Source organism: Eschrichtius robustus, chromosome 6, assembly GCF_028021215.1.
Source record: "Eschrichtius robustus isolate mEscRob2 chromosome 6, mEscRob2.pri, whole genome shotgun sequence".
Lineage (NCBI taxonomy): Eukaryota > Metazoa > Chordata > Mammalia > Artiodactyla > Eschrichtiidae > Eschrichtius > Eschrichtius robustus.
Window position 1 is genome coordinate 131,483,500 of NC_090829.1, and position 576,716 is coordinate 132,060,215.

At 37.1% G+C, this 576,716-nt stretch overlaps 1 protein-coding gene across 9 annotated transcripts; it reads right to left on the reverse strand.

Moving 5' to 3' along the window:
* Nucleotides 1-35,166: 35,166 nt before the first annotated feature.
* GRIK1 (glutamate ionotropic receptor kainate type subunit 1) lies at nucleotides 35,167-459,624 on the reverse strand. Of its 9 annotated transcripts, XM_068545728.1 has the most exons (18): nucleotides 459,507-459,624; nucleotides 195,597-195,764; nucleotides 191,690-191,947; nucleotides 181,588-181,769; nucleotides 164,249-164,302; nucleotides 160,882-161,055; nucleotides 152,002-152,145; nucleotides 91,672-91,779; nucleotides 89,303-89,347; nucleotides 84,141-84,254; nucleotides 82,149-82,352; nucleotides 81,174-81,397; nucleotides 75,308-75,426; nucleotides 71,002-71,219; nucleotides 57,416-57,641; nucleotides 52,380-52,630; nucleotides 35,734-35,820; nucleotides 35,167-35,322 (listed from the first exon to the last, which is right to left on the reverse strand). In XM_068545728.1, exons 1-18 carry the CDS (start codon nucleotides 459,622-459,624, stop codon nucleotides 35,167-35,169), a joined length of 2,850 nt encoding a protein of 949 aa, XP_068401829.1. The 9 variants fall into 9 exon arrangements, with proteins under 9 accessions (XP_068401829.1, XP_068401830.1, XP_068401831.1 ...); XM_068545729.1 differs by lacking the exon at nucleotides 89,303-89,347; XM_068545730.1 differs by lacking the exon at nucleotides 35,734-35,820.
* Between the last annotated feature and the right edge of the window lie 117,092 nt (nucleotides 459,625-576,716).

The following is a 576,716-nucleotide window of genomic DNA, read 5'->3' on the forward strand; positions in this document are numbered from 1 at the left end:
GCTGTGCAAAAGTTTTTAAGTTTCATTAGGTCCCATTTGATTATTTTTGTTTTTATTTCCATTTCTCTAGGAGGTGGGTCAAAAAGGATCTTGCTGTGATTTATGTCACAGACCGTTCTGCCTATGTTTTCCTCTTAGAGTTTTCTAGTGTCTGGCTTTACATTTAGGTCTTTAATCCATTTTGAGTTTATTTTTGTGTATGGTGTTAGGGAGTGTTCTAATTTCATTCTTTTACATGTAGCTGTCCAGTTTTCCCAGCACCACTTATTGAAGAGGCTGTCTTTTCTCCATTGTATATTCTTGCCTCCTTCATCAAAGATAAGGTGACCAAATGAGCATGGGTTTATCTCTGGGCTTTCTATACTGTTCCATTGATCTGTATTTCTGTTTTTGTGCCAGTACCATACTGTCTTGATTACTGTAGCTTTGTAGTATAGTCTGAAGTCCAAGAGCATGATTCCTCCAGTTCTGTTTTCCTTTCTCAGGATTGCTTTGACAATTCGGGGTCTTTTGTGTTTCCATACAAATTGTTCTAGTTCTGTAAAAAATGCCATGGGTAGTTTGATAGGGATTGCATTGAAGCTGTAGTTTGCTTTGGGTAGTATAGTCATTTGCACAATGTTGATTCTTCCAATCCAAGAACATGGTATATCTCTCCATCTGTTTGTATCATCTTTAATTTCTTTCATCAGTGCCTCATAGTTTTCTGCATACAGGTCTTTTGTGTCCTTAGGTAGATTTATTGCTAGATATTTTATTCTTTTTGTTGCAGTGGTAAATGGGAGTGTTTACTTAATTTCTCTTTCAGATTTTTCATCATTAGTGTATAAGAATGCAAGAGATTTCTGTGCATTAATTTTGTATCCTGCTACTTTACCAAATTAATTGATTAACTCTAGTAGTTTTCTGGCAGCACTTTTAGGATTCTCTATGTATAATATCATGTCGTCTGCAAACAGTGACAGTTTTACTTCTTATTTTCCGACTTTGATTCCTTTCATTTCTTATTCTTCTCTGATTTCTGCGGCTAAAACTCCCAAAACTATGTTGAATAACAGTGGTGAGAGTGGGCAACCTTGTCTTGCTCCTGATCTTAGTGGAAATGGTTTCAGTTTTTCACCATTGAGAACAATGTTGGCTGTGGGTTTGGTTGGTCATCTATGGCCTTTATTAGGTTGAGGTAAGTTCCCTCTCTGCCTACTTCTGGAGGGTTTTTATCATAAATGGGTGTGGAATTTTGTCAAAAGATTTTTCTGCATCTATTGAGATGATCATATGGTTTTTCTCCTTCAATTTCTTAATATGGTTTATTACAGTCATTGATTTGCATATATTGAATAATCTTTGCATTCCTCAGATAAATCTCACTTGATCATAGTGTATGATCCTTTTAATGTGTTGTTGGATTCTGTTTGCTAGTATTTTGTTGAGGATTTTTGCATCTATGTTCGTCAGTGATATTGGCCAGTAGTTTTATTTTTTGTGTGACATCTTTGTCTGGTTTTGGTATCAGGGGGATGGTGGCCTTGTAAAATGAGTTTGGGAGTGTTCCTACCTCTACTATATTTTGGAAGAGTTTGAGAAAGACAGGTGTTAGCTTTCTCTAAATGTTTGACAGAATTCGCCTGTGAAGTCCTCTGGTCTTGTGCTTTTGTTTGTTGGAAGAAATTTTAATCACAATTTCAATTTCAGTGCTTGTGATTGGTCAGTTTATATTTTCTACTTCTTCCTGGTGCAGTCTTGGAAGTTTGAGCTTTTCTAAGAATTTTTCCAATTCTTCCAGGTTGTCCATTTTATTGGCATATAGTTGCTTGTAGTAATCTCTCATGATCCTTTGTATTTCTGCAGTGTCAATAGTTATTTCTCTTTTTTTATTTCTAATTCTATTGATTTGAGTCTTCTCCTTTTTATTTCTTGATGAGACTGGTTAATGGTTTATCAGTTTTGTTTATCTTCTCAAAGAACCAGCTTTTAGTTTTATTGATCTTTGGTGTCGTTTCCTTCATTTCTGTTTCATTTATTTCTGATCTGATCTTTATGATTTCTTTCCTTCTGCTAACTTTGGGTTTTTTTTGTTCTTCTTTCTCTAATTGCTTTAAGTGTAAGGTTAGGTTGTTTATCTGAGGTGTTTCTTGTTTCTTGAGGTAGGATTTTATTGCTATAAACTTCCCTCTTAGATCTGCTTTTGCTGCTTCCCATAGGTTTTGAGTCATCGTGTTTTCATTGTCATTTGTTTCTAGGTATATTTTCATTTCCTCTTTGATTTCTTCAGTGATCTCTTGGTTATTCAGTAGTGTATTGTTTAGCCTCCATGTGTTTGTATTTTTTACAGATTTCTTTTCCTGTAATTGATATCTAATCTCGTAGTGTTGTGGTTGGAAAAGATACTTGATATGATTTCAATTTTATTAAATTCACCAAGGCTTGATTTGTGACCCAAGATATGATCTATCCTGGTGAATGTTCTATGAGCATTTGAGAAGAAAGTGTCTTCTGTTGTTTCTGGATGGAATGTCCTACAAATATTAATTAAGTCCATCTTGTTTAATGTATCATTTAAAGCTTGTGTTTCCTTATTGATTTTCATTTTGGATGATCTGTCCATTGGTGAAAGTGGGGTATTAAAGTCCCCTACTATGATTGTGTTACTGTCGATTTCCCCTTTTATGGCTATTAGCATTTGCCTTATGTATTGAGGTGTTCTGATGTTTGGTGCGTAAATATTTACAATTGTTATATCTTCTTCTTAGATTGATACCTTGATCATTATGTAGTGTCCTTCTTTGTCTCTTGTAATAGTCTTCATTTTAAAGTCTATTTGGTCTGATATGAGCATTGCTACTCCAGCTTTCTTTTGATTTTCATTTACATGGAATATCTTTTTGTATCCCCTTACTTTCAGTCTGTATGTGTCCCTAGGTATGAACTGGGTCTCTTCTAGACAGCATATATACAGGTCTTATTTTTGTATCTATTCAGCCAGTCTATGTCTTTTGGTTGGAGCATTTAATCCATTTACATTTAAGGTAATTATAGGTATGTATGTTCCTATTACCATTTTCTTAACTGTTTTGAGTTTGTTATTATAGGTCTTTTCCTCCTCTTGTGTTTCCTGCCTAAAGAAGTTCCTTTAGCATTTGTTGTAAATCTGGTTTGGTGTGCTGAATTCTCTTAGATTTTGCTTGTTTGTAAAGGTATTAATTTTTCCATTGAATCTGAATGAGATCTTTCTGGGTAGAGTAATCTTGGTTTTGCATTTTCCCTTTCATCACTTTAAATATGTCCTACCACTCCCTTCTGACTTGCAGAGTTTCTGCTGAAACACCAGCTGTTAACGCTATGGGGATTCCCTTGTATGTTATTTGTTGCTTTTCCCTTGCTGCTTTTAATATTTTTTCTTTGTATTTAATTTTTGATAGTTTGATTAATATGTGTCTTGACGTTCTTCTCCTTGCATTTATCCTGTATGGGACTCCCTGTGCTTCCTAGACTTGATTGACTATTTCGTTTCCCATATTAGGGAAGTTTTCAACTATAATCTCTTTAAATATTTTCTCTGTCCTTTTTTTATTCTCTTCTTCTTCTGGGACTCCTATAATTCGAATGTTGGTGCGTTTAATGTTGTCCCAGATGTCTCTGAGACTGCCTTCAATTCTTTTCATTCTTTTTTCTTTATTCTGCCTTGTGGTAGTTATTTCCACTATTTTATCTTTCAGGTCACTTATCCGTTCTTCTGCTTCAGTTATTCTGCTATTGCCTCCTTCTAGAGAATTTTTAATTGCATTTATTGTGTTGTTCATCATTGTTTGTTTGCTTTTTAGTTCTTCTAGGTCCTGGTTAAATGTTTCATGTATTTTCTCCATTCTCTTTCCAAGATTTTGGATCATCTTCACTATCATTACTCTGAATTCTTTTTCAGGTAGACTGCCTATTTCCTCTTCATTTTTTTGGTCTAGTTGGTTTTTACATTCCTTCTTCATCTGCTGTGTATTTCTCTGTCTTCTCATTTTGCTTAACATACTGTGTTTGGGATCTGCTTTTCACAGGCTGCAGGTTCGTAGTTCCCATTTTTTTTTGTCTGACCCCAGTGGGTAAGGTTGGCTTAGTGGATTGTGTAGGCTTCCTGTTGGAAGGGAGTGGTGCCTGTGTTCTGGTGAATGTGGCTGTGTCTTGTCTTTCTGGTGGGTAGGACCACATCCGGTGGTGTGCTCTGGCATGTCTGTGAACTTATTATGATTTTAGGCAGCCTCTCTGCTAATGGGTGGGGTTTTATTCCTGTCTTGCTAGTTGTTTGGCATAGGGTGTCCAGCACTGTAGCTTGCTGGTCATTGGGTAGAGCTGGGTCTTAACATTGAGATGGAGATCTCTGGGAGAGCTTTTGCCATTTGATATTACATGGAGCCGGAAGTCTCTGGTGGACCAATGTCCTGAACCTGGCTCTCCCACTTCAGAGGCTCTGGCCTGGCACCTGGCCAGAGCAGCAAGACCCTGTCAGCCACATGGCTCAGAAGAAAAGGGAGAAAAAGAAAGAAAGAAGGAACAAAAAAATAAAATAAAATAAATTAATTTAAATAAAAAATATAAAATATATTATTAAAAATTTTTAAAAAAGCAATAAAAAAGAAAAGAAGAAAGAAGAGAGCAGCCAAACCAAAAAACAAATCCACCAATGATTACAAGCACTAAAAACTATACAAAAAACCCCCAAAAACCAAAAACAAAAAACGGACAAACAGAACCCTAGGGCAAATGGTAAAAGCAAAGCTATAGAGACAAAACCACAGAAAGAAGCACACACATACACAATCACAGAAAGAGAAAAAGGAAAAAAGTATATATATACATATATATATATATATATATGTATATATATATATATATATATATATGTATATATATATAGTTTTTTCCTTCATATGGTTTTTATTCATATGGTTTTTATTCATATGGTTTTCCTTCATATGGTTTTTCCTTCATATGGTTTTTATTCTTCAATTTGTTAATATGGTTTATCACGTTGATTGATTTGCATATATTGAAGAATCCTTGCATTCCTGGGATAAACCCCACTTGATCATGGTGTATGACCTTTTAATGTGTTGTTCATTTCTGTTTGCTCGTATTTTGTTGAGGATTTTTGCATCTATGTTCATCAGTGATATTGGCCTGTAGTTTTTTTTCTTTGTGACATCTTTTTCTGGTTTTTGTATCAGGAGGATGGTGGCCTTGTAGAATGAGTTTGGGAGTGTTCCTCTCTCTGCTATATTTTAGAAGAGTTTGAGAAGGATAGGTGTTAGCTCTTCTCTAAATGTTTGATAGAATTCGCCTATGAAGCTGTCTGGTTATGGGCTTTTGTTCGTTTGGAGGATTTTTAATCACAGTCTCAATTTCAGTGATTTTGATTGGTCTGTTTATATTTTGTATTTCTTCCTGGGTCTGTCTCAGAAGGTTGTGCTTTTCTAAGAATGTGTCCATTTCTTCCAGGTTGTCCATTTTATTGGCATATAGTTGCTTGTAGTCATCTCTCATGATCCTTTATATTTCTGCAGTGTTAGTTGTTACTTCTCCTTCTTCATTTCTAACTCTATTGATTTGAGTCTTCTCCCTTTTTTCTTGATGAGTCTGGCTAATGGTTTATCAATTTTGTGTGTCTTCTCAAAGAACCAGGTTTTAGTTTTATTGATCTTTGCTATCATTTCCTTCATTTCTTTTTCATTTATTTCTGATTTGATCACTATGATTTCTTTCCTTTTGCTAAATTTGGGTTTTTTTTGTTCTTCTTTCTCTAATTGCTTTAGGTGTAAGGTTAAGTTGTTTATTTGAGATGTTTCTTGTTTCTTGAAGTAGGATTGTATGGCTATAAACTTTCCTCTTAGAACTTCTTTTGATTCATCCCATAGGTTTTGGGTCATCGTATTTTCATTGTCATTTTTTCTAGGTATTTTTTTTTGATTTCTTCTTTGATTTCTTCAGTGATCTCTTGGTTATTAAGTAGTGTATTGTTTAACCTATGTGTCTTTATATTTTTTACAGATATTTTCCTGTCATTGTTATCTAGTCTCATAGCCTTGTTGTCAGAAAAGATACTCGATATGATTTCAATTTTCTTAGATTTATCAAGGCTTGATGTGTGACCCAAGATATGATCTATCCTGGAGAATGTTCCATGAGCACTTGAGAAGAATGTGTATTCTGTTGTTTTTGGATGGAATGTCCTATAATTATCAATTAAGTCAATGTTGTTTAATGTGTCATTTAAAGCTTGTGTTTCCTTATTTATTTTCATTTTGGATGATCTGTTCATTGGTGAAAGTGTGGTATTAAATTCCTCTACTATGATTTTGTTACTGACGATTTCCCCTTTTATGGCTGTTAGCATTTGCCTTATGCATTGAGATGCTCCTATGTTGCGTGAATAAATATTTACAATTGTTATATATTCTTCTTGGATCGATCCCTTTATCATTATGTAGTGTCCTTCTTTGTCCCTTGTAACAGTCTTTATTTTAAAGTCTATTTGGTCTGATATGAGCATTGCTACTCCAGGTTTCTTCTGATTTCCATTTATATGGAATATTTTTTCCCATCCCCTCACTTTCAGTCTGTATGTGTCCCTAGGTCTGAAGTGGATCTCTGGTAGACAGCCTATATAAGGGTCTCATTTTTGTATCCATTCAGCCAGTCTATGTCTTTTGGTTGGAGCATTAAACCATTTACATTTAAGGTAATTATTGCTATGTATGTTCCTATTACCGTTTTCTTAATTGATTTGTGTTTGTTATTGTAGGTCTTTTCCTTCTCTTGTGTTTCCTGCCTAGAGAAGTTCCTTTAGCATTTGTTGTAAAGTTGGTTTGGTGGTGATGAATTCTCTTAGCCTTTGCTTGTCTGCAAAGGTTTTAATTTCTCTGTCGAATCTGAATGAGATCCTTGCTGGTTAGAGTAATTTTAGTGGTAGGTTTTTCCCTTTCTGAACTTTAAATATGTCCTGCCACTCCTTTCTGGCTTGCCGAGTTTCTGCTGAAAGATCAGCTGTTAATCTTATGGAGATTCTCTTGTATATTATTTGTTGTTTTTCCCTTGCTGCTTTTTATTTTTTTTGTGTTTAATTTTTGATAATTTGATTAATATGTGTCTTGGTGTGTTTCTCCTTGGAATTATCCTGTATAGGACTCTCTGTGCTTCCTGGACTTGATTAACTATTTCCTTTCCCATATTAGGGAAGTTTTCAACTATAATCTCTTCAAATATTTTCTGAGTTCCTTTCTTTTTCTCCTCTTCTTCTGGAACCCCTATAATTCGAATCTTGGTGTGTTTAATGCTGTCCCAGAGGTCTCTGAGACGGTCTTCAATTCTTTTAATTCTTTTTTCTTTATTCTGCTCTGCAGTAGTTATCTCCACTGTTTTATCTTCCGGGTCACTTATCCTTTCTTCTGCCTCAGTTATTCTGTGATTGATTCCTTTTAGAGAATTTTAAATTTCATTTATTGTGGTTTTCATCATTGTTTGTTTGCACTTTAGTTCTTCTAGGTCCTTGTTCAAGGTTTCTTTTATTTTCTCCATTCTTTTTCCAATACTTTGGATCATTTTTACTATCATTACTCTGAATTCTTTTTCAGGTAGACTGCCTATTTCCTCTTCATTTGTTTGGTTTCGTGGGTTTTTACCTTCCTCCTTCATCTGCTGTGTGTTTCTCTGTCTTCTCATTTTGCTTACCTTACTGTGTTTGGGGTCTCCTTTTTGCAGCCTGCAGGTTCGTAGTTCCCTTTGTTTTTGTTGTCTGCCCCCAGAGGCTATGGTTGGTTCAGTGGGTTGTGGAGGCTTCCTGGTGGAGGGGACTGGTGCCTGTGTTCTGGAGGATGAGGCTGGATCTTGTCTTTCTTGTGGGCAGGACCATGTCCAGTGGTGTGTTTTGGGGTGTCTGTGACCTTATTATGATTTTAGGCAGCCTCTGCTGCCTAAAATCTCTGCTAATGGATGGGGTTGTGTTCCTGTCTTGCTAGTTGTTTGGCCTAGTATGTCCAGCACTGTAGCTTGCTGGTCGTTGAGTGGAGCTGGGTCTTTGCCTTGAGATCGAGATTTCTGTGAGAGCTTCCACCATTTAATATTACGTGGATCCGGGAGGTCTCTGGTGGACCAGTGTCGTGAACTCAGCTTTCCCACCTCAGATGCACAAGCCTGACACCCGGCCAGAGTGCCAAGACCCTGTCAGCCACATGACTCAGAAGAAAAGGGAGAAAAAAAGAAAGAAAGAAAGAATAAAATAAAATAAAATAATTAAAACAAAAAATAATTATTAAAAATTAAAAAATTAAAAAGTAATAAATAAAGAAATAAAAAAGAAAGAAAGAAGAGAGCAACCAAACCAAAAAACAAATCCACCAATGATAACAATCGCTAAAAACTATACTAAAAAACAGAAAACAAACGAAAAAATCGTACAGACAGAACCCTAGGATAAATGGTAAAAACAAAGTCATACAGACAAAATCACACAAAGAAGCATACACATACACACTGTCAAAAAGAGAAAAAGGAAATAAATATGTATATCGTTGCTCACCAAATCCACTGCCTGAATTTTGGCATGATGCATTGTCTATTCAGGTATTCCACAGATGAGGGTACATCAAGTTGATTGTAGAGATTTAATCCGTCGCTCCTGAGGCTGCTGGGAGAGATTCCCTTTCTCTTCTTTGTTCGCACAGTGTCTGGGGTTCAGCTTTAGATTTGGCCCCAACTCTGCATGTAGGTTGCCTGAGGGCGTCTGGTCTTTGCTCAGACCTGACCGTGTTAAAGGAGCAGCTGCTTCAGGGGATCTGGCTCACTCAGGCGGGGGGGGGGGGGGGGGGAGGGGGGCGGGGAGGAAGGGGTAAGGAATGCAGGGCGAGCTTGCGGCGGCAGAGGCCAGTGTGATGTTGCACCAGCCTGAGGCATACTGTGTGTTCTCCTGGGGAACTTGTCCCTGGATCACGGGCCCCTGGCTGTGGCGGGCTGCACAGGCTCCCGGGAGGGGCAGTGTGGATAATAGCCTGTGCTTGCTCACAGGCTTCTTGGTGGCTGCAGCAGCAACCTTAGCGTCTCATACTTGTCTCTGGTGTCCACACTGATAGCCGCGGCTCTTGCCCATCTCTGGAGCTCATTTAGGCAGTGCTCTGAATCCCCTCTCCTCGCGCACCCTGAAACAATGGTCTCTTGCCTCTTAGGCAGTTCCAGACTTTTTCCCAGACTCCCTCCCGGCCAGCTGTGGCGCACTAGCCCCCTTCAGGCTGTGTTCATGCAGCCAACCCCAGTCCCCTCCCTGGGATCCGACCAAAGCCTGAGCCTCAGCTCCCAGCCACACCCCCCCGCCCCGGCGGGTGAGCAGACAAGCCTCTCGAGTTGGTGAGTGCTGGTCGGCACCGATCCTCTTTGCGGGAATCTCTATGCTTTGCCCTCCACACCCCTGTTGCTGCGCTCTCCTCTGTGGCTCCGAAGCTTCCCCCCACCACCCCCTGTCTCCAGCAGTGAAGGGGCTTCCTAGTATGTGGAAACTTTTCCTCCTTCACAGTTCCCTCCCACTGGTGCAGGTCCTGTCCCTATTCTTTTGTCTTTGTTTTTTCTTTTTTCTTTTGCCCTACCAGTTACATGGGGCGTTTCTTGCCTTTTGGGAAGTCTGAGGTCTTCTGCCAGCGTTCAGTAGGTGTTCTGTAGGAGTTTTTCCACATGTAGATGTATTTCTGATATGTTTGTGGGGAGGAAGGCAATCTCCACTTCTCACTTCTCTGTCATCTTGAAGGTCTCCCTGTTGAGATTTTAAAACAGCCCTTCTTCCATTTAGTTTATTCTTCTGCCTCCATATCATTGTTCAACTCTGACATCCACCCTGCTCCCAGGCTTCTCCCATTTCTTCTCCTATATGTACCTATATTGTTTCCGTACATTTTTGTCTCTTCACTCTCTCCCACTCGAATGTAAGCTCCTTGAAAAGTGAGAGCAAGGAATCAGTAATCTTTGACTCTTGTGTGCCCTTATCACAGTGATAGTTGGAGATCCATGAATGTTACTTACATATAAATTCTCCTGCAAAATGGCATGTTGAAGTAGAGACCCAACAAAAGTAAATAGAGGTAGTATGCCCTCTGTTGTGTTTTCATATGTCACACACTTTTGACCCAATTAATAGTAAAAAGCAAGAATGGGTGTATCTGCACTTGAACATACTGCTTTTGGGAAACAAGACTTCGTTCTCTCAGCCTTGAATCATTCATCATACTGGCTCTACACTCTGCTAATCTGAAAATAAAACAAAACAAAACAGCTGGTCCTGAGACAAACCAGAGTATGAAAGAACACACAATCAGATGGTAAAGAAAAGGTGAAACACACTCAGGCTGATTCATACAGTGGTCAATTTATGGTGCCATTGCATTCTGATTACAAAGATCTACTTCCAGAGAAACTACTCTTGATGTTAAAAGATCTCCAGTCCACTGAAAAGAAAAATACTTCTCCAAATACTTAAAATGACTTCCTTGTTATTTGGAAAATATTTTTCTGCAATGGCTGAGTCCTAGCATCAGCAAAGAAAGAATTTATTCAGAAGTATAAAAGGATTTAGAATTTCTTCAGTTCTCCTTTCATTCTGTTTAAGATGTAGGTCATGTCTTTGAAGAATTGTTATCTATAGGTTGTCATGGGGTGGTTAACAGTATATAAGAGTAGTTGCTACCAAAATGAAGGACCCATATGTCATAAAAATTTGGTTTGGATGGATGTAGCAATAGCACATGTACACAAAATATTTTGTTCATGTTAAGCCAAAGATATCAATGAACAATTAAAAAATTCAGCTCCTGTGCAAAGGGCAGTCACCTTGCTCTGTGAGCAGTAGTGCATGAGGGCCAGGAAATTAAAAGGCTTAACCACACACCCAAAACTGTCCAAGCTACTTTATTGTTTAAGAAGTGAAATGAAATTCAAACACAAATAGCCAGAAGGGTAAAATTTAAATTAAGCCTCAAAATCATTTTGTGTTTTAACCATCTATGATGTTCTTAGCACTACAAATAAGTCTCCTTTCTTTGGAAGCCTAGAAAAATAACCCAATACAAAAAGCTCCCCTGACTTCATCTTCTTCCTTTACATGTTCTGCACATGTTCACTTTGAAATAAAAGTTTGACCAAGATCCAGAGGAACATGATGTAACTACCTAGGAAGAGTTTAGTTTCTAAGCCATGATGACCATTGCCAATGACGGCCTTCTCCAAAATGAGATCTTGTTTGCAGAAAGATTTCAAGCCAAGATTGCTGTGCTTTCACTTGTTAGGTGGCTGCATTGAGAACTGTCTTGCAAAACAGACATCTGCAAGGGAATCATTAGGATTCCTCTTCACTGCTTTCTGGCTTTACGTGTTCGATAAACATTTCTGTAGACTGTTTTTCCCTTGGCACAGTTGTGTAACTGATTTCCAGTCAGGGGATGGATGTGAATGGGCAGGATGTTTCTCTGAACAGTTGAGCTTTTATCCATTGTGTCAGAGACCACCTGTAAAAATTCTCCTCTATGGAGGGAGGTTGGGACTTACATTGGCGAGAGGCTCATTGGTCTGGAAATCCCATGTTTTCTCTCCGAGGCCAAGAATCCTTCTGTCTTCTGAAAGGTTTAGGGTCATTCCCCAAAGGAAAATTCAATTTCTGAAAGTTTGAAATTAAGGGAGCGAGCTAAATGTAAAACGCTGAATGGAATAAGTAAAAAGTCATGTTTTCATGGGGGATATAACTGGGTCATAAATATGACGGGCTGTGAAGTAAAGGTCTCAAGTCTCTCTTCCCCCATAATCCACACAAAAATAAATATTTTCTTGTATAAACCTCTATCATGTGTGTTATATAGATGTTGTTTCTTTAACAGGACTGATAGCATTTAAGAAAGATATTCATACAGAATTCTATACACAGAATTAGTAGGAGGAAAAAACAGGAAAAGGAGAAAAAAAGGAAGTCTAGTCGGCAAGTTTTATGAACAGATGCACTTCCTTCAGGCAAATCTGGTGAAAGGGACCACGGCTGCTTCAGGGCCACCTGGGGAGCACTGAGGTCTCTAGGAGGCCTTGCCCACATCAGGCAGCAGTGCTAAGTCACTCAGATAAATCGTCTCCTCAGGCCAACAGAATTTTCTGTGTTTGAGCCTAGACTTTGCATTTTTGCCTTGAAAGAATTCTCTGTGCTTATTTCTTTTGACTTGACAGTGCTTTCTCCTTAGGCTGAGGCAAAAAGAAAAAAATACTTCATAGTAGTCAGGAGAGACAGGAAGATGTTTCTCTGTGCCGTTGTGACTGAGTGGTTTTAAAAATCCACCTAGAATTGCTTTGATATTCTTCTTATCAGGAGGTGGAGTCTCTGTCTGAACCCTTGAACATCGACAGAGCTTCATGACTGACTTGGTGAATAGAACAGAGTTATGCTGTGTGAATTTCAAGCCTAGGATAGCACCATGTGGTTTCTGTGGTTTCTTTTGGGGACAGTTGCTCTGGGAGTCTTCAGCTATTTTGAGACAACGTGAAGAGACATTGCGTAGTAAAGGATTAACTCAGCAGGTCCAGTTTTCCAAACTCTGAACACTGGAAAGAAAAGTTGGCCTCTGCTTACCTTTTGGGAGGTAACCTCTAAGTCTTTGGGCTGTCCTGCCTATTAAGGGTATATTTGTTTACCTGGGCCTTGGGCTATGCCAGGTAGTTAATGCCAGTAATGTGATTTATGCTGGGGACCTTGGGCTGCAGTATCAGCTCTGGAGAGCAAAGGCCATCCATGCAGATGGTCACTCATGCTGACATGACTGATCCTTAATAAAAATACCAGACACCAAGGCTTAGGTGAGCTCCCCAGGTTGGCAATACTTCATGAGTATTGCCAAACATCATTGCTGGAATTAAGTGTTGTCCACATGACTCCACTGGGAGAAGACAACTGGAAGCTTGTCCCTAGCACCTTCTGGATTCTTTCCGGTACACCTTTTTCCATTGCTGATTTTAATCTGTATCCTTCTGCTGTAATATACCATAATTATGGGTATAACATTTCTGCTAAGTTCTGTGACTCCTTCTAGTAGATACTTGAATTTTACAGAATGTAAAGTTTGGCTATGACCCATGAAATTATTTGGTCCAAACATCTCCCAGGGAACAGCTTAAGCTCAATAATACATATGGTAGATGAGGAAACTGAAAGTTGAAGACATTAGGTGACAATTTCAAACTCATACCAGTCACTGTCTCCTCATAGGACTATATTTGAACCTCTCCAGAAAGTCCTGCATGACACTATTCCAACGGGGCATTCATGGGTTTGTCATTTCATTTGACACTGTGTTCACTGTGATTTGGCTAATAGTGAAGCCAAATATATTTTCAGATTTTCAGTGTAGTTTTGAGGCCAACATTTCCCCTTATTTTGTGGCTTGGGATGTCAGCAAGTACAACAGTGATATGCTTTAACTTTTCATCCTGCCCCCATGGTCAGGTGTGCCATTCACTTATTCATGCATTTATTAACTTGTGTTTGTGACAAAGAACACTGCAAAATATTTTTTTAAAAGTACAAAAGATTCTGTGTGTCCCATCCTGGACATTACGGTCACTCTTTTCCTCTATGTTTCTGTCGCTGCTGCTGACCCATCAAAGGGTCTGCCCCACAGGGGATGACTGTGATGTTTCTGACAGTTCTTGAAGAGCAGTTTTGACCCCATAAGGAACATTTCACATTTTATTTAAGAGGTTTAGAACTACTTTGGCTAGTAAGTGCCTCTGTTTGTCAGAGAAGGGGGATGGTTTGTTATTGGAAGAAAAAAGTCACAAGGAGAAACTTCAGAGGCTGACAACTTTCTTCAACTCCCTTTTCCCCTTTATATAAAGTATATAGCCTCCCATATAAATTAGGAATCTAATCAGAATGGTATGCTCCACTTAACTGGGACAGGTTTAATTGGGAAATCCGCTTAATCAGGACATCTCCCAGGGAACTGATTTAGACCCGGTGATACATAATGGCTATGATTGCAGCTTAAAGGAGGCAGTAATTCTCTTTAATTGAGACACTTTCAGGTAATTTAGTGCTGCTTGAGACTAGGTGTATGCGAGTGTATATGTGCTTATGGTTTCTCTGATTCAGTTTTTTTTTTTTTTTTTCTATAGTAAGGTGTGAAGGACTGACTCAGACAGCAGCATACATCAGTTCAGCACTGTCCCAGGTACTCATCCCTATTCAAAAAACAAAGGAGATTAGACTCTTTGCAAAGAACTGCCATGCTCCTTTCAACAATTAGAACTGGTATTTCGGCCCATTTCTGGGTGCTATTATGGACTAATTAGCATTTCCTTTGTAACTAGTTTCAGGGGGTTTTGCAGGCATCAGAAGAGATTTCATTTCCACTCTTTGAGTCTTGTTCCTCCTTTGCTTCTGAGTAGCCTTCCTGCTGTGACATTATACAAAATCTTGTAGGTTGATCTAACTTTTGTGGGGTTGAGCAGAATTTGAGAATAATTTTTACCAGATGCTATGGACTGAATTATGTCTCCCAAAATTCATATATTGAAGACTTAACCCTTAATGTGATAGTATTTGGAGATGGAGGCTTTAGGAAGTTATTAGGTTTAGATAAGGTCATGAGGGGTAGAGTCCTTATGATGGAAGTAGTGCCTTTATAAGGGACATCAGGAGTGACATCATCACTAGCCTTTGACGTCAAGAAGACATCACTCATTTTTGTCTTCCCCACAACAACAGTAATTTAGCATCTATCAATAGACAATAGTGCCTCTGTGGGAGCTGTGGGATCAGAACCATGTAGCAAGGGATCCAGGAGGAATCTCACCCACCTATGTAGCTAGTAATAGGCATACAGATCTTGATCCCTGTTGAGGATCCCTCATTGACCCTTGACCTGGCTCTAGTCCCTCTTGGCTGTGGTCCAGGAGACCCTGGAGAACACTCTTTTAGACAATCACACATGAATGAGAGAGACATTGTGGAAACCCAGGTTTCCAGAGAAGAAGTTTCAGCACACTGTTGGAGCAAAAAATTTACAAGTTTAGACACATTGGAGAGGACACTCGGTAAAGACTAGAAGAGGTAACTGCTATTTCAAATGTGAAGACAACAATTCAAAACTTCAAGGAACATGAAAAATCAAGGATACATGTTACCACCAAGTGATCACAGTAATCTTTCTGTAACTGATGAGAAAGGCATGGAGAGCTTTGATTTACCTGATAAAGAATTCAAAATAGCTGTTTTAAGGAAACTCAATGAGCTATAACACAGAAAGACAATTCAACAAAATCAGGAAAACAATATGGAAACAAAAAAGAAGTCATAAAAAAGAACCAAATGGAAATTCTGGAGCTGAAGAATACAATAAATGAAAAAAAAAAAAAAAAAGTAATGTAGAGCATCTACAGAAGAACGGATAAAGCAGATGAAAAAATTTGTGAATTAGAAGGTAAGACTTTTGAAATTATCCATTAAGAAGAGAATAAAGGAAAAAAGAATAAAAGAGTGAAGAAAAACTCCACCATCTATAGGACACCATAAAAGAACCAATTTGCAAGTTATTTGAGTTCCAGAAAGAGAAAAAAAGGGAGAAGTGTGCAGAAAGCTTATTTAAAGAAATAATGGCTGAGAAATTTCCAAATCTGGAGGGAAATTGGGATATCCAAGTTCATAAAGGTCACCAAACAAAATCAATTTAAAGAGATTCTCTCGACATTATAGTAAAACTGTCTAAAGTCAGAGACGATGAGAAAATCTTAAAAACAGCAAGAGAAAAGAAACTTGTAACTTACAAAGGAACCCCTCACAAGGCTATCAGTGGATTTCTCAGAAGAAAACTTACAGGTCAGGAAAGAATGAGATGATGTATTTCAAGAGCTGAAAGACAAAAGAAAGAACTGCCAACCAAGAACAATCTACTTGGTAAAATTATCCTTCAGAAATGAAGGCAAGATAAAGACTATACCAGAAAAACAAAAGCTGAGGGAATTCATCACCGCTAGACCAGCCTTATAAGAAATGCTAAGAGGAGTTCTTCAAGATGACATAAAAGGAAGGTAATTAGTAACATGAAAATATATAAAAATATACAACACCACTGTTAAAGGTAAGTACATAGATTCAGAATACTCTAATACTGCAATATAGTGGTGTGTTAACCACTTAACTCTAGTATAAAGGTTAAAGGACAAGAGCATTAAAAATAATTATAGCTACAAAAATGTGTTATTGAATACACAATATCAAAAGAGGTAAATTGTAACATCAAAAACCTAAAAGGGGGAGCAAAAGGATAGAATTTTTCATGTGATTGAAGTTAAGTTGTTGTCAGCATGAAATAGACTGTTATATCTATAAGATGTTTTATGTAAACTTCATAGTAACCACAAAGGAAAAACCTATAGTAGATCCACAAAAGATAAAGAGAAGGGAATCAAAGATACCACAAGGGAAAATCATCAGTTCATAAAGGAAGGCAATAAGAGAGAAAGAAAGGAAAAAAGGAACTGTGAAACAGCCAGAAAACAATAGATGGCATTATAAGTCCTTACCTATCAATAATTACTCTAAATTATAAATGGTAAGACCCAGCTACATTCTGTCTACAAGAGACTCACTTCAGCTTTAAAGACATACATAGGCCCAAAGTGATGGGATGAAAAAAGTTATTTCCTGCAAGTGGAAACCAAAAGAGAGCAAGAGTAACTATATTTATATCAAGCAAAATAGACTTTAAGCACAAAATGGTAACAGGAGACAAAGAATGTTGTTATTTAGTGATGAAGAAGATATAGCAATCATAAATACATATGTACCCAATTTTGGAGCACCTAAGTATCCCTGATGAATATGAATGTAAAAATTCTTGACAAAATACTAGCAAACCAAATTCAACAGCACATTAAAAAGATCATACACCATGATCAAGAGGAATATATCTTTGTGCTGCAAAGATGTTTCACCATATATCAATAAATGTGCTACACCACATTAATAGAATGAGAGATAAAATTATATTATTATCCTAATAGATGCAAAACAATCATTTGACAAAATATAACATCTTTTCATGATAAAAACTCAACAAATTGGCTATAGAAATAACATAACTCAACACAATATAGACCACATGTGACAAACCCACAGCCAACATCATACTCAAGGGTGAAAGGTTGAAAGCTTTTCCTCTAAGATCAGAAACACAACAAGGGTCCCACTTTCATGAGTCCTTTTCAACATAGCACTGGAAGTCCTAGCCAGAAAAATCAGGCAAGAAAAAGAAATAAAAGGCATCCAAGTCAGAAAGGAAGAAGTTAAATTGTCTTTGTTTGCAGATGATATAATTTTATATGTAGAAAATCGTAAAGACTCCCCCACCCAACACCTGTTAAAACTAATTAGCAAATTCAGTAAAGTTGCAGGATACAAAATCAATATAGAGAGAAAAATGTTTCATTTCTATACACTAACTATGAAGTATATGAAAAAGAGGTAAAGAAAATAATCCCATTCACAATAGCATCAAAAAACAATAAAATACTTAGGAATTAATTTAACCAAGGATGTGAAAGATCTGTACTCTGACAATTATAAGACTTCGATGAAAGAAATTGAAGAAAACACAAATAAATGAAAAGATGTCTCATGTTCATGGATCAGAAGAATTAATATTATTAAAGTGTCTATACTACCCAGAGCCATCTATAGACTAAATGCAATTCCTATCAAAATTCCAACGGCATTTTTCACGGAAATAGAAAAAATAATCCTGAAACTTGTATGGAACCATGAAAGAATCCAATAGCCAAAGCAACCCTGGGAAAAAAGAACAAAACTGGAGCATCACATTTCCTGATTTCAAGCAATACTATAAACCTATAGTAATCAAAATGGTATTGTACTTTCATAAAATAAGGCACATAGCCTAAAGGAACAGAATCTAGAGTCCAGAAATAAACCCTGAATATAGGACCAACTAATATTTGACAAAAGAACCAAGAATACTCAAGGGAAAAGGATAGTTGCTTCAGTAAATGGTAGTGGAAAAACTAAATAACCATAGGCGGAAGAATGAAATTGGTCCTCTATCTTATACTACTCACACAAATGAACTCAAAATGAATTAACTTAAATGTAAAGCCTGAAATCAATAAACTAGAAGAAAACAGGGGGAATACATCTTTATATTGGGCTTGGCAATGATTTTTTGGATATGACATGAAAAGCAAAAGAAAAAATCAACAAGTGGGACTACATCAAATTAAAAAACTTCTGCACAGCAAAAGAAACAATCAACAAAATGAAAAGGCAACCTATGGAATGGGAGAAATTGGGCTTAATATTAAAAATATATAAAGAACACATGCAACTCAATAGCCAAAAAACCAAATAATCTGATTTTAAAATGAGCAGAGGTACTGAATAGACGTTTTTTTCAGAGAAGGCATACAAATGGCCAACAAGCACACGAAAAGGTGCTCAGCACTACTAACCATCAGGGAAGTGCAAATCAAAACCACAATGTGATGCCATCTCATACCTTTTGGAATGGCTATTATCAACAAGACAAGTGATTAGTGTAGGTGAGAATGTGGAGAAAAGGGAACCTTAGGTACTTTTGTGGAAATGTAAATTGGTATAGCCACTGTGGAAAATGGTATGGAGTTTCCTCAAAAAATTAAAAATAGAACTATCATATGATAGCAATTCCACTTCTGGGTATTTTTCCAAAGGAAATGAAATCAGGATCTCAAAGAGATAGCTGCACTTCCATCTTCATTACAGCATTATTCTCAATAGCCAATATATGGAAAAAACCCGTGCCTGTATACAGATGAATAGATAAAGAAGATATGGTATATATACAATGGAATATCATTCAGTCATGAGAAAGAAGGAAATCCTGCCATTTGTAACAATGTGGATGTACCTTGAGAACACTATGCTAAGTGAACTAAGTCAGACAGAGAAAGATAAATACTGCATGGTATCACTTATATGTGGAATCTAAAAAGATCAAACTCATAGAAACAGAGAGTAGAATGGGGGTTCCTGGAGTCTGGGTGGAAGAAATGGGGAGACGTTTGTCAAAGGGTACAAATTTTCAGTTATAAGATGAATACGTTTTAAGAATCTAATGTACAGCAAGGTGATTATAGTTAACAATACAGTTTTATATATTTGAAAGTTGCTATGAGAGTAGATCTTAAATGTTCTCACCACAAAAAAGAAATGGAAATTATGTGATGTGATGGAGGTACTAGCTAATGCTACCACTAATCATTTCCCAATATTTAAGTGTATTAAACCCCAGGTTGTACACCTTAAACGTACACAATGCTATATGTCGATTATAGCTCAATAAAGGTGGGGTTAAAAAAAGAAACAGCAGAAAGCTTGCTCTCTCTCTATCTCTCTCTCTCCCTGCCTGACCATCTGAGGTCACAGTGAGAAAGTAGCCATCTACAAACCAGGAACAAAGCCCTCATTAGAACCCAGCAATGCTGGACCCTGATCTAGACTTCCAACCCCAAGAACTATAAGAAATAAATATCTGTTGGTACATGTTACATTTATCACTATTAGCCTATGCATGAAACTCTCTAAATTTATTAATTTACTTATTCAGTCACACATTTACCTATTTCCTTTTACCCCATACACAGTCTCATTCTGCTGCTCATTCTTCCTCTACAACCTCACGTTATAAAATGTTTAATGTTTAAGGCACCTGGTTCATAGACAGCCATCTTCTTGTGCCCTCATACAATGGAAGGGATGAGGAAGCTCACTGAGATCTCTTTTCCATGGTCACTAATCCCATTCAGGAGGGGTTTGCCCTCATGACCTAATTACCTCCCCAAAGCCCCTCCTTTAAATACTATCCCATTGGGGATTAGGTTTCACACATGAATTTTGGGGAGACACATGCATTTAGTCTATTGCATACTCAATGGTGTGCATCTATCACATTTTATCTATTATATTAGTTAAGGTAACACTACTCATGTAACCAGTAAACCCTTCGCATTTCAGGGGCTTAACAAAATATCAGATTAGTTAATGAAGTTGAAACTGAATTAATAGTCCAAAGTTGGTGCTCTTAGTCATGTGGTTTTTCTCCAAGGGGTGATCCAGGGACCTAGGCTCCTTCCATCTTGTAGCTCCACAATATTCAACACATGGATCCCATCCTGCTCTAGGGATTTTCTTCATTCAAGCCAGTTGGCCGGAGGAAGGAGCAGGAAGGGTTGCACTGAGGAGGTTTTTATGGCCGGGTCTGAAAGTGGTCTATTAAATTCTGGCCAAACATTCCTTTTTCTGGAATTCAGCCACGGGTTTACACCTAATCTCAAGGAGAGGCTAAGAAATGTGCTTCTTTTCTACTGGAAGACGAAGAAAAAGGCTTGGTGATAAGCCAACAGTTTCTTATACATGTATCTCCTTTCTAAAGGATTGACAGCCAATTGCCTCCAAAAATAATGCTGCAGTTAACATCCCCTTTCTTATACTCTGTGCGAAAATATTTTTAATTCATAAACCCAGGGATGGAATGGCTAGGTCATTGGACATGTCTATGCTCCTTTGGACCAAGAATTGTCATTTTGTACTCTGGACGATCAACACCAGTCTGCTCTCACCAGCAGTGAATAAGGATGACTCTATCCCCACATCTCCGTCAATATTTCTTGTTTCATATTTCCTTTTTGGTAGACTAATATGTATACAGAAATATATCATTGTAATTTTAATTTTAATTTTTCCAATGTCTAATGATTTTGGACATCTCTTCATATGCTTGTTAACCCTTGGGTTTCCACCTCTGTAAATTGCCTAGCTGTATTCTTTACTCATTTTTTTTTTTTTTTCCCCATTGTGGTTCTTGTCTCTTTTTTGGCTTGAAAAATATTTTTGATTTAAATTTGTTTATTTATTCTCTCTCTCTCTCTCTCTCTTTTTTTTTTTTTTTTTTTTTTTGGCCACACCGTATGGCATGCTGAATCTTAGTTCCCCAACCAGGGATTGAACCCGTGCCCCTGAAGTGGGAGCACAGAGTCTTAGCCACTGGACCACCAGGGAAGTTCCTATTCCTTTTTAAAAAACTGCTTATTAAGGAGTCTTTCTTCCCTTCAAGGTCACACTTTTCACATTTAGAGTCCACCCTTCAAGTGTTGGTGTGCAGAGATTCACTTTTATTTTCTCCACATCGTGAATAATTTTTGACTACATCATCTATGGAGCAATCTTTCCTTTATCCTTACCCATCAATTTATGGTTCCAGCCTTATCATATATTAACTTCTCATATAAGTGTGCATCTTTCTCTGAGTTATTCTGTTTTATTTGTTATTTTCCTGTTTTATTTTTGTTTTGTTTTGTTTTGTTTTGCCAATATCATCCCGATTTTTCTAACTGTGACTTTGGTACGTCAACATCAGGTACATTGAGTTTCTTCTTTCCTCTTCTTTTTAAAGGTTGACTTAGCTACATGTGGGCTTTTATTCTTCCACATAAATAGGCATATGTCTATTCAATTTTTCAAAGAAATCTAACTTTGGTTGGGATGCTATTATATTTGTAGATTAAATCGGAGACCATTAACAGCTTTATAATATTGTCTTCCTACTTAGGAGCCTGAACTCTCTCTCCACAGAACTCACCTTCTATGTCCTTTATTAGCATTTAAAAATTTTATCTATTTTCTTGTGAATTTTTGGTTAACTTAACTTCAAGATAGTTTATAATTTTATTGTTATTATGAATAAATCTTATCTGTATTACATGTTCTAAGTAATTATTGTTGGTGTAGAACAATACTACTGATTTTTGTAGTTTGACCACATATCTGGCAGTCATTATAAATTCACTCTAATTACTTTAATAGTTTGTCTGTTGAGATTGATGGTTTTCCTAGGTAGATGATTACAGTATTTACAAATAACATTTTATTTCTTTCCATAATACTTATAAGCTCTTTATCTCTCTCTCACTTTTTCTATATTTTCTGCTGTTTAATACTAGATTAAATAGTAATTCTATTAGTGAATAGCCCTGTTTGTTCTCATTCTTATAGGGAATACACATAAAGTTTCTCATTAAGCATAATGTTTGACGTCTTTAGTCTTGGCATTTAATCTTTATTAAACATAGAGTTTCTTCCTATTTTTCTCATATAAGAGGCTTTTAAAAATATACTAAAATAGAATCTTATTCATTGCTTTTATTTTGCATTACTTGGGTTGTTAATATATCTATTTTTTCACTAGTCTATTAATGTGGTAAGTTATATTGATTTATTTTATATTTGAAAACTCCTTGTATTCCTTAGATAAACCCAGCTTGTTCATGATATATTATGAACTTCAAAGATAAAACAAGTGGTATTGCTGCTGGATTCAGGACTACTGAAAATCAATCCTATAAAAAGAAGGCCTCAGTTTATTCCAATCTTTTGTTTTATCCTTCATCTTTCTCTGCATACAAAGTTATTTTTTTGCCATTAAGAAACTTTTTAAAACACTAGGGCTCAGTTAAAAAGATTACTTTTTTTAAAAAAATCTATTTTTTAAAACTTTTTATTTTATATTGGAGTATAGCTAATTAACAATGTTGTGATAGTTTCAGGTGTACAGCAAAGTGTTTCAGTTATACATATACATGTATCTATTCTTTTGCAAATTCTTTTCCAATGTAGGTTGTTACATAATATTGAACAGAGTTCCCTGTGCTATACAGTAAGTCCTTGTTGGTTATCCATTTTAAATATAGCAGTGTGTACATGTCAATCTTAAATCTCTAACTATCCCTTTCCCCCACCTTTCCCCCTGGTAACCATAAGTTCATTCACTAAGTCTATAAGTCTGTTTCTGTTTTGTAAATAAGTTCATTTGTATCATTTCTTTTTAGATTCCACATATAAGCGATATCATACGATATTTCTCTTTCTCTGTCTGACTTACTTCACTCAGTATGACAATCTCTAGGTCAATCCATGTTGCTGCAAATGGCATTATTTCATTCTTTTTAATGGCTGGGTAATATTCCACTGTATATAGGTACCACATCTTCTTTATCCATTCCTCTGTCGATGAACAGTTAGGTGGCTTCCATGTCTTGACTATATTAAACAGTGCTGCAATGAACATTGGGTGCATGTATCCTTTTGGACCATATTTTTCTCTGGATATGTGCCCAGCAGTGGGATTGCAGGATCATATGGTAGCTCTATTTTTAGTTTTTTAAGGAACATCCATACTGTTCCACATAGTGGCTGTAAAAAAATCTTAAAATTTGTATGGAGGCACAAAAGACCCTGAATAGCCAAAGCAATCTTGAGAAAGAAAAACAGAGCTGGAGGAATCAGGCTCCCTGACTTCAGACTATACTACAAAGCTATAGTCATCAAAACAGTATTGTACTGGCACAAAAATAGAAATATAGGTCAATGGAATAGGATAGAAAGCCCAGAAATAAACCCACACACCTATGGTCAATTAATCTTGACAAAGGAGCAAGACTATACGATGGGAGAAAGACAATCTCTTCAACAAATGATGCTGGGAAAACTGGACAGCTACACATAAAAATATGGAATTAGAACATTCTTTAACACCATACTTAAAAATAAGCTCAAAATGGATTAAAGACCTAAATCTGAGACTGGACCCTATAAAACTCTTAGAGGAAAACATAGGCAGAACACTTTCTGACATAAAAAAAAAAATTCTTGAATATCAGAGATTTTGGAAAATATAGAGAAGTAGGAAGAGAAACAATCACTTAAACCACTGTTATCCAGAGATAACCTCTCCTAATATTTGAGTTCAGGTTGCTACAGCATGAAATGCCTTTCCAGAAGAACTATATCCATACAGAAGGACGACTAAATAGGGAAAACCTGCCAGACTCCAATACTCACTGCATCGATGAGCACTTCAGGGAAGGGGCTGTTTGCTGAAATCCTGCAGAAGCTGTGGCTATTACCTTTGTGATGATACAAGCAGAGAACAATCCTTCTAGTTATGGTGCCAAGTAGCCAGAGAGGGTTTAGGCTCAACTTCAAGTCACATATCTCTCAAGTATTCTAGTAGGGAATAAAAGAGACATAGACCAGCTGGTGAGGCCTGGAGTGAGCTGGGGCTCTGGAATGGGCATTGAAGCTAGGCCCAGAATATTTTTAAATATCTGCTAAAAAGGCAGAATATTATGAAGTGTTTCTGTTGCTTGGCTGTGTGCTTCAACCAGCTCTGTTAAAACGTGTTGGGTAGCTTTCATTTCCTTGTGTTCTCTCAAGAACTGGCAATAATTCTCTGGTCTGAATATGGAATCCATCTTTTCTTAAGGATAATTTTACATCTGGTCTTAGTTTTAATTTGAATTCACAAAACTTGTGCTGGTTATTCTCTGTCATCCCTGCAAATCTATTCTGTACACTTCTCTGCCCTGCTCTGTGTACTGGAAGGAGGCTGACCTCTCAGAGTGTATCACTCACTCAGGTTCCCTGGCCATGTGGCTTCTAGTTGGGCTTGTCCAATGGGAGGTTATGTTGCACCATATCTCATAATACCCTCACTCCCCCACTCACAGTGGCTTATGGTGTCAACGGAGGCTGTGTTCTTTTACCTACAGCCACAGCTCCTATTAGGTGGTTCTTCTCCTATGGCTAAAGCAGGGTTCTAGTAACTTATTCATTCCCAATGCCCTTTCTGGCTTAAGGATGACAATGTCAGTCCTTATTGATGATGTCAGTCCTTATGTCAGTCCTTATTGTCAGTCCTAATTTCTCCTTCTTGCCCTCACCTCTATAAACAGTCCCTTCAATAACTCCTCTTTTATTAATTCCTTGAGTGTGCCATTTTTTTTAATATATGGACCCTGACTGAGACACTTGTAGAAAGGCCTAGCCATGTCTCACAGACTAGTATATCTTGGAGTTTGGGGGATGCTATAAGCTTAGGACAAAACCTTCCTGTCTTTTGGAGCCAGGTTACAGCCTGTTTGGCTTTGATGTGTCCCAGAAATGAATGTTGCAATTTAAAGATGACAATGTTAAATGTCCATCAATAGAGGAATGGATAAAGAAGATGTGGTACATATATACAATGGAATATTACTCAGCCATAAAAAGGAATGAAATTGGGTCATTTGTAGAGACATGGATGGACCTAGAGAGTGTCATACAGAGTGAAGTAAGTCATAAAGAGAAAAACAAATATTGTATATTAATGCATATATGTGGAATCTAGAAAAATGGTATAGATTTGCAAAGCAGAATTAGAGACACAGACATAGAGAACAAATGTATGATACAAAGCAGAAAAGGGGTGGGGTGGGAGGAATTGGGAGATTGGGATTGGCACACATACACTATTGATACTAAGTATAAAATAGACAACTGAGGAGAACATACTGTATAGCACAGGGAACTCTACTTAATGCCCTGTGGTGTCCTAAATGGGAAGGAAATACAAAAGGGAGGGGATACATGTATATGTATATGTATGGCTGATTCATTTTGCTGTGCAGTAGAAGCTAACACAACATTGTAAACCAGAAGCACCACTTTATGATTCTGGAGGTGTGCATGTCCTTTGGTCACTGAATACCACAATTTAACTTATAGCTGCACATGGAATTCATGGTTGCCCATGTGTTTCCCCATGATTTTGTTTTCAAACCACGTAATGACTTCCTAGTAGAGTTTCTATCTCTCAATCTTAACTTTATACTTTAATAATAATAATAACACCAATAATAACAATAATAATACTTTGGGTCAAGCACTATGTACATACTCTTAACAGTCACACTGTTGATATGAGGAAACTGAGGTCTAGGGAGAAGTGAAGTAATTTACTCAAGTTTACACATGTAGTAAGTGGCCCAGGAGAGACTCACCCCAGGTCAGTCTAACTCCAATTCTGCACCTTGAATATGGTTGCCTCCTTCGCCTTCTAGAATTCCCTATACTGAGCTTATTCCACTCTTTTTTTCTCTCCCAGAAGCAACTTATGATATCAGGTGTCTGCATGAGTTAAAGTGTATTTCAGGAGACCTTGGATTTCACTTTGAAATGCCTAATAATCCTCTAGCTTTGAAAGGTAATTATTACTTATTGATCCATATAAATCTTAATATAGAAGAAAAATATTGTGCTGGGAAGTCTCTCTTGGCACCTCCACGTCCATTTTTCAGCTTGCTCTCTAGTTTAGGAAGTGATATTTGGAGTCAGAATCACTGGATTCTCATGACTCATGGATCAAACATGGGTTCTGGCTGGATTGAGCCAATATAAGGCCATCAGAAAATCAGAATCTTGAAATAGTGTAATCGTGGTTCCACTGGCTCCACTCTTTCTGGACCTCAGGTTTACAATGAATGCATTTCTACCCTGAAGGCCACAGCTCCTGTTGGATGACCTTTTAAGGGAGTCTACAGATTCTGGGAACTGGTCCTTTAGACTTGGGGGTGGTAACAGCTCCCCATTGTTGCCACCTCTAGCTCTGCCCACTACTCAGGAAATAGGCCCTCATGAAACTGCCTTCATTGCCCCAATGGACAGTGCCAGGGTGTTCCTGATTTGACCCTTAGGTGAGAAAAGTTTATGATTTACCCAAAGGTAAACAATGAGTAAATGAAAGAATAAAACCAAGATTCAAGAATCATCTTGGGTCCTTGAAAGGAAACTGGAGGGATCTAGCCAAACTTAAAGTAAAAATTCTGTTGGGAGGAATAAAGGCAAAAATCCCACCTAAGGACCAACAGCCCTTCTGTGGTTCACCAACCAGGTTCTGAATCATCTCCTATCCAGTTCCTCTAAAGATGCTCAGAGAACCACCAATAAAAGCTGAACTGATGATCTTGGACCTCTTTTAGATAGCCACCCAGAAAACTGACACCAAATCTTATCTGTAGCAAAACAGAGTTTTAATATTCTGATCATAAATTGATTCCACCTTTCCCCCCTGTTATCACTAAAACTCTCTAATGTCCTAATTACACTGTCAGTAAAAAGAAATCCTTTTACTTCGACTTAACATCGCCATCTTTTCATGATTCATAGCTAAATAAATAATTTTAAACTACAAAAGCAATGTGATTTGGAATGAAAATTTTAGGACACAGCTCAAGAAAGCCCAACCCATTGTCTTAGGGCCATATTCTAGACCCTGGAACAAATGTGAGGTAGAAAATGCCACCGTGGATTCTATTGATGCTGTGATTAAAGGTAACAAAGTATCCTTTGAAAGATCTGAAGTGAAGAATAATGTTGTCTTAAAAATGATAGTTTGAGAGAAAATACTCATGATGAGGACCAGCTCTTTCTCTGATTCAGCTGTTCATTCTGTGTAAATCACAAAACTGCTCTGGTGTGTCCCCATACTAAAGAGTAGCAAGTTCAAAGGCCATCTCCTCTGTAATCTTCTACTTCATCTGTTCAGATGGGCATGGGGTCATCTGAGGAAGTCACCTGCAGAAGTATTTGGTGGGGGAGTGAAATGCCTGTCTTCATGCGATTGGTGATGGTGGTAGGGAGCACACCTCTCCCTCATAAGGAAAAAGTACCACTTTTCGAGGTGGATAATCTGAAAAGTATCTCACACTTTACCCTTTGTAGACCTCTGTTTTCATAGGTTGAAGAGTAGGAAAGGTCAGTGAGAGCACGATTGGAGTGATTGTTAATGAGACCTGAATGTGTACCTGGCTGCATGTTCTGTGGCATTGGTTAGAAGTTTTCAGCACCCATTGCTAATTCAGGGGTAAAAAGAACAATCACATTTAATAAAATTTAAATGGCTTTTAATGCCACATAGAGCAATAAAACTGGCTAGGTGTTTGGTCCATCTTATAGCCCATCTTTCTACTTTAAGTAAGCACAATATCAACTATCTCAGACAAATTAGAACCCCTGTAATCCTTTGATAATTGATGTTAGCATTTTACTATTACTGTCAGGAGTGTCCAACTCAGTTACAACCTACCTCTCTTAGGCTATAGCATAAGGCCCTCTTTCCTACTTCCTCTGTAGAGGAATAGAACCTCCCATCTCCACATCCCCAGTCTAGCATTCTTATAAATGTGAAGGTAGTTGCTGTTTAGCTGAACCCAGGAACCCTTCCTCCTCCTCTCCCTTCCTTCTTCCCTTCCTTCCTTTTAGTCTATTAGCCCTAAATTTTTGAATTAATACATTTTGTGGGTGTATAATCTCCTTTGCTAACATGTTATATTTTTTTAGTGTCTGGGTTACACTTGTGTCTTTTAAATTACAAATGACTTCTGAGATTGCCAAGGCAAATGCAAACATTTATATCCAGGAAGAATCTCTTCAATATGGACCCTTGTTTGAAAGATCTGATGTACTTTGTGAGTTTCTGGGAACTTGCAATATTTTGTTATATCTTTGGGGAGAAAAATAAGATCAGGAAAACATAAAGGGGTAGGTAAGGAAGGAAAATATGAATCCAAGTTCTTTCCAAGAAAGCTTAAGAATGGAGGAGATGAGTAAAGTTTTATATTTTGGGGGTAATTTCATGGCCTCGGTTGGATTCATTTACACATTTAATAGTGCTAACATCCTGCACTGTGTGAGCCAGTCCTTAGGAGCGGTGGTGGAGAGGCTGATAATAAGGGGAAAATAAAATGCTGCACAAGTTACCAACATGGATGAAATAATTTTAAGGTCAAAGTGATTGAGTGCAGATAAAGGTCACTGGAGAGAGACAGAAAGAAATTAGGGAAAGTTTCAAGTACAGAATTAGCCTGGCCCTCTGTATATGTGGGTTTTGCATCTGGAAATTTCACTGTGTGGTTGGTTGAATCTGCGGATGTGAAACCGACGGATATGGAGGGTCAACTGTGTTCATTGTACTTCGCCATTTTGCAAAAGGGACTTGAGCATCTGTGGATTTTGGTACCTGCTGCAGCTCCTGGAAACAATCTCCTGGCGATACCAAAGAACTGCTGTAATCAGTGGCATCTGACCTGAGTCTTTAAGTCAGGTTTGGGTTTGGAGAGACGGAAGTGGTGAGAGAGAAGAGGAAATAAAAAGTTTCCACATAAACAGGAAGACATGATCCACACGCAAGTTGTAGTTGTTGGCTGGTTCTGGGTCGATGAAATTAACCTGGTGTGCGTCTCCTAATAGCATTATTTTCCAGAGGAAGTCAGAGGGAAATCATCCCGGAAATCTATAATGAGATTATTTAACATTTCAGGGAAAGATACCCTTGCAATTTATTTCATTTGCAACCTGCATGCTTATGAATCACTCCATGTGTTGGAATGTTGTGAAAAGGTCAAAACTAATTATATATTTGTTATGATGAGCTTAAAATTCCAGCTGTCATTTGTTACCTTGTTTCCCTTGAGACAAGGTAGACTCAATTCCATCCCTACATTGGAGTTCAGAGTGTCATTTTTTAAAGCTTTAGTGAAAATGTTTCTTTCATCACTATAATTTGGCTTATTATGCTTAATGCCACTAAATTACTTTTAAATCTTGGCATGGCTTTATTAAAAATGGTCTCATTTAAATTTGCTGCTCTAGGTACAGAATTCATCATGAAGACAAGAAAAAGCAGCCTGCAACTTCAGAGACAGTCTGGAAGTAACTTAATGACAGATATAAAAGTACTGAAGACATTATCGACACATTTAAAATTCTCTCTTATGTTGGTTACTTGAAAATCTTTATCTTGTGTGTGTGTGTGTTTTCTGAGGTTGTTATATTTTTTGGTCTCTTACTGAAGAAGTTGCCAGCATGTATTCCTTGTGGGTAGATAGGAATGCAAATCCTAGAAAACTCAATGGCATTTGCAATTATAGTCTTTAAAAATCAAGTGTCCCAACAAAATTTCACCTTTGAAATTTGACCTACTCAATTCCAATATTCTCAAAGGCAAGGACTATATCTTCCTCAAAACTTGCTCCAAAGATTGTCATTCATTATTCAGGAAGACTTTGTTTATTACTTGCTATATGCAAGAGGCTAAAATACCTCTATAGAGTGATTGATATTTCAAAGAAATATTCTCATTCATTCTAGAAGTTTACAATCAGCTGGGAATTTACAATCTAATGGTGTCCTTTGAGATTACTGGAAACATGATGAGCCTTAATATACAGTAATTATCATATCATGCCATTCATATGTTTTTATTATGATTTGAATGACTTACCTTATGAATGAGAAGTGTTCAAAGAGTAGTTTCAAATCTGTAATGCAACTAATTCACAGATTTGGTGGAGAGTTCATTTTGTTATATATTAAGTGTTAGAATGCTTAAATATTGCTTCTAGGAAACAGCAATACCAAACATTGATAGGTAGAGGAAATTCTTTACCTGTTCTATTAAATGATGGTTCTTTAAAAATTGCCCCATGGATAGTTCTTTAAAAATTCAGTCAAGCTTTGCATTAAAACAAAAAGATAAGATTGTATAGTGCCATGGTTACGAGCCTCTGGACTCTGAGAGATTGAAGTTAGAATCTTAGTTCTTTAAACAACTGGCAGTCTGACTTTGGGGAGCTACTTAACCTTTTTTCTTACAGTTTCCTTTTTTTTGTGATGGGAGAGTATAACTTTGTAAGGCTGTTGAGAGGATGCTATGAGATCATGTACGCTTGGGACAAAGACTGAATTTGGTCAATAGTACTTAGCCTCCAAAAAGTTATGAAAGAACCACTGTGGTTGCGCTGATGGAGCAGAGTTATGCTGCACTGTTTGCCACTTCATTGTTAAGTGACTTTGGGCAAGATATTTAACTTCTCTGAATTTCTGTTTTTAACTCGGGAAAAGATATTTCCTTCAGGGTTACTGTGACTATTACATGAGCAAATGTTGTGAAGTACATACAATGTACCTGATTTAGCTCATCCTTGTTAAACGATAGCTGCTATTACAATCGTTAACGTCTGATGACATGACCTTGACATTTACTGAGAGCATAGCCTAGGTCAGACTAAAACAATGGGATCTATCTATCTATCTTTATCTATCTATCTATGTGTCTATCTATCATCTATCTATCATCTATCTATCTATCTATCTATCTATCTATCTATCTATCTACCTACCTATCTATCTATCTATCATCTATCATCTATGTATCTATCATCTATCATCATCTATCTATATCTATATTGCCATATATCTATATGTGTAAAATTTTTCTCATAATATCCAAATGAAATGTCAAAGTCAATCTGACTCCTTCCAGGTCATCCTGGATTACTTTGATGGAGGGTAGTTGTCCCTTGCCTTCTGTTGGCTCCTTTGGATGAGGCTCCTTTTTAACATCAGTAGAGGTTTCAGCTTTGTTAGTGAAACTGTGTGGCTGTCAAGAAGAGGAAGCTTGAGACCAATGAGCAAAATGTCCTAGGACTTATTGTCCAAATTAAGATACTCGTGTGAAGGGCAGGGGGAGCCTAAATTACAGGACTTCACAATTTCAGGCTTAATGCAGAACCGTTCAGGGCAAACTAGGATGTCTAGGCACTCTACTAATGAAGAAAAAGGGATAGGAAATGAGGGGTGGAAGGAAGGAAGAAGGATATGAATGTAAATAAACAAACAAACCAGACAATACATGTCCACGAATCCATTTTGGAGTCTCAGTTAACCTACTAGGCTGTGTAAAAATGGAGTAACTTCTTTAATTGGGTATCTTATGGACAAAGCTTAAAAGCAAGTCTCTCTGGTGAGCCTGTGACTTACTATGAGGACACTCACCTGCAAAGCCAGCCTGTTTCTGGATTTCTAAACATCAGCACGTCAAGATGGTCATTTCACTCCCAAGGCTTATGGGACTTTGAGTTACTACTTGTAAATGTAGTATATATGTCTCCACTCTGGAGGATTTACTGTTCCTATTTTGTCCTGCTTCTTTCTTCTACATGGTCATTATTTAAAAGAATATGACTGGAAAAAAGTTTCCCTCCATATACAGGACTAGACCTGAACAAACCTGAGAACTGAGCGTGCCTTTGAAGTCCCAGCCTCACCTTTTATCACCTCTTCCCCACCCCAATAGACACCTTCTCTAAGCACTCCATTACCTTAGGTGGAATGGCTTCCTCGCCCTAACCCTGTGCAATTCTGACAGTGAATGCCTGTCCTCTCCTTCATCAGTGAATGCCTGTCCTCTCATTGCTGTAAGCTGGAGGATCCAACTAATAAATGACTCAAGCAAGTAGACTGTAATTTGAGCCAGTTTGTTACCTGATGCATTGGATCCTCTGATGTTGGAGAGACTCTGGTGGGCTCTACATTTTGGAACTGATAGACTTTATGTTTCTTTAAAGATCACACTGCATATATAGCTCTTAGGGATACCTTTCTCAGAATAGGCACTCTTAATTGTATTCCTCCTTTAAAACAACAATCACAGGAGCTTCTTAATTAAGAACCTATTTAGTCCTTTTAGGTCAGGCAAAGAGTTGAACTAAAGCAGTAACTGCTGAGATAGAAAAAAGAATGCTGATCAAATATAGTTTATCTTCACCTAGTTTTCTTTAACCTACTTCTTTCTTATTTCTGTCTCTCTCCAGCAACTTCTAGACTAAGAATGGAAAACTCTGAGCCCCATATGTATCAGCAACCCCATGGGGTCAATGCAAGTAGTGAATAGTTTCTCTTCCATTTTCTCTACATTGAGGCAAGAAAGGCTCAGATTTGAAACTTGAAAGGAAAATAAATCTTAACTGTGAACATCGTATTTCAATCAACACTGACTTCCCTTTCTCTTCTTGAATATTTCACCTGAGCCATCTTTTCCTATTAACATCAAGAAATTGCTGAAGGAAGAAATGTTAGATCCAGTTTTTAATTAACTTTGCCATTGATTTCTACATAACTGTGTATAAGTCACTGTTCTTTAGAGGAAGGGATAAAAATCTCAAAGATTAATAGTTGATCTCAGGGATTTTTTCTGGACCAGGTTCCAGATATTCTGTAGTTTCTTCTTTTTCTCTCCTCTGAACTCATTAGCTTACTCTGTTCTTCACCCCACCACACACAGACACACACAGAAACATATGCCCATGTGTACACATCAAATGAGCTTTCAGAATAAAAATATTGGGGGGAAAGGAAGGTGATTATATATTACATTTAGTAGTTAATATAAAAAAGCCCTGTTCTGCAATTTTGCCTAGTTCAGTATATTATGCCTTGAATAAAAATTCAGCTATCGATAAGTGAAGAGGAACGTGGTTAATGGGCTTTAAAATACCTAGAAGCCAGATTGACACACACACTTTACATATTAGAAGTTGATATACTTTTTTTCCCACAAATTACTATAACTGCATGTGAAAGGATATAGCACTGTAATATTTCCTGAAATGAGAGAAAATATTGTACTGTTAAATTAGAAAATGTAAAGTAGAATTCCTTTGGTATAATTTTTAATGAACTGAATAAACAGCATATTTGCCCTGTCATATTTTCATATCATTCTAGTTCATTTTCAGCTAGTTGGATTCATCATATTTCTATTTGTAATTTTTAAATATAAGCATGTTAATGCAGTTTTATGAGCTACATTGTCTCCTATTTGTTGTTAATAAAACTCGAATTGATCCTAAATCTGAGTGTTGATTACAATCACTGAAAAATATCTGTCCAATATCTGTTACTGCTATTTTAAAGGCCATTTTTTTTTTTCCTTTTTATATCTGGAACTATTTTTGTACTTAAACTCTAGAGGGACTAGATTAAAAGTTTCTTTTAGTTGTAAAATAATCCTACAGAAACTAATGGGATTTAAATATATGAAATATTGATCCAATGCCTGCTCCTTTCCCATTGTTTTTTCCCAATACCTCAGCTCCCCAGCTAAGCATTCCTTCCTCCACACCCATTCCTCCACACCCAAATCCTGGTGTTTTCCTTGAACCCCCTCTTCTTTCCCTCATGACCACTTTCTGAATCTCTGGCTGTGTGACTTGTGCCTCTAAGTTACCTCTGTCATGTAGCGGTCTCTCTGGTACTCTGCTGGCCCAGGCTACAATATCCTTCCTCTGAGTTACTGAGCAAGGGAACCTCTCACTTCTCCTCCTCTCAGTCTTCTTTCTATCAATTCTTTATTCTCAGCCAGAGTGGTTGTTAACTGCTTAACCCCATTGTACCTCCATGCATTTTAGCTACCAAACTCCTTTTTTCTCTGTCATTCTAGCCCTATTTCTCTCTTATTGCAGTGCCTTAGAATACACTACTTCCCCAACTGGAATGCTTGCCTTCTCCATCTGATGTCTCTCTCTGCACTAGATTAACTCACCCTCCTTCAGATCTTAGCTGTACCTTCCTCCAGGAAGACTTCCTTGTCCCATCCCAGGTTCAATACTACTGCATGTTTCCGCAGCTTCTGACCTCCATTGAGGAAGTGCTTAATCCTGCTTTGGGTAATAGAATTTTTTTTTTTTCATTTTATTATAATATATGTGAGGGCAGGGACCACATCCCTCTTCCTTACCGTGGGATCCCGAGAACCTAGACTGGTGCCTCAAATGTGGTGGACACTTTTATTTTTTTGAATGAATTTTCCCTCTTTAGCATCCTTTTATATTCACAGATGTTCCAAGTACCAGTTAAACTATTTATAAAATTAGATTTTAAAACACAAAGATGAATGGTTTCATTTTACTATAATCACTAGGTATTTGGTATAAACTAAAAGAATTTTTTTAACTCAGTCAGAAATGGTTCTGTCAGGCTGAAAAAGTAAGAGGATTCATCAAAATAGCAAAGTAGACAGCTGATGACACTTGGAAACCAAACATTGTGAATAAGAGCAAGTAATGGGGAACAAACCAACACTCAAACTTATTCTGGAAAAAAAAAACCCTGTTGTTTTATTATTATTTAGAAAGAACACACAGCAATTTATTGGGATGAAAGAGAAAAGGTGAAATAAGTGAACATACAAATTCATTTCAAAAGAATCCGTGCTGCTTCCCAAGTAATCTCGGTCTATGTGAGCTTTTGAAACTTTTGTATTTCTTATATCTGTATGCATAATCCGAGTTATGTATATAGATATATGGAAACACATAGCACAGTTGTCAGAAATCTTTTCTCCAAAAACCTGTAGCAAGCATGTGTTTTTCTTCCTGAAAGCTTCCTACAGGTGTTTTCCTGGCTCACGCCACACTCTCTTTTCTCTGAGTTCGTCTTTGATGACAAGTAAGGATACTTGTGAAGGAAGATTTCCCCTTAGTTCTCGACTTTTTCTTTAACTTTTTCTGATTTTTGAGTGAGATTCCCAGTTCTTCCATGATGGCATTGAAAGAGAGACACTAGAGAACATGAAATAATAGAGCATCAGTTTAACCCACTATCTCCGTGGTTCGTTGATCTGTCTCTTGCCTAGGTTTTTATGATTATGAGATATTGGTCTAAGACAACTGTGCCACAGGTAAATCCCCAGCCGGTTCCCACACCTCCTCCTCCACCCACTGGCCCCCCCCCCCACCTTTTCTACTTGTGGAAACTGATTTGACAAGTCAGCTGGGCAAACTTTGGGGTTTTATTGATAAATGAAGTAGCATAAAACTACCCAGGTAGGCTCTCAAAATAGACAACTTACCTTTGCGGAGACACCAAAATAGAGTTAAATTAAGTCATTTCCCCCAGTGAGATGATCCAAACATTGATAGGATTATCAAGGCATACGGACACTTCAGTAATGCTATAGAAAATGAACAAACCTTCTCTACACCAAGGCTTTGTTTTTTTCTCCCATGAAACCTTACTTTGTTCCTAAAATAAAATCTAATTCTTGATGACTTTCCTTTCTGATAAAAAAAAAGAAAAAAAAAACAATTTTAAATTGTATATTTTCTCCAAAAAAACAGAGAGATCTGGCAGCAGTAATGATGCAGCTGTGGTTGGAATGAAAATAATATGGTACTGAACTGCACAGCAAAGACGATGGCATAATACAAAACAAAAATGGAATTATGATTATAAAATGTTATGCATATGCAGATGGCATATATATGCATATATATCTATTACAATTACACTATGTCTGCTCACATGCACAATATATAAATGGTGTAATAAGACATAATTTGCTGTCATTTCTTCCAGCCAAGATAAGATCTTTGAGTGACAAATTTCTGCTTGTATAGGGATTTCTACAAAGTAGTGTTGTTTTTGATGAGATTGCTCCTAAAACTTTCTCTAAAAACCCAAAGGTTTTGGTAAAGTTTATGGAAGTGCAAGCATTATTCCTTTACCATTAACTCACAAAATAGACATAGTTGAAACCCAAATGATAACATGTCACCAGATGATTTCTTTAGGATGTGAGTGCCTGATAGGAAGAAATTAGTGCTCCATGTGTGCAGAGTATGGAATGTCTTCTGTGGTCCTTGGGTATCAATGTGCAACATGCTTTTTTGAAAATTTACACTCCACTTTGTTCTATAAAAGAGCTGATGTATTTGATATAAGTAGTATTTTTAATTTATCTACTTGATTTGAAAACCAGACTTACAAATTTAGATTCTAGGTATAAATTATCTGCTTACCAGACATACACCTCTAAAAAAAGCCTAGCTGTTTGCATATGAGTTCTTGTCTCTTTTACATCTAAGTGTTTATAGGATTTGAATTTCATTTCCACTTTCCTATGGTATGAAAAAATGAAAATTCAGGTCACGCATGTTAATTTTCTTTCAAATGGTAAGTTGTGGTTTCAGTGAATTGAGAGGGTGTCAGGCCACACAAAGGAAAATTCAGAAATGTTTTCCATGAATTATACTTCAAAAAATGCTATGGCAATTATGTCACAAATGAAATATAATTTTTGTAACATTATGTGATGTGAAATTCGTGTTGCTGCTAAGATGGAATGGATATTTTATAGTGTCACTGTGGTAGACAGTGTTGTATTGGGGTTTTGCAAAATTTGTTCAGAAATTTATCTGAATGGAAGAAAGTTTTTTTGCACAGGACATTTCTGGTTTCAGAAAGTTCATTAAAGTGGAAGGAGGGGAGAGAAGGAAGGAAGGAGGGGAGAGACGGAAGGAAGGAGTGTCAAGGATTTTACATACGCTGTTACACATAAAACTCACAACAGCCTTATAAAGAAAGAGTTATTATGTCCATTATATAGATGGGGAAATTTACTATCAGAGATTTAGGTAAATTGCCCATGAAATATGGCTCATAAGATAAAGAGCTTGCATTTGAACTCAGCCTGTCTGACTCCCCAAACTTAATTGCTTTCACTTGAAATCTGCTACACCATCATTAATTCTTTTTATTAAATTATTATAAAGTGCTTTCTGTGGACTCTTTCCCCATAAAATATGTTAAGAAATTATAATCTTTTTGTTTTATTTGAACTCTCAAATGTTTGATTTTAGACTCTTCACTTTGTTTTGCACTGAAACGACAAAAATGGGTCTCTAGATGTGACTCATGTGGAAGACACAACCAGTTTCACAACACAACTTGAAATCCTTCCTTAACCTATTTTGGGTAAAGGGGCAGTCATAGATCTTATCTTGACCATATGTATCGGTTTTTTCTTTAAAAACAGAATCCTCCTCCAAATTTTTTATTGCCTTAAAATACAACAAACTTCTTCTTCTTCTTCTTCTTCTTTTTTTTTTCTTTGATTACCCCTGGATATTTATTTCTTGCTGCCTGTGTGAGAGTGAATATAAATATAGTTTTATCAGTGGTCTGGTTTCTCTGTCTTTGGTCACAAACTGTGATTTCTTTTTGATTCTTACTTTGTCTCCAACTGTCAAAAAGAAAATGGCAAGATATTGGGGCTGACCTTTCTGCTTCCAAGTTTTTGCTGTAGTCACAAAGAAAGATGACCTTTAAGGCCCCTACCAGCCATGAACTTGAGTAAGCCACACACTCTCATATCCACAGGAAATGAAACTGTGAAGGTCATCTTTCAGCACAGAGTGGCATGGGAGGGGCTCATATTCATTAATCAATTTGCCTATTGTAATCTAAGAACTAAAAATACATATAACATATAAAGATTGAGCTTCTGAACTAGGATCAAAATTATAGTTGCTTTCCACAACTTTCACTTCTGGACTTGGTTTTCATGAACCCCTTCATGTTCATACAGCCACAGAAAAATTATATTTAAAGCATGAAGGTTTAAATTTCTAAACTCCTTCATTAGAAAGTATCAAGCATAATGATGTCCACCTAGCTGCTTTGCTCGAGAGGCAGGGAAACTAGGGGTAGGATACTGCAGCAGTATCCTCCAGTGCTTTGCAGACTCTAAAATCCCCTGGTAGCTTGGATCCTAGATCCTCCCATTTTTCTCTGGTGGATGGAATTCATATTTTTAGTGGATCTATGTATATAACCATGAATTATAGTTATGAGTTGGCTCCTGGTGTCAAAATGCTGGAGTTGAAGTTTCAGCTATGCTGCTTAGTAGCAGTGTTACACTGAACAAGGTGTTTATTTTCTCTTTGACTCAAGTTTTCTTATCTGTAAAATGGAAACAGTAGTGGAGTCCTTTTCATAGAGCTATTATGAGAATCATTAAGTTGACATACATAAAACACTTAGCATAATACCTGGCACATAATAAGTACCTCTTTCTTTAAAATAAAATGTTACACATCACTAGAAATATTTTAAGTCTACAACACTAACTGATCTATCTATCTATCTATCATCTATCATCTATCTATCTATCTATCTATCTATCTATCTATCTATCTATCTATCTATCTATCATCTATCTATCTATCATCATCTATTTTTTTTAGTGAAGCAGAAAAACAGTGACAATTTGATGCTTCTTTAATTTTAACCTTTGCATGACCTTCTCTGCACCAATTCCTTTGAACTTTTTATACCAGTGTTTTAGTTCAAGTAGGTTCTATTCAAGTAGGTTTTATACCAGTGTTTTAGTTCAAGTAGGTTCTATACAGTGTTTAGTTCAAGTAGGTTCTCCCTCTATACATACAAGTAGGTTCTGTGTTTAGTTCAAGTAGGTTCTATACATTAAAGCATAGAATTTTCAGTGCCTATTATTATTTGTTTTACCCAGCCCATAACATGTTTTGGTGTTTATGTAATAATAGACTTTATGACAGCTTGTATCTTGCCCATGATAGGTGCTCATCTATAAGAAGGGAATGGAAACTAATTGCAGTTCCTTGCCATTTAAAAGTATTATCATCTTTGTACATATGGGCCCATTTACAATGAATCCCCATGATGATAAGTTTGATAGGAAAATTCACTTATAAATGAATTTACAGTAGTAAACAATGTGACTGCCAGTTTTGCTGTTCCTGGCACTATGCAAAGATAAAGTGAGGTGTGTGTGTGTGTGTGTGTGTGTGTGTGACTTCTCTCATAGAAGAAAGGAAACGGAGAAATAGAAGTTAGTCTATTAGAGACTGTGGCTGAAACTTCAACTAGCACTGTAACTCTCTTGCCTTTAAAATGAGAAGGACCTGCTTCTTTATTCTGCAGAATGTCATCCCTCTTCTCCACTTCTTCAGTGCCTGTGGTGTGTCCCTCACGAGCCTCCCTTTCTTTCCTTTCTCCTGCCTTGCTTTACATCCCTCTTTGGCTTGTTTCTCTTTATAATTGCTGACTGCATGACATCTCCTTTGGATTAACCCCAAATATTTGATTTCTTGGTACTAGAGTGAACCTGAACTTAAATTATTCTCCTCTCCTGGCACCTTTATCCTTTTATTGCAAATACTGCCCTGGAAGAGTTGGGAGGAGTTAATCAAGTTCTTCTTGTTTTGTACTTAAAATAAACTGCCTTAGGAAAAAAAAAAAAGTCTAGGGTAGAGAATGATTTTTTATGTTGTAGGAAAAGTTGTGTGCTAGAATTTGATTGTTGTTTACAATATTGAAAGAACCAAGGCTAAGCTTTCATATTGGTTGCAAACTTGGCATCAAGATGTGAGTATCAGATGGATTCTTGTTGTATATTTAACATTTATGCATTCAGTGCTTTCACTCATTGGTACATTTAGGAGAACTACTTTGAATATGTAATTTTAAGGGTTTTTCTGACAAATTATGTTTTAGAAGGTCTGGTCTAGCCAAGAATATAATACAGATTTTACATTTTTTTATAGTTTTCTCCCTTTAATTTATTAGGCTCCTTATTCAAAGACATTTGAAGTGATCTGTGACATTGTCTAGTAAATTTTCACCTTATGCTTAGAAGAAAAGAAGGATATAGATAACATTAATGTCATTTTATAGGTGTAAAAATCTTTCATTTTATGTATAGATCTGCTTTAACTTAAAGGCAGGCTGTGATTTGAAGTCTTTTGTAAATATAGAATATCAGTAAATATAGAGCGGATAGGTTGCTGAGAAATAATGTGGTTATTACTACTATTACTATTATTTCCTTGGTTTTGTCAAATTATTGCCGTAGCTGTGCCGAGACAATGTCTCAATGAATTTTTTTTTAACAAGAAGGACTAAGCATTCACATCCTTAATACTTTTAAACTCTGAGGTCTAATGTGGTGTAAACCTAGAATGTTCAACATGCTTTGGGCCTAGAGTCAGGAAGTTTTTTTAAGGAACACGACAGAAGAATCCTACTCGTATGTTTTCTTCTTGAAGGCTTTGGACAGTCTGGTCACCTATGTGCACAAGTGTTTTACTTCTTCACAGGATAATTGATAATCTAAGAACAGAGACCAGACTTTAATCATCCCACATGAATTACAGGAAGGAATAGGGAGGGGGAGTCTTGGAGTAATTATACAGGAACCATCTTTGTGTTCAGTTCTCGTGTTCCAGAACTCAGAATTTAGGTATCATTTACTCCGGTTTTACCAATTTTCTGGGTTTGTTTAGAATCCCTGGTCATCTTTCATGTAACCATCCTTAGGATTTTTAAAAAACGGATCTGTGAGGTTGAGAGTTAGTCACCATATTAGCTTTCAGAATAGTGGTTATGGTGAATTGTGCCCAGTAGCTAATGAGGAAGCTGATTCTCATCTCCTAAGTCTGTGCTAAAAATCTCAGGTGGAGGAAATTTCGACACTGAACAGAAATGTCAAAGTGTGCTTCCCGCCCTTATTCTCACCTGTGACCCAGCACCCATTCCTTTCACAAACCATTTCCCTGCTGATGCTTTAAACTGGCTCTTCATTGGTAACCACTCCCTACAGTCCTGTCTTCCCTTCCTTTGGCTATAGCGTGTAGACATCCCTAACTCACTTTTCCTAGCTCCTTTTAATGCCATGTTTTCACCGTCTTTATGTCCTTTCACCTCTTTTCTTCCCTATTTTATTTTTGTTCCCACACTTAAGGCTTGATGCTGACATTTTAGCTCTCTCAGATTCTAGATTTAAGCTTCTAATTCTTTGCATGAAGGCATGCCCTAGAAGTCTTTGTTTTCCTATCTGAGGTCTTTAAACCAAAAAATATATCTATGGGGGGCACAAGGTTACTTGATGGGGCCAGATACACAAGGATCATCTTTTTTGGGTTCATTTTTATTTAAAGATTTTATTTAGAAAACTTTTTCTTCCATTAAATTAAATGTAACCATAATGTTGAATGTTATTCCCTCTCTCTCTCTCTATATATATATACATGTATACACATTTTTAAAAGAATTCTTACATTTTTCACTTGGGGTGGTTGTCCGGCACTATACCCCCAAGCTTTTAGGGTATAGGAAAATTTATTCTCTGCTAACATTAGTGATAATTTCATAGAAAACTTTGAAATGTGAAGTTAACACTGAGGCAGAACATTTTGATATTGATCTATGTACTTTTTCCAATTCTTCTGAATCTCAACTCTTTTTTCGACTTTTACAGTTGCAACAAGAGCTTTAATATGCATTGCCCTCAGAGTAGGATGACATAGAAAAAAAAAAAAAGAGGTAAATTTGCAGCTTTGAGTTCTTAAATAAACTTGTATAGACCTATGGAAGCTATTGCCGCCTTTGAAGCAATTAATTACAACAGCCAGGTGTTTGAAAGAAGAAAAAAGATGGTGCTTTGAATTGTAAATTTGCCTTAGAGCCTTCAGGATCCAGCATATAGGACTGGGCATAGTGGTGAAGATAGGACTGTTCAGTGTCTGCTTTCAAGGAGAAACGTCCAACCACGTGATGACGCATTCTAGGTGCTGAGGAATACCTGAGAAGGGTCCCCTCACTTGCCACTTCTGAGGTTAAACTCCCAAGAGGTGGGACAAGGAAAATAGCCTGATAGGTGAGGGGACCTAAGAACACTGGGAAATTGTGCTCACTCTCTGTCCTAGACTCTCAGAAGAAGCAGTCACTTGAGTGGAGAACTGTCCTCTGTCTCCCATGGCCTCTGAATAGTCCCAAGAGCAGCTGCCCCAGAAAGGGCACAGAAGGGGTAGATGGGTATCCCATTCAAGCCTGATGACTGAAGAACAGACAGTTGTTTCTGCAGTGAGGATAAACTTCAGGTGGGCTCACATACCCAAGGGTAAGCAGCTCTCTTTGCCTAAAAGTGGCAGAAATGTTGGTCTGCATGCCAAACCAAAGTGCCCACAGTGTCTTCTCCTCTCTGGAGTCATTGCCAGAGGCCAATGTAACTTTCTTCTCCGGCCCTCTAGCTTTTCTTTGGCTTCCTTACATCTCCTAAGCCTGCATCAGCCCCTCTTGCAAGCTAGGAGCCTGCATGCTTCCTCTGGATTTGGTCTCATATGAACGTGACCAGGCTCTGTTCTCATAGCCTGAGTTAGTACCATGGGGACTGGCGTTCCCTCACTTCACAGAGACGAGGGTCTGGTCCTTCTGGCAACTCAGAGGCTGAGTTAGGGCCATAAAAATAAAATTCCAATAAATTCTTTGCATGCCTTGTTGTGCAGAGAATGGTCCTGCCTTTGAGGTAAATTGACTCTGATGTAGGTTTTCAGATCCCCATAGTACCCGTGGACATAGCACAGGGAGTCCTTGGGGTACCAGCTTATACCCACATATAATGGATACACTTTTTTCTCAAGTTACAAACCCTGGTATACAAAAAACGAAAAACAAAAACTACACGATGCCATTAAAAAAAATAACAGAATTCACCATAGCTTATCGGTCCCCATCTGCTAGTAGATCTTGTCAACTCAAGGTAACTCACTTTTGGTTTAAAACTAAGTTTTCATTTGGTTAATGGCACAGTTACTACAGGCCTCTTCCTATCTCCCTTCTCCTTTTTTCTTTTCCAGGGGTGTCTGGGCTTAGGAGAGATTGATAGAGAGTCTTGGCACTGGTGATAGTGGGAGCAGCTGGTCCATGATCACCTTCTATCCTTTTGATTCCCCCTGGGGTGTGACATCCTGCCAGGCCATGGATGCTGCTCTCTATCTCTGCTGCATCCTCTGAGATGCCTGTGGTCTCACCATGGTCTCCATGTCAGGTCTACACATTGAATCGTTTCCCTTCCAGCCTCAAGTCTTCCAATCCACTGGTTCTCTCAGCCCTTCCACAAAGCTCTTTGTTGGGAAAGGCCATGAATTTTTAGATGCTTTCCCTGGAATGCTCTGAGGTTAAGCAGGACTCTATGAAGCTGTTCAAAGGATCACTGCCTGGACATTGATATTCTACCATTTAGGAGACAGTTGGATGTATGATATCTCTACCAGTCTTGCCATCTATTGGGTTACAAACTGTGAACACAACAACGGCACTTTCTGTTCAGGATCTGCCCTGAAATTTTCTGAGGTTTCTATTTTCCTGTCCCTCGAAGTTAGGACTTGGCTCAGGGATGGTCATTAGGCCTTCTCAGGGATTCGGGTAGCATCTAAGCCTAATGATTTCCCTTTAATATTTTCTTTCTTTCCTAGTGGTCAAAAACGGGTCAGAGATTGGAAAAAGAGGTAGGAGAACATTATTATGTATATTTCCTCAACCTTGACCCTCTGGGCTTTAGCTTTTGCTAATTAGAGATAAACTTTTTGAATTAAAACAACTAACTTATTTAACAAAACACTTAGGTGTTGAGATTGAAAGCCATGGTTTTTAAGATTTTTGTCTGTGCTACAAGTTTGTAAAACCCACTTATAACTGAAAAGCTAGGAGTTTGAGTCATCTCTAGCTTGGAAGCAATGCATATAAAAACCTTGATGCTTGATGGTGGAGGAAGGTAGGGGTAAAATCAATGGAAAATAAAAGCACATCATCCTTTTCCTTTGTTTCCCTTTGTCTCTCTTTAGCAGAATTATTTAAGTCCCACTTACAGAATAGAGACTTTCCAGAGCACTCCAGCCCCATTGATCTCCCTCTTTGTGGAATTGTGATTGAGTAATTGGTTTCATAGCTTCGAATAGCTCCCTAAATTTATCCCCCCCCCCTTTTTTATACCTAGTCTATAGGCTCACCAAAGTCAAAAATTATTCTACTTCGGAAATCTTCCCTGTGTTTGTAATGATTTGCTTATGATTTATTGGATGGGAACCCTCTCAGTCTTTGATGCCACGATAGCTGTTTTTCTCTATATCCAGAGCCAGGCATTCTATCCTAAGTATTGTCAGGGCAAAGTAATTCTGTTTATTACCATAAGAATTTAATGTGTTCAACATAACCACACAATCGTAATAAATATATTTATATATATAATATATATATACAAATATGTTAATCTATATACATATATACTTATGTGTGTGTGTGTATATATATATATATATATATAAATACACATAAATTCTCCAAGTTTTTTTTTCACTGCTTCTACATTTTAATTTCTTCCCACTTTCTACTAGAATTAAAAAATACTGTGGTTGGAAGAGAATTTTAACTGCAACACCCTCTTTCCACAGATGACAGAACTGAGGATGAGGGAAGTACAACGACTTGCCTAAAGACACATAGCCATTCGACAGCAGTACAGAGACTTGGATTCTTGGCTTGTGATTCCCAAGTCACCTTTCCATTGGGCCACAAACATCTTTCAGAGTTTGGTTTACATGGTGGTGCCAACTTGTACATTTGAAAAGTTATTTCTAAACGGATGTTAATTGCTTTCTGGCCTCTCTGTTAATTAATGAATGTTTGGGTTTCCAGGCAAAGAAAAGCCTCTTTGCACAATTACAGAAATAACCTGATTAGAGACTTTTCCAAATCACTTGCTAAATAAGTTAATCAGACTACAGAAGAAATAAAGCCAAGGACACTTGGATATTTGATAATGTGCCAAGTGACCGTGAGGAAAGATAAATACCAAATGAGAGCAGGCTATCTATAGACAGTAGTTTTTTAGTTCTTATGGTTGGTAAAGACTAAGTGATCAGGAGAACATTCGTTTTTGAAGTTGGAAAATTGGAATATTTTAATATTTTAAGTCTGAACCCTCCAGTTGAAAAAAGACAAAAAATTCTGGCTAAGCTAAATTAAAAATTTTAATCACTAAGGAGAACTACAGTAACTTCTTTACATCACTCAGGTTTTACTCATTATTTTTGTGTGTATCTGGATGTATACATTGTAATGTGGAAAATCATTGCTGTGCAGTACGGCCAATTAGCCATGTTTGGGTTGACAACTACGAAGCTTAGATTCTGCAGGGTGCTGAAACCACATAACACATTTGTAATGTTGGTTTTCTATCACAAGAATGCCTTTCTCTTTGCAAATAGAATTTCTTTGAAAATTTAAAGGAGAATCCCATTTTCCATGATACCAGTCTCTGTGGAAAGGATTTTGAAAACAAAAATGATTTTAATATGCTTGTGCATCTGGACATAAAATTCCATAACTGTGAGAAGCATAATGAGATGGTTCCTAAAGGCAAGTTAAAACTGCAGCATGGAGCAGAATTTTTTCATTATCAATAAGAGTTAATTAATAATGCCACTTGGCACAGTGAGTTGAGCAGAAAATAGTATGGGAAGTAAGAATGCTTTGCTTTCCTTTTGCTTTTCAAGGCTGTTCAGGCTACTTTTAAATTGCTTACTAGGAAATAGACCTTAGAGTATAAGGGTCATGGGCTTTGAAACTAATTGGGATCCTTTATTTTTCTGCTATGCCACAGATGGCTCATATAGAACATAATATAGTGCTAGGCAAATGCAGTGAGGTATTTAGAAATAATTTTCCTTGGATAGGTTTATAATCATATAATCCTGTTGATTTTCCTAAGGGCACAATCTCTATCCAACATGTATTCCTTAGGTAGTTCTAATTTTGCTGGAAAAACTTTAAAATAATTCAATTTATAATTTTAGTGTAAAACAAAATAAGCTTTAGTTTTTCCCTTATTGCATTAGGTTATACAGCCTTGTTAAGAAACAAATTAGACAACATTACATGCTCCATAGTTGTTGATGTATTTTTCAATCTTTTCATACCTCTCTGCTCTCTTTCTAACTTGAAACAATATTTCTCAGAGTATAATCCACAGATAATCTGCCAGTGTTAATAAAAACTCACACTTACTGCCTTATTTGAAGTCACACTGCTGTATCCAAGTTAATTTTAATAAAAACTCATGCTTACCAACTACTTTTCAGTAAAACAATGGTATTTAGGGTTGTTGGGAGAAAACTCATGTAAGAAAAACTATTTTAAAAAACCCCCTGTATTGAAGATAATTTTAATGAAATTAAAATTTGACCTAATGACCTAATTTTAGAAAAAAAACTGCTATATTTAAGCTAATTTTTATGCAAACCAATGTGCATAACTAGTTTTAAGAATTCATTTTCAGGTTTAGTTAAAAATTCCAATTCCTGGACTACACTTACTGAGGAGGAACCTCTGGAATTACAGCCGAAAATCTGTAGCTTAAATTATTTCCCCAGGTAATTCAGATGTACACTGAAGTCCGAAAACCAGTGACATAAAAAATAAAGTTTGAAAAATTTTCTTTTATGTTCAAGACCCTTTTTTTTTCTAAATTCACTTAAAATGCAATGGCCCCTCTTGGGGTCACTGTGGTCTTAGTGGTCATTTACTTGATGGCAAGAATTGGTTGTCTGAGAGCATATATTATATAAAAGGAGAAAGAGGAAAGTATAAGAAACTCAGGGTCTGAAATGAATGGCGGATTTCTCAAGGGAGGAAGAAAGCACAGAGAGAGAGCAGAAAACTACCTACTTGAATATCTTGAGTAGGCCTACCACTTATAGCTAAACAGGAAGATTATCAATTGAATATAATGACATTTCTATCTCAAAGATGTTCACAGATTCTTCTTGAATTCTCCTTAGAGAGGGTTTATTAAATACTTAATGCTAAATATATGCTGTATATCTTGCTTGAAATTAATGATCCTGCCTCTAGAATCAATCAATAAATAGCAACAACTTATTGAGTGCCAATTATACACAGAAGAGTATGCTTTAGGTCATTACTACACACTAGAATCAACAAGGTACCTTAAAAACTGCTATTGTTCTGCCCCCACTCCAGACTAATGAAATTAAAATTTCTAGAGTTGAGGTTCATACCTTCCACTATGTCTTCATAGATTGCCATTTTGGGTCCTTCTCTTGGGCGCAATGAACTTGCTGTTGATTTTTGATGCTTGTGAGAGGAAAAATGCTCTTAGAGATAGTTTGAACCTCTAAATTGAAAAACCTGTTTTCCAAACCAACTCTGTTTTAAAATGTGTGATAAATTGTATTTATTGCTCATGTTACCAGAGAGCAATACTTAATTTCTCTATAAGGAACTAACATCTGTTAACCAATATTTATTAACAGCCCTCTTATAAATGATTTAATTTTCTATGTCATTATATTATTTTATTTAATTATCAAAGCAAATGTAAGTCAGTATATTACCTTCATTTTTCAAATGAGGAAATTGAGGTTCAGAGAAGTTTCAGAAAAAAACCATCCCCGATAATAAATGTTATTGTTTATTGAATGGCAGCTCTGTGCTAGGCATGGTATTAGGTGTTTTGTACATTATCACTGGATGAGATACACATTATCATACAAGTGTTCCCTGTAGAACATTGGTCTGTCAAGATGCTTTGGAGGAAAAAAGATTCTGTGATCTAACAGGTTTGGGAAGTACTGGATATTTTTCCTTCTTGTTGAAAATTCTCAATGTATTAACATATTAAACATACTGAAATGTCATGCAGTAAAGGGGCGTTTGTCCTGGTGCTCCATGGGTTACTCCACCATGAAAATCTTATTTGAGTAACACTTGCCAATGAAAACCAGTTTGAAAAATACTCCTTCAACACAATCTTATGACCTAGAAACTATATCCCCCTATTACATATTAAAAAACTAAGGCTCTGAGAAATTCAGTTATTTGTCTACAGACATTCAGCAAGTGACTCCACTAGAACTTGAACCTAAGTTTGGCTGATTTAGAAAATTCTCTTTTGATTCTAAGTGTAGGACTCTGGGTCACTGACTCTGATATCTATTTCAGAGTCAACTGTTAGTAAAGCTGAAATAAAATTGTGGAAAGGATTAAATGTAATACAGTAAGTCCCTTACATACAAAGGAGTTCCGTTCCGAGATCGTGTTCATAAGTCCAACAAAGTTAGCCTATGTATCCAATCGGCTATATAGTACTGTACTGTAATAGGTTTACTTTTCACACAAATAATACATAAAAAACAAACAAACACAGAAAATAAACGTTTTTAATCTTACAGTACAGTACCTTGAAAAGTACAGTAGTACCAACTACATCACTGCTGCTTTTATGCTTGCTTCCGGACATACTGGGCTTGAAATAAAGATACTATACTACTGTACTCTATACAGTACTGTACAGCAAAGTCCACAAAAGCACAACCACTTGTAGAGAATGTACGCATGTGACGATGTACACCGGATACGGGAGCTAACTTACATGATTGGACATGAGAACGCACGTTTGCATCTTTGAAAGTTCGCAACTTGAAGGTTCGTATGTAGGGGACTTACTGTACTGTATGTTAAAACACTTTGAAACCATAAAATAATATGTAACTATCAGAATTAGGTAGTATACAGTTTAAAGTAGTACATAAATATTAATTTTATCCAAACCTCTGAATGACACTTTTAAAGGATACTCTCTATAGAAAGACAAGTTTTGTTACCATTAACCCTGATCATCTATACCTCATCAATCACCATTGAACTTTTTGGGTAGCATTTTTGATTTATTAAAGAGTCCTTGGGAATATAAATTTATGTAATTTGTGGTTTCTATATATAGAATCAATGAATTATGAATTATGTAATATTTATTTCAACATCTGATGTTTTTGATTATGAGGATGTGAACTCTGATCTAGGGCAAACAGTATGTTGCTTTTACCCCAATAACAGCTAATAAATGTCAGTGTAATTTATAGATATTTCCTTAAAAGTATATTTATTTAAAGAAGAAACCAAGACTGAGAAACAATCAGGGCAAGAGTCAATTCTCCTGAACATGTTTTACTGGAGAAATCTAGAGTTGATTGAAGAGACTCGTGATTCAAAAACTGTAACCCATTTAAAGCTAAACAAAGAGAAGGCAAAATGCTACATGATTACACAGATGGCCTATCTCTACTTCTGAGAAATATGTTTTTGGGGAACACTTCACATGTCAAAAGGTAACCCCGTTAAGGAGAACAAAGACCAACTTATCCCATATTGAGGGAAGATGAAAGGCATCTTCAATTCCCCTATTCACTGTGAAGAGGGAAAGAGCTCAGAGGGACAGCAGACATCCTGTCACAACAAGTTAAGTGTGTAGTTGGCTTTCTATGTCACAAGCTCAGTTAGAGTGAAAATTATTTACAGCATTTTGAATGCAGGTGGGAAATAAATCTACAGAGATCCGTAACTAATGTGTATGGAAATTCTTTCCTCTATTTATTTTCTCCTCCTTGTCCTTCTCCCCAGTATACTTGGAATAAATTGAAAATGGCAAAGGATCCAGAGGAATGAGTGTGAAAGTGGCGAGGCTCAGAAAAGATTGCTACAAAAACAACCACTCTATTAGGACAGGAATGAAATTACATCTTGTGAAAAGATGTTCTTCAGTGCAAAGAATGAGGGCAAGTGAGTGGAAAATAGAAGAGGCTAGGCATTAATTTCTAGCTTAGGACTGTGCTTGGAGCTTGCAAAATATAATCTATAGCTTGAAAAAAAAATCACAGTTCCTTAAAGATTCTGAGCATACTACCTATCTTAACCTACAGAAGATTGTTAAGCTCTACAAGTAAATGTTACTTGAGAGCTTGATGGTAATGAATTTCTATGCAGGGATCATTTTTGACTATGTTGTGTCTTCCTGAGTGATGTTCACCTTAGCTAATGCTCTTCTTTCATGACACCAGAGGTTTCAAGTTTAGTTTTCATTTTCTGGGTCACTTTTTTGAATCTTTAAAATCTAAGACTTCTTGGAGTCTCTGTGTAAATAGTACATTTCAAATAGTAGACAATTTGAATTAAAAATTAACATTGTTAAGGAGTTATTATGAAAAGATGGGGCTTTGGGTACTTGGAAAGTGTGGATCTACAGAGTGTATGGTACAGGGAAAAGGAAAGAGGAGAAAAAAAGGTTCACAAAGATGAAAATAATTCCTCAAAATATCATTTTGTTTTCACGCTTTGCACTGTTGAAAGTCTGAATCTACTTTTGCATGAGGCAAGAGTTGCTTATTTTTAATACATGAAAATACAACTAAGATAACCATTCTCTTGATGGTATAGCCAATTCCTGTAAACACACATATCTTGGAGTCTGTATACCCCTAATATGCTGCTGTTTCAATATAAAATGCACATGTGTCTCCAGTGCATTGAATTCAATGTTCAGAGTACATGAGTTTTGCTATCTTAAAACAAGGATAGGGATTATGGCTATTTATGCTTAGTAGATACAGACATCATCAACACCACCAATTAGCAGAAGCAGTTTCTACTTGGCACAACTTTTTTTTTTTTTTTAATGATTACACAGTGTGAATTGAGGACTGTGTCCGAATCCCTCTCTCCTCTCGAATTAATTTGCCACATTCTAAATCCGTAGATAAAGTGGTTCCAGAAGTGGAGTTGGTTGGATGGGTTTGCTTACACTGCAGTCCATAAAAGAAACAAAAAGCCTTGCATGCAAAAGAAATGAGAAAAATATAGAAAAATGAATAAATCAGAAGCAAAAATGGGCGTTTAAATGAAAATTTAAATCAAATGAAGCTGACAATTATGAGAAGCACATTAAAGCATAACATATACAAGTTTTTGGTTTTCAAATTATTTGCATAAAACAAGACACCTCAAGAGCAAATCGAAAGTTAAAGCAGATCAGTCGATTCTCCCTTTTAATTAGACAGTTTTCTCTAACAAGGTCTCTGAAAATGGTGCTTCATGTTCTGACAATTGCCTTGTAATTTTGGGAAAATTTTCTGGATGAAAACAGGTTATAATCAATCATCCCCATCTCTGGGAACTTAAGGAGAGTTTCCACTTAAAGGAAGTGGGACTCGTATGAGATTATTAATCAAAACTGGCTACATTATTTGTGGGGTCCAGAACAAAATGGAAATGTAGAGCCCCTTGTTCTAAAATTATTAAGAATTTTAAGACATTGATAGCTGAGCATTAAACTAGGCCTGTTATTAATCGTTCGTAGTTTCAAAATTCTAACAATACTTTTAAATTGATTGGGTAACCAAATACTCTACAATGGGCATGAGCTTTGTGTTTTGTTTATTCTCATACGCTTATGAAGGAATTACCTTTAATAACCGTCATCTTATTCAGAATAGTGTAAGCTCTTGATGTGATTTTCATCAAAACTAAAAGTAACAGGCAAAAAATGGTTGACTGTTGAAATCAACCATAATCCTAAAATTTAGAAAAATAGATTCTTTAATATATTTTATCGTCATTCTGTACTGTTCATCATTTTTATGGCAAATTTTTTTTTTGTGAATTATTCTTTTACAAAACGTACTTTGACAGAGGTAAATGCTCAGTTTCAAAATATTACATTTATATCTTTATATAAATTGCTTTGCATTAGTACATGTGCTCAATACCTACACTTAGGAGATGTAACATTTCTCTCAAAGATCTTTTTATATATTTTCCAATTTTGGATTTACTTCTTCCTTGTTCTGTCTAGGGTTTCTATCTTAAGAGTAAATAACTGTTAAAGAAATTAACTGAGTTTGGAATTTTTGCACTGTCATTCCAAATAGTGATAATTGAATTTAGTGTATAAGGTACTTCCTTCTTCTCATTAATAAATGATGGGGCTACAGTGCCAGCAGCACCTGGCAGGGATTCAATAGCTCTTAGCTCTAACTCAAAAATGGCCCTTCTGGGCATCTAGTTCAATAGACTGTTACAAGCAAAGGGCAAGCATCCTTTAAACCCCCAAACTTAAGACAGATAACACAAACCAAAAACCACCCGGTCCTAGAAATAGATGACTCACCTGCTCAATAACGTTGTTTTTCCGTGATTTGTATATAAATTCTCCAATGGCTACAAATACAGAAAGGACCAGTCCAGCAGCCAGAACAATGAAGATACCCCCAATATTTTCTACTCCCAGAGCACTGGCCTCTTTGTTGTCTTCCTCGGGGCAGCCATTTCCCCGCCACCATTTCTCTTTCATCATATGCAGTTTCCCCTCTTCTTGTAATTGAAGAATAGCAATAGTAATTTTATCCCGGTAAGGAGAGCCTGTAAGCGAGGTCATTTGGATATTGGTCACCAAAAGGCTGAAGGTGTGAAGAAGGATTATTGTCTTAGAGGTAACTACATTATGGCTGTTGGAAAACCCCAACCCATAAGTTGACTAGCAAAGGGCAATCCTATATTTTGAAGGATCTAAATAATTGGACAGTAAAAAGCTGACATGTTGAGATTAACTCTTACCCAAACTGTCTAATATTGTGACAGCCTGGCTAAATGATCACCAGTACCATTTCCTCTTCTTCCTAAGGGAGTAGCTAGACATTTCCTAGTCTTCTTTACAATTCATTGTGGTGATTGACCGATTGCTAGCCATTGGGAGCTAAAGCAATGTATGACTATTTCCAGTCCTGTCTCATAAATCCTCCCAACATGATCCTCTACTCTTTCCCTCTCTTTCCTCAAATACTCAGCATGGAGGAAAGGATTTTAAGTCACTAGGGATAGTGGAACCACCAGTTAGAAAGGGATTGGGTCCCAGGATGACTGCATGAAGCAGAGTCTCTCTTTCAACCCACTGTTGGACCATGACAAGTTCAAGAAATAAATATGTATTGTGTTGGCCACTAAAAATTTGCAGATGTTGGTTATAGTAATTAGTCCATACTGACTAATACACCTATTAGGATACTCTTATGAGTAGGTTTTGAATAATTTAAACAACGTTCAGCTAGGTTTAGAAAATTTGCAAGCACTTTATTGACATTATTTATACTCTATTTTCTAGTAATGCCATTGAACTTTTAATTATGTTAGGGCTAGAGAGCATCAACATGGTCCTGCAGCCACAGCTTGTGCAACACTGGATTCCTATGTTAATTAAAGCAAAAGGAGAGATTAAAAAAAAAAAAAGATGGTAAAATTTCTTTACCTAATTTCTCCTTGGACGCTAAGGATTTTTGTAAGCGTTTCTTCTACTTAGTAGGAAAGTAGTACATTCTAGCTCTTTCTGTTTGTAAACTTTAACGTTCTTCTTGGTGGAAACAGAAAAATGCAAAAAAAGTAGCAAATAGAAAAATGTGGCATCTTAGAACCAGAAGAGATCTTAGGAACCATATAGTCCCAGTCTACTTATTTTTAGAATTGAAGAAATTGAGGATGTGAAGATATGGGTGAAAGTAATAGTTGCTGGTAGAGCCAAGAATTTAACTCAATTCTCCTAACTTCTCTCTTAGTGTTATTTTCATTAAAGTTTCTCCCTTCACCCCCATGTCATCTCCCCCCTCCCCCGTATACCTTATGTTCTAGGGCATGGTTAGAAAAGCAGAAGATTAATATTGTGACATTTGTCATTTTTCCCATTCCTCCCAAGACTTCCTAAAGTCATTGTCAGTCCCTCAAGATCAAGTGTAAAAGAAGAGCAAAATGTTTTGGAGTTAGATTGTGGCTTATCAATTAAAAGTATGGATTTTTGGTGAGAAAATGGCTCTTGAAAGCCAAATTAAAAGATATTGGCTGCTTGCTTAAACAACTCCAGAATAATGGTTAGTGTCAAAATTAGCACAATTCACAATAGTATGTGAACAATTAAGTGAATCAAGAGAGCTTTGCTTTAATGTACATGAAAGTGCTTTGAAGAGTGTGAGAATGATCCATAGGGTAACAATTGCAGCAGTAATCATAGCAGGTATACACTGCTATTTACTGAGTGGGTACTCAGTAAATGCTGACTGATGCTTTCCTTTTGCCTTCAGGCTGCACAATACCTAAAATATTTCAGGCAGATGGGGATTGGATCTCTGTTCAAGGTGGGTCTCTAAGGAAGGTAATTTCCAGCCTCCTGGTAACCTGTTTAAGCCTTAACTGCTCTCGTTCTCTTCAAGTTTTATTTTAAATCCCTCAGGAGGCACATTTCCAGAGCTTCTGTCCTGAGAGTCTCTAAGAAACAGTCTTCGATTTTGTGTTGTGACTGAGCAACTTTGCCAATCTTTGACTGTGAGAAGGAATTTTAAGCCTTAAGGGAGTCAGGGCAAGACCAGAAGTATGTGGAGAATTTTTTATATCTGTATATATTTTAGCTTCAATTTTTGTTGTTGTTGTTGCTTAAATGGACTGAATGACATTGGAAGTGATTTATTACAAGTCACTTGAAAAAAATACATATGTATACGCACGGATCTTCCTGAATAGCAGCTGATCTTTCTTAAAGAGTCAATGCATCATAGAAGAAACATCTCACAAATTTATCCAACAGCTGTATTCCCAATGGATGTATTCTCTCTGAGGTCTGCCATCTGTTCCAATTATTCCTTCATTGTTTTAGTTTTAAAAGGATGACAGGTTTATAACCACTATGAAAAATTCCTAGAGTGTATTTCTTTTCATCTAGGGAGGGGGAGAACTCTTCAACTTTGGAATTTTTATGTCAGAGAATGCATGAGGTTGGCAAAATGTAGACTGAACTGGAATATTCAAATCTCTTTATATCATATTATATAAAATATAGTGATACTCATCACAGGGTCAGCCTCATTCACATGGAGACAGAGTTATTTTTAAAGTGCTGCATTAATTTAGGAGTGTTTCAGAAAGGACCCCTTGCTGCTTCCCCATCCCTCACCAATATTCCAATATTTTAACTTGAGTTGTATTTCATTCAGTAGAAGAAATGCCTATTAAAAGTCTCATATTATAGTGTAAATATTCTCAGAAGAAGTGATACACATTGTTATTTTCTATCATTACTACCAGACTGGAAATTTGGTGGGCAAAGAGGGGAATTAAAAGGTGGTGGAGATGGAGCAGAGGATGGAATGGTAAAAGTGCAGTTTTCAACTTTATAATTTAATCTAAAGATGGTTCCGTTAAGAAACTGTAGTTGCTTTTCTAAGAAGACGCAGAATATATTACAATCAATCATAAGGTCTTGATTTTGAAAAGATTCAGGCAAAGGCACCCAATCCTGGTGTTCTTGTCTGACTCATGGTCCATTTAACTAAAATCAGCAGTGATGGGATATAAAAAATAACACGTCTAGCTTCTTTCTCCAGTCTTAAAAAAAAAAAAAAGGGTTGTTGCTTGTGAGTTATTGTGAAGTGATGGAAGGAGGGTTTTAAAAAAAAATAAAAAAATAAAATGAAATGATAAAGCCCGGTTAGGGAGATAAGACATTGTTTCTCAAATCAAAAAAAAAAAGCATAGTATCCTTTTAGTTAGTGTCTAACAATCCCACTGAGTCCTCTGCAGAGCACACCGACTTAGTTTTAGGAGAGCTTACCACTTGAGAAAAAAATGTACACTTCACTTGAAATACTGGCATTTTCATCAGGAAAAGTTATTGGAAATAAAGGGGCAAGAAGGTAGTTACAGTTTCCCTAGCCCAATCATTCTGAAGATTTATTTAGAGGACATACATAACAACTTATTTAGAGGAAAAGGAGATCTTACCCCATTGATGTAAGTTAATCTCCTTATAGCATATATTTCTAGCATCAGATAGATTGCATGGAGTCAAATTGGTCATGTATTCATGTTCAAAGGTGGAGAGAGTTGCCTTCTTTATCTGGTTAATCAAATTAGTATTGATCAAAAGTTGAATATGGGCTACATAATCTTTTTTAAAAAAATAAATTTATTGCCAAATTAAGCCATCAGGAATATTCACCTAAAATCTGATTTTTTTTCATGAAAAATAGAAGATCTGATAATGTTGGGCTCAAATTCCCACAGCTACTGACCTGAAAGGCAGCTGCCCTCTTTAGATGAATATGTTGTCTCTAATTCTCCATACTTGCTACCATTCCCTACTGCTTCTTCAAACCAACAAGCTTTATTCAATTATACCTGCTTGGCTTCTGTAAGCGTTTGAGTTTGCGATCCCTGTCTAGTGTTGAGGGAACTGGATAATCCCTTTCAACAGGTGAAAATAATAATATACCTTGGGTCCTTAATTATCTGATTTAACTGTAACTAGTATTTCTTATTGGACTGACCCAGTGGTCTAAGATGGCCTCCAATTCCTCCCCTTGGGAATGCTTATCAAAAAATTACTGATGACTCACTTGAGAAGAGCAGATTGCTACCATATCAGAACCTTATACAATACAGTTTCTGTAGTAAGGGAAATAGAGAGTTTTCTATAGGGAGGTCATTGTCGCTTGAATACAGAATATAGTTCTATATCCCAGACATGCAAGAAGACCTAGCTGTGTGGGTCTGTATGCCTACAAGGTAATAATATCCTTAGATTGAGCAGTGGTACAAAATCAAGGACTAGGAATATTTGGAGATTTTAGATATTTATTAATGATTGAATCTGACATGTTGCCTGAGCAAATTATAATCTAATCTTTATCCTTTTTCTTTTGACAGATATAGCTTTGCTTTTCTATCTATTTACATGGAACCCTAGCTCTTTAACTTTGTCATCTATATGTATAGTTAATTTTGTTGTATTCTAATATAATTTAAGATAGAAAAAACTATACAGGGATATATAGGAACTGAAGAAAATAATGAGAAGAGTGTTAATTAGGAAGATTTTCTTTTAACAATATTTGGGGTAAAATAATAAAATCTATGTACTCAAATGTATATACAATGGTAGAACTTGAAAGAAACAATGAGTTAAAAGTTTATTAGGTTAAATATCTTGGAATCTTCAATTCAGAGCATGCCTATGATCTGTGCCAGCATTTCCTTTATTTATTAGTCCACTGAAGGCATTGTAGACTTTCTCAGAATGTAGAGTAGATATCTCTGAGCCCGTTCCTTTCTATACTTTGTAACTGACATTGCCCATCTCAGTCTTTGCTACTGCCTTGCCTCTCTTACCTATAGGTGTTCCCACTCCATAACCTTTGGAGTCAATGAGGCCCCCGATCTGAGTGAGGTTGCAGTTTCTCTGCATCACATACTCAATGTTGGTGGACTCCATCAGCAAGGCATAGTCAGTGGTGAGAACTCGTTGGATGCCCTCATCACTGTTTTTGACCAGGGCAGTCTGCTGCCTGCTACTCATAAAAGCCCACATCTTCTCGTAGGTGGATATCTTCGATTTCTGCAGGGAAAGAAAGCACACCCACCAGCAGAGAGTGCTGAGAAAATATGTCCTAAAGCTATTCAAAATCCCTGGAGTTCAAATAGCATAGGGAGGATTCTTTCTCTTTAGATAGGAAACCGATATTGATGATCCTGGGACTTCAGTTTGGTAGTTGAAAGGAGCCCAATTCACTACAGGAAAACCTTTGGAGGCACTGAGGCAGCTATAGAGGAAAAAGAAATCCTACTCAACTGATGTAAGACATAGCCTCAAGATCCTTTGGCTGATTTCAATAGGGAAGAAAGAAGATTAGTATCAATGACAACATTTGCCTAATGAACTCTGGCCACTTAAGAACAAGTCCTCAAGGCCCACTAAGCCAAGGGGTGACTAGATCACCCCAGGACTCTACTCATTTATTCCATTGTCTTCAACGACTTAACTTCAGTAGGCATTGTTTTGCTTTTTTCTGCTATGTAAGTTTCAATACCTGATCCAACATTCGTTTGCAGGGGACAGCCTTGGGATAAATCACATACCTTCTCTGCTTTATTTATGAAAGAACTGCGAATTACTCTTATCTTTTCTAGAAAACTTAGAGTGCAAATGCTCTTTTCAGATTAAAATTCAGATCAGAAAACTCTTCCTACTGTATTTTTATAAGCCTTTTTATATATACATTCAATTTTAAATTTCAATTATATTTTAGATAATGAGGACTGAATTTTCATTTAAAAGTGTTCATGATTTTGTCTTTTCCTTTATTCTTCAGCTTTTGGATTCAGTAATAAGCCATATATATGGTATATATTACTTATTCATCTATACCTTCCACTATCTCATTATCTTACTTTCTTTGTTAAAATATACTGCCTAAGTTTTCATATTGCTTAGGTATAAATTTTCTATTCTTTTGAATAGTGATCTGTAAATAGTTTACATTTTATTCTGTAATTTCCATATTGTTACAATTTTTTTCTGTATTTGTCTTCATTTGCATCAACACTCCCCTCCATTTATTTGGAAGATGGAAGACATTATGAGAATTACTGATAATTCCAAGCTACTCCAGCTCTCACGTTGTATATGGTACACACGTACACACACACACACACACACACACGAGCTTCCTTGGCAGGCACAGAGCTTATCATCTCAGGAGTGCAAGGAAGTTTAAAACATGATTTGGGGACACAGCAATGAATGGAATACCTGTGGAATCAACTATAGTGTGGTTATTCATGTTCAAGTGTTCCTGAAGGCTCACTCAGTTCCTAACTCTATTTAAGACCTGGGTTAATGCTGTAGGCTTTATGAGTTAAGGGAGAACAGATAGCTTTATTTTGGATTGTTAGGTATTTGAAGAACCCCTTGAGAAAACTCTCGTGAGACAAATAGCAATCCAATATACAGTACCTAATAGATACTGGTATTTTATGGAAACAATTTTGTCATGATTAGGCCCCTGTGAATTACTCCTCACCCCCACAGATATCTGAAAGTTGAGGTTCATGTCTCCATGAAAAAGGTATGTTTTTGAGGTAGGGTTCAATGCCTCACTTGTTGGGTAATTTTAGCCTGGAAGAGTCTGTTAATGCTAAATTTATAATAAAGAACTACTTGTACAAATGCAGGGAGGTCAGTCTGTCTTTTGGCAGTAAACGCACTGCTGGGAAAATTATTCTTCTACCAGGAAACTACCTTAAGGGAAAATAATTTTCTTAGAATTATGAAATTTTACAGTTGACAGAAACTTTAGAAATTGGCTCATTCATGCTGTTTTCACGGAGGGGGAAATTTTGGTACAGAAGATTTGGAGACTTCATGAAAATCACAAAACTGGTTAGTATCAGAGCTAATACTGAACCTCCAGACCCCTGACATCTAATTCAATGCTCTTTCCACTGTACCATGCTGATTTTGGGTAGGTGGATGTCAATCTTGCCAAAATTCTTCTGAGAATGATCTTAGTCTTATTTGATCTACCTGTGACAATATAGCTTATATTCATGAACTCATATTATGCCCTGAGGTTGTTTGCTATTTGGTATCATGTTAATCCAACTAAGAGTTAGCTTCCATATAAAAAAATCCATGAAGCATCTATTTTTTCCCACTGTATTTAAATTTTATTAAAAATGAATGTTGTAAAGAGTTAGAAAACTGGATTTTTTGGTCTATGGGAGTTGAGGACAAAACAAAGTAAATGATCAGTTCATTTATGGGAAACAAAGTGGGAGGAGTCCTTTTAGGAATCCAGGGATTGTAGGACGTGGAAAAGGATGATAAGATTCAACTCAAAACCTTCACATCTGTTATTGAGCCTAATCAGGTGTGGTTCTCAAATTATCTGCAGTGAAGGACTGTCTATTTCTTCATTCCATGGCAGACCTATCTGTGGTCCTACCAAGTGGGATTAGTATGCACTCATACCAGATGTGGCTCACCATGTTGGCACTTGACAGCCCTCAAAGTGGTCTACATTCTTGGAACAGTATCCATTAATCATGTTCTTTTAAAAAAAAAATTTTTTTATTATTGTATTTTTGGCTGTGTTGGGTCTTCGTTGCTGCACATGGGCTTTCTCTAGTTGTGGTAAGCGGGGGCTACTCTTCATTGTAGTGTGCGGGCTTCTCATTGTGGTGGCTTCTCTTGTTGTGGAGCACAGGCTCTAGGCACGTAGGCTTCAGTAGTTGCAGTACTTGGGCTCTGTAGTTGTGGCATGTGGGCCCTAGCTCAGGAGGGCTTCAGTAGTTGTGGCTCACAGGCTCTAGAGCACAGGCTCAGTAGTTGTGGCACACGGGCTTAGTTGCTCTGCAGCATGTGGGATCTTCCCGGACAAGGGATCAAACCCATGTCCCCTGCATTGGCAGACAGATTCTTAACCACTGTGCCACCATGAAAGTCCCTCATTAATCATGTTCTTGGTGCCATCACAATATCCAAGAGCTACAGAACTTCTAAAGTCTTACTCTCAATTTCTTTTATCTCATCACAGCTTAGTAACACAATGTCCCCTGAGTCAACACGTTTGTCACACCACACTTTAACTAGCACTGCTCTGTGGAGCTGAAGGTCATGGATTTAATTCAACCACACTTACTTCTTCCTTTTTGGAGTAGAAGATTGTTCTTGGCTTGAACTCCCTGAGGTGCTGGAAGAGAAATCTAGCAGGCATGGAATTTGAATCATTGAACAGCAGAACTTTTTCTAAGAAAATGATCACTTGGGGGACTTGCTCAAGTTGAAGGCATAGGAAACATTCTAAATTTCTTTGACCCCCTCCTACTATTTTTGCTCCAGTCTAATAATGGTAAACATAATGGGACAGAGAATAGCACCCTTCTGCTTTCATTTAAAGTTCTCTTTCATCATTTAGAAAGTTTGCTGTTGTGGGGATCCTTGTATTCTACATTTGAAATTATAGACTGTTTGACAAGCTGGGAAGCTTAGATAAATAGGAAGACCTAGAATGTGGCTAAGGAATAACCTTTTTTTTTTTTTTTTTAATTTTAATTTATTTTATTTATGGCTGTGTTGGGTCTTCGTTTCTGTGCGAGGGCCTTCTCCAGTTGTGGCAAGCGGGGGCCACTCTTCATCGCGGTGCGCGGGCCTCTCGCTATCGTGGCCTCTCTTGCTGCGGAGCACAGGCTCCAGACGCGCAGGCTCAGCAATTGTGGCTCACGGGCCCAGCCGCTCCGCGGCATGTGGGATCTTCCCAGACCAGGGCTCGAACCCGTGTCCCCTGCATTGGGAGGCGGATTCTCAACCACTGCGCCACCAGGGAAGCCCAGGAATAACCTTTTTAACAGTTAAAAATATCTGTAGATGGCTCAAGCACCTTAGGATATAGTGAGTTTTCTACCACTGGAAACCTACAAAGAGAATTTCATGGATGGATGAGTTTCACTTAAGGATCTTTCAACCCCCAGGTTCTACTCTCTAGACCAAACTTTTCATATTACTTATGCAGGTCCTGACTTCAAAGACAGTTAAGTGCCACCCAGGGTTCATATTGGTTAGTGAAAGAACCAATACAGAGTCATGGCCTCTTTCCTCCTTATTCCTGAGTTCCATCCACTGTCAAACCATGTTCTGTAATGTTTATTTTTTGTTTGGTCAAAAAGTACTATTTTAAGAGGAGTTAAATTAGATTTATTTCTTTTTAATAGACTATTTTTAAGACACAGATTTTAATAATTCTTAAAAATAGAAGCATACTTCATGGGACATTATCATAAATATTAAAAGACTAAGCAAACCGTTTGAATGACAGTCTGGATGCTTCTGCACTTGTAAATCTTGTATGGTCTCAGCCTGCTAAATTGCTCTAAATGATATATGTTTAAAAAGAAGAAACAGTGATTGCAACTTATTTCGCTGAATATGCCAAAAGTTAATTAGAATATTTGTAAAGTACTCTGAGCTTCTTATCAAAAGTCACAAAAACTGAAAAGTCCTCATTTATTAAATCTGAAATCATCCAGGTTTTTTTTTTTTTTTAATCCTAGAGGGTAGTCAAGGTTAAATGCATTTACTTTGTCTGGTTGAACCTGATTATGTGGCTATTCTGATGCTGATGAAACGTTGTTGGCAAAGAAAAAGCATTCTTTTCATCTAAAATCTGTTATAAGGGAGTATTACTGTATCACCATCTGATGACTGTTGTTTATTTCTCTTTTTTCTCCCATAATGAATGCAAGTTAAACACTCAATGGGAAATAATTTACAATGGGTCTCTGTGCAGTTAAAAACAATTTATTGAAAATAGTAATAATAACCAGAATGTGCAGTGTTTACTGTGTGCCCAAAACTATTCTAAGCACTTTGCATGTGTTAATCTATTTAATCTTCACAGTGTTCATATGAGAAACATACCGTTATTATTTCTCCTTTACAGATGAAGAAACAGAATGCCACATAAAGAAATGATGAAGCCAGGATTTGATCCCAGCAATCGGGCTCCAGGGTTTGTGTTCTTAACTAATAGGGAATCAACTGTTTGTTTTAATACACAGAACATCAAACTTATGACTTGGTTAATGTTCTAACATCACTGACACATTTTCTAAAGAATAACTTCAGTAAATAGCTGTGGCATCTGTCTATTATAACTAGAGTGCTGAAAATCTTGTAGTCATCACACAATGCATGGAAACTATTTATATGAATTTAGACAGCTTATATTTGTTTAGACAAAAAATTAGACAGTGTTTTAGGAAGTGCAACAGTTGGAACCTGGTAGGAAATATAGATATTGTTTATATTATTCCTTATTTTGTATTTCATATAGTTCCATTGTTTTCAGTTTCAGGGTTTCTGCTATAACAGGAAAAATATGTATAAATTCTGGAGTGTAATACAATCTTAAGACTGATAGAAACCTGCATTTTATAGACATATCCCTCTAATATTTCATTTTTACTGAAATAAACATTATTTATCACATTATTTCTTCAACCAGGTTATAGGGCTTCTACAGTAAAGATGTATAACCCTATTATTCAGTAGAATGAACAACTGTGCAATTCTACTTCAGACCAACATGCTTAAAGATTTTATATATATACCTGTTTATATGTTTATTTTTACATATATCCATAACCCCACACATATACACTGAAGATAGATTATTGATATTTGATTTTTGTTATCTTGTCAAAAATGATCATATAAATATGGTAAATATATGCTTATTGAACAAATAAAACACCAAATATAATTATATTTTAAAATCTGATCTCCAATTTACTTTTACTTTACATAACTGTCGATTAAAAAAAAAAAAAACACCTTAAAAATCAGTCAAAGACATGGAAATCAGCCATGTAGAAATCCAAACTTATAAAGCAGATATATCAGAGGTGAATAGTTGCCTTAAAAGCAACCATTTCCTCTAACACAAGATTAGATCTATCATTTCATGAAATAATAAATTCTCATGGACATTTAGGTTGCTTCCATGTCCTGGCTATTGTAAATAGTGTCCATGAGAATTTATTATTTCATGAAATGATAGATCTAATCTTGTGTTAGAGGAAATGGTTGCTTTTAAGGCAACTATTCAACTCTGATATATCTGCTTTATAAATTTGGATTCCTACATGCCAGGACATGGAAGCAACCTAAGTGTCCATTGACAGATGAATGGATAAAGATGTGGCACATGTATACAATGGAATATTACTCAGCCATAAAAAGAAATGAAATTGAGTTATTTGTAGTGAGGTGGATGGACCTAGAATCTGTCATACAGAGTCAACTAAGTCAGAAAGAGAAAAACAAATACTGTATGCTAACACATATATATGGAACCTAAAAAAAAAAAAAAAGGTTCTGAAGAACCTAGGGGCAGGACAGGAACAAAGACACAGACATAGAGAATAGACTTGAGGACTTGGGGAGAGGGGAGGGTAAGCTGGGATGAAGTGAGAGAGTGGCATGGACATATATACACTATGAAATGTAAAATAGATAGCTAGTGGGAAGCAGCCGCATAGCACAGGGAGAGCAGCTCGGTGCTTTGTGACCACCTAGAGGGGTGGGATAGGGAGGGTGGGAAGGAGGGAGATGCCAGAGGGAGGGGATATGGGGATATATATATATGTATAGCTGATTTACTTTGTTATACAGCAGAAACTAACACAACATTGTAAAGCAATTATACTCCAATAAAGATGTTAAAAAAATCCTCATGGATTTAAAAAAATATGATTTAATTTACAAAAATCACTTTGAAGGAAGACTCTCAGATGAAAGCATTTATACTATAGTGAGTGACCTGTGTCTTTCAAATGTATATAATATGATCATTGCAGTTGATTTTGCTCTTATCTTGAATTGATAGAAAGTTATGACATTTGCAGAATTCCCTAGGCTATAAATTCATATGTGTCCTTTAAAAAAAAATCCTTCAGTGGGATTTAAACACCTTTGTTAAAACATTTTTCATGTTTTTCTCCTGTCTAAAGATTGGTCCATTACAGGCAATATAACAGGCTTTGAAAAAGGCTAACTTTAATTGACCTCATGGATTTCTCCCTAAACAAATACATTTTTAAACTATAGGGACTTAACATTTTGGACACTGCAGGTAAAATTAGCTAGATCTTTCAAACATCAGCTAACAGCTCTTATGTGAAGAGTGCCTTCCTATACAGAGAAGTTTGTGAAATATCTTTCATTTTGTGCTTCATTATATGACTATTTTTGTCTGGAACTTGTCTCCCCATAATGGCTCATTGCTTCACATCCACTGGTGCAGTAACTGGTGCTCAGTAACTTTCTTGAAATGTCTTCTGGGTTAAGGATAGCACCTAACCACTCTCTGGAAGGAGGTTATAAAGGTTAGAGAGTCCATTCCCACAGCTGGTCCAAAGTCCCCAGACCATGAAAGCCAGTAATGACAAGTCTGTTATGATTTTTTAAACCTATTTTATTCAAGTCATTTTAGACTGAATCATGATCTAATCTGTGTAATCCTCTGACTTGGGTCTGAGAGGATAGTGATTTTTTACAGGGCAAGCTTCTACTGAGAAGCATTTCTTACATGAGTATTTTCTACCATTCTGGCTCACAGGGACTTCTGATATTCACACCACTTCCTGTCTGCACAAGCCATGCTACTTAACCACGTGTTGCATTGTATTTAACAGGTCTGTGTGCATCTTGTCTCTTTATTGCTATTCAGGTCTTCAAGCCTTGAAAAATTTTATATCTTCCCTTTCCCATCTCTTACAGTGCCAACCTCAAAAACTGGTCAAATTGGAGATCCTGGAAAAAATATAAATTAAACTGAACTGAGTTGAACTGCCTTATTCTGTTTCTCAGCTGAATTCTGAGGGCAGCCTCACCGTCTGCTGCTTATCTACCATCTGGAAGTGGTTCTTCTGCAGATTCCTGTATGTGCTCAGCAAAGCTTCCAAGGACTGAGGTCTTTGTCTGACTTGGCCTCTGAAAATCTTTGAGATTTTGGGCACTGGCACTCTCTCTGGACTTTTCTGTCCAGTAGCAGAAGGTACACCTCCCGGGATCACTGACAGTAAGGAAGCTGAACAAAGACCAAACTAGAGTTTTTTTTGTTTTTGTTTTTTTTAATTCAGAAAGTTGAAAAAAGTAGGACTAATAGCTAAGAGTAAGGGTTGGATGTTAATGGTGATGATGTTTTTTGGTGAGAATTATAATAATATTTAACATTTTTCCCTTTTTTATTTAACATCTTTATTGTTCACAATTTGCCAAGTAGTATTATAAGCACACTACCTCTATTAAGTTATTTATTTCTTAAAATAATATTTTGAGCTAGATATTATCCTCAATTTATAGACAGGAGAATCGGGTACAAAGGGTTTAAATAACTTACCAAGGTCTACATAGCTAATAAGCAGTAATGTCAGAATTTGAACCCAGGTTCTAGAACTAAACTTTACTGTAAGTTTTAATTTATATCACAGCATTTTATTATAGTCATAACTCCTGAGAAGACTGGCTGGTATCCCTAATCTCTGAACAATGAACCAAAACCATTATTTTGCTTGGATGATGGTTTGCAAGAAACATTGAGAAATCTCTTTTTTCAGGCCTCAAATGGTTCTTAAGCTTTTACATGATAATCCTTTCTTCATCTGGGGGAAAAAAAAGAGTTGATAAACTATCACTGTGAGACCAAAGTTTGGGCTATTCCATTTATCCATAAGGGTAATTAATAGAATTACAAGGAGAAAAAACAATTTTTGCACATGTCCTACTTTTTATGAGATGTGGAGAAAATCAGTGCCTTAGTGCTCCATATTAAAAGCAAAAGTTGTAGTTGGATGCCATTGCTGTCAATGTCCTTGGGTATAAAAGAGGAAATGGCCTCAGGAAATCTGTCCCCAAGTTGTGTCCACAGAACTTGACTGTGAACTGACTACTCTTTGTATCTCTTAAGATGCTGAGGGTGGTCTCAGACAGTGGGGAGGGCAGGAAAAGCCTTTATCATTTAAGATTGAAACAATTGAAAGGACCAAGCAATTCAGCAGCAGAGAGATGAAAAACCAATATAATTAATATCAAATTATTAATTAGTATTATCCTGAGTAGAAAATCAAAGGGAGTTTGTTAAAAATTCTCTTAAATGAAGTCTCTTGAAGTTCTGAATTATTGGTATACTGATTTATGAAAAGATTCTATTTAAAAATTGTTAGCCAAGGACAAATAAATGGTCCCCTGATATTTGGAGGATCTCCTAAAATATCTTCGACAGTCCATGGACTGTTGATGAAACACTCTGCCTCTCTTTAACTTTGACCTGGTAATTGGTCTACTGGTGAATGACACCCTTTCACCAAATAGGCATTATATCATCCATAGTACTTAAGTCTTTAAGACTCAGGGTGCAGATGACCTTGAGGAAGTGTAATGTTTAATAAGCATCATTAACTAAGTGCCCTTGGCCACAAAACTTAAAATTGTTCTTTTCTTCATGGGCATCAGCCAGGATCTTGAGGTGTCCATCTGTAAAGCTTTGTGAATGTATGTGTAATTGAATTTACGATTTAATCCCAGTTCTTTGTGTAAATACAGTCCCTGGTGATCACTGTGGTTGTTCTACATACAAATGACTCAATGAAGGAAAACTGTTTCAGCTTCCCTTGTCTCAGACACGTAGTACCTTGACCCAGCAGTTGCTTAATAAATGTCAATTTATTCCCTCAGCCTTGCCTGAATTCAGATGATGGATAGTGAAACCTCACCTGAGCTATTTTAAAAAAAAACAACTTTTTTTTCATGTTGAAAATCAAATATCCAAATCTGAAATCTAAGGTCTTGTTCTCTGCAAGAATAACAAAGTCTAGAAAAAAAAAAGTCAATGGCTTTGGATGGAAATTTTAGTGAGCAACTTCTGGTCACACTTTTCAAGCAGAGCTTTCACTAAAAACATACCTCGATTGTGACCAAGAGACCACATATGAGGGGTTAGTGTATTTTGTTTGTTTATGGATTTTGGTAACTTCCATAGTCCTTTCCTCCCTGCGACTGCTTATTCTTCAGCTGTAAAACAACTTAGAATCATCTTGAAAACAAAGAGACAGGTTCACCATTTGGATGTGCCAAAGGGACATTTTTGGGGTACTGGGGGGACTAAAGCACTTTAGTTACACTGTGTGATGAAAAAATGCTTCTTATTAGAAGTTTCCTTGTGATTGAATGCAGATGGGACCCATGTGAGCAAGGCTTATGCCCCAATAGTAGATCAGAATGTGCTAGGTTAGACCAGGCAAAGGCAGCTTTCCTTATTGATTCAACAGCCTAAGAGAGGATACTGTCTTTGATTAAGAAAGAAAGGGAGGGAAGGAAGCCTCAATGGCAGTGATACATTAATGTAGAGCCAGGTCAAAACTGAGTCCTTGTGACCTTAACTGCTGTCACTCAGTGACAGGGTAGAACTACCCTGAGAGCTAAAAGGCTGGAACATTTCTTTCCCTTGCAGAATAATCCAGCTTAAAAATGCTGAGTGTGTATCCCTCTGAAGCTTTCTGACAGCTTGCCTCCCTCAAGGGGAAAACTAAATCGGATTTAGTCCTTGTTCTCTTTTTGCAAATAAATTCCTTCTTGTTGCTAGGCTACAAGATAACTTATAAATCAAGGAACATAGGACAGTGTCTCTTCCTCTGTGGATCTCTATGTATCCTTCCTGCTATGGTCTGAATGTGTCCCCCCAGATTCATATGTTGAAATCCTGATCCTCAAAAATGATGGTATGAAGAGGTGAGGCACTGGGGAGGTGTTTAAGTCATGAGAATGGAGCCCTTATGAATGGGACTAGTGCCCTTATAAAAGAGGGTCCTGAGAGACCCATGCCCCTTCCACCATGTGAGGACACAGCATAAAATCTGCAACCTAGAAGAGAGCCCTCATTCAACCACGATCTTGACTTCCAGCCTCCAGAACTGTGAGAAATAAATTTCTGTTATTTCTGTTATTTATAAAGTACCCAGTGGTGTTTCGTTATAGCAGCCTGAACAAAGATACCTCCTCACCTCCCTCCTTCCCTCCTTCTCTCTTTTCCTCCTCTGATAGAATCCATCTCTCTTAGATTTCAGTAGTGTATTTGTTCATTTATTAAAAACATATTTTCTGAGTGCCTACTATCCCTACTATGTACCTACTATGTGCCAGGTACTGTTTTAGGTTCTGAGGATATAATGACAAACAAAAGAGACCAATTGTCTACCCTCAAGGAGCTTACCTTCTAGAACTCCCTGAAGTTTGTCTGAACCCTAACTCTTCCTTCAGTAGCTTTATAAATTTGTGGCAAGTTATTTAACTGAGCTATACCTCATTTTCTTCATCATACAATGAAGATAATATTAGCTCTTATCTTAGTTGGCCTTTACAAGGATAAAATGAAATAATATATGTAAAGCATTTAGGAACAGAGTGTGCAGTTATGAGCTAGTACAGTTGCGAGATTAGCACAGAATTGTTGCAGGAAAATGCAATAACCAAGCACACCTTAATGTGGTCACTCTAGGGTCCTGCCAGGAAATGTGGGAACCAGCACCCTTTATATTCAAAGGTATGTGAACAGAGACAAATCAAAATGAGATTAAAGGATACTTTGTGAATACACTGATTGTTTGCACAGTGGCGAAGTCAGATCTATGGCTTTTTCAAAGGGTAGCCTCTCCCTCTTTTATATTTATAATGTGCATCTTAGTAGTAGTAGAATCTTCTCTGCCTCTACTCACCCATTTCCCAATACTTTAAAGCTTTTTGATACTGGTGAAAGAGGTAAATCATTTTAGATATTTTTTCAGACATACTCAGTTCTACTTTGGCAGTGTCTCTCTGTCCTATATGCCTTGCAGGTAATTTTCCTGGTTTCTGACAAGTGTTGTGATGAATTACTAGCTGGGGGTAACGTGTTTCTTTACAGTACTGATTTTAGGAAAATTCAAGCTTTCAGAAAGTTGGAAAGCCATACATTTAATGTCATTTGTCCCAAAAACAACACTTGTCCAAAGAAGAAACAATCACCACACTTTATACCTTCATTAAATCAATGTCATATTTCTTAAAATAAAAAAAAAGTTTAAAAATCATCTTTTTTTTAACATAGAGGAAAAGAAAAATCCTAACTTTTTACATTACTCTTTTTTATAAACCTCTGGGTATAGTTTACTCCTAAAACAAGTAAGTTTTTATTTGTTTATTTATTATTATTGTTAATGTTAAACCGCATTTACTGCATAAATAATACATATTTTGGTGAACTAATACTGTTATACAAAGAAGTTTTCCCTTTTTTTTACCCTTAGTTTTTTGCCTCTAAATTAATACTCTTCACAAGTCAAAGTAGTCCTCTCAAACCTTGGGTGACAACTTCATTTTCAGTAATCCGGATGTGAAACGTTGACAAAGGTGTTTTTAGAGTTTATTTTGGTTACAGTTGCTGTTTTCCTTTTTTTCACATGCACAAGTACCTCTTACAAGAAGGTTCTAGCCTGGCTGTGTCATAAACCAAGTGTGTGATTTTGAGCAAATAATTTAGCTTCTGAAGGTTTTGTTCTCTTCATGAGTAAGGGGAAGGGCTTAACTTCCTGATCTCTAAGGTATTTTGTCATCTCTAAAGGTCCCTGGATCTATTAAAATCAATTTTTCCCCCATGGGAGATATAGTATCTGAGATTTGATAATAAAAGTACTACAGCTTATTCCGTAAGCAAGGTGGAAATCAGTTTCATTACTCTGGGTAAGTAATTAAAAAGACTTGAACAACAAAATGCACTTGACACTAAAACCATATTGATTCTAACTTAACTCTCCTTTGGTGCCTCGGGAGACACCCCAGGCTATTGGAAGGCTTCAGGCTGCGCTGGGAGCACTGTCCCCATTGGTGCAAATGCAATATTAGACTGGAGTCCCCTGGGATATTTTTGGTTTTAATTTTCCAAATAAATGCCAGTATCAACACATTTACTTGTCATCTGCTCTTGTCTCATCCATTACAGAGCAGGAAGAACAAAACAAAGATATTCAAGCATTCTGATTGTCATAATTTCAGGTTAAGTAATCTTTACTTTTGTGGCTTCTATACACGAGTGATTAATTAATGGGTATAAAGACAAGAGAAGATATTGAAGATACCGACCTGTGGATCTGAGTGTACTCAATTGGGGATAGAGGGAATGATACCTAGATGGGCACTGAAGAAATTGTTTTATGTGACAGCTGAGGGTACCTAGGTCCCTTGTAATCAGATTTTGTCATTAGACATTTTATTTTATAAAAAAGTTGCCTAACATTTTTTTGTTTTTTTTTGGACAGACTCTTATTCCACAAACTCCTCCCCTCAGTATGAGATAACCGTTGAGAATATATTGTCAGTTCCTTACCTTGAAGAAGGTCATTGTTGATCCATCTCTGACTGCCCCATATTCTATCTTGGTTTGTTTTGCCAGGTCATCTGCTGAATCAATGGGGGATTCCATTCTCTCTACTGTCAAGAAGGCAGCCAGATTGGCAGTGTAGGATGAAATGATGATTAGCGTGAAAAACCACCATATCCCTCCAACTATTCTGGTTGATAGAGCTTTGGGCATCAACTCTGATCCTGTGATGGTATTGTCAGAGTAAGAGAGTTAAACAGTTAGGAGAAAAGGGAAGACCCATGATTTGACACTAGTCTAGAGAGATAATGCATTTTTGTGACACAAAACTATAAATCTATCAAGGTTTTACTCTCTTGTGTGTAGGTGAATAGATGCATTTTTTAAGAAAATGAAGCAAAATCCAAATGATCTTTTGTCATTTATCAATGCTGCTGTTTAAAATGTGATTTATTGACATTTGAAGGTATTAAATGGTTTTAACCCTAAGATATTCTATGTTTAAAATTTATAGATAGTTTAGTTGCTTAGATTTGAGTTTGTTTGCTTGTTTCTGCTGAAAAGTCAATCCCAGACTTCTGGCCTTTTCTTACTGTCTGATATGCATCTTATTGTGTGAAATAAAATGTTCTAGGTTGTATAACTGTGAAAGCTTTGAAATGCTAACTTATTCTTATTTAATCTTAAAGAATGGGAGAGACTTTCAAAAGATTAACATATCATGTCATTTATCACATGTACTTTAATAAAACACTGGAGTTTTACAAATCAGATGAAATTGGATGCAGCCATATTTGACAGTAGATGAATCATTTTTTATTGTTTTATGTTACTTTTGAAGTTAAATTTATTTTTTTAAAGTAGATTCTTATTTAACTGAAAATAATATATTCACTGAAAAGGCACAATTTTGTCCTCAAATAAAGTACTATTTTTAAATTATACTTCAAAGACTGGCTGTTTTGCAGGTGGAAAGGGGCCTTTTCTGGTAAGAACATACATTTTAGATGTTATCAGATAATTCCTGATTATTTGTAAAAAGGTAATATAGAGGCATTTAATGTATTTACCAAAAAAACCTTTCTCTCTTTAAGAAAGGGTACATGTGTGAAGTTTACCTACACAAAAGACAAACATCTGTGAAAACTCTCTAGCTCAAAACTTTTGATCAAACTTATGGAAGGCCATAAATCCAACAGTAGAATCAAAAGGGACAGAAGGGTATTTGCAGCACTTACCCCAATTTTATCAATTCATGGATGGATTTTTGGTTAATCTGCTTGCTTGAAATTCACCATTGGTTCTGTACTTAGCGTTTCCTCCGTGAAGTCAGAGGAATGATAGAGTTTATGGGACCAGTTAAAAAGTGAAAGGGAAAAACCCTAAGTTAAAAAATCCAAAGTATGAAGTTCAGCAGGTGAATTACCTGGCTTAAAGGAGTCTTTCACTATTCTGATTGGGTGTTTTGAAGTTTTGTAGTTAATGGCTTAAGATAGAAAGGGAAATTGGAGTTTATGAATCTACAAATACATGAGTTTATGCTCAAGTTTAATCTATAAACAGATACAAATATTGCTCATGAAATCAAATCCAGCTCATGGTAAGCAGATAAAGGTTGACAGAGTTTCTTGACTTTGAATTAGATGTATTCTTCTAAAGCTATTAGGTATCTTTGTGTTTATTTTCTTTTAATGAGGTTAAAAGATTCACTGTGGTTTTTATTTCCTTCTTTTGTTTGTTTGTTTGAATTTGGGTGTGTAATAATACTCATATTTATAACAGTTTTCATTAAATTGCCTCTAAGAATTTAGTAGAATAGTTTGTTGCTCTTGTTTTAATCTTTCAGTTTAATGGGATTTATATGCTTGTGGGTGTGTGTGTGTGTTTAATGCCCAAGTTTGTTTCATATCTTTGTACTTCATTGATCTAGCAGCCTTGTGGCAGTGTGATATTATTTTAGATTTTTCGTTGGCTATCATTAAAATACCATTTATTTCATAAAATAGCCGTGGGAAATAGGTAATATAGTTAGTAGATATATTTTCTTAGCTTATAGGTATAGATTTTCTGCTGTAAATTTATCCTTATTTTATTTGGTTGCATTTGTGAAAAGATCAGATTTTAATTTATTATTTGTATAATTATGTATTATATGGCAGTAAAACTGGACAGACGGATAAGCAACTGTTGACATGTAATGATAAATTCACATCTATCACACTTTAAACTAATACATATTTATACTTTTGGATGAAGTGGTCTTGGAAATTAAAAATAATTTGTAGAAACCTACTCAGGTTACATTTCAAACCCTTGGTAGATGGTGTGAATTATATTTCTCAACATTTCATCTTTTTAAAAAATTTCACACAATTTTGTGACTTTCATGACTCTCAACATTAATTTACATACTTAGAAATGACTTTGCTCAAGTAGAGATGATTTTTCTAAGTTCAGAACTCTAGAGTATGAAGTTATGAAAGTAATAAAAGTAGAATAAAACATCATTAGAAAATATTTGGGATGAGAGACAATACTTGCTGAAGTCTCTTTACTGCCTTTTATGGCAGACATGACAGCCAATCCTGATCCAGACTTTGCTCACGCTCTGTAGAAAAGAGAAAGCCTGATCATCACATTAAAAAAGAAATTAAACAAAATGATTTCCAATTGAGTACAGTGATAAGCTTCTGCTAACAAGAGCACAACAGTCAATACATAAGTTAGCTACCTGGTCCAATGCCACATGCTAAGGACAAATGCACTAACAGTCACCAGTACCGCACATTTTTACATTGCAATATTTGTTTCACCTGACAAATATTTTAAACTTCTTGAAAAACAAGCAGAGTCTGGTTGGGGTTGACTGTCACGTACCCAAGGTAGTGGTAACTGGCAGACACTGCATCCCACGGTTTGCTGTGGATGATGGGAAACTCCAAACAGGTAGAATATAAAAGAGAAATTTTAGGGGTGGGTACACTCATATGACAGAAGGCAGTCACGGTCATATGTACATGCACAGAATTGCTGTGTGCTCTATGAAACCCAAGTCTATATTTTTCTATTCTAATGGCACAGGAAGGCAAGCTATAGGGAAGGAGGGGAGTCTCTTTCACTCTTTGAAAGTAATTGTTCACAAGATAAATTCCTTAAAAACTAAATGCAGTGGTAAAGCAGTATATGTCATCTAATAAGTTTTCCTGCAGGATTTATAGTTCTGTGCTATGCTTTAAACTCATGCAAGTGATTTCTAATAAATCAGGTGCTGTGTCTACACCTATTTGGCAGTGCCTGAATAAACTACACTTAATCGCATGATGAGAGGTTTTACTCACTTTCCTCAATTATTTTGTATTTCCACACTAGAAACTCTTGCTCTCTCTCCCTGGAATTTTTAGAGACAGACTATATACATTTCGAGTAGATGATAACAACTCCCTCATGAAAAGCCTTAGGGTTCACACCTAAGTAACAAAAATCTTTAATATATATCCTAGCTGAAATTTCCTTTGCCAATTTATTTTGCAACTTGTTGTCAAATGAGCAGATATTCCAAACACAACAGCATCTGTGACTTATGATTTTCTTAAACTAATGCATTTATCTTGAGAAGGGTTTTCTAGACCATACGTCTGGAATCAAAGCTGAGGAAAATCCACAAAAGAGTTGGATTTCTTCCAAAGGTTAAAACAACTCACTCCTCCCTCCCCACCAAAATCAAAATCTTCCAAATCATAGAAAATGTATAAAATATATTACATTTCTATGGTTTGAATTTCATTTCCCCCAACTTCTCCAGTTTACTGTTGCTATGGTTACCAACTGACGGAGATCGTATAAAGTTACTGGTAAGCTAAGATGAATCCCAGTAGGGTCTGTCAGAGTGGTAATTAGGTGACAGTTTTAGGTACTGTGAGCTATTGGAAGAATGTAAGTCAACCTAATTTTCAAAGGATTCAAATTTTAATCCTTTTCAACCTCTAACTTGTGAAGTTAGGAAAAGACTGATATCTCCACCTATGCCAATTTGTAAACAGTTTCTAAGGTAATTTATCCCTTCCTTCTCTCTAGGAAAATTTGTGTTCATTGCTTGATAGTAAGTCTTATTTTAGATATATAGCAAAGGAGTTTCATTTCTGTCATATTTTTGTCTTTTTTATTTTTAGAACTGTCTAGGAAGTCGGGTTCTATCTTTTTGATTCCTGAGATAGTTTTTGGCCTACCCTCTATCTTCTTGGTGGAATTTACCAGCATGAAAGCCTGTCAGCAGACTGTGGGATGTGTGTGACAAAGATGTGCAACCTTGTACCTTGTTGCATGAGAGCTCCAACTCCAAACCAGAAACTATTTAGTAAAGTAAAATTGTTTTCCACCACGTCTGAGTCAGGATTGCATGGGTGAGGGTTATACCACTCGTAGGGTGTAAACCTGTGGTAGTTAACAGAAACAGTCTGTAAACATGAGATAAATATATGTGGCACCAGTGAAAACCCGCTGAACAATGCAGAACACCCAACAGCTAATGATGGACGCATCAAACCAAACAGTAGGCCATATTCATAAACTTACAGCTTTGGTGGGCAAAGTGCAAAGGAGACTTTAGGCATTATATTTACCAGACTTCTGAGTTCTAGGCAAAGCCCATTGGTTGTCTGGAACTGTACTCCTCAGATCTATGTCTACTAAACTGTTCTGAGTTTTCACTCATTTCCATTTTACTGAACAACTAGATGGACTGTTAAAGAGAGGGTCACTCATCCTGAGTATTTACCCTACAAAGTAGCAATGACAGTGACACACACACTGTTGCATACCAGCTACAGTATCAAGATTCTGTGTTGCTAGGTGCTGTGGAAGGCACAAAAAAGAGGGGTGACTGGACTTCAAGGGGTATCTATGGATAGAAGGTTAAAGGAGTCTATGTAGTCTAGTGATTTCATAACGCATCAAAGGAGCTGCAAGCTTGAAACAATTAATAAACAAAAAGAAGGTCTGGATTGGGATGTATTAATGTTTTTATGATTGTATATGGAGATAAAAATCACAATCCTTAAATGAAGTGATAAAGTTCAAACTTACAAGTATCCTGGCCCAGGCACAGGGGTTCATTAGTGTTAAGGACACAGCATGTCTCAATGGAGTATTTTAGGTTCAGACACTCCTTTAGATTCATTTTGAATTGTTTCTAGAACTATGAATTGTGGTCATCTGATCACCAACCCTCGTTAGTTAGGAAGTCAACCTTGAATAAGTAACTTAAGCTCACTGGCTTCAGTTTCCTTATTTTTAAAGAAGAGGGAATCCAGATATCTCTAGGGTGTGTTAAAATAAAAATTTGAGGAACTGAAGAGTTTTGGTTCTTCCTCTGTTTTCTAAACATCTGTCTGACCTCTACAGCCCAAGGAGCTCCCTGCTCTGTGGTTATTTTTTAGGACTATCTTTCCAAGGGGCACTTATTTTTCCAAAAAGACATTAGCAGGTGCTCTGCAAAGTGATCTGGAAATGATTAAATGCAGTAGTCCTTAGCACTGGAAGCTTTGCCATTTGCCATTGGGTCTTTTAATGCAAGCAGGAGTAATGGTAAAACACCATAAAGCCAATGAGAACATATGGAATGCTCTCCAGCCATAAGGTTTCAGCAGTAAACAATAGCAGGTTGCTGACACTTGGGGAGAGTTGGTATTAAAGTGAATACATTATCTAAAGTGAAAAGCAGGGCACACTGTGAATCATGCACAAGGAACTGGACAGACAGTTCCTCTTAATGAAAAACCATTCTCTAAACCCCCAGACACCTTCTGAAAAGTATACAGCATCTCCTCATCAAGTCTTAGGGAGACTGGGATAACAGCCTCATAGTTTATCCCCCAGTAATGGCATCTGAATCATTACTGCACCTTCTCCACAGCTGCAGGGCACACAGTGCAGGTTCCTGTGAAGCTTATGAATATAGCTTTAATTGACAATGTCATGCCAATACATTTTAATTACTGTTTCAACAATATAATTAAGTTTTGAATTTATACTCTCTTATAACCATAGTAGTTTGCTGAGCTGAAGAACTGAATACCAATATTAATGAACTTATTAATTGAAGCAGTACACAGAGTAAAGATGCCGTTACTTAAACAATATCATTGTCACTTGTACAATAATTTAAAAATATTAAGTGCAATAAATTAGGCAGATTATGCATTCAAAAGAAGGAGTTTTTCTAAACAGATCATAAAACCTGGCAACCACCAGCCCCCTGATATTCTGGCATTTCTCCCCTGTATATGCTCTGATGAATGAGATCACCACTTTTCTCTTTGGAATACCGCATCTAACTTGGTCTTTTTTCAGTATTTCATACTTTGCAGTTCTAAGTGAACAATTAATCTAATTTTCTATGGCAAAAAAGAAAACTGTCTAAACAGCAATGTGATTCTGCCTGCTCTGCAGAGATATTTTAGATTCTTTCTCTCTGGGATTCTGAGTGACTTGGGGAGTGCGTGGACTGAGGAATATTAAATAGTGATTTGATGCTGTGTTGTAAGACACTGACTTTTCATAATGCAATAGACCTACCTGTTGCCTACTGGATGGAGATATTTCAGCTTGAAATTCCTAACGCCTGCTTAAAGATAGCTAGTGTGACAGTAATGTCAGCACCAGGAAGCCTGGGAGAAAGATTAATACATGACCCACACCAATGATATTCTGAAGCTGCTATCTTCAACTGATACTGATTTTTAGTGAAATGACAGAGAAAGGGACAAATGTGCTTAGAATTTATGTTAAAATTTGCACAGAGAAGAGTAGCATTATATTGAAATACAGAGGTTCATTTTGGTTTTATGTTTATATATGCCAGGCTTTTACTTGAATGGAAGATATAAAATGCTGGTCATACTGAAGATTTCTAATTAAGAGATTCTTTTTATGGCTGAGAATAGATATTGGGCTGTATCAAGAAGAGGAAGATCTATTCATCTTTTAATGGAGGAAGCTCTATTCGATCTTGTAGCATAACTGTTGGGTTTGTATTATAACTGTAGAGTTACAGTCAAAGGTTTTCTTGATTTTTCTTTGCCAGGAGCCAACTTAAAAAATGTTCATTTTAAGAAGATGAGCATAAATTATAAGATGTAATCAGACATTATATCTGGATATTTGGTCTATCTAATTTGTGTGTTCATGATGGTTGTAATTCCTTGGGATTAAATACCTTATAAAAAGTAATTTAAAAAATGTCAACCACAAAACAAAAACACTGACATGCACATGCTTTCCTTAGTTTGTCTAACTTTATAAGTTCAATTCACTTCAGCAAATGGTTTGTAAATCTCTGTCTAGTGAGAGCATTAGCCTAAATGCAGTGATGGGCTTTATTTTTCCCCTTTAAAAAGACAAGAAAGGGTATATTTCAAAAAGCAAATTCAAAAGCCTCTCTAGAGCTAAAGATGATTAGGAGGTTAGCTGTTTTTCATTTCTATTTCACTAACTTCAAATGCAAACCACTAAGGTGGTAACAGAAAGTCATTTTACTTATTAGCTTATTGATGCAGAGTGACCAAGTTCAAGCTATGATGGTGGGAAGTAAAAGTGAATTGGCACATTTATTCGATCAGGATTTTGTCTTTGGGAATCACCTCCAAAATATATTTGGTGGCTTTATGACTTAGAGGCAGGAATGGATTCAAAGGTGTGGAGAAGCTGAATGTAGCTGAGAGTACAATCCCCATGATAGTGCACCTGTGCACTGCAGGGAGTTATTTTTTATATTTTTATATTTTCTCTGTTTTACCACCATGCTGTTTGCAAGTTTGCATTTGATGCATGACACCTCCACTTCCCCAAGACCCAGAGTGAGAGGAAAGACAGTGAGAAGGGAGTGACAAGGAGAATAAGCTAAATAAAGAAGAGTTGGTTTATAAAGGATACTTGGTGAGTAGGAATGTTGAGTGGATAGTATTGACTAGGGGAGAAAGGAGGCTGCTTTTTTAACTGAAACAGAATGAAGTTAGAAAATGTAGGGCTCTGGTTCATCAGGAGCTTATAGAGGAACAGACAAAACGAGGAGAGGAAAACTACTGAATGCTACATTATTTTGACATATTCTGGTGGTAAAAATAAGGTCATTTAAAGGCACACTTGGTGTCAAATGTAAAAGAGTACTTTCAACCTGTATTCTTGTGAGAATTTCTGGTTGCTGTTGACATGGTTTTTTTCTTTCACTGATTTTGGTCAAGTCAGTGTGATAAATAATGTAATTACTTGCTCATCAACATTGTCTTGCCTATTCTACTCATTAGCATCACTGCTTAGACAAAGCAGTGAGCTGGGGAATATGGAAACTCACTTCTCTGTTGCCCTCTGCTGCTTGGATTGCTCTACTAGCCCTAGAATCACCCAGCAGGTGTGGGCCCCGAATAGAGGAATGGAACAACAAGCCAACACAAGATTTCTAATTTATTGTTAGAGAGTACATCACTTTAGGGTGGTCATTTATTCAATGGCCATTCTAGGGCAGTATTTATTTCACTTACAAGCCAGTAATGAGAAATGCCCCTCCAAAGGTGAGTGATGCATCTTTGAAAATTTGATACTCAAAGCACTATCATCTTTAATTATTTAAAGCATGGCTATTCAAACTTGATGCTATTGACATTTTGGAGTAATTCTTTGTTGTAGGGGGAGGGCTGTCCTGCACACTGTAGGATGTTTAGCTACATCCCTGGACTCTACCCACTATATACCAGTAGCATCCTCCACCTTCAGTTGTAACAATCAAAAACTATTTCCAGACATTGCCAAATGTTCCCTGGAGGATAAAATCTCTCCTAGTTGAGAACCACTGATTGAGTATTAATGTATCAAAGGATAGTATCACTCTACATCCTGACAATATACTATTTTCTGAGGTAAGACACATGGAAAGAAAGCTTTGGTCATTATTTAAAAGTAATTTAATATCTGGACAAAATTTGGAAAACAGTCTAGGATTTGGTAATGGTACACTTTATGAAGTGTAGAGAACTTCGAAACATTCATTTCATATTGAACATATGTGACTCACCCACACGTGAGAGCACACATTTATCCACTTTTACTATGTCTGCTTTATGGATCTGTAAGACCTTTCCAAACTAGGTTATTTTCCCCAGCTTTCTTTATAATTATGCCAGGGAAAGAGTTACCTGGCATTAATCAAAACCATACAGTGAACAATGACAAAGAACTAGCATGAAGAAAGATTTCTCTTAGAAATTCCTGGAGGGAAAACAAAAATTGATTAGAGAAAAAGTTCACTGAGTTTTGTTGAAGGATGAAAAAGATTGAAAATGAGTAGAGGACATAACAAAGCAATTATTTTTTTTACAGGGTTTGTCTAGGGATATCAACTCTCTATGCCAACAGAAAGATAATGCAGCTGTGTTTCCAATTCAGTATCAAAGATATTTAGAAAACATGATCTACTGAATGGTATAACAATCCTTTGAAAAACTGTGTAGAGCAGAATGGTTAAATGTAGGGTTATCTCAGAAAATAAAATCTAAACTGAATCATCAGGGGAGCATAAAGATTTCATGCCTCCAGACTGGATATATAACTACTCTTTCTTTTTATTGTTATTTCCAGAATTCTCTTGTTAACTGTCTAATGTTTTAAAAATAAATTTTATAAAATTTTCGAAGTATTTATTTTTATTCCCGAGGATTTCAAAATCTTGTTTAATCCAGTGCTTCTTATTTGCTACAACAATTCCTAGCTAACTTTTTTCTATTTTGCTTAATATTTGCGAATATTCCAGGGATCAAGAATCTGGACAAAATTTTTCTCTTTCCTGTTGAAACGTTTTAGATTTATTAGCTGAGCTATTGCTTTTGTGGCAATATAATTCAGGGAAAAATGGGTAAATAACCATTTTACATTGCTTTAAGTACTGATAAAATTAAATTTATATAATATATAAAATTGTCTTCCTATTATCTTTTAAAATTACCTTTATGAATAATTAGAAGATATTCATTTATAGAGTGGCTTTTATGAGGGAGAACTTGACAGAATAGAACACCAGGCAAAACTAAAAGAATACTTTGAAGTTCTTGATCTTTGTCTACCTCTAGAGCATACAGGTCAACCTGAGACTGACATAGATCTGTTGTAAGTTTAGTAGTTCTCTAACTTACCTTGCGATCACAAAGAGTACACAACTGACTCCTAAACAGGCTAAGAGCACATACATCCAAATGTCAGGAGATAGAGGGTTGAGGAAGGAGAAGACCCCTGGATTGGTGCCATTGGGCTTGCGGTAGAGAATGCTGATGCCCAGGGTCATGAAGGGTTTGGAGAAGTCTATGACTTTTTCCCGCACGTAAGTGATGGTAAGAGGAGCCACCGCCAGATCAGCCCTCTGCAAAAGCAAGTTTGAACTTGTCACCTTAGTTGTCTACCTTCCTGGTGAATGTCTAGACTTTTCCTGGTTCTCCTGATTCCTATTCTCAACTCCAAATGCTTCTCACACAAAAGCTTCTGTGCTGATTGACTCTAATATAAAAACAGTTGATTTACACAGTTATGTTTACAAAATAGTATTCATTAGCAAAGAGAAACCAGACAGTGTGAAACACACACACACACGACATATATATATATATATATATACATATATGTATATATATATATTTTTATATATTTATATATTTATATATATATATATATTTATATACACATACATATTCTGGAACTAAATGGGGGAAAAAAACTGCAGAAGAATGTCTTTAAAAAAGGGCATGTGAGAAAAGTAAGAAATGAACAACTAGATCATAAAAGTAGTCGATGAGATTTTGCTCTGAGCTGCAAACTTCAGAACTCTTTATCTAATCTAAGAATCATTCGAGTTTATTCTTCGGTATGAAGGATGGGCCCATAAATTTTTATCCTCAATTTTTCCTTACTTGCCCTTCTAAGTGGGGAAACCACATTGGTAGGTTGTTTTCTCCCATTTTTCAAGCTATTTTTATGATTCAAAAAATAAATAAATAAAACGTCTTCTGACTCGACTCAACCATTTTTTCTCTTTTCTTTTACTTCTTCTCATTATGCATTTTTTTTTTTTTTTTTTACATTTAAGACCCCTATGTAGGAGATATAGTTTTGCTTACATGATCTATAAGTTCTTTGACCATTCCATTCCACTCTCCTTTGTCATTCTGAGCTCCATATTTGCCATCAGGGACAAGTTTAACATCATAAATGAAACCCAGTATGTTTGACAATTCCTTCAATAGATCTAGGCAATATCCTTCAAATCTGTCATTTCCATACAGCGGCTTATCAGATTTCCTGTACATCACATAGGGTTCTTCCTATATGAAACAAATCACATATGAAACCCTGTTATAATGAAAAGCAGAATTTACTTACACAAGCTCTATCAACAGCCAGAAGATATAAAATATTTGAAGATTATTTTTAAGATTTGAGAATACTAAAGAAAGTCACTTCCCCTTCTGCCTTTGCTAAACTCATCTTTTGTACATCCTCTACAAATATAGAACACTCCATATATTATTTCTCTCCCTCCTCTCTCTTTGATTGAGAGTTTTTCCCCTCCACTGCTGAGGGCAGAGCTGTGAGTGAATGGTGTCATAGAGACAATCATTTGTGAACTTTAGGTCTGGCAGAGAAGGCAGGGGACGATCTGATGTCTGGATATCTGGCATCCAGCTGTGCCCACACCCAAGCTTCTAGTGCTAGACCCACCCTCTCTCCTGGCTTTTATCTATGAGCTTCACCTACTTACAAAAGGGAAATCTAAATCAGCAAATATATTCTCTTGTTCTTCAAACTTCCTGTCTACTAAATACTCTGAATATTTTAATTTTCTCATTTCTCAGCTAAATTGCATCTCAATTTCACTATTCCCTTATTACTTACATATTTTTTCTTGGTTTCATTCAGGATATCTTATTCAAAGGCCATTTCAATGTCTTCTTTTATCATCGGTTCCACTTTCTTATTTGAATGCATCTTAGAGCTCACATCTGGTAAATTTTTTTTTATATGCTTACGTGATAAATCCCCTATCCTATGAATAATGGACATTTCCTTAAGACTACGTATCTATAATCTTATTAATTCTCATTTGACTAAATAAAAATGTATTTTATTTTATAAAATCATAATAGTTACTACATTACTGATCTGTCCTTTATGTTTAGGCTTATCCTCAAACAAACTGTTAGAAGTAGAATACTCTGTATTTCCATGAGAAGGTTGCAGAGAAAGTAGACACCAGAAAAACAAAACGGTTTTCATTTTGGATGAATAATTCTCCAAAGCTAACTGTTTCAGAAGTAAATTGGCCTGACATTATGGACTAAATCAAAACAGGAAGGTCCAAAAGTGAAGATTTTAGAGGTGGCCACTCCCTTTATTTCTTGGATTATGATAGAGCAAAGAGGGAGAACGAACAACTTGTGAGTGCACAGTTGCTAGATGGGGGCATGACAGGGTTCCAACACAGAGTAGGAGGTACTTTTACCTGGGCTTTTGAAGAGCAGTTAATAAAGGGGCTATTTACAAAGGAATGAGCAAGACAAAGGGAAGCAACAGGGATGGTGGTGAGAATTGCAGTGGGATATAGACACCCAGGGACCAGCATAATTAGGAAGCTAGGGCTGAGGCAGAGAGGGAGGAAAGAGTGTTCCAGGAGTCCAGTGCAGTTAGTGTATGGAAGCAGGATCATTGACAGGATAGAAGCTATGGCTGTGAAAGACAGAGGTTCTGACAATACTGTTGGGAAACAGTGGAAGAAATCTCCTTGGGTCTCTTCCTCCACTTCCCTGGTCTTAGTCTCCCCTTGGTTGAAACCAACCAGCAGCCAGAGAGCAAGGGAGACCAGCTGGGTGGGGCTAGAGGGTGGAGCAAAAGAGAGCTGAGAATGGATTGGAGGTAGGAGATCTTCAGAACAATGTTGGAAGCTGATAATTCAATCTATTATAGGTACACACAAACATATGCTTCTAGTGTCCCAATTAAACATAGACATTTACAGAGAGAGTTGTTGGCATGAAAAGGATAGTTGAGGAATCCTTCAAGGTCTAGAGTAAAAGTCTGGATAAGATGCCCTGAATTCCACATGGTCAACTTACCAGAATTGTGGTGACGATGAGCGTTCGGTTGGCGAGTGAATCGGTGATATTATTGGACCTGTCTTTGTTGCCGTCTGTCATGTTAAGCCCACTGTTGGAATTCCAAATCCCAATCTACACAGAACACATTACATCAGAGGCTGCTGGCAGTCAGTGATGACATTTATGCTAAAGAGAGGTCCCTGGTACACCAGGAATAGGCACAAAAGCTCATAGTCTGGGAAGAGGACAACAGGGCATCACTGTGGAAGCTACTAAATGTGGGAAAACAAAACAATGGAAGGATGAGTGTGTAGATGGAACAGAAAATTTGTGCTATGTGGAGTGAAGTAGGGGGAGGTCCTTTTGTTTTTAATTTATTAAGTTCAATGTTCTGTTTTAAATTAAGAATTTTTAAATGAGTATTGGATTTTCTTCCAATATGTATTTGTTGAACAACTACTTATATGCCAGGGATTCTTCTAGGCATTGGAGGGCATAGCAGTGAACAAAAGAGATAAAAATTTCTGGTCTTGTGGAGCTTACATTTTATTGATACAAACCTTGTGTTACCAAAGTATTACCATCGATGCCTTTAAAATTTATAAGAAATGGGATGGAGGAGGCAAGGTGGATAGTGGAGAGATCGGGCATCTAAAAGGGAAACGTAAATGGAAGAAAAAGTGTGGATGAGCAGCAAACTAAGTTCTAGGCCTATTTTACTGGAGGACCCAGTGCTGGGTCAGGGTGCCTCTTGTGGACACTAGTAGTACTCTGTTCGTACCTTCCTTGTACCTCTGTTCTGGACCTTATTCTGTTATTATCATCTGTTTACCTGTCTTGTTTGTTCACTTGACCATGAATGCCTTCAGTGAAGGTGTTCACTTTTATTGCTTATTGATCTTTCTATCTACCACAGAACCAATCATTGTGATTGGCAGTCAGTGAAGCCCATTGCTCTTTTAAGAAATAATAACCCAAATTTCCTCCAGTGGCCAAGTCATTCCTGGGTTATCAGACCCTGTAGAAGTATATTGATTTGTTTTGCCTCTGGGGGCAACCTATGAAAAGAGCCTCAGAGAATCGAGCTCTTTTTCTGAAGCCTTCTGTAGGCATTTACTGCCAGCCTAGTGAGATGGCATGCAAACCTGGTTGTGGTGTGATCTTGGACAAGATACTAAACTTTCTGAGCTTTTGTTCTCTAACTATAAAATACTTTATAAGGATGCTGAGAAGATCAAATGAGTAGATGCATGTGAAAGTGTTGGTATAAGAGCTGCACAAACATTAATGAAGGACATCTGAATGACTGCCCCGGTAATTTCTTTAAGCTTGTCCTGTTATGAAAGAACTTGGAATTGTTAGTGAATTTTTTTTTGAAATTTATAAGCTGATAAAGTAAAGGAGCTATGAAAAACAGGGTCAGTTTAAGAACACCAACACTTGGACATACTCTGGGATCGACAGGGTAGACCTATGCTTGATCTCTAAATATACTCTTCCAATGGGAGGACATTGGCTAGTTGGACAGAGTATGAGCTTTCCAGATAGACTCTTGTACAGATTCTAATTTTGCAATTTACCAGCAATGTGACCATGGGCAAGTTAATTAACCCTGCTGTGGCTCAATTTCCTCACCATAAAAATGGAGACATTAGAGCTTTCCTGATATTTAAATAAAATTTTACCTGTGGGAATGTTAGGCTTCTTTCCTTTTCTATTTATTTACTTTGATTTACTGCCTAAATGCAGCAGCTGAAAATTCATTTAGCTTGACAAGTATTCTTTTTAGAAATATAAATTCTTTGAGGAAGTTGCAAGTACTGTATCACACATTCACACATCGGTGTGAACTATTTCAGTTTCACTGTCTTCTTTCTATACTTAATTAGACCTAGTTGGTTGGTGACATAAGAGACAAGTCTAGATAAATGGGGGTTTGGGGTAGTTTTTGCATTTGAAAGTATTTCATTCTGTCTATAGAGAGGGTACTAGAGGTAGGATTAAGCTGTAGGATAACACCTTTAATAACCATTCAGTCTTTCCAGGATCAAGTGCGATGTTCATCACTTAGAATGCACGCAACACATGTCTGCGGATTAAAGAATCTTTTCTTTGTCTGGCTTTAAACCCAAGAAAAGGGGACAATTTTTTCTTTCCTCTCTTCTAACCTACTCTCACTTTTTGAGGGGCAGGGGCCCTTGCTTCCAGGAAATGTATCTCAGGCTAACCATAACTGGGAATCTATTGGTTTTCATCCAAAGCCATGCTTTAGGTTGTGAACAGTTGACTTCTAACTCTATGAAGACTGTGTTTAAATTGGGCCTTGGCTGTGCTTTTAATTAAAGCTTGACTTAGGCACTGGGGAGAATGGAACCTAATTTTTAATTAAGTATTGAAAGGTGGAGAAAATAACTCTGTTTTTAGCCAATTTGTTAAGTAATGAAATGTGTTCTCTGTAACTCTTATTTCTATTAATGTCAAGTGTTTAAAGGACCTATACTAATATTTGCAAATGGCAGTGTTGAATGGCCTTGCAACATCACTCCCTTTTAAAATACAAACTTGAAATCGTAGACAAATACACCCCACAGCTTAACATCTGGCTTTTTTTCTTTTATTAACCTCACTAAAAGTGTGGAAGGTCAGATATCATTGCTGATGTAGTTCTAATCAAATGAGTCCCAAAGTCCCATTCAGTGTAAACTTTCCTCCATAAAATAAGAAAAAGGAGATTATTTTTTCCCACTATCTGTGTAACAGAAGTTTCCTCAAATCTAGACTAAAAGAGTTTCAAAATATAGTAACAATCAGGTTATTCCTGGGAAGTGGACAGTTTGGAGTTTGGAGTATATATGGAATTTGAATGACCTCAGCCTTCTATTTTCAAACCTTTTAATCAGCAAAGCAGTAGAGTGCGTGTGTGTGTGAGAGTGCGTGTGTGTGTGTTTGTGCTTGGGTGCATGCGTGTGTGTGTCTTTTAAACCTAAGTTGTCCGCTGACTTTACCTGTTAATTGAAGTAAATGAACACGTGAATGAACGTCTCTTTCTGAAAAAGCAAGATCCCATGATTCATGTGTATTGCGGGGAGGGACACAGTTACCCAGATGCCAGGGTGTTTAGCATTTCAGTCCTGTTCTCCGACCTTGGAGGAGGGCTTCCAGGAAGCAGAACCTCAGTTTTCAAACTGTAGCAAAAGCAGTCAGCAGCAATTCGCCAGTGAGAAGTAGTGGACGGTGGACCAATTATTTGTGGGGAGGAACACTCAAAAGCTAAATTGTCTGGCTCTGCCTTCCTTCACTTTGTAAACTGGCATGAGGGAGCAGCCATTTATTATCTCAGACAACAGAGGGAAGCATTTGAAAATGAGTGCCCAAATGCCATTAAGCAAACTTTTTTAAAAGAGGTAATGCAACAAAAAGATGCTCAGAGAGTGACTAACATGTATCTCCCAAACCTGGTATGTGATTCACATAAACTCAAAATCCAAAATTGCAGAGTGAAATAATCGAGCATCTAGGGGAAAAAAAAAGTATATCTGTTTCTTATATCATGAGCTTTATGAACACATATTTTTAGTGATGGGTTTTGTAAAGACTGCCGTATCCGTCTTTTGGAAAGAATTTCAGGCAGACTATTCTCTACTGAAAAACGTCAGAGTGCAGAGAAGAGCTTTTGGAATTTGAAGGCAATGGGGGTGAATCTTCCTCTTGTAAGATGGAGTCTTGTAGGGACAGGCCAATGTGTTTTTTGGGTCTCCATAGGTCTCATGTGCTAGCACTCAGGTTACTGTAAATTGTTGACGAGCAGGCATAACACAAAACAGCACACCACAGTGTATACAACTTGCAAAGTGGGCAACAATAGGTCAGCAGGAAGGAAGAGGCACAGCAGCATGGAGGAAGGAGGAAAGCCAAGAAGTGCAACCCTGGGAAGTGGGGGCGATTATTGCAGTTTAGTGACCAATAAAGGACATTCCCCTCCTCTGAGTAAAATTTCAGGGCTTGGATTTCATTCCCTAGGATATTTGGTTTGAATTAATTCAACATTGCATAAAGTGCCTGGAGTCTCAAGCTGGATTAGTGTAATAAGCTTCTTTCTGGGTGTCAGTTAGGTTCATCTACTTATTAGCAGAGAAGAGATGGGATTGCCTTCCCTGTGCCTTTGGTAGCCTGATTCACTGAAGATTAAAACAAGGTTATTAAACCTGTGCTTTTTCAAACTTAAAAGCAGGACATTTTGGAGCTCATCTGAGTACTACCAAAAGGGAGACAAGGTTTTTGACTGCAGGGAGAAACTGTTTACACTTTCTGTGACTTAACTAATAATTCCAAAGATGAAAGTGAACCTGACAAAACTGTTCAAGTTGAACAGTAATTTAAGGTCCATTTGTCAATCAACAAATAGTTTAGCAAGTGGTTTTAGAGAGAGAGAGAATGAAAGACAATGTTTGCATATCACTGGGACACTTTCCTGATCCGAATGTTTGTAATGTCTAACATTTGCTTCTATAATAAATCTGTGCACATTCTTTGACAACATGATACTAGGTGTTATGATTTGCAAGATAATCTCATTTCCCTTTCAAAACCTCTAATGTTTTTGTCCTCTGGAAACTGGGGTTCTAAAACAAATTGCAAAACAATATGCATTGACACATTTTGCTTTACTGCATAAAAAAAGATAGTATGTAAGAAAATGGAATTTCTAAAAATGGCTCATATTTTGTGGTGGTGACACTGAAGGAGATGTCCCAGCCCTTCTGAGCCTTAGCCTATCTGACTAGTCTGATGGATCAAATCTATTGTTTTTATGCCCCTTAGGGAAAAAGATTTAGTGATTCAAGAAAGAATATCAATGGCCCAGTGTCTGCTTCTGTTTCAGTTACCTGCTTTCAGTCCTAACACGGACTGAGTCTACCCAGGAGAAACAAAAATAATCTAGGGGGAAATATTTAATCCATCATTATTTAATCCATCTCAAGCCTGTTTCCATTCACAGGCAATGTTGTTGAGAGACAACATATTCAATCATCCCCATTCTCCCTTTATATGTAATATCGCCTCTAAACTGCAATTGGAGAGCTACTGGTCTAGGAAAGCTGGAAGGATGCAGGTTTTTCCTTTGGTATTCCCCCCACCCCCCGCCCCAGATTTCCTGCAGTTTTTGTCTGTGTACAAACCTTCTTCCACACTTTATATAAGTGTTTAGACACTTCGCCAGCAACCTTGGTTTTCGGAGGGAAAGATAAAAATAGCACTTAATTAAAATGGAGCATGGAAGCCAAAAGGTATCATGGTGTGTAAGTGTTCACAGCATTACATTTCCCACCCATTATTGGGAATCTTGCATCTTAATTCAATATAAAGCCTGAGAATAGGTACAGTAAAGAGATGAACCAAGTACTGGGTCCCACAGAAGTTACTTCTACTAGGTGGTGCAACCTGATTTTCACTTTTCCTTTTGCACACCAAAAAAATGTCTTAAAGTTCTTTTGAATATGCACATCTATGCTGCAGAGTTAAAAGGTCTTCATCATTCCTTAAGAAGACATGTTAAAGACATTTATAACCAGATTAGTCAATCGACCAACACACACACACACACACACACACACACACATTATTCCTTAGTGAGAAGAAGGTGTACGTAATGACTTATTCTTTGATTAGGGGCTTCCGTGTATTAGAAACTTGAGTGAAACTGAGAAAATAGGCTTTTTCTAACAACTTTCCCTATGGACCCTGCAAAAGGCTGACATGAAAAGATTGGCCATTTCCTCCATTGACACCTGAGAAGGATAGGTTGGCTTCCCCCATTGCTTTAAGGTTCAATCAGCCTTCTCAGGAATTGAGCCCAAGTCACCTGAAGAAAGAAATGTTATTGCAAACAATGAAGAGATAAAGAAACAAATTGAGAAAACACTTTCATCTAATTCGATTTTGCCTTTGTTGGAAAAACACCAATAGAATGTGCATAATATTGACGTGTATAAATAGCTGCAAAAACATAACAATAGCTTCATCTATTTCATCACACATCTGAGCCAAAAAGATGTTTCTTTAACAGCTTTTCTTCCCTCTTCAGTTCTGTACATTAAATGGAGTGGAGAGGGAGAGAGAAGCATGTATAGAGAAGCAGACATTTTCTTTAAAAAAAACATTATAGGCTTTTAGTCCATAACAATATTATTTTCTTTCCTTGTGTTCCCTGTAGCCCAAATTCCACATCCAGTATGGAGGCTAGGTTGATGGCTTGTGCTCTGTCAGAGCATGTTAACCTAACAGACGAGGAAATCAGTGTGAAGAAGCCTGAGAGAGAGAGAGAGAGACAGAGAGACAGAGAGACAGAGAGACAGAGAGAGGAAGAGAGAGGCAGAGAGACAGAGACAGAGAGAGAGAGAGAGGAAGAGAAGAGATGAAGAGAGAGGGCATTTTTAAAAGGGGAAACCTGCGTGACTAGTGTGAACTCTCAAAGCTGTGAACTAATTATTTTCCGCAGACATTTCAGCACTGGTGGTCACCTTTTACATTCAGCCTAATTAATCTTTGTTTATTTTAATTAAGCTATTTGGGGGTGAGGCATATTTAGGACCTTAAAAAAAATGTGTCTCAGTTAACAAAAGCAACAAAACAGAAATAGAAACCTTATCTCATTTTAAAAATCAACCGAAATATTTCAACTAAGTAAAACTGATTGTTCCCAAATCCATTCTTTTACATTAAGCTTTTTGTCCCCTACAGCGAAAAAAATGTTGGCTTATAGAGTTTTGGTGTTCAGGCAGTTGTTTTGGGGGCTTCAAAATCTTTTTTTTTAAGGTTCTAAAGGGCAAAGTCTTCACACTATAAGTGTTAATTATCCCAATGCATAGTTGTGAATACTAAAATTGGTGTAATAAAGAGGAGGCAAATTATTTTTTTATTATTATTAATTAAATAGCTTACATTTGCATTGCTCTAAATAGTAACAAGAATGGAACTCAAATCATTGAGAGGTTGCGAATTACAACTAAATAAGACTAAAATCAGAACTCAACATTAAAATACATTTTTTTGGCATATTTCCTCCTAAAATTAGGGATGCAAAGTTAGTTTGCTTCAGTAAGCTTTTTCTATCCTACTTTATTTTGTCCCTCTGTCACCAGTCTCAAAATGGAGTAAAATTAAAATTCATTTCTAAGTAACCCTTGGATGCCATTCCAAATATAAATCATTGACAGCTTCTGATTTCCCAAGTCTAAACTCAATTTCTTAAAACCTTTGAGAAATGAGGCTAATGACATCCACCCCTAAAGTTATATATATGTAATAATATAATGATGCTTGTATATAAACCAAGCACTATATAACCATTAGCATTGCTATTAATAGCACACACAATTTAACAATCTAGCACATCAACATCGATCTGCATATCAGGGAGAGAGATCTAGAAAACTGGACGTAAATGAACATGCTGAATCACTTTATCATTCCCCTACTTGTTTGTGCAAGTAAAAATGCATGAGCAATGCTTTTTTTTAATTTTCAAATTTATTATTGAGGAGGTTACCTTTTCAGTTCCTTCCTCTTTGAGACTAATAATGTCCAGATCAAAATCCTTCCTCAAGCCATCGGTTTTATTGAAGGTGATACGCCCAGTCAAGCCATCCCACTGAGCCTATGAACAAAAGGAATGTGGCATTACTGTTTAACACTTATCATAAGCCTAACACCATTAAAACTGTAATACCTCAAATTCATCACAGTATCCAATTATTCGGTTTCATCATGGTGTTATAAACCATTGTGTTGGTTCAGTAACTTGATACCAGAACACGTCACTGTTTTATTAGCACTCATTTATTTCGTCAGTTCTAACGTTTTAACATCAGTCAAGTCTGTAATAGTGGCACTTTAAATGGGGAGTTTGGAAAGAATGACTGTAAAATGGTCTGCACATGGAGTAAACAAAATCTGGGAAGTCATAATATTCAGCTTTCCAAGGTCAATCCAAGTACTTTTCAAGGTACTTCTCAAAGGAAGTAACTCCCTTTTTTTCTATGTGAAAAGAATATAATCCAGTGATGTATTATCAAATTTTTAGTGTGTTTGTGATTTAGTCTTTCCAATGTCATTTGGGTATTATATTACTTTCCTGTGGCTGATGTAGCAAATTATTACAAGCTGGTGGCTTAAAACAACAGAAAGTTATTCTCTCACAATTCTGGAGGCCAGAAGCAGAAGTCCAAAATCATTATCACTGAGTGAAACCAAAGTGCCAGCGGGGCCATGCTCCCTCTGGGGGCCCAAGGGAGACTCGGTTCCTTGCCTCTTCCTGCTTCTGGTAGCTGCCAGCAATCCTTGTCTTGTGGTTGCATCACTCCAATCTCTGCCTCTGTGGTCACTTTGCCTTCTCCTCTTCTTCTGTGTAATCTCCTCTACTTCTCTCTTATAAAGACAGTTGTGATTGCATTTAGGGCCTATGCAAATAATCCAGGATAATCTCCCCATCTCAAAAATCTTTCATTTGGAGTGACATCACCAAGACGGTGAAATAGAATTTTCCTGGCTTCCCTCCTCCTCACAAGGAGAAAATTAACTACTATTCAAGGACAAGACACTACTGAGAGAATCCTAGAACATGGGGGTGAGGCTGAAGCACCACCCCCCACCCCCACCCCCGCACCGCAGAGACCAAGAGAAACTGCATTAGAAGGTAAGAGAAGTGGCTACAGGTTGACTGCATTGCTCTTTTCCCAGGCCAGCACGGCAACACACAGAGAGGTCTCCCCTGAGCCTCTGGTTCCTCCAGGGGGAAAAGAGAACCCAGAGGAAAACCAGCTCTCCCAGCGTTGTGGGTAACATTGCAGGAGCCCCTACTCTGATCTCGCACCTCAGGGATTGCTGGGGAATCTGTGGGGCTGGACCACTGGAAATCTGACTGTGATGGAGATGCGGGGAGGTGTTCGCAGTGACCACCGCACAGATCTTGGCAGACCAAGTTCATTCCTGCAGTGCCCAAGTAGTAATCCCAACCAGAGTCTTTACTTATCTGAAGAATCTAGTTGGAGGTACATTCTGACCAGAGAACTAGGTAGGGTATAGATCTACTTGATTCAGATCCTCAAATGAGGAGTTTTGCCAGCTTTGGAGCCTGGTTTGCCCACATCCAGGCAAGGAGCTGAATCACAGCCTCACCTGCTGTGAAGATTGTCTTGTGGCCCCATCTGACCAGAAGGGCTGGAGACAATTCCAGGAAGCTATGTGATCCAGTGGCACACGAACCAAGAGGTGAGCAGAGCCAAGAGTTTGCAGAACAAAGCCAGTGACCCTGTTCAGTTAGGGGACTTGTAATGTAGGTCAGCTTCAGTTAAGACAACAAACAGCTTTACTGGATTTAGAGTTGCTTGTCCTGCTGTGCCTGGACAAGGAATCTAATTCATAGCTCTTCTCATTGCTGAATACAGCCTTCATCTTGTCTGGCCAGGGAACCGAACTGGAGCACACAGAAATAGCCCATCCAACAGCCTTATGTACAGCGATACTGGAACAGAAAGCAGAGCTTATGGCTTTCCCAGTCTGCAGAGCAAAACTGGTGGCCTCACCTGACCAAGGAATCAGTGCATACTCTTTGAATCCCCAAATAATGAGGGGGAACCCAGGCCCTGGGTCTTATCGTGCTGTCCTGCCAGGGCAAAGAAGCTAATTTGTAGCCCCATCTACTACTGTATGTAGTACCTAGTCCCAACGTTCTAGTAAGCCTTACCAGAGAATCCAGGCAACCATGGAGCCCATCCTGTAGCCTTACTTGGGTAGGAAACCAAGCCAGCAGTCCCATCCAACTGTTCCCAGACAGTGCCACAATCCTCATCCTTGTCCTTAGAGCATGAACTGTTGCTTTGCCTCAGAATAGACCATAATAGCAGGCCCCATCTGCCCAAGGACCTTACCAGCAGACACACCCAGAAATTTAAATTAAGCTGACTGGTCAAAAACTGTCTTTGCCAAAGCAAACTTGTAAAGTCTAGAAGAAGAACCCAAATACCCAAATGTGCAGATGCCAATGTAAGGAATCAAGGATCACAAAAAATCAGGTCAATATGACACCACCAAAGAAAACAAATAAAGCTCCAATAACTAAAAAATGGGGATCTGTGAACTGTCAGACAAAGAATTCAGAATAATCCTCTTAAGCAAGTTTAGTAAACTACAAGAAAACACGAACAGACACTAAATGAAATTAGGAGAACAATGCATGAACAAAATGAGAAATATGATAAGGAAATAGCAACTATCAAAAAAAAAAAAAAAGAACAAACCCAAACAAAACAAAAAACCAAACAGAAATCCTAGAGTTGAAAAATGCAATAACTGAACTGAAGAATTCAGTAGTTTCATAAGTAGACTTGACCATGCAGAAGAAGGAAGGTCTGCAAGATAGGACAGTCAAAATTACCCAGTCAGAGGCGCAAAAAGAATTTTTAAAAAGTGAAGAAATCCTATGGGCATTATGGGACACAGTGAAAAGAAACAATATTTGCATTATGGGAATCCCAGAAGGAAAGGAGAAAGAGAAAAGGACAGAAAGTATATTTAAAGCAATAATAGCTGAAAACTTCCTGAACCTGGGGAGAAAAATGGACATCCAGATCCATGAGGCCCAAAAGACCCCAAATAGGTTGAATCCAAATAGGACTCATTATAATTAAACTGTCAAAAGTCAGAAAAAAAGGATTTTTTTTTTTATGAGAGAGAATGTTTTATTTTATAGATACATAACTATGGAATATATATAGTTTTTATATATATATATGTCTGTATATATATTATAGTATATATATAAAATATGGTTATACACACACATACATTCAAGACAATAAATTTAGTGGTTCTGATAACATAAAGCACAAAGATTTAAAATAATATTTGAATAATTACAAAAGTTTTCATACCAAACACAGTGCAGACCACTTATGGAAACACTTTCTAAGAACACTCATTTTTACTGATTCAATCTTTTCAAACATGATCTCAACCAATACAAAGAACTTAATAATGATGTATATAAATCACTATAAATGTACTCTAATTTGATCAATAAGGCTGTCAATTCAAAAAAATAACAATATTCATTTTCTTCCTCCTGGAAACAGGATTCTCTTCAGAATGGTTTATCATTTGTTGGTAACTTTCATTATCTTATGTTCAAGTTATACTTAAGAATTAAATAACTATATTGAATTTGTATTTTTCATTTTTTATTGAAGTATAGCTGATTTACAATATTATACTAGTTTCTGGTGTACAACGATTCAGTATTTTTATAGATTACACTCCATTTAAAGTAATATCAAAACAATGGCTATATTTCCCTGTGCTGTACAATATATCCTTGCTGCTTATCTATTTTATACATAGTAGTTTATATCTCTTAATCCCATACCCCTATTGTACCCCTTCTCCCTTCCCTTTCCCCACTGGTAACCACTAGTTTGTTCTTTATATCTGTGAGTCTCTTTCTGTTTTGTTATATACATTATTTGTTTTATTTTTTAGATTCCACGTATAAGTGATAATGTAGAGTATTTTTATTTCTCTGCCTGACTTATTTCACTAAGCATAACACCCTTAGATCCATTCATGTTATTGCAAATGGCAGGATTTCATTCTTTCTTATGTCTGAGTAATATTCTTTATCCATCCATCTGTTGATGGACAGTTATGTTGTTTCTATATCTTGGCTACTTTAAATAATGCTGCTATGAATATTGGCATGCATGTATCTTTTCAAATTAGTGTTTTTCTTTTCAAAGAATTTTAAGAACAACAAGAGAAAGAGAGAAGTTACACACAAGGGAAACCCTGTAAGACTATTGGTGGATTTCTCAGGAGAAACTTTTCAGGCCAAGAGAAAATGAGATGAAATATTCAAAATATTAAAAGAAAATAACTGTCAACCAAGAATTCTATTCCTGGTGAAGCTGTCCCTCAGAAACAAGGGAGGAATAAAGACTTTCCTGAGCAAACAAAATCTGAGGAAGTTCATTACCACTAGAACTGCCTTACAAGAAATGCTAAAGGGAGCTCTTTCAGTCGAGAAAAAAGAATGCTAAATATCATAAAAACATAAAAAGGTGGATGTTAGCTGAATCTACTGTGGTAATCAGTTCATAAGATCCGTAAATCGAACCATCATGCTCTTCTCCTTAAACTTATACAGTGAAGTATGACAATTATTTCTCAAAAAACGGGGGGAAAAAGATATATGAGAGAGGTGATCTCTCTCAGCCATGTGAGGACACAGCAAGAAGGCAGCCATCTGCAAACCAGAAAGAGAGCCCTCACCAAGAACCCAACATTTCTGGCACCCTGATCTTAGACTTCCAGCATCCAAAACTGTGAGAAATAAATGTATGTTGTTTAAAGAAAATGTCCATCGACAGATGAATGGATAAAAAGATGTGGTACATATATACAATGGAATATTACTCAGCCATAAAAAGGAACAAAATTGGGTCATTTTTAGAGATGTGGATGGACCTAGAGACTGTCACACAGAGTGAAGTAAGAAAGAGAAAACCAAATATTGTATATTAATGCATATATGTGGAATCTAGAAAAATTGTACAGATGAATCTGTTTGCAGGGCAGGAATAGAGACACAAACATAGAGAATGGATGTGTGGACAGAGGGAGGTAGTGGGATGAATTGGGAGATTGGGACTGATGTATGTGCACTGCCATGTGTAAAACAGATAGCTAGTGGGAACCTGCTGTGTAGTGCAGGGAGCTCACCTGGTGCTCTGTGGTGACCTAGATGGGTGGGATTGGTGGGGGTAGTGGTGGTGGGAAGGAGGTCCAAGAGGGAAGGTATATATGTATACATATAGCTGATTCACTTTGTTGTACAGTAGAAACTAACACAACATTGTAAAGCAACTATACTCCAATTAAAAAAAAAAAAGAAAAAAGAAAAATCCTTCATTTAATCATATATGCAATCTTTTTGTTGTTGTTGTTATATAAGGTAACAATTGCAAATTCCAGAGATTGGGGCATGTATATCTTTGGGGGGGGGACCACTGTTCAGCCTACCACATGTATCAACATCACTTGAGGAACTAAAAATCACAGTAGTCTGCCCTTCACAGAACTGACATTGGAGATCTTTGGTAGTTTCATTAAATAAAAAATAGTGGCCCCAGAGGGTCTTGAGCTTCAATCATTAGGCGATTCTTGGTAAGCTTGCCTATTTGAGTTGACTTACAAATGAGGATAAAAGACAACTCAGTCCTTTGTTTACACTTAGCTATTTTCCCTCTCCTGACTTTACCAAATTCATCAGATATGTGTAAGATGTGAAAAAGATCCTGAGAGTTACACTATATCCACAGTGTTCACACCATGTGTGTATGTTGAATATATTTACCCATTTGCCCAAGAGGCAGAAGCAATGCAGTGGAAAGAGTATGAGTTTATCACAGAGCTGCTTTTAAATCTCTGAAGTATGACTTCAGGAAGATTATTTAACCTGAATCTGGTTTATCTCAGATTTCAGTGTTTATCCATGCAGGGTTTTTGAGAGATTTAAATGGCACTTAACACAATTCTTAACACATTGAATACATTTAAAAGTTTAACAGTGATTATTTTTATAAATATCTCTTATTTTCCTTCCCCACATTCATAACTCTAGAATTTGACTTTTATTACCTCCAATGTCAGTACTCATATGTGTAGTTTTTTCTGGTCTCTTCTGTATTTCATTTTACAAAGCAATATCAGATTCATTGTCCTGAAGTGTAATTTCATATTCATGCAATTCCCATCAACACATAAAGTACATACTGAATTTATGTCACCTATAAATGAGTCTAAAGCTTGACTTTACATTTGCAGTTGTGATGGTTAATTTTATGTGTCAACTTGACTGGGTCATGGGATGCTCAGTTTTCTGGTTAAGCATTATCTCCAGGTGTGTCTGTGAGGGTGTTTCCATTTGAATCAATAAAGCAATTGCCCTCTCCAATGTGAGTGTGCATTATCTAATGCAATGAGGGCCTGACTAAAACAAGGAACAAAGAGGCAGAGGAAGGGAAACTTTGCTTTCTCTGCCTGACTGCTAAGACTGGGACTTATACCATTGGTGCTCCTGGATCTCATCTTCCTGGTGCCAGGAAGTATCTGGGAACACCTAGTGGTTTATAGTTTAGTAGGAATAAGCACATTAATGTATTTCAATGAAGCACCCAAGTGTGAGGATAAAAATTCGCACATAGTAACTAAAGAAAGAAATATGGATCATACTTATCCCAACCGCAAGGAAAAAAAGAGAGCCAGTGACGTGTTCCTGGAGGAAAGAATGCCTGAACTCTCAAAGGATGAGAAGTTAGTTGACCAAGCAAAGACTCACAGACTGAGTAAAAGCATGAAACACAAAATAAATTATGTTTGCCATGGATCCATCAGTGAGGTAAGGAATGATGAGAAATGAGCCTGGGAAGGAGAGTAGGTTTCTGTTCCTAATGGTGCTGTGAATCATACTAATGTGCTTGGACTTTGCTCTATAGACATTTGGGGATCATTGGAGTGTTTCAAGCCTAGGAGTGTCATGGGCAGGTGTGTATTACAGGGAGATCATTTTGTCAAAATTGAGGAGGATGACTCAGAGAAAGTCAAGATTGTAAGCAGCAGGTTGGTTGGCAAGTAGTTCTCATAGAACAACATTTATGGAAATGTATTCTCATGTCTATGTATGAACAGAGGGACAGCATAGTTCCTTCATTTTCCTGTCCCAACAACTTGTACACCATTAAGTATTCATAGAATGAGTTCCACAGCAGGATGGACAGAGTTTCTTGATGAAAGCATTGCTATTAAAGTTCCCACATAAAGAATATGTTATGGAACTTGTCAGGAACCAACACAATTAGCACAAAACTATTGTCTAACTACCATTCAGATGGAATGGATATCATGAAAGAAGTACACTTTATCACTTGATAATACTGGAAGTTAAATCAAATTAATGTCAGGAAATGACATTACAACTCTAATCTAAGCAGCTTATATGGTCAAACTAGATGTGAGTTAAAGTGTTGTGACACATGAAGAGAAAGGCTTTTTATAGATCCTAGAACTTTGCCTTCAGAGTTTATTGCCAATGGAAGCCATAATGCTAAACATTAGTACCAGCTTTAAAAAAGAGATGGCATATTTTTATGGTCAGTAGTAACACCTGTTGTTACACTTTCTGAGATGTAGGTAATCACATTCTCTGCATTGGGACAAAAAAAAAAAATCAATATCAAAAGCAAGTAGGGAGCATCCTCTTGTGTATATTTAAGTACATCTCCTGATATTGCAATTTCCTTTTCCTCCTCATCATACCCCAGTCATACTTTTTGTACGCAGGTCACTCCTCTTTATTTTGCAAGTCAAAGGCTGGCTTCATAGGTTGATGGGTTAACTGAGAGTTGCTAAATAAGCTACTGCGTTCAGGTTATAGCATTTGCCTGAGAGTGGAGAACAATTTGTCTATGACTTTGGTTCAGTGGAAATCTCTACTGGGTTAAGGGTTTGGACTAAGCCAGATTTCAAATCCCTTCTTCATGCTTCTAAAAATGTGCAGTTCTAACCCTCTTCCTGATATGTTTGGAAAGAAGTAGTTATCTCCATTAAGTTCTATAGGATTTTCAGAAAGCTTTTTCCTAAAGGCAACTTTTCCTTCCTGGGGGTCATGCTGTGAGTCAATTTGATACATTGTCCAGAGTTTATAGAGCTCTCTGAAAATGTACAGAAATTGGTAGCATTTATCTCTTGGTGTAGCATATACCTCATAGCAAGGTCTTAAAACCCAGGTCAGAAATCCAATTTTATTTCCGCTAAATGTGTCTATTGTGTCCCTTTGTTTGGATCCTGTTGTGCTGGTTTTATTCTTGAATTTAGTGTTCCAATCACTGGTGCAGAGTAACTCCCACTTCCCGTTTCTCTTCCCTGCTCATCCAAGTGGTAAAAAGTCCCCTTTTCATGCTCTAACAATGCTTCTTTTCCTGCCTCAATATTTACAAAGACACCCTGCCTGGTCCTTTACTGAAGTGAAATATGTTTTGACCTTAGAAATCGGGTTTCCCTAACTGACACAATTACCTGTGTCTTTCTTCCTCCTAACCGTAGATGAACATTTTGTATATGCTCTTTTTTCAAAAACTAATTGTTGATAAGCTTTTATGAAATCACCAATGCATTATTGATCAGGGTGAATAGACAATGACTAATTCCTGGATATGATGAATAAGATCCATAAGGAATCCATTTTCTGGGCGAAGGCTGAAGCATACACAATTTAGATAATGATATATAATTATATTAGTCATAATTACAATTTGCTTGCCTTATGTAGAAGCATTTGCACAGAGGACAATTATAGTATACTTAACTGAAAACAATACTTAAACTATTGTCCCTATTTTAGGAAATAGCTTTAATTTCTACTCTGTATTAGACCTCTTGACAACAACTGCTTAATAGCAAGTGAGTCAAATGGTGTGACTTTCTTCTCTCTTATCAGACACATAATTTGATTGCCAAGAGACAAAAATTAAGAGATAAAAGAAGAAAAATAAAAGTTTTCATTAATGTTTCATTTGTATGCTCTTTCCCAAGATGATATTTATCGTCCAAATAAAATATATATATTTTAGTACTGAGGAAGTAAGTGGCTAGCATTTAACTCTAGGCTCTTGTAATATTCAGGTTGTTTTTTTTTTTTTTTTTTTTAATTTTTGAATTTTATTTTATTTCTTTGTTATACAGCAGGTTCTTATTAGTTATCTATTTTATACATATTAGTGTATACATGTCAATCTCAAACTCCCAATTCATCCCCCTCCCCACACTTTCCCCTTTTGGTGTCCATACGTTTGTTCTCTACATCTGTGTCTCTATTTCTGCCCTGCAAACCAGTTCATCTGTACCATTTTAGGAGCCTACATTTCTTTTTTATTTTTTTAACATCTTTATTGGAGTATAATTGCTTTACAATGGTGTGTTAGTTTCTGCTTTATAAAAAAGTGAATCAGTTATACATATACATATGTGCCCATAGCTCTTCCCTCTTGCGTCTCCCTCCCTCCCACCCACCCTATCCCACCCCTCTAGGTGTTCACAAAGCAACGAACTGATCTCCCTGTGCTATGCGGCTGCTTCCCACCAGCTATCTATTTTACGTTTCGTAGTGTATATATGTCCATGCCACTCTCTCACTTTATCACAGCTTACCCTTCCCCCTCCCCATATCCTCAAGTCCATTCTCTAGTAGGTCTGTGTCTTTATTCCCGTCTTGCGTCTAGGCTCTTCATGACCATTTTTTTTTTTCTTAGATTCCGTATATATGTGTTAGCATACGGTATTTGTTTTTCTCTTTCTGACTTACTACACTCTGTATGACAGACTCTAGGTCCATCCACCTCACTACAAATAACTCAATTTCATTTCTTTTTATGGCTGAGTAATATTCCATTGTATATATGGGCCACATCTTGTTTATCTATTCATCTGTTGGTGGACGCTTAGGTTGCTTCCATGTCCTGTCTATTGTAAATAGAGCTTCAATGAACATTTTGGTACATGACTCTTTTTGAATTATGGTTTTCGCTTGGTATATGCCCAGTAGTGGGATTGCTGGGTCGTATGGCAGTTCTATTTGTAGTTTTTTAAGGAACCTCCATACTGTTCTCCATAGTGGCTGTATCAATTTACATTCCCACCAAGAGTGCAAGAGTGTTCCCTTTTCTCCACACCCTCTCCAGCATTTATTGTTTCTAGATTTTTTGATGATGGCCATTCTGACCAGGGTAAGATGATATCTCATTGTAGTTTTGATTTGCATTTCTCTAATGATTAATGATGTTGAGCATTCTTTCATGTGTCTGCTGGCAACCTGTATATCTTCTTTGGAGAAATGTCTTTTTAGGTCTTCTGCCCATTTTTGGATTGGGTTTTTTGTTTTTTTGATATTGAGTGACATGAGCTACTTGTAAATTTTGGAGATTATTCCTCTGTCACTTGCTTCATTTGCAAATATTTTCTCCCATTCTAAGGGTTGTCTTTTAGTCTTGTTTATGGTTTCCTTTGCTGTGCAAAAGCTTTTAAGTTTCATTAGGTCCCATTTGTTTATTTTTGTTTTTATTTCCATTTCTCTAGGAGGTGGGTCAAAAAGAATCTTGCTGTGATTTATGTCATAGAGTGTTCTGCCTATGTTTTCCTCTAAGAGTTTTATAGTGTCTGGCCTTACATTTAGGTCTTTAATCCATGTTGAGTTTATTTTTGTGTATGATGTTAGGGAGTGTTCTAATTTCATACTTTTACATGTACCTGTCCAGTTTTCCCAGCTCCACTTATTGAAGAGGCTGTCTTTTCTCCATTGTATATTCTTGCCTCCTTTATCAAAGATAAGGTGATCATATGTTCGTGGGTTTATCTCTGGGCTTTCTATCCTGTTCCATTGATCTATATTTCTGTTTTTGTGCCAGTACCACACTTTCTTGATTACTGTAGATTTGTAATATAGTCTGAAGTCAGGAAGCCTGATTCCTCCAGGTCCGTTTTTTTTCTAAAGATTGCTTTGGCTATTCGGGGTCTTTTGTGTTTCCATACAAATTGTGAAATTTTTTGTTCTAGTTCTGTGAAAAATGACAGTGGTAGTTTGATAGGGATTGAATTGAATCTGTAGATTGCTTTGGGTAGTAGAGTCATTTTCACAATGTTGATTTTTCCAATCCAAGAACTCCATCTATTTGTATCATCTTTAATTTATTTCATCAGTGTCTTATAATTTTCTGCATACAGGTCTTTTGTCTCCTTAGGTAGGTTTATTCCTAGATATTTTATTCTTTTTGTTGCAATGGTAAATAGGAGTGTTTTCTTAATTTTACTTTCAGATTTTTCATCATTAGTGTATAGGAATGCTAGAGATTTCTGTGCATTAATTTTGTATCCTGCTACCTTACTAAATTCATTGATTAGCTCTAGTAGTTTTCTGGTAACATCTTTAGGATTCTTTATGTATAGTATCATGTCATCTGCAAACAGTGACAGTTTTACTTCTTTTCTGATTTGGATTCCCTTTATTTCTTTTTCTTCTCTGACTGCTGTGGCTAAAACTTCCAAAATTATGTTGAATAATAGTGGTGAGAGTGGACAACCTTGTCTTTTTCCTGATCTTAGTGGAAATGGTTTCAGTTTTTCACCAGTGAGGACGATGTTGCCTGTGGGTTTGTCATATATGGCCTTTATTATGTTGAGGAAAGTTCCCTCAATGCCCACTTTCTGGAGGGTTTTCATCATAAATAGGTGTTGAATTTTGTCGAAAGCTTTCTCTGCATCTATTGAGATGATCATATAATTTTTCTCCTTCAATTTGTTAATATAGTGTATCACATTGATTGATTTGCGTATACTGAAGAATCCTTGCATCCCTGGGATAAATCCCTCTTGATCATGGTGTATGATCCTTTTAATGTGCTGTTGGATTCTGTTTGTTAGTATTTTGTTGAGGATTCTTGCATCTATGTTCATCAGTGATATTGGCCTGTAGTTTTCTATTTTTGTGACATCTTTGTCTGGTTTTGGTATCAGGGTGATGGTGGCCTCGTAGAATGAGTTTGGGAGTGTTCCTTCCTCTGCTATATTTTGGAAGAGTTTGAGAAGGATAGGTGCTAGCTCTTCTCTAAATGCTTGATAGAATTGACCTGTGAAGCCATCTGGTCCTGGGTTTTTTTTGTTGGAAGATTTTTAATCACAGTTTCAATTTCAGTGCTTGTGATTTGTCTGTTCATATTTTCTATTTCTCCCTGGTTCAGTCTCGGAATGTTGTGCATTTCTAAGAATTTGTCCATTTCTTCCAGATTGTCCATTTTATTGGCATAGTTGCTTGTGGTAATCTCTCATGTTCCTTTGTATTTCTTCAGTGTCAGTTGTTACTTCTCCTTTTTTCATTTCTAATTCTATTGATTTGAGTCTTCTCCCTTTTTTTCTTGATGAGTCTGGTTAATGGTTTATCAATTTTGTTTATCTTCTTAAAGAATCAGCTTTTAGTTTTATTTATCTTTGCTATCGTTTCCTTCATTTCTTTTTCATTTATTTCTGATCTTATCTTTATGATTTCTTTCCTTCTGCTAACTTTAGGGTTTCTTTGTTTTTCTTTCTCTAATTGTTTTAGGTGTAAGGTTAGGTTGTTTATTTGAGATGTTTCTTGTTTCTTAAGGTAGGATTGTATTGTTATTAACTTCCCTCTTAGAACTGTTTTTGCTGCATCCCATAAGTTTTGGTTTGTTGTGTTTTCATTGTCATTTGTTTCTAGGTATTTTTTGATTTCCTCTTTGATTTCTTCAGTTATTTCTTGGTTATTAAGTAGTGTATTGTGTAGCCTCCATGTGTTTGTATTTTTTACAGATTTTTTTTCCTGTAATTGATATCTAGTCTCATAGCATTTTGGTCAGAAAGATACTTGATATGATTTCAATTTTCTTAAATTTACCAAGGCTTGATTTTTGACCCAAGATATGATCTATCCTGGAGAATGTTCCATGAGCACATGAGAAGAATGTGTATTCTGTTTTTTTTGGATGGAATGTCCTATAAATATCAATTAAGTCCATCTTGTTTAATGTATCATTTAAAGCTTGTGTTTCCTTATTTACTTTCATTTTGGATGATCTGTCCATTGGTGAAAGTGGGGTGTTAAAGTCCCCTACTAAGATTGTGTTACTGTCGATTTCCCCTTTTATGGCTGTTAGTATTTGCCTTATGTATTGAGGTGCTCCTATGTTGGAGCATAAATGTTTACAATTGTTATATTTTCTTCTTGGATCGATTCCTTGATCATTATGTAGTGTCCTTCTTTGACTCTTGTAATAGTTTTTATTTTAAAGTCTATTTTGTCTGACATGAGAATTTAGATGCCAGCTTTCTTTTGATTGCCATTTGCATGGAATATCTTTTTCCATCCCCTCACTTTCAGTCTGTATGTGTCCCTAGGTCTGAAGTGGGTCTCTTGAGAAAGCATATATACGGGTCTTGTTTTTGTATCCATTCAGCCAGTCTATGTCTTTTGGTTGGAGCATTTAATTCATTTACATTTAAGGTAATTATTGATACATATGTTCCTATTACCATTTTCTTATTGTTTTGGTTTTATTATTGTAGGTCTTTTCCTTCTCTTATGTTTCCTGCCTAGAGAAGTTCCTTTAGCATTTGTTGTAAAGCTGGTTTGGTGGTGCTGAATTCTCTTAGCTTTTGCTTGTCTGTAAAGATTTTAATTTCTCTGTCAAATCTGAATGAGATCCTTGCTGCATAGAGTAATCTTGGTTGTAGTTTTTTCTCTTTCATCACTTTAAATATGTCCTTCCACTCCCTTCTGGCTTGCAGAGTTTCTGCTGAAAGATCAGCTGTTAACCTTATGGGGATTCCCTTATGTGTTATTTGTTGTTTTTCCCTTGCTGCTTTTAATATTTTTTCATTGTATTTAATTTTTGATAGTTTGCTTAATTTGTGTCTTGGTGTGTTTCTCCTAGGAGTTATTCTGTATGGGACTCTCTGTGCTTCCTGGACTTGATTAACTATTTCCTTTCCCATATTAGGGAAGTTTTCAACTATAATATCTTCAAATATTTTCTCAGTTCCTTTCTTTTTCTTTTCTTTTTCTGGGACCCCTATAATTCGATTGTTGGTGCATCTAATGTTGTCCCAGAGGTCTCTGAGACTGTCCTCAATTCTTTTCATTTGTTTTTCTTTTCTGTTCTGTGGTAGTTATTTCCACTATTTTATCTTCCAGGTCACTTATCCGTTGTTCTGCCTCAGTTTTTCTGCTATTGATCCCTTCTAGAGGATTTCTAATTTCATTTATTGTGTTGTTCATGACTGTTTGTTTGCTCTTTAGTTCTTCTAGGTCCTTGCTAAACGTTTCTTGTATTTTCTCCATTCTATTTCCAAGATTTTGGATCATCTTTACTAACATTTTTCTGAATTCTTTTTGAGGTAGACTGCCTATTTCCTCTTCATTTGTTAGGTCTGGTGGGTTTTTGTCTTGCTCTTTCATCTGCTGTGTGTTTTTCTGTCTTCTCATTTTGCTTAACTTACTATGATTGGGGTTTCTTTTTTGCAGGCTGCAGGTTCGTAGTTCCCATTGTTTTTGGTATCTGTCCCCAGTGGCTAAGGTTGGTTCAGTGGGTTGTGTAGGCTTCCTGGTGGAGGGGACTAGTGCCTGTGTTCTGGTGGATGAGGCTGGATCTGGTCTTTCTGGTGGCCGGGTCCACGTCTGGTGGTGTGTTTTGGTGTGTCTGTGGGCTTATTATGATTTTAGGCCACCTCTCTGCTAATGGATGGTGTTGTGGTCCTGTCTTGCTAGTTCTTTGGCATAGGGTGTCCAGCAGTGTAGCTTGCTGGTCGTTGAGTGAAGCTGGGTCTTGGCAGTGAGATGGAGACCTTTGGGAGATTTTTGCCATTTGATGTTATGTGGAGCTGGGAGGTCTCTTGTGGACCAGTGTCCTGAAGTTGGCTCTCCCACTTCAGAGGCACAGCCCTGACTCCTGGCTAAAGCACCAAGAGCCTTTCATCCCCACAGCTCAGAATAAAAGGGTGAAAAAATAGAAAGAAAGAAAGAAAGAAAGAAAGAAAGAAGATAAAATAAAGTAAAATAAAATAGTTATTAAAATGAAAAATAAAGAATAATAACTAAGAAAAAATTTTTAAAAAGTAATAATAATATAAAAAAGGACAGATATAACCCTAGGACAAATGGTAAAAGCAAAGCTATACAGACAAAATCACACACAGAAGCATACACATACACACTCACAAAAAGCGAAAAAGGGAAGCAAATATATATATCTTTGCTCCCAAAGTTCACCTCCTCAATTTGGGATGATTCATTGTCTATTCAGGTATTCCACAGATGCAGGGTACATCAAGTTGATTGTGGAGATTTAATCCTTTGCTCCTGAAGCTGCTGGAAGAAATTTCCCTTTCTCTTCTTTGTTCACACAGCTCCTAGGGTTCAGCTTTGTATTTGGACCTGCCTCTGCATGTAGGTCGCCTGAGGGCATCTGTTCTTTGCTCAGACAGGATGGGGTTAAAGGAGCAGCTGATTCGGGAGCTCTGGCTCACTGAGGCCGTGGGGATGGAGGGGTACAGATGCCTGGCGAGCCTGCGGCAGCAGAGGCCAACATGACGTTGCAACCACCTGAGGCGCGCCGTGTGTTCTCCCGGGGAAGTTGTCCCTGGATCACGGGGTCCTGGCAGTGGCTGGCTGCACAGGCTCCCTGGAGGGCAGGTGTGGAGAGTGACCTGTGCCTGCACACAGGCTTCTTGTTGGTGGCAGCAGCAGCCTTAGCATCCTATGCCCGTCTTTGGGGTCTGCGCTGATGGCCACGGCTTGCGCCCATCTCTGGACCTCCTTTAAGCATCGCTGTTGATCTCATCTCCTCACGCACCAGGAAAGAGAGAGGCAATAAAAAATCTCTTGCCTCTTTGGCAGCTCCAGACTTTTTCCCCGACTCCCTCCTGGCTAGCTGTGGCGCACTTGCCCCTTCAGGCTGTGTTCATGCCGCCAACCCCAGTCCTCTCCCTGGGATCCGACTGAAGCCCAAGCCTCAGCTCTCAGTCCCCACCCGCCCCGGCGGGTGAGCAGACAAGCCACTTGGGCTGGTGAGTCCTGGTCGGCACTGATCCTCTGTGCGGGAATCTCTCCGCTTTGCCCTCTGCACTCCTGTGGCTGTGCTCTCCTCCATGGCTCCGAAGCTTCCCCCCTCTGCCACCCGCAGTATCCGCCCGTGAAGGGGCTTCCTAGTGTGTGGAAACCTTTCCTCCTTCACAGCTCCCTCCCACTGGTGCGGGTCCCATATCTATTCTTTTGTCTCTGTTTTTTCTTTTTTCTTTTGCCCTACCCAGGTACATGGGGAGTTTGTTGCCTTTTGGGAAGGCTGAGCTCTTCTGCCAGTGTTCAGTAGGTGTTCTGTAGGAGCTGTTCCACATGTAGATGTATTTCTGATGTATTTGTGGATAGGAAGGTGATCTCCGTGTGTTCTCTTCCGCCATCTTGAAGCTCCTCTCCAGAGACTTCTTTTTTGAGAATTGGAAAGACTGTGCTTTTCTCTGTTTCTGTTTTGTTTTTGTTTTTTTTCCTGTTTCTTTTCTTCTTATTCTATGTTTTGAGTCTGATTTTTCCTTAAGTATGTCAGACTGAAAATATCTTGCCTAACTCGTAGTTTCAGCTATTTCTCTTCCTAAACTGTCTGCAACAACCAGTAGATCCACATCTAGTCCCACACCACTGGGCCATCTCCCCAGTGCCATCTCCAGCGCATAGCCAGGGGAGACTTTTGTGTCTCAGAACCTCCCAGTTTGGGCCATGACCAGGTCTAGGGACTAGTGGGGATTAAGAACATAGGCAAAGGCCCTATGTGTATGTGAATCTGATTTGCACAAGTTTTTCTCCTTTGGTGGCGACAACAATTGTGAATCTGACTTTGTGTTCTGATTATGTGGTGACCAGTCAGGTAGATGAAGGTCATCTAATTCTTCATCTCTAGGGTGAGAGATAACCAATAATCTGGTTTCTTAGCCTTTTTCTTTTGTTTGAGCAGGATTATGTATCAGAACTACCCTTTAACTTCTGTCCCCATGAGTTTTTATGTTCTATGTTTACTTTCAACCCATGGCTAAGGTTGTTGAACTGAAGCCACAGCCCTCAGTGACTGTGTGCTATGTCCAGAGATGAGAAAAAGCTCTTCACCTCATTCTGTAAATGTGAAATTTAATCTTAGCTCCAGAAATTATTAACAATTTAAATTATAAAACCTTACAAAGTAAAGGATCATTTTATTTTTGTTTACATATTTGATTGTTTATATTATTATTCCCAGGATTACCATAATATAGAGAAACTGAAGTTTTAGTATACTTGATGTGGTACCCTTAAACAAATTACAGAAATTCCTAGCTCAGAAGCATTTTTATGTAAAAACCCAAGTTCCTATAACAAAAATGAACCTTTGATCATAATTGATTTTAAAAAGAAGAATTAAAAATAGGCTAAAAGGCCAATTCATGTTTTTCCACTAATTTTATCACTGAAAATTATAGTTCAAGTGAACTTTTGTTTCTACAGATTGTTTTGTTTTCTGATGAAGAAGCTAGTTAAACTGAGCATTCTTAACTTTGTACACAGGTTTACTGATTAGAAAAGCTAGCATTGCTGGGCAGGCTTGTGTGCCCCAATCACTGCTCTGGTCCCTTCCTGCCTGGGCAGGCTTGTGTGCTCTGGCAGCCTCAGGAGCAAATTCCAGTAGGTGGCCCACACACAGAGGTGGGGCTGAAACCACGGCTGAGCCCAGGGGCCATGTGGCTAAGGAAGAAGAGATGAAATCTCTCCTCACGGCTGCATGAACCATGGATTTACATCTCCAGTAACAGCTTCATAAACTCAGAGCCTGTGGAACAACCAAACAGACAACAAGTTCTCCCACAGCTGAGACAGGTGTGGCTTTAGCAGCTGTGGGCTTTGTGGGCACATACACTTGGGGGTTGGGCCAAGCCAGAGTCTGAGCTGCTTCCATAGTTCCCACAGCGGGTCCAGGTTCACAACTACTGCAGTCCTAGGACCTGACTTCAGTGGATCTGTGCTGGGCTGGTGAAAACAATGAGTGAGAGTCACCAGGGCCAATAGCTGGCCTACCCAGGGTTAAGGTGGAACCAAGAGCAGTGCCAACAACAGTGTACTTTGTGGGCCTGCACAACAGGTGAAAGGTGACACAACAGAGCACACTCACAGGTGAACACCTCCAGAGGGGGAATACGCATTGGCTTCTCTCACAGTGGGAGTGCTCCAATCCCACCTACCTCATACCACAGATCAGAAACACAGCTGAAAACAGATCTGGGGACCTCTACTCCAACAACTAGGGAGCAGACCCTATCCCTGACAGAACAAAGGGGAGGCCTTGTTCAATATCTAGGGCTCTGGTCACCACAACAATAATCAAACCCCTTATCAAGGGGATAATGACCAGCATACACTGAGGAAAGAGGTGGCAGTCATCCATACTAAAAACAGCATCACACCAAAAAAAAAAAAAAAAAAAAAGAAACCCACTCAGGCTACACAGAAATGTTCCCACATAAAAAATAGCTCTCCAAGACAGTCTGAGGGTCTGGCATTGAGTGGAAGAACCCCCAGAGCATTTAGCCTTGAAGGCCATCAGGGCTTGAGTGCAGGAGCTCCACAGGGCTGGGGGAAACAGAAACTCCACTCTTGGAAGGTGCACACAAGGTCTCATGCACACTAGGACCCAGCTCAAAGCACTACCTCCATAGGTACCTGAGCTAGACTTACTTAGGGATATGGGAGGTTCTCCTGGGGAGGCAAGGGTTGGCTGTAGTTCACTGTGGGGGCAAGGACACTGGTAGTGGAAGTCCCAGGGAATATTAATATGCATGAGCTCTCCCAGAGGTCCACATATTAGTACTAATTCCTGGCCCCACCCAACAGCCTGTAGCTCCAGTGTTGAAATGCCTCAGGCCAAACAACCAGCAAGAAAGGAACACAGACCCACCCATGAGCAGACAGGCTACCTACAGTTGTACTAAGCTCATAGACACCCCAAAACACACCCCTTGACACAGCCCTACCCACTAGAGAGACAAGACCCAGCTCCACCCACCAGAGGCCATGCACCAGTCCCTCCCATCAGGAAACCTGCACAAGCCCATGGACCATCCTCACCCACCAGGGGGCAGACACCAGAAGCAAGAGGAAGTATGATCCTGCAGCCTTCAGAAAGGAAACCACAAACACAGTAAATTAGAGAAAATGAGATAACAGAGAAATATATTGCAGATGAAGAAGCAAAATGAAAACATACAAGAACAACTAAATGAAGAAGAGACAGGCAATCTACCTAAAAAGAATTCACAGTAATGATAGTAAAGATAATTCAAAATCTCAGAAAAAGAATAGAGGCATAGACCAAGAAGATACAAGAAATGTTTAACATAGAGATAGAAGACTTAAAGAACAAACAAACAGAGATGAAGAGCACAATAATTGAAATTAAAAAAAAAAACCCAACACACTAGAAGGAATCAATAGCAGAATAACTGAGGCAGAATAACGAGTAAGTGAGCTGGAAGACAGAGTGGTAGAAATCACTGCTGCAGAACAGAATAAAGAAAAAGAATGAAAAGAAATGAGGACAGTATCAGAGACTTCTTGGACAGCATGAAATGCACCAACATTCACATTACAGGGGTTCCAGAAGAAGAAGAGAAGAGAAAGGGTCTGAGAAAATATTTGAAGAGATTATAATTGAAAACTTTCCTAACATGGGAAAGAATATAGTCACCCAAGTCCAGGAAGCTCAGAGAGTCCCATACAGAATAAACCCAAGGAGAAACACACTGAGACACATATTAATCAAACTAACAAAAGTAAATACAAAGAAAAAATATTAAAAGCAACAAGGGAAAAGCAACAAGTAACATACAAGGGAATCCCCATAAGGTTATCAACTGATTTTTCAGCAGAAACTCTGCAGGCCGGAAGGGAGTGGCATGATATATTTAAAGTGATGAAAGGGAAAAATCTACAACCAAGAATACTCTACCCAGCAAGGTTCTCATTCAGATTCAATGGAGAAATTAATATCTTTACAGGGAAACAAAAGCTAAGAGAATTCAACACCAAACCAGCTTTGAATCAAATGCTACAGGAATTTCTCTAGGCAGGTGGTGTCAGGGGGTGGGGATGGGAAAGCTTACCCATAAAGGGAAACATACAGTAAAAGTAGGAAGTCATCCACACACAAATATGATATCAAAACCAGCAACCATGAGGAGAGTACAAACGCAGGAAATGGGAATTGCATTTGAAAATAAGAGATCAGCAACTTAAAACAACCTTGTATATATAAAGACTGCTAGAGGGAACTTCAAGATGGTGGAGGAGTAAGACTTGGAGATCACCTTCCACAAATACATCAGAAATACATCTACATGTGGAATGTTCTGTAGGAGAACTCCTACAGAACTCCTACAGAACACCTACTGAATGCTGGCAGAAGACCTCAGACTTCCCAAAAGGCAAGAAACTTTGCATGTACCTGGGTAGGGCAAAAGAAAAAAGAAAAAAACAGAGACAAAAGAATAGGGACGAGACCTGCACCTCTGGGAGTGAGCTGTGAAGGAGGAAAAGTTTCCACACACTAGGAAGACCCTTCACTGGTGGAGGCGGGGGTTAGGTGGGTAGGAGGGTGGATGGAGGGGAAGCTTAGGAGCCACGGAGGAGAGTGCAACAACAGGGGTACAGAGCAAAACAGAGAAATTCCTACACAGAGGATCAGTACCAACTAGCAGTAACCAGCCTGAGAGGCTTGTCTGCTCACCTGCTAGGGTGGGTGAGGGCTGGGAGCTGAGGCTTGGGCTTTGGAGGTCAGATCCCAGGGAGAGGACTGGGGAGGGCTGCATGAACACAGCCTGAAGGGGGCTAGTGCACCACAGCTAGCCAGGAGAGAGTCCGAGAAAAAGTCTGGACCTGCCTAAGAGGCAAGAGACAATTGATTCTGGGTGTGCAAGGAGAGGGGATTCAGAGCACTGCCTAAATGAGCTCCAGAGACGGGTGCAAGCCATGGTTATCAGGGCAGACAGCAGAGACGGGCATGAAATGCTAAGGCTGCTGCAGCCACCAAGAAGCCTGTGTGCAAGCACAGGTCACTATCCACATTTCCCTTCCTGGGAGCCTGTGCAGCCCGCCACTGCCCAGGGTGCCATGATCCAGGGACAACTTCCCCAGGAGAACACATGGTGCACCTCAGTCTGTTACAAAGTCATGCTGGTCTCTGCCGTCGCAGGCTCATCCGGCATTCCATACCCCTTCTTTCCCACAGCCTGAGTGAGCCAGAGCCCCCTAATCAGCTCCTACTTTAACCCTGTCCTGACTGGGAGGAGAAAAGATGCCCGAAGGTGACCTACATGCAGAGGCAGGGCCAAATCCAAAGCTGAACCCCAGGAGCTGTGCAAACAAAGAAGAGAAAGGGAAATTTCTCCCAGCAGCATCAGGGGCAACGGATTAAATCTCCACAATCAACTTGATATACCCTGCATCTGTAGAACACCTGAATAGACAAAGAATCATCCAAAAATTGAGGCGGTATACTTTGGGAGCAACTGTACCCTTGGGGTTTGCTTTTTGTACCTAATTGGTTTTTGGTTTTATGTTTATCTTAGCTTACTAGTTAGAGCTTGTTATCATTGGTAGATTTGTTTATTGATTCAGTTGCTCTCTTCCTCTTTTTTAAAAAAAAAAAATATATTTTTCCCCCTTTTTCTCTTTTTGTGAATGTGTATGTGTATGCTTCTTTGTGTAATTTTGTCTGTATAGCTTTACTTTTACCATTTGTCCGAGGGTTCTGTCTGTCCTTTTTTTTTTTGTTTTAGTATAGTTTTTAAGTGCTTGTTATGACTGGTGGATATGTTTTTTGGTTTGGTTGTTCTCTTCTTTCTTTCTTTCTTTCTTTTTATTAGTTTTTAATTTTTTTATTTTTAACAATTTAAAAAAAATTTATTTTAATAACTTTATTTTATTTTTTCTTTCTTTTTTTCTTGTCTCATCTTCTGAGCCGTGTGGCTGACAGTGTCTTGGAGCTCTGGCCAGGTGTCAGGCCTGAGCCTCTGAGATGGGAAAGCTGAGATCAGGACATTGGTCCACCATAGACTCCCGGCTCCACATAATATCAAATGGTGAAAACTCTCCCAGAGATCGTTATCTCAATGTTAAGACCCAGATTTCTAATGCATAGAAATCTCCTGCACACCTATACACTAACAACAAAAGATCAGAAAAAGAAATTAAGGAAACAATCCCATTTACCATCACATCAAAAAGAATAAAATACCTAGGAATAAACCTATGTAAGTAGGCAAAAGACCTGTACTTAGAAAACTATAAGGTACTGATGAAAGAAATCAAAGAGGATACTGATGGAGAGTTATACCATGTTCTTGGATTGGAAGGATCAATATTGTCAAAATGACTATACTACTCAAAGCAATCTACAGATTCACTACAATCCCTATCAAATTACCAATGGCATTTTTCACAGAACTAGAACAAAAAAAATTCTTAAAATTTGTATGGAGACACAAAAGACTAAATAGCCAAAGCCATCTTGAGAAAGAAAAACGAAGCTGGAGGAATTAGGTTCCCTGACTTCAGACTCCACTACAAAGCAACAGTTACCAAAACAGTATGGTACTGGTACAAAAACATAAATATAGATCAATGGAACAGGATAGAAGGTTCAGAGATAAACCCATGCACCTATGGTCACCTAATCTATGGCAAAGGAAACCAGAATATGTGGTGGAGCAAAGACAGCCTCTTCAATAAGTGGTGCTGGGAAAACTGGACAGCTACATGTAAAAGAATGAAATTAGAACACTGCCTAACACCATACACAAAAATAAATTCAAAATGGATTAAAGACCTAAATGTAAGACCGGATACTATAAAACTCTTAGAGGAAAACATAGGCAGAACACTCTATGACATAAATTGCAGCAAGATCTTTTTTGATCCATCTCTTAGAGTAATGAAAATAACAGCAAAAATACACAAATGGGACCTAATTAAACTTAAAAGCTTTTGTACAACAAAGGAAACCATAAACAAGAAGAAAAGACAACCATCAGAATGGGAGGAAATATTTGCAAATGAAGCAACTGACAAGGGACTAATTTCCAAAATATACAAACAGCTCATGTAGCTCAATATCAAAAAAACAAACAACCCAATCAAAAAATGGGTGGAAGACCTAAATAGACATTTCTCCAGAGAAGACATACAGATGGCCAACAAAGACATAAAAATATGTTCAAGATCACTAATTATTAGAGAAATGCAAGTCAAAACTACAATGCGGTATCACTTCATGCCAGTCAAAATGGTCATCATCAAAAAATCTACAAACAACAATTGTTAGAGAGGGTGTGGAGAAAAGGGAACCCTCTTACTCTGTTGATGGGAATGTAAATTGGTACAGCCATTATGGAGAACCATATGGAGATTCCTTAAAAAATGAAAAATAGAGCTACCATATAATCTAGCAATCCCTTCCTGGGCATATATTTGTAGAAAACCATAATTTGAAAAGATACATGCACCCCAATGTTCACTGCAGCACTATTTACAACATCCAGGACATGGAAGCAACTTGAATGTCCATCAACAGAGGAGTGGATAAAGCAGATGTGATACATATATACAATGGAATATTACTCAGCCATAAAAAAGAATGAAATAATGCCATTTGCAGCAACATGGATGGACTTTGAGATTGTCATACTGAGTTAAGTAAGTCAGACAAAGACCAATATCATATGATATCACTTATATGTGGAATCTAAAAAAAAAATGATACAAATGAACTTATTTACAAAAAAGAAATAGAGTCATAGATGTAGAAAACAAAAACTTATGGTTACCAGGGGGGAAAGCAGGGGGAGGGATAAATTGGGAGATTGGGATTGACATATACACACTACTATATATAAAATAGATGAATAATAAGGACCTACTGTATAACCCAGGGAACTGTATTTAACACTCTGTGATGACTTACATGGGGAAAGAATCTAAAAAAGAGTGTATATATGCATATGCATAATTGATTCACTTTGCTGTACACCTGATACTAACACGACATTGTAAATCAACTATACTCCAATATTTAAATTTTTAAATAAAAATTTAAAAAGAAACCAAAAAAGAAAAAAATAAAAACAAAATGTTTTTGTAAAAAAAAAAAGTTAGCATTGCTATATAATGTTTAAAATGAAGGAGATGTAAAATTATGTATGTAATTTCATTGAATTAAGATTCTGACAAAATTTTTATATCAATAGTAATTGTGCTTTGTGATGTATCACTTTAAACATAATTTCCAAGTTCCTTGTTAAATTTAAGATGTTGAGCTTATGTTAAATCAAGTTAACTGATGGATAATTCTAGAAATCTGGATAGTTTCTAATAAGAGGTAATACTGACATCTAGTCACCAGGTATGTGTGTGTGCACATATATATACATGTATCTCTTTATATATCATTATTTTATATGTTATAAAAAAGTTGTAACTTTGGGGCATGCTAATGAACATGTTTATGTTTACCACTTTGAAAAAGGTGTTTAAAAGATGTATGTGGCCCTAGGGTGTTGCATTATGCATGCTCATGTATGTAAGGTAATGGAGTATACTTTTGTTTACAAGGTAAAGAGAAAATATGTACCAAATTATGAAAAAGTATAGTGAACAGAAAAACATCATTGTGTATAGTATAGGAGGTTTGAGGGAAATGAATTTTGTTTGCATTGAAGTATATAGTATCTGCACATAATGAGTCTGGATAAAAGCAAAGAAATGTGTCAAAAATTTGGCAAAGTTTGCTCAGTTTTGATGGGTTTATTAATAATAGATATTTTATTTTATTTTATTATTTATTTTTGGCCATGTGTGCAGCTTGCAGGATCTCAGTTCTCTGACCAGAGATTGAACCCAGGCCCTGTCAGTGAAAATGCTGTGTCCTAACCACTGGACTGCCAGGGAATTCCCAATATACATATTTTAATTTTGTGAATACTTTTATGTCAAATGCTATATGAATATTAAACTAGAGTTTTGTTTTCTTTATTTTAAAATGACAATTGGTCTTGGAGTACTTAGTCTGCTCTTAAAAAGAAAAGATAAAAGTTTATAATTTACCTTCTATGTTATCTGCTCAGATAGTCTTTTGTTCCCATCATCAAGTGGTTTCTGCTTTATCCTCATGTTTGTCTGAAGACTTTGCTATAAGCTATAGGCTGATAACTGGGCCTTTTTCAAAGTTATCTGTCTCAGAACCTCATGGAAAAATGGTACTGAGGCAGGAGATAGATGGGCCCTCAGGTCAAATGGTTTGTGTTCATTCCCTGTGGACCGATACTCTGAGATGGGCATAACAGGACAATTGAGAGAGGAGGCTGGGTCCTGCCCAGATAGAAGATAAGAGATCACATATTCCTCATTCTCGAAGTCAGGAGACCTCCCCGACTACACATGTGCAGAAAGGCTCCCTGGAGGTCAAAAGAGGAGTGATGCTAAGTGGCTAAACCTACCCATAGGCCTCTTCGCTAGACTCCATCTTGGCTGAGAGACGCACGCGCTCACATGGGAAAATACTGAGATACACCAAATATGGACTCTGAACCAAGCAAATCAAAATGATTGGTCAAAGGAAACACGGAAGAAACGCCCCATAAATGTGATTCAAACTGCCACGAGGGCGCGACTCTCTCTCTCAGCCCGCCCGTGTGTCTATCCACACGTCCTGTACTCTTTTTTTCCCTTAATAAATAATTTGTTTTGCTACTTTCTGTCTTTGTGGAATTCTTTTTCTGCAAAGCCATAGGGCCAGGGCCCTGGCACTCACCGCTGGTCTAGTGGCTAGGGTTTGGTGCTCTCGCCACCGAGACCCAACCTCAATGACTGGCAGGGAGCTGAAACCCTGCTTCAAGCCGCTGCAGGCCAACGCCACCTTAGATCAGTACCTGATACTCTTACTGTTGGTACTTTAAGAAATCGAGTCACTGGTATAGACTTTGGAGCTTACAGTGATATCACTTAGACAACTGTGACTGTAGCACAGCACTGAATCAGGACGTCCAGGACGCTTTTTAGTAGGTCTGGAGTAGAAGACCTTAGGAATGCAGAATGGTGACCCAACATCCAGATGTACACAACTTAAGTAGGATTAAATGAATAGTGGGGGGAAATCTAATTGAGGTTATTGGGTTTTGAGTATTGCTGATATGTAAATGTTCTATTAAGGAAGTGAAGGTATCCTTTATCTTTAACCCCCAGTGTAGTCTCCTGTAAATGACACATTCTTTATATGGTAATTTATTTTCCCTTACTCCTCAAAATTCAGTAACAACACACTAGTTTTTATGGCAATGTGGTTATTTGCATAAGATCAACAAACACTTGTCTTCTGTTTTCACCAGGACACAGTTGGACAAATTGGTTGTGTAAATAAGGTCATACCAAGATTGCCACATCTGAGAATAAATCTCATTTAATCAGGTATAGCAAACCCACCACTAAAACACACGTGTTGTTCCTCATATTTAGAACCAAGATCTACAAAGCCCTCTTAGGAAACTCGTCTGTTATTTGTTCTATGGTTTCTATAAATCTCATGAGGAAGGTCATTTACTGGCAGGACAGGAAATCTACCAGAGGTTGGGCCCCTCAAAGAGAGAGAAATTCACCAAAATGTGTAGGTAGTATAAGAATACTGTGCCGATGAGTTTCTTGTGTTTAGTTCCTCACCCTTCTTTGGAAGGGTGAATAATGGTTCCCTAACTGCAAGTGTGCACGTCCTAATCCCCAGAACCTAGAATGTAGCAAAACGGACTTGTTGATGTGATCAAGTTAAGTATCTTAAAATGGGGAGATCATATTGCTTTATCTGGGTGGGCCCAATATAATCAAAGGGTCTTTATAAGAGAGATCCAGGAGAAGTCAGACAGACAGAAGGAGAGGGACAGAGCAAAAGAGATTGAAAGATGCTTCATTGCCAGCTTTGAAGATGGAGGAAAGGGTCCACAAACCAAGGATTACAGGAGGCCTCCCAAAGCTGGAAAAGGCAAGGGTACTGATTTTCCCCAAGAGCTTCCAGCAGGAACGCACCCTGCCAACTCTTTGATATTAGCCCAGTGAGACCCTTGTCAGACTTCTGACCTCAGAGTTGTAAGAGAATAAATTTGTGTTGTTTTAAACCACCATGTTTATGGTGATTTGTTTAAGCAGCAATAGGAAATTAATACATCCATAAGAGCCACAAAAGCACTTCTGGAACAAGAGAGGCTTATGAAAATGCAATCAGAGATTCCTTTTGAAATTTCCATATGGAAGTTAATTTTCTGACCTTAGTAGCTGTTAAACAGAAGCTCTGAATTTTCTGGCCATACTCAAAGAAACTTATGCAGTTAATCAAAGCTTATTGCACCCATATACATTAATTAGGTCCAACACAATGACACCAGACCTTCTGTAACATGAATAATCTTCAGAGATTACTTATGATACTAGAGGGACTGTTGAGAAAATTATCTAACACTTGGAAATAAAACAAGAGGATGAATGCATGTGCTTTTAAGGTCATTTGGGATCATTGTCTAACTGGCCCACCCAAGGATGATTTAACTTTCTAGGAGATTGTACTTTTGTTTGTTTTACTATTTCTTATTGTTCAGGGTCAAGACTATGAAATTATATGTTAACTTGTAGACTTTTTGTCCAATAGAGATACAAATAATTTACGTCTGGTACAAAAGATAACCTCAAAAGTTATGGTTTTATTGTTCTGTAGGACAAAAATCAGTTTCGTCTCTAATTCAGAATTCTTATTTCAGTTAGCCTCTCTGGGTGGACTATATAATCACTGTTCCTTTAACTCTTCTTTGAACTAGCTTTACTGTCCTGTTGGTTCCATCATTAAGGAGTTTATTTCCATCATTATTATTCCATCAGTGTATCTATGGCACATGCTTACTTTACATTTGCATGAGAGTCATTTAATAACTTTACAAAGTTATATATTGACGATTGCTAAGTGGTATACTTGTATTATCTTATTTGATCCTCACAGGAGCCAGATAAGGTAAGTAGGATTGTTCCTACTTTAATGAAGAGGAAAGAGATCCTATAGTCAGTAAGATGCACTGGAGGGATTCAGAACCAGGTGTGTGTCGTATTCTTTCTCCTGCGCCACTCTGTGTTCCCCAAGGTAAGGCCATGAGAAAGAAAATGAAGATGAGTCGCTTAATCTCTCCCATTTAAAATCCTCACACTGGACTTTGCATGTGTCAATAGGAGAAGATATTCTCAAACCAAGAAAATTAAAAAATAAAAAAAGGAAATATAAATGCAAACTAAATCAGCCCCAAAATCCTGACGTCCCACAAACTCAGTGACATGTTAGAAGCCTGAGTTGCTCAGCTGACCCAACTTGAATCTGCTGGGTTTAATTAGAAAGACAAAAGCCTCTGCCCTAGCTTCCAGGATCCTATTTCTCAGTTTCTGTGCTTCATCTATGCACAACAGCCTCTCATGAAAGTCAGTATAGCATAGCTGGAGAGTGCTGTCAGCCTGAGTCAAAATAAAAGAAGTCGTCAGCCTCTTTTTTGCAGTTCCCTCCATAGGAGTCCTGGGGCAACTGGAATTTACACACAGAATTCTGATGGCCATCAGGATTCAAGGCAAGAGGAATGTCTAGAAAGTATCTAACTCTTGAGTTTATGCTAGTTTGGTTGAAATGCCCCTAATTTTCCCTCTATCACTGCCCTTTATTGCTCTTCTGAACCTCATTCTACTTGTCTACGGTGGATTAAATTGGTCCCAGGATGGTCCTACTTCCTAGGATTTCCATTTTGGATTTACTTGTGTGTGGCTCTTCATTGACTCTTTACTGTTAAGTGTTGGTGACTTTTGCTGACTTAAAATTGAAAGACTGGGGAACGTGTTTTAAAGTCCTTTATCTCCAGTCACAATGAATCTCCTCCCTTGGAACCTTCTTCCTGGACATCCCTCTGATTCCCTTCTCTTCAGTACCTTGTCTTCCTTATTTTTAATCAAGCTAAAAATACCTCTTTCTCTGTTATTCTGAGATATCAATAATGCCTTGACTTTTATAAAGCACATCACATGGCAACAAGTGACAGAACCAATTTGTGGTTCAGAAAGCTATATGGAAAATGAGAAGTTTTTAAGTAAAGCAGGAAGACTTAATAAAATCATAAATTAATGTGCTTTTAGCAGCCTAAACAACAACAACAACAAAAAATCACATATTGCATTTAAAAATTTAAAAAATACTGCTAAAAGGCACTTCGTTGGTTTTCAAGTATTGTTCACAAAAAAATTTTAGTCATAAACCCGGGATTGTAAACAAGATGCCTTTCAACACAGTGACAGTTAATTTTAATTGCTAGCATGTTTTGATGTCTGAGCATGGTGTATTAGGAAGGGCTTGACTTTGGGATCAAATGATGTGGGATTAACTGGGTGACTATGAGCAAGTTGCTTAACTTCTTCAAGGTCCTTTTGCAAAAATTAATACTGTCTTTGACTAATTTTTGTAAAGATTAAGAGAGATAATTCTTCAAAGCCTCTAACAGTACCATCAGTGGGAAGCTCAATAAAAATCCAGTTCCTTTATTATCTTGACCTAGGTAGAAACTCCTCAGCTCTCCTCACAGATGCAAGATCACTCATAGACCATTTTGCAATGATCCTTGCTCTTTGTCAGAGCCTTCCTTTATGCTGCTTGTCAGTAAAAAACTAACTGCCTTCCTACATCATCAATTACATTAATGCAGTGGCTGTCAAATTCTAATGAGCACAAAATCATTGGGATACTTGTTTGGCATCTGCATTTTTTTATAAGCACTCTACTTGGTTTTGATGAAGAAGGTCCTCATACTACACTCTGAGAATCACTGAAACAGGGTTCAAAGCCTGTCAACTCCATAGACCCAATGCTACCTGTATTTGCTGAACAATCTCGCCAATTAGCAGTCAGTCATCAAACAATTACAGAGTCTGATTTCAGCGACAGACTTCACACTCTGATGATTAAGGTATCTAATTATGATCTATCTATCTATCTATCTATCTATCTATCTATCTATCTATCTATGTATCTATGTATCCTGTATTTATCTATCATCTATCTATGTAGAGGGAGTATATAGTATATAATTGAAAAGTAAATGAGTGGCACTGATAAAAAAGTTTTACAGAATTGGAAAAAATAAGCTGTGGCTAGTATGGCCAGTGCAGTTTTTAGAAGAAGAAGATTGAACTAGTCATTGAAGATAAGCAGCATTTGAAAAACTGCATATTCTTAAGTCTCTCAGTACAGTATTGATCTAGCGAAATACTGTCATCGTGCAGTTCGGCATGTATTGATTACATCCTATACCCTTATATTCCAAGAAATTTTTAGAAATTATACAGACCTCTCTGGGACAAGACTTTTTGGTGTATTGTAGGCAAGAGAGATCCATTGAGTCTTTTCAAAGTCTGTGCTTGCTGAGAAAATAGATTTGTCCGGAAAGATCCTGATTGTTATAATTGTTCTTGGGGTAACACTGACCTCATAAGTCCTCTTTCAGAATCTAGCATCAATTCTTAGCATGGCCCCAAACCAGTTTACTTTTTGCCAGTGTTCCCTCAGTGGAGTACTATCCTAGTGATAGATTAGATTCCTGGCATGGCCACACAGTCCAAAGCTCATACATTAATGTGGAGCTGAACTAAACCTCGAAATTTCAGCCATTTGCCCCTGGTCCAGGGACTCCTGCATGCTGCCAGTCCTGGAAGCATTTACACTGATCTCCAGGCATTTCCCAATGCTACTGAAAAACAGTAATCATAGCAGTTGTGTATATGTGCCCAGGTGTTTCAGAATCCTCATTAGAGCACTTCCTTGAAACAATATTTTCAATTGCCTAGAGAACAAAACCCCGCCTCTCTAACATACTCTTTACTGCTATTCCCTACTGTTTCGTTTTCACCCCCCATCTATGGACATGTTTTACCCCAATGGTTACCGTGAAACTTATGTTTCAATTGTGGGGATGCCTCCCCAGACTCTGTGCATATTCATAATTCATGAATTTGTTCCTGTTACTTTCTTTACTTGGAATTTTCTCCCTTGACATATTCTTAGACATACTGCTCATTGTTAGAGTGTAAGCCTCCCAAGGGTAGGGATGGGCATCTGTTTTGTTCACTGATATAACCCAATCACCAAAGATAGTGCTTGACACCTAGTAAGTAGTACTCACTCTATGCTTGCTGAATGAGCAAAAGAATCTATCAAGATCAGTTCAAATATCACCTCCTCTCTGAAGCCATTCCCAATCCCTTCAGTCAGAACACATAACTTTTCCTCTGGGATTTTATGGTATTATACTTATTATCCTATCACAGCCCACATCACAACAGTCTTGTATTACAATCAGGTGTATGTATTTCCCTCCAGACTATGTGTTTTTTAGAGACAGGGGCAGTGTTGTATTCATCATTTACTTTCATTGCTCACCACGCTTCTTACACCTAGCAGTGCTGCATGAATAGTACATACTTATTACTTATGAATTAAATTGAATTTCTGACTAAGATATTCCATAAAAACTTATCTTTAATACTACAACTTTAGAAGATGCAAAAATGAATACTTTAATTAGAAATTATTTGGAAGCAACTTGAGCCCCTCTCTGTTAAATCTTCCAGTGTCAGAGACTTCTTGTGGTCCTACTTGGATCACAATATGATAGCCCTATTTTGCTCAACCTCAGTCCCCTGTAACTTTGGATTCCTTGCAAGTAGCAAGATTTCTGTTGCTCTGGAAAAATCATTTCACCTCACAGGACTTCTGTGTCTTCTATAAAAGAAGATGTTGAATGGAACAATCTCTGAGATTCAACAATTCTGTTACTTCCTCTGTCTGGCTTGGAAATTCACCCAAATTCTCAACACATGCTTACACAAGCCTGAGTGCAACAAGTCTTAGGAATCCATCCCAGACCTCTTTGAAAACTAACACTGCACTTTTGAGAGTCAAACAAGAAAGAGGGCCAATCTGTGGAGGAATATCCAGGTCTCTAATTAATCAATCAGAATGTAATGCTTAGAAATCCTTCTAACATGAGACAAAATCCAGTCCTGTCTTTTGTCTCTCTACTTACCCTACTCCTTTCAGCTCCAGGAGACTTGCTGAATTTACTCCTTACTTGCCAGACATATCACTTTCTTATCCATCGAGGAAATAAACTTATCTTCTTTAAAGATTATTTTTTATTTTATCACCTCACACCAGTTAGAATGGGCATCATCAGAAAATCGACAAACAACAAATGCTGGAGAGGGTGTGGAGAAAAGGGAACCCTGTTGCACTGTTGGTGGGAATGTAAATTGATACAGCCACTATGGAGAACAGTATGGAGGTTCCTTAAAAAACTAAAAATAGAATTGCCATATGACCCAGCAATCCAACTACTGGGCATATACCCAGAGAAAACCATAATTCAAAAAGACACATGCACCCCAATGTTCATTGCAGCACTATTTACAATAGCCAGGTCATGGAAGCAACCTAAATGGACAGATGAATGGATAAAGAAGATGTGGTACATATATACAATGGAATATTACTCAGCCGTAAAAAGGAACGAAATTGGATCATTTGTAGAGACATGGATGGATCTAGAGACTGTCATACAGAGTGAAGTAAGTCAGAAAGAGAAAAATAAATATCGTATATTAATGCATATATGTGGAACCTAGAAAAATGGTACAGATTAACTGGTTTGCAGGGCAGAAATAGAGACACAGATGTAGAGAACAAGCGTATGGACACCAAGGGGGGAAAGAGGCTGGTGGGGGAGGGGGTGGTGGTGGGATGAATTGGGAGGTTGGGATTGACATGTATACACTAATAAAAAAAAAAAAAGAAAAAAAAAAGATTAGTTTTTATTTTAGCTCTAGGGGTCTTTTTCTTATTCTTTGACAGGGTCTTATACTTTAAATCCCAAGTGCTCACCTACCTACAACTTCTTAACTAACCCTTTTGCGGCTGTGCCCTTCAGAGCACAAAGAAGTAAATGGGACTTGCCTAAAGCAACATCATGATATTTTGGCAGAACTGCTGAGTAAGTCCTTCAGCTTTGTTTTTCTAACATCACATTAAGCAATACTATTTCAACCCAAATGCTTTGCAGCATTTATTTCCTCAGGATGAGGATTCTGGGGTTTAGATTCACTCAGCATCAAGAACTTTCAGTCAAGTGAAGAAATAATTCAAATAAATCCCATGGCATTTCATGAAACTGCCTCAAAACTACAAAAGACTTAATTAGACTATGGTTATTTGACTTAACGATGTTTTGAAACAATATTCACAAATCGTGGGTGAGAAGAAAATTGCTTGGTGCCATATTTCAAAGGTGTCATTTCCGAAAGTGCTTTAAGCAGGAAGCAACACACATTACTCAGCCTATTGTAGAATACTTAAGTTTGAATGGTAGAAGTCAGTTGTTTTGATACCATTACAGTTCAACTGAATCATGTTAAGTAGAACAGGTTGGACATGGCCTCATTTAGATCAGCTTAGTTTCCTTCTCTCTTCTTGTATGGAGCAAAATTTACTATCGGCCATCACTGAATGAAATCTTTTAAAATAAGAAAAACCAATTATAAAAGATGGGCTTTCCAGATCTCTAATTAGCAAACTACTTTGAAAGTATAGTAATGAAAGTACACCTGTGGTTTAATTTATAATAATGTTATTACCACCGCATTAAAAATACATAAAACACCTTTCTGAGAAGGGGAACACAGCAACACAGTAGCAATGGAAGTGTCGCTGCTGCTTAGCACTGACAATGCAGCAAGTGAATTTGGTTTTTTTACAGCGTGAAACCTCATCCTTCAACAATACAATTGCCAAAAGTCAGTTTCTTTGTTTTGTCCAATATTTGTGACATTAACATCAGTACACTTTAAGTTTTTGTCAGATTGTACCACCAGGCAAGTTTGAGCAACTGATTCTAAACATGACTGATTTTGGAAGAGACATGAAAAAAATTACACAATCAAATAGTTCATAAAAAAATGCTCTTAAAAGATGCATACCAGGTACTGATGGTCTCACCTCTGCATGGCTTCCACCCAAACGCCACCCAGTGCACAGTTACCCTGGGGCAATGGCCTTAGAAACACTCCTGGACAGACATGTTGTCAAAAGCTGCTTGCAAAGGGGCCACACTCCAATTACTAAGACAGGCTGCTGATTTCCATTTAATGTAAATTCACTGAGCATAGGGAATAAATGATCATCACATATCTGCCATCAGTATTTTGCTTAGCATGAAAAAAATTACGTACTGGCAAACGCTTGAAGTGTGGCCTCAGATTCACATATTCATGGATTCTGCATCCACAGATTCAACCAACTGCAGATTAAAAATATTAGGAAAAATTCCAGAAAGTTCCAAAAAGCAAAACTTGAATATGCCGTGTAATGGAAACTATTCACATAGCATCTACATTGTATTTACAATGATTTGTATACTATTTAATTTGTATTAGGTACTTTAAGTAATCTAGAGATGATTTAAAGTATAGATGAGGCTGTGTATCAGTTATATGCAAATATTACACCTTTTTATGTAATGGACTTGAGTATCCACGAATTTTGGTATCCACGAGGGTCCTGGAACTCATGCCTCATGGATACTGAGGGATGGCTGTATTTCCTCCCATATCCTTTGTGTAATTCAAACCAAAGTGCCTTCAGAGGACCCTTTGGGGCTGGTATTGCATAGTCTAGTGTTTGAGAATTTGCAGTGGCTTATTTGTTTTAGAATATGTTTATTCCAAATCTGTTTCTTCTTTATTGCTTCATGATCATTTGCATTTTCATTCCTTTTCATTGTACTATGGCATTTGGCTTAATTCTGCATATATTCATTTACCTCTCAGTTGCAGTTTATCATTTACCCTGTCTGGAATGCTTGGGGTAACCTAATACCCCAGTGTCATCTTGATAATCTCTAATTGCCCTTTAGATTTTCTATTTGATGTTCCTTCCCCCAAGAAACTCGAAACCTCAAAACTGGGTTAGGAATTCTTCCAAAGTTTCCCCATAGTGTTCCGTAATTTTCGCTATGAAACTATGCATTGGATTGGATCGATTGCTTACTTGTCTTCCTCTCCTATTTTACTATTGATTCATTGAGGGCAGGGTATCAGTGCTTCATAAGACTTACATGTTCTTACCGTGCCATTTGTGAATCTGTCAGTTAAACATGCTGAATGGAAATTTCTCTAATGGAGGCAGTTTTGGTATAACAGAAGCAGCATGGATTTTGGCATCATAGAACCCCAGGGTCAAATCCTTTCTACATTTTACCAGTTGGACAAGTTGATCAAACCAACTAAGTTCCACTTTCCTCATTTGTCAAATGGAAATACAAAAATCTATCTTGCAGGAATGTTGAGAGGATAATAACCTAACCTTACACCTAAAATGTTTTCATATCCAAGCACCAAAGGATGACCAGAGATGGTCTGGCTCTTTTTACCCCTCAGAGATTTCCATTAAGTGCAGGGATTGAATTCAATCTCTGTCTCTAGAGATGCTGTGTTTCTGTAAAGTAAATCTCCTTAGAAAGACAAGCATTTATGAAATATGTAGAAAGCATGTGATGTTATGAAGTTATTTGCCAATTAATTTAGTATGTGTCCACCTGCAAACAGCAAGCTTGGATGTGGATAAGGGCCCCAATAATATTGAGTAGGTCACCAGGTAAAAGCAAGCATCAGTTCTGTAGTTTTCAAGTGTCGGATATTAACTGAGATGTAGCAGGTACTTCTGCTCTGAGTGGAATTTTTCTTGCAGGCAATCACTAGGTGATCTCATGCAAGGGTTACAGCAGTTTTAATGGGACAAGGGTATCACGTGTGAAAGTGCTACAAGGTAAGAATAAAATTGGAATTGGAACCCAATCAAGCAATTTGTTGAAAAAGATGACTTGCTTCTATCATGGCCCTTCTTTAAACTCCCTTGAAATAGAGGACATGCCCTAGCCTTTGAGGACAAGCACTTTGTCAGACTTGCTCCAGAAAGATCACCACCTATTTTCATTCTTTTGTGGATAGTCTAGTCTTTTCTGAACTTAAATCTTACTTGTGCTTTACACTCTAGCTAGAGCATTGTCAGCAGTTTTTCTTGGATCAGAAAAAGCAGTAAAACGGGAACCTCACAACATGATCCAGGCCCTAGGCTGTGACCAGAAATTGGCAATGTTCTTGGGAAAGACACTGAAGTTGAGATAAAACCAGGTGTTTACCTCCTTCTTTAGGCTAAGCATAAGTTACTTAAATGTTATGAAAGTTAGCAAATCACTTACAATCCTATATTCTCTCTTGACTTCACATGACTACAAGCTTTGGGTGTACTGACAAATCCAATAATAAATTGATTTAGCCAACAGCATACCTTCCTAAATTATGAAAAGTAGAAAAACAGCTTTCAAATTGGGAGAGGACTAAATCCTAATCTCACAACAGCCACAAAGAGAAAGAAGCAGGAGTGAATAAAAAATTACTTCTGAATCAAGATAAAGCTTTGCTTAGATACTACTAAGAGAAATCAGGGATGACCTATAGAAACTGGTAAGAAATTTTACTTTCTGCCTAAGAACAAACAAGTGAGACACCTGACAGAAATCATGTCATTTAATTAGGAGCTTCATCTAAAAACAACTTTGCAGGGATTAGGTATGGGGTGGGGAGGCAGTGAAGAAGATCTAAAATCTGCTACTGTTTGTTTCGTTCCAAATTTTAAATGTAGAAGGGGCACAGGATGCGACCCTGTCCATCAGAGGGCCCAGGACCCAGTCCAGCACACACAAAAAATTAACAAATGGCAATAAATACATACATATCAATAATTACTTTAAATGTAAATGGATTAAATGCTCTAATCAAAAGACATAGAGGGGCTGAATAAATACAAAATACATTAATTACTTTACATTTTACATTTAAGGTCAATGGACCAATTATCCAGACAAAAGATCAATAAGGAAACACTGACCTTAAACAACATACTAGATCAAATGCACTTAATAGATGTATATAGAACATTCCATCCTTTTTCTGTTGTACGTGGAACATTCTGCAGGATGGATCACGCACTAGGCCACAAAACATGTCTCAGTAAATTTAAGAAGACTGAATCATATCAAGCATCTTTTCTGACCACAACACTGTGGGCAAGAAATCAACTCCAAGAAAAAAATTATGACACAAAACACAAACACTGGAGGCTAAACAATATATGACTAAACAACCAATGGATCACTTAAAAAAATCAAAGAAGAAATAAAAAAACAAAACCTAGAAACCAATGAAAACAAAACCACAATGATCTAAAATCTATGGGATGCAGCAAAAGCAGTTCAAAGAGGGAAGTTTATAGAGATAAAAGCCTACATCAGAAAATAAGAAAAATTTCAAATAAATAACCTAACTTTACACCTAAAGGAACTAGAAAAAGAAGAATAAACAAAACCCAAAGTTAGTAGAAGGAAAGAAATCATAAAGAGCAGAGCAGAAATAAATAAAATAGACACTAAAAAACAATAGAAAAGATCAACAAAACAAAAGTCTGTTTCTTTGAAAAGATTAAGAAAATTGATAAAACTTCAGCCATACTCATCAAGAAAAAAAGAGAAGGCTAAACCTATAAAATCAGAAATAAAAAAAGAGATATTACAACTGACACCACAGAAATACAAAGAATCATAAGAGATTACTACAAACAATTATACACCAATAAAATGGACAACCTAGAAGAAATAGACAAATTCCTAGAAATGTACAATGTCCCAAGACTGAACCATGAAAAAAATAGAAAATATGAACAGACCAATTACCAGTAATGAAATTGAATCAGTAATTAAAAACCTCCCAACAAACAAAAGTACAGGACCTGATGGCTTCACAAATGAATTCTACCAAACATTTAGGGAAGAGTTAACACCTGTTCTTCTTAAACTATTCCAAAAAATTGCAGAGAAAGCCAGCATTACTCTGATACAAAACCAGACAGAGATATCACAACAACAACAAAAAAGAAATTACAGGCCAATTTCACTGATGAACATAGATGCAAAAATCCTCAATGAAATATTAGCAAATAGAATTCAACAATGCATTAAAAGGAGAATACACCATGATCAAGTGGGATTAATTGCAGGGATGTAAGAATGGTTCAGTATCTGCAAATCGATCAATATGATACACCATATTAACAAATGAAAGAATAAAAATCATATGATCATCTCAATAGATGCACAAAAAGCTTATGACAAAGTTCAACATTCATTTATGATAAAAACTCTCCACAAAGTGGGTATAGAGGGAACATATCTCAACATAATAAAGGTCATATATGGTGAACCTCCAGGTAACATCATACTCAATGGTGAAAAGCTGAAAGCATTTTCTCTGAGATCAGGAACAAGAGAAGGCTGTACACTCTTGCCAATTTTATTCAACATAGTATTGGACGTTGCTAGCCACAGCAATCAGACAAGAAAAATAAATAAAATGAATCCAAATTGGAAAGGAAGAAGTAAAACTGTCACTGTTTGCAGACGACATGATAATCTACATAGAAAACCCTAAAGATGCCAACAAAAAACTACTAGAGCTCATCAATGAATTCTGTAAAGTTGCAGGATATAAAGTTAGTATACAGAAATCTATATTTCTATACACTAACAACAAACTATCAGAAAGAAAAAATTAAGAAAACAATCCCATTTACAATTGCATCAAAAAGAATAAAATACCTAGGAATAGATCCACCTAGGGAGGTGAAAGGCCTGTATTCAGAAAACTATAAGAAAACTATAAGACACTGATGAAAGAAATTAAAGACAATACAAACAGATAGAAATATAGTGTGTTCATGGATTGGAAGAATTAATATTGTTAAAATGACCATACTACCCAAAGCAATCTACAGATTCAATGCAATCCCTATCAAAACACCAATGACATTTTTCACAGAACTAGAGCAAATAATTCTAAAATCTGTATGGAAACACAAAATACCCTGAATAGCCAAAATAATCTTGAGAAAGAAGAACAAAGCTGGAGGTATCAAGCTCCTTGATTTCAGACTATACTACAAAGCTACGGTTATCAAAACACTATGGTACTGGCACAAAACTAGACATGTATGTCAATGAAACAGAATAGAAAGCCCAGAAAAGAGCCCACAGTTTTCTGGGCAGTTAATCTCTATGACAAAGGAGGCAAGAATATACAACGGGGATAAGATAACCTCTTCAATAAATGGTGTTGGGAAAACTGTACGGCCACATGCAAAAGAATCAAACTGGACTCTCACATCATGCACACAAAAAAATTCAAAATGGATGAAAGCTTTAAATGTAAGATCTGAAACCATAAAACAAGAAGAAAACATAGAGAGTAAGCTCTTTGACATTGATCTCCTAATATTTTTTTGGATGTCTCTTCAGGCAGGAAAAACAAAAGCAAAAATAAACAAATGGGACTATATCAAACTAAAAAGCTTTTGCAGAATGAAGGAAACTATCAACAAAACAAAAAGGCCACCTACTGAATGGGAGAAGATACTTGCAAGTGATATATCTGATAAGGGATTAATATCCAAAATATACAAAGAACTCATACAACTCAACATCAAAAAAATAATCTGATTTAAACAATGGGCAGAGGATCTGTATAGACATTTTTCTGAAGAAAATACACATGAAAAGATGTTCAACATCATTAATCATCAGGGAAATGCAAATCAAACCCATGATGAGATATTACCTCACACATGTCAGGATGACTATTATAAAAAAAGACAACAAATAACAAGTGTTGACAAGGATGTGGGAAACAGGGAATCCTTGTGCACTATTGGTGGGAATGTAAATTGGTGTAGACACTATGGAAAGCAGTATGGAGATTCCTCAAAAAATTAAAATTAGAACTATCATATGATCCAGCAATTTCACTCCTGGGTTGTTATCCAAAGGAAACAAAAACACTAATTAGAAAAGACATATGCACTCCTATGTTCACTGCAGCATTATTTACAATAGCCAAGATATGGAAGCAACCTAGGTGTCCATGGAGTGAAGAATGGATAAAGAAGATGTGGTATGTCTATATCTATATCTATATCTAATCTACAATGGAATATTACACAGCCAAAGAAGAATGAAATCTTGCCATTTGCAACAACATTGATGGACCTAGAGGATATTATGCTTAGTGAAATATACCAGAGAAAGACAAATATTCTCTGGTTTCTCTTACATGTGGAGTTTGAAAAAACAAATGAACAAACATAACAAAACAGAAACAGAGTTATAGATACAGAGACCAAACAGGCGGTTGCCAGAGGGGAGGGGGATGGGGGGAGTAAAACATAGTTGAGGGAGATGAAGAGGTACAAAATTCCAGTTGCAAAATAAGTGAGTCACAGGTATGAAATGTACAGTGTGGGCAACATAGTCAATAACTATGTAACATCTTTGCATGGTGACAGACTACAACTAGATTTATCATGGTGATCATTTTGAAATGTACAGAAATACCAAATCACTATGCTGTAGAGCAGAAACCAACATAGTGTTGTAGGTCAATTATACTTCAAAAACAAACAAACAAAAAACTCATAGGAAAAGAAATCAGATTTGTGGTCAGCAGAGGTGGGAGTGGGGGGAGGCAGAATTGGATGAAGGCAGTTAAAAGGCACAAACTTCCAGTTACAAGATAAATAAGTGCTAGGGATGTAAAACACAGCATGATAAGTATAATGAACACTGCCATATGTTACATATGAGTGTTGTTAAGAGAGTAATTCCTCAGCGTTCTCATCAGAAGAAAAAACAATTTTTTTTATTTCTTTAATTTTGTATTTCTATTAGATGATGACAGTTCATTAAATTTACTGTGATAATCATTTCATGATGTATGTAAGTCAAATCATTATGCTGTACACCTTAAACTTATATGGTGCTGTATGTCAATTATGTCTCCATAAAACTGGAATAAAAAAGACATATCTATGGCAAAAAAAGAAAAAAATGGAGAGAGGGCAAATTATGTATCTATTGATGAATAAGCCAAAACTAAACAACCAAATACTCTAATATCTTAATTCATAGGTGTAAGGAAACTTCTTGCTATAAATTTCAGGTAGGGTGGCCAATCAGTCTCAGTTTGCTCAAGATTGTCTGGCTTTTAAAACTGAAAGTCTCATATCCAGGGGAAACCTTCAGTTTTAGGCAAACCAGGACGGCTGTTCAGCCTAATTGCAGGACAAGTCCAATACTGAATTTTTTTTCCAGTAAGTAGCTTCATGGTATCAGTCAAGGCATCCTACTTTCTTTTTTTTTTTTTTGAAAGTTGCAAAATGTTTTTTATTTATGTAACTCAACTAAGAAAGTTCTTTCTGAGTCATGTGTTTCAATGTATTTTATTTTTTTAAGTTATATTGGGGTAATATGACAATTGAAAATTGTATATATTTAAGGTGTACACCTTGATGATTTGATAGATATATACATAAAGTGTCCTAATTCCTGAATCAATAAAATTTAACATCTACAATATAGCTGCAATACAGTGCACTTGATGGATTCATAAGATCATAGAGCTGGAGATCTGAGGGATGATAAAATTCCTAAAATGTGTGGGGAAATCAAATATATATAAATCAAATTCAATGTGAGATGTTCTAAGAATATTTTCTGTTCAAAGAATCCTATAGTTAACTTTTCTTAAACGTGAGTACATAATTGTTCTCGCATTTGGTTTTGAAAAACTGAATTGTCATATAGTTCTTGTTTAAGTTGTCTATGTTGGAGTGCATGATTTAGAATAAAATCTATGTGATTGAACTCAGTCTTTTTCCTCCTTCCTATGGTGGTTGTGATTGGTATCCCACCCAATTCCCCTGGTGCCTTATTACAGGGAGTGTTGGTTGCCCAAGGCCTCTAGGAACTTACTAGCTGGGAAATGCTTGGGAGGATATGTCCCAAACTCCCAGGATGGTGGTGGCCTATAGCCAATGAATGAGTAATATTGGGGTGTGTTAGATGCCTAGAGGACCCATACATGCTGGTGAAATGCATGTTCCAAAAGTCCCCTGGTGGGATAAGGATGAAGGTAGATTTCTCCTAGTTTCTTTCTCTGTCTTACTCACCTTCCCTCACTCCATTACCTGCCTCGCCTGAGAATGCTCTCTCAATAAATCATACAAGTGTCCCCATCTTAGGCTGTGCTTCCAGGGCAACAGAACTTTACTATAACTTATATCTATCTGTAATTTACTATAATTTTATCTAAAACTGGAAAGATTGCTACCATTTAGTTGGCCATTCATATCTTCAAGATAACATAGAAATTTTCCATTATGTCATAGAGGGGTAGGAAGATGGGAATTAGCATATTGACTGTCCATTAATTTATATCATCTCCTTTAATCATGATCAAGACTCTGCAAGGTAGGCATTTTTATCTCCTTTGTTATCCACAGGCAACTGAGTCTCAGCTAGGTCAAGATAGAATCATTAGTTAATGGGGAATCCAAGCTTAATTCAGGTTGTCTCATTTCAAAGACTCTTCTTGTTTCTTTTTGTTTTTTTTATTCTTCTGTCTTCCTTTACTTCTCTTTCCTTTTTCTTCAGTTCCTCAATTTATAATGTCAGTTTAAAAATGATTAAAGTACATTTATTTCCCTAATAGCCAGTAATCTCATCAATAGTCAAAGTAAAAATGGTTGGACTTGAGTTTTTCATAAGCTATGATTAATTTTAAAATTCATATCTGAAATAATAAAAATAGAATGAATAAAAAGCACTTGTATAATTTAGTTGGTAAGTTTGACCCTATGTAATCATCAACATATTATGCACAAAAGTCTGAAATATGAATTCTATCAAGCTAAACATATGCAGAATAATTGTCTAATGCTCAGGTAACATTTCATAGGGAGATTTTCATTTATTGTCTTTATTTTCAAAATGTTTTGTTGGCAGATCTTGTTGATAAAATGTGAGAGCTGTGAGGGTAATTGCAATTCTTGGCTAGATGTGTTGCTTTGTGTAAAGATGCTCTATTTCCATTTCTAATAATAGCAAGATGAAAAGAAAATGTGTAATGGTTGAATGGAGCAAACTTAGTTGAGGTTCAAAATTACATCAACAATTTGCCACATTTACAAATCTTCATTATTTCTTTAAAAGTAAATCCCTTGCAATTTTTGGAATTGTCTTTTAAAATATTTGACAGTGACCACACTCATCACATATATTGATTAAGAAAAAAATGTTTATTTTTCAGTTCCTTGCCTCAGAAGAATTTTAATCACAAATACTGCCACTCCCTGATTAGATTCTTTTATTTTTTTTGGTCATAAATCATGACTAGATTATTTGAGTAAGTCTACATTATTTGGGTAATTAGATGATGTTGTTATCAGCCTGTCTGACTTTGGTTCAGAATATTTACTTTAAAAGGGTATAGGATATTTAGAATGAATTTTTTAAAAAAGTGTTTCCCTTAAAAGACACTGCCTTTACTCTTACTTATCATGCCACATAAACTTTAAAGCTGTATTTACAATGGAATCAATGAAAGGAATGAATGAGTGAAAAAACCTCTAACATTTATACGCAAAAGGTCAGTTCCAGTTATTAGTGTCAAAACCTGACTTGCCCAGGCAAACCTTAGGATCATCAACTAACACAAAAGCAAACAATGAACATTTGCATCCTTTTTTTCTGAGTGTTCTTTCGTAGGTTGCACCCAAAGGGAGTCAGCATTCACATATTATTTTCCAGTGATAATTAGCTTGACCTTGAAATCACTGGTTTGTAATATCAATAATGTCGACAACTATAGCCTGGCCCTGGATTGAACTTGCTGTTTGGCCCTGATAGGACCGGGAAGGAAAGGTGGAAGGATGTTGAACAGGGCCTGCCCTGCCCCTCTGCAGCACCCATGCCTTTCCTCATATCCCTACCTCTCCTGCTGTTATGAAAATTATGGAAAAAGAAAGGTTGGACCCAGGCCTTTCTTCTTTCCTTCCTCCTACTTCCTCTTCCTCAGCATAAGTTCATGGCTGCTCTGTGTTGCTTTGTTAGATCTTCACTTAGATCTGACAACCGGAGGGCAAGAGGCCATGCTTATTTTGGCTTTGGTCTACTAATGTCTCTTTCAGTCTCTTCTTTATTGTGAACACTGATGAAAGTTTACTTCTGAATAATGGGACAATATAAAAAGCATGACTATACCTCACATCATCGGTTAGGGATGAATTATACAAGACACAGGGGACAGAGGATGGGCAACATATTTCAACTTCATCTTGATACCTCAAATGCCATCTTTCTCAAGCTGGCATAAGAATTATCTAAGTCTCTGGAGGTTGAATGAGGGAAATAATTATTTTCTTGGCAATTTCTTCAGGTGATCTTTGTGTGCACTATATTTTGAGAATCTCTAGCCTACAGAATTGCTCGGAAACATTAGCACAGCTTAGAAGGTACTTCGTGAACTGGTCTCTACTTATCACCTACAATTTGACCTCCTACCGTAATTCATTCTCAGCCACCAACGAGTCTCCAAGAACGGAATGCCCTTCCCCACCATGCTGCCTGCCACTGTCCTCCAAATGAGGCCAACCTTCATTTCCTCTGAGAAAGCTTTTAAAGCAACTCAGATGGAAGAACACTATTGCCCTGTGACCCCCTCTGTACTTTAAAGATGCCTCTAACCTATAACTCAGTCCAGACTAAGGCATATATTTGTTTTCATGTCTATCTTTGTATTGGAATCTGCTTTTCTTGAAGTCGGGGACCGGGTCTCACCTGTTTATGGATACAGTTCTTGTCACAATTCCTAGTCCTTAGTATTGATACATCTTTCTCAGTACTGATTATAAAATAAACGTTTCAGAGCAATCTTGGTAAATGGTACGTATTAGTATTTGTTATTTTATTAAATGGTTCTACTCTGGAAGAATTCTCAAATATAGGTAATGTGGCTGACATCCACTTCTTTCATTGCTATAAGACATCCTAACTGTTCATTCTCACTCTCAATGATGATCTTGCTCTCTGTCTTACTGAGGAAGCAGAAGCACTAAGCTTCACCGCTATGTCCCAGCATCTATGCTTGTATTCTCTGCTTTCTCTCCTGTTACTAGAAATGAACTGTCCATGTTCATATGCATGTGTGCACCAGACTCTCTCCCTTCTCACCTACACAATGACATTGTTCCAGCAGTTTCTGTCTCTCTTTCATTAGCAACTTGTCCCTCTCTGACTGGGTCATTCCAATCAGCATACAGACAATGCTATAAAATATCTCCTCTTTGGGAAACACTCTCTCCATCTCTTGTCAAATGTACTAGACACTTTCACAAATGCTATTTCCTTTCATTCTTGCAACTGTGTAAGAATCATTAGCCTTGTCTTATGAGATGAGGGTGTGAGGATTCAGATCCATACTTTCTGGCTCCAAAGACAGCACTCAGCTGAGAAGATGACCCAGTGTATTAGAATAGTATCCAAGAAAGAATACATAACCAGTGTATGAGCACCCAAAATGTTCTTGCTGATCTGTTTTTGGTGCTCCGAGACTGCTGTGCCTACCCCTCTAGCTCAATCTCCCCAACTTCAGTATGAGGGAATTGAACATCCTACCATTCTATACTGCCATTTTGGGAGTATAAAGTAATTCTGCCAGAGAGGTGAAGTTGCTGAATCACTGAACTTTCAGAGAAGTTATGGGTTACTATATTTTCAGTCTAAGACTTTCAAATTTTTTTTATTTTTTTTAGTATCCTGTAAGTGTAAATGAGAGTAATAGGAATTGTACTGGACACGGTCATATTTTGCATCGAAGAAGTCTGAATCCTCGCTGATCAAAGAGAGCCAGATGCAGTAAAACCCCTGATCATTTTATTATTCAGGGCAGAGCAAAACTCTGGGCCATTGGCATCTGTGCCTTTTCAGGCGCTCATGGGGTAGAAGCACAGCTGTGCCACAGAGGATTCTGAGGAACTTTGCTGAATGCTTTGAATTTTACAGGATTATCAGATATATTTTAAAATAAACAAAAGCACAGATATGAATAAAGTATAGTCAAAGCTTTGAGGGAATGCTAGTTGGATACCACTGGGTAGAGATTAAGGCTTTATCTAGCCATGTCAAAATTCTGAAATCTTAGATTACAGAGGCAGTGTAGTACAGAGATTGAGACTGCTCATGTTCTACCTGGATGGATCATGATCTAGCTTGTAACCTTTGGACAATTATCCAATCTTGCTAAGTCTCTTGTTTCCTTATGTAAAATGAAAATAACACTCATAGGGCTGTTGTGAGGATCAAGTGAGCAAATAGACATAAACCATTTAAACCATGTATGTTCCTATTCATTCTTGTCCAATAATTATTATTTCCCTGTTAAGCTTCTGAACACTCTCTAACACTTGACTTGGGAGTAACTGAAAAAGGTCTTCACCTTGACCCAACAGTAGGCTTTGGCGTTAGTTTCCTTTTTCTGAGCAGTGCGTGAGATTTCTTAGAACAGTCAGCCTTTGGTACCTGGAAGGATTAACCCTACATCCCTCCTGCACTTTGGGTGGGCAGTTAAGTGAGGAGGATTCTCTACCAGTGGGCACCAAAAAGACCCCTGGTTCATCTGGATCCACCTACCAGTCACCACTGATGCAAGATCTCTTCTTCTTTCTTCATATTTCCTTCCTATTGCATGTCTGTGATTTTATTTTATTTTATTTTTGCTCCTGATAACTTCAATTTAATCCAATCTGGGTGGACAAAGGGCTCCCAGTGCAATTGGCTTTCAATCCTCTAAGGTATCCTCACCTTGCCACTGTCTTAGGCCCTTGTGAAACATTCAAGGCTGTCCTCCTCCACCTCGCTGGCAGGGACCACAGTGATCTTTGCATTCCCCACAAGACAAGCACTTGAAACCACTTAGTTAACAGAGAAGAGAAACTTTATATTCTAGTACTCTAAACTGTGAGCTGAGTTAATAGGTCAATTCTTATAACTGAACAGGTAAATACTCCAGGGTAAATCTGACCACCAAGTTTATGTAGACTTTATTCCAGTGGGCGGCCCATAGGTTGTGAGTTTTTCTCTCTGTACAATGTTCCTGAGTTGTCTGACATGAGGCACAGAGGAAGGTACTCAGGGAGTTGGTGAAACTATTCAGGTGGAAAAGTAGTTGATCAATCTCCCACTTTTTAGGACATTTAAAAGGCATATTAATAGAATTTTGAACTCATGGAGACAAAGTGTTGATGTGATTTACTCAAAGTCACATAGATCATCAATGATAGGACTAAGTTGACACTGGCCTTTTTCTTGAATTCCAAGACTCATGTGTACTGGTGTGTGCGTGTGTGTGTGTGTGTGTGTGTGTGTGTGTGTGTGTGTGCATATATTAGAAACACAGCACTTTAACACATTATGATAAACAGTAAATAGAGTGTTGTTATACATATATAACAATGCACATTATTAATCTTTCTTTCTTTAAATGGATTATTCTGCTTCAAAGTCATGAAAAGCAATTGACTTGCTGAGTCAAACATACAAATCTAATAAAGGAAAATAGTGCTGCTGACTTCTGATTATCTGCGTTAAAAAAAAAATCTGAATTTAAATTTTATTGTTGGAAACTTAGCTTTAAACTATGGCTGCTTTAGACTGATTACTGAGTTGTAGGTGTCAGTACTCGGCAGACCTGAACACAACTGGAAAGCATTACCTCTCTTTTTATTTGTAAGTCCAATAGGATTTTTATTAGTAGGGTAGTGTTTGACAATCCTCTCTCTAGTTTTCATTAATTGATTCATATACCCTGTTCATAATTTTATTGATTGATATCAATGTTTAGCACCATCAATTTTTTTATGCATTGTTGAGCACACTATTTCTAGTCTGGGAATTCTGAAAAACAATCAATAAATTATACTAAGTGAATCACTCAGCACATTTTCAATGTTAACCTTTGGCAAGGAGTCTCCCTTTTTGCCTTGAGTACCTGAAGATTGGGTTCCATTAGCAATGCAGTATTTGAAAACAAACGCTGCATACTGAAATGGCTACCCAGTCACATTTCAGAAGTGTTGCACTCATTAGGGGGGTTATTCTAAAATATGCTGCTGTTCAAGTTGAAATCGTGAAAAATTTGGAGTTAGGGGATGCAAATCTTTTAAGAGAGAAAAACATGGTTATGGTCTCTGTTCTTGTAGAAGGATACTTCTCTGGTATACTTTATTAGGTCTTGTATTATGTTAACTGTTAACTATTTGTATTTTGTCAACTGTGTATTTCTTAGGTATTTATACGTAATAATTGTATATTATGTTAATTATTTGTGTTAACTATCTCTTCTCCAATTGATTGTTAATTCCTTGATGGCAGGAAATGGTTTACTCATCTTTGAAGTCCAACACCTGCATTTGATAGATATCCAAAATATATGTAGAAAGTATGGTTGAATAAGGTAGCACTTCCAAAAGTTACACACTTTCAAGTAGTAGGAGAAATGCAGTGGGAATGTAGCAAGACTGGGAATTAGGATTTTCTTCCTACTGGCTGTGAGACCTAGGAGGAGCTACAGGATTACAGTGAGGAGAAACATATCTTCATGTCCCACCCCATCCTCCTGTCCCCTTTCTTCTTCTTCTAGAAAGATCTGGACAAGCAGACTGTACAACCTGCAGGTCAAAGAAGCAAAATCATGTGACCTTCTCAAGGCCATGGTGCCTATGGTGGTGAGACTGGAGGGGCAGTTAGATTTAGTTTACTTGCACCCCCAAAATCAGCTCTTACACAGCAATCCAATTCTAAGGAGATTTTTCTTTGAGTTTTGGAGGCTTTCCAAGTTTAGGAATTGGCCTGAAGGGAATGACATGAAGGGAATGACACTTTTAAGCATTTACTGACTCCATAATTATTACAGTCATTCATTCATTTAGCAAACCTTCATTCTGCTAACACTTTTTCATGAAATTACTAAGAGTAAGATCAAGAGATAAAGTTATCTTGCGGGAGATGGTGCAGAGAAAACAGAACAGAGAAAAGATTTTATGTGTTTCAAAAATTTGTCTGCACCAGACTCTGTTTCCTGAATAGAAAATTTAACAAATGTGATTCATTGTGGTGTTATTTCATTTGTTTTTAATTAAAGGAGGCCCACTCTATATCCATTGTATAAACATAACCCTGATGGACTAACTGTACAATTATTGTCTTACTCAGGTCCCTGGAGTATAATACAATGACAAATATCTGAAATTCACCCTCCACCTAAGCAATGTGATCTCTGTCCTGTCACCCACAATTTTAAGCCAGTTCTCAGAAAAGCTATTTAAAACAAAATCTGAAGTATACATAATCATGGTAATGAAAATAAACATTAAGCAAAGGAAGAAATGATAAACATAATCTTTAGATCACATAACTTCTTTGGATGTCAGCTATTTCAGGAACTGAAGTGATGTATTTATCATATTCTCATCTGTTCAATACATAATAATTTTAACTATTATGTGTATTGTTTATAACCCATTATCTTGCAATAACAGCTTGCATGGATCACTGCATAATTTAAAAATATAGTGGCTTTTCTTGCCAATATTTGATTTCCAACTTTAAATCTGCTGACTTTATATCTTTGCCATGAACTCTGGGTAAATTTTTTTATTTCCTAAGGATTTATCTTAGAAGGTGCACCTGCCTTTTCTTTTTTCATAAACTAGTTTCCTTTGGCACTGGCTCATGTGATGGCATGTTTTCCAAAATAGAATGAATTGGCTTCTGTAGTTGCAAATCAGCTAAATGGGCAGGAATACAAATCTGAGACCCAGGGAGGGTGAAGTGGGTGGGAATAAGGCGCTTGTCTAATTATCTAGATTATGTGATCAATTTAATCTGGAAATCAAATCATTCTGTCTTGAATTACTTATATTACTTTGGTCACATTAATCAAATTTTGTCTTTGTTGGGTATATACTTATTATAGCTAATCAATATGTTCTTTGTCTATGAAGACAAAAATGTGGATTCCACATGGGTTGAATTGACATCTTTTCCTAGTTAGCCTGATTGGGTGGGTTATTGTATTATGTAAACATTTATTTATTTAGTCACCAAGTTTATTGAGGACTTGAAATGTGGCTAGTATAAATTGAGGACTATAAGTTTAAAATGCAAACTGAATTTAAAAGACTTATGAAAAAAAGTAAAATAGTAATTTTTATATTGATTACATGTTGAAGTAATAATATTTTGGATATATTGGGTTATATAAAATGCATTATTAAAATTAATTGTACCTGTTTATTTTAAGTTTTTAATGTAGTTACTAGAAAATCTATGTGACTCACATAATATTTCTACTGGACAGTGCTGCTCTAGAGCAAATCTTCCATTTGTGCATAGAGGCTATTACTTAGAAGTTCATCACAGCATTGTTTGGATGTGTAAAAGAAAAGCAGGCAGCCAAAATATCCATTCATGGGGAAATGGATAAGTACCTTGAAGTATATTTAATGCATGAGTTGTTCCTCTGCTTGGATACTTTACTCTCTTAATATTTACATGTCCTGCTCTCTCTTTTCTTTTAGGATTTTACTCAAGTTTCACATTTTTTGTGAAGTATTTTCTAACTACCCTATGTAATACAGTAATGTCCATTTCTGTCTTCAAGGACTCCTCCTGAACAGCTTACCTCTCCTGAGCTTTGCTTTTCTGATAATCCTTTTCATCATCTGAAGTACAATATTGCCTTTTATATATGTCTGATTCCCCCACTAGAGTATCAGTTTCATGAGAGCAAGGGCTTTGTTTTGCTTACCATTGCATTCTTGGTGTCTAGAATAGTGGCTGCAACATATTGAGTATTTAGGAGATATTTGCTGAATGAATGAATGATGGAATACTAGATTTCAACAAAAATGAATGCACTGGATAAATAATAAATATACATCAACTTAGATGTATTCCAAAACTTAAGTAAGATTGACTGGAAAAGAAAATTGCTGAATGAAATATATATGCACACAAATATATGTAGGCACACACACAAAAAATTTATATATATCCATACAAACATGTACACACCCACACATCCCCATATGTATATATATGTGTGTGTGTATATGTATACATGCATATATATGTATATGCATATACACACATATGTATACGAATGTGTGTATACTTGCATATATATGTATGTGCATATACACACATGCATATACATATATGTATACATATGTGCATATGTATCTATAAAATGGCATTCATTTAAATAAATTAAACACATGTGTGCATGTGCACATATTCACATGTACACACCTACATAACAGACTGCAGTATAGAAAGCAAATTCTTCAATCAACCTTGCAGAGCCAGGACATTAGTAGCTGAATGGAAGGAAGATGATAACTGACATGAGTCTTTGAATGTTATCTCATAAATAAAAATGTTATTTAGAATCATATAAACTAAGGAGAACTTGGCAGACCTCCCATTTTATGCTGACATCCCCTTTCAACATTTCTGACAGGTGATTTTTCACCTAGCCACTGACTGAATATTTCAGGGGCAGGTATTTTAGCACCTTAGTTATAAATGAGACAATGTATATAATTGGTTAAAATTGTAAACTTTGAACGGATGTCATTTCTTTGTCCAGAGTTGTAAAGGGAACTGAAGCAAGGACCTGAAGAATTCTTTCTTCCTTTAGGTCTAAATGTCCTAAATATGAGAGAATGCTGGGATGAATGGGTTTCACGTACACAGTGCAAGCTAGGAGTCAGAATGCAGGTAATTTTCAATAGGTGCGGAATGAAAATACAAATGGAAATTTTTCTGAAGAGTGGAAATTTGACTGAGTTTGCTGCCAGATCCAATGTCATCTAATTAATCCAAGGGACAGCTTGTCCTGGCAATCAAAATCAGATGGTAGGCGTAACGGGAAGTGTTACTTACTGGAGCCACAGTAGGATAAAATCATGTCAAAGCTTATGTTTCTCTAGGGACTTTTTTTTCAATTCTGTAATTTTCACCTGGATCCCATTAAAAAAAAAACACAAAACCCACTCAATACTGACATGCTAAGTAAAAGTCCAAATAAATATCAAAGCAAATATAGGTGCCTCAGTGGAGAATTTTAACTTTTACTCTTTGATTTTTAAAAGCTTGAATTTGAATGTTTTGTTTATGTATTCAAATTTCTAATCTTCATTCCATCAAAATAAATCAATAAATTACACTTTCATAACCAAACAGTGGCAGAAAGCTGCCCATATTTTATATAGTTCTCAGTGATATACCATATAATTTGGCATTTGGAAATAATGTTTCACTCTTATGTAGGAAATTTATTTTGGACCAAATCAATTAGGAACTATTTACATGGTTTAAAATCAAGTATCAGCTCAGTGAAATTTATTAAAAGTTTGCTAGATTTTAGCTTCCTGGGTTCAGTGCAACAAGCATCTTTTAAATGCCTGCCATGTACTGCACAGTGACGTGAGGACACAAAGATAAATTGACTTTGTCCTTGTCCAAGGGAAAGATCTTACAGTGTCTGAATGAAGCATGAGAAATGCTAACATAGAGATGTACCGGAGCTATGAAGTCCAGTGGAGAATCCATCCCCAAATAAAGGTTAGGGAGAGGCTTACTGGACTAAGAGAATTAACTCTGAGAGAGAGTTAGCCACATGAAAAATGGGAGGCAGTGCTTTTCAGACTGAAAGGAGTATGACAAAAGTGGTGTTGTGAGGTCAGTTTTGCCAGGAAAAGAGAAACTCACCTGTCTTTACTGTATGAGAAAAGCATGGTGAATGCAGGAAACTATAAGCAAGTTTGTGTTTTTAGAGGTTAGAATACCTACTATGCACTCTTGTACATCACTTTGCTTACATGGTGACGACGGTTGTAAAAGGGCTGACAGTCAAGATATGGGGCATAGTTAGAGGCTATTTTAATGGTCCAGGGAAGAAATGATGAGGGCAGTGGGCAAGGAAGTTTGTTAAAGAATATTTAGGATAGAAAGTCTGATGGAACTTAAGGCGATGAGTGTGCTGAGTTGGATGAAGAAATTTAGACAAACTTGTAGAGGTCTGGTTTGAGTGATATGTCCTATCTTACTGTGATGTGTCAAGTCAGGTGCCCAGATGATGGATATCAGGATACTAGAGTGAGTAGTTAGAAACTCCCAAGTTTCCTATACATACGTACAGAGGAAGTCCCCTCAGAGATTCTTCTAGATCAAGGATTTATACAAAGGGTCACATGTGTGGTAGAGGTGGTTGCTGAAGAGATTTCTCTGGACAGAGCTGTTGCCTCTCTGTGAGTTCACACCCCTCTGCCTTTAGGATACTGTTTTCTAATTCCATTCCTGGTGAGTGGAGCTTCCAGGGGGCCATTTGGGGAAATCTGAAATAGGTTGGCTACAGTTGGAGATGCAGAAGACCAATGGCTGACTCAGACATGAGAAAGTGGCAGTGGACTATGGTGTGACTCCCAAGTGACAAAAGAAGTCTACATAGAGTTGACCAGTTGAGATGATGGGCCAAGCAGAAGTCTGCCGCATTGCAATTAGAGGTATTCCCTGAATTACCAAGGAAGGAATGAGTAGGTGTTTCCTGTGGACCAGATTTGTATCCATGGTACCTGGGTGGGATAGTCTTGGGTTATAGTCAATAGGACAGTCTAGAAGGGTGAGGAGACTTCAGCAGAAAGAGCAAGAGGTGTACTACTGGATTTCAAGGGGCTGAGAACTCTCCATACCCTTCCATCTGAAACAGGGGTCCACTGGTCTGAGTCAAAGAAACATCAGGAAAGCCTGCCCAATAGGAACTCTAAGCTTTAAAAATCTACCAGGCTTACGGGGGCACCAACTTAATGTCGGAATTTCCTGCTAAGCTTAGAGAGTGCTGAGCAGCCCAGCCAACTAGGAAGTGTCCTAACACAGGGGTCCTTAACCCCCAAGCTGCAGACAGGTCCATGGCCTGTTAGGAACCGGGCCACACAGCAGGAGGTTAGCGGAGGGTGAGTGATCGAAGCTTCATCTGCCGCTCCCCATCACTGGCACTACTGCCTGAACCATCCCTCCCATCCCCACCCTACCCCCCGCCACCATCAGTGGAAAAATTATCTTCCAAACAGGTCCCTGGTGCCAAAAAAGTCGGGGACCGTTGTCCTAACACTTTTTGAGCCTGGTAGGAGGTCCAGCAGCTAAGCGTGTGGTGAGGAAGTCATCAGGGAAAGGAGAAAGAGGAGAGCCCACCATCCCTCCATTTCCCTAGAGTCTTCCAGCAGAGCTCAGGGAGAGGAGAAATTTGATGTTACATCAAGTTACAATTTTGATTAACGTCTTGGACTAGATAGTCTAATTCATAAGTTGAAGTTCAACTTAAAGAACCTCTAGGACTGCCATTACCTTAGTAAACAAAAAATCATAGTCTCTATGCAATTTTCACTAAATAATTTTAAATGGGCAGTAGGAAGAAAATAAACTGATTTTGTTGTCCCACTAGTTGTGTTTGTTTGATATACTGGTTACATCATCATTCATTGACATTGGGCCTACAGTAGTGATAATAATTTTAATAGATAAAACTGATGGGTTCTATCTGGGAATTTGTTGATATGTGGGTGGCAGCAGGACATCCAGATTTTTCCAAAAATCCAGATGGATTTTTCCAACAGGGAAGTCACTGAATGAATTTAGACCTAAATTCATTTTGGTCTAAATTTTGGAAAGAAATTAGGGCTAATTCAAGAAACTTTTGTTTATCTCTCTTGAACATTGTTTTCCCTTTTAGCTCTTTATGAGTGATGATTACTTCTGAACCAAGATGTCCACAATTCCTCAATAATCCTTGTGGGTTTTTCTGTTTCAATCAAACTTACACATAGCTACCAATATAAACTGTCTAAAATATCATTTTGTTTCTGCCTGAAGAACAGTGACTTCTTTATCAATCAACAATAAAATTAGAAATTCTCAGCAGATTTTCTCAGGTAGAAACCAATTGTCTCTCCATATTTATGTAAACTCATTTCTCACCACTTCCACATGGAACCACTCCATCTGAGCCCATCAGAACTCCTTATGTTTCATTTATATTTTTGCTGGTCACCATACTGGAACATGTTTTCAACCAAATTCTGCCTTAAATACTCAGTTCAGACACTTTTTTTTCATTTCACTGAAGTATAGTTGACTTCTAATGTTGTGTTAATTTCTGTTGTACAGCAAAGTGATTCAGTTATATATATATTCTTTTTCATATTCTTTTCCATTATGGTTTATCACAGGATACTGAATATAGTTCCCTGTTGTTATACAGTAGGACCTTGTTGCTTATCCATCCCATATGTAATAGTTTGCATCTGCTAATCCCAAACTTCCTATCCTTCACTCTCCCACTCTTCTCCCCCTTGGCAACCACAAGTCTGTTCTTTATATTTGTCAGTCTGTTTCTGTTTCATAGATATATTTATTTGTGTCGTATTTTAGATTCCACGTATAAGTGATATCATACAGTATTTTTCATTCTCTTTCTGACTTACTTAGTATGATAACCTCTAGATCCATCCAAGTTGCTGCAAATGGCATTATTTCATTCTTTTATATGGCTGAGTAATATTCCATTGTGTGTGTATAACATGAGTTTCAAGGAGACCAGCATGTTTGTAAGGCCCCTGAGATTGTAAATAAATCTTTTTGTGGGAATAACAGATACATGGTTTAAATCAGTTTTAATATAGGGTCTGTAACCCAGAAAATAGTTAAGAACAACTGATTTAACCTAAAATCTGATTCATTTTACTGTACCCACAGTTTACTGCTCTTCTCAGCACCTGTGATTTCAGACTCTTTTCTTCCCAGATGCTTTGATGTGCTTGCTCCTTCTCCAGCTATTCCCATTGATTTCCGCACGGCCAGCTGGAACTTACTCTGGGTCCAGAGTAACTCTGGCCACAAACAGGAAGTGTTTCAGCTTCTTCACCCCACATTCAGCTATCATTTCCCAGGCTGACCTGAGATGTGGTTTGCCAGGGTTTTCTATTATCTCAGCATGGCTGATTGTTACCTAATGTCTTTGGGTCCCTCCTGAACAATCGTGTGTGCTTGATGATTGAAAGCTCTCTCCATCCCTGGCATCATTGCATTTGGCCGCTTGTGTGCTGCATGACTGTCTCCATTGAACTACTGATTTTCCACTACCAGGTCCTGTCCTTTTTATAAGCACTACTACTTCATCTTAGGCTCAATAATAACGGTGATGCTGCCGAATAACAACAGCAAGAATGCGGTGCTTACATATGCTAGGCAATACACTTAAAGTTTTATACGTGTTGCCTCATTTCTTCCTGACCACCACCTTATATGGTATACATTTTAACAAGGACCTTCCATTTAATGGTAGCTACCCTTTCTTGAGCAATCACTGTAATCCAGACATTTTGCTAGGCTGTACATATATTAAATGTAATCCTTACAGACATGTGAAGTAGGTATTTTATCCCCAATTTATAGAAGAGGGAACTGAGAAAAAAAAAGAGGTTAAATGACTAGGTTTACACAGATAGCAAACTGATTAAATCTCAGGGTCTACACTCTCAGTTCACAGTTAAATAGGCTGGACTATTCCTAAGACCCCTGCCTTACTCTCCCACTAGAACCTAGGACCCCAGTAAACGAGTCTAACCCAGGCCCTGGTTTCTGCCTTATTGAATTTTGTCTGAATATGATATTCATGTACGGGGAGTTTGAGCTATAATACTTGTTCATAGATTGTATGTGTTTTTCAGTTCATTTGCTGTCCATTCGTCTACTTGTTTGGCATCTATTTATTGGGTGCTTATTCTACATTCAGCATTGTGTAAGGACTAGGGAATCGAGACTAGAAAAGCACAGCTTGGAGACAGACATGCAATCAAATATCATGGTCTAACAACAGACGTAATAAAGGAGAGGAGCCTGAATTTGTGAGTCAGGGCCAGCAGACAGAGGCTAGTGCTTGAATTGGGTCATAAAGGATGACCCAGAGGAGGCACTTCAATCAGAGGCAAGAGAATTTGGAAGGAGCATATGGCAAGTTCAGGGAGCCACAATAGGTTCAGCAAGTGCTGGGATTGAGGCAGGAGATGAGAGAGATGGCACAGGAGGTCAGGAACCAGATCACTAGGGACCTTGCATATCCTGCTGAAGAGTGTGGGTTCAAATGAAAGCTTCAGATGAAGCCTGCTATTCCTCCACTGTGTAGAATTTATATTAGTAGACAGTAGAAACCACATCTTATAATTTTAGGAAAATATCTCCTATAGCGCCAAGTTAATATTACTTATATAATGGAGTCCCAGTAATGCTGTTGAACGGAAATTTATCATTTCTTAATATGTATTTGCTTAGCAAATGCCCAGAGAGATAACACTATAACATACCCTATCATGTTTGAAATATTCTTTAATTCTTTCTCTCTTTCTGGTCAGCCTAAAAACACTGAAAAGTAGATAGCCTGAGAGATCTGTCTGAAAGACTTACTGATTCTAAATGATGTGTGGAATTATCAGGGGTTAGTGCACATGCAAATACCTCTCTGCTCGGAAAGTTTACCTCCTGCGACGAATTTGATCTTCACCCCGTAAATTCAATCTGCTGACTTGCTTCTTTACATTATTTCTGATTATAGTTTTGGAAATCATTTAGAAAACGATAGTTACTAAAAGAAAGGACCAGGGGAAGTTTTAGGACCAAGTGCTTTATTTCATGTTTCTTAATAAAACCCAATAGCTGCAAAGTTTTGTTGTATTAGGTACTCACTGAAAGAAATATCTGCATTTTCTCACTTCTGCATGTTTTAGTTTGTCTCAGAGTTCCCTCAGTGCCAGTCTTTCAACAAGCTGGGGCATTACTCCCGGTTAACCCGCTTTCCCATTTTCTCTGCAGATGCCTACACCCTGCCAAAGGCAGTATAAGGCATCGTGACTCAGGAGACAAAAGAAAAGATGAACACAAGGTTTCTAATGCATCTCCCCTTCTACCTCCAGCTGTGGAGCCTGAGAATGGGGAATTTGTTCTTTGGAGTAACAGAATGTAAAATGCTTTCTTGCTTTCAATGTGGTCCCTCATCTTAGAGCTCATTATTTCTTTAAACATATCTAAAGATCACTTGGTAATTTCACCTTCCTATGCAACTTAAGTACAAGAAAAAAGGTGTTTAGGGTGTTCCAGAGTGTTTGATCCCAAGCTTTCATGTTGTCTCATGCCTCTTCTTGCACTGGTATGAGATAAAAGGAAACCAGCTGTTTTCTTGTTAAAGATCAAGGTGATCAGGATGGTGGTTCAGGACATAACCATGATCGCCGCAGGGAGAGGAGGGGCTGTGTGATGTTTTCCTATTAGGCACAGTATGTCAGATGTATGTAGCTGTCAGAACAGGTCATTTTATGCCTATTTGTGATTTCTCTGTTGTTGTTTCTGTTGCCAGTTTTAAATTCCTGGCATCATCCTCAGTAGAACTGAACAAGGGCTGTTATGAGTGGTCCATTCCAACGGTAAGAGAATAGCTAATGTTTCAGATTCTTACTATGTTGCTGTACTGTTCTTCACAAGTATTAACTTTACTCTTTATCCTCACAATAATGCTGTGAGTTAGAATATGTTATTCCCATTTTACAGGTGAGAAAACTGAGACACAAGGAGTTTAAGTAACTTACCCAGGTTACATTGCTCATAAGTGTTGGTGGAGCTGGAATTTAAACCCAAATAACAATGCCAGGAATAGGATGAGGTAAGAGAGGGACCCAGGGCACAAAATTTAAGGAAGCACTCTCTCTCAGTCTCTTGTAAGTGCAGGGTTCAAGCTTGAGAGTAAGTGCCTCCTTAAATCGTGTGCCCAAGGCACTTCTTTGCTGTTAGCCGTACTTCAGTCCCAGCCTTGTAAATAACCTTGGTTTGGAGCCTGGGTGGTATTAACCTTCATACCGCCTGTCTCTCTGGTCCTGACCCTTACGGATCAGAGTCAGCCTTCAATGAGGAAGTAGATTGAAGAGCCTGAAGAGGGGTCTGTAGGTGCTGAAGAGGCTAACAGAGATAAAGACCTAAGTAGGTATCTTTCTTTAGATTTCTCCCTTGCTCTTGGCTGGGCATTCTTCTCTTGCACTATGTTCCCTGCCACTCTTCTCTTTTATGGCTTTGTCTCACCCCATCCTTCTCCAGTACAGAAAGGAATAAAGGTACTCTTCACTTGAGAGGTAAATCTCTGCATCCCATAGAGAAAACATTAGAACAGCATCACAGTGTATGATGCATCCTCAGTCAGGCCCGGCTGCCCCCAAGTACCTTATTTCATCTCGTCAAGTCCAGACACACTCTGAAATGTGTGTTGGGGTCAAAGATAATCCAAGAATACATATCTATAAGGCATCTCAGGATCTTAGAACAGGGTCTGGTGAAGGGAAGTCAACTTGCCTTAGAGAAAAGAAATGGGTGTCCAAGATTTCAGGGCTATTGCCCTGAAATAGCAGTGAGAACTCTTTTCTTTCCCAAACACTCTACTCTTAAAAATCCTTTAGTACATGTGGTAGATTTTGAAAGGTACCAGACTTTTCCAGTTAGCTGACAAATGGCAAAATAATCAGTATATCATTAGAACAAAGAGGTCCTTCTGTTTAGTCCTGTAGAACCCAAGACTTAGGAAACCACTGGAACTAGAGGCACTAGAGGCTGACAACACGGGAATTATCTCTGGTACTCTTCAGTGATGGACCAACCTATCCCTTGACTCAACAGACCATAGAATAAGCACCTGTGAGCTATTTTGAACATGCATGGAGGGTCAGCAGCAGCTGGGGTTATAGTTGAAATGAAGGATGCTGAATGTTATGATCTGGTAGCTTTTTAAAGCTTCTCAGCATCACACTGGAAAGTTCCTGATAGCTCTTCTAGACAAACTTTTAACAGTGAATTCCCAACAGACTGGTTAATGATGCCTTCTCCTCTCTTATAGACATCATGCCAACAGACACAAATGGGAAGGACCTCACCACATGGACAAGTCTAGCAGCGCTCAGCCAAAGGAAGAACTGAACTGTGAACAAGCATCACTTGCCTCTTTGATCAGGTTCATAAATCTGGGTCCAAGGCGCCATGGCTTGTGTCGATGGCATTGTAGGGAGCTGACAGTCAACTGGGAAGCCCGATGGGAGGCAATGGCCACCACGTACACAGCATCATACATCAGAGCCGCTTCAGTCTGTGGAGGAAAACACACACCACATCTTCAATTCCACCTTTGCTTAGCTTCCTTTACCTGTGTAATCACTCTGCCTGCTTCCTTATCTTCTATTTTTCTGATCTCAACAGCCATTTATTCTCTAGCTGAACACCTTTCATTCTCCAATAGCTATTTTTCTCTAAAATAATACCTCATATGCCAGAGAAAATTGTAGTCATGGCTCTGCTTTGTTTTAAGTTCTTAAAAAGAAAAAAGAAACGGAACTTGGATCAGCCACAAAAGACTTGACTCAGGGAACAAATATTTTTGGACTGTCTTATGTTAAGCCCAGTGTTAAGATCAACTACATTGAGTTAGAGGCTCAATATTTCAATATTGGATTCTGTTTCTCAATATTTACCTATCTATCAGTCTATTTACTTGTTTATATTTGGTAGGAAGAAAGTGCTGTGAGTAAAATTAACATGTGATTTTCAGATAAGGATACTCATGTTAGGACACTTCCATTTACCAGAGTCAAGAAGGTTGTAGTCATAGAGTGAAATTCAACGGCAGATTTGAAGAGACCTTCTGAAGAACAGACATGTGTAACTTCCTCAGAAAATATGTACTCTTGTTAGCACTTACTTTCCTGATAGAGATTATAAGTAGTCATTCCTTTGGGGAGATGGACATATTTTTCAACTCCTCATGAAATTTCTCTCATTTGCAAAATTTCACATAATACTCTCAGCATTTTATAAAATATACTGCCCTGTGGTTTTCTTTAAGGATAAAATCTTATAATACTTTCATATTTTACTTGAGGATTTTCATAGCAACTTCAAATATATTAGCTCATTTGAAATTCTCAACAACCCCGCAAAATAAGCAGAATAGATGGATTAAACTATTTATTATGTAGGAAATTGACCTCTAGACAGTATATTGATTTGTGTAGGGTCATACATATAGCCAGTAATTGGATAGTTAAACCAAGAATCTAGGTCTTATAATGAAGACTATCATGCCGTTTTCCAAAATCAGTTGATTTATTCAACATATATTTATTCAACATTTATTGAACATGTCTTGATGGAGGTAGAAAGAGAAAATAAGGGGAACTACATCTTGCATTCTATTAATCTTTGAGTCCAGAGAATATCTCTACTTTGAATACTTATTATCCTGTGCAATCTCTATCACTGCATTTTCTATATAGTATATTTATAGTTATTGTTTTTACATTTCTTTCTTGATAAAAGTGCTCAACTTCATTTTTTAGTGGCTAGCACAGTTCTTGGCACATAAAAGTTGTTTAATAAATGTTTGCTGAAGGAATTAATGTTATTTCATGCTTAAAATAAAATACACTTTTGTGAGAACCGTATAATCCCAAGGTTTTATGATGTATTTCTAAGATTAATTGCTTCACTCATACTTAATATGAGTGATATATAGAAGTTGTGATGGTAATAATTGTTAAAGCTTAAAAATATTCTGATCATTTCAGTTCAAGACTGATATAATCCATTTTATAGATCAGAAAACTGAAGTTCAGGGAAATTAAGTGACTAGTCTAAGGCTAATCTATTGACAGAATGAGACTGTTAAAAATGTAATCTATCATAATAGCTGACATTTATTGAGCACTCATATGTCAGGTGCTATTTCAAATATTTTGCAAACATTTAATCTTCACCATAACTTCTACTCCTTTATGGATGAAGAATTCACAATGTTAAATGTTGTCCCCAAACTAGTGGTGGGAAAGCCAAGATTCAAATGCAGGAAGTTGGTGTTAGAGTTTATACTCTCAACCACAAAGCTGAACTGCTTCTAAACCAACTATTCGTCTGGTGATTTAATGACTATAATAATAAGTCAACAGTGGTCAATATCCATTGATGATTAACTACATGCCAGGCACTATAAGCATTTTACACGTTATCTCCTTTAATTACTGAAGTTAAACCTTTGACGTAGGTATTGTCCCCATTTTACAGACAGAGAATTTGAGGCTTGGAGATATAGGAAACAACTTTAATAACTTTCCTAAAGTTATGTAGCCAGTAAAACAAGGAATGAAGAGTCCATCTCAGGATGAAAGTTTAGATTTCAGAGCTCATGCCCTTAACCACTATGCTATGGGGACCTGGACCTTTTGAGCAGTGCAATATGCCTTTTTAAAACACTTTTGTATATATATTCACTAACTGGCTGATTGATTTGATAGAGAAGTGTGAGGAGAGGAATTCCAATGATCTAACTTTTTCATAAACTTAACGTAGAGACTAGGATTTTAACTTTCTTTGTCAAGGTCGTCTCTACACTGGGCCGGGTAATAACAAGGTTCAAAACTATAGGCCTGATCAGTGCTTTACAAATTCAAGGAAGAAAACCATTTATTCTTAAACTATGCTTCCTTTTGTCATAAAATGTTTTCTTAAATTGAGGAGATATTTAAGTATTTTATAGCACAAATGAACTAACACTGAATTTCCTCCCCTTTTCAGTTTTATGCTGGAGGCCTGCTTACCAAACAGCAACTCTCAAGTCATTTTAGGTAAATGTAAAAAAAACTGGCTTGTGTTCCAAATGTTATCCTTCCAAATATGTTTGTGTTCACATTTTATTTGCATCTAAAGCCTGGAAGAGACCACAGTGCTCAACGCCTGTAAGAGAATCTTTTTGCAACAACATGTATCATGAAACAGGCATATTGAAAGTGGGCTTCTTGACAATGCACAATGTTTTGGTTATTACAATGATGTGCAATAAAGGATTAACTCAGAGGGCTCAGAATGCTCAGTCTCTGCACATTCTGAAGAAAGGACTAGCCTTTGACTGGCTTCTGGGAGATTACCTCCTTAGAATATCCTGCCTGATCAGAGTATCTTTGTATCCCTGGGGTCTTGGGTAATGCAAATAATTTATATTAACAGTGTGATTTATGGTGAATGCCTGTTTTTGTTCACTTGGGGTTCTGGACCGTGCCATATCAGTTTGACCTCTGGAGTGGCTGGAGACCAACTAAGGTCAGCTATGTAGATGCTCTATGCCTATGTGACTGACCCCCCCCATAAAATCCCTGGACACCAAGGCTCAGATGAGCTTCCCTGGTGGCAACACTTCATAATGTTGTCACACATCTTTGCTGTGAGAATAAAGCACTGTCAATGCAACTGTCGTGGGAGAGGACCACTAGAAGCTCATGCATGGCTTCGTTTGGACTTGGTCCTTTGTGACTTTTTCCTTTGCTGATTTTAATTTGTATCCTTTTACTGTAATAAACTGTAACTGTGAGTATAACAGCTTTTCTGATTTCTGTGAGTCCTCCTAGCAAATCATCAAATCTGAATGTGGCCTTGGAGACCCCAGTACAAAACAATGAGATGCTATGTCACCTTAGGGATGAGGACTAAAAACATGATATGGCTCTATGGAGTCTCCACATTTTGCTGCCTGCCTGGTATGTAACTGTTGTTGGAGAAAGCTAGAGGAGATAGGGAGACCTAGTCTTTGGAAAGCAAATGAGCAAAAAGTATAGATTTCCCATTTTCTCTCCAAATTTAGAAACATTCTCACTAACCTGATATGGATAGACAAGTCAGTTCTCCAGGAGGGAAATACTTTCAAATAATACCTCATCCCCCTCATTTCCTGAATTTCCTTTCTTACATGGTGTTAACAGTTTCCTCTATTACAATGCAAATATCTCACCCACAGCATAGAGCTAGCAGAAATTTGCCTCTTAGTATGAATTAGCTGCTTTCCCTCTTTTCTGAGACATGCCTCTTGAAGTGATGAGAATTCTGATAAGGGTGGGAGGACTAATGTTTTGCCTACACAAGCCCTGCTAGGGAGCAAAAGCTGGTGGGAGTGGATGCTTCTGAGGGAACCAAAGTGCTAAGAGAGGTGGTGAGCACTCAGGAAGTAGGGGAGAGCAACTCAAGAGAGAGCTGGGGTTTAGAAACAGGTTGTGGAAGGTAGCAAAGATATCACCATGTACTCACAATCTAGAAGTTCAAAAATTAGGACTGCAGCTCCAGCGTGTCCAGTGAGGACTGGCCCAGAAGTTGGCATATTGTGAGCCTCAATGAGTATTTGCCAGCTTTTGAGAAAGACAGGAATAGGGGAAAGAGGACTATATGTGGAGTTGGAAAGCAGACCTGGGTGATGCCACTGGTCATACAAGGTCATACCTGTCCCAGGGAATAAGCCACCTTGGGCTATATGTGCAAACTGAGGAATGTGTCTCTTGTAAATAAATGGATTCTGGCTTCAATAAGACAGAATAAGAATTCTCCCTCTGTATTTCAGAATGTCTTTTGTTCTTCTTTGATTGACTACAAATTGGAAAACAGCAGATATCGTCAAGTAAATTCAATTCTATGTCCTAAAGGCTTTATATATGTTACCTAATTTAATTTGTAAAGTAACACTCTAAAGTATTATTATAGAGATTTACAGATGAGCTAGGAGGCTCAGAAAGGCTAAATAATTTAGGTTATTTAGTTATTCAGGGATATAGCAAAGACTAAAAACTAGGTTTTCCTTATCTGGAAAGATCTTGCTTTTTCTACTGAATCTCACTGCCTATTGTCTTTCATCACAAGGGTAACAGTGGACACTCAGAGTGGACACTCAAGTTGGACACTCAAAGTGGTCTTCTCTGTGGATCATTATAGGAAAGACTTAGATGTAAGATAAGGGTACTGACTTAACTACTCATTGTGAATGCATTTGAAGGACTGGGAAGGCAGATGACATCGATGTTTTGTTGTTTCCATGACACAATTTTAGGTTCAAAATCAGAGAAGAATCCATCTGAGAATGGGCCACTCCATTACTCTAGTCTATCCTCAAAAGCCAATAGATCAAATTAGCCCAAGTGCTGAGAGGAATTTAAACATAGAGAAAAGGAATGAAGTAGATTTTACAAAATCACTCTAAACTTCAAGTAAGTTAATTAACATTTTGGTTGATAAAACATTTTTTTAATATCTCAAGATGTTTTCAAATAATGAGTTTCACTATTTTTGAACTCTATTGACTCAGTAACAGTTTTCTTAATTAACTCAATTTTAACCCTGTTTTTTAAAGTCAATATTTTTTCTCTAATTAAATTTATGTTTCTTAAATCTGAAGTCAAAATTTTTGGACTTAGACATGGTCTGCTTCTTCTTATTTTCAGGTTTGGATGTGTTTTGACATAGTAATATTCTTTGTGGATATTTTTAGTGTATGACGTTCTAAGAAATTCTTAATAGTTAAAACTTGAAGAGGAAAATAGATAAGCAGGTGGAAAGTAAAAATACATAGGTTAGAAAAATTCCTATATTATATATTCGTATGCGCATCTGTGTATGTATGCATCACACAGAAAAATATGACTATAAAGGGCTACAGGGAAATTCACTTTGGAGAATGGTGGGATAATGCGTGTGATTTAGGAGAAAGAAATTCTATTATAGTAGGGTATTACTCAAATATTAATAGTGGTTAGTCTATGGTTAATTTTTGAAATAATATTATTACTTTAGAATGATCTCTCTCTTTACTAATCATGTCCATTTCTCGTTTATAGAAGCTCTCTTTGGACTTTTGCAGTATTATTTCAGGCCTACATGAATATTTTTCATTAAATATCTTGAGTCTTAGTAGACCTCAATTCATATTTATTTAGTACATTAATTCCTTTATTAAATACGTATTTATTGAAGATCTGCTTTGTGCCAGCTAGTGCTGGGAATAGAGCAGAACAAGAAAAGACAAAATCTCCAGCTTCATGGAGTTTATGTTGTTGTAGGGGATGACAACGAACAAATATAAATATGACATATTGTCATAAGGGCTACAGAGAAAAGCAAAGCAGGTTAGGGGAGGGGGAATAACAGGAAGGGGACTACTATATTAGGTAGCAGGTTCATAGAAGGCCTCTCTGGTGAGGTAGCATTTAAGCAAACCTGAATAGGGGAAGGTTCTAGGCACTGGAAGCAGCAAATCCTGGAGATGCAAGAATGAATGTAATGCTGGACCTGAGATATATAGGCCCAGTGGAATTGAAACCAAAGGACTTTTTAACTTTAAGGTAGAGAAGAAAGAGTTTGAGTACAGAGGCAATTTGAGAACAAAGACCTGTTAGCAATGGGCCCGGGCTTGGGGACTTGGGGTATGCTCTCTTGACTCAATGATCAGTCCATTGGATGCCCTTATACTTGTCCTTTAACCTTTCTGTGACTCTGTTTCTATATCCCCAAATTAGCCGCCTCTACTAGAAGCCAAAAGGAGACAGTGAACTGCAAAATGGACTATTTGGATAAATAAAGGTCAAAACTATGCTTCACAGGATCAATTTCAAGGCTCTATCTGCATGACGATGGGATCTGACTACTAGTGGGCAACTGAGTGCTACCAGTTTTTTCGACTAATAATGTCATGCCCTAACATAGCTACTGTACCCAATTTTAGAGCAACCTGGTGAGCCACCCTCTTCTGTCCTAATAAATCCCCATTTCCTTTTTATAGTTTATTATAATAACAATAACAGCAATAATAACAGAGACCCCTCCGGTTAGATGAAAAGACAATGATAAACTCTAGACCGAATGGGATCTCTCATCCACTGGGACTTGGCTCTGCCATGCTTCCTGTCTGCAGGACCGCTGGGCCTGATTGGGTGAGAATAGAATGGCTCTATCTCCCTCATTCAGTGGTTTGCCTCGTCTCAGTCAATATGTACAAACTGTTGTATCAGCTCAGTATAATTGAAGGGAACAGACACTTCTTTGCTACATTAAGCCATACTTGTGATGAATATTTAATGTTTGTCTCGAATCCACAATCTGTGTTAATATAGCTCCAAACTATAACTCTTTTAGTCATACATGCCAAGCACAGGTAAAAATCTCATCCTGTGATAGAAATCTTGTTTGGGAGGTGGGGTTGGGGTGTGGGCAGAAGATTTTGAACCATATTTAAACACACTGGAATTATAAATTCAGCAGGAAAAAAAACCCACAAAAATTAGCACCTCTCTCTCTCTTTCTCTCTCTCTCTCTCACTCTCTCCCTCTCCCTCCTTTTCTCTCTCTTTCTTTAGCTTTTCTTCTTCCTTTTCAGAAGTCTAGTATTTCCCTGGATATTCTCTACTTATTCTTATTCAAAGCAATGTTTCAAATCATTCTAAGACTCATTTGTACCAAAATGCTTTCTATCATTGTCTTTCAGATCTCTTTGTGTATTTTGAGTTATTTCAGGTTTAAAAAACAGAAACTTTGAACATGGGATCCTCCAGAACCACTTCATTCATTCATTTATTCTTTTTTGTCATTTGCACCTCATTTAGAAAAGGTAGAAAAAGAAGAGTAATCCGAAGTTTATTTCTCTGTGTGATGATACCTTTCAGTTACCGGTAAATTGCATCTTAAAAGCAATAGTGTTTCTCCCGATGACGGGAACAGAGAATGAAATACTATGCCAATTTAAAATGCTATTACCTGCCCACATTCCCAATATCTTTTCCTTTGGATGACACTGTTCCGGCACAGACTTTTTTTTTTTTTTTTTTTTCCTTCAGTTTTCTTCCATCACACAGGGAGCTTCATTAGAGAATAAAGCAAGAGTAGGTGCATTTGACAACAAGAGACAAATGATGTTAGTGAGAAGCTCTCTGATGAGGCAGTTTGCAATTTATCTGTTCAGCAGAGTACCTGTCTCTCCTTAGGAGGCAGGCTTGGCATCTGCTTCAAGAGCGACATATGGCTGGTATAAAGCACTGTCAGTGTCTGCAGAGGTGTACCTCCATGTACCCAGGACGGGAAGAATGTGAACACACCAACTCTATGGACATCCAGATTTTCCCACATGTGCTTCTGCTTGCTGAGATGTAGCAGAAGCGAGGAAGGCAAGCTAGTTCTGCAGAACCTTTATATGCAGCTTGCTCCTCCTCTTTCCCTCCCTCCTTCCCAAGGTCACATTCCCAGGGACAACCCTCTCCCCACTTACCCTTGCTTTTGTTTATGCTTTGTCTCCATTTGGCTGACAGTGATGGCTACTCCTGTTAACTTTTTTACCTGAGGCTATTACTCTCAGGAAGCTGAAAACAGCAGTTTTTGATAGTAGCCATGCACAGGCTTTCAAAATAGTAAGTCCCCTACATATGAACCTTCAAGTTGCGAACTTTCAAAGATGCAAATGTGTGTTTCATCAACGTCAGGCGTGAGTGAAATTGCAGTTTGCCCTCCGTCTCCTATTGCTGATGATCTTTCAGCTCTACCATCTCCCACCTCCTCTCCTATCTCCCACCTCCTCTCCCATCTCCAGTCAGTAACTCTTCTTGCCTGTTCACTTGATGCCAGCTCCTGTATGCCAGCTGTTGTACTGTACTACTGTACTTTTCAAGGTACTGTACTGTAAGGTTAAAAATGTTTCCTTTATTTTTTGTTTGTTTGTTTTCTATGTATTATTTCTGTGAAAATTATTATAAATCTATTATAGTACAGTATTATATAGCTGATTGTGTTAGCTGGGTAGGAAGGCGAACTTTGTTGGACTTATGAACGAATTGGACTTACGAACGTGCTCTTGGAATGGAACTTGTTCATATGTAGGGGACTTACTGTACATAAAATGTTTTCTCCTCTTCTCATACAAGTCAAAGCACAGGTTATATCACTTTTTCCTCTCACTATGAAAAGCATATGAGATTCTTAACCTAACCCCTAAGGAAGTCAAACATTATCTCAAATGATTTTATTTTAAAACTACTTACTGTCATCATGCCATCCAAAAGGCCAGTCTCGGGCCTGGGTGGGGCCTGAAGTCTCTCCATGGACCATTTCTCAATGATGGATGACACGTGAGGATTGTCAATATTAAGCAGCCGAAACCCAGTCATATTTACACCACTGTACCTATAGAGTTCCAGATCTAAAGCAAATAAGTCCTGCGCAGTATTAAAAATGATAAAAGTAGAAACAGTTAACATTTTCTGTGCTCTTTAGGCAAAAGAGAACTAATGATTGCAGAAGCAACAAATGATTAAAACAAGAATGGCAGCCATCATCACACTGGTTCTATAAAAGAACATTTCCTCTTGTTTTTCACTTGCATGCTGCCTGACAAACTCTAAGGCAGTAATCAGTTTTCATTTTCATCCTTTTTTTTTTTTTTTTTACAATAGTGTTAAAGTTGGTATAAACCAAGAACAAGAATTTAGCTGCCAATAATTAGTATGCCCTTGGGCACAGGATGTGACATTCTGAGAAGCTAGAGAAGTCTGTTCCTAGGATATAGTCTTTGGGGAGTTGAAAGGGATCTTTGTGTCCATTTGATTCATTGCTTTTATTTTGTAGATGAGGAAACTGCGGTTCTGAGTCGTGATGTGACTGGCCTGAGAATGATCCACTTGTCAGTGGCAGTACCACCCTTCTCCCTCATAACTTGCTGCCCCAGGCTGCCTTGAATATTGCATAGGAGATGAAGTTTGGAACTTGCATATACATTTGACGGAAAGATAACTCTCAGCAAAAAAAAAATACCATTCCCTTGCTCACTGAAAATAACCCATGTCCCATATAATGAGAGAATAAAGAATGCCTGGGGCAAATGAGCCCTGAGCAATATTAAAAATGATAAAAGTAGAAAGAGTTAACATTTTCACAAGCTCAGAATAAGAACCAAAGTGTTCTCTTCAGAGAATAAACTGGAGCCTATGGTTGTGTTGATGTGAGTATCTTAACAGTAGTATTTGTTCCCTTTTAGATAATGTTGCAGGGAAAAAACTTGAACCCACCCTAGTATTTTCCATTACAGGTGAAGCTGAGTGTAAACCAGAAGTTTATGTTGACTCATATTTAAAATAGACAAGTGATAATTTCAACTTTTTCCTGTAAAGAAATGTTAGACACTAAAACATGTCATTAAAATATCTCACATTTAAGAATAAACCAAACTTTCAAAATAGCATTTAACAGTTAATAAAAGAAAAAAACTTCCATGAAAATTTCTTACCAATGTAACTGCTTTATGAAAGAACAATACAAAACAGTACATTATTTGTGATGATAGTGGTTACTAAAGAGAAGTAGCTTCAGAAACACTCCATGATGTTTATGTGCAGAAGATGCATATAGATTTATTCTTTTGAATAACTCTTTTCTACATCACTAATTCTTCCCAAGATAACTTTGGATTAGACTGTAGAACCATAAGAATGCATCTCTGAACTCGCTCATGTAAGAAAAAGTATACTGCCTTTTAAATGATTATATTTATTTCCCTTGCACTAACTAATTTTTTCTTTAAGTTTCATTAATACTCATGAGCAAGAGTGGTAGGAATATAAAAGCAAAGCATGGCAGAATGCGGATAAAACCAAAGGGAATTGTTTAAAGAAACAAATTTAAAGAGTAAGACCCAAGGAAGAATGATTCCTTTAGCATACTCAATGAATAGAAGGAAAGTTACTCAAGATACAGGGGGTTCATACAGAAACTTCCAGGATGCATATTGAATCCCTTATTAATTCAACAGTACAAAAATACAATGTGCTAAAATGGATACATTAAGCATGTGCAAAATTAGCTTGGTTTCCAAATTGTTTCTATGCAATATACAATATGGAAAGTTTGAGGTCCAATTTTCAACATCCCCTTGTTAGCGGAGGATGAGGAAAGCAAGAGTGTGAGGGCAACTGGTTTGTCCTTCCATTGAAGACCAACCTTCTTAGGTTTCTTTGTTTATATTTTTCTCATATTTCAACGAAACCAACTCAATTGGTGTGTACACCTGGGAATGATGGGAAGTTCTAAGGCAGATGGCAATCTCACCTTGAGTAAGACCTATGTGTTCATGGTGATGAGGAAAGGACCATATTTGTGATCAGAGTAAGATACTTTCCAGTTCTCAGGGTCTCCTTCAACTGTTCTGACAGAAGACCTGATCAGGATGTCAATGAAGGAGGGAAGACCACGGAAACTTTAGTTCAGAAATTTCTGCCCTGCATCCCACTCCCTAGCTCCAAGCTCAGGAGCAGTGATAATTTTGACAACTGCTCCAAAGCATTTGTCTCATGGCATCCTCTGCAGCCCTTCATGCTCTTAGAGATACTTGAGTTAGGGATGGAATTTACTACTTCTAGAAGTATGTGTATGGTAGCTGCCTGATCCTTGTTCCAAACTTTGATTTCCCTAACATACTAGCCTGCCTTGCCAGTTTTATTTGGTAAAATGATACTCTTACTGAATCTCCCAAAATCTGGGTAGATTTTAGTCGACACACTTTTATAGGTTAGAAATGGTGGTTGGCCCTGTGTTTTCTTCTCACGTAAAAGAGTGGAGTATGTGTGTTGGGAGGGGTGTATTGCGTGTGTGTGTGTGTATGGCGAGAGCTATCACATCATTTTGATTTGTTAACTGCCTAAATCATTCTCCCTTGATCTGATAATCTGTCAAAATTTAAAGTTGTATAGTTTCTTTTGAATTTCTCCAGCTTACAGCCATGATTTTTCTTATGATGAAAAATGTTCAATGTGGAAAGCATCTCCCAAGCTCTTTATCTTGATGGTCTTCAAAACACCTGACAGGTGAACCTTGGCCAACCCAGCTATCCACTGGACACAGGTGGTGAAATCACATCAGATCAAAGAATGCCAAGATACTCTTCGGTGTGCCCTCTAATGTATATAGAAAATGTAGATGATTCTTCTTTATTAATAGTTTGTACTTTGTCAGTTTCTATTTAATGAAAGCTTCATTTTAATTCCTTTCTGGGTGCACTTGCATTGATGCTAGTTAAGAAAAGAAAAAGAAAGAAAGAAAGAAAGAAAGAAAGAAAGAAAGAAAGAAAGAAAGAAAGAGAGAGAGAGAGAGAGAGGGAGGGAGGGAGGAAGGAAGGAAGGAAGGAAGGAAGGAAGGAAGGAAGGAAGGAAGGAAAGAAAGAAGAAAGAAAGAAAGAAAGAAAGAAAAGGAAGGAAGGAAGACACCTGCTGTTCAGCATTTCTGGATTTAGAGGGTTCTTAGGAAAGTAAAACAAATCTCCATGACAATAACCTGCCTTGACACTGGTGGGGCTGATTTAAAAATAACTGAAGATTTTTTTTTTATAGTGTGGAATACATTTCCACCAGATACGCTTACCAGGGTTGTGAAAAAGTAATGATAGTACTCAGTCATCATGCCCATGAACAGGATCTGCAAAAGAGAAATAAGGGAAGAATCAGAAACAGAATTATAATAAGAAATAGATAATTAGTAGGTTGACTGCAATAGCTTGGAGACATAGAATAGGAAGGGGCTTTAGAAATCCATAGACTCAGTAGATCAGAAACCTGAGACAAACCAATGATTGATGTGGAGCTAGGATCCAGGCCACTGACCTCCATCCAATGCACTTTCAGTATGCTATGTTTGACTTTCATGGAAGTAATTGGTCTGATGATCAAATTTAAAAATTGTTTATGCTCAACAAATTTTATATCTGGAGTTGCCCATAATGACACAGAGTTTTGCCTTTCCTACTCCCTGGGTTTCTGAGTAATCCCATGCTTAGATATATATTTTATTGATCTCCTTAGCTTTAGTACTTATCATAATGCCTCAGAATAAAACTCATTAAATGTTGAATTGGCAATACTGAAATGTAGATATATTTAAATGAGGATTTATAAATATGTGTATCTCTGAAACTCTTCTTTCTACCCCTTTCCCATCTTATCCCATAGAGTGAGTAGGGGAAAAGAGGATTGTTTATAGATAGAAGGATGGGGACTATTTTTACACCTATTCTCACTGCCTCTTAATTCTGAGTCTGTTACCTAATTGGGATCCTGACAGTTCCAAACATCCTGTGTATATTGTTTTTATTTGGTGTGGAGGGGCAAAAAGGAGGTAGACAGAAAAGACAGGGGTTCTAGGTAGAGGTAGTTTCTTAAAACTGTGATCTTATTTTTGGATTCCTGAAAATGGTGTCCACTGAGAAGAAACAGTTGCAAATGCTTTGGAGATAAGATATTGTCATCAATTTTCTAAATCAAGAGTATCACCTTCCTTGGCGCAGGTCACAAAGGACTGTTTGAGTGTTGTCTTTTTGGTATTTGCATAGAAATGGATGGAGAAGACTTAGAAATGAGACTTTCAAGACAGTTTTCCCCACAACTCTGATATATTCTGGATGCAAATGAGAATCCCCTCTGGAAGTTTTAAAATCAGATATTCTTAGGCTCCATCCCAGAGACATCCAGAATTAGAATTTCTGAGAGTGGAGCTTCTATATTTCACAACAGTGGCTGAAAATCACTGGTCTATGGAAAACATGTCCGTTTGCATTAAGGAACAAAGACTTTCATAACTTCAGTTGAAGAGATGGATTGAAAAGTTCTTCAGAAAAGCAACACAAGTTATTGGAGCTTTTATAAGGTGTCTAAGATATGTAAACTAGAATGATTTTACATGAAAGGGGATAAAAAATGGAGAGGGTATTTGGAGATGGTATGTAACATACACGAGCACAGATCTGACACTTCTTATGCCCTCTCTGCTAACATGGAAACCAGAGGAATATTTGGTGAAAATGTAATGTCATGAAGGTAAGACAAATGACAGGAAACTCTCTCTGTGAATCATAAGCCCACAGTATGTAAGTCACTCCTATGGTGATAACAAGACCAGGTGCACAAAAGGATTTTTAAAAGGGTAGGATTGCTTTAGGGCCATCGATAACATTTAAAGTCATGCTTGGTGAGGTCTTATTAGCTGGCCTCTTATATCACTGGAGCATAAAGAGCTAACCTGCTGGGGTCAGTCAGGAATTCAATTTTTCATTTAGGTTGTTAGTATAACTGCAGCCAAGACTATCTCTTGAAAGGGAACTGGAAAGTTTTATGTCAAGATATAGACCTGGACACTGAGGTTTAAAGTATTGTTTCTGAAAAAACACAAAGGCACCTGAGTTTCCAGCTTTTCACATGGGCTAATTTTTCTTTTTAAACTTTATTGTGGGGGCATTTGATCACCAATTGAGAGTATAGGCTTTTTTTTTTAAAGCAACCATTCAACTAATTATTAATTATTATTATTATTATTATTATTATTTATAATTTCTGGAAGCAAATATTCATTTGATATGTCTCTTAATGTTAGAAAAGAGTTACACAGATGCAGTGAATAAATAGCTAATGGACCTGCTTTTGTTGCAGAAAGAATCCTTGGGTCTTCCAGATACACTTTTTATTTGATATACTAGAAAAATCCCCATTCTTGATTTTCCTACCTAGTGCCTGGGTCAGTGCTTCCTGGTTCTTCCCTTGAATTTCCTAGAAATGAAAATTAAGAAACAAGTATAGTCATGGATCACTGAGCTGTCAATTTTGTGGACTCTCTAGGACATGGGTGAATGAGAAGTGTTTAGATAGAAATAATGCCAATAGCACCAAAGCTCTTTATAATGGTTTGTAGACTGATTGGGACTGACTGCTCTGTTGTCAAATGGTAGTATACTTTATACTTTATAGCATTCACACCACGATTTTCTCTCTGCGTGTTGGTATTTCAGCTAAAAGTCATTAAGGGATTACGGAAATGCCATATCAAGATAAATGTCAGTTTTTCAAATAGTGTAATCATGATATGGGGATTTTTAAATGGTTCTTTGCAAAACTGACTTTTTCCTAACAAACACCACCTTGTCTGAATTTTTTTACTGTATTTTTCTGGATTGACCAGGAGGCACTGACTTAGACAGTGTACACTTTACCAAGACAGTATTACTAGGAACTAGTTTTGGCTCTATTTAAATCATTTTTAATGGTGCAAAACACATCACATCACATCACACACACTAATAAGTAATAAACGTGGCTGTCAATACTATTTGTACTGACAGCACATTCCCCTTAATTGCTTCCACCAATACTTTAATAATAGTTGTTTCCTAACAGAATTATTCTTATTAAATATCCCCTTGAAACCATATTATTGACAGATTGATAGACTGTAAAAACCTAGCCCTTTCAATAGAATTTTATATCTATAGTAGGGATGTATTTAATACCTATTAGTCTTCTTGATTTTGGAAGACCCATAGGGTGGATTTCCTTAGTGCCAGTTCCAATTTTCCAATGTGATAGAATTGCATTTCCTGGCCCCTTGTGCTTGGGTGGAGCCATGCACTGGTTTTGGTCAAGGAAGTGGGAAAGATACTGACATATGTCACCCTCCAGAGATCTCACTCACCCTGACAGGTGACTACCATGATTATCAGTGCCAGACAAGCCAATTTTTTGTTTTTGTTTTTGTATTTCTGAATAAATACAATTATATGTTTCATAAATACTGTAAGGTATGTCATGACTTTCTTTTGATTACTAGAGACTTTAGGGTCAAAATTGTGGGTCCTCCATTAGCAACTACTCAGGAACATAGGATATATATTCTATGTGTTAATGCCATTCAGCTTTATGTTTTTCTTTAATTTTTCCCTTGGTGCCAACTTCATCCCTTTCTTAAAAAATATTTATGACTTTTTTCAAATGTATTTTTCTAGGCTGCTTCAGTTCTTTGTATAATAAAAATATAACATGAATAAATTATCCTGGTTGGGAGAAGCGGCATAATTTTTTTTTCCATAAAAAGAGTTGAACTATTCAGATCTTATATAGCTGGATTGGGTTAGGGTAACAAAAAAGGCCTCCAACAAAATACCACTCATAGTTAATCATATTCTATGTCCTTGCAGAATCAATGATAAGAACTCAAAAGTTCTTGTAGATGGTGATGGCTCATTTTATGTGTCAACTTGACTGGGCCAAGGGGTGCCCAGATTAAACGTTATTTCTGGGTGTGTCTGTGAGGCTGTTTCCAGATGAAATAAGCTTTTGAGAAAGCAGATGACTCTTCCCAATATGGTGGGCATCATCCAATCCACTGAGAGTTTGATTAGAATAAAAAGGCAGAGGAAGAAGGAATTCACCCCTTTTCCTTCCTGCCTGACTGCCTGAGCTGGGACTTTGGCGTTCTCCTGCCTTTTGACCGAGATTTTCACCACTGACTCTTCTGATTTTCAGGCCTATAGTTTCAGACTGTAATTACACCACAGCCTTTCTCGGTCTCTAGCTTGCACATGGCAGACTGTGGGCCTTCTCAGTCTCCATAGTTAAGTGAATCAATTCTTCATAATAAATCTCTTCATATATATTTCCTATGGGTTCTGTTTCTCTGGAGAACCCTGGCTAATACAGAGAACAATACCAAAATACTAAAAGTCCTACATACTCTGCATACGTATGACATTCCTTTCTATCTAGATAACACAGTCCTTAAACCAGTGAGGGGAAGAGAGGCTGACACCTACGTGAAGGCTTTCTCTGTATTATGCTATTATAGAAATGCCACAGACTATTCTATTGTTTCAGTGGCTAGAAAATAATTACTGTTTTCTTTCTTTTATAGTCAAAATGAATCATCAGAAAGCAGAATAAAACTCATTGACATCTTTATTCCTGTCTTGCCCCTAGGTTCATCAGAACCATTTTATTTTTAGATTCCATGTATATGTGTTATCATATGGTATTTGTTTTTCTCTTTCTGACTGACTTCAGTCTGTATGACAGACTCTAGGTCCATCCACCTCACTACAAATAACTCAGTTTTGAGAATGGACTTGAGGACACGGGGAGGGGGAAGGGGAAGCTGGGACGAAGTGAGAGAGTGGCATGGACATATATACACTATCAAATGTAAAATAGATAGCTAGTGGGAAGCAGCCGCATAGCACAGGGAGATCAGCTCGGTGTTTTGTGACCACCTAGTGGAGTGGGATAGGGAGGGTGGGAGGGAGATGCTAGAGGGAGGGGATATGGAGATATATGTATACATATAGCTGATTCACTTTGTTGTACAGCAGAAACTAACACACCATTGTAATGCAATTATACTCTAATAAGCATGCTAAAAAAAAAAAAAAATAACTCATTGACAGTTGACTCTTGGAAGGACAACTCTAATGACCCCACTGTTATCAAGGTTCTCTGAAGCACAGTTGTTGTTCATTAACTATGATGGCTCCACTTTTGCCCAGCTGTTCTCTGGAGTTTTTACAATAGAACTCTCATGGCCTTGTTCACAATAGTATTGACTCTTCCTGGTCTAGCTCTGTTGTTCTTTGCAAAGACGGTCTTTTGGATTTAGATGAGTAGAGGTATCACATACAGCCTGAGCATCACAAAGACCATAGTTTAGTTTGTCTTGAGAACCCTCATCTAAGTCTAGATGAAGAGAGTTTGTAGAGTCTAATTCCTATGGTTGGTGACAGAGTTGGTCTATAAGACACTTGGAAATTCTCTGAGAAAAATCTTCGCATAACATGTCCTGGTATAAAGACACCTATGTCACATTTCAACAGGATCATTTTCCTGAAGGCAATGCAGAGCTATGGAGACAGCAATTCTCCACAAACTCTCAGCATCCATTGCTAAAAGCAATTCATACATCACAAATAATTGGCATAATGCTGCTATCATAGTAGCAGAAACTTAAAATGGAACCTGGAGTGCTCCTAAGCATTTTTGAGGGATTCTTATAATATTCATAAGGGGTTTTATTACTGCATCTTTCCATTGAAAAATAGGTGTCTTAGAAGTGTATATTGACTAACCTAAAGTGTATTGCTCCTTTTATAGCCTTCTCAATATCAAGATAAATTCTAAACCATCAGACATGATTTCTAGTCAATAATTTCAAGTGAACAACTTCCAAATGTGTGACGTACAATGTGGCTAAAATAATATTTTTACCTCAAGATAGAAATAAGTTATTTCAGCATAAAAAAAATCTTCAGGAAACCAGTTGAATAATATCAAGTCTCAGAGAAGCAGTTTTAAGAAGAAGGCTTGAGCTCTAAGATGTAGCTCTTTCTCACCTGCCAACTTTGGTACTACGGGCTGCAATTGCACTCTCCTCTGAGCAGAATGCTCCTTTGGCAACGTAGTTTTTAACGTTGGTCACCAGTAGAACAAGCTAGGTAAATTAGGCCTTTAGATCAGTCTTTACTGATGCAAAAAGATACACTCATACAATACTGAATGACTGTAACTTATATCTACAAAGGTAACAGTGGAATGTATGGAAAATAGCATTGGACCCCTGAAAACCCTGACATGTAGAAAACTACCCATATCCTTATGGAGTAGGATGAATAATGGCCCCTTAAAAATGTCCACATCCTAATTGCCAGAATATGCTAATATGTTACCTTACATGGCAGAAGAACTTTGAAGATGTGATTAAGTTAAGGATCTTAGTTTATGGGAAATTACTCTGGATTATCCAGGTGGGCCCAGTGTAATCACAAGGGTTCTTATAAGATGGAAGCAGATGGTCAGAAGGCAAAGGAGGTGATGTGAAGATGGAAAGAGAGGGAATGAAAGACAGTGTGATGTGGGACCACAAGCCAAGGAATGAGGACAGCTTCTAGAAGCTGGAAAAGACAAGGAATTAGATATTCCCTGAATCCTCCAGAAGGAAAATAGCCCTGTCAACAGCTTGATTTTAGACTTCTGACTTCCAGAATTGTAAAAGAGTAAATTTTTATTGTTTAAGCCACTGCATTTGTGATAATTTGTTACAGCAGCAATATGAAACCAACACTCCTAATTTGCTCATCTTTCTGGGATTGTGGTCTATGAGATTGCACAATTTTGGTGTATTGCTATCAAGTGCATGTATCAGGAGGAAAAATGACTTGTTTGAAGTTGAAAACTTTCTAAATTTCTTTGTGCCACTCCATTCACATACATATACTAACCACATGCATGTACACAGATACAGCTACCCACAAAGAGTCTGGTTTTCCTTCCATTCAAAGATAGTGCTATGCCACTTACAAACCCAGGCCACTTTCCTCCTGTCTCCAAGTGAAATCAAAGGAAAGCAAAGGGTATTCCACATAGTGTTGGTGAATGGAATAGCTGCACTATTTGAGAGTGTCTTTCAGTCTTAATTCCTTTATAAGCTTCTCTCTCTAGAGGTATGGTCAGAAGAAGAAGGGAAGCTGATACTAATAGATATTAATAAATGGAGTGGAGCCCAATGGGGTTTAGTTTAGCCTCAGAAGATAAACCTACTAGAAGAGCCACATGACATCATCCAGGTACACAGCAGAAGAGATTATGCTATTTAGGGAGTACAGTCTGCTGACAACAGAGCAGCAAAAAAAAATTTCCCCTAGCAGAATGAAATAGGCAATCTGGCAAATAGAAGAGAGTGGAGCTTTTGGAGGATTACATGAACCCAAAGAAAAAAACTCTCTGCAACATCCAAGGGAAATTGGTGGAAATATGAGGTATAAGAAAGACTATAGTAGAAGAAAAGTTTTAACAGCAAAGAACTGAACGAATCTTGAAGTTGGAAATTTAGCAGAAAATATTTTGCATACACTGTAATCTTTTTGCAATAAGCTTCTTTCGTAATGGTGGTAATAAAAACTATACCTCAAATTTGCCTGAGGGTAACCTTTTGAGGGAGAGATTAGTCATGTAGTCACTAAATAGTGGTCTTGTTGGTCTCATGATATCTCTGTAGCACAATAAAGTTATCATAATTTGGGTCCTGTTTCTCAGTTTTTTGGCTTTTTAGATGACTTTATTTTATCAATTTATCTAGTAGCTATCAGGCTTAGAAAACAATTATTTTTATCAGTGTTTTTCAGTGCATTAGTATCTCCAAAGAACTCTTTAAAAACACCCATGCCAAAACAACAACAACAACAACAAAAACACCCATGCCTGTACCCTATCCCTAAATATTCTGATTTATTTGGTCTAGGTTCTAGGCATTGGTATCTGTGATACCAAGACTCTCCAGGTGATACTTACATATAGCCAGAGCTGAGAACCACTGATTTATATTAACCAAACTCATATTTTAAAGGCATAACAATAATGATCAAAACTATTATTTGATGAGTGCTACAACATGTCCACTGCTGTGATAGGTTCTTTATCTACTATTGGGGAGGAAGTGTTATCCTCAATTTATAGATGTGAGTATAGTTATAGTACTTGAGCCCAGGTTTGATTTCAATCCTGGGCTCTTTGTGCTATATTTATAATAGGAGGTATATGTGGGAGGAAAGTCAGTAATTTGTACAAAGTCCTTCTGTACTTTGAGAACTCAAATAAAAACGTATGGTTCTTTAGTGAGAGCAAAGTTAGAAGGACAAAGTTAGAAGGACAGGAATTTATCTTAAGGAATGAATCCATCAAGCCAAGAGAGCTTGATAAGTTGCCCCTCTATTCTTGTTCAGAGAGCTGGACCCCATTATAAAAGGTTGTACCATGGTTGATGCTGCAGGTATTATGAGGAGCCTCACTCACTTCTCCTCCTTCTGTCAGGAATTCAGACCTACATAGCTCTTCTATTACAACATCTCTTTAGATATTAGAATTAATTAGATTCTAATTTTAAATCCCTTTAGTGATCTTTCAGGAAGAACTTCAGTCTCTTTAATGGGGTCAGCTTTCATGAAGAAAAGATAGTTTGGGACTTCCCCAGTGGCACAGTGGTTGGGAGTCCGCCTGCCAATGCAGGGGACACGGGTTTGAGCCCTGGTCCGGGAGGATCCCACGTGCTGCAGAGCAACTGGGCGCCTGCGTCACAACTGCTGAGCCTGCACGCTGCAGCTGCTGAGGCCAGCACGCCTGAAGCCCATGCTCCGCAACGGGAAGGGAGGGGCATCTCAGTGAGAGCTCCGCGCACCGCAACAAAGACCCAACACAGCCAAAAATAAATAAATAAATAGATAAATAAATAAATAAATTTAAATCTTCAGAAAAGTTTAAAAAAAAAAAAGTACTACTTTAAAAAAAAAAGGAAAGGATAGTTTGTAAAAAAAATTGTAGTGCAATTGTTAAAATTGTGTGATACACATAATAATAGATATTTTTGTGTGCTTGATGTTATAATGGCAGTGGACACAAGGTGCTTAGGGCTTTGCATGACATGCTAAACAATGCGGGCTTTATACTTAAGGCAATAAGGGGGTGGGGCGGGCACTCAGGAATTTCAAACTTGAGAGGGGTAAGATCAGATATTTTATTTAAAATGAACAGTTTTTGAGGCCACATGGAGGCTGGGTGGAGAAAAGGAGAGGGAGGGGACTTGTGACCGAGAGATCAATTGTTCTAGCACAGGAGGAAGATGATGAAAGTGATGGAGAAAAGGAGGTAGAATCTGAAATATAGTTAGAAGGCAGAATCTACAATATTTGGTAACTTTCTTATTAATAAATAAGAAAGGTGAGGGAGAGTCAAGGAGATTCCCAGGTTTCTGGCTTGAGTAATCGAATGGTATTTCTGGTTGGTGGGAGGAAGGATGAGGAGGAAAAAGCAATATGTTAAGTCTGGCATGGAGACTGAACGACATCAGATGAGATCCTCATAAGGTTGGGAGACTTGGTAATTCCGACTGAAAGGAGGTTTGGGAACAACTATTGTGATATGGTGGAGGAGGTGACGCAGTGATAGAGTTAGGATTGGGAAGCACTGTATCACTCTTGTAGTTTTGCCTAGATACCAAATCACTAATAATACTGATGATGCTAATCCGTAACATGTGGGATACTTCATGCATCAGTGGTGGGCTGCTTAGTGCCTTATAGGCATTGTCACATTTAACTTTTCTCAAAACAGCATGAGCTATGGGCTATGACATTCCCATTTTACAGATGCAGCAAAGAACAAATAACTAAGTCCTCTACTAAATAACCTCATTCAATACATTGAAGTTTTTCATAGTACTTTATTCTCCCTTTACCCTGGCACAGTCTTTAGCACATAGAAAACAGCCAATACATGTCAACTGAATAAATGGTGAAATTTAGATCTTACAGGGTCATGCTTATAACAGAAAGGATGTGGCTAACAGTCATGGGGAAAGTAGGGTGGAGGGATCTTTTTGGTAAAATCTTGCATTTATGAAAGGTTGAAGAAGCAGGTATGGTTAACATAATGAAGTGATTTTTAACCTACTTCAGTCTTCAGCCTTCTTTAGGGAATCAGATAGAAGCTATGGATCTTTTCCCCTGAGAAAGTCACACCGAGGGGCACAGACATCCTCAAAATTTTGAACAGACCTGAGGCTCACTGATCCTGCTACAGGCTTAAGACATGCTTTTTGTTATACACATCTTCAGATTCCTTGCATGATTCCTTTTAAATTACCCCCACTTCTCTTGCAAAGATAATTTCTCTTATTGCCTATTACAGCCAAATTTTGATGTAGCTGGAATTAAGCATTAGAGCATTTCTGAGGCATATATGTGATTTTTATTACCTCTCAATTCGGATTGAAACAAATCTAAGTCCTTTTCCAAATCTACTCACTGGAGGTTTTAGAGCATCCTCGGAAGGGCATCCTGTACACTAAGAATACAAACAAATTGCAAACCCTTTCAGTAAATTTTTGATTATTCATAGAGGTCAATTAATTCTTGTGTATATTAATAACATACTCATATCTATGAACTGCTCCTTACAATCCAAACTAACTATGTGCTCAGGAAATGTAAATAGATTTTAATATCAGCCTGAGAGAAACGTAATTAGAATAAGAATGTGCTGCCAGAAAAATTATATAACGAACTGCAAATTATCATCCAGTTAGTATAAACTGAGATTCATCATGATTACATTGTCAGGATTTATCCAAAGTAATGAACTTCTCATCAATTAAGTATCTCAAAGACTACCAAAGGGCTCTAAAAAACCTTAAAAAAGAATGAACTGCTTAATTATTTCCCCATTTCTTTGAAAGCCTACTAAGTACAAGGCAATGTGCTAGTTCTTTATGTCTAGACGCTAGTAAGAGGATTCTTGATCGCTTGTATGCATGGAAGCTCAGAGCTGAAGGGAAGCTTAGCAACAATTAGAATCTAATCCAACAATCCTATTTTACAGGTGAGGTGACTGAGTCTCAGAAAAATAAACAGACTCGCTCAAAGTAGCATATTAAGACGGGCTATGAAACTCAGATCAGAGACACATTAGACCCTGGTTTGAAATTCCAGCCTTGCCATCTAGTGTATGCTCTGGAACCTCATTCTTCTCATTTGTAACATGGGATATTTTGAGGCAGTAAAAAGATAACACTTCAGTCAAATACATAGCCTATTCTGGCACACAATGACTACCCAATAAATGGCATTTATTTTATCCTATTAAGGGAAGAGCAGAGTTTGCAACTGCATCTCCCAACTTTCAGTCTAAGACGCTAGTCACAGTTCCCTACTGCTTTAGAAATTAGCTTCATGGTCTCCAACCAGTAAATTGGCATTAGACAGCTAAACTCTTGTGACATTCATTTTCAAGGTCTCTTTTTGCCTTAAGGTGGCAGGGATTTGGGGTTTTGTTGTTGTTTTCATTGTTGTATCTTTATCACCTTCAATCAGTGCTCAACAAATATGTGTTGAATGAAATAAATGAATTTCTTTACCATGTCCCCACCACATTCGCTACTTGGCTTCAATATAAACAACATTTCTTGAGAACTTGTGTAAACTAGAAATGATTGGATGTTTGAGAATCAAAGGAAATAACGCATCCAAGAAATATGAAGCTTAAATAAAATGTGTTCCAGGTTCCATTACTTGTAGAATCAGTTGACTTCTTGGTGTACATAACAGTAGCAGAATAGGATACTTTCTTTTCCTTTTAAATCCTGAGATAAGTTTCAAATCCCAGCCTAGCCACTTGCTGGCTCTGTGACTTTGGGCAAGTTACAAAATCTCTCTGAAATCTGTCAGTTTCTTGTATGCAGAATTTTCTCATAAAAATTAAATGAGTGATGCATTTCACTTGCTTAGGACAGTGCCTGGAACATAGTAAGTGTTGAGTAAAAGGTAGCCCTAAGGTCTTTGGCTTATTTTATGTGTTTATGATTAGAAATAACAGACTTGGGGATATGACTTAGCTGGTGCAGGTTCCAAACACAGATTTGCAACCTTTTAGCACATCACAGCTGTACTGCTTGACTTGATGTTTTCTGTCCTAAGAGATGAAGGCTAATGGTATTTCTGTCCTGTGAAAACATGAAATGAAACCCATCTAACTACCTCTGCTTGTCTTGGTCAGAGATGTTAGGCATAACTTATATGGGGAAAAAAATCCATGCACAAAATTATTTGATTAATCAGCATTGCCATTGCACTTCCTAGCAGAGGGAAGCCAAGCGTTTAAAAAATACATTTTCTGCCTGGTCTTGTTTTTATGTTAATTGAAACAAACAAACAAACAAAAAAAGAAACAAAAGCACACAAATGTTGACAGGAGAAAATGCAATATAATTCTACAAAATATTTTGGTACTAAAATGTTCTATGGAGGCTAATGGCTCAATTATAGCTTAATGCTCATTGCCACGAGTGTTGTAAGAGGAAAAACATCTCCCCTCTGATGCACTTGTTCATGTAAACAAGACAGCAGTTTTCCTGAGTCAGAAACAGTATGTGCACGCTCATCCACTGGCCACTCTCTAGCTCAGGGAATTGGCCCAGCCCTGAAGCAGCTTCCCTGCTAGATGAAGCACCACTGCATCCCTTCCCTCCCTATCAGAGAACCATTAGGTTTCACTATGCTTGAAATAGTGACCTGCTTTCTCAATCCTATTACAGGATTTGAAAACGACTCTGCAGTTCTCCAAAGAGGCGAATTTATTTTCAGGAAGGAGAATCATTAGCTCAAACGCATTACAGTTCTTAATAATACAGAATTTCAGGGTTGAATGAAACCTTCCTTTTGAGGAAACTGAGGCACAGAGGGGTGACTTGTTCAAATGTGCTTGGCAGAGTTGAGAGTAAACATACTGAGTGGAGTGGAAGAAAGGTGATTTGGGAGATTACTGATTAAGAGCTTCTAAGCGCAGTTCTTGGATCATTCATTTCATCTATTCATTCAACAGAGATGTATTGGTCACTCGTTGTGTGTCAAATAATGTAATAGATGTTGGGGGTTTGGGAGAACAAGACAAAGAAAGCTCCTATCCTCTTGGAGTTTACAGTATAGTCGGGGATAGAGATAACAAATGAATCAAGATCCTTAATTAATTATAGATTTTTATTAGGGTTGCAGAGCAACTAAGTAGAGTGCAAGGTCATAAGGAATGAGAAAATAGTTTCTTCTTCTTTATCTCCCAAGAGTTAATCATGAAGGCTTAGGTGAGGCAGACTTTGGAAAAGAATGTTCCAGGTGTTGGCAACTGCAAGTGAAAAGGCCATAAAGTAGGGAAAGGAGGGCATGTTACATGACCAGGCAGAGTGCCCTTGAAATAGTGTATTGGAAGCTGGAGGCTGGCAGGGAGGCTGGAGGGGGTGGATGGGTCACATCATGCAGGCCACAGATTTTTGCATTAAAAGCATGCTCGGTAGATAAAATTAACACTGTCCCTGAGCTTCAATTTTCATTTCCAGAAAAAAAAAGATAGTACTAATTATATCAATGATTATTATGTCAATTAAAGGATATGGTTGCTTCTCACCCAGCATGGCACTAGGCACATGTTAGGAATTCCCTACCTAGAGTCATCCTACCCTGTGCCTCATCTTTATTTGTTTTGTTTTTGTTCTTGTTTCTTTGGCTGCGCTGTGTGGCATGTAGGATCTTAGTTCCCCTGCAGTGGCAGTGCAGAATCCTAACCACTGGACTGCCAGGGAAGTCCCCCGTGCCTCATCCTTAAATTCATCTGTCATCAGCCACTCTCTCGGGAGAATCATACTCAGTAGGAGCAAGTGAAGGTGCAAGTGTGGTGGATGGTGAGGAGTCAGTGGGAAGACAGAGGGACTTGGGGGATGTGGGAGTGAGGAGGAGCTGGGGACCTGGGATTTCCACTTTAAAGGCAGGTTAAGGAGAGATCAGCTTCCTCTAAAAGCAGCAGGATGCCTGCTGGGTGGTGATGGATGGACAGGGAGAGAAGAAGACTTGGAGTGACCTGACAGGTCCCATGTGTATGCTGCTGGTTTTCGGGGCCACTCTCAGACTGCAGAAATTCACGAAGACCATTTGTTCTTATGAGAGCCGTGCTCCCCTGTAGCCTAATCAAGTCTTGACATTTGAATTTCTAACTAATTTTGGGGAAATAACTTTTCAGATTCTCATCATATAGTACTTGTTCAATATGAATAGAAATAATCACTTTGTTGAAGTGATTATCATGCCCAAGAGTAATTATAGACTTTTCCCCGATTTTTACTTTTAGATAAATGTCAAATATCTTCTTTAAAGTGCATTTGATTTCTTTTTTCTTAAGAATCATTAAAAAGTAGTAAAATATGATGAAGGTGCAGGGAAGTACAGGGAAATAATGGGAAATGTGCATGAGAAGAAAGACACGTTGACCTGGCAGATAAAATTTTCTCAGCAGTGATTTTAGTCACCAAAGAAGTAAAAGCTATTAATACTAATTTCATCTAAAGGAGACCACCAGCAAGTGGTTGTGTTTTCCCCCGACATTTCTGGAAGCCTAGTTCAGAATGGTTATCCATTATGAAATGGGGGCCCCTTATGATAAAGTAGACATTCAGGATCTGAGATCATAGGGCAGGCTGGCTATTCAGAGAGTGACCTTGTATGAGGCGCCTAACCTATCTGAGCTTCAGTTTTCTCAGCTCTGAAGTGAGAATACCAAATTTACTTCAGGATAAACTGAGATGACATGAGATGACATACAGGGTGCCAGACACCATCTTTGGTACCTCAGTAAAAGAGATAAGTCTCTTTCCTTCCTTTCTTTCCCTTGGGAGAAAGAGGTTGGTTGAGCGGTGGCTGGCATCAGAACCCTGAACTCCTGAACCCTCAGACCCCCTAGAGACACTCCGCAGACAGATTCAGGAAAGGTCTCTGAAAGAGTTTCTACATGTTGTTGTCCAGGACTAATGGAGCAAGTTAAAATTGAATCACACAGAGTACTAGTGCCTCATCTTGACTAGAATAGAAAGTCCTGATGTCTTCATTATAACTTTTCAAACCATAACAGCCTCTTGGAGGTCCAAATGAAGCCCATTAAGCCAACCTGGATCCTTTGCTGTGATTTCAAAATGAGCAATAGTTCTTTCACATGCAGTAAGGTAAGGGTTTCATGCTGGAAGCTTTTAAAAAGGTTCTCCTCTCCTCCCAATCTTTTCAGATCATGGGTCTAGAGCAAAGAGGGGATGAACTGTCTTTTAGTCACTTCCCCCAAGCTTCACAGCCAATCGTACCATTCACGTGATTAGGAAAAGCAAACACAAGATAAAACATGGTAAGACAGGATGGAGAAAACTGTTTGTGTCAATGGCTTGTGCAAAGTGGAACTAATCCTATTCCTCCTTGCCCCTGCCAGACATTTCTTGAGAGGGCTTCTCTTAGATGATTTTCTGTGTCTTTTTTTTTTTTTTTTTAATTTTCCTTTGAATGAAATAATCTCTATGCCACAAGGAAAGAACCACTTACATCAAAGGAATTTTATATCCACATTTATCAAAATACAGGAGAAACTCTAGCAGCCCCTGCCCATGGCCATCAGGCACTTCCCTTGCTATTCCAAGCCTGCCCTTTGGGAGAGATATGACCAGTTATGTGAGCCAAGTAGATTTCTAACTAAGAGAAGCCTCATCAGCAAATCATTCTCTTAAATGTAACAGAAGTCCCTAGCTTCTGTTATGAAAGACTCTTGGGAAGGGATACTTCTTTGCATTTTGAGGGCTACGCATAAAATCTGGGTGTTTTTCTCAGTTCTGGTCCACACTCCATTACACACTTTAATGACTGTATTAAATTCTCAAATGAAGCCTTAAGATAAAGAGCAGCTGATTATATTTATTCACCTTTCAAGTTCTTTAGTTGCTGACATCACTGCAGCATGCTTGCTTTCTTTACTGAGAGGTACTTATAGTATCTAAAGACTTGTTAATTCAATTATAGTCTAGAAGTAAGTAACATATAGTCTGCCTAACTGGAGAAACAACGTGTCACAGTGGAGAAAGCATCAGATGGGATAAAGGAGGCTCAGTTCCGTTCCTGGCTGTGTCACTCTGGGAAAGTTATTTTATCTCCTATAAAGTGAGAGGATTAGCCTTGATGACATCTACGATTGTTTTCAACCACAATTTAAAATATGTTCTATGGCTCAGTGGCTTCCGAGAAATGCCCTTCCGGTGTGAGATATAGCACTGGAGAGTCAGGCTGGATGACTGCACCCAGAGAGCTCTTCTAAGTGATTCAGAAACCCACAGTTCTGCATTTGTATGGAGGGGTTGGTCTACTTGTGAAATTCATGCCCATTACCAGTCAACCCCACAGCACACCCCAGATATTTTAAACTAGGGAGTGTAATAACACCTTGTGCCATTTTAGGTAAGAACATTGCCTCATGCCACAGTAACCACTTAAATACAGAGAGACACACATTAGGCCAAGTAAATATAACCTGGCTATTTTTTTCCTACTTTCCCCCAAATTCAATCCCCTGATTTTTTATTAGTGCTTCTATTTTAAACATCTGGCTTGCCTTTCCCATTGTCTCTGTCTATGCTAGAGTTTCCCAACCTCAGCACTATTGGCATTTTAGGCTACGTATTTCTTTGTTGTCGGGTGGGGTGGGATCCTGTGTTTTATAGGACGTTTAGCAGCACCTCTAACTGCTAGCTGTCAGTGAAGTGCCACCATCCCCAATGTGACAACCAGAAGTGTCTCCGGACATTGACAGAAGTTTCCGAGGGGTGAAATCACTCTGGGTTGAGAACCACGAGTCTAGGTTTAACCTTTTTTTTTTTTAATTTATTTTTAATCTATTTTTTATTTTGATTCTGAGTTTTCTTTCTTAGACATAAGACCAGTGCTATATCCTGAAGTGCCCAGAAAGTATTAACTCTGTTGTTATCATTCTTAATGTTATTAAGATCTTTCATTTATATAAGATTTCACAATTTATTGTTTCCACCTACATTATCCGTGGAGATGAATGCATGGCAGCTCATGGTCTGTAACAAATTAGAAGAGAGAAGCATCTTTTCCGTGACTCTCTCCGTGCCCCTTTTTCACTGTGCTTGGAATTTTGCATGTTTGACAAAAGAGGTCTTGCCATGAGGAAGATATATTTAGGACAAGTCAGGCATTGTGTAAATGAAATCTAGCTTGGTTTTTTCAAAAGACATGAAAGAAGAGATGCTTAATCAACTTGAAATGATACTCTTCTCCTCTCAATCTCTGCTGGCAGGATCTATATATTTCCGAGTATGTACAAAGGACCACACATCTACAACTACGTACGAACAGGTGGCTTCAAAAAAATCTGAGCCCTATGACTCTTTAAAAGGGTTCTGAAATCTGCAATCTTCAGCCTAAACTGGACTGCTGTCATTTTATCACGCTGCACTAAGTGAAACCAGATGGCATGTCTGAGAAAGATAAATTAACTTGTCCCCCAACATTTTTACCTCCTTCCTACCCCTCTTACCTGCTTAAGGATTTCAGCGGCTGTTTCATGTGAACAATCAAATATCACATAGAACTCCTTGCCTTTCTTCATCTCCTTGAGTAAAGGCTTGGCATCTTTATTCCCAGAGGGCAGTTGGCGGATTTTGATTTTAATGTTATATCTGGAAGGAGCTTTGATGAGCTCTTGCAGACGAATGAGACCTAGAAAATGACATTCAATCATGCAACAAACTGTTCTGTCCAAAGTATTTGTTTATTGCCATTTATAGGCAAACTCATATCATTCCCAAAATGTATCAAGAGGCCATCTACCTAAAGGTTACATTATTGACTTCTCATTTGTCATTCCTCTTTCTATATGGGTTATACTGTATTTTCCTTTTGTGGGTATGTGTGGCTGGAAGCACAATTTTCCCAAGAGGATTCTGAATTTTTTAGAATGCAATTGTCCTCTCCAGCTTTCACCACAAATCTTTAACAAATCAAGTCAATATTGTAAAACTTTTGTAAACAAAAAGTTGCTTGAAGTTTCCAAAGATGCTTTTTGAAATAGATAACACCCATTCACTTTAAAGAAAACCGATAGAACACTAGAATTTCTTGGGGCTATAAACCTCTGTAAACCTTTCAGCAAGTATTTATATATAACATACAGTTTACCAGCTAATTGGTTGGACTGTTCTATATAATATTCCAGTTCCTGCCATATAAGCTATTTATAAATGGCTTATTGTATTTTCTTTCTAATATAATTGAACATTGAATGGGAAAATACTTTCTTGATTTAAAAGAAAAGACAATAGAACTTTAAAAGATTATGATAATAAGGGCAGAAACAAATTATTTAAAAATCCACCATTGGTAATTGTAGGAAAGTGTATACAGCCAACTAACTTGATGAAGAATGTTTAATTCACCACAAATATGAATCCACCAAACTGCACCATTTTTTAATAGAAGTGCTTTAATAGGGCAAGACCAATAGCTATATGAAGCCTCCATCCTATTTCCCCTAATATTAACTGGTGTTTGCTGCACTGCATGATGTTGGCTCTTACTCAAGGACTACCATTGGAAAATTGAATATTTTTTATTACACAGTCTGTGCCTTCAGGATGTGTCAGCTTCAAGTAATCAATAGGAAATATTAAGCTTTATCACTATTCAGATAGAAATTGTGGTATGCACAGTGCAAGATACAGCATGGATGCCAGCTACCTCTGGACTTGATGCACTCCTTTTATTTTCTTTCTTTCTTTCTTTCATTATTTGTTTTCCCTAGAAGTTACATTTTTGTGTCTAAGATGTTATAAGATTCCTCTGTACCTTGGGTAGGTGTGGTCCTGAAGTACAGTAAATTTGTGAGTAAGCTACTCTTCAGAGTCAAATGGACCAGGGCAAGGAAGGAAGGAGTTGTAGAACCGTATCAAGATTTAGTGCTCATTATCGTTTTTTTAAAAAAAAAATATTTATTTTATTTTTGGCTGCACTGGGTCTTTGTTGCTGCATGAGGGCTTTTCTCTAGGTGAGGTGAGCGGGGGCTACTCTTTGTTGCGGTGTGCAGGCTTCTCATTGCGGTGGCTTCTCTTGTTGCAGAGCACGGGCTCTAGGTGTGCAGGCTCTAGGGCGCAGGCTCAGTAGTTGTGGTGCACGGGTTTAGTTGCTCCGCAGCATGTGGGATCTTCCCGGACTAGGGCTTGAACCCGTGTCCGCTGCATTGGCAGGTGGATTCTTAACCACTGCACCACCAGGGAAGCCCTCATTATCCTTTTTAATTTCTTTAACATAAAAATAGAAATTGTTAGAATGATAGACTTCCTGGGTTCTTGCTTCTTTTCAAATCAACCAATGTGGCTGAACGCTCCCAAGTACCAGTGAGTTACTTGTCCTCTTACTTCCAGAATCACTTGTCCTGAGCAACTGATGCATCCTAATGGAAGAAAACTGAGCACATGGATTTGTGTATTTGTTAATCCTAACAATAACCCAATGAAGCAAGTGTTATCATCTTCATAATTTCAAGTAAGAAAACCAAGGCTTGGAGCAATTAAGTAACTTATTCAGGGTTACAAAGATAGGAGAAGCTATAGATTCAAATTGCCTGTGAGTCTAGCACTCAGTCTTTCCATGTCACCATAATGCCTTACAAATACAAATTGTTGGTGCTTGAGGGACCAGATATAGCTTTGCATTGTTTGATAAGAGAGGTAAAAAGTAGAAAGAGGTACCCATTCTCCTTTCTTCTTTACTCCAGGCTGCTTGTGAGTCTCTCTTGTTTTTATTGTTTGTTTATTTGTTTGTTTGTTTTTTTCCTATCACCCTCCTGCTTTGCAATCGCTTCCTTTTTTTTTTTTTTTTGAGCATGACCACAAGGGAGATCAACGTGGCCTTTAAATAAAATGGGAAAAATATTTAAGAAGTACATTTCATATGCTGCAATGAACAGCTCTTTTGTTCTTTGCTAAATGGAATGTCAATCTTGAAATGCATCTTCCTATCATGATGACTTAGACACATGTTAATGGCATTTAAAGTTGAATACATTCTCTCCCTTCATTCATTCATTTTTACGGGAAAACATTTTCTGGATGTTCACTCTATGACAAGTCCCATGTTAAGCGCTGGAAATACAACATGAACACATCTTGCTTTAAGGTCCTCACAGCCCACAGAAGGAGTTCATCCCATCGAATCTTGTATTATGCGTGGGGCATCACTTACTACTTAATTTGAAAAACTATGACCTGAGGCTGACGGGGGGCTGGAGCAACTTGCTCAAGGTTGTGTAAGGCTATTAAGTGGCAGATCCAGGGTTTAAAGCTAGGTCCATCTCTGACTCCCCAAGCTAGGGCTCTTTTCATCAAATCAGTGGCTGCTCCTGACTTTGAGATTTAAGATCAACTAACTAACTGACTGAATGACTAACTAACTATATAAATAAATATCTGCATAAATAGAGAAAAAAATTTAAAAAATTTGGACCAGCATAAAATATTCAGCCTTTATTTGGCAAATGAAGCCATTAATAAACAGGTTCCCTCCGCAAAAAAAGTAACTGTGAGCTTCCACAATTGTTTCACAAAAGAAAGTTATTTTAATACCAATAGAGGAGAAAGGAGAACTCAGTCCAAAAGACTAGTTTTTAATTGGACTAAATTTACCTTTCAGAAAAACTCACTACTAAGCCCTAATTTTCTCATTTTGTCCATATGCAGGTGAACTGGCCTCAGGAAAGGAGGAGACCAGCAGATTTAAAGATTACAGACCAAAGATGTAGAAAGTACAAAGAGCAAGAAACAGGGAGGTTTATGTTTCTCTTCCGAAGCAATTGTTTGCTTAAAAAAAGCCTTGCTGCCTTCATTAGCAAACATCACAGAATTTACAATTAGAAAGGCTTTTTAGTCCACAGGAGACAAAATTTAGAGAAAGCTTTCCCTTTTATTTGCATTTTGCAGCAATCCATCAATCCAGCAATCCATTACACTTCACTGTAAAAAGTTAAAACTTGTCTTTAAACAAGTCATTACTTCAGGGAAAGAAAATTGATGTAGGCACAATTCCTAACTTTGCTAATGGCCCTCCTGTGTGTGGATACCAGCCCTGCCAGAGTGACCCAGTGCTTCTAGGATGGGACTGCAATTGCAGAGAATGGTAAGGGTGTCTGCAAACCTGGCAATGGTGATGGATTTTCTAGTCCACTGCAGGAGAGACACTTTAAAAATGAAATGCAGAAAAGGAGGCAACTAAACAAACTGAATAGAGGGACATTCTACACTAAAACTGGTATGGACTCTTCAAAAATGTGAAGATCATGAAAGACAAGGGAAGGCCAGACTGCTTTAGACCAAAGGAGACTCAAAACGTCCTGACCGCTAAATGCAGTGAGTGATCCTGGATTCAAAAAAACTGCAATTGGGACAATTAGGGAAACTAGAATATCATATATATCTACATAGACATTAATATTGATATAGATGTTAAAAACTGTATCAGTGTTAAGTTTCCTGTGTTTGATAACTGTAGTGTGGTTATAAAAAGGAAGGTCCTTGTTCTTAGGAAATATACACTAATGTATTTAGAGGTAAAATGGGCATGCTGTCTGCCACTTTCAAATCAACAATACTACTACTTGTTGTTGTTGTTATATTGAGAGAAGCATAGAGCATTAAAACAAATGTGGCCAAATGATGACAATTTCTGAACTTAGATGCAGGATGTACAGGAATTCATTGTACATTTCTTGCCATTTTTCTCTAAGTTCAAATCTTTCTTAATAAGAAGACAAAACATGAGCCTCCTTCCTCCACTCCCACCTCTAGTAATACCATTGGAAACTGCACCTTTGGTTTGAAAAGTGCTTGAGAGCAAGGAGCCTGTTTATTTCACATGAGTTTGATCTGGACTCTGCAGGTAGAGATAACGTTCAAAAGTGCTCAAATTCTAAACTCTTTCTTTGGCCATCTATCTACTCTGTGCACTCAGATATGACACAGAAAAATGCTGATTTGTATGCACGTTGACTCTGGGAACAGGTGGAGCATATGGAGGAGAAAAAAAGAACATGCTATTTCCAGTAGCTGTTTAAAATTTTCCCTGTCTTCTCCTTAAATAATAATAAACTTTGCTATTTGCATTGCCCCTTTTTATGAAGTATCCTACATGTCTTATAAATAGCTCAGTAAACCTCAGAATATACCTCTGAGGTGAGTAGGTGTCAGTGCTGTTTTACAGTAAGGAAAGTGAGGCACAGTGAGGTTAATTGTTTGGATTGGCCTTGAAAATGAGTTACAGAAGCCAGAAATTGGAAGAGACCTTAAAGGTCAAGCCCCTACTTGATGCATGAATTCCCACTACACAGCTGCTGCTGAACACCTCTTGGTTCGAGAAATTCTCTACCTCACGTTTTGCAACTCAATCCATTTCTGGACAGTTTTAGTTATATTTAATGAGCAGCAGTTCAAACGAAAAGTACCTAGGTTTTCTTGAGTCTTAGTCCAATTCCCTTTTCATTGTACCACAACAGTGGATTTGATGTCATAAAAATGAATGTAATAAACCACTGGGACCCAAAGATAAGATCGCATATTTTAAATGTTAATTTCATCTTCATTTGAACTTGGAAACATGCAAAATGGCATTTCACAAACCTGTTGGTATATTAATGTATCCAAATCTAATAGGATTCTTGAGGGGATCTATATACCCTCCAGAGGGGAGGAAAAAAATCAGAACTGAGAAAAGGAGATGGGTAAGTGAGTGAATTACCTGCGGAAATACAGCACTTTTAAGTGCAGATCTCCATACATACGATTTTGCAAAAGTGAATCAAAAAAGGCTAAAGACTTCCCAAAAGAAAAATTGTGTTCCTTGATCGCAAAGAGCCTCATAGAAGAATCTAGTCAAAATATTTGAGATTAACTGTGTTGCATTTAGCTCTACAGTATGTTTTGGTCCTAAATTCTGGCCAATATCAACGGTAGCTAAAAATAATAAACCACCATGAAATATCTAAAGATTGGTTTCCTGAGCAGAACTCCGAAAATTTGATAGGGTTCTGGTCAGGGGAATGGAGTGGGTAAATAAGAAGGGTAAAAAAGAGAAAGGGCAGAAGAAAGGGAACTATAATGTATTATCTTGTTGGTGCTGAGTGCCAAGGACTTTCCATTCTCCAACTATTTCAGGTGGAATTGTCAGAGGGCATGTAGTAGAGTGTTTTGGCTAGCATGAGTCATCATAACAACACAGAGGTGTGAATTGTGATTGCTACGGTGAAACGATTCACTTATTCTTTTACTTGGCACTGATTGTTTACATTTTGGCTTAATTGCCTATGTCAAAATATTTAATTTTCTTTAAGTCTAAATTTTAGGGCTCTGTCAAGATTCTTGGTTCTGAACAATATATTCTTTCTATTTTCTATGGGGAAATGAAGGAAAATATAATAGGCATAACAAATCTAAGTCACTATTTAAATATAGCCCAAAGAGTAGCTATTGCACTTATTTACAGGGTGATTGAGCATATTAAATGAGTTAATTATATAAAATAACTATAACAATGCATGGCAATCAGTCAGCACTTCAAGAATTTAGTTATTGTGATTTTTGTGGTTGTCATTTTTCTTGGGTTTTTTTTTTTTTTCTGGATTTAATGTTTCTTTCAATCACTGACATTTTTATGGATATTAATCTTATCTCAAATGAATCCTCATTGTAAAGCTTTGAGACTATGTTTTAAGTAAGTGACAGATAATTGTTCTTTATGCTAGGTTGCATTTTATAAATCTCATGGCTCTGGTGTGTTGACAAAAATGATTTAAGGCAATGGTGGATGAAAAAAACTCTCTTAAGTACTATGTGTTATGAACACATCTGGCTGGAACTCATTTCTCTGATGGCCTCATCTAGTCCCATGCATATGCTAAGGACCCTCAATTTTGTGTCCCCAGCCTACACCACATTCCTGAACTCTAGAGTCATATATTAACTGCCTACTCATTGTCTCTTTTTGGATGTCTAGTAGACATTGCAAAATCAAACTTAACATATACATGACTGAACTCCTGATAGCCTTATTTCTCCAAACTATGTCCATTTATCCATTTCCCATCTCAGGCAATGGCAACTCCATCCTTTGGCTCAGGCCAAAAAGCTTAGGGTCATCTTTGACTCCTCTATTTTTCTCACCCAACCTCCTCCCCTCAGAGAATTATTCCAGCTCAACATCAAAATATTTCCAGAATCTGACCATTTCTTACTCCTCTGTTGCTATCGCCTTCATCTCTTGCCTTGATTTCTCTAGTAGCCTCTAATTTTATGCTTCCCTCTCTATGACATTTTATTAATACAAGGGCCAGAGTGATCTTTTCATGGTATAAATCTGATCATGTCACTCCTCTTCTGAAAACTCTCCAATGTCTTCCCACTTCTTGAGGAACCAAAGCTCTTCCAATAATCTACAAAGCCCTCCATGATCATGAAGGCCCTCCTCTCTGACCCCACCACCCTTCCCCTCTCAGTCTGAACCAACCACACTGGCTTCCTTGTTTGTTGTAAATAAAGGTTTATTGGAACACAACATACCTGTTCATTTATATTTTGCCTGTGGCTGTGTTCTTGCTCCCTCAGCAGAGTGGGATAGTTGTGACCAAGACACTATGGACCATGAAGCTTAAGCTATATAGTATGTAACCCTTTTGAAAGAAAAGCTTGCTGGTCCCTGTTCTACAAAATCAGCTATGGCTACATTTCACTAAGATTAGCCCTGAGAAAGCAGAAACTGTTGAATATTCTCCACACTGCATTTGGTGCTCAGCTTCTCAGCTCTTTTTGAAGTGTGTGAGGGGATAGAAGCCAGGCTTCCACCAGGGGTCTAATGAAGCAGAGGGGATGAGCAATGAGCAGCAATTTCTCATTGCCTAGGGTCACCTCTGAATGAGGGAGTCAGAGAGAAGTAGGTGACTGATGGGAAGAATATCCAGGCACCAGAGAGAGAGATGAAGTGAGGCAAAACTCCCTCCGACAGTTCTCTAGGGTCTTTCTACATTTGCTCTTCCAGAGGACAGAATTCTGCCTGCTAGTATTTAGTGATTTGGATTTTGTCCTTAGAGACATGCACAGTGCTCCCATTGACTTCAATGGGAGTCACGGACCATTTGGTCCCTTAGACATCTGCGCTGGCTTCAGGTTATTTCACAAATTCCTAAACAAATCCCAGTAAAGTGCTCTTTAATGGGTAGTTAATTCTGGTGGAAGGGCAGGTGCTGAGCACACCTAAGTCCTTTCTTTTCCTTCAGGTTTAGTACGTTTTCTTTTTATGGCTTGATAATTACTGCAACCAAAACCCTGAGTCAAACAGTATTAAACTCACTCATAGTCAAAAGATGTCTGCTTTTATTGATCTCAGTTGACCTGTTTACTCTCTGGGTTCCAATTTAATGGCTCAATTGATTATTCATTTACATTTTTAATGTCTTTGGGAGCAAAATCATTTTAACATGAATCGTCTCTAACTTAATGGGCAAAATCCAAACTCATTTGGATTTTCAATTTCAGCTAGTATATATTGGGCAACTGAGTTAAGGTGAACTTAACAGGGGTGAAAGGAGATTTCAGTTTCTTGTAAAAGGTAAGATAGTTCGAATTTCCTCTTATGCAAAATTGCTGTCAACTATGGGTGCTCACTTGAAATCAAAAGGGTGGTTAGGACATCAACTTTTATGTTATCCTTTTGCAAATTATAATTTTTCTAAATACAATTATGCTCACATCTTTAGTTGAACTCTTTCTTAAATTAAATCCAGATGCCTCAATATTATTCATTGATTTGTTTTCCTTTTACATGGCCCGGCATTGCTGGAAATGGTAGAAATAGTGAGAGAAAATTATGCTATAGAGTGTACTACATAATGAGAAATAGTATTATTTTATTAACTCATGGAATTCTCTATTTACAAAGGTAGACAACATGGAAGGCCTTACCATACCTATATATAATATAATCTATATCTTAAGGCTCTTTAAATATACTTATGGAGTTCATTTGATAATATATTTTCTTCCTTCACAGCAAGCAAGTGAAGCTCTAAAAATATGACTGCCTGTGGCTTATCCTTCCCAGTAGGACTGTTTTGAATATAATATTTATAAATTATATATACAATCACCTACCTTCACTTCTTTCTCAAGTGAGATGAAGTATAAGAAAATACATAAATGTATAATTCCAATCACAATAGTCACTTTTATCTGACAGTTTAAAATGGAACCAGAATTTAGTGCCAAATAGAGGAGGCTCACTATTCATCTTCTGAGGAACAGTAAATGCTAGTGCTTGGTAGAAACGAGTGAAAAATATGAAATACTATTAAAAAGTTCAAAAGTGCTTTGCTTTGTTAATTTTCACTGATAATTTTATTAGTCTTATTACCAAATGTGTAGATTAAGGAAAGGAGCTAATTTCAATTCTTGAAGAAAAAATATTCAGAAAGTAAACAGTACTGTGTTAGGTAGCAGATTATAAAAATAAAAAGATAAAATTCCAACTTTTTGGAATTCCTAGTCTCAAAAACATTTAAGCAGATAATTGAAGCATGTGATATAATGCTTATATTTACAACGTGCTACTAACTCTTAATGTGGTCTCCATGAGCTTTAAAAATAAATGATATTTGAGCGTGATCATGGCGAATGAGGGAGCTTATCACCTTGGGGGTTATGTGGAAGATTATCCAAAGTGAGGCGACAGCCTCAGAAAGAAAGAGTAGGGATGGACTTGGGGTTATTTAAGAAATGATGTGAGAGTACAGGGATGTAGAGCAGCTGGTGCCTGGGTTAATGGAGATGAAAATGGTTAGATGGTGAAGAGCTTTAAATTAGAATTGGACTTTCCTATGTGGACAATGAAGAGTCACTGGAAGAATTTAACTGAATAAAAGGGGTCTTGAACTCCAACAAACCTCAAAATGTAAACAGGAGGCAAAGGCGGAAGGCGCCAGTGAGAGAAACTTCAAATGGGAGAGAGTCAGAGAAATGTCTAGTGAGGTGCTGAGCACCCCATGTCTGTCCTTCATCCTAAAATAAGCAGGCAGAACAAAGCAAGCTTCACTAAGGGCTCATTACTGGGGTTCTTAGTCCTTTTCCCATGAAATGGTCAGATTTTATTGATACAACCTCTAACTGTATTCCTCTGTGTATGTACTTTAGAAAATTTTCAAGGCATTTATGTAGCTACTTATTGAATTAGAATCATACTTCATGGTCAATTTCAAACTTTCTCTGCATTATTTAAGAATGGAGTTGTGGTCACAGTCTTAACAGAGTTGGATACATTAAATTACATCTTTAATATTCAGATTGGAATACAACATATATCAATAAGGTGATATTTCTTTTAAAATAGTACCTTAAGTTTGATGATGAAAGGGTCATCAGAAAGGGTCAACTCACCAAAAGGAACAGGAATTAGCTACACAGGGCATTTCCTAATTAGAATACTCAATTAGCTTCATATAAAAGAACATGTTCATGCACTCTGCCTGATGAGTCAAGGCCTGTAGCAAATTCTGCTTCCCTTTTTCCAGACCAGACATGGCCATGTGAGGGTTTGTGTGAGTCCCATACCTGTGCTGTCTTCATACACCACGGTCACTGTTTTCCAGTTGTAGTAGAGGACCAGATCCAGGACCGCCCTGCTGATCGCCGCATAATCTGGGTAGAGGTTGACGTAAAACAGGTCTTTGTTGTCCACTGAAGGGTGTTTCCAGCGAGTCTGTATATGTGGAACTTCGAGAGCATTGCAAATAGACTGCACAGCACTGACAGAGGAGCTATGGGAAGGGCCAAAGAGAGCAGCCACACCAAGTGCCAGCTGGTCACATGCTGATGTCCACAGACAAGGAGGGGGTGGAGAGGGAAAGCAGGGAAGAGGGGAGAGAAAGAGAGAGTTCTGTGAATTTGATCTTCCCTTTCATGGTTTCTCCTTATTTTCTCTATTGGAAACTATTATCCACTCTCCATCTGTATGCTGAGGAAATATGCTTCATCCAACTTCCAATATCCTGAGATACTAAATATTAGAGATATAAATGGAGAAATGATTAGCAACACATCACAAGTCCAATTCCCTGCAAACAAAAATGAGTTGTTGGTCTCATTTCATTACTTTTTTTTTTTCTTTTTAATTTGGTCACGCCACGCAGCATGTGGGATCTTAGTTCCCCGACTAGGGATCGGACTCCCAGCCCCTGCATTGGAAGCATTGAGTCTTAACCACTGGACTGCCGGGGGAGTCCTCACTTCATTACTTATAGTCAGATGGAGTCTAAATCTCTTGCTTGGTGTGGCGTTACCCAGAAGCATTTAGATCTATTTTTTAAGCCATTTGCCAAGTGAATGTCATATAGATCAAGTTCTGTCATATGGCAATGTGGCAATGAAGATATTAATGGGTCAGAGAATTCAGAAGACTCTCTGGGTGGCTGCAGAGTACTTTAGTTCCAGTCCTTCCCAAAACTCAGAAAGGAGGTCCAGGGTATTGAAAAATTGCTAAAGAATGTTAAGTGATACTGATAGCTAATTAATTATAGAATAATAGATTAGCATAGCTTAAAGGGATCTTAGAAGACATTTTCTCCAACCCACTAATGTCATAGGCAATGAAATGAGTCAGGGCCACGGGACAATGGCAGAACTGACCAGAGCCCAGGGACCCAGCTCAAGGACAGGCTTCTTTCTATTTCAATATCAGCCAACATGTAGCCAAACAAAATCAAGTACATATGTACATAAAAACTAATTTTTAACGTTTATTTATTTTTTGCATTATAAGATTATATACACACATTGAGATAATTTAGAATATTGAAAAGTGTAAGGAAGAAAAAAGGCCCTGAAATTCCATCATTGGGATAATATCTATTCATAGTTTGGTGTTCTAATTTATTAAAAAATTGAACACGATATAGATACAGTTTGATACATTACTTTCTGTATTTAACACTAAATTTAATGCTAAAAGTACACCCTTTCCCCCAAGTCATCACAAATTCTGCAAAAGTATAGTTTTAGTGTCATAGAATAGCCTAATCCATAAGTATGCCATTACTTATTTGACTAGTCCTATGACACTGAATATTTAAGCTGTTCCTATTTTTTGGTTATTATAAACACTTATCTTAGTTCTTATATTTTTCTTTAAATTTTACATTATTTTCTTTGAGTGGATTGAAATCTGTAATTAAAGGGTATTGATATTTTTAAGTCACTTGATATGTATAAACCAAATTCCCTTCCAGAAATGTTGGGACAGATTATCTTCTATAACAATGTAAAATAGTGCCTACTCATTTTATGCTGGCATAAATTTATGCTGGCATTAAACATAAATGTAAAAACATTTCAAATTTATATTTTAATTCTAGTTTAAAGGGATTTGGAACTGCCAAGAAACAATAGTTGAATATTTGAATTAAATAATAGCAAAATTTATAAATGAAATTGTCAATTTTTATCATAATGCCATCACACAAATAATAATAAGTAGAAAAATTATATGGCTTTGTCAAAATTATCTGACTTGTCTTAAAGAGAAAAATTAATAAGTAATATTTGAGAGCCATATTTCAAATATCTGTGGGACAGCAAATGCTCACAAGGAACTTTCTGACACTGTGATCTTCGGTACTGAATTATCACATGAGGTATGAAGACATAATTTTCTGTATTAAATGCTAGAAGTGAAAACTGTCCTCAGAAGTTCATTTTCTGGATGTGCTTTCATTGGTTAGCAAGAAAAAATGAGGGCATGAAAGTATATGAACTATTATTTCATCTAGCGTAGGCGGTGGATTGAGATTCCTGCTAATATTTAGCTCTGGGATGCTAATATTACTTGACAAAAAATCAGTTCTTTTGAATTCTGTTTGCCAGCAAATTACCAGTTTTAAGAAGTTTTGGGGGTGTTTAATTTACAAGTATGGCAGGTACTTCAGGTCACAAAAACTCTTTGGATTTTAAATGTGGTTGGCTTTCTGGGGTATTTATTCAACAATGTTTTGTGTGAGTGTGTGTGTGAGAGAGAGAGAGACAGAGAGAAACAGGGAGAGAAACAGAGACAGACAGAGACAGAGAAAGGGACGTACAGAGAGAGGAAGATAGAGATCTAACGCATAGAGATAATTTATGTGAAGATGCCTTGTAAACTTTAAAGTGCTGTATAAACATAACATTTTATTATTTGTCATAGACAACTCTGAGCTGTATAGTACCTACAACTCCATCCATCTTTGAAAAAGAAAATATTCTTATACTAAGATCATGCCATAGATTTAAAAAAAAAAAAGGCATTATACTATTCCATTTTCATCTGTGCTCCCAGGAGAACAAGTTTCATATTTTATTTGTAAAGGACACTAAGAATCTTGCAGAAGAGTCTACTAGGTGAACACATCCTGCAATCCAAACTGGGTTAATTCTGTGTGGAAACAACCAATATTTAGTTACTTAGAAATCAGCATGAACATGGCATTCATTGTATTCCATTTACTTGTGTGTGTTTGATGGGCAAAGCTTTCCTCTAGGAGAGAAAGAGCCCCTCCTATTCTGGGGTGATGTACCCACACAAACTCCTGTATGGAGGTCCAACAACTCCCTAGTTAGAGGCCAAACTTCAAGTACATCAAACGTGGCTTCAAAGAGTCGTCTTGGAAGTGTCTGAAGGATGTGTAAACAAGCCCCACCCTTTCAATGACTCTTTCCATGAGACAAACCTTGCAGCCTACATACAAATTAGATTAGTTTTTAGGAACTTGTCTTCTGTTCAGATGCAAAAGAGAATCAAATGCAGAGATTGTTCTCCTAGGTTTAATTTGTTTTGACCCCAAGTCCCTTGCTTGCTTGCTTGATTGATTGCTTGATTGCTTGTACTGTTCCATTAATTTTTTTCTTAATTTTTTCCTTTTTTAAAATTGAGGTATAATCAACATATAACATTATAACATTTCAGGTGTACAACACAATGATTCAATATTTATAATCTTCACATTTCTATGGCCTTGTGGAAAGGGGTTAAAAAATTATTTGAGAGGATGGTAGGTAAACCCAGTAGCTCACAACCTGTTAAGATTCAGGTCGTGAATTCTGTGTGTTGTGGGCATTTCCACATGTGCGGTGTGTATGACCTTCCACAAAGTTTTATTTGACTGCACTGTACAATTTCATGGTGGTATCTCAGCCTCAGGAAGGAAAAACAGATCAAGCTTGACATTTTCCATTCACAGCTGAACCAGTTAATCATAGAGTGGAGGGCACTGAAGGCTAAGCTAATCGGAAAGGCCCAGAAAACAGAGCTAGGCAACATCCATTAGGATGGTTCAGATTGTGCTGGACAGTGACATCTTGCACCGAGATTTCCTGCAAACCCATTTGCACAGAGATGTCTGCTTTGAAAAAGGGCAGGTAGCAAAAAGAAGCTGACTTGTAGAGCAGACATATCACCCAAAGAAGCTTTTAAAAGTGTGAAAATAGTTACCTCTCCGTGAGGCTTCAAAACTATCAAAAAGGTTAATTCTCTGAATGTCATAGGTTAATGTGGTGTTAGGCATCAGGGTTCGATTTCTGTTAATGCTGGTGACTGCAAACTTGAACGCTAATTCTTCAACATTAACAGGTTCATTTTCCACAGTTTCAAAAATTCCTCCTGCAGAAGCAAAAGAGATTCATGAGAAGCATTAGTTACGTTATTCATGTGCATTTTTTAAAAAGAAGAATATAAATGATACAAACAAAAGGCCCAAAAGAATAAAAGCAAGAATGGTCAGAACAGATCCCAAACCCAGTGTTAAAAGTTAAGTGTATCAGCATGTGTCAGATGCAGATAAAATTTCATATGTGTGCTTAAGATTTCAAATCCAATACTGGACTGTGTAATACCTATCAGACAGCGAATGTACTCCAAATATTTAGTACCATGTAAAGTAGGACTGATAATATGGTGGAGGATGATTTTCCACAGTTGGGACATGAATCACTCTGTGGTTGACCTAGGCACAATTTGAGTTGTATCCTGCTAGGATCATCCTTCCTTAGAATGAAACTCCTGCTATTCAGAAGCAGACATTCTAGACTCCAGAAGCATCATGCAGAGTTGAGTGCAGTCAAAATGAGTCATATAGGCGTTTTTTTCAGAATGAAAATATCTCCTCTTCTTTGTGGCTCAGAATTCTGGGGTCGTATGCTAGAACTTTCCAAAGTGCATGGGCAGATTCAAAAAACTATGTTTTTCATTTGTTTTGTTTTGTTTTGAGAAACTGGTCCTGCCCCAAAGCAAACCTGTATCCTATCTCTGGAGAAATAAATTGCCCCACTCAATAAACACATGCATTAAGCCTCTGATATCTTAAAAATGAGGACTTCATCACAAGCAACAATACAAAATATCAGCACTTAAAGCCTCATCAGAGAATTCAGCTCTGGCTTTGTTGTTGACAGAGGCAACTTAAGTCTTATTAACTGCAAATTCTTAATGTTCTTTAAGAGCTGTCCTGGGATTATCAACAGACACAGAACATACAATAGAGGCTGTTAGCTGGTCTCTGCTTAGCTTACTCCTTGATTGATCAATAAACTGCATTTTCTTTGAAAAAACATTAGAATTGGTGCCCATAGAATGCTGAATACTTATAACTAGTAGATTACTTTCATCTATTATCACCACTGAGTGATTCTTTACCTAAGGCCAGTTGTAGGTTTTTAGCAAACTTGTATATGTTAGATTGGTTTGGGAGTGCTTCAAGTTTTCCCTCCACCCAAAAAAAAAGACAAGGGAGCTTCAAGATGGCGGAAGAGTAAGACGTGGAGATCACCTTCCTCCCCACAAATACATCAGAAATACACCTACATGTGGAACAACTCCTACAAAACACCTACTGAACGCTGGAGGAAGACCTCAGACCTCCCAAAAGGCAAGAAACTCCCCACATACCTGGGAAGGGCAAAAGAAAAAAGAAAAAACAGAGACAAAAGAATAGGGATGGGACCTGCACCTCTGGGAGGGAGCTGTGAAGGAGGAAAAGTTTCCACACACTAGGAGCCCCTTCGCGGGTGGAGACTGCGGGTAGCAGAGGGGGGAAGCTTCAGAGCCACGGAGGAGAGTGCAGCCACAGGGGTGCAGAGGGCAAAGCAGAGAGATTCCCGCACAGAGGCTCGGCACCGACCAGCACTCACAAGCCCGAGAGGCTTGTCTGCTCACCCGCCGGGGTGGGCGGGGCTGGGAGCTGAGGCTCCGGCTTCGGAGGTCGGATCGCGGGGAGAGGACTGGGGTTGGCGGCGTGAACACAGCCTGAAGGGGTTAGTGCACCACAGCTGGCTGGGAGGGAGACCGGGAAAAAGTCTGCAGCTGCCGAAGAGGCAAGAGACTTTTTCTTGCCTCTTTGTTTTGCGGCGTGCAATGAGAGGGGATTCAGAGCGCAGCCTAAACGAGCTCCAGAGACGGGCGTGAGCCGTGGCCATCAGCGCAGACCCCAGAGACGGGCATGAGATGCTAAGGCTGCTGCTGCCGCCACCAAGAAGCCTGTGTGCGAGCACAGGTCACTCTCCACACCGCCCCTCCTGGGAGCCGGTGCAGCCCGCCACTGCCAGGCTCCCGTGATCCGGGGACAACTGCCCCAGGAGAACACACGGCGCACCTCAGGCTGGTGGAACGTCACGCCAGCCTCTGACGCCACAGGCTCGCCCCGCCTCCTCCGTACCCTCCCTCCCCGCCTCCGCCTGAGTGAGCCAGAGCCCCTGAATCAGCTGCTATTTTATCCCTGTCCTGTGTGAGCAAAGAACAGACGCCCTCAGGCAACCTACACGCAGAGGCGGGTCCAAATCCAAAGCTGAACCCCAGGAGCTGTGTGAACAAAGAAGAGAAAGGGAAATTTCTCCCAGCAGCCTCAGGAGCAGCGGATTAAATCTCCACAGTCAACTTGATGTACCCTGCATCTGTGGAATACCAGAATAGACAACGAAACATCCCAAATTGAGGAGGTGGACTTTGGGAGCAACGATATATATATAGTTTTCCCTTTTTCTCTTCCTGTGTGTATGTGGATGTTTCTGTGTGTGATTTTGTCTGTATAGCTCTGCTTTTACCATTTGTTCTAGGGTTCTGTCTGTCCGGTTTTTTTTGTTTTGTTTTTGTTTTTTTGTACACTTTTTAGGGCTTGTTATCATTGCTGGATTTGTTTTTTGGTTTGGTTGCTCTCTTCTTTATTACTTAAAAAATTTTAAATAATTATTAGTATTTTAATAACTTTTTAAAATTTTATCTTCTTTCTTTCTTACATTCTTTTCTCCCTTTTATTCTGAGCCGTGTGGATGAAAGGCTCTTGGTGCTCCAGCCAGGCATCAGGGCTGTGCCTCTGAGGTGGGAGAGCCAAGTTCAGGACACTGGTCCACAAGAGACCTCCCGGCTCCATGTAATATCAAATGGCAAAAATCTCCCAGAGATCTCCATCTCAACGCCAAGACCCAGCTCCACTCAAAGACCAGACCAGCTCCAGTGCTGGACACCCTATGCCAAACAACTAGCAAGACAGGAACACAACCCCACCCATTAGCAGAGAGGCTGCCTGAAATCATAATAAGGTCACAGACACTCCAAAACACACCACCAGACACCTGCACAGCAGAAAGACAAGATCCAGGCTCTTCCACCAGAACACAGGCACTAGTCCTCTACACCAGGAACCCTACACAATCCACTGAACCAACCTTAGCCACTGGGGTCAGACATCAAAAACAGTGGGAACTATGAACCTGCAGCCTGCAAAAAGGAGACCCCAAACACAGTAAGCGAAGCAAAATGAGAAGACAGAGGAACACACAGCAGATGAAGGAGCAAGGTAAAAACCCACCAGATGTAACAAATGAAGAGGAAATAGGCAGTCTACCTGAAAAAGAATTCAGAATAATGAGAGTAAAGATGTTCTAAAATCTTGGAAGTAGAATGGAGAAAATACAAGAATGTTTAAAAAGGACCTAGAAGAACTAAAGAGCAAACAAACAGTGATGAAACACACTATATGAAATAAAACACATCAAACACAATATACACGATATATCAAACACAATAAATGAAATAAAAAATTCTCTAGAAGGGATCAATAGCAGAATAACTGAGGCAGAAGAACGGACAAGTGACCTGGAAGATAAAAGAGGGGAAATAATTACTGCAGAGCAGAATAAAGAAAAAAGAATGAAAAGAATTGAGGACATTCTCAGAGACCTCTGGGACAACATTAAACTCACCAACATTTGAATTATAGGGGTCCCAGAAGAAGAAGAGAAAAAGAAAGGGATTGAGAAAATATTTGAATAGATTATAGTTGAAAACTTCCCTAATATGGGAAAGGAAATAGTTAATCAAGACCAGGAAGCACAAAGAGTCCCATACAGGATAAATCCAAGGAGAAACACACCAAGACACATATTAATCAAACTATCAAAAATTAAACACAATGGAAAACTATTAAAAGCAGCAAGGGAAAAACAACAAATAACATACAAGGGAATCCCCATAAGGTAACCAGCTGAACTTTCAGCAGAAACTCTGCAAGTAGAAGGGAGTGTCAGAACATATTTAAAGTGATGAAGGGGAAAAAACTACAACCAAGATTACTCTACCCAGGAAGGATCTTATTTAGATTTGATGGAGAAATTAAAACCTTTACAGACAAGCAAAAGCTAAGAGGATTCAGCACCACCAAACCAGCTTTACAACAAATGCTAAAGGAACTTCTCTAGGCAGGAAACACAAGAGAAGGAAAAGACCTACAATAACAAACCTAAAACAATTAAGAAAATGGTAATAGGAACATACATATCAATAATTACCTTAAATGTAAATAGATTAAATGCTCCAACCAAAAGACATAGACTGGCTGAATGGATAGAAAAACAAGACCTGTATATGCTGTCTAGAAGAGACCCATTTCAGACCTAGGGACACATACAGACTGAAAGTGAGGGGATGGAGAAAGATATTCCATGCAAATGGAAATCAAAACGGGAGTAGCAATTCTCATATCAGACAAAATAGACTTTAAAACAAAGACTATTACAAGAGACAAAGAAGGACACTACATAATGATCAAGGGATCAATCCAAGAGAATATAAAAAACTGTAAATATTTATGCACCCAACATAGGAGCACCTCAATACGTAAGGCAAATACTAACAGACATAAAAGGGGGCATCAACAGTAACACAATCATAGTCGGGGACTTTAACACTCCACTTTCACCAATGGACAGATCATCCAAAATAAATAAATAAAGAAACACAAGCTTTAAATGATACATTAAACAATATGGACTTAATTGATATTTATAGGACATTCTATCCAAAAACAACAGAATACACATTCTTCTCAAGTGCTCATGGAAAATTCTACAGGAGAGATCATATCTTGGGTCACAAACCAAGTCTTGCTAAATTCCAGAAAATTGAAATTATATCAACTATCTTTTTGGACCACAATGCTATGAGACTAGATATCAATTACAGGAAAATTTCTGTAAAAAAAACAACACATGGAGGCTAAACAATACAATACTTAATAACCAAGAGATCCCTGAAGAAATCAAAGAGAAAATGAAAAAAATACCTAGAAACAAATGACAATGGAAACAGGACAACCCAAAACCTATGGGATGCAGCTAAAGCAGTTCTAGAGAGAAGTTTATAGCAACACAATCCTACATTAAGAAACAAGAAACATCTCAAATAAACAACTTAAACTTACACCTAAAGCAATTAGAGAAAGAAGAACAAAAAACCCACAAAGTTAGCAGAAGGAAAGAAATCATAAAGATCAGATCAGAAAGAAATGAAAAAGAAATGAAGGAAATGATAGCAAAGATCAATAAAGCTAAAAGCTGGTTTTTGAAAAGATAAAGAAAACTGACATTAGCCACACTCATCAAGAAAAAAAGGGAGAACACTCAAATCAATAGAATTACAAATGAAAATGGAGAATTAACAAATGATACTGCAGAAATACAAAGGATCATGAGAGATTACTACAAGCAACTCTATGCCAATAAAATGGACAACCTGGAAGAAATGGACAAATTCTTAGAAAAGCACAACCTTCTGAGACTGAACCAGGAAGAAATAGAAAATATAAACAGACCAATCACCAGCACTGAAATTGAGACTGTGAATAAAAACCTTCCAACAAACAAAAGCCCAGGACCAGATGGCTTCACAGGCTAATTCTATCAAACATTTAGAGAGGAGTTAACACCTATCCTTCTCAAATTCTTCTAAAATACAGCAGAGGGAGGAACACTCCCAAACTCATTCTGTGAGGCCACCATCACCCTGATACCAAAACCAGACAAAGATGACACAAAGAAAGAAAACTACAGGCCAATATCACTGATGAACGTAGATGCAAAAATCCTCAACAAAACACTAGTGAACAAAATCCAACAGCACATTAAAAGGATCATACACCATGATCAAGTGGGGTTTATCCCAGGAATGCAAGGATTCTTCAATATATGCAAATCAATCAGTGTGATACACCATATTAACAAATTGAAGGAGAAAAACCATATGATCATCTCAACAGATGCAGAAAAAGCTTTTGACAAAATTCAACACCCATGTATGATAAAAACCCTCCAGAAAGCAGGCATAGAGGGAACTTACGAAAACATAATAAAGGCCGTAGATGACAAACACACAGCCAACATCGTTCTCAATGGTGAAAAGATGAAACCATTTCCACTAAGGTCAGGAACAAGGCCTTCATCTTTTCACCATTGAGAACGATGTTGGCTGTGTGTTTGTCAACTACGGCCTTTATTATGTCTCTCACCACTATTATTCAACAGAGTTTTGCAAGTTTTAGCCACAGCAATTAGAGATGAAAAAGAAATAAAAGGAATCCAAATTGGAAAAGAAGAAGTAAAGCTTTCACTGTTTGCAGATGACATGATATTATACATAGAGAATCCTAAAGATGCTACTAGAAAACTACTAGAGCTAATCAATGAATTTGGTTAAGTGCAGCATACAAAATTAATGCACAGAAATCTCTTGCATTCCTATACACTAATGATGAAAATTCTGAAAGTGAAATTAAGAAAACACTCCCATTTACCATTGCAACAAAAAGAATAAAATATTTAGGAATAAGCCTAACTAAGGAGACAAAAGACCTGTATGCAGAAAATTATAAGACACTGATGAAAGAAATTAAAGATGATACAAATAGATGGAGAGATATACCATGTTCTTGGATTGGAAGAATCAACATTGTGAAAATGACTCTAGTAGCCAAAGCAATCTACAGATTCAATGCAATCCCTATCAAACTACCCATGGCATTTTTCACAGAACTAGAACAAAAAATTTCACAATTTGTATGGAAGCACAAAAGACTCCGAATAACCAAAGCAATCTTGAGAAAGAAAAATGGAGCTGGAGGAATCAGGCTCCCTGACTTCAAACTATACTACAAAGCTACAGTAATCAAGACAGTATAGTACTGGCACAAAAACAGAAATATAGATCAATGGAACAGGATAGAAAGCCCAGAGGTAAACCCACACACACATGGGCATCTTAATTTTGATAAAGGAGGCAAGAATATACAGTGGAGAAAATACAGCCTCTTCAATAAGTGGTGCTTGATTAACTGGACAGCAGCATGTAAAAGAATGAAATTAAAACACTCCCTAAGACCATACACAAAAATAAACTCAAAATAGATTAAAGACCTAAATTTAAGGCCAGACACTAGAAAACTCTTAGAGGAACACATAGGCAGAACACTCTATGACATAAATCACAGCAAGATCCTTTTTGACCCACCTCCTAGAGAAATGGAAATAAAAACAAAAATAAACAAATGGGACCTAATGAAATTTAAAAGTTTTGCACAGCAAAGGAAACCATAAACAAGACAAAAAGACAACCCTCAGAATGGGAGAAAATATTTGCAAATGAAGCAACTGACAAAGGATTAATCCCCAAAATTTACAAGCCACTCATGAAGCTCAATATCAAAAAAACAAACAACCCTATCCAAAAATGGGCAGAAGACCTAAATAGACATTTCTCCAAAGAAGATATACAGATTGCCAACAAACACATGAAAGAATGCTCAACATCATTAATCGTTAGAGAATTGCAAATCAAAGCTACAATAAGGTATCACCTCACACTTGTCATAATGGCCATCATCAAAAAATCTACAAATAATAAATGCTGAAGAAGGTGTGGAGAAAATGGAACCCTCTTGCACTTTTGGTGGGAATGTAAATTGATACAGCCACTATGGAGAACAGTATGGAGGTTCCTTTTAAAAACGAAAAATAGAACTACCATACGAGCCAGCAATCCCACTACTGGGCATATACCAAGAGAAAACCATAATTCAAAAAGAGTCATGTACCACAATGTTTATTGCAGCTCTATTTACAATAGCCAGGACATGGAAGCAACCTAAGTGTCCATCAACAGATGAATGGATAAAGAAGATGTGGCACGTATATACAATGGAATATTACTCAGCCATAAAAAGAAACGAAATTGAGTTATTTGTAGTGAGGTGGATGGACCTAGAGACTGTCATACAGAGTGAAGTAAGTCAGAAAGAGAAAAACAAATACCGTATGCTAACACATATATACGGAATCTAAAAAAAAAAAAAAAAAAAATGATCACGAAGAACATAGGGGCAAGACGGGAATAAGGATGCAGACCTACTAGAGAATGGACTTGAGGATACGTGGAGGGGGAAGGGTAAGCTGGGACAAAGTGAGACAGTGTCATGGACATATATACACTACCAAATGTAAAATCGATAGCTAGTGGGAAGCAGCCACCTAGCACAGGGAGATCAGCTCGGTGCTTTGTGATCACCTATAAGGGTGGGATAGGGAGGGTGGGAGGGAGGGAGATGTTAGAGGGAAGAGATATGGAGATATATGTATATGTATAACTGATTCACTTTGTTATAAAGCAGAAACTAACATACCATTGTAAAGCAATTATACTCCAATAAATATGTTAAAAAAAAAAAAAGAAATCTAAGACTGAAAGTCACAAACATCACAGGCACAGGTATGATTTATGATTATTCTTTATAAGAAAAAGAACTCGAATTGGCAGACTCTCATTCAGAAAATTTATTTTGATCCTATTTTGAAAGAATAATAAATAAATAATCATCTGTAATTTTTAAGTTAAAATTATTTGGTGGAGGGGCAATTTTTTCTTTTTTAAAATTTTTTATTATATATTGTTGGGTCAAAATATATGCAAAATTCTAACGTTTTTAATGGTTATTTATTTATTTATTTATTTTAAACATCTTTATTGGAGTATAATTGCTTTACAGTGGTGTGTTAGTTTCTGCTTTATAACAAAGTGAATCAGTTATACATATACATATGTCCCCATATCTCTTCCCTCTTGAGTCTCCCTCCCTCCCACCCTCCCTATCCCATCCCTCCAAGTGGTCGCAAAGCACCAAGCTGATCTCCCTGTGCTATGTGGCTGCTTCTAACTAGCTATCTATTTTACATTTGGTAGTGTATATATATCCATGCCACTGTGTCACTTTGTCCCAGCTTACCTTTCCCCTCCCTGTATCCTCAAGTCCACTCTCTAGTAGGTCTGTGTCTTTATTTCTGTCTTGTCCCTGGTTCTTCATGACCATTTTTTTTTTTTTTTTTTGGATTCCATATATATGTGTTAGCATATGGTGTTGGTTTTTCTCTTTCTGACTTATTTCACTCGGTATGACAGACTCTAGGTCAATCCACATCAATATAAATAACTCAATTTCATTTCCTTTTATGGCTGAGTAATACTCCATTGTATATATGTGCCACATCTTCTTTATCTATTCATCTGCTGGTGGACACTTAGATTGCTTCCATGTCCTGGCTATTGCAAATAATGCTGCAATGAACATTGTGGTACATGACTCTTTTTGAATTATGTTTTTTTCAGGGTATATGCCCAGTAGTGGGATTGCTGGGTCGTATGGTAGTTCTATTTTTAGTTTTTTAAGGAACCTCCATACTGTTCTCCATAGTACATGCATCGATTTACATTCCCACCAACAGTGCAAGAGGGTTCCATTTTCTCCACATCCTCTCCAGCATTTATTTTTTGTAGATATTTTGATGGTGGCCATTCTGCCGTGTGAGATGATATCTCATTGTAGCTTTGATTTGCATTTCTCTAATGATTAATGATGTTGAGCATTCTTTCATGTGTTTGTTGGCAATCTGTGTATCTTCTTTGGAGAAATGTCTATTCAGGTCTTCTGCCAATTTTTGGATAAGGTTGTTTGTTTTTCTGATATTGAGCTGCATGTGTTGCTTGTAATTTTTTGAGATGAATCCTTTGTCAGTTGCTTCATTGGCAAATATTTTCTCCCATTCTGAGAGTTGCCTTTTTATCTTGTTTTTTGGTGTCCTTTGCTGTGCTAAAGGTTTTAAGTTTCATTAGGTCCCATTTGTTTATTTTTGTTTTTATTTCCATTTCTCTAGGAGGTGGGTAAAAAAGGATCTTGCTGTGATTTATGTCATACTGTGTTCTGCCTATGTTTTCCTCTAAGAGTTTGATAGCGTCTGGCCTTATATTTAGGTCTTTAATCCATTTTGAGTTTATTTCTTTGTATGGTGTTAGGGAGTGTTCTAATTTCATTCTTTTACATGTAGCTGTACAGTTATCCCAGCACCACTTATTGAAGAGGCTGTCTTTTCTCCACTGTATATTCTTGCTTCCTTTATCAAAGATAAGGTGCCCATATGTGAGTAGGTTTATCTCTGGGCTTTCTATCCTGTTCTATTGATCTATATTTCTGTTTTTGTGCCAGTACCATACTGTCTTGATTACTGTCACTTTGTAGTATAGTCTGAAGTCAGGGAGCCTGATTCCTTCAGCTCCATTTTTCTCAAGATTGCTTTGGGGCTTCCCTGGTGGTGCAGTGGTTGAGAATCTGCCTGCTAATGCAGGGGACACGGGTTTGAGCTCTGGTCTGGGAAGATCTCACATGACGTGGAGCAACTAGGCTTGTGAGCCACAGCTACTGAGCCTGCACGTCTGGAGCCTGTGCTCTGCAACAAGAGAAGCCACGATAGTGAGAGGCCTGTGCACTGCGATGAAGAGTGGCCCCTGCTCACCACAACTAGAGAAAGCCCTCCCACAGAAACGAAGACCCAACACAGCCAAAAATAAAAAATAAATAAATTAAAAAAAAAATAAAAGTAAAAAAATAACAAATGTTCAAGTACAATTGGTGTCTTAAAAAAAATTGCTTTGGCTACTCAGGGTCTTTTGTGTTTCCATACAAATTGTGAAATTTTTTGTTCTAGTTCTGTGAAAAATGCCATGTGTAGTTTGATAGGGATTGCATTGATTCTGTAGATTGCTTTGGGTAGAATACTCATTTTCACCATGTTGATTCTTCCAATCCAAGAACATGGTATATCTCTCCATCTATTTGTATCATCTTTAATTTCTTTCATCAGTGTCTTATAATTTTCTGCATACAGTTCTTTTGTCTTCTTAGGTAGGTTTATTCCTAGGTATATTATTCTTTTTGTTGCAATGGTAAATGGGAGTGTTTTCTTAATTTCACTTTCAGATTTTTCATCATTAGTGTATAGGAATGCTAGAGATTTCTGTGCATTAATTTTGTATCCTGCTACTTTACCAAATTCATTGATTAGCTCTAGTAGTTTTCTGGTAGCATGTTTAGGATTCTCTCTGTATAGTATCATGTCATCTGCAAACAGTGACAGCTTTACTTCTTCTTTTCTGATTTGATTCCTTTTATTTCTTTTTTTTCTCTGATTGCTGTGGCTAAAACTTCTAAAACTATGTTGAATAATAGTGGTGAGAGTGGGCAACCTTGTCTTGTTCCTGATGTTAGTGGAAATGTTTTCTGTTTTGCCACATTCAGGACAATGTTGGCTGTGATTTTGTCATATATGGCCTATATTATGTTGAGGAAAGTTCCCTCTATGCCTACTTTCATGAGGGTTTTTATCATAAACAGCTGTTGACTTGTGTCAAAAGCTTTCTCTGCATCTATTGAGATGATCATGTGGTTTTTCTCCTTCAATTTGTCTATATGGTGTATCACATTGATTGATTTGCATATATTGAAGAATCCTTGCATTCCTGGGATAAACCCCACTTGTTCATGGTGTATGATCCTTTTAATGTGCTGTTGGATTCTGTTTGCTAGTATTCTGTTGAGGATTTTTGCATCTATGTTCCTCAGTGATATTGGCCTGTAGTTTTCTATCTTTGTGACATCTTTGTCTTGTTTTGGTATCAGGGTAATGGTGACCTCGTAGAATGAGTTTGGGAGTGTTCCTCCCTCTGCTATATTTTGGAAGAGTTTGAGAAGGATAGGTGTTAGCCCTTCTCTAAATGTTTGATAGAATTTGCCTGTGAAACCATCTGGTCCTGGGCTTTTGTTTGTTGGGAGGTTTTTAATCACAGTTTCATTTCAGTGCTTGTGATTGGTCTGTTCATATTTTCTATTTTTTTTCTGGTTCAGTCTTGGAAGGTTGTGCATTTCTAAGAATTTGTCCATTTCTTCCAGGTTGTCCATTTTATTGACATATAGTTGCTTGTAGTAATCTCTGATGATCCTGTGTAGTTCTGCTATGTCAGTTGTTACTTTTCCTTTTTCATTTCTAATTCTATTGATTTGAGTCTTCTCCCTTTTCTTCTTGATGAGTCTGGCTAATGGTTTATCAATTTCGTTTATCTTCTCAAAGAATCATCTCTTAATTTTATTGATCTTTGCTATCGTTTCCTTCATTTCTTTTCCATTTATTTCTTATCTGATCTTTATGATTTCTTTTCTTCTGCTAACCTTGGGTTTTTTTTTTGTTGTTGTTGTTTTTCTTTCTCTAATTGCTTTAGGTGTAAGATTAGGTTGTTTATTTGAGACATTTCTTGTTTCTTAAGGTAGGATTGTATTCTTATAAACTTCTCTCTTAGAACTGCTTTTGCTACATCCCATATGTTTTGGGTCGTGTTGTTTTCATTGTCATTTGTTTCTAGGTATTTTTGATTTCCTCTTTGATTTCTTCATCGATCTCTTGGTTATTAAGTAGTGTATTGTTTAGCCTTCATGTGTTTGTAATTTTTACAGATTTTTTCCTGTAATTGATATCTAGTCTCAAAGCGTTGTGGTCGAAAAAGATACTTGATATGATTTCAATTTTCTTAAATTTACCAAGGGTTGATTTGTGACCCAAGATATGATCTATCCTGGAGAATGTTCCATGAGCACTTTAGAAGAATGTGTATTGTGTTGTTTTTGAATGGAATGTCCTATAAATATCAATTAAGTCCATCTTGTTTAATGTATCATTTAAAGCTTGTGTTTCCTTATTTATTTTCATTTTGGATGATCTGTCCATTGGTGAAAGTGGGGTGTTTAAGTCTCCTACTATGGTTGTGTTACTGTTGATTTCCCCTTTTATGGCCGTTAGTATTTGCCTTATGTATTGAGGTGCTCCTATGTTGGGTGCATAAATATTTACAATTGTTATATCTTCTTCTTGGATTGATCCCTAAATCATTATGTAGTGTCCTTCTTTGTCTCTTGTAAGGTTTTAAAGTTTTTGTTTAAAAGTCTTTGTTTTAAAGTCTATTTTGTCTGATATGAGTATTGCTACTCCCGCTTTCTTTTGATTTCCATTTGCATGGAATATCTTTTTCCATCCCCTCACTTTCAGTCTGTATGTGTCCCTAAGTCTGAAGTGGGTCTCTTGTAGATAGCATATATATGGGTCTTGTTTCTGTATCCATTCAGACAATCTACGTCTTTTGTTTGGAGCATTTAATCCATTTACATTTAAGGTACTTATCGATATGTAAGTTCCTATTACCATTTCCTTAATTGTTTTGGGTTTGTTTTTGTAGGTCTTTTCCTTCTCTTGTGTTTCCTACCTAGAGAATTTCCTTTAGCATTGGTTGTAAAGCTGGTTTGGTGGTGCTGAATTCTCTTAGCTTTTGCTTGTCTGTAAAGGTTTTAATGTCCGTCAAATCTGAATGAGATCCTTGCTGAGTAGAGTAATCTGGGTTGTAGGTTTTTCCCCTTCATCACTTTAAATATGTCCTGCCACTCCCTTCTGGCTTGCAAAGTTTCTACTGAAAGTTCAGCAGTTAACCTTATTGGGATTCACTTGTGTGTTATTTGTTGTTTTTCTCTTGCTGCTTTTAATATTTTTTCTTTGTATTTAATTTTTGATAGTTTGATTAATATGTGTCTTGGCATGTTCCTCCTTGGATTTATCCTGTATGGGACTCTCTGTGCTTCCTGGACTTGATTAACTACTTCCTTTCCCATATTAGGGAAGTTTTCAACTATAATTTTTTCAAATATTTTCTCAGTCCTTTTCTTTTTCTCTTCTTCTTCTGGGACCCCTATAATTCTAATGTTGGTGTGTTTAATGTTGTCCCAGAGGTCTCTGAGGCTGTCTTCAATTCTTTTCATTCCTTTTTCTTTTCTGTTCTGTGGTAGTTATTTCCACTATTTTATCTTCCAGATCACTTATCCGTTCTTCTGCCTCAGTTATTCTGCTATTGATGTCCTCTAGAGAAGTTTTAATTTCATTTACTATGTTGTTCATCACTGTTTGTTTGCTCTTTAGTTCTTCTAGGTCCTTGTTAAACGTTTCTTGTGTTTTCTCCATTCTATTTCCGAGATTTTGGATCATCTTTACTATCATCATTCTGAATTCTTTTTCAGGTAAACTGCGTATTTCCTCTTCATTTGGTAAGTCTGGTGGGTTTTTGCCTTGCTCCTTCACCTGCTGTATGTTTCTCTGTCTTCTCATTTTGCTTCATTTACTGTGTTTCGGGTCTCCTTTTCACAGGCTGCAGGTTCGTAATTCCCGTTGTTTTTCGTTTCTGTCCTCTGGGCCTAAGTTTGGTTCAGTGCATTGTGTAGGGTTCCTGGTGTAGGGGATTAGTGCCTGTGTTCCTGTGGATGAGGCTGGATCTTGTCTTTCTGGTGTGCAGGTCCACGTCTAGTGCTATGTTTTGGGGTGTCTGTGACCTTATTATGATTGTAGGCAGCCTCTGTGCTAATGGATGGGGTTGCGTTCCTGTCTTTCTAGTTGTTTGGCACAGGGTGTCCTGCACTGTAGCTTGCTGGTCGTTGAGTGGAGCTGGGCCTTGGCATTGAGATGGAGATCTCTGGGAGATTTTCGCCATTTGATATTATGTGGAGCTGAGAGGTCTCTTGTGGACCAGTGTCCTGAACTTGGCTCTCCCACCTCAGAGGCACAGCCCTGATGCCTGGCTGGAGCACCAAGAGCCTGTCATCCACACGGCTCAGAATAAAAGGGAGAAAGAAAAGAAAGAAAGAAAGAAGAAGATATAATAAAATAAAGTAAAATAAAACAAAAAAGTTATTAAAATAAAAAATAATTATTAAGAAAAAATTTTTTAAGTAATGAAAAAAAATTAAAAATAAAAAAAAGAAAGAAAGATAGAAAGAACAAAGAGAGCAACCAAACCAAAAAACAATTCCACCAATGCTAGCAAGTGCTAAAACCTACACTTAAAGAAAAAAAAAAAAAGAAAAAAAAAAACGACCTACAGAACCCTAGTACAAATGGTAAAAGCAAAGCTATACAGACAAAATCACACACAGAAGCATACACATACACCCTCACAAAAAGAGAAAAAGTGAAAAAAAAATATCATTGCTCTCAAAGTCTACCTTCTTAATTTGGTATGATTCGTTGTCTATTCAGGTGTTCCACAGATGCAGGGTACATCAAGTTGACTGTGGAGATTTAATCTGCTGCTCCTGAGGCTGCTGGGAGAGATTTCCCTTTCTCTTCTTTGTTCGCACAGCTCCCAGGTTTCAGCTTTGGATTTGGACCCGCCTCTGCGTGTAGGTAGCCTGAGGGCATCTGTTCTTCCGCTCAGACAGGACGGGGTTAAAGGAGCAGCTGATTAGGGGGCTTTGGCTCACTCAGGCCAGGAGGAGGGAGGGGTACGGAGGCGGGGTGAGCCTGCAGCGGCAAAGGCCCGCGTGACATTGCACCAGCCTGAGGCGCGCCGTGCATTCTCCCGGGGAAGCTGTCCCTGGATCACGGGACCCTGGCAGTGGCGGGCTGCAGAGGCTCCTGGGAGGGGCGGTGTGGAGAGTGACCTGTGCTCACACACAGGCTTCTTGGTGGCGGCAGCAGCAGCCTTAGCGTCTCATGCCCATCTCTGTTGTCTGTGCTGATTGCTGTGGCTCACGCCCGTTTCTGGAGTTTGTTTAGGTGGTGCTCTGAATCCCCTCTCCTTGTGCACCCCAAAACAATGGTCTCTTGCCTCTTAGGCAGGTCCAGACTTTTTCCTGGACTCCCTCCCGGCTAGCTGTGGTGCGCTAACCCCTTCAGGCTGTGTTCATGCCGCCAACCCCAGGCCTCTCCCTGGGATCCGACCCGAAGCCCGAGCCTCAGCTCCCAGCCCCCGCCCACCCCGGCGGGGGAGCAGACAAGCCTCTCAGGCTGGTGAGTGCTGCTCGGCACCGAGCCTCTGTGCAGGAATCTCTCCGCTTTGCCCTCCGCACCCCTGTGGCTGCGCTCTCCTCCGTGGCTCCGAAGCTTCCCCCGTCAGCCACCCGCAGTCTCCACCCACGAAGGGGCTTCTAGTGTGTGGAAACCCTTCCTCCTTCACAGCTCCCTCCCAGAGGTGCAGGTTCCATCCCTATTCTTTTGTCTCTGTTTTTTCTTTTGCCCTACCGAGGTACGTGGGGAGTTTCTTGCCTTTTGGGAGGTCTGAGGTCTTCTGCCAGCGTTCAGTAGGTGTTCTGTAGGAGTTTTTCCACATGCAGATATATTTCTGATGTATTTGTGAGGAGGAAGGTGGTCTCCGCGTCTAACTCTTCCGCCATCTTGAAGCTCCCGCAATTTCTTTCTAAACTGACTTTCTCTCCTAAATAACCAACTAGTGTCAGTTTTCAAAAGCTAAGATGTTTGTATTCAACTATTTTGGCTCCTTTTGGAAATGTCTCTGGCTTTTATAGACTGATGAGATGAGATGCATGTGAAGATTATTTCTCTGTTCTTTGAGAAACCAGGGGTGAATATTGTGTGACCATGTTAATATTTCCTATGGAATCATATTGGCTATTTATTCTGAAATTAACCTTAGGAAGAATTCTGCTCTTTGATTTTGTCTTTTTCTTTTTTCAGACAATGGTAAGTAGGTCCTAGGGTAGGGGGACTTTCAATTTCTCTCAGAAGTGTTAGTAGATGCGCAACAGTGAAGTGGTTAGCTCACACAATAGACACTTTGTCACCAGAAGAAGGTGGACATATGGCGGGTTTACTGCCACAAACTAGCTGACCCACAATTGGAATAGCCCCTGCTTAAGACCAGAAACTGTTTGATGTTAGGGCTTCCACAGTAATTAATAGCAATTATTTGTTTACTTGTTTATCTTTGCAAGAACATGGTGAGAACCCTTATGAAGATGGACTGTGTCATATTCAGAATCACCATGCTTATGAAGACCAAAGTATCTTAAGATGTTCAGCCTGCAGCTGTTTAGGGGAAAAGTTAACCACAGGCTTAGATGTGAGCACCATTAATCTGTATAAGGCAGGCTAGAACAAATACCTGAATTGGAATCGGAAGTTCTGAATTTTGAATCTTGGTCCACCTACTTCCTCTTTGAGAAAGGTTTTTAAGTACCAGGAAGAAAGTTACTATGAAATAGCTCTTTCACTATTCATATTTCATTTAAGTCTTATAATAATCCACGTAGGAGGTAGTGTTCCTGTTTTTATAAATGAAAAAATAAACAGAGAGGTCACACATTTTGACCAGATTATTCAAAATCACGAAGCCTTGTCTTTAACAAACTCGGGTATTTGATTCATTATAAATATAAATATAAATATATTTACTTCACCAGATTATTTCTGATGTACTTCATCTCTAAATATTAGTTAAGACTGCTGCCTTGATTATCTTGGAGGACTGCTCCATAAAGGAAATGATATAATGCAGTGAAAGTGCCCTGAACACTCAATCATGCCTCAGAAATAAGTATTATTACACATGGATAATGAGAGTAAAAAAGGGATTTATCACTTGTAGAACTGCCTGCTCACCTCAGAATTGTTTCTTTGGTATAAGGTTGTCTTTTACATAAAGCTGGATATATCTGAGTTTAAGAGAATATTAAGTGTTTTTGTTATGTGCTTAGATGGTGTGTAAGTAACTGTGTTTTGTCATTTTGGGGGTTATTTCCTTTCATTCCTTCACCAAGCAAGCATTATAAATGGTGTCATTAGCTCAACACCCTACCACTATCTCCTTTTTTTCTTTAGAGAAGGTTGCTGACAAATACCAAAAACCTATAGTGAAGTGAGATATATACAAGAGTGGGGAAGTGCCAAGAAAGTGAAATATGATAGAAACAGGAGAAAGCTATTAACAAGTGTCAGACCTCACACAGAAGCAGACTCTTTCAGCATTAACCACTTCCTCTCTCCTCCCTATAGCTGCAGTTTTACAAAATTGAGTTTCAGTGTCTCTGACAGCGGAGTAGAAGGACACATACATAATGACACATGTATTATTATTATTACTACTATTATTATTATTTTAGTTCTGTAGGTGTGAGCTTGTCAATAAGACATTCAAGTCTTTGGGGTTCTCCATATAGACAACTGCTGGAGGCCTGGGTTCCATGGTTTCCAGAGGAGGAATCCCTACTTTTTTCCTTCTTCTGTTCCTCTTCCTTCTCTGCTCTTTCTCTCCCTTCACCGCTCCCCACTTCCCGTTTTTTCCTAAGGTCAATGCTTCTCTCTCTTTCTATTAGTTAAGCTGAGCTGAGCATGGCTTCTCTTAAAAATTTAATGGGCCATGGAAGGGTTAGAAAGAGCAAAACTAAGAAACTAATTTAGGCTCAAGGGAGAGAAATTAAGTGGCCCCTCCCACCCCTGACCATCTTATTTTTTTCTAAATTGTCCCAGCCAAGTCAGTGTGTGAGGGAAGAAAACAGGAATTTGAGAGTTCCTCAAATGAAGGTAAGGAACCAAATGAAGATGAAGACCCAGCTTTCTTTTTCTTTTCTTTTCTTTTTAACTGAACTCCTGAGAAGAGGAGCATGGCAGATGGAGTGCAGGAGGGTGATAAACCTCAAAATCCATGTGCCTGGCTTTTCCATGTTCACTTTCACCACCCACAGTCACACGTCATATGTACCCAAAGTTAAGAAGTATTGTTCGTATTTTTTACATAAACTATTTTTCTATTTTTAATTATGTGAATTATATAAAAACATTTTCTGTTTTCTGTTAAGTGAATCAGACTAAGTACAAATTATAAATCAGTCCTTATAGATTGGCTGATATATGTGATATTGTGATTTATAATAAAAAGTACAGGGCTTCCCAGGTGGTGCAGTGGTTAGAATCTGCCTGCCAAAAAAAAAAGAATCCGCCTGCCAATGCAGGGGACACGTGTTCAAGCCCTGGTCCGGGAAGATCCCACATGCCGCGGAGCAGCTAAGCCCGTGCACCACAACTACTGAGCCTGTGCTCTAGAGCCCATGAGCCACATCTACTGAGCCCATGTGCCATAACTACTGAAGCCCCCACCTAGTGCCTGTGCTCTGCAACAGGAGAAGCCACCACAATGAGAAACCCGCGCAGCGCAACGAAGAGTAGCCCCAGCTCGCAGCAACTAGAGAAAGCCCACATGCAGCAATGAAGACCCAATGCAGCCAAAATAAATAAACAAACAAATAAGTAAATAAACAAATAAATAAATAAATAAAATTTATTTTTTAAAAAAAGAAGTATATATTTGGTTTTTGACCTCATTTCTGGCACTAAACTCCTAAAACCCTTGAAATTTCTTAAGTGTTGAGAGCAATTAAGGTGTCTTATATTAATGAGGTGGCTTTTGGAAAATATCTAAGGATGGAGGCTGGTTGCTAGGAGAACCAACGATTATGACTAGAAGGTTGGAACTTTCAGTCCCTCCTCCCCCAACTTCTGGGAAGGGGAGAGGGGCTGGAGATTGAGTTCAATTTCCAATGGCTAATGATTTAATCAATCTTGCCTTTGTAATGAAGCCTCTATAAAAGCTCAAAAGAACAGAGTCTGGAGAGCTTCTGGGTTGGTGAACACATGGAGATTTGGAGAGACTGGGGTGCCTGGAGAGGGCATGGAAGCTCCACACTCTTTCCCTGTACCTTGCCCTATGCATCACTTCCATCTGGCTGTTCCTGAAATATATTATTTTTAACAAACCAGTAATCTAGAACGTAAAGTGCTTCTCTGAGTTCTGTGAGCTGCTGTGGCAAATAAATCAAAGCCAAGGAGAAGGTCGTTGGAACTCCAACCTACAGCTGGTCAGTCAGAAGCACAGATGATAATCTTGGTATATCTAAAGTGAAGGGCAGTCTTGTATGACTGAACCCTTAACCTCTGGAATCTGACACTATCTTTAGCTAGATGGTGTCAAAATTGAGTTGAATTGTAGGACACCCAGTTGGCATCAGAGATTTGCTTGGTGGTGTGGGGAAATCCCTCCTCCCCCAATATACATGTTGGAATTAAAATCAGAACCCTCTTAATATGGTTAGGGACCAGCCTCTGTCTTATCACCAATAGGAAGCTTGAACGAGGGTCAAAGGTCATCATCAATGTATACCCCCAGCCTCTTCCCCATCTTACCCACCATTTTCAGGCTGAGGTTATGGCAAATGATAATTTAGAGCACATTGTCCAACCAAAAGGAAAAGGTCAGAAAGTGGAAGAGGGTTTTTGTTGTTGTTGTCGTTGTCTTTGTTTTGAGTCAGGCTCTGACTTCCTGTGCGAATGTTCGTGCCACTTAAAATGATAAGGGTAGCATCATATAACGTATACACAGCAAAATAGGTTTCATTCTGAAAAACACTTTTTCTTAATGAATGTGTGTACTTAGGCTTGGTTTACAAGGGCCTATGTGTCCTTGTCTTGGTTTTTACCATTATAGTCTGCTGGGAAGAATAGATGTTGGTGCAAATAAGGCTAATGTGAAAGGCTCTGTCCCTTCCACTCTGTATCCCTCACCTGAGAAAAGGCACCCCACATGTTCACTCAAAAAAGGGTGTGAAAAAATAAGGTGTGTGCCTACATTCTGGAGTAATTTTGAAACTCAAAACCAACGTTTTTTGGTACGGGACAACTTGGAGATCTAGGAGCAGGGCTGCCCAGGGAAACTGTGGGGTGTGACCTCCTTGGGCAAAGCTGTGAAGTGGTCCAGGCTCCACAGTGAGCCACTGAGCACTCCAGCGAGCTGTTGGGTGATTTTGCTACCCCAGTGGGTCCAAATGGCAGAGCATTGAGCCAAAGAGGATTATTCTCAAACCTTAAGCTCTCTTGGAGTTTGCCTTGCTAGCCTTCAGACTTGTTTGGGACCCATCACCTCTTTCTTCTTTCTGATTTCTCCCTTTTGGAATGGGCATAACTATCTATGCCTGTCCCAACATTGTATTTTGCACATAACTTGTTTGGTTTCACAAGTTCGTAGCTGGGAGAGAATTTTACCTGGAACCTCACCCATATCTGATTTAGATGAAATTTAGATGAGACTTTGGCTCTAGATTTTAGAGCTAATGCTGGAACAAGTTAAGAACTTTGGGGCTGTTAGGATGAAATGCATGTATTTTTATGTGAGAAGGAGATGAATTTCGGAAGGACCAAGGCCAGAATGCTATGGACTGAATATTTGTGTCCCCCCAAATTCATATGTTGAAGCCCTAATGTGACAATATTTGGAGGTGGGGACTTTGGAAAGTAATTAGATCATTAGAATGGAGCTCTCATGATGGAATCAGTGTCTTTATAAGAAGAGGAAGAGAGAGAGAGAGATCTTTATCATGTGAGAGTAGGAGAGAAGATAGTTGTCTACAAGCCAGGAAGCCTGTCCTCACCAGACACCAGATCTGCCATCATCTTGACTTGGACTTCTCAGCCACCAGAACTGTGAGAAACAAATGTTTGCTGTTTAAGCCACCCAGTCTATGGTGTTTGTCATAGCAGCCCTCGCTGACTAAGATATACAGCATCTTCATTTTTTACCCCAAGAGTTTTGACATTGAAAATGGACAATTTAACAGAAATCACATCTATGCATGTACCATTCTCTTGCAACAGGATTCTGAATTCATGGCACAGTGATTTACAGTAAGCAGAGAAAAACTCACTTGAAATTGCAGTAAAACTTAGGTAGCAGAGTTCCATTACCATGAGAGTGTTTCTCTCTCTATTGGGTAGACTCCTGCACCAGTGAGTTCAAGCTAAGTCGTAGTCTGTAGTGTTTTGTGACTACAGGGACACAGCTGGTAACCACAGGTGGCTACACCCCGCACAGGTAGCAGGTTGCTTTCAGTGGGGTATAGTGGTGGGGAGATGTGGGCCTAGTCAAAGCTAGTGGTTTGCATCACATAGCTCGATCTAGACTTCCAAGGGAATTGTTCATAATCATAAACCCTACTACTGCTGGGTCAACAGCATAATCACTGTATGCAAAAGGCAGCACTTAGAGAAGGCTAAGACCAAGTGCTGTGCTTTTACAAGGATACCTGAGGTAAACCCAAAGCAATGGTTTCCAAACATTTTCTAGACCCCATTCCACACATAATCCAATAGAATCGTAATGTCAAGGACTAGGGTCCAGAAATCTGTATATTAAAAAGACCCAGCCTTGCTCTAGGTCCCATTGACTGAATGTTTTTAAATTAAAAAAAATTTTCTTAGTTTCCAAGGATATTTAATAAACTGCTTCCTAACCTGCTTTCAAATCACTGCTTTCCTCTAAAGACCTTTCCTCTAACTTCATGTCTTACAGTAGTTTAATTCAGTTAACACACATTTGTTAAATACATATGTGCTTTTCCTGAAGAAAGCTGTGTTTAGCTTTGACAAAAGAGAACCGGGCAGTTCCTAGTTTTCTGTGGAGCAGGGAGGTATCCTAGTCGAGTCAGTGTAAGTATAAAGCAGTGGGAATTAAGACCTTGTTACACGCACATATTTGATAAAGAAGCATTTCTACTGTTGCCTATTGTTTCCACTCCAGCTCCCTCTAGATGGAGCCTATGCTGGATGATGAGTGGAAGTATAAAATGTACACCATTCTTCCCAAAAGGAATTTAAGAAAGACAATACTCCATTGTTCCAGGGAATCCATCTCATTTGATGATGAGAGAAAAAAAAAAAAAAACACAAAAATAATAACACTCAATCTTGTTCCTGTAAAAGGAATATATTGTTTTGATTCTACTTACTTTGTAATGGTGAATATATTCCAATAACAACCATTTCAGAAATGCAGTAAAATTACACCCCATATATATATATTTATTTGTTTGTTTGTTTGTTTTTTACTTCAACTGGTCATTGCTTATGTTATGTCTATAAATCTATTGAAGAACTCATTCATTCATTCAATGATTCATTCACTCATTCATTTATAAAATGCCTACCCAACTGTGAGCCAGACACTGTACTAGGCACAGGGGATACAGCAGTGAACAAAATAGACAAAAATCTGACTTTAGGGCTTTACATTCTAGAAGGGGAACTGATCATGAACAAGAAGAAGGCCATTGGCATGTCAGGGTGAGAGGCCGGGAAAGATCTCACGGAGAGGGCAACTTCTGAGTAAAAACCTGAAGGAAGTAAGGAAACTGCATTGAAGATAATGGGAGAGCATTCCTGACGGAGGGAACAGAATGTTCTACGGTGGGAGCTGACTGGCGTTAATTTTGAGAAGTAGTGAGGATGAACAGGGGTGAGCCAGGTTTGGACCAGCAGAAGATGAGCTGAGGACAATGATGGTGATGGATTAGAGCAGATCACAGAGGGTCTTATAGGCCATAATAGGACTCTGGGTTTTACACTGAGTGAGATGGAAAATCACTGGAGGGTTTTGAGCAGAATAGTGAAATGACAGGACATATTTCAAGAAAATCACCCTGTGTGATACTGTGATTTATGATAAAAGAAATATGTATTCTTTCGTCTTCATTGCCTTTTCTGGCACCATGCTCCTAAAGCCTTTGGAATTTCCTAAGTGATGAGAGCAGTAAATGTGTCTTCTGTTATTTTAATGAGGTGACTTTTGGACCATATCTAAGGATGGGGGCTGGTTGCCAGGAGAACCAACCAAGTGATCAGATGGTTGGAACTTTCAGTCCTACCCTTGACCTCCATGAAGGGGAGAGGGGTTAGATGTTAAATTAATCGTCACTGGCCAATGAGTTCATCAATCATGCTTATGTAGTGAAGCCTAAAGGATGGGGTTCAGAGAGCTTCCAGGTTGGTGAACACATTCATATAACAGGAGGGTGACACACACCAACTCCATAGGGACAGAAGTTGCTGTGCTAGGGACCCTCCCCAACCTCACCCAAGATATCTCTTCATCTGGCTGTTCATCTGTATCCTTTATCATATCCTTTAATAAACTGGTAAACATAAGTATTTCCCTGAGTTTCTGAGCTGCTCTAACCAATAATCAAATCCATGGGGGAAGAGGTCATGGGAGCCTCTGATTTGTAGCCAAGTCGAACAGAAGTTGTGGGTACCCTGGGGACCTACCATTTGCGATTGGCATCTGAAGAGGCAGGGCAGTCTCATGTGACTGAGCCCTTACCCCATGAGATCCGACACTATCTCCCAGTTGTTTCAGAATTGAGTTAAATTGTGGGACACCCAGCTGCTGTCACAGAGAATTGCTTGGAGTGGGAAAACCTCCACACATTGGGTGACCAAAAGTATCAGAAGTGTTGTGAGTGTGGCAGATATTAAAGGAGAAACACAGGGGATGGGATTTGTCCAACTCACCTTGGTTTCTGTATTAAGAATGGACTGAAGGGAGGAGAAGGGCAAGAACAAAAGCAGAGAGATCTGCTCCTGGAGCAGGTGCAATTATAGGCTATTGTAATAAGAGGCACCGCGATAATCCAGGTGAGAGATGATGATGGTTTGATACAGGTATTGGGGTGTGGCAAAATGTGATTAAGTTCTAAATAAAAATTGAAGAAAGAGCTGCAGGATTTGCTGATGAACACTGAGAAGAAGAGAGTCATGAATGTCAACAGGTTTTTGGCTTGAAATTGCCATTCACCAAGATGAAGAAAAGCATAGGTGCTTGATTTGGAGCATGATGATTTTGTAATGCCTATTACAAGCAGAGGTGTCAACCAGGAAGTCATACATATGGATCTGGATTTTATAGGAGAGGTCTGGACTGAAGAGAGAAATTCAGGAGTTATCACCAAAGGTGACATTTAAGTGGTATTCAAAGTCACAAGACTGGCTTACGTCATTCAGAGAGGCAGAGAGAGGTAGAGATAGGAGTGGTACAGTCAGAAGTCTAGGAATGTCTGCAGCCACCAGAAGCTGGAGGAGGCAAGAAATTGAACCTTCTCTAGAGCCTTTGGAGGAAGTGGGACCCTGCTGACACCTTGATTTTGGACTTCTGTCCTCCAGGACTGTGAGAGAACAAATTTCTGTTGTTTTAAGCCAACCAGTTTGTGGTAATTTGTTACAGTAGCCACAGGAAATTAATACAGTATCCAAATTGTCTTAAGAAAGTTTCAATACTGGCTGCTTTTAATTACTGTATTCTTTTCCTCTTTGTAAAAGGTTACTTTATTCAGTACTTCAAATAACAATCTCTATATTTCTAACTTGATTTTGCAAATAAAGTTAAGTAACTGTACCACACAGCACATTGGGCTTCTTTGTTTATTACATTTTCTTTGGACATGCAATAAACATGGAAAGTGGGTTTTCATGAACTCTGCTTAGTGCCTTAACTAGCTGCTGTGTTCCTGTGGTGACAAATTGTGAGGTCACCCAGGAAGGAAGCGTAAAACTATTAGCTGACAATCAAGAAATGGAAAGCTTCAGTATTGTTGACTCCTGTTTTGCACTCCCATGGAATAATAGCCATTCTAGAGCCATCAACAGAAAACAAGATGGCAGGGGGAGACCTTCACAATGGCAGAGGAGTAAGACATGGAGATCACCTTCCTCCCCACAAATACTTCAGAAATATATCTACATGTGGAACAACTCTCACAGAACACCTACTGAATGCTGGCAGAAGACCTCAGACTTCCCAAAAGGCAAGAAATTCCCCACGTACATAGGTAGGGCAAATGAAAAAAGAAAAAACAGAGACAAAAGAATAGGGATGGGACCTGTACCTCTGGAAGGGAGCTGTGAAGGGGGAAAAGTTTCCACACACTAGGAAGCCCCTTCACTGGCAGAGACGGGGGGTGGACAGGGAGACAGCTTCAGAGCCACAAAGGAGAGCACAGCAACAGGGTGCAGAGGGCAAAGCGGAGAGATTCCTGCACAGAGGATCGGTGCCAAACAGCACTCACCTGCCTGAGAGGCTTGTCTGCTCACCTGCTGGGGTGGCTGGGGCCTGGGACCTGAGGCTCCAGCTTCGGAGGTCAGATCCCAGGGAAAGGACTGGGGTTGGCTGCATGAACAGAGCCTGAAGGGGGCTCGTGCACCACAGCTAGCCGGGAGGGAGTCTGGGAAAAAGACTGGACCTGCCTAAGAGGCAAGAGACCATTGTTTCAGGGTGCACGAGGAGAGGGGATTCAGACCACCGCCTAAACGAGGTCCAGAGATGGGCGCGTGCTGTGGTTATCAGCGTGGACACCAGAGACGGACATGAAACGCTAAGGTTGCTGCTGGAGCCACCAAGAAGCCCATGCCCAAGCACAGGTCTCTATCCACACCTCCCCTCCTGGGAGCCTGTGCAGCCCACCAGTGCCAGGGTCCCGTGAACCAGGGACAAATTCCCCAGGAGAACACACAGCATGCCTCAGGCTGATGCAACATCATGCCGGTCTCTGCCGATGCAGGCTCGGCCCACATTCTGTACCCCTCCCTCCCTGGGGCCTGAGTGAGCCAGAGCCCCTGAATCAGCTTGTATTTTAACCCCTTCCTGTCTGAGCAGGAACAGATGCCCTCAGGCGACCTACATGCAGAAGCAGGGCCAAATCCAAAGCTGAACCCCAGGAGCTGTGTGAACAAAGAAGAGAAAGGGAAATCATTCCCAGCAGCCTCAGGAGCAGTGGATTAAATCTCCACAGTCAACTACCATGCATATCTGCAATGCCTGAATAGAAAAAAAATAATCCCAAAATTGAGGCAGTGGACTTTGGGAGCAACTGTAGACTTGGGGTTTGCTTTCTGCATCTAATTTGTTTCTGGTTTTATGTTATCTTACTTTAGTATTTAGAGTTTATTATCATTGGTAGATTTGTTTATTGTTGGGTTGCTCTCTTCCTTTTTTATTTTTTTATATATAGATATATATATTTTTTACTTTTTTTTCCTTTTGTGAATGTCTATGTGTATGCTTCTGTGTGTGATTTTGTCTGTATAGATTTGTTTTTACCATTTGTCCTAGGGTTCTGTCTGTCCGTTTTTTTTTTGTTGTTGTTGTTGTTGTTTTTTTTTTTTTGGTATAGATTATAACACTTGTATCATTGGTGTATTTGTTTTGTTGCTTTGGTTGCTCTCTTCTTTCTTTCTTTTTTTTTTTCTTTTTCTTCTTACTTTTTTTTTAATTTTTAACAATTTTTTTTTTAAATTATTTTATTTTATTTTATTTTTTCTTTCTTTTTTTCTTCTGAGCCGTGTGGCTGACAGGGTTTTGGTTTTCCAGCCGGGTGTCAGGCCTGTGCCTCTGAGGTGGGAGAGCTGAATTCAGGACATTGGTCCACCAGACACCTCCCAACTCAACATAATATCAAAAGGCAAAAGCTCTCGCAGAGATCTCCATCTCAACGTGAAGACCCAGCTCAACTCAATGACCAGCAAGTGACAGTGCTGGACACCCTATGCCAAACAACTATCAAGACAGGAACACAACCCCACCCATTAGCAGAGAGGCTGCCTAAAATCATAATAAGATCACAGGCACCCCAAAACACACCACCAGACACTGTTCTGCCCACCAGAACGACAAGATCCAGCCTCATCCACCAGAACACAGGCACCAGTCCCCTCCACCAGGAAACTGACACAAACTATTGAACCAACCTTAGCCACTGGGGGCAGACACCAAAAACAACAGGAATTAGGAACTTGCAGCCTGTGAAAAGGAGACCCCAAACAGTAAGTTAAGCAGAATGAGAAGGCAGAGAAACACACAGCAGATGAAGGAGCAAGGTAAAAGCTGATCAGACCAAAAAAATGAAGAGGAAATAGGCAGTCTACTTGAAAAAGAATTCAGAGTAATAATAGTAAAGATGATCAAAAATCTTGGAAATAGAATGGAGAAAATATAAAAACACTTACAAGGACCTAGAAGAACTAAAGAGAAAACAAACAATGATGAACAATGGAATAAATGAAATTAAAAATTCTCCAGAAGGAATCAATAGCAGAATAACTGAGGCAGAAGAACAGATAATTGACCAGGAAGATAAAATAGTGGAAATAACTACCACAGAACAGAAAAGAAAAAAGAATGAAAAGAATTGAGGACAGCCTCAGAGACATCTGGGACAACATTAAATGCACCAACATTCGAATTATATGGGTCCCAGAAGAAGAGAAAAAGAAAGGGACTGAGAAAATATTTGAAGAGATTATAGTTGGAAACTTACCTAATACAGGAAAGGAAATAGTCAATCAGGTCCAGGAGGCACAGAGAGTCTCATACAGGATAAATCCAAGGAGAAGCATGCCAATACACATATTAATCAAACTATCAAAAATTAAATACAAAGAAAAAATATTAAAATCAGTGAGGAAAGAACAACAAATAACATACAAGGGAATCCCCATAAGGTTAACAGCTGATCTTCCAGCAGAAACTCTGCAAGCCAGAAGGGAGTGGCAGGACATAATGAAAGTGATGAAAGGGAAAAACCTACAACCAAGATTACTCTACCCAGCAAGGATCTCATTCAGATTCAATGGAGAAACTAAAACTTTTACAGAAAAACAAAAGCTAAGAGAATTCGGCACCACCAAACCACTTTTACAACAAATGCTAAAGGAACTTCTCTAGGCAGGAAACAAAAGAGACGGAAACCCTACAATAACAAACCCCAAACAATTAAGAAAATGGTAATAGGAATATACATATTGATAATTACCTTAAATGTAAATGGATTAAATGCTCCAACCAAAAGACATAGACTGGCTGAATAGATAGAAAAATAAGACCCGTATATATGCTGTCTCCAAGAGACCCACTTCAAAACTAGGTACGCATATAGACTGAAAGTGAAGGGATGGAAAAAGATATTCCATGCAAATGAAAATCAAAAGAAAGCTGGAGTAGCAATTCTTATATCACACAAAAAAGATTTTAAAATAAAGACTATTACAAGAGACAAAGAAGGATACTACATAATGATCAAGGGATCAATCCAAGAAGAAGATATAACAATTGTAAATATTTATGCACCCAACATAGTAGCACCTCAATACATAAGGCAAATGCTAGCAGGCATAAAAGGTGAAATTGACAGTAACACAATCATAGCAGAGGACTTAAACACCCCACTTTCACCAATGGACAGATCAGCCAAAATGAAAATAAATAAAGAAACACAAGTTTTAAATGGTACATTAAACAAGATGGACTTAATTGATATTTATAGGACATTCTACCCAAACACAACAGAATACACATTCTTCTCAAGTGCTCATGGAATATTCTCCAGGATAGATCATATCATGGATGACAAATCAAGCCGTGGTAAATTTAAGAAAACTGAAATCATATCAAGCATCCTTGCCGACCACAATGCTATGAGACTAGATATCAATTACAGGAAAAAATCTGTAAAAAATACAAACACATGGAGGCTACACAATATACTAATAGATAACTAAGAAATCAGTGAAGAAATCAAAGAGGAAATAAAAAAATACCTAGAAACAAAGGAAAAAGAAAACACAATGATCCAAAGCCTATGGGATGCAGCAAAAGCAGTTCTAAGAGGGAAGTTTATAGCAATACAATCCTACCTTAAGAAACAAGAAATACCTCAAATAAACAACCTAATCTTACACCTAAAGCAATTAGAGAAAGAAGAAGAAGAACAACAAAAAAACCCCAAGGTAAGCAGAAGGAAAGTAATCATAAAGATCAGATCAGAAATAAATGAAAAATAAACGAAGGAAATAATAGCAAAGATCAATAAAACGAAAAGCTGGTACTTTGAGAAGATAAACAAAATTGGTAAACCATTAGCCAGACCCATCAAGAAAAAAAAGAACACTCAAATCAATAGAATTAGAAATGAAAAAGGAGAAGTAACAACTTACACTGTAGAAATACAAAGGATCATGAGAGATTACAACAAGCAACAATATGCCAATAAAATGGACAACCTGGAAGAAATGGACAAATTCTTAGAAAAGCACAACCTTCTGAGACTAAATGAGGAAGAAATAGAAAATATAAACAGACTAATCACAAGCACTGAAATTGAGACTGTGATTAAAAATCTTCCAACAAACAAAAGCTCAGGACCAGATAGCTTCACAGGCGAATTCTATAAAACATTTAGAGAAGAGATAACACCTATCCTTCTCAAACTCTTCCAAAATATGGCAGAGGGAGGAACACTCTCAAACTCTTCCTATGAGGCCACCATCACCCTGATATCAAAACCAGAAAAGGATGTCACAAAGAAAGAAAATTACAGGCTAATATCAGTGATGAACATAGATGCAAAAATCCTCAACAGAATACTAGCAAACAGAATCCAACAGCACATTAAAAGGATCATACACCATGATCAAGTGGGGTTTATCCCAGGAATGCAAGGATTCTGCAATACACGCAAATCAATCAATGTGATAAACCATATTAACAAATTGAAGGACAAAAACCATATGATCATGTCTATAGATGTAGAGAAAGCTTTCGACAAAAGTCAACACCGATTTATAATAAAAACGCTCAGGAAAGTAGGCATAGAGGGAACTTTCCTCAACATAATAAAGGCCATATATTACAAACCCACAGCCAATATCATTCTCAATGGTGAAATACTGAAACCATTTCTTCTAAGATCAGGAATGAGACAAGGTTTTCCAATCTCTCCACTATTATTCAACATAGTTTTGGAAGTTTGAGCCACAGAAATAAGAGAGAAGAAAAGGGAATCCAAATCGGAAAAGAAGTAAAACTGTCACTGTTTGCAGATGACATGATACTATACATAGAGAATCCTAAAGATGCTACCAGAAAACTACTAGAACTAATCAATGAATTTGGTAAAGTAGCAGGATACAAATTTAATGCACAGAGATCCCTTGTATTCCTATACATTAATGATGAAATATCTGACAGAGAAATTATGAAACACTCCCATTTACCACTGCAACAAAATGAATAAAATACCTTGGAATAAACCTACCTAAGGAGACAAAAGACCTGTATGCAGAAAACTATAAGACACTGATGAAAGAAATTAAAGATGATACAAACAGATGGAGAGATATACCATGTTCTTGGACTAGAAGAATAAACATTGTGAAAATGACTCTACTATTCAAAGCAATCTACAGATTCAATGCAATCCCTATCAAACTACTACTGGCATTTTCCACAGAACTAGAACAAAGAATTTCACAATTTGTATGGAAACAACAAAGACCCTGAATAATGAAAGCAATCTTGTGAACACAAAATGGGGCTGGAGGAATCAGGCTCCAGGATTTCAGACTATACTACAAAACTACAGTAATCAAGACAGTATGGTACTTGCACAAAAACGGAAATATAGATCAATGGAACAGGATAGAAAGCCCAGAACTAAATCCATGCACATATGGTCACCTTATTTTTGATAAAGGAGGCAAGAATATACAATGGAGAAAAGACAGCCTCTTCAATAAGTGATGCTGGAAAAACTGGACAGCTCCATGTAAAAGAATGAAGTTAGAACACTCCCTAACACCATACACAAAAATACACTCAAAATGGATTAAAGACCTAAATGTAAGGCCAGACTCTACAAAACTCTTAGAGGAAAACATAGGTAGAACACTCTATGACATAAATCACAGCAAGATCCTTTTTGACCCATCTCCTAGGGAAATGGAAATAAAAACAAAGACAAACAAATGGGACTTAATTAAACTTAAAAGCTTTTGCACAGCAAAGGAAACCATAAACAAGACAAAAAGACAACCCTCAGAATGGGAGAAAATATTTGCAAATGAAACAACTGACATAGGATTAATCTCCAGAATTTATAACCAGCTCATGTAGCTCGTTATCAAAAAAGCAAACAACCCAGTCTAAAAATAGGCAGAAGACCTAAGTAGACATTTCTCCAAAGAAGATATACAGATTGCCAACCAACCTATGATAGGATTCTCAACATCACTAATCATTAGAGAAATGCAAAGCAAAACTACAATGAGGTATCACCTCACACCAGTCAGAATGGCCATCATCAAAAAATCTACAAATAATAAATTCTGCGGAGGGTGTGGAGAAAAGGGAACCCTCTTACACTGTTGGTGGGAATATAAATTGATACAGCCACTATGGAGAACAGTATGGAGGTTCCTTCAAAACTAAAAATAGAACTACCATATGACCCAGCAATCCCACTACTGGGCATTTACCCTGAGAAAACCATAATTCAAAAAGAGTCATGTACCACAATGCTCATTGCAGCACTATTTACAATAGCTAGGATATGGAAGCAACCTAAGTGTCCATCAACAGATGAATGGATAAAGAAGATGTAGTACATACATACAATGGAATATTACTCAGCCATAAAAAGAAACGAAACTGAATTATTTGTAGGAGGTGGAGGGACATAGAGACTGTCATACAGAGTGAAGTAAGTCAGAAAGGGAAAAATAAGTACCATATGCTAACACATATATATGGAATCTAAAAAACAAATGGTTCTGAAGAACCTAGGGGCAAGACAGGAACAAAGACTCAGGCCTAGAGAATGGACTTGAGGACACAGGGAGTGGGAAGGGTAAGCTGGGATGAAGTGAGAGAGTGGCATGGTCATATATACACTACCAAATGTAAATAGCTAGTGGGAAGCAGTCACATAGCACAGGGAGATCAGCTCGGTGTTTTGTTACCACCTAGAGGGGTGGGATAGGGAGGGTGGGAGGGAGACGCAAGAGAGAGGAGATGTGGGGATACACGTATATGTATAGCTGATTCACTTTGATATAAAGCAGAAACTAACACACTATTGTAAAGCAATTATACTCCAATAAAGTTAAAAAAAAAACAAACAAAAAAAAGAAAAAAAGATGGCATTTTGATCTATTCCTTTGCTGATAGCTTCTCCTTAAATATAAAATATTTTATTACCTCTCTTTATTGCCACATCTATAATTCTAGTTTATTACATCATAAGCAATTTACTACACCCTATATTTACTGCTCTTTTAGTTTCAAGGCTGCACATTTAAATTCTAAAATTCCCTTCGATAAATATTCTCTTCCCACTCAGCTTACCTCTTCTTGTTTACTTTTGGAGACCAAAACAGTCTTGATGAAGTTTTCATGGTAGGTGAATTTGGAGGGGAAGCAGGTGTTTCTTGACCTAGTGGAGCATTAGAGTACAAGGGATACCTGGATTTTTACCTTTCATGATGTCCTGGGTGAGGACAGAGTTGTGGATAAGGATGAGCACAGGCTCAATGATCTGGCTGTTGCCCAAATCTGCTACAAGTTTCTTCAGATATCGGTGTCTTTTGTAAAGGGAGAATGGGGTTTGATGTTCCTCCCCTGAGACAATAACCACACCCAAGCTGTCTCCTTGATGTCTCAGAGAAAGCTGCATGAATTCAGTAGGAATGGCCTTTGAGGAAGAAGAAAATATGGCTATAGGGTGAGGAATTTCTTCAAAAGGTAGCCAGTTATGGGAAAGGCCAGGTAAGGGAAAAGTTATGGGTTATGAACAGTTTAGCAGATGCTGCCAGTAATTTTTTGTAATTAATTTCAGTTGCACAGAAAATAAAAAAAATATCCAAAGCCAAAGGTACTCGTATTCCAGTGATAGTCAATATTAAATTTAATTCAATTCATCAAATGTTATTGGCCACCAATTCATGTCTAAGACCATGCTAGTGCAGTGGGGGATACAGAGATGAAAGCACTTGGTTCTTGCCCTCAGCAGAGCTTTCAGTCTATTGGGACAAGGTGAACTATTGGTGGTAGATTACAGAAAAAAAAAAAAAACCCAAAACACTATGTACAGCAGTTGATTATTCCATCAACAAAACAAGAAGCCCACTCTTTGTCCTCTCCAGTGTGGAGTCTTTCCTGATTCTTCTACCAGAGGTGAACTCTTCCCTCTCTTTTGCTAACATATAATCTAGCACATATTTGAGGAATTCATTTCGGTATAAAATTGGAAGCTGGGAGTCTGTTTCTTAGGGGTAAGGACTGTGTTGATACTAGCCCTCTCGGCCAGGGTTCAATGCAATGATTTGGGCATAGTACGTTGTCCCCAACAAATGACCATTCAATTGAATTGAGTCTCTTTGTGCTTTAACATCTTGCCTGATAAAGTGGTAAGTTCAGCCAAGACCAAGAGGCTTATGAAAGAGGCAGGGCTGGAGGGTGGTTGTTGAGACACTTAGAGACTGTCCGACTTTCCCCATTACTGCTTTTGAGCAGTGATTGCTCACTCCCTCTCAACCACTATGGCCCATTGTCCCCAAGCACTTTCAAAGCTCTGATCCTCTCTAAACGATCACTTTCATCAGGCTGCCAGCACCTTCACATCATGGAGGAATGGCTCATCTCCTAGTCAACTACTGATTTCAGGCGAGAACCAAGAATACTGCCAAAGGATTCATACAAAACTTTTATTCTTATGAAAGTCCGTGATCATTCTAATGTCTCTTGAAAGCAGTTACATTTTTCTCTTTTAACATCTCATTTAAATGACGAAAGGGCTCAAATTTCATGCATCTACTTATTAATTAAGTGAATGGAATACGCCCAGTTCACAACATGTGGTTCCAGAGAAGCTGTGTTATACGTTTCACCACATTTTTCTAGTTTTCTTCCCCCTCTATTTTTGCTGTTTTTCAAGCTGAAATTTCTTCTTGCTGAGAAGGAAATATTGCTGTTAAAGATGAGAACTGATGTCTGAAGCCAGAACAAATGGAAGCTCACAGCTCCGACAGAGCAGTATTTACCGATCTGTATGCACAGAAGTCACCCATGAGACGCTGCACACAAAGAGAGTTCCGTGGTCAAATATGTTTGGGAAGCACTGCTGAGTACCGTCCCTTTTTTTTTGAAATTTACACCGCACGATAACATGTAAAAGTGTCTCAGAAGTCCTATAGTAAAGAAAGCAATTTGACTCTGTTTAATCCAGTGTCCCTCAAATTCATTTGATTATAGGACAGTTTTCTTTGTAACTGGGACATGCAGTGGAATTGCTATCCTGAGAAACACATTTTGAAAAATTTGATCCAATGACCTGCTTTCCTTGGGACTGACTAAAATAATTTGCAGTCTTGAATATTGCGTGTGTGCTCATTTTAATGAAAACTTAAACAAGTTATTGATCAGAAATATAAACCCCCTATTATGACACAGCTTTTTGAAAAAGTAATATTAGATTTATACCATCAATTTTTACCTTCTTTTTCCATTTACAAAAATAATCTGACCATGAAGATGGTCTGTATTTCTAAGAAAAAAGCATCTTTTAATCAATCGTCTCAGATATGTTGTAGGCAGGATGCAAGTTCTTGATATTTAATGCAAATATTTAAAAATGCAAAGTCCTTTACTACATTTTCTTTTTATTTTTCTTTCTTTTCCATTAGGTTTTAACATTTCTGCATATTTATTTGAAACATTAAAAAAGGGTAAGCTGGGACGAAGGGAGAGAGTAGCACGGAGATATATACACTACCAAACGTAAAATAGATAGCTAGTGGGAAGCAGCCGCATAGCACAGGGAGATCAGCTCGGTGCTTTGTGACCACCTAGAGGGGTGGGATAGGGAGGGTCAGAGGGAGATGCAAGAGGGAGGAGATATGGGGATATATGCATATGTATAGCTGATTCACTTTGTTATAAAACAGAAACTAACACACCACTGTAAAGCGATTATACTCCAATAAAGATGTTAAAAAAATCCTTTTAATGAAACTTTTTATTCACTGATTTAAAAAACTGTGCAAAATGGTATACTAGGAAACAATAGTCATGTAGAACACCTGAAAAGGTTACAGAATCTCAAGTTTAAACACTCACATATTTTACTACAACCTCCTTCCATTAAAGAGTCTCAAACTGAAATTCTGTATTTGTTATTTTTCAAGTTTCGCAGAGTCTAGAAGTCTTTCAGTTGAGCATACCCTCCTAGATTGGCTCAGTCACATTCTAAGGTCCAACACTACAAGATGAACAGTTTGTGCTGACATGAATAATGAATAAGGTCTATAGAAGTTATTTTTCTGAGAAAATCTCTTTGTGAAACATTTAGGTCCCAGATGAAGAGAGATAAACTTGACTAATACGCATATCCAGGAGAGCTACAAGTTGATAAAAAATAAAGCACAGTTAAATGTCATGTCACAGAGGGATCTGTGTTTCGAATGTTACTTAGAGAAATTTTTGGAAAAACATGCATTGTTTATTTTAGAAGTACTAAAACCTGGAAATTCTCTTTGCTGTTCGTTTACATTTATTTTAAAATATGCTGCATTCTGTGAATTCCCACAGTGGACACCACTGTCTGGTATGTGTGCAAGCATCATTATTTTTTCTAAAAATTTTGTTTTAAAAACACAGATATATAAATTGGGTAAAATGTAGAAAGACGCTAAAAACAACAAAGTATAATCACACCACTGTGAAACAATTATTATTAACATTTTGGTGAATTTCCTTCTATTTTATTCCTGTACATATCTGAATTCTTTTAAAATAATTAAGATGATACTATCCTATTATCTCCCAACATTTTCACATAACACTGTACCATAGGCATCTTTCCCCCAAAACAACCTTCATTCTTAACGGTTGTCTAATATTTTATTGTTTGGCTATAACATGGTTTACTTAATTAACCTCACTTTTTTGGTAAATTATTGCTAATTCTTCACTGTTACAAATCCTACTATGGTTGACAACTGGTGCTTTCCATGATTTTGCTGGGAGAAAGAAAAATGCTTTGAATTGTAGTTATTAGGTAATATGTTATAAACAGTTCAAGCTTTTGTTACATAACGCTACATTGCCATGCAGAAGGCAGAAGTGAAGGCTGACCAATTTGTGCTTGCATCCACTGTGTAGAAATGCCTAACTGAACGGCAGCCTCACTGAAAATCTGTATGGTTTTTTTCACACACTAACTGTGACAGAAAGTATTTATTATTGCTTTAATTTTCATCCTTTTTAATATGGATGAGTTTAATTGTTAAAACTTATTTACTACCTATTTGTATGTCTGTAATTTTAAATGACTTGTTCCTGTCCTTTGTCTTTTTATATTTTGAAATATCATTGTTTTTGTTATTGAGGTAAGTTGCTCTCTTACTCATAAGGATTCAAAGCATTTGACATTTTTATTGCAAATATTTCCCAGTTTATTATTGAGCTCAATGCTGAGTAGCTTTTAGGAAGGAAATTTTAAGTTTTTATAATGTCAAATATATTGACTTTTTTCCTTCAAACATGAAACATTTGTAATAGTTATTAAATTTTCTGGCTTTTTCCTTTCCGAATGTATGAATGGATTACACCTAATTGGGATTGGATTGGGCTGTGTGCAATGACTTGTGAGCAGAAGTTACGTGTACCACTTCCTAAACAGAGGGCTTAACGGCCAGTGAGGCAACCCCAGAGCTCTCTTTTGTTTCTCTGTCCTGGTGACTGGGACAATACAGTTGCTCCGTCAGCCTGGGATCCAGAGGAAGGATGTGTGGAGCAGAACCTGCAACAGACTCACTTTGGCATTTCAGCAGGAAAATATCTTTGGTTAGTTAAAGCCCCTCTTTTGGGGGTAAGTCATTCATTACAGTAACTGAAGAGCCTTGTGAGACTGTTAGATTATTTACAATTAAAAATTTCTCCTCTAGCCACCAAATCGATAAATATTCATACATATAATTACTACTGGGATTAAATTTTTTTTTCTTATAATTTAGTTATTTAATCCATTTACAATTTATTCTGGTGTATGATATTAGGGGAAAAGCTAATATAATATAAGTATAAATTTTATATATATATATATATATATATATATATATATATATATACTTACTGATGTGTTACATCACCTTGAATTCATCATATATTGAATTATTATATAATTTAAATTCCAGACTATTCAGTTTGGTTGACCTTTCTGATTTTATCTATGATAGCATCTTGCTGTGTTAACACTAGTTTTAACACTTGCTAGGGAAATGACCCTTCTTCCCAAATTACTGTTCTTATAGAATATTTTTCTTGAAAATTTTTGCCTATTTATTAATTCTTTTGAGAATATCATGAATTGTATAAATTATTTTTCAGAAATATTAAAAAATCCTATCTTTCTAAGAACATAGGCATTTATATTAGTTTCATTTTATAGTTTTCAAAACACACATTAATATTTTCTCTTAAATGTATTCAGGGGTGAAGATTTTTTGACAGTTGAGTTTGATCTTTTGTAATATTTTCTTTTTTTTTTAATTTATTTTATCCCCCAACTTTATCAAGGAATAATTAACAAAATATGATGTAATTGATTCTATTTTCTTGTATCTACATCTAACTTGCCTTTTTGCTCTATTACCAAATTATGTAATTTTCTGTTTATTATGTTGAGTTCTCTCATAAAGTAATCATTTTCAAATATCCATTGTTTCTGTTTTGCTTATTGCACTGACTATACTTGAATTAAAGGCTTAAGCTATTACATAATATGTGAGTGTTCTTCTGAGCTAAAATGTTCTTAAAACATGAGGATGCATATCAAATATATTAATTTTCATACTATTTTGTCAGGCAAAAACACGATAAATATCTAATGTAGGAAGCAGTAACTCCCACTGTCACAATAAATACCAAGGAATCAGTGTGTTTGCCTTTTTGAGAAATTAAAAAGTAACATCAGTGTGACTTTTGTGGATCTCTCTTTATACCCAAACTGTACTTACTGTAATTTTGGCTGTTAAAAAAATGTATAAATATGTCTACACCTTTTTTAAATTTATTAAAACATTTAAGTTTGCATATTTACTTCTCCATATAGCTTTGGCAGTATTCCATACCATTTTAACATGTGTTTTTTGCATTTTTGTTATTTTAAAGATTTTTAAAAAATACATACATTATATCCTCATTGACTCAAAAGTTAGTCAGACTTATTTTTAAATTTCAAAGTTTGAAGTTTCTTCAAATATTTATTTTTCCTAATTTAAAAGAAAGCAGATCAAGTACATTATTGGAAGTTTGGAAAATCTAGAAAAAAGGAGAAAAAATAATAATTTCAAATTTTACCACTCAGAGAGTTAACAATATCAAGATTTAGGTGTATTTTCTTCCAATCTTTTTTTTTTTTTTCAATGTATAGATCTATACTAGAATCATATTGCATGTATGATTTTTGTATTTTTCTCTTAATGACATTTTTATGTTATTTAATATTTAGTAAAATATAATTTTAATGATGTGTACTATTCCATCTCAAAAAACAAAAGTTTATTTAGATAACTCTTGTTAGACATATCTCTATTTCCAATTCTTGTTATCAAAAATAATGTTTCAATAAATACATCCTTGTGAAAAACAATTTGCCCATCTATTTCCTCAATTATGTTCATTTTAAAAGATCTTGATGCATATTACCTAATTGCCCTCAAGAAAGATTGCATCAGTTCACGTGCCTACTGTGAGTGTATGAAAAGTGCACATTTCTCTGAACTTCTCAGCATTGTAAATTTAAAAAAATCAATTCCCTAGGCAAAAACTTTGTAAGTGATGGTTATTTAAATTCACGTTTCATTGACTATTAATGAACCTGAACATCTCCCCACAATGTCCTGTTGTATTTCACTGTAAGTGTTCTTTCTCCCATTCTTAATTCCTGGTTCTTATCCATTTTGAGTGGAGTATCTATATTTATCTTATACACATATGCATTAAGGAAATAAATTATCTCCCCATAATTGTTTCAGATACATTTTCTATTTTGCTATACCTTTTAATTTTATTTAACTATTTTTTCTGATCATGAAATTTTATATTTTAATGTAATTTTATCTATCTTTTTATAATGAAGATATTTACTCCTTTTCTTTTTGGAAACTGTTTCCCACTTATGCTTCCATACCATTCTTGTGGTGAGACAGGAGTGGCCATATTATGCTCTAGTGACAGCTGAGTGTTTCAACATATGCTCATCTCTTTTGCTGGACTTTTATATGAGGACCAAGAGAAAGTAAGTCCATCTCTCTTCTGGTACCCAACCCACAAAACTGGAAGCTCAGCAGCTGTCAGCACACTGACTGCCTTTCACCATATTGACAGAAAAATGGAGGGACGATGTGCAGTGATTAGAATGAAGGAGATATGCAGAGGAGAGCAGAGATTAAAAATATCTTAATGGGGTCAGGTCTCTGCTTCTAGTCATTTCTGGGGTCCAGCCACATCCTTACTTCTGCATCTCAATATACATATAATAAATTCCCCTTTTCAACTTAAACTAATTTTATATGGGTTTTTGCTAAATTCAACCAGAATTCTAACTGATATTTTATCTTTATGATTTTTGTTTTATTGCTGTAATGCTGAAAAATATTCTCTCTATTGTAAGGCCGGAGAAATATTGCCTACTAATTCTTTCTGTTGATATTTAAATATTTAGTGCTCTAATGTATTTAGAATATATTTTGTGTATGGTGTGAGGTAACCATCTTTTTCTGTAATATATAACTAGTCATGAATACATTAATGCATATGCTATACTAAAATAAATTCTAATTGTGGAACTTTAGACAAATGAATATATAATCTTGATTGGGGTTTAAGACATGTTTCCTACAACTTTTGGTTTGGCTATGAAGGATGTATAGAATTTTGAGATGTATAGAAAACACAGGCAGGGCATTAGAAAAGACTTTAAAATTTGGAAAATATTGGCCAAATTGGGACCAACATTCCTGGAAATAAGTTAAACTTTTCCCCTGCTTTTTTGTCTCCAGCTGTACAGACTTCAGCTATGGCACCTCTTACTCTGTATTGCATTAATTTTAATCCTCCTTTTTGAGCTACAAGCCTGAACTCTTTTATTTGCCTTTATAGTCTCCATGACTGTACAGTGCATTGCACAGAAAAAAGATGGTCAGTGAAAGTTTGAGAAATGGATGAATAATGGAATATGAGTTTTAACTTACAAGAGCAGCATTGGGGAGATAGCCCAGAGATTCACCTGGAATGTTAACATGATATAACCTGCATTTTAAGCTGGTGGTTATATAGTTATAATTTCATAATATATATTTAGAGCATCTTTAAATTTTGCTCCGTTATTTTTTGTGGTTGTTTTCAGACAAGACAGGTACAAGTTGCTATTTCCACACTTTTCCCATGGTTTTCTTTGGTATTTCAAAGGCTGATCTCTTATCATAAATTCAAAATATTAACTAAGAGTAACGATTGATTCATTTCTGAATATCAAATGCTGAAATTAAACAAGTGTTTTTTGGGTGAATCATTAAAAATGTGAATTAACTAAGAAGAATAGTGAGGAAAGAAAAATCAATGTGCATTTGCAATGTGGAGGACATTTCTGGTTAGAAACTATGGTGACTAACCATCCCGGTCTTCCTGGGTTGCAGGATTTTCAGTGCTAAGACCAGGACAGTAAGTCACTCTGTAACTTGACAAATATGAGCATCTTTGACTTTGCCAAAATTAGGTGCATATCTGTGGCTGGGACTGGGGAGCATAACTCATGCCACATGAAAGCATTGTGATAACATTTTATCCTTCCTACACTGGAAATTGGAGAGCACCTCAAGCAATGTAATTGCAAGGGCTAGGAAAAGGACTAAAAAATCTCAGATTTAAAAGTTAGCTCTAGCTATAAATGCTTTTTATAGCTTTGATTCTAATTTCCACTGGGATTCTTTGTAAATAAATCTCTCTGTCCTTCAACTTTTTAACTTATCAAATGGGACTGATAACACGAAGTGACAACAATCAGAGCTATGATAATGCTGAATGATTGAAAGCATTCTCTAAGCATTGTGCCAGTTTTCTTCCAATGCCTAATCTTCTCTGAGGATGGAATTTAGTTAGATATTTTATTATTTTCATTAGAATTCAGAGTCCAGATTTTCACAAGACAAGGGACAGTGATTGTAACCTGAGATTAGATGAACTCTTAAATGTTCTATGGCAGAGGTCCTCAACCCCTGGGCCACAGACCGGTAGCAGTCCGAGGCCTGTTAGGAACCACGCCGCACAGCAGGAGGTGAGCAGCAGGTGAGCAAGCGAAGCATCATCTGCCGCTCCCCATCGCTCGCATTACTGCCTGAACCCTCTCCCCCACACCCCGTACGTGGAAAAATTGTCTTCCACGAAACTGGTCCCTTGTGCCAAAAGGGTTGGAGACAGCTGTTCTAGGGGGCTGAAGATCACTGATAACCTTATCTCTCACAAATGTCCTATGGAGTTGGGTAGAAGTCCCTTCTCATTGCCATATAACTTGATAGAATTCAGGAATACATGCCTGGGTGGAGACACTGGCTCATACTGAGCACCATAAATTGAGCTAAAATTGCACTCAATTTCCTAGCACAGGAGGATCACTAATGACTGCTGATGGTGGGCCTGATGAGTCAGCAATGAGCCGGGGGTCATCATATTCAACTGATGAAAGCTAGCTCAAGGGGAAAAGGAACTCACACCATTCTAAATGTGCTAGGGTGAGGAGAGAGGGGACCATAAGACTCAGGAGCCAAGCTTGGAACTAGGGTGAAGCAAGTGAGGTATTCGTTTAGGCTATACAATTTGAGGGGGCACCAAGAAAGATAGGAATCAAGATAAATAACATTTTAATTCAATATCTCAAAAATCTAAAATTAATGCAAAAAATATCTATGATGAACAAAATATCTGAATTGCCAATAAAAATCAGAATCCTACACTGTACCTGAATCCTTAGCTCACTGGCCTGCTCCTAACCTTGACTCTGCTCAGCTCTATACTGAGAGAGCTGTGGGCCACAGTCACATTACAGAGTAGCCTTCTCACTAATGTGTTGATGATGGTTGTAGATTCAGCCACCTGGGGTGTAGTGTGTCTACTTTAGTGCTGAAGTAGGAAAGTTAGCACCACTTCCCAAGGTACCTCTATTCTAGTGGAGAATAGCTTAGGCACTAAAAAATTTTTACATATATATAAGCTGAGCGCTCTGTAAGTGCCAACTACTGTGGTAAGTGCTTTATATATATTATTAGATTATTATAATCCCTCCAGTTAATTATCTTATGAGATAGATGCTACCATTCTTATTTTTTAGAAGAGCAAACTAAAGCTTAGAGATGATAAACAGCTATCCCACTGCCACATAGCTGGTAAATATTAGAGTTTGCTTGGAATTGGGCCCGTATGGTTACAAAGCCTTTGCTTTCATTTATTACTCATCTACTTACTCCAAAAAGCACAGAATTAAATGAAGTAGCTAAAAGCTTACAAGCAAGTGCCCATGTGTGTCTAAAATACGAATGCATGAATAAGAAAAGAAACACACAAAAAAGCATAGTTCCCCAGGAAATGTATCCTTAGAATTTATTGAAAGGCAAGAGCCAGAATTTCTGTTAGTGTAAGTCATTATTCAGAAAGCGATAGCAAGACGCAGGATTGTTAATAAAATGATGGTGAGAGATTGGATAACTCAGGGTCTCAGCTTTATTGCCAGTTTTCTGACTCAACAGTGCCTCAAAGGAATGTCATGGACCATGTAGCTTGCAAAAAATTTACCTTTATTATGGCTTGGACAGAGCTTTGAAAGCGGCAGATATCAGTAGCACTTGACAATGGCAAAGCATGATCACATGTGCTGTTTATTGACCACATAGACCTGAAGTGGGTGAGTTGTCTGTTTTGAGAGTAAGTATATAGTCCAAGTGCATGTCAAAATGTCTCTGTTACTGGGCATACTGGTGCTCTGAGTCTATAGTATTCCTTATCTCAGTTCTTGTCACTCAAAGACCCCTTTTTAAATTTCTGCACGGAGCAGTTGGGAGAGAGAAATTGTGAAACCTGCTTCTGTAAAAGATTATAATGTACAAAACTCACAGCAACATTTCTTTTTCCTTTGCACTTTGCTCCAACTTCTGTTGAAGTCAAAATAGATTTTACTTTGGAAATATAAAAGTAGATACAAAATTCACACCTTTGGGCCAGTATTTATAGCAGGAAGGTATATAAAAGCATTTACTTTACCAGATGGAATTTTTTTCCTAACGATAGTGTATTTTACAGTCTTTCAGCTTCATTCACTCAAGACTTAAGGAATTGTTCCCTGAGTCTATTTTAAGAGTCAATTGACAGGCAAGATCCTGAAACTTCTGGGACTTCTCATCAATAAAGGCACAGTTTTCAGCTTAACAGAACAGAGTTTACACCTTCATCTCTATCAGTTTTTATGTTTCTTTGTCAGAGTATAATTTTTGTAAAATTAGGACTTCATTCTTTCAGGAAAACTTAAAATATATAAATTTTATTAAGGAGGCCATAACATCTTATGGAAAAATCCAAGAAAACTTTTTGGCCAACACAATAAATATTCAACTAAGTCTCAAAGAAGAAAGATAGGAAACTGAGTTCAAGAGATTATTTTTCTTCAGCTACCATGGTCTGCATTCCCTGTCAGAAATCTTAGGTTTGCTCGGGTGCTCCAGGATCGTGATGAGTTGCAGCAGGGCTAGGGGAGGATGGCGGCAATGGCTGCTTCTTCTAATGCTAGGGAATGCAGCTGGACATGGTTCCAAAACAGGCTCTCCATATCGACCAGGCCTGGAAGACAACACCTGTATGGAGGACTGAGTGGAGCGCAGAAGGCCAGCTACCCTGTGCCTTTGGATTGGAGAATTTAACCCATTTACATAGAAGCCATGTAGCTTACAGGGTCTCGGTCCTCTGGCTGGATGTCAGGCCTGAGCCTCTGAGGTGGAAGAGCTGATTTCAGGACAATGAACCACCAGAGACCTTCTGGCCCCATGTAATATCAATGGGCCGAGAGCTCTCCCAAAGATGTCTATCTCAAGGCTAAGACCCACCTCTATTCAATGACCAGCAAAATACAGTGCTGGACACCCCATGCCAAACAACTACGAAGAGAGGAACACAACCCCAGCCATTAGCAAAAAGGCTGCCTAAAATCATAATAAGGTCATAGACACCCCAAAACACACCACCAGATGTGGTCCTGCCCACCAGAAAGACAAGATACAGCCTCATCCATCAGAACACAGGCACCAGTCCCCTCCACCAAGAAGCTTACACACCCCACTGAACCAACCTTACCCACTGGGGGCAGACACCAAATACAACGGGAACTACGACCCTGCAGCCAGCGAAAAGGAGACCCTAAACACAGTAAGTTAAGCAAAATGAGAAGACAGAAATATGCAGCAGATGAAGGAGCTAAGTAAAAACTGACCAGAGCAAACAAATGAAGAGGAAATAGGCAGTCTATGTGAAAAAGAATTCAGAGTAATGATAGTAAAGATGATCCAAAATCTTGGAAAAAGAATGAGGAAAATACAAGAAACATATAACAAGGACCTAGAAGAACTAAAGAGCAAAGAAACAATAATGAACAACACAATAAATGAAATTCAAAATTCTCTAGAAGGAATCAATAGCAGAATAACTGAGGCAGAACAATCGATAAGTGACCTGGAAGATAAAATAATGGAAATAACTACCACAGAGCAGGATAAAGAAAAAAAGAATGAAAAGGATTGAGGACAGCCTCAGAGACTTCTGAGACAGCATTAAACACACCAACATTCAAATTATAGGGGTCCCCGAAGAAGAAGAGAAAAAGAAAGGGACTGAGAAAATATTTGAAGAGATTATACTTGAAAACTTCCCTAATATGGGAAAGAAAATAGTCTATCAAGTCCAAGAAATGGAGAGCGTTCCATACAGGATAAGTCCAAGAAGAAACACGCCAAGACACATATTAAACAAACTATCAAAAATTAAATACAAAGAAAAAATTTAAAAGCAGCAAGGGAAAAGCAACAAATAACATACAAGGGAATCCCCAAGAGGTTAACAGCTGATCTTTCAGAGAAACTCTGCAAGCCAGAAGGGAGTGGCAGGACATATTGAAAGTGATTAAAGGGAACTACGTACAACCAAGATTACTCTACCCAGCAAGGATCTCATTCAAGTTCGACAAAGAAATTAAAACATTTACAGACAACCAAAAGCTAAGAGAATTCAGCACCACCGAACCACCTTTACAACAAATGCTAAAGGAACTTCTCTAGGCAGGAAACACAGGAAAAGGAAAAGACCTACAATAACAAACCCCAAACAATTAAGAAAATGGTAATAGGAACATACATATTGATAATTACCTTAAATGTAAATGGATTAAATGCTTCAACCAAAAGACATAGACTGGCTAAATGGATACAAAAACAAGATCTGTATATATGTTGTCTACAAGAGACCCACTTCAGACCTAGGGACAGATAGAAACTGAAAGTGAGGGGATGGAAAAAGATATTCCATGCAAATGGAAATCAAAAGAAAGTTGGAGTAGCAGTTCTCATATCAGACAAAATAGACTTTAAAATAAAGACTATTACAAGAGACAAAGAAGGGAACTACATAATGATCAAGGGATCAATCTAAGAGAATATATAACAATTGTAAATATTTATGTACCCAACACAGGAGCACCTCAATACATAAGGCAAATGCTAACAGCCATAAAAGACGAAACTGACAATAAGACAATCACAACATGGAACTTTAACACCCCACTTTCACTAATGGACAGATCATCCAAAATGAAAATAAATAAGGAAATATAAGCTTTAAATGACACACTCAACAAGATAGTTTTAATTGATATTTATAGGACATTCCATCCAAAAAGAGCACAATACACTTTCTTCTCAAGTGCTCATGGAACATTCTCCAGGATAGACCATATCTTGGGTCACAAATCAAGCCTTGGTAAATTTGAGATAATTGAAATTTTATCAAGTATCTTTTCCAACCACAACATTATGAGACTAGATACCAATTACAGGAAAAATCTGTAAAAAATACAAACACATGGAGGCTAAACAATACACTATTAAATAACCAAGAGATCACTGAAGAAATCAAAGAGGAAATCAAAAAATACCTAGAAACAAATAACAATGAAAACACGATGAACCAAAACCTATGGGATGCAGCAAAAGCAGTTCTAAGAGGCAAGTTTAGAGCAATACAGTCCTACCTCAAGAAACGAGAAACATCTCAAATAAACAACGTAACCTTACACCTAAAGCAACTAGAGAAAGAAGAACAAAAACAACCCAAAAGGTAGAAGAAGGAAACAAATCATAAATATCAGATTAGAAATAAATGATAAAGAAATGAAGGAAAAAATAGCAAAGATCAATAGAACTAAAAGCTGGTTCTTTCAGAAGACAAACAAAATAGATAAACCATTAGCCAGACTCATCAAGAAAAAAAAAGAAAAGACTCAGATCAACAGAATTAGAAATGGAAAAGGATAAGTAACAACTGACACTGCAAAAATACAAAGGATCATGAGAGGTTACTACAAGCAACTATATGCCAATAAAATGGACAACCTGGAAGAAATGGACAAATTCTTAGAAAAGCACAACCTTCTGAGACTGAACCAGGAAGAAATAGAAAATATAAACACACCAATCACAAGCACTGAAACTGAAACTGTAATTTAAAATCTTCCAACAAACAAAAGCTCAGGACCTGTTGGCTTCAGAGTTGAATTCTATCAAACATTTAGACAAGAGCTAACACCTATCCTTCTCAAACTTGTCCAAAATATAGCAGAGGGAGGAACACTCCCAAACTCATCCTACGAGGCCACCATCACCCTGATACCAAAACCAGACAAAGATATCACAAAAATAGAAAACTACAGGCCAATATCACTGATGAACATAGAGGCAAAAATCCTCAACAAAACACTAGCAAACAGAATCCAACAGCACAATAAAAGGATCATACACCATGATCATGTGGGGTTTATTCCAGGAATGCAAGGATTCTTCAGTATATGCAAATCAATCAATGTGATAAACCATAATAACAAATTGAAGGAGAAAAACCATATGATCATCTCAATAGATGCAGAAAAAGCTTTCGACAAAATTCAACACCCATGTATGATAAAAACCCTCCAGAAAGTAGGCATAGAGGGAACTTACGAAAACATAATAAAGGCCGTAGATGACAAACACACAGCCAACATCGTTCTCTATGGTGAAAAACTGAAAGCATTTCCACTAAGATCAGGAACAAGACAAGTTTGCTCACTCTCACCATTATTATTCAACATAGTTTTGGAAGTTTAAGCCACAGCAATCAAAGAAGAAAAAGAAATTAAAGGAATCCGAATTGGAAAATAAGTAAAACTGTCACTGTTTGCAGATGACATGATACTATACATAGAGAATCCTAAAGATGTTACCAGAAAACTACTAGAGCTAAATAATGAATTTGGTAGAGTAGCAGGATACAAAATTAATGTACAGAAATCTCCTGCATTCCTATACACTAATGATGAAAAATCTGAAAGAGAAATTAAGGAAACACTCCCATTTACCATTGCAACAAAAAGAATAAAATACCTAGGAATAAACCTACCTATGGAGACAAAAGACCTGTATGCAGAAAACTTTAAGACCCTGATGAAAGAAATTAAAGATGATACAAACAGATGGAGAGAAATACCATGTTCTTGGATGGGAAGAATCAACATTGTGAAAATGACTATACTACCCAAAGCAATCTACAGATTCAATGCAATTCCTATGAAATTACCAATGGCATTTTTCAAAGAACTAGAGCAAAGAATTTCACAATTTGTATGGAAACACCAAAGACCCCGCATAGCCAATGCAATCCTAAGAAAGAGAAACGCAGCTGGAGGAATCTGACTGCCAGATTTCAGACTGTACTACAAAGTTACAGTAATCAAGACAGTATAGTACTGGCACAAAAACAGAAATATAGATCAATGGAGCAGGATAGAAAACTCAGAGATAAACCCATGCACATTTGGTCACCTTATTTTTCATAAAGGAGGCAAGAATATGCAGTGGAGAAAAGACAGCCTCTTCAATAAATGGTGTTGGGAAAACTGGACAGCTACATGTAAAAGAATGAAATTAGAACACTCCCTAACACCATACACAAAAATAAACTCAAAATAGATTAAAGACCTAAACGTAAGACGAGTCACTATAAAACTCTTAGAGGAAAACATAGGCAGAATACTCTATGACATAAATCACAGCAGGACTCTTTTTGACCCACCTCCTAGAGAAATGGAAATAAAAACAAAAACAAACAAATCTAACCTAATGAAACTTAAAAGCTTTTGCACAGCAAGGGAAGCCATAAACAAGATTAGAAGACAACCCTCAGAAAGGGAAAAAATATTTGCAAATGAAGCAACTGACAAAGGATTAATCTCCAAAATATACAAGCAGCTCATGCAGCTCAACATCAAAAAAACAAACAACCTTATCCAAAAATGGGCAGAAGATCTAAATAGACATTTCTCCAAAGAAGATATACAGATTGCCAAGAAACACTTGAAAGGATGCTCAACATCACTAATCATTAGAGAAATGCAAATCAAAAGTACAATGAGGTATCACCTCACACCAGTCAGAATGGCCATCATCAAAAAATTTACAAACAATAAACCTGGAGAGGTTTTGGAGAAAAGGCAACACTCTTACACTGTTGGTGGGAATATAAATTGATACAGCCACTATAGAGAACAGTATGGAGGTTCCTTCAAAACTAAAAATAGAACTATCATATGACCCAGCAATCCCACTACTGGGCATTTACCCTGAGAAAACCATAAGTCAAAAAGAGTCATGGACCACAATGCTCATTGCAGCACTATTTACAATAGCCAGGGTATGGAAGCAACCTAAGTGTCCATCAACAGATGAATGGATAAAGAAGATGTGGTACATATATACAATGGAATATTACTCAGCTATAAAAAGAAACAAAACCGAATTATTTGTAAGAGGTGGAGGGACCTAGAGACTGTCATAGAGAGTGAAGTAAGTCAGAAAGGGAAAAATAAGTACCATATGCTAACACATATATATGGACTCTAAAAAAAAAGAAAGGTTCTGAAGAACCTAGGGACAGGGCAGGAATAAAGATGCAGATGTAGATAATGAACTTGAGGACACGGGGAGGGGGAAAGGTAAGCTGGGCCAAAGTGAGAGTGGCATAGACTTATATATACTACCAAATGTAAAATAGATAGCTAGTGGGAAGCAGCCACCTAGCACAGGGAGATCAGCTCCGTGCTTTGTGACCACACAGAGGTAGTGGGATTGGGGTGGGATTGGGACGGTTGGGGGGAGATGCAAGAGGAAAGGGATATGGGGATATATGAATATGTATAGCTGATTCACTTTGTGATACAGCAGAAATTAACACAACATTGTAAAGCAATTATACTCCAATAAAGATATTTGAGAAAAAAAAAAAGAAATCTTAGCTTTAAAAGCTCTGCAGCGTGTCCCTACACCCTTTGACAACAGCTTCTGTACTATATAAAAATCTCATTATGCTTATTAAGGAATGAAATTCACTGTTTCCCAAGGGAATCATTTTGAACTAAGAGAGATAATTCCCATAGGACCATTTGGCATAATTCACATTTCAAGACTTCTAAGCAATCTGTTCCTCTTCCCCTTTATAAAGAAAAAAAGGTTATTTATCTTGATTTACTTACATAATGTATTACATAAACCATAGCCTATTTCAGAGATATAGGTTAAAAGCTAATTATATCAGAAATTCATCCCTGAATTTTCTTCTCTTTCATTTAGAAATACTTTTAAGTAGAAAAGAAATTTGAGCTACTCAAGAATTCACTGAAATTTGGAGTGTGATTTCTAATTAGATTTCTGCTGATCATGTTTCTACATTTTAAAAGAAGAAGAAAAGAAAATTATTTATCCAGATAATATTGCCCTTACTATGGTTACCCAGTCCCCAAGCTACGTTGGTCATAATTGTTATGTCATTAATTTCAAATATGGTTTGTGTCTTTTAAAAAAGTGTATACATATTTCTCAGATAATTATTTTACTTCTCTGTATGAAATACAGTTTCTTTTACTTTCAGCCATTTGTATTCTGTGGATATATTTCCTTGTTTACAAATTGGTGTCAATTATGTCACATCAGCCTATCTTTTATTCTGAAAAATCCTCCTATCTCTTAATGCCTCTGCTAACTTACATGTTTCTGGGGTACAGATCCTTCCTATCAGAAATTGAATTTAGCTTGTTCATTTTAGGTTGATAGAACAACTGTGGACATGTAAACAGCATTGGTGTATGGAACTCATTCTACTAGAATAGACTGAAACTCCCAAGCAGCCCCTGGAACAGCTGGTGGGCTCATGGAATGTCAGGGGTGCCTCTGAAGGATGAGATTTTGTTACCCACATGCAAGATGAATCTGTAGACAGTTATACTATCTATCCCCCTGCTGAAACATTCTTATTTGGCTCAGAGTCACCTCCATGAGAAATCACTGCTTCCCAAATTAAACACGAGCATCCCAGGACTGTTAAAATTCACATCCCAATGATATTACAAGGATTTCATCATTTTCACTAATTGCATGTTTACTTAGTAGATGTTTATATAAATTTATAACCATTTGCCAGATAGAACACTTGATAAAATTTAAGTCTTTGGGGAACATTTTTGATGAAAAGGGCAGAGAGACCTGCCATCTTCTCTTAAAATGTTCACAGCAGGTTGCACACACAGTGTTCCAAGATGTGGGATGGACCTCTAAGTACTTATTCCACTCAGAGTGCTTTAGAAAGCTGAGTTGAAAATGGGTAAGAGATGCAAGTGACTAAAAAGAAATTCATTCATGGTAGAAAAAAAATCAAAGAGAACGGCAGAAAATACATGTAAAAAAAGAAAGATGAAGAAGAGCTAGAAAAAGTCACATATCATGTTTCCTGAGTGAAAAATATACAAACAAGCAAATAAGCAAACAAAAACTGCATTAGAAGCAGGGTGTTCCAGGCTCAACAACTTGTACAACTTCTGACTGGGCTAAGAAAGAAACCCTCCTTACTCAGAACTAGTGAAATTGTCAAGTGTTCAAGCAGCCATTTGTCATGTCTTCCATCTACCCTTGAATTGTCCTTCCAAATGCCCATGCATTCTGCCTGACTCCCCTGCTTGGTTGCAAGGAATACAGCAGATAAACTCAGGGCTGCATGGCGTGAGTGGGAAGGGTGGAAGAAGCTGTCACATAATCCAGCAATCCCAATTCTAGGTATATGTCAGAAGGAATTGAAATCAGCATCTCAAAGAGATATTTGCACACCTGTGTTCATTGCATCATAATTCACTATAGCCAAGACATAGAAACAACCTACATGTCCTTTGACAGATGAATAGGTAAAGAAACAGTAGTATATATTTATACAATAAAATATTATTCAGCATTAAAGAAAGGAAATCCTGCCATTTGTGACAACATGGATGAATGTGGAGGTCATTATGCTAAGTGAAATAAGCCAGACAGAGAAAGACAAATACTGTATGGTATCACTTATATGTGGAATCCAAAAAGAAAAAAGCTGATTTCATAGAAATAATAGAATGATTGAAAAATAGAATGGTGATTGTCAGGGGCTGGGGGAATTAAAAATGGGTTGATGTAGTTCAAAGAATACACATTTTCCACTATAAGAAGAGTAAGTTCTGAAGATTTAATGTACAGCTCGGCGACTAATGTAATGACACAGCATTGCATGCTTAAAAGTTGCTGAGAGTAGACCTTAAGCATTCTCACCACATACATGCACACGCAAAGTTAACTATGTGAGATTATGGATTTTTTTTTTTTTTTTTTTTTTTTTTTTATTTATGGCTGTGTTGGGTCTTCGTTTCTGTGCGAGGGCTTTCCCTAGTTGTGGCGAGCGGGGGCCACTCCTCATCGCGGTGCGCGGGCCTCTCACTATCGCGGCCTCTCTTGTTGCGGAGCACAGGCTCCAGACGCGCAGGCTCAGTAATTGTGGCTCACAGGCCTAGTTGCTCCGCAGCATGTGGGATCTTCCCAGACCAGGGCTCGAACCCGTGTCCCCTGCATTGGCAGGCAGATTCTCAACCACTGCGCCACCAGGGAAGCCCAAGATTATGGATGTTTTAATTCGCTTGATCTTGGTAATCATTCTCAATATATATTTATATCAAATCATCATGCTGCACACTTTAAATATATACAATTATATTTGTCGATTATTCCTCAATAAAGTTTTAAAAAAAGAGGATTTCTGTGATAAAATTAGTAAAGATAGTTCTCTTTCTTCATAGAAAAGGTGAAAAATACTTGTTTTCTAAGCAATTTGGGTTTCTCAAAAGGCTCATCAATAGTTAAGTTTAATTAAAATAAATCTCTGACCTTAGGAGGGCTTGGGAATGCTTATCCCTTACACAAAGACATATTCTGGGATGTGATGCTCTCTCTGTGGTCCTCATTGATAATGACTGCTCTAATTAGAAGTAAGACATGGAGCAAGGCATAGATGACCAGTGGCAACTTTGTGGCTGCTTCATTCCAAACAATAGCCTGGTTGGAGGGTATTATCAGAAAGCTAAACTAAAAAAGCAAGACTCATCCTCTTATATTCCTTTTTAGCCATTATAAAGATAAACTAAGGTTAGCTAGTATTTGAAACAAAGATTTAAAGAATGAAAACTACATGTTCTTACATACATTGTATGAAAATGATATGCAGGACAGTTAGATAACAAAAATGTATTAGTTCTCTATTTCCCACCAACTTATTCTGCTAGTTGCCAGCATGCCCTTTCTACCCTCCAACCACATGAGAGAAAAAAAGAAAGGTTGAATTAAGATATGCTGAGAAACCACCTAACTATATTAAGATTCTATGACTAAAAATTGTCTAGAAATACATTCAATGAAGTGTTAATAACAGTTAATTTTAGGAAATTAGATTATAGATGATTTTTAATTTATCCTTTATATCCTAATCTTGACTCTTCTTCAAGTAATATCAATTACTTGGTAATAAAATATTTTTAAAATCTTTACTTGTAAATGCATAATTTGGATATATTTTCCTTTAAGTGAAAAAATATATCTAATTCATTCATTCAACTAATTTTGAAATCTGAGAATGCTAAAGTAATCTTCAACAAATAAGTTGAAACATTAGCTAATGAAAATTTATCCTCATTATACAGGTGTCCTGTATAGAGTCTTAACCCTTAAATTTATTACAACAATTTATTTTTTAAGAAAAATATTGTCATTTGATTTTTCATTTTGTTTTACAGATCTGGTAAAATATTGGCCTTCATTTTTCTTATCAGTAATTTTGGAATAATTTTTCTCAAATTTCTCAGATCAAAAGAATCATGAGGCATGGGGAAAAAAGAGCTTATTAAAACACAAAACGTACATTCCAAGAATCTCCGAGTGAGCCACCCAGAAATGTGCTTTTTTTAATTTGTTTTAATAAGCTCCCCGGTTGATTCTTATCAAACAAGTTGGGAAACACTATTTTAGAGTACAAGTTTCCTAACATTAGATAATTCTGTAAGCATATTCACAATGAATGCGTATGGAACAATGGACCAGCCTTTATAAATATTTCTGGGGCTAGATAGTGGAATAATTGTATTCCTGATATTTTTACTCTTTTCTTTTGTTCTAACTACAATATTGTTTTTACACCATCTACTTTCTAAGCTTACGTAAGCAAAGAAACTGCCCTTTCTTTCTTAGCTTTAGCCATGTAGTTTCACTAGTGTGTAAATTAGACGTTAGAATAACAGTTTGATCCACAGGTCTTATCCTTCACTTTCCACACACAAACCAACGTAATCAACAATAATAACTGCCCAGAAATATTATGCCCAATTAGTTTGAAGTGCTGTGCCCTTTTTCAGAGATATACATAGGTAATGTTCTTAAGATTCACTTGGGTTATATATACAACAGAAGATAGCTTTAATGTGAATATAACTTCAACTACCAAATCAATACTTATGGCTAATCAATTAACCAGATAATTCCTCTAGCACAAAATCAGTCAAAATGGTTGCTTAAATGTACAAAATTTTGCAACTGAATCATTTCTATGATGTGGATAATTATAATGCAATAATACCCTATAAAAAATGCCTACTGGTACTTCCTGTGTTGTAGGAAAGAGTTAGGTCAGGTGTCTGAGATTTGAGTCTTGCTGGGCAATTATCAACATGGCAGGATTCATTTCTTCATCCACTGGGGACTGTTTATATATTTGGAATTCCTCATTCTCGTCTTCATTAGTGAATTCTATAGCATCGAGTAAAAACAGACTGCACCCCCCCCCCATTTACAGCTTTTATGGAAGTGTTAAAATATGCAAGAACTGAGAGTACTTTAGATGGAAGCCAAATGGATTCTGCAACCAAACATGGGTGAGATATTTTTATGATGCCATAGACTTCTTTTCAAAGAATACGTTGTATTTTTTTTAGAAGGCTGCATTTTCTCAGGAATGATTTAAAAATACTTCGCTCACATTGATGAAATTAATACTTTCCCAGCGATATGGAACAATTTGATAGAAGACCGTATGGGCTCTAATTCCTATGCATAATAAGGCTTGAATTAAGGGGCTACAGGAGTACTAAGTAAGTGCTTCTTCTCACATTCTTGCTTTGTGGGAGCACATAATGTCTTCTTAGTGCATTTTTTTTTCTCAGTTGGATTTTCTTCGTTTTTTTCTTGAAGGTCATTTAAATTGGAAATTTGGCATTCAGTATTTAATTCTGTTTCCGTATCGTTACATAATTCTTCATTGACTTCAGTGGAATTCCTTTACACAGCTACTGAAACCTTGGCCACTTTGTCACCTATGATAAAACTCTACTGCCACATGGGATGTTTAACATATACTCACTATTCTATATAAAATAGATAAACAACAAGGACCTACAGTGCAGCACAATATCTTGTAATAACCTATAATGGAAAATAATCTGAAAATAGAATATATATATATATATATATATATATGTATTACTGAATCTCTTTGCTGTACACCCGAAACTAACATAACTTTGTAAATCAACTACACTTCAATAGAAAAAATTATTAATTACACCTTATTCAAGAGTCTACTTAGTCAATGCCCCAGCTGGAAAATGTGTTCTCATCAAATGCTTCAGCTGCAGGAGATTGAGAATAAGGTGACTATTTTCAACAGACTTCAAGACAGAAATAAGAAACCAAAAGCATAGTAAATATCATAAATACTGTGAAAAATGGCCCTGGCACGTGCTAACAGATCATTTCTAATAAGTAAACATTGGAGAGTAAGCAATAACAGGTCAAAGCTGTTTTTCCACGTCAAGGGAAAAGGATGAGTGACTCACTGTGGTTTACGTTTTCAAACTTTCAAGTTGTCTTCCTTGGCAAAAAGAACTTGAAATCACCAGGGTGATTTTTCTCTTTGGTGGTTTTATGGCTCAGTGAAGCAAAAAGCGTATAAGTTATTTAAATACAAATGGATTGATAAATCTACATGTCCTGCTGGAGCACATTGTAAGGCAAGCAGCTGGGGTTTTAAACCCCACCTTCCTCCCCCACCAATGGTTTATAATCGAAAAACGGAGAGAATGCATACCACCAGGTGTAGCCATAATGTAGTACTATTAGAGTTTTAGCTTCATTGTCAGAAACTTCATTTAAATGTCCATAAAACCATCCTGATACAAAGAATGAACTGTAATAGCTTATAATTATGATAGTGCATAAAATATGCCTCACAACCCATTACAAAGCCATAATTTTAGCATAAAAACTGTAAACCAGGAGAACAAAACTTGAGAACTTCAAAATAAAATTACAGCTTTTGTAACAGCCCAATAGAGCATACCTTTTTTCTCCACAATAAATGATTGTCCCATCTGACTTCCACATGCAAAACAAGGGTGGATTTCTCATTTTTCAGACTTTATACTATAACACTTTCCCTAAGATAGCTTCAAACTGGAGCATTAATATATTTTCAAGAGGTTTTAATACCCTTTAGAATGAGACCTACTTCCAGGTGGAAGGATGGTTATTATTCATTCATGTCAAGATGGGGAAATTAGGAGGAAAAATCTTTTGTGCTTGGTCAGCTTAAAAAGCCCCCTCCTGTCATGAGGAAGGGGAAATGCCTGTTTGGATCATGAAACCAATGCAGTGGGGCTGAATGAGATTTATTAGTCTTTATGTGAACAGAGGAAAGTGAAAATTTAAGAATTGTATTTTATGAAAATAAGCAAGGTCTCAATGCCAGAATATTTAACTTTTGTCAGCTTTCTTGATCCATTTTTAGGATTTCTTTAAAGCACTCTGATTTTTCTTAGCTATATAGATGATATACAATTCACATGACATTAACAAGCCAAAGTACTCTTTATATATAATCCCATATATGTGTGCATATGTATATTTTTTCTAAAATTAAAAGTCAAAATATGCATGCTTCAAAATGTGCTTTTAAACTATACATTTATTATTTTTTTGAAATAATATTACACATAAAGAATAAAATTAAAATCCCCTATAATTTCATAACCGAGAGATAAACTTTAATAATTTGGAGTATATCTTTTGGATATATATTTTCAAAATAGTGTTAAATTCTATATATAGTTTTATGTAATTTATTTTTCAAAAAACATTACATTGTGATCACTTTCATGGAATTAGAAATCTAATATACCATTTAATGGTTGTGTAAAAACTTTATAATATAAATTTATTATAGTATATCTAATCCTTATGGATGAGTATTTAGCTTATTTACAGTTTTCTGACATTATTTATACATGTGTACATATTACCTGAATCTATCTACTGCTCTAATTATTATTTTGAAATCAATTTTTAGAAGTGCAGCAAAAGATAAGAGCATATTTTTAGGTCTTAGTATAATTTACTAAATTATAATGACAATTTTTGAGGTTATTTTTTATCACATTATTTTTTTGAAAATGAAATTTCAGTCATAGAAAATATTAGAATTTTCTTTAATTGTAAAACATGATGTAATGGTGCTACATGTTGACAATGAATTTAGAATCCTCTCTAATCTATGCTGTCTGGAGTAGACACTACTGTCTTTGCTCTAGTCCCAATATGGGTCATTTGGTCAGTATCTGAGGATCAGACCACCCAATGTGGGAATGCAAAGAAGGCCTATGAGCAGGGGATGTGGGGAGAGATAAGTTGGTAAGTGAAGGTAGGTGAAAGTTAAGGAAATTCACACCTGATAGTTTTTACTTTCTCTTCAAAATATGAGATGAGGTCTTTCCTTAATGAAAAGTGAAGGGAGTCAGGGAAAGTTGGGATGCTTGAAATGTAAATGTCTGTAATTGCCCATGTAGAGGAATAGAGGACAGGACAGAGAACATATCAGTGACAAACCCAGCCAAGCAACATTGAGGTCCCAGCTGAAGTTCAAAGCTGTAACCTTGTAAGAGCACCCACACAGTCATATTTTCTCCCATGGTGATTGGCTGCTCAAGGATATAAGGTAGATTCAAGGATGTAGGTTTGGGAAACTGCAGGACAAGTGTGATAGGCCAAAATTAGCAGGGTTTAGTGAACTGGGGAGTAGAAATTTGACACAAAGGAGAGTGGGGTATAGGTTGAATAAGGAAGAAAGTAAGAGTATAATGACTTATAAGCTTGGAGATGAGGGAAGCCCCAAAAGATGTGGACTGCTAGACAAGATCCATGAGCAACTGCTGTGAGAGTGAAAATGTGAGAGTTAGCCCTGTCAATCATATTTCAATGCTGTAAATCATTACATCACACTGTGGATGAAGAGGTGTATTATAATAGTTCATAAATGGAGAGTGCAGTGTGTCAATTAGATTATTCACTCCTTCAGTCAATGAGTAATTACTGAAAATTCACGATGTGTCAGGAACAATTCTAGGTCCTGGGGTAGCAAAACAAAGTCCTTAGCTTCATGGAGCTGATATTCTAATGGAATAGGGGAAATAATAAACAGAATAAATGCATAAAATATGCATCTGACATAAAATATCTCAGATGGTGTTAAGGAAGCAAGAGAGGAGAATAGGGATTATTGAGATAAGAGGCGGTTTGCAATTTTAAGTAGCATGGACAGGGAAGAAGTAATTAGAAGAATGTGAAAGAAGAGACAAGGCCATATAAGTGGAACACAACTTATAAATGGGTTGACTATGTCACTTTCCAAATTGTCCTCAGCATTTTAATTAGTTGAAACTCAGAGTTCTTTTTTCCAAAGAATTGAGGTGATTGTAACTGGGGACCCAGGTGATACTGACCCCTCCCCTTTCCCCAAACTTTCTTTGACTCATCATGTGTTGGAAATACCATCCTTTGTAGCCCTGGGCTTTAAGCCCTTTCAAGATACTCTGTCCCCCAAGTCTAGATGGTTTTTTGAGTGCTGAGGAAATAAGGGAGTCCGGTGAATGAAGAAGGCTAGGAATTTCTCATTTCATTACATTTGGAGGAAACAGAGAAGTGATAAGAGGGAAGGTGGAAGGGAACTCCAGTGCTTGGAGCCCTGGTTGAGTTACTGCGTGGGTGTGAGTCAAGGCTAGAGGGAAGCTCATAGGCTCTGAAAACAACTTCCTAAGGACATCTTGCAAAGAGCTTCTGGGCACAAGGAAGACATCTGAGAGGACCTTGGCAGCAGTGGCTTCCTTTTGAAGCCTGGTGTTCAGAGTGTGGGATGCCCACCCTTGCCTGCCCTCCCAAAGCCCACCACTCAGGACTTTCGTGTAGGGAATTCCCTGGCGATCCAGTGGTTAAGACTCTGTGCTATCACTGCCGAGGGCCTGGTTTCGATCCCTGGTTGGGGAACGAAGATCCCACAAGCTGCCCAGCATGGCCAACAAAAAAGACTTTCATGTAGGAGGGACACAAGCCAGACCACCAGTCATGCTGTACTATTTGTTTATTTGTTATATCCAACACCATTTATGCAACAATAATCATGGAACACTTACAGGTACATCTTGGGATAATCAATGAGAAACACACAAGATTGAGCTTACATTTTAGGGCAATAGATTAATAGGGCAATAGAAAGAGAAATTGTAAATACGACAATAGAAAATCAATGCAATAAATACGTAAGATATGTAGGCTATGTGAGACCAGTAGGTTAAGTAATAGTAAGACAGCAAAGGCCTGAGAATCTCATCTATGAAGTGAAGTACCTGGGCTTCTTCAGTTTTCACCACTTGGAGGTATTTTTCATGTCTATAACTGCAGTCAAGAGAGAAGAGGTTTCTGGAAATGTTACCTATGTATAAAGGGTGATTCTGTAAATTTAAGATTGAGTTTTCACTACAAACTTAAAAATGACTTTGAGTGTCTAAGGATTCTGGAGAGTAGTTTTGGCTGCTTTTAAATGCTTGTGGATGTCTATAGAAAGAAAAAATTAAGATGTTTTAACAACCCATTTTCAGCCTTTACTCACCCCTTGAAATGAGAGAAAAAGGTAAATACTATGATTCATGGCTTTGAAGTTATTATACCAAACATGTATGGTAATCATTATGTTTCCTTGGTGGCTTTATTACATTATTTGAAGTATGGTCTTCTTTTCCAAGAAAGTAGAATTTATAAGAATTATGGTAGTACACCCAGTAATTTGCAAACATTGCCCAAAACCCTAGTTAACCAGTCTGTATATGAAGGAGATGTTCAATTTTACAAATAACATAATAGGTGTTTAAATTTATTTTTCTACTTTCTACAGCCCAAATGAACCACTTATGATAATTATTGTATTTTTCCACCACCATTCTGAAGAAACTTTTATCATGTAATGCAGAGTTCCTTACAGAGAAGTAGGTGTTTTCAGATAACACGTAGAACAGGGTAAGCAGAGGGAACATAAATCTCAGCACCATCCAAAAATATCTCAGGAAGGATATATAATTGTTTGAAGAAAAGTATTTGTATTAATAAAATTCTGAAGAATATTTTTCAATGTAAATGAGCTTTTCAAAGTAAACATTTCTTATAAACTGTATCTAAGATTTCAAATAGCTGATTACACCAATCAAAGAGGAATTTCATCTGCTCACAGATAAAACTTTGAGTTGCCATTTGTAAGAGAACTTAGCTATAATTTTGCATACCTGTTCCCTGGCTCTCTTTTTATCTCTCTAACTTTTAGTTTATTTTATTAGCTTCTCCTTCTCAGCCTGCTCCGTAACGTTGGTTGTCTTGTGTGGTGTGTGTCATGTTTGTTTGTTTTACCAGTTTCTTTTTCCTGTTCACAAATCTTGGATGATCTCATTTACCCTCATGACTTTACAGCCAATAACTATATCCTAACCTGCCCCTTTCTCCTATGTGATCTGTACTTTAACTTCATTTTGGATCTCTACCGAGAGTAAGGTAACGAACCATACCAGTTTACCAGGGGCTCTCCTAGTTCAAACACTAATAATCTGGCATCCTAGGAAAGTTCCTCCCCAAGATGTGAAGAGTCAGGTTGTGGGAGTTGGAGAAGACTGGGAGAAAGGTACAAAACCCATACAGCACTCCCAAAATTAGGGGCTGAAAGCAACACTCTTTTCAGTGTCACATGGATACAGCACAGATTATCTATCTTCCATTACTGTCACTACTTTTTCTCTGACCACTGAAGTTGGTGACCATGATTTGCAGTTCACAGTAATGGATCATTAATTGTTGCTTCTCTTCAGGTGATATGTCTTAAGAGGGCAATTTAAGTGGATTTCAATTAAGAGTATTAATAATCCATATTTGACTTTGCCAGTGGAATAACTATTGTGTTTTGTACTAAGAAACAGAAGCTTTAATTTGTTAAAGGTCAAATATGTAAAACATCATAATTAGAGGGATATACCATTGACGTTATCCCATGAATACCAAGAATATATTTAAATAAGAAAGAGTTCTCAGAAAATTGGGGGATAATTACCTCTATCCATTGGAAAATTCTTTGGGACTTCCCTGGTGGCTCAGTGGTTAAGAATCTGCCTGCCAATGCAGGGGACACAGGTTCGAGCCCTCGTCCAGGGAGATCCCACATGCCATGGGGCAACTAAGCCCATGTGCCACAACTACTGAGCCTGAGCTCTAGAGCCTGTATGCCACAACTACTGAGCCCGCATGCCACAACTACTGAAGCCCACGCACCTAGAGCCCGTGCTCCGCAAAAAGAGAAGCCACCACATTGAGAAGCCCGTGTACCGCAATGAAGAGTAGCCCCCACTCACCGCAACTAGAGAAAGCCCGCACGCAGCAATGAAGACCTAACACAGCCATAAATAAATAAATAAATAAATTTTTTAAAAAAGAAAATTCTCTGAGGATATGCAAGTACAGAATAGGGCAAGTGGAAAGGTGAGCTAGTACATTTGCCTCACTCAGTATTGGATCAAAACAAAATGTGGTCTCTTTTACCATGGGGTTAATATATTCCTTAAAAACACATTCTAGTTCTGTGTAACTGCAGGCCACAGAAGCTCAAAATAATAATAATTTAATAGGCAATATCTGTGGCTGATTTTCTTAGTAAACAAGGCATGCATAAAAAATGATCATGGGAGTTGGCACTATATGAATATGTTCCATGGTTTAGATTGAGAAGTGTTTCCATTTAAGAAGCATGTGGTGTTGAACTTAATTTACATGGAAGAGATGAGTGAAACTCATATTCTACTCCTGCATCAGGTTACATCTGGCTGAGGAGGACCGTTTCTCAGTGTCGCTCCTTGGGTGCTTGCTACTTATTACTAAGTAAACATTTGCCACATATTCTGAGATTTTTCTGAATTTTGATTTATTATGTATAATCCATGTGCCTGATTTTCAAACTGTAAATGCCAATATAAAGGAGCCTTATCCAGAGGTCTGTTGGTACAACCAGTTCTCAAAAAAAATATGTGTGTATATATACACAAGTTTCTTATAAATCTTACTGATATAAACTTTCACAAAAATTTACAATTAATAATGAAATACACAATACTATTTATTGTAAATGCCATATGGCCAATGGATTTTAGTACAACGTTTTTTGCTGATTTTGCTAAACTCATATTTGTAGCCAACCAAGAATTGAAATTTAACCATGATTTTACGAAAGTGTTGCATCCCAATTCACTTTTTCCTCCCCCCAAAATATTGTAATTAAATATGTGATTTACTGTTAAACTACTTCTCACACTTGCACAAATTAAATTCATTAAATGGAAGTTTCTTTCAGCTTCAGACTTTGACGTGGCACATTTTAAGTCTACATTATTAACATTTCTCCATCACTTTTTTTTTAAATCTAGACAATCAAAAAAACAATACATCAACCTATGATATTAGTGTTTATAGATACAGATTTACATGGGGTAAATACTTCTTCCATCATGGCCATTTTTTTAATTTTTGGCTTCACCATGTCTTGCGGGATCTTAGTTCCCTGACCAGAGATCGAACCTAGGTCCCTTGCAGTGGAGCATGGAGTCCTAACCACTGGACCTCCAGGAAATTTCATGACCAATTTTTAGAAGCATTTTATTAAGGTATGATTGACATTCAAAAAGCTGCATATATTTAATATACACAAACTGATGAGTTTGGAGATAAGTGTACACACATGAAATCATCACCGCAATCTATGCCATAAACCATCCATCACCTTCAAAAGTTTTTTTTCCATCCTCTTTATTTATTATTATTATTATTATTTTGTAATTTTGTAACAATTTTTGTATTTTTTAATAAGAACACAACATAAGATCTACCCTCATTGCAAATGTTTAAGTATACAATACAGTATTGCTAACTATATAGCTCTATGTTGTGCAGGTCTCTACGATTTATTCATCTTGTATAACTGAAATTCTGTACCCTTTGACTAATACCTTCCCATTTCTTTCTCCCCTCAGCCCTGCTTCTATGAGTTTGACTATTTCAGATTCCTCCTATAAATGATATCAGATAGTATTTGTCCTTCTGTGACTGGCTTATTTCACTTTTTTCACTTTTAAGTTTGCTCATGTTGCCACAAATGGCAGGACTTCCTTCTTTTTCAAGGTAATAATATTCCATTGTAGGTAAATACCACATTTTTTTACGACCACGGCTAATTTTAATCTACCGATATGATGCCACTCAACACACTGTTGGGAAGAGATGTGTACCATTATACAGTATTTTTACCGTATGAATACAATAGATATTTTAAAAACCCTAAAGACTAGGTAATAGTAAAGCAATAAAATAATTAGGATATGGTGTATTTTAATATTTATTACCTTTGTTTTAAATATAATATATTTAACTATAAATTTATATAATTTAATTTGTTCTTAGTAGTTGTGTTTAACAATAGGCTTGTAACATTCCCGAAAATTGAACAATTGGCTCTTGTGAGCTGGTTACAAACCAGCTTCAGCATATCATTGGCTTAATCTGAAGAGGCTTCACTGATGAAAGAAAACAACATACTCCAACTCCAAGCTCTGCCACCACAGCCACTCCCTCCAGGCTGCTGATGTTCCTCCCAGAAGTACCGAGTGGCCTCCACTCTGTCTTTTCCTCTGCCCTCCTGCATTCCAGTGCATTTCTCACACTGCAACCAGAGTGATCCTTTCAATGGCCCTGGGAAATCATAGAGTTCCTCTTTTCAAAGTTCTCCAATAGCATCCCCTCTCACTCAGAATTTAGCCCAACATTCTAGCCACTACTGCCTCTTTGACTTAGCCCCTTTGAGGACCTTTCTGTCATGTTTTCTAGTGACTCTGCCATTGGCTGTCACCTCACCAGCCTCCTTGCAGTTGCTCCCACATACACAGAGCTCCTAGCTTAGTACCCTCATACCTTGCTTCCTTAGCTTGACATGTAGAGACCTCCACCCTGCACACTCCCTAAATTGCCTTGTCTCTAACCCAATGTTACAATCAACTGACTGTAGAAAGCATTTCCCCAGCCCCTAGAATGTCTGTTTTCTCCTCTGTTACCCTATGTCTCATTGTTTTTCACAGCATGTATTAGAACCTACTATATTACATATTCATTCATTTATTTTCCATCTCCCCAAGAAAACATGTTTTTCATGAAAGAAGGGACCTGCTTTATTCACTGTTGCATCCTGGAGCCTAGAAAACTTTCACATGATAAACACTGATAACTATTTGTTGAACGCATATGTGAATCCTCATTTTTGTTTACATTGAAATTTGTTTATTTTGGGTGAAGTCCACTACCATTTCTCTCAGGATAAGCTGTTCAGTGGGTCGAGGGGGCAGAAAGGGGCCAAGTCCCACAAGTTATGTAAGGCTATGTCCCCTCAGAGAGAAGTCTGTTTCTAGTTCTCACAAAGGTGCCATATGGGCTGGTAGGGACCCTGATTTCATCCCATTGACAAATTATACTCTCCTATCTTCAGTACATTAAAAAAATTATTTCATAACTAAAATGTTTTCTTTCCTCACTGTACCCCAAATCTCCTAATGACTTAGGACAACTTGTATTTGCTAACCACCTCTCTGGGAGAAAAGAGGATATATGAATATGACAAAGCAACCAGAATATCACACTTTTATTGAAAGACACTTTTATTGTCTGTGGATAATTAAAAATTGGAAACATCTGTGAAGAGATTGATACAATGCTAGTTCCTAAGAAAAGATGACAAGGGAAAGGAGTTAAAGAAAGGTCATAATTGTTTACAATATTTCAGGAAGGTTAAGTTAAATATGCAAAGCATCAAGACAAATATTTTTTCTTACTATGGCCCAGAAATGAAATTAAGTCTAAGTTCCTAGGAAGCAATTAAAACTCATTGTGATGATTGCACTCATAGAATATATGTAAACAGCCTACTCAGAATTTTACTGTTGTCTCATTTTTTTTTTTTTTTAACATGGTCTTACTTTATCTATGGCCAGAAAATCACATAGAAGGATAAAAAGAGAGCAAGAGAAAAGCTACCCCATTCTGATTCATTTCATAATAGCAACATGGCTACAATATCAAGGGATAGTTTTTTCCAAAGTTTAAATTGCTGACTGTGGATATTTCCTTCAAGATCTTGGTGTCTTTATCTGTGAAGTGGGCATAGTAAATTTATTTCCTGAGAAAAAGTTATAAAAATCAGATAATATGTGAAAACTGGTATTATTAGGCTTAAGGATATGTATCATAAATTACTTTCAGAGTTTATTAAATGGGCATTTTTATGAAAGGGTATATTTTCTTAAAATTTTAATGATGCTTGCACTGCTCACAAAATATTTATTATCTCTCACTTAAAGAAATGTGAGTTCTTTCAAAGAATACGGTGTTCATACCTTCAGATGTACTCTTTATGTTTTATCCAAAACTGTATAAAAGTCATCAATATTTACCACTTTCATAAAGCAGTTCATCTTGGGAGTTTGGGATTGACATATACACACTGCTATATTTAAAATGGATAGCCAACAAGGACCCACTGTATAGCACAGGGAACTCTGCTCAATATTCTGTAATAACCTAAATGAGAAAAGAACTTGAGAAAGAATAAATACATGCATATGTATAAATGAATCACTTTGCTCTACATCTGAAACTAATACAACATTTTTAATCAACTATACTCCAATATGAAATAAGCTTTTTTAAAAAGAGCAGTTCACCTTTCCAAGAATTCCCCTTTTAAGTGTGGCCTGCCAAACCTCACTCTGGTGGCTTATCTGATGGTCTCAGCAAGACTATGGCCTGGGTGATAATTCCAGCTCCGACTGTTCTGCCTAGAAGCACAAAGAAACTGAAGGCTCGTTTCCCAGAGGATGGGGGAAGTTGTAGCTTTAACTGTTTAAAATTGGATTTTAGTGGGTAATGCTTCAAAGCGCTCACTTTGCATTTCTGCTAACAAAGCTGAACATTCAGCCAAAATATTGGAAAGGAAATCCTCTGGCAGAATGAAACGACAGAGGAGGCTTGGGAAGTGGGGAGCCAAACTAAGAATGACAAAATAAAAGGGGCACATTCCAGAAGGAGAAGTGAAAGAGAAAACTGTTTTTAGCTCACTGGCTAGCTTCTCCTTGTCCCAGAGCCATACCCGAATCTTGGAAATAATGAATTCTTTAGTCATTTTTTTAGCTTTTCCTCTCATATACTCACTTAAAATCCTAGGCTATTACATTAAAGAAAACTTCAGGAGCCCTTCTGGGCAACCCAAGCTTTTAATACAAATTGGTGTTTACGATTTAATGGCAGGCGCCACAGATGGAGATCACAGGAAAGTTTTCTACCCCCAACACTGGAAATAAAACGACTTTAGCTTTCATGCAAACACAGTTCTGAGAAGTACTTTAAGTTCCATAACATGACTCTGAAGGTGAGCATATCTGCTTGTTTATCTCCTACTAGGATAACTTTATTCATACTACATTGATTTTGCTGTAAACTCTTCTGCTCCTTGAAAAAAACACTGTTTATTTGATCATTGGAAGCCAATCCCACCCAAACTGCCTGAGTGGCTTATTTAGAAATGGCTGAGAGCAGTCACAGAGACAGCCCAGGAAGCCAGTCGCAAAGGGCAAATCAGAAAAGAGAACAGAACTAAGCAGATGTTAGTTGTGTTGTGCAGAAACAGAGGCCTGGATGGATTGATTTCTGAGAGGTTCTTGCATTGGTAATTTTGCCAGTGATGTCTTGTTTCCTAATCCCTCACCCCGTTGTGTGTGCGTGTAGGCACGTTCGTTTTATAAAATCATCTTTATTAATTAAAACAGGTACCATCTTTCCACCTTTGAGGAGATTGCAAATTTACATTCAGAATACATAAACATGGATACTCCATCATACCTAAGAGGACAGCAGTCAAATCTTCCTACAACCACTTGGAGACAGTTAATTTCTTTTTCAAGTCTCTTGCATTACTAAACGATGCACAGAAATGAAACTGGAATTGCTAAAAAGCAAAAAATGATACTTTGTGCCGAAGACATTTCTAAAAATGGGAACAATTAATGCTAAATTTGGAAAAAAAATTCAAATTTCACTGGCTTTTTCTTTTTCTTTTAGATTTTATGTCTCCAAGTGTTTTTTGCAGAAAAGTTATATTTGAGAGAATAGGAATATATAGATTGTACAAGGTGATTATCTTTAATGTATGTCTCTGTCTTAAATTATCATAAAGTCCAAGGATTTAAAGGGAACTTGGTCATCTAGTAAAATTCATGCTTGTAACTTTGGTTCTTTTAGAAACAAAGCTATTTAGATATTGCTAAAATATCTTCAGATAAAGAGACTAGACATTGTTCTTGTAAACAATAACACAGACTTTTGTACTATATTCAAGTCAATACATATGCATTGCAAAACTAAGCTGTGCCAGGGATACAGAATCGAATATGACACTTTCTGGTTCATGTATGCATCCATTTACAGCCTTTATTGGATGTCTAGAGTGTGCCAGCACTGCTCGGAGGTAATGATACACAAGTGTTAAAATAAGTAAGGCCAAGTTTCTGCTTTCATGGAAACTATAGCCTAGTAGAAGAAAAAAAGACATTAAAAAAAGATATTTAATATAATGACAGGCAATGTAAAGTGCTGTGCTTACACATCAAGTAAGATGAGGGATCAAGGGTGACAGAGACAAGAGTGCTATTTTAGATAGGATGGTCCAGGTAGACCCCTCTGGCAATGTCCCATTTTAAATGGGGCCCCTAATGGGAAGAGAATGAGAAGGACAGCATTCTAGGAAGAGGAATCCTGATGCCAAAGGTACCACAATAAGAGAAGAGGATATGCTGAGAATAATTCCTTTGGCCAGTGCTCTGTGTGGATGGAACATGGAGAAATTGCAGAAGAGGAGGCAGGAAAGGGATGGGACCGTAGTTGAAGAGACTGTAGACTGGGCTGAAGGATTTGGATTTTTCTTAAGGTAGAAGGGACTTGAAGAAGTTTTAGAAGAGACAAGAAGAAGTCAGAGCTGTGTTTTCACCAGTTATTCTGGCAGTGGTATGGAGACTGGGAAGCGTGGAGGCAGATGATGCATTCATTCTATACAATATAAACCAGAGGCCTCTGAATATATCTGTTCACTCCAGGAGGGTTAACTTTGTGAGTCAATAAGACTGGGCCATGGTGCGCCCAGATTAACCATTATTTCTGAGCAAGTATGTGAGGGTGTTTCCAGATGAGATTAGCATTTGAATCTGTGGATTCAGAAAAGTAGATCACCGTCCTTAATGTGGGTGCACATCATCCAATCCATTGAGGCCCTGAATAGAACAAGAGGGGTAGGATGGAGAAATTCACCTTTTAAAATTCTTGCCTGATTTCTTAAGCTCAGACATAGGTCTTCTCCTGTCCTGGATGCTCCTGGTTCTCAGGCCCTTCAGGCCTGAATTGGAACATATACCATGGGCTCATGTGATTCTTAGGCCTTTGCGCTTGGACTGAGTTACACCACAGGATTTCCTGGGTCTCCAGCTTGTAAATGACAGACTGTGGGACTTCTCAGCCTCTGTAATTATGTGAGTCAATTCCTTATAACAAATCTTTTCCTCTCTTTATATATTCTATTAGTTTTATTTCTCTGGAGAATCCTGACTAATACAACCTCCCTCCCCAAAAAAGTAATTTTGAAAAATATTTTAAAATGTTCATAACATGCCTGTTGGCCATCTGCATTTCCTCTTTGGAAAAATGTCTATTCAGTTCTTCTGCCCATTTTTTAAGCGGGTTGTTTGTGTTGTTGACATTGAGTTGTATGAACTGTTTATATATGTTGCATATTAACCCCTTATCAATCATATCATTTGCAAATATCTTCTCTCATTCAGTAGGCTGTCTTTTTGTTTTGTTGATGGTTTCCTTTGATGTGCAAAATCTTTTAAGTTTAATTAGGTCCTATTTGTTTATTTTTGCTTTTGTTTCCTTTGCTTAGGAGACAGATCCAAAAAATATTTGTGATTTATGTCAAAGAGTATTCTGCCTATTTTCCTCTGGGTGTTTTATGGCCTTACACTTAGGTCTTTAATCAGTTTTGAGTTTATTTTTCTATATGATGGTAGAGACTGTTCTAATTTCATTCTTTTACATGTAGCTGTCCAGTTTTCCTAGCACCACTTATTGAAGAGACTGTGTTTTCTCCATTGTATATTCTTGCTTCCTTTGTCATAGATTAATTAACCAAAAGTGTGCGGGTTTATGTCTGGGGTCTCTATTCTGTTCCATTGATCTATGTATCTGTTTTTGTGGCAGTACCATACTGTTTTGATTACTGTAGCTCAATATTGCTAATCATCAGGGAAATGCAAATCAAAACCACAGTGAGGTACCACCTCACACCTGTCAGAATGGCCATTATCAAAAAGAACACAAATAACAAATTTTGGTGAGGATGTGGAGTAAAGGGAACCCTCCTACACTGTTGGTGGAAATGTAAACTGGTGCAGCCCCTGTGGAAAACAGTATGGAGGTTTCTCAAAAAACCAAAAATAGAACTACCACATGACCCAGCAATTCAACTCCTGGGTATATATCAGAAAAAAACAACAACACTAATTAGAAAAGATAAATGCACCCCAATCTTTATAGCAGCATAATTTACAGTTGCCAAGATATGGATGCAACCTAAGTGTCCATCAACAAATGAATGGATAAAGAAGATGTGGTGTGTATATATATATATATATATATATATATATATATATATGTATATATATATATAATATATCTATATTAATAATATACATATACAATGGAATACTACTCAGCTTTAAAAAAGAATGAAATTTTGCCATTCGCAACAACATGGATAGACTTGGAGGGCATTATGCTAAGTCAGACAGAAATAAGTCAAACAGAGAAAGACAAATATTGCATGTTATCACTTATATGTGGAATCTAAAAAATACAACAAACTAGTGAATAAAACAAAAAAGAAGCAGACACGTATATAGAGAACAAACTAGTGGTTACCAGTGGGGAGAGGGAAGGGGAGGGACAATATAGAGATAGGGGATTAAAAAAAATATGTTTATAATGCATTTAAATACTTGTAAAAGTATAATTGTCAGCATACTAAAAATATTGGCATTTAAAAATAATTATTTCACTCCATTTAAAGTATCTAATAGAATATAAACTTGGAGGTGATTTGCTTCCCACCATCGTTCATGTAACATCATAATAAGTTAGTTTTAACAGTTTTACATTAGCACCTTTAACTTTCTCCTCGACTTGTTCCATAGAATTTTACTCTAAAATAACTTATATTTATGATTTGGAAATGTTTTATGCATAATCTTTCTGTATTTTCTGCAATGAACATGTACACATATACACACATGTATATAGTATAACATTTATAATGTATTAATTTTAGTAAATATAGTTCATTATAACTAATATATTTTATAATTTATATAATCATAATTTATTTAGAATATTTATAATTATACATAAGTAATATATTTAGTTAATACAACAGTAATAATAGCAGTCCCTCATGCAGTACTTGTTATGTACCTGCCACTGTTCCTGGTGCCCTTCACATTTTATCTTAATTAATTTGATCTTCACAACCACCCTATAAGGTAGCTCAGACATCTTATTCAGATAAACAGAGAGTGGAAATGGAGGGACTTTCATTAACAGCAACATTATTCAATCCTTTGAACACCTTCAATATTACATACCAAGATTAAATGGTGAGCCATTATTAAAGAGTGCTATCTATTAGTTAATTCAAGTATGTCCTCTAATTTTTTAGTAGCAAAATATTTGAAAGCACCCCACCTAGGAAGGGATTTGTTGCCAACTCGCAGGACCACAGTTACCAGTGGCGGCAGTTATTACACCCTAAAGCACTGCAGAAAGACTAGACAGTGGGTAGGCCAGAGGCTGACCTTTCTTTTCTTAAGGCAGAGAAGTTCAATTCACCAAGGGGACACCTTGACTGTGCTGTATTCGCAGGCAGATCGGTTTTAGGAAACGTTATTATGGAAGCTGAAGCTCTAGAAGCCAACTCCTCCTAGTCAATCCTGTTCCCTCTCCTTGCCACTTTGGCAAGGCCCTCTTGAAGGGATGCTCAACGCTTCTCTAAACTATTCTTTTTGTTGCCTTTCTTGTCCATAAGAAACTTCTGGTCCTTTTCAAAATGTGCTTTTCACAATTTAGGAAAATGAGTCCCCGTGGTATTCAGTGGCTGTCTCTGGCCATGATTTGAGACTAGAGACCAGATTTTTATTATGCTGATCAGATCTCTTAACGATGTTCAGTCCTTGACAGGTTAATTTATGTTTTATTGGAGTATTTATCCATTTTTTCTTCCTGTTAAACAGCAAAGTAACATTTTAAAAATGGTGCAGACTGTGCGTAAAAGTGAGTGATGGTGGGGGCAGAACTGAAAGACTGTGGCTGCAGCTGCTGCTAAGTACCATTTCACCCAAGAGAGAAATTTTTTAAAAATTGCTAGAGGGGAAAAAGCCTTTCCTATTTCTATCCTTGGAATCATTTTAAAGTCATGTTGATGAAAAAAAAATATAATTTAAAACTTAGGCAAGCTATGGTTCTCCTAAAAGACACATTTCTTGAAGGATACAGAAGCCATTTTGATATATTAATTTTACACCAGAAGTTTTCAAAGCTTGCCAGTTGAATGACCTGTTAGAACATGATCATTTTTATTAAACTGTCATATTTTAACTTATCCAACCATTAACTTTTTTAGTGCAAAATCTCATTAGGGATTTTACATGTTTCTACAGGTAGACTGGTAGAAAATTTATTGCTGTTGTATCATTTGACAAATTCTTGAATCCTCATATATTTTCTTGCTTTTGCCCATCACCAGGAAATGGGCTCATCACTTTCCAGGCCTTTGCTATGGGAAGGAAACAGAGTCCTTTTGAAAGCTCTGGGCAATGTTTGTGAATATTTAATCATGGAGGTGGTACAATGGCATCATTTACAGCGATATGTCAAAATTAATTTCATGGTATTCTGTCAAGGAAAGAATCTTACCATATGCCCTCAAATAAAAATAAATGAGTTAGGAAAACTCTGACAAAGAGTTTACCTAATTCTGCAAAATCTTTGGATGCAAGAGTCCCTTAAATGAAAATAGAATCATTCATGCAAACATGATTGAGTTTAATTTATTTCTATTGTTAAAAAGAAATTAGAAATAAAAGAGGTTTCTATCTTCTCACGTTTCCAAATTCATGCTAAATATCTTCAGTACAGAGTCTTGTGTTTTTATTAGAAATGCATTAAATGAAAAATTAAGTATGAAGACAGAGGAAGAGCAAGAACTTGACAGACATACTTAGAAAGATGTCAAACACTTGAATTGGAGATGCAATGAGCAGATTTTCCAAGTACGTCGGTTCCCTGGGACCAGGACAATGTTACATGTCAGTGAGTCACCCAACAGATGTATAATGGAAATCTCAGAGGAAAGAGCTTACCTCTGCCCGAACACATGGAAATTTAGTCACCACTGAATAATAAATCTCACTGCTTGGTTCAATAAAAGTGTGGAACACAAGTGGGTTTATGGATGAATTTCCTAAACAAATTTCAGCTTTTGCCATGTGATGTTTTAATATTTTTGTTGCAGGCACATTTATCAGTTTTTGAAATTGTGCCTGGATTTTTTTTTTTTACACTTAGGTTATAAAGAAATTCACTTACTATTATTATTTTTTAGTATTATACTTTTTCACTGTTTGCATACTGAGATCTGATGCATTTGGAGCGTCTTTTTATGTATGTAGTGAACCCAAGTTTACATTTTCCAAATAGATCTTTAGTTTGCCCCACACTACTAAAAAGTAGTACATCTTTTCCTCACTGTTTTGAGATGTCACCCTTCTTGCTTCTAAATTTTCATATGTACTTGAGTTTATTTCTAGGTATTCTGTTCTGTATCATTGGTATGTCTGCCTAGTCATGTTCTAGTACTATACTGCATTACTTATAGAGGGTTTATTGTATGGTTTAATCCTGGGTAAGGCTATACTTCTCCCAATCTCCTCCCTGCTCTCCTTTTCCAATGTGTTTCTAGCTGTTTCTGCATGTTTATTTAGAAAGACTTAGGGGTAAAGTATTTTAATTTCTGTAACCAACTCTGAAATGAACATATGTATATGTACACATACAGAGAGAAAGAGATAAAGCTAATGCAGCAAAATGTTATCACCTGGTGAATATTGATGAAGGGCATTTGGGTGTTTTTAATAGGATTATTGTAACTTTCCTTGTGGTCTGAAAACTTTCAAAATAAAATGTTGGGAGAAAATCAAAGAAATAACTTTGGGGAAAATCAGTAATTTCCCATTAACTTTTGGGGGGAGGGTAGAAAGACATGGGGATGGGAACAAGAAACCTCAGTGTGTGTTTTGAGATAATATTTTGTTTTATCTTGAAAAATATAAATATATTAGCAATTCAAAGTAAAACATCAATAAAGTCTAATTTAAAACAATGCCCTATAAATATAGGAGCTGTGAAATGGATTTCAAACGTTATGAGTGTTTAGCATTGGGAAATTTAAACAGTATCAAAGTTCCTGAGAATGGACCAGCCAAGGAAGCTTGTCCTAGTGGTCTGGCTCACCCAGGTCCAGGAGACCACTGCTTTATAAGGACCAGGGGCAGGATGGCATCTCACTTACAGAAGAGGCATTGCCAGAAACTCAGGTCCTTTTAACCTAGAGACGACAATTCTAACTTCTCTTCCTATTCTCCTTCTCTCTCTAGACATTTCTGCTTTAATTAAAGGTCATGTGCATGACGTGTCATTGTGTTGGAGCTTGATGGTGTATGTGCACATACATTTGCATGCTTTTTACATTAATTTTACCTTCTCTCTGTGTCCCACCTTTCAGGCAGGAATGCCAAAGAGGAGAGGGGTAATCCGTCCTGCACAGTTCTCAGTCTAGCTGGCAATGTCACTCTCTCTGGTTTCTAGGGCTTTCTCTCTCCCTGGAATCCCATTCTCTTTCTTCTTATGCCTTAGCTGGCTACTTCTGTCCTATATCCAAGCCTCAGTGTAGACTTCAACTGTTCTGAAAAGTTTGTCTATAATTTTTAAGGTGGTGTTAAGTGTTCCTCTCATGTGGTCCCATAGTTCTTTGAATAACCTGACCACAGGACATGTCATGGTGTGTTGTGATTACCTAATGAGAACTAACATTTACTGAGTTCTCACTACATGCTCAGGGCTTAAATGTACTATTTGATTTTCGCATCAATCCCATGAGGTAGGAGACATTTTGTCTTCTATTTTAGAGGAAAAGGAAGTAGGCTTAGAGAAATTTAGTTATTTGCTGAAACAGACAGCCTTTAAGATCACCCTCAGTAATCCCCACCTCCTGGTACTCACAGTCTTGTGTAATCCCCTTCCTTTGAATATGGGCTGGACATAGTAAGTTGTTTCTAAAAATCAGAGTATAGAAAGAGTGATGGGGTGTCACTTCTGTGACTTGATTATAAATGACTGTGATGTCTAACCTTGATAATAGATTCTCTTTATTGCCTTCTTGGCTTGCACACTTTGATGAAGTAAGATAGCTTGTTGAAAAGACCCACATGGCAAGGAGTTGAGGGTGGCTTCCAGCTAACTGCAGTTGAGGTTCTCAGTCCAACAATCCTCAAGGAATTGAATCCTGTCAACAACTGCTGCCCCCTCCACAGTTGAAACTGCAGATGAGACTGCAGATGAGACCACAGTCATGGGTGTGAAAGACTCTGACACAGAGGGATTCCTGACTCACATAAACTGTGAGGTGATAAATTTGTGTTCTATTAAGCTGCTAAGTTTTGGGGTAAAGATAGATAACTATAGATTGCTATCAATAGATAACTAATACCCTTGATTTAAGTCCCACAGGTAGAAATATATAGTACAGGGTTAAAATATGGCAATTCTAACTCTCTAATGAATCTTTGTCATGCTGTTTGGTTATTTCCCAACTGTTTCTTCTTCTTCATTTAAACATATTCCAATTTTCATTCCTAGCATTTAGCCTTGTATTTTGCGTGTCTTCAATAATTATGGAATGAAAAGTGGGTCTATAGAAAACAAAATCTTGTTTGATGAACCAGCCAGTCAAAGCAAAATTTTTTCAACTTTGTGTTTCTTAAAACTGGGTAAGGAGAAGAGATATACATAACATAACATGCTGGTTTGGAATTTGTTTACGCACTCCGCATGCTCACTGTAACAACAGCAAACTCAGTTTTAACATCTTTCTACCATAGAATATGGATCAGGGAGCACACATGGGCCCTAATTTGTTGTTAATCCCTTTATCAAATATTTTTAAAATACCTTCTGAATTTCTGCCTCTGTGCCAAGCTCTCGGAATACAAAATTGGATAGAACAATGTAAAGGGCAAGACTAAATGCAAATAGTGGCACTATGGTGTGACATGATAAGTGACTTATTTGAGGTTTGAACAAAGAACTGCGGGAATAAAGGACAAACCAATAATTTAGTAGGGTGACCTTCCATTGGTGTTTCTGTCTATTTCTCTCTCTCTGTCTACACACACATACATATACACATACACATACATGCTGATTCAGAAAACCATAAATAGTCATTCAGGAGAGTTAGAATTTTACTCAATGATTTTAATTTTAAAGTGATTATGAGAAAAAGTTCAAGTGAAACTACTTGGTTGATCTGAAGTAGGGCATTATTGATTTTAGTGAATCACTGAGCAACACAGTTTAGAGACTTGACATTAGAGGAGGTTACACACCAATAAAAACCAGGGAATTGCCAACTAGGGAGAACAACTGGAGAAACAATTTAAAGTGTGTTGTTCTTTTGACGTTCAAAGTAACTTCTAATGGTTTTTACACACTCACAAATCTCTCTTTTTTATTTTCCTATGTCAAGATACTGCCATACAAAACAATCAAAAGGAAAAATTATCATTTGCAGTTAGCCATCTTCTACGTCCCATTCAGGTTAAAAATTAATTTCTCATAGGTTTACTTATAGTGAATTTGCATCCTGCATCTCAATAAACTATTTTACAGTGTTCCTTCTTGTCAGCCTATGTGGGATACCATAAGGTATCTCTCAAGATCTTAGAAACAATGGAAATAAAATTGCCCTCTGAGAGTTAAACTATGAATCAAACAAATGATGAATAAAAGTAGAGAATCACAGTTACCTTAGTCAAGAGTTCCCAGTGCTGCAATACTTGATTGTGACCTCCCTGAATGTATTAATGCACTAAAGAAGAACATATGCTCAACAGGTGGTTCTGCAACCATGGGAAAATAAAGGAACAGAGTCCCAGAAGCAATATGGGCCATGCTATATAAGCGCTATCCTAGCTAGTGAACAAGGCCATCCTTTTGAGTTGGATGTATTCAGCTCTTATTGCATTGGATTAACCACCCAACTTCTTATTGTGTTCTCTTTTCACGTTCAGTAAGGAAATTTCCAATTTCTATCTGACTTCCTATGTGGGTCAAGGTTAGTGAAGCAGACCCTGAGAATAGGGGAAGGAAGAGACGCATTGTCAGTTAATTGGGGAAAGATATAAAAGTGTGAACATTGATTGTAGACAACAATTTCAGTAGCTCTCAAAGGAAATATTTTTTGACTTATTGCCAGTGTTTCTAACTCTGCACTTTGGATCACTCTTTTCACCATCAAAGCTTAAACATATTTAATCCTCTCTCGTTTTAAACAATAAAATAAACACAAAACATCCATTTGTACAACATCCCACCTCCAGTCCCAGGTTATACTGTGAAAGCAAGCTATATGTTTATGAACTCTATTCACTTAACTTGGATTTATTTACTTATTCTTTCTCCATAGCACTGAGAAAAGTGTTATTTGAATTTCCTGATGGCATTTCAGTTGTGTTACACAGATGCAAGAGAAGTGTTTTATCCAAGCTTATCCAAGTCAGTTTAAGGAGGACCAGCTCCCAAAGAGTTCATTAAGGAGGAGGCCATGTCATTAGTGAAACCTCAGAGAAGGGAGAATCACAGGGTAGGGTCGGCACCACAGGGTTCTGCCACCTCTTGTTATCAGGAAAGTCTCATTTCTTGGCCAACTTTGTCAGTCTGCACAAATCCTTTTAGATGTTCAAGTTTGGAACTTTCCCGAGCAGCTTAAGAAAACATAAGATGCTAAGTTTCCAAAATGTAGAAATAACCCAAATGGATGACTCCTTTTATTTTCATAAATTTGTCCAGATACACGACAACTTGGGCAACTGTGTACAATGTTTTACATTTAGTGAATTTTATTACCCAAACTCTGCTAGGCAGGGTGGTATAAGCACTTGTAATCAATACAAAAAGAATCCACCTTATATAAAATACAAATTTCAAAAATTGGGTAAGACTGCATGTTTGGAGCCTATCATGATACTTGCGTGCATAAGAGTGCAAAATGCTGAAGCGACCTGTGGAGGCAATTGTTCTTTTCCTTGCTGTGAATGTGAAAGTGAGAAGAAGCAAAGAATCATCAACAAATGAATACCCTTTTCATATTTCTTGTGACAGCTACCTGGAATAGGCAGGGAAGAAAAATGCAGATAAGAAAATAAGAAAACCACAGGCTCCTGGGGGCCAATGACAACAGCCTTCTGATCCTAATTTGATCTGGAGTTAGGAATGCCGGGAAGTTCTGTAATGGTTTCTTCTGCATGACAGAGAGTTCTGACTTTTCCGGCAACAGCGTTTCCCTGGAAGCTACACAAAGTCCCCTTTGACTGCCCATGATCAAAGCCGTGAAGGCACTCCTGCAACATCTTAGTTTCAGAAAGCCAGGAAAATCAGAATGCTGAGAGTGTATTAATAATTTCTAAGCACATTTTTAAGGTGAGTGGTACTTCTGAGAGAATTTCATCATTACTAAAAAATGATTTGTTTCTGCCCTTCCTGTTGTACACCTGGGAAAAAGTTAGCTTTAACTCTCCAATTAGTAAGTTGCATGTCATGGAGGATATTGACAGTATGTTCAGTTGTTCTACTCAGAATTTATGCAGCTGACCATGTAGAGACAGATAGGATTCAGTGATGGAAGGCTCTCTAAACTGCAAGTCAGGGCACTCAGCTTTGTCATTGACTAGTGGACATGTCAAACAACCTTGGCCTCAGTATCCCCATCTGTAAAGTGGAGTTAGAAGTTGGAGCTCCATGTTCTCTGCAGCACCTTTGAAGTGTCCTTGTTAATGAGGCTCCTATTTGATTGATTCCTTACACCCAAATTTATAGCCATGGTTGACCTTGGCAAGATTGCCGAGTACTGAGCTTTCTCCTTGGTTTTCTTTTCTTCTCTTTTTGTGCCCTTTCTGCTATGTTTGGTGTCTCTGTCAACAGGAAAGGAGCAGATATCTCAATGTGAATTAGTATGTAGTAGCTGGACAAGAAAGATTTGTGTTTGTTAAAAAGGCAGCAAGAGAAAGAAAAAGAGGGAAAGAAAAAAAAGAAAGAAAAAAAGAAAGAAGAAGAAAGAAAGAAAAAGAAACCTGATATATGTGGAGAGGGAAGCACATTTTAAAGTCAGAAAAAATGCTTGTGTATTTCAACTGTGCAGTTTATTATTTGTGTGAATTAAATTAAATCATTTAACTTTTCTGAGTCTCAATTCTTTATCTATATAATAAAACCTAGTCCATAATGTTGCGATAATGTTAAAAAGGTGAAGCATTTATGTAAAGTGTAAATTTACATTTATTACATAAGTACATAATGCAAATTGTGATTTTATTATTTTTTACTATTTATTTACAGATTTCATGAATTTTGGTAGTAGTAGTAGTAGAGGAGTATTAGTAGGAATGGTTGTAGTGATAAGAGTTACAAAATTATATTTCATTTTTAAAAAATTTTTGGTGAAGTATAGTTGATTTACAGTGTGTGTCAGTTTCTGCTGTACAGCAAAGTGATTCAGTTCCAAATTATTTTTTAATGATGACATGTCATACACAGTGAGGAACCAGGTTAAAAGAATTAACTGGGGGGAAGATAGGGCCTTTCTAATATAATTAAAATATGTATATCTGTTTCTAGTATAATGTATAAACTAGATACCTGGAGCATATTTTTTGTTTCTTCCCTCCTTCTCCTCCTTCCTTCTTTCCTTCATTCCTTCCTTCCTTCCTTCCTTCCTCCCTTCCTCATGCACCCACTCTGCATTGACCAACTCCAACCCCTGATGCACTCTAAGGGAAAGGTAAGCCGACTGCAGGGTAAAAACACTGCCCTGGACCACAACTTTGTGTCAAGAGTGACTGCAGGAAGCATCTGGTAGAGATGAAGGAAGTAGCTATTTTATCTGGAATTTTGAAGACTTGAGGCTCAGAACCAGAGCTGACATTTGGGGACCTAGCAGGGGTGTATAGACAACATATGGTGCCAAGCCTGTTCTGAGCAACTGCTTGCGGAGACAAATTTTCTTCTAAATGTAGGACCCCAGGCGGTATGGTCGAAACTCTTCCTATTCTGACCAGAGTCAGTAGTGAGAGAACAGGGAGAGAGTAGAAGGAGAGAAGCACAAATTAGAGATGATGGAAAGTGGAAAAGGAAAACCTTTGGATGGTGACTCAGATTTCAAATAAGACCAGTTGGCAAGAAAGCTTCCTCCCACCACTTGACCCTAACCTCAGCCTTTTGCACGTCACCAGTACTTATGCCACCTCCCTCTCATCCGGGGGTTGGGCCTTTCCTCCAGCTCTTCCCCCTTAAGCTGCCTCTTGGTGCCACCTTTCCCCTTCAAGGTGCCACCTTTCCCCTTGAGGCTAAGGTTCATCATGACTTCATCTCTGTCCCCTGGAGTAGGGAATGAGCATATGTGATGGCCCAGGGTCCAGGGAAACTCAGCTGTGCACTCCAGAAGCCCTTCTTTGTTGCTTCCAGGCACACAGCAGCTCTGCTAATGCCTGCCGACTTAACATACCCAGTAAATGTTAGATGCGAGAGGGTTTTTACTGCAGTGGGAAGGAATCTTTGCACGTAACTTGGTGGGTACTGCTACATCCTGACTTTTACATAGGTTACACGCAATTGAGCCAATTTATTTAATGACCTTCTAATGAACATTTATCATATGGCTATTCTTATTACTTCACATTCCAATGCCATCTAAGGGGGTTTTCACTGGAGGAAAACCCAGTTTTTCACTGCCTTCCCTACCTATGGGTATCACGTTCACAAAGTTAGTGAGCCCATGTGCATGTGGTAGTGGGTGTCATCATTTTATTTGCTTCCAAACTGACTGGCATAGTTTGTCTCAGTTGCAGAAAATCTGAATTAAAATGGTAAGCTTTTATAGTACTGGCAATAGATAATAGCCACCACAGCTAGGGCTCTTCTGAACCCATAATGCCTCCAAGGTCTCTTTAGAGTTCAAGAATATTTCAGTTTTTCTCCATCACAGCATCTTGTTCTGTGGCTGTCATTTGCCCCAACCCAAATTAATTTCTATTAGTATGATAATTCTTTCTATTCAAACATCGATTCTTGTTGCTTTCTTTTTTAGAATTTTATTGGAGTATAGTTGATTTACAATCTTGTGTTAGTTTCTTTTTTTTTCTTATTATTTTAATTAATTTTTTTAAATTTTTGGCTGTGTTGGGTCTTCGTTTCTGTGCGAGGGCTTTCTCTAGTTGCGGCAAGCGGGGGCCACTCTTCATTGCGGTGCGCGGGCCTCTCACTATCGCGGCCTCTCTTGTTGCGGAGCACAGGCTCCAGACGCGCAGGCTCAGTAGTTGTGGCTCACGGGCCTAGTTGCTCCGCGGCATGTGGGATCTTCCCAGACCAGGGCTCGAACCCGTGTTCCCTGCATTGGCAGGCAGATTCTCAACCACTGCGCCACCAGGGAAGCCCCTTGTTGCTTTTTAAAACACTTTTCTGGCTTTATTTCTAGAAAGAATTTTTAAACTTTTCTTCCTATGGATTTATGTTGCAATTGGATTTCAATTACCAAGGATCCTGGCCCCCACGTGCTCAGTTCTTCCCTAATAAATTGGATAACCTCAATGTACTAGAACTTTCTTTCAGGGAAATTTGGCTTTATTATCCTTGTGATCTCCTTGGACTTTTAACTTTTCAGTAAATAGTGATCTAGTGACTTCCCTGAGATGAGGTCAGGGCTACAGAGGACTGTTACTTTGCTTTCATTAGCATGTGTCTAAACATTTAACCTTGGAATCTTATCCTTTCCAATAGCTTTTCCCATTTAGTCATTTTCCCCTAATTTAACTCTTCAGAAGAACAAAGAACTTTACTGTATTGAGGTGGATAATCAGGAAATTGTACTTATTGTTTGGCTGTAGGCTGTGAGCACAAAGGACATGTGAACATTTGTAAAAGAGAAAATCTGTTCCTTGTCTTTGAGAAGCTTATCCTTTCTTGGAGGAGATCAAATACCCAGAAAAGAAAGGGGACTTAAAAATATTCTACAAAGCAAAATTAAAGAAAAAGTGTATGTGTATAATGCATCTGTTCCTGAGCACTAATAGGGAAGATGGTCACTTAAATGATTGGACAGAGGACTCTGCATAGGATGGCCGGAGAAGTTCATATTTGAGATGACAGGCTGCTCTAGTTCCTACTTGAACGACGTTCTTGTTAGAGGACAGCATGCCAGAGGCAAGAGCTCTTTCTCTGGTGAGTGCATGTATGTGTGTATGTGTGTGTGTGTTTATGAATTTGCATACTATCTTCTTTCATCCATTCTTAGTGGAAAAAAATATTGGCTCAGTATATGAGCTAATAACAATTTCATGATATAAATTATCTAGTTCAGTGTGAGAAATAGATACCCTTTTCTTCATTAATAATAAAATATACTTTGATTTAAAAAAAACAAAATAACCCAAATCCTTCATCTGCCTTACACAAAAAGGTAAAAGGTAATTAAGGGGAAGATTTTTTATCCCTTCGAGAAAAATCAGTTGTATACTTGGTTTCCTCAGCTTCCTGTCAAGAAAACATCTTAACTCTCCATGTTCTGAAATGTCTTAGAGGCAAACGGTATGTGCATGACATGAAGATCACACAGGCATCAACATTGGACCCTCCACAGACAGTGGGCCAGCTTAGTGAAGTCCTCTGATGTAGATGGGCTTCTTATTACTGTCAATAACCATAAATTGTCCCTACAAAACCAGAGTATTTCACCAAGCCCCATATAGCTTCAGGGCAAAAAAAGAAGTGGGAATAAAATATAGAAAACAAATAACTCACGCTGTTCTAGAGTATAAAAACATGTTGTCAGGCTGTTTTTTAAACAAGTACCTTTAAAAATAACTCCTTTGCTTTACTAAACAGAATTTTTGATTTTGTGTACAGGTGTATGGAATTTTTCAGGTGAACAGTATGAGGGTCTGGAGGAATATTCCATGTATCTCAGAAGGGGTAATGGTGTGCATGATTGGATAATAGGATAATCTGTGCACTTATGCCTGGGTGCATATAGTATCATATGTACATTGAATAAAATCCACTTGGATCTGGATATACAAAAATCTAGATGAACCAGAAATAGCTGTTAAGATCCTTTTTTTTTTTTTTTTTTTTTTTGAGGGGGAAAATCCTTCAAAGTCAAGTATACTTTGCTGGGTAAATTGACTCATTACCACAACTGTACTATGCAGATAAGTCTTAGGTGTTCAGAACTGGACCCTGATATGGGGACATCTTCAATGTATAAATTTGTCTGCATAGTATAATAGTCTCAATTAATCATCTCTCCTGCATAGTGAAATATCAACTGGAAACTCAGACGGATTTAAGTTTGAATGAATGGACATTGTTCACATGGATTACTACACTCTAATGAATTTAAACAGAGACGTGGATAGTACAAAACAATGGAGAAGTCCAAAATAACTGATGTGTGGCTTTGGAATGTACCTAGAGAGAGATGATCATACATATGCATCATACCTACTGAAAGAGCCCAAGGCCCAGGTAGGAGATCAAGAATGTGGAAGGAAAAGCTGAACTTCCTACAGAAATTATATGTAAAGTAGGTTTCAGAGCCAAGCAGGCAAGTGTTCAAATCCTGGTTCTTCCCACTTAGTTCAGTTACACAATATCTCAGATTACAGAATGTATTTTTCTCACCTGTGAAATGGGGAAAATCCCTACCTTGTGAGATGTCTATGAGGAATAAACACAAAAGCACTTGTCCAACCCATGGTAGTGTGATGGTCATTTTTGTATGTCAACTTGGCTAGGTTATAGTACTCAGTTATTCCATCAAGCACTAACCCGTGTTGCTGTGAAGGTATTTTATAAAGTAGGGGAGCAGAATTTGCCAACCCAAAATATGTCTCTTTGACATATTAATTATTTTAAGCTGGTTATTTTTTTAAAGAAACATGGGAAAAACTCTGAAAATCAGCTAGGAATTACCGTTTTGTAAGACACATTTACATTTATATGGAACATCTCCATTTGTAAGGGTATCTCCCTGACTGTACCAGGAAGAGGAGGATGACCAAATCTCTAGGAACTCTTATCGATGGAGAAGGCAAACTTAAATCTGCATAAACAACCTTACCCTTGCTTACTGTGCTTTTCCTAGTAACCTTCCATAACTGACTCTCAACTTCCTCTTTTGTCTTTAGCTGAGGATAGTATTTAAGGTGAGGGCTTCAGCCATTTTTTTGAGTTACTCAGTTTTCTTGGGTTTCTCCCATGTATACATGTTATTAAATCTTTGTTTGATTTTCTCCTTAGTCTGTCTTATGTCAATTTAATTCTTAGACCAGCCAGAAGAACCTAGAAGGACAGAGGAAAATTTCTTCCTTCTTGACAGTAGACATCATTAGCATCTACAATCAGTTGGTTTTAAGTAAAGGGGATTATCTTCTGTAATCTGAGTGTGTCTGATCCAGCTTGTAGAGAAGATTTAAAAGAAAAAGAGGTTTTTCTGAGAAAGGAGAAATTCTGCTTATGGACTGCAGTGACAGTTCCTGCCTGACAGTTTCCATCCTAAATCTATTATCATCTATCTATTTTCTTTCTCTCTTTCTTTCTTTCTTTCTTTCTTTCTTTCTTTCTTTCTTTCTTTCTTTCTTTCTTTCTTTCTTTCTTTCTATCTATCTATCTATCTATCATCTATCTATCTGTCATCTATCTATCTACCTGTCCATATTGGTATCTATTTACACAAGGCTAATATTATGATGGCTAAACTTAGCATTTAAGTGTATACTAAGACTTAAATTAACCAGATTGCCCTATTTCTGTGAATAACAGATGTTTGTTTTTTTAAATTTGCCAATTGATTAACTAGCACAATTTGTTAAATATAGAAAATTTGAAACATAAACAGTGACTACCTCTATGACACTGATTTTTTCCCAAGTAGATTCTTCTTTAAAAGATTGTTGGCATGAGGATAACATCATTATTTTTTCTTAAGTTCTTGCTCAAAGAGTCAGTCAATCATTGAAAACATATTGAATATCTACTAGATAATCATTCTTTCAGAGGACTTAACTTTAACCCTGGTTTTTCAACCTTGGCTCTGGTGACAGTTTTGGGCTGGATAATTCTTTGCTGTGAGGGTGGTCCTGAGATTTTGGATGCTTAGCAACATTCTTGACCTCTACCCGTTAACATCAATATCACCCCTCCCCCCGTTGTGACCACCAAAAATATCTTCAGACAGTGCCATATTATCCCAAGGGGGCAAAATCACTCCCAAGTGAGAAACACTGATTTAAACCCATGAAATAGATTGTATTTGACATGAAATGGATTGTAGGCTATCTGTGACAAACACTTCCCAGATCTTAGTGGCTTGAGACAAAAAAATTATTATTTTTTGCTCAAATTAGAGTGCAGTGAGGGTCATTATGCTGGGAAGGGGGAACATGTTCCATGTTAGAAAGCCTTCCACCTTGCAGTTGCTGGGGTCATTGGCCAGAATTTAATCACGTGGACCCACCTAAATGCAACAAAGCCTGGGAAACAGTTGCATGCCAAGGCAGACAAGGAAAAAGGTTAGTGAGTAATAGGAAGTTTCTGTCATACAGATTATAATAAAATGAGGCCAACAGATTTAAATAAGACAGACATTAATGTGACGGCTTTGGAAGGGATTCTCACAAAACATCATCAGAAAGGTTTACTTGCAATCAAGGAAACCAGTATTTGCTTATATGGCTCTCAACCACCGAGTAAGAATATGAATGGATGATCTCAAAGCCAGGGCCTCTGCTCAGGTCATTAGTGGGCATTTAGTGGGATACCAGAGTCTTTTCTAATCCAACATTCTCTTTGGATCTTTCAAGCCATCTCAGATCTAAGAGGGTTACATCAAAAGTGGTGCCTCTGATCTGCTTTCTCTGGATTCACATGAAGCTCAGTAAAACAACCAGGAAACAGAACAAAATAGTAAACATGTGGCTCTAATTTAGGGAGGTCTGCTAAGATGGTTACTCCACACCAGCATTGGGAAGGTGATAGATGAGCCTGATTCAGATTCTGGCTTCAGAAACAACTCTCTATGAGACCTTCAAGAATCTTCTTAACTTAAAAAGAGCTCCAGTTTTCTGATTTGTAAAATGGAAAATGCTATGCTTTCAAGATTGTTGTTAAGATTAGTTGAACAAATGTATATAAAAAACCCAGTGAATATAGTGCCTGGCACACCAGTGCTCATTTTTTAAATTTACTTCTTGCTTTTCAGCAGCCGTAGATGATATGTTACCTACAGGCTGACTGACAGACATGCAGGAATGATCAGAAGAAGAATAGAGAGAAGAAGAAACAGAGAGAGGCTAGAAGTCAGAAACCAGAGCAAAGGAAGAGAACATAGAAAAGCACATGGAGAAGTCAACTCAATTTTAGTAGAGAGTTTAGTAGAGATGGAATATCGGGCTTAATTTTAAGTTGGCTGCATTCTTAAATCCTGAGAAAGAAAGAGGTCATTAGCTTTACCTGGTTTGTTCACTATGTGATCACTATGTGAGGTCAGCTCCTATTCCCTCTTTCATTTACTCGTATTTCCCCTTGGAAGACAGGCAGGGACAGATGCTAAGATTGGTATGTCCTGGACAATCTTAATAAACACACTTTCTTTTCTATAGAATTTTTAAATTCTGTGTAGCTCCAAACCAAAACTTTCAGCAGTTGTTCAAACTTTTTCAAATTGTAATAGAGGTACTACCCATATATTGGGTGTCTATAATAATCATTATGTATCTATAATAATTTTTATTATGTATCTATTCCAGTTCTTACAGCTCCCTGCATGAGAGGGATTTATTACCTTCCTGTTTTTGGGTGTGGAATAGGAAACCTAAAGACATTAAGTGATTCGTCTTTGATTCTAGATTTTCTGACTTAAAGACTTCCCTGGTGGTGCAGTTGTTAAGGATCCACCTGCCAATGCAGGGGACACGGGTTCGAGCCCTGGTCTGGGAAGATCCCACATGCTGTGGAGCAACTAAGCCCATGAGCCACAACTACTGAAGCCCATGCACCCTAGAGACCACACGCTGCAACTACTGAGCCCACATGCTGCAACTACTGAAGCCCGCACACCTAGAGCCCGGGCTCCGCCACAAGAGAAGCCACCGCAATGAGAAACCGGCGCACAGCAACGAAGAGTAGCCTTTGCTCACCACAACTAGAGAAAGCCCGCACGCAGCAGCAAAGACCCAATGCAGCCAAAAATAAGTAAATAAATAAATAAATTTATATATATAAAAAAAGAGTGCCTTGTTCTCTTTAACATGGTTCCTGCCTGTCTCAGGTATATGCAGTGTTGTTAAGGCCTGATGTTGTTCCAGTGCATCTTCTTTTCACCTCCAACATGCTCACATTTGTGGCCTGGTTGTCAGATGACATGCTCTGGAAAACCCTCACTGATGGAGACAAGGTGGCAGGTGAGTAAAGGTGGCAATTCCCTGGGTGGCTTAATTGTGACTTAGGCATAGTATAAGCCAACAGAGTGCCAGGCCGTTAAATAAGAGACACAGGGTGTTTTCTATAACTTAAATACAAGTGAGTTTAATGATAGAGAAGGAAGATATTTTGAGTCTGACAGTGTTTAGAAACTTTCCCGTTTCACCATTAATGGTGGCACATAATCCAACTAGTCTTTAAGAGCAATCAGCACTTCATGGGATGGCACCATGGTGTACTGAGGTGCTTCATAGATTTTAATTCTCTCTAACAGCTTCCAACAATAAAACACTTACTGAATTTGAAAGTCATCGGGAGTAATTCCAGTAGGTCTTGTTTATGTACCATCTTATGGAGGCTTCTCAAAACCTAGTGGCTATAGATTGAATCATTCTCTGCATTCAAAGCTGTGGATATAAGCACAGACAGAAAACTATATCTGTCAGTGACTCACACTTCATACAACATTAAGATTCAAATTTCTATTGAAAGGGATTCTAGTAATTCAGATGGAGAAACATTCCAGATTCGAAGTGATTGTGTTTGGAAATTGCAATGGAGGAAACTCCACAATTTCATGGACTGATTTAGTTTAGCAACAAGCAGCCTTCCTGTATAGCTCTTGTATGATGCTTGGTGAGTGCAAAGCAATGTCATGCCTTGGGGAATCTACTGTACTATGGGTTAGGCAATGATCAGTTCCACAGTGAGCCCTAGGATTTGTCTAAGTTGTCAGAAACTCCCCATTTCCCCGTGAGCACTTTGTCAGGCTGGTGTGTACCCCTTGGAGCCATACCCCTATTTCCATCACCCATTTGGCCTTTTTCACTAGCTGCTTACCCATTCCATTTGCATTTAATTCATGCTCTGATGTGGACCTCGAAACCAGAGCCCACATTCTTAGATGTGTAAGAACCTTCAGCATTCTTTGCCACCGCAACCAGCTTGCTAGAAAGAACATAGTCCCAATGTGCAGAGTTCCAGAAAGAGAAGGTCAATACAGTGAAATACCGTTTATTTCTTTGGGGCACTAAAACCAGGTCTGCCATTTAGTCTTATTAAAGATTTAATACATGTGTTGAGAAAACATATCAAATATTATTGTATAACTTTAAACAAGAAAACCAACCCTGAAATGAAAAAGAAAACAAAACAAGACATATATATATATATATATATATATATATATATATATATATATATATATATTTATTTCCCCAAATTTCTTATTTTTCAAGAGGATTCACTGCATGACCACTTCAAGTAAGTCTTTTAAGCTGGATTGCACTTATGCCTTTATAAGTACAGTTAGACTTTTAGAAAAGTTTCTATTACATGAAATAAAGTAAAACTGCAGTTCAACATTTTTCCACAAGGAGATTTTTGAAATGTGAAGATTTTTTTTCTTTTTTCATCTGTTCACAGTTTCCTCCATGTAATGCTCTATCCCAGTTAAGGGTACATGGTTTCTCCAGTTAACAGATAGTTTGTCTTTGGAAATTACTAATCTAAATGCCAATCTTCACATCTTTCAGAGAGACCATCATCATTGCAAGGTGCCACTATGCATAATATCCTGAGATCTCCTGAAAGGCTAATTTAAAAGAAAAATCAGACATGTACTAGAGTTAATTTTTAAAATTACAGCCTTTCTTTCATTTTTCAATTATTAATTTATCATAAAAGAAACAATGGGTCCACTGTCTCATTTGGCAAATTGCTGGGACTTACTTTTGAAGGTAAGCAGGTCACTTACAAGTTGGCCATTCTACTCTTCAATTACTACAGCTATTTAAGTAATAATTGCTACTATAATTCCACTAGAACTACAACTATGATTGGAAAAGAGATGAATAACTTTTCAGGGGCACGTATTTGTATTTCTTTGATTATCTAAGAGTCAGGAAGATGACACGTGAGTCTGTCTGTGCAGTGAGAATTGGATTGCAGTGGCACCAGGAGGACAGGGCCATCCTGCATTCACTTTGGGAGTCTCTACGAAGTCACCTTAGACTGCACATTAATGTTTTTCTCACAGAACTAACCAGTCCCAATTTTCTTTCTGTGTCATTTGATTTCATTTCAAGATGAATCAATCCCCGTCAACACGTTCGGTGTAGTGCTTGGTGTGTAAGTTCGTGATGTGTCACAGGGATAGCTGAGATTATCTTCTGAAGTTCGAAGATTCTGATTTATAAGGAAAAATATAAGGCCAGATTCTTCTCCCACTTCCCCCAGACTCCTAGCTTGAACTTTCACTTCTGAAGGTAAACCACCTTTCCTCCTCTAACTTAATGTCAGGTTCCTATATACTAAGGGGTTTGACTAGCCTTCAACATAAAGCCTTCAAAGTATTGGGGCTCTCTGTTCAGTGATGGTCAAATTATTTATGGTGGGTGCAAGGTGGGCTTGGGGTTATTATTAAAGCCCTGTCTTTGTACTCTTGTCCTGCCTTTTCTCCTGTCCTAGAAGTGTCAGAGCCAGGAGGGTAAATTGAGTCTGATGGTGGAATAAGAACCAAATATATACTGCAGCTTCAGTAAAGTGTGACCTTTACATGATTGGAATTCCAAGCCCGGAAAACAAGGCATGGTAAGGAGACCAGAGCAAGGCTGAGCTGGGCTGGGCTTGAGACTCCCATAACATTAAATCATTACCTTTGAATGACTGTTGCTAATACAATTGAGTAAATAGAATTTATAGTTGTATGACTAAGGTATGCACAATTTGATTTAAATTTAATTTCTGGCTATTGATAGATTTCCAGTTGGAATGATCCCTCACTGTGGAAGCTGCCAATGTGAAATGAGATGTTCAAGAATTTACGTATTTCCTGAACATGAGGTAGATGCCAAATAAAATGTTGGTTAAATGAATAAATGGGTTAATTTTCCAAGAAAGACACCAATTACTTTCCTTTTTTATTATTATTATTTTTAAACCAATTACTTTTAGATTCTTCTGCTCTCTTAAAGAGATGTGTACACTTTCAGGAGCATAATTGGAAGGGAGAAAGGATGCAGAGAAATATGGAACGGCTGGGGGCTCAACTAGGAACTGAAGATGATGCAGGGAATTGGTTGAGAGGACCATGTTGGGTGTCTGGGAACTGAGACAAGGCACCAGGGCTTCCTATCTTTTTATGGGTTGGCAGAATGAAGAAAGAAACATGGATGGTGAAAACATGGTCTAGGATCAAGTACCACTTTCTAGTTTAATAGCCCAGAGAAGGCACTGCTTTTCGATTGAAGTTCAGAAATGTTTACTGCCTCCTTTCCCTGACCACTGTGGCAAGAGAGCAGGGGCTTTGTAGGATAACACTGTGCTAACTTCATACAGCTGCTGGGACTCTCTCTAGGCAGAGTTAATTAATATTAGTTAACAGCATAAGCATCTCCATATCCATAAAAAAGTAATTTCTCTATCGCAAAGTCATCTAAAATTTTGTGTCAGCTCAGGCTCTCCTATTTCCCCTGAATGTCATTCAAAGGGAACACCACCTAAAAGAGCTAATTAACTTCCAGAGAAATGAACCAAATTTTGATGCCCAAATTCCCTAAGCAAGATCAACATTGAAGCCCCTCAAACAAAGTTGATAACCTATATCCTCAGGAGATAGTGATCTTATGGTAAAGGTCCTGAGGTTATTGATTGCTAGATTTCCACAGTGTTTAGTTAATTTCAGGAAAATATTTGCCCTCCAGGAAAGTATCAGAATTAAAAACGTTGTGCACTCACTTTTTGATGGTTTGGGCACAAAAATTAAATTTATTGTAAACTTGAATAAACTTCATTTTATCTAACTTCACTGGACTAAATAATGGAATCCAGAGATATTAAAGTTGTAGATTCAAAAAAAAAAAAAAAATCTAAGGATTTCAATCTTCAGTTCCCAGACTATTTGTAAAAGGCGTTCCAAGCCCTTTTAGAAATTTTATACTTTATTACCGGCTTTAAAATGAAAAGCTAATAATTTGAAGTGAAACATTTTCAAATAGGGAAAGAAGTACTAGAATGTGTTCCTTTTAGAAGACCATGACCTCTTTGCACTTCTGTCTCCCTTCTAATGACCCCTGCCTCTGGCAAAGGCAGAGCTCTTAGAAGAATATAGGAGTATGCTGATGTAGTGCTGAAAGTCAAAGACCTCTGTTTATTTTTAAGTTATTTGAGCACCTTTCATGTATTGCACTAAAGTCTGTAGCATTTTTTCCCTTTCCCTTTATTTTGTAATAAAATCTAATATGTATCTTTTTTTGGCTTGCTTTAGGGAGTACAGATTACACTTTCAGGTAACAGGGAAATCTCACTTCTCCACTGTGCAGTTTCCTTCCAATCTTTTCTTATTTTCCCACCTTGAGAGGTCCCCTGGCTATCTCATACTCTAATACACTACTCAGTGCTCCACAGACACAGCCACAGATTTTTTTAAGCTATCACATTCCTTCTTCCTTCTATCATTCAGCTTCACATTCTGTAAAATTCCTCTCATTCTGGTCCCAAATTTAAGATTGCTTTCCCCAGTAGTTACTGAAAGGCCCTTCAGAGAAAAAGATGCTCCCTGGACCACCATCTGCCTGGGGATGGTACAATGTGACTTGAATGGCAACTAAGAGGGAGAGGAACAGCAGGGTGGGAATCCTGTTGGCAAATACAGAAAACTGGGATTAGAGTTATATAGTAATATAATAAGAGTTCTATATTTGGTCTTCTTCACAGTTCCTAGCACAGAGCTCCTAAAACTTTTGTAATTTCCTGAGTGATAGGGGTGATAGGATTATCTTTTGTCTTAGTATTTGTTCACTGTCCCAGTTCCTAACACAAGTGTTTCTAAGTGAATCTCTGGAATGATAAGCATGTCTTCTGTATGCTAATGAGATCATTGGTGCCTGGGGGCCCCTAGATAGTTTAGGACTGGTGGTCAGAGAGACCAAAGGTGTGATTAGACGGTTGGAACTTTCAGCCCCACCCTAGAACCTGCGAAGGGAGAGATGCTGAAGATGGAGTTAATCACCAATGGCCAATGATTTAATCAATCATGCTTATGTAATGGAATGCACTGCTGTGCTGGGGAGGGCTCCATGCACCTTTCCACATACCTTGCCCTATGTATCTCTTCCATCTTGCTGTTCTTGAGTCCTAGTCTTCATAATAAACCAGTGAGAGTAAGTAAAATACTTTCCTTAGTTTTGTGAGCCATTCTGGCAAATTACTGAACCTGAGAGGGGGTTGAGGTGACCCCCAATTTATAGCCACTAGGTTAGAAGTATGGGAGGCCCAGAGTTGTGATGGGCATCTAAATTGGGACTGAGCATCTAAAATGGGAATTCCCTGGTGGTCCAGTGGTTAGGAACTGTGCTTTCGTTGCCAAGTGTGCGGGTTTGATCCCTGGTTGGGGAACTAAGATCCTGCAAGTGGCACAGCCAAAAGTAAAAAATAAATAAAAAATAAAATAAAATAAAATGGGACTGAGCCCTTAATGTGTGGGATCTGCATTCATTCCAGGTAGTTTGTGTCAGAATAGAATTGTAGGACACTCAGGTGGTATCCAGAGACTTAGGGACTAGGTTGGTGTGGGGGAAAAAGAAAAAAAATCCACACATTTGGTGTCAGAAGTGTCATGAATAAAAAATATTAGATTTGCATATATGTGTGAGCCAGGAGAATGCTTCTCCATTTTCCATCAATATTCCTTTATTACTGGTCTGGTTAGCTCTAAATTTCATCTAGGTAAATTATTCTTTAGAGAACCAGTATTCTCATGGCATATCTTATGTCCAGACACAGGTCTTAAAACAAAATCCTTCCAAGAAAGATGTTGTTAACATAAAGCAGGGGTTCTTAATCAGGGGTGATTTTGCCCCCAGGAGATATTTAGCAGAGTCTGGAAATGTTTTTGATTGTCACAAATGGGTGGGTGCTACTGGCATCTAGTGGGTAGGGAGTAGGGATGCTTCTCAACACCCTGCAATGCAAAGGACAGTCCTCACTACCTCAAGGGATAATCTGACCCTAAATGTCAATAGTGCTGAGGTTGAAAAACCATAACATAGAGGTCTGACTTTCATCTCTTGAAGCCAGAAATTAGATCAGACTTTGTTGAGAGGCATGCAAAGCTTTTGAAAACATCATGTTTTAGATTTTATTTTACTGGCAAAACAAAAGTAGCAGTTCATCAAGGACTTGAGAGCAGACACTAGCATTGGTACAGTAAAGAGCTACCTGCTTCTAAATACTCTTTCTCATACACCAAGGCAGCTGTCCATGAGCATGGTAGGATATGCCTCATCATAGGGACTCCTCTGAAAACTTGTCTGTATAAGAGAAAGTAATAAAATGAATTTTACTTTATCCCCAAGGGAAGCATGTGCTTTGAAAATAGGCTCTTTGAAAATAGCTTTTCCCCCCCTTCTAAATCTTCTTGAGGCTACAGCACAGAGTACTTTCTTCGAAGTTAATTCCATTTGTCTCTCTTTATGAAGCAAGCTCCCCAAATGTGTGAAAGGCTGTATTACTGCGTTGTTTCCCAATGACTAAGGATTCTCAGGTCTTAATTGGCTTAACATCACATTATGAGTATATTTTGCAGGGTCAACCTTCTCATAGCACTTTCCATGGCAATTTCTGTGTAATTACAGAAATCTCCAAGGTAGCTGGACAGCACCTTTCTCCATGGGGCTGAGTGATTCTTATACACTTTATCCATAGGAGAGAGAGAATTTAGCCCATGGGAAAGAGAGGAGAACATAAGAGAATTATAAAGTGTATTAGAGTCACAAAACTGTTGAGTATTAATGAATCATTAAATCAGGAGAAATATAAAAAAGGATAGGATACTATTTTTTTAACATTCTGTAATTTTAGGTTTTGTTCTAGATATTTCCAAGATGTCTATGGATGTCAATTGTGGTAAAACAGGACTATTATCTATACATTACAGTATCCTAATGGAATACACAATGATAATGGAATTCTTTTGAACATCTTCTATAATTAATCTAGATGGCAATTCACTCATATGTATAGCTTTTAGTATCATTAAGAGGATGCAGCCTCCCTGCATTATGGACCTTGGGGTGACCTTCACAGAACAAGAATTTGTTCAGCAGAAAGGTGTAAAAACAGAATTTCAAAACAAAAATCTTCTATAAATTATAATCGTATAAAATACAGGGTTTTGGACTTTGTGGGAGGAAGCACCTCATTAATATACTTATTTTTCTAAAGTGGAAACATCTTCAGCAATAATCACAGAACAATTGTAGAGGTCTCAAAAGGCTCCTGTTCTTCAGCTTTTAATTGGGTGGTGGCAGAGGCAATCAAGCAGGCCTGCCTTTGAGTCAGATGTCTCTACTCTTCTTCCCTTTCTTTTTGGTTCTAGTTAATTTCTCCTCAGTTGAAATTCTTGTTTTTTTATATAATGGGAAGACCCTAAGAGACAGAACATTTGCATTTTCTTCCATAACTTGCTTTTATAGTTTCACTTCAGATAAAATTATTCTTATGCTCCTCTTAGAGAAAACTGTTCTGTGGTGCTGGCAGCTGGGCTCAGCTACCCCTCCTCTGTGCCAGAGGTGAGGGTATAGAAAGGATCGGAACTGCTTTCCTGCATGCAAAGTACTTTAAGGTGCTTATACCTGAAAAGCAGAAAATGAGAATTTTTAAATTGGATGACCTCTTTTATAGGGAACATCTTCAGGAAGCCAAGAGACTTACATGCTAATTCTGGGTTTGCTTAAAAGTGCATGACTTTGGAAAAGTGATGTATAAATCAGGCGTTTCCATCTCTGGAACTGGGAAAATAAAATCTGATATCAAATGTCTTAGACTGGATTCCCTTGAAAGTAGGGCCTGAGGTCAAGGCTTGCACACAGATAGTTTACTTGGGATTGTGATTTTTGGGAAGCAGTAGGATAGGACGAGAGGGTAAAGTAAGGAAGAAGGGAAAGACAATAGGATGTATTATTGAGTTGGCCACCACTATGGTTAACTGGTGCTTGACTCTTTTGGGACCTTCTAAGAGCCCTGCGAATGGTGTTTCAGAACTGTCCACCCACGGGAAGAAAGGGGGAAGCATAATTTAATAGGTTCTATCCCCATCAGTTTAAAATAACAGTGGGTATTGACATCCTTCTACTCCTGGGATGTATGGGCATGAGTATAGGGCAGATGCCTCCTGAATCCCATGCTGCAGATCAGGGAAACCCAGGCAGGAAGTGAGAGGTGTATGGCACACTGAAGAATTATCTGGTTGACCATCTCTGTCTCCTAAAACCGTATTAGTTTATTCTCTATTCCCTATACACACCCTTTCTGTCCTCACCTCTGTGACTTCACTCACGCAATTTTCCCAATGTGCCTTCTCCTTTGACTGAAGAATTCCTAATCAATTATTCAAGCTCAAGTCAAATATAATCTCTCTTTGGAGCTGTTCCTAAATGAAGGAGAAAACCATGCTTACCTCATTGTGTTGTTGCAGGATCATGAGAAAATACTTTAAAGCATTTAGAATAGTCTCAGGCATAGAGGTAGCAACCAATCAATTATTGTTGTTCTATTAAAATTTTTATCTCAATGATTATTATGTCTGCTAGATTATTAAACACAATAAGGGCAACAAATGTGTCTTAACCATTTGTAAATGCCTCACATAGTACCTGGTAGCTAGCAGGTGTTTGTTATAAGTTGAATTGTGTCTCCAACAAAAAGACATGTTGAAGTCCTAACCCCCAGTACCTGAAAATGTGACCCTATTGGGAAAGCAGGGTCTTTACAGAGGTAATCAAGTTAAAATAAGATCATTATGATGGGCCCTAATCTGATATAACTGGTGTCCTTATAGAAAGAGGAACTTTGGACACAGATAAAGACACATATAGAGGAAAAATGATATGAAGACACAGAGAGGGTACCATTATCAAGGCGAGGAACAACTGAGAAGCTAGGAGAGAGACATGGAGCAGATCCCCTCTCAACATTCTTAGAAAGAACCAACCCTACCTGCATCTTGATTTAGGCTTCTAGCTTCCAGGATTGTGAGATAATGCATTTCTATTATTCTAACCTCCCAGTTGTGGTACTTTGTTACAGCAGCCCTAGGAAACTGATACAGCACTCAATGAATATTTGAATTAATTTGAAGGGATAGGTGAATGGCTAAGACCTGAGTAAATTTTGTTTCTGTAGTGGTTTATCCTATTGATACATACCTTTTACAATCCAGATAAATTCCCACGAGTTCCATAGTCCTTTCCTGACCATTTAGATTAAGGGAAAACTCTTTTATCAGCAAATACATAGTCCTTCTTATTATGCTTGATACAAATACTGTTTTGTGACTTTTCTTGAATGGCTAGATAACTCATCTTTTAAAATTTATTCTCCAAGTGTATAGGCAAGTCTTTGTCCTGAACTGGAAATATGCTGGTCATACACAGCTTCATCCAAGGTACTTACTAAACGCCCTGAATGTTAATAAATGCCCAAATCTGCTTCTCAACTAGAGTCCATGTCTGGGTATGAGACTCTGCTCTCTTCCCTGTGTAACATTTCCAACAGCAGTGTGATGAATGAGAGGGTTCCAGGAGTGCCGATGGCTCTAACAATAACCCTCGTCAGCACTTGTGTTATTGGGACAAAAGACTACTAATATTTTTATATACTTATGTAAAACATGTGCATGAAGCCATCACTGAGTCTGGACAGGCAGCTGACCACAGGCACAGCCAGCCAGCAGAGAAACCTGCTCATTTCTTAGACATACACACACACTCCCATAACTTAACAACAGGCGTTTTTAAAACATGTGATTCAAATATATCTAGTTCTTTACTGTTGTGCAAACAGACGAGCATCTTCATTACCGCCTTTTGTCCAACTTGTCTCATTAAGAACAACTAATAGAAATATTTTATTTCAGTATTTGTTCATGGTTTGAGTAAACATCGTCTTTGGAACAATCATCCTAAAATGCTTTCGTGAGAAATTCATGAAGGCAAAATACTTACATGCCTTAAGTCCTAGGTAGTGGTTGATGCAAAATTGAACAATTACTACCACTTTATTCCAACATGAAACAGAAAACAGAGTTATTTCCTTTTTAATAAGCCTTCTAAATTAGGAAGTAGGATGGGTCAGGAGGGAATTACTGACACCAAATCATTAAAGATGATTTAATGAATATGGATGTATTAGAAGAATTTAATTAAATATGCTTTCATATTATAATTTGTTCTGATATTTTATTAACATATTTCCACGTGCAACCATCAAAATATGCACACAATCATGCCAACGGTTTTTAGTCATTTGAGGTTTACTCTAGTAAAGTATTTAAATTTAAAAAATGCCAACATTTTCTTTTACTTGAATTAGTATAGCTTCTGTAAAGTATGTACAAAGCCCAAAGCTCATACTGTGTTATTCCCCCCAAAGAGTGACTCATTCATTTTTCTCCCAGAGAATTTCATACAAATATTTGGTAGAATAGGGACTCCTTCTTATTATTCGTAAATATAAGGACCTCAATGTCTAGCAGAGTGTAAGATATGAAATACAAGATTTATAGGGAAAAATGAGTCTATTAAGGGACTAATTATATTTACCCCTATTTTCATTTGATGGTGGTTGACTTTTGCCGCAAGATCAGCAGGGTGATACTCTTGTATTTAGGACCAGCCATGGTTTTGGTTGAAGGAGAGGCCATGCTGGTTAGAGAATTGTCATTATGGAGCCTTGATTTTTTTTTTTTTTTTCCTATAACAAATGAACTCCAGTAAATGGAATTCATGGAAAAGTTGTTCATATACGTGAGGTCACACCCGCATTGAGGAGTAAATGACATCCCCTTGATGAGAATCACACCAAGTGACATCAACCAGTAAGCACCTTCTGGCTCTACCAATAGTTAAATATCAAAATACTTCTGTACTAGCTGATAAATAGCTGCTGATTTAAGCCTCTGGGAGCTCCCTCTCTTCATCCTCCAGCACTAATCCAGCCCCCCAAATCCCTCCTGTGAGGTCACTTACATTCCTTGAGTTCTAAACACTTGAACAGATAGCGTCCTGCTTCAGCTCTGGGACAAACAGACACATGTTTATTAGTTGATGCCAAGCCTCCAAGTTGTCAAATATTTTGAATATTACTCCTGGAGTCATAATATCAGCCTGCTAGTTTGTTAGTTGAGACTCACCTATTCTCAAAGGGTGAGGGCGTCTTGTGGTCTAAAAAAAAATCGTTTTGGAAGACCTATTTCTTTTCACAGGAATATTTCTTTTATTCCATTGAATCTTTCTAAATGGGAATGTTTAAACACCCTGGATTTTTTTTAATCAAAATATATGTCTTGGTCCATAAGGTAAGGAAATCAATCAAATACAATTTTGTTCATTACTGAAAAAGACCTTAAGTCATAGTTCAAAAGTGCTTGCTGCCCTTTCATATTTAAATTATGAAAAAAAGATTTCTTGATTAAAACTAGTTTTTGAAAGTATATACTTAGTCCGTAACAGCATTATCACTCTTAGGAATGAATCTCTCTTGCCGTTATCTTGGAGCTTATTTATAATTTTCCAATAAGCTTGTGTATATAACTTTTTACATTTTATTTCACCAGAGTAAAAAATCAATGGTGAAATTTTTAGGCTACAAGAACATGGTCTTCCATGTAACCAAGGGCAAAGTTTTATATTTCCTATCTTTTTGGAGAGGAACACAATTAACTACTTGTCATTCTCCTTCCTTTTTTTTTTTTTTTTTGAGTGAAAACTAATTGCAGGCATAAAAATTTTCCTTATTAAAAAGGAAACTGGTTAAAACCAGGTTGTAAATTCTCATATTTGAAACCCAAGGAAGAGATCCTTAAAAAGTTCAAGTACTGAAAATGTGCAAAGAGACACAAACAAATTAAGCAGAAGAAGCTTGCACAGTAGGTGGGTCCACTTGCTTCAGCAGTGTAGAGTTATGTTGGCACTGTTAATTACATGTATCATAAATATTATATTCCAGATTTTTTTTTAGTTTATATGAGTTTTGCCACTATATATTTCATATATTCTTCTGGGTCAAAGTTTATGTCTTCTATTTAAATTTCCTAGAGATTGTATTCCTTGCTCTTTTGTTTAAACCTATATTTCTTCATTTAGGAGTGAGGCTGATAAAGATAGATAAAGTGTAGTACATATAAAGTATAGATGGAGGATTTAGTTAAACTCCTCATTAGGAAGCCTGGGAAGCCAATGCTTTACAACCAGTTACAAAAATATCTTTTTGCATTAGTTATATTAAGACAAAGAAGAAAGGAATAGGACTCTTGCTTGCTCTGCATAAGTTCTGCTTTTGAACATTCTGCATGCAAAAGAACTGGCAAAAGATAAATTGCACGGGGCACAGAAGGTCCTGATTCTTCTAGGTTTCAACTCATTTTGGCTTGGGGCAGTGTATCCTGGAAATATTTCAAAATGAGCCCTGGCAAAAGTTCATGTGACAGGGCTGGTCTTTCTTCACGTGTGTTAGGTAATTGTCATCACCTTTAGTATTCCCAAGTTTTCTTCCTTGTCTGCTGAAGCTGTGCAAGCTATTCTTTTCAATATATGTCCACCTGTCTTTTGCCAAGGTAGAGTCATGAAATGTTTCCTTCCACCTCTTCATCACACCCTACAAAGAGCACACACTACTTCATCAAACTAGATAATCCCACTTGGGTTCCTATATATCTCTACAAGTCATAGCCAGTGCTTTCCAACCTCTTACACACTACAGCTCATCTAGAAAATGATAAAAATATGTACAGCATGCACCAAGACAAAAAAAGAAGGACAGAATGCATTCAGTATCCCAGCACATTTGTAACATATTCTGGGGGCATGCATGCACCTGGTGGGGAATTCTGTCATAAACTAAGGCACTTTGGATTGCTTTCCTTCAGCTTGAAATAATAGCAGAGCAACATACCTTGTCAAGCCTTGTGCATCCTTTTTTTCCATCTGAAAAATCATTCATTTATTCAGTCTAACTTGGTAAGCTATATATAGCCAGACTCTATGCCTCTGTGCTAGATGGCGCATGCAAAAATAAGAATGTCACATTTTCTTCTACTTAGTGGATTTACATATTTCTGAATATAAACTCTACCAGCAGGACATTCATTTTTTTCCCCCTGCTTTCCCCTTCAACTCTCTGTCTTCTGCAGTGAATTATAGTATTCTTATACCCAGTTGGTTCTTAGTTTATCAACAGAAAGCATTTTTGTCCTCTTGGGTTACTGAACAGGCAGCCTGCTTCTCTTTTCTGAAATGTATGAGTACAACTTTAAGATATTATCAAACATGTTAAGCAACTCAAACTCTGTTAGGAAAATAGAACTTTATAAATTCTAGATACAGATTTGTTCTAATAAGATATCACAATTGAAGGAGAAGTTAAGGAAACCAGACATCTATTGAATGTCAACATATAGAACAATGTGCTGCTTCTTGACCTCCTTGTTTTTCAAAGCTGAAACCCTTGATCAGGGCTGCTTTCATGGGTGTTAGATTGTGTAGTCACACAGGGTCCCATGCTTAGAAGGACCCCACACTTGGATTCAGGTCTACTGTTGCCATCTTGAATAACTTAATCATTTCTGGACAATGTGCCCACATTTTCACTTGGCACTGGGCCTGTGAATTACATAGCAAGTCCCGCCACTGATTTATTGTTCTGGTGTTAGTATCTTCTTTGCCTTTGCCGCTAAACAGTCCATTGAAACCTGTAATTGCACTGACAATAGACAGCCTTAAACTATGGAGGAACTGAGAAGTTTGGAATCCTGGTGCTACACTTCAGAGGACTTGCAACGTCACTGAGAGGCACCTTTTCCTGCCTCTTCTTTCCAGCCATCAACTAGTTCAGTCTATCAGCTGAGGTGTTAATAACATCAGCCAGTCTGCTTATGGGGGCTGCCTTCTGGTGCTCCTGGCAAGACCGAAGGAGACTCTCTCCTTTTGGTGATATTTCTCTGCCACGCCTCATCTTTTGAACTTTCCTTCTTTCAAACCAGAATGGAGGCAAAAATATATATACATATAAAAGGAGAAGAGAGAAGGCCAGGTCTCCTGCCTCTCTGCTCTGCAGTGAGCCCTGTCCAGCTGTGTGGTATTTTACTCCCAGATAGGTCCCATGTTTACTCCTGTTACCATGGTGATGAGTTGCTCTCTACAAAGTCATTTTTTACCTTCCCTTTCTTCAACAGGAAATTTGCATTTTATAACTTTTCCTTGAAGACTGCTCTTCTTGGCAACCCAGCTTCACTTCTTTCACTGGATGAACAGACTTGCTTTTTAGATTTAAAGAAACTAAGTTTCCTTTTAATAGTTTTACACTTAACTTGTACATGATTTAACTTTTTTTCTTTACCCTATCACATAACTTAATAAGAAATTTTACCTTAAATCTCAACACAGAGTGATCAAATATTTGGGTTGTGTAAGATGGGTATTAACATAGTTTATATCAAAACACTGCTCATGTACTTGTACTTGGCATATAATTTGACTTACTATAAAGTTAAGATATGCAATGAAGAAATTACTAGGGAAAAGTGTCCAAGAGAGGGAATATTTCTCAAAATTTGATTAAGGGGTTGAAATTTAAAACTATACAGCTATGTATCACCCCAATTAAAACAAGAGAAAAACCTGGAAAGATAGGAACCATAATATTTCTTAGTGTGGAACAAGTGGATGATGTTTTATAAATAGTGACAAAGAGGAGGCTATTTTTAACCTTTTAACTTCCTGTTGATAAAAATAGATGAACCTGAAGTTTAGAAGAGGTTCCACTAGTTTGCCATGCATTGGATAACTTTTTAAGGATGTGACTTCATAAAAAGCTACATCTGTGTAGGAATAACTTTTGCTGCAGATATCCAGCTGACAAAGTAAAGGTACTACAATTGGTAGAGATTTATTACTTCTATGGTTGTGACCTGCACAAGGCAAGTGCAAAGAGAAAGAAAAGCCCACGCCTGGATTTTCTTCTTAGAGAGCTCAATGCTGAGAAATAATTGAATTTGAAGTTCAGCTTTGGCACTCATTAGTTTTGTAGTCTTGGTTAAGTTATCTAACTTCTATGACCTCATTTACTCTGGTAAAACTGGGCTAAATATACCTATCTCATAAGTAGATATTACCTTTAATTAGGAAGAAGCAATGAGATAGAATATGCAAAACGTTTATTAGGGGCTAGCTAGTATCTTTGAAATTACTAAATGTTACTTGGAATTTCCTGAAACTTAGCTGTGGGGAATACCATTTTTTAACAACACCACTCTTTTCAACCATGTCCATGAGATTAGGAGGGACCTCCAAGATAGATATATTTTGGATTTAAGCTAAATGTACCCATCTTGCGCATGCTTATCCATTATTTTCTAATAACATTATTGGAATATTTACAAACATGGTGACATAGACAATTTCAGGGCATTAGACATTTCAAGAAAAGAAAGTAGGTGCTTTCACTTCAATTGTTCAGTGATCAGATGCCCCAGAGGTTGCCTAAGGCTTCATTTCACTGTGCTAGGGGTACACTTGCCTAGGATGCCCGACCTGCAAGAGTATATGTATAACTGAATCAGTCTGCTGTACACCTGAAACTAATACAACATTGTTAATCAACTATGCTCCAATATAAAATAAAATTTTTTAAAAATTTAAAAAAGAGAGTAGGAAGAGAAGCTGCTCAATTGAAGCAGGCAGGAGAACAAGCAGCTTCAGGGCAAGCATTTGGGCAAGCATCCCTTGTGGATTTAGCATCATTCTGTTGCTTGGTTTCAAGCCAGGAAACTTGTTTCTGATATTGTTTTTAATTACAGAAGAAGCATCTTATGGATTTCCTGTCCATCTTAATAGTGCATTTCAATATTTTATAACTAAATCACTATTGCTTCTGTCACATCTGCCTTATATTTGACACACTGAAGGGTGAGGGAGAAATGATTAGAGACAATGTTTATATGAAAGTAATGTCAGGGGATCTGCTATGCCTGGATGCATTATTCCTTCCCACACTTGAAATTATGCCACTTCCTCACCTCAAATTATAGATATAACACATCATCATCTGGAACAGTCAAGCAACATAAAAGAAGTATTAAAGAAAAATAAAACTACAATCTCACTCCCGGGCATGACACTGATGAACATTTCTATTGACCATTGTTTCAGACATCTCTTTGTACACATATGCACACACGCATCTATAAACTCATACATGGACACTGATATATACACAAATTTATGTATAAATGGGATCATATTATATATGCTTCTTTGCAATGTGCTCCTTTCTTTTTTCCTTCCTTCCTTCCTTCCTCTCACCCTCTGTAAATTCTGTCCTCTCTTCCATCCTACCCTCCCTCTCTTTCTATCTTTTATTTCTCTGTTCAGGAACAGAAAGTTGAGTTAATTATATACATCCATCCATGGCATATTATTATCATTAATAATTATCATTATAGTCCCTGCTATATCCCTCTTCATAAGTTGTATGTACATTTGATTATGTCATTGTTATTCCTATTTCCCACTCTCGTTACTGTCTTCCTCATCCAAAGCTGATGTTCTATAGGTTTAATGCACATCTTTTTGTTCCTATCTGAAAGATGTGTATAGTTATATGTTTGCATGCATTTTTCACTTACGTGAATGTTATTACTTTGTTTTTCAGATATTCTTGTTTCTTTTTTTACTCAGAACTATCCTTGCTATTATCTGTGTGCCTAATCCATTGTTTCTAACAGCTGCCTGTCGGGCCATGGATTGCATCCTCTATTCATTCCTCCATGATGGGCATTTGGTTATTGCCAACTCACTACCCCTTGCACAATGCTGCAATAAAAGTTTTCTTATTTTTTTTTTTTCTTTTCCATTATGGTTTATTACAGGATATTGAATATAGTTTCCTGTGCTATACAATAGGACCTCATTGTTTATCCGTTCTATATATAATAGTTTGCATCTGCTAGACCCAAACTCCCAGTCCATCCCTCCCCCATCTCCCCTTCCTTTTGGCAACCACAAGTCTGTTCTCTGTGTCTGTGAGTCTGTTTCTGTTTTGTAGATAAGTTTGTGTCATATATTAGATTCCACATATAAGTGATATCATATGGTATTTGTCTTTCTCCTTCTGACTTACTTCGCTTAGTATGATAATCCCTAGGTCTATCCATGTTGCTGCAAATGGTATTATTTCATTTTTTATGGCTGAGTAATATTCCATTGTATATATATACCACATCTTCTTTACCCATTCACCTGTTGATGGACATTTAGGTTACTTCTATGTCCTGGCTATTGTAAATAGTGCTGCTATGAACATAGGGGTGGATGTATGTTTTCGAATTATAGTTTTGTCCTTATATGTGCCCAGGAGTGGGATTGCTGGATCATATGGAAACTCTATTTTTAGTTTTTTGAGGAACCTCCAAACTGTTCTTCATAGTGCCTACACCAATTTCAAATGTTTTCTTAGATGCTCCCTTATGGGTTTGTGAGAAAATTTCTTTGGAGTGTATGTAAGTAGCAGTACTGCTGAGTCATGGAGAGAGTTTATACTTAATTTGACTAAATGTGCCAAGTTTCACTTGGTCAACACTAGTGATTCTAATATTGATGGAGACTCTGGCCTTGCTACACGGAATCCAGAGTTCTCAAAAAGACAAGAGGTGGTCAGCCACCTGAGATGAGCACCAACCCTCCGTGATCCCCTTGGGACTGTGGGCAAGTTACTCTAACTGGTTCAGTGTATACGTCTTCTAGGCTAGAAGACAGAGCCTGGGTCGTCCATTCAACACATTTGAAGACTTGAATTAGTTATTTCTCACAAAATAGGCAAAGACTTCCCCATGGGTAAGGTCAGAGATTTGAAACTATTTTTCCTTCAAAAGTGAATGGATATCTTTTCAGTTAATGGATATAACTAAATTGTCTCCTTTTTTAATGGCTCCAGACAATTACCTTGCATTTACTTTTACTTTGCTTCATTTTCTCAACTCTTTAGTGATACACAGTGAGGATTAGTTTTAGTTTTGTACTCTTATAAACAAAGCTGCAGTGAATATCCTCACCCATATAAATTCTTATGCACTTGATCATTTTTCTCTTTAGTGAAAGATACTAGATGTGAAATTGCTCCAGTAAAAGTCATACACATTTTACTTTTTGATTTTCATTATCAAATTTCTCTATAAAAATGCTGTACATTTTTCTATAACCTCACACACAATGTATGGAAGTATCAATTTCCTCCATTCTTGACAATGCTGAATTTATCTATCCTTGGTAATCTGATATTAGTTTTTACAGTTATTCTTCTAGTGAAGATGAATATTATATTTATTAACCTTTCTATAAATTTTTGTGTCTTTTGCAAATATTTTTTATTAGACCATTTGTATTATTTTATTTTTTATGTGCAATACATATATTGTTTAAATACAAAGTACTTAACTGTGCAAATCAAAGGAAAGCAGACAACGCAAATTTTTTTTTTAATGGAAAAAGGACTTGAATGCACCTCACAAAAAGAGTATAATCAAGGCTGATGGGCATATGAAAATCTATTCAAAATAAATATTCTCCATAGTGGATGTATCAATTTACATTCCCACCAAACAGATGAACCTATTTTCAAAGTAGAAATAGAGACACAGAAGTAAAGAACAGACGTATGAACACCAAGTGGGGATGGGGTCGGGGGCGGGAGGAATTGGGAGATTGGGGTCAACATATATACAATGTGATGTATAAAATAGATAACTAAGGAGAACCTGCTGTATAGCACAGGGAACTCTACTCAGTGCTCTGTGGTGACCTAAATGGGAAGGAAATCCAAAAAAGAGGGGATATATGTATATGTATAGCTGATTCACTTCACTGTACAGCAGAAACTAGCACAACATTGTAAAGCAAATATACCCCAATAAAAAAAAATCAATATTCTCAAGGACATAAAATGAAAACCATAAGGAAATACCAGTAAACATCTAACAAAATAGATAAAATGAACCATAACGCAATAACTAGTGTCAGTAAGCAAGTGGAATTCTCATAAGCTGCTGGTGGGAGAGTAGACCAGGCAGAGTGCTTGGCAGTATCTACTAAAGCTAAACATACATAAACCTTACACCCCAGTAATTCTACTATGTATACATCGAACTTGAAATAGTTATATACGTTTCCTAAAAGAATTTGTAAGAGTGTTCTTAACAGCATTATTGCAATTGCCAAAAACTGGAAATAATGCAAATATCCACCAACAGCAGAAGGGATAAATGAACCATGGTATAGTCATATAATAGAGTATATACAGGAACAAAAAAAAAAAAAAAAAACTTTTGTTACTTGGGACAGCATGGAAATTCAGAAATACAAATGGTTAGGGAGTTTGGGATTGTCAAGTACACACTGCTATATTTAAAATGGATAACCAACAAGGATCTACTATGTAGCACAGAGAACTCTGCTTAATATTATGTAACAACCTAAATGGGAAAAGAATTTGAAAAAGAATAGAGGACCTTCAAGAAGGCACAAGAGAAAGATGTGGAGATGACCTTCCTCCCCACAAATAGATCAAAAATACATCTACATTTGGAACAACTACAGAACACCTACTGAACACTGGCAGAAGACCTCAGACTTCCCAAAAGGCAAGAAACTCACCATGTACCTGGCCGAGTGGCTGACAAGGTCTTAGAGCTCTGGCCGGGTGTCAGGCCTGAATCTCTGAGGTGGGAGAGCAGAGTTCAAAACATTGGTCCACCAGAGACTTCCTGGCCCCATGTAATATCAATCGGTGAGAGCTCTCCCAGACTTATCTATCTCAGTGTTAAAACACAACTCCACTCAATGACCAGCAAGCTCCAGTGTTGGACACCCCATGCCAAACAACTAGCAAGACAGGAACACCACCCCACCCGTTAGCAGAGAGGCTGCCTAAAATCATAATAAGGTCACACACACCCCAAAACACACCACTGGACATGGTCCTGTCAACCAGAAAGACAAGATCCAGCCTTAACCACCAGAACACAGGCACCAGTCCCCTCCATCAGGAAGCCTACACAACCCACTGAACCAACCTTAGCCACAGGAGACAGACACCAAAAACAATGGGAACTATGAACCTGCAGCCTGCGAAAAGGAGACCCCAAACACAGTAAGTTAAGCAAAATGAGAAGACAGAGAAATACACAGCAGATGAAGGAGCAACTTAAAAACCCACCAGACCAAAAAAATGAAGAGGAAATAGGCACTCTACCTGAAAAAGGATTCAGAGTAATGATAGTAAAGATGATCCAAAATCTTTGAAATAGAATGGAAAAAATACAAGACACGTTTAACAAGGACCTAGAATAACTAAAGAGCAAAAAAAACCACTAATGAACAACACAATAAATGAAATGAAAAATTCTCTAGAAGGAATCAATAGCAGAGTAACTGAGGCAGAAAAACGGATAAGTGACCTGGAAGATAAAACAGTGGAAGTAACTACCACAGAGCAAAATAAAGAAAAAATAATGAAAAGAGTTGAGGACAGTCTCAGAGACGATTGGGACAACATTAAACACACCAACATTTGAAGTATAGGGGTCCCAGAAGAGGAAGAGAAAAAGAAAGGGACTGAGAAAATATTTGAAGACATTATAGTTGAAAACTTCCTTAATATGGGAAAGGAAATAGTCAATCAGGTTCAGGAAGCACAGAGAGTCCCATACAACATAAATCCAAGGAGAAACACGCCAAGACACATATTAATCAAACTACCAAAAAATTATACAATGAAAAAATATTAAAGTCAACAAGGGTAAAGAAACAAATAACATAGAAGGGAATCCCCATAAGGTTAACAGCTGATCTTTCAGGAGAAACTCTGCAAGCCAGAAGGGAGTGGCAGGACATATTTAAAGTGATGAAAGGGGAAAATCTACAGCAAAGATTACTTTACCCAGGAAGGATCTCATTCAGATTCAACGGAGAAATTTAAACCTTACAGACAATCAAAAGCTAAGAGAATTCAGCACCACCAAACCAGCTTTACAACAACTGCTAAAGAATTTATCTAGGCAGGAAACACAGGAGAAGGAAAAGACCTACAATATCAAACCCAAAACAGTTAAGAAAATGAAAATAGGAAAATACATAGCGATAATTACCTTAAACGTCAATGGATTAAATTCTCAACCAAAAGACATAGACTGGGGGAATGGAGACAAAAATAAGACCCGTATATACGCTGTCTACAGGATACCCACTTCAGACCTAGGGACACATACAGACTGAAAATGAGGGGATGGAAAAAGATATTCCAAGGAAATGGAAATCAAAAGAAAGCTGGAGTAGCAATTCTCATATCAGACAAAATAGACTTTAAAATAAAGACTATTACAAGAGACAAGGAAGGACACTCTGTAATGATCCAGGGATCAATCCAAGAAGAAGATATAACAATTGTAAATATTTATGCACCCAACATAGACGCACCCACAAAAGGCAAATGCTAACAGCCATAAAAGGGGAAATCGACAGTAACACAATAATAGAAGGGGACTTTAACACGCCACTTTCACCAATGGACAGATCATCCAAAATGAAAATAAATAAGAAACCCAAGCTTTAAATAACACATTAAAGAAGATGGACTTAATTGATATTTATAGGACATTCCATCCAAAAACAACAGAATACACTTTCTTCTCAAGTGCTCGTGGAACATTCCCCAGGATAGATCATATCTTGGATTACAAATCAAGCCTTGGTATATTTAAGAAAACTGAAATGTTATCAAGTATCTTTTCTGACCACAATGCTGTTAGACTAGTATCAATTTGAGGAAAAACACTGTAAAAAATACAAACACGTGGAGGCTAAACATTACACTACTAAATGACCAAGAGATCACTGAAGAAATCAAAGAGGAAATCAAAAAACACCTAGAAGCGAATGACAGTGAAAACACAAACCAAAACCAATGGGATACAGCAAAAGCAGTTCTAAGAGGGAAGTTTATAGCAATACAATCCTACCTCAAGAAACAAGAAACATCTCAAATAAATAACCTAAACTTACACCTAAAGCAATAAGAGAAAGAAGAACAAAAAAACCCCAAAGTTAGTAGAAGGAAAGAAATCATAAAGATCAGATGAGAAATAAATGAAAAAGAAATGAAGGAAATGATAACAAAGATCAATAAAACTAAAAGCTGGTTCTTTGAGAAGATAAACAAAATTGATAAACCATTAGCCAGATTCAGCAAGAAAAAAAGGGATAAGACTCAAATCAATAGAATTAGAAATGAAAAAGGAAAAGTAACAACTGACACTGCAGAAATACAAAGGATAATAAGAGATGACTACAAGCAACTATATGCCAATAAAATGGACAATCTGGAAGAAATGGACAAATTCTTAGAAAAGCACAACCTTCTGAGACTGAATCAGGAAGAAATAGAAAATATAAACAGACCAATCACAAGCACTGAAATTGAAACTGTGATTTAAAATCTTCCAACAAACAAAAGCCCAGGACCAGATGGCTTCACAGGCGAATTCTATCAAACGTTTAGAGAAGAGCTAACACCTATCCTTCTCAAACTCTTCCAAAATATAGCAGAGGGAGGAACATTCCCAAACTCATTCTACAAGGCCACCATCACCCTGATAGCAAAACCAGACCAAGATGTCACAAAGAAAGAAAACTACAAGCCAATATCACTGATGAACATAGAGGCAAAAATCCTCAACAAAATACTAGCAAACAGAATCCAACAACACATTAAAAGGATCACACACCATGATTAAGTGGAGTTTATCCCAGGAATGCAAGGATCCTTCAATATATGCAAATCAATCAATGTGGTACACCATATTCACAAATTGAAGGAGAAAAATCATATGATCCTCTTAATAGATGCAGAAAAAGCTTTTGATGAAATTCAATACCAATTTATGATAAAAACTCTCCAGAAAGTAGACACAGAGAGACATTATCCCAACATAATAAAGGCCATATATGACAAACCCATAGCCAGCATCATTCTCAATGGTGAAAAACTGAAACCATTTCCTCTAAGATCAGTAGCAAGACAAGATTGCCCACTCTCACCACTATTATTCAACATAGTTTTGGAAGTTTTAGCCACAACAATTAGAAGTGAAAAAGAAATAAAAGGAATCCCAATCGGAAAAGAAGAAGTAAAACTGTCACTGTTTGCAGATGACATGATACTTTACATAGAGAATCCTAAAGATGCTACCAGAAAACCACTAGAGCAAATCAATGAATTTCGTAAAGTTAGCAGGATACAAAATTAATGAACAGAAATCTCCTGTATACTTATACACTAATGAGGAAAAATTTGAAAGAAATATTAATGAAACATTCCCATTTACCATTGCAACATAAAGAATAAAATACCTAGGAATAAGCCTACCTGAGTAAACAAAAGACCTGTATGCAGAAAACTATAAGTCACTGATGAAAGAAATTAAATATGATACAAACAGAGAGATATACCATGTTCTTAGATTGGAAGAATCAACATTGTGAAAATGGCTATGCTACCCAAAGCAATCTACAGATTCAATGCAATCCCTATCAAATTACCAATGGCATTTTTCACAGAGCTAGAACAAAAAATTTCACAATTTGCATGGAAACACAAAAGACCCCGAATAGGCAAATCAATCCTGAGAAAGAAAAACGGAACTAGAAGAATCAGGCTCCCGGACTTTGGACTCTACTACAATGCTACAGTAATGAAGAGAGTATGGTACTGACACAAAAACAGAAATATAGATCAATGGAACAGTATAGAAAGCCCAGAGATAAACACACGCACATATGGTCACCTTATCTTTGACAAAGGAGGCAAGAATATACAGTAGAGAAAAGACAGCCACTTCAATAAGTGGTGCTGGAAAAACTGGACAGCTACATGTAAAAGAATGAAATTAGGACACTGCCTAACATCATACACAATAATAAACTCAGAATGGATTAAAACTTAAATGTAAGGCCAGACACTATAAAACTCTTATAGGGAAACTTAGGCAGAATACTCTATGACATAAATTACAGCAAGATCCTTTTTGACCTACCTCCTAGAGAAATGGCAATAAAAACAATAATAAACAAATGGGACCTAATGAAACTTAAAAGCTTTTGCACAGCAAACGAGAACATAAACAAGATGAAACGACAACTCTCAGAATGGGAGAAAGTATTTGCAAATGAAGCAACTGACAAAGGATTAGTCTCCAAAATTTACAAGCAGCCCATGCAGCTCAATATCAAAAAAACAAACAACCCAATCCAAAAATGGGCAGAAGACCTAAATAGACATTTCTCCAAAGAAGATATACAGATTGCCAACAAACACATGAAAGAATGCTCAGCATCACTAATCATTAGAGAAATGCAAATCAAAACTGCAATGAGGTATCACCTCACACCAGTCAGAATGGCCAGCATCAAAAAATCTACAAACAATAAATGCAGGAGAGGGTGTGGAGAAAAGGGTACCCTCTTGCCCTGTTGGTGAATATTTAAATTGATACAACCTCTATGGAGAACATTATGGAGGCTCCTTAAAAAACTAAAAATAGAACTACCATAAGACCTAGCAATCCCACTACTGGGTGTATTCACTGAGAAAACCATATTTCAAAAACAGTGATGTACCACAATGTTAACTGTAGGTCTATTTACAATAGCCAGGACATGGAAGCAACCAAAGTGTCCATTGACAGATGAATGGATAAAGAAGATGTGGCACATATATACAATGGAATATTACTCAGCCATAAAAAGGAACAAAATTGAGTTATTTGTAGTGAGGTGTATGGACCTAGAGTCTGTCCTACAAAGTCAAGTAAGTCAGAAAGAGAAAAACAAATACCATATGCTAACACATATATATGGAATCTAAGAAAAAGAAAATGTTTCTGAAGAACCTAGCGGCAGGACAGGAATAAAGACGCAGACATAGAGAATGGACTTGAGGACATGGGGAGGAGGAAGGATAAGCTGGGACGAAGTGAGAGAGTGGCATTGACATATATACACTAGCAAATGTAAAATAGATAGCTAGTGGGAAGCTGCCGCATGGCTCAAGGAGATCAGCTCGGTGGTTTGTGACCTCCTAAAGCGGTGGGATAGGGAGGGTGGGAGGCAGACGCAAGAGGGAGGGTATATGGGGATATATGTATATGTATAGCTGATTCACTTTGTTATAAAGCAGAAACTAACACACCATTGTCAAGCAAGTATACTCCAGTAAAGATGTTGAAAAAATAAAAAATAAAAACAAAACAAAAAAACCCAAAAAAACAAATAAGATATAAGGATGTAATGTACAGCACAGAGAAAATAGTCAGTATTGTATAATCACCTTATGTGGAGTATAATTTAGAAAAATATCAAATCACTATGTTGTACACCTGAAACTAATATAATATTTAACTATACTTCACTAAAATAAAAATTTAAAAAAAGAAAAAGAATAGATACATGTATATATATAACTGAGTAACTTTGCTGTACACCTGAAAATATCACATTGTTAATCAACTATACTCCAAAATAAAATAAAAAGTAAAAAAAAAAAAAAAAAAAAAAGAAATACAAATGAATGAAAGACAGACACAAAAGTGTACAAAACGTATGGTGCTACTACTATTTTTTTTTTTAATAACAAACTGATCTATGGGGTTTGAAGTCATAATATTTGTTACTCCTAATGAAAGGGTGATGGCTGGGAGGGGAGCATGAGAGAGGTTTCTGGGGTTCTTACAATGATCCGCATCTTGATTTGGGTGACATTTAAATGCATATGTTCAGTTTGTAAAGTTCAAATTCCACCCTTATTTGCGCACTTTTCTGTACATATGTCATAATCTCACTTAAAAATGTAGGCAAAAACGCGACTTGACAAAATCCAACCAAGTAAGACAAGATTCAAAATAAAGAACTCAATAATGGGGTATCTAAGGAGAGAAATTCTTAGTTCCCACTGAATCCACTTAGATACAGAACTAAGGCTGAACTACAGTTAAAAAACAGAAATGTATCAACTGCAACAATCTAAATTTATATAGTAAAATGCAGTTTCTATTATTCTATCACACAAAAACAGCTAGACAGATCTTCACCAAATTTAGATGGCATTACATATTTGGGGCAATCTGACTTCGACTATAGGCTACATGGTGTAAATTTTTTAATATATTTTATTTTTTTACAGTAGGTCTTTTTTGGTTATCTATTTTAAATACAGCAGTGTGTACATGTCAGTACTTGTATTATTATTATTTGAAAGATCTCCATGTGGGCAAAGGCTGAGCTAACATCACTGACTTCAGTTTCTCATTTTTTAGTGCTAAAGCTGCTTGATAAACAATTTATTGAATAAACATTAATGTTTGTCATATATTTTTGCAGTTTTTATTGTTTGCTTTTAAATGTTATTTTGTTGATTTTTGCTACATATCTCTATCTCTAAATACATATATTTTGACATAATCAGTCAGTCTTTTTCCCTATGATATTTCACTGTCATGTATTTTTAGTCCTCTTTATTCCCAAAAGTATAAGCATATTTGAGACCTATTTTATTCTAGTACTTTTGTGGTTTTATTTTTTAACATTAAGTTTTCCAATCCATGAAGAATGAACTTGGTGAGATTAGTGAAATAGGGTCTTGGTTTACATTTTTCCAACCACTTTTATTGACTAGTCTGTCTTTTATATATAAGGTCACAATTATATTATACTAACTTCCTATGCATACTGGATCTATTTAAGAATTCTATAATAACTTCCACTAATCTGTTACTTAGGCTATCTTTCTTATAATTTTGATTTTCTTTACTTTGAATACATAACACAGTCATATGGTTCAAAATTCAGAAGAAACCAAAGGGTATACAGGAAAATGTTTTTCCTATCCTGTTACCCATTACCTTGCCAATCAAGTCTTATAAGCAAACAACTGGGGCCCTGACCATTCTTTTTGAAAAAATAGTATATTATAGGGATTGTTATGCATCTTACCTTTTCTAAAACTTAACAATAAATCCTACTATGTCAGTACAAAGGAGCTTCTTTAATTGTTTTATTGCATGAATGGAACATAATATATTCAGTCTCCTATTTATGGATGCTAGGTTTTTTCCACACTTTTGCTGCTACAAAAAATGCTGGAATCAATAACCTTGTAACAAAATTCTTTTGGCGTGTGTGAGTATATGTGAAGCATATTTCTAGAAGGGTGATTACTAGGTCAAAGGGTAAATGCATTTGTATTTCTAGCAGACATTGACAAATGGCCCTCCATAGAGGTTGCTCTAACTTATATGTAGCAGTTGCTATATTTTGTAGTAATTGTTTAGTAGTAATTTTGTTTTGTAGTTGTTTATTCTAACAATAATGGATAAAAATGTCTACCTCCATCTTCTCATACACGTGCTGTGTCTGTTATTTGGTAGCATTGTATTTTTACCTAGGTTACTTTTAAATACCATTACATAATTAAATAGCAGATTTTTTTTTTTGAAAATTCTGAGGTTTATGGGCTATGAGACATTTCTATTTAATGAAACATTCCAGACATAGGAAATCTTTTGAATTTTCATTTTAATTTAAGTATGCACTCATTTTAGTATCTGTAGTTGTTTATCTTGTCTACTTCTAATATGATTTACAGATATAAAGATTAAATATGGACTGTCCATTGCTTAATTAATACTATCTAATACACATCTATTTCTCACACGTCTAATACATTATTTCTGACAATGCCTTAAATGTTTGAAATTTTGTGAGTTTCAACTCTAAAATTTAGATATGTTTTAGTAAATTTGAGTGAAATGCCAAAGAGAAAATGAAGAAAAAAGTTATAAATCAAAGATCTTCCCAAGTTGTCTGATTTTTATCTCAAAAGGTACTTTTATCTCATGAGCAGAATATGGGAAGTGTCATGTAGGAAAAAAGTAAACAAACAAGTCTTCAAATAAATCCTACTCAAGACAGATAATAATTTGGCTTATGGTTTTAGTAATTATTATCGAATTGCAACAAGAAAAACATGGAATGTATGATCAAGTCACAACCAGTTCAGAAATGATTCCCTCTGACATGAAATTTTTCTAGTCCATTTTAAGATGTGTAATTATATTTTTAAAAATTCTACCTAACAAAACATCGGTAGCATACCATTTTCTAAAGAGAGACTTGTCCTAAATACTTCTATCAGAATATACTTAGCCTGCTCAATAGATTAAAATTCACTTTGAGGATTTATTTTCACTTTTAGAAAACTACTTCATTTTGTATTACTTTACTTTGTTTCCAGACATATCATACTCCTGCAAAGAGTGAAGTCCAAAATTAAGGCATTGACAGTACTGTACTCCCTCTGAAGGCTCTAGGGGAGGATCCTCCCTGGCCTCGTCTAGTCTCTGGTGGCTCCAGGCCTCCCTTGGCTTGTGGCTGCATCACTCCCATCTCTGCCTCCATCTTCACATGACCTACTTCTTTCTGTCTCTCCCCTGTGTGTCTCTTATATGGACATTTGTCATTGGATTTAGAGCCCATTTGGAAAATCCAAGATAAATCTCATTTCAAGACCTTTAATTATATCTGTAAAGACCCTTTTTCCAAAAAAAATTAAAAAGTCACATTTAAAGATTCTGGGGCTTAGAATGTGAACATATTTTAGGGGGAGGGCACCTTCAAACCAACTGCGCTCCTATTTTGATTTCTATCACTATAGTTAAGTTTTGCCTGTTCTAGAACTTTATAAAAATGGAATAATAGTTATACCCATCTCTGTGTCTGGCTTCTTTCACTGTTTTCTTTTTTTAAAAAAAATCTGCACAGAAGAGGCTTCTGGAACATCTCTACAGTTAATCTGGTTCCCTGTGAGACCAGAAGGACCTGAACAGAGCAGTGATGACTCCGTTTGTCCATGGATGATAAAATCTGGCAACTTCTGCCGAGCACTTGCCAGCCCAGCCTTCCCATCTAGCACATCTTACAGCAAAATCCTACATTTGCTCTAGGGACTTTAACCTGAGATTTCTCAGTTCTAGGAGAATTGGTATATAGGAATTGAACTCATTCCCACTAAACTGTCGTATAAGAGTGCCTCCGAAGGAATCAATTGAGGTATAGCCTTGCTTTGAATAATAATATCCTCAAAGTCACAAATATAAAGAGACTCTTTCATAGCTCTAGATTCAGCCCTTTTCATTTACCTGAGATTCATTGTAATGCATTTGTTTCCTCCTCTTTAATGGATGGATATTGATTCCCTAAAATTTAAATTTTGTTTCAAATATATATTTATGATATCATTGTCTGCATTCAAGCAGGCAATTTTAAGATGATCTATAAGTATAACCATGCAAATCCACTGCTTAAGTGAATTCTGCCAAGATATTTCTCATTAATCTTGGGAACATTGCAGGTGCGTTTATTAATAAAGAGGACTTTGTGTTAGAATGCCATGATCCTTTGTGACATATTAAGCCATTTTTAATTTGCTCTTATCATTGAAAGCCTCTCTTTTTCAAAGATATTAGATAACTCTAGGGTGTTAAGCAACATAAAGTTATTTAGGGGTGCAAGGAAGAGCAGGAGTTATTAATCTTATGCAAACACCTAACTAATTTTCAAAGGATCCAAGCACCACCACAAATGAGAAGATCCATGGACTATCTGGGGGGAAGATAATTTCCTGTGTATTTACTGGATCCTCTGTTACTTTTCTCTTGACAGGTATAGCTCACTAATGGAATTTGCCCAGTGCCACCATTATTAGAAATGTCAGTGTGACATTTGATTAATCTAGTCTATTTAGACTTGGAAGACAAACCATGTATTTATTCTAACAACATAATTAATTACTAATCCCTCTTTTTGTTTTCAATATATTTAACATTTCCATCTTTAGCCTATATGTGCATTACACCTTTTCAGTAGGTCAGGTCCATTCCATGGGTCCTGTCTATGAGATACCGCAGACTGGTAGAACATCAGAAACTTGAATCAATTTTGTTACTGGTTTCATTTAAATTTTAATTGGATTTCTTTGGTGATTTCTAGTGCTAGGAATTGAGTGCAGGGTTGTATGACTCTCTTCACTTTAGGGTTCCTCACTTTGGTTCTCATTTTCCATAGGCTCCTAAGAGAAACCACTTCTTAAACACTACTGGTCTTTTTTTCAGCAAAGTTTCCCAGTCTGCGATAATACTGTATAGTTTTATTCATTCATTCATTCAGTCTTTTGTTAGGTCATTCAGTCATCTAACAAATAATTAAAGGTAATAATAGTAGAGTAGGGAATAAAAGAGACAAAGTCCCTGCCTACTTGAGCTTACATTTTAGTGAAGGGAGTAGAAGCCAAATCAAGCCAAAACCTATAATTGTGATAAGTGCCACGGAGTGAAATGTAGCAGGATGAGGAGCTTGGAGGGGTGAGTTGTTATGAGGAAGAGTAATTGTTTTATTAGGTAAAGGTGGTCAAGGTAGGCTTTGTGAAATGATGGCATTTGAGTAGACATCCGAAAACAATGAGAGAGAAAGCTGTGTAGCTATCTTGGAGAAGAGCGGTCCAGGCAGAGGGTGAGCAAGCCCAGAAGTCTTGGAGGGGGAACATGCCTAGCATGGAGCCTGAGGAGGCCAGTGAGCACAAGTGGGATGGGATAGAGATAACTCAGATAGTTGGTGCAGGTCAGATCACGTAAGGCCTTGTAGACCACTGAAAAATACTAGGTTTTACTTTGGGTGAATTAGAAAGCCACTGGAAGTGACCATGTTAAACTTAACCTGAGCCCTGTGCTCCTGGAAATCAGCAATGGTTCAAGAAATCCCTCTTCTTTTGTATCCTGGGAAATAGCTTACTGCAAAGAATGGCTTACTTCCCCTCATGACTAAGATAAGACTCGGGGATGATGTCCTTTTTTACTTAGGGAAAGGCCAGATACTGACCCTCCCCATTCTCATTCCTTGTCTCATAAATGATTTGCTGAACTATTTGTCCCCTCTGACCAATTGGAAAAAAATGCCTGTTGACCAAACTTTAAAGTTTCTCTCTTCATCACATGGTCCTGAACTGGACTCACCCCTAAGGCAAAACAAGCATAGGAATTCAGAACAATCTCTTCTTTATGACCTCTACTGAAAATAGCTCACGAGGAAAGACATCTCCCGCTCAGCTGTCCCATCAAACTATCTGCTCATCCCACTCTCTCAGGCCTGCCTCTTTCTTGCCTGATTTATTCCTCTTCATAAAAGAAAAGCCCTTTTCTGCTTGACTTTGATTTGTTTGCAGACCTCATGGTCTGGGCTTTCTCCCTGTTGCAATAGCCCTCTCCCTCTATAGCAGTATCCCCCTTCCTTTAGTGCAATCATCTTTTTTGAAAACTGTTTCTTCTTAAGTCCAGATTTGTTTTTTATTTGATAGAGGTTTTGAGCAGAGGAGGGACATGGACAGTGGAGGTTTATGAATAAAGGATCAACATGGGTGCTGAGTAGAGGAAAGTATGTAGAAATGTAGAGAGGCACAAGGGAGCTAGTGGGGAGGCTACTATTTATTTGCACGCCAAGGAATTTTGCGAGGTTAATTATAAAACCTCCAGTGTTTGCTAAGAATTGGTCCTGCGTACAGGCTATGTTTGGTCTTCAAAAATTAAATTTTTGTGAAGCTCATAGATAAATGAAGATTGCTGGGTGGAGCAGGCAAGCTGAGTGACATGCTCACATAAGTCTCCTTTTGCCATATTTGAGATTGATGTTTTCAGTGGGAGGGCCCAGGGAATGATGTAAGTTAAGATGTACAATATGATGAATGTCCAAGTTATAAGAGTCATCTTATTCACCAATTTTTTTACTCAACAAATGTTTAGTAGATACCTCTTTTACAGATTCCAGGTTCTGGGAAACTGCAGTCAAAAAAGACCCACACTTTTGGGAGATATGTATCCTAGTCGGGGGATATGGATTCTAAATAACTAGTCAGTTTAAAAGAGGTGCAAATCGTGGTAGGAAGGATGTAAACAGAGTTATAGAATAATAGCTGAGGAGGATGGGGACCAAATTTAAATTGGTTGGCCTGAGGAGACCTCTCTGCGTAGATGACCCTGGAGCTGAGAAGCAGCTGGAATAGTTAATGTGAAAGTCTTGAGAGGCCAATAATTGAATACAGTCCAGGAATAAGACGTAGGTCATTGTGGGGATCCGGAAGAAAGTGTGATGTGAGCTCTGGTCAAACAGAGGAGCTGGGTCCAGATCCTGTGGGACCTTGTAAGACATGGTAAGGAGGTGAAATTTTATTCTAAGTGAGATGGAAAGCCAGAAAAATCTGTGAGACACTGATGCTGGAGACTCTTCTTCCTACTAGAATTTTCCTTGACTCTATCTGCTCCCAGGAGCAGAGAGGGTAAAAAGGGGATGGGGGAGTATTTCTTGGTACCAACGACTGGGAAAAGAACATTGCTTTACACAAATGGAATAGTTACTTCAGTGAGTGTTATAACTCCTGTTGAATTCCAGCCTAGACCTATCAGATTCAGTTCTACACAAATATGGGGGAAAGATGGAGAAGGAAAGGGAAAGGTTGGGGGAGAGAAAATGAGAGGAGAAGGGAGAGGGAACAATTTAAATAGCATGGTTCAGGTAATTCAATAAGCTTGAAAGGATAAATGAATGATGTTGACCCTTTGAAAAGGAAGCATCAAGGTTTTTAATGAATTTTCAGCCTTGGTAAAGAAGTGAAATTCATTCTTCAGCTGAGTAGGTAACTGATTAGTGATAGTTTTGTATTAGTGTAGTAAAAGCAGTTGAAAGCCCTGGAGAAAGATTAACTAATGAAGAGTTGGAGGCCTGATAAAACACCATACAGGAGAGGATGAAAATAACCATAAATAGGAAGAACTGACAAGTTGAAATTTTGATATATTTGTTGAAATGTTTTTTTTTTTCTATTTTATATCAGATTTCTTTCATGTTTGTCTTCTAACATTTTTTTTAACATCTTTATTGGAGTATAATTGCTTTACAATGTTGTGTTAGCTTCTGCTGTATAACAAAGTGAATCAGCTATACATATACATACATCCCCATATCTCCTCCCTCTTGCATCTCCCTCCCACCCTCCCTATCCCACCTCTCTAGGTGGACACAAAGCATGGGAGCTGATCTCCCTGTGCTATGTGGCTGCTTCCCACGAGCTATCTATTTTACATTTGGTAGTGTATATATGTCCATACCACTCTCTCACTTTGTCCCAGCTTACCCTTCCCCCTCCACGTGTTGTTGAAATGTTTTAATCAGAAAACTCTTAAATAAATTAATTTCTGATTATGAGCTCTCTCCATAGAACTACATACTCACAATGCTATGAATATAATATTTACACATGTTAATGGACTGGATTATATATTGCAAAACCATATATTTGGGACTTTTTGGGTCATTCATGGGATATTTTTCAACTGATTATATACAATTTTTGCTTTATATTTAGATTTAAGAATATAATCTTCCTAAATTAGAACTGCTAATTTATAACATTGCTGATAGGGAAAAATAAGTTTCAAGTTTTAATAAAATAATTTAATATACATTTTGTAATTTGCTTAATTTGTAAATTGGAAAGCAACTTAATGTAAGTTATATATAGATACTATACATTTATTATAAATTCTAAAATTTATATATATATATATATACATGTATATGGTTTTGGCTTGGGTAGCTACAACTTTTGAGTATATTGGAATCAGATGCATTTTCCCTTTGTTGCATCTGAAAGAGAATGAAAGGATCCTTGTGGTTGCCACGATTATATGAAAAATAGTGGAATTATGAAGTCAGTGTTAGGTAAGTGCTCATGACCACCATTATTTGAAATTTCTTATGGGGAAAGGTGAGAGAAATACTTTCTGAAGGTGCATTTACTCTTTAAGGACACTGGTGTGTCATTCCCCAACATTATGAAATAATTTACTAAAAGGCACAGCCCTCTCAACATGTGAAATCCTAGAGCATCACCAAAAGCAAGTTTTGTCCTAGGTACACAGTAAGAACTCCAGAAATGTATGCTGAATGGCTACAATTTGAGCAGCTGATGCTGATGATTATGATTTAACTGTAACCAAAATGTCCATTATGCTTAATTAAATATGCCTACTCTGAAATGTTCCCTTCACTTGGCTCAATGCAACACAATGCACAGACTTCCATGGCATTGTGCAGACTCACTGCTAAGGTTGTAGTGCATATTGCAAAGCAAATCTATTCCTATTCATGATGTGTCTTGGTATGAAGGTGACAGCAAAGGTGTAAACAACCTCATTAGCAGCAGTTACTAAACTTAAATTTATAGCATAAAGAGTAATTATTTTACTGGGGAGAAAATAATATGTGCTTTTTAATTTTTAATGTTTCCTTAGGATATGGGTGGAATAATTTCTACTTTTGTCTCAGTAGCCCCTAATGTAATCAAACCTATTTAATGTCACTGTTTCTTATTATTCTACATCAATTAATGCACCTCCTTTGCTTGTTAGCACATCCAATTCTCCCCCTTATACTTAGGTTGTAAATGAAAGCTGGTCTATGTAAATGGCCCAGAAAAGCAACACACAGAAGCATGTTAGAGGGCAGCTATCCTTAATATATACACATCCCACATCATTGTACTCGGACCTAGAATGCAATACAACATAAGGGATCAAGGAAATTGAGCCAGATGACATGAGCACAAGACTATTGATTATGGATATCCCTGATAGGCACATCTTTGCATGTGTGTAATGTGAATTACAATTATATTACTGTTTAGGGCCACAGCCTTGGACAACCCCAGGGTGCAACCACTCAAAGTGTAATCCATGTGAATGGTTACCTCTGGAGTTCTACAGTGCATCTCCTGGAGCTGTATATGATATCCCTGATATAGATAATGCACCAGTGACAGTATATTGTCACTGGTGATGACTCCTCTCTCTTTCCTTTCTATTTCTTCTAATGTTTCCTCCTGGTTCTCTGCCTCCTCCTTTTTCTTGTTTGTTTGTTTTCCTCTCTCTATTAGACACAGAAGGTGGTAGAGGAAAACAATTTGAGAAAGGAAAGAAGCCTTCTACTGGAAAGGAGATATCCTAATAATTTAGTCATTTGGTGGATAGGTAAATAATTCAGGTTAACTAGAAAGGGTTAAGCTAACACCAGTGAAATAGCTGAATTAAAAAATAAGTTTTACAACAGAATACACTTTCTTCTCAAGTGCTCATGGAACATTTTCAAGGATAGATCATATCTTGGGACACAAATCAAGCCTTGGTAAATTCAAGAAAATTGAAATCATATCAAGTATCTTTTCCGACCACAATGCTATGAGATTAGATATCAATTAAAGGAAAAAGTCTGTAAAAAATACAAACACATGAAGGCTAAACAATATACAACTTAATAACCAAGAGATCACTGAAGAAATCAAAGAGGAAATCAAAAAATACCTAGAAAGAAATGACAATGAAAACCTATGGGAAGCAGCAAAAGCAGTTCTAAGAGGGAAATTTATAGCAATACTATCCTACCTCAAGATCAGATCAGAAATAAATGAAAAAGAAATGAAGAAAAGAATAGCAAAGATCAATAAAACTAAAAGTTGGTTCTTTGAGAAGATGAACAAAATTGATAAACCATTCCCCAGACACATCAAGAAAAAAAGGGTGAAGACTCGAATCAATAGAGCTAGAAAAGAAAAAGGAGAAGTAACAACTGGCACTGCAGGAATACAAAGGATCATGAGAGATTACTACAAGCAACTATATGTCAATAAAATGGAGAACCTGGAAGAAATAGAAAAATTCTTAGAAAAGCACAACCTTCCGAGACTGAACCAGGAAGAAATAGAAAATATAAACACACCAATCACAAGCACTGAAATTGAGACTGTGATTAAAAATCTTCCAACAAACAAAAGCCCATGACAAGATGGCTTCACAGGTGAATTCTATCAAACATTTAGAGAAGAGCTAACACCTACCCTTCTCAAACTCTTCCAAAATATAGCAGAGAGAGGAACACTCCCAAACTCATTCTATGAGGCCACCATCACCCTGATACCAAAACCAGACCAAGATGTCACAAAGAAAGAAAACTACAAGCCAATACCACTGATGAACATAGATGCAAAAATCCTCAACAAAATACTAGCAAACAGAATCCAACAGCACATTAAAAGGATCACACACCATGATTAAGTGGAGTTTATCCCAGGAATGCAAGGATCCTTCAATATATGCAAATCAATCAATGTGATAAACCATATTAACAAATTGAAGGAGAAAAACCATATGGTCATCTCAATACATGCAGAAACACTTTCAACAAAATTCAACAGCCATTTATGATAAAAACCCTCCAGAAAGTAGGCATAAAGGGAATTTACCTCAACATAATAAAGGCCATAGTGGAAAAATCCACAGCCAACATCATCCTCAATGGTAAAAAACTGAAACCATTTCCACTAAGATCAGGAGCAAGACAAGGTTGTCCACTCTCACCACTATTATTCAACATAGTTTTGGAAGTTTTAGCCACAGCAATCAGAAGTGAAAAAGAAATAAAAGGAATCCAAATCGGAAAAGAAGAAGTAAAGCTGTCACTGTATGCAGCTGACATGATACTATACATAGAGAATCCTAAAGATGCCACCAGAAAACTACTAGAGCTAATCAGTGAATTTGGTCAAGTAACAGGATAAAAAATTAATGCACAGAAATCTCTTGCATTCCTATATACTAATGATGAAAAATCTGAAAGATAAATTAAGGAAACACTCCCATTTACCATTGCAACAAAAAGAATAAAATACCTAGGAATAAACCTACCTAAGGAGACAACAGACCTGTATACAGAAAACTATAAGACACTGATGAAAGAAATTAAAGACGATACAAACAGATGGAGAGATATACCATGTTCTTGGATTGGAAGAATCAACATTGTGACAATGACTGTACTTCCCAAAGCAATCTACAGATTCAATGCAATCCCTAACAAACTACCCATGGCATTTTTCACAGAACTAGAACATAAAATTTCACAATTTGTATGGAAACAAAAAAGATCCAGAATAGCCAGAGTAATCTTGAGAAAGAAAAATGGAACTGGAAGAATCAGGCTCCCGGACTTCGGACTTTACTACAAAGCGACAGTAATGAAGAGAGTATGGTACTGGCACAAAAACAGAAATATACATCAATGGAACAGTATAGAAAGTCCAGAGATAAACACACGCACATATGGTCACTTTATTTTTGATAAAGGAGGCAAGAATATACAATGGAGAAAAGACAGCCTCTTCAATAAGTGGTGCTGGGAAAACTGGACAGCTACATGTATAAGAATGAAATTAGAACACTCCCTAACATCAGACACAAAAATAAACTCAAAATGGATTAAAGACCGAAATGTAAGGCCAGACCCTATAAAACTCTTAGAGGAAAACATAACCAGAGCACTCTACCATAGCAACACATAAATCATAGCAAGATCCTTTTTGACCCACCTCCTAGAGAAATGGGAATAAAAACAAACATAAACAAATGGGACCTAATGAAAGTTAAAAGCTTTTGCACAACAAAGGATACCATAAACAAGACGAGAAGACAACTCTGAGAATGGTAGAAGATATTTGCAAAAGAAGCAACTGACAAAAGATTAATCTCCAAAATTTACAAGCAGCTCATGCAGCTCAATATCAAAAAAACAAACAACCCAATCCAAAAATGGGCAGAAGACCTAAATAGACATTCCTCCAAAGAAGATATACAGATGGCCAAGAAGCACATGAAAGGATGCTCAACATCACTAATCATTAGAGAAATGCAAATCAAAACTGCAATGAGGTATCACCTCACACCAGTCAGAATGGCCATCATCAAGAAATCTACAGACAATAAATGCAGGAGAGGGTGTGGAGAAAAGGGAACCCTCTTGCCCTGTTGGTGGGAATGTATATTGATACAGCCACTATGGAGAAAAGTATGGAGGCTCCTTAAAAAACTGAAAATAGAACTACCATACGAGCCAGCAATTCCACTACTGGGCATATACCCTGAGAAAATAATAATTCAAAAAGAGTCATGTACCACAATGTTCACTGAAGCTCTATTTACAATAGCCAGGACATGGAAGCAACCTAAATGTCCATTGACAGATGAATGGATAAAGAAGATGTGGCACATATATACAATGGAATATTACTCAGACATAAAAAGAAAGGAAATTGAGTTATTTGTAGTGAGGTGGATGGACATAGAGTCTGCCATACAGAGTGAAGTAAGTCAGAAAGAAAAACAAATACCGTATGCTAACACATATATATGGAATCTAAAAAAAAAAAGAGGTTCTGAAAAATCTAGTGGCAGAACAGGATAAAGATGCAGACATCATAGAGAATGGACTTGAGGACACGGGGAGGAGGAAGGGTAAGTTGGGATGAAGTGAGAGAGTAGCATGGACATATATACACTGTCAAATGTAAAATAGATAGGTAGTGGGAAGCAGCCACATAGCCCAGGGAGATCAGCTTGGTGCTTTGTGACCACCTAGAGGGGTGGGATAGGGAGGGTGGGAGGGAGACGCAGAGGGAAGAGATATGGGGATATATGTATATGTATAGCTGATTCACTTTGTTATAAAGCAGAAAGTAACACACCATTGTAAACAATTATACTCCAATAAAGATGTTAAAAAAAAAAACAAAGTGGAACCACTGGGAAGTTGGATAAAATAATCATGCATCAGGAACTCTTTTTTTTTTTTTTTTAATGTCATGATTCTTCCAGAGACATGGAAATATGGTAGATTTACTGGGCATTTTGGTTCTTCTTTCATGTTTTTCATGGCAAGTAAAGAGCTTGAACAAAAAGAAATCTGTGTCTAATGCAACTAATTTACTTGTTTACTGCTAATTATGCCATTCTAGTATCCTGCTCAGAGAAAACTACTGAAAGAAGACTTCCTCTGCATTCACTTTCCTGGAAGGGTGACAACATAGTTAATTTATCATCCCAACCAGGGCATTTTTAAGTGCTCAACAGACATAAATTGGGGCATAAATATGTGCATTTTGTAATTGTGGTCTTAGTTATTAAGGAATTTTATGCAAGCACATACCCACACATCTAGAAATTTCAGAAATTTGGAAATAAATATCAGAGTTATTCTAAAGACTCTAGAAGAATTTAACTTTGAGGGTAATCACCACCTCCTGCTCTTCACTATACTTCCAAGATCTAGTGTGGTTAGATCATTGCAGGTCCCAATTAATGTCTACTTTATTGACGGAGAACCAAGTAAAATTTGGAGGAAGATTCAATCTCCCCAATCAACTTGGTGATAATGGGTACAGATCAGCTTTATTCTTATACTTTAACTCATTAATTTTCATCCATGAGAGAATTAAATATTATATACTGTAGATGTATGTTCTAATACATATCATATATTGTAAGCTATTTTATAACATTATAACTCAGCAATTGATCTGATTTTTATTGTAATCAATTCAGTTTATCTGTTTTTGTGTATTACATAGTTAACAAAACTGCATCTGAACTAGCATTAAAACAGAATTTAGTTAGTTCTTAATGTACTAGTGCAAAGGTAAACATGCCGAATAGCCAGGGTAGAAGAGGAAATTTTCCTAATATCAGGAAGTCAGGTAGCCTATCATCAAGCTGCCAGCAAGACAGTGAGTGTTGTTACCTATGAAGAAGGAATATGGAATAGAGCCCAGAAATATACTGACCCTTTGTGTTGTGTGGGAAAAGCAGAAATCATTTTCTTAAGTCTGTGTGAAAAATGTTTCCAGTAGACTTTATGTCTTTGTCCAAGAGAGGAGGGCTCGAGGGAGCCACACAGAAGGCATTGATGGCCATAGAGTAATTGCTGCCAATCATGCCTTTCCCTCCAGGAGTTCTGAGATGGAGGACTTGTCACACTTATAAATGGATTTCTGATTTGACAGTCTGCCACCAGCAGTGTTACTTGGCTTCTGACTTCCATTGATTATATTACAAATCTATTTCTGGAGTGTAGAGGTGGAGTGACATTGAAGCCCTATACAGAAAAAGCTGTGCATTATATATGCACACCTTCATTTTTCACTCATTGATAAATTTCTGCATGGGCAAATTCCTTCATGTAGTCTCAGAAGTCTTTTTAGTTAACCTGTGACAGCTGTGCAATTAGTCACATTTGTCAATACTCTAATAAAGTAGATGGTTGAATTTTCAAGGCTAGTGGGCTAAATTAATCATTGATTTTTTTGATCAGTTTGGAAGGACAGTTCCATTTAAAAGCTGTGGAATGCTAAATGAAAGGTAACACTCTGCTTGAACTTGTTCTCTTTTTCTTTAATGATGCCTTGCCTAGACCTCTTTTAGCAAAAAAGTACAAGGTTTTCTCTCATTGGATGAAGTTTCATCTTTCAATGTTCACCCATCCCTTAAATATTGTCTCCTCTGAGTAGATATAGTCTCCTGTAATCTTCATGAAATCCAGGTCTTTCTTTAGTGTGATTCAAATAAAATCGGTTTTTAAGTGTGTTGCTTTTTAGTCCCAATGACTAAAACATTGTTTTCTTTTGCTTCTGTACTCTTGAGTTTCCAAATTAGTTTTTAAACAAATTGTAGAGGGTAGATGGCATCTATACACCATAGCGAGCCTTGAACACAGACTGTAAGAAATTGACTACAATTACTGAATGTCCTTTCTATCTACTGTCTTTTATAATACACTTGGCTCTTTGTCCTGTATTGATCCAACCTCATAATAAGCTTTATTAAGTTTCCCCTTAGAATATCCAAGGATACTACTGCTAAAAGTTTTTAGAAAAACAGAAAGAAATGACTTAACTAGATTCTCAATTCAGGTTTTCCTGATAACTGCATAGAAAAAGCTAATAATAGCATTGATAATATTTAACCCTATTAAATTACCAAGATTATCTTTCATTCCTTCAGTGTAAGTGATACTAAATAGTTTAGTGTAATTTTAATTATGCTAGTTTTTTTTTTTTTTTTCTTACAACTCTATAGATGAGCACCATAAGATGATTTGGATATTTAGATTTTTTCTTCCCTAAAGTTCTGTAACTTACATAAATATGAAAACTGCAAGAGGCCCAGTCTTACTGTTGTATACATTAAATTGAAGAAGGAAAAGCAGGACAATAGCTATAATAAATTTAAAAAAAAATTATTCACTCACTACCTGAATTTCTGGAAGAATTTTAGAGTGACTTCAATGAACAATCCACAGAAACAATTTCTAAAGTCCATGTTCCTCTCAGTTCCAATCCCTAATACAACTCAGCATTTCCAAAGCCTTTTTGACGTTTGGAATGATATTGCTCTCCTCACAAGTTCTAGAGACTATGTAGTCATTTGTTTTAAGCATTCATTAGCTAAAAATGTCATCATCCATTCTGAAGCCATCATAAGACTGGTTTGCTTTATTTGACTGGTTTAGTTCAATCCTGTGTTTGGTGGAGATGAGATGAGATGAGAGTTGGATAGAAGTTGAGAAAGATCAGTCAATGTCATTTGTCCCTTTCTGACAATCAGCAAATGGAGGTAATCTCTAGAAAATACTGACTCAGAGAATTCCTGAGTGTTATGAACATTGCCAGACATTGCTGTATTCTAAGAACACCACCAATAGGGTATACCGCATAATCTACAATAAAAGTTATCAACCCTTTCCACACATCAGTTATATTACACAGAAATAGTCACATTTTCCCCCCGTCCTGTCTTGGACAGGGATGTGCTATCAGACTACTAGGTTTTAGATTCTGTCTTGTTTTTATTATCAGTAAAAATAAGGAAAAAATAAACCCTGCAACTGTCTTAAGATCTTGAATCTGAAATGGGCACTGACCACATGTAAGGCACATTTTATGCTGTACGTGCAATATCTCATTTAAGGTAGAGACTAGAGTGTCTTTTATTTAATGGGTAAAGTGAACAAGTGTTTAAAGACATTAGGTGACTTGGGATTTGAACCCAGATGTATGTGATTACAGAGATCAAGATTTAGGGTTCCTTTTTTATTGGAAACATACTGAATATTTATATTTGGATAGAAATCCCTTTTATGGGAATAAGAAGCTGGTTATTTTAAAGTTAAACCATTGGTTGCTCTACATTGAAGTATGAAACAGCTTTGTTAAGTGGAAAATGATAAGTTTAATCACAAGAGGGCTTGCAGAACTTCTTCTGCAGATGAGGTCGTTGTACTAGACAGTCTCATAGCTCCCTGCCAGCTAAAAGAGCGCATCACTCTCTGAATGCCATGACATGAGAATTTAGACAATTCCTTTTATGTGGATATATCAAAGCAAATCCCTTATAAGTTATCGGGGTCACAAAAATGAAATACACGACCTGGCTTCCTTAAAGCCTACATAGCCAAAGGCACTGACTCTTTTGCTGCTCCCTCTAGACAAGCAGTAATTTAATACTAGCAGTTGTTTCCTTTCCTATGTGTCAGAGTTGATCTCTGAGAATAGCAGGGAGGGATTGTACAAATAGAAAGGAAGACAACCTCTCTCCAACATGTGAGTGTGCATACAGACCTGTCCACCCATCCATTATCCCCACTCCAGCTTAAAAGGTTTTAAAAAGAAGGCACCTTTATCAGGTAAACATTACAACTCAGTGCCCTTGTATTCTCATACATATGACAGAATGAGCTGTCTTGAAACTATGTACTCAGGTGTTGTAACTTAAAAAAGGGACCATGTTCCCAGTCAATAATGGCTTATATATTGTACTTGATGGATTCTTGTTGGAATTTCTGTTAACCCATCAGACCAAAAGTTCTTTGAGTGAAAATAAAGTTTCTGTTAATTAAACAAACAAATCTGCCCACCTGGCTTTTACTAAACACCTGCCGTATGCCTAACGCTACATCAGATAGTGTGGAGAACATGGCAAATATAAGACAAGGTCTATACCATGGAGATCTTATAATACATTGGGAGATAAAAGGCTATCAAAAAAGTAGTGAACAAAAAATATATAACACGCCATATGCAGACAAAGGAGGGAAGAGAGGCTGGTGGGGTTTGGAGCAGGAGCTCTGAGTAATGGCTGGAGCTTCTGGAAAAGTGGATTCCATGCAGGAAGGAGGGAGAGAGGAACAATGGGCTACTCGGAGAGCATGCTGGAGAGTCAAACTACTGATGTGACAGAGCAAAGGACAGTGATGGCTTTGGTTTTCTCACACCACAACCCTCAGGCCAACAGCTGGTTTGCAAAAGGAGACCCATGATCTCAATAAAAATGAATATTATGGGGGGGTTAACTGTGACGATCATCACTTTGAATTCTCCCACTTTAACAAGTGAGGGAACTGAAGCAGGCTGGCATGAAGTGCCCCATTCAAGATCACAGCTGATTAGTGACAGAAATGGACTTAGAAACCCATGAAGAGTGACTCTTGCTTTTAAGTGTACCATTTCCTTCCCTCTGCACCCCAATTCAAACACATTCTTTTACTTACTCTCTTCTAAGTGGTGCTTATCTTTTTATAAACTTAGCTGACCCGGTCTAAAGAGTGGAAAAGTCACAGTCAATTCTTTTTAGTTAGTCTATTGATCAAGGGTTTGGTCAAGTACCCAAATTGAATTCAGACTTCACTAATTTGCTGAAGCCTGAAATGGAACAAACTCGTAGTTAGTGGTGCCTGGATCTGATTGTCATTTTGCTTGACTACTGATGTATACTGATTGGCTGTAATTTCAATACAATTAAGATTAACCACTTTTTATAAGACTGCATGAAGATATGGGGATATAAAGTTCTGCAAATGTTTGGATCTATTTTCAATTGATTTTCTTATATACATAGAGATATTTACAACTATTCATGTATAGACAGAGGCACATTTTTTTTCAGAAACAATTCTGAACTCAGAAATTATTAGTTAAAGAAAACAAATGTTGTTTTTCCACAAATTATAACCCAGCAACAATTACAACCTAGGATTCTATCAGACATTATTTTTCACCAAGAATTTTTATCATTTGTCCTTTTTTTCCCTAGAGGTAACATTCCCTCAAGTCCCACTTCATCAGTCTTTGTGAGAAAATATAAACCATGTTAGAAACTGGACATGGCAATTCAAAGGTGCAAGGGATTCTTCACATATAACTTGGCATTTTTTTCTCTCTGACGGAACAATGGATGGAGCCATTTCAGAAACTGAGATTTTATTTTTTTTTTCCAGTCACATTGATAATGAGCAGAAATAGCTCCTCTCAACTGTTAGACACTTAGAAGGAACCAAAAGGTACCCTAACATGAACAGCAAAATCTGAATTTTCAGTTGTCTCCCAATCCAAAAACTGGGAGGCAGAGCTCTCTCCCTCTTTTTATTTCTCAGTGCCATTAAGCCTTGCCATTGTCTTTTTAGAAAATATTTTTATGACCTTCCTTCCTGATTATGTCTCTGTCATCACTTTAACTTAAGGCTTTATTATTACATGCCTTCAATAAGCACCGGGCTGGTTCCTTTTGTCTCTTGACAATTGACTTGATTCCCCAACCCCATGTCTCTCTCTCTCTCTCACACACACACACACACAAACAGTGGAATGACTTATTCTTCAAAAAATATTGCTTTCATTACTTTCCTGCTCAGCAAACTATTGTATCAAGTGAAAACCATTTTCTCAGGATTTCGTCATCGTCCACTCACCCTCCAACATGACTTACTGTGCATCACGATCTCTGTACTCCACCTAGGCTTCTAAGATCATCTTTGTGGTTTGGTTCCAGCTATTCACACTGTCTGAAATACAATTTCAACCCTCCATATCTATACCAACCAAGGAAATAGAGACTCTAAAGCATCCTTGTTGGCCTATCCATCATCTGAGACCCATTTGAAGCTCTGGGTCTTCCAAGAAATGGATCTTGACCAATCTAGCCAACATAAAGTACATACTGACTTATTTTCTCAGTTACAACTTAGAATTCAGTCCCTTATCTTTCTTTAATATATTTATGTGACTCCTAATAAGTTGTATGTTCCTTAAGGGAGGAACTAAATCATTCAGAGTGTTTAGCATAGTTTAAAAGATAAGGTTGCTTATTAATTGATTATCAAAGACCTCAGGCAAACAGTACAATTTTATTACATAATGCTGTAGTTTTATTCAGACCCTAAGACTGGATGAGATGTGGATGTTTGGGAACGAGGCCAATAGATGCATGGAAACCACCCCTTAATCGACAGTGTTGCGGTCAGATGCAAGATAAGGCAAGCACAGGAATCTAGGGCCTCTTCTTGTAAAGTAACCGCAATTCCATCCTCCAGCTGTTCCATGGTCTTCTAGGTGAGGTTGGTCCACAACTCCACCTTTATTTATTGATTGAGTTTAAAAAATGATTTTATGAAATGCATATACGGTATTTTGACAAGTCAGAAAATGCCATAGTTATGGTTCCTGCAAGGCTAACGTATTCGTCTTTCACAATGTAAATGTTAAGGAGTACATTTAAGTGCCAAACTAATTAGCAATTATGTGAACCTCATAAGCAAATGATCATCTCACAACTACAGTCTTTCCATTTCCAGGTTCCCGTCCTCAGGGCCCAATTCAGGAAAGTATCAACAAACGGCAGGGCAATGCTCTGTGTTGAGTTGGGAGATATTTCTGAGACTGGGCTGTTCTGTGAGCCCTGAAGGTAATAATGCTGGTTGTAAGTTGGCCAGAGGGATCTTGGTGGCTCTTCTTTGGGACAGGCCTTGGGGCAGTGCCTATCTGGATGCACTGGGTTATATGAGTACTCTGCAGAGCTGTGGAGGGTGTGTTAGCTACCTTCCTACCTCTATGAAGATGTTGTTCAGCTCTTTCCAAATCCACAATTGGCTCACTGTCTCAGAGAATTGGTAAATTAAGGGAAAATCTCTTCTATCTTCCCAGCTACAATGGCTATAATTTTCCTAAACTCAGCATCCTTCCCCACCCCTTTATCCAAGCAATATCCCCCACTGCCAGCCACAAGGATGTGCACGTGATTGAGGCTGGCCCTAGGGACTCATTCTCATGGAATTTTTTTTCTATCTGGACTTGTCAAGAAAGACATACTTTCTGCTTCCTTCAGGGAATGTGAGGAGAGGGAAAAGAACTGATTGCTATCATGTGTCCAGCATCATGTGGATAAAGCTTGTCTGGGAGAACAAAGCTGGTACATGAAGGCAAAGGATTGAGAGATGGACAGAAGGTTATGATAGCATTAGGGCCCCTGATGCTCAAAACTTTCAGTCTTTCCAAAGTCTGGCCACTCAGTTCTTCTTTTGAATGTGGTATCTACCCCCTTTATCTTGAAAATAACTCCCTCAAACATCCATTTTCCCCCTAAGTTACATCTCACTCATAATAAAAAAAAGAAACTGTCTAAAACATTAGCCAAGGCCAGTGGGAAATTTTTTAAGCTAAATTTTCACCTGAGAAAAGGAGATTCCAAAGATTTGCTACTTATCTTTTTCCATCAGCATGTTGAGTTTCCATACCTACCTTAAAAATGCTTGCCCCAAAGTGCTTCATGAGAAAAAATTTTGGGCTTCAAGGAGACAGCTTTCATTAGACAAGAGAGTATGGCCCATTTTCAACTCTGATTAAAAAAATAATAAAAACAGAACACAAAGCTTTCTTCAGTAAGTGTAATATTATTTGAATGTAATGAATATAGAATCTGAACCTAACTACAAAGTCACCAAATGATAATTTCAGGATAATGGGGTTAATGTGTTTAGTACTGTATGATAGTAAGGCAAATTATTTTTAGTTTAATTGTTAGTCTTTCTCTACAAAAGAAATGACACATTCTACATTACTGATTCCTACTAATAAGTTCTAAGAATACGAATCGCTACTAGTTTGGGAACTTCTCCATGTTATCATCCTAGCATGCAAATTCCATTTTGTATGTGTAAAACTAAAGGCATCTGAGGGAAGTTAATTATACATTGGGGCCATCAAAAATAATAATAGCTAAGAATTTTATAGTATTTACTACATACCAGGTAGTATTCTAAGTTTTCCACACATATAATTTCATTTTATTCTCATAACTGTCTTGTTAACTATTATTATCCCCATTTTACAGATTAAAAAACTAAGGAACTGAGGTAGAAGGAGTTTAAGTTGGCCAAGAGTATGCTTCTAGTCAAAGGAAGAGGCAGTGTTCAGATGCAGGGAGTCTATAGAGCCTGTGCTTCTAACTGATTTTACCTCTCAAAGGCAGCTCTTAGGTCATGGAATAGACAGTTTTGGCTACTTATCCAGAGTTCCATTTCCCCCCCTGACCCTTTGTTTTTCTCACAGGTTCCTAGATTTTCTGAGGGTATGCAGTACATGAACTTTATGGGAAGCTCAGCTTACTTCATGCTACAGGAGTGAAAACTGGATGGCGAAATCCAGTTAGCACACACCATCCTCCCAGCCACAGCCATTAGTCCTGTAGTGGTCTTGGGACCTAAAAGAGACACAGGGGCAAATCCCAGCCTTGTTGTCAGAATGCTAGAGCAAACCCTCACTCTCCCAGTTACAAGCCGTGGTGTGGTATATGGCTATGAAGCCCGGCACTGCTGCAGCCACTTTGCCATCATGAGGAAACTGGTCTAGAGTGAAGTTGATGGTGTGGAAAGCAGAGAAAAGTGACAGAAGTCACCATGTCCTTCATGACATCATTGAGCCACTGATCAAACTGACAGTGAAGTCTGACCTCCCAAGAGCTTCTAGTTTTGTGTGAGGAATTAAATCACCTTGAAGAGTTAAAGCTAGTCTGAGCAGAACAAATGTAGTCTAATTCAGGTTAATTAGATTTTTTCCTTGTGAGGATTAAGAAGAAATTAGTAGTGTTCTTCTAGATGACAAACAACTCCACTGAAGTGAGTGGAGTAAGAATTAGACACTTTATAAAGCCACGTTAATCCAGGTCAGTAGCATGGTCAGTAACATACATTTTTGCTTTTTAAATGTTTGTTAATGTAGGTTTGAGATGGCAAATACATAGGGTGCCAACCCTTCCCCTCCTGACACCCATAGCAGACATTGCTGACCAGCCACCATAGTGCTTCTACTGAGCCAGCATTCCTCTCAGCATTGCGCTTCAGGTAACCACAATCAGGAGATCAGAGTTTGTAAAGGAAACTCGTGGTCACTGATCTAGGTAATCACTGATTTTTACTACAACATAAACTTGGCAATTTTGTGAAAGCACTTCACTGTAAATCAGCATTACTCCATAAGAACACTACTATAATTGGGAGTTGCATTGTCATCTAGGGAAGCAAACATGCTATAAATCAGAATAATGGGAAATGTGACATGAAAACGCAACTCAACTATAAACCTATATAATAATTTAAAATAAATAATAAAATTGTGCTCTGAAGCCTTTAAAAAGGGCCTACATTTACTGTATACATTTATTTTATGAGGCATCTCAATATACTATGAATAATACTTTCAGATTATAAAATTATAATTCTGTTGCATCATAAATTTTACACAAAATGAATCTGTAAGATGATATAAATATTAATTGAATTTTTAATTGACATTGATATTTTCATTTAGATAGGGCTTTTTGGTTTGATTGGGTGGCCATTCAACAACTAACTAATCAGCCCATAACAAACTAATTATCCAATTAAATTTCAGAGCTTCCAATAAAAAGACCCTATAGAAGGTAAACAAATCCAGAATCATTCCCCTGGTATTACAGCAATACTTAGATTAGTAGGTTTATGCTAAAGGTCATGACATATTTTCCAATGAAAATAATTTTGAAACATAATTTCTTTTGACCCTCTAGTCTCATCAACTATAGAAGTAGCTATTCCACATAATTCAAATACCAATCCTAAGGAATATCATATATGTTCACAAATCACTGTTTAAAGGTCTTTTAAACAATTTATCTGGGGAACCACACCATAGTCCTTCATTAAGTCAGTATAGCAGTCCAGCATTAATTCATATGTGCATACCTACCTTGGGCTGGGTGCTATTTTAGGCACTGGGGACATGTAACAATAAACAAAGCACACATACTCCCTTCCCGTATGGGAGTTATCCTAATATTTGTTCAATGGAACAAAAGTTAATAACAACAAAGATTCATAATTGATGTCTATCCATACTCCATTTGGAGTTTTTGAAGATTTCAGAAAAAAATATTTGCTGTTACTGTTGGACATGACCAAGGATATATTGAGATGTATTTTACTATCCCAAACATAGTTTAAGCAGCTCTCGCCTTTTCTCGTTGAGCAGCTTCCTCATCTCCTTTTCCATGTCACTAGATTAAGATACACAGCCCAATCCTCACAGCCTTCCTGCTCTGGAGGACATTGCAGCAGTGTTTGAACACAGCAGAACAACACATGCCCACAGTCTCAACAGTTCTTTAAGAAATGAATTCAAGTTTCTTTTAAAAACTCTTGCTCATGACCTGGCAATTAACTGTATTTATGGAGATCCAGTGATGTATGAAGTAGTCTGATAGACTGCCAGCAGAGTGCCACTTCCCAGTGGCAGCCGTGGGGTGGGAGAAAGATTTGTAACTGAGTGTACAGTTTTCCACTGGCAGCACAACTTTGAGCTGATTCTCAGATCCTTCTAAGCAGCGGCATCTTTGGTTGTGATGGAACTGTGGAGTCAAGAGAGGAAGTTATCCCAGAAGAAGCCCTGACGTCTGAGGCTACATTCTTCTCCTTGCAGATGTTTCTGTTGAGTCAAGCTGCTAGTACCTCTCTCTTGCTTGGAGAGTAATAGTTCCTTCACATAGCTAGACAAGTGAGCTGCATAGTTGATCTTGGTGATGTTCTTATTCTGAGGTAGAGGACCTATTCTATGGTGACATTTTCTTAACCTCAGTTTTTTTTTTTTTTTTGAATAAATTGAGCTCAAAATTTGAGTATTCTAAGAGGAAAGTATCCAAGAATTAATTAATTAATTCCTCCTTACTTCCCTTTGTTCTCTCTTTCTCTCTCTCTCTCCCTCCCTCCCTCCAACTGAATTCATGAATTAGCTATTCTCACCTTTCTGCCCATGACACTTAGATTCATACAGACATTTTTTGTACTCGAAAGGTTGATAGAGATTGTACTTTTATTTAAGGAATTGAGAAAAATGCATAATATACATAAAAGTGGAATTATTATTAATAGTTTGTGTCAGACTCTGGCTAGCTGTTCACCAATCTCATTTCCTTTCTCATATCAACAATCTCAGGACATTTAGGCTATATGCTTACTTTCCCTGCTTCCTTTCTAGTTAGGTGTGACCATTTGATTGAGTTCTGGAAAAATGTAGTGTGTTCAGAAGTGATATACACGACTTCCATCCTTGGCTTATTGAAGTCTTTCCACTCATGATCCACCAGCTTAATGAAGCATGGCAATGGTGGGAGACACACAGTAGAAGGGACCAGGATTTGGAAATCACATTTGAAGGAGAGGTAGATGTCAGTTAGTATCACCTGCTTTGAACCTCTGGGAGCTGGGAAAGAAAAGACTGTATTTGGTCTTTAAACATTTTGGAATTTGTTTGTTACAACAGCTAATGTAATCTTAACCAATAGAGTTAGTACCTATAATTATGATCAAAATCTAAAGATTAAAAGTAGAAGCAATAGATTGACTTTCAAGTGGAGATGTTTACTTTTTAAATTATCTTTTAAAAATAGGTTTCAAAAATCTATAATGACAACAAAACATAGCAATGAAGCAGAGAATTCCAGAACCAATGTGTCATTACATATTTATATACAACAAAACAAGTAGTTTGTTATTACATAAGATCTTCAGATCCTTCCTAGGACCAGATCCATCCACTGTTTTTCTCTCATCATTTAGAATTGGTGAGAGCACTAACAGTCATTTTTATTACTTTCTCAAGCCAGGGCTGGAGTATTGGCACAGCAGTGAGTGTCTAGGTTGAGTTATGGATTCCTGATGGCCTTGTCTGTGGCTGTGGGCTTCCTCATCAGAAGGCTTAGCCAGTTTCCATGGTGATAAGCACTGGGTACACCTGAGGTCTCTTCATCTGGGGGCTTGGTGAGGGGCAGCGTGCCTTTACAAAGGGAATATGTTAAAGTCCTAGGATGAGGGGAAGAAAGGGTCACTGGGCACTCAGAATTAGCCTCTTCCCCACTGGATTTGATGCTGCTCTACTGGGAATGACAGATTTAAAAAAAAAAGAAGGCAGCAGAGCATGGATTCCCACTGTCACAGAAATTTCCAGAATAAAGGAGGGAATTTTTGTTTTCAAGTCAGAGCTGAAGTGACTGACAAGAATTCGTGGTGCCCTGGAGGAAGCCAGAGATGAATTGATTCCACTCCCCAACCCTTGTGGTTTTGGCTCTCAGACGTGAGAGCAGAACCTATTGGTGAGTTCCAATGATCTCCTCCCACACTGAATGGCTGGAAATGAATCAAAAGCTGGCAAGAGCTGAAAAGTGAGTGGGCATGCCTCTGGCTCACATGCATAATATACAGTTTCTGAATACATACAGATTGGCAACCTTGAGAGTGGAACTTGTCACTGTGGGCCAGCCTTTGAGGGAGATTATTCTCCCACCAATCTGATACGCTATATATTATATATATATATTAGAGCAATTACCAGGACATGCAAAGAAAGGACCTGTTAACAGAAGATGTGTTGTTTTTGTAGTGGCAGATGAATAGGAGTCACATAAGCAAGGCCAATTTCTTTATGAAGTTCTAGTAACATTCAATGCCAGTGTTCCTCATTCATGCTTTGGCTCCTTCCAGAAGCACTAAAGGGAATTATATGCTTGAAATGCATGGTGTTTATCCATAGTTCCTTTTGAATATGTGTCTTTCTGATTTTCAGCTTTCAGAGTTAGCCAGCACCTCCAATGGTCTCTGCCGTTCAAGGTGCAGTTTGTAATTTTCCTCAACCCTCCATTCTCCTTCCTCTGCAATGTGCTGTATGAGTTAATACAAAAATGTGGGCAAGCAATGTACATACTTGAAACACACAGAGAAAGTCAAGGCTCCTTCCAGTTCAATGAGCCTAATGCACCCTTTGGATCTCACAGGATTGGTTAAAGATTGCTCTCTCCATTCTGATCCCATTTTTCCCCTCTCTCTCACACCATCTTTTTCCTCAACCCCAATTTTTCTTAGTTATCCTAATTTATCAAATGTACTTTTTTCTTACGTACTTCCCTTTCAATACACTTTACAGCAACATAATGGAAAGTGGAAAGAAACACTATGAAAAGCAATGTAATTTTATCTAATATTTAAAAGTTACAATTTTGTTATAGGTAAGACAGTGTAATCAGACATAATTAGCTAATATAGTTCCCATTTTCCTTCTTAAATTCAGTTGATCTTGTTTTGCTAGTCATGTCAGTCTTTGGAAACACAAGTACCCTATTCCTTCTTAATTCATACTTTCTTCTTCATTTTATTGAATCCAAGAGAGAGAAACACATGAAGTTAGAAATCTCAGGAATTTAACAGCACTGTATCGGTGTCATAGCAGGAAAGCTTAGAGAGCGAGTGAAAAAAGGTAGAGAAGTGGCAACAGCTGAGTCAAAATTTTGCTGTGATGCTTGGTTTCAGCCCCACCAGCCTGAAGTCTTCATTAAGCATCCATTATCATTCCTGCACATGAGGATACCCCCATTGCCAGAGTTATAGGCTTTGACAATAGCAAAGGTAATATGGCAGCTGGCTTATTCTGGGAATGGGAACACAACATGCTCCCAAAGTAATAACATTTCTCATTAAAAGGGAAAATATCTTTAACTGACCCTTCATTTCCCCCTTGAGACAGGCAATTTCGACTGTTTATTTTTACTTAGCTCCGATGAATGACTCTATTTCATTCAGCTTCACAATGATTTGGTGGTGCATGCTGCTTGCTGGCACCGAGTGGAAGTGTAAGTGAAGGGCGTCATTAGAGGCATTCCAGAGCAATCTTGGTGAAATTAGATTCTATGGAAACTAAATCAAGCCTTAGTTTCAAGGAGGGGAAGCTGGACAAGAGGAGAGTAATGTGAAATTGGCTGAATTATCCTTAGCTTTCAAGGCATTAGACAAGGTCAGAAAACCAAAGTTCAAATTCTATTTTCACTCATGTGTGCACTCTGTCCATAATAACTAGTTAATGAGTATATTGATACTTACACCATGTCTGTTTACTTTTAGAAAGCACATTTTCATTAAATTGTGCAATTGTGGGTACACAAATATAGTGCTAGTTGGTGAATTGCTTTATTCTCTTTACTTGAACTATAAGTAGATTTTATTTTATTTTATTTTTAAAATTTTTATTGGAGTACAGTTGATTTACAATGTTGTGTTTGGTTCAGGTGTACAACAATGTGAATCAGTTATACATATACAAATATCCACTCTTTTTTCGATAATTTTCCCATATAGGCCATTGCAGAGTATTGAGTAGAGTTCCCTGTGCTATACAGTATGTCCCTATTAGGTATCTATTTCATATATAGTAGTGTGTCTATGTCAATTCCAATCTCCCAATTTGTCCCTGCCCGCCTTAATCCCTGGTAACCATAAGTTTGTTTTCTATATCTGTAACTATATTTCTGTTTTGTAGATAAGTTCATTTGTAACCTTTTTTTATATTCCACATATAAGTGATATCATATATTTGTCTTTCTCTGTCTGATTTACTTCACTCAGTATGACAATCCCTAGTTCTAACCATGTTGCTGCAAATGGCATTATTATGTTCTTTTTTATGGCTGAGTAATATTCCATTGTATATTGGAATATACATCTTCTTTATGCATTCCTCTTCCTCTGTTGATGTACCCCATCTTCTCAATCCATTCCTCTGTTGATGAACCACGTCTTCTATCCATTCCTCTGTTGATGGACATTTAGGTTGCTTGCATGTCCTGGCTATTATAAATAGTGCTGCAATGAACATTGGGGTGCATGTATCTTTTCAAATTATGGTTTTCTCTAGATATATGCCCAGGAGTGGGATTGCTGGCTCGTATGGTAGCTCTATTTTTAGTTTTTTAAGGAACCTCTATACTGTTCTCCTTAGTGACTGTACCAATTAATATAGCAGATTTTAAGTACAGCCTAGCAAATACTAACTGGGGCCAAAGAAAACATTGCTTTCTATTTACCAGATCCTCCTCTCTATTTTGATTATGTTTAATGAGGTTTCATAAACTTTTCTATTTGCATTCTATTTGCATCCCTCCTACCAGGAAAACTCTTTTCCCATAGCCTGTTTTCTTCCTATACCACGTCTCGGTTGAAATGTCACCTCAGCAGAAATGCCTTCCCAAACTGTCCCATTTAAAATGGTTCATCAGATTCAAGTCATTTTTTATGCTCACCTAATTTATTTTATATGTGTCAGCTATTTCCCTGTGAAACAACAATATATTTAATTTCAATTACTTTTTTTATTTTGAAGTATAGTTGATTTACAGTGTTTCAGGAGTACAGCAAAGTGATTCAGTTATATACATATCTATCTATCTATCGCTTCTTTTTCAGATTTTTTTCCATTATAGGTTATTACAAGACATTGAATATAGTTCCCTGTACTATATAATAGGTCCTTGTTGTTTATCTCTTTTATATACAATAGTGTGTATCTGTTAATCTCAAATTCCCAATTTATCCCTCCCCTCCTTCCCCTTTGGTAACCATGTTTGTCTTCTATGTCTGTGAGTCTATTTCTGTTTTGTAAATAAGTTCAATTGTATCATTTTCTTAGATTCCACATATAAGTGATATCATATGATATTTGTCTTTCTCTGTCTGACTTACTTCACTTAGTATGATAATCTCTAGGCCCATCCCTGTTGCTGTAAATGTCATTATTTCATTCTTTTTTATGGCAGAGTAATATTCCATTATATATATATATATATATATATATATATATATATATATATATATATATATATATGCCACATCTTTCTTCTTTATCCATTCTTCTGTTGATGGACATTTAGGTTGCTTCCATGTCTTGGCTATTCCAAAATATGCAAACAGTTTATACAGCTCAACATTTAAAACAAACAAACAAACCAATCAAAAAATGAGTGGAAGACCTAAATACACGTTTCTCCAAAGAAGACATACAGATGGCCAATAGGCACATGAAAAGATGTTCAACATTGCTAACTATTAGACAAATACAAATCAAAACTACAGTGAGGTACCACCTCACACCAGTCAGAATGACCATCATCAAAAAGTCTACAAATAACAGTCCCTCCCAACAGGAAACTTTCACAAACCTCTTAGATAGACTCATCCACCAGAGGGCAGACAGCAGAAGCAAGAAGAACTACAATCCTGCAGCCTGTGGAACAAAAACTACATTCACAGAAAGATAGACAAGATGAAAAGGCAGCAGGCTATGTACCAGACGAAGGAGCAAGATAAAACCCCAGAAAAACAACTAAATGAAGTGGAGATTGGCAACCTTCCAGAAAAAGAATTCAGAAGAATGATAGTGAAGATGACCCAGGACCTCAGAAAAAGAATGGAGGCAAAGATCAAGAAGGTGCAAGAAATGTTTAACAAAGATCTAGAAGAAATAAAGAACAAACAAACAGAGATGAACAACACAATAATTGAAAAGAAAAATACACTAGAAGGAATCAATAACAGAATAACTGAAGCAGAAGAACGGATAAATGACCTGGAAGACAGAATGGTGGAATTCACTGCTGAGGAACAGAATAAAGAAAAAAGAATGAAAAGAAATGAAGACAGCTTAAGAGACCTCTGGGACAACATTAAATGCAACAACATTTGCATTAGAGGGGTCCCAGAAGGAGAAGAGAGAGAGAAAGGACCCAAGAAAATATTTTAGAGATTATAGGCAAAAACTTCCTTAACATGGGAAAGGAAATAGCCACCCAAGTTCAGGAAGTGCAGAGAGTCCCATACAGGATAAACCCAAGGAGAAACACGCCGAGACACATAGTAATCAAACTGGCAAAACTTAAAGACAAAGAAAAATTATTGAGAGCAGCAAGGGAAAAATGACAAATAACATACAAGGGAACTCCCATAAGGTAAACAGCTGATTTCTCAGCAGAAACTCTACAAGCCAGAAGGGAGTGGCATGATATACTTAAAGTGATGAAAGGGAAGAACCTACAACCAAGATTACTCTACCCGGCAAGTATCTCATTCAGATTCAATGGAGAAATCAAAAGCTTTACAAACAAGCAAAAGCTAAGAGAATTCAGCACCACCAAACCAGCTCTACAACAAATGCTAAAGGAACTTCTCTAAGTGGGAAACACAGGAGAAGAAAAGGACCTACAAAAACAAACCCAAAACAATTAAGAAAATGGTCATAGGAACATACATATCGATAATTACCTTAAACATGAATGTATTAAATGCTCCAACCAAAAGACACAGGCTTGCTGAATGAATACAAAAACAAGACCCATATATATGCTGTCTACAAGAGACCCACTTCAGACTTAGGGACACATTCAGACTGAAAGTGAGGGGATGGAAAAAGATATTCCATGCAAATGGAAATCAAAAGAAAGCTGGAGTAGCAATACTCATATCAGATAAAATAGACTTTAAAATAAAGAATGTTACAAGAGACAAGAAAGGACATTACATAATGATCAAGGGATCAATCCAAGAAGAAGATATAACAATTATAAATATATATGCACCCAACATAGGAGCACCTCAATACATAAGGCAACTGCTAACAGCTCTAAAAGAGGAAATTGACAGCAACACAATAATAGTGGGGAACTTTAACACCTCACTTACACCAATGGACAGATCAACCAAACAGAAAATTAATAAGGAAACACAAGCTTTAAATGACACAATAGACCAGATAGATTTAATTGATATTTGTAGGACATTCCATCCAAAAACCACAGATCACACTTTCTTCTCAAGTGCACACGGAACATTCTCCAGGATAGCTCACATCTTGGGTCAGAAATCAAGCCTCAGTAAATTTAAGAAAATTGAAATCATATCAAGCATCTTTTCTGACCACAACACTATGAGATTAGAAATCAATTACAGGGAAAAAAAACGTAAAAAGAAAGTACAAACACATGGAGACTAAAGATTTTACTGAGTAACCAAGAGATCACTGAAGAAATCAAAGAGGAAATCAAAAAATACCTAGAGACAAATGACAATGCAAACACAATGATCCAAAACCTATGGGATGCAGCAAAAGCAGTTCTAAGAGGGAAGTTTATAGCTATACAAGCCTACCTCAAGAAACAAGAAAAATCTCAAATAAACAATCTAACATTACACCTAAAGGAATTAGAGAAATAAGAACAAACAAAACCCAAAGTTAGCAGAAGGAAAGAAATCATAAAGATCAGGGCAGAAATAAATGAAATAGAAACAAAGAAAACAATAGCAAAGATCAATAAAACTAAAAGCTGGTTCTGTGAGAAGTTAAACAAAATTGATAAACCATTAGCCAGACTCATCAAGAAAAAGAGGGAGAGGACTCAAATCAATAAAATTAGAAATGAAAAAGGAGAAATCACAACTGACACTGCAGAAGTACAAAGGATTATAAGAGATTACTACAAACAACTATATGCCAATAAAATAGACAACCTGGAAAGCAGCAGGGGGTGGTGCTGGTGGTGTGATGAATTGGGAGAATGGGATTGACATGTGTACACTGATGTGTATAAAATGAATGACTAATAAGAACCTGCTGTATAAAAAAAAAATAGATCCAAAATTAAAAACAAAAGTCTACAAATAATAAATGCTAAAGAGGGTGTGGAGAAAAGGGAATCCTCCAACACTGTTGGTGGGAATGTAAACTGGTGGAGCCACTATGGAGAACATTATGGAGGTTCCTCAAAAAGCTAAAAGTATACAATGGAATATTACTCAACCATAAAAATAAATGAAATTGAATTATTTGTAGTGAGGTGGATGGACCTAAAGTCTATCATACAGAGTGAAGTAAGTCAGAAAGAGAAAAACAAATACTGTATGCTAACACATATATATGGAATCTAAAAAAAAAAGAAAAAAATGGTTCTGATGAACCTAGGTCAGTACAGGAATAAAGATGCAGATGTAGAGGATGGATTTGAGAACATGGGGAGGGGGAAGGGTAAGCTGGGACGAAGTCAGAGAGTAGTATTGACATATATTCACTACCAAATGTAAAATAGATAGCTAGTGGGAAGGAGCCACATAGCACAGGGAGATCAGCTTGGTGCTTTGTGACCACCTAGAGGGGTGGGATAGGGAGGGTGGGCGGGAGACGCAAGAGGGAGGAGATATGGGGATATATGTATACGTATAGCTGATTCACTTTGTTATAAAGCAGAAACTAACACACCACTGTGAAGCAATTATACTCCAATAAAGATGTAAAAAAAAACCTATACTTCATTTTATAAAATAAATTAATTAAAGCACATATATGTACCTGCAGAAAATAAAAAATAAAATAAAAAGGAATTTTAGGGATAGCAGCAGAGAGATACTTGGGTGAAGGGACCTTTAACAATGACACTGACCTGACTGGTTTCAGCAGCTACTTTGGCCTCTGTGGTTTTGCCTTGAGACCTCTAGAACTGGCACTTCTAGGCTCCCTCCTCTCTTCCTCCTCTCCTCTTCCTCCTTCTTTTCTTCTTGTTATGTTCATGATAAGGACTTCATGAAGAAGAAAGTATCACATGGAATGGTGGAGCACAGAACAGCACAGGCAGCATGTCAGGGTGGAAAGAACACAGGCTACTTGCCAAGAGACTCAGGTTCTTCTGTGTGCTTAATATTAGTTGTATGATTTGGAAAAATCACTTTCCCTCCCTGGACATTGTTGTTTTCACCTTTAAAATGTTGATAATGAAGATGATGAAGATGATAGGAACTAACAGCTACCAAGCACTTACTAGATGCCAGGTCATATTCTATGTGCTTAACAGCAATGAGCTCATTTAACCTTTACATCTTAATGAAGTAGCTACTTTTTATTTAAGTCATTCTACAGATGAGGAAACTGAGAAAAAAAAAAAAAACAACTAAAAATAGAGTTACCATATGACCCAACAATCCCACTCTTGGGCATATATCTGGAAAAGACAAAAACTAATTTGAAAAGGTACATGCATCCCAATATTCAATTACTTTTTAATTTTCTACTTCTCCCAACAGAAGATAAGTTCTATGAGATGTTGCCTGTCTTACTAAGTGCTACAACTCCAGCTTCTGCAATAGCACCTGATGCATAGTAGGGTTCTTCATTTATTTAGCAGCTCAAGGAATGGATAAGAGAATGAGAGGCATGGTACAGCAGCTGGAAATTTAAAGTGGTGCTTATCAACTTCCCAGCCAAGTAACTCTAACTCTGTCTTTTATCCTTTCACTCAAGAAAGCAAAGCAGAACATAAGTGAATTAAAGTGATAGCAATAGAAGAATATCTTTGATTCCTCTGCAATTTTTTAAAGATAACCTTGATTTCAACCTTTATTTTTTAAGTTTCACTGGTAATGATTTTCTTCTAATAGTGATAACAGCATGTTCTAATGTCTGTCTTAAAAGCCCCATGGTGTGAATGCAATTGCAACTAGATCAGAGTGACAAACTTGTATTCTCTTCTTCTGTGAACACTTTACTTTTGGATTCTCACAAATAAACTAGTCAACATCTAGCATCCACCACCAGCTCATTTGTGAAGCCACTAGGAAACACACAGATGAGTGAGTATGCTGATTTTGAAACATGCTTGGCCAGGATAAGTCAGCTTGGAAAGTATGCTGTCCCTCGTGTCTCATTGAAGGTTCTGCCCAGATCAGTGTGCTAACATTTCCAAAGGCAAGAAATTAGCAGTATGTTTTGTTGATGCATTTGACATCTCCTTTAAGCATTTCATTCTTAGTGACTGAGTACATGGACATAACGGAGAGGGTTTTTAAATTCTCAGAGAAAAAAGTTATACCTAGGAAAGGAAGGTGTTCTGGGTGGAGGAGATAGCTGAGTCTTTTCTGTGCCTTTGTGTCAGTAAAGTTAATACAGCGCTCTGATCATCTGGGGCCGCCTGGTCTGCAGTTTCTCTAGTCAGCTCTTTCAGAAGCATAGGAGAGTAATTTCTCTTCTCACATGCTTGTCACATCCATGTAAAAGCTAACGTTATTTAATGATGTGTTGCCAAGCTTTGGTGACAATAAGCATCGTGGAATTGCTGATACCACATACTTGAAGCATGATAAGTATTAACCTAAGAATGATTTGGATTGTGGTGCTAATAAACAGTTTGAAGTACAGACCCCCAAAATTAATTCTTGCCATAAGAGGGCACTTTGCACTTTATCCAAACAATGTGTTGGTTCAGTCTTATCTTTTTACCGTTAGAATGTAAGTTAAATTACTGCCTAAATAGGTGGGGACCCTTAGCTGAGGAGAATCAGAGACTATGGAGGTTCAGAATCTCTGAGAAAATCCAGTTATTATGATAGACAGTGACAATACACTTGTGTGTTTTGTTGAAGGACCTGGTTTCATACATATTTTTTGTATCAATATACAAAATTAAACTTCTGAATCCAGTAGAGCTAAGTATGATGGACATTGAGATAAACAAGGGTATGTGGCATTAAACAAATATGGAATGTGTCTTAAACAGCTACGTCTAAAGAATGAGACAAGCAATGTAACCTGTAGATTAATATATCCCATATATTGAAAGGCAATAATTCCTTCCCAGAGTGCAAGGCTCATGATTTAATATAGGCTTTCCTTATTTGATTTGATCTCCTCACATGAAACTGTAATGCAAACCAGATTCATGATCAATCTTAATTCCAGATGAATCAACGGAGACCCAGAGAAGTGAAATGGCCGCCTATCCAACCCATAGTGAGAATTGAGGCCACAGGTTAGACCTAACATCTGGTATATAAGTGGGTGACATCTCAGGAAATGATGCTGGTGTGTTTCCACCTGGTGCTTATGATGTGTTTTTTTGATAAACAGAGCTATTAACAGGAAAAAAAGTGTTTAACGCATATCCCTTTGTCATGGAGAAAATTCATAAGTTAACATGAAAGAAGGTGCTCAACACAAATGGGGGAAAAGCTACTTTTGGTTCTCTGATTAAGGGGCAACAATTCCTAGGGCCAGATTGCCTTTGCTAAGTGTTATTATTCTCGTCTTTGTTTTTCACTCTGGGCAGCACACTGATTTCTGGTTTCTTCATTTTCTTAAGTAAGGAGAAGGGTCATTTCGCCCATTTGCTATGGTAGTTTGTGGTGCCTTTGTGATAAAGGAGAGATAGGCAGATGCTATCTTTGTTTTTTCCTTACTTACCCTGTATAATTTTTTAGGTAACTTAGATGCTCCTCCTGTTCTGATTTTGGCATGCTGGGTGAGGGAGAACACACATATGGATGTGAGATGTCTTACTGGGCTCCCACAAGCCAGGAGTGCACAGAGACAGCTGGACCATTTACAACCTACTTGGCAGTGTCATAGATCCACAGGATGCCCAAAGTTCACCAAGAGGAGATAAAGATGTCAGAGAGGATCCTTGAAGAGATACATCAAAAGCTTCTCCCTTCTGCCTCTCTCAATAACGATTCCAACTGTATATTGCAGGTTGTGGGTTGTTATGGTGACAGGAAGCTGGTATAAATTGGGACGCAAAGAAAGAAAATAATTTAGCCAGGAACTCATCTCTAAAATGTTTGCCCATGAGATAGTTTTAAAATATTGGATAGCCTGTAGGATGTGTAGTTGGGCTGTAGAATGTAGAATGTGTGTGGACAGTTTTAGATTAATGAAGCTTTCCACCTTTTTTTCTAAAGGCAGTAGTGCATAGAGCCTAAGAAAGTAAAGTCTGAGATTGGAATGCCTTGTTTCAAAACTAGTCTTCACTACGTAACCACTTGTGCAATCTTTGTCTTAGTTACTTTAACTCTCTGGATCTGTAAAGTGGGGATGATGATAACATCCATTTTATAAGTGTGTTTTGAGGATTAATGACTTAAGCACGAAAACAATGTCTTACTCATAGTAAATGATCAATATGTGTGACTGTCATAATTATTCCAAATTTTCACAGGTGGTTGTGGAGCTGAACAACACCAATCTGAACTGTGCAGGTTCACTTATACATGGATTTTTTTCAATAAATTCAGCCCCCTTAATGTTGGGGTTTCAGCATTTCCGGATTCAACCAACCACAGATGGCAAACTTAATACATGATCCATGGTTTGTTGAATCTGCCAGTATGGAATCTGTGCATTAGGAGGGTCAGCTATGGGACTGAGCATCCGGGGATTTTGTTGTCCATGCTGGATCCTAGAACCAAACCCTTGTGGGGATGGCTATATAGTATATGGGTAACATGAAGGCTGTGGAGTCAACTTCCTGGATTTCAGTTCTTGTTCAATCTCTTGCTTGCTCTGTGACTTTGAGCAAATCACTTAACCTCTCTAAGCCTCAACTTTCTCATCTGTAAAATGGAGGTGCTTGTAGTGGATATTTGATAAGGTACTTTTAGAATAAATGGGAAAACCCCTGTAGAGTAACAGTGCCCATTGGATTATAAATGCTCAATTGATATAAGCTGTCATTATTATTTAAGGAAGCTATGACCAGTGAGGTGACAAGACACCAGGAGTGGGGTGGGATAGTTCTACCAGCCATAACACTGTGGTATAATACAATTCAGGGTTCTTCTTGCAGTACCAGAATAAGAGTTTCCACTGACTAAAGAAATTAAATCCACAAATTTTCCCTTCTCCATTCTTGTTGGTTTACAACCTCCAGAGCTTCCTGGGTAGAATCTGAAACTGGCCCCTTACCAGGAGGACAGAGAGAGGCAGAAGAAAGAGGCAGGTCACTCCGGATTGGTAGGTAGCAAGTTTAATAAACAAGGGAACTTACGCAGGTGGCTTGTCTTGGACAGCCACAAGGCCAATAGATCTCTGCACCCACCTGCCAGAATCTTAAAGGTTTATATAGAGGATTTAACTGGATTCAGTCACGTATACCGTCCAGATGGTCTCAACGACACACTGCTGTCTCAAGTCTATGCCCTTGGAATGGCTCCCACTGTGGGAAGAGTGGGTAGTACATACATTCCAAGGACAGGGAGAGGGGGAGGAGCCTCTGATTGCCCATGTCCAACTCAAGGGTCAACCGTGGGTCGTGTTCTGTTGACTACCTCCTCCAACAATGCTTAAATGCTATCATGAAAAGACTACACGTAAGAATTGTGTATGTATAAAAAGCATGCCCTTATCTCTTGATCAGAGGTAATGTTGAATGATTGTGATGCTTACTGCTGTGAGCACAATTAAAAATACCCACAACCGTCACCAGCAAATATTTCCAGAATAAGAATTACAGATGTTAAAATGTACCAAAGGGAAATACCTCTTAAGTCTGAATTACCACCCAAATTGAAAAGAAACTGAAATTTTATGACTCCACCGTTATCACGTAATAATAGTAAATTATTGTATGCATACTGTGCTATTGTTCTCAGCTATTCACTGCCTCCCAAGAGGTAGAGCACACTTTCCTGTCTTGATAATTTTGGGTTTGGCCATAGGTCATTTTTTTTTTTTTAAACATCTTTATTGAAGTATAATTACTTCACAATGGTGTGTTAGTTTCTGCTTTATAACAAAGTGAATCAGCTATACATACACATATATCCCCATATCTCCTCCCTCTTGCGTCTCCCTCCCACCCTCCCTATCCCACCCCTCTAGGTGGTCACAAAGCACCAAGCTGATCTCCCTGGGCTATGTGGCTGCTTCCCACTACCTATCTATTTTACATTTGGCAGTGTATATATGTCCATGCTACTCTCTCACTTCATCCCAACTTACCCTTCCTCCTCCCCGTGTCCTCAAGTCCATTCTCTATGATGTATGCATCTTTATCCTGTTCTGCCACTAGATTTTTCAGAACCTCTTTTTTTTTTTTAGATTCCATATATATGTGTTAGCATACGGTATTTGTTTTTCTTTCTGACTTACTTCGCTCTGTATGACAGACTCTAACTCCATCCACCTCATTACAAATACCTCCATTTCATTTCTTTTTATGGCTGAGTAATATTCCATTGTATATATGTGCCACATCTTCTTTATCCATTCATCCGATGATGGACACTTAGGTTGCTTCCATGTCCTGGCTATTGTAAATAGAGCTGCAATGAACATTTTGGTACATGACTCTTTTTGAATTATGGTTTTCTCAGGGTATATGCCCAGTAGTGGGATTGCTGGGTCGTATGGTAGTTCTAGTTTTAGTTTTTTAAGGAACCTCCATACTGTTCTCCATAGTGGCTGTATCAATTTACATTCCCACCAACAGTGCAAGAGGCTTCCCTTTTCTCTATACCCTCTCCAGCATTTATTGTTTGTAGATTTTTTGATGATGGCCATTCTGACCGGTGTGAGATGATACCTCATTGTAGTTTTGATTTGCATTTCTCTAATGATTAATGATGTTGAGCATTCATTCATGTGTCTGTTGGCCATCTGTATATCTTCTTTGGAGAAATGTCTGTTTAGGTCTTCTGCCCATTTTTGGATTGGGTTGTTTGTTTTTTTGTTATTGAGCTGCATGAGCTGCTTGTAAATCTTGGAGATTAATCCTTTGTCAGTTGCTTCATTTGCAAATATTTTCTCCCATTCTGAGGGTTGTCTTTTTGTCTTGTTTATGGTTTCCTTTGCTGTGCAAAAGCTTTTAAGTTTCATTAGGTCCCATTTGTTTATTTGTGTTTTTATTTCCATTTCTCTAGGAGGTGGGTCAAAAAGGATCTTGCTGTGATGTATGTCATAGAGTGCATAGGTCATTTTTGATCAAAAATGGATCAAAAAAGTAGATGAAAGTGATGATATACTGGTCTGAACAGACACATTAAGTGGCATCTCAGATTCTTGCTGCTCCCTTGAGTTTCTGCCCTCCATTATGCCAGCAGCAGACTCCAGAGAATGGCTGCTCATTCAAAGAAGTCATATGCAGCCCAATTAAGCCCAGAAGAACCTGGCAAAATCACAGCAGATTGCAGCCATTGTGAAATACGAACAATAAATTAAATATTTCTTTTTGTAACTCACTGGGATTTGAGAGTTGTTTGTTGCTGCAGCAAAAGCTGAATAATAAATGTAGAACCATTTATAGAGGACTTGCTATGTGCCCAATGCTTGGGTAAGCATTAAACATATTCCTTTATTTTATCCTCTCCCTATTCCTATGAGCTGGGCATTATTATTCCTATTTAGCAGATGAAGAATAGAGTCAAAAAATGTTGAATAATTTTCTAAGTAGTTTACTAGGGACCAAGGTGAGATTCAGCTCAGGGCTGTCTAACTGCAGAGACTGGAGTTATAAGCAACATGGTATGCTGTATTTTAAGGACAGAAACTATTAGGGAAAACCCTATAAGATGGTTGGTTTTCAAAGCAAAACTTGTCCAAATCCCAGCCTTTCCATAGGGTTCAACCTAAGAATTCTTGATACATTTTTTTAAAAAAATGAGAAACAATACCCACAGTATTTTCTGAACAGATTCAAAAGTAAATAATAAATGTTGAGAAACAACCAAAATTTTCTAGGACCAAAACTTTTATGACACGGGATTTACTTAGGTGACTCCGACACAACCCCAAACCGCACTGGATTGTACTCAAATGACTTAAATTCTCCTGGAGAAAAGAAGCTAGGTTTTTATTCTAATTCTTCTAGATTCTTAGCATAGTCTCCATGGCCCTTTCTATATAATCCTGGCCTTAAGAAAGGCCCCCGGGCCTCCTTGACTTTCTCTCCCTAGTTGAGGTTTAAGGATTTCTCTCCATTTGAGAAATGAATAATTCATAATTAGAAAGTCTACAACATGAACCCCACATGTTCTTAGCCTCCCAACTTGGTCATATCCTCATTATGGGAAAAGCCACTCCAAAAGGCAAACAGATTTTCATAATTGTTATTTAATGGATATTGCTTGCTCCTGGGATTTCTTTCTCAGTATCTATTTGTAATTCAAAGGTCAGCATAATACCACTGGCATACACAAGGATTCCGAGAGATTTGTTCTTCCTGCTTGAAATTCAGATACAGTGGCACAGTAGATTAGTCTAGGAGCCTCTTATGTGGTGTGGGTCACAGTTAGGATGAATCTGACCTCATCTTTTTTATTTTTTTTTATTTTTTGGCTGTGTTGGGTCTTCATTGCTGTGTGTGGGCTTTCTCTAGTTGCGGCGAGCGGGGGCTACTCTTCGTTGCGGTGCGTGGGCTTCTCGTCGCAGTGGCTTCTCTTGTTGTGAAGCATGGGTTCTAGGCACGCGGGCTTCAGGAGTTGCAGCATGCAGGCTCAGTAGTTGTGGCACATGGGCTTAGTTGCTCTGCGGCATGTGGGATCTTCCCAGACCAGGGATCAAAGCTGTGTCCCTTCTATTGGCAGGCGGATTCTTAACCACTGTGCCACCAGGGAAGTCCTGACTTCATCTTAATTTTAGATCTTCACCAGTCCTCAGCAAATTGACCTATGAATGTACACTATGACTGGGAGCTTTTGCTCACTGGCCTGGCATAAGGGAGATGCTACCACGTGGAAAAGCTTCATGCTCTGCCATGGTCATTATTCCTCCCCTTAACTGGCCCTAATATCTCCTAAATGGGTTTCTCCTTAAGGTAATTTAAGCAGGAAAAGGTGGCCCCAGAGAATAATTTAGGCCTCATGTATATACATACTTGCAGGATTTATATGGCAAGCTACATTTAAATTAGTAATGGCAGTCTCATTTCAAGATATTATATATTGAAATATTATTCCACAAGAAAGCTGTTTTCCAAGTAGGCAGGGATGATGATTATTTATTAGTTTAAAATGCATCCCTTCTTCTCATCTTACAAAACACCACTTCCATCTCGAATGAGCAGTTTATGCATGAAGATTGGCTGCTTAGAAGCATTTGTGGCTTGAGCCACAGGGGAGAAAAATACTCCCATAAAGTTCACAGTATTCATGGTAGATACTTGCTTACTTCAAAAATAGAGTGAAATTAAAAACCAGAAAGGACAAATTCTAGGGCATCCAGCATGGTTTGTGTGTTTGTATATATATGTGTGTGTGAGAGTTTTTTTTTTTCTTCTTTCTGCTTTTATTTTATAGCCTGATATTTGGAGTTCGCTGTTGAGGTTATTTCCAATCAAATTGCATTCAACCCTGGAACAATGGATAGATTGTCAGCATGGACGATATGGGTTATGGGCCACAGTTCTCTAGGTTTAAATGGAAGATATAAAACTAACGTCTGTAAGGTCAACATTATTCCTCCTCCCCCAGAGAAAATCTGACAGTAATTTTGAGGATAGAGGCTTGAAGGGAGCAGCCAATAGTACTTGAAATAAAAGCTCGGAGAAGAATTAAAACTCTCTAATAGAGTAAGCAAGGTCAAGGGCTCAAGTTTCCTCGTGAGACCTGACACCAATGACGGATCACCCTCCAACAGCATCCCCCTGCCCCACTGCACTTTCACTCCATCAAGTAGTCAACTGCTCATCTGGGTTCAAATAGTAGCTTACACACGGAGGCTCTGATAAGCCTGCAACAGAGTCCGATCTTTTTTTTTAAACATTAGATATACAAGACTTTGAAACATGATGTGACAAAAGAAAGTTGTTTTTTCTTTTTTTTTTTTTTTCTGGAGCTTTCTTTAAAGTTAAAAACAACTGCAAGCTGCCATGCAGAGCGCTCACCACATGATAGATGCTGTTTGTGGTGCTTTAACACATCATCCCAGATATAGAGAAGAACAGTGGCTACATAGTAACCAAGGGCACACATGTGCAGGGCACTGTGGGACACAATATTTATTATGCAGTTAATTCTTGAAAAAGCTGTCTAAACTCACTGTTTCCATTTTTTCCCTCTTGTTCTCACTTCTAATCCACTAAGATTTTTAACCCTATCATTTCACTCTAATTCCTTTGATCAAGTCCATCAGAGACATCTGTCTTAGTAATTCCGATGGTCATTTCTCAGTATGTACCTTTATTGACCAGTCAGCAGCACTTGACGTACTATTTTTCATAATGATGATGAAGAATGGAATGAAAGCCAGAGAAGAGAGGTTTCCTGAGAAATTCTATTTAGAATTGCCTATCTGAAGAAAATGGAAAAAATATGCTGGCATAAATAGATGGTAGAATGGAGGTACAGAAACCAATGGGCTTGAGGTGTTATGTGGTTGAGTGAGGGCTACAGGCAATCACTGCAAGACAGCAAGGAGCACTGTTGTAATATTCATGTATCCCATTCACTTGTTGGAAAGTTATATAGACTCGGTGGGCCTTAGTTCTCTCTCTAATGGCGATTAAGTTAAAGCTATAAACATTTTTGAGTAAGGGGGACTAGGTAAGATTACTGAATGTTTTTATGTGCCAAGCACTGTTTTAAGGTAATTAACGTGCATGAATTGATTTTTTTCCTAAGCAATCAGGATTCTCATCCCAATTTTACAAATGACAAACCAAGGCACAGAGAGTTCAAAAATCTTACCCAAGATCATCCACTTAGTGAGTAAATATGCCAGGATTTGGACATTGGGAGAAGGATAATTATAGTTCTTAAGCTCATAGCATTTGGAACATCCTACTTGGCCATTTACCTGGGACACTGATAAACATCTTGTAAAGTTGAGACCCACGAAGATGTTAAAAAGTATGGTTCTTCTGCTGTACCAGACAGTGTGCTATATTTTCTAAGCACTTCAAATGTGCTAACCTAATCCACACAATAACAATATAAGGTTTATGTACTATTATACTCCCCATTTTACAAATGAGGAGACTGAGACATAAGTAATTTGCTCTAGTTCTTATAGCTAGCTAGTGTAGAGCTAGATGTAAACCCAGGTATATCCTATTATATAACTGCTGTGCATGTACATAATTTACATTATGCGGCTCTCTTATTATGTTAACAGAGTTGGATAATTTTAAAAAATTTGAGTCTATTTAAAAAACTTGAGCTTACTGATCTAGAGCAGGGATCAGGAAACTTTTTCTATAAATGGTCAAATGGTAAATGTTGTAGGGTTTGTGGGCCATACAGGCTCTATTCTGACTACAGCTCTGCTAAGGCAGCCACAGACAATATGTAAACAATTAGGCATGGCTGTGTTTCAATAAAACTTTATTTACAAAAAAATGGTGGTTAACTGAATTTGGCCCATGTAATTTCCTGAATTCTGAATATTCTGTTTGATGAAAATAATCCAAAGTTCTTTCATGACCATGGCAGAGAGCGCTACTTGATTCCAATATACCCATTCTTATGTTCTTTTTTGAAAATAGAATCTGTATTTTTTTTAGCTGGACATATGGCTGTCCAGCATAGATGTTACCCCCATTCCCAACTACCTGAAACAAGCTGTGACCATGTGACAAGTTCTGGCCAATGGGAAATACGCAAACATGGTATGGACATCATCCAGGAAATACTAGCAAAAGGAGAGACTCTCCTCTTTCTTGTGGGCATTTGGATGAAATATCTGGAGCTCCAGCAACTATTTTGGACCAGGAGGTCACCTTTGGAATGAAACTGTACATGATGGAGCAGAAAGATAGAAGAAACAAGTTCTTTAAGCCATGGGACACCAAAGCATCCTATATCCAGACTTCTTTTATATGAAAGAGAAATAAGCCTCTATATTAATTAACTTCTTATTTGGGTTTTCAGTCACATTCAGCCTAATCTAATCCTACTGGTGCAATGGTCATGTATCTTTCTTATATATATCAAGAAGATGAACTTGTTCCACGACACTAGGGAAATGACAGGATGGGAATGTGATGTGACATAAGAAAAGAGATCTGAACCAGAAGTCATAAAACCTAGCTTTGCAAGTTACTGTGTGATTCTGGGCAAGATGCTTTAATATCACTGCCAGCTTCCTCATTTGTAAAATAAGAGTTGGCTACACCTAATTCACATGGGTGTTGTGAGGCTAACACGAAATAAATTATGTGAAAGTGACAGGGTAATATTTATCCAATACTTGTAGAAATAATAAATGTGTATGTGTATAATTTGTATTACCATGGAAATAATATACTAAGAAGAGCAAGGACAAACACTAATATAATTAACATGTTACTTTAGCAGTGAGATTAAAGCTATTGTGAGGGAAATTTTAAACTTTATCTTTATACATCTGTGTATTTATTACAATAAGCATATTTATTTAGAAATTAAAATAATAAATGGAAGCAAAAAGAATACATATACATAATGTATATATTGATATATATAGCATATACATATAATAAACATAATATATAAATATAGCCCAGTATAACACCAGACAAATAAGGGGTTCATCTTTGTTGAAACTGAATATAACAAACTGCAAAATCCATCAGTTGTGCAACTTTATTATTATTATTATTATTATTATTATTATTATTATTTACAAAGTAGAAGAAAGGAAGTAGAAGGAGGGAGGTTTTAGGGAATTTGACCAAGAAGTATTCTTTCAAACAAGGCTGACCTGAATATATGCCAACCTTGCTGTATGACTCACCATTTCCTGAATGTGCTAGACATCTTTTATCTCTCTGTACATTGACCTGTGTTGTTTTTTCTAACACGTATGTCATTCCCTGCTTAATAAACTTTTGCTCATCTTTAAACTCAAATATCTTTTTTCCCTTTCTAAGGTTTTTGGCAGCTCTCCCAAGCAGAATATATTTCTTCTTGTAATTCTTTCACATGCTATAAATATGTTTGTCCTAGCATTTCATAACCATTTATTTATATGCTTTTGCTCCAAAGTAGAATAAAACCTTTAAGACCTCTTCTATTTATCATTCATTCACTGAAAACATTTTTTGAGTGTTTCTCATACATCAGGCACTGTTTACGTTCAAGGGTTACTGTAATGTACAAATAGACAAACACTCTTTCCTCATGAAACTTACATTTCAATGGGGGAGACAAAAAAAACCCAAAAGTTAAATATATAAAATGTCAGATGGTGATAAGGATGAAAAGCATGGTTAGTGGATAGGAAGTGAGCAAGGAGGTGCTTTTCAGGTAGAATGTTCAGAAAAGGCATCTCTCACCGGATGTCCCTTGTCACGTGCACAAAGAACTCAATAAAGAAAAGGGTGAGCTTTACGTGTGAGCAAAGACCCTGAGACAGAAGCATACTAGTCACGCTAAAAAAAGACTGCACATAAGCCAGTGGGGATGGAGCAAAGTGAATGTGGAGAGAAGTAACTGCACATCAATTCAGAAGAAAAGGGGAAAGATCATGAAGGTTCTCACAGGGCATGGTAAGAGTTTGACCTTTATTTTTAGTTTAATGGGAAGACTGTTTAGGGTTGTGAGAAGGCAAGTGACAAATGATCTACTTAACGGGATCCCACTGCCTTCTTTGTGGAAAAGAGATCAAGTGGGTAGAAGGTCAGAAGCATAGAGCCTGAGGGAGTAGCTCAGGTGAGGGGTGAGGATGGTGGAAATGGTGAGAAGTGGTTTGATACTGGATATATTTTGAAGTTAACTGGAAATTAGTATCTCCAATTACAGAACAAATATTTAATATGAATTTGTGGGAAGAAGGAATCATTGAAGTAAGTGATTCAAGGTTAAAGCTAGAGAGTCTTATTACTTAAATGATTCTAAAGAGATAATTCAGTTTCAGTTCCTAAATGGAGAGTCATCAAAAAAAAGCAAAAATAATGCTCTGTGTTTCTTGGGTTCTTGTTAAAAAGTTCCAGATTTTCTGTAAAACTCCTAAGTTTGCAGTTGCAAAAAGAAAGGCTTTAGAAACCAGAGAAGACTTTATGCTATATTTCTAAATGTTAAAACAATAGTAAATTATGATATTGAGAGTACCACTAGGGTGATTAGGAAGTCAGTGACGTTAAGAAAGCAAAAATCTTTTTACTTCATACAACCCAAAACATAGCTTAAATTTTAAAAAATGATAAAAAAAAGTTTACAAAATCTCTGATATCTGTGGTTTTGGAGAGAAAAAAATATTCTGGTATTTGCATAATTTTTAGATGATATAGTATATCTTCGGATATTATATGGATATATTAATAATATGCAATATGATGACAAACGATGTTTACTGGCTTTCTGGCTAAAAAGGATAATGCAGCTAAGCTTAATTGTGATGGGATATTTTGCTAGTGGGACTCTAAATTTCCATGAATCATTTTGAGAGATCACATAAAAGAAAAATATAAAAGTTGTAAGATGATCAAAATCTCACATTATTCTTGGAGAAAAAAATGTTGGCCTAAAGAAAAAGAACTTTAAGAAATGTGTTTGGGTTTTCTAAATTACTTCCAATAGCATCCTTTACATCATTTTAAAGTTTGGAATGCACATACAGTCATATCCTGGATCAAGATTCTTTAAATCTGAAACCAGAATTGTTCTGAAACATTTTATTTGAACACTATTTTGGGGAATAATCGTCTCCTTCCCCACTCAAACCTGCATGATCTTATATAATAGGAATTTCCACTCCTTCAGAATAATTTTAATACGAGACTTGCAGCCTCCTCTCTGCCTTCTCAATCATTCCTCTCCAAGGGAAGGCAGTGGCCTCAGATAGACTGAGAAAAGTGTGATGCACATGGCTTGAATCTCCTTCTCACACTCTGCCCACCGTCTTCTCTCTTCCTTATGGGTCTGTACATTTGTCACAAATGTGGAAAGGTTTGAGTAGTCAGAGGCCCATCTGGCCATTTGTCTAAGCCACGATACCTGAGACTTTCTCTCAATGGACTCAGATCTCAAGGTGAGTGTAGTGGTTAATATTATGTGTCAAGTTGGTTGGGTCATGGTGTCCAGCTCTGTGGTCAAACATGATGCTAATGTTTCTGTGAGAGTGTTTCTGGATGTGATTAACATTTAAATTGGTGGACTTTGAGTAAAGCAGATTGCCCTCTTTAATGTGGGTGGGCTTCATCCAATCAGTTGAAGGCCTGAATAGAACAAAAGACTGACCTCTCCCAAGCAAGAGGGAATTCTGTAGCAGAAGTCTTTCATACTTGAACTGAAACACTGGCTCTTCCCTGGGTCTCTAACCTGATGGCCTTTGGACTTGAACTGTAGCATCAACCTGCTGGTCCACACTGCAGATTTTGGATTTGTTAGCCTCTAGAGTTGCTGAGCCAATTCCTTAACATTATATATATATATATGTATGTGTAGATGTATGTGTAGATAGATAGATAGATAGATATAGATATAAATATAGCTATAGACATAAATATCTCCTATTGGTTTTTTTTTCTCTGGAGAACCCTGACTAACATAGTGTAATAGAGGGACTTGAATAATTTTAACTCTTTATATCCCAACAAATATTGTTTTCAAAGTATCAATGAGATAATTAATTGCTTATATTATAACTTAAGTAATTCCTGAAGTCTTCTACATGGTACCAACAGATTTGACATTAGAGTTATTCTTATGGGAACTCATGCCTTCATTTCAAGGGCAAATTAAGTAGCCTTTACCCCAAACCATTTTATTGTTCTAAAGTGATTCAGCTAGATTATGGGGCTAAAAAATTATCCCTTTGATAAACGTTTGCATTGTTCAAACTCATCCTGTACACCTGAAACTAACACAATATTGTTAATCAACTCTACTCCAATATAAAATAAAAATTTAAAAAATAAAAATAAAAAATATTAAAATGAAAAAAATTTGGCAATACTTTAGGTTTGCTTAACTAGTTAAGTATAATCAGAACAGCCTGACAAAGAAATGCAATGAGAATCAAATTGAAGTGATGTACTAAAATTCAACATTTGAAATTCTTACATTTAGGGTTTGAAGTTGCTAATTCTGAAAACACCACACATTTTAAAGCAGATTTTACTTTGGACCCAAGCTCTAGGTGAAAGTTATTTTTTGCAGCTTTAAAGAATATCAGAAAGCAAGAGAAATAGAGATTAATAGGGAATGGGAGTTTTATGAATACAAATATATATCATAGTTTACAATGCCTAAATCATGATGAATCAATAATGAGTTATAGCAAGTTGCAAAAGAATAAAAAGTTTGGGGTTATTGAACGTTCATGAAACTGGACTTAACAGAAAAGCTCTCATAAACCTGTATTCAATGCAATGTTCAGCCACTACAGTCAAGTAGGTTGAACTCTCAGGTTTTCCTGAATCCTATTGTATTTTAATTAACATGTATCATAAATGCTATAAATGACTCAAGAGTGGTATTTTTGATCAGCTTACAAGGGCTTCTATGGATGGACCAACTGGCAATCAGAGAAAGGGGGACATGCAAGAAGAAACCTAAACAGTACATGTCATGGGACAGGGAGTGAAAGGAAGGGAAATAACCCTGTTTCAGCTTATTGCTGTTCAAATAAACACCCCAAATCTTAGTGTTAAAAACAAAAACTGGTTCATTTGCTCACTATTCCTAATTTGGGCTGGGCTCAGTTGGATGGTTTTTCTGCTGGTCTTGCCAGTGGTTACTTGTGTGGTTGTGTTTAGCTGGTGGGTAAGTTGGGGGCTTGAATCAGTTGGAACACTGAGATTATTGAACCTGTCTCTTGCTATATATAATATAGTATCAGGACCTCTTTCTATCTGCACTTTGCCTCAAGCAAAATAACAGGATTTCTTACCTGGTGGCTTGGGGCTTTTAAAAGAGTAAAAGCAGACACTGTCAAGCTTTCTTAAACCTTAGCTTTGGAATTGGCACACTGTCTTTTCTGCTAACTTCTACTGATTAAAGTGAGTCAAGGAGCCAGCCCAGATTCACTATACATGGGCATGATTAACAGCAGGTTTTGTTCATTGGAGGTCACCAACATAGCAGACTGCCACAAGCCCAAAGCCTTTTATGCTGAAAACCTTAGTAAGTGATTTGGGTATAGGCAAGCCTATGCTTTAGATAGATTTAAATATTGCTAAATTAAATTTAATATTATAAATAAGTCGATATGTTGCTAGAATCCCTGACATTATTTGACACTTTATAAAAGGCAGGGATCGTGCCAAGTACTTTATATAATTTCTTTATTCTTAGACCACCTCATAAGATAAATTTTTATTATTAGCCCCATTCTAAAGATGAGGAATGGGCTTAATAATGTTAAAAACTTGTCTGAGGTCACACAGCAGAGCCAGTAGTCGAACTTAACCAGTCTTACTCCAGAGCAAACATTTAAACCAGTTCCCCTTGCTGTAATTTAGTCTAAGAAGTCTGGTTTCCAAAATTCCAGCGTCTGTCACCATGAAGTTGGTAGATTGATTCTCTCTTCTAGGCCTAGATTGAACCCATTTCCAACGTGGCTTATTGTAATAAAGAAGAGACACCTAAAGTAAACTCCATAGCTGTGTAAGTTTCATAGAAAGTGGTTTCCTGTGTGAAAAAAAGGCACAAGTTGGTAAACATCTCACCGCATGTTGCAATGAACTCACTGAGACTCTGGTAAGAGGTATGCCTGACTGCTCTAATCACTAATTTTAAAAAGAACCTGTTTCTGGACCATTATGTGGTGGTATATCCTCCATACACTCTCTTACTCAAATCCTTCTTGAAGTGTAGGCAAAGTATTTCGGCCAACTTGTGGCCTCTTTATAACATAGATCATAGTGAGATGTAATTATCTTATTTCATATATCTCGACCAACAGAGTCAGACACTCACTGCATTATACTCTTTTATTTTTTTCTTTTATTTTTTGAACCTTCAACATTGAACATACTGCAGGAGCCAAGAAGGAACTCAATCAACATTTGTTGAATGAATATTTGGTGGTGACAAATACCTACATATTTTTCTATCTATGTTAGCAAGCAGTGCCACTGAATGTCATTTCACTCATTCTAAATGATTGATTCTGCCACCCAAGCAGAAACACAATGAGCTAATGCAGATAAATTTAAGAAGGCTTTGAGGACCTCTCTGCCATGGAATGTTGCCTGATAGAACTCAATACTGCATGCTGTCAGATATGAATTATTCACTGGCTCTTTACTCCTATATAATTATACCTTTCATTCTGCTGTGTCTGCACAGATAGGATTGATTCACGCATCATACCCTGTAACATTTATAATCAGGAAGACTGGAAACATTTCACAGAAAAGAAAAACACATAAGTATACACTTAGGGTAACCACACTGGTAATTGGTTTTCCAGTTCCCATCTAAGCAAGAGAAGTGGTGGAAGAAAGAAACAGTGTGTTGCTTTTTGTCAAAATATTCATTGCTCAAGAAGTAATTGCAAAATAGAAACACCTATCTTCAAAAAGCTTAAGAACTATGAATCAATTGTGAAATCTTATACTACATGTTCCAAAATAGGGTATTTTGCTGGCAATATTGGAAAGCACTAGCTTGGAAAATTTACACATAGAATCATTCCAACCATGGAAATGTATAAATTAAGAACACTGTTCTGAATTAATTACAGTGTGTGTGCATTTGTGTGTGTGTGTTTTGTTTGGTCTTTTCCATGGGAAATAAACCAGGACTGTTGAATTAGAAACACACATGCACACACAAACACGTACCTACTTACACAAAGTAAAGCAAATCAAACCAGAGATGAGAAAATGTAGACCGATTCTACCTCTTATTTTAATTTCCTTTCTGTTTATATGAATAAATAACCATTTATTGAAAAACTAATATGTGCTGTAAACATCTTGAGGTACTCAGAACAAAGGAGTGAACAAGATAGATACAACGCTTGCTCCATGAAGATTAGTGCCTCCCTGATCACAGACTGCAGTTAACCTGATATATCTCCTTACAATTTATTTTCATAGAGTTCTAGAAAATGCTACAATCCTTCACATAATTATTGCAAAGCAAATACACATTGAATGAATCCGAAGAACTCGGAAAACTTAAAGCTGTAGGAATAATTTCAGTTTTTAAAATTTAGATGTTAATAAGTTTGTAAGTGCTGATAGGAAGATAATTATTTATGTTATTGTGTGATGCGCACAATGATCACAGAGATTTCAATAAGGATACAAATGTAAGAATTCAAGGTCAATAAATAATGCAACAGAGGTGCAAAGATATTTATGACATTAATTTGAAGCTAAATCACAGAGAAAATCATATCCATTTGGTTGGGAGGGGATGTGTTATAACACAAACAGAAAAGGGAGCTCCCACAGGTCTGTCTATAAGGGCATTAAAAAAAAAAAACAACTCATTATGTGCTTATGATGAAAATCTGCTCCTTTAATGTGTGTACTGTAATATTCTAGTATCACAATTTATCACAAAAGATAAATATATTGGATACCGAAGTGGTTATAGATTTCATGGAAACACACAGTATTTGCCAGAGGCAGATATTTTGTGCCTAAGCTGTGTAAATGAGGAGGGAGATAAAAGCAGAAATGCTGACTGGCCACCTGGTGCCACCTGCTCTGGCTCCTCTGCTTCTCCAGCTTTACCTCCCATCATCTCACCCCTTCAGCCCTATTGGCTTTCTTTCAGTCCCCTGAATGCTTTATGCTCCCACCCACCAAAGGGCCCTTGCAAATGCTATGTCATCTTGCAGAGATGTTCCTTCTATTCTCCCACTTTCCTTCAACCAGCTAACTCCCAACCACCCTTCAGATCTCATATCACACACTATTTCCACTGGTACCCATTCCTCAACTGTGTTGATTATGGAGAATCTCCATCATATACCCTCAAAGCACCATGAACTTCTCCATGGCATTTATGGCAGCCCTAATTTTATATATATAAATACAATGTTATGTATAAAATTAATTTGATGTACAATTTTATGTAAAGTTTTATATATAATTTTATCTACATACAATATAGGCTTCTCCCACTATACAGGATTTACTGCAGCTTTGTCACATAGTAGGTTCTTAAAACATGTCTATTGAATAAATAAATGAGTGGGAAGGAAGAAGCATTAGGAAAATAGAATTGCCTTATCATATATTTTGAAGACCAAATAATTTTGCAGTTTTAATATTTTTTAGAACAATGATTTGATAATTTTTGTAACCCTGGGTTACACAACTATATTAATTTCTACCAAAGTCTAATGAGGTATTCAGAAGAAAATTTATATTTTTTGGAAATTACTTAATAGAAGTGACAATATTCTAAAAAAATTTGCTGCACAATCCGTTACCACTACTGACAATCAATAAAAATAGCAATTGGAGGAATTGTGATAGACTTTCTTTTTTCACCCTCATTTTGTTCTTCACTCCTTGGTTAATTCATGTGTTTACTTGGCCCTTCACCTTCCACTTGACCTTATAAGAGTGGTTAAGATAGTGAGCTTGGGACTGTGACAGACCTGGGTTTGAATGATGGTTCTACCAGTATAGTCTACCCTATAACTTCTCTCCCTCTCAGCATCCTAATATATAAAATAGGAATAAATATCCTGCTTCAAGGTTCTTGTGTTTAATGAGGTAATGTATGTAAATTGCCTAGGGAGTTTTTTTTTTTAACATCCTTATTGGAGTATAATTGCTTTACAATGGTGTGTTAGTTTCTGCTTTATAACAGTGTGAATCAGTTATATATATACATATATCCCCATATCTCTTCCCTCTTGCATCTCCCTCCCTGCCACCCTCCCTATCCCACTCCTCTAGGTGGTCACAAAGCACCGAGCTGATCTCCCTGTGCTATGCGGCTGCTTCCCACTAGCTATCGGATTTACATTTGGTATTGTATATATGTACATGCCACTCTCTCACTTTGTCACAGCTTACCCTTCCCGCTCCCCATATCCTCAAGTCCATTCTCTAGTAGGTCTGTGTCTTTATTCCCGTCTTGTCCCTAGGTTCTTCATGACCTTTTTGTTTTTTTTTCCCTTAGAGTCCATATATATGTGTTAGCGTATGGTATTTGTTTTTCTCTTTCTGACTTACTTCACTCTGTATGACAGATTCTAGGTCCATCCACCTCACTACAAATAACTCAATTTCATTTCTTTTTATGGCTGAGTAATAGTCCATCGTATATATGTGCCACATCTTCTTTATCCATTCATCTGTTGATGGACATTTAGATTGCTTCCATGTCCTGGCTATTGTAAATAGAGATGCAATGAACATTTAGGTACATGATTCTTTTTGAATTATGGATTTCTCATGGTATATGCCCAGTAGTGGGATTGCTGGCTCGTATGGTAGTTCTATTTTTCGTTTTTAAGGAACCTCCATACTGTTCTCCATAGTGGCTGTATCAATTTACATTCCCACCAACAGTGTGAGAGGGTTCCCTTTCCTCCACACCCTCTCCAGCATTTACTGTTTGTAGATTTTTTCATGATGGCCATTCTGACCGGTGTGAGATGATACCTCATTGTAGTTTTGATTTGCATTACTCTAATGATTAATGATGTTGAGCATTCTTTCATGTGTTTGTTGGCAATCTGTATATCTTCTTCAGAGAAATGTCTATTTACCTCTTCTGCCCATTTTTGGATTGGGTTGTTTGTTTTTTTGATATTGAGCTGCATGAGCTGTTTGTAAATTTTGGAGATTAATCCTTTGTCAGTTGCTTCATTTGCGAATATTTTCTCCCATTCTGAGGGCTGTCTTTTCGTCTTGTTTATGGTTTCCATTGCTGTGCTAAAGCTTTTAAGTTTCATTAGGTCCCATTTGTTTATGTTTGTTTTTATTTCCATTTCTCCAGGAGCAGGGTCAAAAGGGATCTTGCTGTGATTTATGTCATAGAGTGTCCTGCCTATGTTTTCCTCTAAGAGTTTTATAGTGTCTGGCCTTACATTTACGTCTTTAATCCATTTTGAGTTTATTTTTGTGTATGGTGTCAGGAAGTGTTCTAATTTCATTCTTTTACATGCAGCTGTCCAGTTTTCCCAGCACCACTTATTGAAGAGGCTGTCTTTTCTCCACTGTATGTTCTTGCCTGCTTTATCAAAGATAAGGTGACCATATGTGAGTGGGTTTATCTCTGGGCTTTCTATCCTGTTCCTTTGAGCTATATTTCTGTTTTTGTGCCAGTACCATACTGTCTTGATTACTGTAGCTTTGTAGTATAGTCTGAATCAGGGAGCCTGATTCCTCCAGCTCCGTTTTGCTTTCTCAAGATTGCTTTGGCTGTTTGGGGTCCTTTGTGTGTCCATACAAATTGTGAAATTTTTTGTTCTAATTCTGTGAAAAATGCCAGTGGTAGTTTGATAGGGATTGCATTGAATCTGTAGATTGCTTTGGGTAGCAGAGTCATTTTCACAATGTGGATTCTTTCAATCCAAGAACATGGTTTATCTCTCCATCTATTTGTATCATTCAATTTCTTTCATCAGTGTCTAATAATTTTCTGCATACAGGTCTTTTGTCTCCTTAGGTAGGTTTATTCCTAAATATTTTATTCTTTTTGTTGCAATGGTAAAGGGGAGTGTTTTCTTAATTTCACTTTCAGATTTTTCATCATTAGTGTATAGGAATGCAAGAGATTTTTGTGCATTAATTTTGTATCCTGCTACTTTACCAAATTCATTGATTAGCTCTAGTAGTTTTCTGGTAGTATGTTTAGGATTCTCTATGTATAGTATCATGTCATCTGCAAACAGTGACAGCTTTACCTCTACTTTTCCGATTTGGATTACTTTTATTTCTTCTTCTTCTCTGATTGCTGTGGCTAAAACTTCCAAAACTATGTTGAATAATAGTGGTGAGAGTGGGCAACCTTGTCGTCTTCCTGATCTTAGAGGAAATAGTTTCAGTTTTTCACCATTGAGGACGATTTGGGCTGTGGGTTTCTCATATATGGCCTTTATTATGTTGACGAAAGTTCCCTCTATGCCTACTTTCTGGAGGGTTTTTATCATAAATAGGTGTTGAATTTTGCCGAAAGCTTTCTCTGGATCTATTGAGATGATCATATGGTTTTTCTCCTTCAGTTTGTTAATATGGTTTATCACATTGATTGATTTGGGTATATTCAAGATTCCTTGCATTCCTGGGATAAATGATATTTGATCATGGTGTATGATCCTTTTAATGTGCTGTTGGATTCTGTTTGCTAGCATTTTGTTGAAGATTTTTGCATCTATATTCATCAGAGATATTAACCTGTAGTTTTCTTTCTTTGTGACATCTTTGTCTGGTTTTGGTATCAGAGTGATGGTGGCCTCGTATAATGAGTTTGGGAGTGTTCCTTCCTCTGTCATATTTTGGAAGAGTTTGAGAAGGATAGGTGTAAGCTCTTCTCTAAATTTTTGATAAAATTCGCCTGTGAAGCCATCTGATCCTGAGCTTTTGTTTGTTGGAAGATTTTTTTTTTTAATATTTTTTAAAAATTATTTAATTTATTTATTTATTTATGGCTGTGTTGGGTCTTCGTTTCTGTGCGAGGGCTTTCCCTAGTTGTGGCGAGCGGGGGCCACTCCTCATCGCGGTGCGCGGGCCTCTCACTATCGCGGCTTCTCTTGTTGCGGAGCACAGGCTCCAGACGCACAGGCTCAGTAGTTGTGACTCACGGGCCCAGTTGCTCCACGGCATGTGGGATCTTCCCGGACCAGGGCTCGAACCCGTGTCCCCTGCATTGGCAGGCAGATTCTCAACCACTGCGCCACCAGGGAAGCCCTGTTGGAAGATTTTTAATCACAGTTTCAATTTCATTTCTTGTGACTGGTTTGCTTATATTTTCTATTTCTTCCTGGTTCAGTCTCAGAAGTTTGTGTATTTCTAAGAATGTGTCCATTTCATCCAGGTTGTCCATTATATTGGCATAGAGTTGCTTGTAGCATTCTCTCATGATCCTTTGTATTTCTTCAGTGTCAGTTTTTACTTCTCTTTATTCATTTCTAATTCTATTGATTTGAGTCTTCTCCCTTTTTTTCTTGATGAGTCTCGCTAATGGTTTATCAATTTTGTTTATCTTCTCAAAGAGCTAGCTTTTAGTTTTATTGATCTTTGCTATGGTTTCCTTCATTTCTTTTTCATTTATTTCTGATCTGATCTTTATGATTCCTTTCCTTCTGCTAACTTTGGGGTATATTTGTTCTTCTTTCTCTAATTGCTTTAGGTGTGAGGTTAGGTTGTTTATTTGAGATGTTTCTTGTTTCTTCAGGTAGGATTGTATTGCTATAAACTTCCCTCTTAGAACTGCTTTTGTTGCATCCCATAGTTTTTGAGTTGTCGTGTTTTCATTGTCATTTGTTTCTAGGTATTTCTTGATTTCCTCTTTGATTTCTTCAGTGATCTGTTGGTTATTAAGTAGTGTATTGTTTAGCCCCAATGTGTTTACATTTTTTACAGATTTTTTTCCTGTAATTGATATCTAGTCTCATAGCGTTGTGGTTTGAAAAGATACTTGATATGATTTCAATTTTCTTAAATTTACCAAGGCTTGATTTGTGACCCAAGTTATGATCTATTGTGGAGAATGTTCCATGAGCACTTGAGAAGAATGTGTATTCTGTTTTTTTTGGATGGATTTCCTATAAATATCAATTAAGTCCATCTTGTTTAATGTATCATTTAAACTTGTGTTTCCTTATTTATTTCTATTTTGGATGGTTTGTCCATTGGTGAAAGTGGGGTGTTAAAGTCCCCTACTATGATTGTGTTAGTGTTGATTTCCCCTTTTATGGCTGTTAGTATTTGCCTTATGTATTGAGGTGCTCCTATGTTGGGTGCATAAATATTTACAATTGTTATATCTTCTTCTTGCATTGATCCCTTGATCATTATGTAGTACCCTTCATTTTCTCTTGTAACAGTCTTTGTTTTAAAGTCTATTTTGTCTGATATGAGTATTGCTACTCCATCTTTCTTTTTTTTTTTAAATTAATTAATTAATTTATTTATTTTTGGCTCTGTTGGGTCTTTGTTTCTGTGCGAGGGCTTTCTCTAGTTGTGGCAAGCGGGGGCCACTCTTCATCGCAGTGCGTGGGCCTCTCACTATCGCGGCCTCTCTTGTTGTGGAGCACAGGCTCCAGACGCACAGGCTCAGTAGTTGTGGCTCATGGGCCTAGTTGCTCCACGGCATGTGGGATCTTCCCAGACCAGGGCTCGAACCTGTGTCCCCTGCATTGGCAGGCAGATTCTCAACCACTGCACCACCAGGGAAGCCCTCCAGCTTTCTTTTGATTTCCATTTGCATGGAATATCTTTTTCCATCCCCTCACTTTCAGTCTCTATGTGTCCCTAAGTCTGAAGTGGGTCTCTTGTAGCAGCATATATACGGTTCTTGTTTTTGTATCCATTCAGCCAGTCTATGTCTTTCGTTTGGAGCATTTAATCCATTTACATTTAAGGTACTTATCGATATATAAGTTCCTATTACCATTTTCTTAATTGTTTTGGGTTTGTTATTGTAGGTCTTTTCCTTCTGTTGTGTTTCCTACCTAGAGAAGTTCCTTTAGCATTTGTTGTAAAGCTGGTTTGATGGGGCTGAATTCTCTTAGCTTCTGCTTGTCTGTAAAGGTTTTAATTTCTCCGTCAAATCTGAATGAGATCCTTGCTAGGTGGAGTAATCTTGGTTGTAGGTTTTTCTCCTTCAATGCTTTAAATATGTTGCCACTCCCTTCTGGCTTGCAGAGTTTCTGCTGCTGTTAACCTTATGGGGATTCCCTTGTGTCTTATTTGCTGTTTTCCCTTGATGCTTTTAATATTTTTTCTTTTTATTTAATTTCTGATAGTTTGATTAATATGTGTCATGGTGTGTTTCTCCTTGGATTTATCCTGTATGGGATTCTCTGTGTTTCCTGGACTTGATTAACTATTCCCTTTCCCATATTAGGGAAGTTTTCCACTATAATCTCTTCAAATATTTTCTCAGTCCCTTTCTTTTTCTCTTCTTCTTCTGGGACCCCTATAATTCGAATGTTGGTGCATTTAATGTTGTCCCAATCATCTCTAAGACTGTCCTCAATTCTTTTCATTCTTTTTTCTTTATTCTGTTCTGCAGTAGTTATTTCCACTATTTTATCTTCCAGGTCACTTATCCTTTCTTCTGCCTCAGTTATTCTGCTATTGATCCCTTCTAGAGAATTTTTAATTTCATTTATTGTGTTGTTCATCATTGTTTGTTTGCTCTTTAGTTCCTCTTCATCTTTGTTAAACGTTTTTTTTTTTTTTTTTTTTTTTTCTCCACTCTATTTCCAAGATTTTGGATCATCTTTACTATCATTATTCTGAATTCTTTTTCAGGTAGACTGCCTATTTCCTCTTCATTTGTTAGATCTGGTGGGTTTTTGCGTTGCTCCTTCACCTGCTGTGTATTTCTTTGTCTTCTCATTTTGCTTAACTTACTGTGTTTGGGGTCTCCTTTTCTCCAGCTGCAGGTTCGTAGTTCCCGTTGTTTTTGGTGTCTGTCCCCTGTGGCTAAGGTTCGTTCAGTGGGTTGTGTAGGCTTCCTGGTGGAGGGTACTAGTGCCTGTGTCCTGGTGGATGAGGCTGCATCTTGTCTTTAAGTATAGTTTATTATAACATTAATGTGGAATCTTAAAATGTACTGTGATGTTCCAAGGAAGAGTTGAACTTGATGAAAGAAGATCAAAGAGCAAACCAGTTGGATAATGCATAATATGGTTCTGCCTCCCGTTCAGTTATCTCATCCTGACAGAGGGTGAAGCAAGTTGGAATTCATCCAAACCACACATCTCAAAGCACATCTTTGCCATCTGTCATTCTTCCAGTGGTTAAAGCAGTACATATAGGCTAAATTCTTTTCCAGCCAAAGCCAAACAGAAGCTCAGTCTTCTCCTCCGGCTTCATGCACCGGTGAGGACTCTTGGGTCTCGGGCTCTGGCTGGGAAGCGGCAGAGAGCGCCAGACACACTGTCCCACAGAGATGCACCAGACCGGAGTCCCCCTGGCCCGCACAGCCGCAGAAGGCACATGCGTGGAGGTCAGAGTCGAGCCCTGCTGCACTTCCACCCTCCCGTATCCAGCAAAGACAGCCCGCAGCACTGCGCTACCTAGTGAGTTTTTGGCACCAGTTAGAATTCAATAAATAGTAGTAAGGGTTTTTATTTTTTTTTGTATTATTATTATTACACTTGTCTTAATTTCAGTTCCTCTTGTCTTGATTATAGGTTTAGCTTTTCTGATTTTCAGTCTTCCTGTGACCATCGTGTTTCTATGCACTTTTTTATCACAAATGCTTCAGGTAACATGCCATGCATGCTGGTATGTTCTGCTTAGGCTTACTTTGGTCCTCACTTAACTCAATGTAATATTCCTTCTTTCTTTGTCTCGCTTTTAGCTTATGCTACTGTAGCTGTATTTTGTATATCTTTGTAAGCTGCCTTGCAGCCTTTCTGAAATAGGGTGGGTACTTGCCCAAACTACTAACCTACAGCACCTGGATGCTCATTTTTTAGCACACCTGTTGATTGCTGGGGTCCCCTATCCAGGACAAGTGAGAGAGGAGAGAAATACTAGATTTCTTTTAGGAGATGCTGGCTGTGGGTAAAATCATGCCTTACCAGGCCTTCTGTCTTTGTTTTTGGTCTTTTCTCTTTGTTTTCTACATGCTTTCTTACTGTTCTGATACTGTCCATCAAATCCAAGCATCTAATTCATCAAAACCTTGTTGAGAATGCAATTATCTTTTAAGAGTTCTCTAGAGCCTCAGAATCCCATAATCAGAAAACTAGATGAGGATAAAGCACATCTCCAAAAAATTGATCATTTGATGAGGATATTTTGACGTACAAAAAAACAACCAGGGCAGAGAGGAATTTTGGGAGTCAGGGCCTCTTAGGAATTTTGAAACTACATTTTCTATTTCATAAATACATTTGGTCCTGGACCCTTAAACACAGGTAATATTCCTTAGCCCTAGGGATAAGAAATTAACCCTTAATAAGCCATATTTCTAAATAGCTTGAAGTAGAAGAATGATTATTTCCTTTCTTTTTACTTCTTAACTTGCTGTTTTGTCATCATTTCTAAAAAGTTCAATCAAGAGCTAGCGATTACCTGATGATTTGAGTCCTGTTTGGTTCTATAATTGTGGCTAAATAACCTGTTCCTCAACAGCAGATGTGTTTTCCCCAAACCACATGAATGTTCGTTCTTGACCCACTTCATGGCAGCAGGCGCACTTGGTCAAAGAATGCTATAGGAAAAGATGATCCCCTTGAAGGCAGTAGCATGTTGCACCCTTTACAACCCCAGTAGGCTGCTGCCCACTGTTCTATTATCATGCACATTCATTTCAGGCAGTCAACACATTGCTCTTTGCAGAGTAGAGAGTATAATTTCTTAGAAATAACAGTAGGAAGCGGATATCAACCAGCAGAAAATTGAACTGAAACACTGGAATATTTGAGAGAATTGCATTATTTCTTCATTTTTAATACAATGAAAGAACCAATCATGAGAAATAACATTCTTTTGGGGACAACCGGGAAAGGGATAGCTATGTAAAAGTACTAAGTCAGATTATCAATCTCTAGAAATGATGACGACATATGGAGTCCCCTGGTTTATTTGCAGATGTTAATCTTAGGTTGTTTTTATGCAGTCCAGCTTCTTTTTTCCTAACCAATTTAATCTGCTTTATGAAAAATCCCTAGGTACAGTGGAACAGTTATTGTGATAACTGTAGTAAGACACATATTAAACAATAAAGTCTGTGCTAGATTCAGATTAAAAATAAGATCTGCTCTGATTTGCCATGGTTTCACATGAATCACACGTTTATAAACATGAAAATTGATAAGTATATGTAAATAGCTAAATAATACATACATACCTATATCTATATCTGTATCTGTATCTATATCTATATCTGTATCTGTAAATGTATCTATATCTTTATCTGTATCTGTGTCTGCATCTGTATCTATATCTATATCTGTATCTATAACTATATCTGTATCTATATCTATATCTATGTAGAGATCTTTCCTCAGATACTAGCAGGCACTCACACATCTCATATTATGAGCAATCAGACAAATGTTAGGCTAAACTCCTAGTCGTGTGTTCATACTTTTTTCTTATGCTAAAAAAACCAAAAATTTTACTGGTAATGCAGAAGACATGAAGCTTAATTGTCTTCTTCTAAGACTCACCTGGGGCCGAATGATCACTGGGAGTGTGTGAGAGATGGGGGGAATGGAAATGAAGATGACCTTTATATATTTTTGTTGCAAGGAGCACAGAAAATTTTACTTTCAAAACTGCCCATGGTTTTAGAGATAAAGTCCAAACTCGTAGCTGAGACACAAGGGTCTTCATGATCCAGCACCTGTTTTCTCTAGCCATTCTAGCAAATGCAGACCGTTTGCTCTAAGCACAACCTGTAATCTTCGAAACCTGAAATTTTATTTCATACTCTTCCCACATGTTTTTATGCAAGGAATGCTTTTTTCTCCAATTTTTAAAAATAGCTGACTTGGAACTATTATTCAAAATTAACCTTCTGATTTTAATATTCCTCATGTGCACATCTCATATTTTCTGATATCTTTCTCCCTTACTAGAAGGAGAGTTTCTGGAGTTCCTGGCCTTGATCTGCAATTACCTCATGTTTCTGTGCCCGGCCCAGGCCCGGCCCATTGAAAAGGCTCAGTAAGTGTTTGTGGAGTGAAGGAATAAGTGAGTGATTGACATTGAACTTCCAATCCATCTTCCCTCCTGCTAGTTAGTAGTGCTTTCAACAACATCTGATGCTTGTTAACATAGGTATATCCAAGGAAAAGTAACATCTGGCTATTTATACCTCATTATGAATAAAGAAGTAAATTTGTGACTGTATTTAGTTAAGAGTCACAGGAGGGAGGACTGAGAAACTGAAGAAAAGGGCAGCCAGGCTACCACGGAGATGGGGAAGGCTGCAGCATAAGGCAGTCTGAGAAGACAGAGACAACCCTCCTATGTACTGTTGCTTTCTTCTGAGTCAGCCTTACTCCTGGACATGTATTTCACATCTAAATCTAAGTATTTCAAAATCCATGAAGAATAAGCAAAAAGAAAATCAACTTGTTTATAATTAAGTCAAACTTAAAAGCAGACCCATTATGGTAATAAGATTTAGAATATTAAAAGTTATGGTTTAGAGAAAAGTTAACTGCGCCACATCAGTGGTAACTGGAATAAAAATACAATAACCCTATACAACACGGCCTCCAATGGCCTGAGTATGGAAAAACCCCAATATTCTATACTTTACCCCAAGGAACATCATATTTCTGACCAATAAAATTTAACTTCCAGTATTCTAACTAGGAATGCGAATTTAAACATTTCAGAAAGGGAATAGGTTTGATTATATACTATTAGATTCTGGAAAGGAAGATGGTTCAAAAGTTAAAAAGTGAAATTTTGTCTCTATGCTCCTAAATGATCTCAATCAAGGAGAAAAGGGAAAACTGCTTAAAGTAACAAGCATGTTTGCAAAAGACCCATTCAGAGAACTCGGATGTTAAGAGCTCATCCCAGGCATATTAGGAAAAGAGGAACTGCATGGTTCAAGGGTGAACACAGATTTATATAAGCCCATAGGATGGATGCCAGAAAGTCAAAGAGAACATCTAACCACTGGAGGCAGTGGAAACTGAGTCAGATAACCAAAAGGATAGTTTTGTGTTTCAGAGTGTGAGGAGTGCCAATGCTCTCTGAAGAATCTGGTGATGGTGAAATAAAGATGGATTCCTCAGTAGTCATTTAGCTTCTCTTTGGTTTGTGTTAAAAAATAAAATCAAAGGTAGAACAGTTGTTAGTAAGTGGGAACTGAAATCCAATATGGGTTCAGATATTACAAGTGGACCCTCTCCCATGAGACACCTAGACACCCTTCCACTACTCTCAAGGAGTTCCGGCTCCTAGCTTAACTGTGTTAAATTAGAAATTGCAGAACTGCTAGAATCTTAGAGAAATCACAGCAAATAATAGAGGTATTAGAAGGCTGGTGAAGGGCAAATTGCTATCTGGTTTTCAACAAAATGTGGATTTTACAAACCAAAGCATTGAGTTTGATGCTGCTTACAGTAAATATTCTAAAATAGATTATTAAAGGAATGCCCTGTGATCTCCTGAGATGAAATAATTATTATAAATATCTAGCATGGTTTGCCTGAGAAAAAAGCATGAAAATAAGACTCATCTCCTTTTCTGTCAGAAATATGAGGCCCATAGATCATAGAAATTTAGTTGACGGTATTTAAATTGCATAAAGGAATCTGACACAATTATGTGGACAAGATGTGTTTAGGCAAATCATTAGACAAGTTAAACCACTGTACTTGAAGATTACAAATTAGTGGATCAATATCATACTCTAGGAAATTTTCTGGTTGTGGTTTCATTCAAGACTCTCTGAAGTTACTGAAAATAGTTGTACAACTTGCAGATAACATGAGATGAAAGGATCTGAATCTCCCAAGTTTTGGTAGACTATATAGATGATCTATATCTGAATGTAATTTCAGTGATAATTGTGAGATCCTATTCTTGGATTAAAAAAGCAAGAAGACAGCTACAGAAGGGGAAAGATGAGATTTATTGGCAGCATCGTAAGCCTTAGGGATCTGAGTCGACAGTAAATTTAGTATGAATCACCAGTGAGATGTTATGGAGACAAACAGTCCAGTACGTGGGAAGGGACAGTCCCACAGCAACTTTATTTGCTCAGACCATATCTGGAATAAGGTAATACTCTGTGGGTTTTGCATTTCAGGAAGAATTTAAATTTGTAGGACAGGCAACAAGGATAGACCTCAACACCATATTTATAAGGAACAGTTGATGAAACTGGGAATATCTGGCATGTAGAAAATTCATCTCTCTGGTGGCAGGGCAGGTTATATTTGGCCTCACTTACGTGAAAGCTTTTCATGTGAAAGAGATGTTAGACTCTTCTTTACAGTCCCAAAGCCTTAAATTAAGACAAAAGGTGGAAACTTAAAGAAGTTTCTTGACATTATCAAGAAGTTCTTAAATGATGGGTTTGCTTTTCTTGGAAGTACAAGGCAGCCTTCCAAATGTTGTAGAGTGGGAACTGAAGACAGGAATGTTGAACTTCATGAATCAATGTCCTTTTTCAGCTTTGAGATTAGATGATTCTATGATTTGAGGAAACATATTTTCATTCCTGTCCTATTTCTTACTCTAAGTCACATCTTAAAAGAAGAAAAGAAGAAAAAAAAAAAAAGATTAGAAAACATACCAGCAATGCAGACAGGACTTTTAGCAGAGAGGAACTGAAGTCTCAAAGTGTTCAGAAATATTAATACTTTTGTCAGACAGATCCTTCTAAAAGAAACCACCCCTTGCAATTTCACCTTCCAGAAAGACATCAGAAGGGACTGTTTGAGTTTCATGTCTATAAATAGCCATTCTTTCATGTATGACTTTTTTCATTTTACATCGTCTTTGAACATCTTTGAAATAGAGCTATGATAAGGCATAACCACAGCTATTTAACCAACTGGAATTCCTGAAATTCACTTTCTAGGGAGATCTCCACAGTTGATTTGAGGAATCACTACCTAACCAGTAGAAACCATCATTTCAAAACAGTCACTCAGAGGATGGATCAGGCTTGACAAGGGGCTGAGAGTGGTGAGACAATGATTTCATGCGAAATAACTTCAGTGATTGTTTTGGCTCAAAATAATTTGTTTTACACTGTGTCTTAATGGCATTTTCTAGTATTGTTTTGCTGAAATATCAAGATGATTCTCAATGTAGAACAAGAAAGCTTAAGGCTGAATCCAAAAGTAATGGATTATGGAAAACATCTCAAATACAACCACCCTGATAGCCACAATGTTATAAAATACAAACACCAGCTGGAAAAAACATAATGGGAGATTTGACTTGGTGAATAAATAGGAAAAGGATATGGCTTAACAAGTGGCTGATTATACTGTTTGGCTGAATTTAACTTTACATCTGGATGGTTTGGCATAGTTCAGCTAGCTAGCAAAAACATAACAGTATTTGGCTTCTCTTATTTTTTTAGTTACTTGCATAAGCAAATAAGAAAGTTATGGCACGTGCATTTTAATTTTTATGAAACTGTGTAAAACACATAACTACCATGAATTGGACAGTGAGTTATATTTAACTTGACTATGATGGCAATAATAACTTTCCACTGTCAATTGAAAATCAATGCCTTTATTGAATTCAGTAAAAAAACCCAAAAGAACATGTTAGCTGATGGAATATTTCCAAATTTGTAAAGTGTGCATCAAAATTATATAAGCTTGTCCATTGCTCTTTCTGTGACAGACGATGCAAATTTAGATTCTGTGGCTGAGATTTTTTTAACGCTTCATAATTACTTTAATTTCTGTCTGAGGCTGGCAAGCTGCTTCTGATTTGAGGACAACATTTCTGACACCTTCTAATGACTGAAGTAGTTATTCTTCCAATAATGATAATAAATGTGAGCTGTCGTATTCACTCTTTTGTTCCATCTCCTTTGAAATAGAACAACGATTCCATCTACGGCCATAATAGAGTTAACAGGTCCACACATGGCCAGGACTCACAAACGGCTTGAAATTATTCATAAATAAAGCCAAGATAAGCTATGATTTGATATCTCTTACCTCTGACAAGGCAGGTCCCTCTCCATGTGGCTCTCCATACTAGGATCATGCTTCCATTATCACAAGAAGATTTACAAGGTCTACACTGATTTATACTTATAGTTTCAACAAACTTCCTATATCTTCTACAATTACTTTCTTTTATGGGCCTTTTCTTCTGGAGACTTTTCCTGGAAATAAAGGCCGATGGTTTCTTGGATCTGTTGCCTCATGCCAAATGTCCACCTTTACTCCTGCTACAGATGACCAACACTCAACTCTGTATAAATACATCTGATTCATCCTCAGGCTCAATATTTTTTTATTTCTGGGTGAAGTATTATAGGATGTTCTAAACCTCTAGTCGATCCCTTTATTTTCTATGTGCTTTGCCTTAGCAAACGTAACAGTCTGATCTGCCAAAAACACATAGCGCATTACAAAGCCAATTACAAATAACCTTGACACATCCATCGTTTTGAATCACCCAGGCCATTGTTTGCTTCCCAAAGAGACTATTCAAGAGATTATACATCTTTTGGTTTCGGTTGATGGTCCAGAGAGGACATAACCAGAAATGTAATATAGTTTACCTCCCTATTTCTGTTTATTGTCAGGGTGATTTGAAAGTGTGTTGAGAATGAAAAATAGAATATTTACTGCAAAGGGTACTTATGTTCCTTTTTCTTAGGAATGTAGAGTGAAGTTAGAACTGGTGAAATAAAGCAAAAGAAAGAAAGGATTGCTTTGCTACATATGGGTCAATATACATCAAATTCTGATCGTTAACTAGAAATTTTTTAAAGTTTTGTCCACATTTTTGGGGGGTCAATTTAAGACTGTTAATTTCAGAAGAAAGATCTTGTATTCAGTGTGTAGCAGAGAAGGACTTAGATTTTAAAATATATGTATATACTTATATATACACATATATATATGTATGTGTATATATATATATATATATATATATATATATATATGATCATGATAGGAGAGTCTATTCCAAATTAAAGTTCATTCCTTCCCATCATTATAATCAAGAAGAAAAGGGCAAAGATTAGGCAGTCATATCTGAAAATTATCTGATGGACAAGTCAACCTCAACTTTTTATAACATTATTATATTAAAGACTTTATCTTTGCAATGTACTTTACAACCTTGCAGGCATCTTAATATTTTGACATTGAATACAGCCAGGATGCTAATAATTTTTCACTTTCTATGAAGAGCTGTCTCCCAGTTTCACTCACAACTTAAGATCTACATAGACTTCTTGGATGACCCTTTCGCTAGAGACCATATATTTTATTTAATGGCTAATTTTAGAAAAATAGCACAAGGATAAGGTATAGCAAGGGAGATTTAAGAGAATGTCTCATATATTTCTGACCTACATTCCAATTCCTTTTTTACTTCCCTCTTTTCTCATCTGTATCCCTATTTCTTGAACTCTCTAGCTTCATGGATGGCATATGTGTAGCTAGGCTCAATAAATATCCACAGAACATAAGAAAAATCACTGAACAGTTTCTTCTGAGTACACTCACGCTGTCAAGGTATCACTTTTAAAGGATTTGTTGGATTGATTCATGGGAAGGGACACTGAAGCTCTCAAGGGACCCAAGGTAAAGACTGTTACAGCTCAAAATCGTGGTAGACACTCAGAATCTGAATCGGGACCCCTGAGTCCAGTCTAATTCTGCTCTCATTGTAACTTGACCTTTGAAGGACTTAATTACTTGGGTTTTGTTTTGGTTTTAAATTCAATTTTCTCAAAAATGTAGATCAATAGTATCTTATTTTTGTTGTTTTTTTAAATAGAACCAACAGCTGAATTTAATGAGAATGCATGATACACAATGAATATATTAAAAAAACAATTGTTTTTACATACTAGTAACAATTGGAAAATAAAAACGTAAATCTTATTTATAGTGAAGATCAAATGGATGCTTTGAAAAATATGAAATGTCATACAGATATTTTACTGATGTTTGATGCTTACATAACTATTTGTGCCAATATTTTGAAATTTGTTGAAAGTAAGATTTTTTTATATGAAAAGCATTAGATATTTTTCTTATGTGTAAGAGATGTGGCCCTGACATTTTAAAGGATTTCTTTCCTTTTATGTTTATTTTCTTATTCTTTATTATCTTGGAACATTTAATAGAATGGCTTATGTTAGAGATTGATAAACACATGCCATTTAAGATCCTCAAAATGCCAATGTGCATTTTATTTTTTATTTTTATTTTAATTTTTTAAAGCATTTCTTATTTTAGAATTCTGGTTCCTGCTGAAAGTTTAGAGGACAGCTGGGCAAGAGAAACCTCCATGTCTATAGGAGGAGAAAATCCAGAGAGAAGATAGATGGATTTTAATTTAGCAGGAATAGACCTACAAATTAATTCATTTGTTGGGGTTAGGAAGGGTGACTAACTAAGGGAGAGAATTTGGAACCAGGTCCCCTTCCTTTAGAGGAAGCTCTGCTTTGCTGCTGATTTAAATTTATAGGCTCACTCTTTCTAGAGTGATGATTCTTCCTTTTGACTGATTCAGTCCCCACAGACTCCTAGTTGTAGGGCAGGAAGTTGGTTCTGTCACATCCAAGTTTTCAATCTGTGATAGTGTACTGGGAGTAGAGAGGATACAGACAACTGTCGTTTTCTGACAGAAGAGTGACAGTGGGAGTTGGACTCACCCTCATTATGCTGTTTTGAAAGGCATAATGTCTCAGGAGTAAACACTAAGTGGTTTATCGGTCTTAATTTGATGTTTGCTCTAATAGATACCTCTGTCATTCCATTTTTTCCTTTTGCTTAATTTTGTTTTATTTCCTATAAATATGAATTTTTTTTTAAACTTGAAGGATCTCAAACCTTAATTTGTTTTACCTCTGAAAGTAATATAATCTTGCAGTTCTCAGACGATTTAGCCAATGCTACCAAATATCTGACATCACCTAATACTTAGTAGCACTAAAACCTGAAGGTCAAAATTACACCCTCAGCAGGGGTCTGCATAGAGTGGTAAGGATATACCTCAGGCCTCAACTTTTGACTCATGATGTAGCCATTCACTTTAATAAATGATTTAGATTTAAATTAAATTTAGATGCATTTAAGGAAAAAGATGCTGAATTGAAACTAAAAGAATAGTTTTAGTTTATTTTAGGTACATGCTTTTTCAAAACAGGTTAGTTACTAAAACTCCCTCTAGATTTAAGAAAAACGTAATGAAAAGCAGAAAGTTTGGAATCATTATGGATTTTTAACTACAGATTTCAACTTCAGACAGTATCTCTTGCTGCTTTACAGAAGTATCATTAACAACAATATCACTTGTCACTATCCAGAAGAAGTATTAAGTGTATTTACACATACTCCTCCCTCCTGTATTTTGCCACCATTCCATTTTGGTGAATTATATCATGTTTATGTTGTTGAAGTTTATAACATTTACATACTATTCTGTCAAATTATTTTGACACGTTGATAGATCTCTGCTACTCTTAAAAGATTCAATGCTGATAACCAGTTTTGTTACTACAGATTTTCTATTCCTTATGTCTTTATTTTGATATACCTATTCTTTAGCTGGATATTCTTTTTTTTATTGAAGTACAGTTGATTTACAGTATTGTGTTAATTTCAGGTGTACAGCAAAGTGATTAAGTTATATATATATATATATATATATATATATATATATATATATATATATATATATATATATATATTCTTTTTCAGATTCTTTTCCCTTATAGGTTATTGCAAAATATCGAGTATAGTTCCCTGTGCTATACAGTAGGTCCTTGTTTGTTATCTGTTTTATATATAGTAATGTGCATATGTTAATACCAAATTTGCAATTTATTCCCCTCCCCGCCCCCCGCTTTCCTCTTCAGTAACCACAAGTTTGTTTTCTAGGTCTGTGGGTCTATTTCTGTTTTGTACATAAGTTCATTTGTATCATTTTTTACATTCCACATATAAGTGATATCGCATGATATTTGTCTTCCTCTGTCTGACTTACTTCACTTAGTATGATAATCTCTAGGTCCATCCATGTTGCTGCAAATGGTATTATATTGTTCTTTTCTATGGCTGAGTAATATTCCATTTTATACATAAACCACACCTTCTTTATCCATTCCTCTGTAGATGGGCATTTAGGTTGCTTCCATGTCTTGGCTATTGTAAATAGTGCTGCAATGAACATTGGGGTGCATGTATCTCTTAGAATTAGAGTTTTATCCAGACATATGACCAGAAACAGGATCCCTGGATCATATGGTAACTAAATTTTCTGGAAGGTTCTGAGTTCTTGTATGCTCCAGAATACTTGCTGATACTTGATGGACAAAGACGTGAATAATAGTCTTTCTCTTACTTTCAAAATTTTCAAGGCTGTAAACTGTCTTCAGACATAGAGTGATAGTAAGGAAAAATCAAAGGACACTCATGTTATTCCTTCTTTATGTTCATGTAAATATTTTTTTATCTTTAAAATTAAGTAACTTCACTAGAATATTTTAAAATTGATTGTTCTAATTTTTTTCAGGGAATTGGGGTGACTGCCTAGAATGATTTTTGCTTTATTTCAGGAAATTTTTTTTCTTTATATTCTTGGACGTTTACCCTCCTTTGTTTGTTAAGATTTCTTTTTCAGAAATACAAATTAAGCAAAAGATATGTGGTATATCTTTTTCTCTCTTCTGTGTCTGTCACCATTTTTTGTATTCATTTTTTAAAAATCCCTGTTCTTTTCCATTTTGTTTTGTGAGATTTCTCAATCCTATTCACTACGTTTCTACGGTTCTCATTCTTGTTAATCCTGTTTTATTTACTGTTTCATTCCTTTGTTAGTTAAGTTAGCTGCCTTCCCTTCTATCTCTGATTTGCATGCTTTTATCTCCTCTTTACCTCTTCCCTGCCCTTCCCTCAGGAGATCATCCTGTCTACAATTTACTCGAGAAAACAAAAAGTTGTCTAATATCCATTTTAGTTTCCTCTTGAAGTATTTGTACTCATTTGCCTTTTGCTGATTTTCATTCTTCCCTTTTTGTTTCTCCACATTATGTACACCTATGTTCCATGTTGGATCTTTCAGATTATTTTTTCTTTTTCCAAAGGGTTAATAGTTTGTTGAAGAACTGTATGGGAAGGGACAGCAAGATAGGAAGTGAGTGGGCAGACTGCAGTCTTAACACAGGTTGAAACTTTGAACACCCTCTTTCTAACCTTGTTATGTGCTTTGTCTTAGGGGAACATCTCCGGTTTTGCCTTTCAAAAAGGTATTGGTTAGAATAAAGTCCCTTGATTCACAGGCCCTTTGGTTGTAACTTTGATGGTCTCTGCTTTCGTTTCCCTTCTTTAATCTCCTTTGCCCCTGGGCTCCCTCTTCCCTCTTGGCTGAAATACCACATGGAAGACAGACCTCCTCCTCACATATTTGTCCTCTCTCGTTCTGCAGAGTTGTACCCAGATTCACTGAGGATATTCCCTTTTTGTTTTTCTGTGACCTATCTTGTATACTTCTGCTTTACTCAAAACATCAGAACATGAGTTTTCAGGACAGTGACATATTTTTTAGGGGCAAATCTTTGTCCTGGTTAAAGATCAAGAAGATACGTTTTTCTTCTTGTTACCCTCCTTCATTTTAGTTCAGATTTGATGGCGCTTGGCAAATATTCTTTCCAGTTTCTAGATTGGGGTTAAAATTATTTCCTTGTATTTTCTTGTTTCCTTCATAATGACATGTTTCCTCCATCCAGTTTCCATTTATATGTATGTATGTATGTGTGTGTGTGTTTACTATTTTTTTGATTTTTTGAATGAAAATGTGGCATAAAAGTGTGATTTCGTTTAATCTAAGTCCTACTCTCTTCTTAACACTCCTCCTTTTTGGTTTTACTGGCTCTTCTTCCTTCTGCTTTTCTGACTCTTTGTCTTTCCCCTTTCCCTCTCTTTTAGTGAATCATTTTCCTCTTCTTTGTAATGTTAGGGATTTCTAAGAGCATAATTCTCAGTCCTCTGCTCCCTTCTTCACTATTATTGTCCTTTTCATTATTCTTTCCATCTGTTCTCTCTCTGGGGTCTTCCTCTCTCCTGTCACCTCCTATTTCTTCTCTACACTCTCCCTCAGCACTCCAGCTACTGCTTCTATGCAGAATACTCCCAAATTTATATTTCTTAGCTTGATCTCTCTGAAGCTCGATGTCTGCACTACAATGGCTGGTTGTCTTTCTAGCCTCCAATCAAACATCTTCAAAAACAGCTTATCAGCTTATCTTCTATATCTGCTCTTTAGCTGGACCTTCATTTTTCCAGCAGTTCCATCTAGATATTAGATAATGGTTTCAGGAGCAAATATGACCTTCCCTAACAGTATTGCCATGGTTCTATGGTTCTGCCTAATTACTTGTTTTTTTGTTTATTCAGTTCTCAATAATATTCTTTCTTCCTTTCTCTCTCTCTCTCTCTCTCTCTCTCTCAGACACAGATTTCACTATCACCCTACTTAGCCATAATTAACTAGTAGTAACATTAACATTTTTACAGTTACTCAGGGTTAAACTTAAGTTTTCTTGGACTTTTCCTTCTATCTTGATCCTCACAACCAATTAGATTCTAATATTTGTAGACTTTGCCTTGGCAATGACCATCATATCTGTCCCCTGTTTCTCATTCCACTGCCACCACCCTAAGACACTAATGCCCTGTTTACTGGCTATCACTATAGATTTCTTGGGACTCACTCTAAATTCCCTTCCCTTCTCTTCCAACGTATAACACATGCTGCTGCCAAATTAGACTTCTTGAACTGGAACTACAATGATATCACTCCTCAGCAGTAGTATATTGCCTGCAACTTGCCCTCATTCCTGGAATGAACCGTTAATTTCTCTGCGTTCTCCATAATGTGTTCCAACCTGTGCTTCCAGCCTCCACATGTACCACTCAACTGCCAGAGCACTATTCTCTGCTTGTTAGGGTATAAAACAGACACAAACTGTCATTTCTGTGTCTAAGCTCATACAGTTGTTTTATCCAGAAGGCCTGCTTTCCACTATCATGCTTTTCAAACTCTCCTTCATTTTTTCTCAAATGGGAACCTTCTTCCAGTATCCTTTGTTTCCCTGTGGCTAGATGTGCTCTTTCTTTCAGCCCCTACCATCATCTACAAGGCTCTATATGACCTGGTCCTTTGCATACCATTTATTATACTCCAGCTTGCTTGGCCTTCTTTGGGTTCCTTTAATATGCTAAGCTCTTTCCTCTTTCAGGGTGTTCACATTAGCTCTTTAGTACACCTAGAATTCTCTTTCCCTTCTCCTTAGAATGTGTTACTCCTTCTTAAGTGTCAGCTCCTAAGAGAGTTCTTTTCCCACCTTCTTTAAATAAAATTTTCAGAACTTCTTCACAAGCCAAAGGATTCTTTGTCATATCACTCTATCATCTGTTCCCCAATTGACTGACAACTCCATGAAGACAGAAAAGAACGCAAATCTGTTTTGTTAACCAATGTATATTCAACATATATAAATGACACATCATTTCCTAAATAAATGGATGACTGAATGATTAAGCACTTTGTTCATAAATTTTCTTATCATGTTCTACTCTGTATTATACTTTCTAATATAATTGCCTTATTATTTTTATAAGGTTTTAGGTCCTCTAAAGTAAGAAAGTTTGTATTGTTCATCTTGGTATCCCCGAGTGCTTTGCATGATGCCAAGCATCCATGAGATTAATAAATGTTTGCTGAATTAAATGGATTTGAATTAAACCTTCAGAACAATATTAAGTTATTGCCAGGATATCACAGATGGTAAATGGCAGTCTCCTTTGCTAATAGCTTCCAAGGTTGATGATGAGATAAAATCAGTCAAGCATCCATCGATATGGGAAAAGCTCCTAAACACGAAATCCTCTTTTTAAAAGTCGTATTGTTGCCTCGTTGTCATATTAAAATAGTGTCTCTTGCGCCCATCCTTAGGGCATCAGGCACAGTTCTTATGTATCAATGTGGAGAAGATAGGTATGCGGTGATGGAAGGAAGGAGAAAAGGTTATTAAAAATAGGCCGTTTGTTTTTGGCAATGTTCTTGACCAAAAACGAATCATCAGTGTGGTTTTGCTCTCTTCTCCTTTCTTACCTCCTTGACTTCAGTTTCTCAACCTACCTCTAATGAGAGAATGCACATTAAATTCAAGGTGAGTACCAATGAGGGTTTTTAAAAGCTTGTGCATTTCAAGTGCGTGTTGAGAAAGCTACTCCAGTTTTCTGCAGGTGTTAATTATGGTAGAAGCTATTCTAAAGGTGGAGAGTACGGAGGGGCATGCGCCTCTGGTCTCCATGCCTTCTAGTGCCCTCTAGTGCCTGGAAGGGAGAACTACTGAACCTAACAGGTTGTCCGACTATTGGAGATGCTCTTACCTTGGGTGAAATGAGAAAACAGAGGCCCCAACAGAAATATTGTTTTAGTGTGCAAATATCTGTGTTAATCCTAAAAGAGTGTATTCTCATGAAGTTTAGGTTTGCTCTTTTTGGTTCTTTTTCAATCACCGACCTTCAGAAAGATCACAATATTTTTCTCACTTCATTAACTTTAGCCAATAGGAAATGCTCAAAAACTCTCTCAAATATTTAAATAATCTTTCTTTCATAATCAAAATAATCTCCTACTTGTCATAAGGATGAATATTCATGTGGATCTTAAGTAAGATTTCTTAATTCCTACAGGTATAAACATAATTCAATGGATGTAATATTTTTCTTCAGGGATACAAATTAAGCAGGTTGTATGTTTTTAAATCTCCATTTTTTAGATATGTGGCAATGCGTGCTACTCATTTTAAGATGTTCTACTAGTTTAATGTTCTAATCACACACACACCCTGGACCCAATCTCTGACATCCTCTTTTGTGACCACTCCTGTTCAAAGCAACATTAACAGACACAACAATGACAACCACAACACACAAACAAATTCAACCTAGGAATGGATAATGTGGTCACAGGCACTAGGAGGTTATTGATGAATGTAATTTTTTGAGTCAGTATTTTGTTCTTATAACATCTTGTGTTTTTGTTCTCCATCCAGACTCTGACAGTCTTTCGATCTTACCATGTACCGGGCACATAAATTCTCTTCATTAAGAACTGGAACCACTGTTCTCATTTTGTGCAAACTCATCAGTCACATCCTGATGATAGCATATTCCAGCTCATTCCAAGTTGGAAATCACCAGTATAAGAGGAAAAGTGATACATATTACACGGTAACTAACAAGTAACAATGTTTGTCTAAAAGCCAGAGAGTATCCCCAAATGAAATTTATTATTTTAATACAGCATACCTGAAAGCAAATTTCGACTTATGATATCAACACAAGCTAATTTAGAAGATGGCAATAATACAATCGTACTTTGTATAACTGTCAGTTTGTACAAACCTTTAGCTTATTTTAATATCAATGAAAAGATGACTCTATCATAACGACTCAACTACAAATGATTTTCTGAGAAAAGAGAGTAGCATTCCTTGTGCCAAGCAGCTTGGTTACAAACACAGTAAGAGACAAAAGGTAAACAAATGAACAAATGTGAACAACATCCTCTTTGCATAATTGGCATCCTCTAGGATTCTACTTTCAACCTGTCCTTTGCTTTTGCTCCCTCCATTAACCAAATAACACAGAGTTGGACTGACCTTAGCTTGAGTCCTAGTTCTGCTTCTTACCAGCTGTGTGATTAAGCATTTGTGACCAAGCCCATTAATTAAAGTTCCTGGGACACATTTCCTCTTCTGCAAAACAGGTATCTAATGACTAACTTACTGAGCTTTGAACTTAACTAAAGAAACCATATGTACAGAACCCAATCCGAGTTAGGCTTACTAACCTATCCTGCGGCTTCAGCAAATTTAGCAACTAAGACATTTCCCAAAACAGCATCTTTAGCACTGGCTGGCCTCTCTCCTGAACTTTGGTCCCCCATTGCAGCATCAATTTTGATATCTTCATTTGGATAAAATGACCCATGTTCAAATTCAACATGTTAAAAATCAAACATATTTTCTGTTGTCCTAAGTTTGCACTGTTTCCTAATATCCTGGTTTCCCTTAAAGGCAGTGCCATCCCCCTTACTTACTTAGCTATCAGAGCCATCTTTGACTCCTCTCCCTAACTCCCTACCTACATGGAAGAGTTGTCAAGTCCTACTGTTTCTCCTTCCACAAAGTTTCTTAGATCTATTCCCATCCGTCCATTCCCATTGTCAGCATCCCAGTTCAGATAGGCTACTTCTTTTCTGAGCTCTTTTGATGGACTACTAACTGCTCTGACTGACTTCAGCCTTTGCTCACATCATCTCATCTATACATTTCCTTTTGAAAGATTTTCTTTAACAACACCTCTTACCAGGTCAGTGTTTTTCTCTCATCTATCTTGCTCTGCATGCCAACACCTTGACATTCAAAGTCTTCAGGAATCTGACCCAACTTAACTTAAATAACCAATTCTCTCCCTAAGAGCACTTTCAAAATGTCTGATGCACTAAAAAAAAAAATGCAAATAGTTTCTGAATGGTTCCCATACCTTGGGCACCTCCATCCGTTAAGACTTTGATCATCCTGTTACTTCTACCAGGAAGGCCTTCTACCTGTGGAAACTCTACTCATTCCCCAAAGCATGGATTAAAAACCACCTGCTCTATGCAGACTTCCCTCATCCTGCCTCCCCTTGCTCAACCACTTTTGCCCTTTATCACGTTCACTTTAGTTGTCTGTACATACACCTTATCTGTCTTACTAGATTGTAGGATATTTGAGAGCACAGTTCATATCTTCTTCATAGTAGGCACAGAGAAGGCTCTAAATAAACATGGTCTGGAAGTTGAAGTGAATGAAGGAACAACCACATAACTATGCAAGTCATTTAGGGAATTTTACATATGCCAAGTATTTCTCAGCTGATGAATACTTTATACAAAGTAAAGTGTGAGTCACCTTATGATATAGAAGAATATTTTCTTCTGTCATCTTGAGAACTATATTTTTAAAATTTTAGCACTTGTGTCAAATTACTGTATTTCAACTGTAGATCTGAGACTGCAGTAGGAATATATTTTTATTTTAGTGCTTCTTAATTTATATAGCCTCCCTGATAAATATACCATATTTATCAATAAACTATTTTGAGTGTCTAGATAAAAATCTTTTGGAAACACAATTCATGCTGATCATATATCTTAAAGCTTCAAGATTTGCATAAAGTCAACATATCTTCTCACTCTTAAAGTACTATTCTGTGGCACTCTAAAAGTAGTAAAAATATATATTTTTTAATATCAAAGAAATTCTAGCCTTATTGAGAAGTTTAAGTAAACTACTTTTTCTCATCCCTCCACTGGCAAATATTTTACATTACCTTTAAAAACCCTAACAATTCCAAGGAAGCGACTATGAAATTTGTGCCATAATGAATCTTTCTTTCAAGTAAGTAAAAGCTCAATACTTAAAACAAGAAAAGACTTAACATTTAACATTTATACAGCAATACACAGTTTCTCAACCTCAGAACAAATGACATTTTAGTCTGAATAATATTTTGTTGTGGGAGCTCTCCTGTGCGTTGTAGAATGTTCAGCAGCAGCTACTTACTAGATTTTAGTAGGAACCCCTAGTATGAAAACCACAAATGTCTCTAGACATCACCAAATATTCCTTGGGGGAAAATTGCACCTACTTGAGTACCACTGCAGTAGTAGAATTATTTAGTACTTCTACTTGTTGTGTTTTTATTAATTAATCTGTCCATTCCATTTTTTCAGAGAAAAAAAATAACCTCACTATGCTTTTTCCTTAGTCAACTATATAGAATTCATGGAAATGTTTGATTCTTCTCATTTGTTAGAGTACCAGGGATAAGTATTCAGTGAGTGTCCGTTGAGTGAAACTCTACTGTGTGCTATGCATTCTTCTAAGCACTGCAGAAACAAATGTAATAAAAGCAGGCAAAAATCCCTGAAACTCACATTCTAGTGGACGAAGCAAGGCAATAAACAAATACATAAAATATATAACATATCAGGGGGAGATGATAATAAAGCAAAAATTAAAGAAGCAATAAAAGGAGTCAAGGAATAAGCAGTGCTGCTGGAGCAGTGAGTACCTGGGGGTGAGGGTGGGGTTATAATTTTAAATAGGATGGTCAGGGCCAGCCTCACTGGGAAGATGACTTCTGAACAAAAGACCTGGAGGAGGTAAGGGAATGAGCCTTAGGACACTTGGCAGAATGGCTTTCCAGGTGGAGGGAACAATTGCAGAGGCCCAGAAGAGAGAACATGCCAGAAATGATGAGGGATAACAGCAAATTTGGAGTTCTTGGAGTGGTCTGAGGAATGGGGAGAGAAGTGGGGTGTATTCCCGGAGAATGGGAGCATGCATGGCCATCACATAAGACCTTGGAGATCACTATCAAGGGTGGAAAAGTAACTGTCATGGAAAATCATATATAAAATAGTCGAAAAATGTTTTATAATTATTTTCAATTGCATTGAGAATACTGTTCAGGATGGTTCAAGTACCCCAGGAAAGATGTCAATCTAGTCAACCTTCCCCAGAAGTGTCCACACTCCTGATCATTCCTTTCCCTCTCCCTTGATCCAAATTAAACAGTCTAGGGGGTCAACCCTTTAAAAAGATCTTGCTAAGAAATTTGCTTATTTAACTGATGTAAAAATGCATATGAAGGTGTTAATGGTTTAATAATGCTTCACCTAGGGATATTTGCATCTTAGAGGAAAGCCTCTTGGAGAATTGACTCTTTAAATTGATTTTTGAATTAAAAAAGTAAATTACTAGCTTGAGAACTGAAGTCATTTTAACAGGCCAGGGAATGAACTAAGATGTTACAGAAAAACCTCAACAAACTTTCTGGCCAACCCAGTACTTAAGGTACCTGGATCTTTTCAAGACTTGAACTTGAGTTCTGGATCTAAGGTCACAGAGAGTCATCTTGTATTATCAACTAAATAAATATTAATTGAAATCCTATGATGTGCCACTCATTGTCTTCAGGGCTGGAGAGGCATTGGTGAGAAAGTTAAGTCCAGACTTTCACCAAGCTATTTTTTATAGAATGAAAGAGACACAAAATAAACTGGTAAGTTAAAAGAGAATACTATTAGTTACTGGTAAGCACTATTGAGAGAATTAAAATACAGGGATATACTAGCCCATCTGCCTACAACTTTAGAAGGGCAGTTAAGAAAAGCTTCTACCAAGAAATGATATTTAAGCTGAGATCTGAATGAAGAGAAGGAACAGGAGAAAAAACTTTCCAGCAGAGGAAATAACTAGGCCAAAGGTAACAATAAGCTTGATATGAGAAAAAAAAAAAAAAAAAAGCCAGTGCCTCAGGCCAAGTAAATTATGGCAAATTACGTAGTCGGTGGAGATATGTAGTCAGAAAAGTAGGCAGAGGCCAGAAGGCCCTGGTAGTATATGATAAGGTATTTGGTTTGTTTTTTTTTTTTTTTTTTTCTCTCTCTGTAATGGGTACTTGAAGGAGGGTTTTAAGAAGGGAAATTAAGTGTTCTAATTTGTGTTCTAAAAAGATCATGGTTAAAGGTTCACTTGGGGGAACAGGCATAGGAAAGAGACTGAGACCAGTAAGAGACAATGGTGGTAGTGAAGGTAATGAGAAGTGGACTGACTGGGGATAATTTTTGGAGACAGAGTCAGTAGGCTTTTCTGATGAATTAGATGTGAGGGATAAAGAACAGAAAAGAATCAAGAGCAGCTCCTAAAGTTTTGGCTTGAGCAACTAGATGATGTGGTATACATTTAGTGAAGTGGGGAAGACTGGAGATGAGGAAACACATTTGGGGAGAAAAGGAAGAGTTCAATTTTGGAAATGTTAAGTTTCTGATTCCTGTGTAGACATTGAATAGAGATGCCAAGTTGGCCATGATACACAAGTCTGGATTTTCTCGGGAGAGGTCATGTCTAAGTTACAGATTAAAAGTCAGCAGCAGTGACTGGTATTTAATATCATGGGACAGGGAAAGTCACCCAGAGAGACTGTACTGCTGGAGATAAGAAGAAGTCCTTATGCCCATGCGTGGTCTACATCCAAAGATTTCACAGAGGAAGATGAGCCAGCAAAAGGGACTGACAAGGGCAGGTAGTGATTTAAGAGGAAAATTATTAGCACATAGCATCAGAGAATTCAAGATAATGGAGTAGCCAATTATGTTAAAGTCTATGAGGAGTCAAGGGAAATAATAACGGAAAAGTGACATTTGATATGACTACATGACAGCTACATAGCCTCTCAGAGGTATGCAATGCCCCTTGGCTACTGTAGTTTTTTAAAAAAAAATTTTGGTCACGCCAAAGTGATAGATGGAGAGACAGGGGGAGAGTATTATGAGATGAAGTCAGAGAGCTCAGAGGGGGGAGGACGGTACAGAACCATGGGAAGGACTTTGAATTTTATCATTCAAAGTATAACTGGAAGTCATCGGAGGGGTTTAAGCTGGGGTATTATATGTATACAATCTGGTTTCAGTTTCAGAAACCACGGGTGCTGGTGTAGGTAATGGATCATAAAGGGTGAGCAGCAGTGTGGAAGCAGAAAGATGGATTAGAGTGCTACGGTAGTGGTCCAGGCAAAAAAAGATGGTGGCTTGAAATGGGTGATAGAAATGAAGAAAGTGGTAAATGGCAGAGTGGGGACTCCCACAGTGGGCCTGACTTCAAAACTGTGTTCTTTTCCATTGTTTCACACTGCCTTTTAAGTCCAGGGATCCATCACAATTTGGCAATAATTCAGTAGTCAGTTCTGTAGATGCATGCCAAGTCACCAAGAAATTTCTCTTACAACAATACATAAATGTGACAAGCTTGGCATTTGTATAAGGAGCTTACATCAGATCTATCTGGGAAACAACAATAGAAATGGTGACTTAAAACACAAGTAGGAACAACTTAAAGACTTAGGTGGGCATTTATGAATTTTTTCTGTTAGATTTCTAGAAGAAACCTAACAAAGTCTTCCATTGCTAGAAGACGTCTATCCAACAATAAATTATTTTTTGTTAATAAAAGGGTACATTTTACATTGAAAACTTAAAGAATTAATGTTCATAGTAAAATGATAAATAAGGTATTTCAATTATAAATTGACCAATAAATAATAATCCTACAATTATATACTGCAACATATTTCTTTTCTTTGGATGTAACCTGGCCACTTATGGATCTAAGATTTAAGATTTGAGTTATCTTATCAAGACTCTAACCACAAAACCAAATCGTTAAATGTACATCATCATTTGTGTCCTATAAAAGTACTAATTTTTCAATTCTTAGAGAAAATAAAGGCAACAGAATAACCATCTTTCGGCAACCCCTAAGAGGCAGATAATGGAGAATGACCCCATTCCAACCTGGAAAGGCAACGTTCTTCAACAATGGCACATCTTGGCCATGATACTCTGCACATGTTCCTCCTCTGCAGCATGTCTTTTACAGCAGCATCTCCCATGTCAGGGGCACCCAGTGTCTCCTGGAGCCTTTTAATAGTAGCACTTAGCAATTGTCCTTGTCAGCTCTGGATCCTGTAAAAAGTGACTTCCCAGAGGTTGCTCCCATGGGGCCTCAGGTATTTCTTATTTCCTCTCCCTGCTAGAAAAATACCCAGGTCTCCTGGTGGTAGTCAGGCTGTTTAGTTCTAAACCATCAGTGCAATTCACAGCACTGCCCTTCAGAACAGTTTTCATGAAGGTCTTTTGAGGACCTTGTTTAAGGACTCACAGAGCTGCAGGAGAGAAGCAGTCAGCTTCATGAGACGCCACATCATGCCAAGTCATACCTGTAGCTCCTCTCAGAGGCAGAGTCTGGCCTTTGGTTGGTACAAAACCTTATTCTCCTTAAGGGAGATTTACTGCTATGGAAAAACCCTTTATTCCATCCTAGCAGTATCAGAACTCATGCAATCGAGGGGCCAAACCCACAACTTCTTCTTCACATACTTCCCTTGGGACCAAGAGGTGCTAGCCACAGCTTTGGCTACCCAAAACTTGCTCAAAAGAGTAATACAAAGTTAACCCTAAAGGGGTCCAAGAATCATATTAGTTGGAGGAATGTATTTCAAATCACTGGCAGTCCCACTACCCTCCTGCCCTCTTATAGTCTCAAGGGATAATAGTAAATATAGATATGTGTATACACACACACACACATACACACACACACACACACACACACACACACACACACACAGTGGAATATTACTCAGCCATAAAAAAGAATGAAATATTGCCGCTTGCAGCAACATAGATGGACCTAGAGAATATTATGCCTAGTGAAATAAGTCAGACAGAGAAAGACAAATACTATATGACAGCACTTATATGTGGAATCTAAAAAATAATACAAAACAGAAACAGACTCACAGACATACATAGAAAAGAAACTTGTGGTTACCAAATGGGACAGGGAGCGGGGAGGGACAAATTAGGAGTATGGGACTAACAGATACAAGCTATTATACATAAAATAAATAAGCAACAAGGATTTACTGTATAGCACAAGGCATTATACCCAATATCTTGTAATAACCTACAATGGAATATATAATATGAGAAAAATGAATCACTATGCTATACACCTGAAACTAACACAACATTGTAAATCAATTATACTTCAATAAAGAAGAACGTAGGAGACTGCCTTGGAAGTATTTGAATGTAGAAGGCCCTTCTGTCCCCTCACACTGTGAAGGTGGAATGGAAGGATTCTTTCAAGTTCAATGGTGATGCTCTTGGCTAGCTGACGTCAAAGACAAGGCCTTAGACTGAAAAGGATGGCTTCGATTTGTCAGCACTGTGGGAGAATCACCTGAGACCCCAGTTCTCTGACGACACTACACTATTATCTCATCATGCCTTAGAGTTATGGAATTTCCATGATATTTTGAAATTTGTCACCATACAGATCAGAGTTTGAATTCTGCCTCTGCTCTTTTCTAATGGGGAAAGCTCAGCCAGGTATCGTAACTTCTGAATATCTCAACTCTGTTTTATGTACTGTGAAGATAAGTACACCTAACCCATAGGGTTGTTGTGAGAAGTAAATGAGACACCATTTAGAAAGCTCCCATGGTTCATAATGGTGCACCGTGGATATTCAATAGATAGCAGTGATTATCGTATATTTTTCTTCATTCACAAAGGGAGAAAGAGTGGTACATAAAGGAAAGTCACTTGATGTCTCATGAAGACATGTTGTGAATCAAAGAATAAGAATCAAGGACTTCTAATATGTGCTTCAGGTGAAGCTTTGTTAAAAGACCTATTGAATACAAGTGAGATGTACTGGTGTCTAAATGATCTTTCCAGTTAGCACAGGGACTCCAGAGAAAATAATAGGCTGTTTACTCAAGTTCTTTGACTGCTGGAAACCTCCCAGATGCAGCTTGAGAGCCTTGGGCACAATTACAGGCTGCTGCCGTCACTGCCAACCTGGGGAAGCAACAGCACAGTTGGATCTGTCTCTTGCTGTCTTTTGGCTCAAGGCAAGAGAGATGGAGAATGCCCACCTGCAGGGAGGACAGAGAGTCAAGGAGACAAAGAGTCTGGCTCATAAGAAATTCGTATGCCCCTCTCACCAGCCCTGCTCCTGCCCTTTCACCTGAGCTCCCCTCTTGAATGACTGAAACCACAAGGGACAAATTATGTCCACAAATGTATCAAAGATACGGTGTCCAACACGAGGTAATACGTGTGACTTTTGGTATTCAAATTACTCCTTGACAAAACATTTGATGTTTTGGATTGCTTTTAATGTAAAGCGTGTAGCTGAAACATGAGTGTGATCTGGAGGAGGAGAGGTATTGCACCTCAGACCTTTAAATATTTATATATTTTAGAATTTTAAAATTTTAGAATGAGAGAGAGTCTCAGAGATCATCCAGACATGCACTGTTCAATGTGGTAGCCACTTAGCCTCATGTGGCTCTTGAGCAGTTGAAATGCAGCTAGTCCAGACTGAGTGCAGTATAAGTGGAAGACAGGAATTTTGAAGACTTAGTACAAGAATAGGAAAATGTTGATTTTTAACATAATTATATGTTGAAAATGATAATATGTTGGATATAACGGGTTAATAAAACTTATTATTAAATTTATTTCACCTGTTCGTTTTTACTCCTTTCAAGACGGCTACTAGAAAATATAAAATTACATATGTGACTTGCTTTGTGGTTCTTACAATATTGAAAAATGCTGTTCTAGACTCAAGCCCATATTTTATAGATGAGAAAACTGAGGGCCAGAGAAGTGATATCTGGAATCATATGGTGTTTTACAAATTTTCTGCCAGGCTAGATGACCACTAGATGTATGTTATGAACTAGTTAAGTTATTGCATTAGATATTTTTGTAATTATTTTATTTTCTGTATATATGTGTTCTGTTGTGCTTAAAATTGTTGAGAAGTGTGTAAAATGCCATTCACTCCCATCTGATAAGTTACAAGTTCAGACACTAGTATGAAAATTTGTATTTTTGCTTTAACTTTTATTCATAAATTTGAACTATCGTCATTGATTTTTAATTGAAAATTTTATTGAGATCACTATAGTTTTACCTTAAGTTGTAGAAAATAATATGGAGTTCTCTTGTATGTTTTGTGCAATTCTCTACAATGGTAACATTTTACAAAACTACAGTATAATATCACAACCAGGATATTGACAGCAATACATTATACCAATCTTATTCAGGTTTCCTCAGTTATGCTTGTATTTAATTTCATGTGTTTGTGTGTATGTGTGTGTTAATTTTTTTTTTTACAATTTTATCACCTGTGTAGGTTGTGTATCCACTGTGACAGTCAAGATACTGAACAGTTCCAACACCACAAGGACCCTTCCTGCTGCCCTTTTATAACCACACCAACCTCCTCCTAGAACTTCCATGTCTTTCCCAAACACTACAGTAATTCCCCCCAACCTATTTTTCTCTGTCAAATTGTTTTAGCTACTCTAGGGCTTGTTCATTCCCACACAAATTTTAGAACAAGCTTGTCTATGTCTAAAAATAAAAACCTTGTGGAAATTTTCATAAGAATTGCATTAAACCTATAGATAAATTTAGGAAGAATTGACCAATTTACTATGATTTTGAGTCTTCCAATCCATGAACCCATTATCTTCCCCCATTTTTTAGGTTCTCTTTGGTTTCTTTCATCAGCATTTTGTCATTGTCAGCAAGCATATCCTGTACATGTGTTGCTAAAGTGTACACCTAAGTATTTTACTTCTTTGGAGCAATTGTAAATGGTATTCTTTTAAATTTTAGTTCTGTATGCCCCTTGTTAGCATATTGAAATGTGATATATATTTACCTATTGATACTTTCTCCTGTAGCCTTGCTGAACTCACTCATTAGTTCTAGGAAGGTTCTTTTGGGGGGTGGGTTGAGGGGAGAGTGTAGATTTCTTTTTGGAATTTTCTACAGTGATAAAAGTTCTATTTCTTCCTTTCTAATCTGTGGGCCTCTTCTTTCTTTTCTTTGCCATATTACAGTGGCAAGTACTTCCAGCCATATATTGAATAATAATAAGGAGAGTAGACCATTCTTCCCTTGTTTTCAATATTAGAGGGAAGGCCTTCAGTCCTTCATCAAGTAAGATGTCAGCTGTAGGTTTTCTGTACTTGTTCTGTAACAAGTTAAGGTCATTCCCCTCTTTTCCTAACTTGCTGAGAGTTTTTATTATGAATGACTGTTGGTTTCTGTCAAATGCTTTTCCTGCATCAATTGATTTGATTGTATGCCTTTTCTTATTTAGCCTGTTGATATGGTGGATTACTTTGATTTCTTTGTGAGTATTGAACGAGCCTTGCACACCTGGAATAAATCTCACTTGGTCATGTTACATACTTCTTTTTGCGTATTGTTGGATTTAGTTTGTTGGTATTATGTTGAGAATTTTTGTATCAAAGTCTTTGAGAGATATTGTTCTGTAGTTTTTGTTATTGTTATTTTGTATTTTATGCTGTCTTTGGTTTTGCTGTCTGGTTAATACTGGTCTCATAATTATTATTTATTTATTTATTTATTTATTTATTTATTTATTTATTTATTTATTTTAATTCTCCACTCTTTGATTCTTTTATTTATTTATTTATTTATTTTTGGCTGCGTTGGGTCTTCGTTTCTGTGCAAGGGCTTTCTCTAGTTGCGGCGAGCGGGGGCCACTCTTCATCGCAGTGCGCGGGTCTCTCACTATCGCGGCCTCTCTTGTTGTGGAGCACAGGACTCCAGACGCGCAGGCTCAGTAGTTGTGGCTCACGGGCCCAGTTGCTCTGCGGCATGTGGGATCTTCCCAGACCAGGGCTCGAACCCGCGTCCGCCACATTGGCAGGCAGATTCTCAACCACTGTGCCACCAGGGAAGCCCTATGATTTATTTTGATATGAAAAAATTGTCTTCAGCTTTTTTCCCTCCAAAATCTTGGTTTTAGGCTATTTTGTAACACACATTTTATAATAAAATCTTTTCTTTTTAATTCTAGGCTTTTATGAAGATTAAATTAAAAAAGCATTCTAGCAGTGTTTCATTTATTATCTAATTTATTGTTCACCACTGAACAATAAAATACAATTTGTTAGCTTCCCATGACCTAAAAAAGTTTGAAGATCAAAACCCAAGGTATCTAGGGATTGCCCCGGCTCCCCAAAGTCATCAGTCATAGAGGGTGGGTAGCACTGCTCATCCTTCTACGACCTTCCTTATTTACTACGACACCAGCTGGACTCCAAATCACCTGCTTTGTACAGATGCTTATGTTCTTTTGTTTACTGTAAGAAACAAAGAACTGACTGATGGAGAGGCAACAATAAGCGAATATTCAGGGAATGTCATATACTTTTAATAAATCCCTTGTTTGTAAAGACAGATAAGTCAAATGCCCCCTAGGCAGAATGTTTTTATTTATGATACAACTATCCAAGGTCTGCAATTGAAGATTTATGTGCTATACTAAGCACAGAGTAAAGCTGAGTACCCAGCAGGTAAATTTTTTATGACAGCATAGACCTTAACATTTGGTCTGCTGGCAGTATTCCAATGATGATGGACAACTATATAAAGATATATATGCCAGTGATGATGATAGACATTCTCTCTCTCCCTCTCTTTTTCTCTCTCTCTCTAAATACATATATGGATCTATGTATTGAAATGTTCCACACATATTGGACCATAAAAGTATTTTGATATTGTTTTTATAAATCATATCTTGAAACTTTAATACCTGAACATCATATATAATGATTTCCATAAGCATCAGTTGGGGAGCTTTATAAAAATGCTGATTCTTGGGCTCAATTGCTAGAAATTCTGATTCAGTAAGTCTGAGATAAAGGTCCAAAATCACACATCGTGTTTCACTATACCCCAAAGACTTTTTCTGTGTGCTTGCTCAGAATTTTCTAAACTCAAATTGTGCTTTATGAGTTAAACAAACAAAAAATATAAACTTATTGTACAAAAGAGAAGTTTCTTATCCACTCTCCAGACTCCTAGATTCTGATCCCCAGATCAACTGCTTTTAATTCTTAGCTATATCATTTGGCAGTTACACATATTTCTAAATACATTTACACTACTATGTTTTGGTTTTTTCATCGACATTGCCTCATGAAAAAAGGAGGCTATAGCTCACTTAGAAACAACTGACATACTTTTTCTTATACCCTGTTATTCTTCTAATGTTGTTTTATCACAATTTTTAAAAAATGAGGAGTCAGTGTTTTCACTATTATGCTTGTTTAAATTCTGCTCACAGCTTAGACATGTAACAAACTATTTCATTTCTCTCACAGCCTTGTTTTCTCTGCAGGTCATAATTTTCGTTTTCATTTGTTTAGTTTTGTATAGACACCGATCACACATTCCTCCCCATCTTTCTCACAGAATTGCACAATCTTTTTCAATAAGATCAAGCACATGAAATAATCTATTGGTTCTGTTTTTTTCCCCTTGGAGATACCACGTTTATATCCTTTCATCCTCCTGTTCCAATATGAATGAGTTGTTCTCTAGGTCTCCTATGTCATAAAGACTCCCTTCTACATTATTTTAAAGATTCTCTTTGGCACTCTCTTTTATTTGGATCTTCTCTCATTTTTGTAAAGTTTATTCAACAGAAGTTTTCTGAGATAGGGTGCATTTAAGATACATTTTTGAGACCACATATTTGTGATAATGTCTTTATTTTGCCATCACACTAGACTGATAACTAAGCTTATTACAAATATCTGGATAAATATCATCTTTTGCCAAATTTTTAAGGCTAGGATTCCATTATTTTTTATTTTTCTTTGCCACAAGAAGTCTGATGCTGCTTTGACTGTCAAGCATTGCATGCAGCAAACTTCTCTTGTATTATTATTTTTTCTGATAATTTCCTCCACCCTATTTTCTCTGAAGTTTTATCTTCTAAATTGATCCCCAAATCTCACCCTTTTACTCCATTTTCTATTTATTTACCCTTTTGTTGACTTTTTGAAAGAATGATTAACATTACCTTTCAGTTCTTTTATTGTTTTATTTCAAACATCATAATTTTGATAACCAAAAGTTATTTCTTATTCTTGTATTTTTAAATAAAAGTCTGCATTTATTTCATAGATGCTATATATAACCTCATCTCTCTGAAGATATTAATAACAATATAGTTTGAACTCTTCTCCTGCTCCTTGTATTGCATTTGTTCTCCCACTTTTTGCTCATTTTGCTCTTTGTCTTTAATGCAGAATTTTCCATAAGTGTCTATTGATCTTTGTGTCCATTATTCTTCAGCTCTGTGAGCCTGAGGTTTGGTGGACTTTACTGTAGGGCAGTGCTTCTCAGCTCAAGGGTTTTTTGTTTTTTGTTTTTTTCCCAAAATGGACATCTACCAATATCTGAAGACAGTTTTGATTGTCTGGGCTGGGTAGGGGGTGCTGCTGATATCTGTGTGTAGAAGCCAGGGGTGCTGCTAAACATCCTACAGTGCACAGGACAGAACACACAACAAAGAATTATCCAGCTCCAAATGTCAACAGTGTCACTGTTGATAAACCCTGATGTAGAGTGATGAGGAGGCAAGGTCCCAGGTGTTCTGCCGAGTACTCTGACATATTAGTGTGCATAGGACTTTATTTTCTTTGTGTCAGTTTTTATGAAAAAGAATTCTCCAGACTCCTGCCTACCTTAGCTGAGTCAAATGATACTTTAGAAATGCCATTATAGTAGTACAATGTTCATAAAGCATATTAATATTCCAGTTAAAATTCTGTATACTATAATTCATTTCAAATATAATTGTTTATTGTAGACTTCTCTTCTCCACCCTTCTCTCCCTTCCCACCCCCAAATAAAAACAACTACACTCTGTACCTCTATTCATCTACCATTCTACATTACCTAAAAATATTCATAAATTCTTTAAATTCGACCTTTTTTTCTGAAAATACTTTCATGTTATTTTCCAAAATAAATATGTAAAATTCTAGGCTCAACTTGAGAAGTAATAATCAGCCTTGTTAATTCTATCACAATAAACACAGTGAAATATGTCAGCACAATGAAGAGAGACAGATTCCAGCAAGGACACTTATTTTACAAACATTGAGAACCTCAAAAATCACATAAATGAGGGTATTGTTGCATAAATTATGGGACACATGTGCAAAAAGAATGTTATTCAGCTATTAACAGTGGAGTTTTTAATTAATGATATAGGAAGTATGTGTCATAATATTAAGTGAGAAATGCAACATAATTTTGAAACATATTTCGATAATGATTTTCAAAATAAAGTATGCACATATTCTTTGATCCAGCTATTCCACTCTTACATATCTGTAGTATGGGCATGCCCCCCCCAATATGCAAATATATGTGTATAAAGATTCACCATTGTGATGGATGGCAAAAGCTGGAAACAGTCAAAATGTGCATTAGTAGGCAACTGGTTACATAAAGCTTACAAATTGTGGTACTTGCATGCAATGCCATACACTGCAATCATCTAGAAGAACAAGGAAGATTAACATGTGCTGATAGGGGAGCACATTCCATGTTGTCATAAGTGCCAGAAGAGGCTTTTTTTTTTTTTTTTGCATTTTTAATTGCTTTTAACTGCATAGATTATTTTTTTTTTTTTTTGAAAGGAAGCTCATGAAATTGTACCTGCTTTTCTCTCTGAGGTGTGAGAATGGGAGTTAGGAGGAGACAAAATTTTTCCTTTTCAGTTTTGTCCCTTAGGTACTGTTTGCAGTTTTCACAATGAACATTCTTTTTTATTATTAACAAGGAAAATCACAGTCTGGAAACTTGGCTATGATGGTGGTGCAGAAAGCATGGGGGATTTACGGATCTAAAATTTGGGAGTGGAAACAAAACCAGTGGGGAACACACTTTATAAGGGCAGAATAAATACAAAGGAATGAAGACATGAAAGATTATGGCATGCCATTAGGAAGAATATTCAAGCATGAGTATGGCACATATAATTGAAATGATGTTCAAAGTATTATTCTTGAAAAAGAAAAGTTCGAGCTCAGTATTTGAAATCAGTTCTGACGTGTCTTATCACAAGAAGTCAAGGTGTGTCTAGAGTGTAAAAAAATAAATTTCTTCAAACAAGGTGCACTTGAGTATCTACATGTTCTTTCAAATCCTGTGCTGGCTTTGGCTCTTTCAACTGCCCAATTCATTCCATACGTGAGCTTCACGCAGCTGTGTGAACCCAGCGACCAGTAAATAGATTTGTATTTTGCTTTTATATCATTAATATATGACAAACAAAGCATTTGAGAAGAAAAAGTGTAATGACATTGTTAGCATATGTTCAATAACCTTTTATAAAATACTCCCAGCTTCTTGTTTCTGGTGCAAGGAGTGACTTTTAAATCTGTTAGAATTTAGAAACATCGAGATCCCTTGCTTGCTTCTTTGTGTGGAGCTGCCTTGGTGAGTTAGAATAAAAGATCCTTGGGGACAAAAGCTATAAAGCTGTTTCTTACAACGAAAGAAAAAGAGGCAATGCACTAAAGATGAAGAAGTGAAACATAACCTAAACTTAAGAAAATAGGACAAAGTGAGGAAAAATAAAGAAAGAAGAGGGAAGATAAGAAGGGGTGGGAAGGGGAGAGAAGAAAGGACAGATGCTCTTGGCATGTACACAATTTTGTCCCTTTAAAAGTGCTCCTGCATCATCATCATCAATTATCAGGACTTCAAAAAAAAGCTAGAGTAAATAGCGAAGGGGAGAGAGAGGGGCTTAAAGAAAAGCAGGTGTGGGGGATAACGAATGCCTGAGAGACCCCTTCACGTAACATCTGCTTTCCAATAGGCTTCTCACAGAGTTCTACTCAAAATCAAACCTGAAAAGACAGTGGGTTGTTTGTTTGCTGTTGGTTTGTGTAACGCTTCTTCTATGGTAAGTGTCTAAAAAAACTGAAAATACCGTGGCACAAAAAGTAAATCTGTTTTAAGCAAGACAGTCTAGTACGTAGCTGTCATCCTCTGAGTGGGCTATAAGATCCTACAAAAATCTCCTTTAGAGAAAAAACACTGAAGACCACTTGGGAAACAAATCTGGAAACTGTAAGGTGTTTTGGAATCTTTTCTTCCAGTTTTGTTGTTTTCAGAGATCTTTCCAGACTCCCGAGTGCACTAAAGTTTCTCTACAAACATATCTTTTTATTGATCTTTATTTTTCTTTATTTCCATTTTTATGGAGCATGTATTTCTACTCTAGTATTTGTCAAAGCAATCCTGTGAAGCCATTAAGTTATGCAACTGGGACCAACATATATACCAGGGTAAGCCTAATGAGAAATGCCAGCTAATGTTCCCACCTTATTTCTCTCTTTTATTCGTTTACTCTACTTTTCAACAAGTACATACTGAAGTTCTGCTAAGTGGTTTGGAGGAAGACAAGCAGTTTGGTCTGGACTAATGGGAAGGTGATTGACGGCGCGGGTGGAGGAGATTTGAGAGAGGGTGCATGGAGAAGAATTTACCAGTGGGATGACATGCTGAAAACTGAATCACAGTCCTGGATTTATGCCATAAGATCTGGGGGTTACTTGAGAAAGCTTTGTGTCTGATAGTAATTTGGGAATCAGTATGTATCCTAACTTACATCACTCAAAAATGTGGACCACTGCCAATGTTAAAAGTGGGATATAATTATACATGAACATATAAAAGCACATATACACATTTTCCTGCTTATAAAAATAACTCACTGTAGAAAGATATAAAGACAAAGAAAACCACCAAAAACTGAAAAAAAAAATTGTAATCAAACCCCACCACAGCTAACAAGCACTGAGTTAATTTTTTCGTATTTCCTTACAGTCTCAAGTCATACCTCTCCACCCTGCCCCCCCATAACTGAGTACAATTAATATATTTTATCTTACATTTCTAAATAGTGTAAACTGCACTTTTGCAGGTCCTTTAAAACTAGGGTCGCCAGATTTAGCAAATAGAAATACAAAACACCCAGATCCATTTAAATTTCAGATAAACAACAAGTAACTTTTTAGTTTAAGTATGTCCCATGCAATATTTGGGGCATACTTATACTAAACAAATTATTCAATTGTTCATCTGAAATTCAGATGCAACTGAACATCCTGTTTTATCTAGCAACCTCATTTAAAACACATCGTGATTGTAATTTTAAAAGTCTTCAGAAGATTAGATTACATTGATATATCATAACTGAGGACTTCACCATTCCCTCTTTGCTGGAAATACATATTTCCAATTCTTTATTCTGCTAAGTGTTGCTGAATTTTACAATATTTCCCAAGAGAGATGCCTAGAAATGAAATTATTGGGCCCAAGGGCAAAAGCAAGCTTTTCAATTCATGATAGCAATTATCAATTTATACTTGCTTTCATCTTTCCTTTGCCAACATTATAATTATTTTTAATAATCCTAGCCAATTTAGAAGGTAAACAATAGCACATTTATTTTACACTAAATAAAATATATTTAATGTAACAATTTTATGTTCAAAGAAACTGTTTATTCACATTTAAAAAAAATTTATTGGAGTATAGTTGATTTACAATGTTGTGTTAGCTTCAGATGTACAGCAAAGTGAATCGGTTATATATATATATATATATATATATATATATATATATATATATATATATCCCCTTCTTTTTGTTTTAGATTCTTTTCCCATATAAGCCATTACAGAGTATTGAGTAGAGTTCCCTGTGCTATACAGCAGGTTCTTATTAGTTATTTATTTTATTAAAAGTAATTCCTTTTTAGCTACTCATACCTGTGCTTCTTTTCCAATATGTAAGTGTATTTAACAGACTGCTGTATCCCTATTCAGAGCCTCCTCATATTTCCCTTATCTCTTCCCTAAGTCCAGTCTTATCTTCTACCAATCTCTATAACATAACCAAAATTACATTTATAATATAAATCTGATTGTATTTCTCTATACTTTAAATGCGTCGTTGACCTATTCCCACTCATCCCATTAGCAATGGGATTATGTTTAAGTGCCTTAAGACATGTGAGATTTTCAACAGCTGCTCATGTAGTTTTCCAGCTCACTTTCGAGCCATCACGTATCATATTTTAGACACTTGGACTAACTTTCAGTTCCCCAAGTGCCCCGAGCCATGCAACATATCCAGGACCCCTGCAAATGCTTCTCCCTCTGCCAGCAATGCCCTCTATCTTCGGTCTGTCCTTCAGGGCTTGGTCAGTTAGCTGCGTTCTCTATGACCCTTCCTGCTCACCTTGGATAGAGCTGCCCCAACTCATCCACCTCGCTTGCACTCTTTTTCTTCCCAGACACAAGCTGGCTGAGGGCAGGGACTGTACCATCTTCAATTGGTTTTGTGATATAGTGAAATGCCTGGAACATGGCAGATAACCAATTTACAATAACAACAATAATAAATCCATAAGTCTTAGAGCACTTAAAAATGGTGAGGCACTCTGCAAAGCCCCCTTTATCTGTTTAAAGTCTTTTCATTTCATACAAATCCAGTGAATTAGGTAATATTATGTCCACTTACTTTACAGGTGATGAAACTGAGTCCTAGAGAGACTAAACAACTTGTTTAAGTATATAGCTTATAACTGGAATAGCCAGTTAGCAGCTGAGTTTTGAGCTAAAGTTTTCACCATATAAGTGGATCAGGGACAGAAAAACCATCTGATCTCCATCATGAAGGAGCTTTCAGTGTACCTCAGGAGAGAGACATACATATAGTGGTACTGCTGGTGGTCCAAGGCAATGTATGCTGCTGTGGGGAAAGAAAAAGACCACAGGCTTAGAATTTTGAACGATCCCTCTTGGGGTTTACTCAAGATCTGCTCACGGGAAGATATGAGGGGAGGTGACTGCTAGCAAAAGCTGATTATTGGCATAACAATTGTAGAACATCTCTTTTGTACATGAGTATAACTCAAGATCCCCTTAGCCCAGTGTTACAGAAAAACTGAGAAAGACTAAACTCGGTATATCTCTGGGCAGTCAGGAAAAGGCTTCAGAGAAAAGATGGGATTTCAGGGGTACTGAAGGTACCAAAGATTTAGATAAGAGTAAAGTAGGGGGAGTTCTAAGGAGAAGGGATGAGGTTACACAAAAAAGCATATACAGGGACTTGAAACTAAACTGTTTAAATGAACTGAAAGTCATTGAATAGAGATTGGTAGGCAACTCCTGGAAAAAAACATGTTTGGATGAGAGAGGACTGGAAATCACTTATATCAGCATTTCCTAAGAAGGTCTATTTGGAAACCCAGGTTTATGGAAATGTTAAGATGCATTTCATGAAATGCACTTCCTATGGTAAAGTAGATTTAACTGGTTAAAACAAAACTCTACAGAGTTTTGCATGTCAGGACTTTCAGGGATTTCAATATGCTAAAATTCCCTGAGACCCTGCAAGAAAAGGATTCAGCAACCCTGTGTGTAAGAGTGCAGGTCCCAGAGTCCAACATACCAGGGTTCAAATTTTGACTCTGATTCTTGCCAGGTATGTAACCTTGGATAGATCCCTTACCTCATTCTAGGCCTTGGTTGTTCTTTTCTTCTATTAATCAACTATGTAGAGTTTTGAGGATTAAGTAATACGAGCATATATGGTCTTAGTGCCTAGCACAAAGGAAATCCCCAGTGGATATGAGCTACTTGATGATCATTAATTCAGCATATTCTTAGTTGATCAGGAAGCCTTTTTTAAAATTTTTTTTAAATTTTTAACTTTGAAACATCTAGCAGAACAAAGATTCCAGACTATCTTTGGGAGACATTGCTGTAGTTAAATATTGCCTGTGAGAAATTGTGGGGACAGTTTTGAAAAGGCTTAAATGTCAGGACAGGGATTTTAGACTTTATCTTATAAAAAAAAGGAACGTTTCCAACTGACCGGGGGAATGTATACTGAAACAGAGTTTTAGGAAAGTGTATAGCATAACCTGGGTGGGAGAGAATGGAATATGGGCAACCAATTAACAGGTAAGTGCACTAGTTCCTTATACAGAGATAAGAGTCAGAACTGGGGTGGTAGAAAGTGGTGATGAGGTTGAATGTGATAGATACCATAGAGCTACAGATAAAGAGAACCTGGCAATTGATTATACATGGGTTGTCTGCTTTCCATGCTTTGTAAACCACAACAGATATGTTGATTCTTGATTACATTGTAAAAGCCTGCTATTTCAAATTTTCAGATAAGATTTTCAAAACTACTGTTTATTTTGAACAGTCATGATATTGATTTGGTATTTTTCCTGTACAGTTCATATATAATAGTATCAGTTTTTAAAAGAAAAGTGTGGATAAAGAAGATGTGGTACATATATACAATGGAATATTACTCAGCCATAAAAAGGGAAAAAATTGGGTCATTTGTAGAGATGTGGATGGATCTAGAGACTGTCATACAGAGTGAAGTAAGTCAGAAAGAGAAAAACAAATATTGCATATTAATGCATATTTGTGGAACCTAGAAAAATGGTACAGATGAACCGGTTTGCAGGGCAGAAATAGAGACACAGATGTAGAGAACAAACGTATGGACACCAAGGGGGAAAAGTGGTGGTGGGTGGGTGGTGGTGTGATGAATTGGGAGATTGGGATTGACATATATACACTAATATGTATAAAATGGATAACTTATAAGAACCTGCTGTATCAAAAAATAAAATAAAATTCAAAAATTCAAAAAAAAATAAATAAAATGTGAAAAAAATTTTAAAAATAAAAGTGTGTGGTGTGTGTGTGTGCACACGTGGGTATGTATATGCACAAGGTTTGTCAATTCATTCTTGTTTCCTTCAAATTAATTAAACTTTCAAATGATAGATTTATTTTTACCTTAGCACTGCTTTATCAATACTCCTTTCTAATTATAGCCTGTGTTCCCTGGACATCTGAGGACCAGATTACTGTTTAGTGCCTCTGTAATTGGCTCAAGAAAACACTTTGAGTTTCTGAGCTATCATTTCCACCAGGTTTTCTGGTAGAGATTATTACCATCTATCCTCATTCAGTGATGCATTGAAATCAATAATCACTACACATTTCCCAAATGTCAAGAGAGTCTCATTTTAGGATAGAAGTGAGGGCCGGATTTGACTCCAACATAGCGTTGATTTGAATCACTTTCTGCTGCTCTCAATGGCACCATTTTCTATTAGTTGTCACTTGTGTTGGTAGATCCCAAATACCTTTGCCCTCAACTGCAGTGGCATTCTATGGGCTGCAGCAACTGCCGTGATTTCCATCACATCTCATTAGTGGAAACTTATGGTAGCTTCTGGAAACAGCAACTCCCAGAAGTTCCTCTTCTCTTAATTCTCCCTTCCTCCTCCATCCCCTGCTCCTCCTTTTTCCCTTCCCCCTTTCCTTCATCCCCCCCATCTTCTCTGTCCTCCTTTTCCTTGTCTGTTCTTTTTTCTTTCTTTTCTTCGTTATTTTAAGCCACCATATACTTAAAGTCAGATACCATACTGAGCCCTTATATGTATTTATCTCAGTTTAATTCAATGACAACTTTTTGAGGCAGGAATTACTATGTCCATTTTGGATATGAGAAAACAAAATCTCAGAAATATCCACTTGGATTTTGGAGGCTGGGTGACTCTAAAGCTCATATCTGACTCCTGAAGACAGTGGTGGCAACTTCTCATATGGGAGGCTCCTTGTTGTAGCACATGATAGCCTCCTCATGAGGTGTTGTGAGGGTCCCTGCTGGAAAAGCTGGGACACATGTCTGATCTCTCAGTCATTTAAAGAGCACGCAGCTCACCTGAACAGCCACTCAGTGCAGACTCCCACCTGAGCTGCCACTGCTCCATGAAATGGTGAGTGGTTCCTTTAAGGGTACCTTTGTCAATTAGGTACAGGGTCACCCTTGAGGGTTTTTATCTTTTCCTTTTTTTTTTTTTTTTCCTATTACACAGTCCCAAAGGGAGAGATGGTAATGTGGAGGTATATATATATATATAGTATTAGTCAGGGTTCTCCAGAAAAACAGAACCAATAGGATGCATACAGATATATATAAGAGGAGATTATAGGAATTGACTCACATGATTATGGAGGCTGAGAAGTCCCATTATCTGAGCTCCTCAAGCTGAAGAACCATGAAAGCTGATGGTGTAATTCAGCCTGTGGCACAAGGCTGAGAACCAGGGAGTCACAGGTATAAGTCTCTGGGTCCAAAGGCCTGAGAACCAGGAGCACCAATGTCTAAGAGCAGGAAAGGTCCAACATCCCAGCTCAAGAAGAAAGTGAAAGAATTCACCCTTCCTTTGCCTTTTTGCCTTAATCAGGGCCCCGATGGATTGGATGATGCCACACTGGGGAGGCTGGGTCTTCTTTTCTCAGCATACTATAATACATCAAATGCTAATCTCTTCCAGAAACACCCTCACAGACACATGAAGAAACAGTGTTTTACCAGCTATCTGGGCATCTTTTATCCTAGTCAAAATAATCATCAAATATATATGAGCTACATATGAGAAAAAATTATATATATAAGATTTTATATATATAGGATATACATATGATTTTATATATATGATTTCATATTTGTGTTTTTTTCTATCATCTATCTATCTATCATCTATCTATCTATCATCTATCTATCTATCTATCTATCTATCTATCTATCTATCTAATCTATCTCTATCTCCTGGCAGCTGTTGCTACTAGGTACTTGGACGTTTTGAACAGTCATTTGAATTTAGTTTTTTATATATAAAAACATGGCTAATAATACCTACTTTACAGGACCATTGAGCCATTTCATAAAATAGCTTATTGAAAGTGCTCAGTGATACCTGGCATTCACTGAGTAATCAGTAGCTGGCAATAATCTCTCCTTCCCTTCTCTTTTTCCTTACATCAAATACATTATTTCCCCCAAAACTACAGCAATTTATTTGCATCTCATTGTCCCAAGTTTTGAATGCTGTAATTATCTTGATTCCACAGATGCTCTGACGATATCAGAATCTACCCCCTACCAGTGTGAATTTTTCATCAATTTGTTCTTTGAAAATTATATTCAGCATGCGTGCTTTTTATGCTGCCTTTTCTATATTTGCTGGAATTCACATCTTATGATGCTTGCATTGCCCTGGGAAGGGTTATCTTTTGGAATTACACCAACGTTATCCCAGTGCTATTAAATCATATAGATGTGCTTCTCTGCCATTTTATCTAATATCTTCTTTGAAGTTCATTTTAGAATCAGAATTAGAAACTCATGTAAGCATGCTTTATTTTTTAAACAATCTATGATATTTTGGAAAATTCTTCACTTTTACCACATACATAAATTGAATAACTAAAGTTTAATCATTTCTTTAGCTTTTGGAAAATAATTATGGTTCATCAACTATGCTTCCTAGAGGAATCACTGAACCAAAAATACACTCTACATGATAAATTACAATCTATTTAATAAGCTGAAAATTAAGAAGAGGTAGCTCAAAGGAATGTAAATAAACAGGCTCTGAACACAAAGCTTTCTTTAACACAAAATGAGACCTTCTCTAAAGATACATGGTAAAAAGTACACTTTCAACTATATTTAGAGTAAAAACTTGCTAAAATATTCCTAAACTGTATCTTTTAGAAATCTATATCTCCATATGCCATGACAAACATCAATATTTATTTATGCATTTACAATAAAAGCGGTGTTGACTTTCTCCTCTGAAACCTACAGAAATAAAATGTTTTACAGCTCTTTTATATTTTAAAACTTCAAAATTTCATTGAAGTTAGCTGAAAAATAGTACAAAGATGTAGCCTTCTTTGTGAAGGAATTTTAATTCTTAATCATTTTTACAAATTTATTGCAGAGGGGTCTTTTGAGGATTAATGAGAAAATATTTCAAAGCACTTTCTCACTAATTCTCAAAATCTTGGATAAGTTTTAGATAAAATGAGAAGGATTATATTACTATTATTCACAGTAAGAAAGCTATAGTATCAAGTAGTTCCTTAGCTAAATTTTATAGGATGAAATATATAAATCAGTAAGAGTTGAATTATTAAATCTAAATGGTACCCAGTCCACAAGTGATATCTCATGCTACATTGCAGACTGTGAATTAGATCTTTTCACAGCTTCAAATGAATCATATTAGAAATATTTGGTGGCAGATGTATCTCCTGTTATTATTTTATGTGGTCAGTGCTGTTTTGTACATCAAGATTTTATGCATAATATGTTTATTGGAATACACATTATCCAATTCAACCTAAAGCTTGTTATTTTGTGCTTATGTCTAAGTTAGTGGAGAATCACTAAATCAAACTCAAGAGCAGTTTAACTGAACACAAAACACTTTGTACCTAGTAAGTATATGGGAGACAGAGATGAGAATGTCACCTTTTGTACCTTCCATGATCAAGTAAGAACATCAAGCCTGGCAAGATATCTTGAACAAAAGAACAATTAAAGATACAATCAAAGCAGTAGGAAAATGCTTTTGAATATAGGTGAGATGTAGTGAGATTAATTCTGTCTAAGATATGCTCTGGGAAGGCTTTTAGGAGAAAGCGTTTGAAAGGTATTAAGCAAAGAGGGCACTTCCATAAGAATATGTGGAAGTAAGGTTTTTATCCTTGGAACAGGTGAAAGCAGAGAGGCAGGAAAGTAAAACTTAGAGGGTAGAAGTAGTAGAAGAATGGGAAGTCAGCATGGCTAGTGATTAAATAAGTGTCCACCTTTGCTTGGATTGTCGTAAGAGACAGCAGGCCAGAGAGGAGCTATAGGCTCAACAAGAACCCAGAAGGAAGTGAACTTGAGAAGTGACTGGGAAGGTTTGCTCAACAAGCATTTACTGGGCATGTCATGAGTGCTGGGAGATGGGGACAGGAAGATAAAGGAAATTACACTCTAGTGTGAATGGGGTTATGATGGATGTCAGCATAGGGTACCACAGAAACATTTAGGAGGAGCTTTTCTCCTGGAAAGGAGATAGAAAAAGCAGTCAAAGTGAAATGGAGGATGTCAGAGAAAGGTAAGAGACTTCAAAGATGAAGCAACAGAATTCAGCCACTGAATAGTTGAAGGAAAATCAGAAAAAAGTTCGCTAGCACAGGGAGATCAGCTCGGTGCTTTGTGACCAACTAGAGAGGTGGGATAGGGAAGATGGGAGGGAGACGCAAGAGGGAGGAGATATGGGGATATATGTATATGTATAGCTGATTCACTTTGTTATAAAGCAGAAACTAACACACCATTGTAAGGCAATTATACTCCAATAAAGATGGTAAAAAAAAAAAAAAAAAAGATGAACCTGAAGTTCCTGATTTGAGACAGGAGGGTCTAAGACTGCTAATGCTGTGAACAGAATTAGGAAACATAGAAGAAGGAACAACTTTGAATAGAAGACAGAGGGTTCAGCTATGGGCATGTCAGGTTTGAAACATTTGAGGAAAACCTATCTGGAAGTTTTCAAAACACACTAGGAATTGGTGGTCTGGAGGTCACAGGGGAAGACAGATATGGAGGCATCTATGTGGGAGTCATCAACATAGACAAAGAGCTGAAAATATGGTACCCAGGAGAAGCTTAAGGGTAAAGCAAGCTGCCAAAGAGGAAGAAGAGCTAGTGAAAGCAATTAAGAAGGTGCTATGTTACATCGGCCATGTAGTTATAAAAGACACATCGTGGAAAGCTACCAGATGGCCTCGTGTTTGTTTGGATGTGCCTAAGCATATCCGACAACTTTAAGAGAAAGTATTGTCTTCTCTATTTTTCTTTTAATTAGGTGTGTTTAGGGTTGGCTCCAGACTTTTATTCATCTTCTTAAAAACTGATGATTGTAATGTTGATTCATGGTTCCTGAGCTAGTGATGATTTTTTTTTTTTCTCGAAAGTTAAAACTAGTAAAAGAGTTAGCAATCCCAGTATTCCATCTAGAGATATTTTAGGAAAAACAGTATCTCATTAAAGAGTTACTGTATTCAAAAGAAACAGGATAATAAGGCCAGGCAATTTTGCAACTGTCTTCATTTCCTTTAGATTTAAGGTAATAACAACCTCTTCACACAGCTCTAGTTCTTTGATTTTTTTGAAAATAAATGCTTGAAATTAAATAGGAGATGAAGGAAACCTCAAGCAAACAATCTGAAAGACCTATTAGCATTTAACCTCTTAATATTTAGTGGTGAAAAGAGTTTACATGTGCAATTGTTACAATAATGATTCCCTGAAGCTCTCGGGGGCCTCCGTACTTCAGTGGGGCTAGATTTTCAAAACACAATTTTTATAATAACCCAAATCAGGAAACAAAACTACTCACGCTTCACTGTATTTTAAACATAGCAATACTTACTACTGCACCTCTAATGTAATCAATACTGTGTTAAATACAATTATAAACTTTACATATTTTTTTGTCAAATATATCACTTATATCCCTTAAGCACTGACAAGAAGAAAATATTTACCGTTTTTCGTCAGCAATTTTTTTTTTTAAATGCCATTATTAGAAAAATCTTTACCAAGTCATTTCTTATTACTTTGAATCAGAACGGTTTTACTTCTCTGCCAAGGAAATGTAGCCAACTTCAGCTGTGCATTAAGAATAATGGTCTAGCAAGATAGCAAATTCCAATTTCTTATGATCAGAGAATCTTATTACCTTTATGCTCTCGCTGCCTTCCGGTTCACATAGGAAGTTAAAAGATGTTTTTTCAGTTTGAATTTGCTTAGCTCTACATTCTTCTAAGTGGAAAGTGATGTTCTGGGGACTGGCCGAGCACTAACTACATCTAAGAAATGTAATTCCAAAGCCCAAGTTTATTTCCGGTTGCTGTTGAATTTCCCCATTTGTTGTTAAAAGTGCAGACTGCAAAGTAGCATATTGTTCATGACAACTTTGCACAATGGTGGAGATCTGCAGATGGTGTGTCTTTTCAAATATGATAAATGCCTAATTTAATGCTGATGTGTGGCAATCAGGACAATGCTTCTAGGCCTCAGGGATGTCTAGATAGTAGATCCAGGGGGAGCAGGTGGGCTCAGACCCATGTGTGAGCTTGTAACGCAACATAGCAAATGTCACCCGCTCTAAATCTTAAAGCATTGAAGCTAGAGGAGACCACCATTTTTATAAATGAACAGATGGAAGTCCAGGAAAGTTAGGTGATAGGGTCAAGGCTTTGGGGTCTGGTAGTGCCCTGGGTCAGGGGTCACTGGGCAATACCAATGAAATTTGTTCTGAGAAGCATCCGGGTCGACAACAATCTCAAGACTGAATTTCTATAGACAGATCTAAGCCTGATTTGTTTTATAACCCTGCATAGATTCTGACGCACTGTAAATATCAATCAGTGTGTAAAGAATGGAAGTGAATCAAAATGATTTAAAGTGCTCTGAACCATCTGTACCTTTTGCTGGTGTTCTCCCCTTTATGATGGCTTTGCTGTGTTTCTCTTCTAATTAATGGCCAATCTATCTGCCTTATCTGAGTGATAGATACCTTCCTGCTGATCCTAAAATGCTATGGGGTGTATATTTATTTGTGCTTATTAAGAGGATTAAGTTAATTGGATTAAAAGTGGTATTCTATTTTTCTAGAATTCAACCGCAAGGCAGAGGTGTTAAAAGAAAGTGAGAACCAGAGTCTGAAGATTCTCAGTTTTCAAAGAAGAATGAAGGATCAGAGAGGCTGAGAGGCTTGCTCTGGACCACACAGCAGATGAGTGTCTTGTTCCACATGAAGGTTAGCTTCATCTAAGGCATGTGTCTGGGACTCTGTTGGAAATATTTACATACAAAATTGTGTTTAACAATTATTAGGTTCCTCATTTTATAGACTAGGAAGCCAATGTCCAGAGAGGTTAAGGCACAAGTAGATTTCCCTGTAAACTGGAGGTGAAATTGGAATTTGAATCAGGATCACCTGATTTCCTATGCTTTTCTCTTTCTATTCTACCATGACTCCTTTGGCTAGAGTGGGAATTTGAGCAGTTACATGAGTTGAACTCATTTCTTTATACAAAGGACTATAGATATTAATTAGCTTTGGTAATCAGGTGTTTCCCAACATGGTATCAAAATACTATGTAATTTTTCATTCAGAAAAAAAAAAAAAAAAACTGTACTCCTCTATTGGTGGTACATCTTCCATGTTCTCTGCACTACCATCCATTCATTGAGTTCTTCCATTCATTGTCGAGCCCCCGTGATGAGCCACACATGCCAGTGGAGATGATGGAAATTCAAAAATTAATGAAACTTAGTTCTTGGTGTCACGGGATTTATAGAACAGAATGGGGAACAAAAGGTTGGGGTGAGGGTGTACGGGGGAAAGCCTTTAGGGATAAAAATAGATAAACAACAGTAACAATAAATAGTGAAATAAGAAAGAGGCTCTAACAGCCACTTCTAGGTCGTTTAGGAAGAGATGGGATATTTGGGTGGTTTTACTGTTTGGAAAAGGATGAACTTACGTATGATAAAACTTTGGAAGATCTATTGTAAAAGATATTTAAGAGGCTAGGCTGACTGCCATACAAACTTGGTATGAATTTCACTTTCTTGGTTTTATTCCTGTTCTCCACACTCAGTTAATTCCATGGTTTCCTGGTAACCACCATATTATTCATAGGTATATTTTTTGGCTTTTGAGAAGGGCTAGCCCACTCTTAATGTTTTTCCCAACATTCACTAACATCAAAGCCTTCATTGGCTATTTCCTTCTTTGTTCATTGCCCTTCCCCTCTGTCATTGAGGAAATATTTTAGTGTTAGAAATATTTCTTAATTGAGAAGGACGTTGAAATAGAAGAAGGATACTGGGTAAGAATTGCTCATGATATCTCCTTCTCAATTCTGTGCTCTCACAGTGACACTCTAATTTTTGGTTTGGCTCCTGAGAGGAGAAGCCCATGATGAGGAAGACTCCAAAAGAAGGATAGGTCTCTATCATCCCATCTATAAGCTGTCTCCATAAATTTAGGGATAGTTAGGGAGTTTGGGATTGACATGTACACACTGCTATACTTAAAATGGATAACCAAAAAGGACCTAATGTACAGCACAGGGAACTCTGCTCAATATTTTGTAACAACCTAAATGGGAAAAGAATTTGAAAAGGAATAGATACATGTATATGTATAACTGAATCACTTTGCTGTACACCTGAAACTATCACAACATTGTTAATCAACTCCACTATAAAATACAAAGTTAAAAGAAAAAGAAATGGAAAAAAAAAATTAATGCCTCGGCAACTTGTTTCTCCACCACAGGAATGCGTTTACTACAGGCCTCCCCATCCCTTACTCAAGTTGTTTGCACATCTGAAGTGTCCTTATGTCCATCAAAGCATTGCTCAAGCCTTGAAGGGCCCAGGTGAAATGTCATTTCCTCTAGAAAGGTTTGCTCTTATTGTCTAATCTGAATCAACTGACCTTTCACTCCTATCCACAGAACAAGACAAAGATCTATACTTAGTATTTATAATGATATTTTGCAAATTGGAATAAACCTTAAAGTTTTATTCAAGAGTATAAGGATTGGCCTTGCTCTTATCTGTATCTCTCAACATATTTATCCAACATATATTTTGTAAGTACCTACTGTGTGCCAAGTGTTATTCTTAGCTCTAAAGATAGAGCAATGATATAGGCAAGATTCTCACTATGCATAACTTAAGAAAATGTAAACATGATCATAGCACATCACAATGTGTAATGAGCAATGAAGAAAATGAGCAGAGTGATATAGAGAGTATACATTTGGTGATGGTGGGGTGAGAATATAGAGAATGGAGAGGTAAGAGTTTTCAAAAGAGATGGCATTTATATGATGAAGGGGCCAGCTATGTAAAGACCTGCCTGAGAAGCACTTTAGGCAGTATGATAGATTAAAGATGGCCACAAGTTATTTGTTTCTCCTCTCTTTAGCTTTTTGCTTGGCCTGTGATTTGCTTTGATCAGTAGAATGTGGTGGATGACCCCATGTAACTTCTGAGACTGGTCCATAGAGATGGGCAGCTTCCTTTTTCATGAGTTGGGACAGTCCCTCTCAGACCCAACACTTATTCTTTGAGAAGTTCAAGCCACACAGAGTGATCACAGTGAGGAGGACAGCCTCAGGTAAGCTCCCAGATGACAGCCAACACCAACTGCCAGCCATGTGAATATGCCATCTTGGAGGTTCCAGCTCATCTATGCTGTCAGATGACTGCAGTCTCAACAGTACCACATGAAGCAGAACCACCCAGCTGAACTCATAAATGTACAGAATCAGGGAGAGAGCGCATGATTTTTGTTGTTGTTGTTTAAGCTACTGAGTAGTGGGGTGCTTTGCTAAGCACTGACACCTGAAACGTGTAGTTAAGGAAGCATGTGTAAAAATCCTATGAAGGGAAAAAGCTTGTCAGATTCATAAAACAAAAATGAGGCTCCTTGAAAACAGAGAACTATTTTACCTGCATATTTCCCAGCCAGTTATAGGTACTAGATTAATATGCATGAGTAATTGAATGAACCTGAAAAGTTTCTTCCCATTTCTCCACCCTTCTTATTTATTCTTTATAATTTAACTAAAAGTTGGCCTCTTCATGAAGTTATTTTCTATCTACTGCAATTTATATAGAGTTCTCTTTCTTTTTCTTACCTATTTTTATACTAATAACCAATGACATAAGTTGCTGCATTTTCTTGTGTCTAACTACTTCGTGTGTGTTGTTTTTTTCTTCTCAACCAGCTCACAAGATCCATCAAGGCAGAAGTCTCTTCTTATCCTCAGTAATTATCTCCTTATGTCTAACATGGTGCCGGACTCATTAGATCACTGCTTGTCTGTTGCTAATACCTAAGGGACTCAATTCAATACTAATTCAACAATGTTATGCCCACACGGAAGCAATATTTAATATATATGAAAGGTAGCTTGATTCATTTAATGGTTTTCAAATATGGAGGATGGTAGAAGAATATGTTTGTATATTTTGGATGTGGTTCCACTTACCTAACTTTCAGCAAACATTTAAATTTACCTCATATAACCCTTGAGGTTCCATGTAACAGTGTAACACTTAATAAGTGAAATAGAAGGTTGGTGAGTCAAATAAAAATAATAGCTTCACATCAGATCTTTAGCAAGTAAAGAATTCTCAAGTAGATAAATTTGCAATGGTTCTACTTCATTAGGTTACTCAGTGATGCATTGACTAATGGTTGTTTCAGGAAAGAAAGTCATAACTAACAAACCAGGGTCTTTAACACTTGCCTCCAAGGTCCCAGATTTACCACAAAGGCAAGCTGTGCACATCTTCCTCCAAATGGAAAAAATAAAAATAAAACATGAAAACTTCTTTGAAAGTCCAAATCTGGATCTTATTTAGATACACCCGAGACACCCAGGAAGGTATTAGCATTAGTAGGTTCAGAGTTATAAAGAAATCAGAGTATAATCCTGTGACATACTGAATGGAACTAGAAAGGTTGGTTCACAATAATTTAGACATTTTTTAATATTTGTGTATTTCTTCCTAAAGCACACTTTTCCCCCCCTCATTACAAGAAAGTTAGAACAGACATATTTGGAAGGCTCTCAAATTAGCCTAGCTGTGTTCTGCAGTGAATGCCAAGGAGACCACAGAATAATTACAAAAGGAAATATTTAAGCCAAAGCCAGTCAGAACAACCCCTACAGGCTTCAACAAGCTTCCTTCAGGCACGACTCTTCCTAAAAGGGGGAATGCATTTGCAATCTATTGATAAGAAATGAGACAGACAAAAATCCTATTGACTCCCACATGCTGCTCCGTTTTAGACAGAGAAGGACATTGTCTACTATTAAAAAGGAATTTTTCTTTGTAAATAATATGGTTCTATTATCTGTCCATATCACTGCTCTATAAGCTGTTATGAATAAAACATGTTATTTATAATAAAAGTTGAACAGATGGGATGAATTTTCAAACATGCGTGCTTTCAAACAAAGCCATATTCCAACACGTGATGTCATCTTCTAAACAATGAGTTTGTCCATTTCTTTCCAGGACAGCTTTTAAAACAAATGTTATATTACTATCCTATTGTAAAATGTTTTTGGATCAAGCAGTTTCTACTTAAACCATTTAGCATTTCTCTTAGTATGATAGAGAGATAGAATATCTTGGGCATATATTTTTTTTTTCCATATGAGAGGCTAATTTTGATTCCTGCAGCCCCCTACGCCCCCCGCCAAATTCTCATTTTTGTAGCTAGAGAAGCAGAAGGGAAATTGATGATAGAGTTAGGGTGAGAATTACCTGATGGTCATTCTGATCTCTGTCTGTCATTTGATGACATAATAGATGAGAAAACATGAGAAGAGGGGTCAATTTTCTTTTAACTTACCAGATAAAGTTTGCACACTCCTGAACCAATCATTAGAGAGTTCTGAGCCATGTGACATTTGTAGAAATAACTGTAAACATAATGTATGAAATGTCAGGTAGCGTGCAAGTTATAAGATCAAAGATAACAAAGCCTACTTCAAAGACAAGTGTGTGTATCTAGTGTAGATGTAGCTGGAGCAGTTAAGAGAAGGAGAATAGTAATTATGCCCATCTTAAAGATGAGACTACTGAGATTTAGAAATTAAGTAACTTGGTTGGTTAAAACTGACACTAAACCCCTTGTTTTTAACCACTACCCACTGCTACATCCAAAAAGTTATGATTATTGATTGCTGGAAGGGAAACTTAACTGAACACCTAGGTTTCATTCACAGAGCTATCCAGAAAAATCCCCTAATCACAGGAAGACCCCAGTTCATTTGGCATCAATATTTCTCAAAACTGTTACATAAAAGAGAGCAATATTGACCGAAGAGTTTCATTATCATTTACATTATTGGAAAAATCTCTTTCTTCTGGGTTACATTGAATAAGTAAGAATAAACTGCATTTGACCATAGATTTGCTTTCATGGAACCCTACATGTATGCGAGAAATCCCCGTCAGGGAAATGGGCATTGTGTGGTTTAAATAGAGACTTCAACTTTTTGTGTTGAGATTTTGCTACATGGATTCCAACTAAACACAGGCATACTACATGTTATTTCCACATATTACAACACCGATCAAGCTATAATTATTCTAGGTAGGACTCCGATGGTTGGGGTTATTTTTTTTTCTTACGTAAGAAAAATAAATGACTGCCTAGAGATCTGAAACATTTTGTGACATAGAATTGAAGTTGAGGGTGCAGAGAGATAGAATTTAGTCCTGGATGAAATGCAATACCTATTTTCCATTTTTAATTTTAGGGAATAAATTCTTTGCCTTATGAAACTTGCTTCAAAGAAGATATTAATGAAAAGGTAGGGCTAAGGACATATACTGCCAAAATTTCGACTTGACATCAGTGAATACATGAACTAATGTACTGATGCTGACCTGCTGTAAATGCCATCATGTCAGCAACCTCTCTTTGACAGGAAGGACCACTGTGCTATCTCATATTAAGCACTAAACTTTAGGAGATAAATGAAAGGCCATAATCCATCAAGAGCATTCAAAGCCATTGCCAGTTTGAACATCACCAATTATCTAGATTTTTAAGTGATATAAACAGGAAAACGTAAATTAAACCTTTAAATTGCTACCTCTCCACTGTTTGGTCTTCTTTATTTTTCCCTTTAGAACCATTGTTAGTCTAGCAGGCTTAACTAATTCAGAGGAAATGTCAATAGAATGTCAATGTGTGAATCCCCCATGGCTTATTGATGTTAAAATGTTCCTTTTATGAAACACTCTTTCTATAGACATAGAATGTGTTATTGCCACGTTTTCAGAATGAGCTGCAAAACACAGTTTCTTCCCTAATGACAGGGGTCGTATGCATGCTGGACAAAATTTGGTTTTGAAACGTTCGTTACAACATGAGATTAGCTGAACAGAACTTGAATTCAAATAGGAAATGTTTGCAAGTTTCAAGGGGTCATAATTAATATAAATGTATTTTGCTTTTATTTGGAGATAAAAATATAAGGTCCATTCTCTTTTTTCCTCACCCCCTTCAACTCTTTCTCAGGTTGACTTTGTTCTGTGTGTTTGTACATATTTGCCATGGAAACCAATACTGGGACTTTTGGGGGGATAGAGAATCAGCCGAATAACTCAGTATGTTCATTGCATAGGCTGACAGTCAGAGTCTAGTAAAGAAGAGAAGCATTCCAACGTTTGGATTGTAAAGATGGAGGCTTGCGGCAGGCAATAGTTTTCTACTGAATCCAAGACACTGCAGAGGACTACAACTTTGTCCTAAAAATACATCTTTTTTCGTATACAACAACTTCAAGAGTAAATTCAAAAGACCTAAAAAGTCTCCTCTTTTTGCTTCCCTTTTCCACTTACAGTGAGTCCTTTCTACACTTTTTTTCCACGTTATCACACCCTCCCTTATCACCATGTTAACCGACGTCTAGGCAAGGTTGACAGCCAAATATAGGAGTGTTTGCATAAACATAAATCTTTATATGTGCATGTATACTCAGAAACAAAGAGAAAGAACTGCGAGTTATGAGATAAATGATAAAAAATCCTATTTCAAAGATAAGTGTGTGTATCCGAACACAGGTGTAGCTGGAGCAGTTGGGGAAGGAAAAACAGTAAGTGAAAGTTAAACAGAAATACTTTATTAGATTTATTTCAGGCTATGATTAAGGCAGAGCTCATTAAAATTCCTTGAGTCTTTCTTCTCATTTATTTTTTTCACCATAGGCATGTGAACTTATGCTAATTGTATGGCGGTTTTATAAATATTGAGCAAGATTTTCTGGCCAAATAGTCCAAAGTACTTTGATTCTAAATTGGACAACTTTGAAGTTTACATTAACTCTTTCATGACACTGAAAGAGTCAGAAAATTATGAGTTTTTGGACCACGGAGCCATTGCTTTCACTACACATTTACTCTGTTTCTTCCAGAAAACTTCAGGTATTTTTCAATTTATTTCCCAGGAAATGAACTTCACTAATTTACTTGTTGGGAAGAGTTTGGGCATTTGGAAATTCTAATTTAGTAATCTAAGTTATTCACATTCCTATGGCACCCATATTTCATTTATTTTTAGTTATCTAGAACAGACATCGAACTTTCCCGAAGGCCCTCATCCAAGTCTTCACTTTCATTAAGTAGTCACCTGGGGACTTTAGACATTGATAGGTCAAGACATTAAGCAATCAAATTAGCACACCTTTTTCTACTATACCACAGGTAACATTTAGGGCTGTGCTAGGCTGCCAAAAGCAAAATACATAACCAACAGTAGTTTAAAAACAAATTAGGAGTAATTTTTCTCATATAACAAAAAAGTCAGAGGGAAGGGGTTGCTTGCATGGGCTCAGCTGCTCACTAATGCCAGCCTGGACCCAAGTTCTTACCATCATTCTCTCTTAATTCCTCAGCATGTTCACATTTTCTCTTATACTCCAGATATCACATCCATGTGTGTGGCAGGAGGAGGGGGAGTGGAAGAAATTCCCAGAGACTATCTGCTTATGTCTCATTGTCCAGAACTGTACAATATGACCAATACAAGTAAGACTGGGGACATGAGTATCTCACTATACCTAGGGGTAGGTATAGTGCTTTCCTGAACAAAATCAGGGTTCTGCCTGCAGGGAAGAAGAAGAGAATAGGGTTGGATTGGAAACTAGGAGTTTCAGGTGAGCTATGGTGAAAACCAACCCTTTAAGTACTAGAAGTGAGATGCCCCAAAGAATTAGGGGCACACCAATGAGGAACCTTCTCTCCTTTTCTTCATTTAACATCCCCTCCCTTTTTAAGCTTTCATTATAGACTAGTCCTTTATTTCTGAGAAACTATGGTCCAACAGCTAAGAAACACCAAAAGTATTCTTAAATCCACTAACTGGACTATTCAATAATTGACAACTGATGTGTAGCACTGAAGAGCCTGGAGTCCTTTTACATACACTTGCAAGCACAGTGAAGCAGGTCACAAAGGCTGGAAATTTGTACTCACCAAAGACAACCACCATCTGGTCACCACTGAGGTGGTGTTTTAGATGAAAAGAGTTTATTTTCCAATATCCTTTGAAGAATAGGTGGTTGTCTGACCTTCCATCATAGAGAGGTTTCCCTTTTTATATATGGTAACGCAAATGAACCTATCATATTTTTTGTAACACTCTCCTGAAGTCTTCACAAAAATGTCCCAAATCTGTTAAAGTTTCTGCTTCTCAAAATAGCTCTGAAGAAGTTTGACTTCTCAAGGACAGAAAATTTTGCATGGATCTCTTAGCATGAGGCAACTAGACTTCTAAAATCTCCTTATGTGAATCAGAAGTAGACCAATTCTTTAAAAACATATTAGAACTTTTGGACCATGTAACGGAAAATAAACTTTAGATAATGATTGAACTGAATAAATATGTGTGGACAAGGTAATAAAAAGTGGAAACGTTGTAATACAATGAGAGTGATTTTTTTCTTCGAAATATTTTTAAGGATGGGCTTATATGCATTTTCACCTTACAAAGGGTAGAAGAGACATTTACTCTTTTTACCCATTAAAAAAATTCTCTTAAAGTATGGAGGAAACCTTTATATCTAAATCAAATGTGGCACACTCTGATTAGGATAAATCCAAAATCATAAGCAAAGTCTTCCTTCTTCCATAGAAATTTCGTGATTCCTGAAACTCTGGCTTTTCCTTTTGTTCCTGTTTCTCCTTCTCCTCCTCCTCCTCTTCCTCTTCCTTTTTCTCCTATTCCAGCAAATGTCCTGCTATATATTAGATATTTCCCTGTGGGCAATCAGATGACATTGCACTCTATAAATCTTGTATTCATTCAACAAAATTTTGTAACATACATTATCTAAATTTCTACTAAATAGGGAAAATCATCCCCTATTTTAGAAACCTTCTCTAATTTTCCATGGCTTGTGCTGTTTCCCTTTCCCCAATTTAATTTAGTTTCTTTCATCAGAGAACAAATAGAAGAGGTGACTTATAGACTGATTTACTTTATATTTTGATGCCCTGTTTTTAGGTAATGTCTAAATGCACATATATAGAATTATCACCAAAGAAAGAAAAAAAAAGCTCAGTGTAAGTACATAATACATGTAAGTCATAGTTATAGAAAATAATAGTGTGTATTTTGAATAACTATGGCCTTCTTAGTGTTTTTTTTTTTTTTTAACACCGCCATAAGTCTTGTCTCATCTGGACCTCTTGGGCCAGAGTAATTGTGTCCAGGTTTAAATTCAATATTTGCTTTTTATTTGACAATTAGCCACGTGACACCTCTTGTCTAAATTATATTTTAATTTCTAATGTCATAAACATTTTAATGTATTCCTTTATCTGTCCAATCAGACTGAAGAATTCACAAAATATTTTGATTTTCCTCAGTGCCCTCCACATAGTATGTTCTCAGTTGATTACAAATTGGTTTTCCCAAAACTAAAAGGTAGACTTCTCCTTTAAAAATGATAATCTTGTTCAGTGCATTTGGAAATTACCTAATACAGGAAATCAAAATGTAAAATAAATCATTCTTTGACTCACTTCCTAAAGGATTTTCACCATAAATTTCCTTTCATCTCTTGAGTTTGACTTTCTGCTGAGATTTCAAGTTTTTTTAATTTTCTGCTCAGGCTTACCATGTATTCTCTTCATCAATACTCAGTCTCAAGGAATCAAGGAGCCAGCCAATAACTGCTACCCCAACCAGAGGAAATCAGGCTCACATTTCTTGATTTCTGTGTAAATACACAGCTGTAGATCTGTGTTTCATCCAGATAATATGATAATACAAATTGTGTGTTATTAGTATAATTGAAGTACAAAGTGAGATGTTTCTGAAATGCTTCAGAGTTAAGATGTCAGTGTTCTAACAGGAAGTAGCCCTAGTTGTGCCAACCTGGTATTAGTTATCAGGTTCTCCAGAAATCTACAACCAAGACTATAATTGGTAGGCACACAATATAATGTATAATAATATATTGGTGGATCACACACACACACACACACAATCTTATAAACACGTAAAACTATAAGAAGATGCCTTTGCTATACAAACTGGCAAGAAAAGGGTGGAGATAAAGAGAGCTCGTTTATATAATCAAGTGTCAGAAAAAAATAACACAAACGAGACCAGTTGATCTACTCTTCTTCCAATCTATAGCTCACACAATACCATTACCTGTAAAGTGCTTATCTGTATCAAGAAGCTATTCATTAATATCTGGTGACTTGAATATCTTAAACTGATCCACACAAAGTTTCAGATATAACATTTCTTTTGACATTTAATTCTAAAATTAACTAAAAGTTCATGCTTCAATGGACTGTGTAATGCATTAATAAGTTCTACCAGAATGAAACTAATCATTTTTAGATCATTTTGATAAGAATGGTCCTTCCATCATTCTCTTCGATCATCACTTTTGTTAAAAAAAGAAAGAAAATGCAAGCACTTAAATCACTTATTATAAATGAAATATCTCTAGTATGAATCCAATCATTCAGTCTCACCCAAATATACATAAAATATTGTCATTTTATGAGTCAAACATCGAGAAGGAAATGGGTCTATACTCTGTATAGGAAGGTAGCCAAGCACTTTATCAATATTCATTAAAATCTGGATTTCATTCTATTATAATCAAAGTGATAGCCTGTGTGGTCTTCACAATGCCTTCTACATCTAGAAAATGGTTATGTTTAAAAATTCCATCCCTTCCCCTTTCTGTGATAAAGATTTGTTCTCAACATCATCAATAGCTGAAGTGATGCTCATCTGTGACCATCTGTTCTTATTATAAAACAGTAGATTTGGGCAGAATTTTCAAGCATTGAGCCTGTCCAAACATTGGAACACTTGTTTGATCTTTACCTTTCAGATGGCTGAGCGTGGGTGGGAGGTCAGGCATAGGGAAAGGAAGGTTTCACAATTTCCTTTGAATTGGGAAATATCAAATAAATGAATTAATTTTTCTCAGTTGATGATTATTCATCCTCTACTGTTAGAAAAAGTTACTGTACTAATGTTGAAAACTGTGATTAATACTGAAACATCTATAGTTAAATGTAGAAATGGGGAAAATACACAAATATATTCTGTGATCACCTACACATGAAGGAACTGTTATCATTTCCTGAAGAAATACCTTATTCCCAGAGCAGTGTCAGCACATAGTGGGGTACTTACTATACATGTGCTTAGTAAATAAAAGTGTGTTTAATTCTCATAAGGCAGTGGTGTTTGTATTAATATTTTCATTATACAGATGGGTAAGACTGAGGCTAAAATAACACACAAATTTGTAACTCAGAGCAATTCCTTCTGACTCTTATTCACATAGTTTTCCTTTGGACAATGTGGGAAACTTGGTCTCAAATGTGTTTTCTCTGTTAGTAACTTCTCAATAGATACTAGAAAGCCTTGAAATACCAAAGCCAGGGGATATTGGTTTGGAAAAGCTAGCCAGAGGAAGTGACTTTTGATGAGTTTTGAAAGCAGAAGCAACATGTTTGAGAAACCAGGAGGAAAGGGAAGGAGATAACATAAATTCTTGGAACAAGTATGTTTATGAGAGAAGTGTCACAAGCAGGCAGTGAGAAGGGATGTTTCTATTTATATGGAGGGAAGAATAATTGGTAGAGAGATTTGAAACCTACAATTAAGAGCTGGGATTTGGTACAAAGCAGAATTAGGAAAGTGATTGATGTGGTTAAAACATCAGTGGTGGGTGAGTACTGCTGCTGGGTGAAGAATGGACGGGCAGGTCTGGGGTGCCTGGCTGCCTGGAAGGCTGACACAGCGGGACCCAGCCCAGATCAGTTGCCAATGGCACTCGATTGCGCCAAGACCAAGATGCTATTGAGACAGAAGTCATGAGTTTGAGCCATGTCTCCAGGCTCCTCTATGCCCTTCAAAAAGCTCTGATGAGTGATGAAGCTCCTCATTTTGTCTTTTCCTTAAAACATAGTCTTTTTAGTGTTATCTTAGGATATCAAATTTGCACATGAATTAAAAATATTTTGTTCTGTCATTGCAGTTCCTCCAAATCAAACAAAAACTGATTTAAAAACTAAAACTAAAATAATATATTTGTTAGATTTGGATGGAAATGTAAAGATTATCTTGTCTGACTGTTTTTGTTTTTTTTTTCACACAAGGAAACTGGGACTTGGAGTGATGAAGTGATTTTATTTGTTGATTCATTTAGCATAAGCTCTGGAGTCAGATTCATCTTAAATTTGATTTCAAGCTTTCCATTTATTATCTGGGTAACTTTAGAAAAGCCATTTGACTTTCCCTGTTTCTTCATGTACAAGATAAAGATAGATACAGTGCAATAATCATTATAATCTGTATAAAACATTATTTTTCAAGGCACTATAGAGTGATGGTTAATGGCACATGCTCTGGAGCTAGACTGCTTGGATTTAACACCCAAATCAACCATTCACACACAGTGAGAACTCGGACCAGCTGCCTAATCTCCCCTGTTCCCTCCTCTGTGAAATGGAATATGTCTATTAATATTTATATTGCATTAAATGAGAAAAAAATATATATATACATAGTTTCTCTCTCTATACATATATATATATATATATATATATATATATATATAGACACACATATGTATCACCAGACTTCACCTCCAGCCAATGGCATTGGATAAATTTTAGCTATAGCTATGATTGTTATTGTTCTCATTCTCATTTTTTTTTGGTTAATACCCACTACATTTTGGGCAGTGCATCAGATGAAGAATATACAGAAAGGAGAGACACAGTTTCTTCTCTCAAGGAGCTCAAGCGGCTAGGGAGGTGACATAAAGTAACCACAACTACAATCCAGTATGATAAGTACTACCATGTAGATTTCCCCCTCTATCTTTCCTAGAGCTCAGAACGGCCTAGGTGAATGGGGAACAAGTGGCTGTAGGTGAGTTAGTTGAGTTGAGACTTGACAAATAAGTAATTGTCAGGCGATCTTGGAGCCACGTTTGTATGTATTGAGAGCCTGGGGAGAAGTGAATAGGTTGGCTAGACAGAAAGCATGAGGTTAAGGTTAGAGAAAATCCAAGTGATCGTTCTGTACTGTCAATAGTAGATTGAACATGAGGAACAGTGAGAGGTGAGGCTAAAAGATTACACAGTAGCTTGATGAAGAAGGGCATTGTTAAGTGCACTGCTAAGTGGTGTGCACTTTGTCTTGAAGGCATTGAAGTACAGTGAGATGATTTTAAGCAGAGGGTTCTCATCAAATATTGATGGATGTCCCCTGGACTCACTTCTGTCTGAGTATGTGGGTACTGCAACACCATTACCTGTTGACCTGGCTGCTTTCCTTTCTCCTACAAGGTGGTAAGTTCCTTGAGGGCAGTCACCTGTTTTTCAATTCCCTGTATCTCTCATGATGCCTGGAAGAAGTAGGTACTTAATAAATATAGATGAAAGAATAAATAAATGAAGAAAACAAAGCAGAAATTCAGCTGAGGCTCTTTTCTCCCTAATTCTTGTGACTTGATAAGGATGTAATATTGTCAGTGTCAGGAGACACAGAAAGGGGACAGGTTCAAGAGATATTTAAGTAAGAACATTGACAAGTATTGGAGCTAGAGACTTAATTGGAAGCAAGAAGAACTTATCTAGAATGACCTTTAGATTTAGCGTTTGGTTAACTCAGTGGATGATGGTAACACTCACTAAGAGTGAATATCCAGGAGTAGGTTCTTAGGGGAAGATAATGAGTTTACGGGTCTAATTTAAGGACCAAATGAAGGAACCTCTAGGTGGCAGGTGGATGGAGAGATCTTGGTGTTTTTAACTCAGACCCCACAGTAACTTTCCTATGTAATGCTTTTTTAAAAAAAGCCAAACAAACCAACTACTAACTAGAATGTCAACTACTAGCTATTAGAATGTTAAAACAATTTACACATAATGACTTTTTAGTGGTTATAAAGTCAAAGAGGATATTTTTCTTGACCATCTGTCTCGAATTCCATAACCTTTCTTTGTTTCTAGAAATGATACTCAGCCATGAGTGCCCAAGTTGAACAATGACTCCTTCAAGAAACCTTGTCACACCCTTCCAGATACAATGGACACACACATAGCATTTCATTTAACTTTGACTCTAGCACTTGTACCAGTGTATTCAACCATTTGTGTTCATCTTCCTTTAATACATGCAAGAGAGTGTCATGATTAATATCATGGATTTTGGAATCAGACAGCTAAGGTTTTAAAATCTCAACTTTGTCACTTAGCTGAGTGATCTGGGGGAAGCAGTTTGCCTTAGCTTAGCCTCAGTTTTTCTCATGTGTAAAATTCAAAGGGCAACACTTACCATGAATGTTTGAAACCCTCCTCTGGCTTTTTCATCACACTCAATGTGGCATTCTCACCACATTCCCTCTATTCCAGCCACACCGACCTCCTCACTGTTCAGGGAATAACCCAAGCAAGCCCTTCCCAACTACCTGCAGGCTAGCTCCCTCACTTTGTCAAACATTTTCACAAAAGTTATCATCCATCACACGGCTATAATAGAGAGGAAACCACTGCTCAGTCTACTATGGAACACACGCATGCATACTCACAAAGGCGGCATGAAAATTCCCTCCAAGGAAATTATAGCAGAGGGGAGAATTTTGTGTAAAATGTTCTTGTACATTATCACCTTTGATGTAATTTTGACATTTGAAATGCAATTGAAAGTTCAATTCCTTCAGCAAGATCTTCCCTGGGTCCCTTATGTAAAATTTCACTTTCACACTGCAAGACTGCATATCTCCCTTCTCTGCTTTATTTTTTCCTCCTTAGCATTTATTACAATCTAATATGCTATATATTTTACTTATGTTTGTATACCAAACAGGAAAGTAAGCTTCTTGAGGATGGAAATTTTGGTCTGTCTTGTTCACTGTTGTATCTCCAGTGCCTAGAATAGTGCCTGGCACATAGTAAGCAGTCAAAAAATATATATTTGGAAAGAATGAATTTATATATGTAATTGTTTTGTATAGTATCTAGCATGTACCAAGTGCTCATGAAGTGGCAGCTATTGTTGTAAATTTTGCTAACATTTTGCAAGATCTTCACAAGTCATAAAACACACTGTGTTCAGTATGTTATTCTACTACCGCAGATACTTTGTGGATGAATGAATGAAAGAACCAACCAATCAAATGTAAATGTTAGTTACTTGGGTCACTATTGGTAATATGGTGTTGCTTCCAAAGCAACATTCCAGAGCTGGAGATAGGCTGGAAAGCAGAGTGGGCTCCACAGAGTGGCTCTGTAACCCTGAGTAACTCCCCACCTTACCCCACCCAAAAGTTCCCTCATTTCTAATGAGTGGGTTATTATCAAGGGCTATTTGCAACTCTCACAGCCTCTCAGTGTGTGGGGGCCAAAAACTGAGGTAAGTGGTAAAATATTTTACTTCTTTAACTTTCTTTTAAATTGAATCACCTTCACAGAAAATGAGAAGTGGATTTCAATCAGATTGTACAACACTTCTTTCACATAGACACGTACACACACACACACACACACACACACGATTTTAACTTGATAATTTAAAAGTTTTTTCCTGCTTTTGTCTCAGTGATTTGTGAGAAGTGTGTAGGTATTTCCAAAGTGTTATTAATGACTTAGAAAGTGGGAAGTGTGTCTGTCAAAACCAAGCTTAGCTAGTCTGGTGGCAGGTGGTACCAAGAGGCATAGTGAACTCCAAGTTTAAATTACAAAGAACTATTGATCCTGACAGTAAAGCATGCCTGAAAGTGAAATTGACATGGAATGAATCTGACATTGAAATATCTTAAAATCTTGAAAAGCATGATAAAAAACTCAATTATATAACAAAAGGGAATTGGAGAAAATGAATAAATTGGTAGTGATCTTTCCTTCAAGTGTGTATTTTTCTGTATAGGTCAAGCTCATGTTGCACATAATCAGTTACCCTGGTTTCTCACTTCTTCACTTAATCAGTTTCAATAATGATTTAGCTTCACAATTAGAAAGTTCTGAATTCATGTTAAAGTCAAAACAAATCAAAAAATCTGCAGAAGTAGTTTGCAAAAAAGAACTTTAGTCCAGGAATTGAGGTGGATTAATATGACACTAAAAGCTCTGGGTGAGAATCCAGGCTCTACAACAGAGAACCGTGAACCATGGGAAAATTATTCAATTTCTGCCCTTAAGTTCTTTAGCTGTAAAGCATGAGCATGATGATTTCTACTCCACTGTAGTTGTTCTGAAGAATAAAAAAAGATACGTGTTTGTGTCAGGCATATAAAAAGATTGATAAAATTCATTTTGACATATGTTTGAATAAAACTGTCACAGATCTTACCTTATGGTATGAAACAGCTGTGTAAAGCCAGGAGGAGAAATGTTTGAAGTTAGATTTTATAGATGAGGAAACATGCTCAGACGGGTTAAGTAACTTTCCCTAGACACCAAACAGGGGTTAAAACTCATGTCTTCTGATTCCTGGCCTACTGTTTCTCTTCATTCAACCACTCCTCTGTATTTCAATAGGCTATTCTTGAGTGAGGATCATAAGTATCCTAATAGAATTTTTTTTGCCCTTTTTTTTTTCCCCCAAAGGCCTAACTACACACTTAATAACCTCCTTATTCATCATACAATTTAGGAGTAACTCCTATGTGCTAAGCAGTATTCTGCCAGCAGCAAACAGTAGAACAAAATTCTCTACCCCATGAAGCTTATATTGTGGTAGACTTGATTCATTCAGTCAACATACATGAGTGTTGTTACATCCCAGATATAGTTTAGGAACTAAAGATACATAAGTTCTTGTCTTGATGTTGTGGGTGAGGACATATACTAGAAAAGGGTGAATGAAGATATAACAGGTGAAGAATTCTGCAGGCTCAGGCATGGTGAAGGGCTAGGGGGTTAGCTCAACCCAGATTTGTCTAGAAAGTATTTCCAAGGATGCAGACCAATGAGCTTGGTCTTGGAGCATAAGAAAATAATCCAGTTACCTGAAACCACTGTAGAAGCTACCACCTAGAGAAGGGCCTCCCCCTTGCTTTGAAACGTAGTATGTTTGGTTTAATACCTAAAAAATGGCATACTCACTGGGTTATTAAACTACGTGAGTTTTCTGAAATAATTGGGTTTCTTAATGAAAGAGAAATTCATTGTACTTTTACATAATGTTCTTTTTTGTGTATTCAGAAATCATATTGGTAGATTTATGCATTACTGTTATGGGCTGAATGTTTGTGTCTCCCCAAAATGCATCTATGGAAGGCTTAACCCCCAGTGAGATGGTACTTGGAAGTGGGGTCTTTGGGAGGTAATTAGCTTTAGAATAGTGTGGGATCCTCATGATGGGATTATTGCCTTTATAAGAAGAGGAAGACAGAGTGATCTCTCTCCTGGAGCATGCACCAAGGATAGCTCATGGGAATACATAGCAAGAAAGAAGCTGTCTACAAGCCAGGAATTAAATCTGCTAGCACCTTCACTGTGGATTTCCCAGCCTCCAAAACTATGAAAAAAATAAATAAATAGCAGCCTGAGCAGACTAAGAAATATGACATACTTCTCTTATTGGATCCTGTGAGGGAAAAAAAAAAATGCATGTGAAATTACACATTAGCAGGCAAAGGTGATAGGGACACAAAGAGGAACTCAAAAGTGGATTTTATATATTTAAACTAACATAATATCAATGAGAAAAATTATTTTCATAAATTGTGAAAACTACTTATTCATAGAATCTAATGTTTTTTGCACATTCTTACCATAATATAACACACTTAGGCCCTCTCTAAGGCAATTTCTAGCTGGTCCACTTTAAAATGATTTGCCAAATGGAAATAAGAATTGAATTTTGAAATCAGCTGAATACATGTAATATTGCTCAAAATGTCCTAATATTACTCTGAAGGACTAAGCATTAACAATACCTAAATTTATGATTAAGTCTGGGGAAAATCATGGCTTTGTGTTACCTCAACACAAAGGTCTTGATTTTTTTTTTAAGACCTACTAAAGTCTATCTTTGATTAAGTATATAGTCCTAGGGTCCTAAGATTTCCCCATACATTTCTGTATAGTAATCCTTTCCAAGCCTGGCTATTACAGCAGCTTTCTGTGCTTATGCAGGTTTGTCTGACTGGCCTAATTTACGTTTTTAATCCAGTCCTCAAACTTTTACATGCATCTTGTCATTCTTGCCCTGCCATCCTGACACACAGTAGTGTGTATCTGTCATTTAAGGAAGAACAATATCTATCAGAGTAAAAAGACACATTGCTTTATCATTTTTGTTTATTTGTTTTTTGGGGGGGTATGTTTTGCTTTTACTCGTAGTTAACATATTTACATACCATCCCCTGAGCAGGTAAGCCTAAGGCAGTTTTTAATCTCTTAGGATAAAATCTGGAGAACAACCTCAGGGGGTTGATTACAGATGTGTCATACTCAGGCATAATCAAGGGGAATATTTGGGGACATCTGGGTGGCATATACTACATGTTCCTCGTGCAAAGCTGCCCCAGTCTGAAGTAAAAGGAAGTGACACAGCCAGATTTGCTCAGGTGGACTGAGGCTAGAGAGGTATTGGCAGGACAATTTTAAGGAAGAACTGCCTTCCCTCACGTCCAAATCACATGTCTAATTAAATGGTTATCATGTGCTCAGTACAAGAATATAGGATTCATTTACTTAGCAAATATTCCTTAACTACCTGCTACATATTAGGCATTCTGCTGGGTGCTGGGGACACAAAGATTAATAGCACACATTCCCTATCTAAGAGAGCTCACAGCATTGTGGACATTTCTACGCTAAAAAGAAGGGGGGGTACTCAAGTACAAATCTCAGTTTGTATGTTTGGTTTTTAATTGAAATTGGAACTACTTTGAGCATATAAGCAGGTGAGTGAATACTGTTTGCAGAATCAGCAAGAGCAGATACTGAGAACCTATTGCTGACTTTTCTGTTCCTAGTTTACCACAATCCAGCACAGAGCATTGAGTAGCTCAGTGTTCATGGAAAGAATTGATTGGTTGATCCACGTGCTGCCTGATTGATCAGTCCTCACTGATCCACACTTCTCAGAACTACGACAGTCCACTTACATGGGGTTGGCATTATTTTACACGTGCTATTCTCTTTTCATTGATTAGTCTCACCGATTGGATCGTACACGTCTAGTACAAGGACCTGGAAGGGCCCTCTGAACTCCTGGAAGCACGATGTACGTGGCATAGCTACAAGACACACTTTTTGAGTGCCTGAACCAGAAAAAGTTGGCTTGAGCCAGTACACTGATTCCTGAGCTCTGTTCTAACAGACTAACCCTTCTCACTTCAGGGCTCTGTCAGGACTCCTGCTCCTCAAGGCACTTCTCTTGGGAGAGCGTCTAAAGATTCCTCCGCCGCCTGTATCATTCACTTGGTTACACCATGGGTTAACTGACACGCGATGGCCGCAGAGTTCCAGAGGGTCACACTGGAGCCACTGCCGCTGCAGCTGCTCAAGGTCCTCTCCCAGCTTTCCAGCAGCTTCCCCATCCCGGGTGGTGCGAGACAAGTTGGAAATTCAGAAGCAGAGGGTCAGAGTGCCATGGTTTAAACCAACTCATTTTAAACCTGGACCAATGACAGTGGCCCAGGCAATTTAGAATAGGATTATTTGCTTACTGAACGGGACTAAATTGTGGCTCTTTCCTTACTTGATTAGGACAAAGTATTTGGAAATTCAAACCTGAAATCATCCATTATCACAGAGTTTCCATTCATGGATTTAAAAGGCAAGTTAAGTTGGATTGCACTGTCCTCTCCCAGATTCACTAAGGATGAGAAGGATTGGGTCCTCCTAGGGCTGGAAAACGAACAGATGCCAAAATGGCTGATGCAAAGGGCTTTTCAAAACTAATTTTTAAGAAATATATCTTTTCTTGTGTGCATCTTTTTGGGGGGAGGATTAAAAAAATCAGATTCTCTAAGAAACAAAGTGTCTGAGGAATAGCAACTGAAAAAAGAACTAGATAGCAAATAAAGCAAATTATTCTTCATCAACTTATGGAATATCATTGTAAAGATGTAAGAAAGGGAAAATAATTTTAGCTGATCCTATATATTTTTGTTCTTTGAAGGCTACAATTTATTGCTGAGTGCTATGCCATCAGACTTTGTTCTAATGAAATATAATCCTCAGATGGCTATGAGAAATCTAAGAAAGCTATATATTTTCCACTGAATACATGTACAAATCCAATTAAATGTTCAAAAACACTTCACAAATTATTATATGTTACGGTATATGTAACTTAATGTTCCAGAATAATAATATAACCTAAGAAATAAAATACTTTACTTCAAAAATTTTTTGTAAGTTGTTTTGTTTTCCACCATGGGCAGTCTTTAATTGTTTTTGTTTTTAGTAGATTGACACTTGCTATTTTTTCTGTTGACTAAGCTATATTCAATTCCTCATTTACCTTTATTTTATTTCATTTTGGTTTTAAATTTTACACCTATTCACATAGGCTCCAGGCTATGGGCTTGTAAGGGTTAACAATGTTTATAGGTAATAGACAAAGATGAAGACAAAGATGATTTAAGAGCGAAAATAAAGAGACAAAGTGGTTGAAATGGTTCAGACAAAAGGGTTAAAATAATATTTAGAGGAAATTATGCTTTACAGATTAATTTATCTCTGGGTGTCCTGTTTGATAGGCTTATGTTCTTGAATTATCTGGAGGATGTTCTGTTTTCTCCCAGGTACTCCATTTGAGTAGCTGTTACTTCTGATGAAAAACTTCTTTAGGACTGGCTAACCTCATGAAGTGACTGCAACATAGTCAATATTATATGGTGCTTGCTACAGTTAAAATTGAGCAGAGAATAAGATTTGATGTATTCCTGAAGAGTAACTTATTATAGACCTGAGAATCCTTTGCTTCTTCTTTAAAGAAGATTTGAGAATGAAAAAATAAAAGCAAAGCAAAACAAATAGTATCCTGAATTTCTGCAAAGCACACAGCATGCATGTCCCAGCAGTCTACTTACAATAAGTTTGCATCAATGAAATGTGATCATTTCTGGAATTTTTGACTACTTTTACATATAAAGGATTCATATAAAACCTTCGCATAAAGGTTTCCTGGACCTTCTTAAACGTTGTCAGTTTCTCCCATTTAATGAGCTCATAAACCATGACCCTCTCCTTCATAATTTTTTTTCAGTTTACAGTTAAATATTTATTCGTGTGATCATTTCATTCATGTCCATATGCCTTTTCTACTCTGTAAGCTCCATAAAGACTGATTGTCTACTGTGGTTAGTAATGTCTGTAAACAGTGGTCTGCCTTGGAGAGTCATTAAATGAGGTGGAATTCTTATACACAATTTGATAACTTACTGCAGTGTCTGCTTGTGTTTCAGATAGGCACGTTCTTAGAAGAAGCCCCGTAGATGCTGGGCAAGGGAAGTTTTATCAAAAGCTATGTCCGTGATTCATGGCAAAACATTACTGTGGTATGTTGCCTCTCTTTATCCCAACTGAGAATATGTGATTTACTGTTTTATTTTATTTATTTATTTTTTCTGGAATAAGATTTCCAAAACATCTACAGTAAGCCTATATTAGATTTGTGTTCATAATCTCCATATTAGAGCCGCTCAACACAGTACTGTTGATATTCTGGGCTGTTTAGTGTTTGTTGTAGGAAGCTGTCCTGTGCATTGTAGGATGTTTAGCAACATTCCTGACCTCCACCCACTAAATGCCAGTAGCAGCTCCTCTACCCCCACCTTGAAACAAACAAAAATGTCTCCAGACATTGCCAAATGTCCCCTGGGGAACAAAAATTGTACTCAGTTGAATATCACTGTCGTAGAGGAAAACCCTGACAGATTCAAATGAACATATCCGTGTAACGGAAAAGTGCTGTTAGAATACTAGCATAAAGTTTTTCCAATAGCTTCACAATCAAAAGGAATGGTTGGCATGTTAGTCTTCATTGCATGGCCCACTAAGAGCATTATGAATTCAAATTGCTGCCATTCTTAATGGTTATGTTTTACAGATTCAAAAATATCTTAATCTGTAATCACTCCCTAGGGGTTTTCAAGTAAAAATTTCAAGTCTTTATAAATCAAATAAATCAGGAAATAATGGGCCAGCATAGGTCAGACTCCTAATATCTAAAATTTCACTCAGGTTCCCTACGCTTTTAATTAAGACTTTTGAATTTGGTTTGGTTTCTCAACACAAAAGCTCACTTCAATACAGTTATGCAAATTATTGTACACGAAAAGCCTGCAAAATAGAATTAGGCAAAGTCCTAAGAGAAAACTAGTTGTAGTAAATTGAGATTTTAAATTAAAAACTACTACTCACAACATGGTTCTTGTATTCCTTCAGGTACCAGATGCTATTACCCTAAGGCAGGCTAGGATTGATTTTTGAAAATAAGTGGATTTACCTTTTCTTTCGATGACACACTAAAATAGTCCTGCTGGGTGATACTCTTATTCTGTACATAAAAGCAGATGAAGGAAGTGTTGGCAGTTATACAAATATAGACTATGCCGGCAATAAATTGGACAATGTATTCACAAAAGTTATTTTCCCTTGCTGAGTTAAATACAAAACTGTTTCTCCATTGACTTGACTTTGTGCATGAAATCTGGCCTCAATTTCCACGTCAACAAAATGGTTATATTAGGAATATACCTTCTACTTTGGAGTAACAGTAAAGATATGGTGTATAAACATGTACATCATATGATTTGTGTACAATAAATATTACTTAAATTTTAGGATGAATAGACAAAACCACTAACATGTTTTAATTTTGAAGTGAGTTTCTTATATATTTATTTCTTCAACACATGCCAAACATTGTGGAAAAATAATATCTATGATTGAATAACACTGATTTCACAATTATTATCTTACAAATGCATATCTTTCTCTTCTTCATATCCTTGAATAATTTAATATACACTTTGGTTTTCATTATACAGAAATGGTTCTGCTTTAACAATTTTGCATGGATCCTATGAATCTCAGGGAAAGCAATCTTAGAGAAAACAGCCACAATATATATTAAGAGCAACCTAAATACACTTGTTTTCATTTTCTTCCCTTTTAAACCAATTTTCTTCATGCCTCCATGTTAAAAATTATATTTACTTAAATTATCCCTTAAAAAATAGGTGGAAACAGCTTTTTGTTTAAAAAAAAAACCTAAGGTGCCACTCCATTACTTTTGCTGCTGTATTCCTCACTCTTTTTTTACTTAATTGTAATTATTGGGTCCTGCATTTTCATGCCCCTAAACAAATCACTTTCTTGAGCAGCTTTTGGGGATAATTCATAGAGAGGATTGCAGACTTTTTTTTTTTTTTTTTTTAACAAGAAGAATCTTAAATGTTAGGGTTTGGTACATAAGACCAGACTAGAAAGTGATCGCATTTTGGTGGCTTCACTGGACTTTCGTGTTTTTAATTTACATGATTCTGTGCCATTTGGGTGTGTTTATTTGTGTGTTTGAATGGGTGTTCCACAAGTAATTTTACAACCGTTCCTTTTGACTATAACTTCTGCTGTCTACAGATTTATGAAATATAATGCTGATTTGGGTGGTCATGAATTGATTTACAATGTAACAATTTTTCTCTTTCTAAGGCCCTGAAGACTTTTTTTCCCCCTCCATTTTGTATATTATTTTTTAATGGAAATGCCATTTCTAGCTTTTCTCAGACACCTATAATGGGGAGATTCTACTTCTGTATAACTTTGTATGTGCTGCATTCACATTAATGTTTGATGGAGAGGAAACTAGATAATGATTTTGAAAAATAAAACTTTTGCCATGATAAACACATGAAATAGAAGGAAATTATCATTAACTCAATTTGTAGCTCACCTTGTCATTTTACAGATGTGACAGGAATCTTTAGTTTTATCAAATTATTTTCAGCTCAAAGTGTAGCGGTATGGGTTTAGAAATAAAATGTATCATGAGGTTTTAATGAGAGTTTCCTTTCTCCCAGAAAAAAAAGGCGAGAAATTCTACAAAATTTAAAGTTGTTCTTCAGGATCCACAGAGAAAGATCAAAACCTGAAACCAAAAACACACAGTGTTCCAGGTTTTGTTTGCTTGTTCTTAAATCTGAAAAACATTGTAGTGCTTCAGAATAGGGACTCCAAAGAGTTTGGACAAATTTGACTTTCAGGACACAGACTGAAAAACAAAATGTGAAATTGCTCCTTTTCACCCTTATAGAAGCAATGGTCCTGTTCCATGAAATAGGCTTTTCTAGGAAAAGATGATTGGAATTACAAAGGAGTAGTTGAAAAATTCAAAGAGGAAAGGCAAGATGTAAGCTTTATTCCTAACCAGGATTTACCCAGGATATGCCAAGCAGATTCTAATTAAAAACAAAAACAACAAATAGCACAGATAAGCAAATATAAAACATAAAATCTAAGAAAACAAGGTAGTACAGAAATAGCAAATTATTTTCTGAACGGTCGGCATATATATAGTCATGAAGCATTGACCTCATGAGACAGCAAGTTTTATTCTACGTTTGCTGTGAGGAAAAAAAAAGGGCTTAAGATCAACTGCTCTGAAACCCAAATCGTCATGGTGGACAGATTATACTGAATATATTATTGGCTTATAGATGACCCTATAGGAGGTCAGTGTGTGTATGGTTCCCATTTTATCTATATTAGAATTTACCTGAAAAGCATATTATTTAAATTTGATATCTCAAAGAGATTTATTTTTCCTCTGTATGCCTATTTTTTTTTCATGGCTCTGATCAATATTTGATGATATTTGCAGCCTTGTCCTCTAGTGCAGACAAATGCATATGAGCCATTTGATGTGATAAACTCAGAAGGGTTTTCTGAACAAAACTTTGGCCCTGCTTCCAGGTGTTTCCTCTACCAGAAGTGAGGTGGTCTTCTATTCAAGGATGTATCTTTTTAGATTTCTTAATTTCATAGAAGGGCTTCATCTTTACCTTCTGATTTTTTTAATGGAAAATCTAAATATAATTAATAAGCTTAATCAATGAGATATGTATACACAACAAATAATGTTTTGAATACAATGTTTCTGAATACAAATGGAACATTTACCCACCAAAAATATATTAGATGATTAAGGATCAATACCAAAAGACTGTGTTCCTTTCACCATAATGCAACAATAACAAAAGAATAGTGGTTGCAAATGGATAACTTTAAAAATCACATATGTTTGGAAACTAAATACATAATATTGAATAATGCTTTGGTCGAAATAAAATCTGTTTCTTCAAAAATGTTCTATGTCTTACAAAGAAACTTTATTGTGTAGTTTTCTTCATATAAGCCTAGTGTTTATTAGGTTTATCCTTATATATTTTATGACTTCTGCTGCTATATGTATAGATCACTTTTTCCATTACATATTCTGGTTAGGTATTACTGGTGTATAGGAACCTCCTAATTTTTGTATGTTGATCTTGAATCTTATATTTTACTGAACATTCTCCTAATTTTAAAAAAATAGTTTAATAAATATTAAAATAAACCTTCTGATGTTTATGATTCGCCTTTCACCAGAAATACATACTTCATCATAATCTCTTACCCATTTAACTTTCTGTTGCTCACCTTCCAATAAACCTCAGATTCAAGGATCAATAATGATGAATAATCGTGAAGTGATACACTGTCCATCCATTCCCCTAGATATTATAAATTTTAGTCTTCGATCAAACCAAACTACTTGACATTTCCATTCCAAGATGTTTTGCAGAATTTTTATTATTATTTGGTTTCTGGTCATAGAGTTATACTGAGCACTTTATAAGAAACAAATGAATGGAACACAGTATTTCATCATAAGAACGGTATCTAAAACATCACATCATTTCCCCTTATTGAGATCATAGGGTACATTTCTTTCATGTTTTTTAATGTAAAACCCTATAATTTGTCTAAGCTACTACACTCTCTGAACTTTGTGATTTGTCCTGTTTCCTTTCTTACTTCTGCTGCAAGAAAGCTCAGATAAAATGTTCCGGTCCACTTTTGGCATCTTCTCAAGGACATTGCCCCTGTTTTATCTTATTTCACCTTTATCTCTATCATTTTTGTATTTGTATCAGATTATAATATATGTATTTGTGTAAGCCTTTGAAATAATTTTATAAGACAAGCTATAAATATAAGAATGAATAAATGAATAAGCAAACGATGGAGAGTGTGGAAAAACATAAATTAAAACTTCATCCTCTGAAGGGAAAAGAAAAGGTCAAATGTTACTCTTGGAAGCCAGAAGTCAATTTGAAAGATTACTTCATATGAAACAAAAGGCAGTCTAGACTTCAGGAATAGTAGGACAAATTTATTTTAGTATTCTCTCCAGGAATTGTTTACTGATTTTGTTTTTTATAAGCATCACATTAATTACTCATTCCACTTCACTTTCCTATATCTGATATAGAGGTAGGAAGATGAATCTCAAAGCTCCACACTATAGCCTGCCTCTCTGATTTTTGATGACATTCTCAAAAAGTGAGCAATAGATATTACCTTTAACAGTCTTCCCTTGTATGCCCGTGCATTTAACCTAACTGGAGGCTAATACTTGAATTAAACTAAGGTAACTAAGTAAACTAAGTAAACTAAGGTAATAAAAAATAATGTTAGTACATGCTAATTATTCTAAATTTTTATGCTAGGGTCCACTCATTTGTAATTGTTCTTTTCAGTTTTTTTGTAAGAGTCTTAGCAGTTATGAAGACAGTTCTGTAACTCAAGTAATTGTAAGACAAGGTGACCAGAAATGCCCAGGTCACACAAAGTTGAAAAATAAAAACTGTATGTACAGTTTAACACCTTCTTGTTCAGATTTCTCTATTGATATTTTCCCTACATGTCAGAATTTCTCTGGATTTTAATCTTTCAGCAGTTATCACCACCTGGACTGTACTTCACCTCCATTTCCTATGTCAACCCTCTCCTTTGAGACACACCTTAAAACATAACTTCTTTACAGAGCATCCGGATTTAAAGAAACTGCACTGATAGTTCTGTGATCTCTCTATTTTGGAACTTCTATGCATTTTACTGGTTAATTACAATACCTTATTCATTCAAATATAGATTTTTAATAAATGTCAAATGAGTTGTGGGAGAAAACAAAGTTGCAAGAAAATAACATTGAGATGCAGTTTAAGAATTGTGGCTCAGCTACCTAGTATCTACATTGGTTTCATTTGGGGTCTCAGTGTTCTCATCTATTAAGTTGGAAGTTAAGATCTTTGAAGTCCCTGCCTGGTCTTAAGTACTATTATTTTAAATTTATTTATACATATATATTTATATGATATTTTTATTTGTATGTATGTCACATGAAAAATAGTTTTATATTTATATGCTTTCTATAGCTTGTTCAAAGGAACTTCTGGGTCTGACTTCTCTCTTTACCTTTTGGTTATATAGAAGTCCTGGAAGAGTATGCTGCATGTATTAAACTAGTTATAAACAATTATTTATAAAATTTTGGGGTATTTTTCTAGTTGACCACTATTGTTCCTTAAGATATTTATTTTGTAGCTTAATACTATATTCTGACAAATGATCCACAGATCTAGCAAAAATATTATCAACCCTGTCATGTTACTTGGGCCCTAGGTGATGTCATGTGAACATTGCTGCTCAATCTGACCAACAGGGATATTCTCATAGGTCACTGAACAGATGTTTTAAAAGCCCTTGTAGCCTGAGAACATTTGTCATGGTCTATGTGATTCCTATGACCTCCTCTCTACCTTTCTGTCTGCCTCCTATCATCACCAGTCACAGACGGGGTGTTTATCCCCATTATCCTTTCCTCGTTATTGTGAAATACAATAATAGTTTGATATGTGATTTTTCTCCAGGTACAATAAATAAAGCACAGAGAGAAACATAAATTGGAATTTTAATATATATATATATATATGTAGGCATTTATCTATGAATATATGTATCTTATATAAGTAATATTACATATAGTAATGTGTATAATAATATATATAATAATAATATGTGTATGTATGTATGTAATACATATGGTATATACGAATTATATAATTATGATATAATGTGTACCATCCAATAATTAGAGAGAGAGAGATCTTAAAAACCTAGACTTTCTGTTGCGAAATCCAGAAAATGGAATGAAGAAGTTTGTTTTTATTGTTGCTTCTGTTGTTGTTGTCTTAATTTTTAAAACTTTGCTTTAAATACCACCATAGTGCTTAAAGCCTGAACCTCAGAGTTCAGATAAATGTGTGACACTGTAAGAATCCAGCTCTGTTTCCCCTCCTTGCAGTTTGGAAACCTGGAGGTGAGATAGAAGGTCAGTAGATCCCCTAGGATTTGGGGATGGCCTGCACCCATGTACAGTTGTGTACTCTGGGAGTGCAATCTGCACACTGCTGCTCAAGGCGCATGTGGGAGAATGGAGATGGAGGCATCGTGTGCTTGAACAGAAAGGGCCTGAGATAATAATCGGGCCTTGAAGGTAACTTGATGCTGATTGCTGCTGTGTGAATCATGGATTCCTCCTTGATGAGGTGCTGGGTAAACAGCCCTCTTGAGAAACCAGACAGAGAATGTGCTGGCTTTCAAAGGGTGAGAGTGAACCAAGGTGGGCCCTCCCGTCAGGGTCGTGGGCAGCAGATGTCATAGAATCAATACCCAGGGTCAGACAGGGCAGCTGCACCACAGTGGATGTCTTGGAGGAATGACAGCAAATGTCTCTCCCTGAAAGACAGGGGTCTTTGATCTCTGTAGCGAGAAGGAAGAAAGGAAATTTCTAAACATTTACATTTTAAATCAAAAGCGAGGACCTTGATATGGTCCTGGTGGAAATAGGGGAATATGTGCCTAGTCAAGTTTAATTTCAGGGAAACAAACAACGTTCCATTTCCACACACGTGATGCTGTGGCTATAAATACTAATATAATGGTGTTGCACATCTTCATGTAGTTTCTCAGTTCAAACCAATGACAATAAAGCAGAACCAACACTGCAGAGGGAATTGAGGACCAGGAAGGGGTTAGCTGTTGCACCCACGTATCTTTTCCCCACCAGCTGCCTCAGACAAACAAGGAAATGGATTTACTAAAAGGTTATGTGACATGGCCAAGCTAAGAATCACCAGAGCTGGAAGTATTCTCATTTCAGTGCACTTCTCACTCTGCCAAACTGCATGCAAATGACAGCTAGAATAATCTAGAAAGTACAGAATGGCGACTTTAACCAATCATTTTTAAATTGGGCAAAGAAGAGTAATAGGAATCTAAATGAAAGAAAAATTCACCTGTAATTCCACCATATTAACAAAACAAATGGGCTTCCTCTTTCCACATTAATTCTTTTAGTTCTTATCTACAAGCAAGGATGAATTGTATACATTCCCAATTCAAGGTATGTAAAACCATATATTACTTTCTAAACATTTTTCATTTTAATACGTACATTTCATCATAAGGTTTATATTTAATAGATCTTTCTTCAGTTTAAACTATTATTTTCTTAACCATTCCCTCCTGTCGATCATTTAGATGATTCACAATCATTTATAAAGGCTTTTGTCAATTCAGTGGGCACGTACAGAAACAGCCTTAGAGTTCAAATATATCCTGAAAAAAAAAGAAACACACTGCCCAGAATTCAAAAGGCAAATAAATATTGCCTTTAGACTGGAAAGCTAGCTCTATCTGACAATCCATTTTTAGGAGATGAAGTACGATAACAACTTATACAATATAAACATAGGCAGGTCATCAGAATGCAACTTCTGTTTATGGTTTGCCAAAGTATGCAATCCAACACTTAAGAAGTTTAAATTTTTAAAAACAAAAGAAAACCCTTAAAAGTTGTAATTGAGTCTTCACAATGAAAAGAGAAAAACACTTGATTATTACGATCCTTTCCCCAATTTGAATTATAAAGTACTCTATTGGCTCTGGGAATTAAGTATTGGTTTTTTAAAGGCATATTTAGACAATTTTGCTAAGAAAAGGAATCGTGCAAATAGTTTACTATGAGTATTCGTTCAAAGACATCAGCACTTACTGCCTCTAGCAGAGTATATTACAACGCTTGAATCAATATTCAAAGTTAAATTATGTTTAAGTAAGTACAAAAAGCATATAATAGTTGAAAACCTAGATACTAATGGATAGAAACAGTTAATGTCTGATTTTCTACAAACTCATTGCAGAATTCTAAAGCAGACATACAACCATTGCATTTTATCAATAGCAATTTTTATATAAAGTTTATTTCTTTAATGATTTTTTCTGACATTATATGCTGTTGTCTTTATTTTAATGATACTCTAGAAAACTATTTATGTAGCATATTTTATGGAATAGTTTTTTCTATTTTCCTTGATGCAATTAGTTATAGACTTTTATGTAATACAGAGTAGGTAGGAACTGTAACAGCAGAAGAGATCTTGATATGGGTTGAGTGTTGTTTTTTTAAAAATAGACTTTATGTATTTATTTTTTAGAACACTTTTATTACATTCAAGTTGAGAAGGTAGTGTAGAGAGTGCTCATATACTCCACATCCAGTTTCTCCTGTTATTCACACCTTTATATGAGTTTGGTGCATTTAACATTAATGAGACAGTGTTGATACACTATCATTAGGTAGTATCCATCTTTATTCAAATGTCCGTAGTTTTTACCTAATGTTCTTTTTCTCTTCCAGGATCCCATTCAGAACATCACATTACATTTAGTTATCATGTCTGCTTAGACTCTTCTTGGTGGTGACAGTTTCTCAGACTTTGTTTTTTATGACCTTGAAAATGTTAGCAAGTATTGCATGTTAGCCACGTATTTTGTAGAATGCCTTTCTATTGCTATTTATCTGATGTTTTTCTCATGATTAGAGTGGGGATCTGGATTTGCGAGATGAAAACCAGATAAGAAAAGTGCCATTTGCATCCCATCACATCAAAGGTAAATACTATCAATATGATTTATCCGAGGTGATGCTGATCTTGATCACTTGGCTCCTCTGTTTGGGAGATATGTCTCTCCTCCCTCATTTATTTATTTAATCATTTATTTATATCAGTATGAACTCATGAGTATTTATTTTATACTTTGGTTATAATCCAGTACAAATTTTAAAAATTTTGTTGCTCAAATCATTTCAGCTTTGACCATTGGGAGCCCAGTACTTGGTGCCTGTGTGCCTTTAACATACTCCCATCAATGGGATTTTTTGGACCACTTAGTTTTCTGGCATTACAAGATGCTCTAGAATCATCTTGTATATTTTTTCTTTAGCCCCCTAATTGTCCATTTCTACAAGGATGCCTAGGTGCTAGTTGTGTTCACTGCTACTGGGGTGTCATTGTTTTTAGGCCTTCTCAACTGACAGAGCTAGAAAATATAGTATGTGAATACCAACCCATTTACAGGTTGAGTTTTACTCAATCAAATACATGTTTTACCCTAATGTAGTCTATAATCTTGGACTTGCTCAGTGTAATAAATAATGCATTTTAATACATTCCTTTTTGCATGTTTTAAGAAAATCAGTAAGTGGTAGTGAAATTCCAGTCTCCAAATTGATAACTGATGATAATAGTAACAATCAATCATTGGATTTCTATTAAATAAAAACAAATTCTAGTATAAAATATGTGTTGGAGAGGCCCTTTTGAAACATTATTCAGTTGAAATTTTAGTGTTGATAGACTTTTGTATTTTATTTTATTTTGTGTTTTGCTTCCCCCAGTCAGGATAGCAGTAAACTAGTAATTCATCAAAAGCTATAAGACAGGCTAGTCTTTCAAAAGTATTTAGTCAACTAATGCACCTAATAACACATCAAAAGAATTTAAAGAGTTAAAAGAAAGTGTTTTTACTGTTGTATGGTATTTCTGTGAGATTGATTTTTGGTTACTAGGAGTTTACTCTTAATTTAGTCAATGTCATTGTTTCTTAAATCCACTTTGTAACTAATCTTACCTTATATTTAATAAATGTGTTAACATAACATTATACAAAAATACATGTTTTAAAAACCCCTAAATTTTGAATAAGAACAAAAAGAGAGTAAAATATTGCCCAAGTCATATAGGAAAGATTTTTATTTTTTAGTAGTTTACAAGTAGCATAAATAACAAAATAGAATATTTTTACCTCTTTTTTTTTTTTTTTTTTTTCTGCTCCACAATAAACGATTTTTTCCAATTGACTTACAATTACTAATATTGGATTGCTGATGTAATAAGAGTTTAGGTTTTTCCAATTTGATATCACAACTTGATCTCAGTAGAAAATCAAGATGAGAAATTTATTTAGTTCATGTAGCTGGTATACATTCCTTTTAATTTAAATGTTTCCATTTCTCTTTGGAAATCTATAATTGAAAAAATCAGATACACATTTTAAAGATAAGTAGTTTGAACTTTAAATATAAATAGAACTTTAACTTACTACAAATTATATTCTTGGAAAATATATTATCAATCTAATATAATATTTGTCCATTTAAAACAATGTTAAAGTCTAGTAAAAACAAAAACAAGAAAACGGGCCCATATATCATTTTTATTAGCTTAAAACGGGCCCATTTTAAGCTAATAAAAATGATATACCTTCAGAATAGGTAATGTGGTTTTAAGAATGTTTTCTTTATAATAGAGAACAATAGGTATCTAAACATTTTAAATCTACTCTTAAAGTTTTGTGAAAAAGTTCTGAAACAGGGAGTGGGCAGAATTTGGGTGAGACTGAAGAAGCAGTAGGATGTGTGGCCATGTAAGTTTTGGTGTATATATTGACATTTCAACGGTTTGATTGTCCAGTGTTTCCTTAAATATGTTCTGAGCAGCATGAGTTCAGTGGGACCTTAATAGCTGTGATTTAAGTAAGGGTCCTCTGATAATTAAAATGTAGGAGATACCAGATTAAACAACAACAACAAAACAGATTTCTTTGTGCAGAATTACAAAGAGCTTTTAATATACAAACCTGCCTCATGAGTCTCTAAGGGAGAGCATTTTCCCACACTTACTTGACCAGACAAATAAATTATTTTTCAGCACAAAACTCCTACCCTGTTCATTAACCAAAAAAAGATCGGGAGGTAACTTCATTAACCCTAACACAGACCATGCATTTTACATATGATATCACATTTCTTCTTTGCAGTAAACCCATGAGTTTGTTATTATTGTTTCTCCTTCTATACCTAACAACAACAACAACACACACACACGTAGTAATTTTCTCGAGGACAGTCAGTTAGAAAAAGGAAGTTAAAGATTTGAATCTGGACTTCCCTGGTGGCACAGTGGTTAAGAATCTGCCTGCCAGTGCAGGGCACAAGGGTTCCAGCCCTGGTCCCGGAAGATCCCACATGCCGTGGAGCAACTAAGCACATACGCCACAACTACTGAAGCCCGTGCGCCTAGAGCCCGTGCTCCGCAACAAAAGAAGCCACTGCAATGAGAAGCCTGCACACTGCAAGGAAGAGTAGCCCCCACTCACCGCAACTAGAGAAAGCCCTCGCCCAGCAATGAAGACCCAATCCAGCCAAAATAAATTAAAAAAAAAAAAAACTTCTTAAAAAAAAAAGATGTGAATCCCCTTCTACCTGGAGTTCTCCATTATTCTTTCTCTGAACTGAAATGACTTCTGGAAAATTTTGGGACATAGATAATACTTTATATATTAGATGGATAATTATCTGTTAACAAAAGAGGATTAAGAGCCTATAGAAACTCACCACCACTACTATCTCTATCAATCTTCTTTCAAAACCATTCTAATTAAGTGTACAATCTAATTACAAGCAGTGTGTTGGTTAGGTATTAGGTAACAAGGTTTCCCCTCCAACTAGATTAGATTAGATCTTCCTTAACCCCTTCTTAAAGAGAAATTCTGGAGAGTCCAATGATAATACCAACTTTCCTCTTTGCTAATTGTCTAAAATATACTCAAATATAAATCACATTAACTTTGCTTTATGTAGTTACCTCTGAATAACTAAGAGCAACAGTTCATTTCTCTGATATTTGACTTCAGCTTCGTTTAAACAGTTACATAACTACATACGCAAGTCCATACACAATTCAGCATAATTTAATGCAAGGAGCTTGAAACTTGAGATCAGAATGTCTAGCTGCAAGTCCCAGCATTTCTACTAACTAGCACTTGAACTCAGGCAAAGCCACCAAGTCATGGTCTTCTCAATGAAAACTGTCGATTAGAAACCATATAAGAAAAGCGCTACAGGTCAGGTCTACACAATATAAATATTAGACCTGTAAAATCAATACTAAAGAAAAAGGTGAATTATGCAGATAAAATAATAAGGCAAAAGATCTGCTCATTGCAGAAATATGTTCACATTAGCCAGAGACTCTCTTTTCATCATCTATCAGATAGCTTCTCTCCCAGATTTTTCTCCCAGGATCAGTGGAGTTTTCAAGTTAATGTTGAGACCAACATACTGTCTCAGGGTGAAATCTACCTCACGCCAAACAGATCTTCCTAAACAGAGGCAAACCTGCTCTAGGTTTGGCAGCATGAACCCACTCTGTCTGTCCTCTGTACATTTGAAGGCTTGAACTTATTCCATGTTGGCATGCCATTGATAGAGTCAATGAGGGCAGAAGATGAATGGAAAACGCTCCAAGATGAACAGAAAACTCTCTTCAAATAATATTTGAAATTAAAATATGAAAAGTATCTGCATTGAAGGCCTAGTGAAAAATTTCATTGGTAACATAGATTGTAAACCACTAGAATACAAGCGTCAAGGGGGCAGATGTGTCTGCCCATTTTGTTCACTGTGCCATGTCCTGCATGTGTCTGGTTCATGGTAGGGGAGTAAGCACATAATAAATATTTGTCTGTTGAATGAAGAATTAATATTAAAATGACAAAAGAATTCAGTGATTAAAGAATAAAGCTGTGAGCTTTTGTACACTTAAGCAAAAATATGAACACATATGTAGTAAACATTACTTGGAACTTTGGAGGTAATTAGGATTAAATATTTAAAAAATGATGAAAAAAAATAAAATAAAATAAATTAAAAAATTTTTAAAAATGATGCTACAGCCAACTTAATGATTGAAATAATATACACCCGGATCTCTCTTAAGGAGATAAAAACATTTGAACAATTATATTGCCATTTAAACTTCCATGCTATTCATATAAATTTCCACAGTATTTCTCTTTGCACACTATATTTACTTACATAATAGTAATACATTGTATTTATTTAGTGGTTTGTTTGCAAATAACAAAAATTAGTTTATTTGATCCTCCCCTGTGAAATAGGGAAGGCAGATATCATTACTGCTAATTCACAGATGAAGAGATCTGGGCTCAGAAATATTAAAGGTCTTAAAACATACCATATTAACTATTAAGTCCCTGTTGAGGAAGAAAATTTCAATGATAATAATTTTAAAAAGTAAAAACAAAACAACAAAACAATTATAATGCAACTCATGAATCCACAGACTGCTTAAATCCCTTTCATAGTCTATTTTCTGTACTCTTACCAATGACATTGTGAGGTTGCAATTGCTTTAATTTGATTTTTCAGATGCAAAACAAAAGCCTGGTGAGATTGAATGTCTCCCTGAGACACATTTCTAGTAAGTCTTGGAGGTGGGACCCAAGCCTGTGCTTTCTGACAACAAATCATGTGTCAGAAAACCTGGCTACCCACCACTTAACTCTTAAATCCTATGCTTTAACCACCACCTCTGTGATTGTGTATGTTGAGATGATGCATAAAAATATACTATATAAATGTATCTTTCTGTTACTATTATTATTAGAAATATGATACATCTGTCCCAGAAATTGCATATGCATATGGAATTGTTTTTCTTTTTTTTTGTTCACTAATGGTGGTACAATGCCATCTACTCAGGTCACCTAGACCCAGCTAGGTGGGTCTAGCCATGTGAGAGAGAGGTCTGTGACTGAAGAGTGTCTGTCTGTGCGTGTGTGTGTGTGTGTGATTAATTTGTTGTTGACAAACATTAGGCTATGAGACAGAAAGACAGGAATAACCCCATCATCTTCTAGATATTTTCCAGAAGCCAGCCATATTTCTCTTCCATGCTGGCTGCTGGGAAACCTTTGAAGTGTAGTTAGTAATAATGCTTAGGGCCCCTCCATCCTACAGAACTCCCTTCATGACTATAAGCTGTGGTGTAAGATTGTAAACTTTTCAACAGACATCCACAATATGTGCAAGAACCATACATATGTTCAAATACCTCTCTAATGCTTAGGATGCATTAATTTTACCTTAAATTTTATACCTTTCATTCACTTTTTTCTCAATGGCTGAAGTTTAAGCAGACACTTTTGCAAGAGATTCACTTTTTTCTCAATGGCTGAAGTTTAAGCAGACACTTTTGCAAGAAGAGTAGACCCGTAATCAATTCATTCAAGATTCAAGTGCCTTCTCTATGTAAGCACTGTGCAAAGTGCCAGAGATTTATGTTGTACTTTACCTTGGGTTATTTTAAGTTACTGGAACACTTGTAATATTAATGCATGTTAATAATCAAGAGCCCATTTTTGTTGGTTGGTTGGTTAATGGTTTGTTAGAAAGAGAAAGAGATGAAAAATAAAGGATTTCAATTCTTCTCTTTCCTTCCCTCAACACACACACACACACACACACACACACACACACACTTGCTCAGTCCCCAACTCCTTTGATATTTTGTATTCAATGTTAGACTTGACTGACATAAGAAACTCACTGTAGAGAGGCACGTTTCCTCTGAGCTAAAGGTGGTTTCCATGGTGCTGAAAGAGAATGGACATGAGGACATGGGGAGGGGGAAGGGTAAGCTGAGACAAAGTGAGAGAGTGGCACGGACATATATACACTACCAAATGTAAAATAGGTAGCTAGTGGGAAGCAGCCGCATAGCACAGGGAGATCAGCTCAGTGCATTGTGTCCACCTAGAGGGGAGGGACAGGGAGGGTGGGAGGGAGATGCAAGAGAAAAGAGATATGGGGATATATGTAAATGTATAGCTGATTCACTTTGTTATAGAGCAGAAACTAACACACCACTGTAAAGCAATTATACTCCAATAAATATGTTTAAAAAAATAAAATAAAATAAAATAACATAAAATAAAATAAAATAAAATAAAATAAAATAAAAGTAAGCATATTCCTTAGGTATATACAGGGTGGTCATGCCAAGCACAGGTCACTCAGAGCCAGAAGGAGTAAGATGTTTGTACTGCACATAAACGGCACCAGGTCTTGCAATTTTACTTTATGCAGTTTGGCTCCCATTTAGAAAAAGGAAATCTCATTATAGTGTAGCATATATTTTAAGGTCAGTGAATCATGCTGGGTTGTTTCCACTTTGAAAACTACTTTTAAATGGATGAGTGTGATTGCATGGAGCTTAGATATATACTCAGATCTGAGAGTAGATATGTCTTCAAACATCCTTTCTCACCCTCTCCCGGAACTCCTTTAAAGTTGGGTAATGTAGGGGAGGAAAATGCTATCTAAAGTTTATTTTACAAAAAGGAGGGCTGTTGGCTGGCATACCTTGTTCGAGTATGTATAGATTTGTCTTTTTTTAAATATATAAAATATATAGAGACCTTCAAGATGGTGGAGGAGTAAGACGTGGAGATCACCTTCCTCCCCACAAATACATCAGAAATACATCTACTTGTGGAACAACTCCTACAAAACACCTACTGAATGCTGGCAGAAGACCTCAGGCCTCCCAAAAGGCAAGAAACTCCCCACGTACCTGTGTAGGGCAAAAGAAAAAAGAAAAAACAGAGACAAAAGAATAGGGATGGGACCTGCACCAGTGGGAGGGAGCTGTGAAGGAGGAAAGGTTTCCACACACTAGGAAGCCCCTTCGCGGGCGGAGACTGCAGGGGGTGGAGGGGGAAACTTCGGAGCCACAGAGGAGAGCGCAGCAGCAGGGGTGCAGAGGGCAAAGCAGAGAGATTCTTGCACAGAGGATCAGTGCCGACCAGCACTCACCAGCCCGAGAGGCTTGTCTGCTCACCCGCTGGGACAGGTGGGGGCAGGGAGCTGAGGCTCGGGCTTCGGAGGTCGGATCCCAGGGAGAGAACTGGGGTTGGCTGTGTGACCACAGCCTGAAGGGGGCTAGTGCACCACAGCTAGCCAGGAGGGAGTCCAGGAAAATATCTGCAACTGCCTAAGAGGCAAGAGACCATTGTTTCAGGGTACGCGAGGAGAGGGGATTCAGAGCACCGCTTAAACGAGCTCCAGAGACGGGCGCGAGCCGCACCTATCAGCGAGGACCCCAGAGACGGGCATGAGATGCTAAGGCTGCTGATGCAGCCACCAAGAAGCCTGTGTGCAAGCACAGGTCACTCTCCACACCGCCGCTCCTGGGAGCCTGTGCAGCCCGCCACTGCCAGGGTCCCTTGATCCAGGAACAACTTCCCCAGGAGAATGCATGGTGCAACGTCATTCTGGCCTCTACCGCTGCAGGCTTGCCCCGCATTCCATACCACTTCCTCCCACCCCCCACCCCCGGCCTGAGTGAGCCAGATCCCCTAATCAGCTGCTACTTTAACCCCGTCCTGTCTGAGCAAAGAACAGACGCCCTCAGGCGACCTACACGCAGAGGCAGGGCCAAATCCAAGGCTGAACCCCAGGAGCTGTGTGAACAAAGAAGAGAAAGGGAAATTTCTCCCAGCAGCCTCAGGAGCAGCGGATTAAATCTCCACAATCAATTTGATGTACTATGCATCTGAGGAATACCTGAATAGACAACGAATCACCCAAAAATGGAGGTGGTGGACTTTGGGAGCAACTGTAGACTTGGGGTTTGCTTCCTGCACCTAATTTGTTTCTGGTTTTATGTTTATCTTAGTTTAGTTTTTAGAGTTTATTATCATTGGTAGATTTGTTTACTGATTTGGTTGCTCTCTTCCTTTTTTTATATATAGATATATACATATATATATATTTTTTCCTTTTTCTCTTTTTGTGAGTGTGTATGTGTATGCTTCTTTGGGTGTTTTTGTCTGTATAGCTTTGCTTTTACCATTTGTCTTAGGGTTCTGTCTGTCTGGGTTTTTTTTTTTTTTTTTTTTTAGTATACTTTTTAGCACTTATTATCATTGGTGGGTTTGTTTTTTGGTTTGTTTGCTCTCTTCTTTCTTTCTTTTTCTAAGAACTTTTTAATTTTTTAATTTTTAATATTTTTTTTTATTTTAATAACTTCATTTTATTTTATTATTTTTGTCTTTCTTTCTTTTTTTTCCCTCCCTTTTCTTCTGAGCCGTGTGGCTGACAGGTCTTGGTGCCCCAGCCGGTGTCAGGCCTGTGCCTGAGGTGGGAGAGCCGAGTTCAGGACATTGGTTCACCAGAGACCTCCCAACTCCACATAACATCAAACAGCAAAAGCCCTCCCGGAGATCTCCATCTCAATGCTAAGACCCAGCTACACTCAATGACCAGCAATCTACAGTGCTGGACACCCTATGCCAAAGAACTAGCAAGACAGGAACAAAACCCCACCCATCAGCAGAGAGGCTGCCTAAAATCATAATAGGGTCACAGACACCCCAAAACACACCACCGAATGCAGTCCTGCCCACCAGAAAGACAAGATCCATCCTCATCCACCAGAACACAGGTACCAGTCCCCTCCACCAGGAAGCCTACAAAACCCACTGAACCAACCTTACCCACTAGGAGCAGACACCAAAAATAATGGGAACTATGAACCTGCAGCTTGTGAAGGGGAGACACCAAAAAAATTAAGTTAAGCAAAATGAGAAGACAGAGAAACACACAGCAGATGAAGGAGCAAGGTAAAAACACACCAGACCTAACAAATGAAGAGGAAATAGACAGTCTACCTGAAAAAGAATTCAGAGTAATGATAGTAAATATGATCCAAAATCGAGGAAATAGACACTCTACCTGAAAAAGAATTCAGAGTAATGATAGTAAATATGATCCAAAATCTTGGAAATAGAAGGGAGAAAATACAAGAAACGTTTAACAAGGACCTAGAAGAACTAAAGAGCAAATAAACAATGATGAACAACACAATAAATGAAATTTAAAATTCTCTAGAAGGAATCAAAAGCAGAATAACTGAGGGAGATGAACGGATAAGTAACATTAAAAGATAAAAAAAAAAAGATAAAATAGTGGAAATAATGACCACAGAGCAGAATAAAGAAAAAAGAATGAAAAGAATGGAGGACGGTCTCAGAGACATCTGGCACAACATTAAACACACCAACATTCGAATTATAGGGGTCCCAGAAGAGGAAGAGAAAAAGAAAGGGACTGAGAAAATATTTGAAGATATTATAGGTGAAAACTTCCCTAACATGGGAAAGGAAACAGTCAATCAAGCGCAGGAAACACAGAGAGTCCTATACAGGATAAATCCAAGGAGAAACATGCCAAGACACATATTAATCAAACTATCAGAAATTAAATACAAAGAAAAAATATTAAAAGCAGCAAGGGAAAAACAACAAATAACATACAAGGGAATATCCATGAGGTTAGCAGCTGATCATTCAGAAGAAACTCTACAAGCCAGACTGGAGTGGCAGGACATATTTACAGCGATGAAAGGGAAAAACCTACAGTCAAGATTACTCTCTCCATCAAGGATCTCATTCAGATTCAACAGAGAAATGAAAACCTTTACAGACAAGCAAAAGTTAAAAGAATTCAGCACCATCAAACCAGCTTTACAACAAATGCTAAAGGAACTTCTCTAGGCAGGAAACACAAGAGAAGGAAAAGACTTACAATAACAAACCCAAATCATGAAGAAAACGGTAATAGGAACCTACATATCAATAACTACCTTAAATATAAATGTATTAAATTCTCTAACCAAAAGACATAGATTGGCTAAAGGGATACAAAAACAAGACCCGTATATATGCTGTCTACAAGAGACCCACTTCCGACCTAGGGACACATACAGACTGAAAGTGAGGGAATGGAAAAAGATATTCATTACAAATGGAAATCAGAAGAAAGCTTGAGTAGCAATTCTCATATCAGACAAAATCGACTTTAAAATAAAGACTATTACAAGACAAGAAGAAGGACACTACATAATGATCAAGGGATCAATCCAAGAAGAAAATATAACAACTGTAAATATTTATTTACCCAACTTAGGAGCACCTCAATTCTTAAGGCAAATGCTAACAGCCATAAAAGGGCAAATCAACAGTAACATAATCATAGTAGGGGACTTTAACACCTCACTTTCACCAATGGACAGATCATCCAAAATGAAAATAAATAAGGAAACACAAGCTTTAAATGATACATTCAACAAGATGGATTTAATTGATATTTATAAGACATTCCATCCAAAAACAACAGAATACACATTCTTTTCAAGTGCTCATGGAACATTCTCCAGGATAGATCATACCTTGGGTCACAAATCAAGCCTTGCTACATGTAAGAAAATTGAAATCGTATCAAGTATCTTCTCCGACCACATGCTATGAGACTAGATATCAATTACAGGAAAAAATCTGTAAAAAATAAAAACACATGGAGGCTAAACAATACACTACTTAATAATCAAGAGATCACTGAAGAAATCAAAGAGGAAATGAAAAAATACCTAGAAACAAATGACAATGAAAACACGATGACCCAAAACCTATGGGATGCAGCAAAAGCAGTTCCAAGAGGGAATTTTATAACAATACAATCCTACCTTAAAAAACAAGAAACATCTGAAATAAATAACATAACCTTACACCTAAAGCAATTAGAGAAAGAAGAACAAAAAAAAACCCACAGTTAGCAGAAGGAAAGTAATCATAGAGATCAGATCAGAAATAAATGAAAAAGAAATGAAGGAAATAAGAGCAAAGATCAATTAAACTAAAAGCTGGTTCTTTGAGAAGATAAACAAAATTGATAAACCATTACACAAACTCATCAAGAAAAAAAGGGAGAAGATTCAAATCAATAGAATTAGAAATGAAAAAGGGGAAGTAACAACTGACACTGCAGAAATACAAAGGATCATGAGCGATTACTACAGGCAACTCTATGCCAATATAATGGACAACCTGGAAGGAATGGACAAATTCTTAGAAAAGCACAAACTTCTGAGACTGAACCAGGAAGAAATAGAAAATATAAACAAACCAATCACAAGCACTGAAATTGAGACTGTGATTAAAAATCTTCCAACATACAAAAGCCCCAGACCAGATGGCTTCACAGATGAATTCTATCAAAAATTTAGAGAAGACCTAACACCTATCCTTCTCAAACTCTTCCAAAATATAGCAGAAGGAGAAACACTCCCAAACTCATTTTATGAGGCCACCATCACTCTGATACCAAAACCAGACAAAGATGTCACAAAGAAAGAAAACTAAAGGTTAATATCACTGATGAATATAGATGCAAAAATCCTCAACAAAATACTAGTAAACAGAATCCAACAGCACATTAAAAGGATCATACACCATGATCAAATATCATTTATCCCAGGAATGCAAGGAATCTTGAATATACCCAAATCAATCAATGTGATAAACCATATTAACAAACTGAAGGAGAAAAACCATATGATCATCTCAATAGATGCAGAAAAAGCTTTCAACAAAATTCAACACCCATTTAGGATAAAAGCCCTCCAGAAAGTAGGCATAGAGGGAACTTACCTCAACATGATAAAGGCCATATATGACAATCCCACAGCCAACATTCTCAATGGTGAAAAACTGAAACCATTTCCTCTAAGATCAGGAAGAAGACAAGGTTGTCCACTCTCATCACTATTATTCAACCTAAGTTTGGAAGTTTTAGCCACAGCAATCAAAGAAGAAAAAGAGGTAAAAGGAATCCAAATAGGAAAGGAAGAAGTAAAGCTGTCACTCTTTGCAGCTGATATGATACTATACTTACAGAATCCTAAAGATGCTACTAGAAAACTACTAGAGCTAATAAAGAAATTGGTAAAGTAGCAGGATACAAAATTAATGCAAAGGAATCTCTTGCATTCCTATACACTAATGATGAAAAATCTGAAAGAGAAATTAAGGAAAGACTCCCATTTACCATTGCAACAAAAAGAATAAAATATCTAGGAATAAACCTACCTAAGGAGACCAAAGACCTGTATGCAGAAAACTATAAGACACTGATGAAAGAAATTAAAGATGATACAAACAGATGGAGAGATATACCATGTTCTTGGATTGGAAGAATCAACATTTTGAAAATGACTGTACTACCCAAAGCAATCCACAGATTCAATGCAATCCCTATCAAACTACCACTGGCATTTTTCACAGAACTAGAACCAAAAATTTCACAATTTGTATGGAAACAGAAAAGACCCCGAATAACCAAAGCAATCTTGAGAAAGAAATATGGAGCTGGAGGAATAAGACTCCTGGACTTCAGACTATACTACAAAGCTACAGTAATCAAGACAGTATGGTACTGGGACAAAAACAGAAATACAGATCAATGGAACAGGATAGAAAGCCCAGAGATAAACCCACACACATATGGTCACCTTATCTTTGATAAAGGAGGCAAGCATATACAGTGGAGAAAAGACAGCCTCTTCAATAAGTGGTGTTGGGAAAACTGGACAGGTACATGTAAAAGTATGAAATTAGAACACTCTCTAACACCATACACAAAAATAAACTCAAAATGGATTAAAGATGTAAATGTAAGGCCAGACACTAGAAAACTCTTAGAGGAAAACATAGGCAGAACACTCTATGACATGAATCACAGCAAGATCCTTTTTGACCCACCTTTTAGAGAAATGGAAATAAAAACAAAAATAAACAAATGGGACCTAATGAAACTTAAAAGCTTTTACACCACAAAGGAAATCATAAACAAGATGAAAAGGCATCCCTCAGAAAGGGAGAAAATATTTGTAAATGAAGCAACTGACAAAGGATTAATCTCCAAAATTTACAAGCAGCTCATGCAGCTCAATATCAAAAAAAACCAAAAAACCCAATCCAAAAATGGGCAGAAGACCTAAATAGACATTTCTCCAAAGAAGATATACAGATGGCCAAGAAGCACATGAAAGGATGCTCAACATCACTAATCCTTAGAGAAATGCAAATCAAAACTACAATGAGGTATCACTTCACACCAGTCAAAATTGCCATCATCAAAAAATCTATACACAATAAATGCTGGAGAGGGTGTGGAGAAAAGGGAACCCTCTTGCCCTGTTGGTGGGAGTGTAAATTGATACAGCCACTATGGAGAATAGTATGGAGGTTCCTTAAAAATCTAAAAATAGAACTACCATATGAGCCAGCAATCCGACTACTGGACATATACCCTGAGAAAACCATAATTCAAAAAAGTCACCACAATGTTCATTGCAGCTCTATTTATAATAACCAGGACATGGAAGCAACCTAAGTGTCCATCGACAGATGCATGGATAAAGAAGATGTGGCACATATATATAATGGAATATTACTCAGCCATAAAAAGGAACGAAACTGGGTCATTTGTAGTCAGTTCAATGGACCTAGAGTCTGTCATACAGAGTGAAGTAAGTCAGAAAGAGAAAAACAAATACCATAAGCTAACACATACATGTTATCTAAAAAAAAAAAAAAAAAGGTTCTGAAAAACCTAGGAGCAGGATAGGAATAAAGACTCAGACCTAGAGAATGGACTTGAGGACACAGGGAGAGGGAAGGGTAAGCTGGGACGAAGTGAGAGAGTAAGATGGACATATATACACTACCAAATGTAAAATAGATACCTAGTGGGAAGCAGCCACATAGCACAGGGAGATTAGCTCCGTGCTTTGTGACCACCTAGAGGGGTGGGATAGGGAGGGTTGGAGGGAGACGTAAGAGGGAGGGGATATGGGGCTAAATGTATACACATAGAGGATTCACTTTGTTATAAAGCAGAAACTAACACACCATTGTAAAGCAGTTATAATCCTATAAAGAAGTTAAGAAAATAAATAAAATAAAATATATGCAAAGCACCAATTAAGTTAATGAACATTGTAAACTGTAACACACTGATTGTTTACTTCATGCTGTCCACAGGAATTTTGTTACCAGAGTGTGTAGGGTTGATTGCATCAAAAAAAAGAAAAAAGAAAGAAAGAAAAAAGGATTTTAAGGTTAGAACATATCTAAGATGAAGGATATTTTAGTTATGAGTGGTATTTTTTTGTAAAAGGAATACTTTGGGACCTTTTAAATGAACAGTCTAAATTAACCACCAAAATGTGCATTATCACTATCCTTAGTCTAGAAAAAGATGCCTGCAGTAAAAGTTAGTATGTGAGAACCTTTCTTTCCTTGAAAATCAGACCCCACGTGCCTAGAGAAAATGCATTTCAGCGTAGTAAACTTCTATTTTTTTTTTTTTTTTTTTAATTTTAAATTGGCATATTCAGTGACAGGAACCACGTTCTGAATCTTTGGAAAGAGGTTCTTTAATTGCAGGTCGGAACTAATAAAGTTATTGAGAAATTTCAGCCACTTAGGGGCGTCATTAAGGAGTGCGCTTTCTGTCCGTTCCTGGAAATGTTATGAGTTAGAAGCCCGCAGAGGTGAGGACTTCACTCTTGGTGCCTAATGTGTGAGAAACTGGCGAAGCTGGGAGCCCCGTGTGGTGTGGTGTCAAGACTTCACCTGTGGCTCTCCTCGCTCACTGGGTCTTTAAGAAGCACAGTGGGTTGGGGGAAAAGGACAAACTGAGACCAAAGGAATAGAAATTGGGTTTAGTTTGCAAGGGAGAACACTAAAGTAGTCAAAGAGCTTTTCAACCCAAAAAGCTGCTCAGAAATCGCTCAGTGCCTCCACAGACCAAACCCTGGTGGTGGGTGCGTTTAGGTACCTGAATCCACAGACTAGCAAAATTCCCACCCTCTCCCTGTTACTGGGCTTCCATTTCACCCGCTTTAGGCTGCCCCGGGATTCCTACGTTTAGTTTTCCAGTCTCTTTTTATCCCCACCACCGCCCCCCCTCGAGACGGAAGTCCAGAGTCTTCCAGGGAGTTACCTGGAAGGGTCTGGACCATGCTCAGTGGCAGGCTGGCGGGACAGATTGGGGAGCAGGTGGAAAACTTAGGTGCCGGCTTACGGCACTGACTTGACGGTCCTCCCTACTCCTGGAACCCTCAGTCAGAAGTGAGATCCCGACTCTGCCCAACTCTAGTGGAATCCTCCAGACTTTGGAGACTCCTTGTGGAAGAACCCAACTTAAGGATGCAAACTTGGAGGATCGGGACTAGCAGGCTCAGGGAAGTCCTCGCGTCCCTAGTGGTCCCCAAATTCTACTTCCTGAGATCTGGGCATGCCCGCGAGTACCCAGAGCCCCGGTGGCCAGGGACCCGGGCGGCGGATCTGGACAGCGCGACGCCCACCGAGGTGAAGGGGAGAGCGCATCTCCGCTCCCAAACCGAGCGCGACCCCACACCCAGAGTAGGGTACCTGTGCAGGAGAACCTCCAACCCTTGTTCTCTTGCCCGCGTGTCTGGAGTCCAGATTTAAAAACCCGCCAACCGTACCTCGCGGGGAAGCCCGGCACTCGCCAGGAGAGAAGCTGTGACGAGGCTTCTCCTCTCCCGGAGCCTCGCGGGTGAGCTGACTTCCACTGCCCCCAGCTCCTGCCCCCGCGCCTACGCGCACTGCCTCGCCCGGGATCCGCTGAGCCCGCGCTGACCGCGGGGAGAGAGCACAGCCCCCGAGCCGCTCGGCAGCCTGGAGCGTTCCCCGGGTTTCACTCACCGATCCTGAGTACTTGCGGAGCCGTCTGGGGGAGGACGTAGCAGAGGAAATAGAGAAGTGCCCAGCTGGTGTCCCTGGTCCAGAGCCCGGGCTGCGCCAGGAGTGTGCGGCGCTCCATCTTCCCAGCTTCTTAATTCATGCCCAGACCCAGCCGCTGTCGCACGCCCTCGAGAGGCAGCCCGCTCAGGTCGGGTCCCCGCCTCATCCTCCCTGGGATGCTCCGCGTTTGCACCCTGCGCGCCTCACCCCACCCCACCCCCCCTCTGCCCGCGCCGGCCCCCCGGAAAGAGATTGAGGGAACCGGCGTGGGAACGCGGAGCTGGCTGGCGACGTTGGGCTCGCTCGGGGCTGGCTCCTCGTTTCCGCCGCTAGCCCATCACGGCTGCGGCTCCTCCTCCGCCTCCATGGGCCGCGGACCGCGGGGAAGAAGCGCGCAACTGCTCCCGGAGCCGGGAGACCAGCTGAGGAAAGTTGCTGCCCCAATTTGCTGGAACGTCTCACTCATTCGTCCTCTGGTCAGATGAGAAAGTGGTGGGGGGGTAGGTGGAGGGTGCAACGAAACAAGGAGGGGAAAGGGGGAGAGGAGGCGAAGGAGGAAGGAGAGGGGGTACTGGGTGAGTTGGTGCAGGGGCTCTGAGCAAGCCGGATGAGCTCCAGCAGGTTCACTAGGATCCGAGCCACGCTTTTGCTTCTCAATTCTTGCTTTCCTCTTCCCCACGCTGGCCCCAGCCTTTATTTACTGCCCGCTCCAATACACTGATACAGACACTCACACACGCACACACGCACGCACATTCTCCCTCTCCCTCAACTTTGCGCTGTGATGCTGGAAAGTCTATTGAGTATTGCATCCTGAAGACAGAAAATTTAACCTGATGGTCAGAGCAAAGGCAGCCTCTGCTGTGGGCTGTGAGTGGCAGAGGAGCCTCCTTGGTAATGTCCCCGTGCGCCTGTTAGGGGGGTCGTAGAGATGGCCAACTACGACTCTTCCCATCACTTGATGGAAAATCGCCATCTCGGACGCCAGTATTCAGAGAATAGAAGAGCTCTTATTTTAACTCTGGCAAAGATGAAGAAAAGGAGGAGGAGGAGGAAGAGGAGAAAAATGAGATACTTTCAGTACTCTAAGATTAAAGTGCCTTCTTTCCTATTCAGACCCAAGATAATCTCTTGTAAATTGCTTCCATTTACACGTGCAGAACTGGGAAAGAGGCAGCTTCCAGCGCCGCTCCTTTTCTTGATTTCTTTTGACTGTCACGTTTGAACGCTGGAAGAGAGGCTATTTTAGAACTGTAGGTTTGGAGACTATTTCTCTGTAGAAGGACAAGGACACTTCCCTGGAGAAATCATCATCATTTGATCATTTTGGCTTAATTTCCTCTGAGCTTTGTGGAGGAATGTTCTGTATAAATATTTGCTAGGTCTGCATTAACATTCATAGAGTTTTTGTTTTTATTTTGTTTTTTTTTTTTTTTTTCCCTCTGAGTATGGATTTTGGAGAACTGACCTAATCTGAGTTAATTCATCTGAAAAACATGTCCACAGGTATATAGACCTATAATAGGAAATAATTACAAAAGAAATCTAATATAACTTCAGATGCATTCATTCATTCACCCTTATATGTGGTGCCAGACGCATATATATATATATATATATATATATATATATATATATATATATATTTTTTTTTTTTTTTTTTACTGAAGACCCTATAGTGGGAAACATGCACCATCCATCCTCCAAGAGAGCTTATAACCTCACTGTTGGAAGCTAGTCAGTTCATACTTCAAATACTGTGCCTGGTTCTGGATACTTCTGTATGATAGTTGATAAAACAGAACATATCCACAGATAAGAAGAAGGGTTGATCTGGATTTAAGAATGCATCTCATGCATAGATTGATGAAACCAAGAAAAATTAGGAGCATATGCAGGTTATCTTCAGAAATTTGAAGAGCTCTGTGTTAAAAGAATGTAGTCATAGTATTAGGCAAGTGAGAAGAAATAAGAAAAATACGAATGTTGGCTGGAAGTTGTAAACGAGTAAATTTCATTTATTTGGCCGAGGAACATTTCTAAGTCCGGAAAGTGTCAAACAATGATATGACTTGCTTCAGAAAAGAGACAAACTCTCCTGTCATTCATTCATTCATTCATTCATTGGCTCATTCAATGCATATTTGAGTGCCTCCTTTGTGGGAGGCATTGGGCCAAACCCTGGAGACACAGTGGGAATATGGTTGCTGCCATAATGAAACTCATAGGTAGTAAAGAAATGTGATGAGTTTTACAAAATGGTACTTAAGGCATGATGAAAAGGAGAAATTTAACCTCTTTAGGAATTTGGGAAGAACTTGATGAGGAAGTGATGCTTCAAAGTTCAAATAATGGGTACTTTATAAATCCTTAGTAAGTATTATTTAAAGTGAGAATAAATCTAAAGCTTGTTAGAGGATTTTTTTTTAAACCTAAAGATTTGTATAAAGCATAATCAGTGGCCTATTTTTCTTGGTACATACGGGGTTAATAGATAATAGATATTGCATGTCTAGATCTTGAGATCCCAAACTCTAGAATTAGGTCAGCTTTTGAACAAACTGTTTGAATCCTGGTTTTACCAAATTCTAGATTTGTAGCCTTGGTTAAATTACTTTTATCTCCCTATAGTAGAGATTGCTGATTCTTACCTATATCCATTTCTCTTCTTCCGGGGCATATTAAAACCTGTACCTTTTCAGTTAGGTGTGATAATACATATTTAACCAATGAAATGTGAGTAGAAGTAGTATGTGCCATTTCTGGGTGAGAAGGAAAGCAGTGAAAGGATCTCCCATTTCCCTCCAGCACCATCTTCTCCTGCCAGAGTAATTCTGAAAGCTGCAGGCTCTAGTGGTCAAGATGGAAGCAGCCTGGAATCCCTGAGTCACCTTTTGGGAAGGAGTTGCTTCAATAGTTGTCAGATCAGCAGCAAACTGTTGACAAATCAATGAAAACAAATTTTGTGTTGTAATCCATTAAGATTTTGATATCTGTTTGTTATTACAGTGAAACCTACTCTATACTGACTGTCACACTCTCTCTAGGATTTGATATCTTCATCTGTAAAATGAGAATGATAATAACGCAGTAGCACCATTGGAGGATTATATGAGCTACAGCATACAAAGTATTTTCCAAGGCTTTCATTACTCAGTATATATTAGTTCATTTGTGGTAATTTACTCTTTTGGTTAAATTAATCTACACATACATTTCTAGTTTAAATATGCCCCAGATGGCAAAGCCTAAAATATTTTGTCTGTTAGGAAATGACTCAGTTAACAGTGTAGTAATAGTAATTTGGTCCAATACTATTGAAGGAAATTTTATTACTTTTACCTGCATTACCCTTGGTCTTAAGTTCTTTTTGGTTGGTAGAAATATGAGAAAGATTGCATTTCCTAAAGTAGGCTTCTTAAAGAATACATGCACACTTAAGTTACTTTTCTGTATCATCTGTAAAGTTTAAAACTGAAATTTATTTCCTTGTTAAAATGCTTTCCTCCACTGCTCATGTACACAGGCTCATGGTGTAAGTTACTCATGAATGATCAGCACCTGCTGTTAATTTGTTTTGTGCTTTTTAGAAACACTGTATCTTGTGTATATATGCATCTAGTTATTTTTTTGCCCCAAATGACTGTTAGTCACTCTTGATTCACATTTTCATAGTGCCCTCTTAAGAATAAAAATTTCCAATTGAATGCATTCGGTCTTTTCCCCATTTCCCAAATCTTAAGCTTAAATTAATACACCGTGGTTAATAATGAAGCAATACGGTAGCATGCAGCATTGTGCATCTTGTGAGAGCTGGTGACATTACTTAGACAGCAATCCATTTAACATTACTTAATTTTAATAATATAACTAGACATAAAGAAAAATGGCTTAGAATAAACTAAGGAACCCAAATGTTATAAACGTGTTTTCCAAGTGGTGAGTATACTTGAGTTTACTTATAATGTTACCCAGGGTACTGAAAGCAAAAGATCAAGTGGCTTTTAGAGCTTCCTAAGAATGTCCAGCTGATTTGGGATCAAAATCCTCACTTCGTGACCACTTCTTTATCTATACTTTTTTCCTTAGGTGATGTCATGTGTTTCTTCTAAGACACTGAATATCTTTAAGCAAGGATCCCAAATTTTCTCTTTTATTCAGACTTGCCTCTGAACTCCAGATTCACATAACCAATTCTAGTTACTGTTTCCTACCGACTAAGCATGTCAATCTCTTAATTCTGTGCCATATTATTGCTCCCTCCCAAGTCCCCTTCCAAAGTTTCTCATTTCAGTACATGTACCACCTTCCATCCAGTTATTAAAACAAATAACTCAGGACATCATCCTTACTTTTCCTACTACATCCAGTCTGTTTTCATACACTATTGATTTTATGCCCCAAACATTTCTTTAATTTGTTTCTCTGCAGCTGCACTGCTGTCATACTAGCCTGGGGTTTCTCAGCCTCAAAACTTTTGACATTTGGGGCCAGAAAATTATTTGTTGGGGAGGCTGTCGTGTGCCTTATAGGACGTTCAGCAACTTCCCTGGACTCTGTCCACTAGATGTCAGTGGTACCCTCCTCCCAAGCTGTAAAAACCAAAAAATGTCTGCAGACATTGCCAAATGTCCTCTGAAGTAGAAATCACCCCTAGATGAGAACCACTACACTCGCCCAAATCACCGTGATCTTCCATCTAGTCTATTACAATAGATTCTTAATTGTTCCTCTCCCCCATTGCCTCTTTCGATCCATTGTCTGTCTGATCTAAATTTGTTACATTAATTTCCCTCATAGTGCCCTGCTCAGTTCCCTCATGGTCACTATCAACTCTCTAAATGTCTGTTTACTTTATTAGAAACTCAATGATGGCAGACTGCTCTGTTTACAGGAAACCTCAGCATTTAGCACTATGCCTGGCAATTAGGGGAAACTTGATAAATGCTCATTGAATGAATGAATGAATGAATGAAGTCAATCTATACAACCTACAATTCATAAGCACACATTTGTAGGACTGAACTGAATAATGAACCGGATTCCTTTTTTGATTTCTTTCAGAGCTCCTACATAGATCAGTTTATATTTAGTGTCATACTCAGGACATTAATATAGTGCCCTGTATCTAGAAAATCTCGAGTATAATCTTACATGTCAAATGTCAGCAAAATGCTATATGCAGTTGGGGTTTCTCCTAACATTTCAATTTTCAGCACCATGGCTGCCATCACACACACCTTAACAATTTTACTGTAATTTTCATACTAATACTGGTCCATTTGTGAAAGCACTGTGGAAAACAACTGTAGTAAAATCTTTGAAAGAAAAAATGTCTTATTTATTCAAATCTTTATATCCTATTATTGCAACCTGAGAGTATAAAAAAAAAAAATCCATCATGTGGAAGGTCTGAACCAAGTTGGTATTTAGCTACCTCCATATACATTAAGTCCCCCACATATGAACGAGTTCCATTCTGAGAGCACATTCATAAGTCCAATTTGTTCATAAGTCCAACAAAGTTAGCCTAGGTACCCAAATGACACAATCGGCTATATAGTACTGTACTGTAATAGGTTTATAATACTTTTCACACAAATAATACATAAAAAACAGACACAAAAAATAAAGAAAACAATTTTAATCTTACAGTACAGTACCTTGAAAAGTACAGCAGTACAGTACAACAGCTGGCATCCAGGGGCTGGCATAGAGTGAACAGGCAAGAAGACTTACTAACTGGAGGAGGGAGAGGAGGTGGGAGATGGTCGAGCTGAAGGATCATCAGCAATAGGAGACAGAGGGCAAGCTGCAATTTCACTCACACCTGACGTTGATGGCACAGGTTCTGGTTCCTTGCTGTTACCAGATGCACGTTCACATCTTTGAAAGTTCGCAACGTGAAGGTTTTGTATGTAGGGGACTTACTGTATAAGTAAGGAGAGTAAAGAAGAAAAGAACCAGGCTGGGCAGTCAGGATGTCAGGAGACCTGGGTCCCAACCCTGGTCTGATCACTAACTATGGCTCACTGCTTATAGTCAAGTCCCATCACCTCCTGAGGCCCAACCATAACATGAATGGTTGGACTGCTGTCTAAAAGCCAATGGGGACTAATGTTCTCCATTTCTCCTTCCAGCTCCAAAAGTCATTTTTATAAAGGAAGGGCTCACAACTCATCTCTGTTCTCTTTTGGTTATAAATAAGCTTTTCCTTAAAATAATGAATACTTGTTTTGTGTTTTATTATATATTCCTTCTAAGACACTCTTCTTAGCACTGTTACATGTATTAATGGAGTCAATACTGATAGCCACCTTGGGAGGTAAGTGCTACTCTTATTAAAGTGCAAAAGCACAAATCCTAAGTTTTGAGCTCAAAGATGAATTATCACAAAATGAACACTGTCATGTAATCAACCACCCAGACAAGAAACAGAACTCCATCAGAACCTCTGTGGTCCTTCTCGGCTACACCCCCTGCCCCAATGTCACAACTACCTTGACTTTCAACAGCAAGGATTAGTTTTGCATGTTTTGAGACAATATAAATATATTTTGAGACAATATATATTCTTAAATATATATTGTCTCAAACATATATAAATATATATTTTTATATTTATATAATATATAAATATAAAAATATATAAATATATTTTTGAGGCAATATATATTCTTCTCATGTTTTGAGACAATATATATTCTTTTGTGCCTACCTTCTATCAAATGATAGCTAACATTACTGAGCCTTTACCATAGGCCAGGCACTATCTTTTGTGGTTTATATTTGAGTCGCCATGACCCCCTGAGGTGGGAACTAATATTACTCCGCCCATTTTGCAGAAGAGCACATTGAGGCACAGGGACAGAATGCAGGTTCCATGAAGGGAAGCAGAAAGATGTGATAGATTTGAAAAGTGGAACTTGCTTTGGGGTAGGAGGTTAGAAAAGAGTGCTCTGAGGAAGAAGCCTTTAAACCTTGCCTTAAGGGCTAGCTGGGAGTTACTGAAGGGGGAAGAAGAAGGACATTCCAGGCAAGGGAGGGCTCCAACTATGTAAATATTTGCAGTAACCCCTGAGTGGCTGATGTGAGCTGGAGAGAGGGTAGCACCAGAGGAGCCTCATCTGCATCTCAGAAGCCCAGATCCTCCAAGGTCCTTACCAGCCTTCCTGAAGATCTGAGAATTGATTCTAAAGCTGATGTGAAACCTTTGAGCCTGGCTCTATCTTTCCAACTGATAGTCATTCACTCACTCAGCTATATGCTTCGTAAGGCAGAGTCCTCACCACCAAGGCCACGAGAATATCAGCATCTTCACCTCATGTTTGCTTCTCGTGTTCCTCCTCATTTCAGCCACGTGGCGGGGAACTCTCCTTCTCACTTGGATCTTGTCAAACTAGTTCTCTTCCGGTCCTCAATCATGTCCAACTCCGTGTATCAGGACATTTCCCCAAGCTGCTCTCAGCATCTTGAATATTCCTTTCCTCACACTTTTCCTAATGAAGCATTATTCGTGCCTTATACCTCATGACTCAGAAAGGCTTTCTTTGCATCCACAATGAAAAATATGTCCACCCAATTTTACCCTTCCATAGCACCCTGCACTTTTCTTTCTTGGCATTTATTACCAATTTTAACTATTTGTTCACTTGTTTAGTGTTTCTCTCTCCTTCTAGATTGCAAGCACCAGGAAGGCAGGGTATTTTCATATGGGGTCGAGGCTCTGGATACATTCAGAGCCTTTCCCAACTCCTGACACATGGTCAGAACTCAATTTATATTTGTAGACTGATCAGATTTGAATGTTTGGAACGCCAAGAGATCTGTAAGACAGAACCAAGAAATCTCAGTTCAGAAAGGGAGGTGTAAAATGGCATATCTTGTACACATATCTAATGTAGTCAAAGTTTGCTTTTGCACACATTTTAATAATCATTATTTTCAGCAATCTTATAAGCTCAAATTACTTCAGTTTTGGAATGATTAAATAAGTAAGCAGAAACCTTAAAGAACCTGTGTTAGAGAGCTGGTAATTGCCTTTAAAAATCCAAAACTGAAGCTCACAACCATTACAACATTCTAATTTTTATTCAGCCCAGCCTTCCTTATGGATTTTCAATTTAAGTTTCCTGACAATGAAACACACTAAGCTTCTTCATATTTAAATCATATAAATTAATCCAAGTTTCTAATAATTACATCTTGGTTTAATTTCTTTCCTCATAATCTCCTCCTGGAAGTATCCTGCATTTTTTAAACTATTGCTTTTATTTATCAAAGAAATACACGCATATAGTTTTAGAAGTTAGCACTAAATAAAAACTAACATACCAATACCACTTCTCTCTGCTGCCCAGTGTTTCTTCTTCAACTATTACAACTATTTTGTCCAGCATTTACACATCCCATGCTTCTACATAATATATATAAATAGTTCTTGTTGGCTTCATGAGTTGGAGGTATTATTCATCATCTGTCATGGTATATGAGATTTTCACTCTTTAACACCTTCATTCCATTGGCTTCTCTTTCTCCTCTTCTTAATAAACTAAGGTTTCAAATGCAATCATTATTCAGGGTTTTATTTGACTCTGAAGCAGAGTTGAGCACTGGGATGCATGGTGATTACATTTTTCTGTTACTAGTTTTCCTGAAGATTTTTTGTTTTGTTTCTGTTTTTTTGTCTTATATTTTTCATTGACTTGATTTCTCTTTATTACCCACTTTTCACAGACTCCAGTAACCTCTCTACACAAGTTTCACAAATTTGCTTGCATCAGTTTATTTTCCCTTGGAGACATCCTCCATGGACACCTTCATTTTCCTACTCCCTGTGCTGGGCACTCTTGGCCTTCAAAGCAGCTGTCATTTTGGTACTTTCCTTCCATGTTTATCTAGGCTATTCCTGTCTTTCCCCTCAGAGACATTTCCTGTTTTCTGGATCTCATGTGCCCAGAGCTAGCCAAAGTCTCAGTTTTGAGGGCACAGTCCCCAAGACTTCTCTCACTTCTGACACGAACTGCAAGTCTGAGGGATTTCCAAAATCACCCTCAAGCTCAATTATTATTATTAAAAGCTATTATACTCATGGTTATGGTTTATTATAAGGAAAGGATACAGATGAGAATCAGCCAAACAAGAGACATATAGGGCAGAATCTGGAAGAGTTCCAAGTGCAGAGCTTCTGTTGTTCTCTCCTCCTGCAGTTAGGACATGTTACCCTCCTAGCTTTGACCTGTGATATGTGTCAATATCATGAAATATTGCCAACCAGGAAAGGTGACCTGAGCCCAAATGTCCAGAGTTGTTATTGGGGCTTCATTCCATAGGCATGATTGATTGATTGATTGGTTTCCAAATGATTTGACTCACTATCCAGGGCAAGTGATACTTGCGGCCCAAATCCCAGTTCCCTCCCAATCATATGGTTGGTCTTTGTGCCATGGTCATCTTCTACACTAAGACTATCAAGTATGGCTAGTCCCTGCCCTAAATAAAGACTTCTTTATCAGGTATAACATATACTGGGCTTCCCTGGTGGCGCAGTGGTTGAGAATCTGCCTGCCAATGCAGGGGACACGGGTTCGAGCCCTGGTCTGGGAAGATCCCACATGCCGTGGAGCAACTAGGCCCGTGAGCCACAGCTACTGAGCCTGCGCGTCTGGAGCCTGTGCTCCACAGCAAGAGAGGCCGCGATAGTGAGAGGCCCGCGCACCGCGATGAAGAGTGGCCCCCGCTTGCCACAACTAGAGAAAGCCCTCGCACAGAAACAAAGACCCAACACAGCCAAAAATAAATAAATAAATAAAAAATAATAAAAGTAAAGGAATTCCTTTAAATATATATATATATATATATATATATATATATATATATATATATATATATATACTACCTCCTCAAAACCCAGGGTAAAGGTCAGATCTCTCTCTCTTTTTAAAAATATTTATTTATTTATTTATTTGGCTGCGCCGGGTCTTAGTTACAGCATGTGGGATTTTCGTTGCTGTGTGCGAGATCTTCCTTGCGGTATACAGGATCTTTTTTTTTTTAGCTGCAGCATGCGGGATCTAGTTCCCCAACCAGGGATCGACCCGGACTCCCTGCACTGGGAGCTTGGAGTCTTAACCACTGGACCCCCAGGGAAGTCCCCAGATGTCTCTTTAGACAAGACCAAATTCTTTACTACATACATGTGGTCCTTGGTTTTGCTATAACAAGTAATCAAGAAGCTCTTTCACGTTTTTTAAAAAAAGAAAAAGAAAAACAGAGCATTGGAAGTGATGCTAGTGATAGGCTTTTACATGTCTATCTCGCGAATTAATGCTGCTTTAATCAGGACAGGTGGCCCTCTACAGGAAGTTCAGTTTCCCTCCTGGAATACTGCCTTCACTGTCACTTTGGGGATTCTCCTCCTTTTCCCTGTATTTAACGTCTGGTGCTTTTTGGTTTTGTTTTAGTTTTGAATCCTATCTTTTCTGCTCCTCTTCCTCTTCTTCCTTCTTATTTCTTTCTCTAAGTCTCTCTGTCTCTGTATCTCCATCTAGCTCATTCTTTCTCTCTTCATTTCTCTCAACACATACTTGAGTAATTTTCTGAGCAAAAGTGCTTTAAAAATTATCTTTCTTTAATTCAGTTTATTCAGATATTGTACCTGTTGCATGAGTCCCTCTCTTTGTCAACTTGTATAACTTTTTGAGACATTTTCTCAACTTTATTTTTTAATCCTTTTATGATTTTTTTCATTTATGCTATTATGTTTTTACTTTATGAGTTATTTTTTTCCCTCTCAATGTTAAATATCTTGTTTTTGTTTCACAGACGTAATATCTATCCTTATCCCTCTGAGGATATTATTGGGGGATTTTTCTACCCTAAATACTTTCTGTTGCTTTCAAGATGCTTTTTTTTTCCTGTGTTTTTGGTCTCCAGCTTTCATGGTGGGAACTTTCTCAAATGTCCTACAACCCTTTGTTGTCTGTTCATCAATAAGGAAGGAGGACTAGAAAGCTGATTGCAAGTACAGAGTCAAATTAGGCAGAGCATGTGGGTTCTAAGCTTTCCTAGAGAATAATGTGGAGTGACATCAGGGAACCTCTGATGTCAGCATTTTTAAGAGTATATTTAAGAGATTTCTACAACAAACTAATGAATATAACAAAAAAGAAGCAGACTTACATATATAGAGAACAAACTAGTGGTTACCAGTGAGGAGAGGGAAGGGGGGAGGGATAATATAGGGATGGGGGGTAAGAGATACAAACTATTAGGTATAAAATAAGCTATAAGGATATAGTTTACAACATGGGGAATATAGCCAATATTTTATAATATAACTATAAATGGTGTATAACCTTTAAAAATTGTGAATCATTGTATTATACACCTTTAACTTACATAATATTGTACAGCAGTTATACTTCAATAAAAAACAAACAAGAAAACAAATACAAAAACAAAACAAAACAAAAGGATACTATGTAGGTAATATAAAATCATGGCAAAGAAATATCACAATGTTGGTTGTCTTTGGGGCAGGCAGAATGGGAATTCAACTATACATGTATTTCTCTTTAATAAATAAATTTGAAGGAAATGAAAAAAGTTTTCTTTTGGGCTGATTACATTTCCAAGAGAAGACTGTCCTGGTGCACTTCCTTAAGAGTCAAGGTGTAACTGTCTGTGAACTGGGAGGCTTGTAAATGAAGAGAGCCACCAGCTCCAACTTCCATTTGCATCTGTGTTTACTTAATCCCCCAGTTCAGACTGTTAATTATGCCTCTTTTTAAGTCTGGCATCCTCCTATCTAGAGAGCCTGAGTTTTACCCTCTCTAGAGAAATGCCCCCAGTTTTATGTGGAAGTCATGGGGAGAGGAAGTTATCCCGTGGTGTGGATGTAACCACTTCTTAAAGAGCTTTCCAGCAATACTTCCTACATTAGCTCTCCATGTCCCCCAGGTCCTGGAGGCACTCCAGGCTGCTAGCTTCTAGCCATGAGACTTTTCTACCCTGAAGAGCAGGTTGACTCTTGCCTTTCAGCAGTGATAGTTCCATATTTAGTGTTCTCTAGTTGGCCTGGTAAGTTTCCACTCCCCAGTGATTGCATTTTCTCCCAGTCCCTGCACTGTAGTTTTAGTGAGTTTTCTGGAGGAAATGTATTCAATCCTTCACCTTTATCTAGCAGCACTTGTTTTATAAATTTTAGTATAAATTGCAGTAGCAGATGCTTTCAGTGCCCCACCCATATGCTCTCAGCAGTTACCTCTGCCTGTGAACTTGGCTTCCTGAAAACAGCTGGGATTCTTCCTGAGGGCTTTCCCCCCCCCCCTTTTTTAATTTTTTTTCTTTCTTTCTTTTCTTTTCTTCCTTCTTCTTCTTCTTCTTCTTCTTCTTCTTCTTCTTCTTCTTCTTCTTCTTCTTCTTCTTCTTCTTCTTCTTCTTCTTCTTTCTTCTTCTTCTTCTTCTTCTTCTTCTTCTTCTTCTTCTTCTTCTTCTTCTTCTTCTTCTTCTTCTTCTTCTTCTTCTTCTTCTTCTTCTTCTCCTTCTCCTTCTCCTTCTCCTTCTCCTTCTCCTTCTCCTTCTCCTTCTCCTTCTCCTTCTCCTTCTCCTTCTCCTTCTTCTTCTTCTTCTTCTTTTTTTTTTTTGACGGTTTGGAAGTTACGTCTATGTCCAGTATCTTCGAATCAGCCCCTCAATTGGGAGAACTCTGAAATGTGTTCTATAGTTTCTCTCAAAGTTTACCAAGGGCATTCTGTTCCAGTTGCCTGCAGTGATCACTTGCTGGGTGGGTAATGCATCTTTCATCAGCTTCTTCTCTTTTCCTGCCTCATACCTCGTTTTTTCCTTGAATTAACTCCCCAGTTAACTTACAATAATTGAATTCTTGCCTCTGCCTGCTTCTGAGGGGACCTGGAAGTATATTTCCCTAGCTATTTCTCAATCTTTTTAGTATATTTTACCTACCCTGTTATTTTTTAGCTAGCTTGTAATTACTATATATTTATTACTTTTGATAGTTGGGTGATTAACCTTATCCTTACTGTTTTGGTCACAGCAATGTAGACCACAGTCACAAGATCACATTTGATAGCCTGTTTCTTTATGGCAAGCAATTTCCTACTTCAGGAAGATAACATACCTCCTTATGTAGGAAGCAGGCATGTTGTAAGACATTACTTGATTAAAGTGTCCTGATTTTGTCCATGACCAGTCAATTTTAAAAGCATCCCCAAGCCTGTGTACTAATTGCCTTTGAATCATCTGTAGCATAATAGCAAGGTGAGAGCAGGGTGACCACAGTCATAAAAAAGTCACTAGATCCTAAATGAGTGAAAACAGAAAATGCATTACTCTGCGTAACTCAGATATTTGGGGCATATGAAGTGATCTCTAAAAGCTCACTGCATAATGAAGAAAGAACAGATAAAAGCTCAGTTAGATGGATATTTATCCCAGGGCAAGGTAAACAAATTTCTTCCCACCACAGTGCAAATTATTGACCTGAAAATTCACACGGGGAACCATACCAGTTTATCAACTGATTTTGTTTATTTTTTGAAATCCTCAAAGAGAAACTCCTTTGTAAAGTACTATTACAAAGTACCTGTATTCTTATAAAATTACTTAGACAAGGAACTGACTTTCTTAGAATAATATTGATTTTTGTCTTTGAATAGTTCTACAGTAATCAGTGAGAACATTTTTTTTCTCACAGCAGTAGACATTATCAATGTTTTAACTCTCTCTACATTTTTTCCCTCTGACAACCATAATAGGCAACTTGAAATATTGAAGGTCTTTGCTCTTCAGTGGCCAATTCATTGCATTCCATATTCCTCTTTTTTATATTTTCAACATAAAACAACTCCTTCTGTTGTGTCCTCTACACAACTGCCACAGACATTTGGAACCATATGTTCCTGTCTGGTGCACACCATGAACAAGAGCAGAATGTCAAAATATGGCTTACAGAAAATCCTCCATGCCGTGTTGCCGCACCCCAGACAGCAGTAGAGATAGAAATTTATCCAGGATGTTGGGGAAAGAGCACACTGTGGCCTCACTTTTCTCTTTTGGAGTCACCATGATGACGTTACTTCCAACTCTGCTCGTGTCTATGGAATCAGGGCAGTTCCTCTTTATAGCCTTACATCACCACTTCAGTGGTAAAAACCAAATGATTGACAAGAACAAGATACTTGTGCTTTTACTCTTCTGCCCAGCCCTACACAAGTGATATAAAATCTGTACAGTACCACGACAACCCTCAACCATCATTGAAAACAATTTTTCAAATGGATTATGTTCTTGTTAGTTGGTACGAGGGGAAATTGAGTCACTAAGCAGCTCATTTTTGTTCTAAATCACAAAGCAGATTTAGTCTTCCTATACATGACTTCACCAACTACATTGTGACACTTCTAAACATACAGTTTTATTCATTAATCCAATAATTTACCAATGTTTGCTCTATTCTTAACAAGATATGATGACTCTTCTGGGGAACTGAGAAGATGTATATGATTCAAAAATGAACCCAACATTTTAAGGTCATAAGCTGCTTTGTTAAATCAGCTCCATGCCTTACTTCAAAGTCGGATCAAAAATAACAATTAAGTTATTTTTTGTATTTGTTCATGGGAGTACAGTCATGGTTTCCCTTTTCTCTCTCTCACTTCTGAACCCATATATGGCCCTATCAATTCAGATGTTCCTGCCTGTCTCATTCATGTTTGATTTCCTAGTCATATTTATTCTACTTATATAAATGGTCATGGTAGACTTTGGGAAGATACAGCATGAAAATCCCTAAAAATAAATTGCTGGTATTCTATTACCATTATGCTCCATTTTTCTTCATCAAAAGAAAAGAGAGAGAGAGAGAGATCCAAACATTCAGTAAAATACAAATATTATATACAACAATGTGTGAATTTAGGCCATAAAAATATACAATGGAGATTTCTTATTTAGTAGCAGCAGTTTGTGGGCCCTGGAGTGTGGCGATGATAAAACTGTCCAAAGTCACAAATACAGTATATATTTAGTCATGGTGGTGTCATTTTTCTCAAAATAGACTGTTATTTTGCCTTTTTTCCCTTAACCACATTCAAAATTAGAGAGGAGTGATGAGAACCAGCAAGAAGACAGAGCAAACTGCTCACGGAATCATGGAAGTGTTCAAGTAGCCAGCTAAATTCATTGCATATCTCAACCACAGAAATATTTCAGGTGACTCTGTTTTTGACAAAACTTGGGAACCACAGGATCTACAACATGTACAAGCAAAGCTCAACAACTGTAATAATAGTTACAGAAGTGAAAGCCAATTTGGATAAAGTAAGACATTGACTCAAGTCCTCTGAGAAAAGATTTTTGAAAACAAAGTTTACAAAAATCTCATTTTGCCTTTTGGGAATTGCATTCCTCTCTACACCTTGACTCTTTTGCTGGATTTCTTTATTATTGGGAGAATTCTCTTGTACCATTTCTCCATCTGACATCATGAAACGTGATATACTTTTTTTCTTTTTTTATCACAAAGTGACTAAAAGGCTATTTCATGCTCTGGCTATTGACTGAACATGTACTTTGTAGCCCACCTTCCCTAAGAAGGACATGGGTGACATTAGTGTGGTGCACAAGTGAATTCTGTGTTTCATGGGGGTTTACTGTCTCAGTGACTATTATTTTTCTAATAATATATCCAGAAGGTAGCAGATAAAAATACAACCTTAGCGTCTATCAGCCCATTCTCTAAGAAAGAGAGAGTTTGTATGGAATTAATATAAACTATTCTTCATTGCTGCCTCTTTTATTATACTATGGTTGAAGTCCATCAACTGGTTCATATAATCAGAAAACTTAGTAGACTGTTTTGCGCTGACATTATTTCCAGAATGTATAAGGTGGTTCTCCTCCATGGGTACCAACTGCCCATTTATTGGACTTAATATCTGAATCATTCTTATGCCTCCTGTTTCTCTCAAGCCAATCTTATATGTGCTTTGTTAATTTGAAAAATAGTAATAAAATAAGGGAACAATTTTTTTTCCAAGAGTCAGTGAAAAGAGTGACAGCACAGTTCTAGACACCAAGACATGTGGGATACAAGGAAGAAAACTGATTACAGAATGAAAAACCTTTGTTCTGTGCCTGTGTATCTGTTGGGCAAATTGCATTTGTTGGCCGACTGGACCTCAGACTCCTCCTGTTAAATGAAGGAGCTGGGATCAATGTTCTTTAAGTTCCTTCTGTTTCCAATTTTCTATCCAGAGTCTCCAGGTTCTTCTTTCTTGCCAATTCGCTCATTCTCCTCATCAGCTAGTTCAAATCTGACATGATCAAATTTGTGTTTCAGCAAGGTCACTATGGTTGCAAGGTGGGAAACAGCTTGGAGAGGACAATGAGGTTGGGGGAGATATAGGTAAGAGGCGAATGTAGTAGTACTTGAGTAAATTGATGTGGGTATGATTTCATGTGGGGTAGACAGAGGTGAATGGAGTTAGAGGATATATGTGTTGTTAAGCTGTCTGGATGCACCTTGACTGATTTGGATTCGGTGAGTGAGGAGAGAAGAGATGTCAAGGTAATACTCAGGCTTCTGGTTTAGGTAATCAGGTTGGCATCTGCACACTTCACTGAAATGGTGAACACTGCAAGAGCATCAGCTTTGGGGAACAGAGATAAAAGTTTGATTTTGGGCATGGTGATTTGAAATCTCTTTGGGACATAGTCACTTGACTGTCACTGTACACTTGAGAGCTATGACCTTCACTTAACACATATCTGAGGCCTTTCTCACCACACTTCACAGAACCTAGAAAAAGATTCAAATCCAAAAATAATTTTAAAAAGCAATTTAGATTTTTATGGAGGTTTCATTGGAAAGACAGGGGAATGGAGTTACATTGCATTTCACATATTAAAATTTCTTAAAAGTCATCCTTACGTATACCTCTTTATCTGAATATCAGCTCCCCGTAACAATTTCTAATCATATTCTTTTCCTCTCTTTAAAAAAAAAAAAACTCTCCTTTTTCCTCTATGATCCTACAAAATGCCAAAATTGGGCATTCTTTGTTCACTTAGGCATGAAGCTTGGGAGCCAGTCATGGTCATGGCGAGTTTCAATGCATCTGGTCACACTTCTCAATTTTATTACTAAACACATCATATTCTCGTTAATTATATATCAGCCTCCTCTATTCCTCTCTTTGATGTTGAGCCCCTGAGGGGCATGGCTAATATTTTTTATTTAATGCTAGAACTTAAGTTAGACTTATATTAGGCAGGAAAAACATAATTATTTAGTGAAAAAAATATATTATTTTCAAACCATACTTTTTTTATGAAACATCCCTGGACTTCTCAGGTTGAAATAATCTCTCCCATACAGGCTCCCAAAACAAATTAATTTTACCTCTGGTTTTTGAGTTCCACTTATCATGTGCTATACCATATTAAGGTAATTTCAAACATATTGTATCTCATTTATGCTAATCAAAGTTTATTAGTCTTTGTATTACCAACATGCACACTATGATTTAACTATATCAGGTTGTTCAAAAAGTATTTTTTAAGTACACTTGCGAAGGGATAAATGAACGAATGCATAATCTGGGGTTTAGGTGTATGTCTGTGTACTGTCCGTGATCTCTATATTTTCTCTTTCTCTGTAAAACACATCTGATTCTGATCATTCATCTTATACTGTGTTCACTCAGTTTTATTTTGCCTGAGAAAAAGAGAACATTTCTTTTCTTAGTTTGTATCCTTTTATTCTATTTCCTGCTTACATATTCTGTTAATGCTAATTGCTTAAAATATATCTATTGAATGAAACCATGCAATCACAGCCCTATGGGATATCCAATCTGCCATCACAGAATGTCATCATCAAATTTGAAAAATAAGCACCCTAAGTAGTTGAACAGAGTTTGTAATGTCTTAATGAGGAAGAAGGGACAAAAGCTATTTGGAAGACCACTGATAGTGTCTCCCCACACAGGATGTTGCATATTCTCAAAAACATGTTTAAGATTTTGTATCTGTTCACAAGAAAATTTTTTTTTTAAATATCAATACTTGGTTGCACTAGCCTGTGTATTTATGTTTTAGCAATATGTACATCTGAGGGTTTTTTTTTTCCCTCCATTGGATTAAGTGCTCTAGCAAGTATATGTGTCTTATCTTACATACCACCTGCAAGGAATTTTAAGCATTTTAATTTTAATCTTTCAGTTAAAAAAAAAAATTCACTGACTTTAAAATGCAAAACACCTCTGGAAGATTATATGGAAATAGTTTAACTGCACCAAAACAGGCCTTCTGCACAGAAAATGAGAGATTTCCTTTTAATTAAAATGACAGCAGGAATTTAGGATGATAGAATTTAATGTAATTAAAATTGGAAAATCATTATTTAACAAGAGTCATGCTATATTTCTTGAAGAAAACACAGTGAGGATCTTTTAATTTCAGATGAGTCAATAATTTTATTTTTATGTCTCTCCTGAGCCTGTTCTTATTAAAAGAGTATGGAAGATAAATTTGAGGAAGCATTCTACACTTTCCTAGTCTCAACTGCAGTCTTTTGCATGTGAAGTGTGTTTACAACATTAAGGTAAATTTCAAAAAAAATGATACTTTAAAAATGTATGAATATGGGAAACCAAGAATATTGAATAAGCATTAGAGATTCCAGGAATAAGGAATTCATTCATTAAAGAATGAAAGGTATATCTGGGCCAATTCATTCTATCTTCACTGCTGCTTTTCCACTTACTGACATTTTTTTAATTATCAAAAAATGTTTACCATGAGCATATCCTGAACTTACATGGTGTATTTAAATTTTAAGTTGCACCTTGCTATTATATGTCAGGTTTTACAGCTTTGATTCTCCTAATCAAGCATAATCTTAAGATTAAGGGGCTCAGTTTATTAAGCAGAGGAAACACATAAAACAGTTTTTCTACTCTGTGTCAGAAAGGAAAAAAAATGCTGCAAAATAAACTGTACTTTATCACATATTAAATGAGAAAAAACATGCTTGAGGAGAATGAATTTGTTAGTATACCAATGGAAAGAAGGGAGTTTTTAATTTGTTGTAGTAATTACACCTTAGATATGGATTTAGATGTTAGTTTCTACCACTACTGATGGTGTATGATGCATGATGGGGAGAGTTTTGAACCTGGGATTTCTCCATCGCTGCTACTTTGCCAATAATAATAACGGAAATTAATGCTTATTGAGTTTAGTATGCACTGGTTACTTTATACCCCTTTGGATCCTCTGAGCTAAGTCCTATCATTTTATTATTATCCACATTTTTCAGATGAGGATTTGGCAGCAAGAAAAAGTTAAGCAAGCTACCCAAAATCACTTAGCCAATAAAATGTGGAGCCAGGATTCAAGTGAAGTAGTATAACTCATGAGCCTGTACTCTTCAGAATGTTATGTTCTATAGTTTCGATTTATGTTTGTATACTATTATTGACCTCTATATTGTCTCTCTCTATATAAAACACTTCTCTTCCTATGATTATTCATCTCATGCTTATCCAGTTCTATTTTACTTGAGATCAAGGACCATTTCTTTTCTTATTTTGTATCCTTTAATTACATCTCCCACTTCCACATTTGTCTAAAGCTAATAGATATGCTAATAAATGCTAATAAGTAGGTGGAGCTAAGATTCAAACCAAGTGAAGAAATTACTTGACCCTGTGTTCTTCACCACTAAGTTCCACGACCCAAGAAAAACAATTTATCTCTCTACTTCAGTTTCCAAGAAAAACTATTTATCTCTCTACTTCTGTTTCCTCATCTATAAAATGGAGAGCAGGGGGAGTTAAATGGTCTTTTAGGACTTTGTCATCTTGGTAGTTTAGTCATCACATGTGACAGTTATGCTAGGCTAACACAGGGCTAAGGAAAATAGATCTCTGTATGCAAAAGAATAATAAACATTGATTTACCAGAATGCTCAGTGGTTGGGCTTGGTCTTGGTTTCCATTCCCACAGAACCTTACCTTGGGTAAAGGATTAGAATGTAAGAAGTTTGGGAGGTGATCCCAGGTCCTACTAGTAGGAAAGTGGACTGGCCATATGGTATATTAGGAAGCAAGTTGCTTAGTCTTTCAGAGGAACTCTGAGAAAAACATAGAATACAACTAGGGAGTTCTATTACCAAGAGTTTTGCTGCTGGGACACTTATTTTTGTCCCCAGGGACTTGCTTAGCACTTACAGGGGCTGGTTTAGTTTTGCCTGTAGATAGAATAGGCTCAGGAGACCAGAGGGAATACACAGGCAAAGAAGCATAGGTGCACTGGCCATTCAAAGTCAGACCTGCCCACAATGAAGGAGAAGGGCAAGTGGATATACCTGGAACATTTTCCACAAGGGTATGCTGACAAACTCAGCTTTTAGATTAAGAGTAACCCTGAAATATTTGTTTATTTGTTTTTTTGTTTGGTCTTCCTGGTAGAGTTAATTTTATTTTCTGGAACAGTACAATCTTCTTTCTTATTTTAGTAAATAGAGTGTAAAGGACACAACTGAATCTTTTTGATGATTAAGTTTCTTGTCATCACTCATAGCCATTATTATGATGAAAGTTAGTGTTTTCATCCTACCTGAGAGAATGGTTTCACACAGTGTGATGTCTCAGAGAAATGCTTCATGATGAGATCTCTGCAAATACAATGGAAGAATTTAGAAGCCCAAATGATGGCTGTTACCTTTTTTCTGCCTGGGCTTGGAGGAATGCACTGATCATAACTGCAATTTTAATCCTTTGAGAGTGATGATTTCCAACCTTATTTTTGTGATATTCCAGAGCACCCTTAGGAACACAATAAATTACTCAGGAGAAAAACAACACATAAAAACAACAGCTAACAAAATCCTGAATCAATACACATTTAATTTGATTTTCAAAATGTAGATATAGCATGAAATACTTTTTAGGAAGCAATTCGTCTAATGAAATAAAACCAAAATAATACGTGATATAATTTGCAAAGCTTGCTAGCAACTGCTTTATTGAGCCAAGAGAGAATAAAAAACATGGACACTAGAAACTTCATGATGAGAATTAATGTACTAATCAAAAGTGGTAGTTTCTGGAACCAAAAAAGGAATTCATTGAGCGAAGGGAGTGAGTAGAGAAATTATCACACACAAGAACAGGATTTTTCTGTGACCTCCAAATTTATTTCTCTAGCAAACCAGATTCGTTGTTGCTCTTGTACCTCTCCACTTCTTAGTAAATTTATTTTGCTACGTGAGGTTCTCTCTCTCTCTTGCTCTGTCTCTCTCTCATTTCTCTCTTTCTCTCTTAACCAGTGTGGGGCAAGAAGACACACACCGCAAGCTCTCCTGCAATCCTAAATATTCTCTAATGATCTCAGAAGAGACGTTCTAGGAAAATCCATAGACTTTGCTTTCCTGTTTTGTCCTTTCAACAAATTTATTAAATGATACCCAATTTACTTGCCATATTATTTTTCAGGATCCTTTCAAATGGAAGCTAATTTAACCTTAAAATTGGATATCAAATTTTGTTTTGAAAAATGCTTGAATGGTACTAATATTGATAAGGGATAGCATGACATCTTTAATGCCAGTATTATTATAACTAGAAATTGTTTCAATGTCTTTTGTAGGCTCTCCATATACTGTTAAGTCATTTAAGTTCCTGATAGAAAACAAATATTTCAGTTTATATTGATAACATCTCTTTGGAAGAGACTGCAATTGTTCACTGAAATTCTTGCTCACCTTCCTCTGTATGAAAGTCTTAACTAGAAACATGCCTGCCCAGGGAAAGTCTATATTTCATAGTCCCTCTTGAAGCTAATGTAGTCATATGGGTCATATAATTAAGTTCTTGTCAGTGAATTATGAGCAGACATGATGAGTTCTAATTCTAGATCTGAAAGTTAGATAATCAGGAATACGTTCCTCCATATCCCTTCCTCTGCCCCTTGTAAGAAACATAGCTTTGAACATTCAGATGAGGACGACACACTAGGAGGGAGAAAACCCAAAAAATGAGAAAACCGTGGACACTAAGTGACTGCATGGACCAGAGCCTTCTTCCAATCTACATTGTTTACTGCTGAAGTAAACAGTGAGTGAGCAATAAACTTATGTTTCCTTTAAATCCTGAATTTTGGGGCCGCTTTGTTTAACAGCTTAGTCTTCACACTATCTAATGCATTCCTCAAAAGGCAGGAATGTTTAACCCCTGAAGCCACACCAATTATCTCAAAAAGACCCTTATTCTCTTCATCAGACAAAGGAGGTCAGAGAGCACAGAACTGTTTGGAGCAGCTATGTACATTAAACTTTTGGTAGCAGACAATCTTAAGAAAAGAGAATAAAGAATTTTTTTCCTACCAAATGGAAAACATCATTGATTTGAATGTAACTTAAGATGAGCTTTAAATCTCAAAAATGAAATGATCACATTTCCATAATTTGCATGCTTTTGGATTCACCTACAAATACTCTGGTGGCAAGAGTGGGAAATTAACATCCTACTATCTGCTATGAATCTTATTTAATGTCTTAATGACCATATGATTTTGGAGTTATCAATCTAAGATAGAGTTGACAAAGATTGGACTCAAGTCTTGTCATGATGAAGATGATAATGATCATGGCAGATAAGGAAGAAAAATATTGAGAGATAAATGAAGAGAAAGAATGTGTATGATTACCTCTAAAGCAAAAGGAAAGCAAAGAGAGTAAAGATAAACAATTGCTTATTTGATAAGTAAGGATTCTAGCCACAAAATTGCTTGAGGATGGTAGAGGAGGTAACAGCTGGTTGCTGTGTGTCCTTGGGAAGATCTCTAAGGAATATCTTCTTGAATGGCTGTATTAATAACATTTGAACATTTGTCAGAGTCACTGTAATAGTGTCCTTGGTCAATGTAACAAATGACCTCAACCTAGGAGGCTTAAAACAACTGAAATTTATTGCCTCACAACTCTGGAGGCTAAGAGTCCAAAATCAAGGTGCCTGCAGGTATGTTCACTCCAAATCTTCTAGGGGAGGAACCTTCCTTGCCTATTCCAGCTACTAGTAGCCCTAAATCCTAAAGTCGTAAATCCTTGGCTTATGGCAGCAAACTCCAATCTTTGCCTCTGTCTTCACGTGACCATCTTCTCTTGGTATCTGTGTGTCTATGTGTCTTCAAAGGTGTTTCTCTCCTCTTCTTATAAGGCTGTCTTCCCTCTGTGTCTCCTCCCTGTGTGTCTTTCCTCTTATGAGGACACCAGTCATATTGGATTAACTCACATTAAATTAACCAATTACATCTTAAGTTAACTAATGACATCTTCAATGACCCTATTTCCAAATAAGGTCACCATCTGAGGTACTGGGAGTTAGGACATCCACATATCTTTTTATTGGAGACACAGTTCAACACATAACACTCATTACAGGGACTTAAGTTTCCAAAATGAAAAATAATACTCTACTAAGGTTGGTCTATTTTTAGTTCTTCTTTTTAATATATTAAGGCACTAAAAATCTGACTTTATGGCACATTGAAAATAATTATTAAAATATGTTACCGAGAGCTAAACTAGTCATTTTTACTTTAAGATAAAAGCAAAATTGTGTCAAAAATTCTAAAAGATTGTTTTCACTGTCAATTCAGTGAACTCTGTATCTGCAAGCTTTCTTCCTTTCTTAGAAATGACATTGAAGACTGAATGGGTCCAAAGAAAAATGACTTGGACACTCCACAGTCAAATTGTACTTGGCAAATAAAAGACTTCAATATGCTTTTTAAAAATATTGTGTGCATGGAATAATATCCATAACATACAGACATTAAAGCTGCCAAGATCACAAATAAAAATCCAACTGTAATAGGTTAAACCTTATATTTCTTAATGACTCCTTAAATTGATTTCTAAATAAAGCAAGCTAAAATATAAAGATTTTCCAATATTTATAAATATCAAAGGCTAACAGTAGCAGATTATTTAATCTTTTTGGTCTTCATGTATTCTATTTGACCATCTTTTTTCTTTTATAATGCTTTATTTCTTTACAGGTGCTTTGAAATAAAAAGATCTTCCTATTCTCTGTTTCCCAAAACAGCTTTATTTATGTGGGAACCAGCGAGAATTTGGGCAAGCCTTCCCTTTCATGAAACTGTGAGAGTTTTAACAATCTGGCTGCTAGCATGAATTTTGTGGCACATCTGTAGTTATAAATATAGAATTTCAATTATGCAAATCACCTTGGCAATGTCTTTTTAAAAGTTAAAAAAGAATACTGTAGTTTATCCCCTGTACATTTTAGTAATATTCTTATGATTTAGGTCTGTGCTATCAAAATCAAATTAAAAACTACATTACATGTTAGTTATATTTTATTTTTTTTTTTTAGAGGGGAGTTTTATAAAAGCTTTGAGTTTCTTCAAATGAAAAAAACCAGACTGCCTCATTGTGTTAAAGGTTTAGAAAAAAGAGGAAAAAAATCCTTATCTCTATCTTGCTATTATTACTATTATAATCTAAGACCAGAACAATAAAATAAGCAATAAGATCAACAGTTTCACTATAGAATCACAATTTCACTATAAGCACTCTTATTCCTTTTTAAAAATTTTTCTCTTTACAACTAATGTCAGCGACTACCAATGTATTATCTACTTGAGAGCAGTAATATGACTTAATTTCCTACAATTCTCTTTGAAATTACCTATGGGGAGATGTGTCTTTCAAATCTGAATCTCTAGCATAGATTCTGGCATATATTATATGCCCATAATTGTTTGCTGTGTAAATTAGAAGCCATGGAAAATCAAAGGGGAAAAAAACAGCCAATGAAGGAGTTTTCATTGTAGTGAATCAAACAGACACTAACATCTCCACAGGTCAAGTTTCCCAGTGTTGCCCTACTGATCCTTGCTTTGTACCAGTAGCTATGTACTGACAAGCTGCATGTGTCTCAGAAAGGCTCTCTCTCCTTACAGTATCATAGATTTTTTGCAAGTGTTGAAGGCAAAAGACATTCTTTGCATTTTCAAAATCCATTTAGAAATCAAGTTTTCTCTAAGGAAAACAAATTAAAGTATAGCAACCTCCTCTGGCAGGAGACCTTTATTTGTTTGTACTTTGGATGGTTCTGAATCCGTCAATGTTAGTAATATCTTGTTTTGTAATGTGGTCCATGGGCACAGGACACTAGTCCTTCCGGTCTTGTGTGGCTGTTGCTGTTTTCCTTTGTATTCCTTGACTTCACCCTAATTCACATTCTGTCCACTCTGTTCTGTTGCTGCATGAACACCTTGCCTTCCACTAACTGATGACTTTTCTGTTACTTGACCCTGAAGAAACACTTTACTGCCTTTTTGCTACAAAGTAAGACAGGATTATATATCTCAGTCAAAATATCTCATTTCTCTCTGTGAATGTATCTGAAGATTCATGTTTCCATCAACAGTCCCTGAAACACCCACTTGGAGAAATGCTGAAAATGTCCTCACCAAGAACACACTAGTGGCTCCAACTGTGCCCTCACTTTCACATGTTTGGTTCACCGTGCAGTGCTTCAAGGCCAAGGGAATTCAGCCTTCCCAAACATTTCCTAATGAAGTCATCTTTGAAACTCCTTGGATTGCCCCTGAATTGTGACAATAACTAAATCAATCATTTGCTACTGAGCAACTTCCACAACTGCAATTTGGATATATAATGCAGTGTTTTTAATGATAATAAAGTGCTTTTAAAGCTGAGAAATTAGATAATCAGCATAGATATGTCATCTTTTGCATACACAGTATATATTTTTCTCCCAAACCCTAATATCAAGAATCCTTAATTCATGCCATAAAACATGATGAAAACGAAAAGGGGAAGTACTATTTTATCAGTTTTAATGTGTATATCATTTCCTTTAATTATGCCTTATGGGATTTTTTGAAGTGGTAAATGTACTTTTGATTTTATGTCATCAAGAAAGAGGTTTAATTTTACCTTTTAAAGAAGTATTCAGGTGATTTTACTAATTATTATTCTTTTTCTCCTTTGAATTATAAAATTGTTTAAAATCAATTAATTGTTCCTCCTTACTTGACATGAAAATTTGTCATGGTCAAAACTTTCTCAATTAGTTTGAAATTGATTTCTTGGATCACAGTATAAAATTGTGTTTTCATAAATTCTCTGGAGGAAAATATTAAGCAATACCCCATTGCTTAAAAAATTACTTTTGATCAAAATTCAATTATGTCTGTTTTTAGTTTAAAGTTTCTTTTTAAAGAAATAGAGTTAGTTTTTAATTACTTTAGTGGGAAGCATTGAAAAGAAATAATGCTATGAAATATTTTGAAAGAGTATAATTATTGATATCCCCCATCCAACAATAATGAAATCTCTTTTATCTTTTTTTAAACATCTGTAATGGAGTATAATTGCTTTACAATGGTGTGTTAGTTTCTGCTGTATATCAAAGTGAATCAGCTATATGTATACATATATATCCACATATCTCCTCTCTCTTGTGTCTCCCTCCCAAACTCCCTATCCCACCCCTCTAGTTGGACACAAAGCACAGACCTAATCTCCCTGTGCTATGTGGCTGCTTCCCACTAGCTATCTATTTTACATTTGGTAGTGTATATATGTACATGACACTCTCTCATCTGGTCCCAGATTACACTTGCCCCTCCCTGTGTCCCCAAGTCCATTCTCTACGTCTGCGTCCTTATTCCTATCCTACCTTTAGGTTCTTCAGAACAATTTTTTTCTTTTTTTTTTAAGATTCCATATATATGTGTTAGCATACTGTATTTGCTTTTCTCTTTCTGACTTACTTCACTCTGTATGACAGTCTCTAGGTCCATCCACCTCACTACAAATAACTCAATTTCGTTTCTTTTTATGGCTGAGTAATATTCCATTGTATATATGTGCCACATCTTCTTTACCCATTCATCTGTCAATGGACACTTAGGTTGTTTCCATGTCCTGGCTATTGTAAATAGTGCTGCAATGAACATTGTGGTACATGTTTCTTTTTGAATTATGGTTTTCTCAGGGTATATGCCAAGTAGTGGGATTGCTGGGTCATATGGTAGTTCTACTTTTAGTTTTTTTAAGGAACATCCATATTGTTCTCCATAGTGGCTGTATCAATTTACATTCCCACCAACAGGGCAAGAGGGTTCCCTTTTCTCCACACCCTCTCCGGCATTTATTGTTTGTAGATTTTTAATGCTGGCCATTCTGACTGGTGTGAGGTGATGCCTCATTGTAGTTTTGATTTGTATTTCTCTAATGATTAGTTATGTTGAGCCTCGTTTCATGTGTTTGTTGGCAATCTATATATCTTCTTTGGAGAAGTGTCTATTTATGTCTTCTGCCCATTTCTGGATTGGGTTGTTTGTGCTTTTGATATTGACCTGCATGAGCTGCTTGTAAATCTTGGAGATTAATCCTTTGTCAGTTGCTTCATTTGCAAATATTTTCTCCCATTCTGAGGGTTGTCTTTTCATCTTGTTTATGGTTTCCTTTTCTATGCAAAAGCTTTTAAGTTTCATTAGGTCCCATTTTTTAATTTTTGTTTTTATTTCCATTTCTCTAGGAGGTGGGTCAAAAAGGATCTTGCTGTGATTTATGTCGTAGAGTATTCTGCCTATGTTTTCCTCTAAGAGTTTCATAGTGTCTGGCCTTACATTTAGGTCTTTAACCCACTTGGGGTTTATTTTTGTATACGGTGTTAGGAAGTGTTCTAATTTCACTCTTTTACATGTAGCTGTCCTGTTTTCCCAGCACCACTTATTAAAGAGGTTGTTTTCTCCATTATATATTCTTGCCTCCTTTATCAAAGATAAGGTGACCATATGTGCGTGGGTTTATCTCTGGGCTTTCTATCCTGTTCCATTGATATATATTTCTTTTTCTGTGTCAGTACCATACTGTCTTGGTTACTATAGCTTTGTAGTAGAGTCTGAAGTCAGGAAGCCTGATTCCTCCAACTCCATTTTTCTTTCTCAATATTAGTTTGTATATTCAGGGCCTTTTGTGCTTCCATACAAACTGTGAAATTCTTTGTTCTAGTTCTGTGAAAAATGCCATTGATAGTTTGATAGGGATTGGATTGAATCTGTAGATTGCTTTGGTTAGTATAGTCATTTTAACAATGTTGATTCTTCCAATCCAAAACATGGTATATCTCTCCATCTGTTTGTATCATCTTTAATTTCTTTCATCAGTGTCACAGTTTTCTGCATACAGGTCTTTTGTCTCCTAAGGTAGGTTTATTCCTAGGTATTTTATTCATTTTGGTGCAATGGTAAATGGGAATGTTTCCTTAATTTCTCTTTGTGATTTTTCATCATTAGTGTATAGGAATGCAAGAGATTTCTTGCATTAATTTTGTATCCTGCTACTTGGCGAAATTCATTGATTAGCTCTAGTAGTTTTCTGGTAGTGTCTTTAGGATTCTCTATGTATATTATCATGTCAATGGCAGAGAGAGACAGTTTTACTTCTTCTTTTCTGATTTGGATTCCTTTTATTTCTTTGTCTTCTCTGATTGCTGTGGCTAAAACTTCCAAAACTATGTTGAATACTAGTGGTGAGAGTGGGCAACCTTGTCTTGTTCCTGATCTTAGTGGAAATGGTTTCAGTTTTTCACCATTGAGAACGATGTTGGCTGTGGATTTGTCATCTAAGGCCTTTATTATGTTGAGGTAAGTTCCCTCTATGCTCACTTTCTGGTTGGTTCAATGGGTTGTGTAGGCTTCCTGGCTCAGGGGACTAGTGCCTGTGTTCCGGTGGATGAGGCTGGATCTTGTCTTTCTGGTGGGCAGGACTGCATCCGGTGGTGTGTTTTGGGGTGTCTGCGACCTTATTATGATTTTAGGCTGCCTCTCTGCTAATGGGTGGGGTTTTGTTCCTGTCTTACTAGTTGTTTGGCATGGGGTGTCCAGTACTGTAGCTTGCTGGTCATTGAGTGGAGCTGAGTCTTAGCGTTGAAATGGAGATGTCCGTGAGAGCTTTTTCCATTTGATATTACAGGGCACCAGGAGGTCTCTTGCTGACCAATGTCCTGAACTCAGCTCTCCCACCTAAGAAGCTCATGCCTGACACCTGGCCAGAGCACCAAGACTCTGTCAGCTGCATGGTTCACAAAAAAAGTGAGAAAAAAAAAGAAAGAAAGAAAGAAAAAATAAAATAACATAGTTATTAAAATAAATTTTTTTTTAAAAATATATTATTAAAAATAAAAAAATGGAAGAGAGCAAACAAACCAATAAACAAATCCACTGATGATAACAAATGCTAAAAACTATACAAAAAAAAAAAAAAAAAACAAAGAAAAAGAAAACAACAGACAGAACCCTGGGACAAATGGTAAAAGCAAAGCTATACAGACAAAATCACACAAAGAAGCATACACATACACACTCTCAAAAGGAGAAAAAGGAAAACAAAACAAAACAAAACAAAACAAAAAAATATATATATATAAAGGAGGAGAGCAACCAAATCAATAAGCAAATACACCAATGATAATAATCTCTAAATACCAAACTAAGATAAACATAAAACCAGAAACAAATTAGATGCAGAAAGCAAGCCCCAAATCTACTGTTGCTCCCAAAGTCCACCCCCTCAATTTTGGGATGATTCCTTTTCTATTCAGGTATTCCAGAGATGCAGGGTACATCAAGTTGATTGTGGAGATTTAATCCGCTGCTCCTGAAGCTGCTGGGAGAGATTTCCCTTTCTCTGCTTCGTTCGCACAGCTCTCGGGATTCAGTTTTGGATTTGGACCCGCCTCTGTGTGTAGGTCGCCTGAGGGCTTCTGTTCCCGCTCAGACCGGGGCGGGGGGGGGTTAAAGGAGCAGCTGCTTCGGGGGCTCTGGCTCACTCAGGCCGGGGGGAGGGAGGGGTACGGACGCGGGGCGAGCCTGCAGCGGCAGAGGCCAGTGTGACATTGCAGCAGCCTGAGGCGCGCCGTGCGTTCTCCAGAGGAAGTTGTCGCTGGCTCACGGGACCCTGGCAGTGGCGGGCTGCACCGGCTCCCGGAAGGGACGGTGTGGAGAGTGATCTGTGCTCGCACACAGGGTTCTTGGTGGCGGCAGCAGCAGCCTTAGCGTCTCCTGCCCGTCTCTGGGGTCCGCGCTGATAGCCGCGGCTCACGCCCGTCTCTGGAGCTCGTTTAAGCGGTGCTCTGAATCCCCTCTCCTTGTGTACCCTGAAACAATGGTCTCTTGTCTCTTTGGCAGTTCCAGACCTTTTCCCAGACTCCCTCCTGGCTAGCCGTGGTGCACTAGCCCCATTCAGGCTGTGTTCACACCACCAACCCCAGTCCTCTCCCTGCGATCTGATCGAAGCCCGAGCCTCAGCTCCCAGCCCCGCCCGCACCGGCGGGTGAGCAGACAAGCCTCTCGGGCTGGTGAGTGCTGGTCGGCACCAGTCCTCCATGCGGGAATCTCTCCGCTTTGCCCTCCGCACCCCTGTGGCTGCACTCTCCTCCGTGGCTCTGAAGCTTCCCCCCTCCGCCACCCGCAGTCTCCGCCCGTGAAGGGGCTTCCTAGTGTGTGGAAACCCTTCCTCCTTCACAGCTTCCTCCCACTGGTGCAGGTCCCGTCCCTATTCTTTTGTCTTTGTTTTTTCTTTTTTCTTTTGCCCTACCCAGGTACGTGGGGAGTTTCTTGCCTTTTGGGAGGCCTGAGGTCTTCTGCCAGCATTCAGTAGGTGTCCTGTAGGAGTCGTTCCACATGTAGATGTATTTCTGATGTATTTGTGGGGAGGAAGGTGATCTCCACTTCCTACTCCTCCGCCATCTTGAAGGTCCCCCCAGAATAATGAAATCTTGATGCTAAACCAAATTCACTCAATTTCTACTCTAGGATGTCTCTTAGTAGGTAATACATTTCTTTCCAAGGTCGGTCAATGCCTGAAAATCTTGGCTTCAAATTATCCTATGTTTTATGACAAATTATTTTAATAGGTACTGTTTACATTTTGATCTTCAGATACATCTTTTCTGCAACTTTGACAGGGATCAATAATTGAAAAATAAAATAGCTCTAATGTGTGGGTTAACACCCTACATTGGACTGCTTCCATGAAGCGTGAAGGTCTTAGACAAATTCATTCTAGGGCCTTTAAAGGAGCATGCAGCCCAAAGAGGCCCAATTCTCTGCAGCTTAAAGTCCTCACAGCTGCCCAACATGACACAAATGCTCTGCCTCAGGCCTTTCCAGTTCTTGAGATTGACTATGTCCTGAAAGATTAATAATCATCAAAGTGACACTTCATATAGTAGTTACCAAACAGCAGGCTTTGGACTGAGTTCTTTCCATAGATGATCATTAATTCTCCCAACAATCTAATGAGGTAGATGTCATTTCATTTTAGGAATGAAGAAACTAAGGTTTGGAAAACTAAAGTGATGGGCCCAAAGTATCCAGCTAGTAAGTGTACAAGCAATTAATTGATTCCAGAATCTCTTCTTAAAATATCTCATGTGAGTCCCAGCTCAACATTGGAGGAATCAGCTGCTGTGGGCTTGCAAATGAATGGGAAATACTTAGGTGTCTCAGCTCTGAGAAATGTGATCCTGTCTTGTTCCTTCATCTCCCTCCAAGACTCTGTCTTGCGTTGTCCCTGTCTTGACCTCCTGCACAGAACCAAGTGACCTACAGAGAGATGTCCTTGATGTTTCCTCACTGCCTGCCTCCCAGGACATATTGATGTCACTCACTCAGTGCCCATGTTCTCCATTTGCTTATTACTTTGTATCAGGACAACTTAAGAGCACATGCACTGTGGTACTATAATTTATTTTCTGAACCCATATCACCTAAATATTGTTTCCTGAGTGCCCAAATGGACTTATGTCTAAGATTCATGACTCAGTCTTCCCCATCCAATCATCCTAATTGCCCAATCTATAAAGCTAAATATTATCATAGCTTATGAGAACAACTCTAATTGACTGTTATGATTAAATTTCACATACAATCATAAGTAGACTACTGAAAAAAGTAATAAAAATGTAGTAGAAGTTATAGAAAAGGAAAATAACAATCACTGCCATCGTGCAGGTCCTCTTTATACATTGTCTCTGAGATGGAACTCACCTCCACTATTATTTCCTTAATAACCACCTTTTATCTATTTCACAATTTAACAAATAGTTATTGAGTCTTTTCTTCTTGTCGGGGACTGTTCTAGATGCCAGGGATATATAAGTTAACCATAGAAAAAGATCCAGCCTTCAAGTATTTAACATTTCATTTGAATATGGGATGGGAACTGAGGATTGGTGACTGTACAAGTAAATAGGTAAATAAGTAAACAAACAAAAGTATTGGATAATAATTAGTTCCATGCAGAAATTTAAAATGAAAAGATGTTACAAAAAATAGCTATTTTAGTTTTGCCATTTAAAAAAGGTCTTTTTGGAGAATTCAGATTTAAGTGGATTTCTGAATGACAAAAGAAGACAGTTGTACAAACATCACAGGCATACCAATGCCATATGTGCAACTGGATTATTATCAAGAATATTAGTGAGTCAACAAAGAGGTCTGAGCAGACATCTTAAACTTTGTGTAAAATATCTGTGAAAATAAAATTTTTTTGTGGGAAATTATGAAAGACATCCATGAAAAGACATCACCAAATGATGTCCATGAGACACATCACCAAACCTACCTACTTCCTGACTATGATGATCCAAAGTTGTTCTGCCAGACTTGGTGATGTTAAACTATGGATTATCTGTGTAGGATTCTGTATGTAGCTGTTAATGAAATACTGTAATATACAAATGCATTAAAAAAAGAAAATGTGTGCCTATTTATGGTGCTTTTTAAACTGTATCCCTGAAGACTGTATTTGTAGAAATGACCCTTATGTTTTACTTGACAGCAATACCTACTTCCAGATTAGGTTCCTCTCATTATTTTTAATCCTAGTACATTTAAGACATACCTGCCTTATTCAGAGAAATGATACAGGCCATGAGTACTTAGATATAGACAATAAAATTATTTTACTAAAACACCTTCTAATTATCTTAGACTTGTATAATTAAAATAATATTTGTGGCTTTTATTTTAAAAGATGCTTTTTTCTTTTGAAGTTTGGTGAAAATAATGCTTTACCATTTCTGTGACAATAAAATTACAAAGAAGGTTCACAGCTTGTTGAATGCTTTACAATTAAAGGATCACAACACCAGAAAACACCTTCTGTTTTTAGGTAGATAAGTATCTCAAGCATTTGATGCTTATTTTTCTTAAGGGCTCCAAGGGAAGCTGACTCCAAAGTTTGGATGGAACAGATCTTTAACATTTTCTCATCTGAAAGAAAAGAAATCATCTTTTTGTTAAACTTAAATCCCCTTTTATCGCCATCTGTTGGGGCCAGGAAAAATTGAAAGACTTGTTAGCTCTTCTCTGGGTCAAAAATATGCTTTTCCATTTCTTCAGAGTATTTTTTATTAATTTTTTATGGATAATTTTATAGAATGTATACACTTATATTACAAAAAGATATGACATGAATTACATTATTAAACAGAGTATAACTAAAGGTATTAAAATAATGCTAAGCAGACCACTGACTTCCACTTCGGCCATGACAGAGTGACTGGTAGTTGACTTGACCCCTGCTGAAAAACAACTAGAAAACTAGACAAATTATATGAAACAACTATTTTCATCTACTCATCAATAGGCAGCATAGGACTGTGGCCCCAAGGAAAGAGTAATAAACTAGGTGAGCCCTACAAACACGCTGACTTGCTGCCTGGAAGCATGTTTTGTTTCACAGAGAAAGGAGGGGAACTCAAACAAAACATGGATTCTAAGTCGAGAAGACAGAAATTAATGGGTAGGGGGCTGAAATAGCTGGGATTTGTCAAACAGAGTACAGAGGGAGTTACACAGAAATAACACTCCGGAAATCTGCACATGGGTCTCTTTGAGTCTGCTACTGAATACTAAGCCACATATGTAGAGAGTGAAACACCATGAGACCGGACAAAGAACTACCAGGAATGGCAAATGGAATGAATTCTAGAGTTTATATAAGACGAAGTGATGTGTGAGTTCTGACTAGCTTGTTAAATACCACGGTTATTTAGTGAATGTCCCAGAAACATTGTGGTAGTAACACCTAGCCCTAGAGTAGAGATTATTTTAACCCCACCCTAAGAAAGCTTAAAAACAAATTTTAAAATGGTCAAGATGAACTTCAAGTAATTTAACTGAGCCAAAACAGAACTCAACATTCTTTGAAGGAAGAAAGCAAAATCCAGACACTCCACAATTTAACATGTGCAATATTGAGAATTGAATAAAAATTGCCAGATATAAAAACAATTTAAAAAACAGAAAAATGTAACTGATAGCCAGGAGAAAAATTAGTCAATTGAAATATTCTTAGAAATGACAGAGATGATGAGAGTACCAGGTAAGAACAGGCAAACTGCCAAGAATGTAAAGTGAAACATGCACACAGTAAAGAGCAAAGTGAAATTGCTTTTAAAAAAGAGAGGAGGATCAAATGAAATTTCTAAGGGAGAAAGTTACAATATCTGAAATGAAAATTTGTTCTGGGTGGGATTAACAGCAGATTAGAGAGTGCAGAAGAAAAGATCAGTGAACTTTAAACCATAGCAATAAAAACTAGTGAAACTGAAGCACAGAGAGAGAGAGAGAGAGAGAGAGAGAAAGACTTAAAAAAAAGTGTAATAAAGCTTTAGTAAAGTGACCTGTGTGATAATAACATACAGAAGAAAAAAAAAAAAAAAAAAAGAGTCCCGTGGAGTACACTTTAAAAAATATTAAAAAAAAAAAAAATTAACCATGTTTCCTTCTCTTTTTTTAATCTATAAATTCACAGAACCAAGATCAACGAACCCAAGCAAAACGAAGACAAAGAAAATTATGCTGAGGAATATCATGTCGAATTTCTGAAAACAAGAAATAAAGATAAATTATAAAAGAAAGCCAAGAGAAAAGACACATTACCTATAGAGAAATACATTTGAGAATTACTACGGAAACTTCATTTAAAAAATATAAAAGTAATATTAAAAAAAAAAAAGTCATCCATGTACAATGCTTCGTGTCAGTCTATTTATCTCTTGTAAAAATAAAATACAGTGTGTGTGTGTAAAAAAAAAAAATATAAAAGTAATATGGACAAAATTGTAAAGTATGATGCTAAGCAAAAGAACCCATGGACAAAGAAACATACGGTATATTTCCATGTATATGAAATTCTAGAATGAGCAAAAGCAAATTCTAGTGACAGGAAACAAATTAATGTTTGCACCTGAGGTAGGACAATTGAAGATAAACGTACACAAAGCAAAGTTTTAATGTAATGTTGACATTCTGTATCTTGGTTGTGATCACATGGTTGTATGTATTTGTCAGAAAAATATCAAAATGTATGCTTAAAATGGGTACATTTTATTGTACATAAATTATTCCTTAACAAATTGATTTCCAAAACAAAAGCAGAAGAGAGGTCATTTAAAAAGGACCAGGGATAGACATAAATATGTGCTTGGTGTGAGCAGATTACTACAATCTGTCACTAAATTTGCCTATAATTCTTTTGGAAGCCAAGGTAAAAGAGAACACATAGGTTTACATTGTTTTCTTTGTCTGACAACAGAAATCATGAAAATTCATTACTGAGATATAGCTGGTTTTTGTTTTGTTTTTTCCCCCAAGAAACTAATCACGGGAAGGAAGGTGGTGGTTATCTAAAAGAAACTTTTGATAACACAATGACTAATGTTTTCAATCCTGGTTTTAGCAAAAACACAAATGCAGTTCAAATAAACAATGCATGAACCGAACATCTTTATACAAAGTACAAAGCATTTTGCAACATTTGAGAAAATATGGCTCAAGAACTTCTATGTATCTACTGTAATTCATTAATGGAGTTTATGGGATCTAGAAGAATGCTTAGTTAATAAGGCCATTAGACTAACTCTTGAATATCTGATTTCTTAAATGAATCTGTGAGAAAATCTACATAATAATTAATAATTGAATATTTTGAGAGGAGTTTTTAGTGCAGATATTCTAAATTGTTGACTGAAGAGAAAGCCATACACTTTAAACACCGCATAGATGGGCAACAAAGTTGCATCCCGTGTGAACCTTAAAAACTGAACTTGTATTTTCACACGACCAGAAGGCCATCACTCTTTAAACAAATGTAGATGGTAAAAGTAATTAGGACTGACTTTTTATTTCTGAAAAAGAGAAAGAAGCTTTGGTTTGTCTCAATGCTTTAAACCATAATTGGTTAATATCCCAGTGTTCTGTACCATGTGACTGAAAAAGAAAAATATCTATTTTTTAAACTTTGCTGTCTATGTGTGCTTGCAAAGACTTCTGAAATTTACCGTCTTTTTAAAAAGGGATTGGGGCTTTAGGTGCTAGCCAAGGTGGAGTAATTCTACAAGAGATTACCTCTCCCACAGATTACAGTAAAAACTCAGGACAGACAAAAGACACAGAAGTGGGTTATATAACTAAAAACAAAAAGCATAACTAAATAATGGGTTCTTTGTATAATTTTTACAGAAAAAATTCTAGAATAACGAAGTTTGTTAATTTTATTTTCTGTCACACAGCTTTCCTTCTGAAGCAGCAGTTCAGTCCATTGTGTTTCTGTTGATACCTGGGCTTTTAGACTTCATCCTATGTCTAATTCGTATGCAGCGCATATACTGAAAAAAAAAGCCAAATAAATTGATTTTAAAATTAGCATTTTAAACATTCAAAACAACTTGAAAGTCACTTTGCTGAAAAACAATTATCTAATGTATTTCACACCTAAATATTAATTATTTTTTATATTTTGCAATGTTAGTGTTGTCTAAATCTGTCAGTCTCTAGTAGAACATCAAGCCAAATTTTACTTTTACTCATTTCCAATTTTCTTTTTTAAAAAGAAAATTACTCCTTTGTCTCCTGAGTAGCTTATCAGAATAAGAGTGTTGAATTGACTCAGGACATTTTTTAATCACCAGAGAAAAATGTCCAGAACTCACTTTATCACTTTCCACACAATGCTTTAATATTTATTTCTAAAGCTAATATTATTTTTGACATGACACTATGACTAATCAAGTCTTTAATAGAAATAGGCCACATTTCTTTGAGCTTCATTAGCCTCATATTGATGTGTCCTAATACAGGCAGAAGTCAAAGATAGTATGCGTTCGATTCCAGACCGCTGCAGTAAAGTGAATATTGCAATAAAGCGAGTCACACAAATTTTTGGTTTCCCAAGCATGTAAAAGTCATGTTTACACTATATAGCAATTTTAATGTGCAACAGCATTGTGTCTAAAAAATAATGTACATGCCTTAATAAAAGATAACTTTGTTGCTAAGATATGCTGACCATCATGTGAGCCCTTAGTGAGTCAAAATCTTTTTGTTGGTGGAGGGTTCTGTCTCGATGTTGATGGCTCTGACTGATCAGGGTGGTGGTTGGTAAAAGTTGGGTTGACTGTGGTAATTTCTTCAAATAAGACAACAGTGAAGTTTGCATCAATGACTTCCGTTCAGGAATGATTTCTCTGTAGCATCCAATGTTGTCTGAAAGAATTTTACCTACAGTAGAACTTCTTTCAAAATTGGAGTCAATCCTCTCAAATCCTGCTGCTGCTTTACCAACCGAGTTTGTATAATATTCTAAATCCTTTATTGTCATTTAAACCATCTTCACTAGGAGTAGATTCTATCTCAAGAAACCACTTTCTTTGTTCATCCATAAGAAGTGACTTCTCATCTTGAAGTTATATCGTTAACACTGCAGCAATTCAGCCACGTCTTCAGGCTCCACCTCTAATTCTAGTTCTCTTACTATTTCCACCACATTGCCACTTGCTTCCTCCACTGAAGTCTTGAGCCCATCAAAGTCATCCATGAGACTTGGAATCAACTTCTTCGAAACTCCTGTAGTTGCTGATATTTTGACTTCTTCTCATGAGTCACAAATGTTCTTAATAAAATCTAGAATGGTGAATCGTTTCCAGAAGGTTTTCAATTTACTTTGCTTGGCTCCAACAGACGAATCACTACCTATTGCAGTGATAGCCTTACGAAATGTATTTCTTAAAGAATAGGAACCCTTCTCAATACTCTGTAATGACTTATATGGAAAAAGAATCTTAAAAAGTGTGGATATATGTACATGTGTTACTGATACACTTTGCCGTACAGCAGAAACTAATGCAATATTGTAAATCAAGAGTAATAAAAATTTTTTTTAAAAGACTTGAAAATTGAAATTACTCTTTAATCCACGGGCTTCAAAATGGAAGCTGTGTTAGAAGGTATGTAAACAACATTAATCTTGTTTTACATCTCCATCAGAGCTCTTGGGTGACCAGGTGCCTTGTCAGTGAGCAGTAGTATTTTCAAAGGAATCTTTTTTTCTGAGCAGTAGATCTTAAAATATTCAATAAGCCATAATGTAAACAGATGTGCTGTCTTCTAGGCTTTGTTGTTTCATTTATAGAGCATGGGCAGAGTAGATTTAGCGTATTTTTAAGGGTCCTAGGATTTTCAGAATGGTAAATGAGCATTGGCTTCAACTTAAAGTCACCAGCTGAGTCAGACCAAACAGACACTAACAGGAGAGTTAGTCTGTCCTTTGAAGCTTTGAAGCCAGGCAATGACTTCTCCTCTCCAGCTATGATAGTTCTAGTTGACAACATCTTCTTCCAGTTTATACTGGCTGTCTCATCTACACTGAAAAATCTGTTGTTTAGTGTAGCCACCTTTATTAAAAATCTTAGCTAGATCTTCTGGATAACTTACTGGAGTGTCTACGTCAACACTTGCTGCTTCATCTTGTACTTTTACGTTATGGAGATCACTTCTTTTCTTAAACCTCATGAACCGACATCTGCTAGCTTCAAACTTTTCTTCTGAGGCTTCCTCAGCTCTCTCAGCCGTCACAGAATTGAAGAGAGTTCAGGCCTTGCTCTGAATTAGGCTTTAACTTAAGGGAATGCTGTGGCTGGTTTGATCTATCCAGAGCACTAAAACTTTCTCCATACCAGCAATAAGGCTGTTTCTCTTTCTTACCATTTTTGTGTTCCCTGGAGTAACACTTTTAATTTCCTTCAAGAACTTTTCCTTTGCATCTACTACTTAACTATCTGGCACAAGAAGTCTAGCTTTCAGCCTATCTTGGCTTTAGACTTGTCTTCTTCACTAAGCTTAATCATGTTTAGCTTTTGATTTAAAGTAAAAGATGTGTGATCCTTCCTTTCGCTTCAACTTTTAGGGGCCGTTGTAGGGTTATTCATTGGCCTAATTTCAATATAGTTGCATATCAGGGAATAAGGAGACCCAAGGAGAGGGAGAAAGATGGAGAAATTGCCAGAGGAGTACTTAGTACACACACAGTATTAATCAATTAAGTTTGTAGCTTATATGGGTGTGATTACGGCTGTGGTTCAAGGCACCCCTCCCCCAATTACAATAGTGTTCTTAAAGATTACTGATCGCAGACCACCATAACAAATATAATAATAATGGAAAAGTTTAAGATATTGCGAGAAATGTGACACAGAGACACAAAGTGAGCAAATGTTATTGGAAAAATAGGGCCAGTAGATTTGCTCAAGGCAGGGTTGCCAAAAGCATTCAATTTGTAAACAACACAATATTTGTGAAGTGCAATAAAGAGAAGTGGAAGAAAATGAGGTCTGCCTATATGAAATAGTAAAGTGAACGTAGTTGGTCTCTCTGTAGGAGGCATCAAGTTTTAACAAAACTCCCTGGTCTGTTTTGTCAGATTACACCAAGGAAGGTCAGAGAAAGATCAAAGGAAGATCTGCCATCTTCCTCTTCCATTTTAATTGTTTCCTTTCTGTTCCAAAGGCCATGGAATGTTTCACACTCACATCTTGAGAAACTCATCAAAGGAATTGGTGACATTGTAATAAATAGACTTCAAAACCCCACCAACAAAAAAAGTGGTTCACAAAAAGCCAAATGTTAGCTAGGCTTTGCATTTGGCTCTAACAGTTTTTACTTTTAGTACAAGTAACGTGTGTTAGCGTGACTGTCTTTATAGCGACGTGAAGGTGATTCTCTCACGAAAAGAGCTTCCAAGGCAAGCAGCTAATTAGTTTTTGTACAGCTACCAAGGGAGCAAAGGAGATTGAACAGTAACTTCAGTTTCTTCCTCTGGAAGGGGTAACTTGCTTACTTGATGAGAACTGGAGATGAATGGAGACTTTTACTTTGTCAGCTAAAATTAATTCATACTACAAGGGGAACGTATCTGGATGGTATTTGGAGTTGCTTTAAACAAATACAGGAAGGCTGAAATGCTTATGAGGAACTTTTGTCAGGGAGCAGTTGGCAATTTTACAGTGATTCCTCTCTCTACTGTTTTTTTTTTTTTTTTTTCCCCCTCTAGAAATTTCTCGTATATACTTTGCTTGGCAAGACTGTGTGGCTGAAGTAATATGTATCTTCTTCGTGTGCACCTTGCTGGGGAGGTGAAGAAAGAGAAGGGAGGTGACAGGATTAAGTAAAATATGTAGAATTATGATACTGCAATCCTATACAATAAACATAGTTTCATCAAATGAATAAAACTCTCTTTCTTTAAATATACAGAGACATAACTATTTAATAAGGCTCTTCAAATGCAGAGGCTGAGGTAATTGAAGCAAAGGAGCACTGGTTGCTTAATTAATGTGACTATTCTGGCCTCGAAAACAGTATTTTTGTTATAAAAGCTCCTTTTCTTTCCCCAGTTGTTGGGATTTTTCCCACATTCAGTGCAGTGTTTCACATTGAACTTGGGGTGAATGGATTTAACAGGATTGGAATAATTTTATCTGTTAAGGGTGTTTATATTTTTAGGTAACCCACAGGAATTCCTAATGAGTAGTGTAATGGGTAGTAAGTTAAAGTATATGACTTCCAGTTTAGTCCCTTATTTTTATTGGGGTCTGTAACCATATGGGCCATCAACTGAAGAATGCACACCTTCATAGCAAACATATTGCCATATGTATTGGATACAACAGAATTTTAAACAACGGTCCTAAGCTTTGTCCTTCAGCCAAGTAAGAATAAAAATGATTTGTTCTCTCACTGTGACTTTCTTTAATTCTTTTGATTTTAGTGAATAACAAAATTGCTTTCCTTTAAAAGAAGAGGAAGCTATGAAAACTCTGTAAGAAACTTGACTCTCCTACTATTCTTGTTGGGCTGAAGTGGGCTAGGATGTGGGAATGACAAGGATCAAACTGCCCTTTTTTTGGTTTCATTTATTTATTGAAGTATAGTTGATTTACAATATCGTGTTAGTTTCAGGTGTATTTTATATATACATTTTTTTTTTCATTCTTCAGATTCTCTTCGCTTATAGGTTATTACAAAATATTGAGTAGAGTTCCCTGTGCTGTACAGTAGATCCTTGCTGGTTATCAAGGATCAAGCTGCCTTAAGCCCTCATTGACAAAGGTAGTGAGATGGAGTAAAAGTTGAAGGCATAGCTCCAGCTCCCTGCCTTTTTCTCCAACAAAGGCATGAATCTGATGCTATGTGCCATTCCACTGTCCTGAGGTGAAATGACATGTACCAAGCAGGAGGCTTGAAAGAGCATGGCCTACCAGCCAGTGTGCAAAGAACACACTAACAACCGTACAACTACTTTGTATTCCTTCAATTAGATAATTATGTTGCTAGAGGATCAGTGTGGGTTCTAGAATTCCTATGTAGGGGGACTTCAGACATGAAAACCTGGTTTGAGAGGTGACTAATAAAAGCATTATTTTGAACTTGCATACAATTTTTACTTTATGTTAATTTGGGCTTGCCTTTAGTAGCTGGAGTAGCGCATGTGACAGGTTGTCCCCGAGAGCCAAATATACAGAGCAAGAAAAGTATTTATTCAGAATGAGGGTGTTAGCTGGGCAGGCACGTGTTGGACTGTTGCTTCCATGTTGCCATCCGGGCTAAACCCTTGGCGATGTCCCCTGAGGTGAGTGTACCTTCTCTCTGTACCTCAGAGTCAGGATTTTATGTTGAGTTAGTGCTCACAGTATTCGAATTTCCATCTTTGCTCTCATATCACTAAATAATAAGCTATATGGCCATCTGTACTGTTAAATCCCTTTACAATGTTTTAGTGATTTTTGAAATGTCCCTGGGAGACAGTCAGTTGCCATCACTTTTATTTAACCAGTAAGGAAACTGAGGCACAGTGAAACTAACTGATTGTCCAAAGAACTAATACTCACAAGCTTACAGCTGAGTCTACAAAATTGAATTAATTCATCCTTGAGAGAAAACTATATATTTCTTTTGAAGGGATTCTTAAAATAAGTAAATGTTTATCATTTATTTATAGGTATGAAAAACTTAAAATTTTTTGTAGAAATGACGCATATTTATTACTCTCCCTAAGATGAACTTCAGCTCTTATTAATGTGAATGTCTATGAAGGGAACTTTACAAAGTCTAAAATATTTAAATGTCATTCAACAACATAATAAAATCTTGAATGTGCAAGGAAAATTTATTTTTGTTAGGAGGGCATGTATGTTGGTAACAGATCTTATTGTTAGGAAATTCGCATTAGGTTTTTTTCAAGGTCAGGTTTCTTTCTTGACACTTAATTTCTTAAAGGCTGAAGGATTTACATTACACTTAAGGGAAAGTTTTGTGAGATGGTAGTTATCACTGAACCATAGCATCAGAATACTTCTGTCTGCTTTGCATACTTCAGTTACTTTAATTTAGGTTAGGAGGTGGAGGCACCTAATGCCATCATTACTGAGATGTTACTAGAAAGCTACCTAATCAGTGCCATACATTAAAAGCAAACATCAGTGAACTCGCATCCTTTAAAATGCGTTTTATATGTCATATTTTCTTCCTTTTATTTCAGTAATCACCTTATTGAATAAAATAACAGTTGTAGCCTGTGGAGCACTTGTGAACTTTGACTGCAACCAAAATGGCACTTGTAAAATGCCTTTAAGAGGGATTTATTTCCTTTAGATGCTGACTGGGAAAGGTATCACCTATCTGGTCCATATAATCATATCTCACACTTGAAGTTTACAATCGTAAACTTCAACAGTGAGTAGAGTATTACAGGGGTCACGTAGAAATTTATCAGTGTTATGTGATCATTTCACACAGTTTTAAAGAAGAGTTTCTCAACCTCAGCACATTTGAAATTTTGGAATGCTTAACTCTGTGTCTGGGGGCTGGGGGTTGTCCTGTGCCTCATGCATTAGAAACTAGTAACACGTGTCCAGTTTTGCCAACCAAATAAATCTCTCCAAACATCGCGAAACGTTCCCTGGGGCTCATAATCAATCCTGCAATGAAGAGTGCTAAATGATTGTGGGTTCCTGAGAAGGTGTGTTGCCCCTGACCACCCCCTAGAAGGCAGAACCTTGTAGGCACTGTGGAACCCTCAGATGAAGTTGAGATTCCAAGAACAGAAAATACCCTGCTTTGCTTCCAGGGTGACATAAAACTTTAAAGAGAACACTGACCCAGTGTCGTTCTGGAGCAATAGCCTAAAGATGCCTGGGCACTATCTGAGTCAAGCGGTTCAAACCAGCCTTAGGATCCCTGAGCACTTTAGCATAGCCTTGAAAGGAAAAGACGTTCTCCTGAGGTCTCAGAGTATGGAAGCAGATGCTGACAATGGGCAGCCTTGTGGTCAGGGGGAGATGGGCCTAGAAGGGATCTATGGGGACCTAGAGTGTCTCTGTAGAGGCCCATGGCAATAGATAATGATAATTTGGGACTAGTTTCCATTCATTCTGCCAATACAGCTGATACCCTATATATGATCCCTAAACATAGATTAAATCCGCTACCGTACAGTAAGTGATTATTAATTATCCTAAATTAGGTGAGATTATATTTCTAACCCAGTGGAATGGGGACTCCAGATAAAATTAAACTGAATTATAGCAAAAAGTCATACATTTGCATAATTTATGCATTAAGGTTCATATCTGCTTTTGCTGAGATGGTATGCAGAGATGTTGACATACCTCCCAGGGTCAGTATAAATGTCTTCTTTCCCTGTGACTCTCTTTTCCAGCAACTAAAATCAGGAGACACTTTTTTATTTCGTATCTGTATTCTTTCAAAAGAATTGTTTAATCTTTGAGCCAATCAGGGTTTCAGAAGCCAAGATTTTGACTACTTTGATCTCCCATATTTTCTTTACAACCTGAGATAATATATTCTAAGTGGAGGGAAGGACAACGCAGTAGAAAGAAGATATGCATAGGGAACAAAAAAACGTCTAAGACTATATAATATATATGAAATCTTATGCCACTCTTTGCCTTATAAGCCTTTTAGCATGACAATAACTGGAAAGATGGGACCCAAGACATAAAACTTCCTCAAGACACCAGGCACTATGCCTTGGACCTACATAAGGCAGTAACTCCAATAGAGGTGGAGTCTTAGAGTAGGGGCGACAGATTTATCAAATAAAAAATAGGATGCCCAGTTACACTTGAATTTCAGATAAAAGACATAATTTTTTGGTGTGATTAAGTCTAAAGAGATATTTGGGACACACTTAGAATTAGAAAAAAAAATTGTTCTTTACTTAAATTTCAAATTTAACTGAGTATTCTATATTTTATCTGGCAACCCTAGTCTGAGAGAGACTGAGGTGGATTCAAAAGCTTTAGGGGGCTTCCCTGGTAGTGCAGTGGTTGCGAATCTGCCTGCCAGTGCAGGGGACACGGGTTCGGGCTCTGGTTTGGGAGGATCCCACACGTCGCGGAGCAACTGGGCCCGTGAGCCACACTTGCTGAGCCTGTGCGTCTGGAGCCTGTGCTCCGCAACGGGAGAGGCCACGACAGTGAGAGGCCCGCGCACCGCGATGAAGAGTAGCCCCCACTTGCCGCAACTAGAGAAAGCCCTCGCACAGAAACGAAGACCCAACACAGCCAAAAATAAATAAATAAATTAATTAATTAAAAAAAAAAAATCAGCTATACTTCAATTAAAAAAAAAAATATCATAGTGTCTTTTTCATGTCTATATAATGAGGTACTTCCAGTTCTGATAGGACAAACGTAGTGCTCACTAACCCCAAGTAAGTGGATATTGATATTTTATTACTTCTGGTTTTAATTCCTATGTCATTCCCCAACTGTGGCCAGAATTAGCATTTAAACTCATTCTGAGAGTTTCAAACGTGCGTACATAGGCTTAGTGACTGGCATTCCTTCCTACCACTGCTTCTGAGGAACAGCGACTGTAGAGACATAGAGATGCAACTTCTCTCCCTGCTTAAAATTCGTTTTGCCCACACTACCTATTCCTTGCCTTTCTCACGCTGGAACCATCTACTTCTAGAGACCCCAGCCCCGGCCCTTCATTCCATTTGACAGAGGGAAGATGGGGAGGGGCAGAGGGCGGGGCCTCTTCCACCCTCCTCATTGCCCTTTTCCAGTTATCTGTTCCCCCCCAGCCAAAGGCACAGAGGCAGTACCACTTATCCTGATTGCATTTCAGGAATGAAGCCCAGGGAAGCCCGACACTATGATATTTTATCCCCACTTTTATATTCTACACTCTTCCTTTCTGTGTTGGGACCTGCCCTCTCCTCTTGCTATTTGTATCTATTTTTACTCACTAGATACACCTCACATCTTTAAGCTGTTTTATACTTTTCATTGAGTTCAAATGTATGGAAACTATTTCAAGGAAAAAAATCTTCTTTTAATGACTTCACACACACACAAAAAAAACACGATTACTGAAAGCCAACTTTCCTGGCTATGTAAGATATCCTAGGCAATAGGGCTTGACGGGACTTAGAAAGATTTTTCTAAAAAGTAGTGAAAGTGCAAAGAAAGAATATAGCCAGAAAGACTGGTTAACTTACCTCTCTGCTTAACTTGCACAGTTTCAGCTAGCTAGCTAAATCACAGCCTTCTCTAGAAGGCATGATGATTTCATCATCCCCATGAATGCTAATGTTCGATTCTCCTTTACAAACTTTAAGTGAACAAAAGTTCGAGTGGACAAAAGATAATAGAAAAATTAAGGTAAAAAAAAGGAAGCCATTTTCTTTTTTTAAAAAAATTAATTAATTTATTTATTTTTGGCTGCCTTGGGTCTTCGTTGCTGCACGCAGGCTTTCTCTAGTTGCGGCGAGCTGGGGCTACTCTTCGTTGAAGTGTGCGGGCTTCTCATTGCTGTGGCTTCTCTTGTTGTGGAACACGGGCTCTAGGCACGTTGGCTTCAGTAGTTGCGGGTCAAGGGCTCTAAAGCACAGGCTCAGTAGTTGTGGCACACAGGCTCAGTGGTGCACAGGCTTAGTTGCTCCGCGGCATGTGGGATCTTCCCGGATCAGGGCTCGAACCCGGGTCCCCAGCATTGGCAAGCAGATTCTTAACCACTGTGCCACCAGGGAAGTCCCAGAAGCCATTTTCTTAAGTGACAAAGAAGACAGCAGATTTGCAGAAAGCATTTGGTGTTTCAGCCCCTATAGATTCTTATCTGAGCCAATGCCAAAATAAAGACAGCTCTTGGAGGACTTCAAGTTATGTCGGCTCTCTATGAAATATGGCAAATTGCTTGCTTTGCACTTATGTCAGGAATGGAGATAAAATTTTAAAAAAAATAGTGTTAAGGGAGGCAGTTGAATTCTGGGGCAGAATACAAAATTTCAAGTTTAATTGGAAGGTCAGAGAAAAGGAAAGAAACAAGTAAGCTCAAAATGTACACTTATGAGCTACACTGACTATCTTACAGACATCACCAATTCATCCCAGGCTTTCATTAAACACATTGATTAAATAATGAGAAAGATTGAGCAGTTAAGCCAAACGTCTATGAAAGACCAAAACATAAAAAATATACAAAACTAAAATTCTTGTAATACAGCTGTAAATTGTTTTCAGTACCCACAAAGGAGTATATGTAACAAGATGTCAGAAGAATCAGTTTAAGTAAATAGAAATTCAATTAAGGAAGAAGAGAATCAAGGAGTCTCAGAGAAACAGAAAAACAAGAATGTATATAGCAGTGCTCAGTGAGGCCTCTCTTCTCATCAAAGCTACTGGTTTACTGTCCTCATAGTACTATATACACATGCCCTCTGCAGAATACCTTGTTCACACCATGAATCACTGAGCATCAGACCTTGTCCATCACTGCTTTAGATCTGTGAGCTCTTTCATTTTAAAATGATGGGTAGTAAATAAAATAAAATAAAATAAAATAGCTAGTAGTGATTGGCATATTCTATCCCAACTTATGCTTAATATATCCATGAAGTCTATCCCAACTTATTCTTAATATATCCTCCTCACTTGCAAACAACACCAAACTAGGGCTATAAATTAACCCATTGCCAGAATTTTGAAAGGATTTCAATTATCTTAAGGGTAATAGATTACTCAGTTAATTAAGAGTAATGGGAGTGAATGTAAAACACAAGAGTGGACCATACCCATTCTAATCACCCCCCTGCCCAGTCTCTCCTTTGGATTAGAAAATTGGACAGTAAACCATGGCTTTGTAGCTGCTATGTTCTGAGTGAACCAGAATATTTCTTCTGTCCTCCACCGTAGTACCTTTCTTCATATGTGGAGAGTGCCTGTTCTAGTAATCGTCTAAGCCAGAAATAAGGATTAGATGTTGGGAGGGAAAGGGTGACAGCAACAGAATAGAAGTTATCACTCTGAAAAGCAAAGGCTTGTTGGTGGGAGTGGGATGGAAATAGTGATATCAACAATGCAGTCTGAAGAGTGCACTTTTACAAATATTTATATTAGAGACCATTTCAGCCAAATGGATTCATATTAAATAAAAGCCTATTAGACAGTGGGAGTTATGAATACAGATTCATATTCAAATAGAGCGTAGTGTCAATGCAAACCACACATTCTGCTTATTGGCAAACATTAGTATAGATAAATCTCCCTTTCGCTTGATGATTAGTGAAGACAAAAAATTTGAAGCAAAATCTTTGTAATTCTAAGTTGAAGCCTAAGAAACAATATAGCAGAACAAGTGAAAACATTGGGTATTTATTTATTTATTTTATTATTATTTTTTTATTGGGGTGTAGTTGTTTTACAATGTTGTGTTAGTTTCTACTGTACAGCAAAGTGAAGTAGAGTTCCTTGTGCTATACAGCAGGTGATCATTAGTTATCTGTTTTACACATATTAGTTAGTGTATATATGTCAATCCCAATCTCCCAATTCATCCCACCCTCCCTTTTCCCCCTCGGTGTCCATATATTTGTTCTCTACATCTCTGTCTCTGTTTCTGCCTTGCAAACAGGTTCATCTGTACCATTTTTCTAGATTCCACATATATGCATTTATATATAATATTGGTTTTCTCTTTCTGACTTACTTCACTCTGTATGACAGTCTCTAGGTCTATACATATCTCTACAAATGACCCAATTTCGTTCCTTTTTATGGCTGAGTAATATTCCATTGTACATATGTACCACATCTTCTTTATCCATTGGTCTGTTGATGAGCATTTAGGTTGCTTCCATGATCTGGCTATTGTAAATAGTGCTGCAATTAAAGGAAGGACACATTTGACATCTTCAATAAGATACACAGAAATAGGAGGTGGGTTGAATCCACACAATTGTCATCATGCTCTAAGATCAAAAACAGACAGTAGTGGTTGAGAATGAAGCTCCTACAGTTACTGTTCCTTGCAAGAATTCCATGCAGGACAGGGGCAAGCATTCCATGCAAGACAGGGATGAGGGCAAGAGCCTGAAGTCAGGCTCTAGAGAGTGCTCTGCCACCCCTCTGAGGACATTGAAAGAAAATAAGCCTTCTATTGGCTGGACATACTGTATAGTTTATCAGATACTTTGGACTTAGGGAAGTGGAAGGACAAAGGAAGATTCTCTCAACAATGAATTGACTTGATTTTCCGTATCACTCATGCCACAGTATAGCTGGAGGCCGAATAGGAAGTCAAGCAGAGCCGAAGAGAAGGAACACAAATTCTAAAATCTCTGGCTCAGAATAATCTCAAAGGCAAAGAAATCTATTGCTATGAATGACAGCCAACAAAATAAAGAATCAAAATATTAATTCACCCAAGATAAAATTGATTTTCTGAGAACAGATTGACATAGACTCTCAAGTAAGTTCATTTAGGATACTCAATAAAGGAAAAATTGTGTTATGAGTGAACAAGAATATATGAAGAAAAAGAGATAGGTATGAATGAAACAAATACATACCAACATAAAAAAGAATCAATTTAAAATTGTCAATGAAATAAAAAACATTTATTGAACAACTGAAAACAAAACCATGGAGAATAAATTTAGAGTTTCCAAGATGCACCAAGAGAAATTCCAGAAAAAGAGAATGGAGGGAATGACCAGGAGGATAGACTTGAAAATAAAAAAGCAGTTTTGTTTCTTATTTTTGAAATGAAGAAACACTAGAATCCTCAGATATAATTGCCACTCTAAGTACTGAGCAGTAGAGAAAAATATATTACCATGTTCATGGGCAAGAAGACTTAAAATAATAAAAATAGCCAGTCTTCCCAAACATATCTTTAGATCGAATATAATTCCAACAAAAATCCCAGCCATGTTTTTCATGGAACTCAATAAGATGATTCTAAAACTTCTATGAGTGCTGAATTTTACCATTATTAGTTTTTAACAGTATTTCCCAGTAGCCTCTTCCTTGTGTGATTTCCTGTTAGAGTTGGCCAAAAGGGAAATTTTTGCAAAATTTGAGAAGCAGAAGTAAACCCACAGCCATTGCTTTCTGAAGGTCACCACGGTTAGATATGGTCATAGGCAGACATAGAAGTGCTTGTCCTTATTCTCCTAGGCTTTGTGTCCAGCTCTTTTTTTTCTGACTGGTAGCTCTGGTGACCAGATATGATGCCAAGCCCATCACCAGATATTTAATGTGACTCAAAGAGTTGACAGCTTCTTGTAGAATTTTCTACTAGCTTCCCCTTTACACTTTAATTTCAGAAGCTAGATTTGCTTGGCTTCTTGACAGATGGACTGGAAATTTCTCTTATTCTTCAGCTTCCCCTATTTCAGTTATCTACTGGTGCTTAACTAGTTATTCCAAAAGAACAATTTTATTTTGATCACTTTGTGTGAGTAAGAATTCAGGAAGGGCTTAGCTACACAGTGTCGCTGTCATTTTCATTATAGAGGACCCACTTTCGAGTTTCTGTCACCTACTAACATGTCCGGTGTCCTAGGCCCCTTGGCTTCTTTCTTTATCCACATGACATCTCATCTTCCAAGGACTCTCCATGTGGCTGGACTTCTTCTAGCATGACTGTTTCAAGACAGCCACTTTTTACATAGCAGCAGAATTCTAAAAAGCAGGAAACAGAAGCTACCAAGCTCTTTCAGTTCCTTCCACATTTTCTCTCACAGACATTTCCCCAGTACTGCCTTGCGTGTTTCATCCCGTCTCCATGTCTGCTTCAAGAAGGTCCAGGACTAATACAGACTCTGCCAATAAATTCAGCAAGTTAGATAAAATGGATATATTCCTTGAAATACACTAGCAAAACAGATGCAAAACATAGAAAACTTGAATAACCTTAAAGGAATTTTAAAAGTTAAATTTGTAGTTAAAAACTTTCAAAGAAAAGTACTGACATGGATGGATTCACTGATGAATTCTATGCAACATTTAAGTCATAAATAATACTGATTCATACATAAGAGGAGAGAACAATTCCCAATTCACTTGATAAGGCCAGTATTACCCTGTTACCAAAAACAGACAAAACCAGACCAATTCCCAATGAACATATACATAAAAGTTCTTAACAAAATTTTAGCAAATAGAATTTAGAAATATATAAAAATGATACCTGTGATAGTTAATTTTATGTGTCAACTTGATTGGGCCATGAGGTGTCCAGATATTTGGTCAAACATTATTCTGGGTGTTTCTGTGAGGGTGTTTTTGAAAGAGATTAACCTTTAAATTGGTCAACTGTTGGCCATCGAATTCACTGGTTCTTTTTTGCTCCTTTTAATTAAGAACACAGTAAACTTTCAACAATATGGAAAAAAATTAAGGTACTGAGCTTCAAACATTTATGTTTTTCAGTAGAGTTAAGTAATATGAAAAATGAAACATCCTTACTCATAATAATTTTAACATTGATGAAATCAGTGCTCATTTTCTCAGTTGAGATATTCAATCTGATAAAAATAATGAGTCACCTTTTTGAGGTACTGTTTTTTTTTGACTCTTTTCCAGAATGTGGTGCTCTGGACACTTGTGAATTTAATTGCATGGTTCTATATCCTTTCAAATTAGTTGCTGAGCTTGAACAACTTACTTTTAAAACAATGTTTAGAGTATTACCCCATTTTATAACTGTAATGTATCTCCTAATTTGACTCCTTAAAGAGAACACAACTTTTGAGAAGTATAAGGTTGAAAAGAGACAATTCATCAAAATCAGCATTCGGATATATATTAATGATAATTTTGCAGTTGTTGACATCACTGAAAATGCTTGCCTGATAGGGAGAACTTTCAAATTAATATATAAAATCCCTGTGTTTAATTGTTATGTACTTCATCAGGCACCCAACTTGTATTTTTTCTTAGTATACATGGATTATGTATATGTACTCCTTAGTGGTAGGGCTGCTGTTTGGATATCGGCAATATACAGTGTGTTTTTGTAGGTTTTTTTTGTATTTCTGTTGTTCCATACAACTATAATAGTCCTTTGTCAAATATATTTTTCATCATTGGACATAAAAACTATGTCTTTAATTTCTCTCATTGGATGTAAAAGTTTATGATGTGCACAATAATGTGATATTGATAAAAGATTTCATGTTTTACTAAGACAATTTTAAATCACTATTATACATATGCCATCCAATGCTTCAATTGTTTTCATTTATGACATTTAAATATAGAAATTTCATATTACTTGATTTCTGCCCAAGAAATCTTATGTATCTAAAACTAAAATAGCAACCGGCTCAGCTGTTTAGACTAAGGATTTATTCACTTTTATGATTTTGATTTCCAAAAAGTTACCTGACATGTATATCAATATCTTTGTTACTATCATTTTCTGTTCTTATCTGAACACAGGCAATTTAAACTGCTCAAATTTCAGTAACATATTCTTCTGTAAAATAGTGACTGTAATCTATTTTTATATCATAAGAAAGCTTAAACTCATTGTAACCTTTTGTCACTCTGAAATCGTTCCTCTGCTACATGTGAAATTTAGTCTAAGTACTGTGAAATATTCAATTTAATATTGAATATTTATGAAACACATAAAATCCATATTTATGATGAGCATATTCGTTCAGATCAAAGAGAAGCTTTACAAGAACTGATAACGAGGTGCAATGATCACATTTGTCAGGGTCTGAAATACCAGTGGTAAGGTTGCTATTTGTGTTTGAAGTTCAACTGTCAATCTAGTATCACAGAAAACTGAAATTTCTTTTGGAATCTATTACACATTTTAATCTGATTTCTCCATATAATGTAGTTAGCCTCAAGCCTGTATCATGGTGGGGCAAATAGACTCTGTAGAGAAACCGCTCTCTTCTTCCAAAAAAGATGACGAGGCCACTACTTTCTAGCAGCAGTATCAGACTTTTGAAATAAATGCTTAAAAAGTATTAAGACTCTAAACTAGTTCTGTATGGGGCTGGTTCCTTTGGCTTCCAAGAGCAACTGTGCACATCTCTCAAGTCCATGTTCAGCATCACCATGTTGGGAGCTTGAAATCAATCATGGTGGGACCATTGAACTCAGAAACATTACAAATCAGGGCTTTTAAAAACATAAACACACCACTGCCCTGACCCAAACTTCTTAGGCTGGTTTCCATAGTTGGACCATTCATGAAAAATATATAGGATTTATCAGTGATTGATTATGCAAAGCAAGTGCAACCAACTTTATAAAGAGAAATGAAATGTGATCACAGAGAATTCGTTCTTTGCTTTTAGAGATTGTATTACACACTTGTCCATGTGGGGATTTTTGAAGTTGATTTTATATAGAGATTTGTATTCTTCAGAATAGTTAAATGCCCTATACAGTATGAAAGAGTTCAGTGACTTTCCAGTAGAATGGACCATATAATAAATTTCTTTAGTTAAAATTTAAAAACTAAAAGAAAGAATACTAGCCAAAGAAACTTCTTACTGATGCCCAGGGATTTATGGAGGGGTGGGTGGTAATTTAATTGCAATTTGCTGATTTAAAAAAATCAGTTCCATGAGCATGTGTTTTTATCTAATGGAAGTTTTTGAGCATAGTCTTGTTCACAAACAAACACTTTGCTTTCTACTATCTATAGACATACTAGTCATGTTCTGTTGCTTTTTAAAAAGACAAAATTGATCCAGTATAATGTTCACCCACAAGGCAAAAACATCATTTGAAAAACAGACATGTCATCATTATCTGACCACTCATAAACTGCAATAATGTCATGAGAACCATATTTTGTTTCTTGCCCACTTTTAGCACTATTTCCTTCATCTGCAAGTCCAGGGATTGACGTTTTCTGTAAAGAGTCAGATAGTAAATATGTTAAGCTATGCAAGTCCCATAACATCTTTGTCACATGCATATTTTCCTGTTCTGCTTTTCTCTTCTTGTATTTTTTTGTTTTCTGTTTTTTGTTTTTTTGGTTGGTTGGCTTTTTTGTTTTGTTTTGTTTTCTTCAACCTTTGCAGTCTTAGCTTGCAGGCAGGATTTGCCTAGGCTTTGGGCAAATCAACTCAGTTGTGCCCATTTTCACTCTCTCATATGTATTTTCCCAAAAATATCCTGCCAAACCTCCCATGAGTTCTATTCGTTAATCCTGCTATCATTGTCATAGATACCCATATTCTCCTATCTTATAAACACTGCACCCTCTCATAATTATTTTTTCAAAATCGCTTCTTTATTTTCTCTTTTGTTCTTAGTATTTCTTTCATGGCTGTTTTTTATTTTTCTAATTCTCTGCCACCCTGTCTTTTAGATATTAAATATTGTAGATATTATAAAGTATCCTAGTCATCCTAATTTCTATTAGTGACTCATTCTCATTTATTTTCTGTAGAGTGTATTATTTATTTCTTTTCTTTCTCTCTCTCTCTCTCTCTTTTCAATCCGTGGTCTTTCTTGACTTCCTCTTTATTATTTTTATCACTTCTTGTAACAGTCAATCCTGTTTTTTCTACCTTTATCCTGTTGTTTATTTTTGTTTACCTTATGCACACCCCATACAGTGTATTTTCTGATAGCTACACAGCAGTTCTTTCAAAAGTAAAGAGAGAAGTTCCCTGTGAAAACCTCATTTACTATCAATAATTTACATCTGATAACTTTTATCATTTACACCTACCATTTGTGCAAAGGAAACACATGAACAACCCTATCTAAATGCTTCCCCCTTTGCCCTAAATGACATTATTTTGTTGTCTTATGAGCACCCATAAAAATTTTGATAGGTATTTAGCAAATTATGTAAAGAAAAGCTAGAGATGGAAATCTACTGTTCAATACTCAGATTTTTCTTTTGGAGATAATTTCCTGGAAGGTCTTTGGCATTTATTTTAAGAGGAGATTATGATTTAAAACAATAAAGGCCATTTAACAAAGAATAGAAAATAAAAACAATTATCTTCTACATTAAGGAACAAAAAGAAACAACTGTAATTTTGAAAACCTGAATAGTCCGCATATGTATAAAATTCTCCACAGTATTCTGTATATATTGATAGACATTAAAACAATGTTATATAATATTCTCAAAATTGTTCAAAGAAGTTTATAAAGAGGTCAAAAACATTTTATTGATTTATATATTTATTTTTTTTCATTTTTTACTAATTATTTGTATATGTGTCTTTAAGATGATTTCTTTAGTAAATGTTTCCCTACAATTTGAATGCATTTTTACTGAATAAATCAAATTGGCTTTGCTTCATAGATATTACCTTAAGAGAAGTTTAGCAGATTCAAGACCATTTTTTATGACATGTTTTCAAATAGGAATCCATTATGTTATCAGACTGCCCTTTGAACTTATTTTAAAGTTTGTGAAAAGTAACCATGTTACCATTTCCTTCCTTTCCAAGTCTTTGAGGAAGCATTTAATCTGGTATATTTTAAGAAGTAATCAGGACATAAAAAGTGTTGAAGAATTGTCTGCTTTACAACACAGCAGTTTATTGGTCTAGATAAGACTTGGATTTTAAACTTAGATGATTAATATATAACTCTTTTAATAGACTTCTATTATTTTGTCAGAGTAGTTGATGTAAAATCTTTGTTAAACACCTTTACATGATAAATCTCCAAGTGGCACATACCTTCTAAAATAAATTCTGGTACTGGAAGCCCAAATTCTCTTTCCTCTAGTAACTTAATAAAAGTGCATATTTCAAGTTTTCTTAACTTATTTTATGTAAGTCAACTCCTCTGGATATTATAAAGGCCATTAAGTTATAAAATGGCTACTTCAAAGTAGATTAACAGATTATGTAATGCATAGGTCTAAACTACATTGATTTTAATTATTTTAACTTGATAAAGATTTCTGGTTTTAATATTTTAATATTTCCTATTAAAATTAGATATTGATTTATAATCACTTATTTTCTCTTAAAGATAAAATACTTTAAAATAAGCAGTATGGGGTAATTTTCTTAAATAACTTAATTTATTTCAATCTATTCCTTTAAGCATCTTTATCCAAAGTAATTTCCTATGTATCTTCTGAATAAAGTTCTCTACTTAGGCTTATTTTGGATTTATAGAAAATTGCAGATGGAAACAAATTTAAAAAAGATTAAATGATTAAACTGGGGAAGGTCTGGAAAGAGGGGAGGAAGAAGACATGATAATGGTAGTAATACTGCATGATATTAACGTCAGGATTCAAGGATGTGAGTTCTGAAGCTTATAGACTCTACTTGAGCACAAGAGACTGTTCAAGTCTCAGGGGAAAGATACAAATCTTTGCCGTTCAGAAGCTTTTTAGTTCAATGTAGTCCCATTTGTTTATTTTTGCTTTTGTTGCCTTTGCTTTCAGTTAGATTAAAAAAAAAAAATCATCACCAAGACCAATGTCAAGGACTGCCTGTGTTCCTTCTAGGAGTTCTGTGGTTTCTGGTCTCATTTTGAGTTAGTTTTTCATATGGTGTAAGACAGTAGTCTAGGTCTAGTTTCATTCTTTTGAATGTGTCTGTCCAGTTTTTCCAAAACAATTTATTTAAAAGACTGTCCTTTTCCCATTGTATATTCTTGGCTCCTTAGTTGAAAATCAATTGACCATATACACATGGGCTTATTTCTGGGTTCTCTATTCTGTTCCATTGACCTATGTGTTTGTTTTTATGCCAATACCATACTGACTTGATTACTATAGATTTGTGATATAGTTTGAAATCAGGCACCATGATGCTTCCAGGTTTGTTCTTCTTTCCTAAGATTGCTTTTGATATTTTGTGATTCCATACAAAGTTCTCATCTCAAGAAAAAAGAAAAAAACAAAATAAAAAGAATTTTTGTAACTATGTATGGTGACAGATGGTAACTCGACTTATTGTGTTGACCATTTCACAGTGTATACAAATATTGATCATTATGTTGCACACCTGAAACTAATATAATTTTATATGTCAATAATAAAAATAAAGGTACAAACCATTGACCACTATAAGGCAACATTAAATGAAATGTACATTGAGTAGTTTGCCATAGAGATATGATTGAGATACTAATGCACTTCTAAGTGTTTTTCCCCACAAGTTTTACTAAAACACAACTTTCCATTACCTAAGATTGATACTTTCCCTGGAAGAAGAGTGGACCTACTTATTAGTAATTTCTTCAAGGTAAACTGCGGTTAATACTATCTGACTACATGTTATTTTCATCCAGCATAATAATAAATGTGAGCAATGGAACATAATATTAAATCATCCATACCTAGCACTTAAAGAAGAGTACCATCAAAATGAGCATCTTCACTTTTTTTTTCAAGTAGAAGATCAAACAGGTAGAAAGAGACAAACGCAGCAACCATTTTATCCTACATAGACATTAAATAACTCACATTAATGCTTTAGACTTCTCCCATGCTCCCCAAAGTGCAGAATAAATCCATAAATTAGAGCTAACACATGAGATTTTAATAACACTAAATGCTGATTATATGTATTTAGGAAAAAATCCCTTAGTTTATTTTTACCTTTTTTAGTTGTTATTTATATAGAAAACTTATAGGACTGTTTTCAGAACACATTATTAGGACTTCTAGACTATTTCTCTACTTATAAGAAGAAACATAGTTGTCTACCAAGTTAATTATTAAAAATGAGAAAAAAATTATGGCTTAATTGTTTAACATAATTTTTGAGTACCCATCATGTTCCTCTTCTTTTCTATTGCCAAACTGCCACAAGAGTAATTTGTACCTATATCTGATTTTTTTAACCATCAACTTATTTTAAAAACATTTCTATTTTGGTACCTTCTCCTATTCCTAAATGTTAACAGTTCATCCAATACTTGAAGTGTTGAATTCTCGTTTCCTAAAATGGACAATTATGGACTTTCTCAATCTGACTGAAGGCAAGTTTTTTTCCTTTTCTTCTGTGACCTTTCTAAGTGAATGACTATGCGTCCCCAGTCTAGTGTTTATTGAATAGCTTTGTCCAAATTCTGTGCCTTTATGCCTGTCATTTCCCATGCCTGGAAATGCTTGCTGAGGTAATTCTGTTCCAACTCTACCCACTGAAAAGGGTCAGCTTGAGTCACACTTAACTATCAGTCTTTCTAAGTCTATTCTTTTATCTATAATTCCTGAAATCTAATCTGTATTATCAAATATGTTAGTCTATGTTCCTTTACTACTGTGTTGTCGGATGGGTATATTTTAGTGCATTTATACAAGGGGTTACAAATCCAATATCTCTGATGGTCAGGGTGATAAGTTACTGAATCAGCCCAGTGTGAGTGCAGTATGTGTACATTGTAACAGTGGAAGGAGCTGTTGTGACTTGCAGAATGTGCCAACCCATTCAAGGAAGCAGTCCTTTCTCAGCTCCACCCAACTGGTCCTCTATAAAGATACAGGGCTCGTGTTCCCAGATCTTTTTATTAACAAATAAATAAATAAATAGATAAATAAATAAAGTTTAATAAATAAATTGGAACTTTGAATTTTTTTGATTTTTAGAAGTTGGCTCAAAATTTTGAAAAATATAGGATGAACTTCATTCAGCCATAGGTCACAGTGTGTATGCAAACTCTTACTTATATCACTACTGAATCCATTCATCCACACATTTATCAAATGCATTTCTATGTATCAGGTCCTGTGCTGATTACTAGAAAGAGTGGTGAATAAGGTAATGGTGAATAAGGTAAGGCCCTTACTCTCAAGGATTACAATCAAATGAGCACACATTATAATATTTCCCAGGCAGACATATCCTGATACATATTTAGTATTTTGATTTGCTTGAACAATAAATCCTATAACTAATAGTAAACCTTTGCTACAATAAAAACAAAAACAAAATAGCAAAAGAAAAATTTCATATGAACCAACAAAGGTCAAAACAATAACTGTCCTCTTCACACACATACACATATGTGCACACATGTGGATATGGGTGAAATAGATCAGATAATACTATATTCTGACACTGAATCTTCTGTCATGCTCACCTGCAACTGAGGAATATATATATATATACACACACACATATATATAACTATATTGTATATATGTGTGCATATATATATGTATGTATTAATACTGGGCTTCAAAGCAATATTCTGTAGGAATATTATTGTACTGTCTCAATTTAGCACTGATTTCAACAGTATCTCTATGACATTCATGAATAGTCTGTGATCTTTTTCAAATTTTCAGATAAAGTGAAACATGAAGTAGCTTCACTAAAGAGATAAAAAAGTGTGCAATAAAAAATAACCAATAATTCTAAATTCTGTTATATTTTTTAAAAAAGCAGAACCTATCACCTACAGGGTACAGAAATAAACAAATTCTCCAGAGAGTTTTAAATCTATGTTTCTCATCTGGTGTTTTCTGAAAATAAGGGACATATTTATAAGACATTTGCAGAACTTGTGCTTTGACAAATCTATGGAAACTATTTTTAAATTGCTTATTTATGTTTATTTATTTATTTATTCTCATTTTAAAATGTCCCACAGGTCTGTCGTGTGAAACAGTTGAAAGAAATGTACAATAAAGAAAATAGGAAAATATGAGAGTGGGGAAGAAAAAGGAACATTTAGTGTATAGTGTATACTGGAGAAAGTCTTTTTTTTTTTCCTCATCCTTATCCTCATTCACCTCCAATTCATCCTCCTCCTCCTCCTCTTCTTCTTCTGTCCCAAATATGCCTTAATAAGCAAAATAGGGATTATATGGAAAAATACAATTTATCTCTCACATTTAAGTACTGGAAGCAAAATGGCTTGTGAGTTTGATTGATACAGAATATTCTACAAAGTAATCAATAGCCAAGCAGTTTCTTTCATAGATCAAACATAAGATTCAACAAATTATAAGGACTGTATTTATTACACAAGAAATCATGAGAAGGGAAAAATGCTTTCCCCTCCTTTAGAGCAGCTCCATGCAACTGGATTACAGCTAGAAGGTCAACGTGTCCTCCCAGTGGACGCAAATCAGTTCTGATATGAGGAGCTAGAAACAGAAAAGATTAAACTCTGATTACTTCTTTGAGGACGAGATGTTTTTAAATCAGAGTTGGCAAATCCTGCCACAAGTGCATCTGTCAGGGATCAAACTCTATTGACATTAGTGGTTCAATATGAAATCCAAAATGCACTTCATTAAGTATTTTTTCTTTAAAGCTATCATGTAGACTTCCATTTACAGTAAGTGCATAAGGTTTTGAAGGGCTTTAATGATCAATTTTTTAAGTCCTTTGATGTCTAGAAATTTCTTGAAATAAAATCTTTTTAATTTAATTGAAAGTGAAATTTACTAAAGGCAAATGTTCACACAAATCAATTAGTTCAGCCTTGATCCAAAAAGCTAAATCCACAATTTCTAAATGGAGTCTAAACTTTGAAAATGAGTTATCCTTTCCTTCCGTAGAATGAATAATTTGGGAGAGAAATCTAAAAATAAGATGATGTAATTAGAATTAAAATTCCAAATCGTAACATTCATGGGGTATTCTTATTTACTAAATTCTTCTGACATGTGACTTATAAATGCTCCTCAAAAAGTGAAATTGATATGCAGACACAACATTTTCAAAACCTTGAAGTAAAAATGGTCACCTAAAGTAGTACAGGCTGAAAACAAATGGAGATCCCCATTACTCTAGTTTAGAGCATTCCAAGGTATTATTGGACTCCCATTTCTGCTCCAGGAGCTCTGCTGGTGAAGGGAATCTTCTGGTGAAAAATCTGCCAACTTGTAGAAAATACAGGATTAGAAAAAGAGGAGGATGTGGTGGAAGACTGAAGAGGAAACATTTACAGAAGCCTGCATTTGCTCTGCAGTTAGAATTGTTAGAAACTATAGAAAGATTTAGGGATTCAGCTTATTGGCTATGGAGAGAAGAGACTGGAAAAATGGCTAATAAGAAACATGGAGAAAAATCATCATGAAGAGTTGCAGAAGTGCTAAGCACAATGAGATTTATGTAGTTTAATACAATAACATTGTTTTTAAACATCTGCTCTATGCCAGACACTCTTCTAAGGTACTCACATATATTGATGTATTCACAGATAGCAGTCCTATGAAGGAGGAACAGAGGGTCAAGAGAGGTGAGGTACTTGCCCAAGGTTCACTCAGCAAAAATGTCTAGCTCAGGATCGAGCTCTGAGCTATCAACCACTATTGTATTTCGTGGACTCAATCTTCTGGAAAATAGATTGTCAAACCCAGAAATCAGTTAAAGAGACCGGGCATCTATGAATTAGTTCAACCAACATCATCAAGCCATTTTGTACTCGGGACATTTGGTGACTTGTATTCAACATATGTACTGTAATTTTACATCAGGGTAGTAGAGGATGTGTTTTACGCCTTCTAGCTTTCTTCTCTAACAGTAAGCATAACTTCTCTGACCCCTCTTTTGCCGTGTTCCCAATCTGCTGGAATCCTGTATTTTCTATAAGTTGGTAGATTTTTCACCAGAAGAGTCCCTTCACCAGCAGAGCTCCAGGAGCAGACATGGGAGACCTCCACTTTATTTTATTTTATTTTTTAAAATTAATTTTTATTGGAGTATAGTTGATTTACAATGTTGTGTTAGTTTTGGCTGTACAGGAAAGTGAATCAATTATACATATACATATATCCACTCTTTTTTAGATTCTTTTTCTGTATAGGTCATTATAGAGTATTGAGTAGAGTTCCCTGTGCTATACAGTAGGTCCTTATTGGTTGTCTATTTTATATATAGTAGTGTATATGTCAATCCCAATCTCCCAATTTAAACCTCTCCCCCCATCCCCCACCCCCGGTAGCCATAAGTTTGTTTTTTACATCTATGACTCTACTTCTGTTTTGTAAAGAAGTTTATTTTTACCATTTTCTTAGATTCCATATATAAGCGATATCATATGATATTTGTCTTTCTCTGTCTGACTTACTTCACTCAGTATGACAATCTCTAGGTCCATCCAAGTTGCCACAAGTAGCATTATTTCATTCTTTTTTATGGATGAGTAATATTCCACTGTATGTATGTACCACATCTTCTTTATCCATTCCTCTGTCGATGAACATTTAAGTTGCTTCCATGACCTGGTTATTGTAGATAGTGCTGCAATGAACATTGGGGTGTGTGTATCTTCTTGAATTATAGTGTTCTCCAGATATATGCCCAGGAGTGGGATTACTGGATCATATGGTAGCTCTATTTTTAGTTTTTTAAGGAACCTCCATACTGTTCTCCATAGTGGCTGTATCAATTTACATTCCCACCAACAGTGTAGGAAGGTTCCTTTTTCTCCACTCTCTCTCCAGCATTTATTATTTGTAGATTTTTTGATGATGGCCATTCTGACCGGTGTGAGGTGATACCTCGTTGTAGTTTTGATTTGCATAGCTCCAATAATTGGTGATGTTGAGCATCTTTTCATGTGCCTCTAGGCCTCCACTTTAGAATGCTCTAAACCAGAGTAATGGGGACCTCTTGAATTGAACTTTGTTTCTCATAACAATTGTCAAAAAGGAACCCAGGTGTTCAGGACCACCTATAAAGAAGTTGACTCCTGACCATATGTTGTAGAGACAACGCCTCCATCTCTGTTGTTGTGTCTGTTGATCAAAGTATTCCTTTGCAAATCTCTTCCCATGATCCACACTGTAGCTGTTGGTAAATATCAGGAATCACCAGGATTCTCTATGGCTTGCAATAAGCTCATAATTAATTATAATTTTAGTTCTTAATAATCAAAAAGAAAGTATGGAGAAAGGTAGGAGTGACAATTCAGCAAACCCCAAATGTTGAAATATGAGCACTGAGAACTTCTTTCTTTCTAGAATGTACTATCAAATAAGACTTCCCCTTCAGTGGGAGAGTTGACACAAAAAGAAGCCAGTGTAAACTCTCTACTGATGCTGATATCCTTATTGGGAACTCAGTTTACTTTGGAAGAAAATAACTTGCTCAAAAATGGCATTAAAATTAAGTAATAAGAAATATTTAAGGGCATATAAACCATTATTAATACTTAGCTCACAAAAAGATAGAATTAACTGAAAACCTGTCTATGCAACTAAAAGATAAAACATTAAAAAATTAGGTATTCAGAGTACATTTTTTCTGTCTTAAACTGTTTGAGAACGTCAACTATTTTTATAAATGTTTTGAGCTATGTTGGAAAATATGGACCCAGAATTTTAAGATGACTTGATGGTTTACTAAGAACTGACTTCGGAAAGAAGAGAAGTACAACTTGAAAGCAGAAAGCTTCAAATTCTTCAATTCCTTGACACATCAAAGTTATAGTCTTCCTTTTATACAGGAATATAACCTAAGATCTTTTCTAAGAATTTGTGGTCAGCAGGGGTGGGGAGATTTGTAACACTCTAGGTTTGTACGACTTTATGACACTCAGATAAGGGAAACCTTGAAGCATTATCAAGGGGGATAGCAGGAAAGAAAAATATTAGTCTGCTGAAATTTTAACTCTTTCTCTAACTGGCAACATACATGATGTGTAGCTGCGTTTATCATGAGGACCACTTTCTTCTCTGCATCACCTAGTCTCCCTCCAAGCTACTGGCAATTTCAGAATGAAAACACACCCTGTTACCTACCAGGGGCAAGAAAACAAGAAATACTAGAACCCTGTCTCCCACAGATGCCTTTGCAATTTCTCGTTCATCCCTTCTGCACAGATGGAGACAAAATTCTCTGGAAAATATCTAACATATATTGATGTTATTTATGCTAATCAGGCAAAAATGAAATGTGTGTGAAGGGCCACGGAATCAACTGTGTGTATGTTCAACTTCCATTTCAGAAAGTCTTTTGGTTTACATTGCTTATTTGGTTGTTTTATTTTTCCTTCCAAATATGAGAGATGTAATTTCTGTGGCCCTGCTTCAGTGTATGTACTGTCTTTGCCTTGCTCCAAACGGATGCAGACTCTCTTTTATTGATACCAAATCTATCTGTTAAACCTGAAATGCAGAAGGCTCATGACTGGTGAAGATGCTTTGCTTCTTAACATCCTAAGTGAAGGACCATAAGTTAACACTCTGATTTTCTGTTGTAAATTATCTGTATCAAAGGCAACAGTGTCCCAATACTTCATGTATTTTCCCTATAATATAATAATATAAAGAGAGAATATATGTCTTAATTTAAACAAGTACAGCTGTTTATTGACTAGGTCACCAGCAGTTGGATTCTTACAGTGTGTTTTAAAGAAAAATAATGCCAATAATTATTAATTTTGCCAGAGTTTCCTTTCCTATCTCTAAGATCTGACCTAGAGGACATGGGGGTGGAGATAAAGGTGGGGATGGTATACATGGATAATTCATGAGTATCAAGACAGGGTTGGATTTTGATAACTTTGGAAAAATTGGTTATCAACTTCTATAAAGAGCCACATGGGAGACAAGGAGGTACCTTGAATTTGCTTCAGAAGAGTATGGGTTTTGGGCCAAATATTATGAAGTTGTAAATAATCCTTCTCTCCCTTCATCAGAACAGAGGCGAGAGAAATTTTATCAGGAAAGATGAGATCAATCAGCTTTTGCTCCAGCCACACAATCCTTTGTCCTTAGAGAAAAGCTTCTAGTGCCTTTGACACTAGGCATCTTGCAGTAATCTGTGCAGAACCACTGAAGGATAAAGCTTTCCTTGTCCTTTTAGTTCCTTACCATGTCTGAGAGCAATATGTTAATTAAAAATACTCAAAATTACATAGACCTCATGTAGCTATTTAGGAAGATATAAATAATTCAAAGCAAAGAACGGTTACACGAATTGGTTTCTTTAATTGATCATAAAATATGGTCTGTGAAATGATCTTATAGATTGGTCTTGGAGTGCAACTAAATCTGGAAGCTTGATACCTAGGTGGAAAACTCACAATATTTGTCCAATTCTTACTAAAAGCATCTTTACAGTTAATCAAATATTTTGTTTGTTTCAGGCACCTGACTAGAATAAACACGAAAGTTCTATTTTACATGGAGAAAGCAAATTTGGATTTACCAAAAATAAAAGCAATAGAACTTATTTGTAATGTATTTTATTATTTCTGGGGCTTAGGTACATCAAATAATAACAATAATAATACATTATTATTATTATATTATTATTAACATGTCATACTTACAATGTTCCAAGCACTATTTCAAATGCTTTGTACATATTACATTAACTTAGTTAATCTTCACAATAACTCTGTGAGGTTGATATTATAATCTCTACAGATGAGGAAACTGAAACATAGGTAGGTAAAGTAAAACACCCAAGATCATAGAGTTATTAAAAAATAAAACCTGAATTGAACCCAGACAGTCTAATTTGAACCCGGAGTCTAGGTTCTTGATCATGACATTGTTACTGCATCCTTTGGTATTTTTGTTTTTTATCAACACATAACCTGATAAACTCCAGCCTGGACATTACGATTCTAAAAGATTTCACCTACAGTCAACTTCTTTTATACCTCATTATATAAAAGTTAAGTATTATTGGGTTCACTATTATTAATAAGACATTACATAACTGTTTGATATTATTTTACTATATTGACATTTCTCAATTATGATTGATCTTGAAAGCACTATCTCTAATATTACATCCTTGCTTCCACATACTTAGCTCTGTTCTTGATGATTTCAAACAAAGTGGTGAGTATAATTAATAATTGATCTGATTTTGAATCATGGCAAATATGCATATTTCTGTGGACAGGAGCTTCAGGTCAAATTTGGTCTTCTAAAGGAATGGGTCAAGACATCCACCTTTGTGTAAAATTCAAGCCTCCTGTCTCCTCTTCATATCTTAAGGGCTTTTTTACCTAAACCTTAATGATCCATAAAATTTCAGTAAATGTTACTACTTTATTTGCTTTTTTTCTCTCATTTAACTGAATTCTGGAAGAGTGTTCATTATCAAGATAATAATAATATATAACCACTATGTTACACTACACACAAAAATTAACTCAAAATGGGTTAAAGACTTGAATGTATGACTTGAAACTATAAAAATCTAGATGAAAACTTAAACCGTAAGCTCACTGACATAGGTTTTGGTGATGATTTTTTGAATCTGATATCAAAAGCAAAAGCAACAAAAACAAAAATAAACAAGTGGGGCTGCATCAGACTAAAATGCTTCTGCATTGTAAAGGAAACCATCAACAAAATGAAAAGACAACCTACTGAATGGGGGAAAATATTTGCCAATCTGTATCTGGTAAGTACTAATATGCAAACTATATAAAGAACTCATACTACTCTAAAGCAAGCAAACAAACAATCAGAAAACAATATCATTAAAACATGGGCAGAAGATCTGAAAAAACATTTTTCAAAAGAAGACAGAGAGATGCCCAACAGTTATGTGAAAAGATGATCTACATCATGAATCATAAGGGAAATACAAATAAAAACACAGTGACATATCACCTCATACTTGTTAGAATGACTATAATCAAAAAGACTAAAAATAACAAGTGTTGGTGAGAAGAAAAGAGAACATTTGTACACTGTTGGTAGGAATGTAAATTAGTGCAACCACTATGGAAAGTAGTATGAAGGTTCCTCAAAAAGTTAAAAACAGAGCTACATATGATCCAGTAGTTCCACTTCTAGATATTTATACAAATAACAAAAACAATAACTTGAAAGATATATACATCCCCATGTTCATTGAAGCATTGTTTACAATAGCCATGATATAAATGAGATCTTGCCATTTATAAAAGCATGGGTAAATATTCAGGGAATTATTCCTAGGGAAATAAGTCAGATAGAGAAGACAAATATCATATGATCTCTCTTATACGTGGAATATTATCTATATACTGTTGTCCCTCATTATCTATGGGGGATTGGTTCCAGGATCCCCTGGGTATACCGAAATCCATGGATGTTCAAGTTCCACAGTAGGCGCTTTATATCCATGAGTTCTGCATCCAGGAATTCAACCGACCTCAGATGAAAATTTCAATCCACAGTTGGTTGAATCAGAAAATGCAAAACGTGCAAATATGGAAGCCTGACTGTATATTTATTGAAAAAAAATCTGTGTATAAGTGGACCAGTATAGCAGTTCAACCTCATGTCGTTCATGGGTCCACTGCATATAAATAAATAAATAAACAAACAAACAAACAAATAAAACCAAGCTCATAGATACAGAGATCTGATTGGTAGTTTTCAGAGCTGGGGGGGGGGGGTGGGTGATGGGAGAAAGGGGTAAACTGTTTTTGTTTTCTAGTTTAAATACATTTATAATTAAAATGATATGTCCCCTCACTTTTAACATTGATTGAAGAAATCACTAAGCAACCTAGATTCAGGGAAGGGGACATAGAGTCCCTCTTGATAGGATACGTGTAAGTGGATCATGACACTCTAAGGTGGTTTCCTGAATGCAGAGAGAAGGGCAGGAATGAACTCTCTAAATATATGCAAAGTTTTGTCTATATGAGCACTTACTGAAGGAAATATGCATAGCTTTCATTAATTGCTCAAAGATGTGATTAAAAAAAATAGCATCTCCCTTAGGATGTCAAAATTTTTTGTTATTCCTCCCATCAAAAGAGGGGTTTATGTTCCCTCCCCTGGAATCTGAACTAACTTGTACTGCTTCACCCAAAAGAGTATGGGGGAGATGATGCTGTATTACTTTTGAGGCTGTCATAAAAGAGGATGCACTTCTGCCTTGTTCACTGGAACAGTCAAGCTTGGAGCCTGAGTTGCCTTGTAGGCAACCTGACTACCCTATGTCTGCTGTTCTCTGAAGAAGCCAAACCACTTGGAGAGTCTACTTGAAGATGCTACAATCAGGAGACCTACCCTTGGAGTCATCCCATCACAGGCACCAGACATATGAAGGAATAAGTCTTCAGATGGTTCCAGTCCTCAGTCATCAAGTTACACCCAGCCTTCGATTCTTCTTGACTAATGGCCTCAGACATCATACACCCTCAGATATTAATCTCTGAATTCCTGATCCAAGTAATCCATAAGCATAATAATATTATTTTTTAATTATGATATTTCATGGGACCATATTATTAGTAGAAGCAAAATATGTGAACAAAATCACAAAGAATGGGAGGATGATATTACACAGTTCTAAGGTTTTAACATTATATGTGAAGTGGTATAGTACTAATTTAAGGTAGACTAGGGTAAAGGAAATATGTGTAGTGAAATCCCTAGAACAATCATTTTCTTAAAAATATGTATGAACAAAAGCCCAAGGAATGAAGAACCAATGGGATAAATAGAAAAATAGCAATTTGGTAGACTTCAACCAACCATATCAATAATTACATTAAACACAAATGGACTAAACACCCAACTGAAAGGCAGAGATCATTGAACTGGATAAAAAAACCAAGACCCAAATTTGGATTCTAGTCTGTGCTCTGGGATAAGTAGCTCAGTGATATTTTTTGACTCTCAGTTTCTTATCTGTAATAAGGGGAAAAGCAAAACTGTCTCACAGCAAATGGGAAAGTGGGATAAAATAGGTAACCACAAATTTATGTTTATGGAATGAATGAAAGTAAATGTAAACATGCAAACACATTTATTATGTATATAAAGATTAAAGTCAAAGCTTTGGTGAGCCCTTTATTTTTCTTGCAAACACTGGGAGATGTAGCCAGGGAGATTTTAATAGTGACAGATGGAAAATAACCAAAAGAGAAAAAGGCTTTTCTGTAATGGCAGCAAGTCTTGGTGCTGGACTTAAGGGAGAAGAGATCATTTTCTCAGCAAGAGCCAAAGAGGACAATAAAAATCTCCTGCTGTGGCATTCATAGACACAGGCATATGTGGAGTCAGACTCTATTCAGGGAAAGCAGCACTTCCAGCAGTGAACACATTTGTGATGCAGGAGGAAATCACAGTGTCCCCAGAAGGGAAGTTGACACAATGGACTTGACCTACAAGGTTCAGCATTTATTATTGGAGATAACTGTGCTTATTTAAGTCACCACTTGTTACTTGGACAGTCAAATTCAATAGCCAGAGACAAAGAGCTAATCTGAAATGCTCAAAAATTTTGAATGCTATCTTTGCACATTAACATGCTTTTTTAGAAAGAACATTATACCTATAATTGTTAGCTTAGAAACATAAAAAAATAGTTTTCATTTTTCAGTTACTGAATTTTTGGCAGTTGATAGCAATAATTTTAGCAAGTTTTTGTTTAATATTTGGCCTCCATAAACTCTAAACTATAAGGAGATTTCTTTCTAAACTATTCTTGTAGAAACCAGTAAAACCCAAAAATTGGATCAGTGAGAACAAAATATATTTTGAAAGTGAGAGAGTGGCATGGGCATATATACACTACCAAACGTAAAATAGATAGCTAGTGGGAAGCAACTGCATAGCACAGGGAGATCAGCTTGGTGCTTTGTGACCACCTAGAGGGGTGGGATAGGGAGGGTGGGAGGGATGGAGATGCAAGAGGGAAGAGATATGGGAACATATGTATATGTATAACTGATTCACTTTGTTATAAAGCAGAAATTAACACACCATTGTAAAGCAATTATGCTCCAATAAAGATGCTTAAAAAATGTATTTTGATAACTCAATTACTTTTCTTCTACTTTCTTCTTTTCCTCAAATTCTTTATCTCTTTAGTGACATTTACATAAAAGATGATTTATCATAAATGATGCTTAGTTACCATTTTGGAGTTTTTTTCATCTTGTAAAACTTTTAGATAGCAAAGTTGATATTCTGCTTCTAATATATCTTCATAGGGTGTGAAAAATTTCCTGTAGGACTTTTAAGATTCATGATCTAACATGAAATAAATTTAATACATTTAAAATAAAAAGAATCTTTAAAGTTGATTTTGCTTAACATTATGAATAGTATTGTAATAAGCAAGTTTAAAAGACTAGAATATAAATTTATATCTAATCTATTAGTCTGTCTTGTATTATTTACCTTTTATACACATTTGTTAAACAATATATTATTCTTAAAATAATTTAGCTAATGTATTATTCTTAAAGTTATTTAGCTAATATATTTTCTCTTACTTTGTAATTATTATTTTATTTCCATATTTCACTACTTGAATGTTCTTAATTTGATATTATTCATTTAAACAGCTGAATTCACAAAAATCATTAACTTCCTGCATGTAATGATAAATCATCATTATATGTTATGACTGGGAGTTTTTTATATTTTTCAATATAAAAAACAAATAATGAGATATTCAGTCTAAGCAATCTAGAATGCTACTAAGCTTTATATGAGAATTGTCAAATATTACTAGTAAATCTAAATAAAATGCTTTGTTCACATTAATGTGAAATAAAATTTATATTTTATGTGAAAGCAAGAAAAATTTAAACATAAAAAATTCTTCTCTGAACTTTGGCCTTCCCTCTCCCCCGCACTGTGCATTGTGTATCTGCATTATGCATCGACCAGACTTTCTCCATCTGCAGGAATACCTGTTCAACAATAAAGAGCAACATTCTTCTAGCATCAACAAAACGACTCCTTAAAAGATAACATTCCTTCTTGATCTCCTAGGGGTCACATGACCCACCACGATGACACTTAGACCTGAATTACATAAACTGTCAATAATATGTCATTTGATGTACAGCCCTCTGTCTCAAAAAAACTTATATTAAGTGTGCCTTGACTTCTAACGGGCAGAGCAGTTCTCAGAGCTTTATGAGATGCTCTTCCCAGGTTATAATCCTCAAATTTGCTCAAATAAAATTTTCCATGTCTTTCTTAGATCAACTGATTCTTTTTTTATCAACATTACTTGTGCTTTTTTTCTGATAAAGATTTGGTGATTACATATGCTATCATGGATCATTAATCATGCAAAGGTCAGTTCAGGCAGGCCAGAAATGGCATTGGAAAAGGCATCCAGAGCTTCAAACTTCTGAAGGCTGAGACTGAAACTGAAGATGAAGAGCAGATTTTGTTCAAATCTGTGACTAAAGTCCAGCTCTGTGCATCTTTAATATAAAATATATTAATAAAACAAAAACACTAGTTAAGAAAGTACTTTGAGTTGTGTTCAGAAAATTTCAATTCAATCTGGTAACTGAAACATGTGCTCTGATACCAGAATTTTTGCAAAACTTGACCCAGGAGTCAAAACTAATCTGAATCTAGTATAACTATGGATATACTAGACCTATGTACCAGTACCTCAGGTGTCTGTACCGGTAGGGTGTTTTGCCTTATTGAAGGCAGTTTAAGTTAGATCTTCTGCTACCTGTGTAACCAGAAGAATCATAATAGAAGGGAAGTTTTGCAAATGTAAAGCATTATAGGAATAAAAATAATATAGAAAACAGAGCCTCTAATTAAAGCCAAATTTGCTCTTTAATTAAAGATCTTTATTTATAAAGTTATAGGGACATAAAAGAGAAAGTAAAGTTAAATGGACATGCTAACTCAGGGGGGAAAGTAGCAACTTTTCCTTAGGAGTTGGGAGATGGTGAAGGTAAAGCCTAGAATACTGAATGATAAATTGGTACCCCAAATTTTTTTTAAAGAATTTAACTTAGGTAATGACTTTATAATGTGTGAGCAGGGTTAAGGGAAATCATCAAAGAATGGGAAAATATCCCATTTTACTAGAAGGAGTGAGAAACTACCATTACCCCCAGATCTGAAGATAGGAGTTGTTAATAGAACCTAGTGAAACCTACAGGCTAAAAGAGCCTGACAAGAGCTGAAGTTGTAGCTAGAGGAATGTAGCTACTGAGAAACTAAAGACAGGTCTAGGCAAATAGGTATACAAAGCTGTCCAGCTAAATGGCTACTTCCTGTTAGTCAAGTCCAATCAATATGGCCAATGTGATGGACTAAAGTGATGTCCAGCAGAAGAGAAATCAATCAAGTTGCCTGAACACTAGACTATACCAGAAGGCTGGAGAGTTGCTACAGCCTTGAGGTAGGATTGTGAAAATTACTGCTAGCCCTGCTAGAAGAAAGCAATCTGGTCCAAGGATCTTTTACTAGCAGAGGCATCGTTCACTAGCTTGATAGGTTCATATCAAGTGGTAGGGGGTGTGTTCATTTTCTCCATTAACAAAACTACATCTGGAACAGCAGCTGCATTGGAATCACCACCAGATAAAGTGTGCACTCCATTTTATTCTGCAAGATCCACGTGTCTTATGCCTAGGCCAAATAGTAAAGTTGAATAAATATGTGGTAGGAATCACCATCCCTGAACCCTTCAAGTTCTTGATGGTGGCCTTAATCTTGGCAGTCCCTCCAGTAGTGCAGTAGTGCTTTTAGTTAGTTATCTTGGTAGGTAGAGGCAGTTCTAGTGGCTTCCACTTGGCCTTCCTAATCTTAACAGACCTTACTCCACAGGTCAAGAAATCAATGTACGCATTCTGCCAGTTGCTGAGTATGTCTATTCCAACCAGGCGTTACAGAATTGGAAAATAACCATGGGTTGAGTTTTGGAACCCATTTGGCCTACTGACAGTTACAATCAAACCCAAACTTCATCATCACCTCACTTCCATATATTTCCATTCTGATTGATAGACCACAAAGACATTTTAGATCTCTAGGAAATAGTTGGTTCAGAGCCAGTGACCAGTAGTCACCAAAAACCTAGTTATTTTCTCTTCCCCTGTGTATAGTCACCCTGCTAAATGTCTGCAGTTCTCTTTATGGAATGTTAACAGGAAGATTCATAGAATAATATTTTGGTAATATAGCAGGGTCCTTCCTTAGGATGACCCAATTCTTCCTTCATTCAAGGGACTCTGGAGCTATGAACTGACTCAAGATGGGGAATTGTTTGAAGGCCTATCACTCTCTATTGCAGTGATTTAAATCAATCTTCTGTTTCTCAGACCTAGAACTTTTCCCCTTGTACAAATCAACTAAGACTTTAAGTAAGCTGATCACCTATTTCCTTATGGACACAATGACTAATGAACTAACATTAATATTCCAGTTAAGTCAAAGCATTCTGATTACTGATTTTGCTCTGCTGCCCAATATAGTAACCATGCATCCTTGGCCCTGGCAATTCAATGTCAACACTTTACCCCTAGTCCAAGATACATTATCCCCATTTAATTTAGAAAACTCAGTTTGAGGGCAGCAATTTACACTCTCATTCCTGGCTAGCAGAGAATAATTACTACAGAGCTCTTCAAAGAGGCTGGTGCTCTCTCACCAAGTTTTCTCAAAGCTACCAAATTATTTCTCAAATATAATGTCCTCTGGAATCTCCTGCAGAACATGGTTAGAGGATGAGTGAGCAGACCTTATAATAAACCAACTTCAGCATGTTAATTTTCCTAGGCTTGTGATACCCTATAATCCAGCAAATTTACTCCTAGGTACATATACAAGAGAAATGGAAACATATGTCCACACAAACACTTGTGCACAAATGTTTATAGCAGCGTTATTCATAATAGCCAATAGACATTTGAAATAATCCAAATGTCTATTAACTGATGAATGGATAAATAAAATGTGCTATATTCACACAATGAAATATTATTCAACGACTTAAAGAAATGAAGTACTGATATGTGCTACAGTACAAAGGAGCTTCAAAGACATTAAGGGAAAGAAGTCACTCAAGAAGGATTGCACATCCTATGGTTCCATTCATATGAAATGTCCAGAATAGGTATATCTATAGAGAATAGATTGGTGGCTGCCTGGAGGTGAGGTCTAGAGGAATGGAGGAGTTGGAAGGATGATAGCTGATGGGTGGGGTGAGGGTTTCTTTCCATAGTCATCAAAATATTCTAAAATTGATTGTAGTGATGGTCGCACAATGCTGTGAATATACTAAAAGTCACTGAGGTACAATTTAAGTGAGTCAATTATAAGGTATGTGAATTATATCTCAATTGAGCTGTTAGGCAAAGCAGATGGTGAGGGTGGGTAATAAGGAAGGATTTTCCCTGCAAGGAAACTACCTCGTGGGAAGGAAGAAAAGACTGCTCCCACTGAGAAAAGAAGGTCAACCAACCAAACTGGGAGTTAGAATCCTCAACCTCATCAGAAACTACCTACATGTCTCCATTCCATTTTTAAGGGTACCACTTCCTTCCAATCAGTGCCTTAAATTTAACATAAAAGACGCTGTGAGGATTTGAAAATATTTTTTGGGGGAAAAATCTTCAAAAATTTTGGCATTGCAGCTTCAGGAAATAAGGATTTCTTTCAGGGCAGTCATAGAAGATTTATGGTTTATAATTTCACCTTTATCTGGGCAATTAAAGCCCTGCACTCATCATTTTCTTTTTCTTAGTTCTCCAGCGCATTTAAAAGCAACCAACAGAACCCACATTCTTTATTTTTTTAGTTCCCCTATAATATTCTATGTCAGCAGTTACTTGGTCATACAGAGTCTTGCCTTCTGAAGGCACTTGATCCTAGGTGACTACAGGTGATAACTTAAGTATTGCTTATCACTGCATGCCATGGACTAACAGTTTACCATTTACCATGGAAATAAAATAATCAATGTCTTTGTATCTAAACAGATGAGAAAACCAATTCCAGATCCTCATCTTTAAGGTTTTATTCTCTTGGAAACACATTTGGGAATAATCACTGTATCTGTTAGAATTCAAGAAGGAATTCAGAGCCATTATTAGTGTTATGGGGTTGGGATTTGTTATATGAATTAGATCTCCCACATTTGTGAACAGAGTCTATATAAGTGAAAGTTCAGAAGGGGAATTTGTAGTATCAGATAAAAGCCACCAGCCATTCCTCCTGAAGCTTTGACTAGGAGACAAGTTAGAGGGGATTATAAAACCAAAAATGTACAGTGACCAAAGTGGAACAGCAAAGGCTGAGTTCAGGTAGAGGACTATGGAAAACTGTTACATCTGTGTGATTATTTCCTCAGGGTTCATAGCTAAAAATTTCATGGTCATCCTGGGGATACAGTTATTCAGCTAGAAGAGAGCAGTTGGGACAAATATCTGAAAATATTATATAGCAGAGGGAAAAAACGCAGAAATTGGAGAATGTAATTCCAAGATTATCCAAGTTGACTTTAATATAATTCAGCACATTATCATCCTGAGTCATTGGCCATAGTGGTCTCTAGAGGAGTGGGGTAGGCTGGTAATGAGAAGAGAGAAACAGAAAAAAAGCAGACCTTTTGGTTTTACTTTCACCAGTCACTCTAGGCCAGTTATTCAAAATCCAAGACCTCTGCAGTCATTGGTTCCTATTGCCAAGTCTTGAACACTTGATGCTATTTTTGGTTTTCTCACATCTCCACTAGGTAAAACCTAAAACATAAGAGGTCCTCAACATGTATATGTTAGTTGTTCAAATGAATTCATGACTGAATAAATAAGGATTTGGTTTTCAAAGTCCTCTAACTGCTTTTTAGCTTCATGCTCATGTTATTTTTGCACCCTGTACTGGTAATAGCCACTTGCCCTAGAGATAAGGGACTCAGGGACCCTGTGGTTGACGCACAATGAAAGAAGAAAGGAATAGAGTCAAGCGTTTCATGATTGAAGTGGAGATTCTGCAGACTGTACAGTTTAGAGTGCTTTCATTCAACTGGAAATATCACAACCTTCCTTATTAAAGAAAAACATGCTCTCTCCTGACCTATTGTGGAGAAGTGGCCACCAGGAGCCATGATTGTGTCTACCGGAGGAGAAAATTAAGGAGTGGATGATCTATAAATTAACCTCATTTCTTTTTTTCTTTATAAAGCACCTTTGAAGGAAACGATATGTCCTGAAAACCATTTCCCTACAGTCTGGGGCTAAAATGGATAAGTCTGAAATGCCCAAATATGGACTAAGGTTACCCAAACTCTCAGAATCCGGATAGGATTCAAGCTTTTGTAGAACTTAACACATAGTTAATATGAGGAGCTCTTTTTAAGAAAAATAATACAAAACTATGAGGAAAATTAAATGCTTACTTAGAATAATACAATCAACAAATTACAAATTTAAAAAGCTAGTAGCTACCAAAAATATAACAAATCCCTCCCCCAAAGAAAACGTAATATCTTTTTTTAGATATAATCTTAATATTAATTAACTTCCCAACCACCTGTTTAATACTTTTTCCAACATAATCTGGCTGCTTTACTTTTTGAATTCTTCTTCATATGACAGTGATCTTGGCATATCATTTTCTATGGAGAGAATAGAAAGATAATTCCATCTTTAGAAAGATTGAAATTTGTTTTTATTACTGGTAATTTAGACCATTTTATTTTATTTTCACAATTTGTTATGGTAACATCATTTAAATGTTTTGAATTTTTGTCATGTTTGCAAAAAGTTCTGTCAAATGTTCTTCTTATATGAGCTGTATAATTTCAGGGCATTTCACATGTTCTTGTGTATTGACTGGTATTTTGAATTGATGACATACATGAAACAGTTTTCATCAATGTCCTCATTGCAGTGTCATTGACATTTTCAACATTTCATGTCAAATCAGCAGTCTTCATTAATTGGCTTATCAAACAATTTAAGAGCTACACATCACTTCCATTTAAAATTTTCATTATCTTCATTACTTCTTTGACATGATCTGAACATTTTTTGCTCATTTTTTTCATTATATTAACATAATTCATATTAATTACAACACTCATCTTAGCTCTTTCACTTCACATTTAATTCATTTTATTTCAATTTTCCCCAAAGCTTTAATAAACACATTTAAAGAAGACAAAAGAAGGCACTCTTCATATGCATCCAAATCATCCAAATAATATCTCACTTATTTTATCAAAAGATTCCAAAATAACTTTCCAAGTATAAATAATGTATTTAAGCTTTATCAACTTTTGAATAAAATTTTGCATCTTGGTTTTTTCAAGCTTCTTTCAAGTATTCAAAACGTATTTTTGAGTCTTTTAAGTTTTGCAACAGCTTCATAAAGAGTAGGCCATCTTATTACATTTGACTTTTTAAAATATAAAAAGCCAGCAAGGGTTTTAAAGTATTCCACTGACAAGACCTGTTGAGAAAACACATAAAGTTTATAAAATAGTGAAATAGTCAACAACTTCAGGTACCACGGGGGCAGGTCTTTTCCAGAGATTATGTCCTATAAATTTTAAAACGTTGTTCAATGGTTGGTTATAATTGTCCAGGACTAGTTTCATTTTGTTGAATAACATCACAGATGCATAGTCTTAAGTTGGTGAAAAAGTTAAAATCACAGGGTTTTCTGCTCTAACAGAAACACACAATGATTACAAATAATCTGTGTTTATAACATCTACTGTGGAATCTACGGCAAGGCCATGATATTTGATGTCTGTTTTTTTTGTTGTTGTTGTTACTTCATTTTATGGAGACTTCCAATTATTTTGATTAATTCTTTTGGGCAAATGAGTTGCATTTTGTCCATTTTGATATTTTCCCAAGTGCTTGTGCAAAAATCAATCAATTCAGCAATTAACTTGAAGTTATCCATTATTTTAGGATTGCAAATTTTCAAAGTAATCTCTGAAGGACAAGTCTCTTTAACCTAAAAATGTAGTAATTGCAACTACTCAATTAAAAGTGATACTGTTCTTTCTTGTGTTTAAGACATTGTCCTGGTGCATTTTTATTTATTTACATGAAATCCAAGTAAACACCTGCTTAGTCTTTGTGGAGTTGTGTCGAGAGCACACATGAGCTGGAATGGAAAAATTTAGCAGACTTAAGTGATTGCAGTTGCCATATTTTACTTTGGCAAATTATACAAAGACCTGTGACCAAGAGATTACATTGAGGGGGCTTCACCCAGGGCCTGGCTAGAGTTAGTGTAAATGAAGGGCCCTGTAACTTAAGCTGCATTGGCTTCGTGGTATATCCACCTCTGCTCAAAATTCTTTCATCTTTTAGTTTTCAACTTTCATCTGGGTAATAGTATACATGATGTCTCATGAAACAGTGTGGACTAATTCTAATCAGACAGATCAGAGGGCATTGTAGTGACAACAGCTGTAAGGAATACCAAGGAAGCTCTAGTCAGAGGAGTTTTTGAAGTTTAAAGCAAAATGGCATTTCTTTCATGATACCATTCCCTGCTGCCATCTTTATATCTCTATTTTCTTTTCACCACATTATAAGTAAGAGTGTGGGTCCTGGGCCCCTCTTGCCTTTAGGAAGAACACGTTTTTTTTTGTTTGTTTGTTTTTTAAACATCTTTATTGAAGTATAATTGCTTCACAATGGTGTGTTAGTTTCTGCTTTATAACAAAGTGAATCAGCTACACATATACACACGTTCCCATATCTCCTCCCTCCCGCATCTCCCTCCCTCCCACCCTCCCCATCCCACCCCCCCAGGCGGTCACAAAGCACCGAGCTGATCTCCCTGTGCTATGTGGCTGCTTCCCACTAGCTATCTATTTTACATTTGGTAGTGTATATATGTCCATGACACTCTCTCACCCTGTCACATCTCACCTCTCCCCCTCCCCATATCCTCAAGTCCATTCTTTAGTAGGTCTGTGTCTTTATTCCCATCTTGCCACTAGATTCTTCATGACCTTTTTTTTTTTTTCCTTAGATTCCATATATATGTGTTAGCATACTGTATTTGTTTTTCTCTTTCTGACTTACTTCACTCTGTACGACAGACCCTAACTCCATCCACCTCACTACAAATACCTCCATTTCATTTCTTTTTATGGCTGAGTAATATTCCATTGTATATATGTGCCACATCTTCTTTATCCATTCATCCGATGATGGACACTTAGGTTGCTTCCATGTCCTGGCTATTGTAAATAGAGCTGCAATGAACATTTTGGTACATGACTCTTTTTGAATTATGGTTTTCTCAGGGTATATGCCCAGTAGTGGGATTGCTGGGTCGTATGGTAGTTCTATTTTTAGTTTTTTAAGGAACCTCCATACTGTTCTCCATAGTGGCTGTATCAATTTACATTCCCACCAACAGTGCAAGAGGGTTCCCTTTTCTCCACACCCTCTCCAGCATTTATTGTTTGTAGATTTTTTGATGATGGCCATTCTGACCGGTGTGAGATGATACCTCATTGTAGTTTTGATTTGCATTTCTCTAATGATTAATGATGTTGAGCATTCTTTCATGTGTCTGTTGGCCGTCTGTATATCTTCTTTGGAGAAATGTTTATTTAGGTCTTCTGCCCATTTTTGGATTGGGTTGTTTGTTTTTTTGTTATTGAGCTGCATGAGCTGCTTGTAAATCTTGGAGATTAATCCTTTGTCAGTTGCTTCATTTGCAAATATTTTCTCCCATTCTGAGGGTTGTCTTTTGGTCTTGTTTATGGTTTCCTTTGCTGTGCAAAAGCTCTTAAGTTTCATTAGGTCCCATTTGTTTATTTGTGTTTTTATTTCCATTTCTCTAGGAGGTGGGTGAAAAAGGATCTTGCTGTGATGTATGTCATAGAGTGTTCTGCCTATGTTTTCCTCTAAGAGTTTGATAGTGTCTGGCTTTACACTTAGGTCTTTAATCCATTTTGAGTTTATTTTTGTGTATGGTGTCAGGGAGTGTTCTAATTTCATACTTTTACATGTACCTGTCCAATTTTCCCAGCACCACTTATTGAAGAGGCTGTCTTTTCTCCACTGTATATGCTTGCCTCCTTTATCAAAGATAAGGTGACCATATATGCGTGGGTTTATCTCTGGGCTTTCTATCCTGTTCCATTGATCTGTATTTCTGTTTTTGTGTCAGTACCAAACTGTCTTGATTACTGTAGCTTTGTATTATAGTCTGAAGTCAGGGAGCCTGATTCCCCCAGCTCCATTTTTCTTTCTCAAGATTGCTTTGGCTATCCGGGGTCTTTTGTGTCTCCATACAAATTGTGAAATTTTTTGTTCTAGTTCTGTGAAAAATGCCAGTGGTAGTTTGATAGTGATTGCATTGAATCTGTAGATTGCTTTGGGTAGTAGAGTCATTTTCACAATGTTGATTCTTCCAATCCAAGAACATGGTATATCTCTCCATCTATTTGTATCGTCTTTAATTTCTTTCATCAGTGTCCTATAATTTTCTGCATACAGGTCTTTTGTCTCCTTAGGTAGGTTTATTTCTAGATATTTTATTCTTTTTGTTGCAATGGTAAACGGGAGTGTTTTCTTAATTTCACTTTCAGATTTTTCATCATTAGTATATAGGAATGCAAGAGAGTCCTGTGCATTAATTTTGTAACCTGCTACTTTACCAAATTCATTGATTAGCTCTAGTAGTTTTCTGGTGGCAGTTTTAGGATTCTCTATGTATAGTATCATGTCATCTGCAAACAGTGACAGCTTTACTTCTTCTTTTCCGATTTGGATTCCTTTTTTTTCTTTTTCTTCTCTGATTGCTGTGGCTAACACTTCCAAAACTATGTTGAATACTAGTGGTGAGAGTGGGCAACCTTGTCTTGTTCCTGATCTTAGTGGAAATGGTTTCAGTTTTTCACCATTGAGGACAATGTTGGCTGTGGGTTTGTCATATATGGCCTTTATTATGTTGAGGAAAGTTCCCTCTATGCCTACTTTCTGCAGGGCTTTTATCATAAATGGGTGTTGAATTTTGTCGAAAGCTTTCTCTGCATCTATTGAGATGATCATATGGTTTTTCTCCTTCAATTTGTTAATATGATGTATCACGTTGATTGATTTGCGTATATTGAAGAATCCTTGCATTCCTGGAATAAACCCCACTTGATCGTGGTGTATGATCCTTTTAATGTGCTGTTGGATTCTGTTTGCTAGTATTTTGTTGAGGATTTTTGCATCTATGTTCATCAGTGATATTGGCCTGTCGTTTTCTTTCTTTGTGACATCTTTGTCTGGTTTTGGTATCAGGGTGATGGTGGCCTCGTAGAATGAGTTTGGGAGTGTTCCTCCCTCTGCAATATTTTGGAAGAGTTTGAGAAGGATAGGTGTTAGCTCTTCTCTAAATGTTTTTTTTTTTTTTTTCCACAAACACACACACTGTATTTTATTTTTACAAGAGATAAATAGACTGACACCAAGCATTTTACATGGATGACCACAACAAAAGCAACAATGATTGCAATTACCAAACATGAAACATACTCATACTATGTCATAATATTGACATTCAGTCCAGTAATCCTCCACTGTAACAGCTCCTTTACTTTGCAGTGAAAATTGATTTGTATATTCTTTGCCTCTGAGTCCTTGTGGGATTTTTTTTTTTTTTAATTCAGACAGAAAGTCACAAAAATTATACTCATCCTCATCAGTTCACTCAGTCCCATGTAATTAATTTTTTTTTTTCATCTTGATCTTTTGTTAGCACTTTTATGAGTTCATCAGTTTTTCATTAGAGATCTGAAAATGCTTATTCATTCAGTTCACAAGTACAGTCAGTTACCAGAAACCTGTACTTGTCAGAGTCTTTTCCATGAATTTCTTGAAGATGAAACCCTTTTATAGGCACATATTTGCAAAAGCATCAGAGTACACCCAGAACTGTCTGTAAATGACAAAAGACTTTAAAATGACCACTGTTAAAGATTTGATGAAAGTTCATAATAATGCAGTTGACAAGAAAATTAGTTATTTCTGAGATATACATTTTAAAGTAATAACTAGGATTATTACTTATAACATTATACCAGAACATATAAGATTTTTAGAAATTTCATGTAATGTCTGAAACATTTATATTAACATATTTCCATACATATTTCCATACAAATACAAATATAAGATTTTTAGAAATTTCATGTAATGTCTGAAACATTTATATTAACATATTTCCATACAAATAACCCAATAAAAGTTTAGTATTAGTTGTTTTGTTTGTTTTTTTATACTGCAGGTTCTTATTAGGCATCAATTTTATACACATCAGTGTATACATGTCAATCCCAATCGCCCAATTCAGCACACCACCATCCCCACCCCACCGCAGTTTTCCCCCCTTGGTGTCCATATGTCCATTCTCTACATCTGTGTCTCAACTTCTGCCCTGCAAACCGGCTCATCTGTACCATTTTTCTAGGTTCCACATACATGCATTAATATACGATATTTGTTTTTCTCTTTCTGACTTACTTCACTCTGTATGACAGTCTCTAGATCCATCCACGTCTCAACAAATGACTCAATTTCGTTCCCTTTTATGGCTGAGTAATATTCCATTGTATATATGTACCACCACTTCTTTATCCATTCGTCTGTTGATGGGCATTTAGGTTGCTTCCATGACCTGGCTATTGTAAATAGTGCTGCAATGAACATTTGGGTGCATGTGTCTTTTTGAATTACGGTTTTCTCTGGGTGTATGCCCAGTAGTGGGATTGCTGGGTCATATGGTAATTCTATTTTTAGTTTTTTAAGGAACCTCCACACTGTTCTGCATAGTGGCTGTATCAATTTACATTCCCACCAACAGTGCAAGAGGGTTCTCTTTTCTCCACACCCTCTACAGCATTTGTTGTTTGTAGATTTTCTGATGATGCCCATTCTAACAGGAGTGAGGTGATACCTCATTGTAGTTTTGATTTGCATTTCTCTAATAATTAGTGATGTTGAGCATCTTTTCATGTGCTTCTTGGCCGTCTATATGTCTTCTTTGGAGAAATGTCTATTTAGGTCTTCTGCCCATTTTTGGATTGGGGTGTTTGTTTCTTTGATATTGACCTGAATGAGCTGTTTATATATTTTGGAGATTAATCCTTTGTCCGTTGATTCATTTGCAAATATTTTCTCCCATTCTGAGGGCTGTCTTTTCGTCTTGTTTATGGTTTCCTTTGCTGTGCAAAAGCTTTGAAGTTTCATTAGGTCCCACTTGTTTATTTTTGTTTTTATTTCCATTACTCTAGGAGGTGGATCAAAAAAGATCTTGCTGTGATTTATGTCAAAGAGTGTTCTTCCTATGTTTTCCTCTAAGAGTTTTATAGTGTCCAGTCTTATATTTAGGTCTCTAATCCATCTTGAGCTTATTTTTGTGTATGGTGTTAGGGAGTATTCTAATTTCATTCTTTTACATGTACCTGTCCAGTTTTCCCAGCACCACTTATTGAAGAGACTGTCTTTTCTCCATTGTACATCTTTGCCTCCTTTGTCATAGATTAGTTGACCATAGGTGCGTGGGTTAATCTCTGGGCTTTCTATCTTGTTCCATTGATCTATGTTTCTGTTTTTGTGCCAGTACCATATTGTCTTGATTACTGTAGCTTTGTAGTAGAGTCTGAAGTCAGGGAGTCTGATTCCTCCAGCTCCATTTTTTTCCCTCAAGACTGCTTTGGCTATTCGGGGTCTTTTGTGACTCCATACAAATTTTAAGATGATTTGTTCTAGCTCCATAAAAAATGCCATTGGTAATTTGATAGGGATTGCCTTGAATCTGTAGATTGCTTTGGGTAGTATACTCATTTTCACAATGTTGATTCTTCCAATCCAAGAACATGGTATATCTCTCCATCTGTTGGTATCATCTTTAATTTCTTTCATCAGTGTCTTATAGTTTTCTGCATACAGGTCTTTTGTCTCCCTAGGTAGGTTTATTCCTAGGTATTTTATTCTTTTTGTTGCAATGGTAAATGGGAGTGTTTCCATAATTCCTCTTTCAGATTTTTCATCATTAGTGTATAGGAATGCAAGAGATTTCTGTGCATTAATTTTGTATCCTGCAACTTTACCATATTCATTAATTAGCTCTAGCAGTTTTCTGGTGGCAGTTTTAGGATTCTCTATGTATAGTATCATGTCATCCGCAAACAGTGACAGTTTTACTTCTTCTTTTCCAATTTGTATTCCTTTTATTTCTTTTTCTTCTCTGATTGCCGTGGCTAGGACTTCCAGAACTTTGTTGAATAATAGTGGTGAGAGTGGACATCCTTGTCTCGTTCCTGATCTTAGAGGAAATGCTTTCAGTTTTTCACCATTGAGAATGATGTTTGCTGTGGGTTTGTCATATATGGCCTTTATTATGTTGAGGTAGGTTCCCTCTATGCCCACTTTCTGGAGAGTTTTTATCAGAAATGGGTGTTGAATTTTGTCAAAAGCTTTTTCTGCATCTATTGAGATGATCATATGGTTTTTATTCTTCAATTTGTTAATATGGTGTATCACATTGATTGATTTGCGTATATTGAAGAATCCTTGCATCCCTGGGATAAATCCCACTTGATCGTGGTGTATGATCCTTTTAATGTGTTGTTGGATTCTGTTTGCTAGTATTTTGTTGAGGATTTTTGCATCTATATTCATCAGTGATATTGGTCTGTAATTTTCTTTTTTTGTAGTGTCTTTGTCTGGTTTTGGTATCAGGGTGATGGTGGCCTCATAGAATGAGTTTGGGAGTGTTCCTTCCTCTGCAATTTTTTGGAAGAGTTTGAGAAGGATGGGTGTTAGCTCTTCTCTAAATGTTTGATAGAATTCACCTGTGAAGCCATCTGGTCCTGGACTTTTGTTTGTTGGAAGATTTTTCATCACAGTTTCAATTTCATTACTTGTGATTGGTCTGTTCATATTTTCTGTTTCTTCCTGGTTCAGTCTTGGAAGGTTATACCTTTCTAAGAATTTGTCCATTTCTTCCAGGTTGTCCATTTTATTGGCATAAAGTTGCTTGTAGTAGTCTCTTAGGATGCTTTGTATTTCTGCGGTGTCTGTTGTAACTTCTCCTTTTTCATTTCTGATTTTATTGATTTGAGTCCTCTCCCTCTTTTTCTTGATGAGTCTGGCTAATGGCTTATCAATTTTGTTTATCTTCTCAAAGAACCAACTTTTAGTTTTATTGATCTTTGCTATTGTTTTCTTTGTTTCTATTTCATTTATTTCTGCTCTGATCTTTATGATTTCTTTCCTTCTGCTAACTTTGGGTTTTGTTTGTTCTTCTTTCTCTAGTTTCTTTAGGTGTAAGGTTAGATTGTTTACTTGAGATTTTTCTTGTTTCTTTAGGTAGGCTTGTATAGCTATAAACTTCCCTCTTAGCACTGCTTTTGCTGCATCCCATAGGTTTTGGGTCGTCGTGTTTTCATTGTCATTTGTCTCTAGGTATTTTTTGATTTCCTCTTTGATTTCTTCAGTGATCTCTTGGTTATTTAGTAACGTATTGTTTAGCCTCCATGTGTTTGTCTTTTTTACGTTTTTTTCCCTGTAATTCATTTCTAATCTCATAGCGTTGTGGTCTGAAAAGATGCTTGATATGATTTCAATTTTCTTAAATTTACTGAGGCTTGATTTGTGACCCAAGATGTGATCTATCCTGGAGAATGTTCTGTGCGCACTTGAGAACGTGTAATCTGCTCTTTTTGGATGTAATGTCCTATATATATCAATTAAATCTATCTGGTCTATTGTGTCATTTAAAGCTTCTGTTTCCTTATTTATTTTCATTTTGGATGATCTGTCCATTGGTGTAAGTGAAGTGTTAAAGTCCCCCACTATTATTGTGTTACTGTCGATTTCCTCTTTTATAGCTGTTAGCAGTTGCCTTATGTATTGAGGTGCTCCTATGTTGGGTGCATATATATTTATAATTGTTATATCTTCTTCTTGGATTGATCCCTTGATCATTATGTAGTGTCCTTCCTTGTCTCTTGTAACATTCTTTATTTTAAAGTTTATTTTATCTGATATGAGTATAGCTACTCCAGCTTTCTTTTGATTTCCATTTGCATGGAGTATCTTTTTCCATCCCCTCACTTTCAGTCTGTATGTGTCCCTAGGTCTAAAGTGGGTCTCTTGTAGACAGCATATATATGGGTCTTGTTTTTGTATCCATTCAGCCAGTCTATGTCTTTTGGTTGGGGCATTTAATCCATTCACGTTTAAGGTAATTATCGATATGTATGTTCCTATGACCATTTTCTTAATTGTTTTGGGTTTGTTTTTGTAGGTCCTTTTCTTCTCTTGTGTTTCCCATTTAGAGAAGTTCCTTTAGCATTTGTTGTAGAGCTGGTTTGGTGGTGCTGAATTCTCTTAGCTTTTGCTTGTCTCTAAAGCTTTTGATTTCTCCATCAAATCTAAATGAGATCCTTGCCGGATAGAGTAATCTTGGTTTTAGGTTCTTCCCTTTCATCACTTTAAGTATATCATGCCACTCCCTTCTGGCTTGCAGAGTTTCTGCTGAGAAATCAGCTGTTAACCTTATGGGAGTTCCCTTGTATGTTATTTGTCGTTTTTCCCTTGCTGCTTTCAATAATTTTTCTTTGTCTTTAATTTTTGCCACTTTGATTACTATGTGTCTCGGCGTGTTTCTCCTTGGGTTCATCCTGTATGGGACTCTCTGCGCTTCCTGGACTTGGGTGGCTATTTCCTTTCCCATGTTAGGGAAGTTTTCGACTATAATCTCTTCAAATATTTTCTCTGGTCCTTTCTCTCTCTCTTCTCCTTCTGGGACCCCTATAATGCGAATGTTGTTGCGTTTAATGTTGTCCCAGAGGTCTCTTAGGCTGTCTTCATTTCTTTTCATTCTTTTTTCTTTAGTCTGTTCCGCAGCAGTGAATTCCACCATTCTGTCTTCCAGGTCACTTATCCATTCTTCTGCCTCAGTTATTCTGCTATTGATTCCTTCTAGTGTAGTTTTCATTTCAGTTATTGTATTGGTCATCTCTGTTTGTTTGTTCTTTAATTCTTCTAGGTCTTTGTTAATCATTTCTTGCATCTTCTCAATCTTTGCCTCCATTCTTATTCCGAGGTCCTGGATCATCTTCACTATCATTATTCTGAATTCTTTTTCTGGAAGGTTGCCTATCTCCACTTCATTTAGTTGTTTTTCTGGGTTTTTTTTTCTTGTTCCTTCATCTGGTACATAGCCTTCTGCCTTTTCATCTTGTCTATCTTTCTGTAACTGTGGTTTTTGGTCCACAGGCTGCAGGATTGTAGTTTTTCTTGCTTCTGCTGTCTGCCCTCTGGTGGTTGAGGCTATCTAAGAGGCTTGATGGGAGGCTCTGGTGGTGGGTAGAGCTGACTGTTGCTGTGGCGGTCAGAGCTCAGTAAAACTTTAATCCACTTGACTGTTGATGGGTGGGGCTGGGTTCCCTCCCTGTTGGTTGTTTTGCCTGAGGCAACCCAACACTGGAGCCTACCTGGGCTCTTTGGTGGGGTTAATGGCAGACTCTGGGAGGGCTCACGCCAAGGAGCACTTCCCAGAACCTCCGCTGCCAGTGTCCTTGTCCCCACGGTGAAACAGAGCCACCACCCGCCTCTGCAGGAGACCCTCCAACACCAGCAGGTAGGTCTGGTTCAGTCTCCCCCAGGGTCACTGCTCCTTCCCCTGGGTCCCGATGCACACATTACTTTGTGTGTGCCCTCCAAGAGTGGGGTCTCTGTTTCCCCCAGTCCTGTCGAAGTCCTGCAATCAATTCCCACTAGGCTTCAAAGTCTGATTCTCTAGGAATTCCTCCTCCCGTTGCCGGACCCCCAGGTTGGGAAGCCTGACGTGGGGCTCAGAACCTTCACTCCAGTGGGTGGACTTCTGTGGTATAAGTGTTCGCCAGTCTGTGAGTCACCCACCCAGCAGTTATGGGATTTGATTTTACTCTGATTGCGCCCCTCCTACCGTCTCACTGTGGCTTCTCCTCTGTCCTTGGACGTGGGGTATCCTCCTTGGTGAAATCCAGGGTCTTCCTGTCAATGATTGTCCAGCAGCCAGTTGTGATTCTGGTGCTCTCACAAGAGGTAGTGAGAGCACGTCCTTCTACTCCGCCATCTTGGTTAATCCTCCTCTAAATGTTTGATAGAATTAGCCTGTGAAGCCATCTGATCCTGGGCTTTTGTTTGTTGGAAGATTTTTAATCACAGTTTCAATTTCAGTGCTTGTGATTGGCCTGGTCATATTTTCTATTTCTTCCTGGTTCAGTCTCGGTAGGTTGTGCATTTCTAAGAATCTGTCCATTTCTTCCAGGTTGTCCATTTTATTGGCATAGAGTTGCTTGTAGTAATCTCTCATGATCGTTTGTATTTCTGCAGTGTCAGTGGTTACTTCTCCTTTTTCATTTCTAATTCCATTGATTTGAGTCTTCTCCCTTTTTCTCTTGATGAGTCTGGCTAATGGTTTATCAATTTTGTTTATCTTCTCGAAGAACCAGCTTTTAGTTTCATTGATTTTTGCTATTGTTTCCTTCATTTCTTTTTCATTTATTTATGATCTGATCTTTATGATTTCTTTCCTTCTGCTAGCTTTGGGGTTTCTTTGTTCTTCTTTCTCTAATTGCTTTAGGTGCAAGGTTAGGTTGTTTATTCGAGATGTTTCCTGTTTCTTGATGTAGGCTTGTATTGCTATAAACTTCCCTCTTAGCACTGCTTTTGCTGCATCCCATAGGTTTTGGGTCGTCGTGTCTCCATTGTCATTTGTTTCTAGGTATTTTTTGATTTCCCCTTTGATTTCTTCAGTGATCACTTCGTTATTAAGTAGTGTATTGTGTAGCCTCCATGTGTTTGTATTTTTTACAGATCTTTTCCTGTAATTTATGTCTAGTCTCATAGCGTTGTGGTCGGAAAAGATACTTGATACGATTTCAATTTTCTTAAATTTACCAAGGCTTGATTTGTGACCCAAGATATGATCTATCCTGGAGAATGTTCCATGAGCACTTGAGAAAAATGTTTATTCTGTTGTTTTTGGGTGGAATGTCCTATAAATATCAATTAAGTCCATCTTGTTTAATGTATCATTTAAAGCTTGTGTTTCTTTATTTATTTTCATTTTGGATGATCTGTCCATTGGTGAAAGTGGGGTGTTAAAGTCCCCTACTAAGATTGTGTTACTGTCGATTTCCCTTTTTATGGCTGTTAGTATTTGCCTTATGTGTTGAGGTGCTCCTATGTTGGGTGCATAAATATTTACAATTGCTATATCTTCCTCTTGGATCGATCCCTTGATCATTATATAGTGTCCTTCTTTGTCTCTTGTAATAGTCTTTATTTTAAAGTCTATTTTGTCTGATATGAGAATTGCTACTCCAGCTTTCTTTTGATTTCCATTTGCATGGAATATCTTTTTCCATCCCCTCACTTTCAGTCTGTATGTGTCTCTAGGTCTGAAGTGGGTCTCTTGTAGACAGCATATATATGGGTCTTGTTTTTGTATCCATTCAGCCAGTCTGTGTCTTTTGGTGGGAGCATTTAATCCATTTACATTTAAGGTAATTATCGATATGTATGTTCCTATTCCCATTTTCTTAAATGTTTTGGGTTTGTTAGTGTAGGTGTTTCCCTTCTCTTGTGTTTCTTGCCTAGAGAAGTTCCTTTAGCATTTGTTGTAAAGCTGGTTTGGTGGTGCTGAACTCTCTCAGCTTTTGCTTGTCTGTAAAGGTTTTAATTTCTCCATCAAATCTGAATGAGATCCTTGCTGGGTAGAGTAATCTTGGTTGTAGGTTTTTCTCCTTCATGACTTTAAGTATATCCTGCCACTCCCTTCTGGCTTGCAGAGTTTCTGCTGAAAGATCAGCTGTTAACCTTTTGGGGATTCCCTTGTGTGTTATTTGTTGTTTTTCCCTTGCTGCTTTTAATATGTTTTCTTTATATTTAATTTTTGATAGTTTGATTAATATGTGTCTTGGTGTGTTTCTCCTTGGATTTATCCTGTATGGGACTCTCTGTGCTTCCAGGACTTGGTTAACTATTTCCTTTCCCATATTATGGAAGTTTTCAACTATAATCTCTTCAAATATTTTCTCAGTCCCTTTCTTTTTCTCTTCTTCTTCTGGGACACCTATAATTCGAATGTTGGTGCATTTAATGTTGTCCCAGAGGTCTCTGAGACTGTGCTCAGTTCTTTTCATTCTTTTTTCTTTATTCTGTTCCGCAGCAGTGAATTCCACCATTCTTTCTTCCAGGTCACTTATCCGTTCTTCTGCCTCAGTTATTCTGCTATTGATCCCGTCTAGAGTATTTTTAATTTCATTTATTGTGTTTATCATCATTGCTTGGTTCCTCTTTAGTTCTTCTACATCCATGTTAAATGTTTCTTGCATTTTGTCTATTCTATTTCCAATATTTTTGATCATCTTTACTATCATTATTCTGAATTCTTTTTCAGGTAGACTGCCTATTTCCTCTTCATTTGTTAGGTCTGGTGAAGAACACGTTTTAAATGAACAAGTTTTATACCTCTTCACATCTAGTGCTTGGAAGTTGGGGGATGGAAAAGATGAAAAAAATTGCAGAATTCTGGGAAAAAAAAGGACAAGTGTTCCTATGTTTTCTTTAAAATATTAACTTATTATACCCATTTGCTTACTCTATTTATGTGTGTTTCCCTTTGCCCATTTCTCTTGGACGCCTGACTCTTCTGGGCTAAGGCGTGATCCCAAATACAAAGTCACAGAAGCAGGGTGAGTATTGCATTGACCAGGTAGTGAATCAAAGCCACTTGCTGCAATTGTAGAAACTGACACAGCCTCAGTGACGCAGCTGGAAATTTCTACCAGCAATGTCATTCCTTGGCACTAAGATTTAGTTCTTCTAGAACATTCTCACTGAAGCACTTTCAAAAGCAGAGGAGAGACATAGTGTTAAAAAAAAAAAAAAAAAACCCTCTGCAGTCACCCCATGCCCAGCAGCTGTATGGATTGGGATCTTTCTGTAAAGCAGACCCACTCCAAATAAGATACTTCTGTAGATCTAAATTTTACATTGCATTGAGTAACTTTTACATTAAAAGTGTTTCCTCGCATATCCTTGTCTAGTATTATTAGTATTATTTCTCCATCTCCAACTAGACATGGGAAGGGATAATGACCAGTGTTTGAGAGAGGCATACCAAGTACCCAAACCAGTGTCTGGGTCAAAGCAGACATTTTGTTGAGGAAATACAATATTCAAGTAAGGTTCATGCTCCAGAGAGATGTATTATGTTTACTCTGTGGATTGGCAGACCTATAGTTCTAACCTTCTGCATCTATGCAAGCATAAGGCAGCTAAGTCATGTCTTTAGAAGGCATCAATTAAAATATTTTTTCTGTTACTAGTGAGATAAGATTTTAATACAGATTAACCTAAGCTAGCTGTCAACTAGCAGGACCTTGAAGGCATATGACACAGACAAGCTATTAATCTGGAGGTCAGGAATGAAAAAGGGAGTATATGTGTTACTGGGACCCAAAGTGGGGATCGAGATGCTAAAATAAATTAGAGTGACCTCCCATTTGTTTGTTTGTCTAAACATTTCAGGCACTGGTTCTGCTTTGGTATGATTACAACATTTTCCTCGATTCATAATTTTATTTTGGAAGCTTGGGAGCTTATCTTCTTCAGTCCATCCATATCTTTGAAGCTGAAATTGGAAATTCTGACTGCCATCCGAGCAAAGCTCCACAGTTGATTTGCCCTTTTTTTTCTGAAGCAAAACCAGTTGAGAAATCCCACACTGCAGACCTTGTCTTTTCTCTGTGATGTGTTAAATATTTTAACTCCATCTGCAAAAGTTTATTCTGCAATTTGTCCCTAATATTTTAAATGTTTATGAGTCCACTAAAATTTTAAGTATGTTCTTCAAAGTAAAGCCAAGTCTCCTAATTTAAAAAAATTTAAACTTTGGTTATCAATGACACTCTAATTCAGACTACAGTTAGTTTCTAGATTCAGGGATGCTGTACACAAAGGACTTCGTCTCTTAACTGAAGATCAAATGCCATCGTGGTCTGACCTCAACCTGTGTAAGAATTTCTGCTATTTGTCCAAATGGTAAGCAGGGCAGGCACCTGGAATCTCCTATACCATTAGTTTAATTTTACCCACATATGAGCATTGCATTTCAAGTCTCATGTGTTTCTGATAGATGACTATTACATTTCTTTATGCTCCAACTTGATCATCAGTTTGCTGATTTTAAGGTTAAACATACCATTAATTATAGAGAGGGCTAATTGGTCCAATTTGGAGAAATGCTGATAATCAAATTGGTGTACTTTCTTGTATTACAAATGACATTTGAAACAGTTTCCAGCTTTTAATTATGGTGAGATTGCATTTCAAAAAACAAATAAGGTACCTTATTGTTTCATCTGCAGCCAAAAATTTTACCCCGAGGCTACCTAGGAAGAAAAGACAAAGGCAGAGATCAGCAGATTGTTTTTAAGTTTTTGATTCTTTTTTCTTTCTCTATTTACCAAAAAGGCTATATGTTCAGGATAGAGCAGGGTGGGCAGTAGCACAAGACTACTCCTTGGATTCTTGGCACTCCAAAATGATTCAGTGGTGGTTTGATAAGTCCAAATAGATTTCTTTGGTAAATGAGTGAACAATAAGAATGAATATGCATTCTTTCATCCATCCATTCATTCATTCATTCATTCAAGAAATGTTTGTTGAATGCCAACCAGAGGCTAAGAAATGTTCTATGTACTAGGGGTAGTAGCAATGCACAAATAAAGTCTTTGCCCTTCTGGGAACTGCAAAATTGTGGAGGAGATAGAAAATATATATGTAGACAAATGCCTATATTTTCTGCATGTGTAGAAAATATACATATAGATAAATGTGTAGAGAAAATACACAGGAAGCTTATTTATTATTACGTAATTTCAAAATTGTGAGATGAAAGTAATTTGTAACTTGCTCAGAGATGTATGCCCTCTATGGAGGAGGCCTGAAATGAAGAGAAGTCCAGCACTACACTATAGAAATAGAATGTGATCCCTGAACCTAAGACACATATGGCGTATTAAATTTCCTAGCAGTCACATTTAAAAAAAGTAAGAAGAAGCAGGTGGAATTAATTTTAAAATTACATTTTATTTAACCCAATATATCCAAAATATCATTTCAACAAGTCAACCTAATAAAATGTATTAGATGTTTTACATTCTATTTTAGTGCTAAGTCTTCAAAATTGGGTATATATTTTCCACTTACAGCACATCTCAATTCAGATTAATCACAATTCAAATTCTCAGCTACCACATGCACCTACTGGCTACTGTACTACACAGTGCAGGTCCCTGTCTCTAAACTGTCAGTTCTAGCTGTCACCACCTATTTCCAGTTTGTCCATATATTTTCTCTGTACTATGGGTTGTTGTCTTGACAGATGTATCCTATTTATTATTCATTTAGTGTACTTTTAATGAGTATTTATTGAGCCACTGCTAGTTGCTAGGTGTGATTTTAGACGCTGAGTATTTTATAGTGAATACAAACAACAAATATCCCTGCCCCAATGGCATTTACCTTCTAGTGGGTATTGTTACCTGGGACCATCTCAGATCCCAGGTTATATTTAAGTGTTAGCCCTTCTCAGCTAGTTTATTACACAGTTTTCACAAGGTGAGCCTAAAATGCATATTCTTACTAAAACCAGAACCTCACTTTGCATTTAATAATTTCCATACATAAAAACCTAATACATATTATTCCCATTCTGTATCGGTCTGAATCAGAAGTGTAGTTTTTACAAATGGTGTTGAGTGAAAAAGAGTGGAAAGAAGGTTGAAAAAATGACGCCTAGTACCCCAAACTTTCAGTGCCATTCCTTTAGTGAATGGTATTTTCAATGTATTGTAATTTGTCTTCTCTTTATTAGAAAATCAAGTGAGGAAACTGTTGGTAGAGTTCTTGCTCTGGGAAACTGATTTTCATTTTCTTCCCGACTCACTATCACCTTTGCTATCTCAAACGGTCAAAGAAACAAACAAGAAAAAAAATATTTCCAAAACTACTCAACTGGCAGTAACCCATTAAATGAAGGGGAAAACACATGTGTTCAACCATGTGTTTTCAATTTGCTTTTGTTTATTTGAAAGTAGTTTCTATTTAATGAAAAATGTGCTAATATAACTTGAAATCAACCTATTAGACTGGGCTTGTTCTGTGTCTCAGCAGTGATTCTCAACCTTGTCTGGACCTGGGAATCACCTAATTGTATTTGAAAAATTCTGACATTACTTTAAAATGCAGGTTTTTAAAATTATTTACATAGGACAAGGTTAACAGATTAGGATATTACAGCCATTGAAAATATAGTTTTTAAACTCACAGATCCTAAGAGGAGAGGGCATGCCATGCCATGGGGGCACCACATGGAGAAGCACCAGGGTTGGCAAGAGGAAGAGAAAGAGGGAAAAATGTGGGCAAGAATACTTATTATGGTTCCCATGGAAAGGAATGGGTGGGGTCGAGTAAGCAGGCTTAGGATTGGCTAATTTGAACAATTTCAGCATGCTCTGGGACATAGGGGCTGTTCCTAGTTGGTGCTGGGTGATTAGGACAGGTGGCCCACTCTTGGCCACTATTTAGAAATTAGCTAGCCCTGGGAGGGGCAGTCCCTCCAGAGTCAGCAAATCCTCAAGAGTTCAAAGCATGAGAGTATAGAAAATAAAATGCATGGGTAATGAGGATGCCCAGGCTAAATCATTTTGATGTGGCATTTAATTATGATTTAATTATGATGCAAACCCCTTTGAGAAAGTGGAGACGGCCCTAAAGTTAGTTACAAAATCCACTGACTTTCTGAAAGCATTCAGAGCCTGGGTACTCTAAGCATGGCCAGGAGACTGGCAACATCGGCATTCCTTGGACATTCGTTACAAATGCAGATTCTCGGGGCCCTGCCCCAGACCCATCGGATCAGCTTCTGCATTTCAACAATATCCCCAGGGGACTAGTGCGCACACTGAAGTTAGAGAGGCCAAGGTTAGGTATCAGTTAGAGAGGTCAAGGTTAGGTATCAGAGAGGCAAGGGTCTCACAAACATAACTGGACAAATTTAGTGTCCACACTAATTCCAAGTGGTCGCTCAACTTCCATGTATTTTTGCTCAGACGTGCCAAAGCCTGCGGCACACACCCTGCAGACCTCCAACAGTCTTTCTGCTGAAGAATCTCTGTTCTGAAGCAACTAACAAACGGGATTTTGTTTTTTCCTTAAAGAACAACAGAGGTCAAAATATCTCAGTGTGAGCTTACCAGTGGGTATGGGTTCTTTATATTTGTCTCCAGATCTGTTCTAATTCATTCCGGCAGCCTCCTTTGATGAGGTTTTTTTCCTCACTTTCATTTTCCCTTTTTACCCGATTTTGCAACCAAATATGCCTCTCACTGAGAAGTTAGCAAGTATAGTTCTCTTTCCTTCAACACGGTCCCAAACTTTAGCAAGGATCATCTTGACCTTGTTCGCAGGCAGAGCTTCTCCCATTTATTAGCCCTTCCATTTTAGGGCTAACATCTCCCATTTATTTTCCTTGCCATCATTTACCTGAATTTGTGAAATACAGAAAAGCGTTAGAAATAGAGTTGCAATTACATATCCCAAATAATGAAATACAAAGTCATTTCTAAGACCATTTTCTCCTCCTTATTCAGCTTCACTTCCTAGAGAGATTACTTAGCTTGTTCCTTAGTACTTCTTTTCTGCCTCTAAAACTATCCAGTGAAGAAGTATGATCAATCAGCCTTATCTTAGTTAGGGAGGGGGGAAGGCAGAAACAAAACTCTAAAATTCTAGCCCTCTGTCCTTGCCTATGTCCTGCAGGGTGATATAGTGGTCCTTGTTTCAGTTTTTTGGTTTTTTTTTTTTGGCTGACTGTCATGCTAACTTGTTCCAGGTTCTCTGGTTTTAGACTCTAGACACTCATATGGGGAGGAGGTGAGGCAGGCTTCACCATGCCTCACACTGTATATTCCATCATCCTGGCAATGGTATTTGGATCAATGGTGGTCATATGACTTAAGCAGAGCCAATCAGGGGTCCTCCCTGGGACTGCAGTTCTTTCTCCATTGAGGATTCCAAGAGGAGTCTTGCAGCAGTGATATCTCTTACCTTGTGGAGAAGGGTCTGTTGGCAACTGAAAGAAGAAACAAATAATCAGGAGCAAAGTCAAGCAGAGACGGAAGAGCACTGAAGAATCCCTGAGGCATACATTCCTGTAGCTCCCTTTCTCTCTGGCAATTTTTCTCTCAGGGGTGGCCCAATAATTTAGTCTTTTGCTTAAGCTGACTTGAGTGGGACTTTATCACTTGCATTTGAAAGAGCCCCAACCAATGCCAATGTATTTTACATTGATATTTATACATTTCTTATTCTGCTGGTCTCCACTTTGCCAAAAGCCTAGCATGTGTGTAGTGGGTTACACTTAAATTCACAGGCAAGTATTCAAGGCATTCCCACTTTAGGCAAAAAGTGAAAACTGCTATTGGAGCAGGTCAGGAAATGAGCTGTATTGTGATGGAAATACAGATTTAATTCTAGGCTCTCAACAAGCTTCCTGCAACCTAACTGAGCAGTGAGATTGCCATAGTGAAATCTTGCAAAGGGTCTAATGGCCCTGTTAAAACTACACTAACTCTGCTGCCAGATTGCCTGGGTTCAGATCCTTTCCCCACTACCACCTAGCGGTATCTGCATGATGTCTTCTTAACTCTCTGTTTCTCTGTCTGTAAAATGGGATGATAGGTTTCTTATGGGGATTAAACAAATATTTTGTAAAGCATTAAGGACAGTGCTCTGTACAAAGTAAGTGTAATACAATATTTGCAAAACCAAGCAGGTGGACCATTTTTTTTCCCAGCTTGAATGCCACCCACTCTTGAAAAAGATATAACACCCCATCACAGAACCCTTGATAATCCCAGCTTCAGTGTTTCCTAAAAGCCATCTGGTGAGAATCACCTTAAAGTATGGAGACCAGAGGAAATCATAGTCTCTAGCTAATGCCAGTGAAATCTCAACAGATGGAATGCCGTAGACATTTCCAGTCTTACTTTGAACACAGACGATACTTCAGAATTCATTTGTGGGAGAAGAAACATAATGTGAAGATAAAGGGAGAAATGTAATTTTAAAAAGAAAAGAAAAGCGATTTCAGTGTTCTTTTCTGAAATGTTCTTTCTAAATCCATTTGGAAGATATAAGCAAACCTAACATATATATTTCAGGGACACAGATGGCACACGGACAATATGAGATCTTAACAGTGACTTGCCTATCTTGTTTAAATTATTGGCTTCACTAGAGCCGAATCCCATGTTCCATAGTAGGTAGAATTTTTTGACCTCCTCCAATAGATTCGCCCCAAATTCTAAATTAGATGAAATGAGGGAGGAAAATTTCTATTAAGAAGAAAACAGTTCTATTTTCTTTTCAGATTACTGTGGGTATACTACCTCATTACTTACACATTGCTATTCAAAGTGGTGCCCACTGGCAACAACATCACCTAGAAGCCTGTTAATCATGCAAATCCCTCTGCCCTTGTCCAAGGTGACAGTTGTACTGGCTTGTCCAGGCCTATACTAGTTTTCAAATTAAAATTCATGCATCCTGGAAACTCCTACAGTCCTGGGAAAACCAGCTTTCTGGTCATCTTACCCCAGACCTAGTGAATCTGAGACTCTAGGGTTGGACCCAGGAATCTAGGTTTTACCAAGTTCTCCGAGTCATTTTTATGTGCACTGACGTTTGAGGAGTGCTACTTTAGGCTATCTGCTCAACGCACAGAAGAATGAGCCTCTGGGGACACAGTAGTCACCTAATTTCTCTCAGTGCTCTCTTTACCTTCTAGTTTTAGGAAGCTTGTGTATCTGACAAGACCAACTAAATTCCACTCACCAGCATCTGCTGTGCCATCTCAGAACACTGCCTTCCTCTGCAGAGCCTGTACCATGGCCCAGCCACCAGCCCCGACACTGCATTTTAGATCCATTGTCTGCACTAAGAAAATGAATATATTCACTGCCTGCTGGCAGGGCTGGAGGCCAGGCCACCTTTCCATTCTTTCATGGGATTGTCCTCATGGCTCTCACAGAATCACTTAGAGGAACACCTTCACTGGTGGAAACTGCTGCCTTTCCTTTGGCTTTCCTGATCTCTCTCTGCATTTTTATCAATGAGCTTTGCATGAGCCCCGTGGTTCAGTAACTTCCCACACGGTTTCTCAATTATCCTCTTCGGCTTGAGTGTGTGACTTCAGGTCTATTGCTTGTCCCTTGCTGTGAGCTCTCCCCAGTGTTGTCTCAAGTCAAGCCCTAGAAGTCTGCAGCAAGAGTGGTGGTTTTTAGACATATTTCCAGAGTCATCCCCAAATAAAATTGTGCGTTGGGCCATAATTGACTTTGTCACCTACTAGTTTACCTTCTTTCCTTCCTGAGAGTTTCTCACCCCGGTCTCCAACTCAGTCACTTGTTCTGTGTTGTCTTTAACTGACTATCAAGGAATCCAGGCTACGGTTCTAACTGATAGATGAAGTGTTCCCTCAGAATAAAAAGTGTGACACTTCTTCCTCCAACTCAAATGGAAAACAACGTGGCGATCTCAAGGAAAGTGACGGTCATAGAGGAATTAGTGAGTCAACATATTGCTGCTCAAATATTCTCCTGTGGTAACCTGGACGGATATTGGCCCTCAAACGTGTCCAGGTCCAAGTCCCTGGAAGCTGTGAATACTACCATATATGGGAAAAGAGATTTTACATATGTGACTAAGTTAAAGATCTTGAGATAGGGAGATTATTCTGAATTTCAGTATTTGAGTGGTCCCTAAATGTAATCACAAGTGTCTTTATAAGAGGGAGGCAAAAGAGATTTGGCAGCATAACAAGAAAGCAATGGGATACTGATGCAAGATGCTACACTGTTGCCTTTGAAGATGGAGGAATGGGCCACGAGCCATGGAATGAAAGAAATGCAGTTCTTGAATCTGGAAATGGCAAAGAAATGGACTTTCCCCTAGGGCCTCTGGGGAAAATGACACCTTGATTTTAGCCTAGTGAAACCAATGTATATAAATGAAACTTGTATAGTTATACATACTGATCACTTAATAATAAATTAATATTGTTTTAAGCCATTAAGTTTGTGGTAATTTGTTATGTCATCAATAGTAAACTAATACACTGACGAACTACATGGGCTTATGCTCAGACATCAAGAGAGAATGCCCTTGCAGTGTTGCTTCTTTTGCTTCTCCAGCAAGGCCAGGCCAGACCACTTTCTCCTACAGCAAGACTACAGGTAACACCTGCTGAATGACCACGTGAAGACTCAGTTCTCCACGTCTGAGAAGCAGACACTTCCTGCTGTCCAGCAGTGTCTTGAGCCCCTGACATTTTACCTCTCAAGTTGTGCAAAATAGAAAAATAGCTACTAATAGCTTCATCTCCTTGTCTCCTTTGCCAGAGTCTCTGCTTCACTTCTTGGTCACGTGTTGTCAGATCCCACGTACCCACATTTATTGGTGATAATTGCCGATGACGATTGGCTGCAGCTTCTACTCTGGGGACTAAATCTTGAATCTAGTACTAAGATCTTATTCTTCTTTAGGACAATGGTTCTCACTTCCTTTACTCCAAAGCTGGAAAGCTCTGTCCTATACACCTTTATTCTGGTACATGTGAAAGAGAAAGAGATTTGGGGATCATACAGCTGGATTTGCATCTGGACTCTGCCACAGAGTAGCACTCTGTTGCAGGATATTGAACAAGTTTCACTTCTCTGAGTTATAAATTTTCTTTCTTTTTAATTATTTTTTTTATCTGTAAGAAAAGTGTAATAATGCCTACCTCCTTGGAGGAATGTAAGGACTAACTAACTGAGCTAACACACACTGTATTAGTGAGGGTTCTCCAGAGAAACAGAACTAATAGGAGATAGATATATGTGTACACACACACACGTGTGTGTATGTGTACACATAAATATACCTATATGTATATATATATGTGTGTGTGTGTGTATACACACACACACACACACACACACATATATGGAGATTTATTGTACAGAATAGGTCACATAATTATGGAGGCTGATAAGTTCCACAATCTTCCATCTGCAAGCTGGAGAACAAGGAAAGACAGTGGTGTAAATTCTGGTCTGAGTGCAGGAGAAGACCAATGTCCCAGCTTGAAAACTGTCAGAGAGAGTGAATTCTCCCTTTCTCCTCCGTTTTTTTCTATTCAGGCCTTCAAGGGATTGGATGAGGCCCACCCAAATTGGGGAGGGCAATCTGCTTTATTCAGTCTACTAATTCGAATGTTAATTTCATCCAGAAATGCCCTCACAGAGACATCCAGAATAATGCTTGACCAAATATCTGGGCATTCTATGTCCCAGTCAAGTTGACACATAAAATTAACCATCACACACACAAAACATCTGTTACCTTCCAGGGGCACAACAAATGCAAGTTGTCTGTATTAGCAGCCTTACTTGAATCCAGTGAGTAACAGGGAAGGAAGGAAGGGAGGAAGGAAGAAGGAAGGAAGGAAGGAAGGAAGGAAGGAAGGAAGGAAGGAAGGAAGGAAGGAAGGAAGGGAGGGAGGGAGGGAAGGAGAAAGGAAGGGAAGGGAAGGGAAGGGAAGAGAAGAGAAGAGAAAAGAAAAGAAATTAAAAGAAAAAAGTGAAAACTCAGCTACACTGCCCTAAAAGGCTAGGCATTGTGTACCAGGTAAAATAAGTGAAAACAAAAATGATTCCTTGGTGGATACATGTCATTACACATTTGTCAAAGCCAATAGAATGTACAACACCAAGAGTGAACCCTAATGTAAGCAATGGACTCTGGGTGATACGGATGTGTCAGTGCATGTTCATCAGCTGTAACAAATGTCCCACTGTGGTGGGAGATATTGATAGTGGGGGAACCTGTGCACGTGCTGGGAGAGGAGAAGGGCGCATATGGTAAATCGCTGTACTTTCTGCTCACTGTGAACCTATGCTTACCCTAAAAAGTAAAGTCTATAGAAAACCATAAGCAATAACTATCAAATAAAAATACGGTTCTCCTAAGTGGTAGAAATGGATTTCAATACAGTGAGTGTCTCTTATGGGCAGTGGGGTAAATAGCATTTGCAGAGAAAGCTGAAGGATGCTTTGCTTCCTAGTGTCTTTTCTGTTCCTGCAAAAATGTTTGTTCCTTCTTAAAAGGTGTTATTTTTCATTGTTTGCTGAAAACCAGCAGAATACAACTGCAAATCAAAGCTCACAGAAGGGTTCATGACCATGGTAACTTTCCAACTCAGTCTATATTGCTTCAGCCCCTCACCTGGAATATTTGCTCTGCCCTAAGAACATTATAAAATCTGTTTAGTATGTTAAAAAAAATCACAGAATGTTAAATGTTCTCTTCCTTAAGAAAATTCACCCAGCGTGCTTTCTTAGTAATATTTAACCATGAGGAGACGATGTAACAAAATATATGGAGAGACCATTATTTCCTCTCAATATCAGGGAAAATAAAATGTCTAAAGGAGAGTTTTTAATAATCTTGAGTTCACCTCAATAAACTCGACTTAAAGCAGAGAGTTTATCTGTAAAGGACCAGACAGTAAATATTTTTGGTTGAACGGGGCGATATGATCTCGGTCACAACTACTGAACTCTGCTGCTGTAGCACAGAAGCTGTCATAGACAAAACATAAATAAATGATCCGTCCTGTCCCGTATGTGGCAGTAAACCTCTGTTCACAAGAACAGGTTTGTGGGCCATGGCCCATGGACCACAGTCTGAGTACCTTTGATTTAAATCCTAGTACCATCCATTACCATGTCACACCCTTTTTTTTGGCTGCGCCACTCAGCGTGTGGGATCTTAGTTCTCCTGACCAGGGATTGAACCTGTGCCCCCTGCAGTGGAAGGATGGAGTCTTAACCACTGGACCACCAGGGAAGTCCCGCCTTGTCACACATTTTGCATCTTCACCAAAGCAAACAAACAAATATGCAAGAAAACACCTCATGACCCAAACATCTCAGTTACTTCTCAGCCCCTAGACATCAGCAAATACTTCTTCAGGGCCCTGTAGCTTCTTGGCATTGAGGTAATAGATCTTCAAATCAACGGAATTCGAAAACATTCATTAATTTCCCGCTGTACACAGACCTGTGCACAATGTCTTCTTATTCCCTCTTTTTGTCCAGAGGTTGCTATCACTGCCACTAACAGTCATTTGGGTGACAGCATCTCTCTTCCAGAATCTCCTTCAGACCCTCTCAGCAGCCCTCAGGTGCTGTCTCAATCTTTTTAACTAGAAGCTTAATATCTAAAAAAATAAATTGTAACAGGTTTTCAGAATGCTTTTGTATTTCTGTAGAGAATGTAACTTTCTTTTTTGTTATACACATGGCGCTTTTTAAATAACAGAATAAAAAAGTCAAAAAAATACAGAAATGTGTGATGAGGACAGGGAACACATCTATATAGATGAAGATATGTAGATCTTAGACTTTGGAACTTTGCTAGTTGAAACTAGTGATAAGACTATTGACACTGAATCTCAGCTACTAGAAGAATAATATCTGTGAGTATTTGAAAAGTTAAACTATAGAAGCACCTTCCTAAGTTTTTATCCTCAACGTAGATCACAGGTTGTGTTAGCAAACCAGGTAGCCTGTATGTGTTCCAGTGTTGCTCGTACCTGCTCTAAGCAAAATGAGGTGGGGAACCCCAGTTTCTCCTTTCTTGTCAGCAGCCACTCAGATCTCTTCATAAAACTTTAACCCTCCTGTCCTGAAGACATCCCACTGGCATCTCTATCCTGTCTTTTTAAATTCAATTCTAAGACCAAGGCCATGTGATGAATTTGTCAGACTAGTTAGACCAGAAAATATGAGAGGTGTCAGAACAATTTATTTCACTTGGAAAAACAACAGTTTAAAATGAAAAAAAATTCAAAATCTATTATGTCCAGGAAAGCTTTTGGTGACTTTCCAAGATCTGGTGAATATGGAATAATTGACAAATGGAGCTTGTTTATCCATGGAGGGCAGCAGAACGGCTAATTGAATAAATCTCAGGCTGAAATGTATTTTCATAAACAACTTCCTAATTCGATTCAGCATTTTAATGTCTTGTTGCTTAGTTTGATTTGAGCTATGAAACAGCTAAATCTTTTTCAAGTGTTTCACAAAAATAACCTTCCCCTGTGTAAGTCACCCTATGCTTCATCAACTAACTCTCCTGTGGTCAAAAGGCAAATAGAATCGACTGCTGGCAATTCTCACGCTTGGACCAGAAGGTACCAATTATCTCGGGTTAACCAATCAAAAGATCAAAGACACAAGATCACAGGGATGAGGGATACAAAGTGAGGGAAGCTGGACAAAAAGTATCACTTAATGGGCTGATTGGTGAAATTGATGGATGCTTCTTCCTTTTCTTCTGATAGTAGATAAGCATAATTCTGAATCCTATTACTGCACCTACCCACCCACTTCCAAATATGATTTGGCAACAAGGTGTTAGCTGATTTCCCCCTCTGCTTGTCATGTGTATATAACACATGGATTCTACTGTGAAACAAAATTAAATTTTAAAAAAGCAACATAGGCTATACTCAGTAGAATTTATAGTACCAAGCCGGGATAGGGCAAATTCGCTTTTTCACAGCAGTTAATATTTTCTATTTTGTCAAGGATAATGTAATTTACAGACAGTTTGATTTTCAATTTTCCAAATACTGCAAATAGTCTTAATTTTTGTTATCGATGTGCTTTCCCCTCAACATGCTGAGACGTGATTTCTCGATTTATATAAAAAAGTTAGTCCTCATTCTTTGGATGATAACGAAAGGTCAGCTTAAAGGAGTCATGCCCCTCACAGGCAGAGATAGAGCCCTTTCTTGCTGGAAGGAAAAGGAGAAGAAGAAGCAGGTTAGGATCCTATTATAAATGTTTATTGATTTAAAATGATCCCTTCTCCCTCCCTCCCTTCCTTTTTCTTTTCTCCCCCTCTCCCTTTTTTCCTTCCTCCATTTCTCTCTTCTTTTATTTATTCCTTAGTATTTCAGTACAAAAGCCATTGCTTGGAAATACGCACAAAGAAGCATCTGCACGGATGGCAGGGTGCAGCAGTGTTCTGGGGGTGTCAGGACAGTACGACAAGGAGGGCATCATTGCAAAGTTAAGGTGCAGAGCGTGGGTCACTGCAGTGGCCAAAGAGTGGGGAAGGAGCCTGTGTGTAAGGAAGAGCACATCTATGGAAAGGTGAGGGCAGGTGTGGCTTTGGTCCAGAGTGGGGTGCACAGCCAAAGAAATTCGAGGAGGGCAGGTACACAGAGGGGTCGCAATCACTCAGCCAGAGCTGATTCACCCCAATTGTGACAAGGAGGACATTTGAGTAGAGGGTCTCTCAGATTGACATGATTAGCGTAAGAAGAGTAGGGTGAAGAGGTCCATGTTGGGGAAAGGCGGCCAGAGGTAGAAGCTTGGACACAGGGCAGCAAAGCCTGACAGGGTAAGGAGGGTGTCTTAGATGTGGGTAAAGACCCTTAAATTAGAAAGCTGGTGCTGCTCCAAAACAAGGGGTCAGAGCCTGAGCAAGGGCTACAGAGCATGTGTTGGGGGTTGAGGGCACAACCGATTGATGGTAAAATGGTTACATTCCAAGGTGAGTCACGCAATAAGTTGGTATTTTAAGGTTAATGGGAGCTAGTTTCTCACAACTGAGAGAAACGAATTTCAATGTATGAAAAGAAGGCAACTTAGAATGAACCCTTTTTGTTAATTCCAAATTAGAGTCACCAGTGTTAACTCATGATTTTCAATATATATAGAACTAAATAATGATGTAAATGTGCTCATTTTTGAAATTGAGTTGTCTTTTTATTGTTGAGTTGTAAGAGTTCTTTATATAAACTAGATAGGAATCTCTTATTCAATTATATCATTTGCACATACTTTCTCCCAGTACTGTGAGTTATTTTCTCTTTGTTGGTTATGTCCTTTGAAGCACAATGTTTTTAATTTTGATGAATTTTTTTGTTTTAAATTGAGATATAGTAGATTTACAATATTATATTAGTTTCAGGTGTACAATATAGTGATTCAAAATTTTTACTGATACTCCATTCAAAGTTATAAAATATTGGCTATATTCCCCGTACTGTACACTATATCCTTGTAGCCTATTTATTTCGCTCATAGTAGTTTGTACCTCTTCATCCCCTACTCCTGATTTTGATGAATTCTAACTTACCACTGTCACTTGGGGTTTTGTGTTATATCTAAGAGACCACTTCCTAATCCAAGATCACAAAAATTTACTCCTCTGCTTTCTTCTAAGAGTTTTGTAGTCTTAGCTCTTATACATAGTTCTATAAATTTTTAGCTAATTTTTGAAATGGTGCGAAGTAGGGAACCAACTTCATTCTTGCATCAAAAAAAATTTTGACACTCCCACTACCAAATTACGGGAAGATTGGTTACACTGGTGGTGAAGGTGGGAGGGAAGGCTCAGACCCCATCCTCACCATCAATGACACACAATAAGAAATGGATAAATAGCTGTGGGTGGTCATGCTGGAGAGATGGTGTAGCAGACACCGACAACACAGGAAGGGGCATGACCCCTCCACCTCCCAAGCTGTCTATAGTTGGGTCATGCTTTTTCAACACATTGTGCTAACCTCGGCCTTATGTTTGGCGTGTTTAACCATTCACGTTTAATATTAATACTGATTAAAAAGGATTTACATCTGTCATATTGCTATTTGATTTTTATATGTCTAAAGTTATTTTATATTTATTTATTTCTCCATGACTTCTTTCTTTGTGTTAAGGAGATATTTTCTAGAGTTACTTAATTTTTTTTTTTTTTTTTTTTTATTTTGCTCTACTTTTGAGTTATATTTTTAATTATTCCCCTGGGCAATACAAACATATACATTTATACTGTCTTTTCTATTTACTTACATAGTTACTTTTACCAGTGCTATGTGTTTTTTTCATGTGGACTATATTTACTATCTAGTATGCTTTCATTTCAGTCTGAAGGACTTCTTTCAATAATTCTTACGGGAAGTGTCTTCTAGCAACAAATTATCGGTTTTTGTTTTTCTGGGAATGTCTTACTATTTCCTTCATTTTTGAAGGATAGCTTTGCTGGATGTGGTTGACAGGTTTTTTCTTTCAGCACTTTCAATGTCATTCCCATTGCCTTCTGGCATCCATACTTTCTAACGAGGTGAGCTAATCATTTTATATGGGATCCTTTGTATGTGTTGAGTCACTTTTGTTTTAGTTCTTTCAAAATTCTATCTTTCGTTAGTTTGGCTATGATGTGTCTAGGTGTGGATTTGAGTTTATCCTAATTGGAGTTTGTTGCACTTCTTGAAAGTATAGATTCATGTTTTTCATCGAATATGGGAAGTTTTTGCTATTATATCTTTAACTATTCTTTCTGCCCCTTTTTTTTCTCTCTCTCTCCTCTTCTTCTGAGACTTCCATCATGGATATTTTGGTACACTTGATGGTATCCCATGGGTCTCCAAGGATCTTTTTTTTAATTCATTCTTTTCCTTTCTCCCACCGGACAATTAAAATTGACCTATCTTCTGATTCTTTTTTCTGCCAGTTCAGATATGCTGTTGAGACCCTCTAATGAATTTTTCATTTCAGTTATTTTACTTTGCAACTCAAGAATTTCTATTCGGTTCCTTTTCATACTTTTTTCTTTTTTTTTTAGTATATTCAATTGTACTTGTCTATTTATTTATTTATTTATTTATGGCTGTGTTGGGTCTTCGTTGCTGCCCTCAGTCTTTTTCTAGTTGTGGCGAGTGGGGGCTACTCTTCATTGCGGTGTGTGGGATTACTGCAGTGGCTTCTCTTGTTGTGGAGCACGGGCTCCAGGCTCGTGGGCTTCATTAGTTGTGGTGCACGGGCTCTAGAGCACAGGCTCAGTAGTTGTGGCGCACGGGCTTAGTTGCTCCGTGGCATGTGGGATCTTCCTGGACCAGGGATCGAACCCCTGTCCCCTGCATTGTCAGGCAGATTCTTAACCACTGCACCACCAGCGAAGTCCCCTTTTCATACTTATATCTCTTTATGGGTACTCTCTTTTTGGTGAATGTATAATGTACTCACACTTTCCTGTAATTCTTTAGATAATTTTTTCTTTGTGCTTTGAACATATTTATAATACCTGATTAGAAGACTTTGTTTCATAATTCCAAAATCTGGAAATCTTCAGGACAGTTTTTTTGACTGCTTTTTTTTAACTTATGTATGGATCATACTTTTTAGTTTCTATGTGAGTCTCATAATTTTTTTTGTTGTTGTTAGTTGGACACTTTTAATATCAAGTGGTAATCCTAGAAACTAGATTATCCTCTTTCCCCAAGGTTTGCTGTTGTTGTTGTTAATTTGTTTAGTCATTTTCCTGTACTAATTCTGCAAAATCTGTATACCTTGTCACATGCAGCCACCGAAGGCTCTGCTCAGCATGAGTGGTCAGATAATGATTGGATAGAGATTCCCTAAATTCTTTGAGCCAATATGTTCTCCACACTTTGCTGAAACACCCGGGTTCTGAAACACTGTGTGTGTTTTGAACACACTGTCAAATATTCAGCTATTTTCATCTCTGCCTTAATTCTCACTTCCTATTTGTGCTGTACCTCTAAATCTGCCCAAGGTGAGAGATTAGGGCCTGCTCAGGTCATTCTTGGGCATACATGCAACTCTGCATATGTGTATGGACTTCTAGATTTCCAGGAATAGGCAGAAACTTTTTGAAATCCCCTATGGGCATCTCACACCCCCAATTTGCCTTTTAAATGTTTTGTCCAGACTCTGGTTTGACCAATTGGCATCACTGCATTAGGCGGCCGCAATGTTTAACAATTGCTCCTGGATTTTTTTTTTTTTTTTTTTTTCGACAAGTGCCTTCAAGCAGGATTTTTCTCACTGAACAATCTCTGAGTCCGGTTAAATAAAGACAAGCTCTGTGAATGAGACTTTTGCAGGTAGCTTCCACATTGTATTAATGCTGGGATGGGTTTTTTGAGGGGAGCTTCAAGCCCATTCTACTCCCCTTCTGGTCACTGCTAAGCTGTTATTTTTCACAGCTACCATGTTTGTGAGGCTTCTGAATTTCCAGAAAAAAAGGGAGACAGGAATAGAACAAGTAAAAACCCCACAAAGCTCATTATCATTTATGACATGTAGATTTTTTTTCTGAATAAAGCTGCTGATATCATTGCAAATACTTGGATAATTTCAAAAGTCTTTAAAAAGTTGATTTTCATCATTTTGGGCAAAGTTCTTATTGTTTTTACACAGTGGGTTTTCAGCAGTTCTTACTCTACCATCCTAGAAGTGTTTTCTCTAAACTCTTTATGCAACTTTCCTGTTAGTTTGCTTCAAAACAAAGAAACAAATATTAATTTCATTATTTACCCTTTATCTCACCTTTAGCTCCTTGCCTTTTCCTCCTTTTTAGACACATTCAGCCCACTTAGTTGCATAAGCATTGCTATTTCATTAGTCAAGATTCAGAGGTGCTTGGAACCTATACATACTTCTACAATGACATCCATGGAAGCTTTAGTTTCTTATTTTTTTCCATTATTCATCAAACTTATGCCAGCCAACTTTATCTTTCTTGTAATACCCATCAATGCCATGATCTTATTGGGAATAAGACACTCCGTTGTCTTTTAAATTCACATTTTTGTCTTCTTCATTAGCAGTTACATTTTTTAATGTGAACTACATTTCAGATATATACTCTACAATTCACACTGCAGAGAGAGCTTCATTATTTTTCCATTTCAATAAGAATGGCCATCACAACTAATTTACAAAAGAAGATACTCCCCAGGCATATTTATTATTGACACAAGTTAATCAAGGGTAAACTGGTAATTTTTGAACAAACAGCCAAAGGTTTATGTGACATCAGAATCTTGAAAAGTAAGAATAGTATGGATTATAGTTTTTTCTATATACCTGGATGCTTTTTTGCACCTCCTTCTTAAATTGCCCATTACAGATGTTTCAAACATTTTTATTTTTTAACAGATGACTAAAAGAAGTGCTCTCCATCTTCCTTGTCCTTATTCCCTCTTCCGTTTCAACCTCCTTTATTTTCTTGTATGATACTTACTTCTAAGTACTTAAAGTCATGGTCCAGTTTAAATCACTGCAGTGCTGCTTTGTTCCTCAAGAGGGCACTCAAAAGACTTTCTTTTTCTGGTTTTCTGTTTTCTCACTTGTTTACCACATTGGACTGTGGGACTGATGGATCCCCAAATCCTCTACCGAACCAAGACGATACATATATACATGCAATTAAAATTAAGTTCTTGTGAAAGGTGAACATTTATATGCTCTCGAAATAGAAAAATAGAAAGGAAGAGACTAAGATATCCCACTATGACATCCATGACAATTTCATTTGCTTTCCCAGGGAAGGCTTTGGATATGGAGTAGACATGATTCCTGAAAAGGAGGTGAGGCACATGTAAAGCCTTATATATTCTGCACTGATGAAATATCACTGATATTTGATCATTTCCAAACTAAATAGAATAGGTAAAGTCTTTTTTTCTTTTCTTTTCTTTCTTTTTTTTGATAAAGCTGACAAAATTAATTCACATAGGTAAATGAGATGATTATAGATAAAGAGATTATGAAAAACAATACCTGAGTTTTGTCAGAATAACTGGTGAGAAGATGCTGAGGAAATATTTGCTTTGCTGACATTAGGATGGCAGAAACGTAAAGAAATGAGCTCATTGCTATTATTATATTTTAAATCACACCTTAATGCTACCACGGGAAAGTATTAGACCAAGCCTTAATCCATCCAAAGATGATCAAAGTAGTCTTTTTCTAAAGGTTAGACTGGTGAGGAGCAGAAGTGGGGTGGAGAGATGAGTAGTGACGGGGTGAGGCATATGCTATTCAGTCATCCTGGAAACTCCGTGTAGTATTCTGACTGTATTAGAATTTTTCTGGTCTACCTGGTAAGAGATCAAACAACACTAGATGCCTTTAGAAAGGACTTTGCCTAGGTTAAAGATAACCAGGACTGACTATTAGAAGAAAGATGTCTCTTTTTGAGGGAATATTGCAGAAGATACTGGGGGTGTCAAAGCACAGCATTACTGTCATAGCTTTTGTATTCGACCCAAAGAACCACATGTTACAATGTCAGTCACTTTTGCTGAATTCTGGATCAAATCTGATAGCCCTAGAAACAACTCTTTGATAACTCTATAACCACCAGGGAGCAAAGGGCAGTATAATCTCAGCATGAAATCCATACAAAGAAAATGCAATTTTTAGTTATTGTGTTTGTTATTTTATTTTATTCTCTTTTATGCCTTTATCTTAGTTGAAAGCCATTGGATAGTGGCTTTCTAAAACAATTGTTTTAATTACTACCATTGGTAGTTCTCAAATAATCAGCTGTTATTTTAAAGATGATTACTTTTTCAAATAGAGACAATTAGTAAATGATTAAAATTATCCATGCCTGAATGAACTAGAAACCAGTACAATCTGATAGATCGCTTTGGAAATTTAATCTTTATTAATTTTTTGAAACACTCAATATCCCCTTTGGGGCAATGAATTTGACACTTTTATTAACTTAAATGTCTTCATATCAATTCCTAAACAGGAAACAATAAGGAACACAAGAGAGTCCTATGAATAATTTTGACATATTTTCTTTAAAACATAGGGGAAAATGATGAAAGACTGTATTTTTTTTTACCACCCATTTTATTACTTAGCATCCTAAAGACCTGTTTCACATCTGTTATATTTTTAGTTATCTGTGCTTCCCATATGAGTTTTCCTAGCAGCATCTGAGGGAGTAGAGAGAACCAAAGTGGTCTCCTTGGTAGCCGATCACCCTGCTATTACAGGTTGGCCAATTCTGTGCATTAAGCCAAAACACCAAAGCTGATGATGAGGTCTGCAGATATTGCTTCTCCAGCTGCTTGAAACACAAATGACATCCATCCCATTCAGGGTGCAGGATCACCCTGAATCACTTCATAATGTGGCACTTGGCTTATTTGACAAATCTCTGGCAATAGATGGCAATCAGAAGCACATTTTAAAATTTCTATAGTTTTGGAGGCTTTCTTAATACATTAACCATTTCTGAAATTAATCAATGCGAGAGCAAAATAACCCCAAGGACATCCGGGTCATGTGTGTGCGCTTGCGTGTGTTCACGCGCGTGTGTATTGAAACTAACTAGAATTTGGTAACAACACTACTATTCCATGATTATGTTTTTTCTTTCCTTCTAATGCTCTATATCTTTCTCTCAAAAAATTGAATGGACACCACTCAAGGAAAAGCAGGGGTTTAATAGATCTCTATGCCTGCAAGATCCACCATACCTTAAGAGAGAAGAAATTAATCTTTGAGGTTAAGTTTACTTACCATGTGATGTCAGTGTTGCACTATAAGAGCACAATTAATGGGGCGGGGTTTGCAAGGGTTGTGGGAATAATCTCCTGGGGAACAAGGTTAATTTGAGTGTTGAGGTTATCAGGTTTAGATAACCCATCACAATCTGAAATGTCTTTATGGAGGCTGACACAGTTCTTCTTTTGTAGGGAGTCAACCGTCACATTCAACTACCTCTCAGTCAAATTCAAAACATGACACCTGTCAAACACAAGCCAATTTTTTTTTTTCTTTTCAAATAGAAGCCACATCAAGATGTTTGCTAATCTTAGAGATCTAAAGTATCGTCCAACACTTTGAATGAAAACGTATGCATATTCTATTTCCAGATGAATAAAATGCAATTTAGCCATGCATAATCAACTTGGACTCTGTCCCTCCATTTAATTTCTCAGTTGTTTGTGTTTACAGGAAGCCATTCTCTTCAAGGACAAATTTAATAAGGACAGTTTAGGAGGTTATAGGAAAGTGGCATGCAAAATGGAAAATGTGAGTTGATTTCAATTTAGATAGGTACTTAGCTGGGTCTGTGATTACAAAAGGTACCAGAAGGCAGCCCCTCTTACAAATCAAACATAGATATAGATGTTTGTTTGTTTTCTAGTCCTCTAGGTGTGCCTTTTTACTACGAAGAATGCATACCACAGATTTGTTTATTGTGTAGTTAAGTAGCTACTCTCTTCCTCACCAATGCAAAATTCACCACTGTGAAAAATATGTTGCTATGTGTTTGAAAGAATGAATTCCTCTAGATTAGTTACCTGCCCTGGCTTGGAGGATGCAGTGTATATGAACTATTCCAGTGTAATCAAGATTGAAGCTTGTCAGAGCTTGAGGAATTTTGTTTTTTAATATTCAAGTTGGCTTAGATCTCTTATGTACACTTGATGAGAACTCCAGAAAATCTTGAGAAACTACAGAAATTACACCACAGATATAGGCAAATCCTTCACTCACTAAGGATTCAAATACAGTCAATATCAGTGTACTAGCAGAAATTATAAAATGTAGGGAAACAATCTTTCCATAACATTTCATTTTCTGCTTCCTGCAAATCAAATTACAGACATGTGCATTCAATTTTGAATTACTTTTGTAAAGTGCTTTCTTCTTTGACGCACCATTCAGAGTTTTCTTAGGGTGACAGCTTAACTGTTTTGAAATATTATTTTTATTGCTGCCTCATTCAGCTCTCTAAGCTATCAAAATATGTCCTTCTCATCCACCTCTGCTCTGTTATACTAGAATATTAGCCCCCCAAAGGAACATCAATACATTCTTCCTCTAGAATAGCAAGTATTTAAAGGCTCAACCATGAAGCGGTGAAAACTCACGTAGGCAAATCCACAACAGTAGGATCCTATACTTGAAGGAAAACCCCATACTGTAAGGTCCCACCCACACCAATACATAGATAGATGATAGATAGATAGATAGATAGATAGATAGATAGATAGATACAATAGATAGATGATAGATACGTAAAATAGATAAATGATAGATAAAATAGATGATAGACAGATAAAATAGGTGATGATAGATTGATGATAGTTAGATAGCTAGATAGATAGAAATTAGAACCTATAGAACCAAGACTTTTTCAAGGTTTGGCAACTTTCCTGAGCTGCCTGTCAAGTACTTCTTAGAAGTAATGACTCAAAAGAATTACACAGGCTGAGGGTGGTGGAGAGGAAAGTGAGAAAAAAAAGTCAAAGTTAGTGCTCTCAGACTTTCATGTGCACAAATTCATGGGAATCGTGTTAAAATTCACGTTCTGAGTGAGTTGGTTTGGGTGGGGAGGCCTGGGATTCTGCATTTCTAACAAGCTCCCAGCAGCTGCTGCTGGGGGTTCATGGGCAACACTGAGCAGTAAAGACGTAAGGCAAAGAGTTTCAAAAGGGGCTCAGAAGACTGGAGAAGTCCTGGCTACCCCCTTCTCACTGGGGAATAAATACAAATACAGATTCCGAGGCTTTGTGCTTCCTGGTTTGAGTGAGTAGAGCTTGATGAATCTGCATTTTTAAAACATTTCTCAGGAGACTCTGACACAACACTAGTCTTGAGGTCTGAATACGATGAGATTTTCTCCAGTGAGCAGCTTGCAAATGAGGTAGTAGTTCACCCATCTGTAACTGCAACGGCATCAATTAACTCTTGAAAAACAGGGTGGGAGAGAATTAGGCTGATTCAGATCTGTCATCCTCCGTGCCTTTGAGGTTAAGGGTTGCAGAATATGGTCTCAGTGGAGAAGAGATTCTGTGAACTATCAGAAAGGGAAACTGTCTTTGATAAGCTGAAACTCTTAATTCAAAAATAAAGGAGCCTGAATTGAACCCAGTGTGTTCCAGATACATTATGTTCATGTTCTCATTAAATTCTCACATCATCCTGAGAGGTAAGTAATACTATATTCATTTTACAGTTAAGGAACTGAGAGAAAGGACTATTAAGTCAATTGCATAAGGTCATAAAGCTAAGGAGAAGGAGAATTGGGATATGAACAAAGATTTTTCTAACAGTAATCTTAAGTTTGGGACGTGAGGCTTAAGATATTTTGGTGAGGCAGGATGGTACAAATGTTACTGACCAGGGTTCTTGGCCTTCCTCATCAATAGAAATTGATTCGAGGCCAGAAAAGAAATTCAGGCGAGGCTTTATCGGGGCTCCTGCTGCAGCAGGGGGGAGCGAAAACAAACAACAGGTTCCCTTGCTTGCTCACTCCCTGAGTGGGGCAAGCTTGTTCCTTATACGGGGTGAGGGTAGGGGTGTGTCCAGGGGTCGGGCCGGAGGGGTGGCTTAGGTGTTCTGCCCACCCCTTAGGTGGCGGTGTGTGCAGGGGGCATGCGCAGTACCCTGCTTTTGCTCCCGACACCGTGTTTTTGCTCCAGGCTCTTCAAAAGTGGCAGTTGGGTTTTTTGGTCTCTTTGTAACTTTTGGGCCCAGAATTTGCCCCAACTGAGCATGCACACAGTTAGTTTTAGTCCCATACAGTTTCTTTGTATTTTGTTACTTGAGGAGAGGTGTGTCCAGGTGAAAGCATTGCAGCACTGCAGCAAAAGGTCCCAGGTCCCAGCAAAGGGTCCCAAGTCCCAGCCTGTCTCACAAAGACTAATTCAAAATTTTTGAAACTTTGCAAATTGTCCATGTGCATTATTTTCGGCACTCCATAATGAGAATGGCAAAATTTCTAGAAATTTTTCACATGCTGGTGTAAATGCATACATCTGGGCATAAAATGAGTAAAGAGAAATACTCTCTGAGCTGTCTCAACCCATTTGTGATGGTGACAGGGACAGTAGAGATGTTTCATAGAAATCACGTGGTTGTTGAATATCTTCACACCTTCCCTCCCTACTATGCAAGCCATGTATCTCCACATTGCTGAAGCATGATAGAAAGAAATCCATGTAGCAGAGAGTAGTTATGATGATAAAACAAGACATTTAAAAGCATGCTCTTTTGACATCAACCCTTGAATCTGCAGGCATTTAGAGGGGTACACTAAGAGAACAATCCTCTAAGTAAATAAGTGTAGAAAGGCTTGGTACACAGTGATCTTTGAATACTAATATGCATATTGATTAATAAGTTTTTGCAACCGTCAGTATGAATCTCACTATAAATTAAGGATGTCTCGGAACACAGAAATTGATCCCATTAGCTAGATGCTCATCCAGTCATCCAGTGGATGGTCCTCGTGGTTTTTGATGTGAGATAACAGAAGAAAAATAATCTTCATTCTTATTCAGTGAGAGCTACATAGAACAACAACCGACCAAAAACCCAATCCTATTTTTCTTTTAGTGACCCAGTTCATGCCTCCCATTACAAACTTAATTCAAGGTTATAGGTTAGTGGGTGGAGTGCAGATTTTGGAGCCAGATTACCTGGCTTTGGTTCCCAGCTCTACCCATCCCTAGCGGTGTGACCCAGGGCAACTTACTTAGTCTCAGCTTCCTATTTTGTAAAATACAATTAAGAGCTGTAAGTTGAATTAAGCAGTTGTGAGACTCAAATGAGCCTATATCTGTAAAGCGCTTTAAACAGTGCCTGTAAGGGGTATTTAAATATTAGACATCATGAGGACAAATTATGTGAAGATGCTAGGCACTGTGGTGTATGTAAAGGTTGTCCCTGCCCTGAGGGGTATTTATGACTTTGAAAAATAACGCATTCCCTCCATAGCATGCATATCATGGTTTGACAACCTGAATAAATGTCATTTGCCATTTGGAAATGAATATTTAGAATATAGTAATAAGTGAACATATGCATTTTACAGCCAAGAGTTAAATATACTGTTATTTGGTTAGAAGCTATCTTCAGGGGCAGAAATGGGGTATTAACGGGGGATAGGGGACACACTCTGAACTACGTTTCGGTAAAGTTTGCGTTCTATCCAGTCATCAACAAAATAATTTAACACAGAAGTGAGTGATTCAAAATCGATACTATTGGTCCTTGTCTCAGCCAATGTAGTATTCCTGCCCACTTTATTTAGCACAGGCATTTTTTTTTTTCTGCAATTCTGGTCTGCCTTGCAGGCTAGTGCTATGGTTGTCTCCCCAAGGACACCCTGAATAGAATTTAAGTCATTGTGGTGTCGACCCCTTTCTAATGGCCTTTGGAAAGTCTCAATATTCTCCCTGGAGAATAGGAATGCAGATAACTGCCCATTTCAAAGACTTGTTGCAGAGATCAATTACCTACTGCTTTTGCAAATGTCTTTGAAGATTAAGTGTTTTCCCAAATTAAATAGTGTTATTAGGCATCCTAGAAATACTCCCCTAAAACATTGACTCACAGTGACCAATAATAAAATACATAAGCCTCAAATACACACACACTTTACCATTCCCATCTCTGGACACAACTGTCTCCAAGATACAATCCTTTGATTTATGGATATGGCCTGAAAAAACAAGGGAAAATGCCACTTGAAAGCTTATTTAAATTTAACCAGCATTATAGTCATTCAGTATAAAGCACTGGGCTCTGATGTTTAGCAGAAAATGGAGAATAATTCTCTAATCTGATCTTCAAGAAGCTTAAAACCTAATTTGTGAGATTAGATATCAGAAGTGTATACGTCCACAACGGAAATGTTAAATCAGTGGTATTCAAACATTTTTCTTCCACAGATTACATCTTAAATGAATCTTAAGAGGAAGCCCAACATGTAAAAGAGATATACTTGTAGTGGTTCTGATTGGAGCACTCTGATTCCCACCTGCCAATGTCCTCCATTTGAAAAAATTCCAAACAGCACACTTTGAAAGCCACTGATTTCATTAACCATTCCAGACACTGCAGATGAAATGCTGTGATCCTGTAGAAGATTTCAGCAAACACTGTTGATTGCCTTCCCAACAACCATTCTCCCATCTTCCACCCTTCTTACAGGGCCTAAGGTTCCTTTCCATCCTTTTCCAGGTAATCATGGCCTCAGGAGAGGCTGCTCTACCTCTAGTCGCAAAGGGGGATTCCTGATTGGCCCATGGATTCTCAGACTGTTTGTTTCCAGACTCCTTTATACCTACAAAGATTGAGGCCCTCAAAGATCTTTTGGATTAAATATCTATCAAAATGTAACATATTAGAACTTAAAACTGAGAAATGTTAAAAATATTCATTAAATATATACAGTTAAATATTTATTAAAACTAAAAAATAAGGTCACTAATATTACATTAAAAAAATAACATATTTCATGAAAAATTGCTGCATTTTCCAAAGCAAAAGCAATTAGTTTAAAAAGTTGGCATTGTTTTATATTTTCACAAACCTCTTCCATATCTGCCTTAATAGAGGATAGCTAGATTCTCCCATCTGCCTTGCATTCAATTTGTTGTATTATGTTATTTTGTTTGAAGAATATGAAAAAACTGCCTGTATGGTTAGATTGTTGGAAAGGAAAGAGTGTTTTAATAGCCTTTTCATATAACTGTGGATATTCTTCTTTGATAGAAACAAAACTTAACAAGTGGTCATTTCTTAACAGTAGTCTTGTGAAATTTGAAAAGATATTGGTGAAACGTTTGGTCATGGTTAAATTTAAATTCTTTAATTTATATGCACTAATAATGAATCCTTTACTCATGCATAGTTTTATAGCAATATTCACTGGTCATTTAGAAAATGTTGGTTCAGTGAGTTATGCAGATCTTCCAAATTTTGATACATATCATTTTACAATAGCAAAAAGTCACATTTATTGACATGATCATCAATCTCATCAGAAAACTCGTTAAGTATTAGAAAGCTATACAGCT

Excerpts from the sequence above, each read along its gene's own strand:
- GRIK1 (XM_068545728.1), bottom strand. The coding sequence starts at position 459,624 with ATGGAGCGCCGCACACTCCTGGCGCAGCCCGGGCTCTGGACCAGGGAC. Across the intron at positions 52,631-57,415 it reads TGGAGTGGGAACACCTATAG|GCTCTCCTTACCGGGATAAA; the intron begins GTAAGAGAGGCA and ends CCTCGCTTACAG. Across the intron at positions 35,323-35,733 it reads AAAGCCTTGGTGTAGAGAAG|TGTCTCTCTTTCAATGCCAT; the intron begins GTTTGTTCATTT and ends CATGTTCTCTAG.